Source organism: Mobula birostris, chromosome 1 (genome assembly GCF_030028105.1).
Source record: "Mobula birostris isolate sMobBir1 chromosome 1, sMobBir1.hap1, whole genome shotgun sequence".
Lineage (NCBI taxonomy): Eukaryota > Metazoa > Chordata > Chondrichthyes > Myliobatiformes > Myliobatidae > Mobula > Mobula birostris.
The window spans coordinates 67,047,489-67,521,881 of NC_092370.1; the positions used below are offsets into that span (position 1 = coordinate 67,047,489).

The window sequence follows — 474,393 nt, forward strand, 5'->3', positions numbered from 1 at the left end:
TGACTTCATGGATGTTTATAAAATTAAGACAGACATCAATAAGGTAGACAGTCACAATCATTTTCTCAGGGTAATGGAATCTAGACTCCAAAGTTCAAAGTAAGTTTATTATCAAAGTACATATATGTCACCATGTACAACCCTGAGATTCATTTTTTGTTAACATACCCAATAAATCTATAATAGAATAATAACTATAATAGAATCAATGAAAGACCGCACAGCTTGGGTGTTCAACCAGTGTGCAAAAGACAACAAACTGTGCAAATACAAAAAGAAAAAAATATAATAATAATAAATAAATAAATATTAAATATTAAGAACATGAGATGAAGAGTCCTTGAAAGTGAGTCCATAGGTTGTGGGAACATTTCAATGACAGAGCAAGTGCCTCCTTCTACTACCCATTGTGCTTTCCCCTATTCCTTCTTCAGCTTTCCTGCCTATCCCCCACCCCACCCCTTTATCTTTCCCCTTACTGGTTTTTCACCTGGCACCTACCACTCTGCTCCTTCCCACCCTCCCCCAACCTCCTTTATAGGGCCTCTGCCTCCTCTCACTTCAGTCCTGATGAAGGGTTCCGGCCCAAAGTGTTGACTGATCATTTCCATGGATGCTGCCCGACCTGCTAAGTTCTTCCAATGTGTTGTGAGTGTTGCTCTGCCATCATTGTGCCTCTCGTTGTCATTCTGGAGACGTGCAGCCCTTTCATCCCGTCTCTTCATCTCTTCTGCTGTTTGTTTTTCGTCTCTGATCCTGGAGACGTGCATGCCTCTCCTCCTCTGTCTCTTCTTCTCTCATCTTTTTTTATCCTGACTCTGTGATTCTGGAGTCTTGCACCCTGGCCTCATCTGATTCTTGTTCTCTCCCTCTCCTTGCTGTTTCCTGATCACGTTTGGCGTCATCTCTTGGCCATAATGTCCCCCGTCCCTTTCCACGCGGCATAATTAGGCTGACCATTTTTTTTACCCTAATGCTGGATAGAAGATACGAAGCAGTAACACCAAAGGATGCTAATTATTCTTGATGATGTGATTGGTGCTCTCCTAAATGGATGTGATATAGCCACCGCTGTCCTTTGACTGCAGTAAAGGGTTTTATGGGTGTTTTGGAGTACGTCATTACAATAAGATTTAATTATCTCTTATTGATGGGTGGTAGTTAGATGTGTCCCAATCCTGCACATGCTGATGGTGATTAGCAGAATGTGACACCTCGAAATAGAGCTGCCCTGCCCTTTTGCTCCCATAGGTGTCGCTGCTGAGGCTGGCCACATGCATGCGTCGGGCTGTCGCGTCCCGATTTCCATGATGGCCGATCGGTTCTTGGGTCAAAGCAAGGCTGTTGATTTTTGGCGAATGAGCAATTTTGTACAAATATGTAACCCTGAACTTTGCCTGCATTCTATAAGTTAGCGCATTTTAATTCCATTTAGCCAAAAATAGTGCCGCTGTAATGCACTGTTTGCGCTAATTGGAGGTCACAAACAGACAGAGCATGAGAGTTTTAGTAGTATATAGATAAATTAAGTTTTTTTACTGTATCGGAAACCTACTTTAACTGTTAAATCTGTTTATTGAAGTAATCAGAGAAACGTAAGAACCTAAACATAGTGTATTATGTATCTTATGTAATCGCATTTGCAAAATCATGTTCAGGTTGATCAGCTTTGCTTGGTCTCTTGGTATTCACCAGTTTCAATAAATCACTAATTGTTTGGACACCAACTCGCATTTCCTTTCAAATTCACCTATATTTATTAAGGGTGGCCACTCTGCATATTCCTTCTGTTTCTTGATTCTGGTTGCTGCTGATTTTTGCTGCATTGTTACCCCGTTTGAACTTCGCAGACTTTGAGGTAAAGTTTAGGAATTTGCCATACCGTCCAAATCCCGCTTACTTATGAATTGCTCATTGATTCATCCTGATAGCATCAATAATTGGTATTCAAATCAAAGTGATTCCAATAAAATTTGAGATTATAAATTATTGCTAATGTTTTCTATGGATATTTTTGAGCCCTACTGATGATTTTCAGCAGCATTAATTGCAGGTACCCAAAAATATAACTGAGAAGAGATTTTAAATATTGAGCTTATACTAAAACAAAGAAGCCCAAGAATTTCAATGGAAATGCATTAAATAATTAAATTATACCCTTACGCATCAAACAATTTACTGGAGGAACTCAGTTGTTTGAGTAGTATGGGTAGTGGTGAGAAGAAGAATTGTCAACATTTCAGGTTGAGACCCTGCATCAGGACCATATTCTAGCATTTGCAGTCTCTTGGTCTCCAGTTATTTCCTCATACTCGGGAGGCAGTGATGAGTCCCAATGAGTTAAACCATCTGTGAGGAAATAAGGAGAGTTAAGAGATTGGTTTTATACAGATAACTTTCTATAAATCTTTTTCACAGTGCTTAGGAAGAAACCATTGCTATTTTAAGAAAAAATTGGATACATTACATTGTGTAAAGTGGACATCCAAATTTTAATCCTTCTCAAAGAAAGGTAAAGGATATATCAGCTATGAATCCAGAAACAAGAATGTGTGGCGATGACGCAAGTTCCAAAGTCAGCAATGGTCATGCACATCCTGACTGTTAGTAATGCTTTATAGAGATACCAACAGACTAGAAAATGTTTATGTTATTATTTTTATTTCTACAGAAAGAACAGAGTAATGAGCACAGCATTTGGGATACAGAACTTGCAATGAGCACCACAGGAATTCACACATTCCATCATACGGCACATCACTCGCATCAAGAACATCTTCAGGAGGTAGTGCCTCAAGAAGGTGGTATCCATCATTAAGGACCCTCACCATCCAGGACATGTCCTCTTCTCATTACTACCGTCAGAGACCTGAACATTTACAGTTTAACAATATAGGAACAGCTTCTTTCCCTCATCATCAGATTTCTGAACAGTTCATCACCATGCACATCACCTCATTATTGCTTTCATTTGAACTATTTACTAATTTTGTAATTGGTAGTAATCTTACGTCTCTGCATTGTACTGCTGCCACAAACAATAAACTTCATGTCATATAAGATAGTGATAACAAACTTGATTCTGATGCTGATTGTCATGGAAAATTTCATCAGCACAGGATAGTTTGAATAGTTGCCTGTACTGCTTTCCCTCTATAGTATGTGCCTCTTCTGATTAGACTTCTTAATGACACTTATCCATCTGATCAGGATGTTCCCTGCCAATAAATGGTTGCAATTTTTTACCTTTGAAGAAACTAATTGCATTAATATAAATTAACATCTGAAAAGCAAGAGTATGACACATGAACAAAGAATACTCACTCCCCAACTGGAGAGTGAAAGAGAGCCATACTTCAGGTCAAGGACTCTTCCGTCAGATCTGGAAAATAGGAGGACAGGCATGACTGACAGAGGTGACATCCTAAATAGAATTGATTTTGGTTTCTAAAGCACATTTTCTCCTTTTAAATTGTAGCTGATCACCTTTCAGGGTTTTTAATAAATAATTTTGGCCAGTTTGCTGAAGTTGTGCTGTGCTGATGAAAATTTCATGGTAGTGACTTATGGTATGGAGGTAACTTCATCTTCAGTGGGCATTAGATCACTGAAGACTGTGGAGTAACAATTATTCATTTTAAGTTGCCTGAAAACCACACAATCCATAATTCACAAGTCTGAACTAAATCTTTGATGAAACATTAGTAATTTTGGCACTATGACAAGAATTCCAAACAAAAGAAAATCTGCATTGCTGGAAATCCAAGCAACACAGACATAGTGATCCATTTCTGGAGAGACCAAGTAATCCACAAGAAATCTAGTTCTGGATAGACCAAGTAATATCAGAACAAAAATTATTTGTTCTGTTAATTTGGAAATGTAAACTAAATTTGCCTCTGTTGAAGCTAGTACGAGTGTTTGTTTATTAAATGTGACATGACTACAGTTAAAAAACTAAATTTTAACAAATAACTTAGTTATATTTACTCACTGATAATAAAAAAATTAAAGATGTTCTCTAGGTGTTGCTTACTTTTGAGAAGCCGTCAAAGCTACTTCTTTTCATTTACTTGCTGAAATAAAAGTGTTTCTCAACTAGTGATAACACTGAAACGTTCAAAGTAGCAAAACAGCATCATAATCACATTCAAGAAAGAGAAATCCCAATTACAGAGAGTGCCACACTGGATCTCTTATTAAGAAATGACACAGGAGAGGTGACAGAAGTTTGTGTAGGAGAACACTTTGCATCCAGTGATCATAATGCCATTACCTTTGAGGTAATTATGACAAAGGATAGGTCTGCTCCCTGGGTTGAGATTCTAAATTGAAGAAAGGACAATTTTGATGATATCAGAAAGGAATTGGCAACTGTGGATTGGGACAGGTTCTTGCAAAGGTGTACTCAGTAAGTGGAAGGCCTTCAAAAGGAAAACTTTGAGAGCACCTAGTTTGTATGTTCCTGCCAGATTAAAAGACAAGGATAACAGGTTTAGGAAACCATGGTTTTCAAGAAATATTGAGGACCTGGTTAAGAAAAGGGAGGTGCATAGCAGCTATAGGCAGGTTGGAACAAATTGTAAAGGGCTTTAGCGGAGATATTTAAAATATCCCTGAGGTGTCGAAGTATTGGAGGATAGCTAATGTTGTTCTGTTGTTTAAGAAAGGCTCCAAGAGTAAATCAGGAAATTATGGGCTGGTGAGCCTGACATCAGTAGTGGGAACATTATTGGAAGGTATTCAAAGGGACTTAGATTCTAAGCTTATAAGGGAAAGTGAGCAGGAGATAGATAGGAGCTGCAAAGAGTTAGTCACCCTGAGGCTGCAGGAGTTAGACAAGTGGGTGACTGTCAGGAAAACAAAGGGAAGAGCTCAGATAGTTGAGAGCACCCCTGTGGCCATCCCCCTCAGTAATCGCTATCTCATCGGGTCTCTGGCACTGAGCCTGGTTCCGTGGTGCAGAAGGGAGAGAAGATGAGGAATGTGGTAGTCATAGGGGATTCCATAGTGAGGGGAACAGATGGGAGGTTCTGTCAGCCTGATAGAGATACCTACACAGTGTGTTGCCTCCCAGGTGCCAGGGTAGGGGATGTCTCAGATTGGGTGTAGAGTATTCTGAAGGGAGAGGATGAACAACCATTAGTCTTGGTACACTTTGGTACCAGTGACATAGGTAGAAAAAGAGAGGAGGTCCTGAAGAGAGAATTCAGGGAGTTGGGTAGGAAGCTGAAAAGCAGGACCTCCAGGGTGGTGATCTCGGGATTGCTGCCTGTGCCACGTGTTAACGAGCGCAAGAATAGCATGATCAGGCATATTAATGTGTGGCTGAGAGACTGGTGTAGGGCGCAGGGATTCAGATTCCTGGATCACTGGGGCCTCTTCTGGGGGAGGTACGACCTGTACAAAAAGGACAGGTTACACCTGAACCCAAAGGGGTCCAATATCCTAGCAGACAGGTTTAATAGAGCTGTTAGGGAGGGTTTAAACTAATTTGGCAGGAGGATGGGAACTGGAGTGATAGGGCTGAGGAAGGGGAAAACAGAAGTAAACCAAAGATAGCGTGCAACAGAGATGATAGAAAGGACAGGCAGGAGATGAGGCATAATCAGAGCCAGTGAGATGAGCTACAGGGCAATAGAGTCGTGGTACAGTTAAAACAGAAAGCAACAAATACTGGACAGAAAGCAACAAATAAAGTGTTATACTTTATAGTATAGTATAGTATAATCTCATAGAATTTTTTGAGGATGTAACTAGTAGAGTGGATAGGGGAGAACCAGTGGATGTGGTATATTTGGATTTTCAAAAGGCTTTTGACAAGGTCCCACACAGGAGATTAGTGTGCAAACTTAAAGCACACAGTATTGGGGGTAAGGTATTGATGTGGATAGAGAATTGGTTGGCAGACAGGAAACAAAGAGTGGGAATAAACGGGACCTTTTCAGAATACCAGGCAGTGACTAGTGGGGTACCGCAAGGCTCAGTGCTGGGACCCCAGTTGTTTACAATATATATCAATGACCTAGATGAGGGAATTAAATGCAGCATCTCCAAGTTTGCAGATGACACGAAGCTGGGTGGCAGTGTTAGCTGTGAGGAGGATGCTAAGAGGATGCAGGGTGACTTGGATAGGTTAGGTGAGTGGGCAAATTCATGGCAGATGCAATTTAATGTGGATAAATGTGAGGTTATCCACTTTGGTGGCAAAAACAGGAAAACAGATTATTATCTGAATGGTGGCCGATTAGGAAAAGGGGAGGTGCAACGAGACCTGGGTGTCATTATACACCAGTCATTGAAAGTGGGCATGCAGGTACAGCAGGCGGTGAAAAAGGCAAATGGTATGCTGGCATTCATAGCAAGAGGATTCGTGTACAGGAGCAGGGAGGTACTACTGTGGTTGTACAAGGCCTTGTTGAGACCACACCTGGAGTATTGTGTGCAGTTTTGGTCCCCTAATCTGAGGAAAGACATCCTTGCCATAGAGGGAGTACAAAGAAGGTTCACCAGATTGATTCCTGGGATGGCAGGACTTTCATACGATGAAAGACTGGATCGACTAGGCTTATACTTGTTGGAATTTAGAAGATTGAGAGGGGATCTTATTAAACATATAAAATCCTAAAGGGATTGGACAGGCTAGATGCAGGAAGATTGTTCCCGATGTTGGGGAAGTCCAGAATGAGGGGTCACAGTTTGAGGATAAAGGGGAAGCCTTTTAGGACCGAGATTAGGAAAAACTTCTTCACACAGAGAGTGGTGAATCTGGAATTCTCTGCCACAGGAAACAGTTGAGGCCAGTTCATTGGCTATATTTAAGAGGGAGTTAGATATGGCCCTTGTGGCTAAAGGGATCGGGGGTATGGGGGGTAGGCTGGTACAGGGTTCTGAGTTGGATGATCAACCATGATCATGCTGAATGGCGGTGCAGGCTCGAAGGGCCGAATGGCCTACTCCTTCACCTATTTTCTATGTTTCTATGTTTACTTGAATGCATGCAGAATAATAAAAGAAATGGATGATCTTGAAATTCAGCTACAGATTGGCAAGTATGACATTGTGGCCATCTCTGAAATTTAGCTAAAGGATGGCTGCCATTGGGAGCTGAACGTCCAAGGATATATGATGTATCAGAAAGATAGTTTAGTAGGCAGAGGGGGTGGTGTGGCCCCGTGTATAAGAAATAATATTAAATCATTAGAAAGGGATGACATGGGATCAGAAGGTGTAGAGTCTCTATGGGTTGATTTAAGAAATGCCAAGGGTAAAAGGACCCTAATGGCAGTTGTATACAGGCCTCCGAACAGGAGCCGGCATGTGGATTACAAATTACAGCAGGAGAGAGAAAAGGTGTGTCAGAAGAACAATGTCAGGATATCCGTTGGGGATTTTAACATGAAAGTGGATTGGGAAAACCAGGCCAGTACTGGACACCAAGAGAGAGAATTTGTAGAACGTCTAAAGGATGGCTTTTTAGAACAGCTTGTTGAGCCCACTAGGGGATCGCTTGTGCTGGATTAGATGTGTGCAATGATCCGGAGGTGTTAAGTGAGCTTAAGGTTAAGGAACCTTAGGGAGCAGCAATCACAATATGATCGAGTGAACTTTGAAATTTGAGAAAGGAGAAACTAAATTACAACATGTTGGTATTTCAGCAAAATAAAGGAAATTAAAATTGCATGGGAGGGGAACTGGCCAAGGTTGACTGGAAAGGGACACTAGCAGGAAGGACAGAAAAGCAGAAATGGCTGGAGTTTCTGCGGAAAATGAGGGAAGTGCAAGAAAGATATATTCCAAACAAGAAGAAATTTTCGAATGGAAGAAAGACACTGCTGTGGCTGACAAGTGAAGTCAGAGCCAAAGTAAAATCAAAAGAGAGGGCATACAAGGAAGGCAAAGCTAGTAGCAAGATAAAGGATGGGAAGCTTTTAAAAACTTGCAGAAGGAAACTAAGAAGGTCATTAGGAAGGAAAAGGTGGATTATGAAAGTAAGCTGGCGACATATCAAAGAAGATATGAAAAGCTTTTTTAAGTATATAAAAGGTCAAAGAGATTTGAAGGTAGATACAGGACCAATGGAAAATGATGCTGGAGATATTGTATTGAGAGGTACAGAGATGGCAGAGGAACTGAATGCGTATTCAGTCTTCACAGTGGAAGACATCTGCAGTATACCAGACATTCAAGAGCGTCAGGGAAGTGAAGTATGTGCAGTGAAAATTACAACTGAGAAGGTGCTCAGGAAACTTAATGGTCTGAGGGTGGATAAATCTCCTGGACCTGATGGAATTCACCCTCGGGTTCTGAAGGAAGTAGCTGGAGAGGTCGCAGAGGCCTTAACAATGATCGTTCAAGAATCGATAGATTCTGGCGTTATACCGGATAACTGGAAATTGCAAGTGTTACTCCGCTATTTAAGAAGGGTGGGAGGCAGCAGAAAGGAAACTAAAGAATCAATAGTTAGGGATAAGATTACGCAGTACCTGGAGGCACATAACAAGATAAGCCAAAGCCAGCAAGGTTTTCTGAAAGGAAAATCCTGCCTGACAAACCTATTGGAATTCTTTGAGGAAATTACAAGCAGGGTAGACAAAGGAGATGCAGTAGACGGGGTGTACTTGGGATTTCAGGCCTTTGAAAAGGTGATGCACATGAGGCTGCCTAGCAAAATAAGAGCCCATGGAATTACAGGGAAGTTACTAGCATGGGTTAGGTATTGGCTGATCAGCAGAATACAGTGAGTGAGAATAAGGGGATCCTATTCTGGTTGGCTGCCGGTTACCAGTGGAGTTCCACAGGGGTCAGTGCTGCTTTTTATGATATATGTCAATGATTTGGACTACGGTATTAATGGATTTGTGGCTAAATTTGCTGATGATACAAAGATAGATGGAGGAGCAAGTAGTGTTGAGGAAACAGAGAGCCTGCAGAGAGACTTAGATAGTTTAGGGGAATGTGCAAAGTGGCAAATGAAATACAATCTTGGAAAATGTATGGTCTTGCACTTTGGTGGAAGAAATAAGCAGGCAGACTATTATTTAGATGGAGAGAGAATTCAAAACGCAGAGATGCAAAGGGACTTGGGAGTCCTTGTGCAGGATACCCTAAAGGTTAACCTCCAGGTTGAGTCGGTGGTGAAGAAGGCAAATACAATGTTGGCATTCATTTCTAGAGGTATAGAATATAAAAGCAGGATATAATGTTGAGGCTCTAAAAGGCACTCATGAGACCACACTTGGAGTACTGTGTGCAGTTTTGGGCTCCTTATTTACGGACATTGGAGAGGGTTCCGAGAAGATTCACGAGAATGATTCCAGGAATGAAAGGGTTACCATATGAGAAATGTCTGGCAGCTCTTGGGCTGTATTCCCTGGAGTTCAGGAGAATGAGGGGCGATCTCATAGAAACATTCCAAATGTTAAAAGGCCTGAACTGATTAGATATGGCAAAGTTATTTCCCATGGTAGGGGAGTCTAGGACAAGAGGGCATTACTTCAGGATTGAAGAACGTTCATTTAGAACAGAGATGCAGAGAAATTACTTTAGTCAGAGGCTGGTAAATCTGTGGAATTTGTTGCCATGAGCAGCTATGGAGGCCAAGTCATTGGGTGCATTTAAGGCAAAGATAGATAGGTTCTTGATTAGCCAGGGCATCAAAGGGTATGGGAAACATAGAAACATAGAAACATAGAAAATAGGTGCAGGAGTAGGCCATTCAGCCCTTCAAGCGGCACCGCCATTTATTATGATCATGGCTGATCATCCAACTCAGAACACCGCCCCAGCCTTCCCTCCATACCCCCTGATTCCCGTAGCCACAAGGGCCATATCTAACTCCCTCTTAAATATAGCCAATGAACTGGCCTCAACTGTTTCCTGTGGCAGAGAATTCCACAGATTCACCACTCTCTGTGTGAAGAAGTTTTTCCTAATCTCGGTCCTAAAAGGCTTCCCCTTTATCCTCCAACTGTGACCCCTCGTTCTGGACTTCCCCAACATCGGGAACAATCTTCCTGCATCTAGCCTGTCCAATCCCTTTAGGATTTTATACGTTTCAATCAGATCCCCCCTCAATCTTCTAAATTCCAACGAGTACAAGCCCAGTTCATCCAGTCTTTCTTCATATGAAAGTTCTGCCACCCCAGGAATCAATCTGGTGAACCTTCTTTGTACTCCCTCTATGGCAAGGATGTCTTTCCTCAGATTAGGGGACCAAAACTGCACACAATACTCCAGGTGTGGTCTCACCAAGGCCTTGTACCAGAGGAGTTGGGATGACTGGAAGAATTGGATCAGCCATGGTTGAATGGCAGAGCAGACTTGATGGGCTGAATGGCCTACTTCTGCTCCTATATCTTATGGTTTTATGGTCTTATGGACTTGATAAATAAGTACTTGGATAGACAGGGGCTGATTAGGGGCAGTCAATATGCCCTTATGTGTGTGGTAAATCGTGTCCAACAAATCTTATAGAGCTTTTTGAAGAAGTTACCAGGAGATCTGATGAAGTTAAGATACTGGGTGTTTTCTACATGAATTTTAACAAGGATTGACAAGGTCCTGCGTTGGAGCTTGGTCAAAAAGGTTCAGTGAATTGGCATTCAAGATGAAATAATAAATTGGAGAAGCCAGAGAGTTGTAGCAGATGGTTGACTCTCTGACTGGAATCTTGTGACTAGTAGTATGCCGCAGGGGTAGGTGTTGGGTCCATTGTTGTTCATCGTCTACATCAACAATTTGGATGTTAGTGTGGTAAACTGGATCAGCAAATTTGCAGTTCTGGGGTGTAGTGGACAGCGAGAAAGACTACCAATGCCTGTTACAGTATCTGGACCAGCCGGGAAAATGGGCAGAAAAATAGTAGATGGAATTTAATGCAGACAAGTGCGCGGTGTTGCACTTTGGGAAGACCAGCCAGGGTAGGTCTTACACAATGAGCGGTAGTGTGGTCAAACAGAGGGATCTGAGAATACAGATACATAATTCCTTGTAAGTGGCGTCACAGGTAGATAGGGTTGTAAGGAAAGCTTTTGGTACCTTGGCCTTCATAAATCAAATTATTGAGTACAGGATTTGGGATGTTATGTTGAAGTTGTATAAGATGTTGGTGAAGCCTAATTTTGAGTATTTTGTCCGGTCTTGGTGACCTACATACCTACAAGGAAGATGTAAATAGGATTTAAAGAGTGCAGAGAAAATTTACAAGGATGTTGCTGGGATTTGAGGCCCTGAGTTATAAGGGAAGGTTGAATAAGTTAGTACTTAATTCTCTAGAATATAGAAGAATGAGGGGAGATTTGATAGAGGTATATAAAATTATGGGGGTTATAAACAGGATAAATGCAAGCAGGCATTTTCCATTGAGGTTGAGTGAGACTACAACTAGAGGTCATGGGTTAAGGGTGAAATGTGAAATGTTTAAATGTTTAAGGGGAACATGAGGAAGAATTTCTTCTCTGAGAGGGTGGTGAGAGTGTGGAATGAGCTGCTAACACAAGTGGTGGATGCGATTTTGATTTCAACATTTAAGAGAAGTAGGATAGGTACATGGATGTGAGGGGTACTGAAGGTTATGGTCTGAGTGCAGCTCATTGGAACCAGCTAGGTTAATGTTTTGGCACAGACTAGATGGGCCAAAGAGCCTGTTCCTGTGCTGTAATGTTCTATGACTCTATAATACAGGATAATAAAGAAGAAATGCAAATTGAACTAGAAATGCAAAATGTAAGCTATTTTAAAGTTTAATGTAAATTTATTATCAAAGTACATACTGGGCCCAGGACATGCCCTCTGAAATAACTACACGGAGTAATTTTAAATTGCTGATCCTCTCCACCTCTGTCTTACTCATGGACCTCTGGTTTCCTTCTCTTGAAGTTGATAATCAGCTCCTTGGTCTTGCTAACATTGAATAAAAGGTTGGTGTTAAGGCACCACTCAGTCAGGTTTTCAATCTCCCTCCTATATGCTGATTCATCATCACTTTTCTTTCAGCAAACTTGAATATGACATTGGAGCTGTGCTTAGCCTCAGAGTCGTAAGTGTAAAGTGAGTAGATCAGGGGCCTAAGCACACAGCATTGTGATGCACCTGTGCTGATAGAGATTGTGGAGGAGATGTTGTTGCCAATCCAAACTGATTGTGGTCTGCAAGTGAGGAAATTGAGGATTCAATTGCACAAGGAGGTAATGATTGATTTTCGTTGATTTTCTGAGTAAATAAAAATATTTTTAACAATCTATTATCTGGTGTGGTTACTGCGTCAGCAAATTTCTGGAAAAACGCAAGTGAGATTATAGGGCTTACATGAACTTTGGTGCAAATTTACATGACTGACGTGAGTAATGTGCATGTGTTTCCTGAATATTTTCTACATGTAAAGGTGGTGATGAATTATCAAGGCATTGCTTCCTGAAGTACTGATTAGGTATTTGAAGAGCAAATAATAAACCTCAGCAAAGTCTTTGGCCAAAATTAATACCTTTGCAAATTGGATTTTGGATGTCCAACTGAAAGAGTTACAACCACTGAAAAATATATATTTGCGACATTAGAGAATCTTACTGAAATTAGATTAGACTAGATTGGAATTCGCCATTCCAATCCTAAACCCACTTACAAAACAGAGCCCAAAAAACACATGCCCACAAAAATCCTAGAACAACACTGACATTCAGCAAGATGGAAAAACTATTGTAAGTTAAAATGTCTGATAATTTTAAAAGCACTAACCCATAAAAGAAAGTCACCATACGTACTGTATATACAGTCGATTCTGCTTAATGGAATACATTGGGACCAACGCGTTTAGGCCAAATTAAGCGGCTGCCCCAATTAGCCAGTTTCTGGGAAATAGTTACAAGATATGAAAAGACAAACTACAGTTGAATTGAGTAACAAGTTTTGTGTTTAAGTTAAATACAAAACAAATTAGGACACTGCCAGTACTTCTATAGTACTATAAAATTGTGTAGTTCTCAACTGAGGAATTGATCTGCCTTATTCTACGAGTAACCTTAGGTAATTTCTAAAGTAAGTACAGGTTCGGCACAGCACTGTGGGCCAAAGAGCCTGTATTGTGCTGTAGTTTTTCTGTTTCTATGTTTTATTCTTATGATTGACTGTAAATGAAGAAAATCCACGCAGAAACCTAGTGCAGATAATGGACTACCTTCGCACAATGCTTCAGATGATTGCATCCTCCAAATCTTCAATTTCAATGTAACATTCAAATTGCAATTCCTAACTTAAGATTAAAATTTCACTACAATCGCTTCATTTTCACTGCCGGCTGTTTCTGGCATCTCCAAGCCTAAATTCTTGGAACCACGGTAAACAAAGCGGTTCTGAATTGTCTTTACTGACTGCTTATTTCTCACCAACTATCAGTGACAACAAACACAGCGCAACTGGTGCTATTTAAAAACTGTTCGCTCTAAGCACAGTGTAGTGTCGTACCGCCGTGCGAGTGCGTGCATCTGACGCTAGTTAGAAACTGTTCATCAACAGACTTTTGCCCTAATTAAGTGACATAGTGTACAAAGTAACAAAGGAAATCCCAGCTATTTTCTCCATTTGGTGTTTGTTCTTTAAGAGTTGTCCCAAATACACGGCTGCCCTGATTAGCTAATGGCACAATTAACTGGAATCCACAATGTGTATATATGATGGTGATGATGACATCCTTCTGTCTCTTGGGCACAAGACTAGGCAGAAGGTATGATGGAGATCCTGGGATGCCCATTCGTCAAGATCCACCTCTCGGCCTCACCGGTGTAGTCCAAAGGAAAGCGAAGCAGTATCTTTGGCACCAGTTTGGCTGCTGAAGATGCCGGAAGGATGTTCAATGACGTCCAGCTGCCCTGGCTGCACCACTCCGGATTTTCTGTCTGGGTTTACTCCCATAGCCTTCGTCTCTCCCGAGTCCCAAGCTGCCCACAAGGCAGTGGGGCTATCTACCCATAGCTTGGGTCTTTAGAATTCTAAAGACATAAATTTAAGATAAATACAAACAACCCAGTCCATACAAAGTTGTTACAGCTATTTATTAAATATAGACTTCCTGTGGTTCTGAGATCTTTTGTTTTGAGACTGCCAGTTCTGCAAGCTTCATTTGGAGCTGGTATACTTGGTCATCACCGTGCCCTCCGACACGGCATGTTTGGCCAGTTCGCCGGGCAGCAGCAAGTGCATGACGGTCTGGGTCTCCCAGGAGCTAGCTGGTAGTTGACCGCTTGTTATAATGAGCCAGGCGGGAAGCCTTGCCCGCGAAACGCCCGAAAATATCGTTCAATATTGAGTTCTTGATGCACATGGCCTTGAAGGAGGTGCCAGTGTCAGGGTGAATCTGCTTCATCATGGTCTCCTTAGTGCCCTGCTTGGTAGCCGTTTTCTCCCGGCATCTTCGGCAGCTACTTCCAGCGCAACAATGGCCTATGCATCATTAGGGAGAATGGAGGGTCAGCAGACAGGAGTTACAAGGAGTCAGTCACACTTAAGCCGCAAGAGACAGGCAGCTGGGTGACTGTCAAGAGTGAGTAGGCAGACAGTACAGAGAACTCTATGGCCGTTCACTACATAACAATTATACCACTTTGGATACTGTCAGGGGTGGGGTGGGGGTGGACTTACCAGAGGAAAGTCAGCTTTCCCAACTTCTTTCCTTTCCCAGTTTAAATATTTTGTCACTTCCCCTTTTAACTAATGCAACACTTTTACCAATAGGATGAGTCCTGCAGAACTCTTGGCTATCCTAACCATAATGTAATACAATCTAATAATACAATTAAAGTAAGTTTACACATTACTCTTAAACAATTTCCTATTTTTATTGCAGAAAGTAAACATTTTCTCAAATTAGTTGTAAATAGCATACCATCTTAAATTAATAGGAGGCACATGGATATCTTGATGAACATTAACTATATGTAAGTTGACTCCTATCAGAGAAACTAATTCAATGGTCAATGGACAAGATAAGCAAAACAACAAGATACAAGAGTATTACTAATCAGGTTGGACTGCACTTTCTTCTGTGTATTTGGTCGAATTTAATTTTTCTTACACTACACATTAACCACCGATTGGAAATCTCATCACTTCTCAGTAGAGCCAGATTGAAAAACAGAAGCGACTAAGAAGTTAATTCTGGCATATGTGTCCTTTAAACTGCATAATTTCCATTTCAATTCAAAACAGATTTATTAAGCAAAGGTCAGACTAACAAATTAGATGGAATATTTTCCTGAGATATTACAAGAGGGAATAATATGGAAGAGAAATTTGACGCAATTTGTGAATCTTAGCAACGTGGTTAAGGCAACGAACTGACTGGCATATTCGAGTTCATGGAATTCAAAGAAATGTGGCAATTTTGTTCTAAAACTTGTTCAGTGGGTTGATGAATAGGGCTTTCTGATCTCCCAAAGGCTCGATACAGTCAGTTGCCACAGGACTGAGTGGCTCACTTGCAATTTTTAGTATAGATCAATAATTTCAACCTAAAAAAATTGAGTATAAAATTAAGAAGTCCTTTCTTATTCATGTATATCAATTTAACTTTAATTCCTTTTGCCATTAACACTAAGTGGTAATATACAGTAGCCAATTAATTAACCAACATGTATTTGGTATGAGGGAGGGAACTCTCACAGCCATAGAAAGACTGTGCAGACTCTGCACAGATAGTATCCAAGGTCACAATTGAAGCTGGAGACTTGGAGCAAAGAGGAGGCAACAACACTAAATGCCCCGCAATGTCAGCTGGAACAAGTGATGGAGATAAGCAAGAATGAAATGTGTTGGGTGCATCTTTCAACCAGGACACCAAACTTTGAATGGACTTCCAGTTTACAAGGGATGCACTTGTCAAGACTTTTCCAGCAACAAACATTCTGAGACAGGAATCCATTAGGTCAATATTACAGAGTCTGACTCAATATCCCACCACAGTATTGCAATGTGTAGCGCCCTGAATCATCACGTACTGCGTATTTCACTTGAATTTTGAAAAGTATTACATAGATGTTAAACAGAAACACGATAAAATAAGCATATGCTGGGAATCCGGGGATGGTGCCAGAGGATTGGCGTATTGCTCATGTTGTTCCTTTGTTTAAAAAGGGTTCTAAGAGTAAACCTAGCAAATATCGGCCTGTGAGTTTGACGTCAGTGGTGGATAAATTGATGGAAAGTATTCTTAGAGATGGTATATATAATTATCTGGATATACAGGGTCTGATTAGAAATAGTCAACATGGATTTGTGTGTGGAAGGACATGTTTGACAAACCTTATTGAAGTTTTGATGAGGTTACTAGGAAAGTTGACGAGGGTAAAGTGGTGGATGTTGTCTATATGGACTTCAGTAAGGCCTTTGACAAGGTGAGGAAGGTTCAATCATTAGGTATTAATATCGAAGTAGTAAAATGGATCCAGCAGTGGCTGGGTGGGGGATGCCGAAGAGTGGTGGTGGATAGCTGTGTGTCAGATTGGAGGCCAGTGACCAGTGGTGTGCCTCAGGAATCTGTACTGGGTCCAATGTTATTTGTCATATATATTAATGATCTGGAAGATGGGGTGGTAAATTGGATTAGTAAGTACGCAGATGACACTAAGATAGGTGGAGTTGTGGATAATGAGGTAGGTTTTCAAAGCTTGCAGAGAGATTTAGACCACTTAGAAGAGTGGGCTGAAAGATGGCAGATGGAGTTTAATGCTTGTAAATGTGAGGTGCTATATTTTGGTAGGACTAATCAAAATAGGACATACATGGTAAATGGTAGGGCATTGAAGAATGCAGTAGAACAGAGGGATCTAGGAATAATGGTGCATAGTTCCCTGAAGGTGGAATCTCATGTGGATAGGGTGGTGAAGAAAGCTTTTGGTATGCTGGCCTTTATAAATCAGAGCATTGAGTATAGGAGTTGGGATGTAATATTAAAATTGTATAAGGCATTGGTGAGGCCAAATTTGGAGTATTGTATACAGTTCTGGTCACCAAATTATAGGAAAGATGTCAATAAAATTGAGAGAGTACAGAGGAGATTTACTAGGAGGTTGCCTGGGTTTTATCTCCTAAGTTATAGAGAAACGTTGAACAAGTTAGGTCTTTATTCTTTGGAGCGTAGAAGGTTGAGGGGGGACTTGATAGAGGTATTTAAAATTATGAGGGGGATAGATAGAGTTGACGTGGATAGGCTTTTTCCATTGAGAATGGGGGAGATTCAAACAAGAGGACATGAGTTGGTTGTTAAAGGGCAAAAGTTTACAGGTAACATGAGGGGAACTTCTTTACTCAGAGAGTGGTAACTGTGTGGAATGAGCTTCCAGCAGAAGTGGTTGAGGCAGGTTCGATGTTGTCATTTAAAGCTAAATTGGATAGGTATATGGACAGGAAAGGAATGGAAGGTTATGGGCTGAGTGCAGGTCGATGGGACTAGGTGAGAGAAAGAGTTCAGCACGGACTAGAAGGGCCGAGATGGCCTGTTTCCATGCTGTAATTGTTATATGTTTATAATCCAAAGCAACATACACACACAGTGCTGGAGGAAGTCAGCAGATTAGGCAGTGTCTATGGAAAAGAGTTAAACATTTGACATTTTGGGCCGAGACCCTTCTTCTGAAGAAGCGTCTTGGACCAAAACGGCAACTGTTTTCGAGAGATGTTTTTTGGCCTGCTGAGTGCCTCCAGCATTTTGTATGTGTTGCAAATAGATGCTATTGTTCCCTTAATTTTATCTTACAATTATTGTTATTAAAATATTCGCCTGTTGAAATTTTAATTCCAAATAGTCGTAACTAGCTCTGTAAGGAATCTCATTCAGATAATAGCTCTATCAACCCTTTAATAATCATCTCTTCTATTCATCCAATTGCATTTCAGCAATTTGGGGAGTATAGACCAATTCATCGCAACGCCAGCAGATGGTGCACAGAGCACCGATGAAAAGAAAGTCCCGCCACAGAATAGTGATTTGAATTTTAAAAACTACCAGGGAGAAACTATTAGTCAAATTCAGATTGATTACTGGCATGAGAAAATGCTTTCTTATGGTTGCCTGACAAGGAATAATAACAATAACAATTGCTTGCATCTCACAAATAATTACAGTGGCTTAAAAAAAAGAGCTTCGCTTCTCTTCCAGGTAAGTTGTGTGCTGAGAAATGCCAGCGGGTTCCAGTGAGATATTTGTTGTTGAGTTTTCTTTCCTACTGGAGGTGGAATAAAAATGCGGTAAGGGAATGCTGAATGAAAATCAACCCTGTTATTTTGTATCAGTAGTTATTATCAGCCCTAGCTAAACTCGCTGAAAAATCATGCTGGGTAAACATACTGCTCACAAGAGATTTTGATTCCTCTGCTAAGTAAGATAGATCCACCCTATGAAGTTGAGCTTTACATAATGTTTTTTTTAAACTTGAGGCTTCCTATTGTTCAGATTCGACCATGGCTGTTGTGTCCTAGCTGTTTATGCGCAATGCAAGCCAGGGCAGTACGATATTGGGATCAGACTGTTGTCCGCGCAGCCACTGTCTCTATCCACACAGATGATGAATCCAAAGGAACGGCAACGACGGTTTGGCGCCAGTAGTATTGCAGGAGTTACCAATCTGAGTTGAACACAATGTAGGACTGCCCCAGGGACTCCAGCTCCAAATGTTTCCTCGGAGTTTACTCCCGAGGCCTTCCCCACGGGTGCGTATAACCACAAGGCGTTGGAGGTTTGAGATCAGAGTTTTCCATTTCCTGGAAGTGCTGGCAGCCACGGCTGACGAGCCCCGTCTACCCGAAGCGACAGGTTTTAAAATGCCTGTAACCCGCCTTTGCCACGCTTCTATTAGTAGAAATGGTTCCACCGGCTTGAGTAGCTAAGCCACGCGTGAAGGCCAGGAGCTGGACATAATGTTTTCATCTCAAATAAGTCTTCCTTCAACCTGATCTCTTATAAATGAAAACAACCCCAGCCTTTTCAATCTTTCTTCATAGCTAAAATAGTTTACTGTTGGCAGCTTCCTTGTAAGTTTGTTCTGCACCTTACCATTCCTGTGATATGCTATTCAAATCTTTAAGCAGTGCTCAGGTTGTGATGCAACTAATGTAGTAGAACATATTTTTGATCTTACTCTTATTTTCTTGTGTAGTCATAATTTATGCTTTGGCTAATGAAAAAAATTCCATATGCATTTTTAGCCACCATATCAATCTGTCCACATGCTTATAAGATCCAGTCCTTCTGTTCAACCACATTACTCAGTACTGTCTGATTTATTATGCATTGTACTTCCCAAACCTACTTGCTCATATTTCACTGCACTGAATTCCATTTGCCATATATTTGGCAAAGTTAATTTTAAAAAAATGACAAACCTCCTCTAATCTATGCAATACACCTTTCGGAGAGCATCAGATGAATTTGTATCCCTTTGTTCTGGAATTTGGCTCTCCCAGGATAATGTACTCATAATGGCACAGTTTGTTAATAGCATCACCACTACTCTTTCACACTATATCACAACAAATCCCCAGTCCTAATCTAGCCTCTGCTACCACTATCCCGATTTCCATCCAAGGTCTTGAATTACAATTCTCTATTTTCACCACAGCACTGGTACCTTATGTTCTCCTCTCCACCTTCAACATTCTTCGGTGCTGGGATCCAGCGTTTTAAAAATCCCCACGTTGATATTCACAACGTCCACTTGCTCTGGCAGCTCATTTAATATACCACCACCCTTTGTGTGAGAAACTTGAAAATGTTCCTCCCTCATCTTAAACCTATGCCCTCTAGTTTCAGACACTCCTAACCTGGGGAAAAGACTGTGACAATCCAATATATGTATGTCCCTCTTGATTTTATAAACCTTTCCGAGGTCATCACTAAACTTCCTTCACTCCTAGGAAAACAGTCTCTCCTTATGACTCGTCTTTCAGGCCAGACACTTCCTTCTGAATCTTTTCTTCACCCTCTCTAGCTTAATCACATCTTTCTGTACTACAGTGACCAGAGCTGAGCACAATATTCCAGGTGCATTCTCACCAATGTCTCCTGTGTGTTGTATTGGTTGTTTTTCAGATGAATTGTCAAACCAAGGCCTTGTTGGTCCACTCAGGTGAATTTAAAAAAAAATTATGACACTCTTTTTGAAAAATGCTGAACTATTTAACAAAACATCCACTCATTATTATACCACTGTTTATGGGAGCCTGTTGTGTAAACTGGCCACTTTTGCCATGTCATAATATGAACTACTAACCATAAAATAGTTCATTACATATAAAGTGCGTATTGACATTTAGGTAAGACCTCAAAGCAAGCCCTTATTTTACTTTCATAAAAATGCATTTATTGATGGTAACTCATAAGTTTCAAATTGTATAAATATTGGGATGAATGGCTAAAGTGCACTAATATGAAATTGATATAATGTGATGCAAGATCCGTCCGAAATTTTAAATGGCCCGTTATGAAGTTACATGGAATGTAAAGAGACAAAGGCCTAACACAATAGAATGTAGATGAATTAGCAATTACAATCACGTAATCTGGTTAGGTCAATTAACTAATTCTTCTTCATAAATTCCTTACAGTCAAAGATGATTTTCATCCACTATGATACTGTGATTCTGAGGTAGTTGAAAAGCCCTCTAAGGAGTCTTTAGACCGTGCCACCAGAGAGACAGGTGGTGATGGATTGAGCACATAGATAAACTGTTTGGAATACTGTATATTCCTCCTAGTGTTCCATGTGCTCTCAGTGTAGAGATTTGAGGCACTCAATATCTTCCTCTATATTCCTTCTCCATTTTGAACAGTCACTGATCAGGGATTCGCATGAGTGAATAAGGATATTATATCTTTTCAAAGAAACTTTAAGTGCATTTTTTGAAACAATTTTGTTGTCCTATGTTGAGCATGATCAGAGTGTTGAATTGAGAATGTTGGCTTGTGAGAGGACATTGACATTGGCTGCCTTATCCTACCAATATATTTGGACAGTTTTGCAGAAACATTGTTCGTGTAATCTCTCTTGTGCTTTGTAATATCTATTGTATGTTGGCCATAGCTTGAAAAAGTATTAGATAGGTTTGACCACTTAGTATATAGTCATACTTTATTGATCCCGGGGGAAATTGGTTTTCGTTACAGTTGCACCATAAATAAATAGTAATAAAACCATAAATAGTTAAATATTAATATGTAAATTATGCCAGGAAATAAGTCCAGGACCAGCCTATTGGCTCAGGGTGTCTGACCCTCCAAGGGATGAGTTGTAAAGTTTGATGGCCACAGGCAGGAATGACTTCCTATGACACTCTGTGCTGCATCTCGGTGGAATGAGTCTCTGGCTGAATGTACTCCTGTGCCCACCCAGTACATTATGCAGTGGATGGGAGACATTGTATATGATGAACATGATGTTGGATTTGAGGGGTTAGTCTTTGAACACCCTTCTGAAGTAAGTCAAATATCATGCTCTCAAACTGAAAGTGGTGGTGAATTTCATAATTTTTGACTGAACTCATTTAGGGGAGCAGAAAGTGATCCACCTTGTCTAGAGTCTTGTCTTGGACTTTGATTGTCAGGGAGAGTATTTTATTTTGGAGACTTTGTTAGATGACCTTTGTCTTCCAGTGTATGGTGTACCCTCTCAAATACTTCAGCAATGGAGTCACCAATAACCAAGTGCTGGGTCTCTAAATGTGAATAGATATAAGAACCTGTGATTGTGTACAATTCATCAATGAGTAAGGTTGGGGTGATTTGATTCTGGAATAGAGATGACGAGGATTGATGGGTATATTGTTTGTCCTCTAGATTAACATCACTTCAGTGGGATTTACAGGATGTGCAGTGCTATAGCAACTGATATACTGTAGAGAAAAGAGTTAGTGATATTGCCTGACCACTGTCTGTACCTCAGTTTTCATGGCAGAAATCCGACTAGGTACGGTGTAGAATTACGATGAATCAGGATCTGAGAGACATTAGCATTAGTAAGGAAAATAATCTGTGAAATTAATGACTTAAATCTGTTAAATGCAAGGTGCAATGACTTGCTTCGTGAAGCATTGTACGTTTGTAGGTGACAAGAATGTTGGTGTTACTGTGGATAGTGAGAGAGATAATCTAAGACAAGATATATATCAGATGGAGAGTCGGGAGAACCGATTTTAAATAAATAAATAAATAATCCCAACAGGTGCACTGCAGTGCATTTTATGAAGTCAAATTCAGGTAGGACATATACAGTGAATGGTAGACCACCAAGTAATGTTGATGGTCCTTTGGATTCAAGGCCACAGCTCCCTGAAAAGTACAACACCGTCAAAAAGGGAGATAAAGAAGGCAAATGTCATGCTTTTTTTCATAGGTCAGGGTACAGATCATAAAAATTGTAATGTTTGTTTTCTACACTATAAGGAGGATGTGGTTGTACTAGAGAGAGGAAACTCACCAGGACACAGTACCTGGAATGGCAACAGCAGCAGACGACCACAAATGTACACTTAGTGGCCACTTTATTAGGCACGGGAGGCCACTGAGTGTAGATAATATCATTAACATAAACAGAAATACTTGCACCTTAGAAGACGTAATTCATCAAAGCAAATTAGTTTGCTTGTATGATATGATATAAATCACTAACAAATTCATTTTTAATATAATTTGCCAATCAAGCACATTTCGAGAACTGAAAGGCAAATTGAACAATAAATATTTCAGTCTCAATAACATTTGTTTTACCTTCTTAGATGATATGTTAAGCCTATTTTCTGTATTGAAATATTAAGCAAACTGGGGTGTTCTAGCTCTGGGATAAATCATGCTGAGTATCAAAGAGGATTCCAGATTTTACACTTCAGAATTGTGTACTGCAACTGAAAAACAAATCCAGTAATAGCTCAATTTTGCTCTGTTTATTAATTTTATGAAGAAATTACACATCTAAACAATGTGCAGGTCGCATAGCAACTCAGTTCTTGTTTGTTTATACTGCTCCTCTGAGCAGTGATCCTAAAATAGGTTCACAGCAATTAACAGTGGAAAATAATTCTTTTAAAGGCTGGTTATGCAAGATAACACACTAAGTGAGAGAGGGAAATGAAATCAAAATGTGGTTATGACTTTCATGACTAGGCATCAGTCAGTTTCTAAGGAAAATGTATTGAACTATTGCCATAGTTTTCATAGTCATACAAGTAAATAAACTTGTATAACAACATCGCAACTTCATGCAACTTAACATTGCAACATATTGCATGACTAAACTTGCTCCACCTGTATTCAGTTTCAGACGTAGTGATTTATGATTTTAAAAATATTCAACAAGGTTTGTTTGGTTATAATTAATGTGCTTCTCATAAAAATCAAAAGATAATATTCAAACTTATTGATTAACAATCCTATATCTTTTCATTTTTCATCACAGGAAAAAATATTTGCTGGCGTACGGCACTCCCCAAATATTCCCTTCCCATATTAAAATAAAGGCCAGAATCAGGTTTATTATCACCGGCATATGATGTGAAATTTGTTAACTGAGCAGTTCAATGCAATACATAATCTAGAAGAGAAAAAAAATAAACAAGTAAATCAATTACAGTATACATATACTTAATAGATTTTAAAACATGCAAAAAACAGAAATACTGTATATTTTTTAAAAAGGTGAGGTAGTGTCCAATGATTCAATGTCCATTTAGGAATTGGATGGCAGAGGGGAGGAAGCTGTTCCTGAATTGCTGAGTGTGTGCCTTCGGGCTTCTGTACCTCCTACCTGATGGTAACAGTGAGAAAAGGGCTTGCCCTGGGTGCTGGAGGTCCTTAATAATGGACACTGCCTTTCTGAGACACTGCTCTCTGAAAACGTCCTGGGTACTTTGTAGGTTAGTACCCAAGATGGAGCTGACTCCATCCTTACAACCTTCTGCAGTTTCTTTCGGTCCTGTGCAGTAGCCCCTCCATACCAGACAGTGATACAGCCTGTCAGAATGCTCTCCACCGTACAACTATAGAAGTTTTTGAGTGTATTTGTTGACATGCCAAATCCTTTCAGACTCCTAATTAAGTATAGACACTGTCTTGCCTTCTTTATGACTACATCGATATGTTGGGACCAGGTTAGATCCTCAGAGATCTTGACACCCAGGTAGAGGGGAGTCTAAGAATAACACTCCTTGATCAAATTACTTTGAATTTATAAAATAATAGCAGACACAGGAGACTGCAGTTGCTGGAATCTGAAGCAAAGAACAAATATTGCTGAAGGAACTAAGTGAATCAGGGGACGTCTTTGGAGGAAAATACACAATTAGTGTTTGAAGTCAAGACTGTTCATCTGGACAGAAATATAGAGGGGAGGGTAGCATGAGAGAGGGGAAGTGGGCAGTAAGAGCTGGAAAACAATAGGTGGATCTGTGAAAGAGGGGTTGGGAAAAGCATCAAGCCCCAGGAATTTCATTGAGTTGCTGTGCTCACTTCAGTGCTATTTTATTCCTATTCAACTGAAAAATCAAAGGAGTTATGGATGTCACAAGGAGGGAGGGGTGGACAATGCAATAAGTGGCTCCATCTACCCACTCACCCTCCTCATTTAGATCTTCCTCTGGCTTGTCAGCTCTGCCTCATTCCTCCTTCCTCATATGAAACCATAAGACAAAGGAGCAGAATTAGGCCATCCGGCCCATTGAGACTACACCACCATTCAATCATGATCCATTTTCCCCCTCCTCAGCCCCACTCACTGTCCTTCTCCCAGTAACCTTTGATACCATGTCCAATCAAGAACCTATCAATCTCTGACTTAAGTACACCCAACAACCTGGCCTCCACAGCTGCCTGTGGTAATAAATTCCACAAATTCACCACTCACTAGCTAAAGATATTTCTCTACATCTCATTTTTAAATGGACCCTCCTCTATCCTGCCCTCTTGTCATAGAATCCCCCACCATGGGAAACATCCTTTCCACATCTTCTCTGCCTAGGCCTTTCAACATTTGAAAGGTTTCAAAGAGATTCCCCCCTAGCCTTCTAAATTCCAGGGAGTACAGACCCAGAGCCATTAAACGTCCCTTGTATGATAACCCTTTCATTCCCAGAGTCATCCTTGTGAACCTCTTCTAGACCCTCTCCAATGCCAGCACATCTTTTTTTGGATAAGGAGCACAAAATTGATCACATTACCAAGCTGAGGCCTCACCAGTGCCTTATAAAGCCTCAGCATCACATCTCTGCTCTTGTATTCTAGATCTCTTGAAATGAATGCTATCATGGCATTTGCCTTCCTCACCACCGTCTCAGCCTACATTTTTTATCTTGAGGGTGTTCTGCACAAGGACTCCCAGATCCCTTTGCATCTCAGATTTTTGGATTTTCTCCCCAGTTAGAAAATAGTCTGCACATTTATTTCTACTTCCAAAGTGTATGACCATGCATTTTCCAACATTGTATTTCATTTGCCACTTTCTTGCACATTCTCCTAATCTGTCTAGGTCCTTCTGCAGCCTTCCTGTTTCCTCAACACTACCTGCCCCTTCACCAATCTTAATATCATCTGCAAACTTGGCAACAAAGCCGTCTATTCCATCATCTAAATCATTGAAATACAGCATAAAAACAAGCGGTCCCAACACTGACCCTTGCAGAACGCCACTAGTCACTGACAGCCAACCAGAAAAGAATCCTTTTATTCCCACTTGCTTCCTCTTACCAACCAGCGAATGCCCTAACCATGTCAGTAACTTTCCTGTAATACCATGGGCTCTTAACTTGGTAAGCAGCCTCAGGTGTGGCACCTTGTCAAAGGCCTTCTGAAAGTCCAAATGTACATAATCCACTGCATCCCCTTTATGTATCGTACTTGTACTCTCCTCAAAGAATCTCACAGGTTCATCAGGCATGATTTTCCCTGAAGGAAACCATGCTGATTTGTACTATTTTGTCCTGTGTCAACAAGTACTCCATCACCTCGTCCTTAACAATTGACTCCAACACATCCCAACCACTGAGGTCAGGCTAACTGGTCTATAATTTCCTTTCTGCTGCATTATTCCTCTCTCAAAGAATGGAGTGACATTTGCATTTTTCCAGTCCAATGATTTTTGAAAGATCATTACTAATGCCTCCACAATCTCTACCACTTCCTCTATCAGAACCCTGTGGTGCAGTTCATCTGGTCCGGGTGTCTTATGTACATTTAGATCTTTCAGCTTTTTGAGCACCTTCTCCCTTGTAATAGTAAATGCACTCACTCACCTTCCCTCACACCCTTCAACATCTGGCACACTGCTAGTGTCTTCCACAGTGAAGACTGATGCAAAATATTCATTTTGTTCATCTCCTTCTCCCCTGTTACTATTTCTCCAGCCTCATTTTCTTGCAGTCCTATATCCACTCTAATCTCTCTTTTAGTTTTTTACATACATGAAAAAGCTTTTACTACCCACATTGATACTGTTTGCTAGCTTGCTTTCATATTTCATCTTTTCCCTCCTAATGATTGCTTTTTGCTTTGTTGCATGCCCTCCCTTTTGCTTTTACATTAGCTTTGACTTGTATAATGTCTACCTTTCCTTTACACCCTCAGTCCTAATTGGGGAGTCTTGTAGACTCTTGTGTTTCCATGACTTCGGCAATACTGCTGTTGAAACTTAGCTAGGCACAACTGTGTTTTAGTAGCAAATCACAAACATGAGAAAGTCTGCAGATGCTGGAAGTCCAAAGCAGCACACACACAATACTGGAGGAACTCAGCAGGTCAGGATGTGTAGTAATAGTCCTGCTTTGGACAGTGACCTGACTAAGATAAGTTCCATTATTGACGACCTATCCTTAAATGCCTTCTACTCCAACCCACTGACCTCATCCTGAACTCCCTAATTGCCCTCTTCCTTGTCTCGCCAATCATTTTCAACCTGCTGATTACTAAAATTGCCAACCTGCTCATTCCTGATCACAACCTTGCCATCTCCTACAGCTCCAAAAGCTCCCCAGTCACCATTTCCAATACCCGAACCCCACCAATCCTGATTGGTGAACATAGTAGGGCCGTAGTTTCTCCTACACACTGCACCACTCCCATCCAGTCCCCTCCACACAAACACCAAGGTCTATGCCCATACCAAATTCCCAATTTGCACAGAACCCTTTCAGGCTTCTGATGCAGTACAACCCCACCACCCTTCATTCCAAAAGAACATGACATCAAGCAAATCCTTACTTCCTAAGTATCAGATGGAGTTATGATTTATGTCCCCCTTCCCCTTCCTTTTCACCCCATGAAACAGAGGCACAGTCACAGACATTATTTTTCCTTGCACACTTTAGATCTTAGCTGTTACTAAAATTTGCATCAGTGTCCCATGACTACATTAAGTCAAAGATGTGTTTTATAACAGTGCATTATGACCTCTAATCCCAAATAAATTGTTGACACAGGCACACAAATACTAAGTCTGTTAAACTGATCCATGTAAACTTGAAATATTATGATAAGATTGTTAGGATACAAATACAGTAACAATACTCCATTGAAACAAAAACCTAAACTTTGTTACAAGTTATATATGTGAGCTGCCCTGTCATTTCAACCCTTTAATTGAATTACATACTTCAATTCATACAGATCTGTTTACTTCAATTTACAAGAAACAGTAGCTAATCCTCTTACTGACTTCATGCAATGCCTTTAATAATCACAATGCACTTCTGAATATCAAATCCAGTACAAACTGTATAACGTATAAATTAAGGGACTTAAATGTGTATTCTATGGAAACAGGTGTTAGATTTGCAAAGTGCAGTTAACCTGCACCCATTGATTAAAATGCAACCGGCATACAATCTTCTTGCTGCCTGCTAATTGGCATGATCGCAGTGTGCAGCCAGCACCGACTGCAGTGTTCATTGGCTGCATACAGCAGTAACAGGCCAAAAATAGTAACTTCTTAGCAGCACTTAAAACCAGCATGCATTGCTTAAAGCTACCCTGCATGTAGGAAGTGAATGAAATTGGACCTGGGTAAAAAGAAGGAATGGCACAGTGTGGAAAAGGGCAAAAGTTTTCAGATGTTGACCTAGATATTTTGTGATAGAGGTTGAAAGGAGAAGAAGAAGGTCCTTTGCTGAAGAAGCTGTGAGCCCTTCAGGCATACAGTCGAGATGTGGGAGAAAGTGGCTGAGGATATCATCACTATGAAAATACCTCTAAAGCCCTGAAGATAGTGTTGTAAGAAGTTCAACCACCTTGTATGAGTTGTCAAGGTAAGAGCATTGATAAACTGTTAGCCACAGTTTACCGCTTTTATCACCCTTATGAACAATTTCTGGTAATTAAGAGTATCATTCATGTCACCATACCTTCATACACTTAACATTGCCACAAAGCACAAGTCATGTCCCACAGCATTCATATATATTGTTATTTATTCAACCAGGACAGGCACATCATCCCAAAATATTGTTTGGCACTCAATGACACATTTCCCTCTTTCTTGTAAGAGTGTGGACAACTGGAGAAGCTAACCAGAGGAATTAAGGAAGCAGGTGTATGCATGAAATGTAATTGTTATGGTCACTTAGCAGCCATTGGCAATGTTGTCTTTGCCATGGTCTCAGTATATAGTTAATGGACTTCAATGACTTTCTGTTGGAAGTGCAGGTATCTCATATTGTTCTTCATTGAGTTTCACACTGGAAAATTGCTCCCTAAAAATCCTAATGAATATAAGCTAGCCCTTTGGTGTACCTGCCTCCTTTCCTATTCCAGCAATTTGTTCTGTTCCATGTGGCTCTGCTCATGCTCACAATCACACTCTGTTCCAAGAGGAAAGCCTTGTGGTATGCCCACGTCTGGCGCAAATGGTTTGTGCAGATGTCTGAAACCAACAACCGTCTCTTATTTATTTATTTAGAGACACAGCATGGAACAGGGCTTCCCTGCCCAAGCAGCCGCACAGCCCTGCAATCCATCTATTTAACCCTAGCGTAATCACAGGGCAATTTACGATGACCAGTTAACTTCCTAACCATTGTGTCTTTGGAAGGTGGGAGGAAATTGGAATACCCGGAGGAAAGCTGCATGTTCAAGGGGAGGACGTACTATTTAAACTCCTTCCAGATGGTGCCAGAATTTAACTCTGAATTCCGATACCCCGAGCTGTAATAATATTGGCTAACTGCTATGTCACTGTGGTGCCCTTTCACCATCTGTCACCCCAAACCCTTTAGATTTTTATATACTTCAACCAAGTATAAGAATCCCTAACATATAAGAAGATGTCAACCATGAACTTGCAAGTCACTGATAACCCTTATAAATAACATCTGTGAGGCTTCTTTTGCACTTTAAAACCCACCAACAGTAAAATGGTAAACAAAAGTGGTTGCAGACTGGAGTGCATAGCTCAGAACAGGCAAGAAATAAGCTTTGCATGTCAAATGACCTCGCATTTTGCCTGCTCATATTTCCAGTTGAGACCATACTAATGCCTTGACCAGTGGTGGTGTCCTCTGTGATTCATGACAGAAGCATGCACTTGCACAGCAAATCCCTTTTTGGATTTCTTGTACTGGCAGGAAAGTGAAGAAGCTAAAGAAAACTTCAAAGAGATAAGGGCATGTTGAGCAAGTAAATAGATGAAATATATTCTGAAAATATAGGAGGTTGTTCATTTTGGTGGGAAGAATAGGAAAAACAGCACATCTTTAAATGATGAAAATCTTAGAAAATGGGTAAAGCTTTAATGGGTGCAAAAGTAAACAAGTAAATTAAAGGCTACAAGACAGTGAAAAGTGTACACGAGTGTCCATGGATAGGAGGAATTAAATAAAATGGACAATTATGCAGAGTATCAGAATAAAGGATCAGATATTTAGGTCTGAGATATGGAATTTTACTAACTGTGGGTGGTATTCTGTGGCATTCTCAGGAGATCTGTGTGCTGAAACAATAGAGACATTCAAAACTGAGATAAATGAATTTTTGGGCATGAAAGGAATTAAGGTACACAGAAATTAGGGAAGAAGGATAACATACAGGATCTGACAATCTTATTGTAAGGCAGAACAGACTTGAAGGACCATATGCTTCCGTTTTTGACATTCTTATGTTGAAACAATTGAAGTCATTTTTACTGAAGTAAGTTTTACAACTGAAATTATTATAGAATAGCAAAAGTAAGTTATTTTCAAATACATATAACTTAAAATCCAGATATATTGAGATCTTTAACAGGCAAAAAATAAATGCTTTGTTAAATTATTTATCTCGAGATAGTGCCCATCAGCTATTTCCAGAATTTCCTGATTTATTTCAGATTTTAGTATCTGCAGTATTTTATTTCCGAATCACTTTAAAATGCATATGATTTTCTTAAGTTGATAACAACTTGAATAATTAAAATGATAATTGTGCCATCGATTGCAAACACAATGTACCATTCAGCAGAGCCAATGCCTTCATCTCCTTTTGCAACCAAAAAAAAACATTGGAAATTGGCGCAGTTCTCCTGTTTTATTGCTTAGCTATCAAAGGTTATTGATGTCATCTGTCCAGCCAACTTGTTTCTCTCCCCAGTACAGTGCAGTTTGTAACATACAGTTCTTTCTCTCAAGTTCCCTAATGGCATTTGAATTTTGTGATACACTGGTAGACTTAGGTGAAAGGAATGTAATAAGTATTTTGGGTTTCGATTGGCCAACAAACAAGAGTTAACATTAGAATTCAAAGCACTGTATGATGGTGTGAGTTTACATTACTTTTCACAACTCGGGACAGGACTCGCTTTTAATTTGGTTGCAAACCTACAGTATATCTCCAATGATCCCATATCTCATTTAGAAAAGCTGCCAACTATTTTTGACTTTTTTTAGACTTTTTCCTCTTTGAGATTACTTTCCAGTGGCCACATGATTTTATATATAAATTAGAGCCTAATAAGTTTGTTAAAGTTGTATGTGGTGTTTTATCATGCTGCCTCAGGCAATTAAGTTGACTAACTATGAGGTTAGACATAAATCGTAGGATAGATCTATATGGAAAACCATGGTCACCAAAGTCCGCATCGGATATGGTACCTAAACAGACAGACAACTATGAGGTTTTAATTATATACACTTCAATGAATCCGTTCAAGATTTTATGTAATTTTGGGATTGAATTCAAGACTCTGTTATTCTATAACTCTACAAGTGAGGACTATATTTCGTGTGAGAATTGTATGGAAGCTAGAATACAGTAGGGATACAGGGCACATATCCCAATTGAAAGTATGTGACTAATGAAGTCCCCAGTAAATTACATTGGGTCTGAGGTTTGTACTATGTGAATAAATGTCCTCAGAAAGACAGAATGCCATATACCTAAGTTAAGTGTAATAGTAGAGTATGGAAGTGTAAAATTATCCATTTTGTAAATAAGCAACATAGATTACTTTCTCAGTATAAGAAGCAAGGAACAGTTGAGTGATTCTGTAGTCTACAGACAGAAATCAATAAAAGCTGATAGAATGATACACTACTTAATGAGGTTGAAATACAAATAGTGGATTTAATTCCAGCTGGAAAACCTCTAGTGAACTCCGGGTAGACTGCATTTGGAGGTAGTGTTTTGATCCAGGTATTGTACCATTGGTTCATTATGTTGATTTTGGAGAGTGTGTGATAGTGGGAAGGGCAGATAGTGCTGTGTAAATTCAATAGAATGATACTGGGACAAAAAGGGTTACATTATGGAAATAGCTTGCAACATTGAGCCTCACTTGAGTATAGAAAAACTTATTTAACTTAGTTGTTCAAAATGGGTAAAATATTTAGTGCAGTTAACTCCCTCAAAAGCTAGGATAGACAAAGAAGAATCTGTTGATGTTGTGTACTTAAATTTTCAGAAGGCCTTTGAAAAGGTGCCACATAGGAGGCTGCTTAACAAGTTAAGAGCCTATGGTATTACAGGGAAGATTCTAGCATAGATAAAGTAGTGGCTGATTGGCAGGAGGCAAAGAGTGGGAATAAAGGGCTGGCTGCCGGTGTCTAGTGGTGTTCCACGTGGTCTGTGTGGGGACCGATTCTTTCTATGTTATATGTCAATGGTTTGGATGATGGACTTGATGGCTCTGTTGCAAAGTTTGCAAATGATACTAAGATGGGTGGATAGGCAGGTAGTTTTGAGGAAAATGGGAGGCTACAGAAAGACAGACAAATTATAACGAGGAAAGAAGTGGCAGATGCAATACAGTGTTGAGAAGTGTATGGTCATGCACTTTGGTAGAAGAAATGAGAGGGTTAAATATCAGAATCAGGTTTATTGTCACTGGCATGTGACGTGAAATTCGTTAATGTAGCAGCAGCAGTTCAATGCAATACATAATATAGAAGAAAAAACACAAAATAAATCCGTTTCAGTATACATGGATTGAATAGATTAAAAATCATGCAAAAAACAGAAATTAAAATCATGCAAAAAAAGCAGTATTAACAGAAAGTGAGGTAGCATCTAAAGCTTCAATGTCCATTTAGGAATCGGATAGCAGAGGGGAAGAAGCTGTTCCTGATTCACTGAGTGTGTGCCTTCAGGCTTCTGTACCTCCTACCTGATGGTAACAGTGAGAAAAGGGCATGCCCTGGGTGCTGGGGGTCCTTAATAATGGATGCTGCTTTTCTAAGACACTGTTCCTTGAAGATGTCTGGGTACTTTGTAGAGCTCAAGATGGAGCCCACTAAATTTACAACCCTCTACAGCTTTCGGTCTTATACAGTACACCACCCATACCAGACAGTGATACAGCCTGTCAGAATGCTCTCCATGGTACATCTATAGTAGTTTTTGAGTGTATTTGTTGACATACCAAATCCATTCAAACTCCATGAAGTATAGCTGCCATCTTGCCTTCTTTATAACTGCATTGATTTGTTGGGACCAAGTTAGATCCTCAGAGTTCTTGACACCCAGGAACTTGAAACTGCTCACTCTCTCCACTTCTGATCCCTCTATGAGGATTAGTATGTGTTCGTTCGTCTTACCCTTCTGGAAGTCCACAATCAGCTCTTTTGTCTTACTGACGTTGAGTGCCAGGTTATTGCTGTGACTCCACTAGTTGACGTACCTCACTCTTGTATGCCCTCTCATTTCCATCTGAGATTCAACAATGGTAGAGCAAATTTATGGATGGTATTTGGGCTATGCCTAGCCACACAGTCGTGGGTATATAGGAAGTAGAGCAGTGGGCTAAGCACACACCCCTGAGGTGCACCAGTGTTGATCATCAGCAAGGAGATATTATCACCAATCCACTCAGATTGTGGTCTTCCGGTTAGGAAGTCGAGGAGCCAATTGAAGAGGGAGATACAGAGGCCCAATTTATGCAACTTCTCAATCAGGATTGTGGGAATGATGGTATTAAATGCTGATCTATAGTCAATGAACAGCCTCCTGACATAGGTGTTTGTGTTGTCCAGGTGGTCTAAAGCTGTGTGAAGAGCCATTGAGATTGCATCTGCTGTTGACCTATTGTGGCGATAGGCAAATTACAATGGGTCCAGGTCCTTGCTGATGAAGGAGTTCAGTTTAGTTATGACCAACCTTTCAAAGCATTTCATCACTGTCGATGTGAGTGCTACCAGGTGATTGTCATTAAGGCAGCTCATGTTATTCTTCTTAAGCACTGATATAACTGTTGCCTTTTTGAAGCAAGTGGGAACTTCCATCCATAACATTGAGAGGTTGAAAATATCCTTGAATACTCCCTGCAGTTGGTTGGCACAGATTTTCAGAGTCTTACCAGGTACTCCAATGGGACCTTCTGCCTTGCGAGGGTTCACTCTCTTTATAGACAGCTTAACATTGACCTCTGAGGTGGAGATCACAGGGTCATCAGGTGCAGCAGGGATCTTCCCAGCTGTAGTTGTGTTCTCCCTTTGAAAGTGGGCATAGAAGGCTTTGAATTCATCTGATGGTGAAGTATTGCTGCCATTGATGCTATTGGGTTTCGCTTTGTAGGAAGTAATGTCTTGCAAACCCTGCCAGAGTAGTCATGCATCCAATGCCCTCCAACCGCATTCAAAATAGTCTCTTTGCCCTTAAAATAGCCCTCCACAAATCATACCTGGTTTTCAGGCACAGGCCTGGGTCACCAGACTTGAATGCCACAGAACTAGCCTTCAGCAGACGATGTACATCCTGGTTTATCCATGGCTTTTGGTTTGGGAATATACAGTAATTCTTTGTAGGCACACACTCATCCACACAGGTTTCAATGAAGTCAGTAACAACTGCAGCAAACTCAACCAGGATTGAAGATGAATTCCTGAACAGAGTCCAGTCCACCAATTCAAAGCATTCCTGTAGGCGCTCCTGTTCTTCCCTTGTCCATACCTTCTTGGTCCTCACCACTGCTGCTGCAGCCTTCAGTCTCTGTCTATATTCAGGGAGTAGAAGTACAGCCAGGTGATCAGACTTCCCAAAGTGAGGGTGTGGAATAGCACGGTGGGCATTCTTGGTGGTGGTGTAGCAATGGTCCAGTGTGTTGTTTCCTTTAGTATTGCAAGTGATCTGTTGATGGTAATTGGTTTTTAAATTTCCAGCATCTGCAGAATTCTTGTTGTTGTTGATGGTAATTGCTTAGTGATTTTTTTTTTTCAGACTGGCCTGGTTAAAATTTCCCAAAACGATGGTGAAGGTGTTAGGATGTGCTGTCTCGTGTGTGTTGATCCCATTCCTCAGATCATCAATATAACTCAATATACAAGTTTGTTGATGACACAACAATTGTAGGCCGTATCTCAGGTAATGATGAGTTTGAGTACAGAGAGGAAATTAAGAACCTGGTTGTCTGGTGCGAAGACAATAACCTATCCCTCAACGTCAGCAAGGCGAAGGAATTGGTTGTTGACTTCAGAAGGAGTAGCGGACCGCACGACCCAATTTAAATTGGTGGTGCGCAAGTGGAACAGGTCAAAAGCTTTAAGTTCCTCGGGGTCAATATCACAAATGACCTGACTTGGTCCAACCAAGCAGAATTCATAGAACATAGAATAGTACAGCTCAGTACAGGCCCTTCGGCCCACAATGTTGTGCTGACCTTCAAACCCTGCCTCCCATATAAGCCCCCAACTTAAATTCCTCCATATACCTGTCCAGTAGTCTCTTAAACTTCACTAGTGTATCTGCCTCCACCACTGACTTAGGCAGTGCATTCCACGCACCAACCACTCTCTGAGTAAAAAACCTTCCTCTAATATCCCTCTTGAACTTCCCACCCCTTACCTTAAAGCCATGTCCTCTTGTATTGAGCAGTGGTGCCCCAGGGAAGAGGCGCTGGCTATCCACTCTATCTATTCCTCTTATTATCTTGTACACCTCTATCATGTCTCCTCTCATCCTCCTCCTCTCCAATGAGTAAAGTCCTAGCTCCCTTAATCTCTGATAATAAGGCATACTCTCTAAACCAGGCAGCATCCTGGTAAATCTCCTCTGTACCCTTTCCAATGCTTCCACATCCTTCCTATAGTGAGGCGACCAGAACTGGACACGGTACTCCAAGTGTGGCCTAACCAGAGTTTTATAGAGCTGCATCAATACATCACGACTCTTAAACTCTATCTCTCGACTTATGAAAGCTAACACCCCATAAGCTTTCTTAACTACCCTATCCACCTGTGAGACAACTTTCAGGGATCTGTGGACATGTACCCCCAGATCCATCTGCTCCTCCACACTACCAAGTATCCCGCCATTTACCTTGTACTCTGCCTTGGAGTTTGTCCTTCCAAAGTGTACCACCTCACACTTCTCCGGGTTGAACTCCATCTGCCACTTCTCAGCCCACTTCTGCATCCTATCAATGGCTGTCTGCGATCTTTGACAATCCTCTACACTATCTATGACACCACCAACCTTTGTGTCGTCTGCAAACTTGCCAACCCACCCTTCTACCCCACATCCAGGTCGTTAATAAAAATCACGAAAAGTAGAGGTCCCAGAACAGATCCTTGTGGGACACCACTAGTTACAATCCTCCAATCTGAATGTACTCCCTCCACCACCACCACCCTCTGCCTTCTGCAGGCAAGCCAATTCTGAATCCACCTGGCCAAACTTCCCTGGATCCCATGCCTTCTAACTTTCTGAATAAGCCTACCGTGTGGAACCTTGTCAAATGCCTTACTAAAATCCAAGTAGATCACATCCACTGCACTACCCTCATCTATATGCCTGGTCACCTCCTCAAAGAACTCTATCAGGCTTGTTAGACACGATCTGCCCTTCACAAAGCCATGCTGACTGTCCCTGATCAGACCATGATTCTCTAAATGCCTATAGATCCTATCTCTAAGAATCTTTTCCAACAGCTTTCCCACCACAGACGTAAGGCTCACTGGTCTATAATTACCTGGACTATCCCTACTACCTTTTTTGAACAAGGGGACAACATTCGCTTCCCTCCAATCCTCCAGTACCATTCCCGTGGACAACGAGGCCATAAAGATCCTAGCCAGAGGCTCAGCAATCTCTTCCCTCGCCTCGTGGAGCAGCCTGGGGAATATTCCGTCAGGCCCCAGGGACTTATCAGTCCTAATGTATTTTAACAACTCCAACACCTCCTCTCCCTTAATATCAACATGTTCCAGAACATCAACCTCAGTCATATTGTCTTCACCTTCATCAAGTTCCCTCTCATTGGTGAATACCGAAGAGAAGTATTCATTGAAGACCTCGCTCACTTCCACAGCCTCCAGGCACATCTTCCCACCTTTATCTCTAATCGGTCCTACCTTCACTCCTGTCATCCTTTTTTTCTTCACATAATTGAAGAATGCCTTGGGGTTTTCCTTTACCCTACTCGCCAAGGCCTTCTCATGCCCCCTTCTTGCTCTTCTCAGCCACTTAAGCTCCTTTCTTGCATCCCTATATTCCTCAATAGACCCATCTGATCCTTGCTTCCTAAACCTCATGTATGCTGCCTTCTCCCACCTGACTAGATTTTCCACCTCACTTGTCACCCATGGTTCCTTCACCCTACCATTCTTTATCTTCCTCACCGGGACAAATTTATCCCTAACATCCTGCAAGAGATCTCTAAACATCAACCACATGTCCATAGTACATTTCCCCGCAAAAACATCATCCCAATTCACACCCGCAAGTTCTAGCCTAATAGCCTCATAGTTTGCCCTTCCCCAATTAAAAATTTTCCTGTCCTCTCTGATTCTATCCTTTTCCATGATAATGCTAAAGGCCAGTGAGTGGTGGTCACTGTCCCCCAGATGCTCACCCACAGAGATCTGTGACCTGATCCGGTTCATTACCTAGTACTAGATCTAGTATGGCATTCCCCCTGGTCGGCCTGTTCACATACTGTGACAGGAATCCGTCCTGGACACACTTAACAAACTCTGCCCCATCTAAACCCTTGGAACTAATCAGGTGCCAATCAATATTAGGGAAGTTAAAATCACCCATGATAACAACCCTGTTATTTTTGCACCTTTCCAAAATCTGCCTCCCAATCTGCTCCTCTGTATCTCTGCTACTACCAGGGGGCCTATAGAATACCCCCAATAGAGTAACTGCTCCCTTCCTGTTCCTGACTTCCACCCAGACAGACTCAAAAGAGGATCCTGCTACATTACCCACCCTTTCTGTAGCTGTAGTATTATCCCTGACCAGTAATGCCACCCCTCCTCCCCTTTTTCCGCACTCTCTATCCCTTTTAAAGCACTGAAATCCAGGAATATTGAGAGTCCATTCCTGCCCTGGTGCCAGCCAAGTCTCTGTAATGGCCACTACATCATAATTCCACGTATGTATCCAAGCTCTCAGTTCATCACCTTTGTTCCTGAGTCTTAAAGGTCTAAACCCTGATGGAAACACTCAACAATTTAATAGACAACACTCTAAATAATGATAAATCTATTATCTGAATGTCCATAAGAGCACTACAAGATAGGAGCATATACAATGGGAGCAGGCTCTGATCAAACAAAAGCTAATGAGACTGATTTTATTTGTTCAAAATGCAGTTGGAAAACTACAGAAATATAGGAGGGGTTTCACATCCCAGTGGGATTGAAGTATGAGGATCTAGAGCATCTTGTTTTTCTCCATTTTACCACTTGTGATTTTGCTTCCTTTAGTCTAGGCCTTGAGGTCTGAAAGTCCCTTCCTGAATTTCTGTGCCTCCCTTCATTTAATATTGTTATTGATGCCTATTTCCATATAGTTCTCAGATCATCTTCTTGGGTTTAGTCTCAACACTGCATCAGAATGGTCTAGTTCTACTATATTCATCCATCTATGACATTAATTCAATTTTTCTCTCTCAACTAATTCTACATCAGATGCTGGGAATTTGCTGTAGCTCTGACCTGTATTTTACAGCTTCTATTTGTAACTTAACCAAACTTGACCAAGCTTTTGATATCCTGTTCTAATTGATATCTTTGTCCTTTATATAAAATGTTTTAGTCAATAACAATCAACTTGAAAGATACTATATAAATACCATTTGTTGTGATATGAAGACAGCCTCACATCTATCATAGATTTCTGAAATCCATTCTGAGAGAGAAAACTGTATTGTGCTTCCTGCAAGAAATTAATAAGACCATAAGACATAGAAGAATTAAGCCATTTGGCATATCGAGTCTGCTCCACAATTCAATCATGGCTGATCCTTTTCTTTCCCACTCCCCAGCCTTCTCCCCATAACATTTGATGTTATGTCCAATCAAGCTCTTTCTTAAATACACCCAATGACTTGGCCTCCACAGCTGGCTGTGATAAGTTCACCACCCTTTGGCTAGAGAAATTTCTTCACTTCTCTGTTTTAAATAGAAGCCCCTCTATCCTGAGGCTGTGTCCACTTGTCCTACACTCCCCCACCATGGGAAACATCATTTTCACATCTACCATGTTTAGGTCTTTCAACATTCAAAAGGTTTCAATGGGATCCCTCTCTCCCTCCCATCCTTCTAAATTCCAGCAAGTACAGACCCAGAACTATCAAAAGTTCCTTGTATGAGAACCCTTTCATTCCCAGAATCATCCTTGTTAACCTCCTCTGAACCCTCTCCAATACCACAATTTTTCTTGGATAAGGAGCTCAAAACTGTTCACAATACTCAAGGTGAGCCCTCACTAGTGGCTCAGCATCACGTCCCTGCTCTTGTATTCTAGACCTCTTGAAATGAATGCTAACACTGCATTTGCTTTCCTCACCGACGACTCAGCCTGCATATTAACCTTTAATTTATTCTGCACAAGGATTCCCAAATACCTTTGCATCTCAGGTTTTTGAATTTTCTCCCCATTTTGAAAATAGTCTGCATATTTATTTCTTCTATTAAAATACATGACCATGCATTTTCCAATATTGTATTTCATTTGCCACTTTCTTGTCCATTTTCTTAATCAGTCTTAGTCCTTCTGCAGCGTACCTGTTTTGTCAACACTACCTGCCCCTCCACCGATCTTCATATCATTTGCAAACTTGGTAACAAAGCCATCTATTCCATCATCTAAATCATTGATACCTGTATACTGCATAGCATTAAAAAAACGCGGTCCCAGCACGGACCCGTGCGGAACACCACTAGTCACTGGCAGCCAACCAGAAAAGGATCCTTTTATTCCCACTCTGCCTGCTACCAATCAGCCAATGCTCTAAACATGCCAGTAACTTCCTGTGATACGGTTCTGTAATACTAAGGCCTTATGAAAGTTCAAATAATATTGCTCCAGTAGGGGTTCAGAGCAGAGGAATGTTCTGAGAAGAAATGTGAGAGCAAGTTGAATCACCCGTCCTAAATTCTATAACTTTAAATCCTCCCAAAAAGCCCATCACCTAAACCGCAAGTTGCCAGCATTAGTCAAAAAGTCGAGTTATTTTTTTCGACGCGGTCTTTGTAACATTTCAGCCGACATTGCACGCACACCTTTGAAGCAGTTAACTTGTTTCAGCTCCATTCGGGATCATCATGGATAGTTTTCATTGTTCCCTTAAATCCTAAAACCGCAGCTGCAGGCGCCTTGTACCCACTGTCACTGAAGAAGAAAAAAAGCCGAAAGACTCCTTGAATTGATATAACAGGTTTATCACCTTCCATCCCAGATCCCATGTTGTTACCAGTTCCAGATAGCATTAGCGCAGTATGTCCACATTTCAGCATCCTTACTCAATGGATGTTTGACCTTTAACTTATCAAAAGCCGGTCTTATGGTACAGGTTGCAACAAAGGTAAATCTCCCTTCAGGATATTTGTATGCAACTAAATATGCATCTTCAGGAGGGTGCAGGGTGACTGCACGCTGTAACACCCGATCGTTAACATTCGCCTCTTAACCGGAGCCGTGAAGCAAACCTCACCGCTCGCAAGCGCGTCCCCACGACTCCTAACGATGAGCGCCGATTCCGACGGGGAGAGGAGGGTGTGGGTACGCGCGCGGGCGCGGATGCGCGCACGCGGTGTCGGTGCCGGCAATGGGAATCGGAGAACGGGGCTACACGGAGGAGCGGAGAATCGGAGAGTAGGAAGCCGGAACGGTAGCGCCTGGGAGGAGGAGGAGGCCTTAGATTCGGTGAGAGGCACGGGCCTGGCGGGGGGGGGTACCGTCGCTGTTGTTTGTGTGGGGAGGGGGGGGCGCTGTCTGTCGCTTGTTCAGGCCGAGAGCAGGATTCGGTCACAGTTATTACCCGAGCCCCGGGCTGTCAACAGGGAGGAGGCCGGTTATGTGCGCTCTTTAAAAATATCGATGAGTGCCCGTCCGGGCCTATGACACCATCTGAGGGTGCGAGGGCGTGCGGCCGAGTTTCGGGCCAGAGTGTAGAGGCGGGTAGATACTCGTCCTGCTAAATATTTGCCCTTCTGCTCTCGGACCGGAGGTAACAAGCAAACGTTTACCCCTTCCCCCAACCGGCGTATCGCCGAGCAAACAAAGCTGAGTTTAGAGCTCGCTCAATCCGGATTGTGTAAAAACAAAACAAATAGATCGATGTTATTAATAAAACTTAGTGTCAAATGACGGGGCAATTGCAGTATGATTTCTCTGGCACTGGGTTTTCATGGCCGTTGGTCGGATCCTAGGGCTTGTTCCTCGCTTATCCAGTTCTTAGATGCAAGGAAACTGAGCCTGCCTAGATTTGTACCACGATGGAAGGCATCACTGCCTGGTCTCTGCGCCCGAACGGGGAGGGACAGGAAAGGTGGACTTGCTTGTGAGAGGACTACTGCAGTTCTAACTGTACACTGCTCGCCTCGCAATCAGTGTCCATGACCATGACGAAGCAACAGCAGTACGTCTTGTTCTTGTGGATGAGTGTTTTTGATCAGAAGCTGAGTCAACCTGCGTAGAGTCTTGTGTAATTTGAGAGAGAAGACATTTTGCAAGTTTTGACCATTTTTGAACGTTTTATGGAATTAGTTCGTTTTTTAAAAATGTTTTCCGAACTTCTGTTAGCTGTAGCTGTACCCATCCCCACATGTATGCAAACTCCCAAATCGGATAATTCCTGGATTCTTCTGCCACTACTGTCGGAAATAAAACATTGCAGCATCTCTTTCACGGGGCTTTTGTAGGCCCAACGTTGTCTTCGAAAAAACAGCTGATGCGCGGTTTTAGTTTCGTAATTATAATGTTACTGACGGATTTTTATTATTCCTATTTGAAAAGGAAAATTATAGTTGTTGTGCTCTGTCTGCCGGGATAAAATATCTTTGATATATTACTGAATTTGTACGGATTAACCTTTTCAAAACTACTATGCTTCACTAAATTTAAGTAGCATGGAAATTAAACTTAATTTCTACAAGAGTGAGTTGTTGAGGGCATAGTTCCATATCTTCCAGTGTTAATATTAGTATACATGAGGCTTTGTTTTCGTGTTTTGATTACATAAGAGGCTATTGTTTACCAGAAGTCCAATTGCCCAAAGTACTTTTTGAATTTCTCAAGACATTGTTTTTGAAGACTGTCTACTAGACTAATTAATGTAAATGTCATTAAAACATGAGATTCTTTAAAATCAAAAGTCTGACTCTTCTCAAATCTGCAATGCATGTCTTAAAATATATTACCCATTAGAAGCTTAAACCAGCTGGCCTTTCACTTTGCAGACATTTTCTGTATCTCCTGAAACTATTAACTTTGTGGTACAGAATACTATTTCTTTTGACCAGAGTGCATTAGGATTGCAGCTTCTCCAATTATTGCACAACAGAGTTGATGGACTTTAATTTGCTGCTAATACACATTGAATTGTATTTATGATCATCCTCAGGTCATGTACTTTTGAATTGGTAAAAGGTTGAGAATAATTAAATAAGACACAAATTTGCTATTTTTACATGTACTTATCTTGATTAAAAGTAAGGTTAAATGTGATAGGGTATGTAATAATGATTAAGTTAAGGATGTTAATGCTTTAAAGATTGTATTATTTTGCCAACTGTTCTTAGGGTTGTATTAATGTTGAGAGAAATTTCCATAGGTGCCTTCTGTGGGGAGCCCATAAATAAGGGAGTATGCATTTTGTTTTGCACTTCATTCTCTTGTGTACCTGCCTTTGGTTATTAGAGACTCACTAGTGATAAGGATGAGATTGCAAAGATTCACAGCCGAAGCAACTAGATTGCTTACATTGGTGGGGTGAATTTAGGAAACAGAAATGAGTACAGTGAGTTGAATATTGGACCGGAAGGAGAAAATGTACCATCCTAACTGGGGGAACAATAATATGTAATGGTAGGCCAGTCCCCAACTGTGTTTACTGGAAATTTGACAGGCTATGATAAAATGTGGGGCTGGGTGTGTGTTTGAGAACATGATGTTTTCCAGATGAGTAGTAATATTGAGAAAGACAATGGCTGTACGTAAAAACATCAGGCAATCTTGGCCCTCAAATTAATTGTTGATACTTGTGTGATCCTGACCCTCCACCTTGATTCTCCATAGGACAAAGAAAGACACATTTAATGCAATTGTATGAAAGTTGCCAAACTACTGCATCCAGTTGCATTGGAAATCGGGATTGCTGATTGCTGACAGCCATAGACTGTTTTGTTGCAAGAAGGGACATTTCTATTTAGAAATGCAGTAGGCTGCCATTGGTGAGGACACAAGAAAATGGGCAGCAGTAGGCCATCTGGCTTCTTAAGCTTATCCTACCATTCAGTATAATTATCGCTGATCAATTCTGGCCTCATCTCCGGTTCTGTGCCATTTTCTCTTTAACCTGAATTACTCCAATGTTTCAAACATTTGAAACACCTCAAGTTCTTATGATATATTTTGATGATGCCCTGAGAAGGTTAAGAAAAATGACAAATCTGATCCTTTATAATGGACAGATGGCAAGACTACTAATTATAGTGACTGACTATACTTAACAAAAACTGCCCTATTAGGGAAGAGATTAGTTGAAAATGGATTGGAAAATATATTGGTCATAACCAGGTTTAAGCAAGCTTGTAAGGATTCATATATTTATATACATACAAGAGGACAAGGGGATAGGTTGGGGTTTATGTATATGTGAATCCTTAAAAGCCTGTGTAAGTGCATTTAAAGAGCAAAACAAATATGTCAAAAGTGGTACAAAATGAGGGGGTGGTACTCAATATCTAATATTCAAGGTGGACAAAACTAAAGTACTTAATTAAGTCTGAAAATAGCTGAAAAAGAACAATGGGTAGTGAAATAGAAAATAGAGGCAATGGGGGCAAACCCAAAAATTGTTACCAAGGTAATTCTGATTTTTTTTTTCTAAAAAGTTGATATGTTAAGCTATTGAGGGATGATGGGACCATAGCTATGACATAAGGATCAACAAAATACTGATGATCTATCTGAGAAATGCCTTGGAAGTGAATCTTTTTAACGTATTGCAACACCAACTATGTGTTGAAACTGGTTTGCAATGCTTCTGAATATATTACTTGAGCTGTGGATTGTGTACTTGAGAAGGTGAGAGGCCTATTGTCCATATCTCAAAGTGAAATAAGATGCATGCAAATCTAAAGAGAGACTTTGATCTGGAGTTACAAAGTTCTACAAACTTCGTGCTCAAAAGACTCTTTATTGACCACAGATCTCTGCTATACTGGGTCTAAAATGGCTGATTGGCAGATGAGGAGGTGGGCCGTTTTACCATGTCAGCGTGACTATGATATTGAATAAAGAACATGAAGACAAATTGCTACGCCAGTGCTTTGTCAAGACTACTTGATGAAGAGGCTATAATGAGGGTAGAGAACAAACTTTGTGTGGGGAAGGACCACTGTGTAGGATTCTTCTACTGGAGAGGGGGGAGCTTGGTGGGGTGGGAGGAAGCCCTCAATTATTGTGATAGTTAGGAAACAACTCCAGAGTGCCACATGAGTGGCAGCAGGGATATTAATATGTATGGATGTAATAGAACGGTATAGAATATACTGACTATGTAAAGAATGAAAAGGTATTGAACAATTTATTTGTGTAAGTAGCCTTTTATTATGAATAAAGTTTATTTTGTATGAAAACAAAGTTTGTGTTGTACAGATTTGAGATAATGTTTCCATTAAAATAGACCTTTGCAAACCAAAACTTTATTTTAAAACAAGTATATGAATACACACTCATTGAATGGATGGATCCAGACACAGGTCTGTCAAAAGACAGGAAGTATCTTACAGTGTGAATGAATACTAATCAGTGTTGTATAAACTGCTGACAAAGGACTGTGATCTTGGAAGAATGTCAGGAGATGGCAATGGAAGAGTTCCATGTACGACACTTAGGTATTGTAAGAAGGAAAGGAATGGCCAGAGAATTTGTCTATTGACCTGGTATTTTCAGATACAAAAGCTTAGCTAGTTGGTGTACAGAATGTTAAGATTGTCTTGACAGATACTTCCACACTTGAAGTCCTGCTTTAGGGGGATGTATTCAACATTTTCCACAGATTCTTATCCACCGTTATTTAAAGGAGTGGACCAGTTTTTGGAATTATTTGACAGCTGTTCAGACTGGCTAGAAGTCACATGTGTAAGCAGAATACACACAAAATGCTGGAGAAACTCTGCAGACCAGGCAGCATCTGTGGGGATAAAATGTACAGTTGACCCTTCGAGCTGAAACCCTTTGGCAGGACTGGAGAAAAAACGGCTGAGGAGTAGATTTGAAAGATGGGGGAGGGAGAAAGAAACACCAAGCAATAGGTGAAACTTGGAGGGAGAGGGATGAAGCAAAGAGCTAGGAAGTTGATTGGTGAAAGGGTCTGAAGGCCTGGAAGAAAGGGATGGGGAGGAGAGCACCAGAGGGAGGCGATGGGTGGTAAGGAGATCAGAATCCGAATCTGGTTTATTATCACTGGCATGTGATGTGAAATTTGTTAACTTAGCAGCAGTTTAATGCAATACATAATATAGAAGAAAAAAAATAATAAGTAAATCTTATTCAGTACACTTTATACAGTATACTTTATAACATGATAGAGGGACAAGGGTAAATGGTGAAGGGGGAGGGGTGGAAGCATTACTGGAAGTTTGGGAAATCGATGTTCGTACCATCAGGTTGGAGGCTACCCAAACGGAATACAAGGTGTTGTTCCTCCAACCCAAGTGTGACCTTATCTTGGCAGTGGAGGAGGTCATGGATGGACATATCCAAATGGGAATAGGAAGTGGAATTAAAATGGGTGGCCATTGGATCACACGTGTGAGCCCTTGCACCACTTTAATTAAAGAATTAACATCCATTTCTGCCAAGCAGTGTCTATGTGAAGTTGTATCAGGCTGTAATCCATTGTTCAGATCCTTTCAGTTTGAATAATTTATTAAAACTAGTGGAACAAAACATCTTATCAGTTTTCTCACCAGCCATTTTCCATTGGAGAAGGGGGAAGGCAAGTTTGTAGGGTGAAAAAGGGTGTGGATAGTCAGAGAACATAACCATTGAATATTGCAACATTATATCTGAGTAATAAAATCACAACCCACACAACGATTTACCAAGACGTTACTGAATTGAAGTCTCAGAACAAGATTGAGACTTGCCCAACCCAATTTGGAGGATAAGGTAGAGGAGAGGAAATGAAAGCTCTATAAGTGTTGTATCACGAGATACAAGGGAAATAGAATTCAACAAGATTAGTGATAAAATAGAGGGTAATGTGGAGATTTATGGGGCTAGGAATTATCCATTGAAGTTGGCTGAAGGCTTGTTTCCCACTTCATCCCAACACTGCATTTTGGGAATTCACAGAGAATATAGTTGCAAGAAAAAAAATTGTGAACCCGTTGTAATAGATATACAGCTATATAAGACCTGAGGTAGACCCTACTTGGCGTACTGTGTTCAGTTCTGGTCGCCTCACTACAGGAAGATAGGTGGATACTGTAGCGAGAGTGCAGAGATTACAAGGATGTTGTCTGGATTGGGGAGCATGCCTTATGAGAAGAGGTTGAGTGAACTTGGCCTTTTCTCCTTGGAGCGCTGGGAGATGAGAGGTGACCAGATAGAGGTGTGTAAGATGAGAGGCATTGATCATGTGGATAGCAAGAGGCTTTTTCCCAGGGCTGAAATGGCTTACATGAGGGGGCATAGTTTAAGGTGCTTGGAAGTAGGTGCAGAGGGGATGTCAGAGCTAAGTTTTTTCACACAGACAGTGGTGGGTGCGTGGAATGCACTACCAGCGACAGTGGTAGGGGCAGATACAATAGGGTCTTTTAAGAGACTCTTGGATAGGTACATGGAGCTTAGAAAAATAGAGGGCCTAGAAAAATGGAGGAAATTCTTGGCAGTTTCTAGAGTAGGTTACATGTTTGGCACAACATTGTGGGCCGAAGGGCCTGTAATGTGCTGTAGATTTCTATGTTTCAATGTTTTCTATGTTTCTAATTATCTGGTCTTCTGCATTAATTACTCAAGATATGGTCTGATCTTCATCTAAGTCACAATAATAGAAAAACACTAAATATTTTTTAATACAAATGAAATACAACTAATAGGCAAATTATTTTTATGCAATTATAAAATATCTGCATACTATAAAATAGATTTTATTTTTGATTATTATTTATAAAACAGTTGGAAAGAGTTAAATAGCCAGTAAATAGGACTGTTATAATCGTTTTACAAAGAAAGGGTAGGAAAGATAAATTTTACTGTTCGTTATTCAAGCAGAAACTTTTAAGGAAAAGAAACACCGACTGAAAATTTGAAATACAATGTAGAAAGTCTCAGTAATGAGAATGTATAGATAAATATTTTTGGTGCGTTGGTAGATGCATAATTTTTATGTTTTTTTTGCTCAAGGACTGGGAACAATTTATAATGGAGATCATGGTGAGAAAGTTGGAGAGCAAGTCACCTGGTTCTGCTGTTTCTCTTTGTGTTCAACTTGAGTGCTGCAAGCAGATCAGTTGCTTAACACCTTGGTCAGAGATTGTGTATGACTTTGGACAACATAGGAAGAAAATCATTAATACAAAATGGAAGTGATTGTGCTTATATACGTGCAGCTTCTGTTGTGTTATGGACAAGTATGACAGTGCAATAGGAAGACTGAATATTGTTGACATATAAAAGTAGTAGTTGGAATATTTCTGATGCAAGTTGTTACTTTATATAGTAGTGTATTAAATCGTTCAGTATTGTAAATATATTGATTATGCATTCTTTGTTTACATATTTCATTAAGGGTTATATGTAAAAGTACATGAATGGTCTACGTCATCTATCACCATGTCAGAAGTGCACATCTTGCTTAAGTAAAAATGAAACTAAGTAGAGATGTTATTCCCATCTGTGTTTTCCTTTCAACTAATTTTATATTTTGGAGATAAAAGTATACAATGCCAAAGAGAAAATTTTAAACCCGTTACCTGTTGCAGTGCAGTGACAAATGGTCAAGTAAAAAAAACAGTGCTGCAAGTGCTTCTTCATGAAGTGACAGAGCTAGTCGAGTTTAAAAAGAAGGGCAGAAAATGGACAAATTCATGGGTTCATAAGCAGTGAGTACTGGGTGATAATCATAAATACATTTTTTTTGAAAAAGAAGAAATGGCTGGCTACATCAGAAAGATAGATGCATTCAACTACACAAGAGATAACTGGAATATATATACTGAGCTAATTGAGCAGTAATGGGCAAGGAGAAGCAAGTGCCAGAGGTTTAAGGGCATATAGTTTGCTTAGAAGTTTAACTGCTCTAACCAAACCAGCTGAAATGTGCTTTGGTGATATTGTGAAAGTAATGCAGAAAGGTTTAGAACTGAAACCATTATTGATTGCAGAGTGATGTAGGTTTCATAAACAGAATTAAAAGGAAAGGAAGACAATTTCTTCATACATGGCTGAATTGAAGAGATTGTTGGAAGGTTGCCAGTTTAGAGATGGGCTTATTGATGAACTATGAGATTATTTAGTTTGTGGATTCTTACAAGAATGCATTCAAAAATGCCTCCTGACTGAAGAACAACTAACATTTACAAGAGCAGTTGAAATTGCTGTATCAATGGAACTAGCAAACAGGGATGCAATTGAGTTGCAGTCAGGAGTGAAAGTGAGTGTGAACAAAATTTCAACAAACAGATAATGTTACCATTGTGGCAGGGCTCACATACATTAGACCAATGCAGGTTTAAAGGTGAAACTTGCAGAAAACACAATAAAGTAGGACATGTACAAAAAGTATGTCAGGTAAACAAAAACACAGTGAAGAGAAAAAGATAAAAAGTCAAATTGCATTTTCAAAAAAATTACTAATCTGCATGCTGTTGATGAAAAAATCTGATAATGATGAGAGTGACACGGGACTGAGTAGCCTTGAGATCTCCCGTGTGAAAACCAACAAAGGACAATCAATACAGTTTACACCAAAATTGAATGACAAATTAATTAAAATGGAATTGGACACTGGTTCAACTGTTTTGAGTCATTCCACAAAATGTGTTTGGCATTTCATAGATACTAAACTGAAGCCTACAAATATCCAACTATGAATTTATACTGGGTAAGAGATAACTCCTGTGGGAATGACATTTGGCAGTGAAATAAAACAACCAACAAGCCACATTGGGCTTGTATGTGGTAAAAACAGGAAGGCCAGCATTGTGGGGCTGTGATTGGCTGAGACAACTACAACTTAATTGGAGATCCATCCACTATTGGCATGCCATATCCATGACAAGACAGTCAACAGAAAGTGAATTAAGAAAGATACTAAATGATGCATCAGCAGTGATCAAGAATGGCATTGGAAAAATCAAAACATATCAAAGCTAAAATGGTGTTAATTGAAAGTGCCACACCCAGGTTTTGCAAAGAATGGTTCTTTATACTATTCATGATAAAGTAGCCTTTGAGCTTGATCATATGGAGACTGAAGGAATTCTCTTCAAGGTAGAGTGGAGCCCATGGGCAACACCTGCAGTTCCAGTAGTCAAGAAAAATGAGTCTATCGGAATCTCTGGTAATTTTAAGGTCACCATTAACCCAGTACTTGAAAGTAGATCAATACCCTCTGCCTAGGATAGAGGATATTTGTGCAAACCTCGGAGAAAAACATTTTGTAATGTGGACTTTTGGATTGGGACAAGCAGAGCGGTTTGGGAACTGAATTCTGAAGGAAGGCAGTTTTTTAAAAAACTTCTTCGAGTGCAAGAAGGACGAGACTGCGCAGGCATATGACGTAGACAGGACAGCGCAGAGAGTTTAAAAAGGAAGGTTACTTCCAACGGCTGTCTTTTGGATCGGGACAAGCAGAGCGGCGTGGAAGCTGAATTCTGAAGGAAGACAGTTTTTTTTTTTAAAACTTCGAGTGCAAGAAGGACGAGACTGCGCAGGCGCGTGACGTAGACAGGACAGCGCGGAGAGTTTAAAAAGGAGATCACCCTATACAGCGGGCAGCGGAGTGAGTGGCAGCAGAGTGTGGGGCTTTGGCTTCAACGGGCTTTGGCGGTAACGGGAAGAGGTGAGAGCAAGGCACCAACTCTTTTTTTTTTTTTCCCCCCCTTTGCGAATCGGCCCAGACAGACAGGAACAGCTGGGCTCACACAGCTAACAGTACGAGTTAACGGTTTAAAAAGTTCGACTGTTTGTCAAGGTAAGTGGGTGAGTAGACTTATTTTTCCTGTTTCATTCCTGTAGAATTAGATAGCATGCCTGCAGGGTTAATGCTTTGTTCAGGGTGTCAGATGTGGGAATCCTGGGAGATCTCCAGCCTCCCTGATGGCAATATCTGTGCCAGTTGCATCGAGATGAAGCTCCTCAGAGACAGTGTTAGGGATCTGGAGCTGCAGCTTGATGACCTACTGCTTATTAGGGAAACGAAAGAGGTGATAGACAGGAGATACAGGGAAGTAGTCATCCCTAGGCTACAGGGGTTAGAAAACTGGGTGACTGTCAGGAGAGGGAAGGAAAATGCCCCAATAGTGGAGAGCACCCCTGTGGCTGTCCCCCTCAGCAACAAGTATCTTGTTCTGGTTGCTGTTGAAGGGGATGACCTGACAGGGGACGCCCACGGTGACTGGGTCTCTGGCACTCAGCCTGGCTGTTGTGCAGGAGGGAAGGCAGGAGAAGAGGAATGCGGTAGTCATAGGGGATTCCATAGTCAGGGGAACAGACAGGAGATTCTGTGAGCCTGATAGAGATACCCGCATGGTGTGTTGCCTCCCAGGTGCCAGTGTATAGGATGCCTCGGATCGGGTCCAGAATATTCTGAAGGGAAGCCGAAATCCAATGTGTCGGTATTTCAGTGGAGTAAAGGAAATTATAGTGGCATGAGAGAGGAACTGGCCAAAGTTGACTGGAAAGGGACACTGGCGGGAGGGACGGCAGAGCAGCAGTGGCTGTAGTTTATGCGAGAAGTGAAGAAGGTGCAAGACAAATTTTCGAATGGAAAAGGGATGCAACCGTGGCTGACAAGAGAAGTCAAAGCCAAAGTTAAAGGAAAGGAGAGTGCATACAAGGAAGCAAAAATTAGTGGGAAGACAGAGGATTGGGAAGTTTTTAAAAGCTTACAAAAGGAAACTAAGAAGGTCATTAAGAGGGGAAAGATGAACTATGAAAGGAAGCTTGCAAATAATATCAAGGAGGATACTAAAAGCTTTTTCAAGTATATAAAGAGTAAAGGACAGGTGAGAGTAGATATAAGACCAATAGAAAATGATGCTGGTGAAATTGTAATGGGAGATAAGGAGATGGTGGAGGAACTGAATGAGTATTTTGCATCAGTCTTCACTGAGGAAGACACCAGCAGTATACCGGACACTCAAGGGTGTCAGGGAAAAGAAGTATGCACAGTCACAATTGTGACAGAGAAAGTACTCAGGAAACTGAATAGCCTAAAGGTACATAAATCTCCTGGACCAGATGGAATGCACCCTCGTGTTCTGGAGGAAGTAGCTGTGCAGACTGCAGAGGCATTAGCGATGATCTTTCAAATGTCGATAGATTCTGGCATGGTTCCGGAGGACTGGAAGATTGCACATGTTACTCCACTATTTAAGAAGGGGGCATGGAAGCAAAAAGGAAATTATAGACCTGTTAGCTTGACATCGGTGGTTGGGAAGTTGTTGGAGTTGATTGTCAAGGGTGAGGTTACAGAGTACCTGGAGGCATATGACAAGATAGACAGAACAAGCATGGTTTCCTTAAAGGAAAATCCTGCCTGACAAACCTATTGCAATTTTTTGAGGAAATTACAAGTAGGTTAGGCAAGCGAGATGTAGTGGATGTTATATATTTGGATTTTCAGAAGGCCTTTGACAAGGTGTCACACGTGAGGCTACTTAACAAGATAAGAGCCCATGGAATTACGGGAAAGTTACATACGTGGATAAGGCGTTGGCTGATTGGCAGGAAACAGAGAGTGGGAATAAAGGGATCCTATTCTGGTTGGCTGCTGGTTACCAGTGGTGTTCCACAGGGGTCTGTGTTGGGGCCACTTCTTTTTACGTTGTACATCAACGATTTGGATTATGGAATAGATGGCTTTGTGGCTAAGTTTGGTGATGATACGAAGATAGGTGGAGGGACCAGTAGTGCTGAGGAAACAGAGTCTGCAGAGAGACTTGGATAGATTGGAAGAATGGGCAAAGAAGTCACAAATGAAATACAATGTTGGAAAGTGTATGGTTATGCACTTTGGCAGAAGAAATAAATGGGCAGACTATTATTTAAATGGGGAGAGAATTCAAAGTTCTGAGATGCAACGGGACTTGGGAGTCCTCGTACAGGATTCCCTTAAAGTTAACCTCCAGGTTGAGTCGGTAGTGAAGAAGGCGAATGCAATGTTGGCATTCATTTCTAGAGGAATAGAGTATAGGAGCAGGGATGTGATGTTGAGGCTCTATAAGGCGCTGGTGAGACCTCACTTGGAGTACTGTGGGCAGTTTTGGTCTCCTTATTTAAGAAAGGATGTGCTGACGTTGGAGAGGGTACAGAGAAGATTCACTAGAATGATTCTGGGAATGAGAGGGTTAACATATGAGGAACGTTTGTCCGCTCTTGGACTGTATTCCTTGGAGTTTAGAAGAATGAGGGGAGACCTCATAGAAACATTTCAAATGTTGAAAGGCATGGACAGAGTGGATGTGGCAAAGTTGTTTCCCATGATGGGGGAGTCTAGTACGAGAGGGCATGACTTAAGGATTGATGGGCGCCCATTCAGAACAGAGATGCGAAGAAATTTTTTTAACCAGAGGGTGGTGAATCTATGGAATTTGTTGCCACGGGCGGCAGTGGAGGCCAAGTCATTGGGTGTATCTAAGGCAGAGATTGATAGGTATCTGAGTAGCCAGGGCATCAAAGGTTATGGTGAGAAGGCAGGGGAGTGGGACTAAATGGGAGAATGGATCAGCTCATGATAAAATGGAGCAGACTCGATGGGCCAAATGGCCGACTTCTGCTCCTTTGTCTGATGGTCTTATGAACTTAGCTGAGGCCTACCTACAGATGGAGATGGGAGAAGAGTTCAAAGTGTTTCTCATCATAAACTTTCTTAAAAGGCTTTGTTGCACTTTATAGGCTTATTTTTGGAGTAGCATCTGCACCTGTACTCTAACAAAAAGTTATGAACTGGGTGCTGAAAACACTCAGTGTTACGTGGATGGCATCATTGTTACTGGTTAGGGTTACAAGGAGCCTCTCCAAAATCTCAAGGCACTGTTACGAGGGGTGATTAATAAGTTCGTGGCCTAAGGTAAAAGGAGTCAATTTTAGAAAACCTAGCACATTTATTTTTTAACATAGCCCTCTCTTACATTTATACACTTAGTCCAGTGGTCATAAAGCTTTGAGTGATTATGCATAAGGTTTGAAGTTAATAACTCATCTCCTTCGCCTTAGGCCACGAACTTATCAATCACCCCTGATGAGATATCAACTTCAAACTTTCTGTATTATCACTCAAAGAGTTGAACTGCATGTGCATGTAACGAGAGCCATGTAACTCATCTCCTTCTACCTTAGACCACGAACTTATCAATCACCCCTCGTAAAACATTAGAGGATTATGGGCTCAGAGTGTGAATTCTTCAAATGAAGCATCACTTATTGTGGTTACACTGTTGACACAAGATTACATATATGTGCTGAGAAAATTCAAGCCATGGTGGATACCCCAGGCGAAAAGATGTGTCACCAATGCAGTCCTTTTTTGCATTTGTCAATTGCTATCACAGGTTCCTGCCAAACCTGAGTACTGTGCTCCTCTCCTTGAACTCATTACTAGAGATTGGGAAGAAATGGCAATGCACAAAGCAATGTGAGGTGGCTTTCTAAAAGGTAAGGGTAATGGTGATGTCAGATATTGTACTGACATGACCTGCATCATTCAGTGAAGCTTGCATGTGATGCCTCACTTAATGGGATAGATGCAGTCATGTCACATGTGATGGAAGGGAACGCCCCATAGCTTTTGCATCATGTTCCCTTACCGCTGTAGACTCTGAACCATTGCAGAGAAAATTATGGACAGAGAGGCCTTGAGTGTCATTTAGGGTCTAAAACCTTTCACACAATACTCGTATGGGAGAGTGTTTACCTTCATTAGTGATCATCAACCACTAGTGTCCATTTTCTATTTCCAGAAGGATGTTTCATTAATAGCCGCAGTATGAATGCTGATTTGGGCTATGTTTCTTGGAGGACACAACTACAAGATTGAACTGAAGAGGACAACTAATCGTGGAAATACTAATGGATTGTCCAGTTTATCCTGGGTAAAGGAAGTACCTGAAAAATGTATAGAAGTGGATATTCCTCTTGACCTATTCTTCCTAATGTAAACCGAAAGTCAAAGGTGATACCAGAAAATACCCCACACAGTTTCCGCTCTACATGGCTACACAAAATGGCTGGAATGTGCAATAGAAACTCCAATTTCCCCATTTTTACTCGTGCCAGGATGAACTTGCCCTTTCTGACAGTGGTTGCCATATGAGAGGATTGAGAGTTGTTCTGCCAGCCAAGCAGAGAGCTAAAGTATTGAGGAGCTACACGCTGGACATCTAGGCATGGTTAAAATGAAAACATTGGCTCGAAGCTTTGTTTGGTAGTCTGCGATAGATTAGCAGATCAAGTAGCTTGCCATGTACTGTTCAGGATGCCAACATGTCCAAAAGAAAGGTATTCCGGTCTGTCAGTATTGTGGAAAGGTCTTAGGAACATGTAAAAAAAAATTCTGTAAAACAAAGATGCTTCAAAAATAATGAAATGATCCTAAATTTCAAAAAATTAACTATAAAGAGGATTAAATAGTAAAATTTCAAAAAAATAACTATAAAGAGGATTAAACAAAAAAAAACTAAATCAAATCAATATTTGTTATGACTGTCCTTTGCCTTTAAAACTGCATCAATTTTCTTTGGTACAGTTTTAAAAAAAAAAGGTTGGTAGTTGTTCCAAGTATCCTAGAGAACTGGTACAGTTCTTCTCCAGTCTTTGGCTGTTTTGCTTCTTCTATCTTTCCAGGTAATTCCAGGCAGCCTCGATGATGTTGAGGTCAGGGCTTTGTGGAGACTATACCATCTGTTGGTATGGCTTTGTTCTTGTTCTTGTTTTTGCTTCAGGTAATTCTTTTTCACCTTGGCCATGTATTTGAGGTTATTGTCCTGCTTCAGAATGAAGTTGGGGCCAATCAGTCGCCTCTCTGATGGTATTGCTTGATGAATGTGAATTTGCTTGTACTTTTCAGCATTGAGGATTCCATTAATTCTGACCAGATCACCAACTCCATTTGCAGTAATGCATCCCCAGACCTCCGCTGTGTTTCGCTGTTGGCTGCAGATACTCATTCATGTAGTACTCTCCAGCACTTCTATGGACAAACCGCCTCCTGTTTGAGCAAAAAATCTCATATCTTAACCCATCAGTCCAGAGAACTTGCTGCCATTATCTTGCATCCCAGTATTTGTGTTTTTGTGCATAACGGAGTCCCTTGGCTCTGTTTTCTCTTTGGAGGAATGGCTTTTTGGCAGCAATTCGTCTATGAAAACAACTTCTTACAAGAGCTCTATGGACAGTAGAGGGGTGTACTTGGGTTCCAGTGGTTTCTGTGAGTTCAGAGCTGACTTCTGATTTAGAAGCGATTTATCTGTCATCTGTTGCAGGCAGTTTCTGTGGCTGGCGACTACGTTTATGGTCCTCAACTTTGTCTATTTCTTTGTGTTTCTTCAGAAGAGCTTGGACAGCACATCTTGTAACTCCTGTCTGCTGCGAAATTTCTGCTTGGGAGAGATCTTGCTGATGCAGTATGATCACCTTGTGTCTTATTCCTGTGCTCACTCTTGCTACGGTGTAAAATTGATGATTTGAAGTTTAAACTGTCACATCTGCCAAGTACTCACCCTTTAGTTTGATTGTCTTTCACCCAGTTTGATTTCTTCTACACCCATTTCTGTTTCAGTTAATCAGTTTAGTTCATTCAGCTCATTATGTCATCAATCTTTAGTATCTGTTTGTTATCATTGTTTAATCATACATTTGGCTATATACCTGCAAAGTAATCAAGTTTCTATTTGAAAAGTGGTCTATTACTTAATATGTTACTTTCTTTAAATACAAAAAAAAGTTCTCCAACACTTAATTTTTTGGAAAATGAATGATTGGAAATCAAAAATTTGCTGCTTTCTACTGACACATGAATGCAGAAGACATATCGGAATTGAGATGCATTCTATATTGAGTTGGAGTTTATAGCTAAGGAGGGAGAAGTGTAGTGTATTTAATATTTCAGTAATATTTGAGTAATATAGGTTATGCGTAAAAGCACATGAGTGGCATATGTCATCACGCCACTGTGCACGTTTTGCTAAGTAAAAACCGAATTAAGAGTAGATACGTTATTCCCAGCACTGTCTTTTCTTTAAATTAGTTTTATGTTTTGAAGTTTCAAAATGATATTTAGTGCAGTGTTTGGGACTACTCACTTTTAAGGAATTGGCAGTAATGCAAAAAAAATTCTGGAGCACTTATTTAAAAAAAAACTCATCATTAGAAATTGGTCTCCTGTTGTAAATGGGCATCATAGTGTGGCTCATTTACAGTGCTTTCCAATTGATCTTTAACATTTTTAATTTTTTTACTGTTAGTATTTTCTCAGTCTTTAGATAAGGCTTTGATATTGGAAGGAATGGTGTGGAAGATTCATTTTAAAAATAATGAAGTTAACATGCATTCTGTAAATAAGAAAAACTATAGTTGTTGTACCCAATAAGTCAATAAGTTCAACAATCTGGTTTAATTTGGATACAACAAACTTAATGAGCATTGTAAAATTGATATTTATTATCATTATAAATTTTGGTAATGCAAACACTGCATGTTGCAGTGAAACCTCTATTTTGCATAGTGATTTGTATTTCCTTGTGTATATGTTTAGTGCTTTGGAGTGGATGATTTTTATCTTGAAGTACTGAAAACAAATACTGGAATCACCAACAGTTCCTGGTCCCTGAGAATCAGTTCTAGAGACAAGACGAGAGTTGATACTGTCAATTGTAAGCCAATGTACGCTTGGAAATGGAACTGTTTTGATTTGCAGTTGATAGTATAAACAGGATATAAGTGACAGAGTTAAAATGTAATCGACAAATGTGATAAATGGAGTATTTCGCTTCTCCAGACTCCAGAGAATGCAGATTTTATTGCTCTAGACTTTGGAAAAAGGAGCATCTAATTATACTGAGATTAATTTTATTTTGTTGACACACAATTTTACAATGGAAAAAGTGCGTTCGTTCAGAAATTTTTATATTTTTAGCTCTGTGTTGAATCTGTTTGGTTTCCTAGTCATTTTCCTGTATTTAGTTAACCAGGATATGCTTAATGTTATAATTTCTAAGATGTTATGGTGAGTACAGCAAGACACATTCCTGAGGTAATGTGTGGTATAGTACAAGGTGAGCACCCCGTATCCGTAAACCTCTAAAATCCAAATTGTTTTTAAGCACTGATATGACGACACAAATGGAAAATTCCACAAGGTGCAGTGAAGGTTCCCAAGTGACGTTCAGGTCTCTGCGCATTACAGACAGTTCTGAGAAGTGACCTCGCATATGTGATGAATAGAAATGAATGAAGCATAGAAAAATACTGCATAATATGGAAAAGGGAAGACCTCTAGTGTATTGAAAGAGTGATTTCATCAACATCGGAGTGAACATATGCTGCTTAATGGTATGCTGATCATGAAACAAATATAGATCTATCACAATAGATTGAAAATTGAAGGTAATTGTGGATATTCAGCAAGCTGGTTGCTGAAATTTTAAGAAGAGCTATGGCATTAAATTTTTAAAAATTTTGATAGTCTCTGCTGATCACGAAGCAGCAGAGAAATTCATTGAAGAGTTTGCTAAGATTATCGCTGATGAAAAGCTGACACGCTGAATGATTGCATCAGTACATACAGTATGTGTGATGAACATATGTAAGACAAAGCCTGCTCACTGGTAGTGCATAAATTCAGTCATAAATGACGATAATCCCAAGCTATCTCATTATATATTCCAAAATCCGAAACCTGAAACACTTCTGGCCCCAAGCATTTTGGATAAGGGGTACTCAACCTGTACAATGTCTGTAGGCCATGACTACTGTATTCCTGCATTATACATGTAATTGATTTGAATAGAGTAGGTTGCTAATATAAAACAAAAATTGAGTTTTTAAAATTCATATTGATGTTTTAGTATTTAAAAGTTGATCATGGTTTTAAATGATATTTTTTAAAATATATGTTTCTGCTGAATATAGATACTTTGAAACAATGGATGGGTCCTTAAGACATCACAGTCTTTCAGTAATCCATCAGAATGGTCCTTGGGGCAGAGCTATCATTTCCCAAGTGATTTCAGTAGTTTCCAGTTTGTCTTTTGGAATAGCTACAGCAACAATGCTTCAAGATGTGAAGTATAAGGCCACAAAATAGGCTAATTGGAAGCATGAAATAGTTCCATGCAGTCAGAGCAGAGTGCCTGCATATGTTTCTTTCACTGGAGGTTGTCCCCAGATCATGGCACATTTCTGTTCCTGAGGACTGTTCTTAGCCTGAGCAGTTTAGGAGTTTGAAAAGTAAAATGAGTTCTCATGTGGCAGAAGATGCTTTTGGAGATGAGTTGTCCCAGAGGAATAATAGTCTAGAGAAGCAATGTGCAAACGAGGATTCTTTATGGATTTGATCTGACGACATTCAAGCAAAAAGCTAGAACAGCCTAGCAGCAGCCATCAAAACCATCCACTGATTTTCCAAGCACTGACTCGTATGTGCAGGCTGTATAGAATTTGAGCATTCATAAGCTGGGAAGCATGTGCACCCGCTTGAGTACAGATGCTTTATTTCAACAAGGGGAAGTATGATAGCGTAGTAGATAGCACAGCGCTTTACAGTACCAGAGACCTAGGTTCATTTCCCACTGCTGTCTATAAGGAGTTTATACATTCTCTCCTTGACCACGTGGGTTTCCTCTAGGTGTTCTGCTTTCCTCCCACAATCCAAAGATGTTCTGGTTTGTAGGTTAATTGTACATTAAAAATTGACACATGATCAGGCTGTGGTGAAATCTGAGGTTGCTGGGCAGCATAGCTCAAAGAGCTGGGAAGGCCTATTCCATGCTCTATCTCAATAATTAAATAAATAACCAAACAAACTAGATAGCTTTACATCCTTATAGCACCTTTCTCAACCACTACATGTCAAACACTTCAGAATAGTGAAGAACTGTTGGGGAACCTTTGATCAGAAAGAAACAACTTAATGCTTAGAATCAGGGACCCTTTCTGAATCTGAGTAAGAATCAAGTTTATTATCACATATGTATGTCATAAAGCTTGCTTTGCTGCAGCAGTGCAGTGCAAAACAAAAATATGTTATATATTATAATGAGAGACACATATATGTATGTGTATTATATATAATATACTACTGTGCAAAAGTATTGGGCAAATATATACAGCTAGGCTGCCTCAGACTTTTGCACAGCACTCTATAGTCAACATGGAGCAGAGAGTGAGTTTGTAAAGCTGGTGGGAGCAAAGGATGTTAGGATTTTGGAAATGGTGAGGGTACTGAGCTGCAGGATGGTTGTGGGACAAATGACAGGAGTGCCGGGGCGGGTGGAGATTGTCATGGATGCAGACACACCGAGTCCTGAGACAAGGTCATTTTATTCCAAACATTTGGTTTATTGGTCATTGCAGATGGCTCTCTGGTGCTTCCTGCTCTCTCCTCTCTCACTTCTCCTTTTCCCAACCATGATTCACCTCTCCCTGTCCCCTTCCCACTCTCAGTCCACAACAGAAACCCATATCAGCATCAGGGTTCGCATCATTCATAGATGTCATGAATTTTTTTTGTGGCAACAGTATAGTGAATACATAAAATTACTACAGTACTATGCAAAAGTTTTTGGCACCCTAGCTTGCTGTGTGTGTGTGTGTGTGTGTGTGTGTGTGTGAGAGCATAAATTGTGAAGTAGTATTTTCACAGGTTAATTGTCAATTCAGAAATTTAAAACTTGCGGGAGTGGGGAGGAGGAAGAAGGTGTCTCTAAAATGTTGAGTGTGCATTTTCAGGCTTTTGTACCTGTTCTTTGACAGAAGTACAGTAATGAGAAGAGGGCATGTCCTGGGTGGTGGGGATCCTTAATGATGGACTTTATGAGAACCAGAAGAAATAGCGCAGGGGTTACAATTTTCTAAAGAGATGAAGGAAGCTGTAAGATGACAGTTGTCTTCAGCACTGTTTTTGTTTCAAATTCTATGGTCTACAATACATTTTGTTTTTCAAGAACAAACAACCTCTGCTTTACGGGTGGTAGATAGGTTAGGCTTGTGTTGTGTTCCTAGCAAATGGATTATATTGTGGTTTTCTGTAAGGCAAAGTAACACCATCAGTGCCTAAGTCAAAGAATGTGAGTTTGAAAAAAAGATTGCTTATATGTCTTATATGTTTACTTTCTTGATATAAATTCTACAAAATTGAATTTTATTCTCTATTTTAATTTTTGGGTCGTGATTTGTGAATTCTGTAACGGCAAATTTGCATTTCTCATAATATAAATGTTCCATTATGATCAAAAATAGGTGTTGCTTGTACTGTTAAGATGTAGCCTTGACTGCAACACGACTAATATGGTAACAAATTTACATACAGTAGGCACATAAATAGCAAGGTAATGATGACTAAGTAATTAGTGTTTGGTGCTGACTATTGTGCTGTCAGTGAAGTTTTCTTTCGTTGATAAATTAAAATTGTCTTTTGTAGACTGTCTGTTCTGATGCCTCAAGAATATCCTGAAAAGTCAAGGAACTAATTTGGAAGTTGCCAGTTTGGAGGTTAATTAGCTTCTTTAATCTGTTCCTAATATACATAGTACCAGAAGGTCTGGGGGAGTTGATGTACATGTCAGAGAGAATAGTTTACAGAAGAATAAGTGGAACAGTTGGTATTGCTGTGAGAGCTCTATAGGCTAAATGGTTATCTCTTACAGTGTCATTAGAATATATGAAAATATAAGAGCAAGAGATGAAAGATCTTAATTATATAATTAATTATATATTCTCACCTTGACCACTATGGCTGAGTTGACTGCCCTGCTGTGCTCCTTTAATTTCTTCTCAAGGATAATGTATGATACTTTGAGTATTCCATAAATTTATTCCATAAATCCTACCTTTTTAAGAACTGAATGTATATAGAGGTTTGCCCATATACTCCTTAACCCTGACAGAACTTTTGTGGAAGCTCCAGAAAATTGATAGTAGAAGTCCACAAGTTATAAGGAAGTTGAGAGTCTTTGCTGAAGAATGCATTTTGTATATGAAACGGAGAACTGCTTGCCCTTTAAATATTATCATGAAATATTTCATGCCCAGTTACATAAATAGGCAGATTTATATTCAGACCTTCAAAGAGCATCATTTACTTGGCACTGTTAATAATCACAGCAATGCTTTGTACAGTCTCTGTCTGTTTTTGTGTAGTTATGATGCCATATGTATCATATTTTAAACAGTCTTTACTCACTTTTGTTGACACAGTGGCATAGCTAGCGGAACTGCTGCCTCACACATCTAGCAACTGTGACCTCCAGTGCTCTTTCTGTAGAATTTGCATTTTCTCCCTGTGACCATATGATTTTCTTTCGGGTGACACACACAAAATGCTAGAGGAACTCAGCAGGTCAGGCAGCATCTATAGAGGGGAGTAGCAGTCAACGTTTCAGGTCACGATCCTTCAGGACTGGAAAAGAAGGGGACGATGCCACAAAAGGAAGGTTGGGGTGCGGGGGGAGAGTACAAGTAGTACAAGCTGGCAGGTGAGAAGTGAAATCAATTAAGGGGGTAGGTGAGGCAGGGGAATGAAGTGAGAAGCTGGGAGATGAATGGTTGAGGAGGTAAGAGGCTGAAGAAGAAGGAGGAATCTGATAGGAGAGGAGAGTAGATCATTTATGCCATCATGGAACGTTTATGCCATCAAATTGGACACTACCCAGGTGAAATATGAGGTGTTGTTGTAGAGGAGCCCATTGACTGACATGTTGGAACGGGAAGTAGAATTAAAATGGGTGGCTACCTGAAAACTCTGCCTTCTGTGAAGGAGGGAACTAAGGTGCTTGATGAAGCGGTCCCCTAATATATATTTGCACTGGGAGCATCAGATATCCCAGATGACCTTGACAGACCAGACAGGCCTGTAGGTGAAATGTTGCTGCACCTGGAAGAACTGTTTTAAACCTCGAATGGTGATGAAGGAGGTGTACGGGCAGGTGTAGCACTTGGCTCGCTTGCAGGGATAAGGTGCTAGGTGGGAGATCAGTGGTGAGGAATGAATGGACAAGGAGTCATGTAGAGAGCAAACCCCATGGAAAGCAAGAAGTTGGGGGGAGTGGTTAGGAAAAGAGGTGTTCTTTTGGGTGAGCAAATCACAAGCAAGAGGAAAAACTGCAGACGCTGGAAATCCGAGAAAGGAAAAGGGGAAGCTGGAGGAGTACGGGGGGGGGGTGGGGAGGCGATGGGCGGGCAAGGGAATAACATGAGAGTGGGAAAAGGGGATGGGAAATGGTGAAAGGGGGTGGGAGGCATTAATAGAAGTTTGAGAAATCTATATTTATGCCATCAGGTTGGAGGCAACCCAAATGGAAAAAAGGTGTTGCCCCTCCAACCTAAGTGTGGCCTTATCATGACAGTGGAGGAGGCCATGGATGGACATATTGGAATGGTAATGGGAAGTGAAATTAAAATGGGTGCCACTGGGGAATCCCACCTGTTTTGGAGGAAAGAGCGTAGATGCTTGATGAAGCGATTCCCCCTGCCCTTATTTCTTTCTACCATGACTTGTCTCTTTCACCAATCAATTTCCTAGTTCTTTGCTTCATCCCTCCGCCTCCACCCCCCTGCCCCACCTTTCAAACCTACTCCTCGGCTTTTATTCTCCAGTCCTGCTGAAGGGTTTTGGCCTGAAATGTCAACTGTGCTTTTTTCCATAGACGCTGCCTGATCTGCTGAGTTTCTCCAGCATTTTGGGTGCTTGTTTTTTTCCCCACATGTTAAAAGTATCACTGGTTTATTATAAACACGAGAAAATCTGCAGATATTGGAAATCCAAAGCAGCACACAGAATGCTGGAGGAACTCAGCATGATAGGCAGTATCTTTGGAAGAGTAAACAGTCAACATTTCGGGCTAAGACCCTTCTTCAGGTTTATTGTTGTCACATGTAAAATGGTAGTTAAAAATCTTTGATTTGCATGCCATCCATGTAAATAATTTCAAAACATAAGTAGATTCAGGTAGTTTTGTTTAATAAAAGAAAAGCAACAACAGAATGCAGAATATAGAATTACAGTTACAGACAGATACTTTATTGATCCCAAAGAAAATTATGGTGTCACTGTAGCATTACAAGTGCACAGATATACAACTATTAGAAGAGAAGTAAGAAAGAATTTTTAAACATAAGTTGCCTCAATCTGTCTAACAGGAGGGGGTCATCACTTCCCTGGTTATAGGCTGACTCATTATAGAGCCATTAGGCCGAGGGTAAGAATGACCTCATAAAACGCTTTTTGGAGCAGCACAGTTGTCTTAGTCTATTACTAAAAGTGTTCCTCTGTTCAGCCAAGGTGGCATGCACAGGGTAAGAAATAATGTCCAGAATTGGCAGGATTTTCCGTAGGGTCCTTCGTTCTGTCACAGTCTCCAGTGTATCCAGTTTGAATCCTATAACAGAGCCTTCCTAATCAGTTTATTGAGCCTGTTGGCATTACCCATGTTGATGCCATAGCCCCAGCACACCGTTGCATAGAAGATTGTACTGGCGACAACAGACTGTTAGAACGTGTGAAGGAGAAGTCTGCCTACTCCAAAGGATCTCAGTCTCCCCAATTAGTAGAGCCTCTGTGTTAGTACTCCACTCAAGTCCTCTCATCCAGGTGCACCCCTAGGTACTTTTAGGTCCTCATCATATCCACATCCTCACTATTAATAGTAACAGGGAGCAGTATAGGCTTAGTCTTCCTAAAGTGCATCACCGTCTCCTTTGTCTTACAGAGGAAGTGCATATGCAAAGTTTGTGATGAGGTAGATTGTTGGACCTAGCTTTCATCTTTATCATATAAGAGGTCCATTCAGCAATTGTAATGAGAGCCTTTCACTGCTCTGTTTGGTCAACTTAAACGCCAGTCCAGATAGACTGAAAAGACAGTGTGTTGGGATCTGGGACGAGAGCCAATTTTGTTCATTCTCAGTGGTTGGCACTCCTCTCTCTGAGGCACTAAGACTGTGAAGACTGTCCTGGCTGCTGTGCTCCATGCCTGCTAATATGATGAACTGATAAGCAAGGCTTTGGGCCTACTCCAGCCTGCTCCAGGATTCGGATCAGAGGACTCAATATTGGTTTGGAATATTGTTGTTCGCTTCAATTGTTTACATGATTTGTATTTTTTTTTCCTGTCTCTTGCACATCAGGTGTTTTTTTTCTTTAATTGGGTTCTTTCTTGCTTTGTGGTTACCTGTGAGCAGGCAGGTCCCAAGGTTGTATAATGTGTACATTCTTTGATAATAAATGCATTTGAATCTTGATTCTTGACCATATGACACGGAAATATTAATCTGTCTAGTCTCATCGACCTGCACCAGGCCGTAGCCCTCCATACCCCACACATCTGCATGCCTATCCAAATTTCTCTTAAATGTTGAAATCAAATCCACAACCACCACTTCCACTGGCAGCTCTTTTACACTCACAACCCTCTGTGAAGAACTTCCCCTCATGTTCCCCTTAAACATTTCGCTTTTCACCCTTAACCCATGATCTCAAGTTCTTATCACTAAACCTCAGTGGAAGCCTATTTGCTTTTACCCTATCTATATCACTCCTAGTTCTGTATACCTCTGTCAAATCACCCCTCACTCTAGGGAATGAAGCCCTAACCTATTCAAGCTTTCCCGATAACTCAGATCCCCAAGTCCTGGCGACATACTTGTAAATTTTCTCTGCACTTTTTCAATATTACATCTTTCTTGTTGGTAGGCGACCAAAACTGTACATAATACTCCAAATTAGGCCTCAGCAATATCTTATAGAACTTCAATATAATATTCTAACTCCTGTACTCGTTATTTTGATTTATGAAGACCATTATGCCATAAGCTTTCTTTACAGCCCTCTTTACCTGCGACGCCACTTTCAAGGAATTATCGACCTGTAATCCCAGATCCCTTTATTCTTCGGCATTCCTCAGTGCCCTACCATTTACTATGTAATACCTACCCTGGTTGGTCCTTGCCGAAGTGCAACACCTCATACTTGTCTGCATTCAATTTCGTCTGCCATCTTTCAGCCCATATTTCCAGCTGGTCTAGATCTCACTGCAAGCTTTGATAGTCTTCCTCGCTGTCCACTACACCCCCAAATTTGGTGTTACCTGCAAATTTTCTGATCTAGTTTACCACACTGTCATCTAGATGGTTGATATAGATGACAAACGACAGCAGACCCTGTGGCACTCCACTAGTCACAGGCCTCCAGTCCGAGAGGCAACCATCTTTAACTATTCCCTGACTTCTTCTGAGTAGCCAATATTTATTACCTCAACATAAATGCCAAGCATTTGAACCTTCTTGCCCAACCTCCCATGCAGGACCTTGTCAAAGGCCTTGTTAAAGTCTTTGTAGGCAACAGCCACTGCCTTGCCTTCATCAATCTTCCTGGCAAATTCCTTGAAAAACACTGTAAGACTGGTTTGACACGACCTACTACGCACAAAGCCACATTGATTATCCCTAATCAATTCCAGTCTATTCTAAATGCTTGTATATCCAGTCCCTTAGATTTCTGATAGAATATCATGTTGTTAGTAGTGTTCTGAATTGCCTGGCTATATCTATGCGGTCAAATCTCAAGAATGATATTTAAACTTACTATAGAACCTTATCTCCCAGAAATATTTGTGTAATTTCTCTCTTTTTTTAAACTAGTGCTTCTGCTTAAACTACAGTGAGAGAGCCACAAGTACTATATTAGCCCTAGTGTTAATATCTGATTCAGTTATTACAGTACTGTTCTGGAAAATCACACCATCTGAAAATAATTTTTAGCATTTAGAGTCTCAACATTCAGCTGTATAATGTCTACTGCCTTGATGCTTATGGCGTTGAGTTCTTTTCAGTTTGGTGACCAATGCATGTTTACTTGTAGATTGAGTTTCATTGGTCACTATGTTAGGAAGATGGTTACTATGTGTTGATAACTGGAAGTATGGAGAATTGCATGGTGTTGAATATTAATTTGTGATAAGCCTTGCTAAGTTGGAGCTTAATGCTCCACCTAGTTCCATGTATTTGAGCATACCAATTTTCACCAGCTGTAAGGAACTTCCCCTACTTGCTGTTGCATTGACTGAACAACAGTTTAGTTCTTTCCAGATCCTTAAACTTACCAAAGTCTGTAGGGAGTAGTATGCCAGGTGCTTAAGGACTCTTAAGTCTTCAGCAGTAATTAATTGCTCCCAGATACGAGTGTCAGTGGGCATTCACCAAAGAAAATGAGCAGAGGCACACAGAGCAGTAGAAACTGCTAGAAAAGTGAGGAGTAGGGGAAGGACACTCCAGAGGAGGACATAGACACCTGGGTCAACAGGAAATAGTTAAATTAGCGTCAGCAAGGAATAATGTTTGAGATCAGTCGATTACTTCACAGTGCTTGCAAAGTTGGTCACTATTTGTAAATGAAAATAATAGGCGTCAATTAATCATTCTTGAGTATTCCCTTGGTGGCTGCCTGGTGCTTGCCTCTGTTCCAATGAAGTTCTCTCCCAGAGACTGCAGCATAGCTGGTAGGAAGACTACTGACTTTCAATGGAGTGGAGTGCTGGAGACCTTGTTAAGATAACCTCAATCAGCTCTTGGTTTAGAATGCCTGGTTTGGTCTGCAAGTTCATTATGTGTGGTAAGTTGCATGCACACTACATAACCCCATCAATAACATCTCATTTCAGGAAAGAGAAACAGAAAGTTATCTCCAGCAGTTTATTTTTTGCTTCAAATTGCAGTTTTTTTGTTCATTCCTTTCAATTGTTTTTCTTAATTATGTTTCTGAGATACTGTACAATATTTGTTGATTGCGGTTTTCTTTTACAAGTAAGAAATAAAAGTATAAGTGTCACTTCAAGTGCACTTTGTGATTGGTTTGTATTATTGTATTTTGACTGAGGGCAATGAAGTGGTGCCTCAGTAATTTTGAAAATATATTGGAAGATGATTGCTAGACTGCTGTGATACCCTATGAGCCTTATTGATCACTAATATCCTCACTCCTATGTTGACAGAAAGCTTAACTGGCTCAGAAACAAACTAATATTCTATTCTTTTGTGTTCAACTTGTGTGAAAATTGAACATAAGCTACCTGCCATCAAATGCAGCTTTGTAGCTGTGCTAATAATTTGCCAGTCACTTTCATTTTAACAAGTCCAGGCTCCAGACTCAGAGGTTAGTTATGCTGTGCATACCCATCAACTTCTGTATTTTCATTAGTAGAACCCTCCAGGGCAGAACCTGCATAATTTAGACTCCAGGTATGAGGTTTGGGATGCAAACTTAATCGCTTGCAACATGTAGTGAACAGATTTTGTGAGTAGGTTATACAGAAGAAAATGGAGGATATTTGCCTCGTGGCCTTTCAGATGACCAATTCTAAAGAGACTGTCCTGTTTATTAAAAAAAAACACTGGTTAATTGCAGTTTTGACAGGTACCGAAATTACGTATTTTCAGTAGTACGACCAAGAAGGTTTTTCTGTTTGTGTGGATAATGGTGGATAAGTATTGACATCTTGAAGTATGTCACTATTTTGTTTGTCAAATCAGCTGAACTATAATAAATTGTATGGTGAAAAGTAGTAAGAAAGCTTATCAGTTTATATCAAAACGTTTGTATATGCACAGCTAAACAAAATATTTCTTTGGTTCAAAGTTCAAAATGCAAAGTAGATTTATTATCAAAGTACATATATGTCACCGTATACAACCCTGAGATTCATTTTCTTGCCGGCATACTAAAGAAATCCATAATAGAAAGATAACCATAGTACAAACAATGAAAAGGCTGCACTAACTTAGCCATTCAATCAGTAAGCAAAGGACAACAAACTGTGTAAACACAGAAAGAGAAATAGTAGTAAATATTGAGAACATAAGATGAAGGGTCCTTGAAAATGAGTCTGTAGGTTGTGGGAGCAGGTTGCAAAAGTGGGCAAAGAAGTAGCAGATGGATTACAGTGTAGTGAAGTATTGGGAAGATTAAAAGTGAAGGCTATTTAGTAAATGGAGGAAGAATTCAGAAATCACAAGTGCAAAAGCACATGGGAGTCCCCTCAAGGGTAATTTGTAGGTTGAGTCAATAGTAAAGAAGGCAAGTGCAATATAGGCATTTATTTTGAGAGGACTAGAATATCGAAAGCAAGGCTGAGGCTTCATTAAGTGACAGTCAGATGACATTTGGAATATTTTGAGCAACTTTGGGACCCTCTCTAAGGAAGGATATGCTGGCCCTGTAGGGGTTCTAGAAGAGCTTCACAAAAATGAACCCAGGAATTGCGGGCTTAATATTTGATGAGAATTTGATGTTTCTGGGCTTGTACAGAGCTCGGAAGGGTGAGGGGGCCCTCATTGAGACCTCCTGGATACTGAAGGGCCTGGACTGGAGGTGGATGTTTTCATGAGTGGAAGAGTCTTTATTCTGAGCCAAGGGACGTATCTTTCAAACTGAGATGAGAAATTTCTTCAGTCAGAGTGTGATAAATCTGTGAAATATGATGAAAGTCATCAGGTGTTTTGAAGGTAGAAATTGAAAGGTTCTTGATTGATAATAAGGTTAAGCATTACAGAGAGAAGGTGGAAGAATGGGATTGAAAACATAATATCCCTGATTGAATGGTGGAGCACATTTAAGGAACTGAATGGCTTAATTCTTCTCCTCTGTTATAGTTTCATTTTTTGGTCTAAAATCAATGCTTTTGCAGATTTCTTATGTTTTAATATATTGTATTGAATGTGTAATGGCAGGGATATGTGGGACTTCTGCATTGACTATCTTGCAAGTGCTGATGAGAAAAGGAGTTTATACTCCAACTGATGTGAACAATTTACCAGTGTTATTGAAGGTGTGATAACTTCCCCATGTTTGAGGATATTCAGATAAGATATTATACCATGGTCTTGTCTACTTTTTCAAATGAATCTATAAGTATCTGCTGTATTCATTGTTTAAAAAGGTAGATGGTTTATTATTGTCACATGTACGAAGTAGAGTGAAAAACATCCACATAGATCATTTCATTGCAAAATTAGTTGAGGTAGTACGAGGGAAAACAATAACAGAATCCAGAATAAAATGGTATTGTTAGAGGGAAAGTACAGTTGTGGTAGACGATAAGCTGCAAGGCCTCGACGAGGTAGATTATGAGGTCGAGTCCATCCTTGCAGGGGACTATTCAATAGTCTCATAAGAGCAGGGTAGATGCTATACTTGAGCTTAGTAGTACATGCCTTCAGGCTTTTGTATCTTCTGCCTGAGGGAAAGGAGAATTTTCAGGGTGGGTAGTATACTTGATTATGCTGACTGTTTCCCTGATGCAGTGAGAAGTACAGACTGGAGGGGAAGCTGATTTGTGTGATATGCTGAGCCGTGTCTGCAACTCTCTGCAGTTTTTTGTGTTTGTGTGCACAGTTGACGTACTAAGCCATTATGCATCAGATAGGGTGTTTAGTATGATGTGGTGCATCAATAACATTTGATAACAGGGACATGCTGAATTTTTTTTACCCTCTTGAGGAAGTAGAGGCATAGGTGAGTGTTCTTGACCGTAGTGCCTATGTGGTTGGACCAAGTCAGGCTTTTGGTGATGATTACTCCCAGGGGCTTGAAGCTCTCAAGCCTCTCTCCCTCAGCACTGTTGATGTAGACAGGAGCATGAGGAGTGCTCATTTCTGAACTCAATGACCAGTTCTTCTATTGACATTGAGGGAAAGGCTGTTTCATTACACAATGCCATGAAGCTCTTTATCTCTTTTGACTCATCGTTATTTGAGTTTCGGCCCACTATGGTGATGTTGTCTGCAAATGTGATGGAGCAGAATATGGCCACGCAGTCATGAGCATACAGAGAGTAGAGCAGGAGGGAAGGATGCAACCTTGAGGGGCATCAGTGTTAAGAATAATCATTGAGGAGTCTATTCTTACAGATTGTGGTCAGTTAGTCAGAAAGTCAAGGGTCTAGTTGCAGAGGCAGGCATTGATTCCTAGTGTCTGCAGTTTGGTATAGAGTTTTCTTGGAATTGTAGTACTGAAGGCAGAGTTGTAGTCAATAAGTAATAATCTGACGTGGGTGTCGTTACTGTCCAGAGATGATTGTAGGGCTAGTGAGATGACGTCTGCTGTGGACCTGTTTTGGTAGTAGGCCAATTGCAATGGATTAGAATGCTCATATTGCCAACATTTATTCATTAATCAACACAATTGAAACAGGTTAGTTTTCCCCTTATTTGTACTTTAGTACCTGTAACGCTACTGGCGTTTAGAGAAGCAATCAAGGTCCTCCATCTCTGTCTGTATAGAAAGATTCTTCATTGCTGTTTCCGTAACAGTTTTCTTTGGCCATTCGGCGTTGTTACCCCTGAACTGAACCCCGAAACCTGGAGGACTAGTGGACCACTCTGCGTCTGCCTCTACCCTTTGACTTGTTTGGCATGGGTGGCACTACCAAAAGCCAAAGCACAAGATCCTGACTCCAGTCAACATTGCACTCTGGGTCATTGAGGCATACAAACCTCCAAAGCCTACTGCAAGGTTGTGGTCCTCTGGGAAGACCTTATTTGGAGTTTGTATGCAAAATTACTATCTTAATAACTTAAACAATTACTATGCTTCAAACTTGGGAAAAGCTTGTATCAAAGTCCATGCTTTTAAAATTGTTTTCCGTTTAGAAAATCAACAGTGTCACCTTTGAATCAGTTTATGAAAAAAAATTATTAGTTTAGACTACATTTAACATTTGCTTTTTTAAGCTGTGTCTAATTTTGGAATGCAATTCATTAAAGCCTTCACTACATCCTTGCCTCTGCGGTTGTGTCATAATGTCATCAAATCATTGAACACTGCAGCACAGAAATAGACCCTTTGGCCCATCTAGCCCATGCTAAACTATTAATCTGCCTAGTCCCATCGAATGGCATCGGGACCATAGCCCTCCGTACCCCTCCTATGCATGCACCTATACAAATTTCTCTAAAATGTTGAAATGGAACCTGCATCCACAACTTCTACTGGCAGCTTGTTCCACACATTCGCCACTCACTGAGTGTAGAAGATCCCCCTCATGTTCCCCTTAAACATCTCACCTATCATCTTACCCCATGAACTCCAGTTGTAGTCTCACCCAACCTCAGTGGAAAAAACCTGCTAATATTTACCCTGTCTAAACCCCTCATCATTTTGTGTACCTCTGTCAAATCCCCCTCATTCTTTATGCTCTAGGTAATAAAGTCCTCACCTATTCAACCTTTCCATATAACTCAGGGCCTCAAATCCTGGCAAAATACCTGTAAATTTCCTCTGCACTCTTTCATTTTATTTGATATCTTTCCTGTAGGTAGGGGACTAGAACTACACACAATACTCCAAATTAGGCTTCAGTAATATACACCTTCAGAATGACATTCCAACTCCTGTACTCAATACTTTGATTTACAGTCAATGTACCAAAAGTACTGTTTACGACACTATCTACCTGTGACACCACTTTCAAGAAATTAAGGATCTGTATTCTCAGATTCCCCTGTTCTACCATACTCCTCAGTGCCTTACCACTCAGTGTGTAAGACCTACCCTGGTTTGTCCTTCCAAACTGCAACACCTCAGATTTCCACATGCCTTTATTAGCCCATTTTTCCAGCTGCTCTAGATTGCGCTGCAAGTTTTGATAATCTTCCTCGCTGTCCACAACATCCTCAATCTCCCAGTCTTGGTGTCATTCACAAATTTGTTGATCCAGTTTAGTACATTATCATCCAGATCGGTGGTATGGACAACAAACAACAATTGGTCCAACAATGATCCCTGCAGCACAATGCTAGTCACAGGCCCCAGTCAGAGAGGCATCCATCTAAATCACTCTCTGGCTTTCTCCATGAAGCAAATGTCTAATCCAATTTACTACCTCATCCTGAATACCAAGTGTCCAAAACCTCTTGATCAGTCTCCCATGCAGGACTTTCTCAAAGGCCTTGCTAAAGTCCAACATCCACAGTCTTCTTGCCTTTATCAATTTTCCTGGTAACTTCCTCAAAAAATTCCAACATTGATTAGACATGACCTACCATGCACAAAACCATGTTGATTATTGCTAATCAGTCCATGCCTAGTCAAATACTTATAAATCAAGTGGTCCCTGAGAATACCTTCCAATAATTTACCCACTACAGACCAGCGAGTCCCATGCCCGCCATGACGCTGAACTCTTCTTCCGTCGCCTACGTCTCCGAGCCTACTTCTTTGGCAAGGATTCCTTCTCCCGTCTTCAACCCTCCTCCTCCTCCTGGACACCCTGCCCGGGCTTTCTATCTGCACTCAATCTTTTCATCTCCAAATGTTGCCGAGACATCAACCATCTCAACTTCACCACTTCTCTCTCCTGTTCCAACCTCACTCCCTCTGAACGCTCTGCCCTCCACTCTCTCTGCAGTAATCCCAACTTCACCATCAAACCCACAGACAAAGGTGGTGCCGTAGTAGTCTGGCAGACGGACCTCTACCTCACTGAGGCCAAACGGCAGCTCTCTGACACCTCCTCTTACTTATCCCTGGAACAGGACCCCATCAGAAAACATCAAACCATTGTCTCCACCCTTATCAACTCCGGAGACCTACCATCCTCAGCCACTAAACTCATAGTTCCCACACCCCGTACCACTTGGTTTTACCTCCTCCCCAAGATCTACAAGTCTGACTGTCCCGGTAGACCCATAGATTCTGCCTGCTCCTGTCCCACCGAACTTGTATCTGCCTACCTGGACTCCATTTTGTCACCCATAGTTCACCTCCCCACCTACATCCGGGATACATCCCATACCCTCCACCTCTTCAATAACTTCCAGTTCCCCAGTCCTGACCACTTCATTTTCATTATGGATGTCCAATCCTTATACATCTCCATTCCCCATCAAGAAGGCCTCAAAGCCCTCCACTACTTTCTGGACAATAGACTTCACCAGTTCCCCACCACCACTACCCTCCTCCAGTTGGCGGAACTGGTACTCCCACTAAATAACTTCTCTTTTGGCTCTTCCCACTTTCTTCAGACCAAGGGTGTAGCTATGGGCACTCGCATGGGCCCCAACTATGCCGGCCCCTTCGTTGGTTATGTGGAACAGTCTGTGCTCCAAACCTATTATGGTACCGCTCCCCAACTTTTCTTTTGCTACATTGACAACTACATTAGTGCTGCTTCCTGCACCTGTGCTGAGCTCGTCAATTTCATTGACTTTACTTCAAGCTTCCACCCAGCCCTCAAATTCACTTGGTCTATCTCGGGCACTTCTCTCCCCTTTCTCGATCTCTCGGTCTCCATCTCTGGAGACAGACTGTCCACTGACATCTTCTACAAGCTCACTGACTCTCATAACTACCTTGACTATACCTCTTCTCACCCTGCCACATGCAAAAATGCCATTCCCTATTCCCAGTTCCTCCGTCTCCGCCGCATCTGCTCTGAAGATGAGGCTTTCCATTCCAGGACATCTCAAATGTCCTCTTTCTTTAAGACCATAAGACAAAGGAGCAGAAGTAGGCCATTGGGCCCATCGAATCTGCTCCGCCATTTTATCATGAGCTGATCGATTTTATCCTATTTAGTCCCACTGCCCCGCCTTCTCACCATAACCTTTGATGCCCTGGCTACTCAGATACCTATCAATCTCTGCCTTAAATACACCCAATGACTTGGCCTCCACTGCTGCCCGTGGCAACAAATTCCATAGATTCACCACCCTCTGACTAAAAAAAATTTTCGCATTTCTGTTCTGAAAGGGCGCCCTTCAATCCTGAAGTCATGCCCTCTCATACTAGACTCCCCCATCATGGGAAACAACTTTGCGACATCCACTCTGTCCATGCCTTTTAACATTCGAAATGTTTCTATGAGGTCTCCCCTCATTCTCCTAAACTCCAAGGAATACAGTCCAAGAGTGGACAAACGTTCCTCATATGTTAACCCTCTCATTCCTGGAATCATTCTCGTGAATCTTCTCTGTACCCTCTCCAACGTCAGCACATCCTTTCTTAAATAAGGAGACCAAAACTGCCCACAGTACTCCAAGTGAGGTCTCACCAGTGCCTTATAGAGCCTCAACATCACATCCCTGCTCCTATACTCTATTCCTCTAGAAATGAATGCCAACATTGCATTCGCCTTCTTCACTACCGACTCAACCTGGAGGTTAACTTTAAGGGAATCCTATATGAGGACTCCCAAGTCCCATTGCATCTCAGAACTTTGAATTCTTTCCCCATTTAAATAATAGTCTGCCCATTTATTTTTTCTCCCAAAGTGCATAACCATACACTTTCCAACATTGTACTTCATTTGCCACTTCTCTGCCCATTTTTCCAATCTATCCAAGTCTCTCTGCAGACTCTCCATTTCCTCAGCACTACCGGCCCCTCCACCTATCTTTGTATCTTCAGCAAACTTAGCCACAAAGCCATCTATTCCATAATCCAAATCGTTGATGTACAATGTAAAAAGAAGCGGCCCCAACACTGATCCCTGCGGAACACCACTGGTAACCGGCAGCCAACCAGAATAGGATCCCTTTATTCCCACTCTCTGTTTCCTGCCAATCAGCCAACGCTCTATCCACGTATGTAACTTTCCTGTAATTCCATGGGCTCTTATCTTGTTAAGCAGCCTCATGTGTGGCACCTTGTCAAAGGCCTTCTGAAAATCCAAATATACAACATCCACTGCATCTCCCTTGTCTAGCCTGCTGGTAATTTCCTCAAAAAATTGTAATAGGTTTGTCAGGCAGGATTTTCCTTTAAGGAATCCATGCTGAGTTCTGCCTATCTTGTCATATGCCTCCAGGTACTCTGTAACCTCATCCTTGACAATCGACTCCAACAACTTCCAACAACTTTCCATTCCAGGACATCTCAAATGTCCTCTTCCCGCTGAGATTGAAGAGGAACCTGCCATCTCGGCTGCCAGTCCTGTTGAGGGTCCAGGATGGAGGGAAGCTCTCCTTGAAGTGGCGACTCACCAGTTAAACTCCTGTCAGGGTGATGCTTATGGTGCTGGTGAGATCCGGGCTATCGCGGAGCTTCTGAAGACAGGAGGGATCTCTGATCCTGAAGCTGCCCGCCGTCTTGAGGAACACGCCTGCCTCCACTTTCCAATCTGCTGGAGGCCGACAGTCCCCCGTCAGGCTTATTCTGGAACTGCGGGGGACGCAAGGCGGTGCGACGAGCCCAGTACGCTCACATTCAGAGACTCTATCATACTCGCCGCAAGGACGCCGCCCAGACAGTCATTACAGGGGCCTGGCGGAATGCACATTTACAAGAACGCGCCCTCCCGCCGGGGACGTTTGCTTACTGGTCGACAATCCTCTCAACGGAGGGAGTTTCCGATGACCGCCCGGTGCGGGAGGTCTGTCCGGTCAACTGGGACCTGATGCGGCCTGTCGAGCCTTCGGATATATCCACTGCGGTTGGAGGTGTGTCGGGAGCTGCGGCCGGTCCGGATCGTATCAGCGAGGACCAGATTCGCCGTATGGACCCCTCGTTTCTGGCGGCTTACTTCAACATCATTTTATGTTTGGGAGAGCTTCCCTCCCCCCTAAAGCACTCTCGTATTACCTTGGTGCCTAAGCATTCTGGGGACCTGTCATCCCCCTCTGACTTTCGTCCTATTAACATCTCTTCGATTAGACAAAGGAGCAGAAGTAGGCCATTCGGCCCATCGATTCTTCCAACAACTTAAGGATCGTGGTTTCCCTTCTGTCATCATCAATGATGCCCTCACCCACATCTCGTCCATTTCCCGCACTTTGGCCCTCACCCCATCCTCCTGTCACCACAACAGGGACAGAATTCCCCTTGTCCTCACCTACCACCCCACCAGCCTCCGGATCCAGCACATTATCCTACGCAACTTCCGCCACCTTCACCAGGACCCCACCACTAAGCACATCTTTCCCTCTCCACCCCTCTACGCTTTCCGCAGGGATCGTTCCCTCCACGACTCCCTGGTCCACACGTCCCTCCCCACGGATCTCCCACCCGGCACTTATCCCTGTAAGCGTACCTGCTACACCTGTCCCTACACCTTCTCTTTTGTCACCATTCAGGGCCCCAAACAATCCTTCCAGGTGAGGCCACACTTCACTTGTGAGTCTGCTGGGGTCATCTGTTGCATCCTGTGCTCCCGGTGCGGCCTCCTCTACATCGGTGAAACCCGACGCAGATTGGGGGACCGCTTCATCGAGCACCTCCGCTCCGTCCGCCACAACAGACAGGATCTTCCGGTTCCCACCCACTTCAACTTTGCTTCACATTCCCATTCAGATATGTCCATACACGGCCTCCTCTACTGCTATGATGAGGCTAAACTCAGGTTGGAGGAGCAACACCTCATATACCGCCTGGGTAGTCTCTAGCCCCTTGGTATGAACATAGAATTCTCCAACTTCCGGTAATTCCCACCCCCTCCCTTCCCCTATCCCTATTTTACTCTGCCCCCTCCCCCAGCTGCCTATCACCTCGCTCATGGTTCTGCCTCCTTCTACTAGCCATTGTGTTTTTCCCTATTCTTTCTTCACCTTTCCTGCCTATCACCTCCCTGCTTCCCCTCCCCCACCCCTTTACCTTTCCCCTTACTGGTTTTTCACCTGGAACCTACCAACCCTCTCCTTCCCACCCTCCCCCACCTTCTTTATAGGGCATCTGCCCCTTCCCTCTTCAGTCCTGACGAAGGGTTCCGGCCCGAAACGTTGACTGATCGTTTCCACGGATGCTGCCCGACCTACTGATTTTCCTCCAGCATGTTGTGCGTGTTGCTTTGACCCCAGCATCTGCAGAGTATTTTGTGTTTACGACCCACTACAGATGTCAATTTCACCAGCCGATAATTTCCCGGCTTATTCTTAGAGCCTCTGTTAAACAACAATAACATTAGCTATCGTCCAATCCTCCAGCACTTCACCAGTTGCTATGGATGTTTTAAGTATCTCTGCTAAGGCCCTGCAATTTCTAAACTAGCCTCGCACAAGGTCGAAGGTAATACTTTGTCTCTGAATGTTCCATGACTTAACAGAACACAACCTGCAAGTGAAAAATGGTAGAATCCTTTTATATGAAGGAAAACCAACCGAGAATGCATTTTGATGCTAGTCTTGAAGGAACAGAGAAATGAATTGTGCTTTATGAATTTTTGTTGCTTGAGCTTCATGAATTCAGGCATCATATATTGGTTTTAGTATAGAACTGTTGCATGGCGTTTAAAATAATTTTGTCATTTGACATCTTTGTATCAAACAAAGAGTTTAATTGATTGCTTTAACTTGTGGGATTATATAATGGGGGGGGGGGGGGAGTTGCCTTTGCTGCACCTCACAGTTGGCTTTTACTTCAATTGTGGCTCCAGGTGCAAGAGTGGAACTTTGGATGCAGCTCATAAATGACCATACTTATTGATGCACATAGCTTATGCTTTGAAGTACATTAGGCAAATGAATTTGCACTGCATTGCTGTTTTATGAGTGATGGTGTAATGTTTCATATCTGGGCCACCTCCCTGAAGGTTTAAAGTATGCTGTGCATAGCAACCAGCATATCTGGTATTTAAATATTGACAAGTTAATTGAGGCTTAAATGACCTCCATATTCTGTTGATTTCTTATACTGGTTGACACTTCCTTGTATTCTATTTGACGACATATGGTAGAAATTCAAGAATATCTCCCAGGATCTCCAGAAGAAAGGAGATGTTGGGAATTAGGCTTGTTGAATGGACCACAGCTTCCGGACCACTATCAGTCACTGCATTCTGTCGGATCACCCTGGACTGGCCTGAGCTAATGTGTTATGCCAGGTGAAACCAGTGAAATGAAAGATATGGGATGAGGTTGCTGGGCTAGCAGCAATCCATATTCATTATGTGCTTCAGCTTTGGCCTGGGAGAACAGAAGAAGTGTCCTGTGAAGCTATCCATTGTAAGCAGGGAGCTAGAATGGTTTGGTAATGGGCTATAGATGAGAGTTTAACCTTTCCCTGTTTACCAAGGAGGAAATTTTGTTGAGAACTGCATCCTATCCCCATTTTTCCAGGACTGAAAGTGACCTAGCTTGAACGAAATCAGACAGAGATCATCTCCAGAAACATAGACAGGTTGGGACAGGAACAAGGAGGCCAGAAATTGCCACATGGAGCTGCCTTGGGCTTTCAGGATCAGTCTTCAAAATGGCTGTTAGTGTCCATTATGTTCAAGCTACAGCATATGCTGAAGGAGTGATTCCAAAGCCACTTTGAACCCTCCGTACTTTTTATGTAAGAACAGAATGGCTCATGGGATTGGGGGGTGCAAAGTTAGAATATCTGCCAATTTAAGTAGATTTTTATTTTTAACGGTACGCATTAAGTATAATATTTGTCACTATAACAAGATTTTCTTTATTATAGATTAACTATGGCATGTTAACAAACCTTACTTGTAATATTTGATATATTTTCATCCTGTTGTTAAAAGGGGTTCATTTTTCAGTTTTGTTTACTCATAGAATTGTATTAAATTTACAGCACAGAAGTAAGCCATTTGCATAGCCAACTTGACTGATAGTTATATATCAATTATGTAAAATGTAGACAGATTTTACATTTCCTTAGTTTGGTCCTAATTAATGTAGTTGTGTTTGGTTTCTGTTTTTATAGAGTTTTAACAATGTCTAAGTAGACCTAGCAAATTAAATACAGGTTTCCCCCGCTATCCGAAGTAGAGCGTTCCTATGAAACGGTTCGTAAGCCGGAATGTGGTAAGGTGAATAAGCAAGTACCATTTATTAATATGGGAAAAATATTTGAGCGTTCCCAGACCCAAAAAATAACCTACCAAATCATGCCAAATAACACATAAAACCTAAAATATCAGTAACATATAGGAAAAGCAGGAATGATATGATAAATACACAGCCTATATAAAGTAGAAATACTTTTCTGCAGCACTGTCTAGCGCAGTGAAAATCTCACGGCGGCACTCTCAGCGGAAGCGCTCTCGGCAGAAACACGGCGCAAGTGCTATTGGCGGAAACACTCTCTCCAGTAACCTTTAAGCTATGAAGCTGCCAAATCATACCAAATAACACACAAAAATACACAGTCTATATAAAGTAGAAATAATATATGTACAGTGTAGTTTCACTTATCGGAATCGGGAAGACTCCAATAGGTTGCAAACACAAAATAATCTGCAGATGCTGGAGTCAAAGCAACACTCACAACACTCTGGAGGAACTCAGCAGGTCGGGTAGCATCCGTGGAAAAGATCAGTCGACGTTTCAGGCCGGAACCCTTCGTCAGGACTGAGGAAGAATTCTGGCCTGAAACGTCGACTGATCTCTTCCACGGATGCTGCCCGACCTGCTGAGTTCCTCCAGCGTGTTGTGAGTGTTCCAATAAATTGCAGTTTCGTCACAGTTAAACACTTGCTTATATGAATAACCACCTTCTGTAATTGTTTTCTTCAGTTCTGCTGGGAACTTTTCGGCAGCTTCAGTATCAGCCGAAGCACTCTCTCTGGTAAACGTTAAACTGTGAAGCTGCCTCCCCTCAGAAACCGATCAAACCACCCATGACTACCTTTAAATTCCACTTTCGCAACACTTTCATCACCATCGTCCAGTGCTTTCTGTTTCAGCTTATTAAAAAAACTGACTGATTTCTCCTGAAGTATAAGAAAACTGAACGGAACACCACACTTTGTACACCCATCAATCCACTCAAGCAATAGACTTTCCATTTTATCCATTATTGGATGCCGACTAAGAGAGACCACTTTGCTACGAGCAGAACCAACGGTAACATCGGCAGCTTTCAAAATTCTTTCTCTCTGCGTATAAACAGTGCGAGTGATGGACGCAGGCAAGTCAAAGTGCGGACAATGTCCTTACTTCGTTCACCACGATCGAAACGCTTAATTATGTCTAGTTTTACGCTAAGTGTAACACCTTTACGAGCTCGTTTAGGCTTTTCCAATAGCTTAGAACTCAGCTTGCTAACAGATGCACAAAATAAATCGAGATAAAGCATGTGTTTAAGCAATGCTGGCTAGAATGCAATTCCTGGGGAGGAGCTTGGCTGTTCGGGCGTGTGCTGCCTTTTTTCGTAACAGTGAAAACACCTTCTGTTAGCGAAAACAGGTAACTAATGTAGGTCCTTCATAACGGCGAGGTGTCGTAAAGCGAACGTTCGGAAAACGGGGGCCACCTGTATCGAATCTTTTGAGTAACACAATAATGTCAATTAGAATATAAACACAAGTCTATAACTGAAAATGCCTGAACTACAGGTCACTTTTACAAAATATGAAGTTGTGAGTGTAGGATTTTGGCTTAACTTCAGAAATTCATTAATTGAGTATATAAGGTAATCATTGGAATATGATTGTAATAATTCAGTATTGTACTCAGGTAATAGAGAAAAATAAAATAGAATTGGGCCTACTTGGTCCACCTTATCCATGCCGACCATGACGCTGATCTACACTAATCCTATTTGTATTTCTCTACTGCATCTTTTCTTTTCACTGTTGGAATCGTATGTACCTCTGCTATCTTCTCAGACAGCTAGTTCCAGATATTCATCATTTTCTGTGTGAGTATCACTCAGGTTCCCTTTATATTTCTCTCCTCTCACTTTAAATCTATGCCCTTTAGTTCAAGACTCCCCTGTTCTGGGGGAAGAAACGATTCTATCTATCCTTTTCGTGTCTGTCATAATTTTAAAAATTTCTCTAAGGTCACCCATCAGCCTTCTACTTTCCAGTGAGAACAAACCCAGCCTATCCGAAACTCTTACTGTAACTAAAACCCAGCATTCCAGGGAAATAGTGTGGTAAATATCTAATGCTGTCTCTGTTCCTTACATATTCTTCCTGTGGTGTGGCAACTAGATCTGTTATGTGTTTTATCTGACAAATATTTTGTACAAATCTAATGCAGCTAATTACATGCCAATGATACTTTTTTCCCCCCTTTTGTACAATTACTAATTGTAATTGATTAGGAGACACAAGTGACTGCAGATACAAGCACTTACAGCAACATGCAAAGCATTGTAGGAACTGATTGGGTCAGGTGGCATCTGTGGAGGGAGATGAATGTTTGGCTCCTCTGGTTAACACCCATCAATTGGACTGGAAAGACAGAGGGTCGATAGCTAGTATAAAAAGGTGGAAGGAAGGAGTGGAGCAAGAGCTGGCAGATGGATCCAGGTGGGGAGAGGGAGAGTGGGAATGATGTGAGAAGCTGCAAAGGGTGGAATCTGATAGGAGAAGAAGATGGAGCATGGAAGTGAGGGAGGTGCAGAAGGAAACTGATGGAAGGAGTATGTGGGAGGTAGGGAGATGAAGAGGGAGGAAGAACACAGGTTGGTGGAGGATCAGGAGTAGGCAAACAGACAGACAGGGGTGGCTACTGGAAGAATGAGAATTTGATGTTCATGCCAGCAGGTTGGAGACTACAGAATATGAAGTGCTGTTCCTTAATTTTTGTGTGGACATGGATGATAGTGGAGGAGGCCATGAACAGACATGTCAGTGTGAAAATGGGAAATGGGATTGAAATAGCTGGCCACTGGAGAACCCTTCTGGCATGGTGGACACAAATATAATTGTGGAAGCTGTTCAGTGGTTATGACTGTGACATTCTGTATTAGAGGACCAAAATTTATACAAGTTGTTCTGCCCAAAACTGATACTGGGGCACCATCAAATTAATTCCATGCCAAGCAGATCATCGAAGAAATTGGCCGGTTCAGGTCTTACATTTGAATGACTTTACACTTCTTTTCTCTTTTTCCACTCTCTGATCTTGATACATTGAACAATGTTCTTATTTTATTGTAATTGCCATTACTACAACTGCAGCTGAGCTTCAGGGTTTTTTCAAATATTTGTCGTCTGATTTTGGAAGATGACATTTTAAGGTGGTGGGATTACTGAGTGTTTCCTGTTTTAAAAATCTAATATTTCTTTTTAGTATTGAACTGTTTATTTTTCCACCCCCACCCCAGCCTAAAAACGAACAAGGTAATTTTCACTATCACTTTCATTTCTCAGACCTTGCACACATTCTTTTCAAATAGGCTTCCTCTGAGATTATGTTGTTTTCACTTTCCCGTTATGAAACATTAGCATTTCCACTTTCAAAGTAATGTTCAGTCTTTGCTGCCTGACTTCCTGCCACCTTCTCTCTGCTTCTATGTTTTGCTCATTTATCCTCACCCATCTCTCTGTCTCTCTGTCTTTACAGCTGTGATGAGCCTCCATTTCACTTTCTTCAGTATCAATTCTGAACTATTATGAGAAGCATAAAGAGTTATCACATGCAGCAATTAGTTAGGGAGGTCACTGGAGTGTTTGCTTTATCCAAAGGGCATTGAATATAAACATGTAAGTGAATAGTACATGCATTTATGGGTTGGATATTTAATGAAAGGCTTATTGGACATATTGTAGGTTCACTACGTTCATTCTGAAATGAAGGGATTGACTAGAGAAAGTTTGAGTGGATCGACAGGTGATCTAATATACTACCATACATAAGTAGTTAATCTCATCTCACTCATTGACAGTGGCATATTGATTACCGTCTCTTAAGAATCTGAGAAAGGTGCACACTGAAATAAGTCCTTTAGTTCAGAGTCTGCACCAACCATCAATGACCTACTTGCACTTCTCTATCCTGAATCCTGCATTTTTTATTCTCGCTACATTCTCATCGACTTTACCCATATTCTACCACTCACACCTATACGCTAGTGGCAATTTACAGTGGCCAGTTAACCTACCAGTGAACGTGTTTTTGTGATATAGGAGGAAACTAGAGCACCTAGAGGAAGCCACCTGGTCATGGAATATACTCCACATAGATAACAAGCAACGCAGGTCAGGATTGAACTCTGCTCACTGACACTGTGGGCAGTGGCTCTTCTAGTTGTACCACTGTGCCCTTGCAGTGTGGATACACAAAGCTATGCAGTGAGTTAAACACCTTCTCAAAAACCAGAAGCTTCCTCCAGGGTTTTTAATGACTTTCTACTTGTGAAAATATATTACTGTTTCAAGGGCAGGTAATGAGAGGACGGAGATAGATGCCTTTCCACTGTGTGCTTCAAAACAAAATCCAAATTAACTCTGCACATGAAATGATATATTTAAAAAAAAAATCGTACTTAGAGGAAGTAATGTTCATATAAAACAAACTCCATATTAAATGAACTGCACCTCCAAAGGCCCCATCTGGCATTTATAGGATGTCAAACTTAACTGTTGAAACTGAAAGTCAAATGATAATTTCATTAAATCTTTGGTAAAGGAAGGATAGACTCAGAGACTGGTCTTAAAGCTGTCTTACTGCACAGACTTTTAAACCATTCTCACATTGAAAATACTAGCCTTGATGATGTTCCTGGGGATGGGGGGGAGGCATTAATAAGAGATGCTATTCCAGTTAACCACGAGGAATGGCTAAGCTGATTAGTTAGCTTGGAGCCGTCTTGTGGCTTGATCAGCCGAGTTGAGATCAGTAGGTATATTGTTCCATTGGCTCTTCTGAGTTGATTGCCTGATACGTTGGATCATATTATGTACTTAAACATGGAATCTCCTTGTTTCATTAAATAATTAACAGAGTACAACATTGCTGTCAGTAGAGAATTTGATATCTTCTGGTTCTGTGTCCATCTCTTCAGTTACCCTCTCTGCTATCCCAACTGCTAGAACAGCAGCACTGAATTCAAATCTTGGTGAGATATGGTTTGGGAGCAAGTTTACCTTGTCCAGGATTGCCCACTGCTTCACAATACCCAGCAGCATCTGTAACCTTTAGGCATGCAACAATAATAATAGCTTTAGTTGACACCTCACAGAAGGTGCAGACCTCTTTTTTTTTTGAGCTGTAGACAGTGGAATGATTATGTAGGTCTTTGGAATTTTCAAACCTATAAGATCCTGAAGGAAAGAACATCACTGTTTCCACTGCTCTCATTTTAGGGAGTGGGACATCCCATCTACAAGTGTCCGAGGTGAATTCTCTTGACATGAAGCATCCCTGGATACTGACTGGAGCAGCAAATCCAATTGGGTCAAATAGGCAGTTGATAGCAATCTGGAAAGTAAGGGTGTTGGTAACGAGGTCCTATCCAAGGCCCAGACTATGCTGCATAGGAAGGAGGTCTGCCCAAGATCAACGTTCTGTAGACCTTTGACCAGATCTTCGGATGGGAAGCATTACATGACCTCAGCACTATTGGATGCAATCGTATGCAGTCTGAGATTAGACTACACCTTCATGTCTTGAGCTGCTTTAAGTACTCTCTGACTGTTTTTTCTGCACTAGAAAATGATTTAAGTCCATCATCAACATAGAAATGCCTTTCTACATATTTCCATGCTTCAGTCTTGAATTCCTTCTATCCCTCGATAGCTGTCCCCTTAAGCTTTGAGATTGCCACAGATGGTGAGGGACAGTTGCCAAATACAAGAACTCTTATGCAGTACTCCAGAATATCATTCAGGAAGTAGCCACATTTTATGGATGCTCGGCCGTCTCCCTCTCCTGCTGTGGGTGTGCTGGAACTAGTAGTGGCCCAAGATGCTGGCCCTGTGTGAAGTGCTGGTATGTGCATTGCTGTTCTGCAAGTGATTTTTCTTCGTGCCTTTTGCATTTCCTTAAGAAAGAAGGTTTCTTATGGACCGGGCATTATCTATCAGGGTTCATGATACGGTTTTTGACTTCAGTTTTGTAAACTGCGATGGGGTTTTGCTTTTCCATGCTTTTGTTTGAGAGCTCCCTTTGAATAATGTGTTACCAGGAGCATACAACGAGGGTCATTTTGCATTTCTGAATCGTGGCAGATGAATTTCAGAAAGAATGAAAATGGCAGATAGTGGCCATTCTGCTTTGTTTTATACTTGAAACCGTCAGTTCTCCACTGTTCTTACATGTTGCTTGGTAGTTTCTCCACTGTAGGGTTTATTTCTCTTGCTGTGTCAAAAAAAGTCAGGCCCAGTAGATAACACTTGTTTTTTTACGCTTAAAATTCCAACACAGGTCTGCAAGCTTCAGTAGCTCCGCAGTTCTTTGTGGGAGAGCTTTGAAGGTTATCGAGTTTGTTGAAGAGAGATTGTTCGATTGCCTCTGGAGAGCCACAGTATTTGCAAGCCTGTAGCTGTCCTAACAGAGGTCAGAACTCTTGTGTGCTAAATTACTTCCAGTTTTCTCTTAAATCTTTCTAGTCCCAATATTCCCTGACAGTCCCAGGCTGTTTCTCTACCACAGTCTTTCTAATCTTCTCAAGCTTCTAATTCAGATTCTCCATTTTGCTGTATATTTGTCCCTCCAGTTTAACCCAGTTTGCTTTCTGGATATTTGGCCAAGCATTAAATTTCTAAACACCTGAACTATACATGTCCCAGTATATTCTACATCTTTTATTAACAACTTTCTAAATTTCCATCTCCTCATAACTCCAGCAGTACATGTCACCCTACATTCAGGATGATGCTGCCAATCTTTCTAAGCTCTCACAGCTCATATTAATGTTAATATTTTGCATTGTATGCATAGAAGCTCATTCCTCGTCAGTATTGTAAAGCATATTTAAACAATATACTCTCCTTTGAAATTCTTTTCACCAACTTCACTGTTTGCGAACATAAATATTATTACTGCCCATTATGCTATTGACGTTTAGTGTAGCAATGAAGGTCTTCCATCTCTGTCTGTCCTTAGCCACTCAGATGTAGAATGATTCTTTATTGCTGTTTCCTTTAACAGTTTTGTTTGACCGGTCAGGGTTGTTAGCCCTGAACTGAAACCCTGAACTTGGAGGACTGGTTGACAGCTCTTAGGCTGGCCTCTATCCTGACCTGTTTGGCATGGGTGACCCTACCAAGAGTCAAAGTTTGAAGCCCTAATGCCAGCCAGCATAGCTGTCTGGGTCATTGAGGCATGCAAGCTTCCAAACCATGGCAAGGTTCTTAGAGAAACACAAATATACTGTATTAAAATTACAACTCATATGTACAGTCTTATTCACTGTTGCAACTTCCAAAATTCTATCTCATAAACCATGATACTCCATAATCTCCTCAATGTAGATTATTGTACTTGCTCCCTTTTCTTATTCTGATCTAAATTGATTGCTTCCTTCTGAATGCTGATAGTTTTTTGTCCATCCAATTTAAGTGACTGAGTCTAACTTCATTACTAAACTTCCACATTGTGACATTTCCTTAAAACTTATATCCTCATTTTCAAAATAATATGTGCCTTCCATCTCAATTTATATTGTACATGGAGGAAAGATTCTGTAATGTTATGAAGTTAAGTAACACAGTAATACTGAACTGCATACTTTGACAAAAGGGAGGAATAAGACCATAAGACAGGAGCAGAATTAGGACGTTCAGCCCATTGAGTCTGCTATGGGTTTTTTGTCAAACTAGGCGAGGTTAAAATGGAGAAAGTCATAATAAGAATGTTGACTCATAATTAAAAGAAAGTTTTCATGCAAAAAATGATAATAACAATATATATTTTGTATTACAACTGCATATTAAAAATTATGCACTGTCTGTTACAAAGTAACATGCCTTAGATTTGCTTGACTGGAGGAATGTGGTTGCAACTCATGAAGTTTAATGCTTTTTGGTTAGAAAAGTTTATTGTCATTCATTCCAAAGCATTTGAAATCCAGCCTCTCTTGTTAACAGTGGTGCCTTTGGATGTAATACATAGTGGTGATTGTCCATCGTGTCCAGTGATGACAGGAAACTTGTGCGGGAGAGTCTTTACAGTGGAAAAACTGTTGCACTGGGGTAGTTCCACTCTCTTGACCTCAGAGGTCCAGGTCCGGTGGCACGAACAAACTGGGGTCTTCCTCAGTTGCAGCGGATGACCATGTCTTCTATGATTTGTCGTGCCCTTCACTGCCTACGGAGCATTGCAGCACCGCCTTCCTTGTCGTTTGATCTCATGGGAGATCTCAGCCACCCAGTCTGCCGCAGCTGACTTCAAATGCTAGGGCTGGCGTGTCCCTATCTCACTGGGGTATGCGGCCACCGGCTATCCTCACCTGGTTTAGCCTGCCTGTCAAAGTGGTGTACTGGTGTGTGGCTGCTGCCTCTTGTAAACAGCTCCTAGAGCCACAGGTGAGAGCTGAGTGTCCGGTGGGGACCAAAGGTGAATGAGCTGCCTCAGAATGGACATGACAAGCACCTTCACCAGAGGTGATGCCCTCTCTGGACACCCCATACTCTCATTGTAATGTACTATTCAGTGAATTAACATTATATAATCTACAGTCACAGGAGTGTTGTTGCAATAGGGACTGCTCTAATTTGAGCTGTCCTTATGGTAATTAGGCTCAACAATAACCTCACAACTCACACAAATGCTGGAGGAACTCAGCAGGCCAGGCAGCATCTATGGAAAAGAGTAAACAGTTGATGTTTCAGGCTGAGACCCTTCATCATTCATAAATCCTCAATTCTATAGATGCTGCCTGGCCTGCTAAGTTCCACCAGCATTTTGTGTGTGTTGCTTTGGATTTCCAGCATCTGCAGATTTTCTAATCTTCCAACAATAGCCTCACTTTTTCCAATTTTTAATTTTAAAATGATAAACTGGCCACCAGCATCTTTAAACTGCAACACTGAATAGAGCAAATTCTATATGCAGTAAGTCATACAGCCACCTTAAATGAAACACTATCTGTTGTAAGTACACAGTCAGTAATTCACTGTTGTGTCTTTTTGTTTTTGACATTCTGTATAACAGCTGTTATGTGAATTCCTTTGGGACAATGATTTTCAGTTTCCACAAGAGCCATGGAAAATCTCTGCCCATGTTTTCTGTGAACTTTTTTAGAACTAAAGATTGAAACAAACAATTTTTTCTCTACGTATGGGTTGATCACTGATTTTCTGGCACCCTCGGTTCCTGAGTCTTTCCAGATTAACATTTTTGCTGGATTAAAAAAGGTCTGCAATAATAATGGCAATAATTGACTGTAGAAGTTTAAAAAGAATTCTAAATTAAGCAAAAATTGAATGTATATTTATTTATTACTGTGCTTACAAACAATGTTGCTTCTTGGTTATGTTTTTAAATATTTCATCCAGGCAAGTTGTTTCAAGTGTTTTTATCTCTCTATATGTAATTTTTCTTGCATCAAATAAATATACATTAGCTGTTGTTACGTCACGAAGGTATGTTTCTCTAACCCTTTGATTAAATCACCCAACAACTCAATTAACTTGTCAATAGTAAATCTTTCAGTTTCAATCATTTTATCATCATCGGTGCCATCTTCATCACTTGTAGTGTTTTTATCAGCATTCCAGTATGCGGCCACCGGCTATCCTCACCTGGTTTAGCCAGTCTGTAAGGTGATGCACAACAGTTGCTTTGTCGTCGACAATCATCCATTAACACAGATTTTCTGCAATAAGACTACCTGCTATATTTTTGATAGCAGGTCCTGTAACATTTTCGCATATGCAAACAAATCTACTTTGTCCTTTGGTACACAAAATCCTATAAAACCATCTTCAGGTGCATTATCAAACATCAAGGCAAGCCACAACTTATGCAAGCCATTCTTTAGTGCTGAAGGCTCTACTTTCTCCCACCCTTGAGCAATGAACCAAAGAATGTCCTTTGTTAAATTCTTTAATAAATGTTTGTACAGAATTGCCAGCGTTCACGTCATCCAACAGACATTTCATAAAAAGTGAGCGATACTTTGCCATTAGAGAGCACAGTATTCCGTGGTCTTGGGATTGGATTAACAATGTACAGCTTGGTGGTAAATACATTGCAAAAATATTCTTACACAGGAATTCAGCTTTGGGGCGAACTGAACAATTATTCAAAATAAGAAGAATTTTGCAGTCTTGGGGTAGCCCTACAGATGTACAATGTGCTCTGGCTTCTGGTACAAAATATTTTTCAGACCACTCTAACGTAATACCGTGGCTGGTAATTTAGCCATTTTTATTTCTGCAATAGGTTACCGGGTACATTTTAACACCTTTTATGGCCCTAGGGCATTTACTTTTTCCGATCACCGGTGGTTTACAGCTGTGAGTATCTGCTGCAATGGAGCACTTAGATTGTTTGAATCCTGTGCAATCTTCTTCATCTTCCATTGCTAATGTGTTCCTAGGTGTGCATCGCCAGTATAATGCAGTTTCAACTGCATTATACACCAGCTCAGGGTTGAGATTTTGTCAGCTATGGGCTTCGCAAATTCGTCTCTATACTGGGTAGGTAGCTCCTTCATGGTTTGCAGACTGTTTTTCTCCACGTGCTTTATGCATGGAAATTCCACTGTGCTTCTTAAACCTTTGAAGCTATGTTTCGCTATACTCACACGCACGTTCTAATTTAAGTTCTTTTTGGACGACTTAGCTTGGTTTATTATCATACTGCCCGACAAGTTGACTCCATCACATCAATGCTGGTGGAGGTATTCATTCGTCACTCGATCATGCTCAGTGCTCTTACCTGCTTCCGTAGTTTTTCTAATGCTCATTTGCTTTAGCGAATCAATATTTACATAGAATTGCTGCCACTTTTTCTTTTTGGTGCTTTGTATCATACACAATGCCATATAAGTCACACAGCTTATGCACAGAAAACACCTGGGTCAAGTTTTTTCAACATTTCAACTTTCTCTTTGATTGATATAGACTGATGTTTGAGTTTGACACCACCACTGGTACTTGCACTCAACCATAGCTATGGCTTCTAAGATAAATATACATAAAATAGGTAAAAGAATAAGCAAAAATATTGGGACTACCATCAGCAAGTGCAATGTAAATAATAAAATTAGTGTGCTTTTGTCAAAATGAGACTGGCCACAGATGGCGGAGCGTGTGCTACATACAGTGCCCGCCCAGTAAACTGTCTCGTAATTTCATCAGAATTAAAAGAGGTGCCAGACTATCAGTTTTCAGAAAATCGCTACGTCAACCTGTAACTAATGTAGCAATGCTTCTTCTTGAATATAATGTTAATGCCTTTATGATTTGAAGTATGCACAGGAGCTGTCAAATAATGCTTTAAATGTTTGAATGATCTTTAGGGACTTCAAAGTGTATTGGGATAGATATGGTTCAATAAAGATAAATTTGACTATAATACCCTGATTGCTTATCGAGATGTTGTATTTTTACAGAATGTGCAAAATAAAATTATTAATGTAATTTCTGTATTTATAGGTATTTATGTGCCTATTTATACACATTTCTGGCAGCTTCAGTTATAATTTTTGTTTTAATATGTGGAAAAGAATCCTTTTTCACAATCTGCATTCAGTTATAAAACTCTCACAGCTTTACAAATTGTGGACTTTATAATGGTTCAAAACAATATGCTGCATTGTTCTACAACCATAAGTACATTAGAAATGGAAGTAGCATTAGGCCATTTGAGCTTCCTCTGCACATAGTAACATCATAACTAATCCTTTACTACAGTGTTGCTTTCCTATAATTCCAGTGTAGTTTGGCCAAAAACGTATCAGTCTCTGCCTTAAATATATTCAGCAACTGAACTTCCACAACCCACTTGACTACAGAATTCAGTGATTCTGTTTCCTCTAGAAGAAATTATTTCATCTCATCACAACCCTGAATGGTGATTCCTTGTTTTGAAATATACGTAAATTCCTTGGTACCCAGCCAATAGAAGCAACATTCCTGGACCCATACTACAAGGCCAAGTAAGAATTTCAATGAGATCATCTCTTATTCTTTTACACACAGTATAGGCAGATACAATCTGTTTAATATCTAAGCATTGGACAAATCTCCCCGTTTCAGAAACCAATGTGTTAAACCTTTGTTACACTTCAGGGAATGTGTTATCAGTCCCTGGCTAGAGAAGCAAGAATGGTACATAATATTTCAGATGCAGTCTCACCAGGACCCTTTAATTTCATAGTATGTCTACTCTTTGCTCAAATTCTCTTACAGTAAATGCCAATATACCATTTGTCTTTGTAATTATTTTCTGTATCTGTATATTAACTTTTAGTGATTTGTTTACAAGGTTCACTCAGATCTCTCTGAGTACAAATGATTTTCAACTTCCCACCATTTCAAAAAGTGCTTTCATATATTTGATTGACAACTTCATGTAATATTCCATCAGCCATTTCCTCCCCAGTTCATAAACTAAATTCAATGTAGCAATAGAATATGCTAGGACACATGTGTTTGAATGTTTTCAGTGATTTTTAGCTTATGCAGATGCTTTTGGCTGGCAGCTCCCAATCTTTCACCTAAATACTACATAACACAAGAAGGATTTAATTTGAAGGCAGTGTAGAGGAATATATTGGACAGCAATATTCTTGTTAAGAAATTGCCCATTTGAACAATTAACTACCAATATCCAATATAAAAACCTGTCAAAAATCATTCTAAAATGGTAAATATAGTGCGAAATATTGGAGAGTCATCTTCAGAACAATTCTATTACTCCTTTTAAGTCTGAGCATTCAGGCCTTTATTTTAATGTTATGATTTAAAATCTGACTCTTGCAATATGCAGAACTCCTTTAGCATTGGAATCTCAATATGAATTTCTTCCTCAAATATCTGGAATGGGAATTGAACCATAATCATCTGGTAAATATTGTGGGAATGTTTCTTTGAAACAAAATAACTACAGCCTAGGAAGATTACATCTTGTCTGAATGACCTGCCCTTCCCACTCCTCCCGCCCCACTTCCCAGCTCACAGGCACATTCTCACTCTGTACTGGTCTCTTTTAATCTTTTATTGTTGCTTTTTTCATATTTTTATACTACACCGTGTTCTATTATAATAATGCCAGTAATATAATACTGTTTTACTTAAACATGCACCTTGTTCGTGATGTCAACTTGTCAATCTTTGGGTCATGTCACTCAGAGACTTATGCTAATATTATTTTGTGACTGTATTTGCTGGATCATAACTATATGTGCGTGTGTTACTTTGTACATTGTACCTTGACCCCAGAAGAATGATATTTTGTTTGTGTGTGTATATATGTGTGTGTCTTTCAACATCAGAAACCCTCGCCCAGGCAACCCAGCCAGGGTTGATCAGGCCCTGTCTTGTGTCCCAGCAGCACTGGTCCACAGGTCACACCTCTTGATCCATAGCCATCTGAAGGCTCACGCAGCAGCCTCAGTGATAGTCCTGATAGCTCTTTCCTTTGCAGCACCCTAAATACCAAGAGGAGAAGTTGTGCACAGTGAGCTACCAGCAAAACCTCTATACACCGCCTCTATAGGCTTGCAATCGTGCTCCCATCCCTGTCTCTGGCACTGTTCTACTAGCTCCTGGTATTTGGCTTTATTATACTCAAAAGCCTCCTCAATTCCGTCTTCCTAAGGCACTATCAGTTCTACCGTGACCACCTGCTTCAAGGTTTTTGACAATAAACTTGAACCTGAATTTGAATTATTTCCACAACTACAGAAAGAAACTGAGATGGAAACACTAGTTTTTTTTATGTACTTTATATAAATAGTCTTAAGTTTAGAGTTGCTTTACTAAAACAAGTTAACTAGTTTATTACAGTGCCCTAGCCAATATTTAAAATCTCAGTACTGTATTTTTTTAGTTATTGCTATTTATAGGAGTATATATTTGCCATGGCCTTTACATTATTGTTCAGAAGTACTTCATTGGCTGCAAATTGACTGATAATACCAAAGTTGTGATGAATACTGCACAATACCAAGAAGATGTTATTTATAACTTATTTTAAACGGGCAGGATGGCGGAATGTTTTATAAAGATAGACAGTTAACTCCATGGATATGATAATTGAAATAAATATGTAACAGTACTTGTAATGCTTAATTTTCCTCCTTTGTAGGCTAACGTTGCATGTGACATGGCAACAACTTGTTCAAGTAGCAATCAAAATGGAAGATCACAGTTGCACGTAACTGGTATGGTGTTTTCCTTCCAAGATATTTTACTTGAAGCTGCATAAGAATTTTTGTGGACAAACTTGTCATGGGTACTGTTGAATGAAGGTTTTATTCAGGAAATAAGATTTGTAATAGTATTTGATGGTTTAGATCCTCCTATTGCACTGGTTAAATATTGAATTGAATCGTGGAAACACTTGTAGTATTTTATTAGTAAGATGTTGTGTTGCTTAATTGATAGCATTCATAGTACTTCCTGTGAAATTTCATGTAACTAGGCTAATAAAGTAGTAATGTGTTGCTACAATTTGGCAATTTCAATAAAAACAAATGGAACTGCTTCTAAATATCTGGACCCATATCAATTGTATAAATAAGATCTATACAAGAAAGCAGATATGCTTACAGTTAACCATTTATGAAATGCTAAACATTTGTTAATCAGTCATTGACACTATAGTAAAAAGTATTTTGACCATCCTTTAAAATGTGGCTAAGTGGCTTGAGAATGAGTGTTCTTTCAGAGACTTTACTCATTTTATATTCTCAATGTTATTAAATGGGCGTTCTTTTACATTTGTTTATATAATGAGATACTTCTACTGAGATTTTAACTTTTTATCTCACCTTTAGCTCAATATCGACATGAAGGGTTACACAGTTTGATGTGCAGAGTCACTGTTCAGATATAGTGTATGTGTTTTAATTATGTCCCATAATTCTAATGTACCTGCATCATTGTAAATTCCCAAGTTCTTACGCAAATAGCAGCCCACTTGGTAGGCACCCTATCCACAACCATTTTCTTATTTAAACCACAGATGCAGAGCAGCAGCAGTGTGTACCATCTATAGGAATCACTGTAACAACTCACCAACACTCCTTAGACTAAATTGACAAGGCTTGCTAAGCATGAGAGCACCACCGCCTGAAAGTGGCCTCCCAATCCACACAGCATCCTGTCTTGAAATATGTTACTGTTCCTTCACAGTGATTGGGTCAGAATTCTGTAATTCCAGCTTTAACTTCAAGAACTGCAGCAGAACTCAAGAAGACTGCCCACCAGCATCTTCCCAAGGCATGGACCCTTAAATGCTGACCAGCCTGCAGAGTCCGCATCGCTTGTATGAATACAAAAAAAAATTGCACAAAGCTCTGAGCTTATGAGAAAGCATGCATTTTGTGATTAGGAATTAGTTTAAAGCTGGCCATTCTCATATTTAACATTCACTGCGATTAATTTCATCCCATCATATGCCAAGAATAAATTTGAGCCAGCTTTCAGGGATGATAGCTGCTAACCAAGTGTGCTATTCGTTCTCCTCAGTTAATCTAATAGTTAAATAAGAAAGTAAATAATGCAATGTAGATTACGTTTTTTTTAAACTGACTTTGTGTAAAGTTAATTAAAGCACTTCTGAATATTTATTAGCTATCCACCAACTGAAAAGCTAGAAGCAATGCTATAACAACTTCTGTTTGTGAATGTGTAAAGGATATCTCATCAACTTATTGTCTTTAAAAGAACTTGTTAACAATACAATTGCAAGTTTGAACAAAACTGCTAATATTTTTAATAGAAAATGAGTGCTTTTCTTTGCTGGGTGCCTTTGATAACTATTCTTTTATGTATGATATTGCCAGTCAATAAAGGTCGATTGTCAGAATTTACTGACAAAAGGGACTACAGTTGGGTGGGTCCTACTTTCTTAAGTAAGAACATAAAACTTTACAGCACAGTACAGACCCTTTGACAATGTTGTACTGACCTTTTAACCTACTCTAAGATCAATCTAACCCTTCCTTCCTACATAATCCTCCATTTTACTTTCATCTACATGCCTATCTAAAATTTTCTTCAATGCCCCTAATGTATCTGCATTTACCACCAGCCTGGGCATAGTATTTCGTCTGTCCACCACTCTCTGTATAAAGAACATACCTCTGACATCCCCACCCTATACTTCCACCAATCTTCTTACAATTATGTTCCTCTGCATTAGCCATTTCCACCCTGGGAAATAGTCTCTCTATCTACTCCATCTATGCCTGTTATCATCTTGCTCCCATCTATCAAGTCACCTCTCATTCTCCTTCACTCCAAAGAGAAAAGCCGTGGCTCACTCAACCTATCTTCATAAAACATGCCCCCTAGTCCAGGTAGCATCCTGGTAAATCTATTTTGTAAAGCTTCTAAAGCTTCCACATCCTTCCTATAATGAGGCAACCAGAATTAAACACAATATTCCAAGTATGATCTAACTAGGGTTTTGTAGAGCTGCAACATTATTTTGCGGCTCTTGAGCTCAATCCCCCAACTAATGAAAGTCGACACACCATATGCCTTCTTTACACCCTATCAATTTTGGGGCTTTTTTGGATGTGAACCACAGATCCTTCTCTTTCTCCACACTGCTAAGAATTCTGCCTTAAACCCTGTATTTTGCCTTCAAATTTGACCTTCCAAGATGAATCACTTCACACTTTTCTGGGTTGAACTTCATATAAAAAAAACTGTTGCCTCATTGAAAGTTTTGCAGTGAGTGGATCAGACTTTGAACATTCAGTGCCATAGGTGGGAATCTTGTTGCAGTATGCAGTGGTCACAGTAACTTTCTGTCAGGTGCGACACAGAGAATGAGAAAATAGAGCAAATGTGTGGCAAGGGAGGGGGAGCAAGAGGTAGGAAAATGAATGGTAGCATATTAAAAAAAAATGTTGATAGTGAATGGGGAAAGTGAATTGGGAGACATGGATGGAAAAGGAGCAAAATAAAAATGGAAAAGCTAATAGAATCATAGAATGCTGCAGCGCAGAAACAGGCGGTTGAACTCATCTAGTTTGTGCCAAGTTGTTATTCTGCCTAATCCCATCAGTCCCGCACCTGGATCATACTCCTCCCATCCATGTGCTTATCCAAACTTGTCTTAAGTATTGCAATCGAGCCTTCATCCATCACTTCTACTGGCAGCTCCTTCCACACTTGTTTTGTCATCTAGTGCAAAAGATCCCCCTCAGGTTCCTCTTAATGGATGAAGAGCTCTGGTTTGAACTGTGGAAGAAACAGGGAGCACTTTGGAAGAGTTTGACTTGGCTGTGAACATATTGGGTCAAGTGTGGATCAGTTATTTTCCTTAGACTTCTATGGAAAACGTACAACATTACAGGTGTACAGGGATGCTTTATTTCTGAATGGATACGCTGATAGCTCTGTTGAAAGTTCAAAGTGCATTTATTATCAAAATACATATATGTTACCATATACAACCCTGAGATTCATTTCTTGCAGATAATCACAGTAAATACAAGAAACGCAATAGAGTCAATGAAAGATTGCACCCAATGGGATGGACAACAACCAATGTACAAAAAAAAACACCAAACTGCAAATACAAAAAGAGGAAAAAAGAAATAATAATAATAAATAAACAAATATTGAGAACATGAGATGAAGAGTTTTGGAAAGTGAGTTCATAGATTGTGGGAACAGTTCATGATGGGGCAAGTGAAGCTATTCCCTCTGATTCAAGAGCTATCATTGAACTGTTTCCACAGTTACCCCATTAAGAGCTTGCTGGTTGAGAGGTAATAACTGATTCTTGAAACTGGTGGTGTGGGTCCTGAGGCTCCTGTATCACCTTCCTGATGGCAGCAGCAAGAAGAGAGCACAGTTGGGGGTCCCTGATGGATACTGCTTTCCTGTGACAGTGCTTCATGTAGGGAAAGGCTTAACCCATGATAGGCCATAACCACTACTTTTTGTAGGCTTTTTAGTACAAGGGCATTGGTGCTTCCATACCAGGCCATGATGCAATCAGTCAATATACTCTTCACCACATATCTATAGAAGTTTGTCAGAGTTTTAGATAACATGCCAAATCTTTGCAAACTTCTAAGAAAGTTGAGGTGTTGCTGTGCTTTCTTTGTAATGGCACATGTTCTGGACCCAGTATATTTCCTCTGAAATAACCGAGGAACTGAAAGTTGTTGACCCTCTCCACCTCTGACCCCCACTACTCCCACCCCGATAAGGACCTTTTTTTTTCCTTCTTTTCCTGAAGTCAATAACCATTTTCTTGGTCTTGCTGACATTGAGTGAGAGGTTGTTATTGTGACACCACTCAGCCAGGTTTTCAGTCTCCCTTCTATATGCTAATTCATCACCACCTTTGGTTTAGCCAATAACAATGGTGTCTTCAAATTTAGATATGGCTTTGGAGTTGCGCTTAGCCTCACAGCCATAAGTATAAACTGAGTAGAGCAGGTAGCTAAGCACACAGCACCTGTGCTGAGGGAGATTATGGAGGAGCTGTTTTTGCTAGTCTGAACTGACTGGGTTCTGCAAGTGAGGAAATCGAGGATCCAGTTGCACAAGGAGGTATTGTGGCCTAGGACTTGAAGCTTATCGATTAGCTGTGAGGGGATGATAGTATTGAGTGCCAAGCTGTAGACAATAACGAGCATCTGATGTATGCAGGGATAATACTCCAAAAGAGGTATAGTTTAAAATAAAGACAAGGATATGGTCAGAACTTTCCTAAAGGCTGTGGGATTAATAATAAAACACGAGGAGTGATGACAAAGGATTTGCATCTAGAGCATAGCTGCACAATTGCATTTTATGATTGTGAGCTTCACTAAGTGGATGTTCGTGAAGGAAAGAGCACATGAGTCTTTACTCAGCATGCAACTGCACTAGTAGTGGTCATGTGCTGTCAAACTTGCAGATAACATTTCAGCTTTGAGTGTTCAAGATAATTCACAGATAATTATGCTCTGTCATGTCAATGGTTCATCAAATTCTGATAGATTTTATTTGTGATATAAAAACCATTGTGTAGTACTTTCCATCCAAATTTTGTGTTATGTACTATCTCCATCTTCCTCTGTCCTTTATGGAAATAGTGCATTCGTAGTTCTGGGACAACGTGGCTTTTAGTACAAAGTCTAAAATGCTGCTTAATAAGTGTAATGGATTTAGAATGAAGCTATTAAATTTTGTAATTTGAGGATTCATTTCTAGTATCAGTAGAGTTAGATAATGGACTCTTGAAGAATAACAATACATATTTGTAATCTATAATTGATATTTCCTTAATAGGTTAGTAAGCTTTGATAAAGTAAAATGTACATATGCTGGAAATTTTAAGTTAAAACAGAAAATACTCAACACAAAATCATCTGCAGATGCTGGGGTCAAAGCAACACTCACAACATGCTGGAGGAACTCAGCAGGTCGGGCAGCATCCGTGGAAACGATGAGTCGATGTTTTGGGCTGGAACCCTTCGTCAGGACTGTAGGGGGAAGTGGCAGAGGCCCTATAAATAAGGTGGGGGGAGGGTGGGAACATATTCTTGGTATGAACATAGAATTCTCCAACTTCCGGTAATTCCCTTCCCCTCCCTCCCCTATCCCTATGTCACTCTGCCCCCTCCCCCAGCTGCCTACCACCTCCCTCATGGTCCCGCCTCCTTCTACTACCCATTGTGTTTTCCCCTATTCTTTCTTCATCTTTCCTGCCTATCACCTCCCTGCCTCCCTTCCCCACCCCTTTATCTTTCCCCTTACTGGTTTTTCACCTGGAACCTACCAGCCTTCTCCTTCCCACCCTCCCCCTTCCTTCTTTATTGGGCCTCTGCCCCTTCCCCCTACAGTCCTGACGATGGGTTCCGGCCCGAAACATCGACTCATCGTTTCCACGGATGCTGCCTGACCTGCTGAGTTCCTCCAGCGTGTTGTGAGTGTTACAGAAAATACTCAGTAGGTCAGGAAGCATCTGTGGAAAATGAAAGCAGGTTAACAGCATGTCAGAGGTCATTAACCTGAATCGATTGCTTCTCATCTGTTTCACTTCCACAGAAGTTGCCTCCAACATATAAACATTTAAAAAAACTGAAGATATTGGATCTGAGAGTGTTTTTTGACTTGAAACATCAACTTGTTTCATGCTGAGTGTTCCTGGTGTTTTCTGTTTCTTTTATCTTGAGTTTTCTGTTTTATTTCAAATTACTCTTCCTGGGCAAACTTTGAATGAAAATATGAGATGTATCTTGGTTAATGTTTAGCTTGTCATGTTTTTAACAGAGTGATGTTTTAGTCCTGACCATTATGCATAGTATAGATGAAGAGACTTAAATGTACTTTCAGATGAAGCTGGGTTTTTCAGTTGGTGTAAACCATGGAACGAATATTTCAAATGATGCTGGCACAGAACCTTACTTACCATAAACTTGTATCAGAAAATTAGAGATGTTTTCCATCAAATAAGTTATGCATGAAGTAATTAAGGCTTTCATTATAGAATTCGCATTTTCCTGCCACACACATTTGTATCCTTTTCAAGAGAGAAATTTTTGGTTCAGTCTTGTATTCAATAATTTAAAAGTAAATGGGAACTTTTTAAATCACTGGAGAGATGACATAAATGCTTTACCCATGTGTTGAAATTAAAGCTAAATATGTGCTTAACCTGTAAATACCTACGGGAATGTGGTGTCACCTAAACAAAAATATGCACATTTAGTAGAAATAGATGCATGCTAAAAATTGAACTCTAGTATTGGGTAAGGTGCAAGAATCTTTAGCTAACTTCCAAACAACATGACACTCATTGTTTTCCAGTGGTGTTGTTTCAGATAGGGCAAAGTAACGTGCTCCCTCTAATGCCATTTTTGGATAATGCAATTTAAAGATTGTCCATGTTTTGACAATTTAACAGGTGATAATTGCAAGTTGTACAACTTGTTGGTAGTGCTTCCAAGGTATTGTCATCCGTTAACAGTATAAATAAATTTGCTCATAATCTGTTAATGATGTAAAGTAATGAGGGTGGCATAAGGCCAAACACTTATTGCTAATTGGAGAATAAAAGTCTTCTGCCCTTGCAAGTTAAAACCATGCATGATGAAGAAGAGTAAAACAAGTGCTAACAAATATTTCAAAATATTTAAATGTTTTGAAAATTGATGAAGGTAGAATGATAAAAGTGGTTTCTGTGGACTTCAGCAAAGCTTTTGATGAAGTCCCACTCTGTAGATAGTCCAGAAATTTTGTGCACATGGGATCCAAGTTGTGTTGGCAAACTGGATCCAAAATTGTCTTTAGTCATATCAGGCAGAAGGTCACGGGTGTAGGGGGTGTTTTTCTAACTGAAAATTTAATCAGTGATGTATCACAGAGACTGGTGCTGAAGCACTGTGGTTTATCAGATATATAAATGACTTGGATGAAAATGCAGGTAGACTGATATGTAAGTTTGCAAAAATTAGTGGCGCTGTAGATAGAAAGAAGATTGTGAAAACATATGGACGACATAAATCATTTGAAAAGCTGGGCAGTTTAGATACATACTGAATTTAATCCAGACAAGTGTAAGGTAATTCCTTTTGGATGCCAAATACTAATGGGATCAAGGGACTGAGGTAGTGAAGAATGCCTTTGGTATGTCTACCTTCAGAGGCTGAGGCATTGAGTATAGGAGTCGGGATGTAATATTGCAGCTGTACAAAACATTAAGCAGGCTGCAGTTGGAGGACCAAATACAGTTCTGCTCACTGCACTACAGAAAGGATATGCTAACATTAGAAAGAATACAAAAGTGATCCACCAAGGCGTTGTCTTTAATGGAGGGCTGTAGTTATCAGGAAAGATTGATGGGGCTGAATTTATTCTCACTGGAATATAGGAGGCTGAGGAGTAACCTTGCAGATGTTTATAAAAATTGTGAGGGGCATAGATAAAATATTTTTCCTCGGGTGAGGGAGTCTAAAACCGCAGGGTTTGAGTTGAGATGGGAGAAGTTTAAAGGAGTTCTGAGACACAAGGTTTTCCAGAAAGGATGGTTGTTATGAGGCAAGCTGCCAGATGTGGAAGAGGCACATGCATTCAGATGGTTAATTGGGTAGGAACAAAGCAGACGGATATTGGCCTAATGCAGGCAAATGGGATGAGTTGGGCTGAAAGGCCTATTCCTGTTTTGTACAAATCTCTATCACAATGTTTCTGCGTGGGCTTGCAAGGAACAGTCCTTCCAAAAGATTTGTGAGCTTTTAATTCTAATAATTTAAAAAAAACATATTTTAAATAAAGCTATTATTAATTTTAATATTAATGGTTCTTTTAATGCTAATTTATTGCCATTAAATAAACCAACAAAGTTAACATCATTTTTATTGAAACCTCATTTTTTAAATACATTTCCATGCTTCATTTCTTTTGGCAATCTATTTGGTCACATGATTGATTAATAGGCAGCAAAATATTTTAATGTGAGACATAATTGAATGGAATTGAGCGAGTCATCTTGCAAGTTAGACTGTATTGATGATATACTCGATACAATTATCTACTATTTGATAACTGAGATCTTAAGTTTTTTTGGAAAACATTGTATTGCTGAATGATCCTAAAAGCAATTGTGTAAAGATTGGAAATTAGAATACTGTAATAGTATAATAATTCAATGTGTATACAGTGCAGGAAAGCCACTACAAAATTGATAGAATACTGCTTTATTTTATTCTTTTAACCACACGGGTCTATGCAGGTTTCCAGAGAAACAATCTGTCAGTATCGTTGCTTATTTCTAAGGAAATGTGAAGATAATTATATGAAATTATCGGAAACATTCACTGTGCTTTGGCCAGATTCTATTTCTTTTGTAGTATGATACCTTTGTTACCTTTTGAAATAGTTGAATATCTAAGTATAAGTGCATTTGATTATTTGATACTGAGCCCAAAATGGGTTGCAGGGCAGATGATTAAATATTTGGTCAAAGATACAGGTTTCTAAAGAAAAATCCTCAAAGAGGAGAGTTGGATAGTAAGGTGGAGAGGTTTAGGAGGGGATTCAGAGCTAAGGGTCTTTGTAAGTGAAGATGTGGACAGCAATGGTAGATGGTTAAAACTGAGGTTGAACAAAACAGATATATCTAATAATCACAGAAAACTTGGGAAATCACAAGTCTTGAAGAAGTTAAAGAGAGAGGGAAGGCTATGGGTGGTTTTGAAAAAAAGAAAATGTTGCTATCATTGTTTATCTAAAAGTTAATGAAGTTAGCAAACACAGAGAATGGATAAATGGGCTTTGATTTGATTTCGGATACAGATAGCGAAGTTTAGAAAATACTGAAGTTTACAGATGTGAGTGAGGTCCAAAAATAGGTTAAAACAACCATATCCAAAGCTACTAAGAGCTTCTGTGGTGCTTTCAGTTGGAGATAGTTGAGACAGGGTGGAGTTGGTAATATTCAAGGGTTGACTAAGTGACACCATTGGAAATATGGTCAGAAATGTGACTTGGTGGCAGCTATGACACCAACATTACAAGTATGGGTTCAGTCAACTATCAGGGAGGGGGATGGAATCAGTAGCCAGTAATGTAGCTTATTATGGAGGGGAGAGCAAAGGCAATAACTTGTCTTCCCTGTATATAGTGGGGAACATAATTAGTCTATGTACATGCAATGAAAGTCTAGTAAAGTGCACAATAATTGACTTGCACACAAGGAGGTTGACCTGTGGGAGAAAAGGAAAACTAATTTTATTAAGAACATAAACTTCTGAATAAGATAAACCAGTATTATCAATTAAAGAAAGTCAAAGTTGGATGAGAAAATTTAGACTTAAATGCAGTGTAAGCTAAATATGAGTAAGATTTTTGGGCTGTAATTTCAATTATTTGCTGATTTAGGTATTGAAAATCTTCAGAGAACAGTAAAATATCACAATGGGCGAACTTGGCCTTTCTTAATCTTTAATTATTCTTGTGTTTAGATATCTATGGCTTTTTTTATTTCCTGCAAGGTATAAGAACTCTGGTATGATTGAATTCAGATTCTTTCTGGTTTGCGTATAAAGATGCACAGTTGGTTTCTCACAATGTTTCCTCTATTACTGATAGAAATATCTTTAATTCAGATTGCCCATCTAAAAATCTGTTGCAAGCATATTAATGAAAACAGTGGCTTTAGTATAAACATATTTGATGAAATGGAGAATGATTTATCATTGTGGAATTTCCATATGCAAAAAAGTTTTTAATAGTTTTGGTGATACAGATAAGAATGCCTTCTAAGGTCCAAACAGAAATTTTGTTGTGTGGTTTTATTTTGATATTGTGGGGATTAAAAGATTTCTTATCTGCATTTACTTAAATTTGTATCACAATTTTACTTAATAGTTGCTTCTGCAAAGTTAAAAAGAAGAAAGAATTGGTTTGGAACTGCAGTCTATGTGGAATTATCAGCAGATGGAGAACTAAAGAAATCTGCAAAATCAAATAGTTCATCCAATCCAAAATGGGATGAGCACTTAACAATGTAAGCAAAATTATAACATGATTAATTAACCTTCTATGACATTCTTCTCCTTTAATAAGAAATGTTAATATAAGTTTGCAGATATGTTCATAACCTTTTACTAAATTACAGTGTATTGCATTGTGTAACTTATGTTTTTTAAAATTTCTACAAAGGCGAAGTGCTAAAATTAAGCTTAAACAGGAAGAAGTTCAAGGATATTCTTGGTGATACTGAGCTACAGACTTTTTCTGCTATTCAATCTCAGTAACTTTGTTAGGTAGATTCTTAGTGTCTCCTCAAATGACTGACAGAAGTGTGAGAGTTGAGAGTTGAACAGATTCCTTTATGTGAATGGAGTCTGATCCAAACTGCCTAATCCAGGAAACTGCAGTTAAACAGTAGGCTGGGGAAGTTTAGTGAGCAATGGGTATAGAAAGCTTAGTGGGTGAAATGGTCCTCCTATACTATGAACTTCATGCAGTTGTGAGAATTAATTAATTTTCTGTGTGGCCTTCTCTGGTTTTATTCAGCAAATCAGTGCCATTGAATATACAGTATTATGTGTCTGGGTTTATCAGCCCTGAAGATAAGTTTACTTATTACCTCTGGTTTTTATCAATGAAAATATATTAAACACTCTTCACCGGTTATATCTCAATCAGATGAGTCAGAAGATTTACAGCGGTAAAATATCCTCTTTTTGATACAGAAGTTTTAGTTAACTATCTTCAAATGCCTGATTAAAAAGAAATAGTGGATGCATATAAACTTTCAAAATTAACTATGAATTTTAATAGTTTTTTTAGTTGTGCTGTATACACCTATGTTACAATACACTTCTTCTGTGTGCAGGAATGTAACACCACACACCAAATTGGAGTTTAAAATCTGGAGCCATCATACATTAAAATCTGATGCTTTATTAGGGAAAGCAACCTTAGACATTGGCCAAGCTTTGGAGGTGCACAACAGAAAATGTAAGTTTTGTGATGAGACATCACTAAAAACCATTCTCCTTGTTGTTTTGCCTATTAGTGGGAAGGTGTTATGCAGGGAAAATGAGATACAAAGAGAATAATTGCATTGCAGTTTCACTTTAAGATTCATTTTCTTGACTGAAAGCTATTTTGCATTCTCTTTCCTTGGCCCCTAATGGGCAGTTATGCCTTGAACTGTACAGCTTCCCCACTTGGGAATTCCAAACATTTCTGCTTCTGTTCTCTAAGACTTTTCCTGTAACAGACACTTTAACCTCAGCTTTTCGTAATTCTTCATATTTTCTTCAGAGTAAAATTTCTTCTCTTTTTTGCACCTTTTAAAAAATATATTGCCTGTTTTCTATCTTAAAGGTAGTCTAGATGGAATTTATTTTAATAGTTTGTTATTTTTTCTAGCTACAAGATAAATACACAATACTGCGCAAGAAAAATACTGATAATTCTAATTATACAGGCTGTTTCTGTAGACATCAACAAACAAAATGTGCTGTGTTTATATTGTTTTTCATTAGTGGAGAATGTTAAAGAAGTATTGAAGCTGACATTAGAAAATAAGACTGGGGTAGTACAAACTGGTGACTTGACTGTTTTCCTTGATGGAATGACAGTGGATCAGGAATCCGTACCCAATGGCAATACATCAGCAACCAGTGAGTAAATATAAAATATAACCTGTTAGTTAGTATAATATGGTAACATACTTTGTACTTGTTTTTTAGTTACTTCAAAATAACTTCAGTAGTTTGTTAATATATGTCCATTTAACTGAATTTCTTTTAAACAGAAGTTCAGCAGAATGGAGATGCCATCCACGTAAATGGAGGTGAATCTTCTACAAGGGCTAGAACAAGGTGTGTAAAGAATGCTTGAAATATAGATAATGAGAAGTAACTATGATTTGGGACAACAAAGGTAAATTACTTCAGAAGTATTTAGTGGGATATCTGAAAATACAGTGTTTAATCTAATCAGCAAATAATTGGTATCATAATTGGAAAAATCTCCAAAATTACTGTGACTTTTTTTTATGATGAGTGTATTGTTGCCACATGATGTAAGGTCAACTCAGTCTATATTTATTAACAGTTTAACTTTCTATTACATTTGTAATGTACTGAATTACAGTATTTAAGAAAGGTTCAAAGTAAATTTGTTCTCAAAGTACATAAATGTCACTCTATCTGAGATTAATTTTCTTGTGGGCATACCCACATAATATTCTTCACGGCGCCCATTATTAAAGACCCCCATCACCCAGGACGTACCCTCTTTTCATTGAAGGCACATACTTAGCGATTCAGGAGCAGCTTCTTCCCCTCTGCCACCTGATTCCTAAATGGACTTTGAACCCACGAACACTACCTTACTGTTTTAATATTATTTCTGTTTTTAATTTAACTATTTAATATACATATATGTACTTACTGTACTTGGTTTACTTTTCTCCCCAAAATTATGTATTGCATTGTTGTGCTGTTGCTATGCCAACAAATTTCACAACATCTGTCGGTGATCAACCTGATTCTGATTGTTTTCTGAATTCTATGTTGAACTGCTTGGTGACTGGCTTCTGTTGATGGCTTAGTTATGTTCTTCTTCACAAGTGGATACATACTTCCTGTTAAAACCTATTAAAACCTTTCATTGTTTTCATCATTTATTCACCCTTCAACTTTCTTTTTTCAGCCGAGGGACCCAATTGATTCATCCTCTCCAGATTCAAATACCTTTCACTTTGCTTATAATTCTTTTAAATCTTTTATACATCCTTCTCATTGCCTCATTGCACGTTAATAAAGTGGTTATCAGAACTGTACACAGAACTCCAAGTGTACTCTGAACAAGATTTGATATATATTTAACATAACTGCCCAAATATTTGACTATATCTCTCCAGTAATGTTTGTTGTTTTTTCCTTTTATGACTATGTTTGCTTATGGTAAAATTTTACTAGTTGGTATGTTTGTACCCCGACATCTGTTTGTCCTTTTACCCCACCTAGACTTACATCTTCCAAATAATAAATGATCTCCCCATTCTCCCTACAAAATATACAACATAACATTTACCTGTGTGGAACATTAGCTGTCAAATATTGTCCTCAAATTTTGTTTTAATTCTTGGTATTAACTATGAACCACCCTCCCAAATTTGATATTACTTGCACATTTAGAAGTTGAGCTCTTGATTCCAATCTCTAAATCATTTAGTTTAAGCAAAACACACACAAAATGCTGGAGGAACTCGGCAGGCGACCATCTATGGAAAAAAGTACAGTCGATGTTTTGGGTCGGGACCCTTCAGCAGGACCCATAACATCAGCTGTGCTCTTTTCCGTAGATGCTGCTTGGCCTGCTGAGTTTCTTCAGCATTTTGTGTATGTTGCTTGGATTTCCAGCATCTGTAGGTTTTCTTTTGTTTGTGATCATTTAGTTTAAGTTGCGAACAGCAGGAGTCACATCACTAATCGGGTGGAACACCCACTACCTCACTTCTTTCTTTAGAATGAACTGCTGTTCATTCTTGAATTAGGTTTCAGGTCATAATTCTTGAATTATGAAATTAGCAATCCAGTTTGCTGCTTGTCTGCTGAGTCTGCCTTTTGTGACCTTACTCGTTAATCTATTGTAGGGTACCTTACTGAATGACTTCTAATAGCCTAGATAAATTGTATCTACTATATTGTCAATATAAGTTCAAAGATGTTCAATAAAACTGGTCGTGCAAGACCTCCCTTTTTGAAATCCATGCTGACTTTTCAGACTTATACTACTTGTTTCTTGCTGTTCTACCATTTTCTCCTTTGGTAGGAACTGCAATACTTTTACCACCATGTTAAACTGACTGATCTATTACTCATTCTCTCAGTATGTGTACCACCCTTATTATATACAATGATGTATTACATTAGCAATTTATCATTTCTTCAGTTCTACACCTTTCACTAATAAGTTAAAATGTGTAGAAAAGTCTCAGCTGTCACTTCTCTCAATTGTATTAAAATCTGTGGATGACATCCTTTGAGACCAGAGATTTTATAATTTTAGTTTATTTCCTGTATCCTTTTTTTCTAATTTTGAATTAACTTGTAATGAGTATTGGGACATTTTTGTATGCTCCCTGTTTTTAATTGTAGCTCTGTCTTATTGATCCTGTAAGGGCCCTATTCCTAGCCCAGACTTTTTGTTCTATTTGATATATCTGAAATATTTTACTGTTTTATTTTATGTTCCTTATTAATATTATTTCTTAGTCGTATTCTTAACTTTGTTTTTTATTTCTCTCTTCATACTCCCTTTTTTTTAAGGCATTCAATTAATGTGTACCTCTTCCCTTGCTTTCTGCTGTTGTGATATGTCTTTATTCATCCATAAAGGCTTGCATATTCTTTTTCTTTTGGTAGTTTTTTTTCTGTTGACCATTATTTTAATATTACTTATTAATAATTTGGTATATTGTTTACCAATATTGCTGCTTATTTTCCAAAGTTCTGTTCTTTGCTTCTCAGAATTACCTTTTCTTCATTTACTAAATTGATTTTATTCATATTGTATCATTCTCTATTATAGATTATGGTCACTTTCAAATCCTATGTTTTGAGTCATGGCCTTCAGCTATCCAATTAAGGTGGACCATTTGGTTGTCATTATCATTCAACCATACATAGATACAGCTCAACAAAACAGCTCCCCTCTCTCCCGCGCGTAAGTGGCAGTGTGCAACAATACCCCTCTCCCTACCGGCAAAAATAAAGCGCACCCACTACCAGCACTCAAACGTGAGCAAAGACACAGACTTGCAGTTACCCCAAAGACTACATTGTTCACACGATAATTCGACATGCTGCAGGCTCTTTCTTTCCTAATAAGGGAGAAAGCGGTGACTCCATTTTCCAACGAGCAGGGAGAGACAACAAATAACTGGCTGGTTTACGATGTTAAAAAGTCCGTTATGTCGCTTTTTTTGAGCTCTGTGCCTGAAGATCGCAAAGATCCCGGTCCCCAGGCACACAGCAGATGTTCCAACTCTCCCAACGACACACGGGTCTCCTGTGGTGACACCGACCCTTGATCTGCCTGTCTCCAGTTCCTCGAGATCCCAGGGCCGAAATCTTAGGCCGAGACTTTGCCATGCCGATTAGTGGCTGATTGTGGAACCCCGAAAGCGGGTCCCATTCCTGCAAAGAACCGTGGTCAGCGTGTAACTCTAGGTCAGGGTCTTCAAAAGAACCCTGAAAGGGAAAAATAGAGATATTAAAGATGGAAATAGAACTGTTTTCGAAGATACAAGCAAAGGAGTCTCCGTCGGGCGCCATAACTACTTAGCTCTGCATCCTCGATGTAGGTGCAGGATAGATGTATTCCAAAAGCAAAGAAACACTCAAATGGCAAAATAGTACAACTGTGGCTGACAAAGTCAAAGCTAATGTAAAAGCAAAAGAGAGGGCATACAACAAAACAAAAATTAGCAGGAAAATAGAGTATTGGGAAGCATTAAAAAGCCTGCAGAAAGCAACTAAGAGTTATGGGGGGGGGAGGGGGAGATGAAATATGAAAGCAAGCCAGCAAACAATCTCAAGGTGGATAGAAGAAGCTTTTTCAACATATAGAAAATAAAAGAGAGATGAGAGTAAATATAGGACCGCTAGAAAATGAGACTGGAGAAATAATAACAGGGATGACAAGGAGATGGCAGATGAACTAAGTGAGTATTTTGCATCAGTCTTCACTGTGCAAGACTCTAGCAGTGTGCCAGATGTTGAAGGGTATGAAGGAAGAGAAGTGAGTGCGGTTACTATTACAAGGGTCAAGGTACTGAAAAAGCCAAAAGACTTGAGGGTACATAAGTCACCCGGACCAGTTGAACTGCACCCTTGGGTTCTGAAAGAGGTAGTGATAGAGATTGTGGAGGCAATATTAAAGATATTTCAAGAATCATTGGACTGTGACATGGTTCTGGAGGACTGAAAAATTGGAAATGGCACTCCACTCTGTTAGAAATGAGGGAGGCAGCAGAAAGGAAATTGTAGACCTATTAGCCTGACCTCAGTTGTTGGGAAAATGTTGGAGTCAGTTATTAAGGATGAGTACAAGACAGGATAGGACAAAGTCAACATAGTTCCCTTAAGGGAAAATGTTGCCTGATGAACCTGTTGGAATTCTTTAAAGAGATTACAAGTAGGATAGATAAAGAGGATGCAGTGGATATTGTCTATTTAGATTTTTAGAAGGCTTTTGACAAGGTGCTACACATGAGGCTGTTTAATAAGTGAAGAACTCAGGGTGTTGTAGGAAAGTTACTACCATGGTTAGAGCGTTGACTGATTGGTAGGAGTCAGCAAGTGGGAATAAAAGGATCCTTGTCTGGTTGGCTGCTAGTGACTAGTGGTGTACCGCAGGGGTCAGTGTTGGGACCGCTTCTTTTTATGCTGTAAATCAATGATATAGATGATGGAATAGATGGCTTTGTTGCCAAGTTTGCAGATGATATGAAGATTGGTGGAGGGGCAGGTAGTGTTAAGCAAACAGGAAGACTGCAGAAGGACTTGGACAAATTAGGAGAATGGGCGAGAAAGCAGCAAAGTGTTAGAAAATGCATGGTCATGCACTCTGGTAGAAGAAATAAATGTGCAGACTATTTTCTAAATGGACAAAATCCAAAAATGTGAGATGTTAAGGGACTTGGGTGTCCTTGTGCAGAACACCCTAAAGATTAACTTGCAAAAGAGGTCTAGAATATAAGAGCAGGGATGTGATGCTGAGGTTTAATAAGGCACTAGTGATGCCTTGCCTTCAGTATAGTGAACAGTTTTGGGCTCCTTAAAAAAAAAAAAAAAAAAAAAAATGTGCTGGCATTGGAGAGGGTTCAGAGGAGGTTCACAAGGATGATTCCGGGAATGAAAGAGTTATCATATGAGGTACGTTTGATGGTTCTGGGCCTGTACTCGCTAGATCTCAATGAAACCTTTCGAGTGTTGAAAGGCCTAGTCAGAGTAGATGTGGAAGGGATATTTCCCATGGTTGGGGAGTCTAGGACAAGAGGGCACAGCCTCAGGTTAGAGGGCCATCCTCAGCCAGGGGATGGTAAATTTGTGGAATTTGTTACCATAGGCAGCAGTGGAGGCCAGGTAGTGGGTGTATTTAAGGCAGAGATTGATAGGTTCTTGATTGGCCACAACATCAAAGGTTACGGGAGAAGGTCAGGGATTGGGGCTGAGGATGGGGGGTAAAGAAAGGATCAGACTCAATGGGCCAAATGGGCGAATTCTGCTCCTGTGTATTGTGGTGCTATGGCCGAATAATCAAAGCCCCTGAGTGACATGTCCTGCAATTGATAGTACAACCTCCCACCAGTGCAGAGATGCATGTAATCCAGCATGGCAATACACTGATCGAACACCGGAGGGCAGCACTGATAGGAGAGGCTAGCCCCCCTCCCCACTGAGCATGGATGCCTTGCTGCACCACTTCACACGGCTCCTTACCTGGTCTGCTACATAGCTCTCATGTTGTCTGTGGCGTTACCAGACAAGGGTAATAGGCCTATGGCAACTTACCTTATCACTGTCCAACATAGTTTTGCAATTGCAAGTGAAATGTCCACGATAATCACTCATGGTCATACTGCATATTGCCTTCGTGCACCAACATCAAGTAGCAGGCAACAACATGGTCTACAACCAAGTCTGCTCCTTCAAACCCAGTCTGGCTCCTTCAACATCCCAGCCGGCTCCTTTGACACCTTGGCTGGCTCTGCCGATGAACTAGTCCAGCTATTCCAATCAGCGAGCATCTCCCTTTTGGGATAGCCCTGCGGTATCCAAAGTTCTTGGAGTAGAATTGTCTTGTTATCATAAAAACACAACTAGCAAAGAAGAAAGCAACTTTGGTTGTTTGAAAGGTTGTTGCGTGCAAACATGTAGCCATCTTACTGGATTGAAGGACTATCTTTGGTTTTTAATACCTTCAAGGTTGATGATCATGTGGCAATGTCTCTGTGGTCATTTGTTTTGGAGCCAAACTGATGTTTAAGTAGCATTCAATCAAATATTCAATACACCCATGTTTCATTTTTAAATGAAAAGCACTCTGTTGGAATTGACCTTCTCCTTTGCCTTTCTAGTAGATTCTGTCTTTTTTCTAATTCTGGCATCTATTTCACCCAAAAAGATTTGTTTGTCCCTCTCCAGAAGAGGGCTAGTGTTCTTTCTAGAATGGAGTGGACATCCATCTTCCCTCACTTGTAACTTCCATGGTTGGGGTGTATGTGCTGAACATTGTAGCACAGTGGCTGCATGTTAAAATGAGCCTGCATATCATGAGGGTTTCACTTATGGGTGGGACAGGTGGGGTCAAGGAATCACTGAGATAGCAGGAAAATACATTCTTGATGACAAAACCCATCAGCCAGTACTGGTTCTTGCTTCCAAAGGGAGGAGCATCCACTTTTTTTTCCTTCAGACGTCCACGCCACGCCACGCCACTTGTGTCTCATGCAATTTAATCTCTTTTCCTGCACCCCTCTCTTTCCTCGACCCTGCACAGTGCTCTTTGCACATTCCTCTCAGTCCTTCTCTCTACCCATTGGAACTCCTCTTTCATTCTTCAATCCTGAGAAGAAATTCCTGTGCCGTTGTGGGATTGCGCTTCTTTCACAAGCGGCCAGGCTGATAGTGAGACAACTATGGTAGTGGCCTCATATTAGCAGATGGACATTGTGACTGTTAAGACACCTGTGCTTCTTTAATTGTCTTACTAAGTCTGGTTCATTACACATTACTAGCTCCAAAAATGAATTATGACTTTTTGGGCTTTTTACATACTGATTAAGGCAGAACTCCTGTATACTTTGTAGGAAATTCTTTTCCATATTCTCTTTACCTCCCTCTTTGATAAAATCCTTAATGATTATTGTTTCATATATTTTTAAATTCATTTTCACAACTTGTTTAGAACTTTCAATTTGAATGCTAGCACTTGAAGGTCTATTCAGTTTGAATACTACAACTTAAAACTAGCATGTATTAGTATAGAATGTCTTATAACTAACTATGTAATTGAACAGAATGAAAATCTGGTTTGCACTTAAAATAGTTAAACACTTACATTGCTGTATAAAATTCTGAGAATATTGCACTTTGTAACTCTGACATTTCATATTTTCTTTCATTGATGTTCTATAATTGGTCATTTGGGAATTATGCACAGTAGGTATTTATTTAAATGTCTTGAATGAGTGTTGAAAATTAACAATAGTGATTCAGTCATTGTTATACTTTCTGTGAAGTTTGGTTTCCATTGAATTCAGTGAAGGTTCAGAGCAGACCATTAGAAGAAGCTAAACCAGTACATTGCCATTTAAAATCAAATTTATATTCCAATTATGTAATAGCATGGTACAGAGAGAATTACCTATGAGTGAAACTCACAATGTTTCAGATTTATTTGCATAGACATTCTGGTGCTCTCTTTACAAGCTTCAGGCATCTTTAATGAAACTCAGTTCAGGAGATCAGGCCTGTGCTGACAAGTATTTAAATCAAATGAAAATGAAATGATACCAAACTGGAGCTGTGAACTTGAGGATTGGGGTAGATTTCAGAATTCAACAAGGAAAGTATTTTGATTATGATAGATATAAAAGTATATGAGAGTCACCAAGTAGGAAACATACAGACTATAAAATCGTCAACTGATATGCAAAAAGAAAAAGATTAGCAAAATTTAATGTAGCCTTGTATATTGGGAGAGGAGAAAGTAAATTAAGGAATAAAGAAATGGCAGAGAAATTAAAAGTTTTGTTTCAAATTAAATGTCATGTAAAAAGACAGAGAAAATGGTCTGAAACTAATACTAATGGAGAACAACATGGCAAGAGTGAATAAAGAGAAATCTAGTGTACTGCACTATCTGACCTTACCTGCTTTGGAGCTGCCATATGCAATTGGGTAAGCATGCTGTGGAATACTTGTGTAACGAAGAACGTCTGGTTATCTACCATATTATTTGCACTTACACGCTAGCACTTCTATTGTTATCTCCTGTGCTGTTTCAATGAGATCAAGCAGAACCTTGAGGATCAAGACCTTCTGTCTGGGATCCTCTGAGATTTCAGCTGTCAAATTCTCCAACTTCAGCCAACCCATTCTTTCTTTATATCTAATGGATCTGGTCTGTTATAATTTAGGCTCTATTTTTCCTCTTATTTTTGTATAGGCTGGCCTGTTGGTCATATCCCACAATCTTACAATTAGTAATACAATAAACAGACAAAGAAACTTTATTGATTTTCATTGTTACTTAACTAAAGAGGTTATCTCTTTATCTGTTCTCATCTTATCACAGATATACCTATTGTTCTGCACATCCTTTTCTCATCTTCTCTGCTACCCAAAACTATTTTGTTTTCTTCTTTCCCAGAAACCTGGGACCAGCTGGTACAATTATGAGGGTAGGGAGAGAATTAGAATTAGTGGTCAAGATTGGGATCGTGCAGAATGAGTGGTCAGGGTGAACACCTCATACTACTTCCAATCCAATGCTACTGTCAGTAAACCATGTTCACTCCCATGGCAATGCAGTCTGAGTTCCCTTTGTAATGGCATCCAGGCTACAAAGATGACTTGTGTCAAGAATTGCTTAGTGGAATTTCCAGAGATTCCAGCACTTTCAACCCAAGGTCCCTCTGTATATCAGTGCTCCCAGCCATTTACTGTGTATTCTAATGGAATTTGCATTACTTCATACTTGTCTGGATTATATTCCATCTGCCACCACTCTGCCCCCAACTCTGCAGCTGATCTGTGTCCCACTGTATTCTTCAACAAACTTCTATGACTCCACTAATTCTCATATTTTCTTCAAACTTACTTCTCTTACCACCTATGTGGTAAGAGTACATCCAAGTTATTTATACGTTACAAACAAATAAAGTCCCATCACTAGTCATTGTGGTATACCTCTTGTTATGGACTTCCAGTCAGAAAAACACCCCTCAACCATTGCACTCTGCCTGGCCCGTTTTGGATCTTGTTTGCTAGAACATTTTGGATCACTTGTACCTCAACCTTCTGGATCAACCTCCCATCTAAGACTTTGTCAAAATCTGTACTAAAGATCTTGTAAATCACTTCTACTGATCTGCCTTCATCAATTTTCTTTGTTACCTCCTTTAAAAAAAATGCGATCAGATTTGCGAGACATTATCTTCTCAGCACAAAACCATACTCACTCTTCCTAATCAGTCCCTGCCTTTCCAAATGAACGGAAAACCTGACATACAGAATCTTCCCTGCCACTGTCCTTTATTTTCTAGGCTTCTCCCTATTGCCATGTTTGAGCAATGGACAACATTTGCTATCATAAAGTCTTATACCTTACCTGTGGCTAAGGAAAATATAAAAACTTCTATCAGATTCCCAGCAATCTATCCCTTAGCACCCTGGGCTGTGGGAATTTATTCACTGTGCAAACTTCTCTGTTGTGAACACTGATGAAATATGTTCATTTATGGTCTTGATCATATATCCTGGCTCTATTTTAAAACTTACCCCTTTGGTCTACGAAGGGGCTGATTACTACTTCATATATCCTAACATAGCACAATAAAGCTAATGAGTATTGGTCAAATCACAGTATGCAGGAAATATGAATAAATAGGTTGTGTGTGGTTCAATAATAATAAAAAATACTTTATTGATCCCAAGTGGGAAATTCTTTCATTACAGCAGCAACATTTAAAAATATACTGAGCAGCATGCAGACTTAACTGTAAAGTATATAATAATAACATACACAATAATAATTTACCAGCATGCAATAATGATCAATAATGTGCAATAATATTGTACAAAATAATAAGACAGTGACTATCGCACTATGATGTGTGTTTTCCTTTTGCACAGAGTTGAACTGTTGTATTTGCTGAACTGTTGTTTGACAGGTTATTAGCTTTGTGTCTTGAAGCGAAGGAGGATGAGAGGTGACCTGACAGAAGTCTGTAAGGTGATAAGACCATAAGATATAGGAGCAGAATTGGACCATTTGACCCATCGAGTTTGCTCTGCCATTTCATCATGGCTGATCTATTTCCTTCTCAACCCCAATTTCCTGCCTTCTTCCTGTAACCCTTCATGCCCTGACAAATCATTCTCATGAATCTCCTCAGAATCATCTTAACGTTAGCACATCATTTCTTAGATAGGGGCTCCAAACTGCTCACAATACTCGGTGGGTGTGACCTTAAAAGTGCCTTATAAAACATTAAATTCTTGCTTTTATATTCTAGTTCTCTTGAAATGAATGCTTCCTTACCACCGCCTCAAACTGCAAGTTAACCTTTAGGGAATCCTTCACAAGGACTCCCAAATCCCTTTGCAGCTTGGATTTTTGAATTTTCTTTTAATTTAGAAGATAGTCTACACTTTTATTTCTCTTACGAAAGTGCATGGCTATACACTTTCCAAGATTGTATTCCATCTGCCATTTCTTCATCCATTCTCCTAAACTGTCTAAGTCCTTCTGTAGCCTCCCTGCTCCTGTGCCTATCTTCATATCTTCCACAAATGGCCACAGAGCTATCAGTTTCATGATCCAAATGTTTGACATATAATATAAAAAGAAGCGATACCAATGCAGACCCCTGTGGAACACCACTTCCCTTGTTCCTACACTGCCTCCTGCAAATCAGCCAATGGTCTAGCCTGTAATACTATGGGCTCTTAACTTGGTAAGCAACCTCATGTGTGGCACCTTGTCAAAGGCCTTCTGAAAGTCCAAATACACAACATCCACTGCATCCCCTTATCCTACTTTTAATCTCCTCAAAGAATTCCAACAGGTTCACCAAGCAAGATTTTCCCTCAATGTGCCTGGAGGGAGGAGATATAAGATGTCCTTAATGAATAGTTGGCTTCAGTATTCACCAGTGATAGGGAACTTGATGCTTGTGAGGACTGCGTAAAACAGGTTGATATGCTTGAACACGTTGATGTTAAGAATGTGTGTTTTAGAACTTTTGAAAAATCATAGGATAGATAAATCCCCAGGGCTGGATGGGATATTCTACAGGTTACTATGGAAAGTGAAGGAAGCTTTTATTGCATCTTTTGCAATGATCGCTGCCCACAGGAATAGTACCAGATGAGTGTGGCAAGTGTTACTCCTTTGCTCAAGAAAAGGATTAGTGATAATTCTGCGAATTATAGACAGGTCAGTCTTACTTCAATGATGGGCAAATTATTGGAGAAGATTCTTAGGGACAGGATTTACGAGAATAGCATAGTCTGGTTAGGGAGAGTTAGCATGGCTTTGCGAGGGGCAGTTCACGACTCACGAGCCTGAATTCTTTGAGGATGTGACAAAGCACATTGATTAAGATAAAATAGTGGATTTTAATAAGGCATTTGATAACGTTCTGTGTGGTAGGCTCATTCAGAAAGTCAGGAAGCATGGGATCAAGGGAAGCTTGGCTGTGTGGATACAGAATTGGCTTGCCCATAGAAGGCAGAGGGTGGTAGTAGGTGGAGAGTATTCTACCTGATGGTGGCTGACCAGTAGTGCTCCCCAGGGATCTGTTGTGGGATCCCTGCTCTTTGTGATTTTTATAAATGATTTGGTTAAGGAAGTGGAAGGGTGGGTTAGTAAGTTTGCAGGTGACACAAAAGTTGATGGAGTTGTGGATAGTGTGGAGGGTTGTAGGTTGCAACAGGATGCACAGCTGGGCTGAGAAGAGGCAGATGAAGTTCAACTGGAAAAGTGTGAAGTGATTCATTTTAGAAGGTCGAATTTAAAGGCAGAATGCAGGGTTATTAGTAGGATTCTTGGTAATGTGGAGGAACAGATGGATCTTGGTGTCCATATTCCTAGATCCCTCAAGGTTGCCATGCAATTTGATTAGAGCTGTTAAGAAAGCACTTGGTGTGTTGGCCTTCATTAGTTAGGGGAATTCAGTTTCAGAGCTGCATCATAATGTTGCAGCTGTGTAAAATCCTGGTTCGACCACACTTGTACTATTGGTTCCAGTTTTGGTCACAAGGATGTGGAAGCTTTAGAGAGAATACCGAGAAGATTTACCAGGATGCTGCCTAGACTATGGGGCATGTTTTATGAAGATAGGTTGAATGAGCTAGGACTTTTCCCTTTGGAGAGATGGAGGATGGGGGTGATTTCATAGAGGAGTACAAGATGATAAGAAGCATAACAAAAGTGGATAGCCAGAGACATTTTCTCAGGCTGGAAATGGCTAATAGAAGGGGGCATAATTTTAAGGTATTTGGAGGAAAGTATCGAGGGATGTCTGGGATAAATTCTTCACGCACTGTGTGGTGGATGTGTGTCATCAGACATTTCCCATGGATGGTTTGTGCCTATAGTGGAAATCTAGTCCTGAAAGAAAAAAAAATTGATAGAATAGATTGAATTAATTCAATGGAAACACTTTTAATAATCATAAAATAATATCTGAATTAATACAGATAAAAATTTAATTGAACAAGAATAGGATTGGATTTGTTTCCAGTATGTTAATTTCATTTATTTTTTTCAATAAGATCGAACACCGAAACCTTCAACTGTACAGATAGTCCATCAACAAGTTCTTCTCGGCAATCTGCAGCCAGTTCTCCAGTAATGAATGGAGAAAGCAATCGTTCTCCCTGTCTTGCAGCAGCCAGGCCGAAAAATACAACATCACCAAAAGACTCAGCTTCTCCATCTACAAGTGCTACTGGTAAGAGAGATTTAATTTTCCATGGCTCTTTCCTTGACCTCTGAACCTTACAGAATGCTTTTTGCCACTTGAAGCATTAGAAGTATTGTTATTGTTGTAATGTAGGAAGCTGACAGCTTATATTCAGCATAGGCAAGTTGCTGTTTCAGGTAGATTTAAAAGTTCCTTTTGCACTATTTTGATACAGCACAGGAAGTTTTCCAGTTGTTTTGATTATTTATTCCTTAATATAAGAAAGAAAGGCAAACATTTTACAAAAAAACCCTCAATTTTAATCTGTAAAATAGATTGCCTTATTTATACAATTGCTTACGCAAATGGCTGAATATAAACTATGACAAACAACTGTGAATAAGACAAACTATTTTAGTTACTAAAACTGATACTAAAAAATTCCTGTTGCATTTTTACTGTTCTTCCACTACTAAGGAATAAATATTGTCCATACAACAAAACATTTCTACTGTGCTTCAGAGTATGCTATTAGACATTTTAAATCCACCTGAAATGCCAGATGGCCTTTGATTTAATATATAAGTTTTCCTTTAGCAGTGAGTTTGTGTTTTGTATGAATTTTAGATGCAAATCCTTAATATCTTGATTCTGAGATACAAGTGCTGAGTCTGACACCTGTTCATTGGCTATATTTAAGAGGGAGTTAGGTATGGCCCTTGTGGCTACAGGGATCGGGGGTATGGAGGGAAGGCTGGTGCAGGGTTCTGAGTTGGATGATCAGCCATGATCATAATAAATGGCGGTGCAGGCTCGAAGGGCCGAATGGCCTACTCCTGCACCTATTTTCTATGTTTCTATGTTCTGAACAGAAGCTCTGAAAAATTGTTATTTAATGATGTTTGTAATTTAGAAAGGCATCTCTGTTTAATTTATGAGCCTATATTTATTACTCCATTGTGAATTCTATACATACCTGGAATCTTTCTTTCAACTTCCTGTATGCACCAATATGAATGATAGTTCTGCACCAATGGAATTATATTTTTTATTTGTGAACTAGATTTAAAAATAAGGCTTCATAAATCTGTGTATGCATAGATGCATAGAAACATAGAAAACCTACAGTATAATACAAGCCCTTTGGCCCACAATGCTGTGCCGAACATGTACTTACTTTAGAAATTACCTAGGGTTAGCCATAGCCCTCCATTTTTCTAAGCTCCATGTACCTATCCAGGAGTCTGTTAAAAGACCCTATCGTATCCGCCTCCACTACCGTCGCTGGCAGCCTATTCCATGCACTCACCACTCTCCACGTAACAAAAAAACTTACCCCTTATAGCTCCTCTGTACCTACTTCCAGACACCTTAAAACTGTGCCCTCTCATGTTAGCCATTTCAGCCCTGGGAAAAAGCCTCTGACTATCCACACAATCAATGCCTTGCATCATCTTATACACCTCTATCAAGTCACCTGTCATCCTCTGCCGCTCCAAGGAGAAAAAGCCGAATTCACTCAACCTATTCTCATAAGGCATGCTGCCCAATCCAGGCAACATCCTTGTAAGTCTTCTCTGTACCCTTTCTATAGTTGCCACATCCTTCCTGTAGTGAGGTGACCAGAACTGAGCACAGTACTCCAAGTGGGGTCTGACCAGGGTCCTATATATCTGTAACATTACCTCTCGCCTCTTAAACTCAGTCCCACGGTTGATGAAGGCCAATGCACCGTATGTCTTCTTAACCACAGAGTCAACTTGCGCAGCAGCTTTGAGTGTCCTATGATCTTCACACACTGCCAGGAGTCTTACCATTATTACTATATTCTGCCATCTTATTTAACCTACCAAAATGAACCACCTCACACTTATCTGGGTTGAACTCCATCTGCCACCTCTCAGCCTAGTTTTGCATCTTATTGATGTTATTGATGTCCTGCTGTAGCCTCTGACAACCCTCCACACTATCCACAACACCCCCAACCCTTGTGTCATCAGCAAATTTACTAACCCATCTCTTCACTTCCTCATCCAGGTCATTTATAAAAATCACAAAGAGAAGGGGTCCCAGAACAAATCCCTGAGGCACACCATTGGTCACTGACCTCCATGCAGATTATGACCCATCTACAGCCACTCTTTGCCTTCTGTGTGCAAGCCAATTCTGAATCTACAAAGCAATGTCCCCTTGGATCCCATGCCTCCTTACTTTCTCAATAAGCCTTGCATGAGGTACCTTATCAGACGCTTTGCTGAAATCCGTATACACTACATCTACTGCTCTACCTTCATCAATATGTTTAGTCACATCCTCAGAAAATTCAATCAGGCTCGTAAGGCATGAACAACAGGAATTCTGCAGATGCTGGAAATTCAAGCAACACACATCAAAGTTGCTGGTGAGCGCAGCAGGCCAGGCAGCATCTCTAGGAAGAGGTGCAGTCGACGCTTCAGGCCGAGAACCTTCGTCAGGAGTCCTGACGAAGGTTCTCGGCCTGAAAGGTTGACTGTACCTCTTCCTAAAGATGCTGCCTGGCCTGTTGCGCTCACCAGCAACTTTGATGTGTGTTGCTCGTAAGGCATGACCTGCCTGTGACGAAGCCATGATGACTATTCCTAAACATATTATGCCTCTCCAAATGTTCATAAATCCTGTCTCTCAAGACCTTTTCCATCAACTAACCAACCACTGAAGTAAGACTCATTGTTCTATAATTTCCTGGGCTATCTCTACTCCCGTTCTTAAATAAGGGAACAACATCTGCATATTGTATTGTACATTATACAAGGATGCTAATGACTTTATTCGAATGAGTTTAAATTCTCTGGAGCTTAAAAGAAGGAAATATGATTTCACTGAAGTGCACTGTTCTTCATGAGTTTCCCAAGGTAGATGCTGGGAGGTTGCTTTCCCTACATCGCAGTTTCAGGATAAAAGGTTTCACCTGCAGTGGCTCTTGCTAGGATCAGTGGCTGGTATTTGTTACGGAGTTACAATTAGAATGTCTTTATTCACAGAGCACAAGGGCCAGAAATTCAGTATTTGCTTAGTAAGATGTTAGATTACTTACAGGGCTTACTGTTGGAGCCTTTGAAAATAATGTTCTAGCTTTCTTAAGGTTTAATTGGTGGAAATTGGGGCTCAACTAATGTTGAGGTAAGCGCCTAAAGAAATGCTCAGCCATGCAGCTCATGGTTGAACTTGGTTTAACTCCTTTAATACCTTTAATGGCCACAATCAGTCTGTCTCAGTTTTAATTAAATTCTAACTTAGCATCCACCTCCTTCTGGCCTCAAGAATTCCAAAGGTTCACTTCCTTCCATTGATTCCCCTCCCCCTCCAGATTTTACCTTCTGAGTAAAGAAAATTTCTTCATTTTATGCTTAAAAAGCTGGCTTTTTATCCCAAGTCTAGAATTTGTTTTGCTACACATTTCAACTGGATGAAGCAGTCTTGTAGAATGCACCTCATCAAGACATTGAAAATTTCAATGGAATCACATTTTAGAGTCACAATGTCACAGACAGAACAGGCCCTCTGTCCATCTAAGTCCATGACAAAGCCATTTAAACTGCCTTCTCCCATCGACCTGCATCAGGACCGTAGAGCCCTTCATATCCCTACTATCCATGTACTGTACGTATCTAGACTTCTCTGAAATGTTGAAATCAAGCTTACATGTACCACTTATGCTGGTAGCTCATTCCACAATCTCACAACCTTCTAAGTAAAGAAGTTTCCCCCATATTCCCCTTAAACTTTTTTACGTTTCACTCTTAACCCCTGGTTGTAGTCCCACACAACATCAGTGGAAAGGCCTGCTTGTATTTACCCTATTTATACCTCTCATAATTTTGTATACTTCTATCAAATCTCCTCTCAATCATCTATGGTCTAAAGAATACAGTGCTAACCTATTCAATCTTTCCTTAAAACTCTGGTCTTCCAGACCCAGCAACATCCTTGTAAATTTTCTCTGCACTCTTTCAACCTTGCTTACATCTTTCCTTTAGTTGGGTGGCCAAAACTGCACACAATATCCAAATTAGGCCTCGCCAACTTCACATACTACTTCAACATAACATCCCATCTTCTGTACTCAATACATTGATTTATGAGGACCAATGCGCCTGGTTTTCTTTATGACCTATCTACCTTTGATGCCGCTATGAACGAATTATGTAACTATATTCCCAGATTCCTTTGTTCTACCGTACTCCTTAGTGCCCTACTGTTCCCTGTGTAAATCCATCCTGATTAGTCCTACTAAAGTGCAAAGTTTGCACTTGTCTGCATTAAATTCCATTTGCTATTTTTCAACCCATTTTTTCTGCTGATACAGATCTCTCTGCAATCCATGATAAACATCCTAATTGTCCACTACACTCCCAATCTTAGTGTCATTTGCATATTTGCTGATCCAGTTTACCACATTATCATCCAGATCATTCATATAGTTGACAAACAACCTAGCATCGATCCCTGCGGCACACCACTAGTCACAGGCCTCCAGTTATAGAGGCAACCCTCTACTACCATTCTCTATTACCACTCTCTGGCTTCTCCCACAAAGCTAATGTCCAATCCAATTTATTATCCTGAATGCCAAGTGACTGAACCTGCTTGACCAGTCTCCCATGTGGGACCTTGTCAAATGACTTACTAAAGTCCATGTAGACAACATCCGCTGTCTTGCCTTCATCCACTTTCCTGGTAACTTCCTCCATAAGGTTAGTTAGGCATGACCTAGCATGCACAAAGCTAGGCTGACTATCTTTAATCAGTCTATGTTTATCCCAATATGTATATATCTGGTCCCTTAGAATACCTTCCAATAACTTTCCCACAACTGATGTCAGACTAAGTGGCCCATAATTTCGTGGTTTCTCTTTAGAGGCTTTTTTAAACCGCAGAACAACATTGGCTCTCTCCCAGTCTTCTGGTACCTCTCCTGTTGCTCAGGATGTTTTAAGTATGTCTGCTCGGGCCCCAGCAACTTCTGCACATACCCTTAATCTCTAGCATACATAAACATATTCTACTGAATAGCAAATCAGGACCTTTTTAAGAATTTAGTTATGAGATGTGGCCTTTTATTTACAGTAATGATGAAGGAGTGATAATTTATTCCCAACTTAATGTTTTATGTGACTTGGAAAAGGAACTGGCACTTGAAGGTGTTCCTGTTATTCTTAACCTTCTCAGCAGTGGAGTTTGTGTGTTTGGAAGGTATCATCAAAGTGGTTTAAGCAAGTACGTGGTACATGGAGCTTAGAAAAATAGAGGGCTTTGGGTAACCTTAGGTAGTTTCTAAAGTAAGCACATGTTTGGCACAGCATTTTGGGCGGAAGGGTCCGTATTGTGCTATAGGTTTTCTATTTCTATGTTCAAGTAACAGAATGCATTTTGGAGATGACGTTCACTGTAGCCACAATAAATCGGTGGGCTCCTAAATTACTTTATGGTATAGGAGAGTCTATGCCCATTTGCAGAGCAATCCCATCTCCAGACAAATTTTCCTGTTACTTATTGACCCCACATTTCCATTAACTCCCCTTAGAAATTTATGTATATTAAAAATAATGAGGGTTAACTGGTCCTTGTGGGGCACTGTTGGTCATAGGCATTCAATTGCAAAAACAATTCTATAATATTGCCTTCTATTTTGCAAAGCCAGTTTTAGATCCATTTTGCCAACTTGCCCTGGATCCCATGGGTCCCTACCCTTTTGAATTAGTCACCTTGTGAAGGGCTTTACTAAATTGTATATAAATCACACCTACTTCCTGTGTTTATTAATCCATTTTGTTGCCTTTCAAATAATGCAGTCAAACTGATCAGGCAGGATCTGTCCTTGACAAGCGATGTTGGGAGTATCTGATTATTCTCTGCCTTTCCAAGTGATTATTAATCCTGTCCATTAAAGTTTTTTTTTCTCTTTCACCTTCCCTCCACTCACAATCTTATAGTTACCAAGCTTTACCCCATGTTGACTCTCTTGAAAAGGGGGGTTATGTTTCAAATAAGGTGACTGGAGGACAGCAAATGATAAAAATCTCATTCAGAGCTCCAGCAATCTCTTCCCTTGTTTTCTGCAGGAGATTAGCATAAATCCTGCTCGGTTTTGGAGATTTACCTACTTTAAACCTGCCAAGTCATCATGTACTTCCTCTTATGCTCTAGACATGCACTAGAGTTTTATCCTCCCCTTCACAGAATTTTCCAACGATGAAGTCTGTGTCCTTTATGAAAACTGTTGAAAATTAGTCGTTCTGAATATACCTGTATCTTCAGACTCCACACACAGATTGCTTCACTTGTCTGTAATGGGCCATAGTTTTACTCTTTATTAGTCTAATGCCTTTAATATATGTGTAGAACACGGGTTTTCCTTAATCATACCGACCAATGTTTTTTCTTGTCACCCTTTGCCTCTCTAATATCCTTTTTGTGTGCATCCCTACAGTTTTTATACTCTCAAAGGCTTCCTCAGCAAGAATTTCCAATGACTATCATATGTTTCATTTGTACTCTTTATTCAACTCTCAATATCCTTGGCATTCATGGTTCCATCTAGTTGTTATCCCTGTCTTTTATCCTTACAGGAAGATGTTGGCCTTAAATTCTTACTATTTCTCCATTCAGTGCAGTTGTAGACATGCAAGTGGATGCTCCCATTCTACCTTTGCCAGGTTCTCCCATATGTTAATGAAATTATGCTGATTTAAGATCTTGATATAGTTTCATCCCTATCATTTTCCATAACTACTTTAAAATATCTGAGTTGCCTCCAGATTGTTCCCCTATTGTCACCTCCTCCACTTGACATTTAGCTCCCCAATAATGTACTGATGTCTGATCTCAATCCATTTGGCCACACTTAAGGAGTCTTCTCTGATACCCTTCCTTAAAATTGGAGTAATGTAACTTTTGACTAACAGCAGTACCTCCTGTCTTCCTCTCACAGCTAACTCCCCCAACATGAAAATTCTATTGAATTGATTTGAATTAACTTTATTACTTACATCCTTCATGCACATGAGGAATAAAAATCTTTACGTTACATCTCCGTCTAAATGTGCAATGTGCAATTATAGTAATTTATAATAATTATGTACAACAGGATAGTCTGTATAACAAAGAAATACAGTTGCGTCAGCATGAATTAAGCAGGCTGATGGCCTGGTGGAAGAAGCTCTCCCGGAGCCTGTGGTTCTGGCTATTATGCTGTGGTAACGTTTCCTAGATGGTAGCAGCTGGAACAGTTTGTAGTTGTGGTGATTCGGGTCTCCAGTGATCCTTTGGGCCCTTTTTATACACCTGTCTTTGTAAATGTCCTGAATAGTGGGAAGTTCACATCTACAGATGCACTGGGCTGTCCGCACAACTCTCTGCAGAGTCCTGTGATTGAGGGAAGTACAGTTCCCATACCAGGCAGTGATGCTGCCAGTCAGGATGCTCCCAATTATGCCCCTTTAGAAAGTTCTTAGAATTTGGGGGGCCATACCAAACTTTTTCAACTGTCTGAAGTGAAAGAGGCACTGTTGTGCCTTTTTCACCACACAGCCGGTATGTACAGACCACGTGAGATCCTCAGTGATGTTTATGCCGAGGACTTTAAAGCTGTTTACTCTCTCAACCCCAGATCCATTGATATCAATAGGTGTGAGCCTGTCTCCATTCTTCCTGTAGTCCACAACCAGCTCCTTTGTTTTTGCAATGTTGAGGGAGAGGTTGTTTCCTTGACACCATTGTGTCAGGATGAAGACTTCCTCTCTGTAGGCCGCCTCATTATTATTTGAGATTAGGCAAATTAGTATAGTGTCATCAGCAAATGTAATTAGCTGATTGGAGCTGTGGGTGGCGACACAGTCATGGGTATACAGAGAGTAGAGGAGGGGCCTTAGTACACAGCTTTGAGGGGTATTTGTGTTGAGAGTCAGAGGGGCAGAGGTGAGGATACCCACTCTTACCACCTGCTGGCGATGTGGCAGGAAGTGCAGGATCCAACTACACAAGGCAGGGTGAAGGTTGAGGTCTCTGAGATTCTTGTTGAGCTTGGGGGTAATTATGGTGTTGAATGCTGAACTGTAGTCTAAGAACAGCATTCTCACATAAGCATCCCTCTTCTCCAGATGTGTAAGGACAGTGTGTCGAGCTGTGACTGTTGTGTTGGTAGATGAATTGCAGGGGGTCCAGTGTTGGTGGCAGCATACTGCAGATACATGTATGTGAAGAGCAAGAGGATAAGATACGAGAGAATAGGACCAATCAAGTGTGACAGTGGAAAAGTGTGTATGGACTGGAGGAGATAGCTGAGGTACTTAATGAATACTTTGCTTCAGTATTCACTATGATAAAGAATCTTGGCGATTGTAGGGATGACTTACAGCAGATTGAAAAGCTTGAGCATATAGGAATTAAGAAAGAGGATGTGCTGGAACTTTTGGGAAGCATCAAGTTGGTTAAGTTTCCGCTACTGGACGAGATGTACCCCAGGCTACTGTGGGAGGCAAGGGAGGAGATTGCTGAGCCTCTGGCAATGATGTTTGCATCATCAATGGGGACGGAGGAGGTTCTGGAGGATTGGAGGGTTGCAGATGTTGTTCCCTTATTCAGGAAAGGTTGTAGAGATAGCACAGGAAATTAAGACCAGTGAGTCTTACTTCAGTGGTCAGTAAATTATTGGAAAAGACCGAGGGGCAGGATTTATGAACATTTTAAGAGGTATCATATGATTAGGAATAGTCAGCATGGCTTTGTCAAAGGCAGGTTGTGCCTTACGAGCCTGATTGAATTTTTTGAGGATGTAGCTAAACATATTGATGAAGGTAGACCGGTATATGTAGTGTATATGGATTTCAGCAAGGCATCTGATAAGGTACCCCATGCAAGGCTTATTGAGAAAGTAAGGAGGCATGGGATCCAAAGGGACCTTGCTTTGTGAATCCAGAATTGGCTTGCCCACAGAAGGCAAAGAGTGGTTGTAGACTGGTCATATTCTGCGTGGAGGTCGGTGACCAGCGGTGTGCCTCAGGGATCTGTTCTGGGACCCTGTCTCTTCATGATTTTTATAAATGACCTGGATGAGGAAGTGGAGGGATGGGTTAGTAAATTTGCTGATGACACAAGGGTTGGGGGTGTTGTAGATAGTGTGGAGGGCTGTCAGAGGTTACAGTGGAACATCAATAGGATGCAAAACTGGGCTGAGAAATGACAGATGGAGTTCAACCCAGATAAGTGTGAAGTGGTTCATTTTGGTAGGTCAAATATGATGGCAGAATATAGTATTAATGGTAAGACTTACCAATATGGAGGATCAGAGGGATCTTGGGGTCTGAGTCCATAGGACACTCAAAGCTGCTGCACAGGTAGACTTTGTGGTTAAGAAGGCATACAGTGCATTGGCCTTCATCAACTGTGGGATTGAGTTTAAGAGCCGAGAGGTAATGTTACAGCTATATAGGATCCTGGTCAGACCCCACTTGGAGTTCTGTGCTCAGTTCTGGTTACCTCACTATGAGAAGGATGTGGAAACTATAGAAATGGTGCAGAGGAGATTTACAAGGATGTGCCTGGATTGGGGAGCATGCCTTACGAGAATAGGTTGAATGAACTCGGCCTTTTCTCCTTGGAGCGACGGAGGATGAGAGGTGACCTGACAGAGGTGTATAAGATGATGAGAGGCATTGATCATGTAGATAGTCAGAGGCTTTTTCCCAGGGCTGAAATGACTCTCACGAGAGGGCATAGTTCTAAGGTGCTTGGAAGTAGGTATAGAGGAGATGTTGGGGTAAGTTTTTTACGCAGAGAGTGGTGAGAGCATGGAATGGGCTGCCAGCGACGGTGGTGGACACAGATACGATAGGGTCTTTTAAGAGACTCCTGGATAGGTACATGGAACTTAGAAAAATACAGAGCTATGGGTAACCCTGGGTAATTTCTAAAGTAAGTACATGTTCGGCACAGCATTGTGGGCCGAAAGGCCTGTATTATGCTGTAGTTTACTGCGTTTCTAAGTTATAGCACTGAAACTGAACATCTTTGGGGATTTGGGAGAAAACCTGAAAGATTGGAATGCATCCATGTGGTCACAGGGAAAATCTGCATGCTGCACACAGACAGTCCAGTGTCCTTTGCCACCTCAAATGATGTCTCAAGCTGCTGAGTTTATTAAGCATTGCTGAAAATGAAATTTGTGCCTGATTATATAAGTATACAGAAAAATGTGTTTGTTTTGTACTTTGGAGCCTGTAAAGTAAATATTTGTTAAGAAAGAACTAGGTGGCTACAAAATACTCTGTCAAAAATAATTCTAAGCGACATAATGAACTGTAAGCTTGCCCATTTAATAAGAAAAATTTTTAAAATGCTGAACAGAAACAGCTTTAGTGCTAGTAATGTACAGCAGATTCTAACACAACTTAAAGTTTCAATATGCCGCAATTATTTCAGGATTATGCATGTGTCATTGTTTAATTTGTAAATATTTTTGCTAATTTTCTTTCAGTAAATGGAGAAGCAGTATCATCATCACGACCGCTAACGCCTCCATCAGCATCATCCTCATCTTCACCAGCAATAACAGCAACTGTGACTGCTGGCAGTGGAGTTATTACAGAATCCACAGAGACTTCAACCCCCATTGTTTGCACTACTACAACTATTACTACTACTAGTACAACTTTACCTTCTATGTCTGCAGCGAGCTCAACAGAAGCAACCACAGCTGCTGTAGGCATTAACACAACTTCATCACCGAGTACGTCCATTGGTGCAGCTGCTGATGTTCCTTCAGCAGCCACAGACACTGCAGCCAGAAGCAATACAGGAGTAGACAGTGGAAAACCTAGACACACAACTTCAAACACATCTACAGGGCCTGTAAGACAACAGCCAAACAGCATTAACATAGAACCACTGCCAGCTGGGTATGTACAAGAACATGCATCAACTTCGTGTATTAGCACTAGGAGTGTAGTTGTAGGAGCAATATGGAAAAAATCTTCTAAATGTTATATCTTGCCATGTAAATTTGATTTGACCCTTTTCAATTATTTATTGCTTTAAAAAGTGCCCTTCATATTATTAAAAATAATGGGTGTAATGAACAAACCTATACAGAAAAAAATGCATATCTACAGATAACATGAAATTGCTCTTTTTAGGAATAATTTTTTTCCAATTTTACAATGGGTACAGATTGCCTATAACCTTTGCAGCATGATTTTTGCCCCAAGCATTGCTTTTCAGTTTTGATTTTCTCTGATTTTCCGCCTCTATCTTTTCCATTCCTCCTTTAGAGTGATGATTCCTGTCAGAATATGTTTTGAATCTGAAGACTGAATACTCAGTATTCATTGTTTCCAGCTATTTGCACTTCCCATCAAATGGTACACCCTATCCTTGTTATATGCGAGGGATACTTTCCTCGAAGTTGACGCATTATGTGAAATCGATGCGTTCCAGAGGGCTTCCTAAATATGTTTTATCTGTAATTTATTCACATTTTTATACCAATACGACACAAAAGCTGTACTACAAGACAACATTTGTATTATATTTAATCAATTTAAGGTAATATTCAATGTAATAAATCATAGGAAAACATCCTCTGGTGTACAGTACTCACCAACAGTGGCAGGGGTGTGTGCTTCAGGAGATGAGTGGCTGTTGTGGTGTCGGGCAGCTTTACATGGATAAGGTTGTGATCGTCAGGATAATATCAAGCACAGCAAGGGGTGAAGGAAGACTCACAGAGCTCTTAGAACTGCCGGCAGCAGAAGGTTACAGCAATTTGCATAAAGTGGTGAGGGTTGTTTGCTTGGCAGCATTTTGTTTTTCAGCATAAATTTGCTTGTAGGGAAGAAGGGTTGACAGCAGGGAAATGCTGACTCCGTTCTAAACTTGGGTCCATGTCCATCGCCATTTGTGCCAAGTGTTCCGAATGCCACCATTCCCTCATCGTTGGTAAACTCCCGAGATTTTCAAAATTGTCTGTTGCTTGCAGCATCTGAGAGAGGGTTCGCCGTAAAAAAAAAACGTACGCCTTCAATGTGGATGACAACAGTCGAGTGGTTAAATCAGCGATGTTGTGTTAGGTGGCGGGAAACACACTGTTATGTTAGGATGAATGCTGTCCAAATGTTTAGGATGGGCTGGCGCATTGTCAAGCAACAAAAGAACTTTAAAGGCAAGGTTCTGTTCCCAACAGTAGCATCCCAGAGCTGTGTTACCTTCAGCTGATGCCACGCTGTTTATAATTTCCAACTTTTTTTCAAGTATTAAAGCAGTTCTCTGCCGCTCGACTGACGGCTCAAGACATGACATCGGACGCTTAGGAGGCACAATTAAATATTTCAAGCACAAAGTCACTGCACCGTAGGTAAAACCAACAAAAGTTTAAGATCGCGCATCCACACCTTGCCAAAACCAATGCGAGAGTGGCGGCAGAGATACTGTGAGGCGTGCGCACCTGACATATATTGGCGGGAAAGTGGTGCTTCTCATCCCAACAGTGAGACTGTGAGGTGCACGCACGTGACTTGTATTGGCAGGAAAGCAGTGCTCCTCGCATAACTGTGAATTTTGGACACATATAACGCGACTTTGGTAGAAATAGGTTCCTCGCATAACTGTGAATCCGCATAGTCTGAAGATGCATATAACGAGGATAGGGTGTAATTCAAATTTAGAAGCTCTGTAATGAAGAATGTGAAATACAGCTTGATTGAATTAGATAAGCTCAAAAAATGCAAAAAATTAAAAGTGAAATCTTCTGAGTGTGCAGCCTATTCACATGGTAGGTTGTTTGCTAAACTTAAAGCTTTATGAAATTGTTTTCAATTAAATGATATAATCACAATATATTTACAGTAATTTATGCAACTCCATTGAAGTCTGATACATTTTGACTACCTTTTACTGTTTACAACAATACTATATGTTATTTATACATGGACTACTTTAATTATTTTCCAAAGTACCTATCTCCTCCCATAATAGAAACCGGTGGGATACTTTAATGTGTTGAAGGCAGTGAATAAATGTAGGGCAATTGTACTTCTAATGTTAAATCAAAGATCAGTGTTTAAAATTGTGAATTTGACCTCGTGTCCTTGATCTTAATTTTATGGTTATTGAATAATGGCCACATAGCATGTTCAGAGAATAGGGATGAAATTAAAGTAAATTAATTTCTTTCATCTTTAATGTAGTAAAATGTGTCAACAAATTTAATTGGAATATTTCCATACATAAGCTGGCAACAAGCTTGTGAAGCGTTATTAGGAAAGATGGTTCAGCAGACTTTTTTAAACATCGATGGAGAAAATTGAGTTGGGATGATTGAGTTGTTTGGTGATGGAATTCTGGAACTGAGAACCTGGAAGCCAAAAACAGACCTCCCAAATACAGAACAATTAAATTTGGGGAAATTTGAAAAACCATAATTGGAGTTGCATAGATATTCTAGGTGGTTGTAGGGCTGCAGGAGATGAGAGACATGGAAAAGGACATGATCAAGAAAGAACTTATGGAAACAATTGATGAGGAATTTAAGATCAAGTGGCTGTTTGACTGGAAACTGTTATAGCTTATTTGTGGATAAACAGCAAGCTAGGGCATAAGAAACATGCATTATGGTTTCATCAACAGTTGATCTGAAAAGCTGGGAATGGGCTGTTTCAAAAACAGAAAAAAGACCATAAGACAAAGGAGCAGAAGTAGGCCATTCGGCCCATCGAGTCTGCTCCGCCATTTTATCATGAGCTGATCCATTTTATCCTATTTAGTCCCACTGCCCCACCTTCTCACCATAACCTTTGACGCCCTGGCTACTCAGATACCTATCAATCTCTGCCTTAAATACACCCAATGACATGGCCTCCACTGCTGCCCGTGGCAACAAATTCCATAGATTCACCACCCTCTGACTAAAAAAATTTCTTTGCATTTCTGTTCTGAAAGGGCGCCCTTCAATCCTGAAGTCATGCCCTCTCGTACTAGACTCCCCCATCATGGGAAACAACTTTGCCACATCCACTCTGTCCATGCCTTTTAACATTCGAAATGTTTCTATGAGGTCCCCTCATTCTTCTAAACTCCAAGGAATACAGTCCAGGAGCGGACAAACGTTCCTCATATGTTAACCCTCTCATTCCCGGAATCATTCTAGTGAATCTTCTCTGTACCCTCTCCAACATCAGCACATCCTTTCTTAAATAAGGAGACCAAAACTGCCCACAGTACTCCAAGTGAGGTCTCACCAGCGCCTTATAGAGCCTCAACATCACATCCCTGCTCCTATACTCTATTCCTCTAGAAATGAATGCCAACATTGCATTCGCCTTCTTCACTACCGACTCAACCTGGAGGTTAACTTTAAGGGAATCCTGTATGAGGACTCCCAAGTCCCATTGCATCTCAGAACTTTGAATTCTTTCCCTATTTAAATAATAGTCTGCCCGTTTATTTTTTCTGCCAAAGTGCATAACCATACACTTTCCAACATTGTACTTCATTTGCCACTTCTCTGCCCATTCTTCCAATCTATCCAAGTCTCTCTGAAGACATTCCGTTTCGTCAGCACTACCGGCCCCTCCACCTATCTTCGTATCGTCAGCAAACTTAGCCACAAAGCCATCTATTCCATAATCCAAATCGTTGATGTACAATGTAAAAAGAAGCGGCCCCAACACTGATCCCTGTGGAACACCACTGGTAACCGGCAGCCAACCAGAATCGGATCCCTTTATTCCCACTCTCTGTTTTCTGCCAATCAGTCAATGCTCTATCCACATATGTAACTTTCCCATAATTCCATGGGCTCTTATCTTGTTAAGCAGCCTCATGTGTGGCACCTTGTCAAAGGCCTTCTGAAAATCCAAATATACAACATCCACTGCATCTCCCTTGTCTAGCCTACTGGTAATTTCCTCAAAAAATTGTAATAGGTTTGTCAGGCAGGATTTTCCTTTAAGGAATCCATGCTGAGTTCTGCCTATCTTGTCATGTGCCTCCAGGTACTCTGTAACCTCATCCTTGACAATCGACTCCGACAACTTCCCAACCACCGACGTCAAGCTAACAGGTCTATAATTTCCTTTTTGCTTCCTTGCCCCCTTCTTAAATAGCGGAGTGACATTTGCAATCTTCCAGTCTTCCGGAACCATGCCAGAATCTATCGACTTTTGAAAGATCACCGCTAATGCCTCCGCAATCTCCACAGCTACTTCCTTCAGAACACGAGGGTGCATTCCATCTGGTCCAGGAGATTTATCTACCTTTAGACTATTCAGCTTCCTGAGTACTTTCTCTGTCGTAATTGTAACTGCGCACACTTCTCTTCCCTGCCACCCTTGAGTGTCCGGTATCCTGCTGTCTTCCTCAGTGAAGACTGATGCAAAATACTTGTTCAGTTCCTCTGCCATCTCCTCATCTCCCATTACAATTTCTCCAGTATCATTTTCTATCGGTCCTGTATCTACTCTCAGCTGTCTTTTACTCTTTATATACTTGAAAAAGCTTTTAGTAGCCTCTTTGATATTATTTGCTAGTTTCCTTTCATAGTTAATCTTTTCTCCCTTAATGACCTTCTTGGTTTCCTTTTATGAGGTTTTAAAGACTTCCCAATCCTCTGTCTTCCCACTAATTTTTGCTTCCTTGTATGCCCTCTCCTTAGCTTTAACTTTGGCTTTGACTTCTCTTGTCAACCACGGTTGCATCCGTTTTCCACTCGAAAATTTCTTCTTTTTTGGAATATACCTGTCTTGCACATTCCTCATTTCTTGCATAAACTCCAGCCACTGCTGCTCTGCCGTCTTTCCGGCCAGTGTCTCTTTCCAGTCAACTTTGGCCAGTTCCTCTCTCATGCCACTGTAGTTTCCTTTACTCCACTGAAACACCGACACATCAGATTTCGGCTTCTCTTTTTCAAATTTCACAGTGAACTCAATCATGTTATGATCACTGCCTCCTAAGGGTTCCTTCACCTCGATCTCTCTAATCACCTCTGGTTCATTACACAATACCCAATCCAGTACAGCCGATCCCCTAGTGGGCTCAACAACAAGCTGTTCTAAAAAGCCATCTCGCAGACATTCTACAAATTCTCTCTCTTGAGATGCAGTGCTGACCTGATTTTCCCAATCTACTCGCATGTTAAAATCCCCCACAATTATCATAACACTGCCCTTCTGACAAGCCTTTTCTATTTCCAGTTGTAATTTGTAGTCCACATCCCCGCAGCTGTTTGGAGGCCTATAAATAACTGCCATCAGGGTCCTTTTACCCCTGCTATTCCTTAGTTCAACCCGTAAAGATTCTGCACCTTCCGATCCTATATCACCTCTTTCTAATGATTTAATATCATTTCTTACCAATAAAGCCACGCCTCCCCCTCTGCCTACCTTCCTATCCTTCCGATACACCGTGTATCTTTGGACGTTCAGCTCCCAGAGACACGCATCCTTTAGCCGGGTTTCAGTGATGGCCACAATATCATACCTGTCAATCTGTAGCTGTACAACAAGATCATCCACCTTATTTCTTATGCTGCGTGCATTTAAGTACAACAGCTTAAGACCAGTATTTGATACTTTTTGCTTTGATTTCACTGCAACTTTATTGCACTGCAACTCATCCCAATGGCTACACAAAAAATGCTGGTTGCACTTAACAAGTTAAACAACATCCGTATCTTTGTTCCAGGAAATGGAGGAGATAGCGATGATGGATTCTGGGAGAATGGACTTGTGATAAATAGCATTATAGGGTTAAAAGTGTAGTTTTAAATAAGCCAAGAGAGTTATTTTTCAGTAGGTGGATAAAGAAAGAATATAAAATTTTAAGGGAATATTGGGTGTGGGTTACGTGACCAACATTTACCTTGTGTATGTTGATGAATGCAGCAAGATGTAGGGCCAAGAGATTAAATGTGAAATGAGTTGGGAGAGTTTGTACAGAGGATGGGGTGAAGAAATGAAAGGAGGAAATTGCAGTGGTAGAGGTTGAAACTGCTTGTGATTGTTTCACAATACAAGTGTGAAACATCATCAAGGACCCCAACCACTCAGGCTTTGTTCTCGTTGCTGCCATCAGGAAGAAGGCACGGGAGCCTCAGGACTCACAGCACCAGGCTCAGGAACAGTTATTACTCCTCAACCATCAGCCCCTTGAACCAGATAACCTCACTGAACTTCACCTGTCCCATCACTGAACTGTTCCCACAATGTATGGACTCACTTTCAAGGACTCTTCCTCTCATGTTCTCAATATTTATTGCTTATTTATTTATTATTTTTATGTTTATTTTTTCTCTCTCATTAATTGCATTGTGTTTCTTGGATTTACCATGTATGCCCACCAGAAAATGAATCTCAGGGTTGTATATTGTGACATATATGTACTTTGATAACAAATCTATTTTTAACTTTGAACAAGTGCAGAAAAGGTAAAAGTGATGAGCTGGATCCTGATGCACCCGTCAGAAATCAGAAATAATATCCAAAAATGCAGAATACATTTAGTAGCAAGGAAGTATCTGTGGAAAGTGAGCAAGAGAAACATTACAGCTGGTTCACTTAACATGTATGTTACCTGATGTTTTCAGTATTTTCTATTTTTATTTCAGCTGAGGTAAACAAAGCTCCCATCTGTTTTTTATTTTATTGTCCTTTTAATAAGCTGACAGGAACATTGGGGTAAACTACCTGACATCAGTTTAGCTAATCCTAGTGCAGGGGATCTCAAAATAGGAAGGAGGAAATTTAAAATAGATTTAAAATAAAATTTGCTCTTATTGTGGGATTTGGTAACATAAAAAAAGCCTAACTTACTTTATTGTACAATCCTCTGTTTAAAAAAAAAGCTATTTATTTATTTTAAATTCTGTTTACAAAACATACTTCACTCCCTTTTTAGCTCCTATGTACTTTATGCATATTAATAACTAATTGAATAAAACTTTTTCTAATCTAATTTCATTTTCTGTAGGTGGGAGCAGAGGAAGGACCCACATGGTAGAACGTATTATGTTGATCACAACACAAGAACTACAACATGGGAGAGACCACAGCCTCTACCACCAGGGTGCGTGATATTGAAGTAGACAGTTGCATGAACCTGTTTGTGAGAGTCTGAGGTTACTCAAGCAATGTTTTATCTCCTAGTTGGGAAAGGCGTGTGGATGACCGAGGCAGAGTGTACTATGTAGATCATAATACCAGGACAACAACATGGCAACGTCCTACAATGGAATCAGTCAGGAACTTTGAACAATGGCAATCTCAACGGAATCAGTTACAGGGAGCTATGCAGCAATTCAACCAACGATACCTCTATTCGGTAGTTATACCTATTTACGTTTCCTCCTTTAATCTGCATCTAGTGGTAGAATTTGCTGCTAATTTATTATATGCTGTAGTATTATCCATGATAATTACACTTGTGTTTGTTATAAAAAGTCAAATTTACATCTATTTCCAATAATGCAATGAATTGTATTATACAATTTCTAAGCAGGGTGGCTAGTATAGATTTCTTTTACATCAGTCATAGTAAATGGCTACGGAGCAACTTTAGGCTGAAAAAATCTAAGTATTTGAATGGGCAGTTACTGATGCTTCATTTTATATATTATAATATGCTGTTTCATTCTAAGGACTAAGTTAATTAATTCTATTCAACAGGCTTCAATGTTATCAGCAGAAAATGATCCACTTGGTCCTTTACCACCGGGCTGGGGTATGTTTATTATCAATTTTGAAAAGATTATGCTTAACTCTTTAGGAAGTGGAATGTACCAAGTCTATTATTCAGTGTGTTTGTTAATATTACTGCCACAAGATGGACTGATTAGATATTTGCATTTTAAATATATTTTTTATGGTTGTAAGACCCAGCTGCACATTATGAACGTGAAAGTACTGCAGGTCTACCCTATCAGCGAGTGGCTTGTTGGTGGAAAAACTGAAGGAACTGGACTTGGTGAGGATCCTGATGCTGCCTGTATCAGAGAGGTGTCAGAGTGAGTGCGCAAAAGTGTGTGCAGTCTCAGAGTGAGTGATCATCATAGTTGCTTTTCTTGTGATCGTAAGACCCTGTTAGACATTGTTGATGTGGAATACTGCAAGTCTGTTTGACTGGTTTGTTGGCAGACGACAGGGGAACTGCTGGCCTCAGCCGTAGTAGGGATGAGGCTTCAAGCCACGGTGTGCCTGTTGTTTACAGCCACTCAGGTGAGCCAGAAGAGTCGGTGCACTCCACCAGAATGCTGGAGTCAGTGCTGCCTCAGTGTTTTCCTGGCAGAAGATGAGCCATATTGTGTTCAACTGCAGAATGCTGTGACTAAGGCAATTGGGCTAGATTTTCTTTTCTGTGACTGTATTTTACTCCTATCTTACATGTGCTATATGTGCCTTGTGCTTTCTATGAATGCATATTAGCCTTGGAGTAATGCTGTTCTGTTTGGCTGTATTCATGGGTATCCATGACAATTAACCTTGAACGAGCAGGTGTACAGATGTACCTAATCAAATGGCCACTGAGTGTTAGACTCAGTATAGTATGTTAGACTTTTAACAAGATAAAGAATGTTGCCACCTATGTTCAGTGACATGTCATTCACATAGAACAGTACAGGACGAGAACAGGTCTTCGGGCCTATGGTCTCTGCAACAAACATATTTCAAGCATCTACAGATTTTTTTTAAGACAATGGATTCCAGTTAATTGGGGCAGGTGCTTATTTGAGACAACTTTTAACGAACAAAAATGAGTTGAGAAAATTGCTGGGATTTCCTTCATTTGTTAGGGAGACTCTGCCGCTTAAATAGGTACTTGTTGTGTTTGTGGTCAAAAAACAGTGATTTTTGTCACTGATAGTTGGTGAGAAATAAGCAGTAAGACAATTCAGAACTGGTTTGCTTATTGCGGTTTCAAGTATTCAGGTTTGGAGATGCCAGAAATGGCTGGGAGTGAAAATGAAACAATTTCATTACTTCAACTAGTAAGGATCTATGAAGAATTTGAAGGTAATGACAATCATCTTGAATGTTACAATCAAAAGAAAGACTTGGAGAATGCAATCATCAAAAGCATTGAATAAAAGCAGTCCAGTGCCTGTGCCAATTTTTTTTTCATTTACAGTCAATCAAAAGAATACGGCAGCATGCATCCAATAAATTCCTCCATCGATAACTATTAGGACTAATACACAGATTTATAGTACTGTAGTAGTATTGGTAGTGTTCTAATTTGTTCTGTATTTTATTTAAATACATAATGTGTACTTCCACTATTTCCTTGACTATTACTATTACTATTTCCATGGAACTTTGGCTAACTGGTGCAGCTGCTTAATTGGGTCAAAGTTTACTGGTCCCGATTAACCTTAATCTACTGCTCTTAAATTAATTAGGCTGTTGAGTGTATTGGAAGTAGGATTAAAACAATATGAAGTCTCTGAATTTTAGGGTTTAAGTTTGGTTATCAAGTCATAATTTCGAAATATATTTTTTCTGTTATATACAGTGGCATGCAAAAGTTTGGGCACCCCGGTCAAAGTTTCTGTTACTGTGAATAGTTAAGTGAGTAGAAGATGAACTGATCTCCAAAAGTCATAAAGTTAAAGGTGAAACCTTTTCAGCATTTTAAGCAAGATTAGTGTATTATTTTTGTTTTGTACAATTTTAGAGTGGAAAAAAAGGAAAGGAGCACCATGCAAAGGTTTGGGCACCCCAAGAGATTTGAGCTCTCAGATAACTTTTACCAAGGTCTCAGACCTTAATTGGCTTGTTAAGGCTATGGCTTGTTCACAGTCATTGTTAGGAAAGGCCAGGTGATGCAAATTTCAAAGCTTTATAAATATCCTGACTCCTCAATTCTTGTCCCAACAATCAGCAGCCATGGGCTCCTTTAAGCTGCTGCCTAGCACTCTGAAAATTAAAATAAATGATGCCCACAAAGCAGGAGAAGGCTATGAGAAGATAGCAAAGCGTTTTCAGGTTGCTGTTTCCTAAGTTTGTAACGTAATAAAGAAATGGCAGTTACTGGAACTGTGGAGGTCAAGTTGAGGTCCAGAAGACCATGAAAACTTTCCGAGAGAACTGCTCATAGGATTGCTAGAAAGGGAAATCAATACCCCCATTTGACTGCAAAAGACCTTCAGAAAGATTTAGCAGACTCTGGACTGGTGGTGCACTGTTCTACAGTGCAGTGACACCTTCACAAATATGACCTTCATGGAAGAGTCATCAAAAGAAAACCTTGTCTGCGTCCTCACCACAAAATTTAGCATCAGAAGTTTGGCAAAATAACACTTAAACAAGCCTGATGCATTTTGGAAACAAGTCTTGTGGTCTGATGAAGTTAATGAGCAAAGGTTTGTTTGCTGCAATGAGCAAAGGTATGTTTGCAGGAAAAAGGGTGCAGAATTTCATGAAAAGAACACCTCTCCAACTGTTAAGCACGGGGGCGGATCGATCATGCTTTGGGCTTGTGTTGCAACCAATGGCATGGGGAACATTTCACAAGTAGAGAGAAGAATGAATTCAATTAAATACCAGCAAATTCTGGAAGTAAGCATCACACCATCTGTAAAAAAAAAAAAGCTGAAGATGAAGAGAGGATGGCTTCTACAACAGGATAATGATCCTAAACACACCTCAAAATCCACAATGGACTACCTCAAGAGGCGCAAGCTGAGGCCCTCACAGTCAGTCCCCTGACCTAAACATCATCGAAAATCTGTGGGTAGACCTCAAAAGAGCAGTGCATGCAAGATGGCCCAAGAATCTCACAGAACTAGAAGCCTTTTGCAAGGAAGAATGGGTGAAAATCCCCCAAACAAGAATTGAAAGACTCTTAGCTGGCTACAGAAAGCGTTTACAAGCTGTGATATTTGCCAGAGGGGGTGTTACTAAGTACTGACCATGCAGGGTGCCCAAACTTTTGCTTCAGGCCCTTTTCCTTTTCTGTTACTTTGAAACTGTGAAAGATGGAAATAAAAAAGTAATCTTGCTTAAAATATTAAAGAAATGTGTCATCTTTGACTTTATGCCTTTTGGAAATCAGGTCATCTTTTACTCGCTTAGCTATTCACAGTAACAGAAATTTTGACCAGGGGAGCCCAAACTTTTGTTTGTGTGTGTGTAAATTCAAATGTGTTCAGATCTTCATGTAAGCCCTAGAACTAGATAAAGGGAACCCACTTAAGTAAGTAACACAAAAACATTATACTTGTTCATTTATTTATTGAGAAAAATGATCCAATATTACATGTATTTGTTGGAAAAAGAATATGAACTTCTGGGATAATGCCGACTTCAGATATTCCAATCCATGAAATGAGATTGGAGCTGTGGGTTGTAGGGGTGCCCTGCCCGATTAAAATAAGACGCGCAAAGTCAGGTTACTGACAGAGCCTGCACTTCTTAAGAAAGATCTGTTTATGTGCAACATGCCTCAATCAAGACAACTTTCAGAGAACCTTAGAAGAAAAATTGTAGAGATGCATCAAGCTGGAAAAGGCTACAAGAGCATTTCTGAGTGTTCATCAGTCTATAGTAAGAGAAATTATCTACAAATGGAGGAAACTCAGTACTGTTGCCACTCTAAGTAGGAGTTGGCATCCTTCAAAGATCACACCAAGAGCACAACGTGCAGTGCTGAAGGAAGTGAAAAAGAACCAAAGGGTAACAGCAAAAGACCTCCTGAAATCTGTAGAACTTGCTAACTTCTCTGTTTATGTATCCAGTATAAGAAGAACACTGAACAAGAATAGTGTTCATGGAAGGATGCAGAGGAAACCATTGCGCTCCAAAAAAATATTGCACTTTTCACGTTTGTGAAAGACTACTTAAATCTTCTGGGACAATGTTCTGTGGACAGATGAGGCAAAAGTTGAACTTCTTGGCAAAAATGTACATTGCTATGTTTAGAGGGAAAAGGGTACTGCACACCAACACCAAAACCTCGTTCCAGTTGTGAAGCATGGTGAAAGGAGCATCATAGTTTGGAGCTGCTTTGCTGCCTCAGGGCCTGGGCAGCTTGCAATTGTTGAGGGAACAATGAATTCAAAATTGTATCAAGACATTTTACAGGAGAATGTCAGGGTAGCATTCTGTCACCTGAAGTGTAACAGAAGTTGAGTAATGCAACAAAACAGTGATCCAAAAGGCAAGAGTAAATCAACAACAGAATGGTTTAAAAAGATGGAAATTCATGCTTTGGAATGGCCAAGTCAAAGGCCTGACCTTAATCCTATAGAAATGTTGCAGAAGGACCTGAAGCAAGCAGTTCATGCAAGGAAAGCCACCAGCATCCCAGAGTTGAAGCAGTTTTATAAGGAGGAATAGTCTAAAATTCAACCAAGCTGATATGCAGGACTCATCAACAATTACCGGAACCATTTGGTTGAAGTTATAGCTGTACAAGGGGTCACACCAGTTACTGAAAGCAAAGGTTCACATACTTTTTCCAACAAATACGTGTAATATTGGATCATTTTTCACAAATAAATGAACAAGTAAAATAATTTTGTTATTTTTTTAATTGGATTCCTTTTATCTAGTCTTGGGAATTGCATGAAGTTCTGATCACATTTTAGGTCATACTTATGCAGAAATAGAGAAAATTCTACAGGATTCATAAACTTTCTAACACCACTATAAATAAGTGTGTGTGTGTGTATGTATGTGTATAAGTGTAACAGAAATTGCCAAACTATACAGATTCCAATATTCTGTCCCACACACATGTATCGTTTGCTGTCTTGAAACTGAAATAATGAAAGACAGTTTTTATTTTCTGTCTACAACAGAAAGGAGGGTGGATGCAAATGATAGAGTTTACTTCGTGAATCATAATACCAAGACCACTCAGTGGGAGGATCCAAGAACGCAGGGGTAAGAAGATCTGTGGATTCCTTAAGCACAATTGAAACAACAATATATTCAGCATTTTTTATGAATTCTCTATGCTATATTGGAGACATTTGGATGCCATTTGAATACTTCAAGAGTGGGATTTTGTTCTCAACTTTAAAGAATCATGCTATTAGAGTGAATTGATGCACCCACTAAACAATTATAAAAAATGAGCTAACTTGCTGATTTCTCGTGGTTGATTGTCCTGGGATAATTGGTAGGGTATGTAAGTGAATTCAATGGTATTAAATTTTTTGGTATTAATCACAAAAGAATCTCAAAACCTGTATACATTTTGCTCTCAATATTTTGAAATATATAAACAAATTTTTCAACATCAAATTGCATGTGAGCTAGAGCATTATAGGAGACATTGCTCGCTGCTCAGTTTCTTTGAGTTGAATTTTAATTGTGCAAAATAGCCTGACTGAGATTGTTGAAAGCAAGAACTGATTTAAAAAAGAGAATATTTGGGAGAAAGAAACTCGTGAAATGTAATGAGGCATGTGTATGGTTGTAAGACAAATTAGGCTGTGTATGTGTCGTTTCCATGTTTATTCATCATAAAAGCAATATGCCATGTCATTTATTTAATATCGTGTTTTTATTTTATACTAATCTTTGTACATATGTTTCCATTTTAATTCCGTATTTCTTTGCTGCTTCAAATGTACAGATTGCAAAATGAAGATCCACTTCCAGAAGGCTGGGAAATTCGATATACAAGGGAAGGTGTCCGATATTTTGTTGATCACAATACGCGAACAACTACCTTTCAAGACCCTCGGACAGGGAAATCATCAGTGTAAGTTTTATTCTTGAACAAAGATTCAAGATACAACGTAGTTAAATGTCATTTCCATTACGCAAGTATAGAGGAGATTGAAATATAGTAGATTCTGGTTAATTGGGATACATTTTGACCCAATTAGTCCCAATTAGCTGAAGTTTCATGGAAATAGTTAAAGAGGTATAAAAAAAAAAGTCAAACTGAGTAAAAATTATGTATTTAAATGAAATACAGAACAAATTAGAACACTATAAATCTGTGCATTAGTTCCAAATAGTTATCGGCAGAGGAATTCATCCAGTGTATGCTGCCAAGTTGACTGTAAATGAACAAAAGGAGTGCAGATAATGAATTCCTTCATGCAATGCTTTCAATGATTGCATTCTCCAAACCTTTATTTTCATTGTAACGTTCAAGGTGATTGTCAGTGCCTTCGCATCCTTTGTAGTTCCTTACTTGTTGAAGTAGTGAAATCATTTCATTTTCCCTCAGCTGTTTCAGATATCTCCAAGCCTGAATGCTTGCAACCACAGTGAGAAAAATAGTTCTGAATTGTCTTATTATTTATTTCTCATCAGCTATTGGTGACAAAATTACTGCTTTGTGAACATAAACACATAGAACTGATGCTATATAAGAACTGTTCGCTCTAAGCATGGTGTAGTGTCGTAACAATCACACAAGCACACACGACTGATGCTAGTTAGAAACTGTTCGGAATGGTCTCCTGTCCCAATTAAGTGGCATAGGTCAAATAAAGAAAGAGAATCCTGGCTATTTTCTTGATTAGTTTTTGTTCATTAAGAGTTGTCTCCAATAAACAGCTGTCCCGATTAACTGATGTCCTAATTGACTGAAATTCACTGTAATTGTTACTCTGGATCCAATGCAGCACAAAAAAAACACAGTAAGATAAAGGCTACAATAAATAATAGAAAGCAATATAAATATGTAAGCTAGCTTATATATATATGTCCTTAAATTGATACTAGGCCTAGGAATGTTTGTACATAAGGTGTCTGACAGGAAATAATAAATTTGTGGTGGTTGGGGGTGTCGAGGGTTAGGTTAATGGGTGGAGGTGTGTATCAGCTGTACTTGGAGAAAGTAACTGCTTGGGTGTGGTGGTCTTACATAGCCTCCTCCCTGTCCATGAGTGGGGTGGGTGGGATCATTCATGATGTTACTGGCCTTTTTTCTGGCACCTTTCTGAATACACAGTGTGTCCTTGATGGTGGGGAAAGATATGAAGAAACAAAAATAATTAGTGGCCGCTTTCCACTTAACACTTTTACCTCAGTTTTTTTTTCTTGCAGCTGGCAATTTTGCATGTTGAAATTTGTAGCTTGTGTATAAAATTAAAATTTAATCTAAATCCAAAGTTGATTTAATTACACACAACCCAAACTTGAATCTATGCATTCTGAACTTTTCCCAAATCCAACTTGACAGTTACCGCATTCTTAATAATCTTGAGTGTACTGTTGATCTGTTTGAGGATGAAGTGCCAAATAAATGCAATTCATCTCAAAACTCAACTTTCCACATGTTACTTTCTTACTAGGCAAATCATCTTGACATATAAAATACTGAAATGCCATAACATGGGTCACCATGTGCTAATTGATATCTTTATCACAGTGTAGATGCAACTCAAATGCAAATAGGATTATTTGCAAATAATAAATCAAAATATGCATCTAGTTTAACCCAAGCTCAGTGTGTATAGCCAATTCTTTCTGGGCTTTAGTCAGGTAGCCAATCTCAAACCTGAAACAGACATGGTAGGTTAAAAGGCGGTGTTTAATCTGATGATACTATTCAGAATTTTAGCATGATGCAATATGTTTTGGTGCAAGGAGAATATTTAGTGTAATATAAATACTTCAGTGATGGCATTTTAAATAATTAAAACTGTCATAGAAAAAGCATAAGATTTTTTGGAGGTATTGCCATATTATGTTGTGTATTCTTAAAGTTCATTGCTCAAGATCAACATTAACATTTATCTCAAAGAAAGTCACAAAATTCATCATTGCTACTTGCCTTTCTCTTGCAAATAAAGTGTAACTTACTTCCACAGCGCAAAGGGCCCACAAATTGCATATGAACGTAGCTTTCGGTGGAAGTTAGCACATTTCCGGTATTTATGCCAGGTAAATTTACGTTCTGTTTTCTTCAGAACTAGCTTCTTTTTATTCATTTTAAATAATTAAATAATAATTAGATGTGACAAAAATAGTTAATGTAAATTATTGCACTTGAAATACTGAAGTCCCAGTGTTTAGTATTCTATGAAATATTGTTAGGTAACACAATTAATTTTGTTCTTGCAGTCTAACGCATTGCCCAGTCACGTAAAGATCACAGTTTCTAGGCAGACCTTGTTTGAAGATTCCTTTCAACAAGTAAGTTTTTTTTTAACTTGGTAGTGGAAACTGAAATAGTGATGTATTAGATGATTATAATTTTAAAATTACGCAATATGATAAAGAAAACAAATGCTTTCTCCAAACATGAAACAAGTATAATAGAAAAATTCCTTAGTATAAATGTAGATTTACCTTTATATCTTAGGGATGATGGAAGGCCTTTAAGCAAGCTACATAAGTAACTTGCTTCTTGTACAGCATTGTTCCTCAAAAACAAGAAATGAAAACCATTTAATCAGAATTCTATTCAGTTGTGAGAAATTAATCCACATAAAAATACTTTCAGTAACGCAACTGAAAATTGTTTTTTTTTTCCCCTGGAATGAAGCATTTCATTTCATGCCAGAAATATGACCAGATATTTCTGTGCATGAGCAGACCCTGGTATGACATCATTCCCCATGCAATGCTGTTTTCAGATTTTTACTGGGACACTTGATATCAGTAAAATACACTGGTTGTATTTCTAGTCCTGGCACATTTGCAGAAACGGAAGACTGCAGCACCAGTGGCGAACACTGTGAATGTATTGTCAAAGAAGGTGGAGGAGTGCTTACAGGACTTCTTTGAATCAGTGGACTGGACCATATTCAGGGATTTACCTTTGGATCTGAACTAATATGCCATGGCCATCTCCACCTTCACGAAGAGACCTGCATGATGATTGTGTGCCTTTGAGAACATACTGAGTTTTCCTAAACCAGAAGCCCTATGCAGATAGTGATCCAGAATCTCATAAAAATCCAGGTATGACCTACAAAAGGTCATTGTGAGAACAAAAGGGCAATTCTGTTTGAAATTAGAGACACAATTGGATGCTTGATAGTTGTGACAGAATTTGAATGCCATTACTTCTGTACCACAAAACCAAACAGCGTATATTGCATTGATACGTCATTCCCTGATGAGCTCAATGCCTTTTATGCATGCTTTGAAAGGGACAATAACAGTACACCTGTTCAAATCATACAGTATTCAGTGACCCTGAGATCCTAGTCTTGGAGGTCAACGTCAGAACATCCTTCAAGATGGTGAATCTCTAGGCCCCAAAGGTGTATATAACCATATAACAATTACAGCACGGAAACAGGCCATCTCGGCCCTTCTAGTCCATGCCGAACTCTTACTCTCACCTAGTCCCCAGTTATCCACCACCACTCCCTGGCGTCTCCCATCCAGCCACTGCTGAATCCATTTTACTACTTCAATATTAATACCTAACAATTGAACCTTCCTAACCAACCTTCCATGTGGGACCTTGTCAAAGGCCTTACTGAAGTCCATATAGACAACATCCACTGCTTTACCCTTGTCAACTTTCCTAGTAACCTGCTCAAAAAATTCAATAAGATTTGTCAAATGTGACCTTCCACGTACAAATCCATGTTGACTGTTCCTAATCAGACCCTATCTATCCAGATAATTATATATACCATCTCTAAGAATACTTTCCATCAATTTACCGACCACTGACATCAAACTCACATCTGACCAAGTACTGAAAACTGGGGCCAACCAACTGTTTGTAAAGTTCAAAGACATCTTCAACCTTTCACTGCTGTAGTCTGAGTTTTCTTTCTGCTTCAAAGGGCAGCAATCATGCTGGTGTCTATGCAAGGCAAGGTGAGCTGCCTCATTGACTATTGACCATTATGAAATATTTTGAGATGTTGATTCTGGCTAGAATTTACACGTGCTTGAGCAAGGACCTTAATATGATGTAACTTACCTATTGCTGTAATTGGATCCTTGACTTCCTCATCAGGAGGCTGCAGTCAGTACATTTCCTCCTCCTAGGTGATCAACACAGGATATTTTATTATCCTTGTGATCAACTCTTTCTACACTCACAACTGTGTGACTAAACACAACTCAAACACCATTTCTAAATTTACAGAAGACACCACTGTTGTTGGGAAAATCTCAGATGGCAATGAAGGGGCACACATGAATGAGGATAGGATGGTTGATTGGTGTTGCAGTTAAAGCGTTGCACTCATTGTCAGCAAAACCAAGGAATTTATTGTGGACCTAAGGAAGGGGAAGTTGTGATAGCCCCACAAGCCCTCATAGGGGTCAAAGGGTTGGCATTTGAAAGGGTGAGCAGGAAAAATGGGCCAGAAAATGGTAGGTGGAATTTAATGCAGACAAGTGTGAGGTGTTGCATTTTGGAGGGACAAATCAAGGTAGGACATACACAGTAAACAGTAGGGCACTGAGGAGTGTGGAGGAACAAAGGCATCTGGGAGTTCAGACACATAGTTCCCTGAAAGTGGTATCACAGGTAGACAGGGTTGTAAAGAAGGCCTTTGGCATCCTGGCATTCATAAATCGAAGTATTGAGTATAGGAGTTGGGATGGTATGGTGAGGTTGTATAAGACATTGCTGAGGCCAAATTTGGAGTATTGTGTGTAGTTCTGGTCATCTAACTATAGAAAGGATATGAATAAGATTGAAAGAGTGCAGAGAAGATTTACTAGGATGTTGCCGGGTCTTCAGGAGTTGAGTTACAGGGAAAGATTAAACAGGTTAGAACTTTATTCCTTGGAGCCTAGAAGGATGAGGGGGGATTTGATAGAGGTTTACAAAATTGATGGGTATGAGGGTAGGCTCTTCGCACTTAGATTAGGAGAGAAAAATATGAGAGGATATGGCTTTAGGATGAAAGGAGAAAGGTTTAGGGGGAACCAGATGGATCCAGAACTGGCTTGCCCATAGAAGGCAAAGAGTGGTAGACGGTTGTAGATGGGCCATATTCTGCATGGAGGTCGGTCACCAGTAGAGTGCCTCAGGAATCTGTTCTGGGACCCTTACTCTTCATGAATTTTATAAATGACCTGGATGAGGAAGTGGAGGGATGGGTTAGTAAGTTTGCTGATGATACAAAGGATGGAGGTATTGTGGATAGTGTGGAGGGCTGTCAGAGGCTACAGTGGTCATTGATAGGATGCAAAACTGGGCTGAGAAGTGGCAGATGGAGTTCAACCCAGATAGGTATGAAGTGGTTCATTTTGGTAGGTCAAATATGATGGCAGAATATAGTATTAATAGTAAGACTCTTGGCAGTGTGGAGGATCAGAGCGATCTTGGGGTCCGAGTCCATAGGACGCTCAAAGCAGCTGCGCAAGTTGACTCAGTAGTTAAGAAGGCGTACGGTGTATTGGCCTTCATCAATCGTGGAATTGAATTTAGGAGCTGAGAGGTAATGTTGCAGCTATATAGGACCCTGGTCAGACCCCACTTGGAGTACTGTGCTCCGTTCTGGTCGCCTCACTACAGGAAGGATGTGGAAGCCATAGAAAGGGTGCAGAGGAGATTTACAAGGATGTTGCCTGGATTGGGGAGCATGCCTTATGAGAATAGGTTGAGTGAGCTTGGCCTTTTCTCCTTGGAGCGATAGAGGATGAGAGGTGACCTGATAGAGGTGTATAAGATGATGAGAGGCATTGATCGTGTGGATAGTCAGAGGCTTTTTCCCAGGGCTGAAATGGTTGCCACAGGTGCTGGGGAGTAGGTACAGAGGAGATGTCAGGGGTAAGTTTTTTACTCAGAGAGTGGTGAGTGCATGGAATGGGCTGCCGGCAATGGTGGTGGAGATGGATACTGTAAGGTCTTTTAAGAGACTTTAGGATAGGTACATGGAGCTTAGAAAAATAGAGGGCTATGGGTAAGCCTAGTAATTTCTAAGGTAGGGACATGTTCGGCATTACTTTGTGGGCCGAAGGGCCTGTAGGTTTTCTGTGTTTCTATGTATGGAACATTAGGGGGAACTTCTTCACTCAGAGAGTGGTGGGAGTGTGGAATGAGCTGCCATCTGATGTGGTAAATGCGGTCTCACACTTAAGCTTTAAGAATAAATTGGATAGGTACATGGATGGGAGAAGTCCGGAGGGTTATGGATTGGGTGCAGGTCAATGGATCTAGCGGAATAAAGTTGCGGCACAGACTAGAAGGGCTGAATGGCCTGTTTCCTGTGCTGTAGTGTTCTATGATTCGAATTCCTTGGCATCAATATCTCATATGTTGAGATTTTTTCTTTTTCTTTTTAACCTGATTTTAAATTTGAAGAGTGTGTAAGACCTGTCCACTTGCATCCAATGACTTTGGCCTCACGTGCAAATAGAGTGTGCAGTAGCGAGAGGTCCATAACCAAAACAATCACTGATGGGAGTTCTTATATTCCTACTAATGGGTGTTCTAGGCCATTATTCAGAATTAGAATCAGGTTTAATATCACCAGTATATGTCATGAAATTTGTTAACTTTGTGGCAGCAGTACAGTGCAATACATGATAATATAATAAGTAAATCAATTACAGTAAGTATATATGTACATTAAATTGTTAAATTAAAAATAGTGCAAAAACTAATTTTAAAAAAGTGAGGTAGTGCTCATGGTTTCTATGTCCATTTGGGTCATAGTGTGGATGTACAAGTTAAGAAACAGTGTAGATGTACATTTAGGAGCAAAGTTCAAAATAAATTTATTATCCAAGTTATGTATATGTATAAGTGGTGTGTGGGCACGTGGCCAAGTGGTTAAGACATTGGACTAGCTACCTGAAGGTCGTGAGTTCGAGCTGCAGCCGAGGGAACGTGTTGTGTCCTTGAGCAAGGCACTTAATCACACATTGCTCTGCGACGACACTGGTGCCAAGCTGTATGGGTCCTAATGCCCTTCCCTTGGACAACATTGATGTCGTGGAGAGGGGAGACTTGTAGCATGGGCAACTGCTGGTCTTCCATACAACCTTGCCCAAGCCTGTGCCCTGGAGAATGAAGACTTTCCAGGCACTGATCCATGGTCTCGCAAGACTAACAAATGCCTTTATTTATATGTATAAGCTATGTACATTCAATTTCTTGCAGGCATTTTCAGGAAAAATGAAATATAGTAAAGTTTTACAAAAACAATTATATATAAAGACTGAAAAACAACCAATGTGGAAAAAGATGACAAACTGTGCAAATAAAAATAATACTGAGAACAGTATCCTAGTGTGTGAAGGAAGGGAGGTGGGTGCAATTACTATTACAAGAGAGAAGGTGCGCAAAAAGCTGAAAGACCTAACGGTACATAAGTCACACAGACCAGAGGAGCTGCACCCTAGGGTTCTAAAAGATGTAGTATTAGAGATTGTGGCACTGTTGAGGGCTCACCTTGAGTGTTGTGACCAGTTTTGGGCCCTTCATCTTAGAAAAGATATGGTGGCATTGGAAAAGACCTAGAGGAGGTTCACAAGGATGATTCCAGGAATGAAAAGGTTATCATATGAGGAACGTTTGATGGCTCTGGGTCTGTACTCGCTGGAATTCAGAAGAACGAGGGGGGATTTCATTGAAACCTTTTGAATGTTGAAAGGCCTAGACAGAGTAGAAGTGGAAAGGATGTTTCCCATGCTGGGAGAGTCTAGGACAAAAGGGCACGGACTCAGGATAGAGGGGCGCCCTTTCAAAACAGACATGTGGAGAAATTTCTTTAGCCAAAGAGTGGTGAATTTGTGGAATTTGTTGCCACATGTAGCTCTAGAGGCCAGGTCATTGGATGTATTTAAGGCAGAGATTAATAGGTTCTTGATTGGACATGGCATCAAAGGTTACAGGGAGAAAGCCGGGAATTGGGGTTGAGGAGGAGATGAGACAAAAGGATCAGCCATGATTGAATGGCAGAGCAGACTTGATGGGCCAGATGGCTTAATTCTGCTCCTATGTCTTATGGTCTTATAACTGTCCCTGAACTTGTGTAGGATATAAAGCTTCTGTACCTCCTCCCTGATGGTAGTAGCAGGAAGATAGCATTACCTGGATGGTGGCAGCCTTTGATGGATATTGAGGTTGGGTGGGACTACAATCAGAGGCCATGGGTTAAGGGTGAAAGTTGGGAAGTTTAAGAGGGACATGAGGGGAAACTTCTTCACTCAAAAGGTCATAAGAGTGTGAATGAGTTGCCATTGGAAGTGTTGCATGTGAGCTTGATTTTAATGTTTAAGAGAAGTTTGGATATGTACATGGATAGTAGGGATATAGAGGGCTATATTCCTAGTGCTGGTCAATGGGAGTAGGCAGTTTAAATGGTTTCAGCATGGACTAGATAGGCCAAAGGGCCTGTTTCTGTGCTAATTATCTGTGACTGGTTTGTTGTGGCAGTACTGAATGTAAATTAGGGGTTCACAACCCCTTTTATACCATGGACCCCTACCATTAACTGAGGGGTCAATGGACCCCAGTTTGGGTACTCTTGATGTAAATGTACTAAATATTGGGGAGGGCCTTGCCTGTGATGGACTGAACTGTATCCACAACTTTCTGTAGCCTTTTCAGTTCCTGGGCATTAGTGTTTTCATACCAGTCCATTAATGCAACTACTTAGGTACTGTCCACTATGCATCTATAGAAGTTTGTCAAAGTTTTTGATGATGTGCCGAATCTAGACAAACTTCTAACAAATAGAGGTGCTATCGTACCTTCTTTGTGATGATACTTAAGTGCTGGTCCCAGGACAGATCCTCTGATATGTTAACACCAAGGGATGTAAAGCTACTGACTATTTTCACCTCTGTTCCTCCAATGAGGGCTGGCTCGTGGATTTCTGGTATCTTCCTCCTGTAGTCCATTATCATTTTTTTGGTTTTGCTGATGTTGATTGGCTGTTAATTGGGGAAGGTCATTTGCCAGGTGAAAGTTAAGCTGATAATTGTGAGGTGATACATTATTTTGGGGGTTTAATTAAGGTTGGATGTGCATAGTGGGGAAAGAGAATAGGGAGCAACATGAAGAGAAATCTTTTTATGCAACCTATGATTTAGAATCTGGAAGTGTGGTGGAGATCATTGCCTTCATAAGAGAATTGGATAGATATTTGGCAGATAAAATGTGCAAGACTACAGAGCTGATGAGTGGAACCAGTGAGTTGTTCTGGTACACAGATGACTACTCTATCTGCACACTGTAGCTAAAGTATTTTAGTCTTGGCAACATCCTCACAAGTTGCATATGCACCTTAATTCAATTACTTATTGTTAGTAGGTGAAAACTTTTTTTAAAAATGTGTAGATGCTGGAAATCTGAAATAAAGGCAGAAAATGCTAGAGCCACAAGCAAAACCAGATCCAGAAAATGCTGGAAATGCTCAAGTTATGAAAAGCTATCACAAAGGCATATGTGTAAGAGAAAGAGATGAGGTGGTTAGAACAATAAAAAGAATGAAGTAGACTGCTTGAAACAGTTAGCAAGTCAGACAACATGGTGTATAAACAATTAACATTCTGGTTCATGAGCTTTCATCACAGTCGGAAAAGTGAAGTAAAGGCTGTGTTTAAATGGTATGGACAGGGACAGATGCAGAGAAAGGGGATGCCTTTGTTGGGATCAAGACAGAGGTTTCCAGCTCAGAATCAGGTTTATTATCACCATATGTGACGTGAAATTTGTTAACTTAGCAGCAGCAGTTCAATGCAATACATAATCTAGCAGAGAGGAAAAAATAATAAATAGAATAAACATAATAATAAATAAGCAAGTAAATCAATTATGTATATTGAATAGATTATTAAAAATGTGCAAAAACAGAAATACTGTGTTTTTAAAAAAAAGTGAGGTAGTGTCCAAATCTTCAAAGTCCATTTAGGAATCATCATGGCAGAGGGGAAGAAGCTGTTCCTGAATCACTGAGTGTGTGCCCTCAGGCTTCTGTATCTCTGACCTGATGGTAACAGTGAGAAAAAAGCATGCCCTGGGTGCTGGAGGTCTTTAATAATGGACATTACCTTTCTGAGACACCCTTCCCTAAAGATGTCCTGGGTACTTTGTAGGCTAGTGCCCAAGATGGAGCTGACTAGACTTACAACCTTCTGCAGCTTCTTTCGGTCCCGTGCAGAAGCCCCTCCATTTCAGAATTTTCCGGTTGACAGATGTATGAGAACATTTTTATATACATTTTGGGAACTGGCCATTGCTGACTTGACCATCCGACAGAGCTGTCTGGTTCTGATGCAAACAGGAAAAGCTAATTGTTTTAAGATGTTGAGTGTTGAATACTGAGGGATGCAACATACTAGATGCCCTGGCACTTCCCTGTTTCTTTAACCTTGCATCTGGGATGGGATTGGGCAGCAGAGAGTCACAGACAGTGGGCAAGAGACCAAGTTTTGAATTAATTATATGTGGAGGAGGTTATTTTTTAATTCAGAAGTAGTCTTTATTCATAAAAACACATGTACAAAGGAAGAAACACTGTAGAAGTAATTTATGCATTCATTGTCGATATATTTAGCAGTGGATGTGGCTCCATAGGGTGATATGCCCTTTAGACCAGGGGTCCTCAACCTTTTTTGCACTGCGGACCGGTTTAATATTGACAGTATTATTGCGGACCGGCCGACCGGGGGGGGGTTCAAGTAGGGTTAAAATCACCTCAACATGTTTTTTACAGTTAGGGTTGCCAACTTTCTCACTCCCAAATAAGGGACAAAAGTAGCAGTCAAATCCCAGGACACTTTACCCCAGGAAAGACTACCATGCCATGAAGCCTTGTGTGGGCATCTGTGTGCACATGCATGACATGCGCACATGCTGATTTTTTTTTTCCCCCCCACACAAATCGGTTTTGCCTTCATCTTCCTGACTCTGCTGTACATACAATATTTCTACTTTATATAGTCTGTGTATTTATCATATCATTCTTGCTTTTACTCTATGTTAGTGTTATTTATTTTCAGTTTTATATGTTATTTGGTATGATTTGTTAAGTTATTTTTTGGGTCTGGGAACACTCAAAAATTTTTCCCATATAAATTAATGGTAATTGCTTCTTCGCTTCCCGCCATTTCGGCACAAAAGGTTTCATAGGAACACTGTACCTTAGCAGGGGAAATACGGGACAAACCAATTTAGCCCAATATACGGGATGTCGCGGCTATTACGGGACAGTTGGCAACCCTATGTTCAAGTTCAACAGTGCGTGACAGGGAATGAGGAAAGGTGCAGCTGACTCATATTGTTTCCTCGCGGCCCGGTAGCACATGCTTTGCGGCCCGGCACCAGTCCGCAGCCCGGTGGTTGGGGACCACTGCTTTAGACTATTTGAATGGTTCCCTACACAACTCCACCCCTTTCTCTTTGGTCTTTCCCACAGAACCTTAGTATTAGCTGTACTGAGTATCAGTGCACCGCAAAACATACTCTGCAGCCTGGATTGAGCCTGTCTGCAGCATTCCTTTACAGATGTCTCACTATGTTACAAGACCAACAAGTTTCAAGAAGACAAAAGGGCATCCTTTGCTATTGATAGCCTTCCAGGGGCATTTGCTGTCTGCTCAGTGTGTATCCCTGGAACAGATTAGAGCCCGCTGTTGCACAACTGCTAGGGATGAACCAGGAAATGGACCCTTGCATCCTTCTCCACACCCTCTTAGCAAATCTGCAGTCTGCAAAGAAGTGGGTGATTGTTTCTTCCTCACAGTAGCCATCCCGAGGGTAGCATATGTTGGAGAGTGATATGTTTCCTGCACAGGAAGGCTCTGATTGTCATGTCCTTCCACTGCCAGTCAAGTGGGGTCTTGGTGCTTGTTGGTCACATCTGGCAACAAGGTCTTCTACCAGATGGTTTGGACTGTTTGATTAGAGAACAAGCCTACAGAACCCTTAGTGTACTTGTTCCACAGTGTCTTCAGGAGGTTCTACACTGACCACTGCCTGATGGACTTGTAGTTAATGGTGTTTACTTGGAAGAATTCTTCCATGATTGAGAGGTAGTGTGGCAATGTCCAGCAGGTTTGGATGTTGGATGGCAAAGGGACCAGGCCTCTTCCTCAAAACTAGGAGCAGGTAGAACTTCACCATGTAGTGACACTTGCTGCCCACCTACTTTGGTCCACGCACATGAAGGTGGTCATCAAGATGAGTGCAACGTTTGGTACACTTTTGCTACTATTCTCTGGAGACTTGTGCATCTTGACCTATCCAACTCGTTTTACCTTGGACTCCCAGATAAAGTGGAAGGCAACTCAGGTGACTACTGAGGCAGAGGAGCAAGGGGACAGGCCACACCTGTGCTAAGTACACCAACCCTGAGAGCATTTTGCACCTGATGACCAAGTTCCTCCCAGTTATAGGCAGAGATGCTGTTTCTAGAAACTAGTTTTTGTTTAACCTTCGTGATCCATTCCAGCCAATCTGATCCACATGCCCAGTACCTTCAGATAGCCAGATCTGACAGTAAAGGGGACAGATAGGCCAGTTGCCAAAGAGCATGGCATTGCTCATCATGCAGTTGGCCACCTCAAATTGGTTGTAGATACTAATCATTCAGAGAACTGACCATGTATCTGAGGAGAAGACTAGTACATGGAGGTTTTAGCTTGTGTGCCTTCTCTGTCTGGCAGTGTCTTGTGCTCTTGCCCTTCCTGATAGATTATTTTTCCCACCCATTGATTTGGATTGTACTGTGGATATCTGTGTGGAACAACTGGGACCAATTTCTGATTCCGTCCCCGACGCCCATTTAGGAGACACATCCATTTTGCACATGTGTGATATCTTGCTGGAAGTCTCCTGGTCTAAGCTGACTAATCAGACATCCATGCCTCTGTCTTCCGCATAAATGATGATACCCCTCCGGAGTGCAAGGCTGTCCAAGATTTCTCTGCCAAGTATAGCACAGGTTTTGTCAGGGTAGATCACCAATACTATACTTTTTGTGTGTAATTTATTTTTTATTGAATTTCATCATCAAACAAACATTTCCATAGGATGTATTTCAGATACTGTACATATATATCATATAATCATATTTGTCACAAATCTCCACATAACATTTATCTGAAGTATACTCTTTTAGAAAGAGGAGGAAAGAGAACAATCGAAAGAAGAGAACTATGTACAGAGTAGGGAGTGATTTTTTTTTTAACAACATATTCATTGATTGTGAGAATAAAATCAGGTCTGTGAGATGTTATGTAGTTAAACCATTTTTTCCAGTATGAATAAAATTGTTCGAACTTATGATTAACGGATGTTGTTATCTTCTCCATTTTGTAAATGTCCATTGTAATTTCCATCCATACATTTAAAGTTGGGCTCTCCTGAGATAACCATTTCCTGGTCAGGGTCTTTTTACCAGCCACCAGCAGTACATTCATTAAATATTTATATTTATCTCTTTTCAACCATTCTTGAGGTATATGCCCAAAATATATGGTCTTACTCTAAGTGTATTTATTTGTTAGTATATCATTGAAATTTGCAGAATATAACTTAATTGATCTACACCCTGAACAAATAAGAACCGAGAAAAGTGAATAATAAAAAGAATGGTAAGGAAGGTGTGGTTCCAAGGCTGGGGTCTCTAGGTGACCCTGGGTTGGGCTAGAAGAAAAGTCTAGCTGTGGGGGATAGCCCCTCCTACCTGTGGGTTGAGGGCCCCCGCTGAAGTACCTATAAAAGTAAGTTTTAAAAAAAAAAACTATGTCCATTACACAGAAATTATTTCCCTGTGTATTCCTCCCATGTATATATTATCATTTAGGTGGGGAAAAAGGAATGAATAAATGATTTTTTTAAATTGAGTAATATAAAATCCACATTATAACACGTATTTCTCGAGATAGGTATATCACCATCTACTTTTGCTTCCGTTTAGTTTATCAGCACTTTTAAAGTTAGCCAAACCTTATGGCTCTTCTGGAGGAGGTGAGGGCTGCCCTTGGAGAACTGACAGTCTCTTCCTAATATCTTTCACTCGTCCTGTTCCTGTCCCCTGCTTTCTCGGTTCTCTTACTTATTTCCCAAGCAGTTCGGGATAACTGCTCAGCCGGACTTTTCTTGGTTTGACCACAGTAATGGTCTTCCATCTTCTCAATTCGAGTCTCTGCCACCGCTATTTTCTGATTGACATTGGCGAGCTCTGACTTTATATCATTGAGCTGCTGCTTTATATCTTTTTGGAGTTCCCTTATCTCTTCCAAAATCCTTATCATATTTGCTGCTTCACCTGCACAAGGCCCAGCATCAGCTTCGCCGCCACGCGCACATGTAGGAGAGCTGCGCGCTGTACCTCTCTCTTCCATAGGCTCCGCAATGGTGCTTTTTTTTTATCTCCATTCTTTTTCCCCATTCTTGCCCCCCTTATCAATTTAGATATTTTCGAAAGATCTTATATTTGATGGATTAACAGGGCAAAATATGTGTTTTTCCGGAGGAGCTGTTGATTTAAGCTGCCATTCTGAACGATGATGTCACCGGAACCTCCCACCTATACTATACTTGACCTGGTTGGTAATGGTCTGGAACAGGAATTTATAATCCGCATTCAAAAGTGCAATGGGTCTCCAATTCCTGAAGTAGAATAGCTGAAAACAAAATGATTCATAAAAAACAATATTTGACTGTATGTAGAAACTAATTCAGCTTCTAGTGCTAATATGACATTGCTGATTAGAATTTTCTAGGAGATACTGAAATTTGTTAACGCAAGGGTTCTCTTGAATTATATTTACTGTACACCCTCTATTATAAAGAGATGTGTAAGTAGCTGACGTTTGGATAAAAATTTTTCTTTAATTTAAAATATCAGAGATTGCCTTATGAATGATATGAAAGAATACCATAATAGTTTGCATTCAATGTGTATCATTTTTATGTGCAATTAAAATTGAATTAAGTAGGAACAGAGTGAGCATAAGTTGCACAATTTATTCCAACTGTCTGTAAACTGCTATTAAACAGTTTCATGAAAATTCATTTCTTTTAAACAGATCATGGCCTTAAAACCATATGACCTTCGAAGGCGATTATATGTAATTTTCAGAGGAGAAGAAGGGCTGGATTATGGTGGTTTGGCCAGGTAATTACAATACAAATATTTGCAAATGGATTTATTTCCAGTGAAGGTCAGCAAAAAGTAATAATTATTGATTCTTTGTGCATCTGAAGATCCTAAATACTCCAACATATATTTGAACTAAGAGCAAAATAAATTGATTATATTTTTAACCCAAAAAGAACAAAAAAGTAGGCTCATACTATACTGCAAATTAATCCTTTTCAAGATATATTGATTTTCTTTTATTGAAAACTGATTTGGACTTTTGATTCTACCTTTTTTAAGCATCCTACTATATGAAGGAATTCATGCTTCACTAGTTGTTTTGCTAATTATTTTAAATCTGTGAGATCTGATCCACTTGTCAGAGAAAATAGTTTCTTTCTATTTGACCCCTGATCAATTAAAATAACTTTACAGAGGACCATTCCAGCAATTCTATTTTTTTCTGCTTAACTGATGTATTTTGTACTTAGTGACACCTTAGTAAACCTCTTATAGATCCTCTGCATTTCATAGAAGATAGAGCAGTACAGTGCAGAAGCAGGCTCTTCAGAGCCAATTAAATTAGTAATCAAATGGCCAACTAAACTAATCCCATTTGCCTACATAGTCCATATCCATCTCCTTTGAACTTGCCTCCTCTTACCTTTAAATGCCCTCTGGTATTAAACATTTCAACCCTGGGAAAAGATACTGCCTTTTGTTTTAAGATATTGTCTTAATGTTCTTCAGAATCTGCAATCAGAACTATTTCAGCCGAGGCCTGACCACAGATAAGCAAAGATTTAGAACAAATGCTTAGATTTTGTATTCACTCCCATAATTACAAAGCTTAGTATCCTGAAGTCTCTTGCATATTGTGTTTACTCTTCATGTTACTGGACTTGCAGTACTCAGTTTAAGCTATTTATATATTGCAAGAAAAACAATGATCTTGATATGTGGCATTAAAAGACCCTGTGGCAAAAATCTATACCTTCATCATCACCACCCCTCACCTCCTATCTCTCAGATAATTTTGTAGCTAAGTTGTCACCCTCCCTTAAGTGCCAACTTTGAGCTTGTTAATGCAAATACATTTCCAGGGTGCATAAAGCTGAAGAGGAGGCAGCACCTTCAAATAGAGTGAAAAGATATGATGAGAAACCATAGAATCTGGTTAGTCTTGCACACACTGGAGCAGAATCTGCCTGTCCCAAGAAATACCCAAACTTACCATGCTTGCTAGGCTGCAGCCTTAAGCACATCTCAGTGCTAAGTGGACATATGGCTTGCCCTGCTCTGCCTAAAGCCATCCTTTAGCAGTCACCATCTTCACACCATGCTATGGCCAATAAATTGCTTCAGGAGTGCCAGGGCAAGGAAGGGATTCACATTAACGTTCTTGCACCCAGATTCCTATTGCAACAGCAGAAAGGAATTTGCAGCAGGTTCTCAGGATAGCAAGAAAGAGAATAATGATTCACATTAGATTCTGCATTGCAAAGTGCAAACCCCTAGTCAATATCTTTTTTTGAACATATGCGTTGGAGGAGGGGTTGTATCTGTGAGGAAATGGACAGAAGGACCAGGAACATTTTAATAAATCACTATTTTGCAAAGTAACACCAAACAAAATACAATGTACTTTGTTAAATTCCTCCTGATGGTCCGTATGTATAACATCAGCCTGTCATTTTGCTTTGTCATGTAATCAGGTTGAATAACTTAATTGTCTTTTAATATTTCACTGTTGACTATCCTTTTAAAAACAAATAGTTTCTCCATGTGAGAATTAATTATGGCTTGTTTCAATGGCCTTCTTTTAAAAAGTTTTCCCACTACTAACATTAGACCAATATACTTGTAGCTGCAAGGAATATTTCTCTCTTCCTTTTATGGGGTAATTTTATATTACCGGTGCTGCAGTCCACAGAAAGAACTTCATTATCATTCTATGAACAATATAGATAAGCCTTTTCTTTATCATATGGCAAGCAGAGATCATTTCCATTTTATTTAAAGGAACTTACACTGCATTTTAAATGCAATAAATGAACTAGCATGTCTGTTAATAATTTTATAATTAATTTGTTAATAATTTTATAATTTGAGAAATTTTTAAGCTCTTAATCGATCTTGTGGAGTGGAATATCCATTTGAGCAATATTGGCAGAATATATATTTTTAAATAATCCTAGCAACACACACAACATGCTGGAGGAACTCAGCAGGTCGGGCAGCATCCATGGAAAAGATCAGTTGATGTTTCAGGCTGGAACCCTTCGTCAGGACCGGCCCGAAACGTCGACTGATCTTTTCCATGGATGCTGCCCGACCTGCTGAGTTCCTCCAGTGTGTTGTGAGTGTTGCTTTGACCCCAGCATCTGCAGATTATTTTGTGTTTAAATAATCCAAGGGATGGCATTGATTAAAAGTGATGTTTAATTTTCTTTATGCAGAGAATGGTTCTTTCTACTGTCGCATGAAGTGTTAAATCCAATGTACTGTCTTTTTGAATATGCTGGAAAGAGTAACTATTGTTTGCAGATAAATCCAGCATCCACGATTAATCCAGATCACCTGTCCTATTTTTGTTTTATTGGACGATTTATTGCAATGGTGAGTACAAAATTCTTCAGTCAGTTGAACTGTTATGTTGTAAAGCACAGAAGTGTTAATTAGTCACGTACTAAGTCTGTGTTCCTGGAAGACATCTTTTTGAAGGCGGAATAAATCTTTAATGATAGGTTATTTGAAGCATAATTTACATTGTAGCATATGGTATTAACATCTAAATGCTGAATAGAAACTACTTCTCTGTGTAATTACATGTAAGGATAAAAAATCGTAATCTATTTTAGGTTGATGGAATAAATACTGGGCTACTGCTAAGGAGTTATATTCTTCTTTCTCTGCAGAAATTGAGCAATGTCAAATTGTGTTTTCAGAATAACTGAAGGTTGATCCATGAATAATGGTTTTCCATGCCCTCTACTGGGTAAATTGTGTGATAGCAGTGAGCTAGATTGCCAGTGGATTCGACAGCTTTTATGAGCAATGAAGTACAACAATTTAAATCTCAGGATGCAGGAGCTTTCACTTCAGTATTTTTCCCAATTGATAATCCCAAAGCATGTTATCATTGAAGAAGTTGGCAGGGTGGTTAGTTTGTTGTCATTACTCACTGAAAAGGAAGATAGTGATAAATTGCAGAAAACATTTACTGTACCTGTAATTTAAGCTAGATTAAATAAATAGTGCCTAAATTGATTAAATTCACAAGTACAGATATTCAGTCCTTTAACATTCATGGTTCAAAGTGCTGTGGGATTGAGTGGCTGTGCAGAATTGGTTAAACTTTTACATGAAACAAGCACGGATGCAAGCAATACATGTGCAACTTCCCTGGCATTCTGTAGAGTGGGCCTTGGACATAAATTTTCTCTGAACAACAAGGACGGGCCCTGCATCTGGTTTATAGAGATAATTAATTAGTTGGAGATTTGCTGGGGAGTTCATAAAACATTGGAGCCATCAAACACACTTCACATGTTAACTCTTTCATTCCCACTTTCATTCTTGTGAACCTCCTCTGGACCCTCTCCAATGCCATCACATCCTTTCTTGGATAAAGGGCCCAGTACTGCTTACCGTACTCCAAGTGCGGTCTGGCCAATGTCTTACTTTTATATCTTATATAATACATCCTTGCTGTTATAGTTTTGTCCCCTCAAAATGAGGGCTAACATCGCATTTGCCTTCCTTATCCTACAAGTTAACCTTCAGGGAGTCTTGCACAAGGACCCCCAAGTCCCTTTGCACTTCTGAGTTCTGAATTTGCTCCCCGTTTAGAAAATAGTTTACGCCTTTACTCCTACCGAAGTGTACGACTGTAATTCCCTACGCTATTCCATTGCCACCTATTTGCCCATTCTATTAATCTGCCCAAGTCCTGCAGACTTCCTGCTTCCTCAACACTATCTGCTCCTCCATCTGTTTATTAGTGTCTGCAAACTTGGCCAAAAAGCTGACAATTCCTTCATCCAGATTATTGACACACAATGTGAAAAGAAGCAATCCCATTACCAACCTCTGACAACTCAGGACATCTCAGATATCATGGAGTGAAAGCCTCATCATGATAACAGATGAGGTGGAGATGAAAGCTGAGAGAAGGGAGTAGTATCCTTGCAAGTGATGGAGAAGAAAAAGATGCTGTGAAGGTTACTGTGGTTTTGTAGATATCAGTACATAATCTATTTCCTGAGATGGAGAGAGAGATCGGGAAAGCAAGGGAAGGTATTTGCAATGAACCAAGTGAATCTGAGGGAAACCTGAGTGCTTTATTGTAAATGTTATCCTGTAGATGACATGTTCAGTTCAGCGTCTGGCTGTCAGCTAGATGAATAATCTCATGGGTTTTATTTTGAGGGATATTCTCAGTGTTCTGTTCAATATTTGTACCTTTGCTAGAATTGCTAAAAAAAGATTACTGTGACACTTAACTCACTGTTGTTTTTGAGACTGGACCGTTCTATTTCTCTAAATTACAAGAATGCCGAAACTTCACTGACTGTAGCAATTTGGGGCAATTACCAGGTTTATGAAAATAATAAATGGAAAAAAAATCTGTGCATTACTTTCTAGTGTGATTTTCCAATGATAGGAACCCAAACCTATTGTAATTCTCCTGCCTGTATGCACTCAAATGTTGGAGGGTTCTTCATTGCTGTTTCTGTAATAATTTTGTTTCACCAATCAAGGTTGTTAGCCCTGGCCTGAACCTGGAGGACCGGTGAGCCACTCTTAGTCTGGCCTCTACCCTTTGATCTGTTTTGCATGGGTGACCCTACCAAGAGCCAAAGAATAAAGCTTTGCTCCAGCCAACAGTTTCTTCCCCCAAGTCATCAGACTCCTCAATACCCAGAGCCTGGACTGCCACCAACTTACTGCCCTCTACTGTGCATATTGTCTTGTTTATTATTTATCGTAATGCCTGCACTGTTTTGTGCACTTTATGCAGTCCTGGGTAGCTGTGTAGTCTAGTGTAGCTTTGCGTTTTTTACATAGTTCAGTATAGTTTTTGTATTGTTCATGTAGCACCATGGTCCTGAAAAAAGTTGTCTCGTTTTTACTGTGTACTCTACCAGCAGTTATGGTCAAAATGACAATAAAAAGTGACTTGACTTGGACATAGCTTTTTTTTACCCCAGTCCTGCCAGAGGATTTTGGCACGAATTGTCAACTGTACTTTTTTTCCATAGATGCTGCCTAGCTAGCCTGCTGAGTTCCTCCAGCATTTTGTGTGTGTTGCTCGGATTTCTGGCATCTGCAGATTTTCTGTTGTTTATAGCTTTCCGGGTCATTGAGGCACACAAGCTTCCAAATCATAATGAGGTTGTGATTCACTTGGAGGAAGTATTCCAAAAAGAGTGTCAAAGTTAATTGCCCATAGATTTGTTTAATTAATACTATTTTGCACCAATAAGATTGGATTTATGACTTTGTATCCAAATTAGCGTATCAGTATGTATGTTCTTCATTAAACAACAATGCAAAATTGTGTTTTTTGTAGGCGCTTTTCCATGGAAAATTTATTGACACCGGATTCTCACTACCGTTCTACAAACGTATGTTGAACAAAAAGCTCACAATTAAAGATCTGGAATCTATTGACCCTGAATTCTACAATTCCCTTATCTGGATTAGGTATGCATTTCATAGGAGGACTATTAAATGGGTAGATGCATCTTCAGCTTAACTTTAACTCACAAATTGATTTTAGGTGAAGTTTAACAGAAAGGGTTTTTGAGTTGATTAAAGTGGAAACCTAAATCTGCTTATGAAGTTCTGTTCAAGTGACATTTTCCAAACTTCTGCTAATATACTTGTTGGTGACTTTGCAAAAATAGCTTGATATTTTGTTTTCATCTGCAGCTCTGAATGCAGCCAAAAATTGGACTTTTAATGTTGCCAGTCTTCATTAGCAAAGCTTGGAAAGTAGACACCAGGAAAGCATGAATGAGAATCTACAATATTCCAACCTAAATATAATATTTTCCCTTCAAAAATTATTTATGTTTTTGGTTAACCTAAATTAAAAAGAAACTGAGAAGCACACACAAAGTGCTGAAAAAACGGAGCCTATAATTGCTGGCTGGTTTACAGTGGTTTCAGATAGGCTAAATTGGTTTACAGCATATTCTTCAAGCATGATTCAAAATTTCCATGATCCATAACCATAATCTAAAGTTATGCATAATGTGCATCTTGTCGCAAATGCCTAAATCAATATGCTGTGGATGTTGATGTTCTGCTAATGGTGACTGAGGAGAGTATTTTGGGATGATTTAAAGGTTTTTAACCTATTAAAGGTAACTGAACTAACTGTTTAATGTGCACCAATGAAAGTAAATGATTCAGTTTAGGTTTTCTTTAAGTGAGTTTCAGTGATTTAAAATGTGGTTATTCATAGATAAATGATTAGACATCACAATTAAGATTGTTTATTTTTTGTGATCAGTCTGGTTTTAGCTGTAATAATAAAAAATAACGCCAAGTTCTCAGTTTTATATTTATAGAACATACAACAGTACAGCACAGGCACAGATTCTTCAGTCCATGGTATCTGTGCTGACCATGATGCCAATTTAAACTGCATATGTGCAGCACAGGGTCACCATCCCTCCATTCCCTACCTGTTCATTGTATTTCTTTAACATTGGTGTGGTATCTACTACCACCACTTCCTCTGGCAGTGCATAATGGAAAATAGGAATAACTAATTATACTTTATTAAACTAACTATTTATGTTTGTTGAAGGAAGACTTTTAAATGTATGAATTTACAAGTACATTGTAATGAATGTTTGATTTTGTAACCTAGCTAGCACTATTTCAACCAAAATTTGCACTTGGTTTCTTGGTAGCACCCTAGAAACCTCATTCCTAGACAGATTGTAACAACTTTCTGCATAGGATTTGAAATTGCCTCAGAATAATCAGATGAATAATCCTTTTCTGAACTAAAGGACTTAAGTAAAATGTTTGGACTTTTTTTTTTTTTAACCAGTTTCTGTGCACAATATAATCATTACCAAACTAAGGACCTCATTAAGTTACAAGTAGTTAATATTATTACAAAGTTGCAAAAGATTCTACTTTTTGTAGGTTTGCATCTATATCTCATTAAATGTGTTGTAATGTGTTGAAGCAGGACCTCCAGCGTAGTAATCTTGGGATTGCTACCTGTGCCACGTGCTAGTGAGGGCAAGAATAGTTGGATCAGGCAGATGAACACGTGGCTGAGAGACTGGTGTAGGGGGCAGGGCTTCAGATTCTTGGATAATTGGGATCTCTTCTGGGGGAAATATGACCTGTTCAAAAAGGACAGGTTACATCTGAACCCAAAGGGGACCAATATCCTGGCAGGAAAGTTTAGTAGAGCTGTTAGGGAGGGTTTAAACTAATTTGGCAGGGGGATGGGAACCAGAATGATAGAGCGGAGGAAGGGGAAAACAGAAATAAATCTAAGGTAGTGAGCAGTAAAGATGTCAGGAAAGACAGGCAGGTGATGGGGCAAATTTGTAGCCATTGGGATGACTTGCAGTGCAATAAAGTTGCAGTGAAATCAAAGCGAAAAGTATCAAATACTGGTCTTAAGGTGTTGTACTTAAATGCACGCAGCATAAGGAATAAGGTGGATGATCTTGTTGTACAGCTACAGATTGACAGGTATGATATTGTGGCCATCACTGAGACCTGGCTAAAGGATGCATGTCTCTGGGAGCTGAATGTCCAAGGATACACGGTGTATCGGAAGGATAGGAAGGTAGGCAGAGGGGGAGGCGTGGCTTTATTGGTAAGAAATGATATTAAATTATTAGAAAGTAATATAGGATCGGAAGGTGCAGAATCTTTATGGGTTGAGCTAAGAAATAGCAGGGGTAAAAGGACCCTGATGGCAATTATTTTTGGCCTCCAAACAGCTGCAGTGATGTGGACTACAAATTACAACTGGAAATAGAAAAGGCTTGTCAGAAGGGCAGTGTTATGATAATTGTGGGGGATTTTAACATGCGAGTAGATTGGGAAAATCAGGTCAGCACTGCATCTCAAGAGAGAGAATTTGTAGAATGTCTGCGAGATGGCTTTTTAGAACAGCCTGTTGTTGAGCCCACTAGGGGATCGACTGTACTGGATTGGGTATTGTGTAATGAACCGGAGGTGATTAGAGAGATTGAGGTGAAGGAACCCTTAGGAGGCAGTGATCATAACATGATTGAGTTCACTGTGAAATTAGAAAAAGAGAAGCCAAAATCAGATGTGTCGATATTTCAGTGGAGTAAAGGAAATTACAGTGGCATGAGAGAGGAACTGGCCAACGTTGACTGGAAAGGGACACTGGCGGGAAAGACGGCAGAGCAGCAGTGGCTGGAGTTTATGCGAGAAATGAGGAAGGTGCAAGACAGGTATATTCCAAAGAAGAAGAAATTTTCAAATGGAAAAAGGATGCAACCATGGTTGACAAGAGAAGTCAAAGCCAAAGTTAAAGCAAAAAAGAGGGCATACAAGGAAGCAAAAATTAGTGGGAAGACAGAGGATTGGGAAGTTTTTAAAACCTTACAAAAGGAAACCAAGAAGGTCATTAAGAGAGAAAAGATTAACTATGAAAGGAAGCTAGCAAATAATATCAAAGAGGATACTAAAAGCTTTTTCAAGTATATAAAGAGTAAAAGACAGGTGAGAGTAGATATAGGACCGATAGAAAATGATGCTGGAGAAATTGTAATGGGAGATAAGGAAATGGCGGAGGATCTGAACGAGTATTTTGCATCAGTCTTCACTGAGGAAGGCATCCGCAGTATACCGGACACTCAAGGGTGGCAGGGAACAGAAGTGTGCGCAGTCACAATTACGACAGAGAAAGTACTCAGGAAGCTGAATAGTCTAAAGGTAGATAAATCTCCTGGACCAGATGGAATGCACCCTCGTGTTCTGAAGGAAGTAGCTGTGGAGATTGCGGAGGTATTAGCGATGATCTTTCAAAAGCGATAGATTCTGGCATGGTTCCGGAAGACTGGAAGATTGCAAATGTCACTCTGCTATTTAAGAAGGGGGCAAGGAAGCAAAAAGGAAATTATAGACCTGTTAGCTTGACATCGGTGGTTGAGAAGTTGTTGGAGTTGATTGTCAAGGATGAGGTTACAGAGTACCTGGAGGTATATGACAAGATGGGCAGAACTCAGCATGGATTCCTTAAAGGAAAATCCTGCCTGACAAACCTATTACAATTTTTTGAGGAAATTACCAGTAGGCTAGACAAGGGAGATGCAGTGGATGTTGTATATTTGGATTTTCAGAAGGCCTTTGACAAGGTGCCACACATGAGGCTACTTAACAAGATAAGAGCCCATGGAATTACGGGAAAGTTACATACGTGGATAGAACGTTGGCTGATTGGCAGGAAACAGAGAGTGGGAATAAAGGGATCCTATTCTGGTTGGCTGCTGGTTACCAGTGGTGTTCCACAGGGGTCAGTGTTGGGGCTGCTTCTTTTTACATTGTACATCAACGATTTGGATTATGGAATAGATGGCTTTGTGGCTAAGTTTGCTGACGATACGAAGATAGTTGGAGGGGCCGGTAGTGCTGAGGAAATGGCAGAATTCAAAGTTCTGAGATGCAACAGGACTTGGGAGTCCTTGTACAGGATACCCTTAAAGTTAACCTCCAGGTTGAGTCAGTAGTGAAGAAGGCGATTGCAATGTTGGCATTCATTTCTAGAGGAATAGAGTATAGGAGCAGTGATGTGATGTTGAGGCTCTATAAGGCGCTGGTGAGACCTCACTTGGAGTACTGTGGGCAGTTTTGGTCTCTTTATTTAAGAAAGGATGTGCTGACGTTGAAGGGGGTATAGAGAAGATTCACTAGAATGATTCCGGGAATGAGAGGGTTAACATATGAGGAACTTTTGTCCGCTCTTGGACTGTATTCCTTGGAGTTTAGAAGAATGAGGGGAGACTTCATGGAAACATTTCAAATGTTGAAAGGCATGGACAGAGTGGATGTGGCAAAGTTGTTTCCCATGATGGGGGAGTCCAGTACGAGAGGGCATGACTTAAGGATTGAAGGGCGCCCATTCAGAACAGAAATGCGAAGAATTTTTTTTCGCCAGAGGGTGGTGAATCTATGGAATTTGTTGCCACGGGCAGCAGTGGAGGCTAAATCATTGGGTGTATTTAAGGCAGAGATTGATTGGTATCTGAGTAGCCAGGGCATCAAAGGTTATGGTTAGAAGGCGGGGGAGTGGGACTAAATAGGAGAATGGATCAGCTCATGATAAAATGGCGGAGCGGACTCGCTGGGCCGAATGGCCGACTTCTGGTCCTTTGTCTTATGGTAATAACTATAACTTGTACTTAATTTTGACATTTTTGGTTTGCTTCATTTTAAATTTTTTTTTGTTAAGGTGTTTAGTTTTAATGAAACTGTACAAAATAATGTGGATGCTGGCATATAACAAAAACTCAAAGTTAGAAACACCCAGCCCGAGTAACACTCGTAGAGAGGGAAAGTTAATGCTTTGGATCATTTACCTATCATTAGAAATAACCAGTGTATGAAACACTATTGATCTGAAACATTATCAGAAAGAGTATTCTTTTCAGCGGGAATTTACTCCTTGCATGTTATTCTGAATTTTCTCTCAGAAGTCTTATTTAGAGTTATATATACTATAAATAGCAAATATTTAATTGACAAATAAGTCCACCAATGTTTCTTAATATCAATAAATGATTTTTATAGGGATAACAATATAGAAGAATGTGGCCTGGAAATGTATTTTGCTGTTGACATGGAAATTTTAGGAAAAGTTACCTCCCATGAACTGAAGCCAGGAGGATCAAACATCTTAGTAACAGAGGAAAATAAAGAAGAATACATTGGGTAAGATTTTTTTAAATTTAACACTAAACACATCAGTCATAATGTTTAAATCAAAGCTTTTTATCAATTTTTTATTGTAAATATATTAACGTGAAACTGTCTACATATTTATCATGTGGCAATTTCATATTTCCATCTCCCACATTGGTAATTCCAATCTTCCTATTCTCAGTCTCTAAAATGACAGTAAATTCATGTGGTATCTTTAATATATCAAAAGATAACTCATAGAAATGTAATCAAATAATATTTGATATCAAGCTGCATGAGAAAATAATGGGTGAATGACCAAAAGCTTAGTTAATGAGATATGTTTAAAGAAGGATTGCAAAGGAATGTGAACAGATAAGAAGGTTTAATGGGGGTATTGCAAACTAAGAGCTTAGTAGCTGAATACATGGTCACAAATGGTTGATTATATGTTGGTATAATTAAGAGACCAGTAGTAGAGTTGTTCAGATATCCCAAAGCATTAACTAGTTAGATGCTTTTACAGAGAAATGGTGCAAGGCCATGGAGAAATATGAAAACTGAGATGTTACCAGCAAAAATACAGGAGGATGAAGTTAACAGAGCAAGTAGTAGTGGGAAGCTAAACATGAAAGTAAAGGTTCAAAGCTATCATTCAGGTTTCTGAATAAGAAAAGAAGGACAAACAATTGATATAACGGGAAGAGCTGTAAAATCCAAGCTTAAACAAGCTGGGGTCTGCCTTGTGTATGTGACATTACCAGACAAAGGCGAATGCAGATCTTAATTTACTAACCGCCCTTACACATCTGGAGAAGAAGGGTGCTTATATGAGAATGCTGTTCTTGGACAGCATTCAACACCGTAATTCCCTCCAGGCTGAACAAGAAGCTCAGAGACTTCAGCCTTCACCCTACCTTGCGTAGCTGGATCCTGGACTTCCTGTCAGATCGCTGGCAGGTGGTAAGAGTGGGCTCCCTCACCTCTGTCCCTCTGATCCTCAACACAGGTGCCTGCAGAGCTGTGTACTAAGCCTTTACTCTCTGTATACCCATGACTGTGTCGCCACCCACAGCTCCAATGTGCTGATTAAATTTGCTGATGACACTACATTGATTGGCCTAATCTCAAATGATAATGAGGCAGCCTGCAGAGAAGAAGTCATCACTCTGACACAGTGGTGTTAGGAAAACAACCTCTTGCTAATGTTGCAAAAACAAAGGAGCTGGTTGTGGACTACAGGAGGAATGGAGACAGGCTAGCCCCTGTTGACATCAGTGGATCTGGTGTTGAGAGAGTGAACAGCTTTAAGTTCCTCGGCATAAACATCACTGAGGATCTCACGTGGTCTGTTCGTACTAGCAGCATGGTGAAAAGACACAACAGCACCTCTTTCACCTCAGGCAGTTGGAGAAGTTTAGTATGGACCCCCAAGTCCTAAAAACTTTCTATAGGGGCACAATTGAGAGCATCCTGACTGGCTGCATCACTGCCTGGTATGGGAGTTGTACTTTGTTCAATTGTAGGACAGCCCAACATATCTGTTCACAGCTGTAGATGTGAACTTCCCACGATTCAGGACATTTACAAAGACAGGTGTGTAAAAAGGGCCTGAAGGATCATTGGAGACCCGAGTCATCCCAACCAGAAGCTGTTCCAGCTGCTACCATCTGGGAAAGCAGTACCACAGCATAAAAGCCAGGACCAACAGGCTCCAGGACAGTTTCTTCTACCAGACCATCAGACTGCTTAATTCATGCTGACACACCTCTATTTCTATGTTATATTGACTGTTCATATTTAACTATTTTGTTACTACCCTGTTGTACATACTATTTATTAAAAATTACTATAAATTGCACATTTAGATGGAGGCGTAACATAAAGATTTTTACTCATGTATATGAAGGATGTAAGAAATAAAGTCGATTCATCTGAATTCAATTTTAAGCTCCAAAAGAAAAGTAGATGCTAAAAATCAGAAATACTCAGCAGGTCAAGTAGCATTTTGAGACTGTATTATATTAGAAGTTTAAGGAAGGAATCCCAAAAGCAAGAGCGGATAGGAGACCCCAATATGAAAGATTAGGAGTAACCCTTGTGAAAACCTACAAGTATAGACCAACAGATCAGACTTTGTCAACACCATTTCTATGCAAAGTGTTTATAATGTGTTTATTGATTTATTTATTGAGATACAGTGTAGAATAGGCCCTTCGAGCCACGCTGCCTAGCAACCCCTGATTTAATCCTAGCCTAATCACGGGACTATTTACAATGACCAATCAACCTACTAATCGGTATATCTTTGGACTGTGAGGGGGCAACCGGAGCACTCGCTAAAAACACATGCATTCCAAGGGAAGGACGTGCAGACTCCTTTCAGATGAAGTTGGAATTGAACACTGATACCCCAAACTGTATTTGCATTGCGCTATCCAGTGTGTGCTACCATGGTGCCTGCTAATTTGTTCTGTACATCAGAACTTGCTTAGTAATTGTAATCCGAACGTGTTTATACTGATTAAAGTTTAATGACTGTCATCACAAGAATTCAATAACCCTAGACAAGGAGGTTTGCTGATTAAATCAGAATTTAATGCTTATTCATTATTGAACCTGAACTTAATGACTTGCTAGTCTATTTTGCAGGTCATGCTGAAGTCATACAGAGGCCAGGTGTAGAAAAGTAGCATGTCCCTCACAAGGTTTACTACTATCCTAGTCACCATTACAGATCATATATTTTTAATTCAATTGTAAAGTAATTACCCAATTTCAAATTTCCCAGCTGCCAGGTGAGATTTGAAATCTTGTCTCCTGATTTGCAGTCCAGTTCATTGACATACAATGAATGGTTGGTTAATCACAGAACATTTTCTAACACAGATGAAACTGGGTTCGTAGCAAACAAAATTGGGGAGTAATTTCCCATGTGAATATGCACAGAAAATAAGCAGAAAGTTATGACTGTCTCTGCATAATCCAGCCTTCGAACATTTTATTATTCATGACAGTAAACTAAAGGGAATTACAGTGACATGAGAGAGGAACTGGCCATAGTTGATTGGAAGGGGTCACTAGCAATGATGATGGTAGAACAGCAATGGCTGGAGTTTCTGCGAGCTATTTAGAAGGTGCAGGATAGATACAACTCGAAGAATGATTCTGAAGGGGGGATGAGGCAACTGTGACAAGGGAAGTCAAAGACAGCATAAAAGGAAAAGAAATGGCATATAATATAGCAGAAATTAGTAGGAAGCTAGTGTTTTTGGAAGCTTTTAAAAACCAACAGAATGCAATTTAAAAAGCCATAAGGGGAGAAAATATGAAAGGTAAAAGATGAAATAGATGTAAGCTAACTAATATTATAAGAGAGAATCCTAAAAGATTTTTCAGATATATAAGGAGTAAAAAGAGAAGAGAGAGTAAATATAGTACCAGTGGAAAATGGTTTGTAGAGTTAGTAATGGAACAAAGAAATGGTAGATGAACATAATAAGTATTTTGCATCAGTCTTCACTGTGGAAGACACTAACAGTATGCCAAAAATTCAAGAGTCAGGGCAGAAGTGAGTGTAGTTGCTATTACTAAAGAGAAGATGCTTGAAGCCACAAATTCTGAAGGTCGATAGGTCACTGAACCATATAAATTGCACACCAGGATTTTGAAAGAGTAGCTGAAGAGATTGTGGAGGCATTAGTAGTGATATTTTGAGAATCACGAGATTCTGGAAGGGTTCTGGAGGACTGGAAATTTGCAAATGTCACTACACTCTTTAATGCTCGCTTTGACCACCAGATCAGGGAGGAACCATCATGTACCCCCATGTCTCCCGATGATACTTTAGTCTCAGTATCTGAAGATGACGTGCGGGCTGCCTTCAAGAGAGTGAACCCATGGGAACCATCTGGTCCGGAGGGAGTACTTGGCCGAGTACTGAAGACCTGTGCTGACCAGCTGGCTGGGGTGTTATATTGAACCTCACGCTCTGCCGTGTTTGGTACCCACCTGCTTCAAGGAGGCTTCAATCATACCAGTGCCCAAGAAGAGTGTGGTAACCTGCCTCAATGACTATCGCCCAGTGTCACTTACATCCACAGTGATGAAATGTTTTGAGAGGCTGGTGCTGAAGCACATCAGTTCTTGGCTGAGTGGCAACTTGAATCCATTCCAATTTGCCTACTGAAACAACAGGTCTACAGTGGATGTCATCTCATTGGCTCTTCACACAATCCTGGAGCATTAGTACAGCAAAGATGCATACAGCAGGATACTCTTTATTGATTACAGCTCAAAATTTATACCATCATTCCCTCAAAACTAATCAGTAAACTGAAAGATCTGGACCTCAATACCCCCTTGTACAATTGGATCCTGGATTTCCTCACTTGCAGACCCCAGTCAGTTTGGATTGGCAAAAACATCTCCATCAGCAGAGGAGCACCACAGAGATGTGTGCTTAGCTTTTTGCTCTACTCGCTTTACACCTATGACTGTGTGGCTACGTACAGCTCCAACACCATATACAAGTTTGCTATTGATACCAGCAAGTTTGCTGTTGTGGGCCATATCAAAGGTGGTGATGAATCAGCATACAGGAGGGAGATTGAAAATTTGGCTGAGTGTTGTAATAACAACAACCTCTCACTCAATGTCAGTAAGATTGTAGACCAGGCGAGTGAAAGCAGAGGTCCATGAGCCAGTACTCATTGCAGGATCAGAGGTGGAGAGAGCCAGTAACATTAAGTTCCTGGGTGTCACTATCTCAGAGGACCTGTCTTGGATCCATCATATAAATATAATAGCAAAGAAAACATGACAGAACCTCTACTTCCTCAGGAGTCTGCGGAGTTTAGGCATGTCATCAAAAACCTTGGCAAACCTCTATGGGTGTGCGGTGGAAAGTGTGCTGACTGGTTGCATTACGGCTTGTTATGGGAACACCTATGCCTTTGAGCAGAAAACCTTACAAAAGGTAGTGGATTCGGCCCAGATAATCATGGGTAAAGCCCTCCCAACAATTGGGCACATCTACATGAAATGTTGCCGTAGAAAAGCAGCATTCATCATCAAAGATCCTCACCAACCAGGCCATAGTGTTTACTTGTGAACGCAGCAGGCCAGGCAGCATCTCCAGGAAGAGGTACAGTCGACGTTTCGGGCCCAGACCCTTCGTCAGGACTAACTGAAGGAAGAGCTAGTAAGAGGTTTGAAAATGGGAGAGGGAGGGGGAGATCCAAAATGATAGGAGAAGACAGGAGTGGGAGGGATGGAGCCAAGAGCTGGACAGGTGATTGGCAAAAGGGATATGAGAGGATCATGGGACAGGAGGCCCAGGGAGATGGGGGGGGGGGGAACCCCCGAGGATGGGCAAGGGGTATAGTCAGAGGGACAGAGGGGGAAAAAAGGAGAGAGAAAGAATGTGTGTATATAAATAAATAACAGATGGGGTACGAGGGGGAGGTGGGGCATTAGCGGAAGTTAGTGAAGTCAGTGTTCATGCCATCAGGTTGGAGGCTACCCAGACGGAATATAAGGTGTTGTTCTTCCAATGTGAGTGTGGCTTCATTTTTACAGTAGAGGAGGCCGTGGATAGACATATCAGAATGGGATGTGGAATTAAAATGTGTGGCCACTGGGAGATCCTGCTTTCTCTGGCGGACAGAGCGTAGGTGTTCAGCAAAACGATCTCCCAGTCTGCGACGGGTCTCGCCAATATATAGAAGGCCACATCGGGAGCACCGGACACAGTATATCACCCCAGCCGACTCACAGGTGAAGTGTCGCCTCACCTGGAAGGGCTGTCTGGGGCCATGGTGTTTACTTGCTGCTATTCTATAGATTTGCTCAGTATGCCCACAGGAAAAAGAATCTCAGGATTGTGTATGGTGACATGTATTTATGCAATCTGATAATAAATTTTATTTTGAACATTGAAGGAAAGAGCGAGGCTAAAGAAAGGAAATTATAGGCCAATTAGCCTGACTTCAGTGGTTGGGAAGATGTTGGAGTCCATTATTAAGGATGAGGTTTTGGGGTGCTTGGAAGCACATGATAAATAGGCCAAAGTCAGCATGGTTTCCTTCAGGGGAAATCTTGCCTGACAAATCTGTTGTAAGTCTTTGAGGAAATAACAAGCAGGAGAGAGAAAGAAGAGACCGTGGATGCTGTTTAGCTGGATTTTCAGAAGGGTTTTGACGTGATGCTGCACATAAGGCTGCTAAACAAGATAGGAGACAATGGTACTGAAGGAAAGATACCAGCATGTAGATAGAAGGCTGACCGATAGGAGACAAAAATGGGAGCCTTTTCCACTTGACTGCCGGTAACTAATGGTGTTCCACAGGGTTTGGTGTTGGGACTGCTTCTTTTCACGTTATGTGTCAATGATTTGGATGATGGAATTGATGGCAAGTTTGTGGACTATATGAAGGTAAGTGGAAGGGTAGCTAGTGCTAACTTGGCACGTGCTTGATTGCAGCAGCCTCTCTGGGTCCAACAAATGGTGCAAATATGTATCTTGGGTGTTTGTCTTGTGATAACAAGACCTTGTTGGATGTTGGTAATATAAAATACTGCAAGTCTGGTTTATTGGTTAATTGGCAAGACTGGCGGTGGAGCAACCGTGTGCCCTTGGTTGTTGCATGGATCAGGCCCTCATCTGAAGACATCACCTGTTATAATCACCCAGAGGAGGAGGTGCTGGAGGTGGTGTGGGAGAGAACAGAGGTGCAGCGATATGCTGGAATTCCTGTTGGGTTGGAGCTGGCCCTGCAGGTCAGCTCTTCCCGTCAGTGCTGCTCTCCAGTGTTTATTTATTGGAAAACAAGCATGATTGCTTTTATCTGTGGCTGACCCAGCATAAGGTGAGGAATTGCTGCATACTTGTCCTTGAAGAAGTGTGGTTCCAGGACATTAGGACTGGCCCTGATGAAGGGTCTCAGCCCAAAATGTCAAAAGTACTCTTTTCCATAGATGCTGCCTGGCCTGCTGAGTCCCTCCAATATCTTATGTGTGTTGCTTGGATTTCCAGCATCTGCAAATTTTCTCTTGTTTGTCATTAAGCTTTATAAGGCATTTGTCAGACCCCATTGGGAGTATTGTAAGCAGTTTTGTGCCCCTTCCCTAAGAAGGGATGTGCTGGCAGTGGAGAAGTTTCAGAGTTTGTACATGAGAATGATTCTGGCAGTGAATGAGTAAATGTATAGGAGTGTCTGATGGCTCTGGACCTGTATTCCCTGGAGTTTAGAAGAATAGGGGGATCTCACTGAAACCTATCAAATATTGAAAGCCCTATGGAGTGGATTTAGAGAGGATGTTTCCTACAGTGAGAGAATCTACCAGCACACACAAAATGCTGGAGGAGGTCAGCAGGTCAGGCAGCATCTATGGAAATTGACAAACAGTTGATGTTTTGGGAGGAGACCCTTCTTCATGCCCCTTTCAGGTCAAGTCATTAAGTGTATTTAAAGTGGTGGTTGATAGGTTCTTGATTAGTCAGGGTGTCAAAGGTCAGAAGAAAAAGGCAAGAGAATGGGGTTGAGAGGGATAATAAATCAGTCAGATGGGGTGGCAGAGCAGACTTGAAGGGCCAAATGGCCGGATTATGCTCCTTTGTCTCATGGTCTTAGGCTTCTCTGTTCTCTTCTAGACATTGCTATTCATTTCCTGCACTTGCTTTCATCAGAATTCACACGCTGTTTTTAGTTTGTGGTTTACATTGATTAAGCAGAGTTCGCTGTGCATTTACTGGAAATCATATCTCTGCATTCCAGTCTCATGGCAGAATGGCGATTTACTCGTGGCGTGGAAGAACAGACCAGAGCTTTCCTGGATGGCTTCAATGAGGTAGTACCTCTACAGTGGCTCCAGTATTTTGATGAAAAAGAGCTAGAGGTGAGATGGTTATCCTTGCTATTTAGGTTTTACTTCTTGGAGGCATTAAATGTAGTTGGTCGAAAACTAATAGAATGTAAAGTAGATAGTATTACTCTCGTGCTCATTGCATACCTTTAATTTGAATACTAGGAATAAATTAGTCATCATTGTTGTGTAATATATGATTTTAATGGAAATATTTTAAATCTAGGACCATTAGAATCATAAAATAATAACTATTGACCCATGCGTTTATTCTTTTATTCCTCCAGGTTCCCTTGCAGTTCCCTTTTGAAAGTTATTGTTGAATGTTTTCATTATGCTTTCAAGCATTGTAGAGCCAGATGTTATTAAGACCACAGACAAAGTCAGGAATCAAAAGGTTGGGCATAGTGTGACTAGTGTCCTGAGCTGTGTATATTTCAATGGAAGAAATATTTTAGGAAACACAGATGAGCTTAGGGCCTGGATCAACACAGGCAAGTATGATATTGTAGCCATTAGTGAGACTTGATCGCAGGAAGGGCAGGACTGGCAGCTCAATATTCCAGGTTTTCGTTGTTTTAGAAGCAACAGAGCGGGAGGAGTTAAAGGAGGAGGACTGGCGTTACTAGTCAGGGAAATGTCATGGCAGCGCTCAGTCAGGACAGACTGGAAAACTTGTCAAGGGAGGTGTTATGGGTGGAACAGATAGATAAGAAAGTGGCTGTATTACAGACCACCAACAGTCCAGGAGATTTAGACCAAATCTGTGGAGAGACTGCAGGCTGTTGCAAGAAGTGTGAGGTTGTTATAGATTTTACCTTTCCAAATTTTGACTGGGACTCTTATACTGTAAGATTACGAGAAGGGATAGAGTTTGTCAAATGTGTTCAGGAACGTTTTCTTAGTACGTAAAAGTCCCAATGAGAGAGTGTGTGATACTTGATCTCCTAAAAGAGAATGAGACAGGGCAAGTGACAGAAGTTTGTGCAGGGGAACACTTTGCATCTAGTGATCATAATGGGGTTAGTTTCAAAATAAATGTGGAAACAGATAGATCTTGTCTGCAAGTTAAGATTCTAAATTGGAGAAAGGGCAACTCTGATGGTATTAGAAGAGATCTGGCAAGTGTGTATTGGGACAGGCTGTTTATTGGCAAAGGTGCACTTGGTAAATGGGAGGACTTCAAAAGTAATATTTTGAGAGTACAAAGTTTGCATGTTCCTGTCAGAATAAAATGTAAAGAGGTTTAGGGAATCTTGGTTTTCAAGAGATATTGAGGCCCTGGTTTAGAAATAAGAGGTTCATAGCAGGTAGGAACAAATTAGGTATTCGAGGTATAAGAAATGCAAGAGAACACTTAAAGAAATCAGGAGGGCTAAAAAAAAGGTATGAGGTTGCCCTAGCAGACAAGGTGAAGGAGAATCCTAAAGGGTTCTGCAGATGTGTTAAGAACAAAAGGATTGCAAGGGACAAAATTGGTCCTCAGGTAGAGCAGAATGGTAATTATGTATGGAGCGAAAAGTGGTGGAGATCTTAAATGGATTTTTTGCATCTTTATTTTCTTGGGAGATGGACATAGTCAATAGAAGTCAGGCAAAGCGGCGTCAACCTTATGCACAGATTAAAGAGGAGGAGGTGTTTGCTACCCTGAGGCAAATCAGGGTGGATAAATCCTCAGAGCCTGACAAGATGTTCCCTCGGATCCAATGGGAGACAAGTGCAGAAATTGCCGGGACCCTAGCAAGGATATTTAAAACATCCTTAGCGACAGGAGAGGTACTAGAGGATTAGCGGATAGCCAATGTTGGTCTGCTGTTTCAAAAAGGCTGTAAACAAAAACCAGGAAATTAAAAGCCCGTGAGTCTGTCATCAGCTCTGGGAAAATTATTGGAAGGTATTCTAAGGGACCAGGTATGCAAGTATTTGGATAGACATGGACTGATTAGAGATAGTCAGCATGGCTTTGTGCATGGTAGGCCGTGTCTAACCAAATAATAGAGTTTTTCGAGGAAGTTATCAGGAAAGTTGATGATGGCAAGGCAGTGGATGTTGTCTACATGGACAACATTTGACACTTAACAAGATCCCACAGGGAAAGTTGGTCAAGAAGGCTCAATCTCTTGGCATTTGACATTGATTTTGTGAGAGAAGCTAGAGAGTGGTAGTAGATGGTTGCCTCCCTGACTGGAGGTCTGTGACTAGTGGTGTGCCACAGGGATCGGTCCTGGGTCCTTCCTTTGTTGTTTGTCATCTCTATCAATGATCTTGATGATTATGTGGCTAACTGGATCAGCAGATTTGCAGATGACACCAGGATTGGGGGTGTAGTGGACAGTGAGGAAGGCTATTAGAGCTTGTAGCGGGATCTGGACCAATTGAAAAATGGCAGATGGAATTTAATGCAGGCAGTTGTGACATTTTATACTTTGGTAGGACCAACCAGGTACCACAGTGAATGGTAGGGCACTGGAGAGTGCAGTAGAACAAAAGGATTTAGGAATACAGGTCCATAAAGTGCGCTACAGGTAGATAGGTCATAAAGAAAAGTTTTGGCACTTTGACCTCCAAGTATTGAGTACAGGAGATGGGATGTAATGTTGAATTGTATAAGATGTTGGTGATGCCGAATTTGGAGTATTATGTGCAGTTTTGGTCACCTACCTACAGGAAAGATGTAAATAAGGTTGAATGAGTCCTGAGAAAATTTATAAGGATGTTGCTGGGACTGGAGGACCTGAGTTATAGGGAAAGATTGAATAGGTTAGGTCTTTATTCCTTGGAACATAGAGGATTGAGGAGAGTTTTGACAGAGGTATACAAAATTATGCTGGGTATAGATCTGGTAAATGTAAGCCGTTTTCTTGAGGTTGAGTGGGACTACAGTTACAGGTTACAAGAACGTGAGGGGAAGCTATTTCACTCAAGAAGTTTGTGTGAGTGTGGAATGAGCTGCCACTGCAAGTGGTGCATGAGAGTTTGATTTCAATGTTTAAGAGAAGTTTGGATAGGTATACAGATTGGAGCGGAATGGAGGACAATGGTCTGTGTTCAAGCCGATGGGACTAGGCAGCTTGGTTTGGCACAGACTAGATGGGCTGAAGGGCCTGTTTCTGTGCTGTACTTTTCTATGGCTCTATGCTGCCACTGGTTCTTTTTCTAATTAATTCATTCCTTTTACTTGTTCCATTTTTGCCACTGGAAATAGTTTTGCTCCTTTTTTGCTATCAAAGTACTTCCATGATTTTGAATGTTGTTGAATTGTTGAACCTCCTACTGGTTTTATCTGTTCTGAGGATGAGAACCATGGCATCTCTTGTCATTCCACATAACAGAAATCCCCCAGCCCTGAGCTGTTTTGCTGAATCACTCTTAGAAACATAGACAATAGGTGCAGGAGTAGGCCATTCGGCCCTTCGAGCCTGCACCGCCATTTATTATGATCATGGCTGATCATCCAACTCAGAACCCCACCCCAGCCTTCCCTCCATACCCCCTGACCCCCGTAGCCACAAGGGCCATATCTAACTCCCTCTTAAATATAGCCAATGAACTGGCCTCAACTGTTTCCTGTGGCAGAGAATTCCACAGATTCACCACTCTCTGTGTGAAGAAGTTTTTCCTAATCTTGGTCCTAAAAGGCCTCCCCTCTATCCTCAAACTGTGGCCCCTCGTGCTGGACTTCCCCAACATCGGGAACAATCTTCCTGCATCTAGCCTGTCCAATCCCTTCAGGATCTTATACATTTCAATCAGATCCCCCCTCAATCTTCTAAATTCCAACGAGTACAAGCCCAGTTCATCCAGTCTTTCTTCATATGAAAGTCCTACCATCCCAGGAATCAATCTGGTGAACCTTCTTTGTACTCCCTCTACGGCAAGGATGTCTTTCCTCAGATTAGGGGACCAAAACTGCACACAATACTCCAGTTGTGGTCTCACCAAGGCCTTGTACAACTGCAGTAGTACCTCCCTGCTCCTATACTCGAATCCTCTCGCTATAAATGCCAGCATACCATTCGCCTTTTTCACCGCCTGCTGTACCTGCATGCCCACTTTCAATGACTGGTGTATAATGACACCCAGGTCTCGTTGCACCTCCCCTTTTCCTAATCGGCCACCATTCAGATAATAATCTGTTTTCCTATTTTTGCCACCAAAGTGGATAACTTCACATTTATCCACATTAAATTGCATCTGCCATGAATTTGCCCACTCACCCAACCTATCCAAGTCACCCTGCATCCTCTTAGCATCCTCCTCACATCTAACACTGCCACCCAGCTTCGTGTCATCCGCAAACTTGGAGATGCTGCATTTAATTCCCTCATCCAAGTCATTAATATATATTGTAAACAACTGGGGTCCCAGCACTGAGCCTTGCGGTACCCCACTAGTCACCGCCTGCCATTCTGAAAAGGTCCCGTTTATTCCCACTCTTTGCTTCCTGTCTGCTAACCAACTCTCCACCCACACCAATACCTTACCCCCAATACCGTGTGCTTTAAGTTTGCACACTAATCTCCTGTGTGGGACCTTGTCAAAAGCCTTCTGAAAATCCAAATATACCACATCCACTGGTTCTCCCCTATCCACTCTACTAGTTACATCCTCAAAAAAATTCTATGAGATTCGTCAGACATGATTTTCCTTTCACAAATCCATGCTGACTTTGTCCGATCATTCCACCGCTTTCCAAATGTGCTGTTATCACATCCTTGATAACTGACTCCAGCAGTTTCCCCACCACCGACGTTAGGCTAACCGGTCTATAATTCCCCGGTTTCTCTCTCCCTCCTTTTTTAAAAAGTAGAGTTACATTAGCCACCCTTCAATCCTCAGGAACTAGTCCAGAATCTAACGAGTTTTGAAAAATTATCACTAATGCATCCACTATTTCTTGGGCTACTTCCTTAAGCACCCTGGGATGCAGAGCATCTGGCCCTGGGGATTTATCTGCCTTCAATCCCTTCAATTTACCTAACACCACTTCCCTACTAACATGTATTTCGCTCAGTTCCTCCATCTCACTGGACCCTCTGTCCCCTACTATTTCTGGAAGATTATTTATGTCCTCCTTAGTGAAGACAGAACCAAAGTAATTATTCAATTGGTCTGCCATGTCCTTGCTCCCCATAATCAATTCACCTGTTTCTGTCTGCAGGGGACCTACATTTGTCTTTACCAGTCTTTTCCTTTTTACATATCTATAAAAGCTTTTACAGTCCGTTTTTATGTTTCCTGCCAGTTTTCTCTCATAATCTTTTTTCCCCTTCCTAATTAAGCCCTTTGTCCTCCTCTGCTGAACTCTGAATTTCTCCCAGTCCTCAGGTGAGCCACTTTCTTTGGCTAATTTGTATGCTGCTTCTTTGGAATTGATACTATCCCTAATTTCTCGTCAGCCACGGGTGCACTACCTTCCTTGATTTATTCTTTTGCCAAACTGGGATGAACAATTGTTGTAGTTCATCCATGCAACCTTTAAATGCTTGCCATTGCATATCCACCGTCAATCCTTTAAGTGTCATTTGCCAGTCTATCTTAGCTAATTCACATCTCATACCTTCAAAGTCTTGCAATCTCTTCATCTGGGACATAATCGGTATTAAACATTTAAACATAATTTCCTTCTTTATGGCTTTGAAAGGCTGCTTACGCTAATTTTCTTAACAAACTTAACCAGTTCTTTTGCACAGACGCATTATCTCTTTTTGTACTCTTTTATATTGTACAATTCAGTTTATTTTGCCATTTATTATTCTTCCAACATAATATAGCATTTATTTCTGTCCCTGAGACAATTTTATTTCCATATTACCTTATGGCATGGAAGGGGATGTTTGCAGCATCGATCCTATATTGGCTCAAAGGGCAATTCTATCCTTTCACGTTTTCCTCTGTAACCTATTCTCCAAAGGGTTTTCCACTTAACATATAGTGGTCAATTAATCTCCAAACTTGCGTGCCTTTGGAAAATTGAAGAACCTGGAACAAAAACCCAAACAGGTGAGGGAGAAGGCACAAACTCCACAAGGGCAGCACTGGAGACCAGGGTAGAATCTGGGTCTCTGGAACTGCAAGGCAGTTGCTCCATTGTGTTACTCCTTTATGTCCATATTGAACCATTCTATCAAATCTCTTTAAATTTATAATACATTTCTAGCAATTGAATTAAATAAATTGTTGTAAGCACTATAACTTTTTTTATCCCTTTAGATAGTCAGACTGAGGTCTGAGCAAACTGTCTATAAGGGGTACAAGAACTAATACAAATAAACTCCTACCTTTTAGGAAAGCAAATTCTTTCATTTCAGTACACATCAAGAATATCTTTTGTAATTTCTTGGTTAATGCCAGGTTTATTGAACAAATTCCAAAATGAAAGTCTACACAGGAAAATAAAATCCATTTTGGGACCTTATTAAAAGAAAGAAGTGAAATAAATATTGGAAAATAATTACTGAAGTATTAGAAGTTTATTTAACCTAGACTGTACCTAATATTCAAAAAAAAATTTAGAACTACCTAGAACAGTGGTCCCCAACCTCCGGGTCGTGGACCGTTACATTGCCACGAAGAATGCAGCGGTGCAGCGGTAGCTGGAATGCACCCGGCACATCTTTAAGAAAAAAGCTGAAATAAACAAGCTAATTAATTAGGTGCCACCCGGCATGTAAATATTGGCCCAGATCAGAGGCGATTTTATAATGAAATTGAGAAAACCTGCATGGAATTGTCAGGATATCTTGCTCTGACTTTCACCACTAATTTGCCAAAGAGGTTTCTGACCTTCTTCACTCTGAACTTCTGATCTGTTTGGAATCTGACTAATGTTTGAATTAAATTCTGATTTAATTACCATTGTGGGATTGTTTGTTGACACGGAGACTCATACCACTCATACAGAAATTAAAACCACTGTCTGTCTATACAGGTTATGCTCTGTGGCATGCAGGAAGTAGATCTTACAGATTGGCAGAGGAATACCGTCTACCGGCATTACACCAGAAACAGTAAACAAATCATTTGGTTCTGGCAGGTATGAATCATAAAATTCCTAAAATCAGTTAGACATTTAGTCCAAGCTTGCTAATGTAATGAATTGCCTGTATATTATTTAAGAAGAGGACGTCCTAGATTTGAAATCTCAAATTTTCCATCTGGCATAGTTTGCATTTTGGTGTTTGATTGTTGGGGTTGTTTTTTGTATTGCTATATTTACGCTCTATTCTTGGTTGGGGGCGGCTGTAACAAAACCAAATTTCCTTCAGGATTAATAAAGTATATCTATCTATCTAAATACAGATTTTCACCATTAATAAGGCTTTTAAATCATAATTTTAAAATCTCCATCATCACACAATAATCGTGCTTTACTAGATTCAATTGTATATTTTAGTGTATTCCAGCATCTTGGCATGTTGTAAATAATAAATCTGTTTCTGATTTCTGGTAATATGATATGCATATACCTAAGCCTATCCTACATAAGAATTTGGTTTTGTTTTGTCTGCAATTATGGGATAAATTGGACCAAATATTTGCTTTCATAGCTAAGAAACCGAACAATATAACTGTTTCTTTTGCTAAAGATAAAGCTAGACAACAGAAAGAATTATTATTTAAATCAGACGTGTGACTTCATGGAGTAGGTTAGAACATGTGAAACAATGCTTTTCTCACAACGATGTGCCCCAATACATTCAATTAGCAACCATTAACTCACAGATGGTGCAGTTACAGCAATTTTTATTTCTATTTGTTTTCCAGAAAGCATTTGCAATGTTTTCATGTCTTAACCATCCACCACTACTTTATCATTTTCTGCCAAAGCCACCTTATGTACACACACTCCTATACTTACTGTCTTATGTATTTATGTCTATTGTGCTTTTTTATTATTGTGTCCTTTACTTTGTGTTTTTTTTGTGCTGCATTTGATCCAGGGTAGCGATTATTTTATTCTCCAGTACATTTGTATACAGGAAATGACTTTAAACAATCTTGAATCTTTTAGTTAACCAATATTTCTATCAGGTTAACTTTAGAGGTTACAGTTGACATTAGACTAAAAGCTATTGATTAACAGGGCACAACTTATTTTAGGCATTTAGTTATCATTAACTTACTAGAGCTAAAATCCATTGATTACAGGGTAGCAATGTTCAGTTGTGGGTTGCTTAATATACCCAAAGAATTAATTTTATTATTTGAGAAGTTAGCAGAACCTATCTTCAATAGGCTGAATTAATGTCTAGTAACTTTATTGTAAAATTTTGGCATATGCAGCCATCTGGTATTCATTTTATCCTACTCTCACTAACTTGTAGCTACAACATATTGTTCTCAGTAGCATAAATTAAATATTGACAAAATATATTTCATGAGGTTTACTTTGTTAAACATAGATTGTCCATCAACCTTACATGTTCAACTAAGATCTCCTCAAGGTTTTTAAGGTGTTGTCTAACTTCTGGCATTTCAAATTCGGAAGGTTTTATGAACTTACTTTTGCCTCGTTGCAATCTTGTCTTTTTACTTTTCCTCTGATGTATAGATATTGGCCATTTAGTCTTTTTGTTCCTGTTTTACAACATAATTAGAGTCATAGATTTATATAACAAGGAAACAGGCCCTTCAGCCCAACCTGTGCTGATTGTAATGCCTTTCTATGCTAATCCCATTTACCAGCGTTAGCCCCTTATGCTTCTACGCTTTTTGTATCCAAGTACCTATCCAAATGCCTATCAATCTGCCTCTACCACTTTCTCTAGACAGCTCATTCCAGATAGCCACACCCTCTGACAAAAACTTGCCCCCCAGGACCCTTTAAATCTTTCCCCTCTCACCATAAATCTATGTTCTCTGGTTTTAGACTTCCCTATCCTTGGGAAAAAGACTGTGACCATTCACCTTATCCATGACCACCATAATTTTATAAACCTCTATAAGATCACGCCTCAGCCTCCTACATTCCAGTGAGAATAAACCCAGCCTATCAAATCTGTCTTTATAATTGCAGCTCTTCATTCCAGACTACATTTTCGTAAATCTCTTCTGCACTCCTTTGAGTGTACCATATCCTTTGTGTAGTGTGGCAACCAAAACTGTACATAATACTTAATGTATGGCCTGACTAATGTGTACAACTATAGTATGACGTCAAACTCTTTTACACAATGCAGACAGAAGAGACTCCGAATGCTGCAATCTGGAACAGTAAACAATCTGCATACCTAATTCCCATTTTTCTTCTATACCTTTGGTAAACAAATCTTCGGTTTAAAGCTAAAATTTTAAATTAAAAATTTCTGCCAACCTTTGTATGTAAACATGTTCCCTAATTTGTTTTACTCCTAAATTGCCTGGCATTTTTTCTTCCAACTTTGCTCCCTAATCTTAGACTTCCAAACCAGCAAGTATTATTTTTGCCTGTTCATCAGTTCCCCATGACAACAATGATCATATTCTCTCTTTATGTTGTAAATAACAGTGAATTCCAAACCATAGTTGGGGAAACTCCCTTTCTGTTTCAACACTTAAGAATGTCAATGTTACTCTGATAAGTCCACGCTGAGCTGAGAGCAGATCACCCAGGAATGCTGGGAATGCATTAGGAGTGATCTAACCAGCATTTTAAAAGGTCAAAGTATAACTTCCAACGCCCTTCCTCAGTTCGGATGATGGGCCGTTTTTGAGTAGAATAATTATCTCCCCAAACTTCTTTTGAATTATGTTATTTTTGGTGGTTCATTATTTAGAAACTAGTTAATTCTAACCTCTCCATGTGCAAAATGGATGACCTTGCATTTGTTTACATTGTAATCTTTATGCAAAATTTTGATTCATCTGTTTATAATAGTTTATATTAATTTTGTCTTATTGCTGCCCAATATTATGTCATCAACAAATGTGGATGTGTAGCTTTCTACTCCCATCATCTGCAAATAACTGATAAAGAAATTGTGTTTCAAACAGACATTTGCAAGATAACCACCTTCTGCCTGCTAACTTTATCCTTTATCTCCTTACATTCAACTGGTTTTCTAATCTCATCACTGCCGTAAATTGTTTGAAATTCCACCTTGGCTACAATCAAAAAGCCTGTATCAAATGCCTTTGGAAGTCCATATAAATAACATCTACAGGCAGTCCTCACTTTAATCAACTCTTCCAAAAATTCAATCATGTTTGTCGGGTGGAAAGTTATTCAAGTTTAGCCTACCTTTGTGACCGAAAAGTTGACACGGTTTTATCCCCCCTTGTTCAATCCCTCCCTACCTATGTTCGTGACACTTCTCACGCTCTTAAACTTTTCGATGATTTTAGGTTCCCTGGCCCCCACTGCTTTATTTTCACCATGGATGTCCAGTCCCTATATACTTCCATCCCCCATCAGGAAGGTCTCAAAGCTCTCCACTTCTTGGATTCCAGACCTAACCAGTTCCCCTCTATCACCACTCTGCTCTGTCTAGTGGAATCAGTCCTTACTCTTAATAATTTCTCCTTTGGCTCCTCCCACTTCCTCCAAACTAAAGGTGTAGCTATGGGCACCCGTATGGGTCCTAGCTATGCCTGCCTTTTTGTTGGCTTTGTGGAGCAATCCATGTTCCAAACCTATAGTGGTATCTGTCCCCTACTTTTCCTTCGCTACATTGACGACTGCATTGGTGCTGCTTCCTGCACGCATGCTGAGCTCGTTGACTTCATTAACTTTGCCTCCAACTTTCACCCTGCCCTCAAGTTTACCTGGTCCATTTCTGACACCTCCCTCCCTTTTCTAGATCTTTCTGTCTCTATCTCTGGAGACAGCTTATCTACTGATGTCTGCTATAAACCTACTGACTCTCACAGCTATCTGGACTATTCCTCTTCTCACCCTGTCTCTTGCAAAAATGCCATCCCCTTCTCGCAATTCCTCCATCTCCGCCGCATCTGCTCTCAGGATGAGGCTTTTCATTCCAGGACGAGGGAGATGTCCTCCTTTTTTAAAGAAAGGGGCTTCCCTTCCACCACCATCAACTCTGCTCTCAAATGTACCTCCCCCATTTCACGCATATCTGCTCTCACTCCATCTTCCTGCCACCCCACTAGGAATAGGATTCCCCTTGTCCTCACCTACCACCCCACTAGCCTCCGGGTCCAACATATTATTCTCTGTAACTTCCACCACCTCCAACGGGATCCCACCACTAAGCACATCTTTCCCTCCCCCCCCCCCGTCTGCTTTCCGCAGGGATTGCTCCCTACGCGACTCCCTTGTCCATTTGTCCACCCCATCCCTCCCCACCGATCTCCCTCTTGGCACTTATCCTTGTAAGTGGAACAAATGCTACACATGCCCTTAAACTTCCTCCCTTACCACCATTCAGGGCCCCAGACAGTCCTTCCGGGTGAGGCAACACTTCACTTGTGAGTAGGCTGGGCTGATATACTGCGTCCGGTGCTCCTGATGTGGCCTTCTATATATTGGCAAGACCCGACGCAGACTGGGAGATCGTTCTGCTGAACACCTACACTCTGTCCGCCAAAGAAAGCAGGATCTCCCAGTGGCCACACATTTTAATTCCACGTCCCATTCCCATTCTGACATGTCCATCCACGGCCTCCTCTACTGTAAAGATGAAGCCACACTCACATTGGAGGAACAACACCTTATATTCTGTCTGGGTAGCCTCCAACTTGATGGCATGAACGTTGACTTCTCTAACTTCCGCTAATGCCCCACCTCCCCCTCGTACCCCATCTGTTATTTATTTATATACACACATTCTTTTTCTCTCTCCTTTTTCTCCCTCTGTCCCTCTCACTATACCCCTTGCCCATCCTCTGGGTTCCCCCCCCACCTTTTCTTTCTCCCTAGGCCTCCTGTCCCATGATTCTCTCATATCCCTTTTGCCAATCAACTGTCCAGCTCTTGGCTCCATCTCTCCCCCTCCTCCTATCATTTTGGATCTCCCCCTCCCCCTCCCACTTTCAAATCTCTTACTAGCTCTTTCAGTTAGTCCTGACGGAGGGTCTCGGCCCAAAACGTCGACTGTACCTCTTCCTAGAGATGCTTCCTGGTCTGCTGCGTTCACCAGCAACTTTGATGTGTGTTACCTTTTGTGATGTTTGTTTTTGGGTAGTTCCAATCACCCTGAAACATTAAATACAATTCTATGTCCACAGATGATAACTGACCGGTGATGTGTTTCAGACACTTTGATCATAATGTAATCAGCTTGATTACGTTATGATCAGCTTTATTATCAATGTACAGGTCCCTTTCGCTGTTAATTAAACCTAGTTTATTGCATCAAATGTTGTGCATGGCACATAGAATCTGCACCTTGTCCATCATCTGGGTTTGTACCTACATTCTGTTGTAACCATAATTTGGAGAAATCCCAGATGATTGCAGGAACTATGCAAATTCCATACAAACAGTACCAAAGGCATTGGAACTGTGAGACGCTAGCTGCACCACTGTGCTGCCCATGCTGGTACTGTTACTTTAAGGGGTAAATAACAAAGGTCATATTTTCAATTCTCAATCCAGGTAAAGCAAAATTAATGGATTTAACCTTTTCAAATATATTCTAAAAATTATTTCTTACTAAAAGTGCACCTGAATTATGCAATTCATTTTCAAATGCTTTTGAAGGGGTTGTGGTTTAATTGACAGCAGCTCTGAGATTCAAATAGGGCTCAGTAAGGTCTTTAATAGTCCAGGAAAAAAATCCCTTTAACAACTTCTGACTCAAGTGTTTAATGTTTAATTTACAGAATTTTGCTGTAATTTATTTAAAGAAATAGAAACAAAAGGAGGCATCATTCTGTATGATTATGACTGATCCCACTCAGTGGCATGTTACTGTACTAGCCCATATCCCTTGAATCCCTTAATAACCAAAAATTATTTACCTCTGGTTTGAGGGATTAGTCCCTCCCTTTTGTGAATATTGACATTCTATTATATTTCACATTTTATAGGTTTGTTTCATGTTGCATTAAGTGAATTTGAATATTTTTTGCTAGTTTGTGAAAGAGATGGACAATGAAGTACGTTTACGATTGATGCAGTTTGTCACTGGTACCTGCCGCTTACCATTGGGAGGATTTGCTGAGCTTCTAGGTAGGCAAAACTGCTCAAACGTTACTGCAGCTTTGTGAAGTTGCCTAAACTCTGAATTAGATATAGGTAATGTAGATACTTTGCTAAGGTAGAACAATTTAATTCTTGTAAATACTTTCTATATTTGTATAAAGAAACATTTAACTTGTAATTTACATTGAAGTATAAAAGCCGTGCATATACTGCATGTTATTTTCCAAAAGGGTGTAAATGTTTTCTTACCAAGCTCAAGAATTTAATCAGATTTTTAAACTTGGGAGATATATAGGCACATTCCTACATTTCACTGATGTCTGAGAGGAATTATTTTTTTATTTCCATTTGTACTTCTACAATGTTCTGAGGTCTATACATGCTGTCCACCTAATTAGGCTGCCTTTAACTGTGTTGCAATATAGCTAGTCATTATAAGATGTACAAAAGCAATTACAGTGCCTTGTAGAAGTATTCAGTCCCTAATCCTTTATTCACATAAATAACCAGGGATTTTGATCAGTTTAACTGAAGATTTTATTTGTAAATCACATGCTGTTTTTTTTCTCCACAGTAAATAGGGAAGAATATAAAGCTTGAAAAACTAAAAATTCAAATTTGAGATGTCAGCAATTCAAAAGTATTCACCCCCCTTTGCTCGGTACTCAGATGAACCACCTTTTGCAGCTATTACAGCTAGTAGTCTTTTGGAATAAGTCTCTATTAACTTTGCACAACGTAGTGGAGCAAGATTTGTTCAAGCTGTGCCGGGTTAGTTGGGGAGCAGCAGTGGACAGCAATCTTGAGGTCTTGCCAGAGATGTTTAATCGGGTGAGGGTCTGGACTTTGGGTCACTCAAGGGCATCAATTTTCTCATTTGAAGCCACTCTATGGTTACTCTGGCAGTGTGCTTTGGTTCATTGTCCTGCTAAATGATCAACTTCCTCCCCAGTTTAAGTTTTTCGGCAGAGGCTAGCAGGTTTTTATCCAAGATCACTGTATTTAGCAGCATTCATTTTCCCATCAATTCTGAGCAGATTTCCCGTCCCTGCTGTTGAAAAGCATCTCCGTAACATGATGCTACCTTCGCTATGCTTTACAGCAGGGATGGTGTTACCTGGCTGATATGCAGCATTAGGTTTATGGCATTAGATGTGAAAGAAGGTCTTGTAGTCAGATGAGATGAAAGTGGCACATTTTGGTCTCAACACTAAGTGGATGCATGGATAAATCTAATACTGTCCATCAGAATCAGGTTTACTGTCACCAGCTTGTGTCGTGAAATTTGTTAACTTAGCAGCAGCAGTTCAAAGCAATACATAATATGGAAGAAAAAACCAACAAAATAAAATAATAATAAATCAATTACAGTATACATATATTGAATAGGTTAAAAATCATGCAAAAAACAGAATATATATTTTAAAAAAAGTGAGGTACTGTCCAAGGGTTCAATGTCCATTTAGGAATCGGATGGCAGAGGGAAAGAATCTGTTTCTGCATCGTTGAGTATGTGCCTTCAGCCAGGTAACACCATCCTTACTATAAATTATGATGGAGGTAGCATCATGCTATGGGGATGCTTTTCAGTAGCAGGAACAGGAAATCTGATTACAATTGATGGGAAGATGAATGCTGCTAAATACAGAGAGATCTTGGATAAAAAAAACAGTTAGCCTCTGCCAGAAAGCTTAAACTGAGCAGCAAGTTTATCCTTCAGTGGGGCAATGACCCAAAGCACACTGCCAGAGAAACCACGGAGTAGCTACAGATGAAAATTTACGTCCTTGAAAGGCCCATTCAGAGTCCTGACCTTAACCTGATCAAACATCTCCAGCAAGACCTCAAGATTGCTGGTTACCACCACTCCCCAGCTAACCTGGCAGAGTTTGAGCAATTTTACAAGGAGGAATGGGCAAATCTTGACTCCATCACGTTGTACAAAGCTAATAGACACATAAAAAAGACTACTGGGTGTAATAGTTGCTATATGTACTGAGCAAAGGGGGATGAATACTTCTGAACTGCTAACATTTAAATTTTTTAATTTTACATGCTTTACAATTTTTCCTGGTTTGTTTTGGGCTCTACTGTGAAAAAAGGAGCATGTGATTCACTGTAAATTTGCTTTCCAGCTTTTTTCATTATAATCATTGTATCCCAAGATATGTGAATGCAAAATCTTTGGTTATAGCAAACAGTACTGAAAGCATTTGAATTGATTCTAGCAAATCATTGGAAATAAAGTTCTTGATTAGACTGTAAGACATAGGAGCAGAATTAGGCCATTCGGTCTCCAGCTTTCCATCGTGGGTGATTTATTATCCCTCCCAACCCCATTCTCCTGTCTTCTCCCCGTAAACTTTGACACTGACTAATTAAGAACCTATCAACTATCACTTTTAAGTATACCCATATAATTAGTGAGGGCATTAGAGGTTATAGGGGGAAGGCTGGAGAATGGCATTGAGGGGGATAATAAATCAGCCATGGAAAGACAGCCGACTTGATGGATGCAGTGGCCTGATTCTGCTCCTGTGTCTCATAGTCTAAAGCTACGGATAAGAACATAGTGAATTTGGGACTATGCAGGGAGAAAGGTTATCGTGAATAAAAGATTTAGAACTTGTGGGTAGGAAGGTTAATAATTCATGTAAAAAGCATTCAACACAGACTCAGACATTTGGGCCCATGAACAAAAGAGCTGGTAAGCTAACGGAAGAATTGTGGCGGGAAAATCTTTTCAGTGGCTGAACTGACCTGTTGGTAGATAGAGAGGCAAATAGACAAAGAAGTGAAACATCTATTGTCCAGTGCAGTTGACTTAATCGTTCACTTCAGTAGTGAAGAAAATCAATAATTTTCCTACCACTGCCTTGTTGTAAACTAACGGTGCACAATTAATATCAGGCTTATGAATAAGCCCTCAATATCAGAAATGGATAAAATAATTAATAGGAAATTTATCATAAATAAAGTGTCTGCTACATTGCAAACTAGGTGCTATTACACATGTTGGTGTGGTGCTTGTGAAATCTTTCTGCTGTCTAATGTATAAACTTTTTAAACTTGTAAACTTACATTACCCTTTGAAAATATTTGATCTTGCATGACAGCACAACTTGTTTTGATGAAGCATTGTGCATGATTAGCCGGAGACAATAATTGTTATTTCCAACAGGGAGTAATGGACCTCAAAAGTTTTGCATTGAAAAGGTTGGTAAAGAAACATGGCTGCCCAGAAGTCACACTTGGTGAGTACTATCTATTTATTAGTCTTGCACTAGAAACATCTATGGTTTTAAATCTGTACTAATACATATGCAGTAGCTTTAGGATTTTGGAGACATGAGATGCTGGAATCTGAAACAACAGTCTGCTGAAGGAACGCAGTGTGTCGAGTAGCGTATGTGGGAGGAAAGAATGCAGGCATGTGGGGTCTTTAACTCAAAATGTTGACAATTCCTTTCTTCTCACAGGTGATGTCTTAAGAATTTTGTTCACCCATTCTTCAGCCTCTATTTGTGTTCCCTTTATATGAATTACTATCTTCAGTGTTTGTAAGATTCCCAAGTTTTGAGATGAGCAGGTTTTAATTTTATGTCCTGAATTCAAAACATTCTGTATCAAAAACAGTGTTCCTAGTGCTGAACCTGGGGCACTTTTCCATAGCGCAAAAATACGAGTGAATTAAGCAACACAAAGAATAAATCAATTTGATCCAGTTCTCACCAATCTACCTATTACAGATGCTTCTATTGACAACAGTATTGTATTTAGCGATCAGTACATCATACTTATTACCTAGTCATGTCGTCTCATAAAGGATACTTCAGGGTGTTGTGGCATTACTTTTAGAACATAGAACAGTACAGCACAGTACAGGCACTTCGGCCCACAATGTTGTGCCGACTCTAAAACCCTGCCTCCCATATAAACCCCCACCTTAAATTCCTCCATATACTTGTCTAGTAGTCTTTTAAACTTCACTAGTGTATCTGCCTCCAACACTGACTCAGGCAGTGCATTCCACACACCAACCACTCTCTGACTGAAAAACCTTCCTCTAATATCCCCCTTGAACTTCCCACCCCTTACCTTAAAGCCATGTCCTCTTGAATTGAGCAACGGTGCCCTGGGGAAGAGGCACTGGCTATCCACTCTATCTATTCCTCTTATTATCTTGTACACCTCTATCATGTCTCCTCTCATCCTCCTTCTCTCCAAAGAGTAAAGCCCTAGCTCCCTTAATCTCTGATAATAATGCATACTCTCTAAACCAGGCAGCATCCTGGTAAATCTCCTCTGTACCCTTTCCAATGCTTCCACGTCCTTCCTATAGTGAGGCGACCAGAACTGGACACAGTACTCCAAGTGTGGCCTAACCAGGGTTTTATAGAGCTGCATCATTACATCGCGACTCTCAAACTCTATCCCTCAACTTATGAAAGCTAACACCCCATAAGCTTTCTTATCTACCCTATCCACCTGTGAGGCAACTTTCAGGGATCTGTGGACATGTACCCCCAGATCCCTCCACACTACTAAGTATCCTGCCATTCACTTTGTACTCTGTCTTGGAGTTTGTCCTTCCAAAGTGTACCACCTCACACTTCTCTGGATTGAACTCCATCTGCCACTTCTCAGCCCACCTCTGCATCCTATCAATGTCTCTCTGCAATCTTCGACAATCCTCTACACTATCTACAACACCACCAACCTTTGTGTCGTCTGCAAACTTGCCAACCCACCCTTCTACCCCCACATCCAGGTTGTTAATAAAAATCACGCTGTATGGATTCAGAAACAGATCGGGTTACGAGACATCATGGGCCATTTGCAGTCTGTAAATACATTAGGCACTGAAAGTTTTGACCTGAAACATTATGCTTCCCTTCCTCCGATTGATGCTGCTTGACCCGCTGCATTCCTCCAGCAGGCTGTCTGATACATGCATCCAAGCAGGGAAAGCAATATGCATTAGACATATCTAAGCAATCCCAATGCTAACAAGGGGGGCATGATTTTTAGGTAATTGAAGGACCTATGTTGTGTACCAGCTACATAATACACTGCAATTATTTGCTAGGCTACTCCAAAGGCATTATCCAACACATGTAACTATCACTAAAAATGAACAGAACAGGAGCATCACCAGATGCTGGTTTCCCAACAAATTACAGTCCATCTGAGTGTGGAAGCGTATCACCATTTTTTTGATGGTGACTTGATCCAAATCCAGGAACATGCTGCTTATTAACACCTTCACCTAAAAATACCAGTTAAAACTAATTGCCACATTTGGGCATGAGCAGTAAATGTGGTCTGGCTGCATCACTACCTGGTATGGGAACTGTACCTCCCTTAACTGCAGGATTCAGCAGAGAGTGATGTGGACAGCCCAGCGCATCTGTAGTTGTGAACTTCCCATGATTCAGGACAGTTACAAAGATAGGTGTGTAAAAAGGGCTTGAAGGATCATTGGGGACCTGAGTCACCCCAACCACAAGCTGTTGCAGCTGCTACCATCCAGGAAACGGTACCACAGCATAAAAGCCAGGACCAGCAGGCTCTGGGACAGCTTCTTCCACCAGGCCATCAGACTGATTAACTCATGCTGATCTGAGTATATTTCTATGTTTTATTGACTATTCTATTTATTATAAATTATTATAAGTTGCTATGATTGCACATTTAGACGGAGATGTAACAAAGATTTATACTCATGTAAGTGAAGAATGTAAGAAATAATTCAATAGGAAATCATTACTTTACATGCAAAATTAAAAAAAATTAACGAACAAACAGATGGAACAATTCGGTAGGTTAAGCTGCATCTGTGGAGGCAAAGAGATTTTCAATGTTTTGAATTTCAACCCAAAACTATGAACCCTTTTAACTCCACAGATACTGATTGATCTGGTGAGTTCCTCCAGCTCTTTTTTTTTGCTTCAGATTCCAGCATTTGCAGTACCTTGTGTATCCAAGTTGTTTTGTTATATTACATTTAAGTGCAGAGCTCAGGGCTACACGGTCACATTGAGAAGGAAACGTGCAGCAGATTCCATACTCAACATGGAGTATGACTGATCTGAAATTTATTTGGATATGTTGAAATATAGCCTTGTGTTCATTGATGTATGTATATTCTTCAATAGCTTTAACCGCTTGGATTTGCCACCTTATAAAAGTTATGAACAATTAAAAGAGAAGCTTCTTTTTGCAATTGAAGAAACGGAAGGATTTGGACAAGAATAGATGCAGCACAATCTTGATGCTAAGAGATGGCATCACAATGTACACATTTCTGATTCTGATCATTTACAGTTGCACAGTTGTCTATCTGTATATAAGCTATTGCCTAGAGAAATAATTTACATCTGGAATTCTATAAAATTAACATGCTTTTCTTCCAGTCATTTATGCAAATTGTCTTCACCGTACATAGTATTTTACATACCTTCCCTTTAAAAGAAATTGTGGGAGAAAAGAGTTCAGCTGATTTCTGAAACATAGAATGGTTTTTTTTTAAATATCAGAAACAGCTGAAATATCCATGGCTCTAGTTTTATAGAGCTTAGTAGGTGATTTGGTAGGTGTGTTATTATGCCCCCTTAGTGCAGAAGAAAACACACCCTGTGGCTCAGTTTCCACTGATCTAACAATTCTGTCAGGGAGATTTCTTGCATGGCTGTCACTGAAGTATTTAAGGCTTATGCCAAACACTGTCAGATATCTAGATTTAATGCTGCTGGCTTGTTGAAATCATAGAATATGTAAATGCTGACATGAGATCTCTTTTATTTTCTTGTGTTATTGCTGTTTATGTATGTCTTGTGTATAGTATACTGAAATAAACAAAAGCAGAGAGACTGGGGTAGTATCCCAAATACTAATGTTATTTTATATACAAAAAGCTAATGTGGACAATTTTCACAGTGTAATTATGCAAAATATTACCTCTGCTGCTTTTATGTTCAGTCTTTTAGAACAGTTACATTTATCAATCAGGAATAAAGTCAATTAAGTTTTGCACATTTGTAAGGAATGTTGTATAATTAGTTTTCCCATTGCAATGGTATACGTTCTGTGTGTATAAATTATATTATGCATCTCTTTTTCTGGCTTTGAAATATAATTTCTAATAGGCCTTCAACCTGAGAAATATCAAGTGATTTATTTTTTAAATTCAAAAATTTCAAAAACATGTAATAATACATTTAAAATAGTTTCACCAGTATTGAGGGCATTTAATGACATGTAACAAAAATATATTTAAAAAATTGTGAATTATATTGAACTTCAACTTCTAACACGCTGTGCTTCCTTGCAGTGACTGGGGAGATAGAGACGTTTGAAATGTAACATTTGTAATGCTTTAAATTTAAACATTGTAAATTCCATTAAAGTTTTTAATTTGTAAAAGTTTTGTAAAAGCTCGAGTTTGGTCAGTTTTTGCTACTGCTTTTTATTATGTATTTCCCCACCCAAAAACAGTTTAGCAACTGACCATTTCTGCACATCAATTAGCTAGTATCTGCAACAAAGCATCAAGATTACCACTGAAACATCAATCTGTCAGGTGCATGAAAATTTTTAAACTTTTATTTGTAATTATGTGCAAACGAAGTTTAATAAAATGGGCACCTAATTTTATTATTAAATTTTTTTCATGTTTTTAGTTGAAAGTGGAAAACTTGCTATCCTGTTACCCAAGTGGCTATAGACCACACAATGCTTTGATTAAATACAAACTACTGATGAATATAGAATGGATTAATTGTTAATAGACCTGCTGGTGATTCAGCTTGTATATGTTATCTTGGGATTTTGTAGAATTTTTCTGCAAAGAAAAATTGTAAGACCTTCCCTGCATTGCAAGAAAAAAAATTATACTTTTAGGAATTGATGAATGCACTGGCAACATCCTAAAGTTGAAGTTAAGCACTTCAACTATGATAGTTTGCTTTTTTTTGGGTAGTTGAGTTGTTTACTTCCACCACTATTCACAAATTTGCAGCACTAAAAGGTACACAAATATGCATATTTATTTGGTTAATGCTGTATCAGGGCTGTACAATTGTGTAAATTCCTTTGTGATTAAACCAATAAAAATCATTTTCATTGATGTTTGAGAAATCAATTAACTTCAAAATTAATCTCATCACATAGTGACTGGCTGGAGACTATTTTAATGTGCAAGATTGACTTCAGTTAAGTCCTTGACTCCAGTAGTGATTTAAGTAGTTCAATGGCTTCCTTTTGAACCTAAAAATAGAAAAAGAGATTATAGACAGATTATCTATAGATACTGTGGGACTTCAAAAAAAATTTTTGTAGACTAAAGGCACAATATAATAACACACTCAATGTTTTGTTTTCCAAATTAAAATCTACATTAATAGTTAAACAACTGAATAATAAATATTTTCATTCTTAATACAATTAACTAATGGAAATTACTTCAGCCTTCCTCTCTCCCTTTATGGCTAACCAATTGTAGGTTCAATTTGGGGCATATTTTCCTCACTGTTAACAAATAAGATTTTTTTTGCAGACCAATAACCCAACCCACACATCACTGCAAGAGTAGCTCAAAGTAGTATTCTTGCCTCAATTGCTTCATCAGTGTTTTTACTATAAGTGAAAAGTAGGGCTGTTTGCTGATGATTGAAAAATGTTCAATTCTTTAGGCAATTCCTTAGCAAATGGTAATAGTCCATGTCTCCTGCAGCAAAACCTAGACATCAGGAATGCACTGATAGCAATAGCACATGCCATTAAAGTGCTAGTTAATAGCCATATCCTACTCTGTTCCATAGCATTACCAGCGTTGAATCCCGAAACATAGTCACTGACCAGAAACTTAAGCAAAACCACCCAAGCTAATACCGCGGTTGCAAAAGCAGGTCAGAGTTGGGTATTTTGTAGCATATGACTCATTGCCTGCCACACCAAAAGTTTTCTATCATTTACAAAGAACAAACTGGGGTGATCTAATTCCCTCCACTTAATCTGGATGATTCCAGCTCCAGTTACACTCATGATACCAAAATCATCTCGAACAAAGTAACCGTAATTGTTAACCTATCCACTGTTCTAACCTTTATGCTAGCCAGTGTACAGTGGCTGCAGATGGATACCACTGACAGAATTACTCTCATAGGCTAGATGAAAAGTACCTCCCAAACCTGCAACCTCTACCAGTAGGAAGGACGGGGGTTTTAAGTGCATGAGAACAGCATCACCTGCACTCTATCCTGACTTGGAAGTGTATTGCAGTTCCTTTATCAACATTGGATCCTAACTTGGCAGCACCATCTCACCAGAAGTACTGAAGCAATGAGGTATGTATCACCACACCTTTGATAACTGATATGGATATAAAATTAACTGCCATGTTCAAAAGTGCAAAAAATTAAGTTTTCATTTTTATCTTGTCAATTTAATATGCAGACTGCCATTTCCTATATGCTTTACCAACATTTTCCACAACTTTGTTGATCAAAGGCTTAGATACTGGGTTAATTCCCAGAACCTGGAACCTAGTAGAACTAGTGGGACTAGATCTCATCCCACTACAGGCTGCATCAGTTACAGTTCCTAAAACTGACAAAAATTAAAATTTGAGGACGATCAGGTACGAAAATAGACCGGGCTTGCAACATGGTGTTTTAAAAAATAGTTGCTCATATCGAAACATATCACAAAATCATAGGGTCAGCTTTTGACCCAGGGTACATAGAAATCTGCTAAAATATCTTTTGAGTAAAATTAATTTTGTCTGCTTAAATTCAATGCAGTGCATTCAGTTTAATTGGGCCATCGGTTTAATCGGGGCAGTCACTTATTTGGCACAAACCTTGAAGAACAAAAACCTATTTCGGAAATATCCAGGATTCCTTTGGTTTACTTGGGACACTATACCCAATTAGGGGGCAGGAGACTGTTGCTGAACAGATTCTAACTAGCATCAGTCACGTGCACTTGTGTGGCCATTAGATGCAACACCGTGCTAGAGTGAAGAGTTCTCTAAAAAGCATCATTTGTCCTCAAAAGCAGTGATTTTTGTCACTGATAATTGACAAGAAATAATCAGTTAGACAATTCAGAACTGTTTTGCTCACTGTGGTTACAAGCATTCAGGTTTAGAGATGCCAGAAACAGCTGGGAGTGAAAATGACATAATTACTAAGTATTTGAAGGCATCAATAACCATGAATGTTATAATGAAAATGAAGATTTGAAGGATTCAATAGTCAAAAGGATTGTAAGAAAGCTATCCATTATCTGCACTAGGTGTCTGCACTGATTTTGTTCATTTACAGTCAAAAGAACAAGGCAGTGTACACTGGATGAACACACCCATCAATAATTAAGAACTAATACAGTGTTATAATACTATAGTAGTATTGGTAATGTTTTAGTTTGTTCTGTATTTCAATTAAATGGTAGTTTGTCTTTTTTGTACTTTTTTAAAAACTATTTCCATGAAACTTCAGCTAATTGGGCAACTACTTAACTGGGCCAAAATGTGCTGGTCCCAATATGTTCCAATAAACCATAATCCACTGTATAATAATTCTGCATCCTTTACTCATCTATATCCAAGTTTGGGTCGAGTTGAATTAATAAAACCTGTGGTCCTTAATAATAACATTTAAAGTTGAACATATCATTGCTATCACTATAATTAAGTTTACCCAACAAAATTGCAGAACAACAGTAGGTGGAGATTAGAAACACAACCTTTTAATTGTTATATTGGGTAAACTTACCTGCTTGTCTTCTTCATTTCGTGCAGGATAGTCCCTTGCTTTGGTCAGCCACAACAAAGCTAACTTCTTGTTTTTTAATTTCATGCAAGTTTTCCCCAACATTAATAAGTTTTTACTGTAGAAATTTGGTTCAGCTGCAAAATAAGTCACGTTAAATACAAACAATATATTATGCACAATACATTTGCATATGCAGAGAAGCATATGAGAAAATAGAAAACAAGAATGTACTTAACTTTTGGTCTTTATCTACTGAGATGTTAATGAGCAAGGTGGGGTAATTTATTTTTTTTGTTTTCGTGAATGAAGTAAGATATAAAATTTTTTAAAAATTTGTTTCTGATCTCCACCTACTAATTTTTTTATGCTGCCCCTGAACTGCCTGTCACAAGTTGCTCGCAAATGGCCAGGAAGTTTATACAAAATAATGCACAAAAATCTCCTAACAATGATTTGTATGTCAGTAAATAATTAAATACTTAGCAATTAAAATGCCTTAAGATGAATCAATTGACAGCCATTGACTACCCAATAATGTCCTCCCTCAGCTGCTGAATAGAAGAAAAAGTACGATCATTGACACATCCTGTCTATTCCCTTGGCCATTCTAGTAGCCTAGCATAATACAGGAATCCTAACTCGCACTGAATCAGACTTAGCTTTAAGTTATTAATTTACTGGCTTGCCACTCGGTCATGTTTCCTTGCATCAATTTCAATCCCTCCAGAATTTTGTGACTCTTCGTCAACCCTACCCCCGCACCAGTAATCACCAGAAATGACCAGCAGTGCTCCACCTCATTGATCCTCACCCCTCTTCAGTGACAGTTTGTTTTGGTAAGGTTAATCAGAAATTAAGTGGACTATTGTAAATCCAATAGGTTAACTAATGTTCTTCAGAGAAGGAAATCTGCTTCCCTTACCTGGAATGACCTGTTTGATTCCTGAAATTCATTTTCTCCTTCTCCCCCACCAAGGATAAAGACAGCAGTGCATGAGAACTCCAACATTTTCACATTACCTTCAAGCTACATGTCATTTTCTCTTGGAAATATAGCCCCAATTCTTCAACATCAGCGGGTTTTAAAATTCACAGAAATCCATCCCCAGAAGCATAATTCAACCAATGAATTACAACAGTTTAAGAAAGCAGCACACTTCTTTCTCAAGTGGAATCACAAACAAACAATACCTGACTGCGACGCCTTAAACCACAAATGAATACAACTAAATTCTTTATACTATCTACACAGCATTTGAATCTTGATGCAAAATTCCACTTTGATGTAGTGGAGAACATTAAGAAATAAATCCCATTCTATCCAACCTTTGCTGGACCAAGACTGAAATCTCAGCATCAACACATGGAAATAAATAATAGAATTAACCTGCCTGGCAACTTACACAAATTCCAAAGGGAATTACTACTGTTCAGCTATTTTGATGGGAGCAAATTCTGGGCTGCACTGACCCTCAGGAAGGGGGCTGGAAGACACAGACTAACAATTACAATTTCAATTGAATTATATCTATTACTGAAAAGTAATATGAAGTTTAATTTAATTTTATAAATGAAATGAATGAAATACATTTATGGAACTTTTACCTTCTTCAGCTTTGTCAAAATACTGGAGAGCCTAAAACAAAAAGTTTTTTTGCCTGTTAGTTTCTGCTGCAATATTAAAATAGATGAAAATAAATTATCCATGGTGGTATTGAAATAAGAGATAGCTTCACTATTTTAATTAAACTGGAAAAAAGGGGAATAATTGTGCCTTTGTAAGATACTTTTCAAGATCTGAAATCAAAAGGATATAAATATGAACCAAATTGCTTGGGAGAACTTTATTGCTTGTCAAAATAGCGTCATAGCTCTTTATGTTCATATGCAATATAATGAGACCTGTTTAAAGTCTCGTCAAACAGTACGGTAGAACAAATGGTCCAAATTCTTGCTGTATTCATATAGGATCTTGGCGAGGTTGTATCATGTACAACATTGGTCTCTTTACTGATAGGATGTACTGCTCAAAAACCTGAAAGATTTACTCAACTGGCTTCATAGACAATGGGATTATTGTATGAGGTAGAGTAGATAAGACAGTTTTTTTAGCATTTGGAAGAATGAGAGGATCACTAATCACAACTTATAAATTACACAAAAAGGCTTTATAGACTAGATGCAGGGAGGGTGCTCCCCTGGACTGAGGAGCTTAAAACTATGTAGTCAGTGGCAGGAAAATATGGTGATAACAGAAAATGCAAGAAATTGACATTGAAAATAAGCAACCCATTCAGACTAGTTATTACTTTGAGTACACAGCAGCCAATTTCTAAGGTAAGGACATGTTTAGCATAGCTTTGTGGGCCGAAGGGCCTGTATTGTGCTGTAGGTTTTCTGTGTTTCTAAATGATTGAACATAACAAGACCATTAGAGGAAATGTACAGATAACAAATCAGATCCTGGACATTACATTGAAATTGATACAGGAAAAAAAGAAAGAAAACTTAATTCATTTTCACTGGGAACTCAAACTCAGGCAGGTTACCTTTAGCTTGTTTATTTACTATGGAACCATGATACCACTTGCCCCATCTTCCCCTCCAGTCATACACTAATTACCCAACACATGGCCTAAACATCCAAATCCACCAGCTTCCCCCATCTTCTGGTCACTTGACCCCACCTCTACTCATTGAGCAATACACACAAAATCTTGGAGGAACTCAACAGGCCAAGCAGCATCTATGGAAAAGAGTCAATAGTCAATGTTTTGGGCCGAGACCGTCCTAATGTAGGGTCTCAGCCCAAAATGTCAATGGTACTCTTTTCCATAGATGCTGCTTGGCTTGCTGAGTTCCTCCAGCATGCTGTGTGTTGCTTGGATTTTCAGCAGCTGCAAATTTTCTCATCTAATCATTGATTATCAGCTTTCCATTGATTCCTTTGATTGTCAGATTCTTCATCCACAAACACAGCAGGCCAGGCAGCATCTATAGGAAGAGGTACAGTCGATGTTTCGGGCTGAGACCCTTTGTCAGGACTAACTGAAAGAAGAGGTAGTAAGAGGTTTGAAAGTGGGAGGGGGAGGGGGGATCCGAAATGATAGGAGAAGACAGGAGGGGGAGGGATGGAGCCAAGAGCTGGAAAGTTGATTGGCAAGAAGATACAAGGCTGGAGAAGGGACAGGATCATGGGACAGGAGGCCTTGGGAGAAAGAAAGGGGAGGGGAGCATCAGAGGAAGATATATTGAGAGGGACGGGGGAGGAAAGAGAGAGAGAAAGAAAGGGGGAAAAAAAACCTAAATAAATAAATAAATAAATAAGGGACGGGGTAAGAAGGCAAGGAGGGGCATTAACGGAAGAGAAGTCATTGTTCATGCCATCAGGTTGGAGGCTACCCAGATGGAATACAAGGTGTTGTTCCTCCAACCAGAGTGTGGCTTCATCTTGACAGTACAGGAGGCCATGGATGGATGTATCAGAATGGGAATGGGACGTGGAATTAAAGGTGTGGCCACTGGGAGATCCTGCTTTCTCTGGCATAGGTGTTCAGCGAAACAGTCTCCCAGTCTGCATTGGGTCTCGCCAATATATAGAAGGCTGTATCGGGAGCACCGGACGCAGTATATCACCCCAGCCGACTCACAGGTGGAGTGTTGCCTCACCTGGAAGGACTGTCTGGGGCCCTGAATGGTGGTGAGGGAGGAAGTGTAAGGGTATGTGTAGCACTTGTTCCGCTTACAAGGATAAGTGCCCGGAGGGAGATCGGTGGGAAGTGATGGGGGGGGATGAATGGACAAGGGAGTCGCGTAGGGAGCGATCCCTGTGGAAAGCAGAAAGGTGGGAGGACGGAAAAATAGACAATAGGTGCAGGAGTAGTCCATTTCAGCCCTTCGAGCCAGCACCACCATTCACTGTGATCATGGCTCATCATCCACAATCAGTTCCCTTTTCCTGCCTTCTCCCCAAATCCCTTCACTCCACTATCTTTAAGAGCTCTATCTCTTTTTTTTGAAAGAATCCAGAGAATTGGCTTCCACTGCCTTCTGAGGCAGAGCATTCCACAGAACCACAACCCTCTGTGTGAAAAAGTTTTTCCTCAACTCCGTTCTAAGTTGTCTTCCCCTTATTCTTAAACTGTGGCCTCTGGTTCTGGACTCCCCCCAACATCGGGAACATGTTTCCTGCCTCTAGCGTGTCCAATCCCTTAATAATCTTATACGTTTCAATCAGATCCCCTCTCATCCTTCTAAATTCCAGTGTATACAACCCCAGTCGCTCCAATCTTTCAACATATGACAGTCCCGCCATCCTGGGAATTAACCTCATGAACCTACGCTGCACTCCCTCAATAGCAAGAATGTCCTTCCTCAAATTTGGAGACCAAAACTGCACACAATACTCCAGGTGTGGTCTCACCAGGGCCCTGTACAACTGCAGAAGGACCTCTTTACTCCTATACTCAATTCCCCTTGTTATGAAGGCCAGCATGCCATTAGCTTTCTCCACTGCCTGCTGTACGTGCATGCTTACTTTCAGTGACTGATGAACAAGGGCTCCTAGATCTCGATGTACTTCCCCTTTTCCTAACTTGACTCCATTTAGATAATAATCTGCCTTCCTGTTCTTACCACCAAAATGGATAACCTCACATTTATCCACATTAAACTGCATCTGCCACTCACCCAACCTGTCCAAGTCACCCTGCATTCTCATCACATCCTCCTCACTTTTCACACTGCCACCCAGCTTTGTGTCATCTGCAAATTTGCTAATGTTACTTTTAATCCCTTCATCTAAATCATTAATGTATATTGTAAATAGCTGCGGTCTCAGCACTGAGCCTTGCGGTACCCCACTAGTCACTGCCTGCCATTCTGAAAAGGACCCATTAATCCCTAATCTTTGTTTCCTGTCTGCCAACCAATTTTCTATCCATGTCAGTACCCTACCCCCAATACCATTTGCTCCAATTTTGCACACTAGCCTCCTATGTGGGACCTTATCAAAGGCTTTCTGAAAGTCCAGATACACTACATCCACTGGCTTTCCTATGTCCATTTTCATAGTTTCATTCTCAAAAAATTCCAGAAGATTTGTCAAGCATGATTTCCCCTTTGTAAATCCATGCTGACTCAGACCTATCCTGCCACTGCTATCCAAATATGCCGCTATTACATCTTTTATAATTGATTCCAGCATCTTCCCCACCACTGATGTCAGACTAACTGGTCTATAATTGCCTGTTTTCTTTCTCCCTTTCCTAAAAAGTGGGATAACATTAGCTACCCTCCAATCCGCAGGAACTGATCCTGAATCTATAGAACATTGGAAAATGATTACCAATGTGTCCACAATTTCTAGAGCCACCTCCTTTAAGTACCCTGGGATGCAGACCATCAGGCCCTGGGGATTTATCAACCCTCAAGATGTGCTTGGTGGTGGGATCCCGTTGGAGGTGGTGGAAGTTACGGAGAATTATATGTTGGACCTGGACTCTGGTGGGGTGGTAGGTGAGGATAAGGGAAACCCTATCCCTAGTGGGGTGGCGGGAGGATGCGTTTGAGAGCAGAGTTGATGGTGGAGAAAGGGAAGCCCCTTTCTTTAAAAAAAGGACATCTCCCTCGTCCTGGAATGAAAAGCCTCATCCTGAGAGCAGATGCAGCGGAGACGAAGGAATTGAGAGAAGGGGATGGCATTTTTGCAAGGGGTTGTTTTATGAGGAAAGGTTAAGCAATTTGTAAGAATGTTATATACCATTATATACTGATATTACAGTATATCAACACAGAATATTTGAAACACACAAACTTCTCGGTACCAACAAGGTAGATATAGAGCTAGGGACATAAATGAGCATTTTCTCTTAAATTAAGATGAAGATAATACATTTCTGAGAAAGTTGTGAACATTTGGAATTTTCCACTGAGTGATCTGCGTTGCTGTCACAGCATGGTAACAGGACCTTCAGGCCAACACATCTATCATTGAATTCATGTAACACCAGGATAATTAATTTGGATAATGAGGGACCAAAGCGTATGGAAAACAGATAGGAAAGTGGAACTGATGCCAAAATCAAGATGAGCCATAATTTTACTAAATATACAGTGGGCTCAAGAAGCCATATGGCATATTCCTACTACAATTTATTTTGTGCATATCTACTGAAAAATTATCTGTGGATAGAACATTCATGTAGTGGTGGATGGAATGGAATTATGATGGGGTCATCTTAATTCGAGTGGCTAAAGGAGCAGAAGGGTAGCTTTCTGATTGTTTTCCTGTCTGTGACCAATACATTGTGAGGTGCTACATTTTGGTAGGACTAATCAAAATAGGACATACATGGTAAATGGTAGGGCATTGAAGAAGGCTGTAGAACAGAGGGATCTAGGAATAATGGTGCATAGTCCCCTGAAGGTGGAATCTCACATGGATAGGCTCGTGAAGAAAGCTTTTGACATGCTGGCCTTTATTAATCAGAGCATTGAGTATAGCAGTTGGGATGTAATGTTGAAATTGTATAAGGCATTGGTAAGGCCAAATTTGGAGTATTGTGTACAGTTCTGGTCACCGAATTATAGGAAAGATGTCAATAAAATTGAGAGTACAGAGGAGATTTACTAAAATGTTGCCTGGGTTTCATCTCCTAAGTTACAGAGAAAGGTAGAACAAGTTAGGTGTTTATTCTTTGTAGCGTGGAAGGTTGAGGGGGTCCTGAATATTCTAAAGGGAGAGGGTGAGCAGCCAGTTGTCTTGGTACATGTTGGTACCAATGACATAGATAGGACAAAGGAGGAGGTCCTGAAGAGAGACTTCCAGGAGTTAGGAAGGAAGCTGAGAAGCAGGACCTCCAGGGTAGTAATCTCGGGATTGCTACCTGTGCCACGTGCTAGTGAGGGCAAGAGTAGTCGGATCAGGCAGATGAATGCCTGGCTGAGAGACTGGTGTAGGGGGCAGGGCTTCAGATTCTTGGATAATTGGGATCTCTTCTGGGGGAAGTATGACCTGTTCAAAAAGGACAGGTTACACCTGAACCCGAAGGGGCCCATTATCCTGGCGGGAAAGTTTAATAGAGCTGTTAGGGAGGGTTTAAACTAATTTGGCAGGGGGATGGGAACCGGAATGATAGAGCGAAGGAAGGGGAAAACAGAAATAAATCTAAGATAGTGAGCAGTAAAGATGTCAGGAAAGACAGGCAGGTGATGGGGCAAATGTGTAGCCATTGGGATGAGTTGCAGTGCAATAAAGTTGCAGTGAAATCAAAGCAAAAAGTATCAAATACTGGTCTTAAGCTGTTGTACTTAAATGCACGCAGCATAAGAAATAAGGTGGATGATCTTGTTGTACAGCTACAGATTGGCAGGTATGATATTGTGGCCATCACTGAGACCTGGCTAAAGGATGCATGTCTCTGGGAGCTAAACGTCCAAGGATACACGGTGTATCAGAAGGATAGGAAGGTAGGCAGAGGGGGAGGCGTGGTAAGAAATTGGTAAGAAATGATATTAAATCATTAGAAAGAGGTGATACAGGATCGGAAGGTGCAGAATCTTTATGGGTTGAGCTAAGGTAGTAAAAGGAGGGGTAAAAGGACCCTGATGGCAGTTATTTATAGGCCTCCAAACAGCTGCAGGGATGTGGACTACAAATTACAACTGGAAATAGAAAAGGCTTGTCAGAAGGGCAGTGTTATGATAATTGTGGGGGATTTTAACATGCGAGTAGATTGGAAAAATCAGGTCGGCACTGGATCTCAAGAGAGAGAATTTGTAGAATGTCTGCAAGATGGCTTTTTAGAACAGCTTGTTGTTGAGCCCACTAGGGGATCGGCTGTACTGGATTGGGTATTGTGTAATGAACCGGAGGTGATTGGAGAGATTGAGGTGAAGGAACCCTTAGGAGGCAGTGATCATAACATGATTGAGTTCACTGTGAAATTAGAAAAAGAGAAGCCGAAATCTGATGTGTCAGTGTTTCAGTGGAGTAAAGGAAACTACAGTGGCATGAGAGAGGAACTGGCCAAAGTTGACTGGAAAGGGACACTGGCGGGAAAGACGGCAGAGCAGCAGTGGCTGGAGTTTATGCGAGAAATGAGGAATGTGCAAGACAGGTATATCCAAAAAAGAAGAAATGTTCGAGTGGAAAAAGGATGCAACTGTGGTTGACAAGAGAAGTCAAAGCCAAAGTTAAAGCTAAGGAGAGGGCATACAAGGAAACAAAAATTAGTGGGAAGACAGAGGATTGGGAAGTCTTTAAAACCTTATAAAAGGAAACCAAGAAGGTCATTAAGAGAGAAAAGATTAACTATGAAAGGAAACTAGCAAATAATATCAAAGAGGATACTAAAAGCTTTTTCAAGTATATAAAGAGTAAAAGACAGGTGAGAGTAGATATAGGACCGATAGAAAATGATACTGGAGAAATTGTAATGGGAGATGAGGAGATGGCAGAGGAACTGAACAAGTATTTTGCATCAGTCTTCACTGAGGAAGACAGCAGGATACTGGACACTCAAGGGTGGCAGGGAAGAGAAGTGTGCGCAGTCACAATTACGACAGAGAAAGTACTCAGGAAGCTGAATAGGCTAAAGGTCGATAAATCTCCTGGACCAGATGGAATGCATCCTCGTGTTCTGAAGGAAGTAGCTGTGGAGATTGCGGAGGCATTAGCGATGATCTTTCAAAAGTCGATAGATTCTGGCATGGTTCCGGAAGACTGGAAAATTGCAAATGTCACTCCGCTATTTAAGAAGGGGGCAAGGAAGCAAAAAGGAAATTATAGACCTGTTAGCTTGACGTCGGTGGTTGGGAAGTTGTTGGAGCTGATTGTCAAGGATGAGGTTACAGAGTACCTGGAGGCATATGACAAGATAGGCAGAACTCAGCATGGATTCCTTAAAGGAAAATCCTGCCTGACAAACCTATTACAATTTTTTGAGGAAATTACCAGTAGGCTAGACAAGGGAGATGCAGTGGATGTTGTATATTTGGATTTTCAGAAGGCCTTTGACAAGGTGCCACACATGAGGCTGCTTAACAAGATAAGAGCCCATGGAATTACAGGAAAGTTACATACGTGGATAGAGCGTTGGCTGATTGGCAGGAAACAGAGAGTGGGAATAAGGGAATCCTATTCTGGTCGGCTGCCGGTTACCAGTGGTGTTCCACAGGGATCAGTGTTGGGGTCGCTTCTTTTTACATTGTACATTAACGATTTGGATTATAGAATAGATGGCTTTGTGGCTATGTTTGCTGACGATACGAAGATAGGTGGAGGGGCCGGTAGTGCTGAGGAAACAGAGAGTCTGCAGAGAGACTTGGATAGATTGGAAGAATGGGCAGAGAAGTGGCAAATGAAGTACAATGTTGGAAAGTGTATGGTTATGCACTTTGGCAGAAAAAATAAATGGGCAGACTATTATTTAAATGGGGAAAGAATTCAAAGTTCTGAGATGCAACGGGACTTGGGAGTCCTCGTACAGGATTCCCTTAAAGTTAACCTCCAGGTTGAGTCGGTAGTGAAGAAGGCAAATGCAATGTTGGCATTCATTTCTAGAGGAATAGAGTATAGGAGCAGGGATGTGATGTTGAGGCTCTATAAGGCGCTGGTGAGACCTCACTTGGAGTACTGTGGGCAGTTTTGGTCTCCTTATTTAAGAAAGGATGTGCTGACATTGGAGAGGGTACAGAGAAGATTCACTAGAATGATTCCGGGAATGAGAGGGTTAACATATGAGGAACGTTTGTCCGCTCTTGGACTGTATTCCTTGGAGTTTAGAAGAATGAGGGGAGACCTCATAGAAACATTTCGAATGTTAAAAGGCATGGACAGAGTGGATGTCGCAAAGTTGTTTCCCATGATGGGGGAGTCTAGTATGAGGGGGCATGACTTCAGGATTGAAGGGCGCCCTTTCAGAACAGAAATGCAAAAAAATTTTTTTAGTCAGAGGGTGGTGAATCTATGGAATTTGATGCCACAGGCAGCAGTGGAGGCCAAGTCATTGGGTGTATGTAAGGCAGAGATTGATAGGTATCTGAGTAGCCAGGGCATCAAAGGTTATGGTGAGAAGGCGGGGCAGTGGGACTAAATAGGAGAAAATGGATCAGCTCATGATAAAATGGCGGAGTAGACTCGATGGGCCGAATGGCCTACTTCTGCTCCTTTGTCTTATGGTCTTATGGTCTTGATAGAGGTGTTTAAAATTATGAGGGGGATTGATAGAGTTGACGTGGGTCGGCTTTTTCCATTGAGAATAGGGGAGATTCAAACAAGAGGACATGAGTTGAGAGTTAAAGTGTAAAAGTTTAGAGGTAACATGAGGGGGAACTTCTTTACTCAGAGAGTGATAGCTGTCTGGAACGAGCTTCCAGCAGAAGTGGTTGAGGCAGGTTCGATGTTGTCGTTTAAAGTTAAATTGGATAGATACATAGACAAGAAAGGAATGAAGGGTTATGGGCTGAATGCAGGTTGGTGGGACTAGGTGAGAGTAAGAGTTCGGCATGGACTAGAAGGGCCGAGATCGCCTGTTTCCGTGCTGTAATTGTAATATGGTTAATATTTACATTCACTAACAATCTATCAGAAGGTATGACAAGTAGCAGTGAATTACACTATGAGAAATGGAATGAGACGATCATAACCACAACACCTTCCCATTAACGAAACCCAAATCCCTTCTATCACTGTAAAAAAAAATACTAAAGGTAATCACTTGTGTAAGGGTAATCATTTATGTAGCAATTTGGCCACCCTGGGGATGGGCCCATGAAGACTAAAACAGGGAAGTAAAAGTAGTAATCATAAGGCACCAAGTTATAAAAGATGGTCAAAAATACTGTTATTCAATAATATAGAAATATTATTCAGTGATATGCTAAAGGAGGGGTTGTGTACAATTTACCTCTTCATAAGTGGAGCTTGGTGGGGTGGCAAAGAATGCAGCCGCTATTTTCTGTTGGATCCAGGGCATTTCAGCAAATGTGAAACACCTAGTGAAAAAAGATTAATTAATTAATCAAATGTGTCATGATTAGGCACTTATCACAAAAGTTGGTGATGTTATGGATAGCAAAGAAGGGATATAGATTAGATGCAAACTTCATTTTACAGTAGTCTGCACCAACCATAGAATCACAACTTTAGCTACAGAGCATACACACACCATAGGTATTCAATAGTTTTCAAAAGCATTTTGTGTTAATTTTAAACTGGCAATACGATGAAGGCAGATACAAATAAAGCAGAGCTGCTAAAATCATTTGATTTACTCTCAGGTTCTTAAAGAAATCACATGATAAATGATTTAACAATTAGTACAACAGTCAAAACAAAATGTCATGAATTTTTATTTTTACATAAACAATATCTAGGAGAACATGTAATTCTGCTTTTCATCACTAATCAAGTTAGAAAGACAAATAGATGCTCTGAATAAGAACCACAGTTAACTGGCTCCTACCATAGTCCCATTAAATGAATTGATGTTGCATCTTTGGGATTAAGTTCAATGGCTTTCTAAAAGAGATAAGAAAAGATTTTTTTTTCTGAATAACTACATGGCTTTACTTAAGTTTTCAGTTTACACATGCCTACTTAATTTGCCCAAAAAAAAATCAGAAAGGTATCGCGAAGTTTAAATATTTTTAGAATTAAGATATAGAGGAATTTACCAGTAGTTGTTCTAGAAACAGATAATTTGGACTAATGTGGACTAATTGCTGTTTATATAATGTATGAACAGGATATTTAAGTCACCAATCTATTAAAAAGCACCCACTAAATGTCTGACATTCAAGAAGTAGTAAGAGAAAGAAAAACAATTATTTCATGATTATTTGGAGTTTGTTATTTACCTACTTTTGCAAACTAAGTTTGCAAACTGTTGTTACTAAGCAGTATAAGCAGCCCAAGCATAACTTGTATTTCAGCAATCAGACATCACATACTTGAAGGTTAGACCACGTTAAATACTGCACCTTCTCGCCAAATTAATAAATTCTGACCTAGAATTTCCTCAGCATTTGCAACTGATATTAAAGGATCACTGCTCCAATTAGAAGTTTGGTTGCTGGACATCACCCAAGGCACAAGTTATCAGGTGTTGCCAAATTAGGCTTGCGTGATATAAGGCCTTCCCTTTGTCAACTGCAAACTGCACAACAGAATCAATGATATCTGGGTCAGTGGAGGTTAGGAAGCCAACAATTAATGATTACGGGTGGGGTCAAGTGATCAATGAATTTGGATGTTTAGGCCATGGATTGATAATCAGTGTATGGCTGGAGGGTGAACTGCAGTAAGTGATATCAAGTAAGTAAGTTAAAGGTAACCTATCTGAGTTGGGTTCCCAGCAATGGCTTGGGACCTGCTCAGGGAGGCTCCTGACAAGTCCTGTAGAAGTAAAGCATGCAGGCACGTGGAAAGACTGCTTCTACAGGAATTGCCTGTAGAATGTAAAAGGAAGTCCCAGGAGTGATGTACAGATATTCATTGGACATCACTTGGCACGATTACACATGTCCACGGTTCTTTACAAAAGAACCCAAAACAAAAATCACAAACTTTGCAAATCCATGCCCTGATATCCCCAAATATTATTCACAATTTATGTTATATAGAAGCCAGATCAAGTAACAGGCGAAAAGTGTGGCGTTACACTAAAACATAAATATTAGAAGTAGGAATAGTAGGCCAGATGGCTCTTTAAACTTGCACTACTATTTAAAATAAATTTATTATCAAAGTAGGTATATGTAACCATATACTACCCAGAGATTTATTTTCATGTAGCATTCACATAGAATATATACAATCGAATCAATGAAAAGCTACAAAGACTGAAAGACAAATAATGCAAATACAAAAATAATATCAAATAGCAAATAAACAAACAAAACTGAAAACAAGTTGTGGCATCATTGAAGTGAGTCCATAGGTTGCAGAATAAGTTCAGCATTTAGGTGAGTGAATTTATCCACACTGGTTCAGGAGCCTGATGGTTGAAGGGTAGTAACAGCTCCTGAAGCAGATGGTATGGGACCTAAGGCTCCTGTACCTCATTCCCAATGGCAGCAGTAAGAGCATGGCCTGGATGGTGGAACACACATCAAAATTGCTGGTGAATGCAGCAGGCCAGGCAGCATCTCTAGGAAGTGGTACAGTTGATGTTTTGGGCCAAGACCCTTCGTCAGGAGAAATCCTGATGAAGGGTCTCGGCCCGAAACGTCGACTGTACCTCTTCCTAGAAATGCTGCCTGGCCTGCTGCATTCACCAGCAACTTTGATGTGTGTTGCTTGAATTTCCAGCATCTGCAGAATTCCTCGTGTTTGCCTGGATGGTGGATGCTATTTTCCTGTGTAGCACCATAAAATGGATGTAACAGATCTGATCTTTGGATTGAAATTTCCATTCCTGTCTGCCACCTATAGCTTTTGATTGCCTTGCAGTGCAGAAATCTTCCCAAAGATTCAGAACCCCCCTTGACAAGAAAATTCTGTCTCATCTCAGAACAAGTGGCACCTTGATTCTAGACTGCTCTCCAGCAGGGTAACACCTTTATAGTGGATTACCTGTTTACCTTCAGATAAGATACTTTATGCATGTGACCTATCATTCAGATAAGATACTGTATGCATAAGATACCTATCATTCTTCCTGACTCCAAACAAAATAGGCGTTTTCTACACAACCTTCCCTTATTAGATAATCTTAACACGCCAGGAATCAATTTAGTGGAGCTTTACTGCAATCCACAAGGGATGTATTTTTAAATAATGACATGAAAACTGGATGCAATGCTCCAGGTGCGAATCTCATAATATAATTATGACATAACTTCTTTACTCCGCTGTACTGATCCCTTTGTATAAGGGCAATTAGTATATTTGCCCTCTTGATTGCCTGTTGTACCTGCATATAGATACAAACTTACATCTCCCTTTATTATACCGCAATGATCTTTTTTTAGTCCACTCACCTGAATTCTAAAACCCGCTTTGCCTCTGTTTTTGTGCCCACCTCCTTTTGCATCAAGAGCAAAGTTGGATACTTTGCATCATGTCCCTTTATTTGAATCACTAATACAATTAACTTAAAAACTGCTGAAGCCACAGCTCTGATCTCTGATAAATGTCATTAATTATGGCTTGTCAAATTGAAAATGACACTTGCCTTTATCTTTTATTTCATGTCTGTGGACCAAAATTGATCTAAGTTAATATGTTACCATCAACTTCATGAGCCCTTGCATAGGAACAATCTATATGGCACCTTACGGGTTACTTTGTTGGTCCCTGTTTTCACTCTTCTTCTTTTGTTGATAAATGTTATATTTCCTGCAAATCAATATAAGCAAGCAAATGCAGCTTCTAAGAAACTTGGAAGATGACAAACATCTCCATCTGGAGAGGGTCGTCAGTACCTTTAAATTCCTTGGCATTATTATATCAGAGGATCAAGCCATAAATGTCATCACAAAGTGCCATCACATTCTTCTTTCTTAAAAGTTTGCGCAGATTCAGCATATTATCTAAAACTCTAATTTCTAAGTATGTTAGTTCAATTTATTCTGATTAATTAGTTATTTAAAACAAGGATGAAGTTTAAAAAAATGAAATTGCTACAATATTACCAGCATTTCCAAATGATACAATACTCCTCTCACCACAACCATGAGAAGACCAAAGAATTTTAGCAACAGTAGCTAAGAATGTAATTACTTCTGTGTACATAATAAAGAGAATTAAAGTTATAGATTAATTTAGAAATGTCAGGGCTACTCAATCAGGTTTATTAATTTTAATATGAATGTAAAATATTTTGTTTTGCGGCAGCAATACAGTGCTATAAACTGCAAAATAAATATGTAGTGGGAAACCAGAAGGAATATTGATGTAATGTTCATAGGTTCATGGACAGTTCAGAAATCTGATGGTGAAGGGGAAGAAGTTGTTCTTGAATCATTGTGTGGGGGCTTTTAGGCTTCTGTACATTCTCCCAAATGATAGTAACAAGGAGCTAGACGTCATGTCCTGGATCGAGTTGGTCATTAATAATTAATAAAGGACCCTCATTAAAGACGGTCCATAATGAAAGGCATCACTTTTTGAAAATCTCCTCAATGGTGGCAAGGTTGTAATTGGGATGGAACTGGTCAACCCCCCGCAGTTTCTTGTGATCTTGTGCATTGGAGCCTCCATACTAGGCTGTGAGGCAACTAGTCAGAATGTTCTCTAGTGTATGTCGATAAAGATTTGCACGAGTCTTTCGTGCCATACCAGATCCTTCAAACCCTTAACGAAGTCGAGCCGATGCCATGCCTTCTTCATGATTGTGTAAATGCAATGTGCCCGGGACAGATACCCCGAGATGCTGATACTCAAGAATTTAAAACTGCTCTCCCTTTCCACCACTGATCCCTCAATGTACAGCTTTTCCCAAATTCTCCTTACGTCCATATTCAAGTCCTTGGTCTTGCTGGTATTGAGCGCGAGGTGGCAGAAGTAAATCAATCAGCTGATCCACCTCACTCCTCTCTGCCACCTCAACATCATCTGAGATTTTATTAACAGTGGTGTCATCTGTGAATTTATGGATGGTGTTTTGCATTCATCTAAAAACTCTTCTTTTAAAGATGTCCTCCTCATAATCCTTTTTTAATATTGATCCATGTTTTAAAAATACCACTTAGAATTTTGCTTCTTTTGTAATGCAAAGTACATTCTTAGCTTTACTTATTTATAGCAGCTTCCCAAAAATATTCTGAATTAAGGCTTCAATCTTACTGAAAGATAAATCTTCACAAAAATAGATAAATATATTATGTTACTTTACCTGAAAGTGTGCTTTAATGACATAAGCATTTGCTATTTTTGCCTTGATACCCTCGTAGTCTCCAACATCACTGATACATATCGCGTACCACTGTACAAGAATTTTAAAAAAGCATTAAGACAATATATGGGAGAAAAATGAAATAGTTTACAATAAAATGAAACATTACCTTATGAGCTGCAAAGCTCTGTTCATTTATTTCTAGTGCCTTTTTGGCAAACTCCAAGGCTTCATAAGTTAGTTGCTGCTTCTTTTCCACAGAAGTACTTTCTAAGTGAGCCAAGTCACGTGATGCTCGAGCAAGGCGCCAGAGAAGCTCACCATTCATACTAGGCGAAACATAGAATGCTATTAGCTATTGTAAACTTCAGTACAGTATTACATTCCAAACAATGGTGAAACCATCACCAATCATTTCACATCAGTTTCTGCACATCGGTAATTTAAGATGCAAATTGCCAATGATAATGATAAAACCCTCTTCCAAAGGGTGTTCTATTTACAGACTTCTACTTTTGGATCAGGAAAATCACTTCAACTGTCAGAAAATGAAAATAGTTACACATCCAACTTTCAGCAAATACGTCAGTAAAAAAAAAACACAATCAGGCATTTCCAAAGATTAACACCCAACTTTTTTCTCCTCAGTAATTGCAAAATAAATTATGTATTCTTGTGTCATAATAATGCATGGAGAGCTTCCAATAGAAAATGAAAGTTACAGTTAATAAAAATATTTGAATTTAAACCAGCAATTATTTGGGCCAGGACCCATTTCAGATCCTGATATTGCTCCTTATCAGCAACACACACAAAACACTGGAGGAATTCAGCAGGTCAGGCAGCACCTATGGAAGTAAACAAACAATTGACATTTCGGGCCAAGACCCTTCATCAAGACTGAAAAGGAAGGGGAAGGAAACCAGGTGAGGAAGGAGTACAAGCTCAAAGCCGATAGGTGAAGCCAGGTGGGCGGCAGAGAGGGGATTAAGTAAGAAGCTGGGAGGTGATAGGTGGAAAAGGTAAAGGGCTATAGAAGAAGGAATCTGACTGGCGAAGAGAGGGACCATGGGAGAAAGGAAATGAGGGGCATGGGGTGGGGGTTGATATGCAGGTACAATAATGTATAGAGTAAAACAGAGGCGAGAGTGGATCATGGATTGCTGCAAATGATGCTGGAGATGTAGTAATGGAGGACAAAGAAATGGCAGACGAACTTAAGTATTTTGTATCAGTCTTCACTGTGGAAGACTAGCAGAAAGCCAGAAATTTGAGTGTGTCAGGCAGACATGGATGTAATTTCTATTATTAAGGAGAAGGTGTTTTGGAACGGTCTGGAGATAGATAAGTTACCTCGACCAGGTGGACTACACCCAAGGTATCTGAAAGAAGTAGCTGAAGAGATTATGGAGACATCGAAGGACTGTAAAATTGCAAATGTCACTCCACTCTTCAAGAAGGGAGGGAGGCAGAAGAAAGGAAATTATAGGTTAGCCTCCACTACAGTGGTTGGGAAGATGGGATCCATTAGTAAGGATGAGATCTTGGGGTTCTTGGAGACATGATGACATAGGCCAAAGTCAGCGTGATTTCCTTAAGGGGAAATATCGCCTGATAAATCTGTTGGAATTTTTGAGGAAATAACAAGCCGGATAGACAAAGGGAAGTCAGCACATGATTTTTACCAGAATTTTCAGACATAAAGCTACACATGAAGCTTCTTAACAAGATAAGAGCCGTCGGTATACAGGAAAGATATCTTATATGATGATATAAGATTGACAGATTGACAGAAGGCAAACAGCGGGAATATAGGAGCAGCAGGACTTAGACAAATTGGAAGAATGGACAAAATGTGGCAGATAAAATACAGTGTTGGAAAATGTACGATAATGCATTTTGATAAAAGGAACAATCATGCAGACTATTACCTAAACGGGGAGAAGGTTCAAACATCAAAGGTGCAGGGAGACTTAGGAATCCTCATGCAAGACTCCCAGAAGTCCCCATATCTCAGAAAGGATGTGTTGTCATTGGAGATAGTCCAGAGGAGGTCCATGAGGATGATTCCGGGAATGAAGGGGTTAACATATGAAGTGTGTTTGGCAGCTTTGGGTCTGTACTCGCTGGAATTCAGAAGAATGTGGGTGGATCTCATTGAAACCTACTAAATGTTGATGTGGAGAGAGAGGATGCTTCCTATGGTGGGGGTGTCCAGAACTAAAGGGCACAGCCTCAAAACTGATGGGTAACCCATTAGAACAGAGGTAAGGAAGATTTTTTTTAGCCAGGGAGTAGTGTATCTGTGGAATGCTCTGCCACAGACTGAGGTGGAGGCCAAGTCCAATGCTATATTTAAGGCAGAAGTTGATAGTTTCCTGATTGGTCAGAGCAAAGGATATGGTGAGAGGCAGGTGTATGGGGTTGAGTGGAATCGGGGATCAACCATGATGGAATGGCGGAGCAGACTTGATGGGCTGAATGGCCTAATTCTGCTCCTTTGTCTTATGGTTAAGGTGGAGGTGCAGGAAATGTTGAGGAAGTAGAGAGTTTACAGAAGAACTTAAACAGATTGGGAGAATTGGTAAAGTAGCAGATGGAATATAGTGTAATACGGTCATGCATTTTGATAGAAGGAATAAAGGTGTTAACTATTTTCTAAATGGGGAAAAAAATCAAAATCAGAAGTGCAAAAGGACTTGAGCATCCTTGTTCAGGATTCCTAAGGTTAACTTGGTGGTAAGGAAGGCGAATGCAATGTTAGCACTCATTCTGAGAGGACTAGAATGTAACAGCAAAGGTTAATCCTTAGGCTTTATAAGGCATTGGTCAGATCACACTTGGAGTATTGTGAGCAGTTTTGGGTTCCATATCTTAGAAGAGATGTGCTGGGAAAGGAGAGGGTCCTGAGGAGTTTCATGGGAATGAGTAGGTTAACACGTAAGCAGCGTTTGATGACTCTAAGTTTGTACTTGCTGAAGCTTAGGAGAATGAGGGGGGAAATCTCACCGAAAGTAAGTGAATATCGAAAGGCCTAGATAGAGTGGATGTGAGAAGATGTTTTCTTTAGTGGGTGAGACTAGGACAGTGGGTGAGGCACAGCTTCAAAATAGAGGGATGTCCATTTCGAACAGAGATGAGGAGGAATTTCTTTAGTCAGAGTGGTGAATCTGTGGAAGTCATTGCCATGGGTGGCTGTCATTGAGCATATTTAAAGCGGAGGTTGGTAGAACTTGATGAATCAGAGTGTCAAAGGTTACAGGGAAAAGATGGGAGTATGGAGTGGAGAAGGATAATAAAGCAGCCATAATGGAATGGCATAGCAGACGTGATGTGCTGAATGCCTAATTCTGCTATTCTGTCTTACGGAATATAAGGTGTTGCTCCTCAAGAGAATGGCCTCATCATGATGGTAGAGGCCAGGGACTGACATGTCAGAATGGGAATGGGGATTAGAATTAAAATGGTTGGCTACCGGAAATTCTGGCTTTTTGCATATGAAGCCAAGGTGCTTGAGAAAGCAGTCCCCAAATCTACATCAGGTCTCACCAATGTAGATGAGGCCTTATCGGGAGCACTGGATACAGTAGACAACCCCAAAAGATTCGAAGATGAAGTGTTGCCTCACCTGGAAGGACTGTTTGGGGCCCTGAATGGAGATGAGTGAGGAGGTGAATGGGCAGTTGTAGCACTTCTTCTGTTTGCAGGGAGGGGTAAGTGCCAGGAGGGAGATTCGTGGGAAGGGAAACCACCTGCGGAAAGTGGAGAGCTTGGGGGGTGTAAAGATGTGTTTGGTCCTAGGGTCCCGATGAAGATGATGGAAGTTGTGAAGAATGATGTCATGGGGTAGAAGGTGAATACCCTATGTTGTGTGTGTGTGCTCTGGATTTCCAGCATCTACAGAATCTCGTATTTATGATTTACTTGTTGTTATATTCTTTCCTCATCATACACATATCACTAGAAAAGCATATGTCAATCTTGCTCATGAGATATTTAACCATTCTCTACTTCCAGAACAATATTTATTTGGTACCTTGCTAACAGTCTGTGGGATAGAAATATTTTCATAGCTGTGTGTTCTAACACATAATATAGAACAAAAGCATTTCAAAATCCATTCACATAAGGATTTCTGTAGAACATGCACACTCCGCTATACTGATTGTTCAGAACATGACCATAGATGAACTTCTACTCTCAACACAGAGGTACTTCATGCTTCAAAAGAATCCAATCTGCTGTATCAATGGTATCAAAATATTCCTTCCTCCAACAACTCACCATCACTGTGCCACATACAATCAGCTTGGTTTGCTTAGAGTGCTAACATTTCATTCAAGATAAACATAATTTGTGCACATAACATACCTCTGCTCAAGTGTATATAGTAAATGACTCCTATTTATATTTCAGGGTAATTCAAGTTCCCTTTAATAAAACATCATACATGCCAATAAACAGCGCAGGTAATCTACAAAATACATGCATATATATACATACATAAATGTGTACATACATACACACACACACACACACACACGGTGATTGATAAGTTCATGGCCAAAGGTAGAAGGAGTCAATTTTAGAAAACCTAGCACATTTATTTTTCAACATAGTCCCCTCCTACATGTACACATTTAGTCTAGCAGTTGTGGAGCATACAGATCCTTTCTTTGTAGAAGTGGTAAGTTTGTGGCCTAAGGTAGAAGAAGATGAGTTATTAACTCCAAACTTTCTGCATTATCACTCAGAGTTGAACTGCACGTGCATGCAACGAGAGCGTCTTGGACCTCCAGGTGATCCACAGCAGGGGTGATTGATAAGTTTGTGGCTTAAGGTAGAAGAAGATGAATTATACAGCTCTTGTTACATGCACGTGCAGTTCAACTCCTTGAATGAAAATGCAGAAAACTTGAAGTTAACAACTCATCTCCTTCTACCTTAGGCCACAAACTTATCAATCACCCCTGCTGTGGACCACTTCTGGAGATCTAAGACGCCGACTTCTACAAAGAAGGGATCCGTATGCTCCACGGCCACTGGACTAAGTATGTAAATGCAGGAAAAGGAAATGTGCTAGGTTTTCTAATATTGACTCCTTCTACCTTAGGCCATGAACATACATACATACACACACACACAAACACACATATATTAGTATTTTGTGTATAGAAGTACAAATGTTTGCATAAAATACTGTCAATATGATCAGTGTATTATACCTGTTCTTGTGTTCGATAAGAAGGTGATAAAGCTTAGTCACCTCTCCAGTGCCATAAAGATAGTCAGCCTGGTCTATTATCTCTTCCACTTCAAATGCAAAAAGAAAAGCAAGTTGGAATAAGAAACTAAAATCATAAAATATTGCTGTTCATCTATTTGAAAGAATTTAAAAATACAGCTTTCTTCTTGAATGATCTTTGCAGATACAAATTGTGATCTATGATTCATTGTAGATATGAATTATGGGTGAAAATTCAACTTTCATACAGATGCAACTATGAATGAAAAAGGCACCAATTACCGGAAGTTATTAAATCAGGTTGCTTTCTAATATGATCAAGAAAAAAATTCAACAATTGAACTGTTGTCTTTTTTTAAAAATAGTTATGGTTACAGAACAGGGGCCCCAATACAGACATGATGAGCTCAGTTATCCCCTGTATCAGTCCATTAAAAAATGACAACCTACTAAGAAAGAAATCTCCAATGCTGCTTCAAACAAATTGGTTACGCATTCACAGTGTCATTATGAACTTATGCAGGTTCCCTGCCTGCTCTAGATCCTTTCATATCTCACTGCCGACAAGATGTCAACCAGCTCAAGTTCAGCATTCCTCACTCCTCCTCAAACCTTGCTCCCTCTAAATGCACTGCCCTCCATTCTCTCCACACCAGTCCTAACCTTAACCTATCAAGCCCACAAACCAGCTGCATTGTAGCACGGTGGACTAACCTCCATCTTGCTAAGGACGAGCAGCAACTCTTACACACCACTGGAAGAGGATCCACACCCACCCATCAGAAAATTGTCTCTGACACCATCACTGACCTCACCAACTCTGGAGAACTCCCATCCACTGTCACCAAATTCATAATTCCCTTACACCACACAGTTTGCTTCTACCCAAGATCCATATACCTGACTATGCAGGTAGGCCCATTGCCTCTGCCTGCTCCTGTCCCAATGAACTCATCTTCATACCTTGACTCCAATCTATCCCCCGTGGTTCAGTCCCTTCCTACTACATACATGACACTTCACATGCTCTCGATCTCCTCAGCAACTTTCAATTCCCTGGTTCTGAACAGACATCCTTTCACCAGTCCCTATATACTTCTATACCTCATCAAAAAGGCCTTGAAGATCTCTGCTCCCCCCACCCCAAAAACCAACCAATCCTCCTCCACCGTCATTCTCCTCCATCTGGCAGAACTGGTACTCATCCTCAACAATTTCTCCTTTGGCTTCACCCACTTTCTCCTGACTCATGAGGTAGCCATGGGCCCAGATATGCCTGCCCCTTTGTTAGCTACATAAAATAATCCATGTTCCAAGCCTTCCCTGGTAATGCTCCCCAACACTTCCTTCGCTACATTGACAATTGAATTGGTGCAGCTTCATGCACCCACGCTCAGCTCATTCATTTCGTCAACTTTGCCTCCAACTTCCACCCTGGTCTTAAATTCACTTGGTCCACTTCTGACACTATCCTCCCCTTTCTCAATCTGACTCCATCTTTTGCAACCAACTGTCTCCTGATGTCTTTTATAAACCTACCAATTCCCAAGGTTACCTCGACTATACCTTCATCCCACCCAGTCTCCTGTGAAAATACTATTCCTTTTTCCAGTTCCTTCATATCTGATGCATCTATTCCCAGGACATCTTCAAAGAATGGTATTTCCCTTCCTCCACCATTCATGCCTGTCCTCACCCGCATTACCTTCATTTTCCAGACATCCGTGTCCACCCCATCTTCCCGCTGCCTTAACAGTGATAAGAGTTCCCCTTGTCCTCACCTCCACCTCCGAGACTCCACATCCAACACATCATTCTCTGCAACTACCCCCATCTTCAAAGAGATTCTACTACTAAACACATCCTTACCTCCTCCCCCCACCCACTTTCCACAGGGATCGCTCCCTCCATGATTCCCTTCTCCATAGGTCCCTCCCCACTAATCTCCCTCCTGACACTTATCCCTGCATGTGCTGATGTGCTACACCTGTACATTCACCTCCTCCCTCATCTGCGAATCTAATGGGGTTGTCTATTGTGTCTGATGCTTCCAGTATGGCCTCCTCTACACTGGTGAGACCATCATAAATTGGAGGACCGCTTCATCAAGCCAAAAATGGAATTTCCCAGTGGCCAACCTTCTTAATTCTTATTCCCATTCCAGTATGTCGGTCCATGATCTCCACATGTGCCATGATGAGGCCACTCTCAGGGTGGAGGAGCAACACCTCATATTCCATCTGGGTAGTCTCCAACCTGATGACGTGAATATCAATTTTTCCTTCTGGTTAAAAAACAAGTCTGCTCCTCCTTTCTTCTTCTATTTTCACTCTGGCCTCTTATTTCTTCTCACCTGCCTACCACTTCCCCCAGTTACCCTCCATCTTCCCATTCTCCATGGTTTATCCTTCTCTCCCATCAGATTCCTTCCTCTCCAGTCCTTTACCTTTCCCACTCATTTGGTGTCACCTTCTAGCGATCCTCCTTCCTCTTCCCCTCTTTTTTTTTTAAAAAAAATTCTGGCATCTTCTCCTTTCCTCTCCAGTCCTGAAGAAGGGTCTCAGCCTAAAACATCGACTGTTTATTCAGCTCCATAGATGCGGCCTGACCTGCTGAGATCCTCTAGCATTTTGTGTTCAATGCTTTGGACCTACAGCATCTGCAAAATTTCTTATGTTGATACCTGCAGATACTAATACTGTCAGTGACATTGATGTAAATAATGGATATCGTTGCTTGCTCCTAAGTATCATGGGTCTTCATAAGTTTTCCTGTCTTTGTTATGTATAGTTTTTCTTAAACTCTATTGTATTTATTTTTCTCTATATGCCTGCAAGAAAATGAATCTCAAGGTAGTCTATCGCTACGATGGCAGATTGAGAGTGACGGTCAATTTCATGAATTTTTTTTTATGTTCATAAGGATGGTTTTGGGAACAGAGAAGGGAGTTAGGGGTCATTTCAGGGTTTAGGCAAAGAGATGTGGGGGAATTAGAGGTCAGGTCAGAGTTTCTGCTCAGCATTTGAAGACCAGTCACACAGACCTGGGACATCTGTGGTTGGATGGCCTGTTGGATCTGCAAACAGTGGAAGGGAGCCCCCTAGGTCAGCGAGTTGTCAGTGGGATTCTGCGTAAGAAGGAAGAACAAATTCAGATGACCTGCTGGTTCACACATCACAGATTTAATTGTTTAATTTTGAAAATGAAGTTTGAGGCTGATTGTTTGGGGTCCCGCCTTCGGCGAGACCAAAGCTTATGGCCTACTATTTAATAACCGGCGTGCCCTGGGATCGATGTTGAAGACTGTGGCCCAAGGACGAACTGGAAATCCAGGAAGTCGAGGATCGTTAGCCGAAGCAGAGTCTGCGAATCTCTCTGAGTTCGCTGGGGAGGTCAAAGCCCGGTGTCTGCACGCCTGAGTCAGTGTCCACTGGAGGCCAGTCCTGGGGTTATAGGACAAAATATATGTACAGATGGGAGGGAGGAACAAGGCTTTGTTTTTGCTCTTGTTGTTTGTTGTGTTCTGTGTTGTGCCAAGCATTGTGGACATGTAATGTTGGCGCCAGAATGTGTTATGACACTTGTGGGCTGCCCCCAGCACACTCACAGTGTGTTGCTTGTTAACAAAATGATACAATTAATTATGTTTCGATATACATATGATGAATGAATCTTTATTTTTAAAAAACACCAGTCTAATGTTTTCATGATAAGCATTACTAAGTCAATTTTTATTCTAAATTATCAACATAATCCAGAACTACTTATGCTCCAGATCATACACCCATGTCTCCAATTTACTGATCCAGTAATAATCATGATATGGTACCACCATACCTACTACACCCATGAAATTGTTCAACTTGTAAATCAGCAGACACTCTGCAAAGAACATTGTAATGCAAACCTTCAGATAAGGTAGGTTTACCTGTTTGATTAGCATAAACTAATAATGCTCGTGGAATATTTTTGTATGTCTTATAACCCAGGAAGGTCAGTAACATCAGAGTGAATCCTCTTCCTAAATTTAAGGCACCTTCCTGAATCTAGGCAGAAGAGAAAATGTGATAGATATAAAAAGAAAACCCCAAACTCATAATAATATTTTAAAGTGTTATTTTCAGAATCACGTTTATATCACTGACATGTCATGAAATTTGTTTTGTAGCAGCAGTACCAAGCTAGACATAAAAATTATGACAAGTTACAATAAATAAATAGCACAAGAAATAATGAGGTTCTCTACCTGTGTGCCAATAGGACACTTGGTGAACAGAACAAGTTTATAGGCTATTGCCGTTAAAGTATTCTTTCTCATGTTTATTGAATGCATCACAAAAACAAATATAAGTTTGTTCATCTGGATAAAAACACTGCCCAAGCCACACAAACAGTGTGGAAAAGTAAACAACAGGAAAAGTAAGATGCTTCAGCCCAAACTTCCATTCAGTATGATCAAGGCTGACCTGCTCCAGAACTCAAACTCCTCTTTTGTACAAGTTGCCCATAATCCTTAATTCCCCAATCTTTAAAGATTTAATTTTTTCTCCTCTTTCAGTACCTGCAGTGATCTAGTCTCCACAATCCAGGAAAATTATAGAGAATTGCCACTCTCTGCAAGACGAGGTTCATCACCCTCTATGCAATATTTCCTCTCAGTGATTTGCCAATTGTGAAAATATTTGGTGTGAACAACTGCCAGAGGAAACCAATATAAAGTGTTAAGAGTAAATGAAGAATTGATCAGCTAGTCAAGTTGATTGTAAACATTAATTTACTTGATACTTTTCTCTCCCCTTTTGAATTCATTTCACTTACATCATTGATTCCGAGCTCTGTGCCCAATTCTTAAATCCCAATTGTAATGGAGCATCACCTTACAAATCAGCAACTAAATTTGAAATGCTATTCTGAGTAGAAGCAAGTGATCTAAACCTTGCTGCATTGTACCAAGTTACAGACAGCATTGATACACATTGTTAGTTACAAGTGAAAACAGGAGATTCTGTTGTCACAGAAGAGATGCCACAATGGTGTTGCCTACTTGCTGCCAGGGTCAAGAATGTCTCTAAGCAGCTGCAGAAGTTCTTGAAGGGGCCGGCAAACATTCAAAGGTCATCGTACACATTGCTACAATATAGGCAAAACAAGATAGAAGAATGAGTATAGGGAGTTACACAAGAAATTTAAACACAAGATCTCAAGGATACTGGTCTTCATATTACTCTCAGCACCATAGAGACATTCATTATGACATAGGAGCAGAATTGGGCCATTTGGCCCATCAAGTCTTCTCTGACATTTCATCATGGCTGATCCATTTTCCCTCTCAACCCCATTCTCTACCCTACAACTTTTCACACCCTGACTAATCAGAAGCTTCCAACCTCTGCCTTAAATATACCCAATGACCTGGCCTCCACAGCCACCTGTGGCAACGAATTCTGCAGATTCACCATCCTCTGGTGAAAGAAATTCCCCCTCATCTCAGTATTAAACGATCACCCCTCTTACCTGAGATTCTGCCCTCTGGTCCTAGACTCCCTCGGTATGTATAGAAAACATCCTTCTGGTAAATAGGTTTCAATGAGATCCCCACTCACTCTTCTGAGTTCCAGCTAGTACAGGCCCAGGGCCATCAAATGTTTCTCATACATAACCCTTTCATACCCATAATTATTATCATGAACCTTTTCTGAACCCTCTCCAATGTCAGCACATCCTTTCTTAAATAAGGGGCCCAAAATGCTCACAATACTTCAAGTGAGGCCTTGCTAGTGCCTGAAAAAGCCTTAGCATTACAGTTTTGCTTTTATAATCTAGTCCTCTCAAAATGAATGATAACATTGCATTTGCCTTCCTTACCACTGACTCAACCTGCAAGTTAACCTTTATGAAATCCTGCACAAGGACTCCCAAGCCCCTTTACACCTCGTATTTTTGAATTTGCTCCTGTTTAGAAAATAGTCTACACTTTTATTCCTTCTACCAGAGTGCATACACATACACTTACCAATACCATTCCATCTGTCACTCCTTTGCCCATTCTCCTAATCTGTCTGTCCTTCTGCAGCCTCTCTGTTACCTCAACACTACCTGCCCCTCCATTTATCTTCGTAACGTCCTCAAACTTAGCCACAATGACGTCAGTTCTGCCATCCAAATCACTGATATATAATGTAAAAAGAATTGGTCCCAACACTGGCCCCTGCGGAGCACCAACAGTCACCGGCAGCCAACCAGAAAAGTTTCCCTTTATTCTGATAATCTCTTTGCCTCCTGATAATCAGCCAACCCTCTATCCATGCCCGTATCTTTTCTGCAAAACCATGGACCCTTAACTTGTTAAACAGCCTCATGTATGGCACCTGGTCAAAGGCCTTCTGAAAATACAAGTACACAACATGCACTGATTCTACTTTTGATTCCTCAAAGAACAGATTTGTCAGGCAAGATTTTCCCTTAAGGAAACCATTCTGACTACAGCCCATTTTATCATGTGTCTCTAAATACCCCAAGACAACATCATTACCAAAAGATTCCAACATCCTCTTAACTACTAAGGTCAGGCTAACTGGCATCTAATTTTCTTTCTTCTGCCTTCCTCCCTTCTTGAAGAGTGGAGTGACATTTGCTATTTTCCAGTTCTCTGGAATCATTCCAAAATCTACTGATTCTTGAAAGATCATTACTAATGCCTACACAATCTCTTCAGCTACCTCTTTCAGAACCCTGGGGCACAGTTCATCTGGTCCCAGTGACTTATTTACCTTCAGACCTTTCAGCTTCCCAAAGCACCTTCTGCCTAGTAATAGCAACTACACTCACTTCTACCCCCGACACTCTTGAAATCCAACATACTGTTAGTGTCTTCCATAGTGAAGACTGATACAAAATATTTATTCGGTTCATCCTCCATTTCCTTGTTCCCCCCATTACTATCTCTCCAACATCATTTTCCAGCAGTCTGATATCCACTCTTGCCTTTTTACTCTTTATACATTAAATCTGAAAAAACTTACAGTATCCTCTGATATTATTGACTAGCTTACCTTCATATTTCATTTCTCCCTCCTTATGGCTTTTTGTTAAAGTCAAAAACCCATCTTGCCCCCATTCCAACCTCACTCCTTCGGAACGCTCTGCTCTCCACTCCCTCCGCATTAATCCTAACCTTATTATTAAACCCGCCGATAAGGGGGGTGCTGTTGTAGTCTGGCGTACTGACCTCTACCTTGCCGAGGCACAGCGACAACTCGTGGATACCTCCTCTTAATTACCCCTCGATCGTGACCCCACTAAGGAGCACCAGGCCATTGTCTCCCACACCATCACCGACTTTATCCGCTCAGGGGATCTCCCATCCACTGCTACCATCCTTCTAGTTCTCGCACTTCCCGTTTCTACCTCCTACACAAGATCCACAAACCTGCCTGTCCTGGCCCACCTATTGTCTCAGCTTGCTCCTGCCCCACCGAACTCGTTTCTGCATACTCACTCTTCCTTCAGTTAGTCCTGACGAAGGGTCTCGGCCTGAAGCGTCGACTGCACCTCTTCCTAGAGATGCTGCCTGGCCTGCTGTGTTCACCAGCAACTTTGATGTGTGTGGCTTTTTGTTAAAGTTGCCTTCTGTTGGTTTTTAAAAGCTTCCCAATCCTCTAAATTCCCGATTTTGCTCTAGTATATAACCTCTCTTTTGCTTTTATGTTGACTTCCCTTGTCAGCCACAGTCGTGTCATTGTCCTCTTCTTCACGTGTATAGAATGCCTTGGATATTTCTTAATCCTTTTTTTTTCTTAATTTCTTGGCAAAGGCTTTCTCATGCAAGGGAGTGCTCCTTCCTGGCTACCTTGTACTCTCGAGAGCCCTGTCTGATCCTTATTTCCTAAAGCCAAGAATGCTTCCTTCTTCCTCTTGATTACATGCTCCACATCTCTTATCAACCATGGTTCCTTCATCTTATCATGCCCAATCTGACAAACCTATGCAGAACCCCAAGTAAGTGCTCCCTAAACAACCTCCACATTTCCCAATTGCATCACAACTGGTACAGAAGCTCCAATAAACAGCACCTCAAGCAGCTGCTGAGGTTTGTAAACTCAGTCAATTCCATCACTGGCACAGCCCTCGCCATCACCAAGGACATCTTCAAGCAGTGGTGCCTCAAGGCATCATCCATCATTTAAAACTTTCACCATATCGGGGGAGACAGTACAAGAGCCCCAATACCCACACTTAACGTTTAAGCAGCTTCTCTTCCACTGCCATCAGATTTCTGAACTGTCAACCTCGTCATTCATTTTTTGCTCTGTTTATTTATTTTGTAAATATTTTTGTGGTGGGGTGGATACAATAGGGTCTTTTAAGAGACTCTTAGATTGGTACATGGAGCTTAGAAAAATAAAGGGGTATGCAGTAGGGTAATCCCAGGCAGCTACTAGAGTAAGTTATATGGTTGGCACAACACTGTGGGCTGAAGGACATGTAATGTGCTATAGATTTCTATGTTCTACGTTCTATGTAACTGATAGTAATTCTTTAATGTCTTGCACTTTAGTGCTGCTGCAAAAATAAATTTCACACAAAATGTCAGTGATAATAAGCCTGACATTCTGAATTGCGACACTGAGACATCAAAAATGCAGTTACACAGGACATGTAATCAATTAAGACTGCAAATAAGCAGAAACAGAATTTTAATTAGTGAAATAAAAATTTTATGTTGTGAGTCTTCCTGTTTCAAAACAATCATGGAAAGTGCATCCCAAGAACTGGCAGTGAAAAATTTAGGTCATATCCAAAATTGTCACCTCAAACATCATCCTGGAATCAATCAGCAACCATTGATTTGCAGTGCTAGTCCAGTCAACCAGATTTTCCCCTCTACTCCAAAAGAGGGATAAATTAACATTCTGTTTTTTGAATTATAAAATGTTCATAGTAGTTATAGCAACCTCTTTACATTTTCTAAGTTAAAACTCATATCTTCATGAACCTAGAAGTAAAGATTTTCTTCCACATTATTTATATTAATATATTAATTATAATCTTACAGCAGAGGGGAAAGTATTTTTGGCATAAGTCAGGTGCTGAAAGTGCATGAAACACATAATACAAAGCAAGCCAAAGGAGATTCGTCAGACTAGTTACAGGGGAGAAAGTTGCCCTACTGAGAGAGGCTAGACAGTCCAGGATTTAAATGTGAACTTCAAATATTTGCCCTAGGTCAGAGACGTGGATAAAGGGACAATAGCTATAAAAGGCCCAGTTATTTAAAACTGAAGTACATGGTAATTTCTTCTCTAAGAAGGCAGCGAATCTCTGGAATTCTCTACCCCAGAAGGTGGAGAATCAGTAGATACAGTTAATGTGATACAGTTACGGGCCAGATCAGTTACAGTTATGGTGGAAGCAGATAAATATCTCAAAGAGCAAGGAATTGAGGGTTACGGACAATTGGCACAGGCCATGCTGATACTGACCGGAGGGGAAGGTTTGAGGGGCCTTTCTGCTCCTACTGTACGGCAGAGGTTGAGCCACAAGCCTCAGCCCTAAACCATGAAGCTGCAAGGTGCCTTCAAACAACCGTGAGGCCACTGACCAGAAATCTGGTCCGCTCCTCCTCCTTTGGAAATCCGGAATCAGCGGAATCTCTCCCGATCAGGCACTTACCTGAGCTTTTAACTTGGACCTAGTGAAGCCAAGAAAACCTACTCTCCAATTGCAGCTTCGGCTGCTCCCTGCGGCTTTTAACATGAAGCGAGGGACACCTAACCGACCGACCGCCGCCATCCTCGCCGGCACCGGCTGCGGCTGCACTCCGCAGCGCCGCCGCCCGGCCGCCCTCGCATTTCGTCGCTTCCGAGGACACGGAGACATCTCCCGATCGAAACACACACCGTCCAGTGCAGGCTGAACTGAAACATCTAGCCGTAAGCAACCAGTGCAGACTCAACTACAATATCAGGCAGAGAGAACCTAGGGATCCATGAGGGTCCATAACGTTATTATATTTCATTATCGCATAAAATCCATTAAATCCATGCCCCAAGTTTTCTACCAACCCACCTAGAAGTTATTTAAAGCAGCCAATTACCCAGAATATTGTTGGGACGTCGAAGGGAATCAAATCGGCTCAGAGGAGCCCACAGTGTCACAGGCCAAATTCCATACAGAATTGCTCCAGAGGTCAACATTGCCGGACCCGGGTAGCTGCCGCTCTGTCCGTTGTGCCGCTGCTGCCCTGTTTGCTGACGGAGCCCAGGCGTCTGGCTGTGAGTATCCAGTGCGGAATGAGCGCAATATTTTGACTGGGAGCATCCAGAAACTGAACTTTATTTACAACTGATAAACCTGAGTAATGGTTCATTCTACAACAACCAAGAGCATTTAATCAAGCCCAAATCACCTGTATGCATACTGCACAAGTTCGCAGACACCAGATGTGTACGACAGAAAGCACCTAAAAATTGGAGTTTAAACATCATCAACTGATCTGCATTCAAAAACATAGAAAGGCAAAGAGGACCTGTAAATACTGCCAGCACCAGCAGTTATACAGCGATTCATTTGAACTGATGTAGTGCGATTGCCTCTTAGCACAGATGTAACAGTATAGATATTCATTTTGCATTGCCAAATTGGTTATAATAAAAATACATTTATTAGTTAGTCTAACAATTGTAAATAAAATTCTTTTTGAAATAACCATAAGACACAGGAGCAGTAGGCCATTCAGCCCATCAAATCACCTCCACCATTCCATCATGGCTGATTTATTATCTCTCTCAAACTCATTCAAATACCTTCTCCCTGTAACCTTTGACACTTTTACTAATCAAGAACCTATCAACTTCCACTTTAAATATTTCCAATGACTTGGCCTCCACGGCCATCTGTGCCAATAAATTCCACCAATTCACCCCACTGAAGAAATTCTTCCTCAACTCTGTTCTAAAGGGATGCTCTAATATTCTGAGGCTGTGGCATCCGGTCCTAGACTCACTCCCACACCATAGGAAATATACTCTCCATGTCCACTCTACCTAGGCCTTTCAATATTCAGTAGGTTTCAATGAGATTCCCCCTCATTCTTCTAAACCCCAGCCAGTACTCCAGTCCAGAGCCATGAATTGCACCACATACATTAACCCTTTCAATCCTGGATCATTCTCTGGACCCTCTGCAAAACCAGCACATCCTTCCTTAGATAAGGGTGCCAAGACTGCTAACAATACACTGTGCAGTCTGACCAATTGCTTATAAAGCCTCAGTGCCTTAAAAATGCATCAAAGTATCATATGAAAAATTGTTATATTTAAAGGTATAAATGAAACCATGAATTCCCAGGTCACAATCAAAGTCTTTCGGAGGGTAGGCCTCAAAATCCCCGGCCTTGCCTGCTTTTGGCGACCGAGAAGGAGGTCAAATCATTCGGACAGAGATGGCGCTCAGTACTCGGTGTCGGAGAGCTGATCAGAGCTCGAAGTTTTCCGATGACTCAGAGTTGGATTGTGGTTGGCGTAGCAGGGAGAGCTTTTCTTCCTTCTCCCGTCTGCATGAGATGTGGGACATTTGAGAAACTTTGAACTTTACTGTGCTCACGGACTTCTTCATCAAGTTATGGTATTGTTACACTGTTTGTAACTTATGTTATAATTATGTGGTTTTGTCAGTTTTTTTCAGTCTTGGTTCGTCATAGTCATAGTCATACTTTATTGATCCTGGGGGAAACTGGTTTTCGTTACAGTTGCACCATAAATAATTAAATAGTAATAAAACCATAAATAGTTAAATAGTAATATGTAAATTATGCCAGGAAATAAGTCCAGCACCAGCCTATTGGCTCAGGGTGTCTGACCCGCCAAGGGAGGTGTTGTAAAGTTTGATGGCCACAGGCAGGAATGACTTCCTATGACGCTTGTCCTGTGTTTTGTGATATCACACCGGAGGAAATAATGTATCATTTCTTAACGCATGCATTACTAAATGACAATAAAAGAGGACCACGTGTCTTCAAAATCATAAGTCTTGATTGAGAGTTGTCTGAGGGAATTACTCAGGCTTATCAGTTGTAAGTAAAGTTCAATAGCATGGAAGATAATCTACACTGTAATTAAATAACTACCAGTTCACTTTAATGCATGAAAATAGAATTTAATAAGTTATTGAATTATCATTCACACAGCATATGTCATATAAAGTGGCAATAAGCAAAGTAAAATGGCTATGCCTGCCTTTTAATTGGTTATGTGCATGTTCTTAGCCTTCACTGATAATGCCCCCCCAACTCTTCCCGCACTACAATGATGACTGCATTGGTACTGCTTCATGCACCCATGCTGAGCTCTCATTTTCATCAAATATACCTCCAGCTTCCACCTTCTTCAAAGAATGCTGTTTCCCTTCCTCCACCATTGATTTTCCCCTTACCTGCATCTCCTCCATTTTCCAAACATTCACACTTATCCCATCTTCCTGCCACCTAACAGAGATAAGAGTTCCTCTTGTCCTCATCGACCAACACATGAGCCTCCGCATTCATCACATCAATCTCCGCAACTTCCACCACCTTCAACAGGATCCTGCCTCCAAACACATCTTTACCTACCCCCCACCACTCTCTGCTTTCCACAGGGATCGCTCCATCTGTGATTCCCTTGCTCATTTGTCCCTCCCCACTAATCTCCCTCCTGGCATACATCTCTGCAAGCGACAGATATACTGCACTTTCCCATTTACCTCATGCCTTACCTCTATTCAGGGCCCCCAACAGTCCTTCCAGGTGAGCCAGCACTTCACCTGCAGATTTGTTCGGGTCGTCTATTATGTCTGATGCTCCCGATGCAGCCTCCTCTACATTGGTGAGACTCAATGTGTATTGGGGGACCACTTTGTTGAGCATCTCCAATCCAACCACCAAAAGCAGAATTTCCTGGTGGCCAGCCATTTTAATTTCTTTTCAAACATGCCATTTCCATGGCCTTCTCTTTTGCCACGATGAAGCCACTCTCAGGGTAGAAGTGCACCACCTTATATTCTGTCGAGGTAGCCTCAACCTGATGGCATGAACATCAAATTCTCCTTCCAGTAAAATTATTTTCCCTTTCCCCTTCTCTCTTCTTCTGTTCCCCACTCTGGCCTCCTACTTCTTCTCACCTGCCTATTACCTGGTGCTCTGCCTTCTTCCTTTTCTCCTCTCCAATCAGATTCCTTCTTCTCCAATCCTTTACCTTTCCCAACCACCTGGATTCACCTGTCACTTTCTAGTTAGTCCTCCTTCCACTTCCCCCCATCTTTTTATTCTGGCATCTTCCCCCTACCTTTCCAGTCCTGAAGATGGGTTCCAGCCCAAAATGTCAACTGTTTATTGATTTCTTTAGATGCTACCTGACCTGCTGGCTCCTCCAGCATTTTGTGCATTGCTCTGAAAGTGAACTCAATGCGAAATTATTGCTGTCAACCAGACTGAAATTAAATGCTTGCAAGTCATATTGAAGCTATAATACGTTGAGATTGTATTCAGAGCATTTCCTGGTTGGCACTTTGTAAGGGATCATTAAAAATTTGAGGCAGTGCAGGGAAGAGCATTTTGTATGTACTCCATGTGTACTTGATTAGGTACCTCCTGTACCTAATAATGTGGCCATCAAGTGTATGCTTGGGGCCTTCTGTTGTTGAAGCCCATTCACTTTGAGGATCCACGTGTTGTGCATTCAGAGATGCTCTTCTGCACACCGCTGTTATAACGTGATTATTTGAATTACTGTTGCCTTCCTGTCAGGTTGAACCAGTCTGGCCTCTCTTCTCCTCTGACCTCTCATTATCAAGGCACTTTCACCTACAGAACTGTCACACATTAGACATTTTTTTTTTTTGGTTTTTTTGTGCCATTTTCTGTAAACTCCATACAGTTGTGCATGAACATTTCAGGAGATCAGCAGATTCTGAGATACTCAAACCATGCCACCTGGCACCAACAATCATTCCATGGTCATAGTCAATTAGTTCACATTTCTTTCCCATTCTAATGCTTGGTCTGAGTAGCAACTGAACCTTTTGATCTTTTGGTAATATTTATTGGCAATTGGCATACTGATGCAAGGAACAATACCATAAGATATTAAGACCATAAGATATAGGAGCAGAATTAGGCCATTTGGCCCATTGAATCTACTCTGCCATTTCATCATGGCTGATCCATTTCCCTCTCAGCCCTACTCTCTTGCCTTCTCCCTGCAACCAACCTTTCATGCCTTGACTAACCAAAAATAAACCTCTGCCTTAAATATACCCAATGACTTGTCCTCCATAGCCACCTGTGGCAATGAATTCCATAGATTCACCACTCCCTGGCTGAAGAAATTCCTCCTCATCTCCATTTTAAATGGATGCCCCTCTATTCTAAGGCTGTCCCCTCTGGTCTTAGAATTCCCCACCAAAGGAAATATCCTTTCCACATCCACTCTTCTGAGGTTTTTCAATATTGGATAGGTTTCAGTGAGATTCCTCCACTCCCCGTTATTCTGAATTCCAGTGAGTACAGGTGCAGAGCCATCAAACACTCATATGACAAGCTTTTCAATCATGGAATCATTTTCATGAGCCTCCTTTGATCCCTCTCCAATGTCAGCACATCCTTTCTTAGATAAGGGGCCCACAACTGCTCCCAGTACTCCAAGTGAGGCCTCACCAGTGTTTTATAAAGCTTCAGCATTAATCATCTCGAAATGAATGCTAACATTGCATTTGCCTTCCTCACCACTAACTCAACCTGTAAATTAACCTTTAGGAAATCCTGCACGAGGACTCCCAAGTCCCTTTGTACCTCAGATTTGTGAATTTTCTCTCCATTTAGAAAATAGTCTACACTTTTATTTCGTCTACCAAAGTGCATGCCTGTATACTTCCTGACATTGTATTCCATCTACCACTTCTTTGCCTATATTCCTAATCTGTCCAAGTCCTTCTGTAGCCTCTCTGCATTCTCAAGACTACCTGCCCCTCCACCTATCTTTCTATCATCTGCAAACTTGGCTACAAAGCTATCAATTTCATTGTCCAAATCATTGTCATATAACATACAAACAACAACACAGAACCCTGTGGAACACCGGCAGCTAACCAGAAAAGGCTCCCTTTATTCCCACTCTTTGCCTCCTGCCAATCAATCAATCCTCTATTCATGCTAATATTTTCTTGTAATACCATGGGCCCTTAACTTACTAAGCAGCTTTATGTGTGGTACATTGTCAAAGGGTTTCTGAAAATCCCAGTATACAACATCCATCAATTCTCCTTTGTCTATCCTGCTTGTTAATTCCTCGAAGAATAACAAATTTGGCAAGCAAGATTTTCCCTTAGGGAAACCATACTGACTTTGGCCTATTTTTCATGTGCTTCCAAATACCCTGAGATCTCATTCTTAACAATCAACTCCAACATCTTTTCAACCACTGATGTCAGACTAACTGGCTTGTAATTTCTTTTCTTCTACCTTTCACACTTTTTGAAGAGTGGAGTGGTATTTGCAATTTTCCAGTCCTCCAGAACCATGTCAGAATCTAATGGTTCTTGCAAGATCATTACTAATCCTTCCATAATCTCTTCAACCACCTCTTTCAGAAATACCGCCACCTGCTGAGCATCATACAAGTACACCAAATACACCCTTTCACATGTCCATCACTGCAACCCACACAGTACTATGAGCATCAAAATCCCCTGATCATTGGCTAACAAACTTCTAGCATTCCATTGTAAGAAAAAAGGAAAGAAAAAGCATAAGAAAAAAAAGACACGAAGAAAAAACATTAAGAAAAATTTGTCGTCTGAATTATTATTTATCCCTTCCTGCAAAGCGTCATTAATAACTTCTAGAGTTAACTCCTATCTCTAGATGATTTTCTGCAGCTTTTAATATAATTTAATTTTATTTCTGTCCTACTTCTAATTTGTGCTGTACAATTTACCACATCTGCCATGAAAGTAACAAATTCTCTGTTATAAAATTATGCACTTTACATACTGACTATCTGTATTCTGGCTATTTATAGGTTAATTGATACAGTCTTCTGTATTTTCTGAAGAGCCTCTGCATATGATATACTGATTTCTATCTGAACATGGTGCACTTCCACATTCTTTTTCTACACAGGATACCCTGCATAAGCAGAGCTACATTCCCTTCCACAATTGATACATTTTGGCCTAATGCCTTCTCCACAATTACCATAATCATATTTTCCAGCACATCTTCAACACCACTTTTTATCCCTACACACAGCTGCTACATGACCAAACTTCTGGCACAGAAAATATCTCAGAATGGGCAGCACATGGATTCGAACAATAAAACTCACAACTTAAATTAACCCTATCAGGCAATGTTTTTTCCATCAAATTTAATCAACTCCAATAAGTTATTTGTTCTTACTCCACCACAAAACACTTTTAAACATTTAGCATCCACAACTTTTACCCCAATTAAATTATTTTAACTTGGTCCATGAATACACCTAAAGGCACTTCTGTGATTATTTGCCAAAGCCACTGTCATTCAGTATAATTCCTTTGTGTTTCCTTCCTTCTGCCTACAGCTTTCAACCCTAAAGCTCTCTCGTGTTGCTTACTATCTTTACAAAACATTAAGAGTGCCCCATTTAGACCATAAGACCGTAAGACAAAGGAGCAGAAGTCGGCCATTTGGCCCATCGAGTCTGCTCCGCCATTTTATCATGAGCTGATCCATTCTCCCATTTAGTCCCACTGCCCCGCCTTCTCATCATAATCTTTGATTCCCTGGCCTCTCAGATAACCATCAATCTCTGCCTTAAATACACCCAATGACTTGGCCTCCACTGCCGCCCGTGGCAACAAATTCTACAGACTCACCACCCCCGGCCAAAAAAATTTCTTCACATCTCTGTTCTGAATGGGCGCCCTTCAATCCTTAAGTCATGCCCTCTCGTACTAGACTCCCTCACCATGGGAAACAATTTTGCCACATCCACTCTGTCCATGCCTTTCAATATTCAAAACGTTTCTATAAGGTACCCCCTCATTCTTCTAAACTCCAAGGAATACAGTCCAAAAGCAGTCAAACATTCCTCATATGTTAACCCTCTCATTCCTGGAATCATTCTAGTGAATCTTCTCTGAACCCTCTCCAACGTCAGCAAATCCTTTCTTAAATAAGGAGCCCAAAACTGCACACAGTACTCCAAGTGAGGTCTTACCAGTGCCTTATAGAGCCTCAACATCACATCCTTGCTCCTATACTCTATTCCTCTAGAAATGAATGCCAACATTGCATTCGCCTTCTTCACCTCCAACTCAACCTGGAAGTCAACCTTAAGGATATCCTGCACGAGGACTCCCATGTCCCGTGCATCTCAGAACTTTGAATTCTCTCTCTCCATTTAAATAATAGTCTGCCCGTTTATTTCTTCTGACAAAGTGCATAACCATATACTTTCTAACGTTGTATTTCATTTGCCACTTCTTTGCCCATTCTCCCAATCTATCCAAGTCTCTCTACAGACTCTCTGTTTCCTCAGCACTACCGGCCCCTCCACCTATCTTCGTATCATCAGCAAACTTAGCCACAAAGCCATCTATTTCATAATCCAAATCGTTGATATGCAACGTAAAAAGAAGCGGTCCCAACATGGACCCCTGTGGAACACCACTGGTAACCGGCAGCCAACCAGAATAGGATCCCTTTATTTCCACTCTCTGTTTCCTGCCAATCAGCCAATGCTCTATCCACGTATGTAACTTTCCCGTAATTCCATGGGATGCTGAATGTTTAAAAGTAATTCCATCTTGTTAAGCAGCCTCATGTATGGCACCTTGTCAAAGGCCTTCTGAAAATCCAAATATACAACATCCACTGCATCTCCTTTGTCTAGCCTACTTGTAATTTCCTCAAAAAATTGCAATAGGTTTGTCAGGCAGGATTTTCCCTTAAGGAAACCATGCTGAGTTCTGCCTATCTTGTCATATGCCTCCAGGTATTCTGCAACCTCATCCTTGACAATCGACTCCAACAACTTCCCAACCACCGATGTCAAGCTAACAGGTCTATAATTTCCTTTTTGCTTCCTTACCCCCTTCTTAAATAGTGGAGTGACATTTGCAATCTTCCAGTCCTCTGGAACCATGCCAGACTCTATCGACTTCTGAAAGATCATCGCTAATGCCTCCACAATCTCCACAGCTACTTCCTTCAGAACACGAGGGTGCATTCCATCTGGTCCAGGAGATTTATCGACCTTTAGCCTATTCAGTTTCCTGAGTACTTTCTCTGTCGTAATTGTGACTGTGCACACTTCTCTTCCCTGACACCCTTGACTGTTCAGTATACTGCTGATGTCTTGCTCAGTGAAGACTGATGCAAAATACTTGTTCAGTTCCTCCGCCATTTCCTTATCTCCCATTACAATTTCTCCAGCATCATTTTCTATCAGTCTTATATCTACTCTCACCTGTCTTTTACTCTTTATATATTTGAAAAAGCTTTTAGTATCCTCTTTGATATTATTTGCTAGCTTCCTTTCATAGTTCATCTTTTCCCTCTTAATGACCTTCTTAGTTTCCTTTTGTAAGCTTTTAAAAACTTCCCAATCCTCTGTCTTCCCACTAATTTTTGCTTCCTTGTACGCCCTCTCCTTTGCTTTAACTTTGGCTTTGACTTCTCTTGTCAACCACGGTTGCATCCATTTTCCACTTGAAAATTTCTTCTTTTTTGGAATATACCTGTCTTGCACCTTCCTCACTTCTCGCATAAACTCCAGCCATTGCTGCTCTGCCGTCCTTCCCGCCAGTGTCTCTTTCCAGTCAACTTTGGCCAGTTCCTCTCTCATGCCACTGTAGTTTCCTTTACTCCACTGAAACACCGACACATCAGATTTCGGCTTCTCTTTTTCAAATTTCACAGTGAACTCAATCATGTTATGATCACTGCCTCCTAAGGGTTCCTTCACCTCAATCTCTCTAATCACCTCTGGTTCATTACACAATATCCAATCCAGTACAGCCGATCCCCTAGTGGGCTCAACAACAAGCTGTTCTAAAAAGCTATCTCGCAGACATTCTACAAATTCTCTCTCTTGAGATCCAGTGCCGACCTGATTTTTCCAATCTACTCGCATGTTAAAATCCCCCACAATTATCATAACACTGCCCTTCTGACAAGCCTTTTCAATTTCCAGTTGTAATTTGTAGTCCACATCACTGCAGCTGTTTGGAGGCTTGTATATAACTGCCATCAGGCTCCTTTTACCCCTGCAATTTCTTAGCTCAACCCATAAAGATTCTGCACCTTCCAATTCTATGTCACCTCTTTCTAATGATTTATTATCATTTCTTACCAATAAGGTCACGCCTCCCCCTCTGCCTACCTGCCTATCCTTCCAATACACCGTGTATCCTTGGACGTTCAGCTCCCAGAGACATGCATCCTTTCGCCACGTCTCAGTGATGGCCACAATATCATACCCGCCAATCTGATTTCTTAAAGGTCTTGCACCCACAATATTTCCTAATGATTTTTTTTTCCAAATCCTTAGTTAATCTAATCGGAATGATACCTGAAACAAGTCCACATTCAAAACTCAGCAACGCCTTAAACTCCTCCTTCCTTCTTTTATTTAAACCCCATCTACTGCCATCATCGCTGGACAATAAGTTACCACAATCCTCAATCCAGGATATTTTTCTGTTCACCATGGGGAACAGCTTTAAACTCAAAGAACAAAATCTAGAGAGTAAAATCAGTAAATTAAAATCAGCAGATCAGTGAATTAGCAAACATGCCACCTCACATACATCCTGCTATGAAAAGGTATGAAGCAAGGTATAAGAAGGTGCAGCTTACTGCCTTCTACCTTTACTTTTCCAGCAAACTCAAGCATCTCACTCCTGGAGCATGAGCCTGTGACCATCATTAGGAAATTGGAAGAGGAGGGTGCAGTTACAGATTCCTGTTAGAAATTCTGAGGCTACTGACCAGCCCACATTCCATTCATGCGACAATAGGTACAATTAAATTGCAACAATCTATAGTATATCTTTATATTATGGATTTAATTCAAGGGTGAAGAGTAAATGTTATACAGTACTGAATAGCATTCTTTGATTAAAAAAGGGCAAGTTATCCTTATAAGTTTAGTTATTGTGGCCAACTGATTGCAAGAGTTATGATGAAGTCCTTTCCCTTCTATCTTACGGCAACAAGCAAATTAAGCAGCCTATCAAACTTAAAATGGTGTCCTTTGCCAGATAAATATCACATGAGACTTGTATATTCCCTATTTCATAAGGATTAAGGTACATCTATTGCAACCTATCTATTACAGAATGTAGTCATATAACCCTGACAAATCAAAATCTCAGATAATTAAAAAGATCGAAGTAAAACTAAAGATGTTGAACAAAAATTAATTAAAACAGAAAATGCTTGAAGCACTCAGCAAGTCAGGCAGCATTTGTGGTAAGAGAAACTAACTTAACTTTGCAGCTCAATAATTTTCTTGGAGAGAAAAAAGTATTTTCAAATTAGGAGAAGTGAGCAGAGGGGTGGATAGGATAAAACCTACATTTGTGATGAGGCTATGGTTGCTGTGGGGATAAACTGTTAACTAGGTCACTTGATTAATTGATTAATATGGGCAGTTAAGAGAGATAATCTGAGCTCAGGGTTATAAACTCAATGAAATGTGGGAAGCTAGTAAGTGATAACACATCGCAAAATAAAATTTGTTAAAAGCAGAGCTGTGGGACATACCTAATAGCTTCAAGCTATGCTAATGGTGAAAAAAAAACCAAGTCAGTATCACAGATGGACCAGCTAGTTCTATAGAGAGAGCATGTTACCTGCAACTGCAGAATTTGCTATTGGGAATTCAGAAGGCATCTAAGTACCTATTCAGTAGTTAAGGAGTTTTTCAAGCTTTCCCAGGGTACCATCATAAGTGTGTAGGAGTCTACAGACAGATAAATCATGGCATGAAGGGAGGGAGAATTAAAATAGCAGGCAACAGGAAATTTGGGGGCCGGGGTCACTCCTGCAAACACCAGTAACTCATTCTGCATTTGATTTCACCAGTGTAGCAAATGTTTATAAATACAAACATCATACATTAAATTGGGAAAAGTGCAAACTCTTTACTGTTTAAACTGTAAAGACTGATTGAGTCCTGTTTGACGAGGTGGTGAAAGGTTGTACCTCCTGTATTTCAGAGAAAAGTGCCATGAAGATGAATGACTGGAGTGTACAGAGTAGACTAGGAAGTCGTGAAAAGAATTTCTAAAAATCCTGAAAGAGGAGGGGAAGCCGCCCAAAATGTGAGTGTTTCTAGTATTTTTTTTTGTTTTATTTTATCTGTCATAAGCATTTCCAATCTCCCCAATATTAGCTCCTTGATGGTGCAATGTGGAACGGAAAGAACAACTGCGCAATCTGCCTCCTCACCCATTTTGTCGGAGAATCAAATTTAGTCCAAACTCCGGTGCTCGGCCGCGTTACTTAGTTTTGCTCTTTTTCTTTCAATTTAACTATTAAATGTGGTACAGTACTCCGCGGTATAATCAACGCACTACTAAAAACTGATTTCTTCCCACGAAGTACAGATGGTGTCTCCGTTTCCTCAAAAGCCCGGTTGGGGTTCTGCAGAAATTTCACTCATTACTATTTTATAAAGTAATTAGTTTATAAAGTCGTGGAGGTCACTTTAATTTAAAAAAAAAATAGATATCTTATTACGCAGTGTTCTTTCTGAGCCCAAGTTTGATAACCCTCAATTTTTGTCCACCCACAAACACATAGCTGTCAAATTTCAAGTCTAAACGTTGATTTTAGCTCAGCTGTGGCTGGGCTAACGCGCGTAGAATGGCTTCTTTAGAGGAACCGCCCCTGGAAATGACAGCTGCCCGAGAAGGAGACGTGAAGAGATCACAACAACTCGGATTGAATAATTCCTCTTGAAAACTCACGGGTGCCTGCAAAGACTGTAGGTCTTGGTCAGAAACATTTTAATCGCAGTCAAATCCGGGAACTGAAAACCGAACGGTGTGGAGGGTGCGCCCTGCTGATCGCCCAGCATTACGCCGCAGGAAGTACTGGATCAGACGCACTGCAGGTCTCCAGCAAACCCGTCGGCCTTGCATGTAACTTTGGTTTCATCTCGCTCTTCCTAACTTAGTAAGGACTGGGACGACATTCACTTTACTCTGTTGCTAACGTGCTTTTAATGTGATGGCTTGTTGTTAGTTTACTTTTGTTGTGATGGTTTTCTAGAGTGGAGTCAATGTTGAAAGAATACCCTAAACCCTAATGCATGCGGTTGTATGGTAAACAACTTAACCATATTAATGTTTAATTATATGGGGAAGTTAGAAAAATAATTAGTGCCTCAAATTAGGCTACGTTCTACGGAACAGTGATTAAATTCCTTAAAGGCCCGTGGGGTATGAACGTAAACGCCTTCCTCTCTAGCTCTTTACCTTTCCCACTTACCTGGCTGGTCCTAGCACCTTTTAGCGATCCTCCTCCTCCTCTCTCCACTTTTTGTTTTAGCGCCTTTCCCCTTCCTCTCCAGTACTCAAAAGGGTCTCCACCCGAATGTAGACGCTTTTTAATTCTTTCCATAGATGCTGCCTGACCTGCCGAGATCATCCAGCATTTGTTGTGTGTATTGCTTTGGAATTTCCAGCATCTGCAGAGTGTCTGGTATTTAGGAGACGCTATATAATCTATCTTCTCCACAGTATATAGACAAGAATAGCAGCAAATGTAGTATGGTATACAATATTGAAAAATACCTGTTTTCTCCGAGACTGAGTTGGGCTTCTGGGAGGAGTGAGATACAAGAAAAGGTATCTGTAGGTATGTTCTGAGCTTACTGGTTATTGAGGGAAATGATGAGGTGACATGTAGTGAATGTGCATTCTGAGGAAGGGTGTGGCAGTCATGTTTGATGGTTACATGCTATAGATATTGGAAGTGGTTTTGGCTGACCTATGGTCTGTGGAACTGTTTGGGTGGAAGTAAAGGCCCAAATAAAGTTCAGGGATGGAGGAGATGAGGGGATAGGTGTAGCAGATGAATCCAGTGGAAGGCCTGTTGGCAATAGGTTAGGTTTGGGATTGCTCAGTAGCATTGAGGGATGAGATTTAACAGAGATGGAGAAACTGGGAAAATAGAATGTAGTCATTGTATGAAGCTAATTGAAAGTCAGTTAGTTTGCTGCCCCTAAAATAAACGTCAGGAGTGGAGAGAAAGGAACAAATTAACTGCAAAGTTAATAGAATTTCCTAGTTTATGATAAGTGGTGGGAAAATGTAAAAATAGGGCTATCAATGATCTGAACATTATTAAACCACTTATTTGGGAGAAGTGAGTGAAATCAGAAGTAGGCCAACATGAAAACAAGTTGAGATAGCTGGAGGAGGAGGGAATGGTAGCAGAGTAATCGCTGGGCTTTCATTCAAGGAAGCAGAGAAGGTTGAGATAAGGAAATCCAGAAGAATAGGATGGCCAAGCGGAAATTGAGAGTAGTATGTTTAAGTTTATACCTAGGAATCAGAATCAGGTTTATTATCACCGGCATGTGATGTGAAATTTGTTAACTTTGTAGCAGCAGTTCAATGCAATACATAATCCAGCAGAGACAGAGAAAAAATAATAAATAAAACAAAACAATAAATAAATAAATCAATTGTGTACATTGAATAGATTTTTAAAAAATGTGAAAAAACAGAAATTCTGTCAATTAAAAAAAGTGAGAGTGTCCAAAGCTTCAATGCCCATTTAAGAATCGGATGGCAGAGGGGAAGAAGCTGTTCCCAAATCGCTGAGTGTGTGCCTTCAGGCTTCTGTATCTCCTACCTGATGGTAACCGTGAGAAAAGGGCATGGCCTGTGTGCTGGAGGTCCTTAATAATGGACGCTGCCTTTCTGAGACACTGCTTCCTAAAGATGGCCTGGGTACTTTGTAGGCTAGTGCCCAAGATGGAGCTGACTCTATCCTTACAACCTTCTGCAGCTTCTTTCAGTCCTGTGCAGTAGCCCCTCCATACCAGACAGTTATGCAGCCTGTCTGAATGCTCTCCATGGTACAACTATAGAAGTTTTTGAGTGTGTTTGTTGACATGCCAAATCTCTTCAGACTCCTAATGAAGTATAGCTGCTGTCTTGCCTTCTTTATGACTACATCAATATTTTGGGACCAGGTTAGATCCTCAGAGATCTTGATGCCCAGGAACTTGAAGCTGCTCACTCTCTTTACTTCTGATCCCCCTGAGGATTGGTATGTGTTCCTTTGTCTTGCCCTTCCTGAAATATAAACAACCTTGAAAATTAGTTCTTTATAGCAGTAGAATTAGCAAGGCCAGGAAACTGAAACCATTGGAAATCTAGTTAAGAGACTGGATGAAGGAATACAAATTAGTTCAGGTGAGAAAACATAAACTCCATGGTTAAGACCAGATGGAAGGAATTAATTTACCAGGACTTTAGGAAGGAGAAGCAGACATTGTGATGGGTGGAGGTACTTTGAGATTGGAAGCTATTGTAGACATGAATCAAATAAAATTCCTGGAAGAGTCAAAGGAAAGCTACTACAAGCCTGTAACTGTTTGTTACAATATGTTCTGTAACAGTTTGCTGTTGGTACTTTTTTATTTCATGATATTAGATGAACATATATCTGTATATTGTTGATTTTAAATTTGTAGCTTTTGCTGCATAAAACAGGCACTGTACTCCATTTAAATTGTAAAACAGGTTATGTGAAGTGTTTCTGAGGCCTGTACCGAGTCATTTTTCATATCTTTTTGAATGTGGCTTGCCCTTGTGGGCATCCTTGATAATTAAGAAAAGTTGTTGGGTTGCCAGCTGAGGTCAATGTAAAATTCTCAATTAATTTCAATAATGTAACAAAGGTTCTGCTTCTGAAATCTGATTTTTGAGTACCTGTCTGGAGTAAGTGCTGTGTCAGTAAAACCAAATAGACATTTAGTACGTATTAAAACAATTTTGGAGAGAACATACATATATATATTCCATATTTATTCAACTGAAAGTTCTCCATCCCTTGTTGGGAAATTGTACACTAATCATTATCTAGCTTTACTTGTGCTGTCATTCTAATGCAGTGGTAAGTAATACTGATGTGCTGTTGGTCATCAGCACTACATTTCAGAAATAGTTGATCCAAGTTATGTCATTGTGCTGCAGTCTGCAAATCAATCAGTAGTGAAGGAGATCTGAATATGTGTATAAAAGGCACTCTGCAGAAATTCTTAATGCTGGCTCAAAGAAAATTATTTATTTTTTTTAACATGTGGGTTTCTGCTGGTCTGGCAATATATTTTGCAAAGCCAGAGCAATAGGAAGTCAGAATCAGGTTTAATATCACTGGCATACGTCTAGAAGTTTATTATGCAGCAGCAGTACAATTCATAATATATTTTAAAAAGTTAAATAAGTATTGCGAAAACAAAAAAAAGTAGTGAGGTTGTGTTCATGGGGTCAATGTCCATTCAGAAATCTAATGGCAAAGGGGAAGAAGCTATTCCTGAATGGTTGAATGTGTGCCTTCGGGCTCCTAATCAACCCACATAAAGTAATGGAGGAACTTAGCAGACCGTGCAGCATCTATAGAAAAGAGAACAGTCGATGTTTCAGACCAGGCTCTTCAACTGGACAGTACCCTAACCCTAACCCTGATTGTCAATTCATGTAGCTTTAGACCAACTAATTGTACCTGCTTCATCTACAATTACTTGCATTTAAGACTATCTTCCTTCTCCCCAAAGTCGTCTTTTCTCCTACAAGCAAAAGTTAGATTCTATCGACCTCGGTATTTTCAATACTGCATTCTTTGACTTGTTTAGCCATAGCTGATGGATGATGGTTCTTGATGGCTAAGTGATGATTGTTCAGTTTGTATGTGAAGCAGTAATGAATGAAAATGAATGGTTTTATAAAGTGGAAGTTGATAGATTCTTGATTAGTAAGGGCATGCATCAAAGGTTACATGGAGAGAGCAGGAGAATGGGTTAACGGAAAATCAGTCAGCCATCATACAATGGTGGAGCAGACTCAATGGGCTGACTGGCCTCATTCTGCTCCTCTGTCTTATGGTAAATTTGTTTTGTACAAATTTTCAAATACAATAGGAAGTCAAAGGTGATGGTACTTTTGAAGAGCATTCAACTTTCTATCTATTCTAAGATCAGATTTTTATTTTATCCTGCAACCTGACCTGCACTTTTCGACAGAGCAATCTCTCTTGCTTTCTCTGAGACAAGTGTCCACACTTCTATTACATTTGGTTCATTTTGGAACATAGACACAGGAAGGTTAATGTGGTCTTGGTAAAATATGTATAGTTAAGCCCCTCCATTGGACAAGCAATCATTTGAATTGCCGTAATTAGTTAGTACTCTCAACTTACTGCAAAAGTTGAAAATATCGTACTCTGTCCAGTTTATTTTCTCTCCTTGTAATTATTTTCACCAAGTCTATGTGTTGCTGAGATATTTGAGATGAGAGTTCATTGAGGCTCTGGAATTGACTGTTTTCAGAGTTTGGGGAAAGTTGCACAGTGAGAAAAACAGGAATAAAAATAACTTTGCCATCTGAACTATTATTTTTATTTAATATTTTGACTAGTTATACTGTAAAGTCATGAATCCACTTTTTGCCTTTAATTTGTTTGACAACAATGTGTTTCCTTTACTTGATGGATTTAGAGGTTTTTTTTTAGCCTTGATGTACGAACAGGATAGCACAAAAATAGACTCTTCAACCCACAATGTCCACATTGAACACGTATGTGGAATATGTCTTTAAGATTATGCTTTGATCCTTTGTAAATTTGAAAGGTATTTGTAGTATAATAGCTAACTTTTCTGATGTTGGAATATTGTAATCATCCTGCTGTAGGAAAGGTGCCATTATGCTGGTAAGATTGCAGGGAAGGTTTATAAGGATGTTGCCAGGACTCGGGGGACTAAATTATGGAGAAAGGTTGAGCATGCTGAGACTTTTCATTGGACAGTAGGACTGTGGTCCTGGACCATGATTGTACCTGACAAAGTGCATTCATTTTCATTTTACCTGCATAGGTGAGTGCTTTTTGGTTATACAACTGGGATTTCTTTCAAAAGCATTATTACTAAATAGCTAAGCATATCTACAAAACTTGTTTGGATTATAATTATCAGGAATGAGGAAGGAAAAGTTTGATTATCTTATTTGAATAGAAAATCATAACGTTGTGAAAATTTTATTGTACACAATTTTATCAAGTAGGCTATGTACTAAAGATGCACTGACCTGTATTAATACCACAATGTATGCCCCATAAACTCTGACTCTTGTTATATTAACCAGATAATGAAACCACTCTGTTCATGCATGTCCTTACAAATTATGGTACATTTCCAATTACATACTTTGCTGTAGAATAAAATAATAAGATGTCTAGATATCTAACAATTCCCAAGTTTGAACTTTGTTGCCGTGTTTGTCACAGTACAAAAACTAACCTAACAGGTAGAGTCCCACATGAATGACTATGCTACTTCATAACGAACAGGAGCATAGTTACCCTCACCATACTATTCCTAGTCTTTCTACAGTACGTAAGCCATTTGACCACACATCCTCTTTCTACACTTTCCCTCTGACTTACACTACACATACACTTTGCTTCTAAATGTATTTGAATGCTGCTATTCTGCTTCTCTTGGTGATGTTATCTAAACTGTGTACGTCTGTTTCCAAGTGCATGTGGATGGTTCTAGGTCTAGGCTTTATTTCATATTTGGTATGATGGGATAAACAGATTTCTTCTGGAAAATACTGGGAGGATAGAAGCTGTTTACTTCTATCCTACCACAAACTTTGTTTCTTTGTCACTTCATTTTTTTTCCTCCTTCCTGCCCATCAGGTTGCTTTTAGCATGTGTCCTGTTTGATCTGGAGAAAAGGTTCTGATACCAGAATACCATCTCCTCTCCATCAGTAAAAACACATAGTCATATCTTTATAACAATCCTGGTTTTGCTGTTGCCTCATATGCTACTCCATGTTACTGTACCTCCAGGTGACTATTTCAGTGGTCTCACGAAAGCCTCCCAACTTCTTCGTACCATAACCCCGAGTTTATCATAAATTCTGATGCCTATTTTTAACTAACACCATCCTGATCTCTTGTCATGGTAGATGCTTGTTCACATCTACCAGTATTGCCACATTTAAAAACAATTGTTTTGTTCCCATCTTTTCCTAACTTTATCCATAAATGCTGATGTAAATTTTCTGTAATACAGCCATCTTAAAATACTTCATTCTCTTGAGGGTCATGTGTGTTCCCAGAAACACTCACTGAATTCCCAAAAACCTTCCTTGAATTGTTCAGACACTAACCAAATAACTTCAAATAGTGGGAGGACAGTACATTTTAAAACACAGCCATCTATTTTGGAGGAATGGGCTATTGAATTAAAAAAACTAAAGCATGCAAAAGTTTGACCGTCTTTGCTTCAGGATTTTATATATATTTCCATTTTCACTCATGGCTTGGCTGGCTGTTTTCTGGAATTCCTCAGTAAACTTCTATACTCTTGTCTCTCCTTCTCCTTTTATGATATTCATTCTATTTCTTTGACTTTGGTTTGGAGCATCTATCAGAAGTTCCTCAGATCAAATTTTGTAAGGCATCCCAGGACTCGTTGATGTTAAGGCAATTTGCAAGTGAACTTCTTAATGACTCCCATATCCATTTTCCTTGACTAGTACAAGTCCAATCAATGACATAAATTGAGGTTGTAGTTGCATTTATTGCTTTAAACAATTGCTTGCTTCTTCTATTCCACAAGCTAAAACTAGAAGCTATAAACAGCTTGATCAAAATGAAAATCATCAATGTCTTGATCTTGTTAGAACCATAAAGTACACTTGAATCTTAATAAATTTAGAAATAGCTTTGTTCAGCTCAGGGTGTTAATACTTGGTGCTGAGCCTAGCTGAAGTAAATACGCCATGATCTATCTCCCATGTTGTACAATGCAGGTGTGGCAATGCAAGATGAGATCATATAAGGAGCATGTCAGCAGCAGTTCTTTGCAGAATTAAACCTGCACAACTCAAGTACAATTCTTTCTCTGCCTGCAGGTGCTGCCTGACTTTTTCTTTGGATTTTACATTTTGTAGTGCAGTTTCATTGGAGGAACTAGCCGATTCATGGAAAAAGAAATAATCAAACATGGTTTTGATTTATGTAAAATAATACTTTCTCACATGCTTAATTCTTTTGTTCCCTGCTGAACTGTGTACAGAGGACTTCTGGCAAACTAAATAATTGATGATGCAGCACATGTTCCCCTTGTCTTGACTACATAATTAATTGGAGACCAGATACAGGTCTTGTAAGTAAGTTGAAAGTTATATATTATTCTTCCTTGTAGGACAAGAGGAGTAACGAAGACCAATCCATGGGCTTCCAGGATTAACAATGTTTATCTGCTTTTTCATTCCTCCACATGACTGACTTTCTAGCTTCCTAACCATTATCTGGAGAGTGCTAAACTAGTCCTATTCAGATGAAATGTTGATGCACCCACTGATGCATCATTATCAGAAACATTACACATTTATTCTGTTCACAAATTCTGTCTGATCTGAATGTTTCTAGCAGCTGTTTATACTTATGTTAGAACATCTACAGGATTTTAATTTTGTATGGAACATCGAGTGCGAATGACTTGCTTGAATGTGAGTCTTTGTGGCAGCTTTGAGTGAGATTGAAAAAGGGACAGACAACTAAAAAGGCAAAATTTATAAAGATGGGTTGAAACTTATTTTCATGCATTTAATTTGTTGACAATTGAGGTTTTTTCTTCTGTACTTAGCAGACTAACAGATGGCGCAGTGTGTGACTAAAGTTGAATTAAGCATTTCTTGTGAGAATCTCTTGAATGAAGATGTTGGCTCCAAATCTGATCCATTGTGTGTGTTCTTCATAAGTACTGGTGAAAATCAGTGGGCTGAGGTAAGCAGTTAATTTTTCTCATTGTTTGTTGTGATCTTATTTAAGGGTTCAAACAGTAAATGAATCTTGTTTCTAAATTTAATTAACTAGGAGTGAGACTCATTGAATCTAACAACTGTCCTTCAGTCTTGTCAACATGATAAACTGGTATTGGCATGGGTATTTTTTCTTGCAAAAGTTAAGAGAATCTATTTACTTTCCAACAAAATTGAGAACTTGATTGTAAAATCCTGTCTGAATGATTTACAGTGTATGTATTATGCTATTACATTACTCTCCAAACAATTAGATTGAAGGCTCCTTACTGAAACACCAAGTGTCTCAGGATAAATCAAAATTGATGCAGATGATGAAATAAAGAATAGAGATCTCTCCTATTAAAGGAAACAGAAAAAGTGGAAGCAACACACACAAGATGTTGGAGGAACTCAGCAGGCCAGGCAGCATCTATGGAAAAAAGTACAGTCGATGTTTCGGGCTGACACCCTTTGGCAGGAATGGAGTAAAAAGACGTGGAACAGCCTACGTTCCAAGCCTACACTGGTGTCCATCCTCCACTTTCCCTACGCTACATCGACGACTGCATTGATGCTGCTTCCTGCACCTATACTAAGCTCGTCCACTTCATCAACTTTGCCTCCAACTTCCACCTCCAAATTTACCTGGTCCACTTCTGACACCTCCCTCCCCTTTCTCGATCTCTCTGTCGCTATCTCTGGAGACAGCTCACCTACCGGTGTCTGTTATAAACCCGCAGACTCTCACAGCTATCTGGACTATATCTCTTCCCACCCTGTTACTTGAAAACGCATCATCCCCTTCTCTCAATTCCTCCATCTCTGCCGCATCTGCTCTCAGGATGAGACTTCGTTCTAGAACGAAAGAGATGTCCTCCTTTTTCAAAGAAAGGTGCTTCCCTTTCTCCACCATCAGTGCTGCCCTCAACCACATCTCTTCCATTTCATGCATGTCTGCACTTATCCCAACCTACTAGGAATAGGATTCCTTTCGTCCTAACACCGCACCAGCCTCCATGGCCAGCACATCATTTTCCAGAACTTCTGCCATCTTCAATGGGATCCCACTGCCAAGCACATCTTTCCCTCCTCTTCCCCCCCCCCCACATTCTACTTTCCACAAGGATTGCACCTTACGCGACTCCCTTGTCCATTCGTCCCTCCCTACTGATCTCTCTCCCTCCTGGCACTTATCCTTGCAAGCAGAACAAGTGCCTCACCTGCCCCTACACCTCCTTACTCATTGCCATTCAGGGCCCTAAACAGTCTTTCTAAGTGGGGTGACACTTCACCTGTGAGTCTGTTGGGGTTATATACTGTGTTCAGTGCTCCTGCTGTGGCCTCCTGTATATCAGTGAGACCTGACGTAGATTGGGAGACCGTTTCGTTGAGCACCTACGCTCTGTCTGCCAGGAGAAGCGGTATGCCCCAGTGGCCACCCATTTTAATTCCACTTCCCATTCCCATTCTGATATGTCAATCCATGGCCTCCTCTACTGTCGCACTAAGGCCGCACTCTGATTGGAGGAACAACACCTTACATTCCGTTTTGGGTAGTCTGCAATCTGATGGCGTGAACACCGATTTTTCAAACTTCCAATAATGGCCCCTTCCCCCACTTCACCATTCCACATCCCCTTTTCTCTCTGTCACTTTATCTCCTTGCCTGCCCATCAACTCCCCCTTTTCTTTCTTCCATGGCCTCTCTTATTGGACTCACCCCCATTCTCAGCCCTGTATCTTTCACAAATCAACTTCCCAGCTCTTTACTTCATCTCTCTCCCTCCCAGTTTCACTTATCACCTTGTTTCTCTCTCCCCTCCCCACCTTTTATATCTACTCCTCATTTTTTCCCTCCAGTCCTGCCAAAAGGTCTCTTCTCTGTCGATGCTGCCTGACCTGCTGAGTTCCTCCAGCATTTTGTGTGTGATGGTTGGATTTCTAGCATCTGCTGATTTTCTCTTGTTTGAAAGTGTGTTTTCATGGCTAGAGAGGCTTGTCATTAATTATGACCATGTTTACAATTATTTTGTACCAGCTTTGACGTTCTTTGCCGTGATAATTGGGTTTGCATTGATTTCATAATCATGTGGGTGCAACAGCAGCCTGTGAAGGAGTCACAGACTCAGAATACAGCTACTTGATTTTCACATATAGCTACATGCTTGCATACTCTGGAATTGTCTAATGGTGAATTTGTGGATTACTAAATGTTTTTCCGATGCCTGCTGTTATTTTTCCTTTATTAAAAATATGGTTTTAAACTGACGCTTTCCTTATCCTTATCTTTTGCTGCTTTTGCTAACTAAAGCCATGTTCATTTTGTAGATTGATCGCACAGAACGAATTAAGAATTGTCTTTCTCCAAAGTTCTCTAAGAAGTTTGTGGTTGATTACTACTTTGAGCAGGTTCAGAAATTGAAGTTTGGAATTTATGATATTGATAACAAAACAGTTGACTTGAGTGATGATGATTTCTTAGGACATTTTGAATGCACTCTTGGACAGGTAAATAATAGAATCTTTCTAATTCTCTTGTTTCCCAGACACTGTTTTATTTAAGCTGTTTTATCTTGGGACAAAGAAAATGTACTGTCCACAGCCTGAGTAAAATGTAAATATTTAACATATTAATCAATAAATATAATTGTTTTCTTAAATACACAAATACAGAAGTGGTATGGTAAATAATTTTATTTAAGAGTTTTAGTGAAACATTTAGTAAATGTTTAAATTGAATATAGTTTTCCTACATTTTGGATTAGTTTCAGTAATTTAACTGGATGTAGTCACAATACTTTGCAATACTTGGCAGTCTTTATGCTAAGAGTGGGGTTCGGGGGTGAATGCAGATTCTACATCATGTTTACATAAGTTCAATTTTGTACTTTGTTAGAAGTTTTCATTGTGATTTCGCACATGAGACTTTAGCATTTCCTGAGGACCAATCTAGATCTTAAGCGAAAACAAGATTCCAGCATCTGTATTATCTTATGTGTCCTCTCCTAATTTTACTTATTTCCAGTCTGAACAATGATATGCTGCTTATCTTTAAATTTCAGTACATTTGGTTAACTGGTTTGATGTATTTTTAACCTTTTGGGCTCTATTGTGAAATCTTTTGGGCAGTGCATAAACAATTGAAGAACGTGCTATTGCAGCATACTTTCAAACTGGCCCTGCTTTGTTTACACAGATTGTCTCCAGCAAGAGACTGATGCGACCACTCCTGCTGAAAAATGGGAAGCTTGCAGGGAAAGGAATGATCTCGGTAACTACACTTTTTTTGAAATTTCTCATTTGGGTGGAATGTGGATTGGTTGAAAATTTATGATCCTTCATGTCTCAGATAACACTTGAAATGATGCTTTTAAAAATAACTTGTGTTCCTAATAAATGCTCAGCATATATACTTACCTAAAGTTTGTGTGTTATGTGCTGTGTCGTATGGCGTGGGTGATCATGGTCCTTCCTTGACCGTGATTGTTCTTAGCAATTTTTTTCCACAGAAGTTGGTTTACCATTGCTTCCTTCAGGTCAATGTCTTTACAAAACAGGTGACCCCAGCCATTATCAATACTCATCAGAAATTGTCTGGCATCGGTGGTCACATAACCAGGACTTGGCTGTGGGTATAGTTAATGCAGGGGTTGATAGATTTTTGATTCGTCAGGGCCTGAAAGGATGTGGAGAGAAGGAAGGAGATTGGGTCTAATGAGATGGCAGAGCAGACACGATGAGCCAAATAGCCTAAAATTGCTCCTACATCTTATGGTCTTTTATGCACCAGCTGCTCAGTCGACCATCCACCACCTGGTCCCATGGCTTCACCTGACCCTAATTGGGGGTGGGGTGTTTGCTAAGCAGTGTTACACCTTGTCCAAATTTTTGCTTAAAGTAGGGGTGCCTGAATCTCTCATTTCTGGAGCACCAAGTTGGTGCAGAGGGCTAAATGCCAGAACTGCTGCAAGTACACCAATAGGACTGATGTACTGAGCATCAACAGCATCTAAGGCAGACTGTCCTGATAGAGGATGATTTGCTTCTGATCCATTTTTATGGGGTCTGAGGTGACTGATAGGGGAATATGGGACTTTCAGACCCCTCCACTGGTGTTTGGGTTGGTATACCAAGCTGCTGTATGCTGAAAAGCATGTCTTGCATGCTCTTTATACAGATGTGTTCATTATACAGTGCATTGAGATACTACAAGGTAAAACAATAACAAACGCAGAGCGAAGGGTAACAGCTGCACGTGAAGTGTAGTGTAAGAAAACCACAAGGTGCAGTGAGGTAGATAGTGAGATTAACACAGGAAAGGTGGCTAATTTGGAAGACGTTGCACTGATTCTGCCATGTAATTTTGAGGTTTCGTGTTCTGAATGAATTGCTATTCTTAATTCCCCAACATTTTGGGAGTGTGTTTGATAAGTCAATGGACATACTGCACATTTTGAAGCCATGAGAATATACTTGAGTCATTTGTTCCTGAGGTAAACGGGACCTTTTCAGAATGGCAGGCAGTGACTAGTGGGGTACCGCAAGGCTCAGTGCTGGGACCCCAGTTGTTTACTATATATATTAATAACTTAGACGAGGGAACTAAATGCAGCATCTCCAAGTTTGCGGATGACACGAAGCTGGGCGGCAGTGTTAGCTGTGAGGAGGATGCTAAGAGGATGCAGGGTGACTTGGATAGGTTGGGTGAGTGGGCAAATTCATGGCAGATGCAATTTAATGTGGATAAATGTGAAGTTATCCACTTTGGTGGCAAAAACAGGAAAACAGATTATTATCTGAATGGCGGCCGATTAGGAAAAGGGGAGGTGCAACGAGACCTGGGTGTCATTATACACCAGTCATTGAAAGTGGGCATGTAGGTACAGCAGGCGGTGAAAAAGACGAATGGTATGCTGGCATTTATAGCAAAAGGATTCGAGTACAGGAGCAGGGAGGTACTACTGCAGTTGTACAAGGCCTTGGTGGGACCACACCTGGAGTATTTTGTGCAGTTTTGGTCCCCTAATCTGAGGAAAGACATCCTTGCCATGGAGGGAGTACAAAGAAGGTTCACCAGATTGATTCCTGGGATGGCAGGACTTTCATATGAAAAAAGACTGGATGAATTAGGCTTGTACTCATTGGAATTTAGAAGATTGAGGGGGGATCTGATTGAAACGTATAAAATCCTAAAGGGATTGGACAGGCTAGATACAGGAAGATTGTTCCCGATGTTGGGGAAGTCCAGAACGAGGGGTCACAGTTTGAGAATAAAGGGGAAGCCTTTTAGGACCGAGATTAGGAAAAACTTCTTCACACAGAGAGTGGTGAATCTGTGGAATTCTCTGCCACAGGAAACAGTTGAGGCCAGTTCATTGGCTATATTTAAGAGGGAGTTAGATATGGCCCTTGTGGCTAAAGGAATCTGGGGTATGGAGGGAAGGCTGGTGCAGGGTTCTGAGTTGGATGATCAGCCATGATCATACTGAATGGCGATGCAGGCTCGAAGGGCCGAATGGCCTACCCCTGCACCTATTTTCTATGTTTCTATGTTTCCCTCCTGATCTTTGCAAGTGGAGAACCAACCATTATCGTCATTTGTTCTGACGGCCAGGCAATCTCTTGCAAAGATGAAGCTCAGCAAGGTGTCTCTGGTCATGCAGCCAGCAGGGTTTGCCCATCAAAATTACTGTGGAGCTTTGATGCCAGGGCTTTAACTTGAGTGTGATGTTGACGTTAGTTCACTTATCCTGCCAGTGAATTTGGAGGATTTTGTTGCAATACTGTTTTGAGTTGCATGCTTTAGCTATGTGCCTGATTTGAGATTTTGTTCTTCAGACTATTGACGACTTTACTGTTGCTCTGAAGATGATGGTGAATGTCATCATCAATGTTGGGAAATATCTTTGAAGATGGGGTGTTGATTACGTTTTCTGAGGTCTTTTTGAAGCATCTACCATGGAAGTGTGTCATTTGACACATTGCAGTACCCATCTAAATTAATCTAATTTTCCCGTACTTGGCTCCTGACCTTCTGTGCCATGATGTGTTTAATTATCATGTGTCCATTTTCATCAATCCCTCAGAGAGTGTGATCCAGATCCCAACTGTAGTCTGGGGAAGAAAAAATCTTCCTCCATCCCCTTTAAACCTCTTGTCCCTTAAACCTTGGCCCTCTGGTGCGATCCACCTCTGCTATAGGGAAAAAAGTTTCTTTCTATCTGGTCTATTTACTTCCATTAGGAGCCCTTCTCTGCTACAAGAAAAACAAAGCCAGTCCATTGCGATTGCATCTTTCCTGCAGTGTTGCAACCTGAACTGTGCACAGTATTTCAGTAGTGTCGTAACTAATGTACCATAACCACCCTGCTCTAATATTCTCTGCCTTGGCTAAGTAATCCGCCTGAACCAATAAACCATTTGCTGTGAAGGATCTCAGTGGATCAAGCGGCATCTGTGTCTAAACCTTGCATCGGCACTGGGGTGGGGGTGGGGGCAGGGGAGATGGCCAGTGCAACGAGAAGGGGAGTCAGAGGTGATTAGTGGATTTAGGAGGGGTGTAAGATGACAGGAAAGTTGGACCAGAGGAGGATTGGAATTGGGGTTGGGCAGTGAGAGATGAGGCAGAAGAAAGGTCATCAGAGTTGGGGAAGGGTTACCTAAAATTGGGAAATATATTCATGTCATTGTGTTGTAGGTTGCCCAGGCAGATGTGAGGTATAGTCTCTTCGCTGCCCTAACCACTTCATCTGACTCTGGTCCCAATTCCACTGATCCTTGGATTTGTACACCAATGTTGTTCCGTTCTTCCCCAGGCATCAGCTATTCAAATTTTTTTTTTGTTAATGGGCTGTCGATTGAGGAAAGGGGAGTATCCAGGTGGATTTTGGATACCCAAAGAAATGTGGCTCCATCTCTCATGATGTCATGCAAGCTGTGGCTTTAATCAAAGGGTACATAACAGACTCAAATTGTCATCAAGCAAGATTACATCAAGAACCCCAACAGCTGGAAAAAAATCTTCCTTACCATAATGTTGTACCTCACAAGCGTAGGGAGACCTGTAGGCCTGTGAAGTGTGTCAAATAGAGTATAATAAACATTTGGCTTTGTGTGGTGAGAGCAGTGAGGCAGTTTTCAAGTTCTTCAGTACTTGGTTAAATGTCTCCATCTCACCTTGGTCACTATCACAGTGTCTGAACTCTTTTGTCAGGTGCTTTTAACTTCACATTTTGCTGATTTGGTGCGAATGTTTTCCCCAATTATTTGCGCCCCCCCCCCCCCCACCAACTTTCAGTTCCTGTCCTTGTTCTTTGGACTTTAACACTTAGTTCTACCTTCTGTTATTGTTTTACCATGTACTGCTACAATACAATGTTGTAATAAGTTGATCTGTATGGATAGTACGCAAGACAAGTTTTTCACTGTACATTGGTACTTATGACAATGAACCAATTTGCCAATTTATCATCTTGCAACTTGCTTACAGTAGAATATCAGAAGCACTTCAGCCTTGTAAACTACCTGAAATTAATCTGATTTGTGCATAATACACTATTAATTTTGTGCACTATTAATTATGCATTATTAAATTTATTTGAGCATTAAGTAGTAGGAGTAAGAGTATTCTCCTTCAATATGTCACATTGCAGGTTAGTTTTTGTAGTTTATGAAATGAATACTTATTAAAAATTGTTGAAATAATGGTGCAGTACCATCTTGTTTTTACATGAAATAGTAAATGATAGAAAAGTAAAGCACAGAAACAGGCCAATCGGCCCATCTATTCCATGCCGAAACCATTTAAACTGTCTGCGCCTATCAATTTGCACCAGGACCATAACCCTACTAAATATAAAACTGTACATTATTGCTATATTTACGCTCTATTCTTGGTGCAGCTGTAACGAAACCGAATTTCCCTCTGGATTAATAAAGTATATCTATCAATACGTTACATTGAGTTTGTACTGGTCCAATAATGTCTAATAATAAGGAAGAAAATCTTGACAAATAAACTCTTCTCAGGTTTCCAGCTGGGAGTACAGGTATCGATTTTAACCGATATTTCATTGACAAACTCTGCCACTTCGTTAGGGCTGATGCCTGGGTATGTCTGGTCCGGTGGTATTTGTACCCCTGGTGTCCATCCCTCCTGATTGGCTAGTTCTCATCCAATCAGGTTTCCACTGTCTTATGTTATTTACCATCAAATTCCAGTTCTTACTTAGAGTGAGACCTTTGTCTTTGGTAAAATTCGCAATGGCTATAGTATTGACTTCAATGTAAAACTACTGTGTCGTGCCAATGGGTTTTGGGACCACCTGATGAAGGACCCATTGAAATAAAAACTAGAGGAAAAGAATTTTAATAAAAAAAGGTCTTCCTCTAAGTAAGAACTTGAATTCAATTGTAAGCAAGGTAGGACAGCAGAAACTGAGTGGATGAGGACTAACCAATAGGGAGGGACGGACTACAAGGGTATAAATACCACCAGACTATTCATGCCCAGGCACCATCCTTGATGAAGATGGCAGATGTCATTGAAATGTCAGTTTGAATTCCATACCTGTACCCGGCTGGAAGCCCAAGAAGAGTTTGCTCATCAGATATGCTGGGAAAGCACTAGATCCTTTTCCAAGAAAATCTTACTTAAATTATGTAAGTGCAATCTGTTGAAGTTATCATTAAAGTATGCACAGTATAAAATCTTCAAGCATTAAATGCAAGTTTCCAAAGCTAGTTTTTTATGGACGTTTTCTTTTTTAAAAAAAATCTTATTTCCTCCTGATTCTTAGATTTTGGCAGAAGAAATCAAAGACAACAGCGTTATAAACTTACAAGTTCAAGCACAGAATCTGGATAATAAGGTATTGTTGATCAATGCATTTTCGTTTTCAAAATGTTTTCATTGTTCTTCCTTAGGTCTTGTTGCACCTGTAAGTGGGAGAGCAGTCAACCAGTGAATGTGTGTTGTTCAAACTGATAGGGTTATTAACTCTGAACTGAAAGCAGTTTGGTGTTGACCTATTGACCTGTTCTCTGACTTGTGCTATTAGAATTACACCTACTCATGATTGGGTAAGGTTACATGTTTAGTCATACAATGACATCCATTGGGTTTCTACAAATCAACAGCTTCAAGGGCACTTTTGCTGATGCTAATATATAATTTCCAGATACATTAAAAAAAACCTTGATAACTTAACTTCTAGATAACTAATACAAGTCTTTAACTTTTGTGACACCATATTGTCTCCCACTATTCCTGTGTTTTACATTTTGGAGTTTTATTATTTGGTGTAATGGGTCAATTATTATGCTGCTTTTTTGATGCCATATTTCAACCAGATTGATAATGTTTTTAAAAATTATTACTCATTTTGTGGTCAGGATCTCTTTGGGAAATCAGACCCTTATTTGGAGATCTACAAACAGACACCAGATGGAAAGTGGCAACTAGCACATAGAACAGAGGTAAGTTGCATCCTAAAGATAAATACAAGCAGTTCACTCTCCTCAAAAGTTACTGGTAATCATTTTACTTTAGTCCTGCTAATAAAAGTTTTCGGATATGGTGATTCTTTAATTTAACAGGGATAAAGGTGCTTCAATGAAAAAGAAATCTAATCAACAGGTCAGAAAATTGGAATTAAGAGTTGATCAGATTTGATAGGTGCTGCCATTTGAAAGGTCTCAAAATAATGAAAAGTGAATTCAAGAAGCACTATAGTTTGGGGCAGGGAATTCTGGAAGGTGATATCTACACCGATAAATGCATCTTGATAATTGGAAAATATTGGTGGTGTTCTGTGATACAAGACCAAAATCCAGGAAACAATTTGGGATTACTTGGCTGGTGCTGGAATACTGATGCACAGTTAACCTGAAACTGTTTGTTGCACTATGAATGGCATTAAATTGTTGTGCTGCCAACTCATGAACAGGATTGCATTGGAGCTAGTATCAGCTACATGTTGTTTCTTAACATATCAGTGGGTTGGGAGTGCTATGGTCCAGAGTAGCTTGCACCAGCCAGCATCTTTAGTTTCATCCATAGGAGAGGAGTGAATGAGGTGATGATTATGATTGGACAACTTGAGTGTAGCATAACTTGCAGTACACTTTCCTGAGGTTGTACACACACCCCCAACCAACCCACTTATTCAATGCACTACTTCCTCTGTCACTCAACCACAGAGAGAGAGAGAGAGGGAGAGCATAAATATGAAGGCTGACTATGCTTAGTGAATGCCAGAGTCAATCTTGGCCTGGCTTCGGGTGGAGCTTTAGGTGAATCCTGTCTAATATGCCAGAGATATGCTACTCCAAGATGTGTCTGATTTCATCACGGTACTCCTAAACTAGTCCATATGTGTCCTGCAGTGAAAAGCTCTGACTGTTGCCAATCTGGCACTGGACGTTAGTGTGTGCAGCAGACTCCCAATATGCCCATCAGCAGATTACATTACTGAGGCATTTCTCAGAAGTTGACAGTCTCCAGGCAGTGTTAGTCGAGCTATTTCTGAGCTGATTTTATCTGTGATCTCACCAGTGTTGCACTGTATTGCTTATTGTTGTGTCAATGTCAGTCATTCTGTTGCTTCTTGAGATGCAGTGGTGAAGTCTGATCCCAGGTCATCTAGCATCAGAGCTATTTTGAGCGTAGCAAGCTAGGAGGTGTTCCATTTACCATTGGTGCATGTCAAAAGCATTTCAATAGCAATTGACACACAAGTTGCTGATGAATGCAGCAGGCCAGGCAGCATCTATTGGAAGAGGTACAGATCTCTTACTAGCTCTTCTTTCAGTTAGTCCTGACGAAGGGTCTCGGCCCGAAACGTCGACTGTACCTCTTCCAATAGATGCTGCCTGGCCTGCTGCGTTCACCAGCAACTTTTATGTGTGTTGCTTGAAATTCCAGCACCTGCAGATTGCCTTGTGTTTGCATTTTTAAATTCCATAGCAATTGTCCAGTTTCCAAATATAGATTTGTATGGGAACACAGTGATGATTTGAGAATTAATACTCAGTGCGCAAAGGGTTCTGTCAATGGGGTGTCTCATGTTTTGCTTTCTCTTCCTCTTCTCCTTTAGTGGTAAATGGTACATCCTCATGAGAGGGTGTACTCATGTAGCAGGCCTCATTGAAAACTAAGACCAATTACTTTGTGAGTGCTGCAGGGTACAGTCATCGGAATCTTTCAGGAAAGTCTGTATTTTTGTAACCATATTCTAAGTCCTGTGTGAGATTTCATCATTATATACTGTACAAACTTGGGATCAGACTACAGCATTGCACAATAAATTCCAGCACTCTGACTATAGCAGGAGCATGTGGGATCTGACAGTAATTAGATCACAATTGTATCACTTTAGTTTCCCATGTCTGAGTTAATTGTCTATCACTGTCAGGAAAGAGGAAGCCCAAGTTGCTTTATAGTCATCTATTGATTTTCCATGGAGTACACTGAGATTAGTATGTACTGCAACTGGACTGGAGCTTGTAACTTCGGCTCTATGTTAGCATTCAAAGGAGTTAATGGAGTGAAATGTTGTGGCACACCTTTTTTGAGCTGCTGAGCAACAGCCTCAAAATGTTGCAAGTGCAATAAATAGTCATTTATCTCATTGGTCTGCTGGCAGCTCTGCTGTTGAAATTTTTTAATGTTAATTCTTATTTAGAATTAAATATATTCAGGACCTTTCCTAAAGCAACAATACATAGCAAACTAGTTTCCATGTTTCCTTATGATGTTGAAGAAAGCCATTTAGCTCATTGACTTTATGTTGGTTTATGAAACATTCTCATCAACCCCCTTGCTGATTTCCCTTGTAACTATTTCATTCCTGTAACATGCCCATCAGCTTTCCCCATATTTTACTATAAACAACTTATCTACCAACACGTGTGTCTTTGGGATGCAGTAGGAGAAAATCTGATCTCTTTGAGGGGTCAGCAGTGGAAAGGGTGAGCAGCTTCAAACCTGTAGGCATTAACATCTCGGAGGATCTACCTCAGCCCAACATTGATGCAGTCACAAAGAAGGCATGCCAGTGGCTATACTTCATCAGGAGTTTGAGATTAGTTATGTCACCAAAAACTCTGCTAGTCTTCTGCAGATGTGCAGTGGAAAGCACAATGACTGCATGTGGTATGGAGGTACCAATGCACAGGATTGTAGGATTCTTCAGAGGGTGGTAGATTTAGCTGGCTCCATTATGGGCACTAACCTCCCCACTGTCAAGGAAATCTTCACTACCTTGCTCTCATTTTACACTATTTTTAAAAAATTTCTTACTGATGTAATTTGTATTATACTGAACTGCTGCAGATTATCACACGATTTCACAACAATGATAATAAAACTGATTATAATTCTGAATCTGCTTTTGAAACACAGAAGGGAACAGGTAAGCACTGGGTTAGGGAATCATTTGGGTTACAGTTGGTTACAAAGGTAGGCTGCAATGGAAATTGGCTGATCAAGGGGTCTGGAGATGGGCTTTGTGGGAAGGAGTGTGCAAAATGTTGAGATGAGATGGGATTCTCATTTTCTAATAAGTGCATAGATTCAGCTTTACAAACTGGAAAAAACTTTCGGAAGCGGGGCCATTAAATTCCAGTGGTCTATATTTTGATGACCCAAGAAATCCATTGAACTTTGCATGATATTAGAAGTAGAATAACTTAATGAGGTAATTTAACAACCTACAGTAGGGTAAAATAACCTAATGTTATCTATCCAAACCAAATCTTAGAGCAGATTTTACTGCTACTTTGTTTTTTCTTAAATTTAGTGGAAGAGAAAGGGAGTGAGCACTGAGAAACGTGCATAATATTCTTCATAAAACAGCAACTTCAATACTAGGTATCCTGTTCCACCACACTAAGTTTGTAGAATTGAAAGTACAAGTTTAAATATATGAAGATTGTATCTTAGAAAAACATCAAAAGGAAGGTACTTGGAATTGCAGGTAATTCCTTTGTAAAGGGCATAATCCATCAATATTAAAAATAAACTTCTTTGTGATATTTTTCTACTGGAAAATGACTGAATAGGTTGCACACTCAACCACCAAGTTTCCCAATTGGTTCCTTCACCTCCCTCTATTTTGTTCCAGGTAATCAAAAACAACCTGAATCCCAGTTGGAAGGCATTCCGAATTGCTTTGCATTCCCTCTGTTACGGTGATTTGCAGAAGCCAGTCAAGGTATTCAATTTCACTTAAAGAATAGTTCTCCCTTCTGTATAAAGATGAGAACACTTTTGATGGTACATGGTGACTGTTTAGTTGCAGAACAGATCTTTATTGCTTTCAACTTGAGGGGAAATTTGATCTTTGTGGCGAAAAACGGCTGCATATGTTTCTCTAACTTTGGCTGCATGCGACAATGCATAATGTTGGGTCTGCACTATATCTACATCTGTATTTTGTAACTCTGTTAAATTCTAGTAATCTTTTGTGCGTTAAAGTTTATACTGGTTTCAGTCTTTATTTGTATCTGTCATTCTCAACTGGTTTTTCCTTATTAAAGTATGCATCCGACTATGCCTACTAATGTGCTACACTTTGCTGGATTTGACAGTATCTAAATGAAACACTTTTATACTAACCTTTGAATGGGCCAGTCACTTGAGGTAAGATGTATTATAAGTTGCCATGGTGATAGCTGACTTGTACATTTTTATCACTTAAACGTGGAAGCATTGTCATTTTATTTTCTTTATGTTGCTGCATATGTACATGTATTTTTAGGAAGCAAGGATCGGATGGGTCTATTGAGGAACATAGGGAAGCAAGAAAGGAGCTTAAGAAGGGGCTGAGAAGAGCAAGAAGGGGGCATGAGAAGGCCTTGGCGAGTAGGGTAAAGGAAAACCCCAAGGCACTCTTCAATGATGTAAAGAAAAAAAGGGTAACAGGAGTGAAGGTAGGACCGATTAGAGATAAAGGTGGGAAGATGTGCCTGGAGGCTGTGGAAGTGAGTGAGGTCAATGAATACTTCTCTTTGGTATTCACCAATGAGAGGGAACTTGATGACAGTGAGGACAATATGAGTGAGGTTGATGTTCTGGAGCATGTTGATATTAAGCGAGAGGAAGTGTTGAAGTTGTTAAAATACATTAGGACGGATAAGTCCCTGGGGCCTGATGGAATATTCCCCAGGCTGCTCCACGAGGCGAGGGAAGAGATTGCTGAGCCTCTGGCTAGGGTCTTTATGTCCTCGTTGTCCACGGGGATGGTACCGGAGGATTGGAGGGAGGCGAATGTTGTCCCCTTGTTCAAAAAAGGTAGTAGGGATAGTCTGGGTAATTATAGATCAGTGAGCCTTATGTCTGTGGTGGGAAAGCTGTTGGAAAAGATTCTTAGGGGTAGGATCTCTGGGCATTTAGAGAGTCATGGTCTGATCAGGGACAGTCAGCATGGCTTTGTGAAGGGCAGATCGTGTCTAACAAACCTGGTAGAGGAGGTGACCAGGCATATAGATGAGGGTAGTGCAGTGGATGTGATCTATATGGATTTTAGTAAGGCATTTGACAAGGTTCCACACGGTAGGCTTATTCAGAAAGTCAGAAGGCAAGGGATCCAGGGAAGTTTGGCCAGGTGGATTCAGAATTGGCTTGCCTGCAGAAGGCAGAGGGTCGTGGTGGAGGGAGTAACATAGAAACATAGAAAATAGGTGCAGGAGTAGGCCATTCGGCCCTTCGAGCCTGCACCGCCATTTATTATGATCATGGCTGATCATCCAACTCAGAACCCTGCACCAGCCTTCCCTCCATACCCCCTGATCCCTGTAGCCACAAGGGCCATATCTAACTCATACGTTCAGATTGGAGGGTTGTGATTAGTGGTGTCCCACAAGGATCTGTTCTGGGACCTCTACTTTTCGTGATTTTTATTAAGGACCTGGATGTTGGGGTAGAAGGGTGGGTTGGCAAGTTTGCAGACAGCACAAAGGTTGGTGGTGTTGTAGATGGTGTAGAGGATTGTCAAAGATTGCAGAGAGATATTGATAGGATGCAGAAGTGGACTGAGAAGTGGCAGATGGAGTTCAACCCAGAGAGGGGTGAGGTGGTACACTTTGAAAGGACAAACTCCAAGGCAGAGTACAAAGTAAATGGCAGGATACTTGGTAGTGTGGAGGAGCAGAGGGATCTCGGAGTACATGTCCACAGATCCTTGAAAGTTGCCTCACAGGTGGATAGGGTAGTTAAGAAAGCTTATGGGGTGTTAGCTTTCATAAGTCGAGGGACAGAGTTTAAGAGTCGCGATGTAATGATGCAGCTCTATAAAACTCTGGTTAGGCCACACTTGGAGTACTGTGTCCAGTTCTGGTCGCTTCACTATAGGAAGGACGTGGAAGCATTGGAAAGGGTACAGAGGAGATTTACCAGGATGCTGCCTGGTTTAGAGAGTGTGCATTATGATTAGAGATGAAGGGAGCTAGGGCTTTACTCATTGGAGAGGAGGAGGATGAGAGGAGACATGATAGAGGTGTACAAGATAATAAGAGGAATAGATAGAGTGGATAGCCAGTGCCTCTTCCCCAGGGCACCACTGCTCAATGCAAGAGGACATGGCTTTAAGGTAAGGGGTAGGAAGTTCAGGAGGGATATTAGAGGAAGGTTTTTTTACTCAGAGTGGTTGGTGCGTGGAATGCACTGCCTGAGTCAGTGGTGGAGACAGATACACTAGTGAAGTTTAAGAGACTCCTAGACAGGTATATGGAGGAATTTAAGGTGGGGGTTTATATGGGAGGCAGGGTTTGAGGGTCAGCACAACATTGTGGGCCGAAGGGCCTGTATTGTGCTGTACTGTTCTATGTTCTATATTTTTCCATGTAACTTTCCATGATACTGGTTATTAGCCAAATATAAAGATGTGGTGGAACTTATTTGCATGTCTTTTGACCTTTTTCATTAAAATTTCAACCCCCTCAATAATTTAGAGGCTAAGCTAACAAAATTGTCATTCATTGACTTTGAAGCACAGTGGAAATGACAGGATGGTTACTAAAATAAACTAAAGCATAATCGGTCATATTTTTCCAGCACAAGTTATGTCCAATCCCTTAGATTTGCTAGTGCATATTAATACTCTGTACATATTGATATCAGTCAATTGAATTGTCCCTTGACAAAAATAAATTAAAATGCATTTTAAAGTTGATGAAAAGTTTTCCAAACTTCAGTTTAGATTCAGGTGAATAAGTAGCTGTGCTTATGTTTTTCTTTGTAGGAGCTATCCAGGAGCTATCATTTGGCAACTAACTAAAATGTTTTATCAAAATAGAGTTAATGATGAATCCTTCTTGCTGTCTTAGAATGGGGAAATTGCCTGGCACAGTGAATTCCAAAATGACAGTTTTGTGGTCAAATTGGAGTTGTGTGTAGATTAACTTCACAAGCTGCTGATCTGTATAGCTTGTGTACACTCTGATTTTATACTCACTACCCTCCTTAGCACTGTACCAACTGGCATCATTCACCCAACAAATGTGGGCATCATAGGTGCTACTTTGGAGTTCTAACTGCACACAGTACTATAAGTGTGCTGTGCTAATTTCCCACAAATGTAATTTATTGGCATTTATGATCTACTTAAATTTTCAGAATATTTAGAATGCCTCTTCTATTGAAATCTCACTTTTGTTATAACAATAAATATAATGCTAGAAATCTTGAAGAGAGAAATGCTGGAAACAGTGCGACTGTATTTATGCCAAGTGAAACAAAGTTAACATTTGAGATTCAGGGCCCTTTATCAAAACTGAGAACAACTGAAATATTAACCCTTTCTTTCCATGGATGCTGCCTTAATTGAGCGAGTTTCAAAAATTGTTTTTGGACACAGGCTAATACAGTGGATTCTGGTTTATTGGGATACATATGTACCTGTACATTTTGGCCCACTAAAGCTGCAGCCCCAATTAGCTGAACTTGCATGGAAATGGTTAAAGGGGTGGGTGGGTGTGTGTGTGTGTATGTTTATATATATATATGTGTGTGTGTATATGTGTATATATGTGTGTGTGTATATATATGTGTGTGTGTGTATATATGTGTGTGTGTGTGTGTGTATATATATATATGTGTGTATGTGTATAATATGTGTGTGTGTATGTATATATGTGTGTGTGTATATATATATATATATATGTGTGTGTGTGTGTGTATATGCGTAAATAAAATACAGACTACCATTTAACTGAGTAACAAATAACGTATTTAAATGACATACTATTTATTATAAATTACTATACATTGCACATTTAGACGGAGACGTAATGTAAAGATTTTTACTCGTGTATGTGAAGGATGTCAATTCAATTCAATACAGAACAAATTAGAACACTATAATACCAGTACTGTGTTATTAAACTGTGTTAGTCCCTAATGGTTATCGACAGAGGAATTCATCCTCCAGTGTACACTGCCATGTTCTTTTGGTTAACTGTAATGAGCAAAATCAGTGCAAACAGCTAGTTCAGATAATAGACTACTTTGACACAATGCTTTTGATGATTGCATCTTCCAAATCTTTACACTGTGACATTTAAGATGCTTGTCAATAGCTTAATTCTTCTTAGTTCTTAAAGTAGTGAAATCATTTCATTTTCACACTTGGCCTTTCTGGCATCTCCAAGCTTGAGTTCTTGAAACCACAGTGAGCAAAACAGTTCTGAATTGCCTTATTGTTTATTTCTTTCCAATTATCAGTGACAAAAATCACTGCTTTTTGCACACAAACACTTGCAACTAATATTATTTAAAAACTGTTTGCTCTTAGCATGGTGTGGTATCTAACAGCCACAAGTGCACGTGACTGATGCTAGTTAGAAACTGTTTGGCAAAAGTCTCCTGTTCCAATTAAGTTGCATAGTGTTCCAAATAAACGAAGGGAATCCCTGCTATTTTTTGGATCAGTTTTTTATCTTTAAGATTCGTCCCAAATAAGTGGTTGTCCTGATTTAATCTTAAGTGTTTATTTTAGTTTTCTGAAGGAGTTATTTTTTCCAATATTGCTTCTGTAGATGCATTGTTCTAGGAGAATTTGCCTTCAACAATTTACTGTACCTTGTATGCTTAGCCCAGTGGTGTGAACCTTTTTGAGAGTAGGTATATAAATTGCTGATAAGTTTCTTTTAAAAAAAATTCTCTTGCATGTCACTGTAATTTTGATCAGAGATTATGATTGATTATGAATTAGTAACAGGAATAATGGATATTTTCAAGAAAAAGTTTGTCCTGTTGCTTGGTATTCATTGTCTATTAATAAAACTGTAACAGACAGATTGTCATAAATGAAGCATTATAGAAAACCTGTTCAAAATTATTACTCTTAATTGTTTAAAAATACAAATGCAAAATGACACAATTTCCTAATAGTACTGTCATTGTAACCATTTGTTTTCCAAATACTGTTGTGTACAGCAGGTCTGCAAGAATTTAAAACTTATTATATAAGATCAAGTGTTCTTGCAACTATCTTGCCAAGTTGGCAGGAGACTTTTCCTGTGAAAATATCTCACTGCTCTCAGATTGTTTTAAAAAAATAATAATTTGCTGCTTTATTTGGCAGTAAAGATGATCATTACGTAGCTTATTATTATAGGTGGGGTTTACAGAACTGAGAGGCTTCACTGCATGCCATGTGTCAGCAAAAGTTTTGTGTGTGCCATCTTGGACATGCATACCACGGGTTTGCCACCCCGGGCTACTCAATTTGAATGTGTCTCAGGTATAGAAGTCAGCTGCACCAAAGAGATGCGATTGTTCAGGGTGTGGAAAGAAGAATGCTTGATACTGGATTCTTTTGCTGATAAGCTCACTGTGTTGCTTCACCAGGTGGAATGCTATGATTATGATAATGATGGATCTCATGATTTAATTGGAGCATTCGAAACCACTGTTGCCAAAATCCAAGAAGCAGCACAGAGTGGAGTAAGATTTTATCTTGAATTTGGTCCAATTTTTGCATTTGTTGTCTGTTAGTATATTTGTTTATAATTTAATAATTGGCCTTTGATATGTGATATGCTTTGTATTTGCTATCAGATCACTCATGTTTTTGTAGAATTTGCACCAGAGAAATGGATCATTAGAATGTGTCCTGCTTTTAGTTCTGGATTAATCTTCCTCCCTTTGCAGAAATGCACTTTATTCATAGTTATGCAATATGGGAGATTTCAGTGACTTCATTCCTCAGAGCAAGCATGTCATGGCTTTCATTTACAATATGTGTAGAGTGTCACCGAGTCACTAATGTGTCATTCCCAAACACTCCATCACTGTTGCCAAATTTACCCACTGCTCCCAAATTTATTCACTGTTCACTCCAACTCATAATCTTGGAGCCCTCATCCTGGTACAACTTTCTTTTAGGGAATGGTAAAAACTTCTCATCTGTTGTTAGTGTAAATGCACCTTTCTACTTGGTGAACTAGTTATTGTAATACCAAGCCCAAGTGTAAGCCTTGGTTAATCTTTCCCCTTTCTCTTTTCCAAATACATTTTGGAGAGCTTGTAGCGAGGAGGGGTTACTGTGACACCAATGGGTTTAGAGAAACTACTGTTTCTTTTGGCTCCTTGAGAAGGGAGTCTCCCCCCCCCCCCCCCCCAATAACTTATTTACTATTTCAGCAGTTGTAGGTTGAATCCAAGTTAGGCTGCTGCATGCCTCCCTAACCATTGCTATTTAATCTCAGAGACCCTTAAACAGCTGTTAGGTCCTCTTGATATGTGGAGACATTATAGTAGTGAGTGTGATTGGGCACTGGTCATCCTATTGCTAAATCTGTATGGATTCATTGGGTAGAAGATGTCTTTATATTCTAACTTTTCCCTTAGGATATGGCATTAATCTGGTGATAAATACTATTAGTTCTCAACTAAACATTCAAAGGTAGGCTTAATTTCTCTGGGTAATTTAGAAATTAACAGCAATTCATGATTTTTTTTTCAATTTTGATGTTTAATCAACTCACTGGATTATTATGGTTACATAGAATTTGATGGTGGTGTTTCTATTTTAGGCTGCATTTGAATGCATAAATCCAAAGAAAAAACAGAAGAAAAAAAATTATAAAAATTCGGGGACTGTGATTATTAAATCATGTGAGGTATGTTATGAAGGACTACATTTTACAATTAGCAGCCTATACTATTGTCAATTAAACATAATACGTTTGAATTTGTGAACGTATAATTTGTTCTTTACCTCATTTCAATAATGAAAAAGAAAAAAAGTGAATGTACAGTATTTATAACCTTTTTAAGCTTTCAGGCTCTATTTAGACCATGAAACGTGTTCAGTGTATCAAATGTAGTCACTACTTTCTAGGCATTGAAAATCATTTTGTTCACAGCAAATAGTGAGATGGCTCAAATTAAACCATGCTTCATTCCCATGGTGTGAGGAAAATTACACTATCTTCATATTGAATTTAAAAATGGTTTGATTTTATTATCCCCATGAATGATGAACTGCTTCATTGTTTTAAGGTATCACTCTGTTCTGCATAACTGAAACAAAGAAGATGGAAGGGAGTGTTAATTGGGGTGATAATAATAAAAAATGAGAAGCCTAGAAAGGGCTAATGCTAATGCAACATTGGGGCTAGAACCCACAAATATTTGTGTTGAGCATGAACACTCAACGAACAAATGGATCATGGTACCAAGTGAAATCAATCTCTAGGCTTTTCATAATTTTATATATGACAATTAACTCTTCATTTTATCTTCTTTGTTGCAATGGAAACAACATCAGCCTGTGTTCAATTTTTCAAACCTGGCAAGGTCTTTATAAATTTGCTCTGCACATTTTGTAGTACAGTCTAGCCTACCTTGTAATGTAGTAATGAGGGTTGCGGGCAACACTTGATTTAGGGCAGGAAGAAGAAGCGACAAATTGAAGAGAACATCTTGAAATGTATTGAACAGTCTGTCACCTTGATGTTTTGTAACCCAAGTGGGCCTTTTTTTTAAAAAAGTGTGTACACAATATAATCATGAGATCATAAAGTGATTATAAAAGTTAAAATTTAAAATGTACTTGTCTCAATTTTACAACTCCCCATCTCCCCCTTTTTTAGTTTGGCTTGATTTTAGTGTCCAGAGTTGAGGTGGGTGAAGTTGTTTTGTTTTGCATTTGAGCATCTATAGTGGTCGACCACTGTTCATTGGGATACATCATCAGAACTTTTCAGTTAACTGCTCTGAGGTGAATGTTTTTCTTTTAGCTACTGGATTTTTACATGTTTATATGCAGTATTTTTGCTATAATTTTGAATCAATGACTGCTAATTCCTTAAACCCAGAGGAAATGGATGGGGTAGGAGCCAGTTTTCATCCAAAGGCGGGGTGGCTTAAAACTAGATATCTAAAGGGAGAGATTTACAGAGCAATCTGAGAGGTAGGTTTTCAGTGTAGTGGTTATTTGGAATGAACTGCCCAAGAAGCTGGTAGAGGCAGATACAATTATGAAGTTTAAAAGGTATTTGGATAGAGGGAATTGGGCTGAAGGGCCTGTTTCTCTTCTGTGCACCTCCATGATAAATTGCAGGCTCTTACACTAAATGCTGACATGGTAATCTAGAAAATTCCAGGGCTGTGATCTGAGTGATTGGACCCTGATTATGTAGGCTTGGTTCAGCTTAGTGTGAGGCGAATGTTATAATCATGTGATTTGTTGTCAACAGCACCAACAGAAAAGCATGTTACGTAAGGGTTGAGAAAGCAGGAAATGCACCTTTGTAGTGCAGTTTCTTTTTATCTGGCTGGTTTTCAAAAGGGCCATTCTGGGTACTTTATTGAAAACCACCTAACGGACTTATCAGGAAGATAGAAGCATAGTGTAATTGAGTCAAAAATGCGCACAGGTGGGTTCCCGTATGTATGTGTTAGCTCTTTTGTTTTTCTTAATATATCAATCACCCAGATTTGAATATTATTTTGAAGTGGGCAGAGGTACTTTGTGTTATAAGTATTGAGTGAGATAGTGTTTGAATTCATGAACATCAGTGAAATGGGCATACATGGCAGATGTGATTATCCATATTAAAAGTGAACTGATTTAGTTGAAACAATATAAGATAGTAGACTCTTAAATGGTACTGAGGTGGAGTGGAAATGTAAAAGGAGATGAGGGTGCATGTTGGCTTGATGGTACAAGGATGCTTCTTGGAGTAAGCCCAGAGATGAAGGACTTGTGTGAAGAGATTGAATACTGAAGAAAATGTTCTTCTGATTTTCATTATGTATTATCATATAGTTAATACAATTAAATTTTCAATTAACAGATTGTGAAAGAATATTCTTTCCTGGACTATGTTATGGGTGGCTGCCAGGTGAACTTTACTGTAAGTAACTAATTTATTTATAATTTAAACATGAACATGGGAGCAGGAGGAGTTCAACCCCTTGAGCCTGTTCATTAAGATCATTGCTGATCCAATTGTAACCTCTTCTGCTATCTACCCAAGGAAACCTTTACTTTTGCTTTTCAAATATTTATCTAGCTCTACCTTATAACAATTTTGGAATTTAAATACACTTTGAGGAACAGAGGTCCAACTGCTTGTAGCCATCTGAAAAAGGAAAAAAAAATCACCTTGTCTGTCATAAGATGGCGATCTCTTTTTGAACAATGATCCTATATTCCAGATTTACCCACAAGAGTAAACACCCTGTCCTCATCCATTCTTAGAATCTTGTATGTTTCAACCAAGTGCCTTCTCACTTGTTTTTTTTCAGTGGGCTGCCATCTTGCAAGCAGTCACTTGATGAGGTAAAGTGAGGTTTTGAAGGAGCTCTGGGGCCTTTGGAACTTTTTGGTGGACAGCAATCAAAACAATCTCTTAATGCACTCGGCAGGGGTCAGTTTTGGAGCGGTCAGCCTTTGACTCAATAAGCTTTGGCATAGGCTAGAATTTTAAGTTTGAAGTTAAAGATATAGCAAGTGTAGGCAGGATGGTAGTTCAGAATCGGGTTTAATATCACGGCATATGTCATGGAATTTGTTGTTTTGTGGCAATATTACATGATAAAAATCTATAAATTACAATAAGTATATATAAAAATGAATTAGTAGTTCAAAAAGAGAAGGAAGCAAACACTGAGGAAGTGTTCATGGGAATCTGATGACAGTAGGGAAGAAGCTGTTCCTGAAATGTTGAGTGTATGTCCTCCGACTCCTATAGCACCACCTTGATGATAGCAATAAGAAGAGGGCATGTCATGGGAGTCCTTAACGACAGCTGCCGCCTTTTTGAGGCATCACCTTTTGAAGTTGTTCTCTGTATTGGGGAGGCTAGTGCCCAGGATGGAGCTGGCTGAAGTTACAACTTTCTGCAGCTTTTTAGGATCCTGTGCAGTGGCCCCTCCATACCAGATGGTGATGCATCCAGTTAGAATGCTCTCTATTGTACACATGTGGATATTTGCGAGTCTCTTTGGTGACATACCAATTCTCCTCAAAGTCTTCATGAAATATAGCCACTTTCATGCCACCTTTGTAATTGCATAATATGTTTGGCTCAGGATACATCTTCAGAGTTGTTGACACCCAGGAACTTGAAACTGCTCACCCTTTCCACTGTTGATCCCCTGATGAGGACTGGACCCTGTTCCTTCGAATACCCTTCCTGAAGTCCACAATCAATTCCTTGGACTTGATGACGTTTAAATGCAAGGTTGTCGCTGCGACACCACTCAATCAGCTGATCTACCTTGCTCCAGTACACCATCTTACAAACATAGAAAATAGGTGCGGGAGTAGGCCATTCAGCCCTTCGAGCCTGCACCGCCATTCAGTATGATCAGTATGACCTTATCAGCATTTGAAATTCTACCAGCAATAATTGTGGCATTGGCAAATTTATAGAAACCATTTGAGCTGTGTGAAGCCACACAGTCGTGAGTGTAGCGAGAGTAAAGCAATGGGCTGAGTGTTCATCCTTGAGGTGTGGTAGTGTTGATTGTCAGTGAGGAGGAGATGTTCTTCCTGATCCATACTGACTAGTCTCCAGGTGAGGAAGTCAAGGATCCAGTTGAAGAAGGAGGTACAGATGCCCAGATTTTGGAGATTGTTGATTGGAACTGAAGGTATGATTGTGTTGAAATTGTGTAATCAACAAACAGCAGCTTGACGTATGTATTGATATTGTCCAGGTGATCCAAGGCCAAGTGGAGAGCTACTGAGACTGTATCTGCTGTTGTCCTCTTCACCCTGTCTTTGACACAAAATTTGGCTCCTTATTCAACTATAACCTTGTGTTCAAAACTCCTGCTTACCTAGTGATTGTACATCAACTAATATTTTCAACAGATTTCCATTGCAACGGGGGAATAATGGAACTATGCCACTGAAATGTGCTTTGGTTGAATTGGTCTGCAGCCATTTTGATTATACAGGGAGCTCAAATCTGAGTAATTGACAAAGGGAAATTTATAAAGTTAATGAGAAATGACAAAGCAAAAATGTGGAGTAAGAGAATAAATAATGATGACCAAGAATCTGCCAAGATGGGTTGGAGCAGAAAAAATGTGTCTATCTCCATCTGGAGTCAGAGGAGGTAATACTAATAAAGATATAGAATTGAAGTTTCTTTATCAAAACTAAATCAACACGCATAATGTTAGATAAATTACTGACAAATAGAAGTAAATGTGTTGGGCATTACAAAGATATAGTTCAAAATGATCAAGATTATGAATGAAATATTCCAGGATACTTTCTTTTATGCCTATTTCAAAAGTTATTTGAAAAGGGGGAATCTGATGAATAAAAGATAAATATTAGTAGTAGAAAAAAATACAAGTAAAATGATCAGTTTCAGTGGAGTTACAAAATTTGCTCAGCCACAGTTAAGGATCCTGTGCAATGAACTACTCATATCCTTTTATGCAACTATTTTAAAACTAATAGAATCATGGTCACTGGATCCAAAGTGCTTGCTGACAGATACTTTTGCCACTTGCTCTACCTCATTCTCCAGGAGGAGGTCCAGTGTTGTTCCTTCTCAGTTATTCTCAAATAGCAGAAAATGCTGGAAATGAAACAAATCATGTCCATATCAATGTTTTCTTATTACTTCATTCTAAGGTTGGCATTGATTTCACTGGCTCCAATGGTGACCCTCGTTCTCCTGATTCTCTACATTATATAAGTCCTAATGGGTATAATGAATATCTGATGGCAATCTGGTCTGTTGGAATGGTTGTTCAAGACTATGACACGTAAAGTATTCCTTTTGTTTTGCCTGTTGTGTTTGTTAGAAAATAAGGATGTTGCAAATACCTAAGGAATTTATCTAATCATTAATAGATAATAGGCTAAGTTATAATTTAGCCTCTGTTTGCAATTTGTAGTTAATAATTTAAGTAGTTTTGTCTAAAGTCCATCTCTGGCCCTTCTCCCTCATTCCTCACCAACTCACCCATTTGTAATTGATATTTGGTATGGAAGATCAGATGGCTTGTATCACAGATAATTCTTTTTGAGCAATGTGTAGTATTTTGATAACAATATTTTTACTGTAATAGAATTATTTCTAGAATCTTCCATTCCAGGTTCACTGTGAACAATAGCTGCTAATCTCAAATTTGCCAAATCTAGATGAGGAAGATGAATCCATCTATCCTAAGACATGTCAGAGTTCAGTATGAGGCCTGACCTCTTACTACGCATTAGAAAACCCCTTAACAGATAACAATTGCATCCCCACCCTTTCCTACACCTCAGCTTCAGCATGGCAGTTAATGCAGTGCTTTGCAGCAACAGTTGTAAGATCAGGGTTGAATTCACGATTTTGTATATTCTCCCTGTGACCACATGGATGCTCTGGTTTCTTTCCACATTCTCAGGATGTATATTTAGGGTTAGTGAGTTGTGGGCATGCTATGTTGGCACAGGAAGTGTGGTGACAGTTGTAGGCTGCCCAGCACAATCTTTATCTATTCTTTATCTTTCATTTTTAAATGATGGGGATTTCATTTTTTAAATGTTTCTGACATTTAAATTGTACTGTAAATGGGACAAAATCTCCTTTTTTAAGCTGACTATTTAAATTAGCTGAAAGCATGAATCGTAGCATCAGAAATTTAAATAAATAAATAAATCGGATCAGTCTTGCTGCTTTTTCTGCAGCCAAACAATTGAAATTAAAGGGCTTGCAGAACATGGGCTACATCTTGTTTACTCTTAGGAACCAACGTAAAACCTTGGCTTCTTGTAAGATCCCGTTCAATGGGAATTCTTAGAGTTTGGCAGTGGGACATTCTTAAAGTTAAATGCTCATAATAGTGGACCTGGACCAGTAAGTACCAACAGTTCAATTTAGATCTCTCCACTTAGCAGCAGTGTTGAGATCATTATTTTCATTAAGTGGTTATTTGAAAAAAGAATGTGTCTGCCTTTACAGGATGTAATTAAAGGATGAAGATGCTGATGTTTGAGCTTTTGGATTTTAGAATATGATGAGATTTTCTATGGATCTTGACAAATAAAATGTATCAGCTTGACTCACATGATGTTAAATACTTCATTACAGTGACAAGATGTTCCCAGTATTAGGATTTGGTGCACAGATACCCCCTAACTGGCAGGTAAATGTAGATTTTTTTGTGTGTAATAATGCTTTTATTCAGAATTGGAATTCAAAACATATAATGTATCTTTGTTTCCCTTTAGGTATCACATGAATTTTCAGTTACTTTCAACCCTGAGAACCCATACTGTGCAGGTATGTAATTCCATAAAATGTATGATATTGAGTTGAAAATAATAGTTTTTAGCAATGGTGGAAAAGTATAATTATAGACATTTGAGGCAATACACACAAAATGCAGGCCAGGCAGCATCTATGGAAAAGAGTACAGTCGGCTTTTTGAGCGGAGACCCTTCAGCAGGACCTGTACTAATACTTGTGCAAACAAAGTCACATCCACTTCTAGTTAATTAAGGCAGCAGCCTTTTCCCTTCTGCTTACAATACAATCAGAATTTCCTTGCATATAGATGTGCAGTGACGGGCATGCATACTGTTGACAGAAGGTCATAAAGTAGGAACACATCTCTACATAATGAGATTCATTGGAGGGCAGTGGGCAAAGTATACATTACACAGTCATGATCTGAATATTTTTCTAGGAACACAGCCACTGCATCATTGATTTAATCATTATATTGGTGGGAAGTGAAGAATTGTACACCTAAGGTGTTTTTAAAATTAGAAAATGACTTGCAAAAATATTATTGAATGCAGAACTGCTTGGGAAATTTAATTCTTTTCCCTGCTGCCACCAAACTGAAAATAATAAATTATTACTAGACAAACAAATTTGTTTGATATTGCTTTGAATTTTTTTTTAGTATTTTTTTCCTTGCCTGCAAAATAGATCATTGGGTTACATTAAATATTCAGTTGATTGTCTACACTTGTATTAATTAAAAATTAAAGTGCTATATTGCAGAAGAAAGTTGACATCCCATAAGCAATATGAGTACATGTATTTTTGAGAGGGATGAACGTGTCCATGCATTTTAATACAAATTTGAGTTGAGTTGAAGAAATTGCCTGAATGTGTGGCATGTAGCCTCTTCATTAAGTAGATGAGGAAATCTGCAAATTCAGATATTTCATATTTGTATGTTAAAATAACTTCAAAAATGTGAAAAAATAACAATCAAAGCCTTGTTTTGTTAGAGCCCAGGAGCATGGTTTTGTAAATCTGATGTCTCTATATTTTACCTGCAAAGATTACATTCTGGTTTACCATCTAGAAATATAGAGCATTAGTCAAAGTGAAGTGTAATGTCATATGCACAAGTACATGTATGCACAGATGCAATGAAAATCTTTCTTGCAGTAGCCTCGAGTTCATAACATATAAACACAAACAAATATTTTTACATGGAAGACCACAATTAAAACAGTATTTTTAGTGTAAAGTGATCAAACTGGTCATAATGGTGCTTAACTGTTAAGATAAGGATTGTGTTAGTTGGTTCAAGAATTGAATTGAAGGGAAGCAGCCGTACAGGAACCTGATTTTAGGGGACTTCAGGCTTCTCCACCAACTGCTCAGTGGTATGGAGTGGTGAGAAGATGGTGGAGATCTTTGGACGTTGCTTTCTTGTAGGTACTTCTGATGGTAGGGAGGGATGTGCTAGTCGTGTAATGAGCAGCTTCTTGCATTCTTGCATATTTGAATTGCCGTGCCAGACCATAATGCAACTAGTTGGGATACTTTTAACAGCACATCAGCAGAAGTTTGGTAGAATGTTCATTGACAAAGAAGAACACTTTTGGAGAAGAGAAATTACTTTCAGAAAATTTCTTTTTCAGTTTTCAAAGTTATTTATTCTTGGCTTATGACGGTTGCAGATGTGGTAATGTTATAGCATTAATGTCTAAGATTTATACCTGCTCTGCAAACGTGTGTACATTCCCATTGTAGTTGTATTTTTGTAATCAAAGAAATGTTATCTGTGTGTGAAAACATGGCAATTTTAATCTCAACTCACTCATGAATAATATTGCATCAATACATTCTATTTTATAAGAGTATCTTAGAATTCCTTGCACAAAAAGCACATACAGACTGTGTTCAATTTATGGTGGGATGTATTCACCATCAAAATCTTGTACTGATTTTAAAAAAATCTGATTCAGTCATCAGTTTTGGCTGTATATATCACAGCTTCATGTCTTTGAAATGAGGCACTTAAGCGCTACCTGTCCAGCGCCACCTTCAGCACTAAATTGAAATCTCTTAAGGTTGTGATTCTTGGCTGAGGGCAAGAATCTATAACCACCTAGTTTTGAGTTCAGGTTGTTGCCTCATTTCCAATATCCTTCAAATCTTTTTGCAAGACAAACAAAGCCCAATCTGAAATAATTGAGATGAAAAATCCAATATATGCTGATTCTCAGAAACCAAAAGGCATAATGCAGTTCTTTAGCTTTCTATGTGTACTGCAGGTACTATGCTTATTAGGTGCCCTCTGTTATCCGGAGTAAAATGTACAATGAGAACACATTGTTTTTGGATTGAACTTTATATTTTAAGAAGGCTTTAAAGCAAGCATATGGATAATATTATTAAATATAGAAACATAGAAAAACGACAGCACAATAAAGGCTCTTCAGCCCACAATGCTGTGCCAAACAAGTACTTAGTTTAGAAATTACCTAGGGTTACCCATAGCCCTCTATTTCACTAAGCTCCATGTATCTATCCAGGAGTCTCTTAAAAGACCCTATCATATCTGCCTCCACCACCATCGCCTGCAGCCCATTCCACGCACTCACCACTCTCTGCGTTAAATAAATAAATTTATCCTGACATCTCCTCTGTACCTACTTCCAAGCTCCTTAAACCTGTACCTTCTCATGACAGCCATTTCAGCCCTGGGATAAAGCCTCTGACTATCCACATAGTCACTGCCTCTCATCATCTTATACACCTCTGTCAGGTCACCTCTCATCCACTATCGCTCCAAGAAGAAAAGGCCAAGTTCTTGTAAGGCAGGCTCCCCAATCCAGGCAACATCCTTGTAAATCTCCTCTGCACCTTTTCTATGGTTTCCACATCCTTCCTGTAGTGAGGTGACCAGAACTGAGCAAAGTACTCCAAGTACAGTCTGACCGGGGTCCTTTATAGCTGCAACATCACCTCTTGGCTCCTAAACTCTATCCCATGGTTGATGAAGGCCATTGCACTGTATGCCGCCTTAACCACAGAGTCAACCTGCGAAGTAGCTTTCAGTGTCCTATGGACTTGGACCCTAAGATCCCTCTGATCCTCCACACTGCCAAGAGTCTTACCATTAATACTATATTCTGCCATCATATTTGACCTACCAAAATGAACCACCTCACATTTATCTGGGTTGAACTCCATCTGCCACTTCTCAGCCCAGTTTTGCATACTATCAATGTCCCATTATAACCTCTGACAGCCCTCACACACCCCCAATCTTTGTGTTAGCAGCAAATTTACTAACCCATTCCTCCACTTTCTCATCCAGGTCAGTTATAAAAATCACGAAGAGAAGGGGTCCTAGACAGATCCCTGAGGCACACCACTGGTCACCGAAATCCATGCAGAAAATGACCCGTCTACAACCACTCTTTGCCTTCTGTGGGCAAGCCAGTTCTGGATCCACAAAGCAGGGTCTCCATGGATCCCATGCCTCCTTACTTTCTCAATAAGCCTTGCATGGGGTACCTTACCAAATGCCTTGCTACACTAAATCTACAGCTCTACCTTCATCAACGGGTTTAATCATATCCTCAAAAAATTCAATCAAGCTAAATATGTGACATTTCGCAAACTATTTTTGTCAGAGGGAAGTATAACACAGCATATTTGTGTCAAAATAATCTGCTTTGGTATTAATGTTCCTGTTCAAAACTTACCTTGCACATCATTAAAAGAAATGGTTATAGAGAAAGCTGACTTTGTAATTGAAAAAACTTGTGCAAAGTGAATGCAAGTAAAATATCTAACATTTAAAAATGTAACTATGCAAGGTTGTCATCACAACTATCTTTCTTCAATTTATATGCTAGGAGTACAAGGAATTGTGGATGCCTACCGCAGTTGCCTTCCTCGAGTCAGACTATATGGACCAACAAACTTTTCCCCCATTATAAACCATGTAGCAAAATTTGCAGCTGCAGCAACACACCAGCCAACTGCGTCGGTGAGTGAGGAAAAAATTACAAATATCAAGAATAATACGATAGCTGGAAGATATTACTGTTCTTATAAGCCTTGATGGACATATTGTAGAAAAGAATAGCACAGGAACAGGGCTTTTGGCTGAGCAAGATGCCTTCTGCCTGCACATAATCCATATTCTTCTGTTCCTACTATCTAAAGATGTCTTGAACACAACTATTGTAAATTCTTCCACTATCACACCTGGCTCCTACTGCTCTCTGTGTTTTAAATAAACTTACCCTGCACTTCTCTTTAAACTCTGCCCTTCTCACCTTAAAGCTATGACCTCTGGTATTTGATATTCCTACCTTGGAAAGAGGATGGATCGCAGAATCATTATCTATGACTCTAATAATGTATATTTCTATTAAGTTATCCCTCACCCCCTGCTGTTCCAGAGAAAACAACCCAAGGCTTCCTGCTATCTCAACACTACCTGCCCCTCTACCTATCTTTGCATCATCCACAAATTTGGTCACAGAGCCATCAATTCTGTCATCCAGATCGCTGACATACAACATGAAAAGAGCCAGTCCCAACACCAAGCCTCCTTTTAGCCAGCCTCATTTTCAAAAGCATGTGCAACATGATAAATGTTTAAAGCTAACAGTAAGGTGACCCTATCTAACACAATTTACCTTTGCATAACTTGTGATTGTTTTTTTTCTTTTAACAGCAATATTACATCTTGCTGATTATTACAGACGGAGTTATAACAGATTTAGATGAAACAAGACATGCCATTGTAAATGCTTCTAAGCTGCCAATATCTATTATCATTATTGGTGTTGGTGGGGCAGATTTTAGTGCCATGGAGTTTCTGGATGGTGATGATGGAGTTCTGAAATCACCCACTGGAGAACCAGCTATCAGAGATATTGTCCAATTTGTACCATTTAGGAAATTCCAGAACGTGAGTAATTTGTTAATACTGATAGTAAATTTTTGAGGTCAATTTCATTCTAATGTGGTCAAAGTCATATTGATTTGTAGGAGAGAAATAATTAGTCCTACTCTACATTGCAAGTATTTTTTAAGAATTGTTAATGCAAATAAAATATCCTTTCAAGTTGCACACATCTTGGTCAAAGTGACATTTAACATACAATACAACTCTCATTTCATTTATGTCCTGGAAACAAGTCTCACATGATTTTTGGGTAATATGGTAAATGTATGACCTCTAGAAAAATGTCAAGTAAATAAGGTTCTTAAAATATTTTGCACTGTTGTAGTAAAAGCAGAGTGATTGAATTTTGTTTGACTTGTGTAGGTTTGAGACCAAAGATTTCAATGCCGTGAAGTGCAAGAAATATTCCATGATAATATACTACAGAGACAAAGGCTGTTGAATTATTTCTTGAATAGGTGGACAATTTTCCAATTCTTCCCAGTGTAAAGGCAACATTCAGACTAAAAACCTTGTATTACAAGTTAAACCCAGTACTTGTGTCCATACAGAAGTAAAATGGATTTATTTAAAATTAATCACTTGTTTGTAGGATAATGTCAGAACTATTTACCATTGTGCACTTTTTCAAAAAGCGTTACAAATTTCCCTTACCTCTTCCACAGGCTGCCAAAGAAGCTCTTGCACAAAGTGTACTGGCTGAAGTGCCTCGACAAGTGACATGTTACTTTAACATGCGCAAAACCCCTCCTGCAAATGATCGAAAGCTGGTAAATGAATCAAAGCCTGTGAATGAACCAAAGCCAGTAAATGAACCAAAGCCAGTGAATGAACCAAAGCCGGAAAGTGAGCTGAACCTTGAAGACTTGCTGGATTTCTAGCTGATGGAGAAAGTCAAAGTTTAACAAGCTGTTCTTCTGTACAGCAAAGAATTATTTTCCTTCTTTTTCCCAAAGTTGCTCTGTTAATTTGGCCTGATAACACAAGTCATAGGTGTGTGTCTTTCTGTGCACAAGATCTAGAGAGGGGGCCAAATTAAGCAATGGTGTTGCTGTATGCATTGTACAGAATTGTAGATTACTTGGCCTCTTTTAGTCTGAGCATTCCTAATTTAAAGTAACACTCGATTGGTACCTCTCCTTATGATGACTACAAGAAGTAGTGGATATTATATGAAGCTAGAAGTTTTGGCTGATTGGATCTTAAGCACTCATACTTCGAATATTTTCAAAACTGTAAAATTGCCAATTATAGGTAAAACTGTAATAACTGTAAAGTGCCAATTACATTTGGGCTGTTAGTTTTGATCAGCTGTATTATCAAGTTAATGTTCTTATTGGTTCATTTACGTGAGTAACATCCCTGATTTAAACTGTATTGATTATGTCAGCCACCTTATTTCTAGTAGGCTGAAGTGAGTCGCTTTGACAATGGTATAATGATAGACAGCATTGATATAATTTAAAAAGAAAGGCATTAGAGAGAAATTAAGAACAACTTGCCATGCTGCTTTTACGTAATTTCTGGGTTGCTCTAACAATTCGATCTATAGTATAAATTACACAAGTTGACTACACCAGTGGCCTGCTGGTGCAATCAACTTGTCACTGGAACAGCTTCCTGCAGGTGTAACCACAAAAAGGCAGTTCATCATGAAAAAAATAACAGAAGGAGAAGGAAAGAAACATTTTTCTCTTTAAAGCTTGCTGTCAAATTACTATCTATTACAGTGGATTTCTGTTGATTTGCTCATCTGGGCATGCTCTGCATAATTCTCCAGTACTAAGTATTTTGTATTTTTCTTTAAAAAGCTGTTTCTTCATTTTATATCATACTTTGAACCAAATAATCAGATTTAATTATGCAACAAGAATTTGCTGCTTCAACTTTGCAGATGAACTTTTGTTTTGTATTGTGCTCTTGCAGTTTTAATTTTTCACTAACATTCAGTACAAATATCTGTATGTAACAATGAAATGCAAATGTGTGATACATAGAATGAAAAGACATCAAATACTTGGCCAAAATTGTCTAGGATTATATCCGGAAAAGAAAATTGTTCATGAGACTCTGTAAACAATGCATGTTCTTATAGCTCTGCAATAAAAAAAAAGCTTAAAAGGCTTGCCTTTTACATTGTCATGTTTATTTTAGAGGTGATCTTGTGTATATATTTTTGTTCACCATACAGAATTAATATTGGCTGGGGGAGGGGGAGATAAATAAATTCAAGCACCTGATTTGCTTTAGTTATATCCATTTTCAAGTATGGTAATTGACGTCTCTGGCCAAATCTTAAATTCAATAAAAAGAACAGAATTTGGCAAAATTGCAGCTTTAATGCTGTTCATGAAGGTATTTTAATGATGCAGATTGCTGTTTCAGCAATCAGAAAACAAAAATGAATAATAGGCTGCAATTACACCAAACATTCCTCAGTATTTTATTTCAAAAGTGAATGGTGAAGGGTCAAAGGTGGAGTGACTTGAAAAGCTATTTTTGCATTCTCTACGTTAGTTGATTTTTGATCTATTGGCATTGAGTAATATGAGCCACTCAAAAACTCTGCTAATGATCAGTATGTGATTAGAAACTCTACCGCACAATACAGGCCCTTTGGCCCACAATGCTGTGCCGAACATGTACTTACTTTAGAAACTACCTAGGGTTACGCATAGCCCTCTATTTTTCTAAGCTCCGTGTACTTATCTAGGTGCCTCTTAAAAGACCCTATTGTATCTGCATCCACCACAGTCACCAGCAGCCCATTCCACGCACTCACCACTCTCTGCGTATTTTTTTTTTAAAAAAACAACCCCTGACATCTCCTCTGTACCTACTTCCAAGCACCTTAACACTGTACCCTCTCGTGCTAGCCATTTCAGTCCTGGGGGAAAAATCCTCTAACTATCCACATGATCAATGCCTCTCATCTTGTACACCTCTATCAGGTCACCTCTCCTCCTCTGTCGCTCCAAGTAGAAAAGGCCAAGTACGGCATGCTCCCCAATCCAGGCAACATCCTTGTAAAAGGATTAATTGTGTACTTTTCTAAACATGTAATTATAAAATGTCCTGTCATAGTAATTAGAAGCTTGAACAAACAACCCAGAGTCTTAATTCAAATCCAGCAATGGCATCTGTGTAATTTAAATTTAGCCACTAACCTAGAATTTGGTGGAAAGAATCAGATCAATTAGCTTAGTAAGCATGATTGCAAAATCTATCACAAAACAATGTTAAGATCTCTAGTCCTTGCCAGGTATGATTGGATATGACTCCAAATCTACTGTGATTTATTGTTTAGATACAAATGAAAACTCTATTTAGGCTGCACCTAGAGTATTGTGTTCGGTTCTGCTTGCCCTATTAGAGGAAGTTGCTGAGGCTTTGGAGAAGGTGCAGGTGAGTTTTATACCAGGACGCTGCATGGATCAGCACTGGACTTCAAGGCAGATGGTCATGAGTTCAAACCCAGCCGGGTCCCAACCCGGGCAGCAGCAGTATCTGTGTGGAAGAAAGGCCTGGCAATCTACTTCTGTATCTTGCCATGAAAAATTTATAGACCCTGTGGTCCATGGGGTCAGGGGTCATGAGTCAGACTCGACTTAACAATAACAAACTATAAGGAGAGGTAAGACAAACTTGGGTTGTTTTCTCTGGAGTGGTGGAGGCTGAAGGGATCTATGATAGAGATTTACAGGGTTGTGAGAGGCATATATAGAGAAGATGGCCAATATTTTCCCAGGGTTGAATATCTAATACAAGAGGTATGCATTTAAGATGAGGGGGGGTTAATTTTAAAGATGTGTGTGGCAAGTTATTTTACATAGAGATTGGTGGGAGATTGGAATGTGCTGCCTAAGATGGTAGTGGTGAAGGCAAATTTGATAGAAGTATTCAAGAGGCTCGAAGATGAATCCACAATTGTGCTGGAAAAGGAAGTATGTAGATATTGTGTAGGCAGAAGAGACTAGTTTAGCTGTGTATTTGGTTACTAGTTTAATTACTTTGGCACATTTTAAGCTGAAGGGTCCATTTCTGTGAGGCACTGGTCTATGTTTGAAATGAAATGGGTTAGTAAACAGCATTGTTCCAGGAGAGGCGATAAATGTTGGCCTTGTCAGTAGGCCTGCATTCTGAAAATTATTTTGTAGGGAAAAAAATGTAAACAGGGATTCCAGAGAAGTCAGCATTTCTCTTCCAATTCCATCTGCACATTTCTCCATATTAAAAAGCAGAATAAAGACAAACTGAGTACAGTTTCTGAGCAGATATAATTAAAATCATTTAGTGTTGAAAAGCCAGTGTTTCAAAAATATATACTTTGCAACCTACTAATTGATTAATTTGTATAATTTATATATTAAAATCCTTTTGTAACAGAAATAATTTATTTTCACTTACACATTCTTAAGTTGTATGAGAGATAATTGGGCGTTGTGGTATTCAAAGAGTTAAGGAAATCATGGTTCCGTCAATTGGCAGTGTGCAAGGCATTTAAAAAAAACTAAACGCGGTCAAGTTTAAATATATATCACAAAAATTGGATGTGATAGTGCTGGTGCAGTGGTTAAGTTACCATTCTTGACTAACAAACCCAAGACGCGAATTTAATCCCACCATGTAGCTTGCAATTTTAAATTCCTCATTATTTAGTAATGAACCTAAGCAGAAAAATTTTACTTGCAGTAATGCCAAAAGATAATTGTATTAAAAACCAACACTTTCACTGGATTAGGGAAAGAAATCTGCCGTGCTTGCCTCTGCAATCCCTCTTCATTGAAGATGACTTGCTTCCACTCTAAACCTGCGACAAGATAGTTGATAAGATTTATTTGGGACGCTGCCGCTGGTAAAGGATGAGGTGTTTAATGCGGTGGGTGTGTAGATAGCTTGGCAGTCATGGTACTGTTGTGCAGTGAGAACTGGTTACTATCTTAATGTGCGCATCCACCAGTGGTTTAGGAGTATTTTGAGAATGCAGAATTCGGCCTCTAAATTGCCTTTAGATCGTGCTCTTTCGTAAGATTGTTAACATTTGCTTACTTCCTGCTGTTGCGTATTTCTATTGGCATTTTTTAACTTTCATATTCGGCACTCATTGTTTTTGCTTTAATAAAGCGTGTTATTGTTCTAGTTAAAAGTCCATATACACGAATAAATCTCATGGAGAAATTGACCCCGCCCAGTGTGTGGGCTGCTCGTCAATTTCTGCAATTGAATTCGCATGCGCCGTCACATTGAATGTGCTGTCAGCCGTGGAGGGGTCTGTTCGCGAGTTGTTGGATCTGTCGTGTATTTGCAGATCACAAAGGTTGTATATTTTGCATTTACTTCATTTTAGTATGGAATTGTATTTAATAAGTTTATTTTTGCCAGTCTTGTTTCACTTTCGTTTAGAAGGAAGGTGGCAAAGTCAGTTAGAAGGGGCGTGGTTCAATCTTGAACGTTTTACATCCATGTTTCAAATGCGTTCCGAGTGTCTCCATATGATGTGGGTTATTTTCTACGACGTCGACGGAACAAGATCCAGACTTTTACGCGCGTTCATTTGTGTGTGGTGCCAGGGTACTTTCAAATCTGTGTCTTCGAGGATCTTTGATTTTATTGGAGCTCTGCTGCACACAGTAATTTTAAGCCTTTCAGATTTAAGCTGGGCGTGTTTTCCAGTAAACTTTTATGTTCTGAATAGTTCATCCTTGTTATAGTTATAAAACTCCCAGGTGGCAACACATTTCGAGTATGACATAGAGTTTTAGTGCTCCAGGAAGAAACGTGGTGGAAGTGAAGTTGAAGGTTCACCAGACTGATTCCCGGGATGACAAGGATTAATTTGTGCTCGCTACAACTTGGAAAAAACGAGAGGGGCTCAAGTGAAACGTAAACATCTTGGACAGGGCTAGCCAAACAAGATACAGAAAGCATATTTTACTTTCTGAATGGGGTGTATAGGTTGAGGAATCACAATCTTGAGTTATTGGGCAAACGATTATTAGGATTAAGATGAGAAATTTTTTTTCATTCAGAGACTGGTTAACCAGGAATTTGTTACCATGGAATGCTGTAGACGCCTCGTTGCTGAATCTTTTTTTAAAAAAAGGTAAATAAACTTCAAGTGCAAAAGGCATCAAACAGTAAATTCCTGTAGTATGGGGAGAGAGCAGGAATGTGGCTGACACATGGGCAGACATGGTCATATTGATGAGTAAAGTAAGCTTTAAGGGCCGACTGGCCTGCGCATGGTCTTATTTCTACCTATTGAACAATATTCTTAAATGCCTATTTGAAATTCATTAATATAAGACAGATTAATACTATTTTGTGTGTTGGTGGTCTTGTGGGTGTAGTGTATCATCTACTTTTCATTTTAGTTTTTGTTATACTTTTTCCTTTTCTTTAATTCACCATTACTTTTCAGCTGTATCAACAAACAGTTTCTCCTTGACCCATTACAACCCTCCACAACAGTGTGGAGGAGTTAACCTTTTATAATGTACTGCTTTGTGCATGGGGACTCAGAGCGCAGAAAAAGCTGGAGCTTAAGGCTGATGTATGCTGGTTTCAACTCCTCCTTGGTTACAGTTTCCTACCACTTACAATTAAAGTAGAGAAACATAAATACTAAATATGTATCTAATGATCTGGCCTCTGCTATTCTTATAGGCAGGCAATGCCTGCGGTTCACAACTCTTCGCAAGAACAAATTTTTATGCACCTTTTTAAAAAAACTGGCTCTTTATTTTATAGCTATGCTCCCTTATTTGTGACTTTTAATGAAAACATCTCAATGTCTGGGGTATCAAGTCCCATTTAGAATCTTGTATGGTTAATAAGGTTACCCCCTCCCACCCCCATTCTTGTGAACTTCAAGAACACTAGCCTCTCTTGATGGGACAGCCTCTCACCTGAGGAATTGACTAGTGAATCTAATTTGGACTGCTTTCAATGTTACTATATATCTTCATGTAATGGGACAAAACTGTAGACAGTATTCCAAGTATGATCTTACCCACAGCCTCTGTTCTTAAACTCAATTTCTCTTCATAATAAACGCCAACATGCAGTTGCCATTCTTAAATATTAAATGTTAACTTTTTGTGATTCATGCAGTAGAACACCTAGATTTGCTGTCTCACTCCATCTGGGTACTAATCTCTTGCTGCAGTGCCTGACCTTGAAGTTCCCAATATTAAGCTCCGTTTGCTCAGTTATCACACGGTCACTCAATCTCTACTGTTGAGGAATTAAAGTGTCATCATTATGACCTGTCTTCTGACTATCTTCATATCATTGACAAACTTTGAAGTCATGTACTTCATTCTCACTGTCCGTGTGATAGTGAAAATAGTAAACAACTAAGTGTGATACTCCAGAAATTGCATCCACAAGCCTGTAAATTCTAATTCTCGGTTTCCTATGTAAAAGCCAGTTTTCAATCCATGCGAGCATACTTCCTGCTGGCTGTAAATTTGTGCGTTAGCTTCTTATGTGGTACTTTGTCAAATGCTTTTTGGAAATCTAAATACTGTACATTGTATCTACAGGTTTTTTTTCTCAACTCTCCCTGTCATGTCCTTAAAATATCATACTACTTTGTCAAGCATGAATTACCTTTGATAAAACTGTTGACTAGATTTGATTATATTTAGCTTTCCTAAACAAATAGTTATTTCCTCTAGCATCTTGCAAACAATGGATGTTAATCTTACAGTGTTTAGTTTTCAGCTTCTGTGCTCCATTTTGCATGAAGTCGCCACATTTTCTGTCTTTCAGCCTTCTGGTACTCTCCTGAAGTTTAGAAAGCTTTGAAAATTTTCAACCTATGTGTCCACTATCCTTATAGCCACTTGCTTTAAAATCCTTGGATGCAAGCCTTTGGGTTCTGGTAAGGTTTTCTAATACTTTATCCCTTGTAATTAAGGTTTTTGTAAGTCCCCCTCCGCCTTTTTACTTGAAATTTGCCCAATACTGAGGTGTATTTGCAGTGTTCTCCATGGTGTATACAGGTGCAAAGAATTCATTTAGCTTATTCTTTGTTTCTTGTTATTAATTCATCAGCCTTGTTCTCTAGATGTTCACATCCAACTTAGCTGTCTTCTTCCTATTTATATATCCATGGTAACTCTTGGCTTTTGTTTTGCTGTTACATGCAAGATTTCCCTCAAAATCAACTTGTACTTAGTCTTTAGCTGCTGAATCCTAAAAAATTCCAAGTCTTCTGGACTACTACCTTTCAATTAAAAATGATCTTTGGCCCTCTTCATTAACCACAGATTGTGCGTCTTTCTAAATGAAATAGCGTTCCGCTGAATGCATTGATCAGCTGTTAGCCAATCTGCCACTGTTCATATACTGACTGCCTTGAGGTTTATATTCCCAGTTCACCCTGGAAGTCTTCAGCTTCTTACCAAAATAATTGCCTTATTTAAATTGTAGACTGGTTTTGGTCCTGCAGTATTCTTCCTACAATTACATTTGAAATTCTATCATAGTATGGCTATTATTTTATAACAGATCTTTAACCACAAGATCTCCCAATAATCCTTTCCCAGTAGTCGTGACCGAATCTAAAATGGCCTGTTCCTGGGTGGGTTCCATGGCATATTGCTCTGAGAGCTATTCCTGAATGCACTACACAGATGTTTCTACAATTTCCTTGTCAATTTGGTTTGTCCGATCAATACTTGGATTAAAACTGCTCATGACAATTGCAGTTCCATTCAAATATGTCTTGGATATTTCTCTGGTTAGGTTTTCTCCCAAGGGGTTACATTTTAGGGCCTATGGACTGCTCCCATCTGAACTATCTATCCTCTGCTATTCATGATTTCAATCCAAACCATTCTACCATCTGCTGCCTCTATATCTTAACACTCTAATACCTTCCTTGATTAACAATATTATCCCAACTCTTTTTTTTCCTTTGGCCTGTTGTTTTGGAACATAGTATAACCTGATACTAAACACCCATTCCTGTAATCCTGCAAATACATCTCCAGAATGATATTGAGATCACTCTCATGTTGCTATCTGTGCTGCAGTTGGGAAAAGTTAATTTTCATGGTACTAGAACCCTTTGTGAGCATGCTTATGACAATAGACTCCTAGAGAAGTACAGTGCAGAAATAGGCCCATCGGCCCATCTAGTCCATACTGAAACCACTTAAACTGCCAACTACCATCGAACTGCACCTGGACCATAGCCCTCCACACCCCTGCTATCCATGTGCCTATCCAAACTTCTAAATGTTGAAATGGAGCTCTCATGGACCACTTGGGCTGGCTGCTCCTTCCACATGCTCATGGCCCAGAGCGAAGAAGCTTCCTCTCATGTTCCCTATAAACTTTTCACCATTAACTCACGATCTCTGGTTGTAGTCCCACACAACCTCGGTGGAAAAACCCTGCTTGTATTAACCCTATCGATACCCCTCATAGTTTTGTATGTCTCCATCAAATCTCCTGTCAATCTTCTACGTTCTGAGAAATACAGTCCTAACCTATTTGATCTTTCATTATAACTCGGGTCTTCCAGAGCCTGCAACATCCTTGTAAATTTTCTCTGTGCTCTTTCAAACTTGCTTACATCTTTCCTGTAGGCAGATGATTAAAACTGCACACCAACATCTTGTACAACTTCAACTTAACATTTTGTCTCCTGTACTCAATACATTGATTTATGAAGGCCAACATACCAGAAGCTTTGTTTATGATCCTATGTACCTGTGATGCCACTTTCAATGAATCATGGACCTGTATTCCCTGATATCCTTTTTTCCACTACACTCCTCAGTGCCCTACTGTTCACTGTGTAAGATATACCCTGGTGGGTCCTTCAAAGTGCAAAACCTTGCACTTGCTTGCATTAAATTCCATCTGCTATTTTTCCAGCTGATGCAGATCCCTCTGCAAGCCATAATAGCCTTCCTCCCTGTCCACTGCACCCCCCCCACCCTCGTCTTGGTGTCATCTGCAAATTTACTGAACCAGTTAACCGCATTACCATCCAGATCATTGATAGAGGTGACAGACAACAAAGGACCCAGCACTGATCCCTGTGGCACTCCACTTGTCACAGGCCCCCAGTCAGTGATCTCGCTCTATGAGCACTCTCTGGCTTCAAGCCAAGGTCTAATCCAGTTTGCTACCTCATCCTGAATGCTGAACAACTGAACCTTCTTAACAGCCTCCCATGTGGACTTCTGTAGTAACTTCCTCAAAACTCTGTAAGATTGGTTAGACATGATCTACCATGCACAAAGCCATGCTGACTATCCTTAATCTGCCCATGACTATCGAAATACTTCTGTATCCAGTCCCTTAGAATACCTTACAATAACTTTCCAACAACTGATGGCAGACTCACTGACCTGTAATTTCCTTGTTTATGTTTAGAGTGGTTTTTAAACAGTGGAACAACACAGACTCTCCTCCAATCTTCTGGTGCCTCCCTTGTTGCTAAGGATGATTTATCTATCTGCTAGGGCCCCAGCAATTTCTGAACTTGCCTCCTGAAGGGTCTGAGGGAACACCTTGTCAGGTCCTGGGAATTTATCCACCCTGACTTGCAGACACCGCCTCCTCTGTAATCTGTACAGGGTGTATGAATTTAAATTCCATCCCCACTTTTCCAGCTGATGCAGATTCGCCTGTGAGCCATGATGACCTTCCTCACTGTCCACTGCAGCCTCAATCTTGGTGTTATCTGCAAGCATGCTGATTCAGTTAACCATGTTATCATCCAGATCATTATAAAATTGACTTGTCAGAAGCTGTACATTTGTAAATGCTACCTACATGAAGATGAGGTTATTGAAGACTCTTTATTTGCTCTGTTTGACATTTGTGTACATTTTCTGCTCCACTGATGCACTTTCTCCTCAATTTTCCCCTCGCCATGCTGTGCCTTTGAATGGAGAAAATCAGTCATTTCACCTTGATTTATTGGACTTTTTTTCTTGGAGCCCTTCATCCTCTTATGTACTTTAACCCCTGCCCTCAACACTGTGTATGCTGTTCACCAGGACACTGGTTTCAGCACAATTCGGGTGAAGTCCAGCTCATCAGAACAATTCTCTCCTTTCCCAGTACTTTTGCCAGTTTCCCAAGAATTAGAGCCCATTTCTACCACATCTCTCTTTGAGCAGTGCCTTTATCCTTTACCGATTTGCCAAAGTTGAAAAGCAAGGATCTGGGAAGAATCTGAACCCTTGCTTTTCAATTTTGGCTTGTGCTCCTCCTAATTCCTTGGCAAAATTTCCTTCCTAGTCTTACCAGTGCTGTTGGTGTCTACATGTACCATGAGAATTGGATCTCTCCCTTCCAATCCCACTCCAGGTTTGTGTCCAACCCAGTTACTGTAGAGTTCCACTTGGAACTCCTAATTCAAATTTAAATTAAATTACACAAAGGAAGAATGTTCTGTTAAATTTAATTTTCATTTAATACACAAATTGAATTCAGCAATGTGCTGTATTTAGCCATGCCTTTCAATATAGAAAATAAAATTGGAAAGGTTGATAAGGTCTTGGGGGTCGGCAAGGTAGCATAAGGCTTTATAGTGCTGGTAACCTGGTTTAGTTCCTGCTGCTGTGTGTTGGGAGTTTGTACCTTCTCCGGTGACCACATGGGTTTCCTCCAGATGCTTGGATTTTCTTCCACATCCTGAAGACATATGGGTTAGCAGTTAATTAGTCATTTGGGTGTATTTGAGCGAAGAGGGTTCATAGGGTTGGAAGAGTCTGTACCGTGTTGTATCTTTAAATAAAAAGGGGTTTTTGATAGAGTAGAATCGAGTGGGGCCTTCACTGCTGAAGTGGAGAAAGAGCATTTGGGTGGTATTTAATGCTTCATCCATGCACTGAGAGTGTGCATTAGCCCTGCTAAATAGCAGAAGAGCGGACCACCAGTTACCCAGATAAACACTCAGTCAGGTTTTCCTTGCCCCTCTGAAAGATTGTGCTTTCCCAGAATTACCTCACTGGTCAGATTGGAGCCAATAAAACTGGAATTGGAGCAACACACAGACAATGCTGGAGGATCTCAGCAGGCCAGGCAGCATCTATGGAAAAAGAATACAGCTGATGTTTCAGGCCGAGACCCTTCGGCAGAACTGGAGAAAAAAAAAGATGAGTAGATTTGAAAGATGGGGGGACGGAGAGAGAAACACAAGGTGATGGTTGAAACCAGGAGGGGGAGGGATGAAGTAAATAGCTGGGAAATAGGAGCAAGTCATCTTCAATGATCAAGAAGAGGAAAAAGGGGATGAGAAGATGTTCAAAAGGTATGCACTGTGCAGAGGAGATTTGTGAGGATGAGCTGGGGCTTGAGGGACTGAGTGATGGAGAGAGGTTGAACAGATTGGGACTTCTCTCAATCAAAGGAGTGAATGAAGTAAATGAACCTGCAGGCTTTTCCTAGAATTGAAGCACCAAGAACAGAGGCCAGAGGTTTAGGTGAAGTGGGGGGGGGGGGGGGGTGAAATTTAATAGGATCTTGAGGGTCTAACTTTTTTCATCCAGAGGTATGAGCTACCGTAAAAGGGACATGGATTGGAAAGGGTCAAAGTTCAGTCTATTGTCAGAGTACATACGTGTCAGCATCTACAACCCTGAGATTCTTTTTCTGCAGGCATACTTAGCAAATCTATAGAACAGTAACAGTAAACAGGATCAATAAGTAACAAAATGTGCAAATGCAAATATAAATAAATAGCAATAAATAACGAGCATGAAATAATAAGATAAAGCATTCTTAAAGTAAGACCAATGGTTATGGGAACACCAGAAGTAGGATGAGTGTAGTTAACCTCTTATTGTTCAAGGGCCTGATGGCTGAGGGGTAGTAACTGTTCTTGAACCTGGTTGTGTGAGTGCTGAGGCACCTGTACCTTCTACCTGATGGCAGCAGCAAGGAAAAAGAATGCCCTGGATGGTGAGAATCTTTGATGGATGCTGCTTTTCTAGGTTTAGAGGAATGTGGGCAAAGCACGGGCAAATAAAACGAGGTTAAATGTGAGTGGACCTGTGAATCCCAAAGGCTTTTTTCTGGACTATAAAACTATGACCAAGAGCACTGTGTACAGCTTTGGTCATGTTTAGGAAAGGATATGCTTGCATAGTGCTGAGAAGGGTCACTGAGTTGATTTCTGCAATGAAGTGGTTGATGTATGCTAGGCTTGTGCCCATTGGAGTAAATAAAAAAAACAAGACGTGATTTTTATTGGAATGTGTAAGATCCTGGGGGGGACTGGCAAAGTGAAGGCTGTAAACGTATTTTCTATAAAGAGGGAGTGAAAAAGAAATGGGGAACAAAATTTCAGGATAAGGAGTCTCTGATTTCAGGCAAAGATGAGAAAGAATTTCTGCTTTTGGTGATGGTTGGGGGGGGGTCGGGGTCATGAATTCTCCACCACAGAGAACTGTGAAGATGGAATCATTGAATACAGTGGCATGCAAAAGTTTGGGCACCCCGGTCAAAATTTCTGTTACTGTCAATAGCTAAGCAAGTAAAAGATGAACTTATTTCCAAAAGGCATAAAGTTAAAGATGACACATATCTTTAATATTTTAAGCAAGAAAACTTTTTGATTTCCGTCTTTTACAGTTTCAAAATAACAAAAAAACGGCCTGAAGCAAAAATTTGGGTACATGGCAGTACTTAGTAACATCCCCTTTGGTAAGTATCACAGCTTGTAAATGCTTTTTGTAGCCAGCTAAGAGTCTTTCAATTCTTGTTTGGGGGATTTTTGCCCATTCTTCCTTGCAAAAGGCTTCTAGTACTGTGAAATTCTTGGACCGTCTTGCAGCACTGCTCTTTTGAGGTCTATCCACAGATTCTCGATGATGCTTGCGCCTCTTGAGGTAGTCCATTGTGGATTTTGAGGTGTGTTTAGGATCATTATCCTGTTGTAGAAGCCATTCTCTTTTTATCTTCAGCTTTTTTACAGACGGTGTGATGTTTGCTTCCAGAATTTGCTGGTATTTAATTGAATTCATTCTTCCCTCTACCCGTAAATGTTTCCGGTGCCACTGGCTGCAACACAAGCCCAAAGCATAATCGATCCACCCGTGCTTAACAGTTGGGGACTGTTCGCCCATGGACTTTCGCCCATTCTTCCTTGCAAAAGGCTTCTAGTTCTGTGAGATTCTTGGGCCATCTTGCATGCACTGCTCTTTTGAGGTCTATCCACAGATTCTCGACGATGTTTAGGTCAGGGGACTGTGAGGCCCATGGCAAAACTTTCAGCTTGCGCCTCTTGAGGTAGTCCATTGTGGATTTTGAGGTGTGTTTAGGATCATTATCCTGTTGTAGAAGCTATCAGTTTGGAGAGGGGTTCTTTTCATGAAATTCTGCACCCTTTTTTCTCCAAACATACCTTAGCGCATTGCAGCCAAAAAGTTCTATTCAAAAGGTTCAAAGGAACATCTAAACAGGCCTGATGCATTTTGGAAACAAGTCCTGTGGACTGATGAAGTTAAAATAGAACTTTTTGTCCGCAATGAGCAAAGGTATGTTTGGAGGAAAAAAGGGTGCAGAATTTCATGAAAAGAACCCCTCTCCAAACTGATAGCTTCTACAACAGGATAATGATCCTAAACACACCTCAAAATCCACAATGGACTACCTCAAGAGGCGCAAGCTGAAAGTTTTGCCATGGGCCTCACAGTCCCCTGACCTAAACATCATCGAGAATCTGTGGATAGACCTCAAAAGAGCAGTGCATGCAAGATGGCCCAAGAATCTCACAGAACTAGAAGCCTTTTGCAAGGAAGAATGGGCGAAAGTCCTCCAAACAAGGATTTTGTAGCTGGCTACAAAAAGCATTTACAAGCTGTGATACTTGCCAAAGGGGGTTTTACCAAGTACTAGGGTTGCCAACTGTCCCGTATTAGCTGGGACAACCCGTATATTGGGCTAAATTGGTTTGTCCCATATGGGACCGCTCTTGTCCCATATTTTCCCCCGCTAAGGTAGAGCGTTCCTATGAAACTTTTGGTGCCGAAATGGCGTAAAGCGAAGGAGCAATTACCATTAATTTAGATGGGAAAAATTTTTGAGCGTTCCCAGACCCAAAAAATAACCTACCAAATCATGCCAAATAACACATAAAATCTAAAGTAACACGAACATATAGTAAAAGCAGGAATGATATGATAAATACACAGTCTATATGAAGTAGAAATAATGTATGTACAGTGTAGTTTCACTGAACAGAATCACCAAAACCGATTCGTAGAAAAAGACATGGGCATGTACATGCATGTGCACGTCATGTATGTGCGTGTTACGCATGCCCGCGCAAGGCTTCGTGGTAGTCTTTCTCGGGTAAACGCACGTGTCCCATATTTGACTGCTACTTTTGTCCCTTATTTGGGAGTGAGAAAGTTGGCAACCCTACTAAATACTGCCATGCAGGGTGCCCAAACTTTTGCTTCGGGCCCTTTTCCTTTTTTGTTATTTTGAAACTGTAAAAGATGGAAATAAAAAAGTAATCTTGCTTAAAATATTAAAGAAATGTGTTATTTTTGACTTTATGCCTTTTGGAAATCAGGTCATCTTTTACTTACTTAGCTATTCACAGTAACAGAAATTTTGACCAGGGTGCCCAAACTTTTGCACACCACTGTACATTCAAGACACAGACTCGCATTTAATTGACTAGGAAGCAGAGGAGTGCAGTCAGAAAGTGGGAAAGAAACATTAATTTAATTGAATGGCGGAGCATATTCAAGGGATCAAATGGTGTATTCTGTTGGTTCCTGTAAGGAAGTTGAGGAGAAAATGATTGTAAGACCAGAGAAGATTAGAGATGGAAATGATATAAAAGTAGTTGCAACTCCAAAATATAAGCTGTTGAACAGGAGAATCATTTAAATGAGGGTGGACCAAAGAGGATTTGGTTGTACTACAGAATATAACGTTTGGAAAAATCAGAATTGGGTTTTATATCACCTGCATATGTCGTGATATTTGTTAACTTAGCAGCAGTACAATTTAATATGTGATAAATATAGAGAAAATGAACTACAGGTTTCCCCCGCCATCCGAAGGTAGAGTGTTCCCATGAAATGGTTCGTAAGTCGAAATGTCGTAAAGCGAAGAAGCAATTACCATTTATTTATATGGGAAAATTTTGTGAGCATTCGCAGACTCAAAAATAACCTACCAAATCATGCCAAATAACACATAAAACCTAAAATAACAGTAACATATAGTAAAAGCAGGAATGATATGATAAATACACAGCCTATATAAAGTAGAAATACTTCTCTACAACGATTGCCTGCACAGATCTCCGTAGCAAAAATCTCACGCAAGCGCTCTCGGCAGAAAATCTTACGCAAGTGCTGTTGGCATAAATGCGCTCTCCATATACTATGAAGCTGCCAAATCTACCAAATAACACGTAAAAATACACAGCCTATATAAAGTAGAAATAATGTATGTACAGTGTAGTATCACTTACGGAAATTGGGAAGACAATGAGCACACTGATGGTGGTGTGTTAGACTGAGTCGTCGCAGACTGGGTGGTGCAGTGGCCCCCACCCTCCAGGCCGCCAGCTGGTACATTGCCACGAAGCACGCAGGGGTAGCCGGGAGGCACACAGCACATCTTTAAGAAAAATGCTGAAATAAATAAGCTAATTAATTAGGTACTGCCTGGCATGTAAATGTCGGCGCAGATCAGAGGCGATTGCCACAGTGCTAGAGAGTGATGCAGCCTGTCAGAATGCTCTCCACGGTGCATCTGTAGAAGTTTTCAAGTGGTTTTAGGTGACAAACCAAATCTCCTCAAGCTCATAATGAAATAATAATAGAAGAGCTAAATGTTATAGAGGATGGAGGTCTGATCAGTGGTTGGAAAATTTGCAGTTTTTGTATTGGAAAGGAAGTGGTATTTCAATGGGCAATGAAATGCTGTGGTTGTGAACAGCTTGAAGCACTTTCCAAAGAAGGGTGACGACAACAGTTTTAGTTTAAACTTTGAAAAGCCAAAGGAAGTTACCTTTTCCATTTGCAGGAGGCATGGTTTGAAATAGCTGAGGAAATGTGGTGGGTTGTAAGGAAAATAAATTATAGTGAGATTGGAAACTGAAGCCTTAGCTCTAACACAAGGAGGTATCAAGTTAATGAGCAAAAGGACAGAAAACAGATTTTTCGGAGGCTGTCTGGTGGGAGAGCAGACTCCAAAAGTATTGGTGTGTAGGCAGGAGCAGATATTATTCCTGATTTTTAGTTTTGTTCAGTGAATTGAATTGATGTTATTTCATCCTTCACATACATGAGTAAATATCTTTATGTTATGTCTCCATCTAAATATGCAATGTGCAATCATAATAATTTATAATAAACAGCCAATGTAACATAGAGATACACTCAAATCAGCATGAGTTAGTCAGCCTGACGGACTGGTGGAAGAAGCTGTCCCAGAGCCTTTGGTCCTGGGTTTTATGCTGCGGTACTGTTTCCCAGATGCTAGCAACTGGAATAGATTGTGGTTGGGGTGACTCAGGTTGCCAATGATCCTTCGCACCCTTTTTACACACCTGTCCTTGTAAATGGCCTGAATCATGGGAAGTTCACAACTACAGATGCGCTGGGCTGTCTTCACCACTCTCTGCAGAATCCTGTGATTAAGGGAGGTACAGTTCCCATACCAGGTAGTGATGCAGCCAGTCAGGATGCTCTCAATTGTGCCCCTGTAGGAAGTTTTTAGGATTTGGGGGCCCACACCAAACTTCATCAACCGTCTGGGGTGAAAGAGGTGCTGTTGTGACTTTTTCACCCCACAGCTGGTATGTACATACCACGTGAGGACCTCAGTGATGTGGATGCCAAGGAACTTAAAGCTGTTTACCCTCTTGACCCCAGATCCATTGATGTCAATAGGGGTTAGCCCATTACCATTCCTCCTGTAGTTCACAACCAGCAAATTTGTTTTTGAGACATTGAGGGAGAGGTTGTTTTCTTGACACCACTGTGTCAGAGAGATGACTTCTTCCCTGTAGGCCACCTTGTTATTGTTTGAGATTAGGTCAATCCGTGTAGTGTCGTCGGCAAATTTAGTTAGCAGATTAGAGTTGTGGGTGGTGACGTTGTCATGGGTATACAAGGAGTAAAGGAGGGGACTTGGTACACAGCCCTGAGAGGCTCCTGTGTTGAGGATCAGATGGGTGGAGGAGAGGGAGCCCACTCTTGCCACCTGTCAGCAATCTGACAGGAAGCCAGTAAGATCAAGCCCCATTAGGTGATGAAGAAAAATGTGATTGGCCACAGAGATTGAGAATGAATTTTATACCATGGTCACAATCGAAAAAACAGATGATCCTAATTTGGATTAGTGCTAGTTTGGTAGTATGGGGAATGGTAGAAACTAGATTCCTGAACTCATCCACGATAATGGAGTGAGGATGAGAATATATACGTGAAGCAACATCTAATTTTGGGACTACATTGGAAAGGAGGAAGCAATTTACTTAAAATGTTTCTTCTTTTTACACATAGGTTAATTTGAAATTGAGGGAATATTGACATCTTCACCATTGCCCAATAACGTATGGATCAAAAAAGGAATCTGATATTGATTTGTACTAAAATTTAGACAGGTCATGTTGAGGAGTTGAGCGTAGCTAAGATGATTTACAGGAAGTGGGCATTACTGCAAGGCTGGTATTTGGTGGATGTAAGATTTGGGAAGTTTTAGCCTGGTGAGAGAAGGCAGCTGAATGGTTTTATTTCGGTGATCCCACAGTGATACTAGAATAAGCCATGAAATGCTTGCATTTGGTAGAGGTGGCCCAGAAGGGAAGTGATGTTAGTATGAGATTTGTGGCATTGATTTTAATGATAACTTTGAAATTCTATCATTTTGTGCAGTTTTATAGTGCATTTAAAATTACATTTAAGTTATCTGAACTAATGCAATACTTTGTTAAACTCACCTTTCAAGCTCATCCTAAAAGTTTGATGTTACAAATTATTGCCTCCTATGTCACATGTGACCCTCATGTAACACGTTTGATATTTTCTAATTTCTAGCACCAGCACAGATTGAGAACCAGCTTTATCATCACTGACCTATGTTCTGAAACTTGTTGTTTTGCAGCAGCAATACAGTGCAAGCAAGTCATAAAAAATTACTATTGCAGAAATAAACAGTGTAAAAGACGAATCATGTTCATGGACTGTTCAGAATTCTGATGGTGGAAGGGAAGAAATTGTTCTTAAAATTTTTCTCGTGTGAGTCTACCTCTTCCACTATGGCACTAACACGAAGAAGGTATGTCCCTGATAGGGAATGACAGATGCTGCCTTCATGGAGCACTGCCTCCTGAAGCTGTCTTCAGTGGTGGAGCCGGATCTCATTGGTTCCATGGAAAAAAAACTAACATCAGCAACAATATATATACTCTTGCCTGCACACCAATGCTTTTGAAGTTTACATTTACACTTGTCCCCTAAGGAGCTGTTCCTGGGCTCCCCCCTTTGCTAATTGACTTGATGCCTCCTTGAGTCGAGATCAAAAGTTTCAGTCTGTTGCGGTTATGAGCTAGCAGAGTCTCCAACTCAAAGCAGCCTCTTTTGATCCTGTGTATTGAAGCCTCCATGTCATGATGTGATGTAACCAGTCAAGAAACTCTCCAGCATACATCTGTAGAAATTTGCAACAGACTTTGGTGACGCACCAAATCTCAGCAAACTCCTAATGAAGTAGAGTCACTGGTGTGCCTCCTGTGTGATTGCATCAATGAGTAAGGCCCAGGATAGATCCTGAGATGCTGATGTCTCAGATCTTAAAGCTGCTCATCCTTTCAACTGTTGACCCCTCCGTGAGGACTGATTTATGCTTTCCAGACTTTGCTTCCCTAAAGTCCGCAGTAAATTTGTTGGTCTTGCTGTGAGGTCGTTGTGACACCACTCAACCACCTGATCAATCTCACTCGTATAAGGCTTCTTGTTGCCAGCAATAGTGGAGTTATTGGCAACTTATAGATGATGGTGTTTGCACCGTGTCTAGCCATGGACATAGAGAGAGTAGAACAGTGGACTATGTATGCAGTTTTGAGATGGATCCAGGCTAACTGTCATCCCCCAATGAGGAGGTCAGGGATCCAGTAGGCCCAGTAGACAGAGGCCCAGGTTTTGAAGCTTATTAATTAGCAATGAGGTGATGATGGTGTAATTGATAAACAGAAGCCTGACATTTGTTTTGCCATTGCTTAGCTGCTTCCAAAACCTGTGAGATTGTGTCTGCTCTAGACCCGTTGTGGCGGTAGGCAAATTGCAGTGTCCTGGTCCTTGCCCAAGCAGGAGTTAATTTTAGCTATGACCAGCCTCTCAAAGAACTTCATTACAATAGATGTGAATACTATCGGGCAATATAGAGGCAGCTCACCCTGCTTTTCCTGAGTACTGTGATATAACTGAAGTAGGTGAGAACCTCTGACTGCAGCAGTGACAGATTGATATCCTGGAAAGCTCCAGCCAGTTGGTTGGCATAGGTTTTCAGTACCTTGCCAGCTATGCCATTGGGGCATGACTCCTTGCAAGGGTTCACCCTCTTGAAGGGTATTCTGGTGTCTTGCTTTACTTTCTGGTTTATTATATTGCACAATCTGGTGCCACTGTTAGGCTAATTCCAGATACATTTACCACTGTGTGAAGTCTGATGACACATGTATGTTCGTGCATAACAAGGTAGGTTACTAAGCTGGACATGTTTTTCTTAGTAGTATGGTAATTTTTATCAGAGGTTGAACAAAAGTTTAAAATGCATACTGTGCTATAAGCTAACAATATTTTAAGATGTTTTAACACTTGTCTGTAATGCAGTCAATTGATTCTGGGACATAACTGTTAATATGATGGAGAATATATCTCCTTCCACCATAAGATTCCTTAATTATTTTGCTGATTAGCAATGGCAAATGACCGGCTGGCATGCTAGATCATGCTGTGAAGAAAGCTGTTCAGCACACTATGTTCCATTGTTGCTTCTGTTTCCATGGAAATACTGGGCCAGGCGCGAAGGGGGTTAGCTATTAATGCGGACAAGAGAAGTTGATTGATTACAGAGGATTATAGGAATTTGAGCACAGTAAATTAGTGGTTAGTGAATATACTTGCTCTTTCTGATCTACCTTAACAATTGCATGAAATTAATGATCAGGGGACATTTGTTTCCTCACATTGAGAGTCTGAGTAAGTTGATAACCAAACTGGACAAGGTGCACTTTGTTTGTCACAAGGTCTGATTAGGCACAGTGGTCTGGCCAAGTTATTGACAGTTGCTTATATGCACATAATTACTTTCAACACTTCTAAAAATCCAGCAACTGAATTTTGAGATCAACAAAACACAAAATTGTTCTGTGATTATTTAATTGCCGGTAGCACAGCTTTAATTTTCTTTTGACCAGGTAAACCTAAATACAATAAGATAAAATGCTTTTTTTTTACCCAAAATATGGTCTGGATTTTTTTAAACAAGTTTTCTTCATGTTATGACTTCCAGTTGTACCTATTTGTACATTTTCAGTCCTCACTCAATGCAGTCTGTGCTGTTAGTTTGCAGGACAGCAGATGGCAGATTGTGTGACTAAAGTTGAACTAATCATCAGCTGTGACAACTTGTTGGATAAAGATGTTACTTCCAAATCGGATCCATTGTGTACACTGTTCATTAACACGAGTGGAAATCAGTGGGCTGAAGTAAGTAATTTTTCTTTGGTTGTTTGCACATGTTACACATGCAAGAATAAGTTCGAACAATGGCATCTTTTATTCTTAATTTGAAGAACCTTTGCTAACCTGCTCATTGATTTACCTTTTCTTTTCTATCTTTATGTCCTCATCCTGGTGGAATATAATTTATTTTTAAACATTGTGTATCAGGCAATTACTTTCCATTAACACTGTTTACATAATTAACATCAACAATACTCTTTAGTTCTCTTTTGATCATGTGTTTTTCAACTGAGTTTGAATATAACATGGAAATCTACTAGAAATTAATGATATGTCTGTGGTCCTGACGGTCTGCATACGATGTGTTACTATATTGTTTAATGCATAAGTTATTTTCTTAATGGTTTGAACTCACGAAAAGTGGTCCTCTGTATTTTTTTGGCTTGAAATTGGAGTCAGTATTACTATTGCTGTTCAGCTTTTGGAGAAGATAGATACTTTTTATATACGGTCACATCTGTAATAGTACTTGAGTGAAAGCATGAGGTGCTTTGTATTGTACGTCCAGCTGCTACTGGGCAGTGCACATTTACTCTAGAATATGCGGTTAGCATGCCTTGTATTTGTTCTGTAATGGTTTTAATAATAACATTTTGTTTTTCTCTAGATTGATCGCACGGAAAGAGTTAAAAACTGTCTCACTCCCAAGTTTGCTAAGAAGTTCCTGATTGATTACTACTTCGAGCAAGTTCAGAAACTGAAATTTGGAATTTATGATATTGACAACAAAACCATAGATTTGAGTGATGATGATTTCTTGGGGGAACTGGAATGCACTCTAGGACAGGTAAATATCAATAATGCTTTCATTATTTATCTTGATCACTAGAAATATCCCTGTGGTATTATGGAATGCTGCATTAAGAAAACTATTTGAAAGCAACATTATCTTGCTCCTTTTAACCAGATCTAGTCACATGAAGAGAATTATGTTTGTTTTAGCAGTATGCATATTATTACAGTTCCAACTATGAAAGCTTTTTGTATTACATGTATTGAAAAAGTTACTCTTTTATATCTATCGAAATGCAATCTATTGAATTTTGACCAGTCGAGATCCTGATGCATCACACACTGAAATTAAATCAAGTGAAATTTTTGAATAGTTGGGCTAACTACTGCAATTGGACTGTTGGATCAATTGTCAGGCAGTTGACAATAAACTCACATTGACATAGAGCTACTTCAGATCCAGCTTTGTGGGGTTCATAACTTAAAATATCCATTAAAATTCTGATGTCCAGACTTGTAAAGGATATTGCTGATTTAAGTTTTTCATACTGGAATTACAGTTTTCCACTTGTGACCCAGAAGTGCCTCTATGACAATGCGAGTTTATTGTCAAGTGCACAAGTAGAGTGAGGTATAGGTACAACGAACATTTTCCTGCAGCAGCATCGCAAGCTCTTGGGTTGAGACAACACAATATAAATCATACAGGACAGTGAAGGAGGCTGTGCAAATCTGAGTTGTCCATGGTGATGCAGATGTTGGTCCCTCAGTTTACTTTCCTGAAGTAAGGTTGGGATTATGGTGCTGCAGGTTGTTTCAAGATTCTGATGGTTCAGCTGTTACTGAACCTGGTGCAGTGGGACTTAAGGCATATACACCTCTTGCCTGACTGTAGCAGTGAAATGTGGACATGACCTAGATTGTGGGGATCCTTGCTGTTAGATACTGCTGCCTTGAGGCAGCTTTCCCGTCAGTGGTGGCGTGGGCTGTGACCACTGTCCTCTTATTGCAGCACCTCTGAATCAAATTCTCTAACTCATTCCTGCATGCTGATTCTCCATCATCCATGATTCAGCCAACAGTGGCGTCGTTGGTAAATCTACGGATGGTATTGGAGCTGGCCTTATCCGCACAATTGTGGGTGTAAAGAAAATTGAGTGGGGCACTAAGTACGTGGCCTTGAGATGCACCTTTTGTTGGTAATCAGTGAGGAGGAGATATGGGGGAAACCATATAATTACAACAAAATTTAAATTAACAAATTTATTAACAAATTAAAAAGGCAACTTGTTATTAAAGTAAAGATTGCAATGAAAACTTGAATCCGAGGTGGCCAATATCCTGGCGAGGAGGCTTGCTAATGCAATTGGGGAGGGTTTAAACTAGATTTGCCGGTGGGGGGGGTGGGAAGGGAAGAGGCAGAGGATGGGAAGGTTAGAGTACAAGTAGGGGGAGTTTGTGAGGAAGGATAGGCAGATGTTAGAGCAAAGATGCACTCACCCTGATGGTTTGAGATATGTCTGTTTTAATGCAACGAGTATCATAAACAAGGCGGATGAGCTTAGAGTGTGGATCAGTACGTGGAACTATGACGTTGTGGCCATTACAGAGACTTGGATGTCTCAGGAGCAGGAATGGCTGCTGAGTGTGCCAGGCTTTAGATGTTTCAAAAAGAACAGAGAGGAAGACGTAAGAGGTCGGGGCATGGCATTGCTATTAGGGATAGTGTCATGGCTGTAGAAAAGGAGGGAAGTCATGGAGGGATGGTCTACTGAGTCAGTTGTGTAAAAGTCAGAAACAGGAAAGGGGCAATAACTCTCTACTGGGTATTTTTTATAGACCCCCCCCCCCAATAGGAACAGGGATATTGAAGAGCAGGTAGGCAGGCAGAATCTGGAATGGTGCAATAATAATAGGGTTGTTGTGATGGGAGAGTTTAACTTTCCTAATGTTGACTGGCATCTCCTTAGTGCAAGGGGTTTAGATGGGGTGGAGTTTGTTAGGTGTATTCAGGAAGGTTTCCTGATGCAATATGTGGATACACTAACTAGAAGAGAGGCTGTATTATATTGGTACTGTATTGGGAAATGAACCTGGTCAGGTGTCAGATCTCTTAGTGGGAGAGCGTTTTGGAGATAGTGACCACAACTCTGTCTCCTTCACCATAGCACTGGAGAGGGGTAGTGGCAGACAATTTGGGAGAACATTTAATCGGGGTAGGGGGAAATATGACACTATTAGTCAGGAACTTAGGAGCAAATGTTCTCAGGGAAATACTAAATTTCTGCCTTGCAAATATTCAGGGAACATTTGCATGGAGTTCTGCGTAGGTATGTTCCATTGAGGCAAGGAAAGGATGGTCGGGTAAAAGAACCATGGTGTACAAAAGATGTGGAAAATCTAGTTAAGAAAAGCTTACAAAGGGTTCAAGAAACTAGGTACTGATAGAGTTCTAGAAAATTACAAGGTTGCCAGGAAGGAGCTTAAGAACGAAATTGGGAGAGCTAAAAGGGGCCATGAGAAGGCCATGGAGAGCAGGATTAAGAAAAACACTAAGGTTATGAAGAGCAAGTGATGAGCAGTGTGAGAATAGGACAAACCATGTGCAATAGTGGAAACACATGTTTGGAGTCAGAGGTACTTAAATACTTTGCTTCAGTATTCACCAGGAAAAAGGACCTTGCCAATTATGGGGATGACTTACAGTGAACTGACACTTAAGCATATAGACATTAAGAAAGAGGATGTACTGGAGCTTTTGAAAAGCATTGTTAGATAGGTTGCCAGGACTGGACGAGAAGTAACCCAGGCTACTGTGGGAAGCAAGGGAGGAGACTGTTGAGCGTCTGCCAATGATCTTTGCATCATCAATAGGGATGGGAGAAGTGCTGGAGGATTGGATAGTTGCAAATGCTGTCCCTTTGTTCAAGAAAGGGAGTATGGATAACCCAGTAAATTGTATACCAGTGAGTCTGACATCAGTGGTGGGCAAGTTGTTGGAGATCCTGAGAGGCAGGATTTATGTGCATTTGGAGAGACATAATCTGATTAGGGATAGTCAACATGGCTTTCTCAAGGGCAGATTGTGTCCTACAAGCCTGATTGAGCTCTTTGAGGATGTAACAAAACACGTTGAAGATAGAGCAGTGGATGTAGTGTAATAGATTTCAGTAAGATATTTGATCAGGTTCCCCATGGAAGGCTCATTCAGAAAGTAATGAGGCATGGGATCCAAGGAGACCTTGCTTTGTGGATCCAGAATTTGTATATGGGTGAAAGTTTTTAATACAGATAAGCAAGCCACTTTTCTATTTGTTTGCAAAATTTGAATATGGAATTTTGCAAAATTTGACTGCATCAATACTGAATGCCAACTGCAATTTCTAAATTGGAAGTAAAATTTACTGTTTGGCGAATGTTCTTGTACTTTTTAACTTTCATCAAAAACTTGTTAACTTGTCACTTGTATGTAATTTTGTTTGCTGCATGTTGCTGCTATTTGCTTTTATTTTTCATTCTCTTCCAACAATTCAGTGTGTATCTTTGTTGAGGCTTCCTGTTCCTTTGGAAACTGAGTACATGCAATTGATCTGTTTTTGACAGATTGTCTCCAGCAGAAAACTGACCAGACCTCTCTTGCTGAAAAATAAATGCCCTGCAGGAAGAGGAACAATCACGGTTAGTCTTGTTTCATCTTTAGAAGTATATGTACATTGGTAAAAGCAACAAAAAAAATTGGATCAGTTGAAATTTGATAGGCGTTTAATTAGATCATGTAAATATTGATCTGCATGTTTTTTTGTTCTCTGTAATTCTCCTTTCCCAGCAGAAAGGCGATCCTATTCTGAAGTCTTCTGATGTCCTACTCAAGCATTTCAGATAATCAGTTAATTATCTGGTTTCAGATACTTTACCATGCTGTCACTAACCAATGTTTTAATATAAGGGTTTTCTTTGTATTTGGACTTTGTCAAAGGAATCTCTCTTGAGAGAATAGGGAGTATGTCCACAGAGCCAGTGTTCTGCTCAGGGTGTCAGGTGTGGGATTTTCGGGACTTCCAGCCTCCCCAGTGGCCACATCTGCACCAGGTGCATCGAGATGCAGCTTCTTAGCGGCTATGTTAGGGAACTGGAGCTGCAGCTCAGTGATCTTTGGCTCATTCAGGAAAGTAAAGCAGTGATAGACAGGAGCTACAGGGAGTTGGTCACCCCAAGGCTACAGGCGTCCGAGAAATGGATGACTGTTAGGAGAGGGAAGGGAGGATGCCAGATAGTGGAGAGGACCCCTGTGGCCGACTCCTCAACAATAAGTACTCCATTTTGAGTACTGTTGGGGGGACGATCTACCTGGGGGAAGCAACAGCAGCCATGCCTGTAGAACTGAGGCTGGCCCTGTGGCTCAGAAGGGTAGGGAACTGAAGAGAATGGCAGTAGTAATAGGTGATTCTATGGTCAGGGGGACAGATAGGTGAGATTGTGGATGTGAAAAGGAAATATAGATGGTAGTTTGCCTCCCAGGTGCCAGGGTCCGGATTTTTCTGAACGTGTCCTCAATATCTTGGAAAGGGAGGGAGAACAGACAGAAGTCATGGTACAAATTGGTACCAACGACGTAGATAGAAAAAGGGAGGAGGTCCTGAAAAAATAATACAGGAAGTTGAGAAAGCTGAGAAGCAGGACCTCAAGGGTAGTAATCTCAGGATTACTACCTGTGCCACATGACAGTGAGGATAGGAATAAAATGAGGTGGCAGACAAATGTGTGGATGAAGAATTGGAGTAGGGGGCAAGGATTCAGATTTTCTGATAATTGAGACCTCTTCTGGGGCAGCTGGGACTGTACAAAAGGGACGAGTTGCACCTGAATCCAAGGGGGACCGATATTGTTGTGGGCAGGTCCACTAGAGCTGTTGGAAGTGGTTTAAGCTAATATAGCAGGGGGATGAGAACCAGTATGATAGAACTGAGGATGAGCCAACAGGTTTACAAGTAGATGATGGGTGTAGCATGAATGTAAGGAAGGACAAGCCAATGACTGGGTGCAATGCAGACAGAGTAAAGAGTTATATTGTACCAAAGAGGCAAAATTCAAAAGGGCGAAGAATGCAGGACTGAAGGCGCTGTATTTAAATGCGTGTAGCATTCCGAATAAGGTGGACTGACTTGTGGCGCACTTAGAGATTGGTCGGTATGACATTGTGGGCATCACTGAGTCGTGGCAGAAAGAAGGCCATAGTTGGGAGCTTAACATCAAAGGACATGCTTTGTATCAAAAGGACACGCAGGAAGGCATGGGCGGTGGTGTGACTTTATTGGTAAGAGATGGAATTATATCTTTACAAAGGGGTGACATAGGGTCAGAGAATGTTGAATCTTTGTGGGTGGAGTTAAGAAATTGTGAGGGTTTAAAAAATAACATTGTGGGAATCAGATAGGCCTACAAATAGTAGCCAAGATGTTGGGTAGGGATTGCAAAGGGAGCTGGAAAAGGCATTTAGTAAGGGTAATGACACAATTGTAATTGGGGACTTCAATATGCAAGGGGTTTGGAAAGTCAGGTTGGTGGTGGATCGCAAGAGAGGGAATTTGTTACATGTCTATGAGATGGCTTTTTAGAGCAGCTTGTACTTGAGCCTTCTCAGTGAAAGGCTATTTTAGATTGGGTATTGTGTAATATCCCAGATCTTATTAGTGGGCTTAATGTAAAGGAGCCCTTAGGAGGCAGTGATCATAGTATGATTGAATTCATACTGCAGTTGGAGAGGAAGAAGCAGAAGTCACATGTATCAGTATCACAATGGAATAAAGGGAATTACAAAGGCATGATAGAGGAGCTTGCCCAGGTGAATTGGAGGAGGATACTGGCTGGGATGATGGCAGAGCAGAGATGCTGATGTTTCTGGGAAAAGTTCACCAGGCGTGGGATAGGTATGTCCCACAGAGGAAGAAGTTCTCATATGGCAGTGATAGGCAACCGTGGCTGGCGAAGGAAGTTAAGGACTGCATAAAAGCCAAGGAAAGGACATATAAAGTAGCAAAAGTGAGTGGGATAATTGGGAAGCATTTGAAATCCAACAAAAGACGACCAAAAAAGCTGTAAAAAGGGAGAAGATGAAACATGAGGGCAAACTAGCCAATAATATAAAGCAGGGAAGTGTATGTTGATATTGGGCCACTGGTGAGGCAGTAATGGGGGACAAAGAAATGGCAGATGAGCTTAAGGGGTACTTTGCATCTGTCTTCTCTGTGGAGGACTCTAGCAGTGTGCCAGAGGTCTGTGAGAGTCAGGGAGCAGGAGTGAGTGCCATTGGTATTATAAAGGGAAAAAGTGCTAGACATCTCAAAGATCTTAAGGTGGATAAGTCACCTGGACTACATCCCAAAGTCCTGAGAGAAGTTGCTGAAGAGATAACAGATGCATTAGTCATGATCTTTCAAGAATCACTTGATTCTGGCATGGTCCCAGGGGACTGGAAGATTGCAAATATCACTCCACTCTTGAAGAAGGGAGGAAGGCAAAAGAAAGGAAATTATAGGCCAGTTAGCCTAACCTCAGTGCTTGAGTCTATTATCAGTGCTGAGGTTTCGGCTACTTGGAGACTAATGATCTAAGTCAAAATTAGGGTGGTTTCTGTAAAGGAAAATCTTGCCCGACAGATCTGTTAGAGTTCTTCAAGGAAGTGTCAAGTAGGGTGGACAAAAGAGAGGCAATGGATATCATTTTCTTGTATTTTCAGAAGACATTTGATGAGGTGCCACATGTGAGGCTGCTTAACAAGATTGACGTTACACTGGCGTTACAGGAAAGATGCTGGCATGGATAGAGGAATGACTGACAGGCAGGAGGCAGCGAGTGGGAATAAAGGGGGCCTTTTCTGTTTGGCTGCCAGTGACTAGTGGTGTTCCTTGGACCACCACTACTTTTCACATTGTTTGTCAGTGACTTGGATAATAGAATTGGTGGGCTTGTGGCAAAGTTTGCAGATGATACAAAGATAGGTGGGGGGTAGGTAGTGCTGAGAAAGCAATGTGATTGCAGCAGGACTTGGACAAATTGGAAGAATGCCAAAAAAGTGGCAGATTGAATACAGTGTTGGGAAATGTATGATAATGCATTTTTGTCAAAGGAATGATACTGGGGACTATTATCTAAACAGGGAGAAGGTTCAAGTATCAGAGTTGCAGAGGGACTTGGGAGTCCTGGTGCAAGACACCCAGAAGGTTAATTTACGGGTTAAGTCTGTGGTAGAGCCAAATGCAATGTTGGCATTCATTTCAAGGGGAATAGAATCTAAAAGCAAGGTGATAATGCTGAGCCTTTATAAGACAGTAGTCAGGCTGCAGGGAGTCTTGTCAGTTGTTTTGGGCCCCATATCTCAGAAAGGATGTGTTATCATTGGAGAGAGTCCAGAGGAGGTTCAATAGGTACAATAGGTTCAATAGGTACATTTATCGTCAGAGAAATGTATACAATATACATCTTGAAATACTTTTTCTTCGCAAACATCCATGAAAACAACAGAGGATTGCCCCAAAGAATGAATGACAGTTAAATGTTAGAACCCCAAAGCCACTGCTCCCCCTCCCACGCATAAGCAGCAGCAAAATGACAAATCCCCCCCCCCCCATCCTACCAGCAGAAAAAAGCATCGGCACCCCCCACTGAGCACTCAAGCATGCAGCAAAGCATCAATAAAGACACAGACCTGCAGTACCCCAAAGACTGCTTGTTCACTTGGTGATCTGACATACCACAGGCTCTGTCTCTCCCTAATGAGGGGAAAAAGAGGTGTCCCCATTTCACAGCGAGAGGGGAGAAATAAGAAAGCAACTTGTTGATTTATGGTGTTAAAAGTCTGTTGCGTAGCTTTTTCTGAGCTCTGTGCCCAAAGAACTTAGGTCTCTGGGCACGCAGCCAGCCTGCTGCTTATGATCTTCCATCTCCCATGATGCATCAGGTGGCGGCTCCAGACTTGAATTTGCCCGCCTCCAGAGCCATGAAAATCCACCACCCTGAAGGTGCATTAGTCTTCCAGGCCACATCCTTGGCATAACGAAAAGTGGCTGGTCATCAGGCCCTGAGAGCAGGTCCCGTTTCTGCAAAGATTTGAAGTCAGCATGTAACTCCAGATCAGGGTCTCCAAAAGAACCTTGAAAGGGGGAGAAAAAAGAGATTTCGGGAATGAAAGGGATTAACGTATGAGGAGCGTTTGGCGGCTTTGGGCCTATACTCGCTGGAAATTAGAAGAATGCACGGGGAGCTCATTGAAACCTACCGAATGTTGAAAGGACTAGATAGGGTGGATACGGAGAGGATGTTTCCTATAGTGTGGTTATCCAGAATTACAGGGCATAACCTCAAAATTGAGGGGTGACCTTTCAGAATAGAAGTAAGGAGGAATTTTTTTAGCTAGAGTGTAACGAATCTATGGAATGCTTTGCGTCGACTGCAGTGGAGGCCAAGTCCGTGGGTATATTTAATATAGAAGTTGATAGCTTTCTGAGTGGTCAGAGCTTCAAAGAATATGTTGAGAAGGCTGGTGTATGGGTTTGAGTGATATCTGGGATCAGCCATGATGGAATGGCGGAGTAGACTCAATGGGCTGAATGGCCTAATTCTGCTCCTATGTCTCATGGTCTGAACAGTACTGCACTGACATAAATTTCTGTTTGAAATTGCTGCATTTTGGAGCTGATTATTTTGGCGCAGGGTATTTGTCTGGTTCTCACCTCAAATATGGTTGGCCTGACATTATGAGGTATTGCCTCTTCATTTCTATTACAAAAATATTGTAAATTGATTTCTATTTTATTTGTTTTTAAGATCTATGCTGAGGAAGTGAAAGACAACAGAGTGGTAAATTTTGAGGCTCAAGCACGGAACCTGGATAATAAGGTAGGTGTTTTGTAGAAAGCTGAAAATATGTCGGCTTTATCATTTAAAAGGAAGAGCAGTAGTCTGAGATCCTCAATAGCTCTGGCTAGTGAACAGTATCTATTTGTCATTTTCTCTTTCCCATTGTTTTTTTATTATGTTTCTAGTTTGTGTATAATTTTGAAGTAGTATTTGTACAATTATGGCTCACATTTTCTGTCTGGAAATAATGTCTTTTCTGATCAGGATTTCTTTGGGAAGTCAGATCCCTACCTGGAGTTTCACAAACAGACTGAAGATGGAAAATGGCAAATGGTTCATAGAACAGAGGTAAGAGTCAGAAGCTGAGGAGCAGATTGATTGATTTACTGATGCAGCATGGACTAGAACCTCCCGGCCCTTTGAGTCACGCCACCCCAGCATCCCCCGATTAACTCTAACCTAATCACAGGACAACTTACAAAGACCAGTTAACTTACCTGCTTTGTCTTTGGACTGTGGGAGGAAACAGGGCCCCCGGGGAAAACTCATGCATTCCACTGTGAGGGCGTACAGACTCCTTACAGAACAGCGCTGGAATTGAACTCCGAACTCCGGAACGCCCTGTGCTGTAGTAGCATCGCGCTAACTGCTGCACCGTCGTGGTGCCCAGATGACACCTTAACTGTGTCTAATAAGCATAACGTTCAAACTGTCTGCTAAGTTGTTCTCTTCAAATACATGTTGACTGAGGAGCTGTCTTTCACCTACATCGTCATAATGAGGAGACAGAGAAATAGTGACATAATATCAAAGTTGTTTGTTGTACTTTTCAGCACATGACTTCCTGCCTAAAGTACTTCAGCCCCTGTGCTGATTATAATTAATATATTCATGTAAAGAGCGTGCAGGAGAAGCTTTTCCATGTTCAACAAGATATGAATTTGAACTTGGGGGACACATAGTGGACACTATGAATATGCTTCAATACTAAAATGTGTGAATCAAACATCACTGTGATGATTGTACGTTCTAGTACCAATTGTTTGGCGACAATAAAGTATAAAGTATATAAATTAAAGCTGCTTTGGAACAGAGGGGGAAATTTGACCGGTTGGATTAGAGATGTAAAATAATGGTTGCTGAGCTTAGTGACATGGTGTCATGACAACAATCTTTCCCTCAATGTCAAAAGGGCTGATCACTGACTTTAGAAAGGGGGAGCCCTTCAAGTTTAATTTTCATTCAACCATACACCTGAATTCAGCCAAACAAATCAGTTTTCCTGTGGGCAAGTTACCAACAGCCACAGACAGCATATATAGTTATAATAGCAGAAAAACGTAGTCAGTGTACACATGCACTGAAGTTGGGCACTTGTTCCTGTCTACACCAGCAGTGTTGAGCTTGAGAGCATTAAGTCCTTGGGTGTGAACATCACTGGTAGTCTGTCCTGGACCAATCATATTGATGTCACAGCCAAGAAAGCTATCCAAGGCCTCTGCTACCTCAGGAGGCTAAAGAAATAAGGTACACCCCCATCAAATTTTTCCAATTTTTATCAATGCACCTTAGAAAGCATTTGGTCTGGATGCATAATGACTTGGTGTGGCAACTGTGTTATAACTCAGAAAAGAGTAAATTAGATAACTGGGATAAATGACAGAAGTTTAACATTCATTCCTATTATACCACAGGTGGATCTTTGCAGGCTATACCATGCACCCTATTTAATGTAGAGGTGTATAGATTTACTAAACAGATAACCTAAATAAGGGATTACTGGCAAGAGAAAATCTGCAAATGCTAGAAGTCAAAGTAATACACACAAAATGCTGGAGGAACTCAGCAGGCCAGGCAGCATCTATGGAAAAGAGTAAACCGTCCACGTTTTGGGCCGAGACCCTTCCTCAGGACGGGAAAAAAGAGATAAGAAGTCAGAGTAAGAAGGTGAGGGAAGAAGAGGAAGAAATACAAGATAGTAGGTGATGGGTGAATCTGGGAGATGTGAAGTAAAGAGCTGGGATTGGTGAAAGAGATGAAGAGCTGGAGGTGGGGGAATCTGATAGGAGAGAACTGAAGGTCATGGAAAAAATGGAAGAGGAAGGAGCACCAGAGGGGGAGGTGATGGGGAGGGAAATAAGAATGGGGAATGGTGAAGGTGAAGAGGGGGCAATTACCAGAAGTTAGAGAAATCTATGTTCATGCCATCAGGTTGGAGGCTACGCAAATGGAATATAAGGTGTTGCTCCTCCAACCTGAGTGTGGCCTCACCGCTGCAGTAGAGGCCATGGACTGACATGTTGGAATGGGAAGTAGACTTAAAAAGTGATTACTGGTGTGAAGAATAAGATAAAAGTGGTTCTCTATTACGTAGGAAAATTAGGGTTGCGGTAGTTTAAAAAAAATCAAACTTCCATAGAAGGGATTGAAGAAATATTTTCATCTGGAAGTCAGTCAGGCTCTCTATGTTCTGTTTTCCATTGCCAGGTATAATGTTCTTCAGAATTTTATTGTATGACTGCTGAAATTGATCATTTTCTTAACTGTTTATTAGAAAAATGAGTAACCTGATTCTGTGTTCTGCATGCACATAATGCACTTGCATTCAGAGGTACCAGCATGTGTGCATTGATATCCAAATGCATCCAGTGCACACTTTCGCAAACACACACAAAATGCTGGTGAACGCAGCAGGCCAGGCAGCATCTATGGGAAGAAGTACAGTCGACGTTTCGGGCCGAGACCCTTCATCAGGACTAACTGAAAGAAGAGCTAGTAAGAGGTTTGAAAGTGGGAGGGGGTGGGGGAGATCCAAAGTGATAGGAGAAGACAGGAGGGGGAGGGAAGAAGCTAAGAGCTGGAAAGTTAATTGGCAAAAGGGATACAGAGTTGGAGAAGGGAGAGGGTCTTGGGACAGGAGGCCTAGGGAGAAAGAAAGGGAAAGGGACCCAAGAGGACGATGGAGAGCAGGCAAGGAGTGATTGTGAGTGGGACAGAGAGAGAAGAAAAAAAAGAAGGGGGGGGGGAATAAAAATAAATAAGGGATGGGATAAGAAGGGAAGGAGGGGCATTAACGGAAGTTAGAGAAGTTAATGTTCATGCCATCAGGTTGGAGGCTACCCATATGGAATATAAGGTGTTGTTCCACCAACCTGAGTGTGGCTTCATCTTGACAGTAGAGGAGGCCATGGATGGATATATCAGAATGGGAATGGGACGTGGAATTGAAATGTGTGGCCACTGGGAGATCCTGCCTTCTCTGACGGACAGAGCGTAGGTGTTCAGCGAAACGGTCTCCCAGTCTGTGTGGGGTCTCACCAATATATAGAAGGCCACATCAGGAGCACCGGACACAGTATATCACACCAGCCGACTCACAGGTGAAGTGATGCCTCACCTGGAAGGACTGTCTGGGGCCCTGAATGGTGGTGAGGGAGGAAGTGTAAGGGCAGGTGTAGCACTTGTTCTGCTTACACGGATAAGTGCCTGGAGGGAGATCAGTGGGAAGGGATGGGGGGAGGGAAACGAATGGACAAGGGAGTCGGGTAGGGAGCAATCCCTGCGGAAAGCAGAAAGGGGGAGGGGGAGGGAAAGATGTGCTTAGTGGTGGGATCTTGTTGGAGGTGGCGGAAGTTACGGAGAATTATATGTTGGACCCGGAGGCTGGTGGAGTGGTAGGTGAGGACAAGGGGAATCCTATCCCTAGTGGGATGGCGGGCGGATGGGGTGAGAGCAGATGTGCGTAAAGTGGGAGAGATGCGTTTGAGAGCAGAGTTGATGGTGGAGGAAGGGAAGCCCCTTTCTTTAAAAAAGGAAGACATCTTCTTCGTCCTGGAATGAAAAGCCTCATCCACTTTTGAATACCACTTGAAAAATTGAGTTGTACGTACGTAAAGCTCCCACAGACATTGCAACACACATCAAAGTTGCTGGTGAACGCAGCAGGCCAGGCAGCATCTCTAGGAAGAGGTGCAGTCAATGTTTCAGGCCGAGACCCTTCGTCAGGACAGATGACAGACGAAGATGATGTGTGTTGCTTGAATTTCCAGCATCTGCAGAATTCCTGTTGTTCACAGACATTGCAGATGACTTAGTGTTGGGCACGTGGCCAACTGGTTAAGGCGTTCGTCTAGTTACCTCAAGGTTGCTAGTTTGAGCCTCAGCTGTGGCAGCGTGTGTGTGCCCTTGAGCAAGGCACTTAATCACACATTGCTCTAGTCCGTGCGAGGAGTGGCGCCCACATAGACTTCCAATATGTGCCTTGTAAAGCATGAAAATGCCTGATGCAGGCCTCTCATGGTCTGAGTTGACGTTCCCTCCTCAGAAGCAGATATTCACAATGATCAAGGTCTGTTTTGGTTCAGTTTAAAAGGTAACCTGGCAGATCAGATCCTAGTATGTGGTATCAGGCACTTCAGGTTGTCTACAGGTAGGTCCCCTTTAAGATCTGTACTTACCTTGTGCTATGGATCTCCCCCCTGCACCACATCACGTTGTTCCAGTTCCATCAACATCCCAAAAATTGCGTGTTTTCTGTAAATGTTTTTTATAATGTAATGGTGTTTTAAGATGTAAAAATGTAAGCAGTATGCTATGTTACTAATGTAAATTTTTTAAATATTTAGGTAATAAAGAATAACCTAAATCCTAGTTGGAAACCTTTCAAAATCCCTTTGCGATCCCTGTGTAATGGTGATTTTCAGAGGAGTATCAAGGTAAATTTCAGTTTACTGACATGGATTCAGAAATGACAATTTTCTCAGTCTTTTCACCATGGTTCTTTTTGTAAAATGGAAGCAACTTGTAACCATTAATGCCGTCAGTATTGAAAATATTGACTAAAAAGTGCAAATACATTGTTTACAGTGAACAAATAAAGCTAGGCAGTAAATGTATGGTGCTTATTCATTTTTGTTGCACAAACAGCAAAAACCAGAAGCCTATGGTGCAGGGCTAACAATTTACAACATTAAGTGAAGTTGATTTGAGCCAATTTGTCATATATTTGCCTTTCCTATTTATACTAGTAATGTTTAAGCAAGATCTGCTTGGGTATGAGTTAATGCACATTTCTGCTGTGCATTTATCATCTAATTGTTTGTCTTGTTTAAAGGATGATAATGGATTTAAATATATTAATTTATTCAGGCTCCAAGTCTTGAAAACACTCAATGTCCAATTAGCTGAAAGTAATTTGCCGGAAATTCAACTTCTTGCTTACTGGTGCTCGATGCGCTACATGGAGTACTTTTCAGATGGGAAGTTCAGCTGGTTGACACTACCGCACAACACGTTTGGTGCCAATGGCTGGGAATAAGTTTATTGACAGCATTTTGTTGTTCCTTTTCCAGTCTTCATATTTTTGTCTACATCAAAAAAGCTAACTGTCTGCTGGTTTCTGCTATTTTTTCATTGATAATCAGCAAATTTACTCGGTTGTTCTCTGCTTATAGTATACATTTTCTGAATGAATTATTTATGATCCAAGATCCTCCAGTCAACAAAGAATGGTAAAATGCTAAGGGATATGAAATCCTTCAACAATAATGGACACTGTTAACTGCAGATTAGAACAGCAGGGTACAAACATCTGATGTGCCAGTTTATGCAGATTGCAACAAAACTAAATGTAGTTTTTTTTGCAGGTGGAGTGCTATGATTATGATAATGATGGATCACATGACCTAATCGGTATATTTGAGACAAGCATGTCAACACTACAAGGAGCATCCTATAGCTCACCGGTAGGCCTTACATTGAACGTGCATCACAGAATCTGTATTTGATTTGGGTCTAGTAATGTTTGTGACATGTTTGAGTCTGCTCTCTTTATGCTTAAGGGTAAAAAAAAATTATGGGAATCATATAGACTTCCATATCTTAGCCAAGATGTGGGTTTGAGATTACAAAAGGAGTTGGAAAGGGCATGTAATAAGGGTAATGTAACATTTGTAATGGGGACTTCAATATGCAAGGATATTGGGAAAGTCAGGTTGATGTCGGATTGCAAGGGAGAGAATTTGGTGGATGCCTATGGAATGGCTTTTTAGAGTAGCTTGTGATTGAGCCTACTCAGGGAAAACCCACCTTACATTGGGTTTTGTGTAATAACCCAGATCTTGTAAGGGTTTAATGTAAAGGAACCCTTGGGAGGCAGTGATCATAATATAATTGAATATAATTGAATTCATACTGAAATTTGAGAGTGAGAAGCAGAATTCACATGTATCAGCATCACGTTGGAATAAAGGGAATTACAAAGGCATGAGAGAGGAGCTTGCCCAGGTGGATTGGAGGAGGATAATGGTGGGGATGACGGCAGAGCAGAGATGGCTGACGTTTCTGGGAATAGTTCACAAGGCGCAGGATAGGTATGTCTCCCAAGAAGTTGTTCTCAAATGGTAGGGGTAGGCAACCATGGCTGACAAGGAAAGTTAAGGACTGCATAAACTTAATGGAGAGAAGGCAGGTACAGGGTTCTGAGTTGGATGATCAGTCATGATCATACTGAATGGCAGTGCAGGCTCGAAGGGCTGAAAGACCTACTCCTGCACCTACTTTCTATGTTTCTATAAAAGCCAAGGAAAGGGGATGTAAGGTAGCAAAAGTGTGTGGGAAGTTGGATGATTGGGAAACTGTTAAAATCCAACAAAAGTAACTAAAAGAGCTGTAAAAAGGGAAAAGATGAAATATGAGGGCAGACTAGTCTATAATATAAAGCAGAATACCAAAAGTTTTTTCCAGTTATATAAAGAGGAAAAGGGAGATGAGAGTTGATATTGGACCACTGGAAAATGATGCCGGTGAGGTAGTAAAGAGGGACAAAAAAGACAGATGAATTTAATGGATACTTTGCATCTGTCTTCACTGTTGGAGGCATGAGCAGTGTGCCAGAGGTCAGTGAGTGTCATGGAGCAGGAGTGAGTGCCATTGCTATTACAAAGGCTGCACTTAGGGTATTATCAACAGTTTTGGGCCCCATAGCTCAGAATGGATGTGTTGTCATTAGAGAGTGTCCAGAGGAGGTTCATGAAGATGATTCCGGGAATGATGGGGTTAACATATGAGCATTTGGCAGCTTTGGGCCTGTACTCACTGGAATTTGGAAGAATTGGGGGAGGATCTCATTGAAACCTACTGAATGTTGAAAGGACTAGATGAGGTGGATGTGGAGAGGATGTTTCCTATGGTGGAATATCCAGAACTAGAGGGCACAACCTCAAAATTGAGAGACAACCCTTTAGAAAAGAGGTTTAAGGAAGAATTTTTTTAAACTAGAGAGTAGTGAATCTGTGGACTGCTGTGCCACAGACAGCTGTGGAGACCAAGACCATGCGTATATTTAAAGCACAAATTGATCGTTTCCTGATCCGTCAGAACATCAAAGGCTATGCCGAGAAGGCAGGTGTATGGGGTTGAGAGGGACCCATGGTCAGCCATGATGGAATGGCAGAGTAGACTCGATGGGCTGAATATAGAACATAGAATAGTACAGCACATTACAGGCCCTTCAGCCCACAATGTTGTGCTGACCCTTAAACCCTGCCTCCCATATGACCCCCCCCCACCTTAAATTCTTCCATATACCTGTCTAGTAGTCTCTTAAACTTCACTAGTGTATCTGCCTCCACCACTGACTCAGGCAGTGCATTCCACGCACCAACCACTCTCTGAGTAAAAAACCTTCCTCTAATATCCCCCTTGAACTTCCCACTCCTTACCTTAAAGCCATGTCCTCTTGTATTGAGCAGTGGTGCCCTGGGGAAGAGGCGCTGGCTATCCACTCTATTTATTCTTCTTATTATGTCTTACGCTCGTCTGAGTCTTTCAGTATTTCTATCTTACCACTTACCATGTTTTGATTTTTGCCTCAGATATTTTACTGTACATTCTAAATACTTTGTGTTGTTCCTTCCTTTGTTGCTATTTGATTTGTTACTCACATTCCTGCGTTTATGAATTAGTGTGTTGGATTCTTCCATTTGTCTTGGTCTTGCATTTATTTTGTGTTAACTACTCATTATGTTAAAAATTAATATATTTAAAATGCTGCTCAGCCTTCTACAATGACAATGTTCTCCACTCTCCTGAGTGTGGATATTTTCCTTTATTAGAAACTACTTGATAGTTTTGATAGTTTGCTTGCATTTGATATTCATTTGAAATCTGAAGTACACTTTCTGTAGTTACTTCTATAGCGCCTTAAATTGGGAAGGGGCAGGGAGAGGGGAATAATGTTTGGGGGGGGGGAGAGGAAGGGAGAGGTGAGGGAGCCGGAATCACCAGAGAGACATCCTGTAGTGATCAGTGCATCAATTGTTTGGAACCAAAGACCTTACCTGGTGACTCAGGGCTGGGCACGTCTGCACTCGTGCCACTAGCACTCTTTCACTCTTTCTCCGTCACCTGTCCCACCCACACCCTCCTGCAGCACTCCACCCTCACTACTCCCAATATCCTCTGCTTCTGACAGATTTACAAATTTGCTCTCTGTTCCACAATGACAAATGGAGTACTGTGCAAAAGTCTTAGTTATGTATCTAAAACTCATGCAGTACTGTATGTTGCGCCTCCTAACTATATTTTAATAATATCTGAAATTTAGCAATTTTATAAAATGTTAAGAACACTTGTACCAACTTTAACTTCTGATATCTTTTATAACTTAGCCTGTACTGTAATTTATTAAGTAAAATAATTGTGAAATGGTTACTTCTATTTAGACAGTTTATAACTAGCTTGTCTCTAAGACCAGACTTCTGATCACCTGTCCTAACATCTCATTGTTCAGTTTACTAAACACACTTTATTCCTTCCACTTCTTAAGTCTCATATTTCTTTCCTTTTTTAATGACTTTGGCTCAATGCTATATCTTGTTTACCTTCTACTGAAGTATCTATGGAGTCTCCACTCTGATAGAGTTTGACAAAAAAATTTCTGGGTATTACAGTGTTCCTTGCATGCATCTAGTATTTGCCACTTACACCCAACAATGCTTTTGCATACCAATCATGCTAATACAGTTACATTAGATATCTGTACTATTGAGTTTTGGTGTATAATTGCAGTAATAATTTTAAACTTCTGTATTTGAGAATTGTCATTGCATTTGGTCTTTCAATTAACTAATTCCTCCTGCTTTCCTGCAGATGGAGTTTGAGTGCATTCATCCAAAGAAGAAACAAAAAAAGAAAAGCTACAAAAACTCAGGAATTGTCAGTTTTAAATTATGCCAGGTAAGAAGCATTAGATCTTTGAGGAAGGAGGTTAGCCTTATAAATAGCAAAATTTGTTTCTCAACCTCTACCCCTGTCCTTTCTGCCCCACACCTCTCCTCCATCAATACCCATCCCCTTTTGTTTGTGCTACACATGCCCTTACACTTCCTCCCTTACCACCATTCAGGGCCCCAAACAGTCCTTCCAGATGAGGCAACACTTCACCTGTGAGTCGGCTGGGGTGATATACTGCGTCCGGTGCTCCCGATGTGGCCTTTTATATATTGGCAAGACCCGACACCAACTGGGAGACCGCTTTGCTGAACATCTACGCTCTGTCCGCCAGAGAAAGCAGGATCTCCCAGTGGCCACACATTTTAATTCCACATCCCATTCCCATTCTGACATGTCTATCCACGGCCTCCTCTACTGTAAAGATGAAGTCACACTCAGGTTGGAGGAACAACACCTTCCGTCTGGGTAGCCTCCAACCTGATGGCATGAACATCGACTTCTCTAACTTCCGTTAATGCCCCACCTCCCCCTCGTATCCCATCTGTTACTCATTTTTATGCACACATTCTTTCTCTCACTCTCCTTTTTCTCCCTCTGTCCCTCTGAATATACCTCTTGCCCATCCTCTGGGTCCCCTCCCCCCCCTTTGTCTTTCTTCCCGGACCTCCTGTCCCATGATCCTCTCGTATCCCCTTTTGCCTTTCACCTGTCCAGCTCTTGGCTCTATCCCTCCCCCTCCTGTCTTCTCCTATCATTTTGGATCTCCCCCTCCTCCTCCAACTTTCAAATCCCTTACTCACTCTTCCTTCAGTTAGTCCTGACGAAGGGTCTCAGCCTGAAACGTCGACTGCACCTCTTCCTACAGATGCTGCTTGGCCTGCTGCGTTCACCAGCAACTTTGATGTGTGTCCCTTTTGTTTTGTGACTGTTTTTCATGCCAGGGTTAAACTGGAACAGCATTTATAAAGTAATGATTCTAAATTAGTTGACTGCAGATATGTGCAGACTAAAAGTTTGATGCTATGATCTAGAAGACAGTTGGGAATTCCACACTGTAATGTGGATAAGGGCTGGACACAAAATGCTAGTAATGTTGAAAGCAAAGCACTATATCTGCAGGATAGCTTCTTACAAAGAAATGCTGCACTCAAATTATGAGGAACATGGATAAGGTAAATAGGCAAGGTCCTTACCCCAGGGTTATGGAGCCAACAACAAGAGGACGTAGGTTTAAAGTTACAGAGAAAGATTTAAAAGGGACTTGAGGCACATGCTCATCATATAGAGGGTGGTGAGTATGTGCAACAGGTAGAGTCGAGTAAATTTACAGCATTTAAGAGATTTGGACAGGTATGTAGGTAAGAAAGATACAGGATAAATGCAGCCAGATTGCATTATCTCAGTGAGGCAACTCAGTTGGCATGGATGGAGTGGGACTGAAGGACCTATTTCCATGTATTTCTATGACATCGGAGGTAATCGTCGAAGTAGTAGATATTCAAATAAAGATAGGTTGATATAAAAAGTGAAATAATTAGAGGAACACATTGTGATATGTCGCCTTTTCCATATTGTTGCATCAGTTCTCTAACACCCTGATTCCTGCTAATTATGATCAGAAGGCCAGTCAGTACTTGGCTTAGAATTGATGCCAATACATTATCCGCCATTGGAATTAACTGGCCCTTAATTACCTGTTTATTCATTACGTTGTTCTTAAACTGTGGTACAATGTTGTACTCTGACACCATAACCAGGACAGATTAGAAAATTATCTTCCTTAATTCCTTGGAAAGCCTAGGATATATTTCATTTGGATTTGCCAATTTATCCACTTTCAAAGATGCTGAAATCATTATTAGTAGCTATTTTATTATCTTTAACCCATCCAATATTTTTCAGTTGCTTCAGGGTTCAGAACATTTTTCCTTTAGTAGAAATTTAGCTAAGAAATATTTTGCTGTGGATCTAGTAATTCATTCGTAGGTTTTCTGCTTGATCTCTGCAAGCAATCAATAAATTATTTTGTGGCTTGTTCCTGTTAAGAATCACAAAATGTATTTTTATTTGCAAATTCCAAACACATTTGCATTTATCAAATGAGAATGAAGCATTAAATCCTCCTAAATCATACAAATGGTTTGCAGAAACACTTATGGCTGTAACTTACTCAAAAATAAACAACATTGTTTTAGTTCTCTTGTGCTTAATCTACAGGTTGTGAAGGAGTACACTTTCTTGGATTACATTATGGGAGGCTGTCAACTGAATTTTACTGTGAGTAAAACATTCCTATTGGTGAAAATGAAATTTTGTCACTGCCTGGTGTTAATTAATTCTCAAAGGAGATCAGTGTGAAGTAGATACCTGCAGACTCGCACCCACATCAAATATTTGAAAAAAGTATAGAATTAGTTTTCAAACAGGATTAATAGCTTGTTTATGAAAGTCTTTTTTACATAATTCTTGTATTTTGGTTTTCTATTTATGAGCATCATTTTTGACTCTGTGTTTCACAGTTAGGAAAATTCATCCAGAAGTAAAGTTAGACATTTTAAAAAAAAAATTGAATGAGTCAAATGCCTGTATAAATACAGAGTTAAATGTACTCGTTTAGCAAGAATGTTAGCCAAGTATCCTTGTAAGATAATTAACAAATGGATAGCCCTTTTGCTGTTAATGTTTTGTTAATGTTAATTGGAAAATTCTAACATCAACAAATGTAAAGTTGCACAGTTCTTTGTAATTCATTAATTATAAATTCCAAAACCCAAATTTAACTTTAATGATTTAGTAATTTATTTGCACAGCCAAAAGAATCATATTACTATGGCATTGAATTTTATGCCTTACAAGGCGTGAAACGAAAGACTGTGTGACACGCATGAATTTTGGACACGTTTCTGACGAGTTACAACCAGATTGGAATTTGTGATTTATGCACCTAAATGAGAATGAACAGGAAATTGAGCTTAATAAAGTGGACCACTCACCTCAAGACTCTCTGGTCTGTTGAACTATCACCCTAACCCCCAACATTCCCGGACCCATGGTACCTTCCCATGCAAACTAATGAGATGCAGCACCTCTTCCTTTCCCACCATACAGGGGTCCAAAGAATCAATCCAGATAAAGCAGTCCTTCGAATCGTCACTTGGACCATGTCTAGCATATTGTATTTGCTGTTCACCATGTAGTCTCTTCTACGTTGGAGAAATCATACTGGGGTCATTTTGCAGAACATCTTTGCCTAGTTTGCAAGGGATTGTTTTAATTCTCAATTCCACTTTCATTTCAACCTGTTAATCCTCCACCACCACTACAGTAAAGCTCAGAGTAAACTTGAACAACTTGGTATCTTACATCTGAGCACTTTGCAACTCTCTCAAGTGAACATTGAATTTTCCAACTTTAGGTCTATTGCTGTCTCTGTCTCATGGTGGTGTCTCTTTCTCACGTAATTTCTACAAAATGTCTCCCTTAGGGTCATTATTTTTTCTCTTTATCACTTTAACTGTCTTTAACCTATCTCCACATAGCTTTCTACCTCACTCTTCACCCCTGCTCCAGCTCTGCTTTGAAAAAGCAAACCTTCCATTGCACCCTCCAAACACACCAGTTCTGGGGAAGAGCCCCTGAAGCATTGACTGTTTTCTCTTTCCACAGATGCTGCTTGATTGTTTGGGTTCTTTCAACCTTGTGTTTCCAATTGCAGCATTTGCAGTTTTATTTGTTTTTCTGAACAGTTTTTTTTTGGCATAATGCTATTGACTCTTTGGAGTAAATGCTTACAAATTATAAAGCATCTTTTTCTAAAATGTGGGCACGTGGCCAAGTGGTTAAGGCATTCGTCTAGTGATCTGAAGGTTGCTAGTTTGAGCCTCAGCTGTGGCAGTGTGTTTGTGTCCTTGAGCAAGGCACTTAACCATACATTGCTCACTGTGCGAGGAGTGGCGTCCCACACAGATTTCCAATCTGTGCCTTGTAAGGCATGAAAATGCCCGACGCAGGCCTCTCATGGTCTGAGTCGACGTTCCCTCCCCTCCCTTTTTCTAAAAAACTGGGTACTGCAATGCATTTCACCTAGTCTTTTCAATGTATAATTATACAAACGTAAAAAGATGGCACAGTAGCCTAGTGGTATACACTTTACAGTACAGGCAACCCGGGTGGGTACAATTCCTACCGCTGCCTGTAAGGAGTTTGTATGTTCTCTCCATGTGAGTTTCCTTTGGGTGCTTCGGTTTCCTCCCAGAGTTCAAAGACATACCGGCTGGTAGCTTATTTGGTCATTGTAAATTGTTCCGTAATTGGGCGGTTGCTGGGCAGCGTGGCTCAAAGAGCCGAAAGAGCTTTCTCTGCTGTATCTCAATAAATAAAAAGAGACATGCTCCAGGAACACATCCCTTTAATAAATAGTGGAATTACTGTAATACCCAAAATTCATTTCATTTCTGGTGAGATTTACAATAGTTTTGGCCTGAATCGCTATTGGTGCTATTCTGTTAGTAACAGCTTTTACTAACAAGACTGGAACTGAGCATTATTAGTGATGTTGGCTCATCTTTTCTACAGTCTTGTTCAGAGTGCTACACAACATTTTGTCAGACTATGTAGACTGATCTAAATTCCAGTCACCAGTCCAAAATTGTTTCGGCAGGTTACTCTTCAAAATAAAATGACTAGAAGAAATTCTGTCTCTGCTGACTGTGATGCCAATTTGAACTGCATATGGTCTATATCCCTCAGTTCTCCCATCATTATAACACATGCTCATTATCTGGATATATTTCCTGGCAGTGGAAAGAGTGCTGGCATAATTGTGAGGTAACTTAAGGAATACTGCCTGAAGTTAGAATAGTGATACAAGTTGCTACTAATGTGGGAATTTGATTCCTGAAGCTTGCTGTTCTCTGGACTGGAGTGGCTTTGCACACCAGTATCTATCAGTATCACTGGCATGGTTTAAAGCAGGGGTAGGCAACCTACGGCCTGTGGGCCAGATCCAGCCCACAAAGGTATTTTGACCGGTTCACGAGCAGATATTGGGATGCTAAGCTTATCCGGCCCGTGAGCGATTTTTCCTTATTCTGAGTGTTTCACATGACCACACTGATGAACATGCATGGCAACTTGTTAAACTGGCCCCAGGTTCCATTTTGTTCCAAATCAAACACTGGTATATACGAATGACGGGAAGGCAGACTACCTTATTAATATGTATTAGATACTCTCCGTGCACGTACAGGTTTTAGAATATAGAATAGAATAGTACAGTGCAGTACAGGCCCTTTGGCCCACAATGTTGTGCCGACCCTCAAACCCTGCCACCCATATAAGCCCCCACTTTAAATTCCTCCATATACCTGTCTAGTAGTCTCTTAAACTTCACTAGTGTATCTGCCTCCACCAATGACTCAGGCAGTGCATTCCACGCACCAACCACTCTCTGAGTAAAAAACCTTCCTCTAATATCCCCCTTGAACTTCCCACCCCTTACCTTAAAGCCACGTCCTCTTGTGTTGAGCAGTGGTGCCCTGGGGAAGAGGCGCCGGCTATCCATTCTGTCTATTCCTCTTATTATCTTGTACACCTCTATCATGTCTCCTCTCATCCTCCTCCTCTCCAAAGAGTAAAGCCCTAGCTCCCTTAATCTCTGATCATAATGCATACTTTCCAAAACCAGGCAGCTCCTCTGTACCCTTTCCAATGCTTCCACATCCTTCCTATAGTGAGGCGACCAGAACTGGACACAGTACTCCAAGTGTGGCCTAACCAGAGTTTTATAGAGCTGCATCATTACATCGCGACTCTTAAACGCTGTCCCTCGACTTATGAAAGCTAACACCCCATAAGCTTTCTTAACTACCCTATCCACCTGTGAGGCAACTTTCAAGGATCTGTGGACATGTACCCTGAGATCCCTCTGCTCCTCCACACTACCAAGTATCCTGCCATTTACTTTGTACTCTGCCTTGGAGTTTGTCCTTTCAAAGTGTACCACCTCACCCTTCTCTGGGTTGAACTCCATCTGCCACTTCTCAGCCCACTGCTGCATCCTATCAATATGTCTCTGCAATCTTTGACAATCCTCTACACTATCTACAACACCACCAACCTTTGTTTCGTCTGCAAACGTGCCAACCAACCCACCCTTCTACCCCCACATCCAGTTCTTTAATAAAAATCACGAAAAGTAGAGGTCCAGAACAGATCCTTGTGGGACACCACTAGTCACAATCCTCCAATCTGAATGTACTCCCTCCACCACGACCCTCTGCCTTCTGCAGGCAAGCCAATTCTGAATCCACCTGGCCAAACTTCCCTGGATCCCATGCTTTCTGACTTTCTGAATAAGCCTACCGTGTGGAACCTTGTCAGATGCCTTACTAAAATCCATATAGATCACATCCACAGCACTACCCTCACCTATATGCCTGGTGACCTCCTCAAAGAACTTTATCAGGCATGTTAGACAGGATCTGCCCTTCACAAAGCCATGCTGACTGTCCCTGATCAGACCATGATTCTCTAAGTGCCCAGAGATCCTATCTCTAAGAATCTTTTCCAACAGCTTTCCCACCACAGACTCACTGGTCTATAATTACCCGGACTATCCCTACTACCTTTTTTGATCAAGGGGACAACATTTGCCTCCCTCCAATCCTCCGGTACCATTCCCGTGGACAACGAGGACATAAAGATCCTAGCCAGAGGCTTAGCAATCTCTTCTCTCACCTCGTGGAGCAGCCTGGGGGATATTCCATCAGGCCCAGTGGACTTACCCGTCCTAATGTATTTTAACAACTCCAACACCTCCTCTCCCTTAATATCAACATGCTCCAGAACATCAACCTCACTTATATTGTCCTCACCATCATCAAGTTCCCTCTCATTGGTGAATACCGAAGAGAAGTATTCATTGAGGACCTCGCTCACTTCCACAGCCCCCAGGCACATCTTCCCACTTTTATCTCTAATCGGTCCTACCTTCACTCCTGTCATCTTTTTTTTCTTCACATAATTGAAGAATGCCTTGGGGTTTTCCTTCACCCTACTCACCAAGGCCTTCTCATGCCCTCTTCTTGCTCTTCTCAGCCCCTTCTTAAGCTCCTTTCTTGCTTCCCTATATTCTGCAATAGACCCATCTGATCCTTGCTTCCTAAACCTCATGTATGCTGCCTTCTTCCACCTGACTAGATTTTCCACCTCACTTGTCACCCATCGTTCCTTCACCCTACCATTCTTTATCTTCCTCACCGGGACAAATTTATCCCTAACATCCTGCAAGAGATCTCTGAACATCGACCACATGTTCATAGTATATTTCCCTGCAAAAACATCATCCCAATTCACACCTGCAAGTTCTAGCCTTATAGCCTCATAATTTGCCCTTCCCCAATTAAAAATTTTCCTGTCCTCTTTGATTCTATCCTTTTCCATGATAATGCTAAAGGCCAGGGAGCAGTGGTCACTGTCCCCCAGATGCTCACCCACTGAGAGATCTGTGACCTGACCCGGTTCATTACCAAGTACTAGATCTAGTATGGCATTCCCCCTAGTCGGCCTGTCCACATACTGTGACAGGAATCTGTCCTGGACATACTTAACAAACTCTGCCCCATCTAAACCCTTGGAACTAATCAGGTGCCAGTTACTATTAGGGAAGTTAAAGTCACCCATGATAACAACCCTGTTATTTTTGCACTTTTCCAAAATCTGCCTCCCAATCTGCTCCTCTGTATCTCTGCTGCTACCAGCGGGCCTATAGAATACCCCCAGTAGAGTAACTGCTTCCTTCCTGTTCCTGACTTCCACCCATACTGACTCGAAAGAGGATCCTGCTACATTACCCACCCTTTCTGTAGCTGTAATAGTATCTCTGACCAGTAATGCCACCCCTCCTCCCCCTTTTCAGCCCTCTCTATCCCTTTTAAAGCACTGAAATCCAGGAATATTGAGAATCCATTCCTGCCCTGGTGCCAGCCAAGTCTCTGTAATGGCCGCTACATCATAATTCCATGTATGTATCCAAGCTCTCAGTTTATCACCTTTGTTCCTGATGCTTCCTGCATTGAAATACATGCACTTTAGCCCTTCTACCTTACTGTCTTTACACCGTTCATTCTGCTTCTCTTTCCTCAAAGCCTCTCTATATGTTAGATCTGGCTTTACTCCATGCACTTCTTTCACTGCTCTATCGCTCTGGGTCCCATCCCCCTTGCAAATTAGTTTAAACCCTCCCGAACCATGCTAGCAAACCTACTGCAAGGATATTGCTCCCCCTCAAGTCTAGATGGGATCGTTCACATTTGTAAACAGAAACAGTGTCACTGTTTTAACAAGAAATCCACGCTAAATATCCAGATATTTACATGTGATGGCATCATTGTTTGGCATCACTTACCTATGTGAGCAATTATTTTCAAAAATGAAGCACACCAAGAACCATTTAAGAACAAGATTGACTGATGCCCATCTGGATAATGTCTTGCTCTTGCATCAACAAGTCTGACACCCAATATTGAGAAGCTTTCAAACAACAAACAGCATTAAGTTTCACATTGATTTATCAACTGTTTGCATTAAAATTTTCTTTTTTATCATACTGAAATTACCACTATTCAATGCATCATGTTCATATGTTTTATGTTTAAAGATTCTTTGTGTCCTTTTAATAGATTCTAAAGATGCCTTGATTGAAATAAATTGCAACTAAACTGAGTTCTTAGATTACTAATTGGCATCCTTGGTTAAGCACAAATGATTTTCTAGCATGCATTATTCATTAGTTTGAGGCAAAACATAACTAGATGTACTTAAATGGATAATTCCCATATTTCAAGTTTTTTATGACACTTATCCGCTCATTAATACACGATCTGGCCCACAGAGGTAAAAAGGTTGCCTACCCCTGGTTTAAAGGTTTTAGAAATAGCTTTAGGGAGGTCTCTATCACTATGAACACTGGGAAAACTACAAGAGGTAAATTTCTTTGTTTGTTTACCAAGATGCATGCTAACCAAAGGCTCTCCAGAATACAACTACCTCCCAGTAAATGCTTTCTTGTGTTTTGTATGTAGGTTGGAATTGACTTCACAGGCTCTAATGGGGATCCACGAACACCAAATTCTCTACATTATTTAAATCCAAGTGGGTATAATGAATATCAAATGGCAATCTGGTCTATTGGAGTGATCATTCAAGACTATGACACGTAATGTATTCAGTTCTATTATGTTAAGTTTCTTTGAAACACTATTGAATATTCATTTTGAGGCAATAGCTGCACTATATGCAATGTTACCTGCAAGCATGATGTTTGGTTCCATTACAAGTGCCAGTGAAAATTATTTTATAAATAGACATGGGAAACTCAGCACTAGCAGAAAGAGATGTAATATTTTAAGTTTTGCCTGTGTGATGAATTCTTGCTTCCTGGGACAGGGGCCTCATGTTTTTGCTAAGCTCAGTCCTGTATACATTCTGGAAGAAGTTGTGGTGGAGGGGTACAAATACTGGAGTGTTCACTTCAACAACAGACTTGACAGGAAAACCAACACTGAGGCTGTTTACAAGAAGGGGATGAGCAGACTCTATTTTCTAAGGAATCTGAGATCCTTCAAAGTATGCATGTTGGAGATGTTTTACCAGTTTTTTGTGGCTTTGTGTTGGGAGAGCAGCATCAGTGCAAGTGATGTAAAAAGACTAAATAAACTCATCAGAAAGGCTGAATCTATCCTTGCCTACAGTGCGGCCTCTTTTGAGTAGTGGTGGAGAGGAGGTGACTAAACAAACTTACTCATTATGGACAGTCAGGCACATCCTCTCCATGACCTACTGAATAAGCAGTGGAGCACCCTTTCGAATAGGCTCATTCAGCTATGCTGACACAAGGATCGTTACAGAAATTTTTTCGACCAAATGCAATAAGCATACACAACAGTTCATCTCTGTGTGACAGGAGAACACACATCATAGTACAATAGTCTCTGCTTTACAATTTTATACATTATTATTGGACTTTATTACACATTGGTACATTATTGTGTATACTATTATTCTGTACTTTATTATTAAGTCTGCACACTGTTTTAAATGTTGCTGTTGTAACAAAAGAATTTCCCACTCTGGATCAAGGAAGTACTCATTATTACTATTATTACTACTAAATAGCAGCTGCCACTTGTAAGATCAAACCATGTAAGTTAAACTTCCAACAATATGCTTTGTTTAGTTTCTGGTCATAAAAAGGAGTCAGTCTTCCATTTTGAAAATGTAAATGGTACACAATAATTAGTTTGAAGTTTGAAATCATAGCTTTGCAAACAAGCTGTGTACATAGCAACACTCACAACATGCTGGAGGAACTCAGCAGGTCGGGCAGCATCCGTGGACACGATCAGTCAATGTTTCAGGCAGGAACCCTTCGTCAGGACTGTAGGGGGAAGGGGCAAAGGCCCTATAAAGAAGGTGGGGGAGGGTGGGAAGGAGAAGGCTGGTAGGTTCCAGGTGAAACCACCTCCCCCCCCTTTATCTTTCCCCTTACTGGTTTTTCACTTGGAACCTACCAGCCTTCTCCTTCCAACCCTCCCCCACCTTCTTTATAGGGCCTCTGCCCCTTCCCTCTTCAGTCCTGACGAAGGGTTCCGACTCGAAACGTTGACTGATCGTTTCCACGGATGCTGCCGGACCTGCTGAGTTCCTCCAGCGTGTTGTGAGTGTTGCTTTGACCCCAGCATCTGCAGAGTATTTTGTGTTTGTGTGCATAGCAGATGCTCTTCCTGCAGAAAGTAGGATGTTTGTCACTGCACCTGGTTTATTGCTGCAGTGTAAGGAATGGGTTGTTTAATTTGGCTTGTTTCAAAATAGACTACACTGATTTAAGTTGTATAGTTCAAAAATACATGCAGAACGGATGGATAATAAATAGCATAACAAATAACTGATGCACTTATAGTTGGAAGGCTTTATACTTGGAGAAGTTAGCTTTATAACATTAATTGTGGGGAGCTGGGAACTATTTCCAAGGGGCAGTTTGTGTAAAAAGGGTATCTGAGGAAATATTGTATACATGTGAAGTCTCCCAAGTGGAAAGAAACAATGTAAATGTAGAGAGAAGTTCAGGCTTATTAGGAATGGGTAAAGGAACATCAAGAAACATGAAAGAAATGTCAGGTGAACTAGAATCCATTCCTTTGGCTTCAATTTCTGCATGGGATGATTGTTCATTTCATTGGTAGTATGTCTTTTTAGCTTACAGGAATTGTACCTGTGTTTTGGAAATCTTTTGTGCTTTAGAAGTGGTTTGCAGTTTGAAAATGTTTAAGATAGAAATCCTGCATTTTAAATGTGTTTTAAGTATGTTGTTTGGATTTAAATGTGTGCCATTGAAAATGAATGAACTGTGTTTTAAGCTACTTTGTCAGCTGGAAGTACCTTCTTGGTAGGATGAGGGGACCCACCACTTGAATAGTGGGTATTGGGAGCTGAACCCGCTGTGAAGGATCAACAGGAAAGTGAGCTAATTTTTAAAGATTGGGTAGTTTCAGTACCTTTAGTGAGAGTACTCGTGGCTACTTATATCAGATAGGGCTTAAGGTCTTCATCTGGGTTTTGAACTTTGTGGTCAGCAAACCCAGTACCATCACAGCTGAAATTGACCCCAAACCAACTTGACAGTTTTCTGCTGTCGTGCTTTGTAATTTGGCACTGTTGTATTTCACTGTGCCAACAATTTATAATTTGACCATAAGACAAAGGAGCAGAAGTTCGCCATTTGGCCCATCGAGTCTGCTCCACCATTTTATCATGAGCTGATCCATTCTCCCATTCAGTCCCACTCCCCCAACTTCTCACCATAACCTTTGATGCCCTGGCTACTCAGATACCTATCAATCTCTGCCTTAAATACACCCAATGACTTGGGCTCCACTGCTGCCCGTAGCAACAAATTCCATAGATTCACCACCCTCTGACTAAAAAAATTTCTTCGCATTTCTGTTCTGAATGGGTGCCCTTCAATCCTTAAGTCATGCCCTCTCGTACTAGACTCCCCCATCATGGGAAACAACTTTGCCACATCCACACTGTCCATGGCTTTCAACATTCGAAATGTTTCCATGAGGTCTCCCCTCATTCTTCTAGACTCCAAGGAATACAATCCAAGAGCGGACAAACATTCCTCATATGTTAACCCTCTCATTCCCGGAATCATTCTAGTGAATGTTCTCTGTACCCTCTCCAATGTCAGCACATCCTTTCTTAAATAAGGAGACCAAAACTACCCACAGTACTCCCAAGTAAGTTCTCACCAGCGCCTTATAGAGCCTCAACATCACATCCCTACTCCTGTACTCTATTCCTCTAGAAATGAATGCCAACATTGCATTCGCCTTCTTCACTACCGACTCAACCTGGAGGTTAACCTTAAGGGTATCCTGCACAAGGACTCCCAAGTCCCGTTGCATCTTAGAACTTTGAATTCTTTCCCCATTTAAATAATAGTCTGCCCGTTTATTTCTTCTGCCAAAGTGCATAACCATATACTTTCCAACATTGTATTTCATTTGCCACTTCTTTGCCCGTTCTTCTAATCTATCCAAGTCTCTCTGCAGACTCTTCATTTCCTCAACACTACCGGCCCCTCCACCTCTCTTTGTATCATCAGCAAACTTAGCCACAAAGTCATCTATTCCATAATCCAAATCATTGATTTACAATGTAAAAAGAAGCGGACCCATCACGGACCCCTGTGGAACACCACTGGTAACCAGCAGCCAACCAGAATAGGATCCCTTTATTCCCACTCTCTTGTTTCCTGCCAATCAGCCAACGCTCTGTCCACGTATGTAACTTTTCCGTAATTCCATGGGCTCTTATCTTGTTAAGTAGCGTCATGTGTGGCACCTTGTCAAAGGCCTTCTGAAAATCCAAATATACAACATCCACTGCACCTCCCTTGTCTAGCCTACTGGTAATTTCCTCAAAAAATTGTAATAGGTTTGTCAGGCAGGATTTTCCTTTAAGGAATCCATGCTGAGTTCTGCCTATCTTGTCATATGCCTCCAGGTACTCTGTAACCTCATCCTTGACAATTGACTCCAACAACTTCCCAACCACCGATGTCAAGCTAACAGGTCTATAATTTCCTTATTGCTTCCTTGCCCCCTTCTTAAATAGCGGAGTGACATTTGCAATCTTCCAGTCCTCCGGAACCATGCTAGAATCTATCGACTTTTGACAGATCATCGCTAATGCCTTCGCAATCTCCACAGCTACTTCCTTCAGAACACATGGGTGCATTCCATCTGGTCCGGGAGATTTATCTACCTTTAGACTATTCAGCTTCCTGAGTACTTCCTCTGTCGTAATTGTGACTGCGCACACTTCTCTTCCCTGCCATCCTTGAGTGTCCGGTATACTGCTGATGACTTCCTCAGTGAAGACTGATGCAAAATACTCGTTCAGTTCCTCTGCCATCTCTTTATCTCCCATTGCAATTTCTCCAGCATCATTTTCTATCAGTCCTATATCTACTCTCACCTGTCTTTTACTCTTTATATACTTGGAAAAAGCTTTTAGTATCCTCTTTGATATTATTTGCTAGCTTCCTTTCATAGTTAATCTTTTCTCTCTTAATGACCTTCTTAGTTTCCTTTTGTAAGCTTTTAAAAACTTCCCAATCCTCTGTCTTCCCACTAATTTTTGCTTCCTTGTATGCCCTCTCCTTTGCTTTAACTTTGGCTTTGACTTCTCTTGTCAACCACGATTGCATCCTTTTTCCATTCGAAACTTTCTTATTTTTTGGAATATACCTGTCTTGCACCTTCCTCACTTCTTGCATAAACTCCAGCTACTGCTGCTCTGCCGTTTTTCCCGCCAGTGTCCCTTTCCAGTCAACTTTGGCCTGTTCCCCTCTCATGCCACTGTAATTTCCTTTACTCCACTGAAATACCGATACATCAGATTTTGGCTTCTCTTTTTCAAATTTCATAGTGAACTCAATCATGATATGATCACTGCCTCCTAAGGGTTCCTTCACCTCAATCTCTCTAATCACCTCTGGTTCATTACACCATACCCAATCCAGTACAGCCAATCCCCTAGTGGGCTCAACAGCAAGCTGTTCTAAAGAGCCATCTCGCAGACATTCTACAAATTCTCTCTCTTGAGATCCAGTGCTGACCTGATTTTCCCAATCCACTCGCATGTTAAAATCCCCCACAATTATCATAACACTGCCCTTCGGACAAGCCTTTTCTATTTCCAGTTGTAATTTGTAGTCCACATCCCTGCAGCTGTTTGGAGGCCTATAAATAACTGCCATCAGGGTTCTTTTACCCCTGCGATTTCTTAGCTCAACCCATAAAGATCTGCACCTTCCGATCCTATATCACCTCTTTCTAATGATTTATTATCATTTCTTACCAATAAAGCCACGCCTCCCCCTCTGCCTACTTGCCTATCCTTCCGATACACCGTGTATCCTTGGACGTTCAGCTCCCAGAGACATGCATCCTTTAGCCAGGTCTCAGTGATGGCCACAATATCATACCTGCCAATCTGTAGCTGTACAACAAGATCATCCACCTTATTCCTTATGCTGCGTGCATTTAAGTACAACACCTTAAGACCAGTATTTGATACTTTTCGCTTTGATTTCACTGCAATTTTATTGCACTGCATCTCATCCCAATGGCTACAAATTTGCCCCATCACCTGCCTGTCTTTCCTGACATCTTTACTGCTCACTATCGTAGATTTATTTCTGTTTTCCCCTTTCTCCGCTCTGTCATTCCGGTTCCCATCCCTCTGCTAAATTAGTTTAAACCCTCCCTAACAGCTCTATTAAACTTTCCCGCCAGGATATTGGTCCCCTTTGGGTTCAGGTGTAACTCATCCTTTTTGAACAGGTCATACTTCCCCCAGAAGAGATTGCAATTATCCAAGAATCTGAAGCCCTGCCCCTTGCACCAGTCTCTCAGCCAGGCATTCATCTGCCTGATCCGACTACTCTTGCCCTCACTAGCACGTGGCACAGCTAGCAATCCCGAGATTACTACCCTGGAGGTCCTGCTTCTCAGCTTCCTTCCTAACTCCTAGAAATCTCTCTTCAGGACCTCCTCCTTTGTCCTATCTATGTCATTGGTACCAACATGTACCAAGACAACTGGCTACTCACCCTCCCCCTTCAGAATATTCTGGACTCGATCCAAGACATCCCGTACCCTGGCACCTGGGAGGCAACACACCATGCGGGTATCTCTATCAGGCTCACAGAATCTCCTGTCCATTCCTCTGACTATGGAATCCCCTATGACTACTGTATTTCTCTTCTCCCTCCTTCCCTCCTGCACAACAGCGCCAGGCTCAGTGCCAGAGACCCGGTCACCGTGGGCGTCCCCTGTCAGGTCGTCCCCCTCAATAGCATCCAGAACAAGATATTTGTTGCTGAGGGGGATAGCCACAGGTGTGCTCTGCACTATCCAGGCATTTCCCTTCCCTCTCTTGACAGTGACCCAGTTTTCTGACCCCTGTAGCCTAGGGATGACTACCTCCCTGTAGCTCCTGTCTATCACCTCTTCACTTTCTCTAACACGGTCTCTGAGGAGCTGCATCTTGGTGCACCTGGCGCAGATGTGGCCATCAGGGAGGCTGGAGGTCTCCTAGGATTACCACATCTGACACCCTGAACAAAGCACTAACCCTACAGGCATGCTATCTAATTCTACAGGAATTAAACAGGAAAAATAAGTCTACTCACCCACTTACCTCGCCAAACAGATGAACTTTTTAAACCGTTAGCTCGTACCGTTAGCTGTGAGAGCCCTGCTGTTCCTGTCTGTCCGAGCCGAGTTGCGAAAGGGGCTGGGGGAGAAAAAAAGAGTTGGTGCTTCGCTCTCGCTTCTTCCCGTTTATCACCGAAGCCCGTTGAAGCCAAAGCCCTACACTCTGCTACCGCTCACTCCACTGCCTGCTCCGACAGCTGCCCGCTGTATAAAGTGGTCTCCTTTTTAAACTCTCCGCGCTGTCCTGTTGACGTCACATGGTTACGCAGTTTCGTCCTTCTTGCACTTGAAGAAGTTTTTTAAACAAACTGCCTTCCTTCAGAATTCAGCTCCCATGACACTCTTAGTCCGGATCCAAAAGACAGCCGTTCGTAGCAACCTTCCTTTTTAAACTCTCCGTGCTGTCCTGTACCTGTTTGGTACCTGTCCCACTAAGCATGCCTTTGCTCGTCATCCCACAAAATTGTATAGTCAAACGGCCATTTTTTTAGTTTCTTAGGCTGTTTAGTTGTCATTATTTACACTCCTGCTGCTTTGAAATCAGTGTGTTTTGTGATTGCATTTGGAGGTTTAAGTGCAGAATGTGCCTACATTTTTCTTGGGTGTTTGAGGTGGAAATTTGGTGGGGCACAGTAATTGTAATTTTTATATTTAGAATTTTATGAATTTGCAAGTTGTGTTTTAATATTGTCCAATTATCTTGATGAGTGTAACTCCAATGCCAAAAAGTTCATCACCTAAACACTATAATTTCCTCTTAATTAGTGGGAAGTCACATCAGTGTGCCTCATCATTAAAATCTAGCAGTACCTCCAAATCCAGGACTTGTAAAGGATAAGGGCAATAGTCATGTGGAAAATCTGAAGATTCACCTCCAAGTCACATACCATCCTGCTGTAGGCAGTATAGTATAACTTATATATTCTGTATTTAGTAGTAGCACTCAGCATCTACTATGATATGTTTTAAGTGGTTAGGCATGGCCAGAGCTCGCTCATGCTTATGCAAGGACCTGGACCCTCTGCAGTTTGCCTACTTACTACCAGAAAAGGTCTATGGTGGATACAGTATCACTGGCTCTCCACTCAGCCTTGGGCTACCTAGACAACAGACAGACTGCCATTTATTTTTTCACTGCTCAGTGTTCAACGCCATCATCCCTTTGGTATTTAATCAACAAACTTCAAAACCTGTTTGTTGGGTAAATAAGCTTCCTCCTTAACACCCTAAAATAAAATAAGTCTTACAAAAATAATGTTATGGCCATCCATGATTTGAGGTTATTATACAGAATAATTTGTGTACCATAATTTGGGTACCTGCTTTAATAGTTGCAGGTACTTCTGCTTGTTAATGTTCAAGTAACTTATTTTCATGTTATAACTTACTGTACTCTGACGTGGAGGCAGACAATTAATTATGATTTGCGTTTACAGAGACAAATTATTCCCGGCATTTGGGTTTGGTGCAAAAATACCTCCTACTTGGCAGGTAAATGTTAAAGTAGATCTTTTGTATAAATGTATTCAAATAAAATATTAATTATGTGATTTATGCTATACATTGTTCTTTGTTCTGCAGGTATCCCATGAATTTCCACTAAACTTCAATTTTCAAAATCCATTTTGTGAAGGTATGGGACACTTTATTCTGTAGTGGTTGTGTAAATGAAGAGAAGGGGGTAGGTGTAATGGGAGTTCATTTAGATCTGTGTTGTTACTGTAGATCAAGCAATATGGTGAGCAATTTCCTTGAAGTTAAAGATTTCAATCACTTTTGAAATGAGTTTGAAGCGTCTGTGCTTCGGACTAATCTATTCATGAAATTTGTTTTAAATTTTGAAAAGAGATTTTTAGAATTATTTTGATATGTGTGTGGTGCGTGGCCAAGTGGTTAGGGCGTTGGGCTCACGACCTGAAGGTCGTGGGTTTGAGTCTCGGCCAAGGCAGCGTGTTGTGTCTTTGAGCAAGGCACTTAACCACACACGGCTCCAGTCCACCCAGCTGAAAATGGGTACCGACAAATGCTGGGGGTTAACCTCGCGAGAAACTGGCGTCCTGTCTGTGGGGGAGTCTCATATTCTCAGTCGCTTCACGCCACAGAAACCAGCATAAGCACTGGCCTGATGGGCCACAAAGGCTCGGGACAGACTTTAACTTTGACTTTTGATTTTGTTATGCAAGATTTCTTAACAGATCAATCAGCTTAATTCCTTAAATGACAAAGAACTAAAGGTATTGCAGTCTGATTTGATGCTAACCCATCAATTAATGTTTCTCTTGTTGTAGATTTAAATCATTATATTTAAAGTGATTGTTTAAAGTGACTACCTTTCATTGGTCATGAAAGATGCAATATATGTGAAACTTCTTTGATCTGAAATAGAACTGTAGCAAGTAACTGCACTGAACTTCAGATTCAACTTTCATATGATTAAGTAATGGTATGATCTCATGCTATTCTCTCACTTGGAGCTATTGACACTGAAACCATTTGAGAAGAATTGCTTTGTTGTTCTTGACCTTTCTGAAATTTCTTAGCATATGAATGCACTGTATACACAATAACTATACTGTTATGCCAGTAAGTATCATAACTAATTTGAGCAAAACAAGGTCAATGTTCATGAGATGAGTGGTTTCTCTTTACGTTCTAATGGGCAACTGTTTTAATTATACATAAATTTGAAAATAGGATATTTTTAGCACATGATGTATTCAGTCTACTTCGTAATTAAGTAGCCACGATTTATAAACGGTTACCTCATAATGGGAAAGAAGCACTAACTTGGATTTAGTAGCAGCCATGACCAAATGTGGTGAATCCCTTTTGCTAACAATTTATTTTGTACTTTAGGGGTTCCAGGGATAATTGCTGCCTACTGCAACTGCCTTCCTCAAGTTAGGCTTTATGGTCCAACAAACTTCTCTCCCATTATAAACCACATGGCAAACTTTGCAGCTGCAGCATCACAGCAGCCAAAAGCTTCAGTAAGTATTCCTTCCCTTGCATGTCGACTAGCCTACATCTGGGAATAGCTTTAAGACATGTTGGGAATGGATCTACTGCCACACTAAATGAGAAAATGTAAGCAGCAAATCAGAATGGGAAGGAAATACCAACACTTTGTGATATTTTAAATCTCAAAGGTCATTATCAATTACGAGTTAAATGATTAGAACAATGGCATTTTCAGCATTAATATTTGAAGAGAAAAATGTCATAAGAGTGTAGTTAACACAAGGAAATCTGCAGATGCTGGAAATTCAAGCAACACACATCAAAGTTGCTGGTGAACGCCGCAGGCCAGGCAGCATCTGTAGGAAGAGGTACAGTCGACATATCGGGCCGAGACCCTTCGTCAGGACTAACTGAAAGAAGAGCTAGTAAGAGATTTGAGAGGGGGAGGGGGAGATCCAAAATGATAGGAAAAGACAGGAGGGGGAAGGATGGAGCCAAGAGCTGGACAGTTGATTGGCAAAGGGGACGTGAGAGGATCATGGGACAGGAGGCCTAGGGAGAAAGAAAAGGGGGAGGGGGGAAAACCCAGAGGATGGGCAAGGGGTATAGTGAGAGGGACAGAGGGAGAAAAAGGAGAGGGAGAAAAAGAATGTGTGTATATAAATAAATAACAGATGGGGTACGGTGGGGTGGGGCATTAGCGGAAGCTTGAGAAGTCAATGTTAACTGCCGACGGGAGATCAACCGTCTCGACTTCACTGCACCTTGTTCCCATTCCAACCTCACTCCTTCCGAACACTCTGCTCTCCACTCCCTCCGCACTAATCCTAACCTTACTATTAAACCCGCCAATAAGGGGGGTGCTGTTGTAGTCTGGCGTACTGACCTCTACCTTGCCGAGGCACAGCGACAACTCTCAGATACCTCCTCTTATTTACCCCTCGATCGTGACCCCACTAAGGAGCACCAGGCCATTGTCTCCCACACCATCACCGACTTTATCTCCTCAGGGGATCTCCCATCCACTGCTACCAACCTTATAGTTCCCAAACCTGGCACTTCCCGTTTCTACCACCTACCCAAGATCCACAAACCTGCCTGTCCTGGTCGACCTATTGTCTCAGCTTGCTCCTGCCCCACCGAACTTGTTTCTGCATACCTCAACATGGTTTTATCCCCCTTTGTTCAATCCCTTCCCACCTATGTTCGTGGCACTTCTCACACTCTGAAACTTTTCGATGATTTAAAGTTCCCTGGCCCCCACCGCTTTATTTTCACCATGGAAGTCCAGTCCCTATATACTTCCATCCTCCATCAGGAAGGTCTCAAAGCTCTCCGCTTCTTTTTGGATTCCAGACCTAACCAGTTCCCCTCTACCACCACTCTGCTCCGTCTAGCGGAATTAGTCCTTACTCCTAATAATTTCTCCTTTGGCTCCTTCCACTTCCTCCAAACTAAAGGTGTAGCTATGGGCACCTGTATGGGTCCCAGCTATGCCTGCCTTTTCTTTGGCTTTGTGGAACAGTCTATGTTCCAAACCTATTCTGGTATCTGTCCCCCACTTTTCTTTTGCTACATCGATGACAGCATTGGCGCTGCTTCCTGCATGCATGCTGAGCTTGTTGACTTCATTAACATTGCCTCCAACTTTCACTCTTCCCTCAAGTTTACCTGGTCCATTTCGGACACCTTCCTCCCCTTCCTAGATCTTTCTGTCTCTATCTCTGGAGACAGCTTATCCACTGATGTCTACTATAAGCCTACTGACTCTCACAGCTATCTGGACTATTCCTCTTCTCACCCTGTGTCTTGCAAAAATGCCATCCCCTCCTCGCAATTCCTCCGTCTCCGCCGCATCTGCTCTCAGGATGAGGCTTTTCATTCCAGGACGAGGGAGATGTCCTCGTTTTGTAAAGAAAGGGGCTTCCCTTCCTCTACCATCAACTCTGCTCTCAAACACATCTCCCCCATTTCACGCACATCTGCTCTCACTCCATCCTCTCACCACCCCACTAGGAATAGGGTTCCCCTGGTCCTCACCTACCACCCCACCAGCCTCCGGGTCCAACATATTATTCTCCGTAACTTCTGCCACCTCCAACGGGATCCCACCACTAAATACATCTTTCTCCCCCCCCCCACCCCCGTCTGCTTTCTGCAGGGATCGCTCCCTACGTGACTTCTTGTCCATTTGTCCCCCCCCCCCATCCCTCCCCACCGATCTCCATCCTGGCACTTATCCTTGTAAGCAGAACAAGTGCTACACATGTCCTTACACTTCCTCCCTCACCACCATTCAGGGCCCCAGACAGTCCTTCCAGGTGAGGCGACACTTCACCTGTGAGTTGGCTGGGGTGATATACTGCGTCCAGTGCTACCGATGGGGCCTTCTGTATATTGACGAGACCCGACGCAGTCTGGGAGATGGTTTCGCTGAACACCTACGCGGTGTCCTCCAGAGAAAGCAGGATCACCCAGTGGCCACACATTTTAATTCCATGTCCTATTCCCATTCTGATATGTCTATCCATGGCCTCCTCTACTGTAAAGATGAAGCCACACTCCGGTTGAAGGAACAACGCCTTATATTCCATCTGGGTAGCCTCCAACCTGATGGCATGAATATTGACTTCTCAAACTTCCGCTAATGCCCCACCTCCCACTGGTACCCCATCCATTATTTATTTATATACACACATTCTTTTTCTCTCTCTCCTTTTTCTCCCTCTGTCCTTCTCACTACCCCTTGCCCATCCTCTGGGTTTCCCCCCTCCCCCTTTTCTTTCTCCCTAGGCCTCCTGTCCCATGATCCTCTCATATCCCTTTTGCCAATCACCTGTCCAGCTCTTGGCTCCATCCCTTCCCCTCCTGCCTTCTCCTATCATTTTGGATCTCCCCCTCCCCCTTCCACTTTCAAATCTCTTACTAGCTCTTCTTTCAGTTAGTCCTGATGAAGGGTCTCGGCCCGATACGTCGACTGTATGCTGCCTGGCCTGCTGCGTTCACCAACAACTTTGTGTGTTGCATAAAGGTATTGTTCCCCTTTAATGGAGAAATAAGTGCAGACATCTGCAGATGCTGGAAATCCAAGCCACACACAAAATGATGGCAGAACTCAGCAGGTCAGGCAACATCTATGGAAAAGAGTAAACAGTCGACATTTCGGGCCCAGACGCTTCATCAGAACTGGAGAAAAAAGATGAGAAGTCAGAGTAAGAAAGTGGGGGAGGGGAGGAAGAAATACAAGGTAGTAGGTGATAGGTAAAGCCAGAAGGGGTTGGGGAGCGGTGAAGTAAAGATCTGGGAAGTTGATTGGTGAAAGAATTAAAGGGCTGGAGAAGGGGGAATCTGATAGGAGAGGACAGGCCGTGGAAGAAAGGGAAGTGGGAGGAGCATCAGAGGGAGGTGATGGACAGGCAAGGGGTGAGGGGAGAGAGGAAAATGGGAATGGTGAGGGGTAAGTGGTGGGGGGGTGGGGAAGCATTACCAGAAGTTCGAGAAATCAATGTTCATGCCATCAGTTTCAAGGCTACCCAGACAGAATACAAGGGGTTGCACTTCCAGTCTTGAGTGTGGCCTCATCGCGGCAGTAGAGGAATCCATGGACTGACATGTCAGAATGGGAATAAGAGCAGAAATTTAGTCTTTGCTATATATGGTTAAGCTTTATGGGGTATAGCAGGATAGTGGCTAAGTTACGGTCCTGCATCCAGAGGTCCAGAGACATAACTTTAAATCCCTGGGAAAATATAAATACTGTACAAGTAATTACACCTGGAATTAATGCTAAAGGCAACAATGATCAAGATTAAAAAAAGATGTTCTCACTATTTAAGAAAGTAAGCTTTCCTGATTTGATCTGTATCTGACTAGATACACTAACATGGATGATTCTTATCTGCCCCTAAAATGAGGCAGTGGCGATTATTTTAAATACTGGCATCACCTGTGAACGTTTAAACAGAATGTTCAATGCAGTAATGTATATTTTGTGCTCCCAAGTAGAGGAACGTTTCAGAAATATAGCTGTTGTTTCAAAAGGGAGGTTTTATCAATGCATGCTTAGTGTGGAAATTCATTGTCTGATATTTATCTCCTTGCATTATCTTGGTTGTGCTTGGAACGACCCTGAATCTCTTCAGAATTGTTATTGGCCTGTTCTCCTTGTAATCAAGTGAGTTTTTGGCCAGATTCTCTGGTTGCCTTCCATGTTTCAAAAAGATAATGGCTGATGTGGTTGATTAGCCTCTGAAAACTGCTCCTAGTAGGATGGGAAGAGAGTAGTGAATTTGGATTGAAAAGGTTACTGGGAAAATTATTCGGAGAATTAGTTTGCAGTGAGAGTCAGCTTAGATGTGATGGACTGAATTCCTTAAAACTTAAACATAGAAAGCATATGGTAGGCTAAGATATCAAATATTGCTGGCAAAAATTGCAGTGCCAATTTGTGATCATGTGTACTCCAACTGTGAACTTTGTTCAGAGCTGAGTTGATCGCTGTGAGTTCATGCAATTGCTTGATATGGACAGAAGACGACAGCAGGCTTAGCTGAGTGTTAAAGATATCAAACACTTAATGGTTATGAAGTTCAGGTACACTCAGACATTTGGAAAAATAAAATTCTAGGATATTTAAAGGCATCCAAACAATTTTAAAAAAACCTGAAGTATTAATTTTAAGTCTCTCACAACTATATTTTCAGGATAAAGTCAGTCCCTGTATATAGTCCAATCTGATACAAAAATTTCCTGCACTGTGTGGTAGGATTCCTTCACTCTAACCAGTATAAAATGAGGGTAACTGGAAATTTGGTGAAATCCATGAGAAATTCAGCACTTAAACTTGTCAGAACACTGACTGTAACTGTTTGGATATAAATTACTGTTGTCATGTTATGTGGGATGTGTGGGGCATTTATGTGGGCAAATTCTGAAATTTCCTGGGCATATTCAGGCCATTGTCAGGAGCTACTTGGATAACTCGTAGCAGGATGTGTGTAACAACAAATCTGATTCGGAAGAATGAAGATGAGTCAGATTTAACTTAAATACAGTCGGCCCTCATCCGCGAGTTCCGCACGCGCGAATTCAACCAACTGTGAATCGAGAAAACCCGGAAGTGCTCTTCCAGCTCTTGTTTTTCGAACACGTACAGACTTTCTTTTCTTGTTATTATTCCCTAAACAATGCAGTATAACAACTATTTTACATGGCATTTACATTGTATTAGGTATTATAAGTAATCTAGAGATGATTTAAAGTATACGGGAGGATGTGCGTAGGTTATCATGGATCGGGATCGGAAAAAACCGGAAGTTCTCTAACTAAGTAAGTCGGAACAGGTACATCTGGTATTATTTAGCGTCAGTTAGCAAACGTTTGTCTTAGTATATAGTATATATTTTACTTTTCTATGCATATAAAATACTTAAGAAACGTATGTTTCAGCGCCGGGAACGGAAATTCCCGAGTTCGATCCAGTGACAGATCGCTCTGGAGTGCGCTGTCCATCTGTGCCGGGTTGATGTGGAGGATCAAAAACTCAAAACCCAATAATTAAACCACTGTGTTGCTTAGTAATAATTGTAGCTTTAATCGGGCAGGACCTTTCTCATTTTATCCTTTAAAATTGTTCCGATCATTGACCTACTGTAGCCTAATGGTTTTCCAATGACCTCTTTCTGATCGCTTTATTATTTCCACTTATCTTCAATCGCAATCGTGATTATTTTTGTGAACAATAACACTGCGGATTCAGAGCTTCGCCGCCGGGTCCTAATGCCCACCGCACTGAGACAGGTTAAATAAGGTCCAGGGTTCCGCTGGGTCCTCAGGTCCACTGCATTGAGACAGGTTGAATAAGGGACTTGAGCATCTGCGTTTTTTGGTATCTGCGAGGGGTCCTGGAACCAATCCCTCGCGGATAAGGAGTGCCAACTGTAATGTGAAACTTTGTTTTCCAGTAGCAGTACAGTACAAAGACACTAAAATTACTAAATTACAAAATAGTGCAGTGAAGGAAAGAATAATGTCATTGTCCATGGAACATTCAGAGATCTGTTAGCAGAGGAGAAGAAGCTGATCCTAAATCGGGGGTTCCCAAACTTTTTTTGTTTAGCTCACTGCAGTCCATGAATGAAGTTGGTACTTCTTGATCCATGTTACATCCCAGAAGTTCTTTCTTCCTGAATAATCACTGAACAAATACTGTCTCCTTTGTAATAGTGTTAAAAATGACAGTTCAGCAGTTTTTTTTTGTTGAGATATTGAACCCTCTTAAAATTCAGTTAAAATAACATAAGTTTAAGGTAATTGGCAAAATGGCCGGAGGAAAAGAGGAACTTTTTTTTCTTTAATGCAGCAAATTGTTATTACTTTTGTTTTGGAAAACTTTGTTATCACTTCTACTTGAGAGATCTGCATATAAAAGCAGGTTAAATTAAATATTGCAAGCATATAGTAAAAATCAATTTCAATCTATCATAATTGTAGGAAAATATATTATTCAAGTGTTTCAATGATCTTTTGTAAATAAATTGTACACTAAGAACCTAGATTCTGTTTGACCTTGTCAAATTAATCCCTTTGTATAATTTTGGTGAATTATATATGCTAAGATCTATCTTTTGGCAGCAATATTACATCCTGCTGATCATCACAGATGGAGTGATAACTGACTTAGAGGATACACGACGGGCCATCGTTAATGCTGCAAAATTGCCAATGTCTATCATCATTATTGGTGTTGGTGGGGCAGATTTTAGTGCCATGGAGTTTCTGGATGGTGATGATGGAGTTCTGAGATCACCCACTGGAGAACCAGCTATCAGAGATATTGTCCAATTTGTACCATTTAGGAAATTTCAAAATGTAAGTACGTTATATAAACCAATAATAATTTAAGTCTGCTTCACAGTTTCTGTGTAACAAAAACATTAAAATATTGTATAATCAGAAATTGTTGAAATATTGAATGTAGCTGAAAAATTATCATGTATTTCCACACACATTTATACAATGAGTAAGTATTTTGATGGTTTTGATGTTTTTAAATAAAAGAAAATCTGCCATGGAATGTACCTATTATGATATAGCTGCATAGTGAAGACTGGGTCATGAGTTGAATACTTTAAGTGAAGAACATGATTTGGTTTTGGGGCGACAACAAACTCTGGGTGCTGGAATTTGGAGCTGTTCATAACCTGAACAGTTCATAAGTTGAAAATGCGGCCACAAACTGAGTTCTCATATTCAGAACATGCTTGAAGCTGCAAACATCTGGAAAATATATTATGCCGGTCTGCCAAATGCCAAAGTTTTGAATGTATGTCGGGTATTTTGTAACCTGTAGTAACACACAAAACGCTGGAGGAATTCGTCAAGATTGGTAACACCCGTGGAGGAAAATGGGAGAAGCTGAAACAAATAGAAAGTCATAGACTGGCAAAAGTGATTGGCTTTTCCTCCATTTTCACAAATAAAATTTAATTTAAAAAGTGGGGTGAGTGGGGTGGGGAGGATGTATGCAGCAGTACTAAAATTAAATAAGAAGCTGCTGCTTCCACAAGCAGCAGGGTTGGTAAAGGCAGCTCATAGATGCAAGGCCGTTGACAAAATGACTGAAAAAATTCTGAAATAAAATTGCTTGAAATAGTCAGGAAGTTGAGCTGTATCTGTTGGAGTTTTGCAACACCCAAGCACTGTTGTCGTATGTTTTTGCTCTCCAACTGCTTCATTCTCTCAATGACTGCTTAAAGATTATTTTCAGGGTCACCCTGGTTTCAATGTACCAGAGACTCATGACACCTCTTCTCCCCCCCCCCCCGCCAACTCTCCATGCAGCTTGTTTCTTTTTCAGTTTTGTTGAAGGATCTTCAAACTGAAGCATTAACTCTATTTCTATTCCCACAGACATGACCTAACCAGTACTTCCAGCATTTTCAGTTTTTTCTTTTAGTTTTCCAGTATATAGTCTTTTTTGTGATTTTTTTTTTCAAATGAATGAAGATTTTGCTTTAATGGATGAAATTCTATTTATCTTGCATTCACCACCTAAAATTGAATTTAAAGCGTATTTGAGCAGAGGGGGAAAAATGCAGTGATATGTGGAACACAACTAGTTGGATAGTCTTTTCTTAAGGCCTGATATGAGGATAATGGCCCATATCAGATAGAGATGGAACTCATTCCGTAATGACTGAAAATGTGTTGTGTTATCTGTCTTTAGTAGTTTTTTGTTCATGGTTGCTCTTTTTAAAAGTATTTGTATTTTTCTCTCATTTAACAGGCACCTAAAGAAGTTCTTGCACAGAGTGTCCTCGCTGAATTACCTCAGCAAGTGGTGTGTTACTTCAACACCCGCAAGCTCCAACCTCCCAATGAACCACCTTCTTAAGTTTTGGAAATGCGGTATGGCATATGGAAAATTCCCCAAAGTACAGGAATCTTTTGGTTCTGCCAGCATTACAATGTTTAAAATGCATGATAGAAATGTTTTACATGTATTAAGAGGTCCATTTTGACTAATGTTTTGAGTAACTTAAAAAACAACAAAATTGACCAAATTAAATAATTTGTGCAATATTTTTGCAGGGTCTTGAAAATTCAGTAAAATGATCATTCAGGACTGTATCTCATCTCATCCTCCCTTTTAAAATTTGTTACATATTTTACAAGTTTTATTTTTATTTGTAATGTACAGATTTTGCACTTTTAGATTGGAGTCAAATAACTAAATATGAAATACATGCTTTTGAAATAGAGCCCTAAGTGTATTGATATTTTTAAATAATTGTTGAATATATTCCATTTCTTTAAAGATAACCTTAAAGCTGAATAACATGTAAGCTGTCAAACACCGTAACATTCTTCCTATGGTTTGGAGAGTATAGCATGTGGACCTTGGTAGATGGTCCTTTACACAATTACCAAATGTCTGCAATTAACTTTAATTTAATCTCTCTACTTCTATCCATTCTTGCCTACTAAAATTTCTAAATATATTAAAGTTTAAATGTATATTCCTGAAATCAGATAAGCATGGAGTAAAAGTATTTTATGACCTTAAAAGATGCCAGCTGCCCAGCAGCTGTGTGGTAATTCTGCTATATCTACCAATATACAGTACACATGTCATTTGAGATAATTGTATCGAAAGTATATTGTAACTTTATATTGAATAAAAGTGCCAAAAACTCCAACTAGTCATCCAATGAGTTTGTAAATGCAGAAATGGAATTTGGAAAAATAAGAATGTTCACTGTTTACTGACAATTCTGGGCATGATAAAGCTGTCTACAGAGCATATTACTGAATTTTAAATGGTTATTTTTGTCTTTGCATTGGTTCATTGGACCACTGTTAGTTTTACATTAACACATTTATGTCATTCAATAATCTATCACTATACCTTTTAAGGTCGTATTTGAAAGAACCATTTGTCTGACAAAGATGAGCAAATCTGCAGATACTAGAAATCCAAACAACACACACAAAATGCTGGAGGAACTCAGCAGGCCAGGCAGCATCTATGGAAAAGAGTACAGTCTACATTTTGGGCCGTGAGCCTTTATCAGGACTTGTGAAGGATCTCGGCCCAAAACGTCAACTGTTTACTCAGTTCCATAGATGCTGCCTGGCCTGCTGAGTTCTTCCAGCATTTTATTTGACAATGTTGAGTTACAGACTGTTAAAACAATTAAGGTAAAATTAACTCAGTATTTCCCTTGATACTGCTTATTCATTCTGAAATGTCTTTTTTTTTTCCATATTAAGCTGTAATGTTGAAGGAATTGGTGATTGCCTAAAATTATGTGACTATTTCATCAAAACTTAGTAGTCAGAAGTAACATCCTTGTTCAAATAAACAACACATTTTGATTTTTACAACATTATGACTATAAAATGTTAATGAGGTAAAGTTAACAACCAATACATTTCAGAAGGTCTTTAAAGCAGATACAGAAATGATAAAATCACTTAGCCAATCAAGCAGCATCTATGAAAACAGAATTAACCTTTTGAATGCTGCCTGTTCTGCAATAGCTTCTAGCATGATTCAGATTTCTGTAGCTCTCAAAGTGGCAATGCAAGTCAATAGGGTGAGAAGGAAAGCATACAGCATGCCCCTACCTTCATTGGTTAGGGCATTGACAACAAAAGTCATGTAGTCAGGTTGCAGTTCTACAAAAAATTTTAGTGAAGGCACACTTGGTGTATTGTGTGCAGTTCTGGCTGCTCTATTACAGGAAGAATGTGGTTTTGAAGAAGATACAGAAGGAGACACTACAACATCACTTGGATTATGGAGTATTAGATACAAGCAGAGGCTGCAAAACTTAGTATTGTTTTCTCTCGAGTGCTAGAGGCAAAGTGGAGACTTGATCTAAGTGTATAAAAATATGAGAGGCATAGGTATAATAGAGTCTTTTTCCCAGGGTTGTAATGCCAGAACTATGGGACATAGCTTAAAGGTAAAAGTGGAAAAGAGGTTGTTTAGACAGAGTGCTAGATGCCCGGTATGTGCTGTGGGGAACAGGACAGTGGTGGTGATGGAAACAGATATAATGGTGAAGTTTAAGACATTTAGACGAGAACATGACCAAGCAGATAATGGAGGGGTATGGATCATATGCAGGCAGATGGGATTGGTTTAATTTGGCATCATGGTCAGCATACACGTTCCTGTGCTGTAGTCTTCTATGTTCTACACATCTCGTCCACACAAGTCACAGCCCGCAAACTTCAGAAGGAAAGGGACTGTTTAATCCCAGCCTTTCTTTCTTCTGTTAACCAGTTCTGTACCTCTGCTCAACTGCTCATAACCCATTGGCAAATCTGTGTGAGGCCTAAACAAAAGCTTCCTGAAAATCTAACTACAGTATACCACATCCTCCAGCAGTTTATCCCTATTTGGCAGGCCATCAAAGAATTATAGTAATTTATTCAAATGTGAGTTTTCTTTCTTGTGAAGGCTCTGCTCGATCCTAATACTCTTCTCAAGGTATTCTGTTCTTTTTACATCATTATACAGTGCTGTGCAAAAGTCTTTGGCACTCTAGCTATATATATATGTGCCTAAGACTTCTACACAGGACTAGATTAGTCATCGTGGAGCAGAGAGCAAGCTTATAAATCTGGGGGGGTGGGGGGGAGTAGCAAAGGATATTGAGAATGGCAAGAGTGGAGTGCTGTGGGTGGGGTGTGGAACAGGTGGCAGAGAAGGGTTGTTGGGGGCAGGGGGGGCTGGTATGGGTGTAGACGCACCCAGCTTTGAGGCACCAGGCAAGGACATTTTATTCCAAACAATTGGTTTATTGATCTTTATAGAATGTCTACCTGGTGCTTCCCACTCTCTCCCTGCCCCCTTCCCACTCTCAGTCTGCAACAGAGACCCAAATCAGCATCGAGTTCTCATCATTCACAGATGTTATGATTTGTTTTTGTGGTAGCAATACAGTGTAATACATAAAAGTACTACAGTACTGTGCAAAATTCCTGGGCACAGAAATAGATAGCTTAGGGTATCCAAGCTGGGGTTCTAATGTTTTTCTTCTTGTGATAGTCAAGGAGTTGCTTGTTCCTCGTTTTCTCTTTCCCTCAATTCTTAAATAGTGGAATCACTACCTAAACTGCAGGAACCATACCAGAGTCCATTGTTGAAAGATGATAACCATCAACCTTATAGCTACCTATTTCAAAATTTTGGGATGTAGATCATTGGGTGTTTGGGATTTATCAGCTTTTTAAGTTCCACCAACCACGTCTGCATTTCTTAAAATCCAAACAATCTCCTTCATTATTGCTAGACTGTTGCTTAAATAATGTTCTTAGCAAATGTTGTGCTGCCTTAATTTCTATGATATTCTCTTTATTCCTAATAATAAATTCTCACACATATTTGTGAAAGTCCCACTTTTGCTCTGAATGTCTTTTTCTTTTTACAAATCTACAATTTGGAATAAATGTGACATCTGAGATCCCTGACACAGAGGTGTCAAGAAAACAACCTCTCCCTCAATGTCGCAAAAAACAAAGGAGCTGGTTGTGGACTTGCAGGAGGAATGGAGACAGGTTCACCCCTATTGTCATCAATAAATCTGGGGTTGAGAGGGTTAACAGCTCTAAATTCCTCGGCATAAACATCTCCGAGGTTTTCACGTGGGCTGTACAAAACCGCCTCTTTCACTTCAGACGGTTGAAGAAGTTTGGGATGGGTCTCCAAATCCTAAGAACTTTCTACAGGGGCACTATTGAGAGCATCTTGACTGGTAGCATCACTGCCTGGTATGGGAACTGTACTTCCCTCAGTCGCAAGATTCTGCGTGTGTAGATGTGAAATTCCCACTATTCAGGTCATTTACAGAAACAGGTGTGTAAAAGGGGCCCGAATTGTTCCAGCTGCTACCATCCGGGAAACGGTACCGCAGCGTAAAAGCCAGGACCAACAGGTTCCGGGACAGCTTCGACCATCAGATTGCTTAATTCATGGTGATACAATTGTATTTCTGTGTTATATTGACTGTCCTGTTGTACAGACTATTTATTACAGATTACTATAAATTGAACATTTAGATGGACACGTAATGTACAGATTTTTACTCCTCGTGTGTGTGAAGGATGTAAGTAATAAAGTCAATTCGATTCAACCTGATTGGCACTTTCATTCTCCCCAATTACTTATTCGCTCCCAGAAGCTGAAGCTGCTCGAAAGCAATTCCCAAACTCGTGACTTTTATCAGCAAAAAGACTGAGGGTGACAGGTGTAAGGACCAGCACTGACAGGTTCTGCTCCAAATCACATGCCATCCTGATTTGGAAATACATCACTGTTTCCTGTGGCCACTTTATCTACTTTCTATAACGCCTCGCCCCAGATTCTGTGAAAGTATTTCTATGAGATGCTTAACAATGTGGTTGATTATCAGCAATTGGGGGATGGGCAATGCTTCCCTTACTGACGACAACCAGATTCTGAAAATGAGCAAAACAAATTACCAAAGTATTTAAGCTGGAAGTAAGGGCGAGAAAGCCAAATTGTTTCAGAGAATTCTCCGAAACTTCAGTTTACTAACTAATATCCGATTAGTAGGCTACGTGGAGCTGCGACAAGTTTTAACGAACTTTGAGTCATCTCCCAGAAGTTGACAGACGGCTGAGCGCACGTAGAGACATGCGCAGTGCTTGCAGTAGGCAGGCTCTTGTCCGCCACAGAAACTCGCGGTGAACAGAACGGAGTCGATCGCCGTATTATTTTTTGTCTGGCTATCGATCGGGATAAACAATAAATCTTTGCAACGAAGAGATCTTTCTGCAGCCTTAATTATTGTTTTCCTATTTGCTCTACCCAGTCAGTGGCTGTTAAAATAAACTGCAGTCTGAAAGGAGTTGTTTTGGGAGTTTGGGGTAACTTTATCAGGTAAGTTGTAAGACCGTTTCTGAGAAGCTACTTTACTGATAATGTCTATCAGATAGACTAAAATGCGGGCCAAATATTAAGATGTATGTTTAATGACCGAGTTGAAACTTTCTGGGCGTTGTCACGCCAATAAGGACTGTATTTATCCTAGGGCGAGGAGCCAGGGCCTCGGGTGCTGGATGGTCCGGTTTGTGCGGTGTTTTTTTGGGGGGGAGTTGAGGTCGTGAATATGGAATAGGCAATCATTGCCTCAACGTTAATACGACTGAAGATTTTGGCGTAGGTTGTAAGTGGATGTGGCCAGGTTCTGAAAGATCATATCCCCTAACTGGTTGTTCAAATCTGAAACGCATTCTCAGTCTGAGGGTTTCGACGTGTGATGTGGAGTCTGGTAGAGATCCAGGAAAGGAATCTAAATATCGCAATAACTTAACAGTTATAAAACAATACGACGTTAAAACCTCCACCACCTAATAAAACGCGGGATAGATATTCATTCGTCGCTAATGAATGGCACAATGAATCCCGGGTTTGATGATGGGACTAGATGTATCCTAAACTACTCCGGATCGCGCGGTTGCGTGAGGGGGGAGGGAGGGAGGGACGTGGGAGGAACTGTTCCCTGTGATATCCAAGAATCCACTTTTGAACTACTTTTTGTCTTTAATAATTAAATGATTCTTTTGCTTACGCGCTTGTCGCGTGAACGTGTATACAATGTAATTCATGAATTTTATTGTTATTTAAACATTTCTACTACCACTACTACCAGGATTCTCACACAAAATCTTGCACAGTCAATTAAAAGGTGATCTAATTTATGCTAAGTTGATTGGTGGTGTAGTGGCATCAGCACCGGACTTGAAAGCGAGTGGTATCGGGTTTGAGTCTTGTTCCTTTTACTTTTACTTTTTCCATCCGTACTGGGTTAAACGTCGAGCTAGCAACTCGTCTTTTTTTAAAAAAAAGTGCAATAAAGAAACGGATGTTTTTGGCCGACCCGTGCGCTACAAGATGAATAATAAATTACAGTAACAAAAATTGGTGCCGACTTGGTAGTTTCGAATATTTTTGACACATCTGTCTCTATTTTAATGTACTATTTGCATTGTTATTGTAGCCTCTGAAGCCCTCTCTTGCAAAATTTACCGATTCTGTTTTCTTGATTTTATTTAATTTGTGTCATGCATTGATCTATTTAGTCCTTTCGATTCATATCCATAGGCTCAGATCATATTCCTTTAAATAATAAAAATATATTGATGTGAATAAGAGGGAATCTGCAGATGCTGGATATCCAAGCAACGCACACAAAATGCTGTAGGAACTCGGCAGGCCCGGCAGTATCTATAGAAACGAGTACAGTCGAAATTTCGGGCCAAGACCCGTCATCAAGATTCTGAACTTAGGGTCTCGGCCCGAAAAGTAGACTGTACTCTTTCCCATTGATGCCAACTGGCCTGCTGAGTTCCTCTAGCATTTTGTGTTGTTGGTGTGGATAAGATTGGGTATTGGGAGTGGCTGATGTGCTGTCTTGCCTATGCTGCAGTGGGGCTTGTTCAGAGTCCAGTACTGCAGTGAAATGAAAGGGTGAGCTGTTTTTCGATTGGGCTAGGTGGAGCGGTCAGTCTCATGTCAGAGTATTTTGGGTGTTTAATTCTCTGTTAAGATGCTTTCCGAAGTTTTCTTTCGTACATTTGTATTTGCATTTATTTTGTTTCTTGCATCCAAGGGAGTAACAATCTTTATGTTGCGTCTCCGTCGCAAAATACAAGCAATAAAGAGAGGGAAATGTAGGAGGATATTGCCCAAACACCAAGATTGCATACTTAATTGTTTTGTAGATGTGTATGTACAGTCAGATACACAATCAGATCAATGTACAGTCAGATATGCATTCAGATCAATATGCATTGATAAATCTGATGGCCTGGAGAAAGGAGCTGCCCCGGAGCCTGTCGGTTCTGGCCTTAATGCTGCGGTACCGTTTGCCAGACGGTAGCAGCTGAAACAGTTTGTCGCTGGGTGGCTGGAATCCCTGATGAGCGTTCCGGCCCTTTTTACGCACTTGCTGCTGCAAATGTGCAGAATAGAGGACAAGTTCACGTCCACAGATGCGCTGGGCTGTCCGCACCACTCCCTGCCGTGTCCTGTGATTGAGGATAGTACAGTTCCCGTACCAGGCGAAGACAACCAGTCAGGACGCTCTCGATGGTGCCCCTGTAGAAGGTCCTGATGATTTGGGAACTTGTGCCGAATTTCTTCAGCTGTCTGAGGTGAAGGAGGCGTTTTTGCGCTTTTTTTTCACCACTCAGCCGGTATGTACGGTTCAGGTGAGATCTTCGGTGATGTGTATACCGAGGAACTTGAAACTACTCACCCTCTCAACTACAGTTCCATTGACGTCAATAGGGGCTAGCCTGTCTCCGTTCCTCCTGTAATCCACGATCAACTCCTTTGTTTTTGCGACATTGAGGGAGAGGCTTTTTTGGCACCGCTGTGTTAGGGCGTTTACTTCTCCTGGATAGGCTGCCTCATCACTGTTGGAAATAAGGCCTATCGATGTATCATCTGCAAATTTGATCAGCAGATCGGAGCTGTGCGTGGCAACGCAGTATATGGAGTTATTGACAATTATATAGCGGAACACAAGGGACTGAAGTTGCTGGAATCTGGCGCAACTCAGGTCCAATAGCCTCTGTGCAAGTAAAGGAATTAGTAATGTTTCAGGTTAAGGCCCTTCCTCAGGCAGGACTGAGTGAGGAGAGGAATGAAGCAGAGGGGTGAGACTGGCCAGAAGATAGTTGATGAGCAAGGGGGAATGAAGGTTGATGGGCAGATGGGAGTGGGAGAGCTGGAGTAGGGGGTGAGGCAGTTGGGTGATAAGCAGGGACACAAAGGCTACCAGTGATGCGTTGGGCAGTTTTGACTACCTGCTGTAGAGCCTGCCTGCCTGCTGCAGTGCAGTTTCTGTACCATGCAGCTCTCTACCGCGCATCTGTAGAATGATGTGAGTATGGATGTGCAAAGTCCAACTCTCTTCTGCCTCCTGAGAAAGGTGAGACATTGGTGAGGTTACTTGACTGTGTAGGATGTGTTCTGGGATCATGAGAGATTGTGTGTGCTGTACACGCTCAGGGTTTTGAAACTGCTCGCAGTTTCCACTGCCATCCTGCTGATGTATAGAGGGGTGTGAGTGGTGCGCATCTTGTGTGAACTAAGGAGTGAAAAGCTTTTGTTTGTATGCCATCCAGATCGATCACGCCATACTTGTATACATCGGGGTATTAAGTAGGAAAAGAATATAGAGATACATTTACAGAGAAAGTGCTGTGCAGATAAACAAACTGCAGTGGCCACAGTGGGGTAGATTTGGAGATTAAGAGTTCATCTTTTAGCAGGTGAGAGGTTTGTTCAAGAATCTGATAACAGCGCGATAGAAGGTGTCCCTGGGTATGATGGTGTATGTTTTGAAGCTTCTGTGTCTTAAATCATATGATTTATTCCCGTTTTGAAATCATTGGGGCCAGTTATTTTCCATATGGTTGCTCTTCATTTGTTCCTATCCTTGGTACCTTGCTGTTTGTTTTAACCTATCCAAAACATATCCAAGATTCTTTCTATTGCATAATTTCTCCAATGCCATATTTAAGTTTGCTGATGACACAACTGTTGGCGAAATCAAAGATGGTGATGAATCAGCAAATAGGAGGGAGATTGATAACCTGGTCGAGTGGCGCCTCAACAACTTCTCACTCAGTGTCAGTAAAACTAGAGAGCTGATTATTGACTACAGAAGGAAGAAACTGGAGGTCCAAGAAACAATCCTCATTAGGGGATTGGAGGTGGAGAGGGTCATTAATTTTAAATTCCTTGATATTATATTGGAGGATCTGTCCTAGGACCAGCATGTAAGTGCCATTACAAAGAAGACATGACAGTGCCTCTCCTTAGAAGTTTGTACAGATTCGTCATGTCATCTAAAACTTTGACCAACTTCTACAGGTGCACAGTAGAGAGTATCTGGACTGGTTGCATCATGGTCTGGTATGGAAACACCAGTGTCCAACAATGGTAAATTTTATAGAAGTAGTGGATAGAGCCCAGTCCATCACAGGCAAATCCCTCCCCACCATTGTGCACGTCTATAAGGAGCACTGCCACAAGAAATCAGTGTTCATCAGCAAGGACCCTCCACCATCCAGTCCATGTTCTCTTTTTTAGCTACCATTGCGAAGGAGGTACAACATGAAGTTATCCACAGTTGATGAGTCCAGTAATTTGCTTGGAATGAAATAATGAGAAATTGATGAGTCCAATAAAATCATAGACTATGCATTTAAATGGTGATTCGAGAAGAATGACAGAATATAACTATTCCATACATTAGATTAGATTAGATTTAACTTCATTGTCATTGTGCGGAGTACAGATACAAAGCCAATGAAATGCAGTTAGCATCTAACCAGAAAGGCAAAGAATAGTGTTATTTACAAAATAACTACGAATAAAAAGTATGTGCTACAGCACACAAATATAAAAGTACTGAGACAGTACAATATGGATGCAATACTGCTTGGCGCTGTGATGAGAGGTTCAGCAGGGTCACAGCCTCAGAGAAAAAGCTCTTCCTGTGCCTGCTGATATGGGAGCGGAGACTCCTGTAGCGCCTACTGGATGGAAGGAGAGTAAAAAGTCCATGGTTAGGGTGAGATGCATCCTTGATGATGCTTTTCGCCCTGCCCAGGCAGCGTTTATGGTAGATGTTCTCAATGGTGGCAATTGGATGCTGATAATCCACTGGGCAATTTTCACCACACGCTGGAGTGCTTTGCGGTCCGATACGGGACAATTGCCATACCACACTGAGATGTAATTGGTGAGTATGCTCTCAGTGGTACAGCAGTAAAAGCCTGTCAGTATCCTGGGACAGAGGTGAGCTTTCTTGATGCTCCGTGGGAAATAAAGGTGCTGTTGCGCCTTTTTGATCAGGATGGAGGAGTTCAGGGACCAGTTGAGATCCTCGGAAATGTGGACACCAAGGAATTTGAAGCTTGATACGTGCTCCACTACAGCTCTGTTGATGTAGATGGGGACATGAGTGTGGCTCCTAGCATGCCTGAAGTCCACAATGATCTCCTTGGTCTTCTGGGTGTTAAGGGCCAGGTTGTTGGCATACCATGCGGCCAGGTGCTAGACCTCGTACCTGTAGGCCGTGATACATGTATGAATCTGTAACATTGAGGGTTTTTTTAGCGTGAGCACATCGTGGTAACAGATTGAAGTATGTACTGGTTGACCATTGCACGGGAAATATTTGAACTGTGAAGATGTTCATGGGTTCTAGACTCTAGTATCTCATCCTTTCCCCAGTTCCTAAGACTGAGCAGGGATACCATTCTTTGCTCGTGCTTCACTAAGTCAGGGACCTTACACTATTTAATAGTCTGGTTGCTCTGACTCGTGTCAGTGAAGTATAGATTGTAGGGAACTGGTGCGAAGGCTAGGTCATTCTGAGCTCTGTGAGAACTTGGTGTAACAGCCAAGAACTACCATCTGAGCAAAAAAAAGATGGACAATCTACTGCTCTGGTGTCACTGGCAGCAGTGGGTTAGGCCATTGTTTTGAATGGGTTAGCTCTGTCCTTTAAATCAAGTTTAATGAATAGATGTGACAGAGAAGAGCTGAGACAAATTGTTGTTTCGTACACTTCACTCATTCAGCACTTCACAAATTTCTTTTTGCTCATTGATTTTCATTAGTTTATCTTGTTTAATCCACAGTATGTAAAGTTTACTCCAATCCCTTTGATGCTGGTTATTATTTCAGTGAATTTTCACTTATGAGAGAGAGTCCAAAATTTAATTATTCTTAACATTTGTAACCACTAAACTTGTGTGATTTCTAAACATGTACATGGACATAAGGGCCAATCACCTACCAAAAGGTTTCCTTTCCTCTAATTATAATTATTGAATCCACTTTTCAGGCTGCTATTTATCGATTATAGCTCAGTGCCCAGCACTGTCATCCCCTCACTACTAATCAACAACCTCCAAAACCTAATGCGTTAGCGATTGTGAAGTTCCAGAAGACTGCAGGGTGACTAATGTCTTTCCATTCTTTAAGAAGGGTAGCAAAGACAGGCCAAGGATATACAGGCCCGTGAGCCTGATTTCAGTTGTTGGAAAGTTATTGGAGGGACAAGATCTACTATAACTTGGGTAGTCAAAGCCTGATCAGGAGTAGTCAGCATGGTTTCTGTGTGGGAGGTCATGCTGAATCTTTTGGAGTTTGAACATCATAGGAACAAGCCATTCAGCCCAGTGTTCTGTAAAACAGCTAAAAAGCAAATCACAAACACCCAAATACTAATCACTCCTACCTGCACTGTCCATATCCCACCATCTTCCTTACATCTATGTGCCCATCCAAATGTTCCTTTTCTCTTCTGCACCCTCTCCAAAGCCTCAACATCCGCCCTGTTGGGGGCTGACCAGAACTGTGTGCAATACTCTGGATGTGGCCTACCAAAGTTTTATAAAGTTGCAACATAACCTCCCGACTTTTGAACTTGATGCCTTGACTAATAAAAGCAAGCATTCCGTAAGCCATCTGAACCACCTTATTGACGCTTGTAGCCACTTTCAAGGTGCTATGAACTTGGATCCCGAGATGTCTCTGCTCAGCAACACTCTTAAGGATCTCGCCCTCAACAGTGTACTGTCCCCTTGCATTTGCCCTACCAAGGTGCAACACCTCACATTTATCTGGCTAAAACTCCATCCGCCATTTCTCTTCCCATATCTGCAACTGATCTCTATTGTGCTATATTCTTTGCCAGTCTTCTACACTACCCACAATTCCACCAATGTTGGTAACACCCACAAATTGACTAGCGTACCTACCTACATGTTCATCCAGGTCACATATATACATTACAAGCAGCAGAGGTCCCAGCACAGATCCCTGTGGAACACCAATAATTACAGACCTCCAGCTCGAATAAGTCCCTTCAACCACTACCCTCCATCTTCTATATGCAAACCAGTCATGAATCCAAGTACCCATTTTGCTGTAAATCCCATGCTTCTTGATCTTCTGGATTAGCCTCCCATGAGGTACTTTGTCAAATGCCTTATTAAAATCCACGTAGACAATATCCTCTGCCCTATCCTCAACAGTCTCTCTGGTCACCTTGTCAAAAAAATTCAGTCAAGTTGGTAAGGCACAACATCTCACACACAAAGCCATGCTGGCTCTCCCTAATTAAGCCATGGGTTTCCAAATGCTCATGTATCCTATCCCTAAGAATTTTCTTCAGCAATTTCCCTACAACTGATGTGAAACTCACTGGTTTTTCCCTTGATTTTCCCTTGTTCCCTTCTTAAATAGAGGTACAACAATAGCCACTCACCAGTCTTCCGGGACCTCGCCCGTGGTTAGAACACAAAGATACTGGTCAAAGGCCCAGTCTCATCTCTTGCTTTCTTCAATAAGTTGGGGTAAATCCCATCAGGCCCTTGGGACCTATCCATCTTAATACTCATTAGGAGGCCTAACTCTTCCTCCTCCTCCTCAACCTCTAAATGCCTGAACATATTTGTACATTCCACACTGATCTCCTGGTCCTCCATATCTTTTTCCTTGGTAACTACTGAAGCAAAGTACTCATTAAGTACCTCACTCACATTCTCTGCATCCAAGCAAATGTTCTCTCCCCCCCTCCCTCCCCCCCATATCCTTGGGTAGTCCTACCCACTCCACCATTATCCTTTTATGCTTGAAGTATGCATAGAATGCCTTGAGATTCACCTTAATCCTACTTGTTAAAGACTTTTAATGGCTCCTCCTGGCTTTCCTAATTCCCTTCTTTAGCTATATTCTGATTCTTTGTACTCCTCATGTGCTTCATTTGGTCCTGACTTCTGAAGCTTTACCTGCTTTTTCTTTTTCTTCTTGACTAAATTCATCACCTCTCTGGACATCCAAGGTTCTCTTAACTTTCCATTCCCATCTGTCCTAACAGGAACACAACTTTCCTTTACTTTCCTGCAACTGATCTTTGAACACCCTCCACATGCCTGATGTGGACATATCAGAAAGCGTTCCCAATGAACTCTTAGTTCCTGTCTATTGCCCTCATAATTTGCTGTTCTCCAATTTAAAACTCTCCCACAAGGACCATACCTATCCTTATCTATAGCTGTACTAAAATTTAATGAGTTGAGGTCACTGTTCCCTAACTGCTCACCCTTTGAAAAGTCGGTCACCTGGCCAGGGTCATTACCTTTCACCTGGTCCTGTATAGCCCCTCTTCTTCTTGAACCGTCCACATATTGATTTAAGAAATCTTCCTGGAGCCACTTAAAAATTTTGCTCCATCTGAACTCCTTCCACTAAGAAGGTCCTAGTTTACAGCATGAAAGTTGAAGTCCCTTATGACAACAACCCTATTATTTTTACACATTTCCTTAATCTGATTACATATCTGTTCCTTAATGTCCCAGTGGCTGTTGGGGGTCTATAGTACAATCCCATCAGTGTGATTGCACTTGTCCTATTCCTGAGTTCCACCCAAATGGACTCAGCGTTTGATCCCTCCACTATGTCTCTTCTGAGCGCAACTATGATATTGTCCCTGATTAGTAGTGCAACTCCACCCCCTCTTTTACCTCCTCATTTATCTTTTCTACAACTTTGTAAACCTGGTATATAATCACCCATTCCTGCCCCTCTCTCAACCAGGTTTCAGTAATAGCTACAATATCATACGTTTGTAGTTCCATGTATTGATTTGTGCTCTTAAGTTCATCTCCTTACCCATAATACTCCTAGCATTAAAATATACACAGTTCAAACTCTCTGACCCATCATGCCTGTTATTTCAATTTTGCCTTTCAATAATTACCCTAACATTTACCTTCTACTGATCCTTTCCTTACTGAGCCGACCCTCTGGTTCCCAGCCCTCTGAATCTTCAAAGGCCATGCCTTAAGTAGGCAGCTTCCATGAATAGGACCCTGACCACCTGGGATATGTTCTCTTCTCATTACAACCATCAAGGAGCAGATATAGGAGCCTGAAGACCCACATTTAATATTTTAAGAACGGCTTCTTTCCCTGCACCATCAAATTTCTGAACAGTACATGAACCCATGAACACTATCTCTTTCATCTTTTACACTATTGAATACAGTAATTCTTAGGTTTTGTATTCTACTGGTGCCACAAAACAAATTTCATGTCACATATCAGTGATTATAAAGCAGACTCTGATTCTGACATACTTGGCAATTGCAAGGAGTTATTTGTTTATTAAGACACACAATGCCATAATATTAAGTAACAAGTGTGAGAGAGAGATCATTGCAGGGTGGGAGCTATTTGAAAAGAACAAACCTCATTACAGTGAGTTTTATCCAAGCCAATAAAAAGAAGTGAAATGTAGTCAGAGAGCCAGTGTTAGAGTGGGAGTCTTTGTCTCAACAGGCCTGGGCAGGCACAGGCAGAGGTTCTAAGTAAGTTTTTAGTAGGTTTTTCTTTCTTTGTTTATTGGTACGTAGCTAGTGCACTGAGAATGGGTCCAGATTAAGTAGTATATTCGTTGTGTGAGATGTGGGAACTCTGGGAGACTTCTAGTCTCCCTGATAGCTAAATCTGCGCAAAGTGCATCAAGCTGCAGCTCCTTAGAGACTGTGTTAGCTGTGAGGAGGATGCTAAGAGGATGCAGAGTGACTTGGATAGGTTGGGTGAGTGGGCAAATTCATGGCAGATGCAATTTAATGTGGATAAATGTGAAGTTATCCACTTTGGTGGCAAAAATAGGAAAACAGATTATTATCTGAATGGTGGCCGATTAGGAAAAGGGGAGGTGCAACGAGACCTGGGTGTCATTATACACCAGTCATTGAAAGTGGGCATGCAGGTACAGCAGGCGGTGAAAAAGGCGAATGGTATGCTGGCATTTATAGCAAGAGGATTCGAGTACAGGAGCAGGGAGGTACTACTGCAGTTGTACAAGGCCTTGGTGAGACCACACCTAGAGTATTGTGTGCAGTTTTGGTCCCCTAATCTGAGGAAAGACATCCTTGCCATAGAGGGAGTACAAAGAAGGTTCACCAGATTGATTCCTGGGATGGCAGGACTTTCATATGAAGGAAGACTGGATGAACTGGGCTTGTACTCGTTGGAATTTAGAAGATTGAGGGGGGATCTGATTGAAACGTATAAGATCCTAAAGGGATTGGACAGGCTAGATGCAGGAAGATTATTCCCGATGTTGGGGAAGTCCAGAACGAGGGACCACAGTTTGAGGATAGAGGGGAAGCCTTTTAGGACCGAGATTAGGAAAAACTTCTTCACACAGAGAGTGGTGAATCTGTGGAATTCCCTGCCACAGGAAACAGTTGAGGCCAGTTCATTGGCTATATTTAAGAGGGAGTTAGATATGGCCCTTGTGGCTACGGGGGTCAGGGGGTATGGAGGGAAGGCTGGGGCGGGGTTCTGAGTTGGATGATCAGCCATGATCATAATAAATGGCGGTGCAGGCTCGAAGGGCCGAATGGCCTACTCCTGCACCTATTTTCTATGTTAAGGAACTGGAATTGCAGCCTGATGATCTTCAGATCAAATGGGTAAATAGGGAGTTGACAGATAGAAGCTAAAGGGAGGTAGTCATCCCTAAGTTACAGTCCTGACTGACTATCAGGAGTCGGAAAGGGAATAGGCAGCCAGTGCAGGGTACCCCTGTGGCTGTTCCCCTTCGTAATAGGTATACTGTACTGTTTTGGATACCATTGTGGAATTCACCTACAAAGGGGAAGCTGCAGTGATTGGGTCTCTAGCACTGTGTCTGGCTGTGTGGCTCAGATGCTCAGAAGGAAATTGGTGGAGGGGGCAGGCTTTCAGATTTCTGAATCATTGGGATCTCTTCTGGAGAAGGTATAACCTGTACAAAAAGGAGAGATTATACCAGAATCTGAGAGGGAGAGGAGCTGTTGGAGAGAGTTTAAAACTAATCTGGCTGAGGATGGGGCAGTTGGTGTACAAGTAGGTGCAGTGTGCAGTGAGACTGTGAGGAAGGACAGGCACTATTGCAGTCAGTGAGATGAGTTGTAGTGTTACATGGGGGCAAAATTGAAAAGGATGATGAATACAGAGGCTGATGGTGTTAGATATTTGAAAGCACACAATTTACGGAATAAAGGAGATGATCTTGTAGCTCATTTAGGGATTGTTCGGTACAATGTTATGGGTGTTGCTGAGTTGTGGCTGATAGTTGGGAGCTTAACATTCAATGATGCATATTGTATGGAATGGCCAGGCATGTAGGCAGACGGGGTGGGGTGACTCTGTTGGTAAAGAATGAAATCAAATCCTTAGAAAGAGGTGACTTAGGATTGGAAGATGTAGAATCTTTGTGGGTAGAGTTACAAAACTGTAAGGGTATGAAGACTCTGGAAGTTATGTACAAGCCTCCGATCAGTAGCCAGGATGTGGGATACAAATTACAATGGATGTAGAAAAGGCATATAAAAGGCAATGTTACAATAGTCATGGGAGATTTCAATATGCAGGTAGATTGGGGAAATCAGGTTGGTGCTGCATCCGAAGGGAGGGAATTTGTAGAATGTCTACAAGATAGTTTTTTGAGAGTTGTTTGTGGTTAAGCTTACTAATAGAAAGGAAATTGTAGATTGCGTGTTGTGTAATGAATGAATATTGATTAAGGAGCTTAAGGTAAAGGAATATTAGGAGATGGTGATCATAATATGATAGAATTTATCCTCCTGTTTGAGAGGAAGAAGATAAAGTCAGATGTATCAATATTACAATAGAGTAAAGGGAATTGCAGAGGCATGAGAGAGGAGCTGCCCAAAGGTGGTTGAAAGAGGACACTATCAGGGATGACAACAGAGCCGCAGTGGGTGGAGCTTCTGGCAGCAATTTGAAAGGCACAGGATAGATACATCCCAGAGATGAAGAAGTTTTCTAAAGGGAGGATGAGGTACCGTGGCTAACAAGAGGTCAAAAACAGCATAAGACAAAAAGAAAGGTCATATAATGTAGCAAAAATTAATGGAAAGTTAGAGGATTGGAAAGCTTTTTAAAAAGCAACAGAAGTCAACTAAAAAGGCCATATGGAACGAAAGCATGAAGTATGAAGGGAAGATCGTCAATAATAGAGGATACCAAAAGAATGAGAAGGAGAAATGAATTAACATTAACTTAAAAAACATTTTCTACCATTAAATAGGGAAGATATCTTGACTTGCAAAACAATGAATGTATTGAAAGAGATGGCTTGGGAGAGTAGATCTAAAATTCCATAAGTTATAGGATGGAAGGTAGTAAATGTAATCCCACTATTCAATCATAGATAGAAAGAAAAAGGGGGAAAATGCAGACCAGTTAGTCTGATGTCAATGCCATATCCAGGAACAGATTATTGAATGAGTGCCACCAGAGGACATGGGAAATAGTAGTAGGATTGGGCAAAGTTGTCATGGATTCATTAAAGGGAATTAATGTTTGACAAATGTTAATTTTTTGAGGGTAGAACCATCAAAGTCAGGTGGAACCAATGGACAAAGTTCCACAGTATGAGAACTTGTGTTTATGATGCATTGTATTATTTTAATGTAATCACTCATCCTTTACTTACTTCTGCAATGCAACCAGCTACTTTATCAGCTAGAATGGTTGAACAATTGTTTAGTTGTAGGTCAGCAAAAGTTGCCCTTTATTAATACTGGTAGGACCAGAGCTGTCATCCTTGGCTTCTGAGGTCCTAATGGTGTACCAGGTCAATATCTGCCTCCATCCTTTCAAATGGCAATTTGAAAGTCTTGTTATGAGCAGGTAGCATTATCCACTTTTAATTTAAACATTTACAATAAGCAAAAAGGCATAGTAAAATTGATTTATTCTTTCAGCCAGTTTTCTTTAGGAAACTAATTGTGAAGGAAATTTATTTGGTGTGGAAAGATGCATTCAGTCATTTGAGCATAAGATATAGGCATAATAAGGCCATTTGGCTCATCCAGTCTGTTCTGCCATTTCATCATGGCTGAAATCCATTTCCCTCTCAGCACCAGTCTCCTGTCTTCTCCCCGTATCCTTCATGCCCTGACTAATCACAAATCTATCAACGCCTGCCTCAAATATACCCAATAACTTGGTCTCCACAACCACCAGTGTCAGCAAATTCCTCAGGTTCACCACTTGCTGGCTAAAGAAATTTCTTCTCATCTCTGTTCTAAATGGACATCCATCTATTTTGAGGCTTTGTCCTCTGGTCTTCGACGTCCCCACCATAGGAAAGCATCCTCTCCAAATCTACTCTGTCGAGGCCTTTCAACATTTGATAGGTTTCACTGAGTTCTTCCCCTTATTTTTCTGACGGCCTCAGAGCCATCAAACACATCTCATATGATAAGCCTCTTAAATCCAGGAATTATTCTTGTGAACCTCCTTTCAACGCTCTCCAATATAGCCCATCCTTTCTTAGATAACGGGTCCAAAGCTGTTCACGTTACTCCAAGGGAGGCTTTACCAGTGCCTTATAAAGCTTTAACATTACATCCTTGTATTTGTATTATAATCCTCTCGAACTGAATGGTAATACTACATTTGCCTTCTTCACCATCAACTCAACCTGCAAGTAAACCTTTAGGGAATTGTGCATGAGGACTCCCAAGTCCTTTTGCACCAGATTTGTGAATTTTCTCTCCATTTAGAAAATGACTTAAGGTTTTATTCCTTCTCCCAAAGTGCTTGACCAAACAGTTCCAGACACTGTATTCCATCTGCCATTTATTTGCCCATTCTCCTAATCTATTGAAGTCCTTCTACAGCCTCTATGCTTCCTCAACACTACCTGCCCCTCCACCTATCTTCATATCATCTACAAACTTGGCCACAAAGCCATCAATTCCATCATCCAAATTATTGACATGTAAAAATAAGCGGTCCCAACACAGATCCCTGTGGAACACCACTAGTCACTGGCAGCCAACTAGAAAAGACTCCCTTTATTCCCAGACTTTGCCTCCTGCCAATCAGCTAATATTCTAACCATGCTTGTATCTTTCCTGTAATACCATGGGCTCTTAATTTGTTCAACTGTTTCATGTGTGGCACCTTGTCAAAGGACTTCTGAAAATCTGAGTACACAACATCCATGCTTGTTACTTCAAAAGGTTTCAACAGATCTGTCAGTCAAGGTTTTCCCTTAAGGAAACCATGCCGACTACGCCCTACTTAATCATGTGCTTCCAAGTATCATGAAACCACATACTTAACAATTTTGCTCCAGCATTTTCACTGAGGTCAGACATCTGGCCTTTCTTTTTCCTCTCTCCCTCTTGAAGAGTGGAGTGACATTTGGAACTTCCCAGATCTTGGGCATCATTCCAGAATCTTATTGATTCTTGGTATTAGTTTAAAGTAAAACATTAAGTTTGTATGATCTTGCAGCTGTGCAATTTGACATTAAACCCGGAGAACTGTAATGGTTTTCCCAATGTCTTTGTAAAATCAGGCAGTGCTGCCACTGTTATTTGCTGAAGTGGTGTGGTTTTATATCTTAACAAAGTGTGTAGTAATTTGAGATGGAGGGATTACATTTTGATGTTATCATGTGATACATTTTGTTACACTGGAATGTGATGACTAAGATATAGTAATGTTATCTGATCACCTTTTGTGTAAATTAGCATCATCCTATTGTAACATTGATTGTATTGTAAACAAAACTGATGTTCCATGTGTGTGAAAATAACATTCTGGGTGCGAGAACCATTGATGATAATACAGTTATGGTGCTAATCTGCTTATTGGTTAAACTTGATACTGTGACGTAAAATTATACAATGAATTTATGTTAAAAGAAACTCAGTTGTGATAGATGAGAGAAAATAATACTGAGACCCAGAAATAATTTATTATGCAATTGAAGTACTGTTATCCATGGAATGAACAATACTGGCCCCTGCAGCCTTTAACGAGTTCCAGTGTCTGATTTGAAGTGTGTTTAAAATCTGATGTATTCAGTTTATATTTTTTTAAAGTGTACTGATATACACAGTAGGTGACTCAGGTGAGTTGAAACTAGTTGATTCCTGTACTGGTGAGGAGGATGAAGGTAATTAAGGGTCACTCACAAAATATCTATGAATATCTTGTTCTTTTAAAGACTAGGTATGCTCGAGGCCATCATTCAGCAGTACTTACAATCAGAATCAGATTTATTATCACTAACTTGTGCTGCGATATTTGTTTTGCAGCAGCACTATAGTGCAATGCATAAAAATTGTAATAAGTTGCAATCAGAAATATATTTTAAAGAAGTGCAAAATGAAAGCAAAATAGACCATTCAGAAATCTGATGACCAAGTCTGTTCTTAAAATGTTGATTGGATTAGATTATGAGAACACTCGGTCCTCTTTCATTGTCATTTAGAAATGCATACATGCATTACGAAATGATACAATGTTTCTCGGGAGTGATATCACAGAAAACAAGACAGACCAAAGACTAACACTGACAAAACCACATAATTATAACATATAGTTACAGCAGTGCAAAGCAATACCATAATTTGATAAAGAACAGACCATAGGCACAGTAAAAAAAAAAGTTCTCAAAGTCCCGAGTCAATCGACTCCCAAGTCTCTGGTAGCAGGCGGCAAGAGGGAGAAACTCCCTGCCATAAACCTCCAGGCACCGTCAACTTGCCGATACCTTGGAAGCAGCCGACCACAGTCGACACTGAGTCCATCCGTCTGAAAACTCCGAGCTTCCGAGCAGCCTCTCTGATACCGCCTCCCGAGCGCCATCCTCTGCTGAGCGCCTTCGACCTCTCCCTGGCCGTTGAAACACGCAAAGCCGAGGATTTCGGGGCCTTCAGCTCCAGAGATTCCAGTTACCACACAGAAGCAGCAGTAGCAAAGCAGTCATTTCAGAAGTTTTCCAGATGTTCCGCTATGCTCTCACGTCTGTCTCCATCAAATCAGGATTGTGCACGATCCCCCACTTGACAAGTAACAGATATTCATCACCGAAGTGGCCGCGCGCGCTGTCGTCGCGCTGCCATCTTCTCCCCCCTCCCGGGAGGATTTTGTGTCTTCAGGCTCCTGTACCACTTCCTCGATGGTAGCAATAAGAAGAGGGTATGTCCTGGGTGGTAGGGTTCCTTAATGACGGATGCTGCCTTTCTGAAGCAATGTCTTCGATAGTGGGGAGGCTACAGCCCATGATGGAGCTGGCTGAGTTTAAAACCCTCTGTGATTCTGTGCATTGGCACTTCCATACCAGACAGTGATGCAACCAGTGACAATGCTCTTGTATGTCTTTAGAAATTTGCTAGAGTCTTTGGTGATATTCTCCAATGAAATACAGACACTGATGTGTCTTCTTTATAATTGCGTCAATATGTTACTACTGAAATGAAATATCTTTGTTTTCCCATTGAACATGTATTAATTGTTTTTAAATTCAGAATTCAACAGTTTTCTGAAAGCAGGATTGATAGCCTAACATCGCGATGAGAATTAAATATATAATGAGACAGGAATTAAACAGCCTGAAACTAGGTAGTGATCCTAAAGGAAATTGAATACAGGGGAACTTAAGCTTGCTTTCTGGATATGGAGGTGGACAGTATATGGCATCTGATGTGAATGGCAATTGAAATTAAATCTTCCCTGGTGTCGTTGAATAATGTCTAGAGCCCGATTTATTCTCAGGCATTTAACAACAGCACTACTGTGGGTCAGTTCTCCCAATTTTGCTGTGTATCCAGATATTAATGAAAAGGATTTTACACAGTAAACTGGTTTGATGTGACTTTTTTTTGAGATTTTATGCCTAGGCCATTGCTCAGTGGCGAGGCCTGGGTTTATCCTATAAAAAAACTTCTGAATAGTGATTTCATATTACTTGGTTGCATCCTAGGTAACATAATTGCAAAGCTCTTGTGTATCTGCTAAAATTGAATTACTTGATTTCTTTCTACTTGAAGTTTCACTGGATTATTATGCTCTGACTGTCACACAAGGATTAGATTTTTGATTCATGCTATATATTTCTGTTGGTTCATATAGAATAAATATCCAGGTGGGTTGATATTCACAGATGAGGACAGTGTGAGGTGTCACATTCTGGAACGTCAAATCAGGCCAGAGCCAGACATGTATGGTAGGTAGTCAGAATATTTCCTGATGGTCAAAAATTAGAGGACATAGGCTTAAGTTGGAAAGGAAGGAGATTCAAAAGGGAGTTGAGGGGAAAATTATTTTTAACAACGTAGTTGACATCTGAAAGTTACTGGTGGAATCAGTTACTATGTTTAAGAAGCATTTAGACAGAAACTTATAAAAGGGTGCAGAACTAATATGGGAAATGGGGTCAGTATAAGTGGGCAAAGAGATTGGTATGGATTTAGTGAGCTAAAGAGTTTTTCTTTGATGTACAACTTGTGATAACTGAGGAGGAGTGATTGGAGATAAAGTATTAGTTTTGAAGATTGTATTTGAGCTGCCATTGTGCCATTTATCATCCTTTTTTCACCCTGCATTGCTTGGACCTTTATATTTCTGTAATTTCAATCAAGTATGCAATCATTTTGATTATTGCATTTTTCCTGGATTTGTTTAGCAGTAACACTACTTCAGTAGCTCAATATAATACAGATAAAACTGAAATTTAGTTAATGCTTCATCAATGTTCACCAGTGCCCTGTGGCTGAAATATGTCTAGTCTAAAAGACTTGTATACAAGTTGAAACACTCTAGTCCAACTTTCTGTGGTCTGGTATGTTTTGAATCTGCAGTACAAATTGATGGGAATTAACTAATTCTAAGATCTGTGCTAAGAATATTAAGTAGAATTTCAAGTTTATTGTAATTCAACCATACACATGTATACCGTCAAACAAGACCACATTCCTCTGGACTAAGGTGCACAATGCAACACACACAACTCTCACATATAACACATAAAGTAATATTACCACAAATAAATTAACAAATAATAAGGTGCATATACAAGTTTAAAAAGTAAACAGTATAGCACCACTGGCATTTCATACATGATGGCACTTGGGTGGTGGGAAGGATTTCAATAGTTTTACAACCCGGTGGATGTTGGATTGTTGGATGGATGGGAGGGATCACTGACAATGCCAAGGGCCCTGCTTATGTAGCGCTCCTGATAAATATCTATGATGGGTGAAGAGGACCCCAAAGATCTTCTCAGCAGTCCTCGTAATCCTTTGTAGGGACCTGTGGTCAGGTGCCCTGCAACTTCCGTATCAGATGGTGATTCAGTAGGTCAGGGCAGTCTCAATGGGGCTCCTGTAAAAATTGGTTAAAATGGAGCTGGGGGAAGCTCACTCACCTGTCTCCTCAGAGATAGATAAATCCTCAGGGTTTGCTGGGTTATACCCAAGGTTATTGTGAGGGGCAAACGATGGATTTGTTGTGGCCTTGACTGATGCAATTTTCATGCCCTTTCCAGTCATAAGTGAGATTTTGGAGGACTGGTGAATAGCTAATGTCGTTCCATTATTCAAGAAGGGCAATAAGGATAATCCTGGAAATTTCTGTATATACCAGTGAGTAGGGGCATTACTGGAGAGAGTTCTTAGGGATAGGATTTATGAGCGTTTGGAAAACCATGACCTAATTAGGGCAGTTACCTTGACATTGTGCATGGCAAGCCATGTCTTACTAACTTGATTGAGCTTTTTGATGAGGTGCAGAAAGTGATTGATGAAGGCTGGAGGTCTGTGACCATTGTTCTGCAGGGATCTCTACTGGATCCCCTGCTGTCTGCGATACATAGTTTAGTACAAAGATACAGACGATATTAAGGTTGGTGATGTAGAGCATTGCAAAGGATACAGCACGGTATAGGTCAGTTACAGATGTGGGTAAAGAAATAGCAGATGGAGTTATCCTGGCCAAATGTGAGGTATTGCACTTTGGGAGAGCAAATGTAAAGAGACAGTATACTGTTCATGGGAAGACACGTGACAATATTGATGTGCCGAGGGATCCTGGGGTCCAAGTCCAAAGCTCCCTGAAAGTGGATGCACAGGTTGATGGGGTGGTAAAAAAAAAAAAGGCATAGGACATAGAACATAGAAATCTACAGCACATTACAGGCCCTTCAGCCCACAATGTTATGCCGACCATGTAACCTACTCTAGAAACTGCCTAGAATTTCCCTAGCGCATAGTTCTCTATTTTTTTTTAAGCTCCATGTACCTATCCAAGAGGCTCTTAAAAGACCCTATTGTATCCTCTTCCACCACCGGCAGTGCCTTCCACGCACCCACCACTCTCTGTCTGGAAAAACCTAACCCTGATATCTTTTCGGTACCTAAAATGAAGGTTTCAAGCACCTTAAAACTATGCCCCCTTGTGTTAGCCATACTTGTCTTTACAAGTTTAGGTCTTGCTGCATCTAGTTAGCTTGCATCTGGAATATTGCATTGAGTCTGGTTTCCCCATTATAGGAAGGGTATAGAAGAGGTTTACAAGGATGCTACCTGGATTAAAGTGTTATAAGGAGAGGTTAGACAAGCTTAGTTTGTTTTCACTGGAGCAGTGGAAGCTAAGAAATCTGTTAGAAGATCTTGAGAGGCATAGATAGAGTAGGTAGCCAGTATCATTTTCCTAGTGTTGCAACATTAATACCAGAAGCCATGGATTTAATTTCAGAGAGGTTAAGTTCAAAGGAGGTGTGTGTGGCAAGGTTTTGATATGAATGCTGGCTGCCTGGAATGCGCTGCCTGGGATGGTGGTGGAGGCAAATGTGATGGAAACACTCAGGAGGCTCTTAGATGGGCATATGAATTTGCAGAGGATGATGAGAACTGGACATTGTGTAGGCAGAAGCGGTTAGTTTAGTTGGGCATTTAATGAGATCATCACAACAACGTAGGCTGAAGAGCCTGTTCTATGTTCTCTGTTCTAATCTCAAGGTAATTAACCTATGCAATTTCTGTGATATCTGCCACCAACATTTCAGACTTGGATAAGCTTTGGGTTACGTCAGTTCTTGGAACCGTTATGTAACCTGGAGAATGTCTACACATTGATCAGAACAAGATGATCATTTTCTTTGGACCAGCTCTGGTAGTACAGGCGCTCACATATTCTCCCAACCAAATTGAATCATGCAGGAAGAATAGCTGTTGGGGATGACCTCCTTCCAAGTTTCTTTCCAAAGCAAAATTACTTTAATTCAAAGCTATACTTCTATTCATCCACTGTTATGGATTCAGAATCTTTGAATTATCATGGAGTATCATGACCCTAAGAACTGCAAGGATTTTGCAGGAAGTCCAATAAGAATGAGTTGATTTTTAAAAAAAAATTGTACAGTAACAGTTGAGATTTTATAAATCACAAATTTATTTCAGCAGCCGGTAAGCTAAACTTAAAGAAGGGATTTTATTCCACAAATTAATGGACTTGTTTGTTGATGACAGTGACATATGTCTGGTGATACAATTTTCTGCGCACCGTTTGATGTATAAATGACTGAAAACAAACACTGCGGCAATGGTCTCCCACCTCCTTACCTACTCCCAAAAAGCATGACTGTACAGCAAACAGTCTATATGCAGTCATATTAAGTTGTTGGTTATCGGCCACAATTTGCTAATAGAAAGAGAGTTATTATGGAGGTTTTTAAGAAACATTTTAGATTGGTGAGGCACTTCATATGCTTCTAATTATTTTTATTACTTTCTGAGACTTTTTTTGAGAGCATGATTGTATGAGTGTTGGATTTGGGATTAAGATTGACTTCCATTTCTGCAAGCTCTAAAGTTATTGATGGGTCCATTGTGGAGGCAGATATGATGGAGGCATTTAAGAGCCTCTCAGATTGACATATGAATATGCAGAGAATGGAGGCATGTGGACTATGTGCAGGGAGATGACATTAAGTAGACATCATTATCTGGCATGACATTGTGGGCTGAAAGGCCTATTCCTATTCTGTTCTGTATCCCCAGCATTGAGGCTGTAATTTCACTGCCAGGTCCATTGGTTTGGTCACATTATTCATATTCCAGTCACCATACTCCAAAAATGGACACTCTACTCTGAGTCTATCACACCGAAAATGATTATAAATGGACAGAAAAAGGAGAAACTATTTTCTAAAAAGCGTAACAGTCCAAAGTTGGCACGTGGCCAAGTGGTTAAGGTGTCGGTCTAGTGATCTGAAGGTTGCTAGTTCGAGCCTCAGCTGAGGCAGCATGTTGTGTCCTTGAGCAAGGCACTTAACCACACATTCCTCTGCGATGACACTGGTGCCAAGCTGTATCGGCCCTAGTGCCCTTCCCTTGGACAACATGGGTAGCATGGAGAGGGGAGATCTGCAGCATGGGCAACTGCCAGTCTTCCATACAACCTTGCCCAGGCCTGTGCCCTGGAAACCTTCCAAGGAGCAAATCCATGGTCTCGCGAGACTAACGGACACCTATCATATCAGCAGTCCAAATGATACCCGAGTATTCCTGTCCCACAACTGCAGGTGGATAGTTTCTTAGTTAATACGCTTCTGCTTCAAAGCTCCTTGTCTCCACCATTCATCATCCCTCCCTGTAACTGGATCTTGGACTTCTTAATGGAAAGACCCTAGTCAGTCCAAGTTGGCAGCATCACCTCAAGCACCATTACGCTGAGCACTGGTGCCACCCCCCAGGGTTGTGTGCTCACCTTGCTGCTGTTCACGCTGCTGACTCATGACTGCTCTGCCAGATCCAGCTCAAACTGCATCATTAAGTTCCCTGATGATATTACAGTGGTTGGCCTCATCGGCAACAATGATGAGTGGACATACAGAAAGAAGGTCGAGAGGCTTGGCAAATGGTGTTAGAGCAACAACTTGAGTCTCAACATGAACAAGACAAAAGAAATGATTGTGGACTTTAGGAAGGCACGGGTCAACACGCTCTATTGCACATCATTGGCTCTGTCGTGGGGAGAGAGAAGAGCACAAAGTTCCTTGAAAGCACATGACAGGCTATGTAACCTGGACCCACATCACCACCTTACTAGTCAAGAAGACACAGTAGCTTCTACACTTTCTGAGGAGATTGAGGCATGCAAGGCGCCCTGCCCCCATTCTAACAACTTTCAACTGGAGGACCATTGGAAATGTCCTGTCTGGCTGGATCATTGTGTGGTATGGAAGCTGCAAGGCATTGGACTGCATGATCATACGGAGGACAGTAATCAGTGCTAAGCGGATCACTGGGGTTTCCCTCACCCCTATTTGCAACATTTACTTGCAATGTTGCGGATGAAGGACCCAAGCATCCTTCTACCACCCATCCTGCAGTCTCTTTGACCCATTACCATCAAGAAAGAGGTACAGAAGCGTCAGGCCTAGGGCTGCCAGGTTGGCTAACAGCTTCTTCCCTCAGACTGCGAGACTAATGAATCCCCTATCACCATGGAGATCTTGTCACTAGGACAGTGAGCTATTTACTGTGCTGTTTACCTGTGTTGTGCTTTTCTACATGCATTTTGAATTATATTTTATAAATTAACTTGTAGTGTAATATTTTGGTTTATATGCTGTGTGTGATATACTTTGTGTGGGTGAATTGTGGTCCAGAAGCTCGGTGTTTTGTTTGGTTGTATATATTGTTACGTGTCCACAGTTTCGTTTTCCTGGAAGTCCATAGTTTCGTTTACTGTGGGTGTCACGTGTCCCCAGATTCATTTTACTGAGGGTCCACAGTTTCGTTTCTGTGAGCATTACCTTATGACGGTATAAAAGAAATGTGGACAGTGCTGAGAAGGAGTCGAGGAGTCGAAGGAAAGAGAGAGAGAGAGTGAAGACTGCACTTCGAGCTATCCGGGAACAGCTCACAATTGAGAAGGGTAAAGTCTAATGCTTACCCATACCCAAAGATTGGGTTAATCAGCGGCACACTGTGCATTGTAGAGACGTGTCTGTCCTTCGTATGATCCATGGGTGTGGATTTCATGACAGTCACTTTGTGAAATCGCTCTTCGTGAACTTCAGAAGAGTATTCCTCGGCTAGGATCTTCAGTAACTGCTTCTTCATTTACTAGCCGTGGAATCTTTCGAATTCGCCGTGATCGCCTCGTACCTACACTATGAATCCACAAATCTCTCCTCTCACCTATTTCATGAATTACTGGGACTCTCTGGACTGCCACTTTAAGACTGTGAGACTTGTTAAGAACGGGATCTATGTTTGACTATAAGGCAGCTATAGATGCATAACGCTGTTAACTTCTGTTTAAGAAAGTAGTTTGTTTATTTTTCTATATTTTTGAGTAGATGTAAATAAATATAGTGGTTTTAATATTTAAACCCAACTCAATTTGTCATCTCTTGCTGCTGGTACATTACGAAGTCGTAACAGATGACAATGAACTTGAATGGTGTTGTTGGACAGGGACACTTGGGAGTCAGTGATCTTTGTTAAATGAGTTTGCTGGGTGCAGTTGATGTCTCAGGAGGTGTGATGTCACTGTCACTGGTAGAGGGACGATATTCAAACTTTTTTTTACCTCAGGTGGTCAAAAGTTGTGCAGGAGCACAAAAGGTGAATATGAATTTTATCAGCTATATCATCAAATGTAGGAAGTGGTCTCTTCATGATTCTTTATAGTATGTGTTTCAATCAGCCAGAGTTCCACAGCATCCTCATACGTAACTGGGCTGCATGTTTCAGGCTCTCAGAGTTGTTATAATTGGGACCATCTTGAAAAAAGAAGATATCCAACAGTGGAGACCTTTTCTGTCTATGACAGGGAAAGCAATTGTCAGGGTCGTCTACATTCACCAACTCATAGATACTGAAGAGCTGCTTTTTGAACCAAAGTATGAATTTGATCATCCGAAAGGCACACTGGACATGATATGTACCATGGCAGTTCCAAGAGGACTGGGAGGAGCTGCTCCAATTAGTGCATGATTCACTTATTTGACATTACTAAAGTCTTGTACTCTCAATCAGCAGTTTTGCGGAGAACTGTTCTCATATTCGGCTGCTGGTGAAAATTCATCTTTTTGTGTTTGCTGCATGATGATTTGCAAGCACTTGAAACCTTCTACAAAATTACCGTGGACAGCATTCTGACTGGCTGCATCACTGTCTGGTGTGAGGGGTGGGGGGAGGGCTACTGCACAAGATCGAAGTAACTTGCAAAATTAGTCAGCTCCATCATGGGTACTAGCTTCCATAGTGTCCAAGACGCCTCAAAGAAGTGATGTCTGGGAAGGCAGCATCCATCATTAAGGACTTCCACCACCCAGGATATGCCCTCTTCTCATTGTTACCATCTGGAAGGAGGTACAGAAGCGTGAAGGCACACACTCAGTTATTCAGAAACCGTTCTTCTGCTCTGCCACCTGATTTCTAAATGGACATTGAACCCATGAACACTACCTCACTACTTTTTTATTTGTTTTTTTTGCACTGCTTATTTTAATTTAACTATTTAATAGACATGTATTTACTGGAATTCAGTTTTTCTCTATATATTTATCACGTATGTCATAGTACTGCTGCCATAAAGTTAAAACAATTCACGACATTTGCCAGTGATGTTAAACCTGATTCTGATCCTGATCTAAACAATTGGTTCAAAAGACAGTCCGTTTTAATGCTGATATAAGTGAAACATGGTTGTCATTATTCTGACACTTTTTTTCAACTTTCATTATCAAGTTGCCCCTCCCCTTCAATGAGCTCCCAGCTGGTGTGGAATTGATTTCTGGGACAAATGGGTGTTTGAATCCCAGTTCATAATCACCTCATTCAGTGAAACAGAGAATGTTCAATCTGAAAGAAAAAAGATTCTGATTATTTCTGATAGAAATTAACATATTACTGTTACAAAATGTGCTCCATATTTTAATCATGTGCTTAAAAAGAGGACTGAAGTTCACAAAGACTTAGTAATGGTAAATTCAATTCCCAAGAGGCGGATGGTCATTATCATGTTTATTATGCAGCCATTTATCTTTTAATAAATTTTTGATAAAGCTTCAATTATGTATTTATAATATACAGGATATTATAATGTGTGTTGCAGGTTTACAGATGGCAGATTGTGTGAGTAAGGTGGAACTAAGCATTTCCTGTGAAAATTTACTTGATAAAGATGTTTTCTCTAAGTCTGATCCACTCTGTGCACTCCTGTTAAATACTGGTGGAAATCAGTGGGTTGAGGTAAGGAGTATTTTTATACTTTTTTTTATAATGGATGCACATTCTAAAGAAAACTATTAGCATTTACCTTTATTTATGTAGATTGCTAACCATGTAAAAGTGATACAGGCTTATTTTTTTAGCCAGCTGTTAATTAGAAAGACTGTACAATAGACTACATTGATAGAGGGCATGTCTGTGTGTTTGCAGCTGCATTTTAAAATTGATTATTTACTTCACGTTGAAAATGAAAATGTATTAAAATATGCACATTGGACACTAATGCTAGAGCTTGAATTTCAGTAGTTTTACTTCCCACTTTTCACCGATATTTATACAACAGCTACGCTTTTGAGCTTTTACTGATTCAAGATTTCAGACTGTTTAATTTCCTCTCCTGTACACAAGTATAAGGAGAATGAAATAAATGTTACTCTGGATCTGATGCAGCACGAAAGATAAAGAACACAATAATAAAACTAACAACATGTAAGAAATATAAATATGTAAGATAGTTTATATGCATAGATTGACTGTATGTCCATAAGGTGACTGACAGGAAATAATAAAGTAGTGGCAGAGTTAGTGGGTGGAAGTGTTGATCAGTCTTATAGCTTGGTAACTGTTATTGATTCTGGTGATTCTGCAATGAGCAATTTTGACTACCCATTGTAGAGCCTTCCTGTCCACTCCAGGCCAGTTTTTGTACCAAACAGTGATGCAGCTTGTTAGAATGCTCCCTCCTGCATATCTGTAGAATGATGTGAGTATGGATCTGAAGCTGGCCTTGCCAGAAGACCATGCTAATATCTTGCCCTTGAATTGATCTGATATGTGATTGTTGCTTAGGTCTTTTACTGAAGTTGCAACTAGTTTGAAGCTTGTGTTACTGATTTTTTTTTCCTCTCTTCCCTGATGGATTTCAGATTGCATATTCTGATGTGTAAGTAATTGAATAGTTCATTGATCTTTGTCTTTCCTAGATTGGTCGTACAGAAATGGTTAAGAATTGCCTCGATCCAAAATTTTCTAAGAAATTTCTGATTGATTATTATTTTGAACAAGTCCAGAAGTTGAAATTTGGCGTCTATGATATTGATAATGAAACTTTTGATCTGGGTGATGACGACTTTCTGGGAGAATTTGAATGCACCCTGGGTCAGGTAAATGCAATTATTTTGTTTATTTATTCTTTAAACTACTCAAGTGGATTAGGTTCAGATGAAGAGTCTTGGATCTGGAGTTTAAGCTCAGTTTCTCATTTCTCAGATGCTACCTGACCTGCTGAGTGTTTCCAGCATTTTATTTTAATTTCAGGTTTGCAGAATTTGAAGCATTTTTAAAAAAATGTATTAATATAAGCGATTGAATTTGTATTTAGGGCCAATCAATGAAGGACTTCTATTTTATTAAGTATTAATGCAAGAAATGTTATGAATACACTAAGATTTATATAATGAAGTTTTAAGATATGCTATTTTTTTAACTATAAATCCCTTCTCTGTTGACAGAGGGTGGTATATCTTAAAAGTGGTATTTATATAGCTATAAAATAATTTTATTTTTACTATTCTGGTCTTTTAATGATTTCAAGTTAGAACCTCAAAGAAATTGGTAAGAAAATGGGTCAGTAGCATGACATTGGATGCCTAGTGCACTGGTGCGGAATATGTGAAGATTTTGGAGGAATCCTAATGGAGTACGTGGTAATCAGAACCCTTGTATTTCTAGAAATACTGATTTGTTTATGTTACCTTCAAAGTCAATTTGTATATCAAGAAACTCATCTCCAGTTGGTAGCATTAAATATTCAACATTGGTGCATTGTACTACTCTTCCTCTGATACTGCAACAGGATTTCAAAGACAATGTGTTGAAGCTAATCTATGTGAACATTTTGAGCTCCTGCCGTGGCTAAGTTTCAAATAAATACATCTGCTTGAGGAAAATCCACTTTTGAGGAAAATTGGATCACCTTTTAATTTAGTTTATTTTCTTGGATCTTATACTTTTGACAATATGTTAATACAAACTTGAATTCTTTCACAGATTGTCTCCAGCAAGAAATTGACCAGACCTTTAACACTGCACAATGGGAAAGCGGCAGGAAAAGGAACAATCACGGTACAGACTCAAATCTTGCTAGAGATTGGTGATCAACTCCAAAATTAATGATGCTCTGTTTTACTGCTGGTATTCTTCATTCAAACTGGCCTTAATGCTGGTTCCTTGGAAAAATTCAGGGTCAGGTTGGTTATCATGTTATTTCAGGACATTTGGGTCCCTTTGCCAATTGGTAAAAGGTTAGTTGTGTAAGAAACTTTTTTTTATTACTAACATTAATTGTGCATTAAACGCAATCACCTAGCAAATAAAGAAGAAAATTTAAGTGAGAAGGGCCAAAACCTTTAAAAGTGTTGCATTAACAATATTTTAAGGAAGTTGTTTAGCTATGAAGTAGAGTGGAATGCTCTTTATAAGGACCAGAGTCATTGATTATATTACCATCAGGGATTAGCAGTGATCTCTATACATCATCACATCATTTGTTTTTACTTTACAAAAGCCATTGGCATCCTCAAACACAAGAAGCATCCTGAATTTTGACTGCTCAAAGAAATTCACCCCCATCTTACATCTAGTTGTAATCTTAACCAATACGTTTACAGCAGACACAATCTTCACACAGACTGTTGTCAAACTCAGTATTACCCTTTCTATTTCATTGAAATGTATGTTTCATCCAGATCTGTTCTAATCTGTTGGACAGATAAAATGCATTTTATGACTGAAGTAATAATATGCAAACAAGGCTTGTGTGTATGGGTGCTTTTGCAAGCTGACCTGTCAAGTGGTTGTCTACTTGCTCACAGAAGCTTTTGAGAGAAAATGGGTTATGTGCCTGAGGCGTTAAAATGTGGAATACTTTCCATATCTTGAGCACCATCTCACAATTAAGGCAGGCATCAGTAATTAAATTCACCACCATCTATTCCAAGGCCATAATAAAAGATTCAAGGTTGTTCCCAATGCCTCCGTTTTTTTTTTAAAAATCCCCAAATGCTTCATGGGAATCACTAGTCCATGACTGTTAACAATAGAGGAGGAGTACTTGGAGTGTTGTTGAGAACCTTGAATCTATTCACTGGAAGTGGCCATTAAATCAGCCAAAGGAGTGCACTGCGGCCGGCCAAGCTGCCCACCTGCTTTATCTCCTCCTCCGTCTGTGCAACGGCTGTTGAATTTACTTCAGCTTCATCAACCACCTCTGCTCCCTCTCCCTGGGGGTATAATTCTCTACCTCTAAGACCATAAGATATAGGAGCAATAGTAGGCCATTTGGCCCATTGAGTCTGCTCCACCATTCAATCATGGGCTGACCTAATTCTTCCAGTCACCCCCACTCCCCTGCCTTCTCCCCATACCCTTTGATGCCCTGGATAATCAAGAACCTATCTATCTCTGCCTTAAGTGCACCCAGTGACTTGGCCTCCACAGCCGCTCGTGGCAATAAATTCTACAGATTTACCACCCTCTGACTAAAGTAATTTCTCCTCATCACATCATGTTCTAAATGGACATCCTTCAATCCTGAAGTCATGGCCTCTTGTTCTTGACTTGCCTATCATGGGAAATAACTTTGGTATCTCGAATCTGTTCAGGCTTTTTAACATTCAGAATGTTTCTATGAGACTTCCCCTTCATTCTCCTGAACTCCAGGGAATACAGCCCAAGAGCTGCCAGGCGTTCCTCATACGGTAACCCTTTCATTCCTGGAATCATTCTCGTGAATCTTTTCTGAACCCTCTCCAATGTCAGTATATCTTTTCCAAAATAAGGAGCCCAAAACTGCACACAATACTCCAAGTGTGGTCTCAGGTGTACGACCTCTTCTGTTGTTTCACACCAGGCCTGGTTCTTGGTGTCTTCTGTAGCAATGATAAAGTAACTTTGTGAAGCAACTTACGGTGATGTGGATGCAACAATGCATTTATGTTAGAAGGGCATTATGCAGCCAAGCACTTGTATGCTGTTCTATCGGTTGAATTCCTGACCTCTCTACTTTGTGAGGAAGAGCTGAATGGAGAGGAGAGTAGTTTGGAGGCCATGCCTGAATTTATCTTCCATTTAATCAAATGATGGGTAGTACAGCAGGTTGTTTGGGAATAGATTTTCTGAATTAACTCTAAAGTGCATTCATCCTGGAGCCAAAAGATTTATTAATTGATTAATCTAAAGTAAGTAGATTGAAAGCTAATGTGCCTTTTTAGTAAATTTCATTGGCTTTGCTTTCTCTAGATTTTTGCAGAAGAAGTAAAAGATAACCGAGTGGTTAACTTTGAAGTTCAAGCTCGTAAACTAGATAAAAAGGTAATGCACAACTTTTCATAAAAGCACATTGCTAATAAGTTCTTCTGGAAGTTATAATTTACAGTGTGAAATTTTATATTCAGAAATAATATGCAGTGCTTGGTTTTATTTGGGATTCTAGGACTTTTGGGGAAAATCAGATCCTTACCTCGAATTCTGTAAACAGACATCTGATGGAAAATGGCAGATGGTGCATAGGACAGAGGTGAGAGGTATTTTCTGAAAGACTTTGCAATAGAAGACATTCCATATCAATATACAGTATATGATCACACTTCATGGAATGTCCTCATTATGTACGAATGATTATAGTTTATTGTGTTTACTCAAAATCTTTTTTACTGATCTTATTACCATTCAAGGTTAAGGTTCATATCAAAGTACAATTGCTTCTGTTTGAAATAAATTAGGCTATTACTATTTCAGTGAGAGATAAACACAATATTAGTAGGTATCATAGTCTACCTTTGCAATAGATTTTTAAAATGATGTTTTGGTGTTTTTCATTCTCTTTAGAAGAGCCTGGATTGCTAAGCCACAGAGAATGAATTGATTGGTGATATCAACTTCATGATAGATTACTACTTTAAGATGGCCTACTTTCTACTCTCTCTGAACCTCTTGTGCCCTCCACTTTCGTGACAGGGCAGAGCTTGACCAACCCTTTCCCCATCGATCCGGACCATTTACAAACAGCTGAGTATCCTCTGAAGGTTTTCCTTGCCCAAGGGATGTGTTTGGATTATGGAAGGAGTTGGAACAACTGAAGATTCTAAAGCAGTATAAAATGTCTGCTTCCCCAAACAGCATTCATGTGTTTAATTGCATTGGGAAAATTATAAACTCCTAATTTAGTCTTTACTTTTCTTCCCTGGAAAATGCAATTCTCCCACATAAAATTCTTCTTTTCATATTAATGATATTCCTGTGTAAGCAAAATGGATATGTTTAGGAAACATACAATATCATTTAAGCTTTTAAGTTCTTAGTCTAACCTTTAGAAATCAGATATTTCCTTTGCATTATCAGCATAAATTAATTTGAATACAGGTTTCCCCCGCCATCTGAAGGTAGAGTGTTCCTATGAAATGGTTCGTAAGCCGAAATGTCGTAAAGTGAAGAAGCAATTACCATTTATTTATATGGGAAAGATTTGTGAGCGTTCGCAGACCCAAAAATAACCTATCAAATCTTGCCAAATAACACATAAAACCTAAAATAACAGTAACATATAGTAAAAGCAGGAATGATATAATAAATACACAGCCTATATAAAGTAGAAATACTTTTCCACAATCCGTCGGCAGAAAATCTCACGCAAGCGCTGTTGGCAAAAACACGGCGCAAGCGCTCTCCAGTAACATTTAAGCTATGAAGCTGCCAAATCACACCAAATAACATGTAAAAATACACAGTCGATATAAAGTAGAAATAATGTATGTACAGTGTAGTATCACTTACCGGAATTGGTTCAGCGCCGAGCACACCGATGATGGTGTGTTAGACTGAGTTGTCGCAGGTTGGGTGGTGCAGTGGCCCCCACCCTCCAGGCCGCCGACAGATACCGAACCGCGAAGCCTGCAGGGGTCCAGCGGTAACCAGGAGGCATCCAGCACACCTTTACAAGAAAAGCCGAAATAAACATGCTAATTAATTACATGTCGAGCAGCACCTAATTAATTAGCATGTTTATTTCGGCCTTTTTCTTAAAGATGTGCTGTGTGCCTCCGGGCTACCGCTGCATTCTCCGCGAATCGCGGGGTGGTGGGACACTGGAGTGTCATCTCCTCATCTGTTTCCATTAGAGCAGGCAGCTCATCTTCTCCTATGTCTACCTGCCTTGATGTCGAAGGTCAAGGTTCATCGTCTGCTGTGGCTGATATGGAAAGCTTGCTTGACTGCTGAGCCTCGCGCATTTTTCTATCACACAGTTCTTTATAAGGACTCAAACCATCCTGCAAATATCCCCTAAACCTATGTACCCTTTCAAAATTAAAGTCCTACGTTATCACTGCAGCGAAAATCTCACGCAGTCACTTTCGGCCCGTTCGCTACTGCATTCGGTTTCGATTGTTATCCTTTCCTCTTCCAATTGCATCAGCTCTTCATCTATCAGTTCTTGGGTCATGGGATGCCAAAACCTCTTCAACATCATGTTCGTCAACTTCCACAAGCCAAACTCACTTAGTCCTTACTTCGTTCACCACAATCAAAACGCTTAATTATGTCTAGTTTTACGCTAAGTGTAACACCCTTACGAGCTCTTTTAGGCTTTTCCAATACCTTAGAACTCATCTTGCAAACGAGTGCTCACAGGCTCGTGTCAAAGCAACACCGGCAAGAATGCAGTTCCGAATCCGGGGAGAGCGGCTGCTCGGGGCGCGCGCTGCTTTTTATCGTGTGCTGATTTTTTCACGCGCTGATTTTCCCCATGTGCTGCTTTTTTCTCGTAACAGTGAAAACAGCTTCTGAAAGCGAAAACAGGGTACTAATGTAGGTCTTTCATAACAGTGAGGTTTCGTAAAGCGAACGTTCGAAAAGCGGGGGACACCTGTACTTGGTGGTGGTATAACCCACAGAAATATTGGCACCAATCATTGCATCTCCAGTTAGGGATGTCTTCTGATAGAGCTTCATGGACGTATCATCAAATTAAGGTAGATATTATGCTAAAGATGATGACAGGAGGAGTAATGGCTTGATTTTTAAATGCTTAAAATGTTTAAAAATCCTCAAAAAGTTAAATGTTATTGGAGGCTTTGAACTAGGAGGAACGGAGTCAAACCTAATATGGTTTAGAGTAGTGGTCACCAACCTTTTTAAACTCAAGATCCCCTACCTCGATCTCAGTGAAAGGCAAGATCTACCTACTAAATCATTTAGAGAAAAAACAGCTCAGATTGTACTTCCAATTTGAGACCTTTTATTTGGGCGAATTGTATTTGAATTACACAAAATACTTTTGTCAAACTTTCAAATTAATTCAAACAAGAAAACACTGTAACTAGCATATCAAACAGGCCATAGCTGTCTTTCTTTAAGAATATTACAATACTTCACACTTTTAGTTCTAAGTTTCATTATTTAATTTTCTTTCAACACGAAAAATAAATGAATAAAAATTGACTGTTGCACTCTGTGTGTTGACTGGTGCTGAATACTTTCTGCTAGTTCCCTGAAATTTGGCTCATAACTACAGACAGCCAGTCTGAGACAGTTTGTGAGGTGTAGGGTTGCCAACTGTCCCGTATTCCCCCCGCTAAGGTAGAACGTTCCTATGAAACCTTTCGTGCCGAAATGCTTTATGCCGAAGGAGCAATTACCATTAATTTATATGGAAAAAAAATTTTGAGCGTTCCCAGACCCAAAAAAATAACCTACCAAATCATACCAAATAACACATAAAACCTAAAATAACAGTAACATATAGTAAAAGCAGGAATGATATAATAAATACACAGCCTATATAAGGTAGAAATAATGAAAGTTAAGCCAAAACCGATTCGTGGGGTTAAAAAAAAAGGCACATCACGCATGCGCACACAGGTGCCCGCGCAAGGCTTCATGGTCATGGTAGTCTTTCTCAGGGTAAACACAAATGTCCCGGATCTGACTGCTAGTTTTGTCCGTTATTTGGGACTGAGAAAGTTGGCAACCCTAGTGAGGTGTCTGACAGTAAGTCAGCTCCTGTACTTAGATTTATTAATTTTCATCTGTGAAAATGCAATTTCACATAGATAAGTTAACACTGACTTTTATTGCTATAAAAGCAACGCACACACCGCGCACTGCTGGGGCCCCATCAGTAGTAATTGCCACCAGTTATGAATGGGGATGTCATTTTCATGGATACATTTTTTAAACTCATTGTAAATATCCTCACCTCTCGTTCTTTCCTTTAATTGCAAAAGAGTGAGGAAGTCCTCCTTTGTTGTAAAATCCTGGAAAGCCATTCTGACAAATACAGCAAGCTGAGCTGTTTGCATTACATCCAGGGATTCATCGAACTGTAGTGAAAAATATCCACGTCCTCTGACGGTGACTCTACCCTCCTTGTCACTGTTGCAGGGCCAAGCGGTATATTATGTATTGTGGTTGTGATGCCATTTTTGTTTTTAAAGTCATTAAAAACAGTCTCTGCAGTAATGACCATTGCTTCCTTGAATAAATCACCATCTGTAAAAGGCTTCTTGTGTTTAGCCAAAAGGTGACTTAGAGGAAATGATGCTTCAATAGCAGCCCTATATTGAGCAGCATGTTTTGTGAAAAACGATTGCTGGGCCTTCAACCCTGATTTCAGCTCCTCAACTTTCCTGGCACGAATTGCGCTCTTTGGTGGGTAGGTGTCTTTAAATTCCTGGTGTTTGGTGTTGTTGTGCCACTCCAGCTTCCCTCTTTTAGTCAGTGCTTGTGTTTGGTGGCACAACATACATACACACTTGTCTTTCACCAAGGTAAATAGAAATTCCTCTTCCCATTCTGGATGGAATTTGTATGTTTTCACCTTCTTTCCTGGAGCCTCCGCCATGCTATCGGGGTATCACGAGTGAGTGCTGATTACGTTGCCTCTGATCTGAACCGACATTCACCTAATTAATTAGCTTGTTTATTTCGGCTTTTTTTCTTAAAGATGTTCTGTGTGCATCCCGACTACCGCTGCACCCCTGCATGCTTCGCGGCCCGGAGGTTGGGGACACTGCCGTATATTGATGTTTGCGACAGTCTGTACTGTTACCTAATCTGATTGGTCACTTTGATGCAGCACAGGCTATGCTGAAAATGCGGTGCATGGCGGGGGAACTACACACATGCACACTGGGCAGAAAGAACGGAACTAAACCCCCACAACCCGGAAACAATCTCTCTTTACAAACAGCTTTTTAGTGAAAATATTGCTATATTACCATTATCCTAATTAGTATTACTTACTTTTATAATACTCACATTACAACAGTATTTGTGTATTTATTTTTGATTTCTCTTCGGGATCTACTGGGAAAGTCTCAAAGATTGACTGGTCGATCGCGATCGACGGGTTGGTGACCCCTAGTTTAGAGGAATGGATAGTGTGTGAGGAAACAATATCCCTGAGCTAGAGGACATAATTCTTCTAAAGAATGTTAAGGTGGAACTGGTTGCATAGGTAGGATGGGACAGTCATGTGGGGGTTTCGGTGAATGAACATTTTAATCTGGTGTAGCGAGGGCTATAACTGAAGATAGATGTGTGTTTGAAAGAGATAAGGACAGTAAAACTTTGGAAAATACACCATTTATGGAGAAAAGCAGATTGGTCAACAAAACATCATCGGGAATTTTTGGCTACCTAGAAAATAGAGATTTTACGAACAGGAAGATGTTATTATTTGATGCGGCCATTTGTAAAATGGGACTTCAGAGTAAAATAAAGTAATGCTATGACATTTATTCAGTCGTTCCAGTGAAGTATAAATACTGATTTCCCTGTCTCCTGAACAAATGCTAGGAATATATGCACAATGGCATAATCTCAAAGTTCTAAAACAACATATCTCACTCTTGGTGTTTTGGACAATCAGATATTAATTTTGTCACACAGAAAAGATACTGAGGTTGGGTGGGACTACAGGTGGTGGTCATGGGTGTTAACGGTGAAAGGTGAAAAGTTTAGGGGGAGCATGAGGAGAAGCCTTTTTACTCAGAGGGTCGTGAGAATGTGGAATGAGCTGCCAGTGCAGGTGATGCATGCGAGCTCGATTTCAATGTTTAAGAGAAGTTTGGATAGGTACATGGATGGTAGGGTTATGGAGAGCTATGATGGGAGTAGGCAGTTTAAGTGGCTCGGTATGTACTAGATGGGCCAAGGGACTTGTTTCTGTGCTGTATTTTTGTATGACTGTGCAAACCATCAAATTTTTTTTGTGTGGTATTTCTATGATTATTTATTCTTTTTGTCATTTTCAGGTTATAAAACGAAATTTAAATCCCGCTTGGAAACCATATAAAATTCCCTTGCAGTCACTTTGTAACAGTGACTTGATGAAGCCAATCAAGGTATGTTTCACTTGTATCTACTAATGCAAGTATGCTTTTGAAAGACTTTATTCTGATTATTCTGATTACTCTACAGCATAAAAACAGGTACTTTATATCTTACTTTTGTCAAGTACTCTGTGATGGGTTAAAGAACCAGCAGAAATGAAAAACACCTTGGAGTCTGGTATTGCTGTTAACTAATGCTATTTATTAGTAACTCCGCAGTACAGTAATATAAAATCAGATAAATCAAACATGTTAGCAATGATTATATATATAAGTGTGGAAATAAAAAACAAGCTTCTTCAAGCCTAGGGGTAAATGGATACAGTCTTACAGTGATGAGTAAAGTTCAGTTCAGTTCGTGGTATTAAGTTGAGTGGTGATGGAGAGAGAGAGGTGTTGTGGTTGTCTGAGTATGCTGATGCCGTCGATTCTTCTCGTTGTCCTCCAAAATCCTTTAGAAGTCACCAAATGTGACCACAACAAGGGGACTGTTTTCTGTGGTGGAGTTATCAACCCAGGCAAGGGTTGGATGCACTAATAACTTCCCACTGGTCACACCATTTTCACACTGCGAGAGCCACTGATTGATTCTCTTGATCGATCCTCTAAAAACCCACCTTTCTGTGGGCACAACAAAGCTCATCCAGTATCCAAAACCATGTGTGTCTAACAACCAGCTGACCTGGTATTTATCTCAGCATGCTGAACACCAGCTGTCCATCAAGTAGCTCCTCACTTCTCTCTCTGTAGGAACTCAGAAGCTGGCAGTGTCCTTGCAGAAATTCCAAATAAACTGTAAGCAGTCTTTGCCTTTCTCTCTCTTAACAACGTTCTTTGTGCTGTACAGCTCTCTCTCTCTTTTTAAAAGCACAGTTCATAGGGATAATTCAGGATCTCATTACACTTTTAAAAGTTTTTTTTTAATGATCCATGCTTTGCTGACAAGGCTAGCATTATTGGCCTTGAACAGAATGGCATGCTAAATGAACAGCATTTTTGAACCAGATAATTTTAAAATCACAATCCAGACCTTTATACTAAAATTAGCTTCACTGATTAGTTTGTTTTGCTAAAATCATTGACTGAAACCTTGGAATAGCATTAGTAATCAATACTTGACTGTACAGAGCAAATACATGCAAATGTAGGTTTAAAGATTTGAGTTTTTCTACTTTCTTTCACAGGCTTTCTTTCTTTATCTGCCTGTTAGGAACTGACTTAGTAGTTGACTTAATAGTCGAACAAATACAAACTTTTTTTTTTGGTATTTAAAAGTAAACAGTCAAAGCACATAAATATCTGTGGGCAATTAACATTAAGACTTGAGTACTGAAACCTTTTAGCAATGTTCTTGTCTAATGCTGCTTTTATTAATCATGGGTGTATGAGTTATATTCTCTCATATATGTGTGTGTGTATATGTGTGTGTATGTGTGTGTATATATATATATATACACACACACACATATATGTGTGTGTGTTTGTTTATTAAATTTTATTTGATTTAGTGTAGTGGTTTAAAAGATTAACCATAGGAACATAATATCTGTGGTGGTATCTGAGCATTCTTTTTTAAAATCCTAATATTGGTTTAGCCAGTGTGCACATTACATACCAAATTGCAGAAGTACTTGACACAGAATAGTTTTGGATAATATTTCTGGCCTGACTTAAAATTTTGTCTAAATTCAGCAGGTAGTGTGCTTTTAAAAGTGTTGTTAAAGCAAAATTCTATGGATGCTAGGTATCTGAAAGAAAAGCTGAAAGCACCTAAGTATCAACAACTCAGCTAGCTTTAGGTGAAGAGAAGTGCAGTTAAATTTTCCAAGTCTGTGACCTATCATTAGAAAGTTTCTGATGGTTTCACATCAAAGACACTCTATTTCTCTCTGGAAATGCTGCTGAACTTGCTACTTATTTCCAATTTTTATCTCTATAACCAGAATCCAGATGATAGGGAGCAAGGAGCTATATAAACAAAAGGTCCGTGTTAAATTGCCACTTACACACTTCAGCCTATTCATCAATGATTTATTTTCAGGTAACTTGCTACGATTATGACAATGATGGGTCGCATGATCTAATAGGTACATTTGAGACCAACATGGAGACACTGCAGTTTGCATCACATAGTTCACCAGTAAGTTTTTGTCTTCTATTCTTGTTTAATAACACAATGATTCAGCTATTTTGGTCTGTTTTACCTAAAATGAGGGGCCAAATGTCTACTATGGTTTGTTTTAGGATACAGTATTTTTTTCTTTTCCTCTTAAATTATCTCAGGGTAATTTGCACTTTGTTTCTTTGGTTGCTTTATGATTTTAGTTTTGGGCGGAGATTGATTCTCATTTGGCATATGATAAATTAGGGTAGAAGAACCACTTGGGGAGGGGAATTCAGACAGTGTTTTAGGAAAATAATCATAGAGGATTAGACACGTTGCTTCATGATGATGAATGAGTGAAAGTCATAGGAATGGTGATAGCAGGTGGGGATACAAGTATGGAGACACTTCAACACAAAGATCTTGTGATAATAACTGGGCTTCTTTCCATGTGTTGTTATCGGTGGGGTGGAGCTGTGTGGAATAATGTGAGTCAGCTTCCCAAATTTCTGAATTTGTAAAAGTACTAGTTTTCTATTCAGTTAAAAACCTTCATCTACTTTTGTGTGTGTTTCTGTGCGGGGAGAAAATCTGATCTAAAGTAAATTTTCAGATAATTTTCTAGAATAGCTAATTGTCTTTCAGTTGATGGTAGAGGTATGCTGATTATATTAATAATGAGTTAGTGGTATAGGTATTAGGAGCTTGGGCCTAATGAAGTCAGGTGTGGATGGTGGACGTAAGAAGAAGAGAGGGCAGTTATTTGTTTTCTAAGAGCACACTCTAAGGTATGGATAAAGAATGGGAAAAATTGTCATGGAATTTCAAAAATTGAAGATATGAAATATGTAGTAGTGCAGTCTTAATTTAGACAACATTGAAAGAACTGTTCCCCAAGTTGTAATTTGAATAGAGCTATTATTCATTTTCAATATTTATATATTGGAATGGATGATTCTTGGAAGTAACCCATGCTCCAGGAAACTCAATAATCCCCATGATCGTTAGGACAGCCTGAGGTCAGAGAAGGAAAGTAAAGTCTCACAAGCCTTGTGGCCCATGAGGCCAATGCTTATGCCGGTTTCTGTGGCATTTGGCGACTGAGAGTATGAGACTCCTCCCCACCTCCCCCCCCCGCCCCGGATAGGACACCAGTCTATCGCGAGGTTAACCCCCAGCATTTTTGCCAGTACCCATTCTCAGCTGGAGCATTGTGTGGTTAAGTGCCTTGCTCAAGGACACATACGCTGCCTCGGCCGAGGCTCGAACCCACGACCTTCAGATCACTAGTCCAACACCCTAACCACTAGGCCACTCACCACGCAGAGAAAGAAATGAATGACAATAAACAGTTGGTAACATGAGGATTAAATGCCTAAACAGCAGGGGGGGGAACTTATATTAAAACAGAATTTAAGGTTTGCATTTCAAATAATAATATTTATGATGTCTTCAGAAATATATTGAGACATAGCAAAAATATATGCAAAGAGGTTGGAAGTTTATTTACAAGACAATATACTATTTACAGTAAAAGCTTGGTTACTTGCCACTTGACTGACCGGCATGTTCCAGTAATCAGCAGTCAGAGGGCATGCCCAGGCTAACACTGGGGCAGCACTGGTCTGATAGCGGATTAACTGACATATTTGATTAAATCACATCTGACATGCGTGCCACATTTTGGGTAACTGAGCTGTTCGTGCTCTGGGATTTTAAAATTCATTGCAATGGGAATTAAGTTTGCATTGTTTGAGAAACCAGCCGGGCATGTAATGTTGTCTGATAGGGTCTCAATATAAACACACATGATGAATAGTGGCGTCTAAGGGAATATTGAAGAATGGCAGGATTTGTTTTATAGTCCAAAATGGCAGCACAGGTAGAAAACATAAAGAAAGTGCACTTGCCGTCTTTAGCAGGGGCAGAAAGCACAAGAGCGGGGAGATTATGGCATTGATTCATAAATACACTTTGAACAGATCCAGAGAATTGTGTGCCATTTGAATTGCCACAATATCCAAAGGAAATGATTACATTGAAGAGGGTGCAGAAGCAATTCGCATGGATGTAGCTTGGAATGAGCAATTAAGTTATGAGGAGAGACTAGATGGACGGTCTACTGTTCTTGGAATCAAAGAAGCTGAATAGGGATATTGAAAGTTGAGGGTGCAGATAGGGTAGATAATAGGAGACATTTCACTCTATCAGTCTTAGAGGGCGTAAGTGTTAGGGTAAGGAGTAAGCAGTTTAGAGGGGATCTGAGGAAGGCGTTTCTTACCTAGAAGGTGGTTGTTATGCACTGACTGAGGGGTGATGGGTGTGGGTATGTTCACAACATTTAAGGAACTACATGAACAAGAGAATTGTTGAGGCATAGAAACTAGAGATTAAACACTAGAAGATAGTATTGCAGACACTCCACCCCAAAAAAACTCATTTCAGGGAGGTAGCGCCATCAATTTGCAGGAGACTCCTGGAACTTCTGGGAGAGGTGGGATGTCTGCAATAGAGTAGCTCCTTAGCAACCAACCAGCTAGTTTAAATAACGTTAGCTATGCTAATGAATGAATGACACCTGTTAAACTCACCTCAACATGTCTTTTACAGTCTTAACCCACCATGGGCAATAGAAAAGTCACTGTTGAAAACAGTGCAGCGAGCAACACTGTCATAATTTTTGGCCCCTATTAGGCAGGGGTACACTTTAGTGTGATCTGGGGTGAAGTACATTTTATACTGTATTTTTTTTGGAACATTCTACCATGGCACTCTCTCTCACACGCTCTCTCTCTCACGCGCGCTCTCGCTCGCACTCTCGCGCTCTCTCTCACTCTTGCGCTCCTTCTCTCTCTCGCTCTCAAAAAAATCGATTTCCAGGATATTGTATATAATTTGCGGGGAGCTACTGTCAATATGCAGGAGACTCCCAGAACTTCTGGGAGAGGTGGGATGTCTGGTGGTGTATGGGTTGATATTTTTTGGTTGCACGGGCAATGTTGGGTTGAACAGCCTGTTTCTGTGACTGTATAAAGGTTTTTATAAACTTTCACATATGCTTTCTGAAGAGGAATAGTGGCTATGATTCTGACTGCAAAACAGTTCTGGTGGCTTGTTTCACCACAGTCTCAGAGCATTCTAATTCTGTGAATACCTTTGATCCTGTAAATCCATGTACCAGTCTTCCAAAGTGAGTTTACACCCTATATCAGCATGACTTATTCATTTCTATACAAATAGTGCTTATACCATATATTTTTTTCTTGCCCGTGCAGCTCTTTTTCAGCTTCACTCTTATTAGCCAGAAAAGGAGTTTACTGGGTTTGCAGTAGTCTTTAGTTTTGATCTGTTAATGTGCAAGTTGCACCTTGTGATGCCAATGAAGTTGTGTTTCAACATGTTATCATCCCTTTTTAACAATGTGTTGATGTGAATATGTCCTTTTGAATCTAGGTCTGTTCTCCACCCTAAAATTGCCTGTTTCATAGTTTGCTGCTATCCTGGGTTTTGTACTTGCTTTTCATTCTGTTGCATCATGATGCCAATAAAAGCTCCTGTAGAATAGTGCTTTCATGATGCCAATAAAACCTCCTGTAGACAGTGCTTTCCATCAACCACTGACTCCTTACCAGTGTGTGTTAATATTACTTTGCATATTGGTGCAGTGATTATTATCAATAACACTACTCAAAAGTTTATCAAATAACTACTTTTGTTAAAGAAATTGTACTTTCTCTGTTCCCTTTTGTATGAATTAACTGCCAAAGTAAAAAGCCTTCCTCTCTCCTGCTGTTTCAAGTTGTCAGTATATTAGCTTGTCTTGATTTTCTCTCTGAAAGCTGTCAAAATGAGATAGAAAACATAGAAAACATAGAAAAACCTACAGCACAATACAGGCCCTTCGGCCCACAAAGTTGTGCCGAACATGTCCCTACCTTAGAAAGTACTAGGCTTACCCATAGCCCTCTATTTTTCTAAGCTCCATGTAACTATCCAAAAGTCTCTTAAAAGACCCTGTCATATCTGCCTCCACCACTGTTGCCGGCAGCCCATTCCACGCACTCACCACTCTCTGCGTAAAAAAAAAACTTACCCCTGACATCTCCTCTGTACCTACTCCCCAGCTCCTTAAACCTGTGCCCTCTTGTGGTAACCGTTTCGGCCCTGGGAAAAAACCTCTGATTATCCACACGATCAATGCCTCTCATCATCTTATATACCTCTATCAGGTCACCTCTCATCCTCTGTCACTCCAAGGAGAAAAGGCCGAGATCTTTTGACAACTCAAGCACTAAGTTGTTCTTAATTGATGAGGCTGGTGAGTCGTTGCCATCGAACAATAGCATCTGACTGAATTCACACCCTTGTGTTGCAGACTCCATTTTGGAGGCTTGGATTTTGCTATGACTCTCTGACAGTTAACTGCAGCTATATGCGTTGCTTGTGGTGAATGAAATTCTCTAGATTTCCCAAAAGCACTTGTGATAAAACAGCATTCAATGCAAACATTTGAACTTTAGACTTTGCATGTTCAACAGGCTTGACTGAATTCATTAATCTAGTTTATCTTTACAAGAAACTCTCCAAAAAGGATGCCAATACTGGAAACTCCTATAATGAAACTATGTACCTGTTAATTTTTTTCCCTTACTTTTGGCTATTGGTTCCAGATTATATCTTAAGCTATTTTTAATGGTTTTGCATGGAATTTCTGCATAACATGTTTAAACAAGATAACCTTGGCCTCTTGTGGTGCATGACAGTTTGTCATGCAGTCCCTGGGTTACATAAGGGTCCTGTTACAGAGAACTTTCAATAAACTGATTGTTTATTTGTTATTTTATTTGGCAAAGTATAATGGAATAGGCCCTTCCGGTCCTTCGAGCATCCTCACCCCAGTAACTTCACAACCCTAATTAACCCTAATCTAATTACAGTACAGTTTACAATGAACAATTAACTTACCCAGTACGCCTTTAGACTGTGGGAGGAAACCAGAACACCAGGGGAAAACCCACACATTCCACGGGGAGGACGTACAGATACTCTTTACAAAATGGTGTTGGAATTGAATCCAGGAATATATTCCTGGATCAGAGTTTTTGCTTTATGTGTGTCTGCAAAGAATATAACAATTAAACATTCTAATGTAAGAAATGACAGTTGGATCCAACACTTGTCACAAAAGTCATTTTAAAATAAATAACTAGGGTTTTCGAAATATTGAGTTCCTTAAGGTTGTTACAGCTGGGGGTGGTAATAGAGGTAGCTCCCACTACCTATTAAATACTCCCAATGGCATGTGCCTCAAATAACCTCTGACAACCAAGACCAACTCCTGGTCTTCACGTGTGGCTGAGCTATTAAGCCCGGCAGAATCGTTTCTACTGACAGAAGAGGCAAAGGCGAGTTATTGGCGCCTTAAAACCAGTTGCTTCAGGCAGGTGTGACTTGTCAGCCATCGTTGACAGCTCATCTAGGGGAAGGAAAACTTTGATCTCAAATCTCCACTGCCTTGTAGCTATACCCACTTACGCAGAGGGCTTCAGGAGCAAACCCTGAGGGAAAAATCTGGAGTTGGAGCCCCTAAGGCAATCCTACATTGAGGTCATTGCTGACTGGCACCTCCTGCAGTGCTGCTGGTACTAAACTGTATTGGTCTCTGCCATTCCTCTGGGTTTATCAGATGCGTGGAGAGGGAAAGCTTGCTACATGTGCAATAACTTGCTCTCCATATTGTACTGACGAGGCTTGCGTATCTAGACAGCCAGGACACAATATCCATGGTCAGCTCTGAGTGGCAGAGGTCCGCACCTCACTTCAGAAATGTTGAAATTAGCTGTGCACAGTTGTTCCATTAGAAGGAAAGTATTTTATCAAATCAAACCCTAGTCTTGGCCTAGCTGGATGTTTGCAGTTTATTTAATCAAAATTTAAACTTTCCTGATAATTTTCTCAATTTTTTAAATTTCCCCATACTTGTTGAGGAGATGGTTATTCAATATTCAAAATCAATGTGACAAAAGCATTCTGTAACGTGCCAAAGCTTCACCACTCAGCACGACTATGAGTAAACTTCTACTTGATTTGCTTTCGGCTGGGACAATGTTCATGTGAACTGGTACTGCTCTTCCAGAAAAGGCTGTAAGCATTCTTGGCTAATGTGGTGTAATTCCATATAATCTGCAAGGAAAATGCTGTAGGATTACTTGACGCTAATCAAATTCCTTTCCTTTTTTTTTGTAGAATAGGTTTCTGTGTTCTTTTTGAAAACTACGAATTAGCCTAGTAAAAGTGTTGAATACATTTCTCATGGAGTTTCCCTTCCAGGTCGAATTTGAGTGCATTAATCCAAAGAAGAAACAGAAAAAGAGAAATTACAAGAATTCAGGAATAGTGAGCTTTAAATTGTGCCAGGTAGGTCTTGCCCTTTCTTAGAACACAGACATTACTATAAATTTGTTCAACAGTTTGTCGTGCCTCTAATATGGTGAGTGCACCCATCTTCAATGGTATTTCCCACCTCTTCCATTCAATCAATGTAATCATGTGCCAAGCTAGAACTTAATTGTGTATATATTTAGTGGAATTTAATATTTTTTATTTTCAACGCAATAAAAATATATTTTTGTCTGCAAGCATTCATTCAAAAAAGAGGAATTTCAGTTGTAACTTCATTATTGGTCCTAATTTATATTGAATATGATTAATTTAAATTATGCAGATTTTGAGATTTTGGAATGTCGGATAAGGGGTATTCAACCTACACAAGTATATTTCTGCATAAGTTCTATTTAACTTTATAAGTAGAAGGAACAGGTCGCATTTGAGAATTGCTGTTCTTTTGCCTGCAGTGAATTAAATTGGTCAATTACGTCGTGGCTCATCATAATGGCCGTTAGAGTACCTTGTTTAATGACCTCGATTCTGTTTGTGTTGTATTTTGTTCAATGGAACAAATTCTATATGTTTTCCCATAGTTACAAATAAAAAGAAAAGTCAGCTGGGCTGTGAGATCTCTTGAGGATGTGCAAGGCTATGTCACAGTGCACAGCGGTTCAGCCAGTAAATCTGCCTAGCAATGCCAAAGATCCATACTTAATCCTTATGTAGGGTTCTGTCTGTGTTGAATTTGCTGGTTTTCCCTATGACCATGTGGATTTTCTCACACATCCAAAAGGTGTGTGGGTTAATTGACATTATAAATTGCAGTTGAGTGGTAGAAATAGAGGGGTGGGGAAATTTGATGAGATAGTGGGAATAATAATGACATTAATGTAGTAAATGGGTGGTTGATGGGTTTGATGGAAGAGAGAGCTGTTTCAGGGCTGTATCCCTCTATGATTATAAAAGTGCGTTCTGTATTTCCTGGTACACCTACAATATCCGATTTGTGAAAAGAGATGCTTAATCCATTACAATTTGAGAATCTATGATGCAGCCAGTTGCATTGAAACAACTAAATGCTTTGAACTATATTAATTATCAGATAAGAAACTGGTGCTTTGAGTTATAAATCAATGAATTAAAGGAATTATGACAAATGCTAATTTTAAAACTTTAAACATTAACTTTACAGATTGTGAAAGAGTATTCTTTCTTGGATTACATCATGGGTGGCTGTCAGATGAACTTCATTGTGAGTAAATTACTTAAGTGTGTAAATCTGATCAAAATTTTTGAACTTTATAGATATAGTAAAAGTTACAAACCCATAAGATTTAAAATTCCCATCTTGCGTTTCACTACCTTCCTCTTCTCTTTTTAAGATGCTCCTCAAAGCCTACCGTTTTAATCAAACTTTAATTTCCCACCACAAGCAAGAAAATCTGCAGATGCTGGAAATCCAAGCAACACACACAAAATGCTGGAGGAACTCAGCAGTCCAGGCAACATCCAGGAGAAGAGTACAGTGGACTTTTCTGGCCTGCAGAAGGGTTTCGGCTCAAAACATCGACTGTACTCTTCCTGGATGCTGCCTGGCCTGCTGAGTTCCTCCAGCATTTTGTGCGTGCCACTTTAATTTCCCACTCCCATTTTATCTTCATATGATCAGTGACATTTTGTTTATGATATTTATTTTGTGAAGATCTTCAGGATGCTATATACATGCTGCTGTTTTTGCTGAGTTACCCTTGTAAGTTACAGCCTTTGCTATGTTAAGCTTTAAAAATGATCAGATTTCAACACTGTTTTTATACACTTGTAGATTTACTTGCAATATGTAATTTTGAATATACAGTTGATCCTGGTTAATAGGGACACATTGTGACCAGTACATTTTGGCCCAATAAGCAGCTGCCCCAATTAGCTAAAGTTTCCTGCTAATAGATAAAAGGCATAAAAAAGATAAAACTACCAGCGACAAATTATGCCTTTAAATGAAATACAGAGCAAATTAGAACACTACAAATACAGCTGTACTAGTTCCTAATAGTTATTGACGGAAGAATTCATCGCTGCTACTTTCTTTCAATGAACAATATCAGTGCAGTCACCTAGTACAGATAATAGACTAATTTTAAGCAACATACATCAAAGTTGCTGATGAACGCAGCAGGCCAGGCAGCATCTCTAGGAAGAGGTACAGTCGACGTTTCAGGCGGAGACCCTTCGACTACTTTCATTGCCTTCCTGCATGAAGTCAAAATAAAAAACAAAATTATGAAAATTACTGCTTCTTGAATCTGTGTCTGTCGGTCCAAATGGATAACATAACACAAGCACACACTACTGAAGCTATTTTAAAAACTGTTTGCTCCACAGTGTTTAACAGCCATTTCTGGCATCTCCAAGCCTGAATGATTGAAACCCTAATAAGCAAAGCAGTTTTGAATTGTCTTTCTTGCCAAATATTGGTGACAAAAATCATTGCTTTTTGAATGCAAACACATGCGACTGAAGCTATTTAAAAACTGTTCACTCTGAACACGCAGTAGAGTCTAAAACGGCCAGTCAAGTTTAGGCGATTGACACTAGTTAGAAATCGTTCACTTTAAGTGGCGTGTAGAGGCTTAACAGCCACACAAGTACATGATGCTAGTTAGAAACTGTTCGGCAGAATCTTCTATCCCAACTAAGTGACATAGTATCTCAAATAAACGAAGTGAATGCCAAATTTATTTTCTTCATTATTGATTGTTAAGAATTGGCCCAAATAAACGGCTTCCCCGATTTAACTGATAAACTGGATTCTGGTTAGTTAGGCTATCTAAAATTCCATTTACTATGTGGAATAATAAATGCTTAAACAATTATCTTTGAAAAGGACAGTACACACTGTCATGGGTTTCTACAATGTCTGAAGTTTGAACGATAATCATATTATTGTTCGTTGTAAAGCACCTTTTAATTGTTTCTGTTAATAGGAAAACTTGACTTTTAGTGGAGAACTTAAAACCAAATTTGGTATTTATTTAAAAGAGTACTATAAGGGTAGTGAAGATTTAAGATTTCTATTTTTACATTCAGGTAGCTTTATGCTATTTTGTCATTTATAGTGCATGCTTTCTTCTTAATTGCAGGTTGGCATTGATTTCACAGGCTCAAATGGAGACCCTCGTAAACCTGACTCTCTGCATTACATTAGTCCTAATGGCTTTAACGAATACCTGATGGCAATCTGGTCTGTTGGGATGATCATTCAAGACTATGATACGTAATGCATTCCTTTTTGTTTATCCTATAAGTTAGGCTTGGTTGTATTATGTGAAGCCTTTCTTGGTTTGTTTGGATTACACACATGTGTTTGTGCTTAGAATGGGGATAAGTGACCTGATTCAAAGCCTTTTTTTTTCTCAATACAGTCACAAAGTGTAAGATCAGACTGAGGCGGTTGGCTCTCCCTCTGGAAAGTAATTTCATTTCTGCACAATCATTCACAGCTGAATTGGAGTGCAGTTCTGTGCTTTGTTGGCGCACTGAATTGGAAATGAAATGAAATGAAAATGATGTGTAGTTAAGGGTCTCGGCCTGAAACATCGACTGTGCCTCTCCCTAGAGATGCTGCCTGGCCTGCTGCGTTCACCAGCAACTTTGATGTGTGTTGCTTGAATTTCCAGCATCTGCAGAATTCCTGTTGTTGTAGTTAGTTTTATTTTCATTTTATTTATTGTTATGCATTTAAAATGCAGTGAAATACACTATCATTGATGTTTGATTTCTGCTTATACAATTAATATAAAATTATATAATTCAAGTAGGCACTCTTTCACATTAAAACTCCTGTACAAGTGCAAGAAAATACAGAGATTTCAGTTCTGATCAAAAATGCAGAGATTTCAGTTATGATCAAAAATTAGTCCCTTGATTATATTTAGTTGTGATTAGATGTGGAATTAAGCCCTGGGTCAGGTTAGGCACAAGGATATTGAATGGAGAAGTCTGTTTGAGGGGCTGATTTGTGTACCCCTGCTCTTGTGTTACTGTATTTTGGTCATTTATTTCCCTTCCTAATTTCCAGATATTAATATATAATCATTTCTTGGACAGAAATTTCTTGGATTTGGCCGATAACTAAAACTGAAATTGTTTTCAACTTATTACATCTGATATATTTTCTCTTAAACCTGCAATGCAGCTTCCAATGTGTTCTAATCTTATCCAGTATATTTGAAATATGTTACCACTTAACCAGCAGTTGAGGTACTTACAGAACAATATCTCCACTGTAAACTTATGAGAATTATGGTGATTGAGAAGTTGCTGTAAACAAAAGTCAATCACATTCTCCACTTCTGTCACCAATTAAGCTTCAGTTTAAATATATTACATTTTGTGCTGCATATTTTATGAAATTCTGACATTCCTCAAAGAAATTTTCATAAATTATTGCGCAATTTGAAGCCTGAAGTGATATGTGAATACAGTGTGAATACATTTTAAAGTCCCTTTTGAATATCATCTTCATTTGGACTACAATGAATAACTATCAATTATTCATTGTAGTCCAAATGAAGATGATTTTTTATATGTAGTATGATGATTGATTAAGTACCTGCATAGAAAAGGATTGCCAAATATTATGTCTTTTAGTTTTGAGGCATGACCCTGCAGATTTTAATTAACTTTTTCATTTGTTAAATTTTGCTTTTGGGCTAGGGCAGGAGGGTTGTGGTGAAGGATTTGAGATTCTATTACCACTTAAAATTGTCTCAGTTGAGTATTGTCCCTGGCAGTGTATTACTTTCCTGCTTAAGGTATTGTCTTAGAACTTGCAATTTAGCTGTTTAGTAGATCCTTCCATGTTTGATAATTTCCTTAAACAATGTTGAAATTATTTATTTTCTCCTGTGTGCATAATAAAATCAGTGCAGCTGTCGAATCAGGAGTTGGATAGGCTGCCCTCCTGTGGTGTATCTGCTGTGAATTTGAGAGATTTCTGAAGGCAGTCAGATTTTGCTGGCTCCTTTGCCTCCCTTTTGTGTGGTTGGTTGGTTGATCTTGTTATCAACCTTTGATTTTTGATCACAGACTAGTAATTGTCATTAGTAGAATACTGCACAGTTTTTCTTTTTAAAGCACATATAATTTCTCATAGAATCTAAGACTAGGAGCACAGAATAAATGTACCTTTGATATGTAACTAAGATTGTTATTTTTAGAACATTCTGTTGGAAAGTACCAACATTTCAGATCATTGTTTTGCCAAATTTCCTCTACCAAAATTGCTTCCACTGATGCATTGAATTCCAGAGCTTGTTTTGACTTCCTGTTTAAAATACCAATGTTGTTTGACTTGGTCTTGGACTTGCACACAAAGTGAAACTGAAGCTGTGGTTATGTTCTGTAAAGGGGGCGGGGAAGAAAACTGCAAAATATTCCATACTATGAGATTAAGAATTAGTCACTCACTACACATAAATGTTGCTTGGTCTCATTTTTTAAAATGAAACTATTTTGTTAATCTTTTTACATTTACTTTGCCCACAATGACATCTTGTCAGAGCCAACAACAATGTTGAGATGATGAATGATAGTCTTTACCATCTTAAAATCTCTCCTTTATTATCTTTCATCATTTTTGATTTATTGACTGACAATTATTTACAAATTAATTTTTTCCTCTCAATTGAGAAATATTGAGGTTTCATAAAGATGAAGACTTTATCATATGAAATTGCACATGTGTAAAGTTATTTAATAAGGGAAGATTTCGGTCTGAGATAGCTGTTAATCATGAGTTGCTGCCTGATTGTATAGATTGAATATTTTGTGCTATTTCACTAGAAAATAAAGGCCTAAAAGAATTCGAAGGCATTGGTAGTAAAACTCCTTTATTCTTGATGAGGCAGAGTTTTGATTATGATTATCTCACTATTATTTACCATTTTTGCTTTCTATCCATTTATTTAATAACATCATGAGCAAGAGGATAACTAGCGAGAGGGTGGGAACATCTGTTTGGATGTGGAGAATGTGAGTGAGGTACTTAATGAGTACTTTGCTTTAGTATTTACCAAGTGAAAGGATATGGAGGACCAGGAGATCAGTGCTGAGTGTATAAATACATTAAGGCATTTAGAGGAGGAAGTATTGAGCCTCCTAATGAGTAAGATGGATAAATCCCCAGGGCCAGAAGAGACTTACCCCAGATTATTAAAGGAGGCAAGAGACGAGATTGCTGGGCCTTTGACCAGTATCTTCGTGTCTTCTCTAGCCATAGGCGAGGTCCTGAAGGACTGGTGAGTGGCTAATGTTGTACCTCTATTTAAGAAAAGATCAAAGGAAAATCCTGGGAATGATAGACCAGTGAGTCTTATGACACTTGTAGGGAAATTGCTGGAGAAAATTCTTAGGGATAGGATATATGTGCATCTGGAAAACCATGGCCTAATTTCAGGAGAGCCAGCACGGCTTTGCGTGTGGTAGGTTGTGCCTTACCAACTTGATTGAGTTTTTTGATGAAGTGACAAGAGGGATTGATGAGGGTAGGGGAGCTGATGTTGTCTACATGGATTTTAGTAAGAGATTTGACATAGTCCCTCATGAGAGGCTAATCCAGAATATTAAGATGCATGGGGTCAATGGCAAATTGGGGTTGCAGCAAAATGGCTATTTGGATTCAGAACTGGCTTATGCATAGAAGGCGGGGTAGTGGTTGAAGGGACTTATTTAAGATTGAGGTCTATAATTAGCAGAGTTCTATAGGAATCTATGTTGGGACCTCTGCTACTTGTGACGTATATAAATGACCTAGACGAAAATGTAGATGGGTGGGTTCGTAAATTTGTGAATGATACAAAGGTTGTTCAAGGTAGACATGTTTTACAAAAACATTTAAATAATTTTCCTGATATATTGGATGCTGACCTGTTAGATACTATTATGAGTATGAACTCTTCGATGAAGGGTTCTGTTGGAAGAATTTATAATTTATTATTACAATGGGATAAGTGTCCTTTATTTAAGATTAAACAAGATTGAGAAAAGGAACTCAATTTGACTTTTATGGTGGAAGACTGGACACGGATTCTGAAGTTGGTTAACTCTTCTTCGATCTGTGCTAGTCATTCACTGATTCAATTTAAAATTGTGCATCATTACCATTTGACAAAGGAGAGACTGTCTAAAATATTTCGTAATGTTGATAGTTATTGTGATAGATGTAAAACTGAGACAGCTATACTGACGCACATGTTTTGGTCCTGGTCTATACTGGAACAGTTCTGGAACTCAGTTTTTTCGACAATTTCTAAAGCACTTAAAATTAATTTACAACCTAACAAATTAACTGTGCTTTTTGGAATAATTCCTCAAAGTATCCGTGGTATCTTTGTGTCTAACCAACATGTTATTGCAATTGTTACATTGATAGCTAGGAGGGCCATTTTGTTGAAGTGGAAGGATACATCAGCTCCCACTTTGTTACAATGCTTCTCTCAAGTGCTGCTATGTCTTAGTTTGGAGAAAATTAGAAGTCGAACCTTTGAACCTATATTTGATTTTGAGAAAAGATGGGGTTCGTTTGCTCATTATTATCATTTGAGTTAACTGATAGATTTCCTCCACAATCTAACTAAATTTTTGGTACTTTTTTTTCTTGCTGGTGGTTTGATATTTAAGCTTTTTCTATGACACATGGCTCCGGGGTTGAACACCTAATGGGTCCCCCCCCCCCCACACACACACTTTTTCTTGCTTAGTAGGTTTTTTTTATTATCACTAAAATTTTTTCAATCTTTAAAATGTTTTTTTTCTTGAGACGTTGTAAGTGTTGCTTACTTCGATGTACTGGTGTTAACTTTGGATAATAATAATAAAAAGATTTGAAAAGAAAAGGTCATACAAAGGTTGGTGGAGTTGTGGACAGTTGAAAACTGGCAAAGAATACAGCACAATATAGATCATTTGTAGATATGGGCTGTGAAATGGCAGGTAGAGTTTAACCCAGATAAATCTGAGGTGTTGCACCTTGGTAGGGCAAATGCAAGGAGACAGTACACTGTTAAGGGCAAGATCCTTAACAGTGTTGCTGAGCAGAGAGATCTTGTGATCCAAGTTCATAGTTCCTTGAAAGAGGCTACAAACGTCAATAAGGTGGTTAAGAAGGCTTATGGAATCCTTGCTTTTATTAGTCGAGGCACTGAGTTCAAATGTTGGGAGGTTATGTTGTAACTTTATAAAACCCCAGTTGGACTACATCTGGAGAATTGCATACAGTTCTGGTCACCCCGCTATAGGAAGAATGCTGAAGCTTTGGAGATGCAGAGGGCACTGATTTAGAGGGTATGTGTTATCACGAGGGGCAGGATAAACTTGGGTTGTTTTCTCTGGAGTGCCGGAGGCTGACCGGAGATCTGATGGAGGTTTACAAGATTATGAGAGGCATAGATAGAGTAGACAGAGAGTACTTGTTTCTCAGAGTTGAGATGTCTAACACCAGAGGGCATGCATTGAAGGTGAGAGGAGATAGATTGAGGGGGGATGTGAATAGTAAGTTTTTTACTCAGAACATGGTGGATGCCTTGTATGGTGGTAGAGGTAAATACATTAGAGGCTTTGAAGAGATGTTTGGAGAGGCACATGGATGTAAGGAAGATGGAGGGACATGGACATGGTTTAGGTTGGAGGGATTTGTCTTTGGGTGTTTTTGATTTACTTACTTTCTCGCTGGTTTGGCACAATATTATCAGCTGGATGGCCTGTTCCTGTGCTGTACTGTTCAGTGTTCTATGTTAATGACATGTTTTTGATAATTATTTTTAACAGAGACAAATTGTTCCCTGCATTTGGATTTGGAGCTCAGATACCTCCTAATTGGCAGGTAATTATGGAATGATTAATGAAAGAAATAAAAAAAAAGTTACTTTGTTTGGTGTGAAATTCATAGTTTGCATTGGGCATTTACCTTTAGGTATCGCATGAATTTCCACTCAATTTTAATCCTACAAATCCATTCTGTGCAGGTATGGCATTTCCTTTGTTTTTTTTTCAATACCTTTTTAAAACTGCCTTCACTAATAAGTGAACTTTCACAATGATGCTAATTATTAATTTGTTGTGAAGGCTGAGATATTTTAAAGTCCTGCAATTTAATTTTTAACTATTCAGCATGAGCAGTGAAAGATGTGCAGTATTTATTACAATGGACGAATGCTTCAGAAGATACATTGATAGAATTTGGATTTTATGATGCATCCCAAAGCACAAATTTAAAAATGAAATATTTCTTAATGAAATAAGCATTCTTTGAACAGGCATGTAATTACTGTATACATTTGTAACTATAACCTAATTTAAATGCTAAAGTGCGATATTCATTTGTGCAAAATGATGATAACATTTGGCGCTAACGTTTGCTGCTTATCTATTCAAAGCATGGATACGAAGATACCAAGTTTCAACATTAAGGAATATTTTTGAAGGACAGGCCAACAATATTGCAATATTTTGAAACATTAGAACATAATTTAAGAAGTGGAGGTAGGAGTAGGTCATTTGCCCTCCCCTCATTCTTGCTCTACTCTTCAATAGGATCGTAGCTAATAATTTACCTCAATACTACATCCCTGCACTTACTCGATATGCTTAGATTGCCTTAATATATCTAAAAAAATCCTTCTTTTATGTATTCTTAATGATTAATCCTCCTCCCTACTGCCCCACACCTGAGCAAGACCTAGTGGGGATCTTGACACCCATTTATTTTGAGATTATGCCCTCATCCCTAGATACTCCAGAAAGGGGAAATATTAATTCTGCAGCTACCCTGCATGGATTATGTACATTTCAATAACATCAACTTATTTCCAGATTCTGGAGAGTACAGGCCTAGACCCCTTTATTTCATATTCAACATTCATTGTCCTAATAAGCGATGCATTCCCTCAGTTACAACTGAGTAGAGACTAGACATAATGCTTGAGATGGTCTTTATATAATTGGAGGACAATTTTGCAACTTAAACATACAAATTGCCTTCCTAATGGCACATGGTATAAATTAATGAAGACACAATTTCTCTGCTTTTCTACTTACTTGTTTGCAAGGGGATTACATCAGTGGAAATTCGGCTTTATTCTATGATGTCACACCCATATAATGTTTACTAACTAAAAACAAGAATGCATTTTGTACATTTGATGTATTTGCAGTTCTGCAAAATAGGTAATGTTGTTGTGAAACTTAAAATGAGGATGTCAGTATGTTCTCTCTCTCCCATGGAGTTTGATTTTTCATCAGGAGTGCAGGGGATTATTGATGCCTACCGAAATTGTCTGCCTCAAGTGAAGTTACACGGGCCAACAAATTTCTCTCCGATTATAAACCATGTGGCAAGATTTGCAGCTGCAGCAGCACAGCAGCCAACTGCATCGGTGAGTCGTAGAGACATAGAACACCACAACACACAAACAGGTGCTTCGGCCCATCTAGGTCATGCTGAATCTGCCTAGTTCTGTCAACCATAGCCCTTCATTCCCCTCCCATCCGTGTGCCTAACCAAATTTCTCTTCAATGTTGAAATTAACCCTGCATCCACCAGTTGTGTTGGCAGCTCATTACAAACTCTCACCACCCTTTGAGGGAAGAAGTTCTTCCTTGTGTTCCCCTGAAACATTTCACCTTTCACCTTTAACCCATGACGTCTCTTCCAACCTCGGGGGAAAAGTTTGCATTTACCCTATCTATACCCTTCGCCAATGTGTTCAACATGACATCCCAACTCCTGTACCCAATACATTGATTTATGAAAACCAACATGCCAACAGCTTTATTTAGGGCCCTATCTACCTGGGATGCCACTTTCAAGGAATTATGGATCTGTATTCCCAGATCCCTCTGTTCTATCGCACTCCTCAGTGCCCAACTGTTCACTGTGTAAGACCTACCCTGGCTGGTCCTATCAAAGTATAACACTTTGCACTTGTCTGCATTAAATTCCATCTGCCATTTTTCAGTCTATTTTTCCAGCTAGTCCAGATCCCGCTGCAAGCTGTGCTGTCCACTACATCCCCTGTCCTGGTGTCATCTGCAGATTTGCTGATCCAGTTAACCACATTATCATCTAGATCTTTGCTATAGATGACAAACAACAACAGACACAACACTGGCTCCTGTGGCACTCCAGTAGTTACAGGCCTCCAGTTAGAGAGGCAATCATCTACAACCACTCTCTGGCTTCTTACACGAAGCTGGTGTCTAATCCATTTTACTACATAATTTTGAATGCCAGGTGACTAAGCCTTCTTCACCAAACTCCTGTGTGGGATCTTGTCAAGTGTCTTGGTAAAGTCTATGTAGACAACATCCCTTGCCTTGCCTTCAACTTTCCTGGTAACTTCCTCGAATAACTATAAGATTGGTTAGATATGACCTATCATGAGCAAAGAAGTCATGTTAACTATCCCTGTCTATCCAAATACTTACTGTATATGTCCAGTCCTTTGGAATACCTTCTAATAATTTTACCACTACTGATGTCAAGTTCACCAGCCTATAATTTCCTGACATTATTAGAACCTTTCTTAAACAACAGAACAACATTAGCTATCCTGCAATCCTCCGGCACCTCATGCGCGGCCCAGTATGTTTTAGGTATCTCTGCTAGGGTCCCTACAATTTCTGCACTAGCCTCCCACAGGGTCCAAGGGAACACATTGTCAAGCTCTGGGAACTTATCCATCCTAATTTGCCTCAAGACAGTAAACATCTCCTCCTCTGTAATCTGACTAGGGTCCATGACCTCGCTGCTGCATTGCCTCACAACTATAGACTTTGTCTCCATGTCCCGAGTCAATGCAGATGCAAAAAATTCATTTAAGACCTTTCCCATCTCTTTTGGCTCCACAGATAGATTACCATTCTGATCTTCCAGAGGACCAGTTTTGTCCCTTGAAATCGTTTTGCTCTTATAATATCTGTAGAAGCCCTTGGGATTCTCTTTCACCTTGTCTGCTAGGCAATGTCATGCCACCTTTTAGCCCCCCTAATTTCCTTCTTAAGTGTCCTTTTGCATTTCTTACACTCATGTACCTCATTTGTTCCTACCTGCTATGCACCTCCTTTTTCTTAACCAGGACCTGAGGTTCCTTAAACCTGTTTTCCTTGTTTTTGAACCTGACAGGACCGTACAAGCTCTGTAATCTCAAAATTTCACTTTTGAAGGCCTCCCACTTACCTAGTACAACTTTGCCAGTAAACGACTTGTCCTAATCCACACTTGCCAGATCATTTCTGATACCATCAAAATTGGCCTTTCTCCAATTTAGGATTTCAACCCAAGGACCAGGCCTAACCTTTAACATTATCATGGAAATGGATAGAATCAGAGAGGACAGGAAAATTTTTAATTGGGGAAGGGCAAATTATGAGGCTATAAGGCTAGAACTTGCGGATGTGAATTGGGATGATGTTTTTGCAGGGAAATGTACTATGGACACGTGGTCGATGTTTAGGGATCTCTTGCAGGATGTTAGGGATAAATTTGTCCTGGTGAGGAAGGTAAAGAATGGTAGGGTGATGGAACCATGGGTGATAAGTGAGGTGAAGAATCTAGTCAGGTAGAAGAAGGCAGCATACATGAGGTTTAGGAAGCAAGGATCAGATGGGTCTATTGAGGAACATAGGGTAGCAAGAAAGGAGCTTAAGAAGGGGCTAAGGAGAGCAAGAAGGGGGCATGAGAAGGCCTTGGCGAGCAGGGTAAAGGAAAACCCCAAGGGATTCTTCAATTATGTGAAGAATAAAAGGATGACAGTGAAGATAGGACCAATTAGAGATAAAGAAGGGAGGATGTGCCTGGAGGCTGTGGAAGTGAGCGAGGTCCTCAATGAATACTTCTCTTCGGTATTCATCAATGAGAGGGAACGATGACGGTGAGCACAATACGAGTGAGGTTGATGTTCTGGAGCATGTTGATATTAAGGGAGAGGAGGTGCTGGAGTTGTTAAAATACATTAGGACAGATAAGTCCCCGGGGCCTGACAGAATAATCCTCAGGCTGCTCCACGAGGCCAGGGAAGAGATTGCTGAGCCTTTGGCTAGGATCTTTATGTCCTCGTTGTCCACGGGAATGGTACCGGAGGATTAGAGGAAGGCAAATGTTGTCCCCTTGTTTAGAAAAGGTAGTAGGGATAGTCCGGGTAATTATAGACCAGTGAGCCTTACATCTGTGGTGGGAAAGCTGTTGGAAAAGATTCTTAGAGATAGGATCTATGGGCATTTAGAGAATCATGGTCTGATTAGGGACAGTCAGCATGGCTTTGCGAAGGGCAGATCATGTCTAACAAGCCTGATAGAGTTCTTTGAGGAGGTGACCAGGCATATAGATGAAGGTAGTGCAGTGGATGTGATCTACATGGATTTTAATAAGGCATTTGACAAGGTTTCACACAGCAAGCTTATTCAGAAAGTCAGAAAGCATGGGATCCAGGGAAGTTTGGCCAGGTGAATTCAGAATTGGCTAACCTGCAGAAGGCAGAGGGTCGTGGCGGAGGGAGTACATTCAGATTGGAGGATTGTGATTAGTGGTCTCCCACAAGGATTGGTTCTAGGACCTCTGCTTTTCGTGACTTTTTATTAATGACCTGGATGTTGGGGTAGAAGGGTGGGTTGGCAAATTTGCAAACGACACAAAGGTTGCTGGTGTTGTGGTTAGTGTAGAGGATTGTCGAAGATTGCAGAGAAACATTGATAAGATGCAGAAGTGGGCTGAGAAGTGGCAGATGGAGTTCAACCTGGAGAAGTGTGAGGTGTTACACTTTGGAAGGACAAACTCCAAGGCAGAGTACAAAGTAAATGGCAGGATACATGGAAGTGTGGAGGAGCAGAGGGATCTGGGGGTACATGTCCACAAAACCCTGAAAGTTGCCTCACAGGTGGATAGGGTAGTTAAGAAAGCTTATGGGGTGTTAGCTTTCATAAGTCGAGGGATAGAGTTTAAGAGTCGCGGGGTAGTGATGCAGCTATATAAAACTCTGGTTAAGCCACACTTGAAGTACTGTGTCCAGTTCTGACCGCCTCACTATAGGAAGGATGTGGAAGCATTGGAAAGGGTACAGAGGAGATTTACCAGGATGCTGCCTGGTTTAGAGAGTATGCATTATGATCAGAGATTAAGGGAGCTAGGGCTTTACTTTCTGGAGAGAAGGAGTATGAGAGGAGACATGATAGAGATATACAAGATATTAAAAGGAATAGATAGAGTGGACAGCCAGCGCCTCTTTCCCGGGGCACCACTGCTCAATACAAGAGGACATGGCTTTAAGGTAAGGGGTGGGAAGTTCAAGGGGGATATTAGAGGAAGGTTTTTCACTCAGAGAGTGGTTGGTGTGTGGAATGCACTGCCTGAGTGAGTGGTGGAGAGAGGTACACTAGTGAAATTTAAGAGACTACTAGACAGGTATATGGAGGAATTTAAGGTGGGTTGTTATATGGGAGGCAGGGTTTAAGGGTCAGCACAACATTGTGGGCCGAAGGGCCTGTACTGTGCTATGTTCTTCATTATTATATTGAAACTATTGACATTATCACTAGATGCAAAATATTCTCCCACACAAACTTCTGTCATCTGCCCTGTCTCATTCCCTAGTAGGAGATCTAGTATCACACTGTCTCGAGTTGGGACTTCTATGTACTGATTAAGGAAATTTCCTGAACAAAACTCTTTCCCATCAAGCCCTTTTATGGTATGAGAGTCCCAGTCAATATGTGTAAAGTTAAAATCATCTACCACCACAACCTTATGTTTCTTGCAACACACACAAAATGCTGGAGGAACTCAGTAGGCCAGGCAGCATCTATGGAAAAGGAGTATAGCCTGCGTCTTGGGCTGAGACCCTTCAGCAGGACCCTTATGTTTCTTGCAAGAGTCTGTGATCTCTCTACAAGTTTGCTCCTCTGAATCCTGTGGACTGTTTGGTGATGTATGATATAATCCCATTAATGTTGTCACACATTCCTTATTCCCCTGTTCCACCCATAAAGCCTGACTAGACGAGCTCTCCAGTCCGTCCTGTCTGAGCACTGCCGTGACATTTTCCGCTTGGCCTTTGTCACATCTAAAGCAACAGAACCCAGGATCACTGAGCTACTAGTCCTGCCTCGTCTGCAACCAAGTCTCGCTAATGGCCACAATACCTTAGTTCCACGTGCTCATCCATGCCCTAAGCTTATTTGCCTTTCTTCGACTACTCCTTGCATCAAAACTTATGCAACTCAGAACATTAATCCCATCATGCTTGTCCTTTTGATTCTTGACTTCGTATGTATGTAGGCTCAACAACATCTTTCTCCACAACCACTTGATTACTTGTTCTGGCACTCTGGACCCCACCCCCAGCAATGCTCATTTTAAACCCCCCAAACAGCACTGGAAAACCTTCCTGTTAGGATATTAGTCTACCTTTAGTTCAATTGCAAACCATCCCTTCTGTATAGCCTCACCTTCCTGGGAAGAGAGACCAATGATCCAAAAATCTGAAGTTCTCCTTCCTGTAGCAGCACCTTTAGTCACGTGTTAAACTGTGTAATCTTCCTAATTTTCACCTCAGTAGCAGGTGGCATGGGTAGCAATCCTAAGATCACAACCCTGGAGGTTCTGTCCTTAACTTAGCACCTAACTCCCTGAACTCACTTTGCAGGACTTTGTCACTGATCTTACCCATGTCATTGGTACCAATGTGAACCATGACATCAAGCTGCTCATCCTCCCATTTAAGGTGGTATGTGTTCTATCTGAGAAGTCCCTGACCCTGGCACCCAAGAGGTAACAAACCATCTGGAAATCTTATTCTCATCCACAGAACCTCTTTTCTGTTACCCTAACCAACAAATTCCTTATCACTACAGTTTGCCTCTTCTCCCTAGTTCCCTACTGAGCCATAGAGCCAGACTCAAAACCAGAGACCTGACTGCAGTGGCTTTCCTCTGCTAGATCATTCCCACAAACAGTATCCAAAGTGGTATACCTGTTCCTGAAGATCCTGCCACAGGGCTACTCTGCACCTCTGCCTATTCCCTTTTCCTCTCCTGAAAGGGATCTAGTTAACTGTGTCCTACACTTTGTGTATAACTACCTCCCTCTATCAATCCCTCAGCTTCCCAAATGATCCAGAGTCCATCCTATTCCAGCTCCAACTCCTTAACATGATCTGCAGTTGGATGTACTTCTTGTTGGTGCAGTCATCAAAGACGCTTGAGGTCTCCCTACATTCCCACATCCCTCAAGAGGAGCATTCCAGTATCCCATCTGGCATACCCACTGCTCTAAATATGAAATCAGGAAGAAAGAATAAACAATGAAAAAAAAAATTACCTGCTGCCTAACCCCTCCTCACTGAATCAAAGAATCAAGGCTCCAGCCTCAATGAATGGCTGACAAGGGAAATTAGGGATAGTATCAATTCCAAAGAAGAAGCATACAAATTAGCCAGAAAAAGTGGCTCACCTGAGGACTGGGAGAAATTCAGAGTTCAGCAGAGGAGGACAAAGGGCTTAATTAGGAAGGGGAAAAAAGATTATGAGAGAAAACTGGCAGGGAACATAAAAACTGACTGTAGAAGCTTTTATGGATATGTGAAAAGAAAAAGATTGGTTAAGACAAATGTAGGTCCCCTACAGACAAACAGGTGAATTGATTATGGGGAGCAAGGACATGGCAGACCAATTGAATAATTACTTTGGTTCTGTATTCACTAAGGAGGACATAAATAATCTTCCGGAAATAGTAGGGGACAGAGGGTCCAGTGAGATGGAGGAACCGAGGGAAATACATGTTAGTAGGGAAGTGGTGTTAGGTAAATTGAAGGGATTAAAGGTAGATAAATCCCCAGGGCCAGATGGTCTGCATCCCAGAGTGCTTAAGGAAGTAGTCCAAGAAATAAAGGATGCATTAGTGATAATTTTTCAAAACTCTTTAGATTCTGGACTAGTTCCTGAGGATTGGAGGGTGGCTAATGTAACCCCACTTTTTAAAAAAGGAGGGAGAGAGAAACCGTGGAATTATAGACCGGTAAGCCTGACATCAGTGGTGGGGAAAATGCTAGAGTCAGTTATCAAAGATGTGATAACAGCACATTTGGAAAGCGGTGAAATGATCGGACAAAGTCAGCATGGATTTGTGAAAGGAAGATCATGTCTGATGAATCTCATTGAATTTTTTGAGGATGTAACTAGTAGAGTGGATAGGGGAGAACCAGTGGATGTGGTATATTTGGATTTTCAAAAGGCTTTTGACAAGGTCCCACACAGGAGATTAGTGTGCAAACTTAAAGCACACAGTATTGGGGGTAAGGTATTGATGTGGATAGAGAACTGGTTGGCAGACAGGAAGGAAAGAGTGGGAATAAACGGGACCTTTTCAGAATGGCAGGCAGTGACTAGTGGGGTACCGCAAGGCTCAGTGCTGGGACCCCAGTTGTTTACAATATATATTAATGACTTGGATGAGGGAATTAAATGCAGCATCTCCAAGTTTGCGGATGACACGAAGCTGGGTGGCAGTGTTAGCTGTGAGGAGGATGCTAAGAGGATGCAGGGTGACTTGGGTAGGTTAGGTGAGTGGGCAAATTCATGGCAGATGCAATTTAATATGGATAAATGTGAAGTTAGCCACTTTGGTGGCAAAAACAGGAAAACAGATTATTATCTGAATCGTGGCCAATTAGGAAAAGGGGAGGTCCAACGAGATCTGTGTGTCATTATACACCAGTCATTGAAAGTGGGCATGCAGGTACAGCAGGCGGTGAAAAAGGCGAATGGTATGCTGGCAATTATAGCAAGAGGATTCAAGTACAGGAGCAGGGAGGTACTACTGCAGTTGTACAAGGCCTTGGTGAGACCACACCTGGAGTATTGTGTGCAGTTTTGGTCCCCTAATCTGAGGAAAGACATCCTTGCCATAGAGGGAGTACAGAGAAGGTTCACCAGATTGATTCCTGGGATGGCAGGACTTTCATATGATGAAAGACTGGATGAACTAGGCTTATACTCGTTGGAATTTAGAAGATTGAGGGGGATCTGATTGAAACGTATAAAATCCTAAAGGGATTGGACAGGCTAGATGCAGGAAGATTGTTCCCGATGTTGGGGAAGTCCAGAACGAGGGGTCACAGTTTGAGGATAAAGGGGAAGCCTTTTAGGACCAAGATTAGGAAAAACTTCTTCACACAGAGAGTGTTGAATCTGTGGAATTCTCTGCCACAGGAAACAGTTGAGGCCAGTTCATTGGCTATATTTAAGAGGGAGTTAGATATGGCCCTTGTGGCTAAAGGGATCGGGGGTATGGAGGGAAGGCTGGTGCAGGGTTCTGAGTTGGATGATCAGCCATGATCATACTAAATGGCGGTGCAGGCTCGAAGGGCCAAATAGCCTACTCCTGCACCTATTTTCTATGTTTCTATGAATCAAAGCCTCAATTCCACACTCCAACACTGGCCCACTCACACAGTGGCCGCTCTGCTTATACGTTGCACTTCTTTGCCAAGAGCCTAATTAACGCATAATCCAGTGTCTCCTCGGGACTGTGTAACACAACATGTGCTGATTGACCCTGCTTGCTTCTTTCAAATTCTTTCCCCCTCCAAGCAATCCGGTGACTCCTTGGGGCTGTGGCCTGCGAAATGTGCTGACAGCCTTTGCTTGCTTCTTTTAAGCTGTCTTTACCTCCAAGCAGTCGGGTGTCTCCTCAGGACTGTGGTGTGCAAAATGTGTTCATGAATCTTCAGGATGCATGGAATGTCCTGTCAGGAGTGCTGGTGGTAGAGGAAGATACATTGGGGACATTTAAGAAACCCTCAGATAGACAGACGGCACATAGGGAAAGTGGAGAGCTCTGTAAGAGGAAAGGGTTAGATTGAACTTAGTGTAGGTCGAAACGTCAGCACAACACTGTGGGCCAAAGAGCCTGTATTGTTCTATGTAAGCGGTCATTGAATTTATAGTGCAAGAGGAGACACCATTCAGAAGCTTGTGCTTGTCTGAAACAACCATCCACTTAGTCCCTTCTTCCTCGTTATCCCATAAATCAAGTAATTACCTCTCCATTTAAATCATTGAAGTCTCTTATTGGCAGTAAATCCTGTGTGTCCTCTTTGGTCCTTGAAATAATTTCTAAGATGGTGTGCTTAAAAATTGATACAATAGAGTATCATATTTTCAAAGGTTTTCCCAGCATCTATTCTCAGTTTGTTTCTCCATTACTTATAGTTTTAGCTGCACTTAACTCTTAATGGAAGCTAGCGTCTTTTGTGAATCAAAATCAACCTGAAATACTACAACATCTGTATAAATAATGGAGATTCATTCATAGGTTAAATTCCACTTCAATACAGCTGATTAATATGGGTAAACTAAGTCACATGGTGAGATGGTTTTCTTTTCTCCTAACAGCAATACTTCATCCTGCTGATCATCACAGATGGAGTGATAACCGATTTAGACGATACACGACAGGCCATCGTTAATGCCGCTAAGTTGCCAATGTCTATCATCATCGTTGGTGTTGGCGGAGCAGATTTCAGTGCCATGGAGTTTCTGGATGGCGACGAATGTGTTCTAAAATCACCTACTGGAGAAATAGCTATCCGTGACATTGTCCAGTTTGTGCCTTTTAGGAAGTTTCATAATGTAAGTTCTGTATGGGCTTGAAACAGTGATATGATTACAAAAGTGTGTGGTATTTTCAGGGAAGTATTTATGTTTGACTCCTTTCATAACTATCGCATTTGTGATCTGCTCATTTACTGACTGTGATGGTAAGTGCCTGGTGAGTGACCACTTAGCTGTATTTGCTTGATCAGATTCAACAGTTCAAATGACTATTTAGCCAAACTCTGTATGCCTGCCCCTAAACCTTGATTCTTTCCTCCAGCTCTTTGATAGAGAAAGAGGCAACTTAGCCAATCAGGTCTATGCCAGCACCCAGAGAAACAATGCCAAGACCCAACTTCCTTGTTCTTATCTCCTGTACACCGACACGTCACTATCCCAATCAAATATCACCCCTTTCTCAACTTTTTACACCATTAAGGGACAACGTACAGCAGGCAATTAAACTACCAGCATTTCTTCTGGTCACGGGAGGAGTTCCAAACACCCGGCAGAAACTTGTGGTCATCATAAAGACAACAGGTACAGTCCAGATGGAACCAGGGTCCCTGGAGTGCTGAGGTCCCAACGCTATCTGCTGCATCGTTTACTGAACACATGTTCTTTTCCAGGCTTGAATTCGATATTTGTCTGCCTAGCCTCAAAATTCCAATTAACATAAAGTAAAATGACATCACAGTAACCCTATATTCCCAGGTCTTACAAACTTGCCAAGTTTCATTGGTGTTCCAGTCTTCCAGTCATTTTCAAACTTCATGGCCTTTTGCTTCCAAACTACAAAAGTTTCTTTGGCTACTTGTTGTAACTCTACTTTTGAAACCTCTTCCTAATTTTTGTTTAGAAGATTTTGCCCATATATGCATAAATAACAATGCATCAGTACTCCAGATTTAACATTAAAGCTAATTATCATTGTTTTAATGTCCTTCATACTCCTGCTATCTTTGTGATCAGATCAGTATGTTTCTAGTTTTGATAAAGGGTCTTGGATCTGAAATATTAACTCTGTTTCTCCTATAAATTGTTGTCTGACTTGCTGCGGTCTTACAGTATTTTCCATTTCTTCTATTCTATTCCTAAATGTTTGAATTTTTATGAATGTGTTAAATCTCTATTTGTCTGATTCAATATCAGGTGGCTATTGTTCTCTTATATATTTGAGTTTACATTCTAATTTCCATCCATGCTAATAGACTGAGAGCTGTAGCTTTGTCTGGAAGACTGGAAACAATTTCTGAGAGATATTATTGGTTTCTTTTCAAGTCTGGAATTTAAAACACATGATTTGAGTCACTGTAGCTCATGATCATGCAATTTTTTAAAATTCCTTCATGTATTCTGCAAGGAATTGTGAGTTCTAAATCAGCCGTTTCCAACCTGCAGAGCATGGACCCCTCAGTTAATGGTAGGGGTCCATGGCATAAAAATGGTTGGGAACCTACATAATAGATGCTTAATTATTGTCATTGTTTTTGTAGCATTCTTTTGAGAAAATCAGTTTAGCAAACTTGAAATATGGCCATGTTTTGTAGCCATAGTTCCTATTATTTAAAACAAAATAAGATACAATTTGGTATAGACATGTAGTATGGTGAATGTTACTGCTGCAAAGTCACTTGTTTGCTTTTAATTAATTTGTTCTTTTATACCCATGTCTATAAAATCTGCAATATTTCACAATGCTCGGTTTACTCTTGATTCCCCGAGGTAGTTGGCACTGCTGCTTCATTCTCTACCCTCTTTATATCACTCTGCTGAAATCCTTCTTTTTGATGAAAACATGTTACTTATTAGCAAAGGGACATTTTCTTTGCCGCTCTTTGTTATGAGAATGACATCATCATAATGTAATGGCCTAACCAGCTCCATTCTGTCTGCTTAAAGCATTTTTCAAAGGGCTATATAAAACTTATTTAGATGAATGCTTTAGTTTGCCATGCTTCTTATTTTTGTTGTAAATCACTCTTTGCCAGTTCCACATCTTGGTTATAGCACCCCTATTTGCATTTCTGTGCTCTAGCTCTACACGGGTATGAGCTCCGTAACTACATTGGCCATGGAAGGAACGCAGCGTGGATTTAGAAAAATAATGCTTAGGCTATTTTTGAGTTATTTTGAAAGATTGTGTTCACCAGCATTTAGAAGGGTTAATTTGATGTAAATGTTCAAAATCTATGGACGTACTGAAAGATTAAGTAGAGAGAAGCCAAGACTCAGCACATTCAAAACATTAAAGCCCAACTTCTCCTGAGAGAAGTTAAAAAGCACATGTGCATGCACCTAAAGGGTGGTAGAAATGTTGATGGCTTGTCAACAAATAGCAGAGTGACTTTTATTTTTGGTTCTGACATTAGTAGATTTTAGATTGCGTAACTCATTAAGGGATATGGGCACATACAAATCTGAGTTAAGTTATAGATTAGCAATTTGGATAGGAAGAAAAGTAAGTGACTCGGCTCCAGATATCATGTTTCAAGTTTTTGTGAATGTTTCTCTTCAAGAACTATTACAATTGTATTTTTATTTTCAGTGGAACATCTTTAATCAAGTAAATAATTCTGGTGTATGCTTAAAGACTATTGATTTGGATATCTCCCCCCAAATAATTATATTATAAATCATGCTTCATTTTTATGTATTTAATTTTTGATCCATTTCAGATTGTTTTTTCCCCAAATAATAAGAATTATTAATTCTTATTATTCTTAGCTGTCCTGTTGTACATACTATTTACTACTACTATCTATTACAAATTGCTATAAATTGCACATTGCACATTTAGGCGGAAACATTACAGTTCTGGTCACCGAATTATAGGAAAGATGTCAACAAAATAGAGAGAGTACTAGAATGTTACCTGGGTTTCATCACCTAAGTTACAGAGAAAGGTTGAACAAGTTGGGTCTTCATTCTTTGGAGCGTAGAAGGTTGAGAGGGGACTTGATAGAGGTGTTTAAAAGTATGAGGGTGATAGATAGAGTTGACGTGGATAGGCTTTTTCCATTGAGAGTAGGGGAGATTCAAACAAGAGGACATAAGTTGAGAGTTAAAGGGCAAAAGTTTAGGGGTAACATGAGAGGGAACTTCTTTACTCAGAGAGTGGTAGCTGTGTGGAACGAGCTTCCAGCAGAAGTGGTTGAGGCAGGTTCGATATTGTCATTTAAAGTTAAATTGGACAGCTATATGGACAGGAAAGGAATGGAGGGTTATGGGCTGAGTGCAGGTCGGTGGGACCAGGTGAGAGTAAGAGTTTGACACGGACTAGAAGGGCTGAGATGGCCTGTTTCCGTGCTGTAATTGTTATATGATTATATGGTAAAGATTTTTACTCATGTATGTGAAAGATGTAAAAAAATAAAGTCAAGTCAATTCACTTCATATTTTATGCTAAATTTCAGCTTGTCTATATGAATTAAACTAGAATAATATTTTTTCTATGTCTCTACAGGCAACAAAAGAAGCTCTTGCACAGAGTGTCCTCGCTGAATTACCTCAGCAAGTGGTGTGTTACTTCAACACCCGCAAGCTTCGTCCTCCAAATGAGCCGAATCCTTAACCCTCCTAAATTCATAGCTAAATGTTTATAATGCATTCGGCCAAACAAAGTTTCCTTAAATACCATCAGTGACACATGTATTAACATTCAATGTATTGTATGTAACATCTGTAGTTTTTCATAGTTTTATGATTATTTAAAATATTTTGTTGCATTATAAATATTTTGTATGAATTTATAAACTATCTTTTTTACAAGTACGTGAGGTCAAATCATTGTATTATAATTATTTACCATTGCTATCTGTAAAATTGTTCATTTGCCTTTGGTAACATATTTAGAAATGCTTAAAAAAGCAATCTTTTATTAGTCTTTAATATATTCTACAGTTTTTATACTATTGTTATAATTCATCTTTTGAATTTTAGATTTATATGCCTGTATCTGGCACCAATGTAAACAGCAGTTTTAGTTGTTTGATTATGGAATAAAAATGATTTGCATATTATAACTTTTTAAGTATATTGTACTAAGTCTTATGGAATAATTTAACTATTGAATTTTAAAAGAAAACTTAGTGATTATACTGTAAACTATATTATCCAATCCATGATGTATGTTAATTACCATTTTTAGAAAGTGGATACGTAATGATTAGAAGCCTTGGCTGTATTGATTAACTTTTTGCAATATTTATTTTTCCTGATTTTATCTTTCAAGTTTTTTTCTGTTTTATCAGTTAGAGAAAATTACAGATAAGTAGTGAATTTCAAGGAAACTTACAAACAGATTTTTGTAAACATGCAGGATGTTTAACAAACAGACAAAAATTGAATTAATTGCATCTGAAGTGTTGGGATTGATTTTTTTTCAGGGGTTGGGGAGTGTAGGCACATCCTTCCCAGAAAATTCTCAAGTTTAATATCAATGGGCAGAAATAGGAATTTGAAAGGGTGGGAAATTCAAGGATCTTTTTATGGCCTGTCCATTCTTGGGTCTTTCCAGCCCACATTTGAAGAATGAAAGTCCCTTTGATTTGGTAATATTTATGATGCTAGTGATGTCATGGAACCTTAGCTTGCACATTTTCAATATATTATTTCCAAATCTGTTGTAAGAAGTACAGATGGATTGAATCAATGTTGTAGAATATTAACGCTATAGGAATACAACTAATTGTTTGCAGGCTTCCAGGTATTGAAATTGTGTCTCATTGCCTGACACTGTCTGGTGAAAGGCCATTATCTTTTTTTTTAAACTAGGTGCCAACTTAACTGCCATGTATTTCCAGCATTTGCCATTTTTATTTGTAGAATTGTGTATATTTATAAATGTTACTCATTCATTATTTCATCAGATTCTCCTATTTAATAAGTATTGCCTGTCAGAATTGCTGGAATTTATTCTTGTCATCTCATTACTGCATCCAATTAATACACCATGGTAATGTATCATATGCATTGTTTTAAAGAAAATATTAGTTTTTAGTCATTTAGTTTTCTTGACCTGTGGAAATTAAGGCATAAAAAAGCAATGGACAGCACTGTTAAACAATTTATTAAGCTACTTCAATAAACTTATACAATTCATTTAGTATCAGCTCACTCTTCAACTTTCTTCCTTGTACTTTTAAGCAATGAGCACAAGAAATTCTGCAGATACTGAAAATCCAAAGCAACAAACACAAAATGCTGGAGGAGCTCAGCAGGTCAGGCAGCATCCATGGAAATGTTTCAGGCCACAACCCTTCTTCAGGACAGGAAAGGAAAGGGGAAGGCAACAGAATATTAAAAAAATGTGGGAGGAGGGGAGGGAGGTTAGCTAGATGGAGATGGATGAAGCCAGGTGGGTGGGAACGATGAAGGGCTGGAGTGCCACAACCACAGATTCGGCAGCACAGCAGACACAGCAGTTGCGCTCGTGAATATGCATGTGTCAGCTAATTACTAATTCATTGGGATAGTATTTAACTCCATTCTTTCCTTCGTAGTGCTTGTCAAGACTTGAACACAGCACAGCAATACTTCACTGCCTGTTTGCATTCAGTCTTGCCTGAGAAATCGGACTGTCGAGTCAACTGACTCTGAAGATTAGGTATATTCGTTTAATATTTAGTTGTTATTTTCAGCCGCAGTGTAGGCTTCGTTTTCCATTTGAGAGTTTTAGTTAACGGCCCTGTTTGGCCTAGCGTTCATTGTTTTATTATCCCTTTTAACTCTGTTTGCATTAAAGTCTGTGAACTATCAACTCGCTTCAGTGTCTCTGGCTCCACACTTGGGCCATATCTGAACCTGGTGACATGGAGAGGAAGAAATCTGATAGGGGAAGAGATTGGACTGTAGGAGGAAGGGCACCAGGGGAAGTGATAGGCAGGTGAGAGGAGGTAAGAGACCAGAGTGGGGAGTAGATGAAAAGGGGAGGTTAAAAAGTACCAGAAGGAGAAATCAATATTCATGCCTTCAGTTTGGAAGCAACCAAGATGGAATATAAGGTGTTGTTCCTCACCTTGGCACAAGAGGAAGCCATGGACTAAAATGCCAGAACAGGAATAGGAATCAGAATTAAAAAGTTTGGCACTGGGAAGCTCCACTTTAGGAAAATAGAGTGGAGGTGCACGACGAAGCAGTTCCCCACTTTATACCGGGTCTCATCGGTGTAGAGGAGGGTGCATCGGGAGTAACAGACACAATAGATGATACCAGTAGATTTGCAGGTGAAGTGCTGCCTCACCTGGAAGGACTGTTTGGGGCTCTGAATGGAGGTGGTGGAGGAGGTGAATGGGTAGGTGGCACTTTAACTGCTGGTAGGGTTAAGTGCCGGGAGGGAGATTAGTGGGGAGGGATGAATGGACAACGGAATCATGGAGGGAGTGATCACTGTGGAAAGCAGGGAGTGGGGGGCATGGGGTAAAGAGTGATTGGTGGTAGGATCCCTTTGGAGATGGTGGGAGTTGCAGAGAATGATCTGTTGGATGCAAAGGTTCAAGGGGTGTTAGGCAAGGCCAGGAGGAACTCTATCACTGTTAAAGCAGCAGAAAGATAGGGTGAGTGTGGATTGTGAAGAGAATACACATAAATTAAGATGTTTGCTGGCCTGGGCTAGCATCAGTGGCATCAGCAGTTGGTCTGCCACCTGTCCTCAGGGGAAGGAGAGATAAGGAACAATGAAGCAGCATCTGGAGAATTGTAATGAAGGGACGGGAGAGAGAGCTGTCTGGAGCGGCTCCCCCTTTGAACCCTGAACTGTTTGAAGTGATGGACAGGCGATACCCCAGCAGGGGGATAAAAAGGGACAGGTTCGCTAAGGCAGGACACACGACACTCGAGGTAATGAGACCCTGGAAGCGGTGCGCCTCTCACGAGTCGGTGGGAAGCTCTTGGACGGCTGATCGGGGGATCAGCCTTAAATGCACAGAGTGGAAAGGTACGATCAGCGGGAACCCGGTGTGTGTCCACCCTTGCTTGGGTGCCGGGTTCACTGCAGTGGATCGACTACATCTGGAGGAGGGGTCACAGTCGGTGACCCCAGGTGACATCACAAAGGACTCGCCCGAAAGCTGCTTGTGAGCAATATCGCCGGTCTGTGAGTGGAAGCCGTTCTGAATGATCATTCGTTCTCGTTCTCTCTCTCCCTCTCCCCACGTTGTCCATCGCCATGGCAACGATCACTGCGAACTGAACTAAATTGAACTGGACTTTGTGTCACTTTGAAATTGGTCATTTACCCCTAGACAACGATAGAGCTTGATTGATGCTGTTATCTTAATTCTGTGCACATGTGTGTTTATCATTGCTGAACTGTTGCATTTATTATCCTTTCGATTACTGTGTTGCTTGTTTCTTTAATAAAACTTTCTTAGTTCTAGTAATCCAGACTCCAACTGAGTGATCCATTTCTGCTGGTTTGGCAACCCAGTTACGGGGTACGTAACAGGATGCTTGGGAAATGGAGGAGACGCAGGTGAGGGCCGCATTAACGATGGAGGAAGGGAAGCCCTGTTTTTTTGAAGGAGGAGGACATCTCTGATGTCCTGGAAAGGAAGACTCATCCTGGGAATAGATGTGGCAAAGATAAAGGAACTGAGAAAAGGGAAATAGCATTTTTACAGGAAACAGGGTGGGAAGAGGTATAGTCAAGTGGTAATCAAAAGATATGTATATTAATATCTGATTTTTGAATAATTATAGATGAAAGGCATGATTTTCAGTTTACCATCAATATGCTTATGACTGCTCAGTAAAATTTGTATCTATTTTCTAACTATAAAACATGTACCAACTGGTGCAAGTGTGACTGAGACATTGGCACACATTTGGTGGCAAAGCCTAAAATTTGAATATGCATCCCAACATATTCCCTGTTAGGTATCAAACACTCCCTGGCATTTAGCATTATCATGGAAAAGGATAGAATCAGAGAGGACAGGAAGATTTTCAATTGGGGAAGGCAACTTATGAGGCTATAAGGCTAGAACTTGCGGGTGTGAATTGGGATGATGTTTTTGCAGGGAAACGTACTATGGACATGTGGTCGATATTTAGAGATCTCTTGCAGGATGTTAGGGATAAATTTGTCCTGGTGAGGAAGATAAAGAATGGTAGGGTGAAGGAACCATGGGTGACAAGTGAGGTGGAAAATCAAGTCAGGTGGAAGAAGGCAGCATACATGAGGTTTAGGAAGCAAGGATCAGATGGGTCTATTGAGGAATATAGGGATGCAAGAAAGGAGCTTAAGAAGGGGCTGAGAAGAGCAAGAAGGGGGCATGAGAAGGCCTTGGCGTGCAGGGTGAAGGAAAACCCCAAGGCATTCTTCAATTATGTGAAGGAGAAAAGGATGACAGGAGTGAAGGTAGGACTGATTAGAGTTAAAGGTGGGAAGATGTGCCTGGAGGCTGTGGAAGTGAGCGAGGTCCTCAATGAATACTTCTCTTCGGTATTCACCAATGAGAGGGAACTTGATGACGGTGAGGACAATATGAGTGAGGTTGATGTTCTGGAGCATGTTGATATCAAGGGAGAGGAGGTGTTGGAGTTGTTAAAATACATCAGGACGGATAAGTCCCCGGGGCCTGATGGAATATTACCCAAGCTGCTCCATGAGGTGAGGGAAGAGATTGCTGAGCCTCTGGCTAGGATCCTTATGTCCTCGTTGTCCACGGGAATAGTACCGGAGGATTGGAGGGAGGTGAATGTTGTCCCCTTGTTCAAAAAAGGTAGTAGGGATAGTCTGGGTAATTATAGACCAGTGAGCCTTGTGTCTGTGGTGGGAAAGCTGTTGGAAAAGATTCTTAGAGATAGGATCTATGGGCATTTAGAGAATCATGGTCTGATCAGGGACAGTCAGCATTGGCTTTATGAAGGGCAGATCATGTCTCGCAAGCCTGATAGAGTTCTTTGAAGAGGTGACCAGGCATATAGATGAGGGTAGTGCAGTGGGTGTGATCTACATGGATTTTAGTAGGGCATTTGACAAGGTTCCACATGGTAAGCTTATTCAGAAAGTCAGAAGGCTTAGGATCCAGGGAAGTTTGGCCAGATGGATTCAGAATTGGCTTGCCTACAGAAGGCAGAGGGTGGTGGTGGAGGGAGTATATTCAGATTGGAGGATTGTGACTAGTGGTGTCCCACAAGGATCTGTTCTGGGATCTCTACTTTTCGTGATTTTTATTAATGACCTGGATTTTGGGGTAGAAGGGTTGGTTGGCAACTTTGCGAACGACACAAAGGTTAGTGGTGTTGTAGATAGTGTAGAGGATTGTCGAAGATTGCAGAGAGACATTGATAGGATGCAGAAGTGGGCTGAGAAGTGGCAGATGGAGTTCAACCCGAAGAAGTGTGAGGTGGTACACTTTGGAAGGACAAACTCCAAGGCAGAGTACAAAGTAAATGGCAGGATACTTGGTAGTGTGGAGGAGCAGAGGAATCTGGGAGTACATGTCCACAGATCCCTGAAAGTTGCCTCTCAGGTAGATAGGGTAGTTAAGAAAGCTTATGGAGTGTTGGCTTTCATAAGTCGAGGGATAGAGTTTAAGAGTCACGATGTAATGATGCAGCTCTATAAAACTCTGGTTAGGCCACACTTGGAGTACTGTGTCCAGTTCTGGTCGCCTCACTATAGGAAGGATGTGGAAGCATTGGAAGGGGTACAGAGGAGATTTACCAGGATTTTGCCTGGTTTAGAGATTAAGGGAGCTAGGGCTTTACCCTTTGGAGAGAAGGAGGATGAGAAGAGACATGATAGAGGTGTACAAGATAATAAGAGGAATAGATAGAGTGGATAGCCAGTGCCTCTTTCCCAGGGCACCACTGCTCAATACAAGAGGACTTGGCTTTAAGGTAAGGGGTGGGAAGTTCAAGGGGGATATTAGAGGAAGGTTTTTTACTCAGAGAGTGGTTGGTGCGTGGAATGCACTGCCTGAGTCAGTGGTGGAGGCAGATACACTAGTGAAGTTTAAGAGACTACTAGGCAGATATATGAAGGAATTCAAGGTGGGGGATTATATGGGAGGCAGGGTTTGAGGGTTGGCACAACATTGTGGCGAAGGGCCTGTGATGTGCTGTACTGTTCTATGTTCTATGAAACATGTGGAAAATCAGATCTATAAGAAACTCAGTTCAGTTGTGCCGCTGCTTTAATGTTGCTGTTCAACCCAAATGTGTCATCTTGGTAATCCAGGGAGCGAATCAGAACCAGATTTATTTTTGCTGACTTAGATGATGTGAAATTTTTTTCTTTGCTGTGTAAAGAGTTAAAATGTCTATAAATTATACAAATAAACTACAAAATAAAAAAAGTAAATGGATTTTGTCATTTTTTTTAGATGCAGTATTGTTTTATGTAATTGGATTAAAGATTCATTTGTGTTCCTACTTCTAGAAGTGAGGATAAGGTAATGAGAATTTGCAACTTTTGCCTCTGTGAACGCGGCAGACATATCATGGGACTCTTCAAGCGGAGATACAGTATAGCAGATAAAGCATTCAGCATGGCTAAAAGGAAAACTAATATTATTGATGAACCAGCAAGATTCTGCATTACTGAACTGGTTCACAATTTACTCCCAACTCAGTCCACTTTGCCTTTAGACTTCAGTGTTGGTTCTCATTGCTGTTTATGATAGGTCTCATCGTTTTAATTTTTTTATTGGGGGGTGCGGGATGGAGGGCCTGGTAATACTGATGAGGCCAGCATTTGTTATTCACCCCTATTTGCCCTTAAGGTGGTGGCTGTTACTACAGTCCTGGAGGAGATACTGCCACTGATGTTCAGTAGGGATTTCCAGGTTTTATACCCAGTGATGATAAGGGAGAGAATACATTTAGAATTAGGATGGTGCATGACTGATGAGAGCCTGCAGGTGGCGCTGCATCTAGGTGCCTGCTATTGTCGTCCATCATGGTGATACAGATTGCAGGTTAGGGATGAGTTATTGGGGTCACCAAGGTGAAATTTCATAGTGCATTTTAGAGATAAATCACCTTACAGTCTACTCTGCTGGAAATAGATGGAATGACTGTTTAGGGTGGTTAATGGGGTTCCGTTCAAGTGAGATATAGTGTCCTGGATGGTGCCATTTTGCTGAGAGTTGAAGAAGCTGCACTTGGGCAAGTGGAGACTATTTCATAAGAACTTAAGAAATAGGAGCAGGACTAGGCCATCTGGCCCATTGAGCCTGCTCCACTATTCAATAAGATTATGGTTGATCTGGCCATGGACTCATCTCCACCTATCTGCCTTTTCCCCACAAACCTTAATTCCCCTTCTATGCAAACATTTATCCAACCTTGTCTTAAATATATTTACTGAGGTACCCTCCACTGATACATTGGGCAGGGTTCTATAGGATTCACTACCCGCTGGGGAAAGCAGTTCCTCCTCATCTCCATCCTAAACCTACTCCCCTGAATCTTGAGGCTATGTCCCCTAGTTCTAGTCTCACTTATCAGTGGAAACAACTTTCCTGCCTCCGTATTATTTATCCCTTTCATAATGTTATATGTGTCTGTAAGATCTCCTCTAATCCTTCTGAATTCCAGTGAGTACAGTCCTAGGTGACTCAGTCTCCCCTCATAGTCCAACCCCTTCATCAATGGAATCAGCCTGGTGAACCTCCTCTGCACCTCCTCCAAAACCAGTATATCCTTCCTCAAGTAAGGGGACAGAACTGCACGCAGTGCTCCAGGTGTGGCCTCACCAGTACCCTGTGCAGTTGCAGCATAACCTCCCTGCTGTTTAATTCAATCCTTTTAGCAATGAAGGCCCACATCCATTTGCCTTCTTGATAGCCTGCTGCACCTGCAGACCATCCTTTTGTGATTCACGTACCACACTCCCAAGTCTCTCTCCACAGCAGCACGCTGCAATTTTTTTTTACAATTTAAATAATAATCTGCTCTTCCATTTTTCCTCCAAAGTGGATGACCTCACATTTACCAACATTGTATTCTATCTGCCAGACCCTTGCCCACTCACTTAACCTTTCTATATCTCTCTGCAGACTCTCCATATCATCTGCACAATTTGCTTTTCCACTCAATTTAGTATCATCAGCAAACTTAGATACGTTACACTTGGTCCCGTGTTTCAAATCGTTAATGTATATTGTGAACTGTTGTGGGCCCAGCACCGACCCCTGTGGCACACCACTCACCATTGCTTGCCAACCAGAGTAACACACATGTATCCCAACTCTCTGGTTTCTATTAATTAACCAATCCTCTATCTATGCTAATACATCACCCCCACCTCTTTGTATCCTTATCTTGTGGTTAAGTCTTTTATGTGGCACCTTATTGAATGCCTTCTGGAAATCCAAGAAAAATAATGTCCATCTGTCCCCTCTATCCACTATGCTCATTATATCCTCAAAGAATTCCAATAAGTTTGTCAGACATGTGGTGCGTTAATGGTAAAAAGCTATTTGTTTTCTCACAAGGAGAGTTGCTCATTGCAGGAAATTTGATGATCTGCTGATGTGGCTACACAATTTATGCAGCTATTCAAGTTGAGCTTCTGTTTGATGTTGATGGATATACTCTTGAGGGTAATGCCATGATTACCAAATGCCAATACATGATTGGACTCTTGTTGGAGATGGTTATTCCATCATGAAAGTTGAGTGGCTCTTATCTCTCTGTGCCTAAATATTGTTGGGTATTTAGGCATAGACTGTTTTATTTGCAAAGGAGTTGCAAATGAAATTGAATGTTATGCTAGTTATCCCTAACCTCTGACATCCTAAGCAGCTGTAGATGATTGTGCACAGGGCATTGATGTTCTGGAGCTAAGTTCATGACCTCCAACAGCCACAATCACCATCTTTTGTGCAAAGCGTGATTCCAGGAACTGGAATATCATTACCTGATATTGAGGTAGTCGTTCTCACCTGAACTTAGGAACTCAGTTGTTTGGATCAAGACTGTGGTAAAGTCTGAAGCAAATGGCCTTGATGAAGCCAAACTGCCCAAAAATGTTTTGTTTAGTTGGATTTTAGGAATCAATCTACAAATTTCATGTATCCTTTAACATTTGACCAAGTTTGGTCAGTATTTCATCGTTCACTGTAACTCTTACAAATGGCTATTGGATATAATGGAGAATGAATTAGAGGAGGATACACTGAATGAAACAGTGGAAATGAGTGACAATTTGTATGACAAATAGAAACAACTGTTGTCTTCTGTTGACAGACTGTTTCCCTACCTGTTTCTTTAATGGTCTATGCTTAAAAGATGGATGATTGTTAATTGCTGAAGTTGATAATTAGTTCATTATTGCCATCCAGATATAGTGAACTATTTCATGCCACCTAGGCAGATAATTCCAAACGTAAGTGCTGTACATTGAGGTAGTATGAAAGTAAAAAATAATAGCAATGCAGAACATAGTGTTACAGTGACAGAGTGCAGATGGAAAGATGAGGTTCAAGGGCGATGCTGAGGGAGACTAAGATCAAGAGTTCTCATAGTTGCAATCAAATGGGATGTGGTTGTAGATAGGAATGTGTTTGGAGAACTCCAGTTGGACATTTTCCAGTTATATGGATAACCCTTTCGGATTAAGTTATCTGGCAACATGGTCACATACACATGCAGTGACTAGGGTTATTATCACATAAGCGATGTCTTGTACTGATCAATGTCGATATGCCTGTAAGTTTTATTTCCGCATGCTGAGCCTTGAATAATGAGGGAAATGTATCATGCTGATCAATCTGAATATCTGCTGTTACAAACCTGATTAACCAGGTGCAGTCATTAATTAATTAATCAATTAGATGCATTTTAAGTTTTTAATAACAAAAATAATGACACAGATTAAGCTCGTCCTCAGCTGGCATTTCCATAGGGATTTGTTGGCTGACAACGTTACGTAGATCAATGTGTTTCCACATTCTACACCTTCACATGCAAAGTAGCTATGTAGAATGCATGGGATGAGATGTTGTCCTTTTGAACTTGTGCTTTGCCACTGGACTTGGCATCAAGACATTGAGTAGGGGTGCATGTAGCATGACACATTCATTTCAATGTCAACCCAGATGCAAAAGGTATGCAGTTAGAACTTATAACACAGGACAACAATTTTTTGAAAGTTTTGCTTCCTGAGAATATTTTCTGTTTATGATAGAAAGTTTGAAACTGAACACAAATATAATTTCAGACTACTTGTATCACATAGGAATTTGGAGAAATTGACTTTATTGAATATAATGCATTATGCATTTAATTGTGTAATGGTGATGCTTTGCAATAGTTCAACCAAGCTAAAAATGTTTTGTTGATAATTTTCATTTGTACTCAGTGTCTGAGGCTTCTTGCTTAAGTGTTCAACTAAAATCAGACAGCATTGATAGGTTCCAGTTGCCCTGATAACATTTCTCTATGCCTAAAATGTCTTGGTGGAAACCTTCCATCATGTTCATCACTGACAGCACCAAGATTTGCAAGGAAGAGGTCTAAATGGGAATGCAGAAAATGTATCTTTAGTGACATGTTGCACTTCATGGTCTTATATGCTTGAAGCATGTTGGCAACCAGCTGCACGTAGTTTGGTGCTCTGTAGTTGCCAAGACAATTTTCAACAAAATCTTTGAAAGTCTTCCATATGATTTTCTCCGGTCCCACAAGAAGTTCTTTGAATTACCTGTCATTGAGCATCTGTTTAATTTGTGAACCAACAAAAATGCCTTTCTTAATCTTGGCATCAGTTATTCTGATTTGAATTTTTAAAAAAATGTGATTTATAAAAAATGGCTGTGACAGGGAAATTTCATGGTGATTTTCATGATCAGCAGCCCAAAATCTATAAGATACACCTGAAAGTATTCAGGAATCAAAATCTTTGTTGATCAGTGTACTTGGTGCTGATTTTAATTTGGACCCGCGAGTCATGTGGGAGAGCAGAGGGAATGTGACACGCAGCTGGGGGAGCACAATCTGGAGTTCTGTGCAAGGTGAACAGTAGGGAGCATTTCTGATTGAATGGAACGGCTGATGAATCAGCCGAGTGCTTGGGTGTAATTTCCATTACTTTAGAAAATAAATTGAATATGTTTGTGCAGGAATGGCTGCTTCATATACTTCTGAAATTTAATTCTAGTGACTACAATGGAGCTGAATTTTGAAGTGAACTAAAAGTGCTACCAACTTTGCATGGTTTAATGCAGGTAACCACAGATGAATATCTAGTTCAGGAAGGATGATGCACAGGGAGCAGGAAACAAAACCTAAGAACTTTAAAATGATGATGCTGTTGAGCTGGATGTCTGCAAACATACAAGTGGGAAAGGTGCTGATACAAATGTGATGTCTGAACTTCATTAAATTTGATTTTTGGAATATAAATAAGAAGACATTGTGGTTATCTTAGTCATCCAAGAGGAAAGAGCCTTTCTTGATTCATCGCCTTCATAAATTGAGACAGCAAAAACATTCAGGGTTGATGTCTATGAAGGTTCTCAGTCATCCAGGTCATTGTACATCTAGCAGTAGCAAGTCAAGGCAACTGGACTTGCTGCATTGTCTAGAAGATGTCTCGCCACTCATCCGAGCGGCTTCTTCATTTCTATTCCATGGTGGGTAGTTTTCCGGCTTATAAACTGTGAGTTGTCTAAAGGTGCAGTATTGCAGTTACTCTGACTGGGCCTTCAACAAAGACCAGCAGGGACATCAGTCCAACAGACAGAGGTAAGGAGCAAAGCAGACAGAAAAATGTGGTCATCCCATATGTAGCTGGAATTTCAGAGAAACTCAGGAGGATTTTCAACAAACCCCAAATCCCCGTGTTTTTCAAACCTACAAACGCACTCAGACAGAAACTCGTCCACCCCAAGGATCCCACACCCAAACATAGACAGAGCAATATTGTATATGCTATCCAATCCAATGAGGACTGCACAGATCTGTATATCGGTGAGACAAAACAATCACTTCATAAACAGATGGCCCAACAAAGGAAGGCTAACACCTAAAGAACAAGAGACACTTCTTTAATGATAACAATGTACACATTTTGGATAGGGGGGCGGTGGTGGGGGGTGGTGGGACAGGTGGTTTGAAAGAGGGGTTAAAGAAGCTATCGTTGTTAAACTGGAAACCCATCCCTGAACAGAGGGGTGGGGTACGACACTACCTATCATCAACTTAGACAATGCAGTCCTAACATCTCTACCCTGGCATCTCTACAACAGTTCACACCTTCATTCATGCAAAGGTAATGACACTCTTGTTACCTCTATGACTCTTAAAAACCCTCATGTGATTGCTATACCTTTAAATAACTCTGAGTTTATAAGCCGGAAAACTCCCCACCATGGATCAGAATGGAAGAAGCATCTCGGATGAGTGACGAAACATCTAGACAACACAGCAATTCCAGTCACCTTGATTTACTAGGGCTTGATATTCAGGGCAGTTACTTGCTTATTACCAGTTTGTTGTGTTCTTAAGTACTGGTGATATCATTTGTGGAATGGATTTTATTTTGCAGCATTTTAAAATACTGTACTTTAATAATCCAATGTATGCATTCCTTCAGAGATTTAAATGGTAAAATGTCTGTTTGATCACCCAGAGAGTGGTGGATGTATGGAATGCTCTGCCCCAGCAAGCTGTGGAGGACAGGTCTTTGGATGCTTTCAAGAAAGAGATGGATAGAGCTCTTAAAGATAGTGGAATCAAAGGTTATGGGGATAAGGCAGGAACTGGATACTGATTGTGGATGATCAGCCATGATCACAGTGAATGGCGGTGCTGGCTCGAAGGACCGAATGGCCTACTCCTGCACCTATTGTCTATTGTCTAAAATTGCCTCAAAGAAACTTGTATTTCCAGTCTCTGAAAATTACTTTAGTCTGCCTCAATGAAGCAATTATGGATTTTCTTAGTCAACACTGATTGAGGACAAACAATGCATTATTGTATAATTGCAAACAAGAGAAAATCTGCAGATGCCGGAAATCCAAGCAGAGGATTATAAACTGCTGAAAGAACTCAGCAGGCCAGGCAGCATCTATGGAAAAGAGTGTAGTCGATGTTTCAGCCTGAGCCCCTTCAGCAGGACTGGAGAAAGAAAGATGAGTCAGAGTTAGAAAGCGGGGTGATGGGAGGAAGAGACACAAGGTGATGGGTGAAACCGTGAGGGGTGGGGGTGGGGGTGGAGAGGAAGCTGAGAAGTTGAGTGATGAAAGAGATGTAGGGTTGGAGAAGGCCCTCAACCAGTCTTAATGTCCAACCTCAGAGCAAACTGATAAAAGGGGAAGTTTGGTCAAACAGATAGAAGAAAGTTGCTGGAAACCTAGAGGAGTGGCAATGGGGTGAGATGTTAGGATGTGATACATGGAAGAGGTAAAGGACTGATAAGGATGGAATCTGATGGGCCAGAAATAGTGAACCATGGAATAAAGGGAAGGAAACTAGAGGAGAAGTTGCAGAAAGAGAAATTCCTGTGCAGAGAGGGGAGGATGTGCCTGGTGGTGGGGTCTCTTTGGAGATGGTGACCTGCTTATCTCCACAACCTCCTCCTTCTGGTTCCCTACCTTTCCTTTACTCCATGGTCCGCTATGCTGTCCTGTCATGTTCCATCATATTTAGCCTCGGCTGTCTCTTTCGCCTATCACCTCCCAGCTTCTCACATTTCCACTTCCAACAACCCCCTCCCCAGTCTACCAACCTCCTTTCTTCACCTGGATTCACCTAACACCCAAAGGCATGTGTTTCTTCATCTCCCTTACCCTTTTATTCTGGCTTCTGCCCTCTTTCTGTCCAACATTAATGAAGGATCTTGGCCTGAAGCGTCGACTATTCATTTCCCTCCATAGATGCAAGCTGCTCTAGCAATTTCTTTGTGAAGTTGTTGAACATTTGTATTGCAAGCTGCTGTTTTGTCCACAAGGTGGCAGCATTACCCTTTGTATAATGGACAGGAGCTCAATCAATCGAGTGAGCCAATATCCCTCATGATTTATGCAAGTCTAATTTTAAATGTTGCAGTCTTTAACAAATTCACGGGTTGATTTAAAAACATCACTGACTTCAGGTCAAAATATTAGACTTCTCTCATGTTCAGGTCATGATCATGCTTGTGTAATGTTTCAGTTACAGATATCCTATAATGAAGTGTGGTCAACCAGTCTGCATTTTGTTTGTTGAAAGTAGAGATCCCAATATGAGCACCAAGTGTCATATCTTTAACTGGAAAATGCAGCAAGTCACTTTCAATCCTTCCAATTACTCTGCAGAACACTCAGTGGCATTCAGGGTGGCACGATAGCTAGTGGTTAGCGCAACGCTTTACAGTACCAGCAACCCGGGGTTCAATTCCTGCTGCTGTCTGTAAGGAGTTTGAACGTTCTCCCTGTGACCATGTGGATTTCCTCCACGTGCCTTGATATCCTCCTATGGTTCCAATGATGTAATTAATCGGTTATTGGGTTGGGCTTGAATCGGGGATTGCTGGGTGGTGTGGCTCAAGGGTCTATTCCGTGCTGTATCTCAATAAATAATAAACAACTAATCCTTGGCTTCTGCTCACCTTTCCCTTTCATTTACCTTCTCTGTCCACCTTGACCTCCTGCATAATTTCAGGGCTGCTTAACATGTGCTCAACTTGCAACTGGGCAAAACCATTTTAGATTAAGCTGTCTGTTGTTTTTTCTCCTCCATAAAAGTTGTCAGATATTTCAGTTCCACTTTGTTCCCTTTTAAACTGCTCCTTTTTGTTTGCTTCATACCTCTCTAACTCTTGCCCCCTCCCCAGCAACCTAAAACGTGTGTATTTTCTTACATTTCCAGTTTAAGAAAGGATCCCTGACCTGAAGCTTTGCCTTTCTTTCATTGATCATGCCCGACTTACAGAGTTCTTCTTGCATTTTTGTTTTGAACCTGTGAGAATGCCTAAGTGATAAAAGACGTTTGCTCCCACTTGTCTTGAGTCTGAAGCAGCTGGTGATTGGATCGTTATGTGAGCTTGTCATGGTGAAGCAGCTGGTGATTGGATCGTTATGTGAGCTTGTCATGGTCCGGTCTGTGAAGTCCGCATTCCAGTTCACGGTCCAGTCCGTGGACTCAGGACTCCGTGTCTTCCAGCTGTCCCTTGTTTTGGTTGAGTTAATCATAGGCACCTGATTCCCATCTTGGGGCTTGGAATATAGGTAGCCTTGGGGTTGAGTGTGAGCTGCTGGTTTTTGTCTTGTCAAGATTTCCTGGGAGCAACCTGCCGGTGGAAGGCTAGAGTGGCCACTTGTCATCTTTAGGCCATGTTGGAGAACCATTGCTTCATGGAACCTTGCTGTCGGTAGTCGGAGATGACTTTGCGGTATGGATTCTGCTGTTTCTCGGGCCAGCTGAGTGGCCACCAGCTACTCCAAGCTAGGTAGGGATCCCGCTGTTTCCATAGCCAGCCTAGGTTGCTGCCGTAACTGCGATTCGGAGCAACCCTGATGCAGAGATGGAACTATCTGACGTCCTTTGGTGTTTGTCTCTTCTTGTCCTCGCCTCCGTGGGGTAAGTCAGGCTGTTTTGCCTTTGCCCTGCGGGGGGATCTGTCTTCTCTTGTCTTCGCCTCGGTGGGTAAGTCAGGCTGTTCTGCCGTTGCCCTGCGGGGGGAACCTGTCTTGTCTTGTCTTTGCCTCTGTTGGGTAAGTCTGGCCGTTCTGCCGTTACCCGATGGATGGTCCTGTCCCACCTTGGTGTGGAGAAGAAGTTGAGTCCCGGCTTGTCTAAGTATAAGTCCTGGCTCTATGTCTATGTACTGTCCTGTCTCATGTTGGTGTCGTGATAAAGATGAGTCCTGGCTTTTTGAAGGATAAGTCCCGGCTCTACGTTGATGTTCAGTTCCCAGTCTGTCTCTCAGCTCCAGCCTCTGAGTTATCAGCCTCTGCATTTCAAGATCCAAGACCCCAGCCTGCAGCCAAGCTCAAGATCCAAGACACCAGCCACATCCTATCCTGTAGTCATGTCATGTACTTGCCTGGTTCTGGGGCCCGAGTCCAAGGCAAGACCCAGATTCTGGGTCCTTGTCCAGTCTCTAGCTCAGAGGCCAAGCCCAGGCATCTAGTGCATAGTCCCTTGTCTGGGTTCCCTGTCTGGTCCATGTCCTAGCCTTAGTCTGCGTTCTTGTCCCTGCTCCTTGTCGTTATCCTGTCACATCCCTACTCTAGTCAAGTACTGTTCCTTGTACTTCAGTGTCTGTGTCTTGCATTTGGATCCGTTCCCAATGCGCCCCAGGGTGACAGAGCTGGTATATTCCTCCAGCCATTTTCATTGGGCCTCAGGAACAGAGTGGAGAACAAAATCTGGGGTGAGGGTTTCCTTCTAATGGGTACAGACTGTCCCTCTATTCTTGACAAGATTTCTTGTCTATCAGCTGGAACGTATCTTGGGTATCTGGGCAACAGATAATCCTGATAATGCTGAAGAAAGTGTGCGCCACTATCATCTGATTGCTGCACCCTCTGTGTCCATATGCTCACCGTCTCTTCTCTAGGTCAGAGTTATTGATTTGGCATTGGCCTTTAGGTATTTTAAAAGATTTTTTTTTTTCACTTGACACATGGTAGTGTTTCCAATCCAAGAATGTCTTGCATTTGTCATAGATGGCTTTGCTAAGTTAGTTACAGTGTTGTGTTAAGGCTCACATTAGATTCAATATGATTGTAGATTCTAAAGTTATTTGCAGTAGTTTTGTAAGTTGGTCAGAGCTCACTAATTCATCTGCCCTATGCCTGTTCCTACTTCAAACTCTCAACCTCTTACTTGTACCAGCCCGATTATCAACAAATGTTTGTTTCATGAAGCCTAGTTTTGATTATGTCAAATACGTATGAGATGCTTGACACTATTCAGATTATTTTAACAAAGATCCATTATTTGGCCTAAAATACTTTACTTTGTAATATAGAGTATGATTAGCCTAAGAAGTTGTTTAAGTTTGTCCAAGCTTCACATAAACAGACAAGTGAGAAACAGAAAGGTTAATATTAACCAAATTGCGAAGGTAATAACAATATTTTTTTAAAAACAACTAAGCATAAGACCTCAAAACAATGGAATTAGTGTGAGTTCACTAAGGGAGGAAGAAAATATGTTATGGAATCTCATTGTGGAAACTTTTGTAACTTATTTGTAAAGCAATAAGGAGAGAGAGATGAAATATGTAAGTAAATGATCCAATCATATAAAAGGGGATACTAATTATTTTTCATTTATTTAAAGAGTAAAAGAGAGACAAGGGTGGATAATGGACTGCTGGAAAATGACAAATAGAGGTTGAAATAGGGGACAAAGAAATGGAGGACAACTAAGTATTTAATGAAGGCACCAGCAACATGCCAGAAATTTGCCAGAAAGTGTCAAGGAGCAGAAGTGAATTAAGTCACTACTAGTCAGGAGAAGGTGCTTGGGAAGTTGAAAGGTCTGATAGTAGGTAAGTCAGCTGGACCAGATGGACTACACTCCAGGGTTCTGAAAGGGGTGGCTGAAGAGACTGTGAAGGCATTAGTAATGATTTTTCAAGAATCACTTGACTCTGGAATGGTTCCAGAGAACTGGAAAATTGCAAATGTCACTCCACTCTTTAGGAAGGGAAGGGTGCGAAAGAGAGAAAATTGTAGATTAGTTAGCCTGACCTCAGAGTTTGGCATCCATTATTAAGGATGAGGTTTCGAGGTGCTTGGAGGCACAAGATAAAATAGGTCAACGTTAGCATGATTTCCTTAAGGGGAAATCTTGCCCAACCAATATGTTGGAGTTCTTTTGAGGAAGTAACAGGCAGGACAGATAAAGGAGAGTCAGTGGATATTACTTACTTGCCTTTTTAGTCTTTTGATAAGGTATTGCTGTAAAAGCTGCTAAACAAGATAAGAGCCCATGATATTACAGGAAAGATACTAGCATGGGCAGAGATTGGCTGACTGGCAGAAGCCAAAGAATGGGAATAAAGAGGGCCTTTTCTGGTAGGCTGCTGGTGACTAGTGGTGTTCCACAGGGCTGGGTGTTAGAACCGCTTCTTTTCACATTATATGCCAATGATTTAGATGATGGAATCGATGCCTTGTGACCAAGTTTGCGGAGGATAGAAAGATAGGTGGAAAGGCAGGTAGTGTTGAGGTAATGAAGAGGCTGCAGAAGGACAGATTAGTAGAATGGGCAAAGGAGTGACAAATGAATAGTGTAGGGAAATGTATGGTCATGCACTTTGGTAGAAGGAATAAAGGTGTAGACCTTTTCCTAAACAGGGAGCAAATTTGGAAACTGTAGGTGCAATTGGACTTGGGAGTTCTTGTGCAGGATTCCCTAAAGGTCAACTTGCAAATTGAGTCAGTAGGAAGGGAGGCAAATTCAATGTTAGCATTCATTTTGAGAGGACTAGAGTATACTGTAAAAGCAAGGATGCAGTGCTGAGATTTTATAAGGCGGTGGTCAGATCGCATTTGGAGTTTTGTAAGCAGTTTATTGTGAGAGATTCATGAAAATGATCCTGGGAATGAAAGAGCTAATGTGTATGAGCATTTAATGGTTCTGGGTCTGTAGTCTCTGGAGTTGAGAGGAATGACAGGATCTCATTGAAACCTATAGAATATTGAAAGGCCTAGAGAGAGCAGAGTGCAGCAACACTTCCCTTTAGCTGGTCCTGTGCTGCTTCTTCACGTTGTTCTCCACCCCTCACTCAGGGGTGAAGTTCACTCAGTTAAACACCAATAGCTATAAGGGCTTGAGGAGAGAGTTAATGCCACATGAAAACCGGCAGTACTGATCTGTGAACCTTGCAACTGGAGATTTGTGATCTTGATGTATCTCTTATAAGTAGTGTTAATGTGACACACTGAAGGTTCATCATCATTCAACATGTACTACAGAAATTTCCAGGCCTGGGTATCCAGTGCTATTAAGTTGAAAGCTTTCTAAAGAGTCTAAACTGAAATAAATCTTGCAAATTGTATCAATGTCAGAAGAAGATATCAGCTATAAGTATTTCAACAGTAAATGCCCAGTTACTGATTAAATGTATTCTATTCTGTGAATAAGTTTGATCTAAAAGTATTTGTGTACTAATTGTTTATGCTTATAATTATGATTCTACAGTGAAGTCATTATTAATTTATGAATTCATTACACAAATTGAGATAGCTGGAAAGGGTTAATTCATTTATTGAGTAACTTTTATGGCTCCTGATGGGAGGTTGATAGCTTCAGTGCCAAACTAATCAAAACCAGATTAATGCAGTTTAAGAATCACCAAAACCTCACTGTGAGTTGAATAGTAAACTCCAGATGTTTCCTGGAGGATTTATACGTTCATGATTAATTTGATATCTTACATGATTATTGTCTAGCTATTGAACCTAATATTCTTACAAATTCTCTTAGTTTCTTCCTAATTCTAATTTATTTTTCTTGGAAATAGATGTTTACTGTCCTTATGTATTTTTGCTTTGCTGTCCTGAAAAGAGCCTTTGGCTTTTCCTTTGATTCATTTTTCAATTTAGATCAGTTTTAAAATGATGTCATTGTCCTGGTACCAAACAAAGGGAAGGAACATTCTCTATCTAACTTGAATATTCTCTTTATTATTTTAATGCCTTTGTTTAAAATCAGCCATTAATCTCTTAATATTTTAGAAATCTTGACTATACATGTATCTTCTCTTATCATAATTTATTCTTCATCACCCTGCTGTAGCTTGTCTGGGTTTTTATCAAGGCAAGTGTAGCAGCAAAAACCCACCTAATTCGCAAAAACCCACCTAATTCCAAATTCACTCACTGGGATGCCTTATCTTTCCATTGAACACTTCTTTTTAACTCACTCGTTTCTTCTAAATAAAGTGTTGCAATAGGAAATCACCATATTCAAATTCAAGCCTCCCTTTTGGCAGCCTATGTGGAATACGTGTCGTTCCAAGCTTGTACAAACCCGTGTTTCACTATTTTGCAGCCCTTCCTCAAGCATGGAGTATTTATGATCATATTAATGTTATATTCTACTTCCACTAAATTTGCTTCACATTTCCATATGCTCATTGCTGTTAATCGTTCCCATCTCTTTTTCACCTTATTTATCTCATTTCGGGCTCTATGAACTCAGTTATCCCATCCTAAGTAATATTTTTTGAGCTACTTAGTAAAGATTCCATTCTCACTTACAGTCTGCTACTTTCTTGCTTCAGTCTATAACCCCTACTGGGGCGTATGCCAGCCACATTAGCTCGCCAGAGGCCTCTGTGCTGGGCCAGGCTATCAGGTTGTCCCTAGGTGTAACCCATCCTTCCTCTCCCAGGGATGAGATCTTTGAGGCTTCTGTTGGCATTTCTGTAGCTCTGGGTTTTTATGGGATGAGGTTGCTAGCACCATTCCCAACACTCCTCCTTTCACAGCAGGGCTTGGGACCAACCATGGTGGAGTTACAGTCTGCTAGGTGCAAATTTATTTCCTCAATACCTGATCATTGTCAGCTGCCTTGCACTATTTTCCTCCTTCATATTTCACCTCTTTTGCTTTTTGACACATCACAGACCATCTCTTTTGGTTTTTGTCCTCCTCTGCCTCTGTACTTAATACATACTTAATATTTTCTTTTCCAGTTAAGATTAATGACCTGAAATGTCTTGTTTTCCCTTGAGATGTCCCACATTGATTCTTGGGTGTTGGGCCCTGCAAGGAGTGACTGTAAGACGTAGGAGAAGAATTAGCCTGTTTGGCCCATTGAGTCTGCTCTGCCAATCCATCAAGGCTGATCATCCTCAATGCCTCTCAACCCAAGTAATTGTGTAGGATAGGCCTGCTTTTAAAGTAATTCATAAAGAAAAAGATAGAGATTATATCTTAGAAACTTCTGAATGTAATTTCTAAGCTGGATTCTGGCAGGCTGTTTCCTTCCTCCCTTGGGATCCTGAAGGACGTGGATTCAGGATGAATGGCTATACTTGGATGATTAGAAAATTCTATTTAAAAACAAAACAGAGTTGCAAATCTTTGGAATTCTTTACCTCTGAGGACTACTGTATAGGATCCTGAAGAGTTAATTATGTTCATGGCTGGTGAGACTGAAAGATTTACCAGGAGAAGAAAGGGATCTGAAAAATGGGTAAGGAAGTAGACAAGTTGTTGAATGCCGAGCTGCCATTAGGGTTTGTGTGGTCCTTTGCATTTTCTTGTACTTTTACACCCTATCTTGAGTATTTCTAGCACATTTTATTTCAGCAAAATAGCCACAATATTTTGGTCCTTTTCTAGTATAATTTTCCTAAGACACAAACCACACACGGAGCGCAATATTCCAAAAGAACCGGGGGAAGCTGCAAAAATTGAGTCTCGGGCACTGAGTCTGGCACTGTGGTTCAGAAGGGAAGGGGTGTGAAGAGGATTGCAATAGGGCTCCATGATTAGAGGAGTAGACACGAGATTCTGTGGACATGACAGAGACACCTGGATGATATGTTGCCTTCCAGGTGCCAGGGTCCGGGATGTCTCGGATTGGGTCCACAGTATTCTAAGGGGGGAAGAGGGAACAGCTTGGTACATACTGATACCAATGACAGAGGTAGGAAGAGGGTAGAGTTTCTGAAGAGTGGCTTTAGGGAGCTACAAAGAAAGCTGAAAAACAGGATCTCCAGGGTCGCAATCACTGAATTGCTGCCTGAGCCACATGACAGTGAGGGTGATTTGGCAGGTGAATGTGTGGCTGAGGAACTGGTGCAGGGGACTGGGGTTCAGATTTATGGATCGTTAGGATCTCTTCTGGGGAAGGTGTGATGTGTACAAAAAGGACAGGTTACATCTGAATATGAGGGGTACTAATATCCTTGTGGGCAGGTTTGCTAGAAATGTTGGGGAGGGTTTAAGTAACTTGGCAGAATGATGGGAAGCTGAGTGATAGGGCTGAGGATGGGGCAGTTGGTATACAAGCAGAGGCAGTGTGTAGTGAGACTGTCAGGAAGCACAGACAGATGATAGGGTGAAATTGCAGTCAGTGGAATGAGTTACAGTGTTACAGGGACAACATTGAAGAGTGACAAGTACAGGATTAAAGGTGTTATATTTGAATGCACGCAGTATATGAAATAAGCTGATGAACTTGTAGTGCAGTTGGAGATTGGCAGGTATGACATTATGAGCATCACTGAGTCATGGCTGAAGGAAGATTATAGTTGGGAGCTTGATATCTAAGGATACACATTGCATCAAATGGACAGGCAGGTATACAGAGGGGGTGACATGACTGTTGGTAAAAAATGAAATCAAATTCTTAGAAAGAGGTGACATAGGATTGGAAGATGTAGAATCGTTGTGAGTAGAGTTATGTGCAAAGGTAAAAACACCCTGATGGGAGTTATGTACAGTCCTCCGAACAGTAGCCAGGATGTGGGATATGAACTGCAACGGGAGATAAAAAAGGTATGTAAAAAGGGCAATGTTATGGTAGTCAGGGGGGATTTCAATGTGCAGGTAGATTAGAAAAAAACAGGTTGCTGCTGGATCCCAAGAGAGGGAGTTTGTAGAATGCCTATGGGATGTTTTTTTAGAACAGCTTGAGAGGACCCTCCAGGATCAGCTAGACTGGATTGGTTGTTGTGTAATGAACTGGATTTGATTAGGGTACTTAAGGTAGTGGAACCCCTAGGAGGCTGTGATTATTATATGGTTGAATTCACCCTGCAACTTGAGAGGGAGAAGCTAAAGTCAGATGTATCAGTATTGCAGTGGAGTAAAGGGAATAAAATAGGCACGAGAGAGGAGCTGGCTTAAAGTTGATTAGAAGGGGACACTAGCAGGAATGACAGCAAAACAGCAATAGCTGGAGTTCCTGAGAGGCAAGAATATATATACGTCCCAAAGACGAAGAAGTATACTAAAGGCAGGATGGCACAACCATGGCTGAAAAGGGAAGTCAAAGCCAAAAGAGAAAGCAGAAGAGATAGCATGAAATAGAGCAAAATTGGGAAATTAGAGGTTTGGAAAGTTTTTAAAAACCAACAGAGGGCAACTTAAAAAACCATAGGGAGTGAAAAGATGAAACGATGAGGAGGAGGAGAAGAAGATGGCGGCGCGACGCAGTGCGTGTGGCCTCTCCAGTGAATGATATCTGTAATCAAGTAGGGGACCGTGCACAATTCTGATTTGATGGAGACAGACATGAGAATACGGAGGAACATCTGGAGAACCATCTGAAATGTCTGCTTTGCTGCTGCTGCTACTGTGTGGTAACTGGAATCTCCAGTGCAGAAGGCCCCGAATCCTCAGCTTTGCTTGTTTTGGTGGCCGGGGCTAGGTTGAAGGTGCTCGGCAGAGGATGGCACTCGGGAGGCTGTATTGGAGGGGCTGGTCGGAGGCTCGAAGTTTTCGGATGGACGGACTCAGTGTCGGCTGTGGTCGGCTACTTCCAAGGCATCGGCAGTTGTCGGTGCCTGGAGGTTTATGGCAGGGAGTTTCTCCCTTTTGCTGCCTGCTATTGGGGACTTGGGAGTCAATCGGGACTTGAGACTTTTTTTTACTGTGCCCATCAAACTGTCTTTATCAAATTATGGTATTGCTTTGCACTGCTGTAACTATATGTTATAATTATGTGGTTCTGTCAGTGTTAGTCTTTGGTTTGTCCTGTTTTCTGCGATATCACTCTGGGGGAACATTGTATCATTTTTTAATGCATGTGTGCATTTCTGAATGACAATAAAAGAGGACTGAGTGTTCTCATAATCTGAGCTAAAAAGAAATGAAGGTAAGTGAGTTAATATCGAAGAGGATACCAAAAGTTTTTCAGAGATTTAAAGCGTATAAGAGAGGTAAAAGTAGATATTGGACTACGGGATAATGACATTGGAGAGGTAGTAATGAGAGGCAAGGAAATGGTGGACCAGCTGAATAAGTATTTTGCATGAGTCTTCACTGTGGGACACTAGCCGTATGGCAGATGTTCAATAGTGTCGGGGCAGAAGTGAGCGCAGTTGCTATTACAAGGGAAAGATGCTTGGGAAGCTGAAAGATCTGAAGGTAAGTAAGTCACCTGGACCAGAAGGACTGCACCAGAGGGTTCTGAAATGGGTAGCGGAAGAGATTGTGGAGGCATTACTAATGATTTTTTCAGAATCAATTGAATCTGGCATGGTTCTGGAGGATAGGAAAATTGCAAACGTATGACACTCCACTCTTCAGGAAGGGAGGGAGGCAGAAGAAAGGAAATGATAGGCTAGTTAATCTGACCTAAATAGATGGACAGATGTTGGAGTTGATTGTTAAGGACGAGGTTTTGGGCTGCTTGGAGGCACGTGATCAAACAGGTTGTAGTCAGCATGGTTTCCTCAATGAAAATCTTGCCTGACAAATCTGTTGGAATTTTTTTGAGGAAATAACAAGCAGGATAGGCAAAGGAGAATTGGTGGATGTTGTGTACTTGGATGATCAAAAGGCCTTCAACAAGGTGCCACTCATGAGGCTGCTTAGCAAGATAAAAGTGCATGGTATTACAGAAAAGATACTAGCATAGATAGAGCATTGGCTGATTGGCAGGAGACAAAGTCTAGGAACAAAGGAAGTCTCTTCTGGCTACCAGTGACTAGTGGTGTTCCACAGGGATCGGTACTGGGACTGCTTTTTACATTGTATGTTATTGATTTGAATGATTGAATTGATGGCTTTGTGGATATTTTTACAGACAATATGGTGGAGGGGCAGATAGTGTCGAGGAAGCAGGGAGGCTGCAGAAAGACTTAGACAGGTTAGGAGAATGGACAAAGAAGTGGAAGTGTATGGTCATGCACTTTGGTAGAAGAAACTTTCTAATCAGGGAGAAAATTAAAAAAAAAATCAGAGGTGCAAAACGACTTGGGAGTCCTTGTTCTGGATCCCCTAAAGGTTAACTTGCAAGTTGAGTTGGTGGTGAGGAAGGCAAATGCAATGTTAGCATCATTTCGAGAGGACTAGAATATAAAAATGAAAATGTAATGCTGAGACTTTATAAGGTATTGGTGAGGCCTCACTTGGAATATTGTGAGCAATTTTGGGCACCTTATATAAAAAGGATGTGATTATATTCGAGGGGGTTAAAAAGGTTCACGAAAATGATCGTATGATTGAAAGGCTTACCTTATGAGGAGCATTTGATGGCTCTGGGCCTTTACTCGCTGGAATTTAGAAAAATGAAGGGAGTATCTCGTTAAAGCCTATCAAATGCTGAAAGGCCTGGACAGAGTGGATGTGGAGAGGATGTTTCCTATTGCAAAGCACTTCCTCGGAGGAGAGAGGTGTCCATTTAGAACGGAGATGAGGAGGAATTCCTTTAGCCAGAGGGTGGTGAATCTGTGGAATTCATTGCCACAGGTAGCTGTGGAGGCCATGTCATTGAGTGTGTTTAAGGCAGAGGTTGATAGTTTCTTGATTAGTCAGGGCGTGAAAGGTTATGGAGAGAAGGCAGGAGAAGGGGGTTGAAAGGGAAATAGATCAGGCATGATCAAATAGTGCAGCAGACTCGGTGGTCTGACTGGCCTAATCTGCTGCAATGTCTTATGAACTCCCTTTGATCATGGGTATTCATTTAGATTATAGTCCTGTGCCTTTGTTGCATCCATGATGCACCGTCTCTATTTCGCAGTGTTATAATTCAACTCCCATTGCTTCCACTCACTCACCTTATCTGATCCTATTTGTTAATTTCTGCTTTGTTCTCCACTGGTTCTACCTCATAGCTAAGTTCTGTAAATGTCTCATTTATAATGGGCCATTACCTTGGATTGGCATTGATCGCTTCCATTGTATGCCTCTGCTATTGTGTTTCAATAAGATTTTGACTGATTATGTAGAGAAGGCTTACTGTTTATTGCTGCAGACCAAGTAGAATGAAATATAATACTGAGCAGATTTTTGGTGGTGACTTAATGCCTGCTTGGTTGAAGTGATAGCCAATAGAACCTGAGGCACACTTAACAGCCTCAGAAGTATGATCACCTTTCTTACAAGTGAAACCTGTCAAGCACAGCCAAACCCTCAAGGATGTGTAGAAAGGTGTTTCCCTTTTTGTCCTAAAAGAGCTAGATATATTATTTTGGCTTCACAAGGAAAATTTGAGCATTTACTACTAGAGGGCTTTTGACATTTAGCTGAGTGTGTCTTCCTCCCTCACTATATGGAACTATGGGTCAGAAAGTATTATTAATTTTAACACATTTAAATTGATTTCTGGGATGGCAGGACTTTTATATGAAGAAAGACTGGATGAACTGGGCTTCTACTCGCTGGAATTTAGAAGATTGAGGGGGGATCTTATTGAAACGTATAAAATCCAAAAGGGATTGGACAGGCTAGGTGCAGGAAGATTGTTCCCGATGTTGGGGAAGTCCAGAACGAGGGGTCACAGTTTACAGATAAAGGGGAAGCCTTTTAGGACCGAGATGAGGAAAAACTACTTCACACAGAAAGTGGTGAATCTGTGGAATTCTCTGCCACAGGAAACAGTTGAGGCCAGTTCATTGGCTATATTTAAGAGGGAGTTAGATACGGCCCTTGTGGCTAAAGGGATCGGGGGTATGGAGAGAAGGCAGGTACAGGGTTCTGAGTTGGATGATCAGCGATGATCATACTGAATAGCGGTGCAGGTTCAAAGGGCCGAATGGCCTACTCCTGCACCTATTTTCTATGTTTCTATGTTTCACTCAAGCTGGCTGACAGATTCTCACTTAAGGAAATCATTCTGACTCCCAGTACTGCACACAAAGTCTCTCCCAGTTCTAGTTCTCATCTCAAGCATATGGAGAATAAATAGGCAGAACTTTCCCACAGATTAGTCATACAATTTGACATGGTTGCAATCATAGAATCCTAACTTTCATTCAGTGCCCTGGAATCCCACATCTCAATCCCTAGAGATCTCTGAACTTCTAATGAAACAAACTTGCCAGAGTTAATGTTGTCAGCTGGAAGGAGCATGCCTAGGAGAATTTTCACTCTTGACCCTAGGAAATCTCACAGCATCATTAAACGTGGGCAAGGAAACATCCAACCAAGGATAAATCAATACTTGTCCTTGCTGAATAATGGCTGAAAGAAGCAATAAGGGGAGCAAAGACACAGAATGTTTTCTGTATGAGGTCTTAGAAAAATGACCATGATTGGCTTTGTAGGATCATCACTAACCAAGCTGGCTGAATCTTGAAGGATTTAGCTCCCATATTAGACCTGTGTCAGGTTATGAGTGAATGATCATACTGGATAAACCCATTTGTTGTTCTTCTCACTGATCCACCTGTCTTTTTGTGACAGGGTAGATAGAAGGGACTACTGATCGTCCCCTGTGAAGACAAAGATTCATTCTTTTTCCAAGAACACATTCCAAACATGATGCTAAACCATTCAATCAGAAGCCATGCCCACAAAATGCTGGAGGAACTCAGCAGGTCAGGGAGCATCTATGGGATGGATTCAGGCCGAGACCCTTCTCAGTACTGCAAAGGAAGGGGGGAGTATGCCAGAATAAACAGGTGGTGGGAGGGGAAGGACGATAAATAGAAGGTGATAGGTGAAGCCAGAGGCTGGAAAGGAAGGAATCTGATAGGAGAGGAGAGCAGAGCATAGGAGAAAGGGAAGGAGGGGGGGCCCAGATGGAGGTGATAGGGAGTTGAGAAGAGATAAGGGGCCTGAGTGGGGAAGAAGAAAGGAAGGGGAGGGATTTTTTTTTTATTCCAGAAGAAATTGATACTTAGAAATGATCTTGTATTTCTCCAGAATTTGTAATCTCAAGCCCTAATATATTCCTTGTTCTACATTAAGCCACGGGAACAAATATGGTTTTGTGAGGAGTGTAGACTGGTATCTAAAAGTGAGGAGCGAACCTGCTGAAGCTGGAACAGCAAATGCAGCGTCAGAATGATACCACTCCCCACTGTTCAGATCAGAGCCTTTGGTGTCCAACTACCTCAGATATAAATTGCAATGGACAATTGAACAGCCAACAGGAGGAGGAGGAGACTCCATAAACATCCCCTGGCATAACCATGGCACAGGGCAGCACAAAGATAAGGCTAAAGCACTTGTCATCATCTCTAAATAGAATGACCAAGTGCATAATCTACCTAGGCCCACTCCAGAGGTCTCTGCCATCACAAAAGCCAGTTTCCAGCTTTGTCTCCATGTGACAGTAAATAATAGTTGACAGCATTAAGTGCAAGAAAGTTTATAGTTTCAAACATGCCAGCAGTTGTCCTGAAGATGTACACCTCAGAATTATCTGCGTTTTTATCCAAGCTTTACCCCAGTACAGTTACTACACTGGTATTTACCCAATAATATGGAAAATTGCCCAGGACAAGCCCAAGTTGGCTAGTTACTGCCTCATCAGTCTATTTTACATCAACATCAATGTGATAAAATAAAGTTATCCACAGTTCACTAAGCAGGACTTCTCATTAACCTGTTCTTTCTCAGTATTGGCAGTCAGCTTCAGGAAAGACCCATCCCATCCCAGACACTGTTCAACCTCCTGCCATCTGGTAGGAGATAGAGAAACTTTACAGCCAAGACAGTTAGACTGAAAAACAGTTTCTTCCTGAGGGCTGTTGTGGTGCTGAATAATGTTACAGCCCGACTTGTCAGTGGCCTTTGAGTGTTATGAACTATTAAAGTAATTTATTCCATGCAAATACAGGAGTATTTGTTTATTTATTAAGCCATACCACATGCATTGTAAATATCTGTTTGAATGGACAGGAGAAGCACCACAATCCCATTGTCTTGAGCAATGACAGCAAAGTTCTATTCTATTCTATACAGCTTCAGACTGCTTCACATTCTTAGTATCAGGGTATAATTCACTTGTATTCACATTACTTTATTTGTAACCTCGAAATCATTGTCTATTGCCTTTTGAAAACAATGATCATCTACTATTGTCAAGTTGAAAAATTCCTTATTTCCACGACTTTATTTGCATGTGCTTTCCTACAGTGCAGGGTTTTGTGATAGCTGACAACTTTCCTGATGACATATGCTGTATGTATCTCTTACTTGAAGTTATCATGCGACCTTGAAACCCTCTGTGCTTCCTCTGGAGTGGACACACAAAAAATCATGAATACTTTTTGTCACTTCTAACTGAACTTGGGAAATTTATTTATTGAGCCGCACCGCAGAATGGACTCTTTCAGCCCTTCGAGCTGTACAGCCCAGCAATCCCTTGATTTAATGATAGCTTAATTACAGAACAATTTACAATGACCAATTAACCTACCCACCGATACATCTTTGGACTGTGGGAGGAAACAGGAGCACTTGGAGGAAACCCATGTGGTCATGGGGAGAATGTACAACTTCCCTACAGGCAGTGGTGGAATTGATCCCGGGTTGCTGGTACTGTAAAGCATTGTGCTAACCACTACAAATGTGCTCCTGTTGACTGTCACTTCACCGGGATATTAGTCCAGATTTACAAAAGAGATGCTGAATTTTTCCATCTCAAATGCAACTTATCATTCTTCAAAGGTTACATTTAAGTTCATAAGTTAAACCCAGATTTATTAAACCGTGTAGAGCAGCAGGTTCATTTTCTGGACTGATAGAAATGAGTTCAAATACCACTATGGCAGGTGGGTCATTGACAGGAGGTGTGCTGGTTCTCATCAGATATGAGAGAAATAGAAATAGCATCGGACAGTGGAAGATTAGAGTAGTTGATTATGTTGAAGCGGGAATTATTGTCTTTCCCAAAATTGTGTAATGAAGACAACAGATATTGAGGCTATAAAATGTAATATATTTACTCTCATATACTACAGAAGGTTCCTTAAAGTTGTTATAGTGGGGTGATAATGGTGACATGCTCCCACTGACAGTCGCTTGGGGCAGATGGGGCTCATCAGCCATGGTTGGCAGCTCATCTAGGAGAAGGAAAACTCTGATCTTAACCTCCACTGTCTTGTGGCTATACCCACTCATGGGGAAGACTTTGGGAAGAAACCCCAAGGGAAAAATCCAGAGCTGGAGTCCCTAAAGCAGTCCTACTTTGAGTTCAGTGCTGACTGATAACTCTTGCAACGCTTCTGGTATCAAACTGTATCGGTCTCTGCCCTTCCTTTGGGTTCATCAGATGCGTGGAGAGGGGGAGCTTGCTACGTGGAGAGCAAGTTGTCGCCCATGTTGTACTGCCCAGGTTTGTGCATCTAGACAGTTAGGATGTGGTATCCATGGTCAACTCTGACCAACGGAAGCCTCAGACTTGGACTCAGAGACTATAGAAACAGCTTAAGGTTTTAAAAGACATGACATTTTGTTCAGAAATGTCAGTTATACAAAATGCACTTTTGAATAAGATGCTTGAAAACAAATTCCAATCAATTTTGAGTGAGCAGTGGAACATCACCATTGAGCTCTGCTAACATTCTGCAACACAATAGAAATGAACCATGTTTTTCAAATTAAAGTTAATGTTTTCAATTATATATATATTTAATATATTGACTTACATTATGTAGTGGAACTGATTTAACATGACTAAATTATATTACTGAGCCGTGAAAGTATTGAGGTTGAACATATAGTTGCTAGATCAAAGCTCCATAAACATTCAGTATTCAGGAAGCTTAATCTTCAAAGGTGGCTGCTCTTGGAAGGCTAAATGATGCAGATCCTCAATTGCTTCAGGAGGTACCACCACCTAAAATGCAAATCAGGCTTTATTGGACTACTAAATCTGTTTCAATAAACGGACTGAATATTCAACTTTCCACTTATACTTACTTGTCACACAGCGGAGGAGGCCTCACAAAGGCACATTTCAAATTATTTTCATACAGGCTGCACTGATGCATGAAATTAGAGAAATAAACAATTAAACTTTAATAAGTAATTTTTGCTTGTACATAAAAAATAACAGCTTCCTGATGAAAATGAGAAGGTATAGAATCTAGATGATATTTTGTGTAAAATTCACACTAATTCAAATGATTTTAACTGAGAGGAAAACTGAAATCCCTTGCCTCAAAGTGTCTTGATATTTTGCTTAGCACTTTAAGGAAGTGCTGAGAAATCCAAAGCAGTCAAATTGTAGATACTAATACTAATTTAGTAGATTAATGAACTGAATCTTTGCAATGTCTTCTAACATCAAAATTGGTGGTCTGTGGTCACTGCTAGAAAGTGTATGTATGTGAATATCATTCGTGTGTAATTAATTCTCAGTAGTGATATAAACATTTCTGTAGGAAGGAGAGTAAGTTCTCAGTTTTTCATTTCATCCTTGTGCACTTCTCTTGTTTAACAAGAACACTCATTTCTAAGCTAATTATTAATCTGGTCATGTTGTTTTCTGTTATGGAACAGAATAAAAGTAGATGAACAATGGTTCGATTAAAGCCGATGCTGTCATTACATTCAGAGCTGAGAATTTTTTCTAAGTAAATCAATCTTGAAGACAATTGGTCCAATTTTTTTTTTGCTGAAATATGGAAAAGCAACACTACAAATTTTGCATTTTGCTTAACTTGACAAGATGTCAGTCAGGCATCATTACCTAGATAACAGGTTTGTATGAGAGCTTGTCAGCTTGCAATTACATTGGCACAATTGAGTGACAGCTCAAACATTAAGCAAAAACAAGGTTTTGGTTTAATTGAAGGATGATTTTCATAGAAGGGTTATTCTGAGTAGAACTATAAAAGTGTGTGAAGAAAATGATGTCATCATGGAGTTATAAGACAAATTGACAGGTATTTTGAAAGTAGATGGGAAAAGTAAGAGATGATTGAACTACTCCAGGAAAAAGAAAGTATTTTCTGGCATCAAATCAATACAATCTTTCAGTGTTGTGGCTGTGTTTACAAAGACTCACTGGTTGGTTTCAGGAACTGACAATAAAGCAGAAAGTGATGGAAAGTGAGCCTGCAGCATCATTACTGTACTGCGTGACAGTCGTCTATCTTTTCAAGGTTTAGTCAAAACAGGCTGTATATAATCAAATTGCTACCTCAATTCTTGCTTAGTAAACTTACAGCAAAACATGCCATATTTTATTACCATACCTGGTTTAAATTGCATGGAATAAATTTCTTCCTGTTTTAAAAAGAACGATATGTAGTTCTTTGGAACGTACTTTTGTCTTGAAATTGAATGGTGTCTGTGTTTGGGTGCATTAAACTGTTGTTGGATAGCAGTACAAAGAATATTTTATTCAGTGACCAGCAAGATGAAGAGTGCATTAGGCCGAAGCATCTATGTACTACTAGGCAACACACATCAAAGTTGCTGGTGAATGCAGCAGGCCAGGCAGTGTCTCTAGGAAGAGGTACAGTCGACGTTTTGGGCCGAGACCCTTTGTCAGGACGAACTGAAGGAAGAGCTAGTAAGAGATTTGAGAGGGGGAGGGGGAGATCCAAAATGACAGGAGAAGACAGGAGGGGGAGGGATGGAGCCAAGAGCTGGACAGCTGATTGGCAAAAGGGATATGAGAGGATCATGGGACAGGAGGTCCAGGGAGAAGGAAAAGGGGGAGGGGGGGAAAACCCAGAGGATGGGCAAGGGGTATAGTCAGAGGGACAGAGGGAGAAAAAGGAGAGAGAGAGAGAGAAAGAATGTGTGTATATAAATAATGGATGTGGTATGAGGGGGAGGAGGGGCATTAGCAGAAGTTAGGGAAGTCAATGTTCATGCCATCAGGTTCTAGGCTACCCAGACAGAATATAAGGTGTTGTTCCTCCAACCTGAATGTGGCTTCATCTTTACAGTAGAGGAGGCTGTGGATAGACATATCAGAATGGGAATGGGATGTGGAATTAAAATATGTGGCCACTGGGAGATCCTGCTAATGGGATGTGGAATTAAAATGTGTGGCCACTGGGAGATCCTGCTGAATGTACTATTACTATTATGTACTATTAAGCCTTGTATGGGAAAGCAGGTAAGTGGATGGTGAAAGGAGAAAAAGAGGAGGATCAAAAGGGTAACTTTGAACAAGGAGGACATTGCCATAGAATATGGAAGTGGAATCTGTCTAAAGGGATTGGAATGAGCTTGTAACTAGGGTGGGGTTTGGGGAGTTCATCACTCAGGATCTACCAGAGAGTGAATACAGTTTCCAGATGAATGGTTGAGGTGGGATTAAAGGAGGTCATGGATCTGTGTATGATTGGGTTGTGGGGTGGAGAGTGAGCAGTGTTACTTAAACAGGCCTATGTGAGTTTGGATTGCTACTGTCAAACTCCATGGGCTGTGACCTGCTCAGATAGATCTCCTTTAGGTAACACTAAAGCACACCACACAATCATGAGTGATCTTTGCCAAATGAGGGCCACTCACTCGTGTTTCATATTCTCTTTACTGGGATCCAGGTGTGGATGTTACTGTGCATGTCCCGGCTCTTCAATGTACTGGAAAAACTGTGGACTTTGTGTGAATCTCTGGAACTCCCAAACTTCCCTTTGTTCGTTTTCTTATTGAAATCAAATTCCATCAAAGCCCTGGCAATGTATTTTCCAATTTCTAATCATATACACTGTATGAAAATGTGCCTTGTTACTGGTTATTAAAGTTTAATCATTTATTTATCTAATTTCATGCATCAATGCAGCTTGTATGAAAATAACTTGAAGTTTACCTGTATAAGGCCTCCTCCACTGTACTACCTACCAGTAAATATGAGTGGAAAGTTGAATAATCAATTATTGAAATAGATTTAGTAGTCAGGTAAAGCCTGATTTGTGTATTAGGTGGGCCAACCTCCTGAAGCAATTGAGGATTTGTGTCATTTAGCCTTCCAGCAGCAGCCACCTTTAAAGATTAAGCTTCCTGAATATTGACTGTTTTTGGAGCTTTGATTGAGCAATTGTATTTTGAACCTCAATACTTCAGCAACTCAGTAATATAATTTAGTGTTTAAGATAGAGATAGAACCTTAATAAGCAAGGAGGTGAATTGGCAGATGAGGGGACTGAGGGTCGAGACAGTAAGAGCTAAGGATACAATCGAATAAACAACAATATTATTAAATAGGAGGGCTGGTTAGAAGGTCTGGGAGGCCTAGTTTTGCTCTTAATGGCCACTTTATTAGGTACATCTGCTCGTTAAACCAAATATCTAATCAGCCAATCATGTGACAGCAGTTCAGTGCATAACAGCATGCAAACTTGGTCAATGGGTTCAGTTACTCAGACCAAACATCAGAATGGGGAAGAAATGTGATCTAAGTGACTTTGACTGTGGAATGATTGTTAGTGCCAGATTGGGTGATTTGAGTATCTCAGGAACTACTGATCTGGGATTTTCAAGCATAACAGTCTCCAGAGCTTACAGAGAATGGTGTGATAAATGAAAAAAAAACTCCCAGGGGGCAGCAGTTCTGTTTGCAAAAATGCTTTGTTAGTGAGAGAGGTCAGAGGAGAATGGTGTGACTGGGTCAAGCTGACAGGAAAGTAACAGTAGCTCAATTAAACACTTGTTACAACAGTGGTGTACAGAAGAGCATCTCTGATCGCACAGCATGTTGAACCTTGAAATGGATGAGCTACAGTAGCAGCAGGGTTCCACTGCTGTTCCTAATGAAGAGGCCACTGAGTGTAGGTGTCGTGTACTGTATTGGTATGAACGGAGCCCAGGCAATCGCAGAGGTAAAAACACTGCAGATGCTACAAGTCCTGGCGGGAGGTGGGGGGAAGAGTGCTGGTCAGCTGGGATGGAGGTATTGGAGAAAACAATGCTGAAAGTATTCAGCAAACAACCGTGAAGAATGAAATGGTTAGTGGTTCACATCCATAAACTCAGAGCATAGAAATGAAATGTATTTTCATTTTGAAGGGTCTCGGCCTGAGTTTATTCTTTTGCATAGATGCTGCCTGACTTGCTGTGTTCTTCCAGCATTTTGTGTGTGCTACTGAAAATCCAGATCTGCATAATCCCTTGTGTTTAAACATTTTTCAACTTGTAGGAAAGGGGAAGAACTGAAATGATGCTGTTGAGAGTCTTGTTGTTCCAACTGTACTCACTGAGGCAAGCTGTGTATTTTTTACTATCTTCTATCTTGAGGTTGCAAAGTTGAGAGATTAGTTGTTTGGCTTTGGCTTTAGAAAACTTGACAGCTGCCCTGACCTCCTCCTAATGCAGAATTGATTGATCTACTTCAATTTTTAATCTAGATGAAAATGATTGAGTTAAATTCCTCTTGTCCAATTTTAATGTTATGCCAAAGTACCTTAACTTCGTGTTGCAAGTTAACCAATTTGCAATTTGTTTTGATTGCAATGTTGAAAGTATTTTCATATTTCCCAATGATACAGGAGACCATTTGGCCCATTTGAGATGAGGCTGACTTTTACTGTAATCCTAGAATTTCTAATCCCTCACTTCATCTATACTTCTGTGGCCATTAGCCAGTGATTTTCTTCCCACCCCCTACACTGGGGGATATTTACAAAAGCGAATGTGAAAGCATGTGTGATTCTCTAGGGGAATGAATTATTCAAGGACATTTAGCAGAAGGCCTCTTTTCTGGGTTGGAAGATCAGCACCTCTCAACAATTTTATTTTTAAAATAATAGTGGCTGTGAAAGATAATCCACCACATGAAGTTTTCCAATGTGGTCTGTGTGAGAACTTGATCGCAAAGTGTGATCCAGAATGAATGCCATAATCACATGTGAGAGTTTCCTCAGGATCTTAACTGTATATAGTGCTGTAACACATGGGGGCTTCTGGACATGCCCAGCACACAATAAACATCTGAACACCAATGTTATAAATTTCATTCACACATGTATGACATGTGGATACATGTAAAAAATCATGGTCTCAATATGAACTTGTTCTTTAACAGATTTGACATTGTGGCCCCTGCCCATCCCCCACATGAGTCATCTGTTATCGGCCCCCAACCAACACATATTCCACTCTCCCCTCCTACACCTCCTCACAGTCCCCAACCTTGCTCTCATGACTATACCCCTTCCCCACACGAAACCACCACAGTGGGCTTCACAGCTGAACAGGTGAGAAGACAGCTGAAACATCTCAACACAAGCAAGGCTGCAGGACCAGATGGTGTCAGTACCAGGGTGCTCAAAGCCTGTGCCCCTCAGCTATGTGGAGTACTTTGCCATGTATTCAACCTGAGCCTGAGGCTCCGGAGGGTTCCTGTACTGTGGAAGACGTCCTGCCTCGTCCCTGTGCCGAAGACGCTGCGCCCCAGCGGCCTCAATGACTATAGAACGGTGGCATTGGCCTCCCACATCATGAAGACCCTGGAGAGACTTGTTCTGGAGCTGCTCCAGCCTATGGTCAGGCCACACTTAGATCCCCTCCAGTTCGCCTACCAGCCCTGACTAGGAGTTGAGGATGCCATCGTCTACCTGCTGAACTGTGTCTATGCCCACCTGGACAAGCCAGCGAGCACTGTGAGGGTCATGTTTTTTGACTTCTCCAGTGCGTTCAACACCATCCGCCCTGCTCTGCTGGGGGAGAAGCTGACAGCGATGCAGGTGGATGCTTTTCTGGTGTCACGGATTCTTGATTACCTGACTGGCAGACCACAGTACGTGTGCTTGCAACGACTGTGTGTCTGACAGAGTGATCAGCAACACTGGGGCTCCACAGGGGACTGTCTTGTCTCCCTTTCTCTTCACCATTTACACCTCAGACTTCAACTACTGCACAGACTCTTGTCATCTTCAGAAGTTTTCAGATGACTCTGCCATAGTTGGATGCATCAGCAAGGGAGATGAGGCTGAGTACAGGGCTACGGTAGGAAACTTTGTCACATGGTGTGAGCAGAATTATCTGCGGCTTAATGTGAAAAAGCCTAAGGAGCTGGTGGTAGACCTGAGGAGAGTAAGGTACCGGTGACCCCTGTTTCCATCCAGGGGGTCAGTGTGGACATGGTGGAGGATTACAAATACCTGGGGATACGAATTGACAATAAACTGGACTGGTCAAAGAACACTGAGGCTGTCTACAAGAAGGGTCAGAGCTGTCTCTATTTCCTGAGGCGACTGAGGTCCTTTAACATCTGCCAGACGATGCTGAGGATGTTCTACGAGTCTGTGGTGGCCAGTGCTATCATGTTTGCTGTTGCGTGCTGGAGCAGCAGGCTAAGGGTAGCAGACACCAGCAGAATCAACAAACTCATTCGTAAGGCCAGTGATGTTGTGGGGATGGAACTGGACTCTCTCACGGTGGGTCTGAAAAGAGGATGCTGTCCAAGTTGCAAGCCATCTTGGACAATGTCTCCCATCCACTACATAATGTACTGGGTGGGCACAGGAGTACATTCAGCCAGAGACTCATTCCACCGAGATGCAACACAGAGCGTCATAGGAAGTCATTCCTGCCTGTGGCCATCAAACTTTACAACTCCTCCCTTGGAGGGTCAGACACCCTGAGCCAACAGGCTGGTCCTGGACTTATTTCATAATTTACTGGCATCATTTACATATTACTGTTTAACTATTTATGGTTTTATTACTATTTATTATTTATGGTGCAACTGTAATGAAAACCAATTTCCCCCGGGATCAATAAAGTATGACTATGAATCTGAGGTCTACTTGAAGTGGATGGGCTACAGCAGCAGAAGACTACAAACATACACTGAGTGGCCAGTTTGTTAGATACAGAAGGTACCTAAAAAGTGGCCACTGAGTGTACACTAAAGGGTGTTTACAAAGAAACATAAAGATATTCAGAGGATCTTAAAACCTCATGAAAATGTGAATACTCATTTCAGTCCTTATTGTAAGGAATTATTAATCATCTTAAAATGTTGATTATTTAAAATCTTAAAATGGTCTACTTTTTAAATTATAGCTTTGAAGAAAAAGAATATTTTTAGTTTTACATAGGGAAAAGTTTAAATTACCAGTTCCTACATGATGAGATCTTACAAGAACATGCCATTTCCAGAAGTTTTTTTTCAAAAGTCAGTTATTTGCCTCACAACACAAACAAAACAGAGGCATTGAACATCATATGCGTATATTGAAAAGGAAACTAATATACAACATTTAATTATAGCTGCCATTGCATATCAGCTAATTACTAGGGTTTTCTGATGAGCATGGTTATGAAATTTCCCACCACTGTAGGATCATTGATAATGTCTTCTTTTCAATGGGAGTCACTTCATGGTCTGGGGTCTTTTTCAAAATTAATTACGTACAAGAGCTATGACATTTCCAATGTATGAAATTTACAAATAACATGCCAGCCTGAGGCATGATTTCTGAATAAAAATAAAAATGTCCTTTCCTGGAAATCTGATTGATAAGGCAGTATCACCTAAACCTCATTTCAGTGTGGTAAACTTCACTGTTTCTGCACCATGAAAGAATAGTATGACATGTACTCTATTATCAGCTGCTATATCATTCATCTGTTCATAAGAAAATAGATAATTCTCATTGGAATGATTAGACTTGGAGCTATTAGGATTAATTTAGAGTGGTGGGATTGGAAAATAGGGGAGAAACTATTGAGCCTGCTTGATATTTGTTGGACTGGACCAGTTTAGTGCATCATTGATTTCAGTATCTTTACATTACAATGTGGAGATTATAAATGTGCTGGGTGCCAGCTGGTGGACTTTTCATTGAGAATGACATTGGCAGGGGCATTAATTTGTATACAATATTTTTAAATGTTTATTTAATAATTTGGATCTACTCAAACAGTTTTTAAATGTCTCCAATATCCAGGGGCAGAATCTTGTGTACTGATGAAGGGTCTCGGCCTGAAACATCGACTGTTTAGTCGTTTCCATAGATGCTGCCAGGCCTGCTAAGTTCCTCCAGCATTTTGTGTGTGTTACATTTATTTCTCTTCTGCAAATTGGAAGTTTGTTTAATTCCATTGCTATCATTGCACAAATTTAAAGAGGATAGTAGTCAAAAAGCAATTTCACTTCATGAGCAATATTCCAATCCCTTTGAAAACTTAGAATGGTAAATAGACGTGGGACTTGCCTCCAACTAATTGTAGAGGTACTGTTTTAAGAATGTTAACCAGATAGAAGTAGAAAATAGTAGCAAGGCTGAAGTAATACTGTGCAACACACAATAAATAAATCAGTTCCTCAGTAGGTTAGGCAGCATCCATGGAGTGAAATGAAAGATGATGTTTCAGGCTGAGATCCTTCTTCAGAACTGCTACTTGAAATATCAGCTGCTCATTTCCCTCCATAGGTGGTGTCTGCCCTGCTGGGTTCCTCCAGCATTTTATGTGTGTTACTGCAGATCTACAGCATCCAGGTAATGCTGTACTAGGAATGTGGTCTTTTGGTGGCATTAAGTCAAACCTTGAAGGCTTCTCCACACCTTGCACCGACCTCCAGTATCCAAAGGGCGAGCAAGGGTTGATCTGTGGCTGAGGGGAAGGATAATGCAGGTGACAGATCCAGATAAACTCAACTCAGCTGCCAGGTGCCCTATTCATGGCACTGTCTGCTCTTCTGGTGGCCCACACCTTTGTCCATCTCCCATTCAGAGAATACTACTGCTGAATTTTTTAATGCTATAGCTTAACTCTTTAATAATGGAGTCTTGATTATTTTAGGAAAGGGAATTACAACAGCAATAACTCCAGAGATCAGTAAAATATTGAAGTTCTGCTGGATGAGACTAGAGACATACTTCATTATATTCATGATCTGAAATTGAATTCATAGCTTCCAAACAAGAGAGCATTGGGAATTTCTGCTGCACACGAATTATCATAACCATTTCATTTTCTTGACGTGTACTTTAAGGTCTGCTGAAAAAATGAAGAGAGACAACAATGCGGAAAAGATAGATTTTTTTTTGCCTTAATAGCTATCTCAGAATCACCTGAAAAAAGTTAACCTTGTCACATGAAAGATGTTTAAGGGTACACAAAAGATAAATGCTCAGCTATGCACGTGGATGGAAGAATGCTATAAATACTGACAAGAGATTGAATTGGTAGTAACTCAAATATTTAATTTGATCAGAACTCACCTGAGAGGGCTTGTAAAATAAATTGTGTCATTCAACACTGTCAGAAGACTTCCCTATATCCAAGGAGACTGCTTAAGGCATTGTTCACAGAAGTACTAGTGAGAATTTTAAAACAGAGGGAAAGATGCTTTAAATAAATAACACATGAAGCAGCTGTTTCCACTTAACATGTTATTATCTCCAGGTCAGAATTCTGGTAGGACACAACTTCTATTTGCTCCCTTGGCTCCAACGCTGATCCATTTCCATTAATCAGGGTTTACAGAATACATAGCTGGCTCCCACTGTGAATCTCATTATCTGAAAGAGGGTTTACATTGGGCCTCATTGCAGACTGGAATTGTGAGGTAATTATTTTTGAGAGTAAATAAAAGAAGACTAGAAAGACATCGGAGAAAAAATTGGGGATTGAAATGCAAGTCCATGTAAGTCCAAGTGTTTGCAAGTTCAAATTCAAATTTAATTGTCATTTAACTGTACATAAATATCCATGAATACAGCCAAATGGAACAGCATTACTCCAATGCCAAGGTTAAGTTAGCGAGTATATATAAGATATCAGTAAATGCACTGACTCAAAAGGAGATAGAGGAAGACCCCGAGTCCATGAATATTTTGGCAGTCTGGAGTCGAACACAATACAGCTGTCTTCTATTGAGCAAACACTGGGCGGGGCAGCACCAAATCCAGCTCTGCCTCTGGTAGAGCGCACCAACTCCGATGCCTCTCTCCTGGGCAGCTGTAAACAGTTGACACTGCAGCTTGAGGCCTAGTCTTCACTACAACTGAGGCCATGCTGCTCCTCCATTGTCCACCAATATATTAATGAATCGGACTTGCAGCATTCTACACTAAAAATGTCTTATACTATAGGGTCTTGCGATCACAAGAAAAACAATTAAGGCGATCACTTGCTGTTAGATTCACACACCAACTCCACCATCAGACAAAATCCTGGCAATAGTCTTGAAGACTTGTGCTCCAGAACTTGCCACGCCACTAGCCAAGCAGTTCCAGTACAGCTACAACACTGGCATCTACCTGGCAATGTTGAAAATTACTCAGGTATGTCTTGTACACAAGAAACAGGACAAGTCCAACCCAACCAATTACTGCCCTATCAGCTTACTTTCAATCATCAGCAAAGTGATGGAGGGGTCATCAACAATGCTATCATGCAGCACCTACTTGGTAATAACCTGCTTACGGATGCCCAGTTTGGGTTCCATCAAGGCCACTCAGCTCCTGATCTCATCACCTCCTTGGTCCAAACATGGACCAAAGAGCTAAATACCAGAGGTGAGGTGAGAGTGATTGCCTTCAACATCAGCATTTGACTGAGTATGGTATCAAGATGCCCTAGCTAAAGTGGAGTCAGTGGGAATTAGGGGGAAACCCTCCACTGATTGGAATCATACCTAACACAAAGGGAGATGGTTGTGGTGGTTGGAGGTCAGTCATTTCATTCTCAGGATATCACTGCAGTAGTGCTCAGGGAAGTGTTCTAGGACCAACCATCTTCAGCTGCTTCATCAATGACTTTTCTTCCATCATAAGCTGAGAGTAGGGATGTTCACAGGTGACTACACAATGTTCTGCACCATTTGTGACTCCTCAATTACTGAAGCAGTTCATAGCCAAATGCAGCAGGACCTGGACAATATCCAGGCCTGGGCTGACAAGTGACAAGTAACATTCGAGCCACACAAGTGCCAGGCAAAGACTATCTCCAACAAGAGAGGCTCTAACCATCATACCTTGACTTTCAGTGGCATTACCATCACTGAATCCTCTGCTATCAAAATCCTGGGGTGGTGGGGTTACCATTGAGAGGAATCTGAACTGGTCCTGCCATATACTGTGGCTACCAGAGCAGGTCAAAGGCTAGCAATCCTGTGGTGTGTAACTCACCTCCTGACTCTCCAAACCTGCCCACCATCTACAAGGCTCAGGTCTGGAGTGTAATGGAATACCCGCCACTCGCCTGAATGAGTGCAGCTCTGTCAGCACTCAAGAAGCTTGACACCATGCAGTACAAGGCAGCCCACTTGATTGGTACCCCTTCCACAAACATCCAATCCCCCCACCATCGACGAACAGTTGTAGCAGTGTGTACTATCTACAAGATGCTCTGCAACAACACACCAAAGATCCGAAAGCAGCACCTTCCAGACCCACGACCACTACCATCTAGAAGGATGAGAACCGCAGAAACCTGGGAACACCAACAATTGGAAATCACCCTCCGAGTCACCCATCATCCTGACTTGGAAACATATCACCACTCCTTCATTGACACTGGGTCAAAATCATGGAATTCCCTCCCTAACAGCACTGCGGGTGTACCTACACCTCAGGGATTCAAGCAGTTCAATAAGGCAGCTTATCACCACCTTCTCAAGGGCAACTAGGGATGGGCAATAAATGCTGGCATAGCTGGCGATGCCCACATCCTGTAAATGAATACATAAAAAGTCCAGTGTACAACTTGCTGATGGGGTGGGCCAGCAGTACCTAAGTTCTTAAAGTCCAGAGTGTCTTGAGAACATAAAAAAATATGTTTATGAAAGACAATAACACTGCTGGTTGATCCTGTAGAAGCCACTGTGATTGAATGCACCACCATCTTACTGGAAATTACACAACTAAAAAACTAACAGAATATTGAAAGATGAGGCATAGCAAGCAAGAATAAAGAATTACAGTTAAACTTAGAAACATAGAAACATAAAAAAAATTCAGCACAATACAGGCCCTTTGACCCACAATGTTGTGCCAAACGTGTACTTATTTAGAAATTACCTAGGGTTACCCAGTGCCCTCTATTTTTCTAAGCTCCATGTACCTATCCAGAAGTCTCTTAAAAGACCCTATCTTACCATCACTGTTGGCGCAAACCAATTCCATGCACTCACTGTTCTCTGCATATTGTGTCAGGAAACCTTCCTAAACACACCTAACAAGCTCCACCCCATCTAAACCCCTTGCTCTAAGGAGATGCCAATCAATATTTAGGAAATTAAAATCTCCCACCATGTCAACCCTGTTATTATTACACTTTTCCAGAATCGGTATCCCTGGCACTTGAAATAACCATTCCTGACCCTGATCCATCCAAACCTCTGTAATGGCCACAACATCATAGCTCCAAGTACTGATCCACACCCTAAGCTCATCTGCTTTGTTCATGATGCTTCTCACATTAAAATAGACACATCTCAAACCATCGATCTTCTCTATCACCTGCCTATCCTCCCTCTCGCACTGTCTCCAAGCTTTCTCTATTTGTGAGCCAATTGCCCCTTCCTCTGTCTCTTCAGTTCAGTTCACACCGCTCAGCAATTCTAGTTTAAACCCTCCCCAATAACCACAGCAAACCTTCCTGCCAGGATATTTGTCCCCCTGGGATTCAAGTGCAACCTGTCCTTTTTATACAGGTCGTGCCTGCCTCAAAAGAGGTCTCAATGATCCAGAAATCTGAATCTCTGCCCCTTCCTCCAATCACTCAGCCATAGATTTATCCTCCACCTCACTCTATTCCTATACTCACTGTCACGTGCACAGGCAGTAATCCAGAGATTACTACCTTTGAGGTCCTGCTTCTCAACTTCCTTCCTAACTCCCTGTAGTCTGTTTTCAGGACCTCCTCCCTTTTCTTACCTATATCATTGATACCAATATGTACCACAACCTCTGACTGTTCACCTTCCCACTTCGTGGATGCAATCAGAAACATTCCGGACCCTGGCATCTGGGAGGCAAACTACCATCCCCGTTTCTCTCTTGAGTCCACAGCATCGCCTGTCTGACCCCCTAACTATAGAGTACCCTATCACTGCTGCCTTCTTCTTTTCCCTACCTTTCTGAGCCACAGAGCTAGACTCTGTACCAGAGGCACGGCCACTGTTGCTTCCCCCAGGTAGGCCGTCCCCCACAACAGTACTCAAACAGGAGTACTTATTGTTAAGGGGGACAGCCACAGGGGTACTTCTTTAGTTTCTGACTCTTGCCCTTCCCTCTTCTGACTGTTATCCACTTATCTGTCTCCCGAGGCCCCGGTGTGACTACTTGCCTGTAGCTTCTCTCTATCACTTCCTCACTTTCCCTGACCAGACGAAGGTCACCGAGCGGAAACTCCAGTCCCCTAACCTGATCCCTAAGGAGCTGCAGCTCGACGCACCTGGCGCAGATCTGGCTGTCCAAGAGGCTTGGAATCTCCCAGACTTCCCACACCTGACAACCAGTGCAGAACACTGGCCTCACAGACATTTTTCCTGTTTCTATTCCTCACAGGTAACTTACCTGGCCTCGACCTGTTATCGCTGAAGTCTGAATGAACCAAAGCCCTACCACTCTGCCTCAGATCACTGCCTCTGTCGGTGACCGCTCCGCTAGGCAGTGTCTCCCTCTTATGCCTGAACCTTCCCTGCTGTCTAAGTCACGGTTGGTGCTCCGGTTATAGCCACTGATAGGCCACGTACAATGGACAAACACTCTTGAAGCTCCCTTTTTAAATAACTGCCACTGACCTGCGAGGAATCCTTCTTGATAAAGCTCTGTTGATGCGGCTGAAAAGCAAACAGTACTTTGGTGACATGGAAGAGGAGTGAATTATCGAAATAAAATAATTATAGAAAATATGCAGTAGAGATTTATTAGGGCTTTTCCAATATTGAAATCTATAGATGGGAGGTGGAGAAGACAGAGTTTGTGGTCCACATAGGCACATGTAGAAGCTAGGACAAAGAAAGAAGTTCTCCTGAAGGATTCTGCAGAGTTTGTTGCAAATGACAAAGGATAAATAAGACTAGATGAGTAAATTTATGGCTCAGAGCTTGGTGTGTGAAACTTGGGTACTGGGAAAGTAGAGGTTTTTCCATTGGGATAAACTCCACCTGAACTGTGCTGGGACCAATGTATTGGTAAATTGCACTTCTGGGCTTTATGCTGGATTTGGGGAATGATGGGGAGAGTGTTCAAAGTAAGGAACACTTCATATATCATGAGGAAATGACAGCAATGGGATGGGATGATGAAGGGAACCAGAGAGCGATAGTGCGATAGGTCAGGGTAGAAAATGTAAATGAAAAATGCAAAATGAAACATTGCAGAATTATAAATAACTATATATATATATATATATATATAAAATAAGTAGAGCAAAAAGAGAGAGGGAAAATAACATTAATATAGTACACATGGGTTCATAGTCCATTCAGAGATCTGATGGTGGGAGGGAAGGGCTGTGTGCTGAGTCAATTGATATACAGTCTGCGCACACATGACTGCATGGCCCAACACCAAGCAATCCTATTGTCAAGTTTACTGATGACACGACAGTTCACCAACAATGATGATCACCAACAACGATGGGACTGCCTACAGAGAGGAGGTAGAAGAGCTCAAGTCCTGGTGCCAGGCAAAAAACCTCTTTCTCAATGTCAACAAGACAGGAAGCGATTATTGACTTCTGGAGAATTCACGCCACTCACACTCCCCTTTACACTGGCAGCACAGCAGTGGAAACTGTGAGCAGTTTCAAACTCCTGGGAGTGCACATCTCACACAACCTCTCATTAACTCATCCCAGAACTCACCCTACGCTATCAGGAAAGCTCACCAACAGCCTTACTTTCTGAGGAGGCTGATGAGATCTGGACTTCATACTTATACTCACATATTTGTGCAGATGCACAGTAGAGAGCATCCTAACATGCTGCATCACTGCATCGTGTGGAAACTGCACTGTGGGGGATAGGAAAGTTTTACAGTGGGTAGTCAAAATATCATTGGCACCAACCTATTCACCATCAATGATGTATATAGAGAAATGTGTCAGAATAGGGCCAATAATTTCATGAAGGATCCCACCCACCCTGCTCATCGGGGAGGAGACTACCTAGCATCCATGCCAGGATTACCAGTCTCAAAAGCAGTTACTTTCCCCATGCAGTAAGATGGATCAGCACTTCCATCCATTAACCCCCTCCTTCACATCACCCCACCCCCCCCACTTTATCATTTCCTGTCAGTCACCTTATGTACAGACATTCCTGTCTCTAACATCACTTTATAGACATACAATCAATCTATGTCTATAAGCTATTTTATTTATTTATAATTATTGTGTTCCTTATTTTATTATGTTTTTTCTTAGTTGTATTGGACACAGAGAAACAATTATCATGTTCTTCTTTACCTTTGTATACTGGGAATGACTTTAACCAATCTTGAATCTTGAAGCTTAAAGCATTGAGTGTGTGCCTTCATGTACGTGTACCTCTTCCTTGATGGTAGAAATGAGGAGAGGGCATGTCCTTGGTGATAGGGGTCCTTAATGATGAATGCTGCCTTTTTGAGGCATCGCATTTTGAAGTTGTCCTCGATGCTGGGGAGGTTAGTTTTCATGATGGAGCTGGCTGTATTTGCAAATTTCTGCAGCTTTTTCTGATCCCTCCATAGCAGGTAGCAGTTAGAATGCTTATGATGTTACATCTGTAGAAATTTGTGAGTGTCTTTGATGACATACCAAATCTCCTCAAATCCCAAGTGAAATATAGCCACTGTGGTGCCTTCTTTGTAATTGCATCAATATGTTGGACCAAGGATAGTTCTTCAGAGATATTGGCACCCAGGAAATTGAAACTGCTCACCCATTCCACTGCAGATCCCTTGATGAAGACTGGTGTGTGTTCCTTTGTCTTCCCCTTCCTGAAGTCCACTTTCAATTCCTTGGTCTTACTGACATTGAGTGCAAGGTTGTTGCTGTGACCACTCAACGAGCTGACCTATCTCACTCCTGTACACCTCCTTACTGTCAATGAGGAGGAGATATTATTTACGATCTGCACCGATTGTGGTCTCCTGATGGGGAAGTCAAGGATCCATTTGCAGATGTATAGACGGCCCAGGTCTTGGAGTTTGTTGATTAGTATTGAGGATATAATAGTGCTCTGACCAACTACCACCAACATACCACCTGCGGAACCAGACGAGCCAACACATTAAGCACTGTTACACCACCATCTGGAACGTTTACCATGCACCCCACACCCATAATTTGTAAAGTCTGATCACCTGGCTGTACTTCTACTTCCGGCATACAGGCAGAGACTGAACGCTGCAGTACCAGTGGTGAGGACCACGAAGGTATGGTTGAGAGAGGTGGAGGAGCGCTTACAGGACTGCTTTAAATAGTTTGACTGGACAACATTCAGGGATTCATCTTTGAGTCTGAGTGAATATGCCACAGTTGTCACTGACTTCATCAAGATCTGTGTGGATAAGTGTGCACCTTCAAGAATATACCGGACATACCCAAACCAAAAGCAGTCCATGAACCAGGAGACTCCTAGGCTGCTGAGGGCATTCAAGACCGGTGATCCAGAACTGTACAAGAATTTCAGGAACAACTTATGGAAGGCTATTTTAAAAGCCAAAAAGCAATTCCAATTGAAGTTAAGGATGGAATCAGAAGTACATCAGTTGTGGCAGGGTTTGCAGGCCTTTACTCCCTACAAGGTGAAACCGAGCACCATGAATGGCTCTGATGCTTCATTTCAAAATGAGTTCAATGCCTTGTATGTGTGCTTTCAAATGGAGATTAATACTATACCTGTCCAAATTCCTGCATCATCTGCTGACCCTATGCTCTCTGTTTCAGAGGCCAATGTCAGAACATCTTTCAAGAGGGTAAATGCTCAGAAGGCATGAGGCCCCAATGGTGTACCTGATGGATCTCAATATTCCAGGTATTACATTGTTCCACAAGAACAGGGCAAAGGGAAATGGAGGTCGGGTGGCTTTGCTCATCAAGGAAGGTACCAGAGCAGTGCTGAGTCATAATTTAAAGGCAATGCATAGTGATGTGGAATCAGTTTGGAATGACATTCTGAATAGCAGAGTTAGAAAGAGACAGGTGGGAGTAATCCATAGACCCCCAAAATCTGACTTCTGTTTACATCAAAGCAAAAATATGGAAATTTCAAGGACATGTTTGAAAGGAACTACAATTACAAAGGTAGATTTTAGTCTACACATTGATTGGTTGAACGGAGCTGGCATATTATACTCTTGTGTCACAAGTAGCTTATTCGAGTAGAACATTGTGGAACCTTCAGGAAGAGGGTACCTCAGGTAAATGTGGAGGCTCTAGAGAATGAGGCCGGTGAACTAATAACAGCAAATTAAGAAATGGCAGCTATGTCGATTAACTTCTTGGAAACAGTTTTTACTATGGAAGATATTGTTACGATCTTTAAGATATCAGATAGACTAATTTCAAATAAAACACAACTTACAGAAGTTCTCATTACAAAGGATAATGATTGGAAAAACTCGAGTGCAAGGTCAGGTAGGTGGGGGGGCGGGGGAGATGCTAAGGGCAGAGAAGTCACCAAGACCTGACGGATGGCATATAAGGACTTGAAGGGAGTAGCAATCACAGAAACATAGTGACGTCCTAATATTCACTGGGTTTATCGTCAGGTTATGAAAACAGCCAATTTATTCAATGTAGAAGGTAATGAGAGGTGTGCTCTGTTGCCCAAGCTCAACAGCCCACTTGCTTGAGAAGTTCTGTCACTTTTCCTCTTAATTCAGAAACAATCTTGAAGATTTCTTGAGGGACAACAAGGGGTGAATTTTTGCACTGCTGATACAGTACATTTCTCACCAGATGTGATGGCAGATGCTTCATTCAAATTAGACAGTAATGATGGATTAACATATGATAGTGCATTTTTCATCTTTAACACCTTGAAAACAGTGGATGTTAAAAATAGAAACATAGAAAACCTACAGCACAATATAGGCCCTTCGGCCCACAAAGCTGGGCTGAACATGTCCTTACCTGAGAAATTACCTAGGGTTACCTATAGCCCTCTATTTTTCTGAGCTCCATATACCTGTCCAGGAGTCTCTTAAAAGACCCTATCATATCCACCTCCACCACCGTTGCCAGCAGACCATTCCACGCACTCACCACTCTCTGCGTAAAAACTTACTCCTGATATCTCCTCTGTACCTACTTCCAAGCACCTTAAAACTGTGCCCTTTCAGTCCTAGGAAAAAGCCTCTGACTATCCACACAATGAATGCCTCTCATCATCTTATACACCTCTATCAGGTCACCTCTCATCCTCCGTTGCTCCAAGGAGAAAAGGCCGAGTTCACTCAACCTATTCTTATAAGGCATGCTCCCCAATCCAGGCAACATCCTTGTAAATCTCCTATGCACCCTTTCTATGGTTTCCACGTCCTTCCTATGGTGAGGAGACCAGAACTGAGCACAATACTCCAAGTGGGGTCTGACCAGGGTCCTATATAGCTGCAATAATAGCTATAATATTGCAGCTATTATTGCAATATAATAATAGCTGCACCAGTTGACCAGCAGTATTACAAAGATTCAACACTAGCAATGATTAATAGATGCAAAGCAGGATAATGGTTAGGTAGTTCCACGTCGACAAAATTAATTGAGGCAGTGTGTAATTGAGACACTAGAATTTAGAGGAATGCGTGGGGATCTCATTAGAACCTATCAAATGTCAAAAGGACTAGATAAAGTGGATGTGAAGAGGATGTTCCCTTTGGTGGGGGTATCCAGAATTACAGGGCACAGTCTCAAAATTGAGGGGCAACTTTTTGAAACAGAAGGAGGAATTTCTTTAGCCAAAGGATGGTGAATTTGTGGAATGCTCTGCTACAGACTGCAGTGGAGGCCAAGCCCATGAGTATATTTAAAGTAGAAGTTGATATTTTCCTGATTGCTCAGGGCATCAAAGGATATAGTGAGAGGGCAGGTGTATGGGGTTGAATGGGATCAGGGATCAGCCATGATGAAATGATGGTGTGGACTTGATGGGCTGAATAGCCTAATTCTGCTCCTATGTCTTTTGATCTTATCGTCTTATGTTTTTTTTTTGTTTTTAAATCCAAAGTAGCCTTGGCTCCTCAGATAATGTAGTTATCCATCTCCTGCACTCTAAACCTTCAGTTACTCCCTATCACCTTGCTGCCATTATGTTCCCATGTGACGTCAGCAGGTCATTGTCAAATCAGACTGTTCCTAGGACTTTAAAAGACTAAGAGCTAGTAAACCTGTCAAGAGAAAACGAATTTTAAATTACACTATTCCAATCTAAGAGGCCACCAGAAATAAGGATGCCAAAGCATGTTCCACAGAACTTATTTAAAAATTGAACTGGATTATACAGATTGTAGAAAAAGTAACACAAATTAATGTTTCGAATATCACAAGCTCAAATTGTGAATGTGTAGTTTCAAGCTTAA

The 474,393-nt window shown here is 40.5% G+C and overlaps 5 protein-coding genes across 15 annotated transcripts; 4 read left to right on the plus strand and 1 right to left on the minus strand.

Annotated features, from left to right (window-relative positions):
- Nucleotides 1-40,359: 40,359 nt before the first annotated feature.
- Nucleotides 40,360-197,737, plus strand: LOC140196759 (NEDD4-like E3 ubiquitin-protein ligase WWP1). Of its 2 annotated transcripts, XM_072256491.1 has the most exons (24): nt 40,360-40,579; nt 93,202-93,277; nt 103,443-103,581; nt 104,416-104,540; nt 105,074-105,211; nt 105,346-105,412; nt 118,112-118,290; nt 128,756-129,176; nt 136,240-136,335; nt 136,416-136,590; nt 136,935-136,989; nt 142,067-142,151; nt 142,849-142,977; nt 145,046-145,118; nt 145,299-145,370; nt 158,148-158,236; nt 160,660-160,819; nt 163,776-163,909; nt 169,010-169,150; nt 176,899-177,019; nt 183,918-184,022; nt 190,004-190,100; nt 193,255-193,327; nt 196,232-197,737. In XM_072256491.1, the coding sequence occupies exons 1-24, from the start codon at nt 40,400-40,402 to the stop codon at nt 196,329-196,331; spliced, it is 3,030 nt and encodes a 1,009-aa protein (XP_072112592.1). In that variant the 5' UTR covers nt 40,360-40,399; the 3' UTR covers nt 196,332-197,737. The 2 variants fall into 2 exon arrangements, with proteins under 2 accessions (XP_072112592.1, XP_072112602.1); XM_072256501.1 differs by lacking the exon at nt 93,202-93,277 and having other exon boundaries at nt 40,492-40,579.
- rmdn1 (regulator of microtubule dynamics 1) lies at nt 197,102-231,887 on the minus strand. Of its 2 annotated transcripts, XM_072256577.1 has the most exons (10): nt 231,611-231,876; nt 225,867-225,984; nt 221,919-222,006; nt 216,863-217,022; nt 216,694-216,783; nt 212,320-212,375; nt 211,762-211,849; nt 202,457-202,487; nt 200,852-200,985; nt 197,102-198,341 (listed from the first exon to the last, which is right to left on the minus strand). In XM_072256577.1, exons 1-10 carry the CDS (start codon nt 231,815-231,817, stop codon nt 198,288-198,290), a joined length of 1,026 nt encoding a protein of 341 aa, XP_072112678.1. In that variant the 5' UTR covers nt 231,818-231,876; the 3' UTR covers nt 197,102-198,287. The 2 variants fall into 2 exon arrangements, with proteins under 2 accessions (XP_072112678.1, XP_072112686.1); XM_072256585.1 differs by lacking the exons at nt 197,102-198,341; nt 202,457-202,487 and having other exon boundaries at nt 200,860-200,985; nt 231,611-231,887.
- Nucleotides 231,888-232,120: 233 nt separating this feature from the next.
- Nucleotides 232,121-285,783, plus strand: LOC140196766 (copine-3-like). 6 transcript variants are annotated; one of them, XM_072256534.1, is made up of 17 exons: nt 232,121-232,212; nt 243,182-243,286; nt 251,862-252,001; nt 254,347-254,526; nt 255,215-255,289; nt 260,817-260,888; nt 261,412-261,495; nt 265,143-265,232; nt 270,869-270,964; nt 272,056-272,142; nt 274,324-274,383; nt 277,128-277,261; nt 278,575-278,629; nt 278,715-278,766; nt 282,600-282,733; nt 283,430-283,666; nt 284,329-285,783. In XM_072256534.1, exons 3-17 carry the CDS (start codon nt 251,873-251,875, stop codon nt 284,542-284,544), a joined length of 1,701 nt encoding a protein of 566 aa, XP_072112635.1. In that variant the 5' UTR covers nt 232,121-232,212; nt 243,182-243,286; nt 251,862-251,872; the 3' UTR covers nt 284,545-285,783. The 6 variants fall into 6 exon arrangements, with proteins under 6 accessions (XP_072112635.1, XP_072112653.1, XP_072112645.1 ...); XM_072256552.1 differs by having other exon boundaries at nt 251,865-252,001; XM_072256544.1 differs by lacking the exon at nt 232,121-232,212 and having other exon boundaries at nt 243,093-243,286.
- A 3,114-nt stretch (nt 285,784-288,897) lies between these two features.
- Nucleotides 288,898-352,274, plus strand: LOC140196797 (copine-3-like). Of its 4 annotated transcripts, XM_072256606.1 has the most exons (19): nt 288,935-288,980; nt 289,693-289,766; nt 291,440-291,551; nt 297,272-297,343; nt 305,239-305,382; nt 306,026-306,205; nt 309,754-309,828; nt 314,974-315,045; nt 315,271-315,354; nt 319,632-319,721; nt 320,652-320,750; nt 324,157-324,243; nt 326,458-326,517; nt 333,324-333,457; nt 341,468-341,522; nt 341,613-341,664; nt 342,888-343,021; nt 349,626-349,862; nt 351,280-352,274. In XM_072256606.1, the coding sequence occupies exons 5-19, from the start codon at nt 305,254-305,256 to the stop codon at nt 351,385-351,387; spliced, it is 1,596 nt and encodes a 531-aa protein (XP_072112707.1). In that variant the 5' UTR covers nt 288,935-288,980; nt 289,693-289,766; nt 291,440-291,551; nt 297,272-297,343; nt 305,239-305,253; the 3' UTR covers nt 351,388-352,274. The 4 variants fall into 4 exon arrangements, with proteins under 4 accessions (XP_072112698.1, XP_072112716.1, XP_072112707.1 ...); XM_072256615.1 differs by lacking the exon at nt 289,693-289,766 and having other exon boundaries at nt 288,925-288,980; XM_072256624.1 differs by lacking the exon at nt 297,272-297,343.
- Nucleotides 352,275-356,162: 3,888 nt separating this feature from the next.
- On the plus strand, nt 356,163-425,263 carry LOC140196813 (copine-3-like). The gene is made up of 16 exons (XM_072256637.1): nt 356,163-356,409; nt 381,517-381,653; nt 382,616-382,795; nt 383,682-383,756; nt 385,932-386,003; nt 386,125-386,208; nt 391,946-392,035; nt 394,065-394,163; nt 400,458-400,544; nt 401,707-401,766; nt 403,652-403,785; nt 409,338-409,392; nt 409,483-409,534; nt 410,811-410,944; nt 419,955-420,191; nt 423,622-425,263. Exons 2-16 carry the CDS (start codon nt 381,525-381,527, stop codon nt 423,727-423,729), a joined length of 1,596 nt encoding a protein of 531 aa, XP_072112738.1. The 5' UTR covers nt 356,163-356,409; nt 381,517-381,524; the 3' UTR covers nt 423,730-425,263.
- Nucleotides 425,264-474,393: the final 49,130 nt, after the last annotated feature.

Coding starts and splice junctions, on each gene's coding strand:
- LOC140196759 (XM_072256491.1), top strand. CDS start 40,400: ATGAGCGCCGATTCCGACGGGGAGAGGAGGGTGTGGGTACGCGCGCGG. Junction 136,336..136,415: donor CCACAGCCTCTACCACCAGG/GTGCGTGATATT, acceptor TTTATCTCCTAG/TTGGGAAAGGCGTGTGGATG. Junction 177,020..183,917: donor TTGATGAAAAAGAGCTAGAG/GTGAGATGGTTA, acceptor CTGTCTATACAG/GTTATGCTCTGTGGCATGCA.
- rmdn1 (XM_072256577.1), bottom strand. CDS start 231,817: ATGTCTCCGTGTCCTCGGAAGCGACGAAATGCGAGGGCGGCCGGGCGG. Junction 225,985..231,610: donor GGTCCAAGTTAAAAGCTCAG/GTAAGTGCCTGA, acceptor TCTTCTGCCTAG/ATTCAGGAAGGTGCCTTAAA. Junction 222,007..225,866: donor AGTTTATGCTAATCAAACAG/GTAAACCTACCT, acceptor TTGCATTTGAAG/TGGAAGAGATAATAGACCAG.
- LOC140196766 (XM_072256534.1), top strand. CDS start 251,873: ATGGCGCAGTGTGTGACTAAAGTTGAATTAAGCATTTCTTGTGAGAAT. Junction 278,767..282,599: donor TGAGAACCCATACTGTGCAG/GTATGTAATTCC, acceptor TTTATATGCTAG/GAGTACAAGGAATTGTGGAT. Junction 283,667..284,328: donor CATTTAGGAAATTCCAGAAC/GTGAGTAATTTG, acceptor CCTCTTCCACAG/GCTGCCAAAGAAGCTCTTGC.
- LOC140196797 (XM_072256597.1), top strand. CDS start 305,254: ATGGCAGATTGTGTGACTAAAGTTGAACTAATCATCAGCTGTGACAAC. Junction 305,383..306,025: donor GTGGAAATCAGTGGGCTGAA/GTAAGTAATTTT, acceptor GTTTTTCTCTAG/ATTGATCGCACGGAAAGAGT. Junction 315,355..319,631: donor AAATGGTTCATAGAACAGAG/GTAAGAGTCAGA, acceptor TTAAATATTTAG/GTAATAAAGAATAACCTAAA.
- LOC140196813 (XM_072256637.1), top strand. CDS start 381,525: ATGGCAGATTGTGTGAGTAAGGTGGAACTAAGCATTTCCTGTGAAAAT. Junction 403,786..409,337: donor ATCATTCAAGACTATGATAC/GTAATGCATTCC, acceptor TATTTTTAACAG/AGACAAATTGTTCCCTGCAT. Junction 409,393..409,482: donor AGATACCTCCTAATTGGCAG/GTAATTATGGAA, acceptor ATTTACCTTTAG/GTATCGCATGAATTTCCACT.